The sequence below is a fragment of the Sturnus vulgaris genome, chromosome 6 (assembly GCF_052056855.1).
Source record: "Sturnus vulgaris isolate bStuVul1 chromosome 6, bStuVul1.hap1, whole genome shotgun sequence".
Taxonomy (NCBI): Eukaryota; Metazoa; Chordata; class Aves; order Passeriformes; family Sturnidae; genus Sturnus; species Sturnus vulgaris.
Genome location: NC_142248.1, coordinates 12,488,865 through 13,065,580, shown reverse-complemented (window position 1 = coordinate 13,065,580; position 576,716 = coordinate 12,488,865). Strand labels below are relative to the sequence as shown.

The window sequence follows — 576,716 nt, the reverse complement described above, 5'->3', positions numbered from 1 at the left end:
AAGAACTCCCTTCACTACCAATAGTCCTGGAGTCATAGATAATAAAAGACCTGGCAGCTCATCTTGCACTGCTCCCTTTAATCAGCAGGATTTTCCCTACTGAATATTCACTGAGGTTGCTTTATCTAGCAAACCTCTGAAACCTCTGTGGATGGGACCTTAGCAGATGCCCTCAGGAACACATTTTTCCATACTTGAAACATTTACTGCAAGGAAAAAAAAGAAGTCTGATATACAACATAAAATGTCATCTCTGACTAAGTTTAAAAACAGGGAGAGCCATCTGTAGGCCACAAATAGCAAAGGTGTTTAGCACAATAGATTTTCTTTCCCTGAGTATTTCCCTTAATGTATTTTTTGCAAAGTCTTGAGTTTATTGCACTTTATATCAACATCCATTCCTCATCATGAAAAGTGTGGATATTTGTGGATTATCGTGTCTCTTTTCAGCCTTTTCCCCACCTCAGACTGTAATGGCTGAGGCTTTTCTCATATGCCAGTTTCTCAAAGACTGCTATCGATTTTGCTGCCTTTTCTTTCTTTAAAAGATCACTCAGGAAAAACACAGTAATGTGAAGACAGAAGGGCTGTGCTTGTCCATACGGCATGATTACCCAGTCGTTTGTATAAGTGGGGTATCATGCTGGCATTGTGCTCTTTGTGGAAAATTGCATGCATGTGTCACACATGTTGTGGTGTAACATATTTGTTAAATCTATTTATTGCACATCTTTGATCACTTTACCTACCTTCATCCCACACTGCCATCTGTTCTGTGGCTACCACCCCCCATCCACTCTCCTGAGTACCTGTGGAGGGCTGCCAGGAAAATGGTTCTTCCTTTTCTTGCCAAATTTGGAATTTCAGTTGCAAATTTACCCTAGCAAGAGTGCCAAGGGGAGACAGAGTCAATGCCAAACCCACTCTAGCTTTCCTGTTGGGCACATTTTCAATTCTGTCACAGTAGCTGAAAAGGGGAGCTGACTCCCATCAGAAAGGGGTCATGCCCAACACTGCAAGAGGAGTCAGCCGTTGTGCCAGTCCAGGATGAGCATATCATCAAAGGCTTTAAAAATGCAAAATCTGTAGTATCTGAAAAGAATTCTATTATTGACATACATGACATTCTGAAAACTCTGCACATTTGTCTTCACAGCAACTAGTGCACCTGGCTGAAGAGTGAAGGTCTTTTTGAAAACAGTTCCAATAAAACACGTTAAAGCCATCTACATCACTCCTGGAATCGTTTTTCCACAAAAAAGGTCTTCTGCAATATCCACAGAGATTTTTTGTTTGCATGTCATACAACCATCCTGCAGTCATGTTAAGAGAAGGCTTTATATAACACTGCTGTGTGAAGTATTCATATCATACTTGGTCAATACATATACATGCACACAAGCAGATATTTCCAAAATCAGCGGAAATATCTTCATGGACTTTCCATACACAAGTTCCTCATATAATAAGACAAATGTATTTTTTCCTATAGTGTGTCCTGCAGGAGCTCAGGCATGGAGATACCCTGTGTTCCCCTTGGTGCTGCACAAGCACTGCAGCCAGGCTGAGATTCCCAGCCTGCTCCTGGTGACTCATCCCAGCCCAGCAGTTGTGTGGGGGTGCATTTGAAATTATCCTATTTACTCATTCTCCTGGAAGACCACAGGAGCATCCACTGCACTCTGCTGGCAATAGATACAGCAGAGGGAGCAGAGTTTGACTTGGTACATCTCAGCAGGGCAGAAATAGGAGGTGCACTTCACCTGATGGAAGATCCCCATGGGAGAGGAGGTTGAGAAAGAGATCCCAGTGAGTCAGTCCCCTTCCCACTTTGTCCCCATCCTTGGAAGCAAGTACACAGCTGAAGAGCTGGTGGCTCAGAAAGCCCTTTGATCTTCCTAGCCTGCTGCCTTCTCACCATTTCAGCTCCCTTGAGGCTGCAGAGCTACTTCTTGTGTAAATCTTGGCCATCACCTCCTGCCTTTCCAGCATGCTTGGATAACAGCCTGGAATACAGGATCATTTCCTTAAGATACTGCTTCCATCAGGGATGCAATTCCTGATTGTCACAGAGGGGGATACCATTGACCATAGTAGGCTCATTACTGCTAATAACAGTGGTGATGGGAGACTTGAAATTGCAGTCAGAGCACAAGAGCACTAAGTGTTAACCTCAAACATGCTGGAGGCAACCTGTCCCTGCCTCAGTCACATCCTGAGAGTTCACACACCAGATGACCTCCCTGGTCAGGTGGGGGCCATGCACCAATTCCACAATTTTACAGGGAACTTCAAAGCACGGTGCAGTCTGTGTGGGCCCAGTGGAGGGGTGGATTTGCTCCCAACAGGAAGCATTTTTCTATCCCCTCGGCTAAACCGTAAATTTAAAAGCAAACACAAATTGCAACTGGCTGTTTTCAACATCACATGCCAAAGAACTGTCAGGGTCTGTGATACCACACAGAATCAGTGCCCAATATTAGAGATGGAAAATTAATTTCTATTAGCCTATGAGCCTGTCATTCCTGGGCAAAGATGTTTTTGACGAACTTTATTTCTTCTGGTGTTAACAAATTACCCACAAGTAGATTGCAGTATCTCCAAGATTTATTCACTATTTGAATATAATTGCCAAATATTTACTTGCCAGAGAGTTATTCCTAGGGAAATTGTTAATCTGTAGCTCATTCACAGAGTTTGCTAACAACATTGGATAGTTGAAGTGCAAAGAACTATGTTTAGTTTTTCTTGCACATTCAGGTCACCCGGTATTGTCTCAGCCACCCAAGAATATGGATGCAACTGCTATAGTGGGGTTTGTTCAGTCTTTCTCTGATATTTGTTTTAATTCTACCTTCCAGAAACATTCTTCTAAGTCAAGTTCTAATTCAAAATATTTCTAGAAAGAAAAGGAGTGTGAACACAGTCCGACCTAAGTCATTGTTTATGCATTTGCTGAAAAACTGTGGTTAGTGTCAGTCTTTGTGCTCCAGATGTAGGTGATATATGGGCCTGTATCCAGCTGCAGGGTAGGTGCCTACAGTATTTATGCAGCTAAAACTTCTGTGAAAGTTGTTGAGTCTCCTTGTTTGGGCAAAATCAGTAAGCCTGTATTTCAGCATTGCCACCCAGCTATTTTTTCATTTGGACAGATGATTGTATCTTAAGGCTATTAGAAATAGCCAATCCATAATTAAAAGGCTGCTGGGTTTAATGTACAGGCCTACCAGTCACTTTAAAGGTTTAGAATAAATCAAACTGCATTTTCTTGCCACTGGCTAGCACTTCATTTCTTTGAGAGTTGGCACCACTCCAACACTCAATTTTTAGGTGGAAAAGAGCAATTGCTGGCCCCCTGGACTTTGTGGAAGAGGTGGTTCATTATAAAAAGAAACCCAAAAACCAAACCAAAAACAGAAAAAAACCCAGTCTGTTAAAAATAAGTAAAATATCAGAGATTTCAATAATTTCTCTTGTCTTATTCCATCTATCCATCCATCCTCTACTCAAACTTAGGATAGGCACTTAAGTAGGAAAAGGACCTCTTCTCTCAGCATCTTGAGTAAAAGCATGTTTTCCTTAAGTTTCTTTGGAGTTAATTCCACATGTGTGCTAATCTGTTTGTGTGTCTGACTAAGAGCATTACTATTTCATAGCAATGTGCACGTACTGCTCCTGTTTTACCGGAACAGCCAAAACTAACAGACTTTGGGTATCTGATCAATTCCTGCTCTCATTTGTTAGATCAGTCATTAAAGGGATGTGAGATAGAGTTTTAATTAGTGTTGTGCTGAACCAGCAGCTGAGCTCTTGACATTGCAATCAAGTTAAGTTTCAAATAAAAGGCTGAGACCTATGGCCCTTCTCTGGCAGTGCTTCTTTTGGCTGACCTAGACCTGCTTGGTTCCCAAAAGGACATGGCAAATCCTTTTGTTAGTACAGTCCTACAGCTCTACCCTGCTTACCTGTGGTGTACCTGTGAACCTAAGCTCCTTCTGCAGAAAAGCATATGCCTTTCTCCTCCCTGTAGTTAGGAATAGATATATTTTTGTCTTGATCTCTAAAACATATATGCTTGTTGTAAATTAGGAGAGCTTTTACGGAGACTCCACCAGAAGGCCACCAGAAAGACTACCTGGCTGTTGGATGGTGGAGCTAACTTACTTTTAAATATGGAGGATGCAAATGAAGGAGCTGATGGCACAGCCTCCCTGACTAGAAAAATGAGAGGAGCAGTATACCCAGAGTGATCAGTTACCCAAAACTGAAAGTATATAAGCAGACTGCTGTGAGTTAATGGTAAGCAAAGAATGGTGTATAATTTCCTTAGCAGTGGAGGCAACATTTCTTCTGGAAGCTTCCCTTACCCTGGGTATATGGAAAGACTTGCTGCAATTACATGTTGCAGTGCAAATATGAATGGAAGTGTTTCTACAGAGTGTGCACATAGCCTCTATAGGCTCTTTCATGAGCCCTCCCCAGCAAGGCACCTGCTTTCTTCTTCCTAGAAGGGGAGCCAACCCTGGCCTCTCCTGTTTTTTAATGTATTGACTGTTAGGCAGAGCTAAAATGTCAAATTCTCCTCTCCATACTAGTGAAGGTGACACCCAGTTTTCACATGACTAGTCCCCACCTGAAGGCAGTGCCACTCTCCATGGCTCTTGGTTTTCCTTGAGCTTCATTGGTGAGGCAATATCTAGGCCTCCTTGTCCTTGAGGATCAATACTCACAGGTATCTAGAAAACATCTGTGCATTTGCAGGGCTTCCACAGTGATGCATCAGCTGCACAGACTTCAATGCCAGAAAGCAGAGGGTGTGACTCTCAGGTTAGCTCACTAGTGGTGGCACATGTAGTGACAAGGACTGTGTGTCTGCATATGCTAAAACATGGAAAACCCTTATTTGGTTAATGCACTCTGTCAGGCACCATGATTTCAAAGAGGTTTTAACTAAAAGTTTGTGATTTATTGGTTGCAGTGCAACCAGCTCGTTTCCTCATGGCCTCTGTGAAGGCAGCTGGCACTGAACTTTCCTTTCCAAATTTCCCTATAAGAAGTAATATGTAATATTATTAAAACATCAGTATTTTAAAAATTTCATTGTTAATTTTTTTACTGGTGTATGCAAATAATTTCATACCCTGTGAACCAAGGTACTTGTTATTATTCACCCCAAAAAGAGGTCATGATTGGGTGCTGTACAGCTGGACAGTGTGTTTAGGTACCACCTGAGTACAGCCTCTATGAACAGTGGCCTTCTTTCCCATGCATACAGCAACTGGCTGGTGGCAGAGGCAGCATTGGTACAAGAATGTACTCTGCAGCAACGGGGGCCAACAGCCTGGATTAGTCAGATTTATGAAATCATAATTTGATTTAGGAGTCTGTGTCTTGGAATACAGCAAACTCCTAAAATTAAGATTGTCATTGTGGACACTTCTACATAATCAGGGCTTCAGCTGTGCTGTAGGTGATGGAGCCCTACTTGTTTCACCTGTGAGAGCTAATCTGTAGATGCTGTTTGGGTATCTATGCTACCTGAACCACCCAACAGAGATTGGCCTCTCCAAGTCCTGTCCTGGTATGGTCTCTCCTCTGTGGAAACATTTCAAACAAGAAGCTGCTTATTGTTTCTGAGGTTATCCTTAGGATGATTAATGTGTTTATTCTTTTAGAGGAATAAACTTAGCCCTGCTGGAGGTTGACACAGATTTAGGGAGTTCCTCTGAATAAGTGGCACAGGTTTCCAAGGAGGTGCAGAAATCAATTAAATCCTAAATAAAAGTTCTGTCAGTGGCACTGCTTATGCAAAAAGCTGTGCTAGATCTCACCACCTTTCACACATATCCCCCCCTCCAAATCACAAAAACAAGCTGGCAAATCATGTGAGAAGCTGTGCAGGAAAAAAAATGACATTCAGGTGGTGGTCCAGATGGTGCCAATTTTGAGGAAGACGTATAAGTGCATAATTGAGCCCTGCACACTCCGAGGCATGAAGGGCAGCCCAGTGGCAGCACAGGAGACCAGCAGAGCAGCAGCCATGCATGAGGCATCGTGGGGAGGCCCAGACAAGACATTCAGCAGCAAACTTCACTGCAGAAACATCTGATTTATATTTCCTTATCCCTCTAGTTTTTCACTGGCTTCCTCTTGCCTGAGGAGGCACTTTTACTTGTTCACATCTTTGTCCAGCTCCAGCTGTACTACAGCCCATAGCTGGGGGTCAGCATTAATGTTCCTGCTGCCTCACAGCAGCCTGGCAGGGCATCAGCTTGAATCTGCATGCAGCCTAAATGCTTCATCCTTTCTTTCCCTCCTCTCCCTCAAACATACTGCATCCACAGTCCTGCCCAAAATGGAGCATGGGACTTCTGAGTAGGTCAGTGAGAAGCAAAAAAAATCCTTGGAGTTTCACATCCAAGCAGAAAGCCAGCTAAATGAGGAGCTGACATGGTACCAAACAGAAGCCACCATTGCTGCAAAATCCCTGTACACTATGTAGGAATGAAGTTCCAGGAAGAAATTCAAAAAGCACCCAGGGAGACCAGAGGATTCAGTGTCAGTGCCCACTTCACTGGGCTTTTTCTCATCGAGCTGCTCTTGCAAATAGCCAACACACATGTCTGAGTGAGAAAATAACAATGCTTACATTTTTGTAAGAGAAAAGGTGGGAATTTGCTCATTGATATTTTCTTCTAGATGTATCTATTTTAATCCTTTATGAATAGCTTTTTTGGATAAAATTATAGTAAAAATAGGAAAATCTCAGCAAATGCAGTGGCAGAAGCCAGTGCTCCAGGACTCAGCCTCCTGCAGCTCTCGTCATAACTTAATAATTTTTCTCCACAGACAGAAGTTCATTTCTGGTCTGAAGCTTCGTTGTGCCTCCTTACATGTCCTGTCATGTCTGAGTGGCTAACAGCAAGGTCTAGGAATAAAAGGCATTCAAGAACAATTTTGATTTTTTAAGTGCAGCCACTCTTTCACCCATCTGTCTCTGTTGGAACAAGAGACATCATCCAGTAGGATGGACAAAGCACTTCCCTCCTAAGTAGGAGAAGGAAGTTCAGTCAAGGTAGAGATGGTTCATCATCTCTAGGAAATAGTGAAATTTTGAAATTCCACTTCTCAGACTACTTGAAAAGCATACTTAAAAAAAAAAAAAAAGGAGATTATCACTTAACTAAGGTGTTGATTATTGTGAGCAAGTTCCTGACAAGAAAAATCAGTTGCTCCTCTTCTGATTGCCACCCTGGTTCACTCAATCCATCATCTTTGCTGAGTTTGGTTAACTCATTTCATAGTCACTCAGGAATGAGCAGTGATATGGAAAAATGCAGCATGTAATGGAAACTGTGACCTGTCACCTCATGTGGGCTGGTGCCAAGGAGGCTGCTAATTATAGCCTGACATGTAAATACTCCTGGAAGATGATTGTACTTATTTGGACTAGTGCAATATTAATTAAATACTTTGATTATTTCTGAGATAGACTTTGGGAAAGGGAGGGAGGTGTTGTCAAGGGAATTAACCTTTTAATTGCTGGGAATGAAGCTGTCTTCCTCAGAAACTGCAGCAGAAGACTATGTCTGGATTTTGCTCCCTCTTTTCTCTGTCCTCCTGTCTTTGACCTACTCTTTTGAGAACTCCCATCATTTGTCTGCTTGCTCTTGGTCTCCCCTGGCTCTGTGCCTATGCCAGTTCCTCAAGACCATAATTCACTTGCCTCCTCAAACAGGGAGAAGCCTAAATGGCAGGGATAAGGAAGAGCTTCTGGCAGGGAACCAGAGTGACTCTTGTCTGAGCCAGAGCCCTGGCTTTCCAGCCTTCTATACTCACAAAATTTCCAACCCAGAAATGGTCAGCTTCCAGCTCTTATATTGGGCTCCCCATGCAAGCACCAACGGAAAATCATGGCTCGAGCTGCCCTGAAATGGGAGAGGGAAGCTGGTGCCCTCAGAGGAGTTGGGACCACCTCATCAAAAAACTACTGAAAACTTCGGTGGGTCCAGGAACATCAGGACAAGATGCCACTGCCTTTCTGACTCATCATTGCCTATGCTGTGCACTGCCACTGCTGTTTGCTCCTAGGGATAAGACCAGGAGGTACAGTGGAGCCAAGGAAAATACTCTTGGTTTTTTACTTCGTGCAAGACACAAAGCTAAGCTGTAGCTCAGCTGCAAGCTGTCCAGGACTGAGAATGTTTCTCAGGGGGCCTGGGTTTGCAGGGAGCCCAGGGCTGCCTTACAGGCAAGTCCACTTAGGTAGAGGCAGGCTGCAGTCAGCACTGGCCCAGGGTGTTGGGCAGAGCAGACTGCTCAGCCCAGAGCTTGGCTTCCCAGCGAGCCTCAGGCCCCATTTCAAATGAGTTTGTTGTTACCTTCTGAACAGCTCAATGGGAGGTGTTGAGCTGTTGAGTCCAGCAATATCTTTCTGTGACCTTGGGGACAGTGTTTTCCTGCATTTCAAGTGAGCCAAAGCCTTGTGTTGAATGACTCCTCTGTTACACTGTGTGGCCTTGGGACAGTCACATGTTTGTGCATTCAGCACAAACTGAACCTGCTGTTCCTGTGCCACTCTTGAGGCATACCACATTATCCCTCAGTCTCTTTCTCCCCTGAGTGCCCAGGCAGTGTTCCCTGCTTTGCACATGGGCAGCACCAGAAAAGCTGGCAGCACGGAGGAGCCAAAGTCTTGCACTTCCCAGGGATTTTGTGCCTGGAGGAGGTCCTGCTCATTTACACATGGCTGAACGGGCAACTGGAACTGTTCTGACAGTACCAAAACCAGCTCTTCTGGTTGTCATCAGCATACTTGAGTGGGAGTACTGAGGGGGAGCTGAACCTGTGCCTCTGCAGAAAGCATCACAGCTCTGCTATAACCCAGGAAAGAAGCCTGGACTCCCGTTCATCTTTTTATTACAGTCTGTAGGATTGGGGAATTCAATCTCTTGTCTGGAGCAGACAAGAAAGAGATGGTTGTGGGTCAGAGCTGCCAGTAATGCCACTAATGCACTCTCAAGGATTCTCCACAGCTGCACAGCATCATCTTCAAAATGAGGGGAAAGGACAAGTGTTATTTCTGCCCCGGGAAAGCAGAAGACATTAAATCAACGTACTGAGAGCTGATGAGAAACAATAGAGGCATCAGGAGAGCACAGAGAAAGGGAGAGTTATGAGACCTGGACTCTGTGGGCCCAAGAGGCACAGGGACATGCATGCTAATTTCTCCTTTCTCCTGCAGTCCTAAGGCTCACCATGTGCTGCTGGGACACTGACTCTGTAAAAGCAGTGCTGCTGGGAATGGATGGTGCTGTGCCACTGCCAGCTGTACCCCTGCGGGAGGTGGGGTGCCAAGTTCCCGTGCTGTGGCAGGATTTCCAGCTAGGGGCCATGCTAGGGGACACCCTGGCTGAGGGATGGCTGCAGACTTCTCTCCCCTCACCCCCACGGGAAGCACAAGCCCTGGAGGCTGTTGCCGAGGAAGGAGACACACGTTTCCATGCAGGCAACAGAAGCTCTCCCTCTAGATTGCAGCTTTGCCAATACCCAAGGCAAAGGGCACAGAACTGCTCCCTCTGCTTGTGTTGAAGAGCTCAGATCTTGCTCTAGACAGTTTCCTTGGGGTGTATTCCCTGGACAACAGTGCCTTCATCAACACCCCCTTAAAAACACTGAAGATGTGCAGGTTCTTCATGATCTGTATGTGAGTGAGAGCAGGACAAAGCACGGGAAAGCAGCTACAGACCAAGGACAAAAGCCCAGCTCCTCACAGAAGGAGGTGAAGAAGCACCAGGGATAAGCTTGGAGATGCCGTGCTAATCCTAAATGCCTCAAATGGGGAGGTGAAGGGGAAGAAAGGCTTTTTCCACATAGTCCTTTTCAGAGAAGAGCAGACTGAGTTTGATGGCTGGACTTGAAGTTAAAGGGTTACAGCTTCTCATGCAGGCAAGTGAAAACACAAATTGATCAAAGCTGCCATTTTTACTGATAACTTCTTTGTTCAGAGGCAGTAGCCACTTCATGCTGATTGTCTCACTGCATAATCACCATTGGCAGCTTCCCTAGGCCTCTCCTAAAGATCCTCTGCATGGATTTTTTTTCTTTGCAAATGCATTTCCGGGGACAATAAGAATGTTGCAGTATAAATTAAACAAGATGCCTGGAGACTCTGAATCAAAAATAATGTAGAGGAATCTCTGAGTGAGAGGGGAAGAGAGAAGCTAAATGCAGTGCCTGCCTGCTGGCTTCTCCCTTGCCACGCTCACACCAATTAAGTGTAGCAGCACAGACAGGGTGGCCAGGGGAGCACCTTTGTGCACAGATGCTAATTTGTTCGCAGGCTTCAGCACATAATTAATGAAAGTGCTGCTCCACACATTCCCAAAACCGAAGAAGGAACATTTTGAGGCACAGAGAGTGGAAAGGGTACACGCATGTCTGGATCAAAGGCAAGCTGGATTTAGGGAAGAGTTGTACTGCTCACCTGGCACTTGCCATAAGGATCACGAGTCACTATAAATTTAAGTCCTCTTTCGTCATTCAACACTTTATGCTGCCATTACAAAATAAGCAGAGGGAAGAAGAAACTTTTAAAGGCAGGTAAAAGAAGTACAGGGGCATTAAACTCAAATCCAGGAGAAGGGGGCCTCGTGAGTATTACACAGAGTCATAATGTCAATATGGTAGAGAGAGGACAAGGAGATAACTTTTTTCATAGTAAAATATTGGGTTTAGCTGTGACAGGCGAATGGATGGTCAGATTGCTGTTTCTCTACTCCCCCCCCTTCCCCTTTATTAGCTTAAATGTTAGGTTTTTCTAAAGGATAGGAGCATAGAGAAATTAAATGCTCACTCTCAAAATGAAGCTGACATGAGCCTCTGGCTTTGAGGACGGATTAGTTTTGAAGGCATAGTAGGCACAAAATGAGGCCGGTGAGGGCTGGCAGTGGAATTCCCAGTAGGGACAGGTTCCTTTAAAACACAGATTAAACAGGGAGGAAATGCACAGAGTATGAATATGAATTGATGCTGGGCCTTGCCTGGTCTCGCTTCATTTGATAAAGCGCATTTCCTTATTGCATGTCAATTATTTACATTACTTAAATATGTATCATCAGATGAACACGCCAGCCCTGAAACAGATACACAGATACACATGGAAACACACACGTGCATCAGGGCAGGAGGAAAGGAGTCACACACCAGTCCATCAGGCAGATAATGAGTGGACAGCCCTATGCTCAGTGAGTTGTGAGGCACAGCACCCCTTTGCCCAGTCCTTGATGCATTCCTTGTGCTGCCCCTGCAGAAGAGTCAGCTCTCCTCAGAATAATTTGAATGCAGGCTCTGCTCAGCGCTGTGGGAATGTCAGCACCCGGCAGGAGCCCCGCTCCTCACTGGTGCCTCTGCTAATCTCCAGTACGTGGAACTGCTTGTCTGCAAGATAGTTATTCCTCTTTCATCTGCACAAGTTCACAGCAAAGGAAGCACAGGAGAGCCACATTTAAATTAGATAAAATCCCTGTGCCCAGTGATTCTCCAAAGTTAGTGTTATTAGTAAAGATGTTAGTAGTCGATATCACACTGTTCTGGCTTCTACTAATGTATAAAATCCTGCTCTGAATTCTCCTGAGACAAAACTGTTTTTCTTACGTGTTTCCCATTCTTACAAGGGATTTCTGTCCATGGCTTCTGCTCCAGGTGTATGAAGGTATGGCACAGGCTTTGCAGCAAGCACTGCCACCTCTCAGTTCTATTAGAGGCTATTTGCCTCTAACTCATGAGGCAAAGTTAAGCTCTACTCTGAATACCCTGACCAGGCAAAATGTGGACCCAAATTTTGTAGTTGGCTGCATGGCCTGGCTACAGAAGAAGTAAAATTTTTCCAAAAGCCATTTGTGCTCTCTGCACAAAGGCAGAGAGTGCTGTGCACAATTCTTGCACACTAAAGGTTAGGACAAGGTTGGACTATGGATATATGGACAGGCGCAAGACAAAAAGAGGAACATCCTGAGCTTTACACTGTGTGATTCCTCTACCCCAGGCTCCTCCCAGCTCTGAGAAAGTTCAGAACAACAGGGATGTTGACTGGATTTAGCTAGTTCTAGTGAAATGCTCCTAAAACAGCAAGTAAGTTATGGTATAACTGGTAATTTTGCTGATAACTTTACTAGTGAAAGAACAACTAAACACCTCCCTCAGCACAAAATTTGATGGGTCAGATTTTTGGCAGGTGTGAAGCAGCATAGTAGACTGCAGTATGAATCAGCTGAGGTGTTTCCCAAGAAAGCTGACCAAGGCAATTCCATTTACCCTCCTGTGCTCTTGGCCTGGTGTTGCCCACCATGGCAGGGGCTGCAGCAGCAGCCTGGGGAGCAGCCAGCCATCCTCTACCCAAACAGCAAACCTAAGGGAGCATAAGTGATTTGCATAATCGACACAAAGCAGCATCCTGCTGTATAAATCCTCTCCCTGCAGTCAGGTAATCTTCCATTTCCACCTTCATCCTGCAGTCTCTTCGTTCCTACTTTCTATCCTGTGAGGCTTCCTCCTACTCACCCATTGCCATCCTTCATTCCCACCCAGGCCCTCAGTTCCCTTCACACCAGGAACCCGATACCTCCATTGCATCTCTCCACCTCTCTGCTCTTCCAGCCACCCACCTACCACTCCCACAGGCAGAAAGATACGTGAGAAATGAGGACATTTAAGTAACTGAAATGGAAAGGGAGACTCAAATGGTCATTACCCATCTGAGCAGCCTGCCAAACCCCCAAGGGAAATCACAAAATCTGTTCCTGGAGAAACATACCTCCAGGAAAGCCATGTGACTAGAGACTGCCACCATTGGTTTCAGATGGCAGCCAGGAGACAGTCCTGTGTGACGTCTCAAAACACAAGGCTTTGCCTGGGACTGAGCACTCAGCCTAGCCACTAGTGGTGGCTATTCTCCCCAGGCACAAGAAAAACTCTCTGTACTCCGAGGTCAACCCAGTAAGTGATACTAGAGGCATACTGGGTGAAGCATTAAAAATAAAACAAACTAAAACAAAAGAAACCCCAAAATAACAATAACACCACAATTTATGCTTTACATTCTGTACAGCTAGAGCAGGCCAGGTCTAGAGCCAGCATGCAGCTCTCTACATCTCTGTCTCTGTCAGTGGGCATCTCTGCCTGCTGCTGCCAGTGCCTGCAAACAGCTGGTATGTGCCCATTTGTTGCACTGACATCTGTCCACAGCCACCTCCTTCAGCTGGAGAAGCTCAACTCCTGTTCATAAATAATTGCCCAAGCAGCTGCTGGCAGGCCTGGGGAAAAGAACTCAGGAAGGTCACAGAGCAAATGCAGAGCCTCCTGCAGAGCACAGATGTGTTGTGCCCCATGTCTGAGCTGTATGGATTCCTCCAGGCCCTTACTGGGGCATAAGTCCCTCACTGCTGGGGGTGGCAACATGCTCAAGTCTCCCACTCCTTGTACAAAATATAGAGACAAGATGGGATGACCATCACTGTGCCTGGTAGTGCCATGGGAAAATGGCCCTGGGCCATGCTATCCTCTGGCTGAGGAGCAGAGGCTGTTTCTTTGTTTCCCTTCTTATCACCTGAACTGCCATTAGTTCAGATCAGTTTGAGCTCCTCTATGGCCTTTTGTCACTGTCCTTTCTTTTAAAAGCACTCCTCAGGCTCCTGCTGCTCAGGGCTGGGGCTGGCCAGGCAGTGGGCAGGATCTGACAGAGCCTTATGGTGGCATGGGGCAGTCGGCACTGGGGAGACCAACCTGCAAACTCCTGCCTGCTGCTGTATCCTGGGCAGGAGCCCAAAGCCTGAGCCTTTCCTTAGCAGAAGGAATGGAGATCCTTGCTGCTGGGTTCCAAACCAGTGCTGCTCAGAAGCTCAGCCCAGCTCTCCAGCTGTCAGAAGCACTGGGGATTAAATACACCATCATGTGTAAATCCAGTGTTTAAACAAATAATTCTCTCAAAATAACAGGCAGGCTTTCCCACATGAAGCAAAGCTGACACCTGACTCTTCACCTGACTTCTCCCAGGAGAATATTTTAATGAGGCCCACAGCTGTAATATCACACAGAGAACATTAACAATGCTAATTACCTAAAGTTTAGCCCATGAATACTCAAACAACTATACCTTAGAGACAATTGTTGTTTTGGCCCAAACGAGGCAGTGATGGCTTGCACCGATGACTTGCAGAGTGAATCGAGGCTTGTGAAAGCAGCAGAGACAGCATTAGGCAGAGAGAGACCTGGCAAAGCAGGCTCCACAGCAGGGCTGGTAAATAAAACAGGTGCCTGGACAGAAGGCAATCTGAGAGAAATTGCCTTCAGGTGGCCAAATCCCTCCCGAGAAAGCACAAAAGGTGTTGATGGGTCTCAGCATCATCCCATACAGGATCTGCACAGAGCAGAGAAATGGGGGAGAATATTGAAGGAATTCTTTGCCAGGCAGCTGTGGCTGGCACCAACTAAGCCTTGCACTGTGCTAGGAGAAGCCAGAACTCCACACAGATAAGCAATGTGTGAGCAAGGCCTTTCCTGGAAGAGATCCAGGCCTTTACTTTGTGCCATATGTGCTGTCATCCTGCAGCTCCGGGTCACCGCAGAGGTGCCCGGGTGTGTGAGGATGATGAGGATGAGGATGAGTGCTCTGAACCCACCGGCTCTGTGTGCTCTGCCCCAGTGCCAGAGCTGTGTCTGCAGCACCATCAGTACAGTGCTGTGTGCTCTGCTGTGCCCAGCTCAGCTGCCATCCCAGCCTTCAGCTCCTCATCACAAACGCTGCAGGGCAGTGCACAACAAGGGCCATCGTGCAGCAGAAAAGGAGGCTTGGTCCACCCAGGGGTCTCTCAGAGAGAGATGGGAATTTTGAGCAGTCTGTGTTGCTCAGCTCTAATTGAGCACAAAAACATCACATGGCAGGCAATAGCCCATTAGCAACACTGCATGCTGAGGGGCCTTTTAATTATTTTTGTGTTCCCAGAGGACTACAGAATGCTCTTCGTAAGCATGGCGTGGGAATGCCAATTAGGTGGCCTCCAGCCCTGCTAGACAAGGTCTGGTCACATCACCTTGCGTCACAGGCTGAACCCTGCCCTCCATTTTCTCCCCAAGTCTGCCGTTCTCTGCCATGAAATATTTATTAAGGGGAACTGCTGCCTGTCGCAAATGGTGAGTCTCCTGTCTCCTTGCCAAGGTCAGGCTGCTGGGGAGGTACCTTTGCTCTCCATAGCATCTCTTTTAGACTGATGGGTCTTTCTTCCATTCAGCACAGCCAGCCAGCCTTGGGAAGGAGGTGCTTTCAGTTCTTGTGGATTCTTATATCCCAAGAAGAAGATGGCCATGTAAACAAATCACTAAAGCAGAGACTGTGCCAACAATGAGCTATTATGGTATCAGAACAGATAGGTGCACTAGGGCATTGCAGGGGCATGTAATAAAAAGCCACTAAATCAATTTCTGCTGTGATGAAGAGCCACCTTCAGTCTTTGCAATCACTGTTGTATCATCTTAGGAAGCTTCTACACTTAGAGATGAAATCCTGGTCCTGCAGAAGTGGATGGGGGTTCACCCTCTTCTGATGTGGTGATAGGTTTGCACCCACCTGGAGTTTAGCTGTGGTTTGCTGAATTTGGATTTACTGTTTCATATGACTTCTCTCCAGAAAAATGGAGAAGACTTCAATCACAAGCTGTTTGATTACCTTTTATCAACTGTAGTGAATGAAGCAAGCAGGCACAGCTTAACTTGCTCAAGGAACTATGGTTGAAGTGTCAAATAGATTTTCCCCCCCTATGGACAGATACTAAAGTGGTAGGAAAAGAAATCCAAGATCAGAGATAAACTCTGTTAAAATAAGGTGTCAGAACCAAAGTATGGGATTGGACGTGGCGATAACCTTCCTGAATGATGACCTCTAAAGGAAGTGTAGGGGCCAAAAATATGAGGACCAAAGTGCATCTAGAGCATGTACCCCACAGCTGGGCTCTGCCTACTCAGCTGCAGAGAGCCAGAAGCTTCAGTGTGGCTGGGGCTGGAAGTGCAGCTTGTTCTCTGCAGTGGCTGGTTCCTGGCAAACCTGCAAATCTGTCTCTCCTTTGCTCTCTTGACAGCCAGTGAGTCCCAGCACACTTGTTCTCTCCTTGCATGGGAGCTGTCCCATAGTGCCAATGCTTTCTGACTGTCCCCTGCGCCTCTTCTTGCTCTTTGGATGTGTTGTGGGCTGTGGGGATGGGAGGGTGGGAGCATGGAGAAGCTGCAAACACAACCCAGCACAGGACCACACCACAGATTTATGCAGAGACTTAATGATGTTTTCTGTTTTGTCTTTTTTTTTTCCCCTTCCTAGTTATTCCTAACATTTTACTTGCTTTTCTGACACCTGCTCAGGCTTGACCTGTCATTTTCTCAAAATTAGCGACGATGCTGAGATCATTTTCTCGTGCAGTGATGGCTGATTTAGAGCCCCTCATTATGCATGTATAATTAGGGTGGTTTTTTTCCCCCAGAAACATTACTGTGCATTTATCGACAGTAGATTTCATCTGTCATTTTACAACCCAGTTCCTCATTATCATGAAAAACTTCTCCAGCTCTTCACAGTCGACTCTTGTTTTGACTGCCCAGAACAGTTTTTCATTCTCAGTAAACTTCTCACCTCACTTTTCCTCTTCTTTTCCAAATCACTTTTTAGAGGATTTAAAAACACATGTCCATCTTAGATCTTTCAGTCATTTTCCTCCTGCATGAAAACATATTGTTTATTTACACCTTTTGCTCTACTATTACAAATACTTTGTGTCTTTCATTGCAATTACTCCACTGGCAACTATACTGTTATTCAATAGCATTGCACTGGAAAAATGGGGACAGACATTACAGAAATAAAGCAAGCAGTAGTCCCATTTTTAGGACTTAGCAGACAAGGTATACTTGTTTTGATCTGTGATTTTAATTATCTTGTAAATTCCCATCAGTAAATTTCATCTCTCAGTGTATGTTGTGTAATATAGCTTTCTTTTTTTCTTTTTTTAAAAATCCATTTCAAAGTTCATTATGCCATTCCAGAGACTAGTGCTGATAAAATCCTCATCTGGATTCAAGATATTGGCAGAAAGACTAATTCCTCAAGTCTCTGGCACCAAGGTAACGTCTTGTCATAAATCCATAGGAAACCAGATTTCATTAGTTCCCTTGGTCATGCAATTAATTGTTTGCTCTGGCGTTGAGCACCTGAACATGGCTTTGGGCAGCAGGAAAACCAGAGGCATTTTAATGCTGTTCCTCTGCTGTGTTTTCCTTGATTTTTGTCTCAGGATTATGAGATGCCAGGGATGTAAAACAGCTACCAGGAAGATAACAGCTGCCAGAAACAGAGCCTTCTGGTTTGTACTTCGAGCTGTGCATACTGTGTAGAGTTAAAAAAAAAAATAGTGCTTAGAATAATTTAAAGCAGAAATCTGTTACGTTCCTTCAAAATTACCCGTGCCTGGTTTAATAGATGCTGGATTAATTGCGTGCTGTCTGAGAGCTTTTGTTCCCCTCTGGAGTGGCTGTGGTCTGTGCCACAGAGGTGAATGCTACTCTACTGTATGGCAAATTTGACATTGAAGGGCTCTTTGTAGAAATAAGACTGCCATTCTCTCCTATTGTCCCTTTGATTAAACAGTGCCAGCATAAGAGACAGTTTTGATGGTTGTTTTCATATTATGGGCATCTGGCTACTAAGAGCTGGGCTGAGATCACCAAATCACAAGCTGCTTTAGAGATGTCTGTTTATGCACGCCGATCCCACAGTGATGTGATCCAGGAAAGTATTTGGATATGCACATTGAGGGGGGCCAGGGGGCAGGGAGGAGAGAGAAACAATTTCTGGGATGTGTGGTGAGGACCATTTGTTGCCTGTGTGTGCTGCTGTTCTCCAACACAACTCCTCTGGTACACAAACCCACCACTTTCTAGTACCCCTGAAATAACTCTGGGCTGGGGATTTCATTCACTTTCACATGAACTGGCTTTCAGTGACCTCTGAGGGATTTTATCACAAAAATAAAGGAAATATAATATACTACGCGTGGACTCATTCATTAGCTGCTCCCCATTTAAAACCTCTTTTGCAGATACTCACGTCTGTGTGAATCAGCATTCGGTGATGGCTCGGCCGTCCCTCAGACACTTCAGCGTTGGTCACAGAGGCTCTGTAAGATTATAATGTCTTCTGGACGAGGTTGCCGGCACCTTCTCTTTCCTGAATAAACTTTAACACACAAAGTTATTCCCAAAATTTTGACCATCTCATTTGGTTAGTACCAAAGCAAACAGGGAAGGTCTTGGGAAGAGGGCACTCCCATCTCTTTCCACACATCTGTTATCCAAACAGATACAAAGGCTACAGAAGCATTTTTCCTTGAACTTTTAATTGAAGTGCTTTAATATAAAAAAAACAGTACATACAAGTTCTAAACTCCTGTTTTCTGCAGTTGTTTACACATTTTCTAAGTTGCAACAGAATATTAGCTATGTAGGTAGTCAACACTGCTAACAAACTACAGTACAAGTTACTAATAACAGTACAAGATGCTTGTAATACATTCTTGCAAATGTGTATGAATACCAAAGAAATCCTGCAAAGCTGAGAGGCTTCCAACACCCATTTTCCTCTCCTCTCCAATCTCAGTAGGATTTCACTCACAGGTTTCCTAACCACCAAAACACGGAAGGGCCGATCCTTGGCTGGTGCAAGCGGCGGTGGCTCCGTGGCATCCGCAGAGCAGTGTGAGTTGCCGTGATTCACTCTGTGCTCAACACACACCATGCAGTCTCCATGCATGACAAACTGATGGGCCTTCTTGGTCAGTGCTGGCTTAGCGCATTAAAAAGTGTATTTTTTTTTTTCTGAGGGTTTCAAGGCTGATCTCTTTCTCCAAGAAGCAATCAGATCAGGATGACTGAAGAACAGTCAGGAGCACCCCAGATTCTCATACTGCTCTAGGTAAAGCTGGGCAAATTTCCCTTAAAAAAAGCCAAGTTTTGAAGCCACCCCGTCACCTCTCCTCCCCCACAGAAGGCTGGCAAAGCTATCAAGCACTTAATAAAACTGAATGTGAGATAAGAAGAGCAAAGGTCCTCCACACAAGCCATGTTAAAACAAATCTCTACATACAAACATTGTAACGATACAGTCACTTCAGAGTTCCAAAGAAAGGTTCACACTTTACAAAAGAGGAAGAGGGGGAAAAAAGTAACACAGGAAGCTGTCCTTACAATTATGTACCGGTTCCCAAACCTGTAACCTTAGTCTGTGGCTGCCAAAAGTAAACAAATACCAAGCAAGATAGTGTAAACTCCAATGAGGCCTCACGGGGTGTAGCAACAGGCAACCTGGAGGCAGTGTACACAGCTGAAAAGGAATTTGAAAGAAAGACAGGCATTTTCTCCTATTCTGGTGTACATAACCAAAGACACAGTGACAAACACACTACAGAGATGGGTCTTTCCAGCCTTTGATCCCACCTACTTGTCACCCAGGAATGGTCACAGAAGGATTTTTCCTCTGAAATGAGATAGTATGTGGGGTTTTCTACAGGCAGGAGACCTTATTTTTTTCCTCTCCGTTGTTTTGACTTGTCTCTGTACCTGCCATGTGACTAACAGGACATTTGGGTTCATCTGCGACTGCTGGGTTTTTTCTTACAAGCATCAATACAAGACCTTGTGGCCCTGAAGACCAACATTTCAATGGCATGCTTCAGTCAGCAGCACCCAAAACTCCTCCACGCTATTCACTAACTGGCATTGGATTATTTTGGTGGGAAGTTACAGAAGCTGGTGAACCCATGACAAGGTTAGCGTTTCAATTCATCAGCACATTATGAAAAGACTGAGCACCAATGTCTCCAGTTCAGAGTACAGACACAAAATTAAAGTTCACTTCTGCTGCAAAGAGGATAAAAGCCTATTTAGAGGATACAGAATTTGGCATATTGTGAAAAACATGGTGGTGGCTCACAGTAAGAATTCTTCAGCTGTATTGCCTTTTCAGTGACTTTGATTTTCTATTCATGTAAATTTGTAAGCATAGTTTTCTCCAACCACATTTTCTTGACACCACAGTTATTGCATTACAAAAGCCACTACAATGCAATCACTCAACATACACATACAGGTTGTATAGATAGGGGTATGTACAGCCAGGAAGTGGGGCAGCTTCCAATCCACAATTTGTTGTTTCCACAAGGGCAGGCAGATCCCAGTTAGGTGAGACAGAAGTAATCTAGAGCATCCTCAAATGCTGAAAAGAGGGCTGAGTATATGAGCAGATAGAAACCCCAAAAGCTAAACAAGAATTAACACCTAGTGGAACATCACCTGCTTTGTAGCTAACTCAGTTGCTCTAAAATGATTCTCACCTCAAATAACTTCAAGATGCAGAATTTCCAGTAAGTGCAAAGAAAGAGGTGTCCTCCCCTGTGAATGCAGGGAGTGGATGTGCTTTCTCAGTATTGCCTAGAGGTTACCCAGTACACCTGCTCTTCCCTCACCACTGTCTTTGTAACAATAAGTCTTTTGCTTCGATGCCTAACTGGTAAGGCTAGATGATTTCATTATGAACAAACTTCAAGGTTAAAGTACTAGAACACTGGAAACAGATACCCTGATTCTTTCAAAACAATAATACATTGTACCACTTAGTGCTTCTCTGAACCCTTTTTCCACAGAGCACCTTTTTTCCACAATGGCAAACTTTCCCTCAGTTCTGAGCTAGCACAGCCAGTTCTAAGAGTTAAAATGTAGACCAGGCCTTCACAGTCTTTGCTTCCCTGCCAAGAATGTTTCCTGCCCCCTGGAGAAACCAGCTCATTCTGAGTATTTCTGTGATGTAGACACTTCTGCTCTAGGATCAACAGCAAGGCATCAAATGCTTTATGCTGACCAGTCATCAGGAGTATTTTTTGATCATTTTCTGTATTTCTTAAACTATGTGCAATAAAAATACAACTACATACAATAAATTTGAAGACCTCTATCCCATAGCCAAATTTATTTATTAGAGTGGGAAAGAGCACAGGAAGGTACTCAGCTTCTCAAAAAGTTCTCAGAAATCAAGTCGGGAGTTTCTGATATTGTGGGATGTTTTTTCATCTTTATGCTGAGCCAAACTTTAGCACACAACTATTGTGCAGGTCACTGCTCTTGCACTGACAAGGCTTTACACAAAAAATGTGATGAAACTTGCTGATTTCAACACTGCAACATTGAGCATCATCCCAGGTAAATGACACTCCAAAGAATAAAAGAGCACATTTGGGTACATTTTGGGTCTAACAACTTCATCTTCAGACCATCCTGGACCTTCCACAACCCATCTAAAAGCCCTTGAATTTCTTGCAGAGGGCTTCCAGTACACAGTCTGTCAACAGGAGGCAAGCCACAGAAATGGGTGATGCCATGGCTGGACACACTCTATGGTTCTACTGTCTTTGATAACAAGAAGCAGGATGGGAAGATTCCAGCTGGCCCCCAGAGCTCAAAGCTAGACATTGTTTAAAATACCTTTTCATTTCCAAAATGAGGAAATATGATAGCAAAATCAATAAGGTACCTCAAATAAAAACCCTCATTACTTTTGAAGCCATTTTTAATGATAAACCACTTCCAGACAAAGGAGTAAGCCTCTGAATGCAGAACCCAGTTCTTGGATGTTTTGCTCTCAGACTGAATTACTCTTAAAAGGAGGAGTAACCTAAGAGCCTTTACGGTCTATTTTTAAATGAGAGGATATTTTTCATTGAAGACTCTGTAACAGAATAATTTGAAAATAACTGAGGAAACCATGCAATCACAGATGATCTGTGTTCAGTGCTCTGCTGAAGCTGCTGTGACTCCACTGCATTAAGAAAAGACATACATTATTCTGTAGCAATTGTCCATGACACTGAGGCTTACAGCATAAATATTGCAATACCTCATCCAGTTTCTGTATGACACATCAAGTTTTATTGCAGTAATGTCTCATAATAGATGAAGGTGCTGCAGGGTCCTGTTTGGCCAATTGCTATAGGACCCTGGAGTGCATTTCATAAGCAAGGAATATCTCCCATGGGAAAGGAGTTAAGATGAGGACTAGGAGAACCATCTAAAAGATTCACATACAATCCTAGAAAAATATTTTCTGTGCCTCACACCCCCACCTTCTCCCAGCCCCTCCCTTAAATGGGAGGTTTGTTTCCTTGCTTGCAGATAGTGCTGGATGCAAGATAATGGAGCATGGCCCTGCCACACACAGCAGAATGACTCTAAATCAAGAAGCCAGTGTTCTTTGCCAATGTGACAGATTGAAAAATGCTTCTGGTACTTCCATGAGTGGGTTACTAAGCAACACTTTGGCTTCCAGGGAGTAGCCCTGCTGGATGTGATCTCATGCACCGGCAGCCTGACCACATCCCCAGCTGGAGCACTGGGGAAAGGAGGGGGTGTGTGCCAGCAGCAAGGCTGCATGGCTTCACTTGGCTGTAGCACAGGTTCCTTTGGGATGAGCTGTAATCACAAAGGAAAAACATCCCAGAGGTCACTATGGGCCTACTCACAGAATGGCTAAAAAGCAAAGACATACTGTCAGGACATACCATTGGGAGAGAAATAAAGCTTGGAAGTAAAGCTTTAAATACCTGTGGTGTATCCTGGGTGGCTGTCTCAGAGCAAATGATGCTGAAGAGGACTGACTCCAGGGAGAGATGCTAAAAATGAGAGGGGCTGGAAAAGATTTTCACATGAAGAGACAGAGAGATCAAAAATACTAGAACAGATTAGAAATGAGTAAGAGAGGGAGAATGGAGCTGACTGAAGAGAGGTCTCATACAGGTGAGGAAAATAATGTGCTGCTGTCCACTGTTTCCTGACACAGCAGTGAAGAGTTGTTTACAGAAAATCAGAAGGCAATATACTGAAAACTGATGAAACAAGCTCAAACTCCATGAAGTCAGAGAGACATTTGCCCTGGTTGCTGACTGTTCCATCATTATCTTTTGCTGAGATTTCTCACTTTCCCTTGGAGCTTGTGACATGGCATCACCAGAGCCAGGCTGAGTCAGAACAGAGCATAAACAAACCAGACTTATAGACAGAGATAGAAATAACTGTTTTCTTGCATGTGTTGGGTATGCTCAACCATTAAGCAGCCACACACCTTTTCATAAAGACTAAAGTCCAAGACTTAGACTTGGCATCTTTAAGGATACCAGGCCAACCACAAAGTCACTGGATTAATGTTGACTAAGAGCAGCTGAGAATCAGTCCCACTTTTTAGAGCATTGGTTCTCTTTCATGTGCTGATAAATCATGCTCCAAATATAATTCTGATTAGGTTGTAGGGGATAATGTTTTGCTCTATTTTGTTAGAATGCTGACACACCTTTCCAAAACAAGTAGAATTTTCTCTTCTCTCCTTCTTCAGAAATACTTACTATAGGACTCTAGATCTATTCCTGGTCAGTGAGCAATGTTTACTGTAAATAACATTAGGATGATGTACAAATATATATGCAAAAAAAATATATATATACAATTTAAAGTCTCCTAATTAAAAATCAATACCATAGCATCACACAGTAAGGCTGTGCCAGTGCCACTATTCAGAGATAATTACTTCAGCATTTTAAAAGTGAACCTACAAGATGGTGACAAAACAGCTTTTATCTGGGAGAAGTGCTATGATGTCACAGATTTAGCCTCCTTCTATTTTCCTTTAGAATAATGGGGACAATGTTGTCCCAAATTAAATAAAGGATCAACAGCAGACTGTAACTCAGTCTTCCTCACTCCCTATTTTAATTGTTGATGTTTTTGTTTTCAGCCACTTCTAGTGGAAAAAAACTTGTGTATACCAATGGCACATTCAACCTGAAATGGCAGATGAAGAAAAGGTGAACCAGTAAATTAGCATGTACACAAGCTTCTGGTTCTTAGAAGATCTGACTGAGCCACACAGATGACAATTTACTTAAATACTCTTGAGTGTCTCTGTACATCTTCAATTCAATGAAATAAATTATTTCCAGGCCTATACCCATCACTTCTAACCCAGACTGCAGTCTAAGAAAGTCTAAGGAAGTCTAAGGAAGTCTAAGGAAGTCTAAGTAAACAGGAAGACTGTTGATCTCTTCTGCAGCAGAAGAAATGGAAAGCCATCAAGGTAAAGAGGAAATATCTCTCACTTTTTTAAAGAACTACTATATGGCCTTGATTGAGTTGACCTTAAATAAGCACACAAGCTTGATTCTCTGCAATGATCAAAGGTTTGTTGAACACTTCTAAGAGAGATAAAAGGTGATGGTTTGATTTGGACTTGTCTATTTCTGAGTTGTTCTAAACCTTTCAAATCAGTTTTAGTATACACTGTCTCTGAAATTCTGTAAGAAAAGAAAAAAATGAGAATGAACAAGGAAAGATATTCTGTAATGAAGCGCAAAGGAGATGACACTTGGATATTCCTCATGCACAGCCTTCCCAAAATGATGCAGGGACACATCTCTAGTGAGTACTCCAGGACAGCTATAAAGGAAGAGTAGGTTAGGTGTAACATTCATCTCTTGTCCTTTGGTTTTCAGCAGATACTTCCTTTTTCACTGCTGCTCACAAACTGTGCAGTGGGAGCACATTGTGAACATCTAAATGAGGTCCTGTGTCCCATAGAAGAACATGCTGAGGCTGGAAACAGATCTATGCTCCATCCAAGTTCATGGGCAGCAGGGGCTTTGGCCTTCCAGGCAGAAGATCTTGAGAAATGGAAGGGAAGTCCTTTTCTTGTAGGCACTAGGGTCCCTAATGAGAATTCACAGTTTCAAAGTCTTATATGGCAATAGCAAGAGGAGTTCTATCTAAGTGGATAAAATGCTGGACTGTGCTTTCTCAGAGATGAGCCATGGCAGCAAAGACCCTTCAGACCACTACAGAAAGGAATGCTCTCCCAGCCAACCAATTCAATCATTCAAGACAAGGAAAGGAGATGAACATGAAATGAATGTGTCATCCTTTATCAGTGTGTCCAAATACGAAGAATAAAACCTGCCCTTCTTTCTCCCTAGCTTCTGAGAGTGGGAGGAGATGAAATATTTCCTGAGTCACCATGGAGGTGAAACCTATAGTTTGTTACTGAACAGAATCAGATGGATGACTAGACTGACAGGAGTCTGAAAGAAAATATCAATATCTGAAAAATCAGCAATTTTCAGGTATGAAGTGTTTTATTTTTAACCTCATGAGCACAAAGGGCAGTAAGCTGATCTGAAAGTAGTAGTTTTCTCATTTCAAAACAGCAGTCACAAGATATATTCTAAATGCACTAATGCAATAACACTTTACATTTTCAGCCAACATGGCAGAAATACACGACAAATATTAATAAACTGTTGGCCCAATTCCCCGGCTGCTAAATGCCTGGCATTCTCAGTGGCACACAATAAAAGGGTAAAGCCTAAAACCCCTTCTGTCCCCTAGAGATACTTGCTGTTCTTTACCTTCTCTTTTCCCCTCAGTTAAGTGTCTCAATGCACAGTGGTGGGGGGACCATCCAAACACCCCAGCAGTGCAGCTGGAGAAACAGGAGAGTGATGTAGCTCCCCTCTGTCCTGTGCTAAGGCCATCAGGACAGCAAAACTGTGCTTGCACAACCTGCAGCCTGCCTCCTTCAAGACAGCCACTGACCCAAGGGCCGAGGACACTGTCTGGGAGTGTCCCTTGTCTGCAGTGCAGTGAGACCTTGTGCCCCAGCCAGCACCACCAGAGACAGAGCTGGGACAGTGCCAGCGCTCTCTGCAGAACTGCTCCCCAGGAGTGGGGACAGGATGCTTTGGCCCTGGATGATGGCACTGGTAGAAAGGGGACATTGTCTGAGCCTGCACATCCAGAGGAACATGATGAGGAGCAGGCTGGGGTTGTAAATCAGTCGCCTTCAAACCACAGACACCCCTCTCCTCTCCCTGCCCCTCCAGCAAACCTGAGTTTATCGTATGTAAACCAGACCAGGTTTGGTGCCTGCCCTGAAAAACCATTTAACTACTTCTGGGGCTGGAGGTCATTGTTAGTAATTATATCATCACTGAAGATAGATTTGGCTGCCTGCCAGTCACAGCTCCTGCTCTCTTTTACCAGAGGAGAAGCACATCCACAGCAACTAAACTTTTTTGTTCCTTCTGCAGGATCTTGGATTTTTCCTGCCTTGTCACCTGTTCCTATCTCCCAGGCAGCATCATGGGCCTGTGGCTGGCAGAAATAAATGGTGTAAGGAACTGCCCAGAAGAGCTGGCTCTTCTTGCTCTGCCTCAGCCTGGGTCTGCAGCACTGTGGTAAATAGCAGCACTTAGGGCTTGCACACTGTTTGTAGGCTCCAAGTGCTTTGCAAAAGTAGCTAAGAATTGCCATCCTGCCTTTACTCCAGAAGTGAGGCACAGATTTGAATGCCTGCTCACAGCAGTGCAATCCTTGTAAGTGGAAATAAGCCCCGTGCTTTATAACTCCACCTAGGTGGGGTGTGGGGAATGCCCCACTCCCAGACAGGCTCGGAGCAGCTCTGAGTGCCCCTGAACTGGGCAGCCGGGCACACCCCAGGGCACTGCGGGACGGGATGTCCCCTACCCGGGGCAGTGGCTGGGACAGAGCTCTGGCATCCCTGCCCGTTTGGCTGGGGGTTCCTTCTGCAGACACCCCTTACTTGGGGGCTGGGGAAGCATCCCCCTGCTCCTGCCTGGCAGCCGTGGTCACCCTGCTCAGCTGCACACTCCCCTCCTCCTGTCGTGCAAAAGTGGGAGATGCTAAGATCATAATGAACCCAGAACTGGTTAGAGAAGAGGGCTTCCCTGACCTTTCTGCCTGATCCTCTTCACAGAACTTATTTTCCCAAAATTATAGAACTGACCAACTGTTAAAATGTCAGGTGACCTCCTCGTGATCATCCCCCAGCCTCCCATAACAACACTGAAATGATAATCTATCTTTTAATCATGTCCTCCAAAAGATTTACATTTTCTTCCCTCACAGACTGGTGCTAGATTTTTTCCAATATAAATTACATTAACTCTAAAATTTAAATATTGAAGTGGTTCTTTCTAAATAGATTGTAACAATAATTTTCAACTCTTTTGATTGTTCCCTCTTAGTTTTTGTACGAAATAATTTGCCAGATTGGACTTCGATATATGAATAATTATGGTTCTCTCAAAAGCACATTTTTTAAAAATAAATTCATTCTACACAGAAGAGTCATGCCCAGCTCTACCTGGATTTTTCTTGCCCACAATGCACATTATCCCTCTAGCAGTGACAAGCTTAATTAATATTCATTTCTACCCCCATCCACTCCTCACCTCCCAGATGACCCCTGTCAAAACAAGTTGCTGTAGTTGTAAAGAAAATGCTACAGCCCCATAACACTGCATGGTGCAGGAGAATCTTCCTTTGGGGCAGAACTGACTAAGCTCCTTTTAAAAAGAGATGAAAAATCATGATTTCAAAGTTATTTAAAGTAACATTTGCTTCAAAAGAACACACTTAATAGTGGCTTTCCTAGCTCAAGAGCTGGTCTGAGGCACATTTGCAGAATGCAAACTCTGTGCACTGTAAACTTGATGCAGCAACACAGCTATGGAAGCACAGTTTGGGGGCAGATTAGGACCTGTCTCACGTTTCTTGAAGGTATTGCCTTTTCCGAGCTCTGGGGGAGGCTCTGTGATGGCAACACGAGTTCACGTCCTCAGTGGTGCCGCTTGGATGCCCCTGTTCAGAGTGGTCATTTCTCCACCCCTCTGGTTTCTGAGTCTGTCCCCGCAGGTGCTGCCCTCCCCAGCCAGCCTTCCCACCATGGGCAGAAAACTGGGCAGCACAGCACACAAATGTGATGGGGAGCCAGAGGCAAGCCATGGTTTCACACAATACAGTCTGAATTGTTCAATCTCTGCAACAGCCTGAGGTAGCCAACACCAAAGTAGATGCCATTGTGGGCATGAAGGAGGTAATGTGCAATTTACTGCATCAGTAAAGACAATTTTCTCTAGCTGACATTTTTTAGGTTACCCAAAAGGAGTTAAAAGTAGAATGATCACGTGCATATGTTTAACTAACATACTTTAAGGCCATTATGCAGACACGCTTATATTTAAATACATCCTCTCCCACAGTAAACATCTGTTTTCATAATAAGGCCAGGAAGAACAATTACATCATCCAGCCTGACTTCCTTTATAACACAAGCCATTTTCAGTCAGACATTCCTGTGATTAAATAAGATTGTATTTAATTAAAATACATCTAGGAATCTGTCTGTTCTTGATTTGAAGTCTTCAAGGCATGCAGGATCTACCATATCCTGGTAGCTTGCCCTGATTTGTGCTAAAATATTAATTGCCTTGCCTACACAGAAGAGTTTTGAAAAACACCAGAGTTTGTTCACCTCAGGGACTGCCAACAAAGTTGCACGTCCTGCCATAGCAAGAGGGAGAGCAGCACACTGAGCTGGAGCCTTCACACTGTTTCATGCCCAGGCCAGATCACTGGCAAGATTTACCTGACAGTGAGTAATGTTGCCCAAGCAGCCATGCAGGAGGACTATCCCCAGTGGGGCAGCAGGTGACAGGGAATCAGTTGTCAAAGTTTTTAAATTCCTCTTCCTCACCCCCATGGTAGTGCCACAGCCTCTCCTCATCTCAACAAAGCTGGTGCATTTCTCACCTGGAGATCAGTCAGAATTCCTAAAGTGCACCAACACACATGGCTCTAAATGCATGCTGAAAATGTCACTGAGAGGTCAGTTCCAGCCTTTATCTTGGACTCAGCTAGTGAAGAAGGGAGGCTGCACCTAGAGGAAGTTCTCTGCACGGGAGAGCTTGTGTCTAATCTGCTGCCAAAGTCACCTGGAGCTTCCTGGCTGCACAGCACACAGCTGGAGAGATGAGACACAGCTGGTCCACTGTGGGTAAGCACCCTGTCACACTGATCTCAGATGGCAAACAATGCTTTGGCATTGAAGATCTAGCAATCTGTCCTTCTGTCACGCCTCATTAGTGATGAAACTTCAGCAAGGCCACAGAGGAGTATTTCTGAACATGAAAGATATTGCTGGCTGCAGAACGGTTGTGGGAGGAAAAAACAGCTCTGGATCAAAACCACGAAATAGGAAAGCAGGTGTGCACAGAGAGCACAGCTCCTTTAGCAATGTCTCTGTCATAGGGATGGACACCAGTGAAATTCTGCACCAGCTGGTTCCACCAACCAGGCTACCTGAGAGCTACATGATGAGCCACCAGCGTCTGCTTCACACACGGGCCAAACCAACATGCGTGTCCTCTCTGTTTAGGAATGCAGACGTTGTCCTCCTCCTCCAAGGTCAGTGTAAATATCAGGACACTGGAAGGTGATGGTCATTTTTATGATGGAAGTCTCTAGTCCAGCAGGACTGGTAGCTGAGGACCAGCCCAAACACTAACCCACATCTGCTGAGCCCACCACCAGCACCACCATAAAAATTTCCTCCAGCACACACACTTCTCATTTCCAATCACTCTTCCCAAAACATCCATTTTCTGTGAGAGAACCCAGTAGTGTCTCTGGTGAATACACACTTTCACTCCTGCTCACAACAGCAAAAGGATTTTGTATCAGACACTGAACCATGTGCTGGTCCCAAAATGCCAGATCAGCAGGGTTTAACTAGACCAATAGATGGGTGTAAATGCTCATGCAGATCAGCTGTGTCCTCCAAGTGCTCCCCAGGGCCAGGGCAGTTCCAGACTGGGAAGAAGGTGCTTTAGTTTATATTTGCTCAAGGGCCTTGTCCCAACAGGTATCAGACACCTGATGCAAGTGCACAGGCTTCCACTTCGCTCTCTCCAGACCTGATGCTCAAATTTCTTTGTGCTCTGAGCTCATTGAAGAACTGTCACATGGAAAACGCAAGATATTGAATGAATTTTACAGGTAGCCAGTGCAGCTGCTCCAGGAGAGATTTGGTCCAATACAATTAGGATAAATACTTTCTACTTTTTTTTTTCTAACAAGTTAAAATACTCCTGCTGCAGCCTGAGAAGAAGCTGCAGCAGTAGGTGGGAGAATCCAGTAGCTGACACAGCTACTTTTGGTGCGTAAGCTGAACAAAAGGGGAAAAAAACATCTAAATAATGAGAAAAAGTGCACTAGGTCAGTATAGCTCATCCTAACTAAGTGTAATTAGCGGGAGAAGGAAGAAAAAATAGCTCACCAATATTGTTCCACAATATCTTTCAGGTGTTTGGGGACATTTAATTTTGCAGAAGAGTTTCAACCAATATAAACATGCCAAATATAACTTTCAGTATCCTTACCTACTTGTACCAACAACATGAGTCACAGGCTGCTTGGGACTCTCATAAATTTATATTATAAACCCACTTAAATCTATGCATAGAAAGTGATATACATCATACCCCAAAAAATGTTTTTTCTGGGCTGTTTGGCAGTTCAGGGAGTGGTAGGTTTTTAACCTTAAAGATGTAATTTGTAGAAAATATTTGATGTACTTATTCTCCTAGTAATGTCTTAAATTGTTCAAAGAGATTCAACTGCAATAATTTTTTTCCAATGGATGTTCTCACTTAATATTTCTTCATTTCACATGTAAAGCTTTGTTTAAATAAAGTAGAACTATTCCTATTTAAATTTTTTTCGTGTTAGGTTCAGCAAATTATTCTTTTCTTTAGAGTTGGGGAAGGTTTCTAGACAAATTTTGTTATTGGCCAAAAATGCAGTTGTAGGGAATTTGGGGGAGAATTATTTGGAAATTCAGTTAGATCTTGGGAATTACTTTGACAAAAACCAGTAACACTTTGGAAATGCTGAAAGCTCAGATTAGGCAACGCCCAGAAATTGCAGTTTTCAGTTGCAGAGCATTTTAGTTTAGAAATTTTAAAAAATTAATCAAAGTGCTTCATTTGACCTTAAGCCAAAATTGTTCCTTTCTGCAACTTACGTTAGATTGCTCAGAAGACTGTCAATTTTTACTTCCTATGACCAACTTAAGATGACAATTTTTCTTTTGTTCAATATTCTGACCTAAACAGAAAGTCAGTTGCATACATAAGATTTTTCACTCAGAATTTTCTGAATGAAAAGAAATTATGTGTCCAGAAGGTATTGCTGGAATTGCAGTGGGACAGTATGCCTGAATATCCTGAATACCAAAGGCATTTCTAAGCATCTGAGTGTGTACATACCAGTACTGCTCTTCCTTACACTTCAAACATTCCTAATGGTCTGCCAAATCAGGGCATTTGATTCAGTGGAGGAAGTGTCACCCCAAAAAGTTTTGATCAGTGCTTCTCTTAGTGACAATGTGCTGTTCATGAACTGGGAAGTACTGAACTAAATGCAACTCTCAGAGCACCCCTCTTAAGCACCCATGCATCTAGAGTGGTTGCAGTAAAGAGATTTCCAGTCAAGCCTGTGAAAAGAAACACCTGGTGCTGCTCCCAGCTGAAGTACTCGCCAATAATTCCTTGGGAAATATCTTACTACTTTTTCATTTTTAAAAAGAGTAAACAGAAAGCACAAGGCCACACAAAATTGACTTCTCCATGTCAGTATAACAACCCTCCCCCTTCCATAATGCATGTGAGCCTGTTAATGGCAAGCAGCAACCATGCATAGCAGTGAAGAGATTTCATCTGGATCATTGGGAAAGTACACAGTCCTAGCAGAGCCCAGGAGGTCTGGCATTGTGACAGTGAATACCACAGATACCTCTTCCTGTACTTGAGTGTCCATTCGTTTGGATGTGGGTTGTGTCTTTGTGTTCTGGAAGGGAATTGTGTGCTGGTATGGCAACACCAGAGCAAGGTGTTTCTTGACTGCTGGAGCTCCTCAGGCCTGGTAGCCAAAAGCTGATGCTCTCTCTCTGAGCAGCTCCTGGCACAAATGACAACTCCAGCTCCCTGCAAATGAAGAAATCCTTCTTATAGGAATGACATAAAATCTAGGCACTCAGAGTTTATGTCAAGATTGGCTTGAATAGTATATCAGATACTCCTAATAATGAAATTGCCTGTACTTTTGTGAAGCAGCCTCTGCTGCCCTTGCATTTGTGTCCATAGGCTTTCTACATGAGCTACAATGCTGCTGGGGTGTGCATTGCAATGAGGTGTTTTATATTTTCACACTTTCAATAAACCACTTCCCAGTGGAACAGAAACCTTTAGCTAATTATTAGCTGCATTTCAAAATTTTCCCCTCCTGATTTAGCTTCCTTTTTACCAAAGTTACAAACATTAGCTCCTGAATGCATGATTGATTTGTAAGTATTCTTGTCCTGCCCCTCATGTAAACCACAGTCATTCACACTTACAAGTCTCCTCCAATTCTACTGCTCTCTGAGGATTTTAGTCAGAGAGCCTCTAATGGTAAGAGGCTGGTTGCTCTGCTCCACAGCCAAGTGACAAACTCCAACCAGTCCTAGCATAGTCAGATTGAACCCCCTGCAGAGGTCATAACTACATACCAAATTTAATAGAGACCACAAAACCCTCACGCTGCCAAGACAGAAACGTATCATAGAACAAGGAAGGTAATTCCATTTAATCCAGTTCAGGCTCTCAGATGTTCCAGAGAGGACCTTCCTGTCTCAGGCTTTCTCTCCAGGACTTTGACTTCTTAAGAAGTCCAAAGTCACATTTCACAGGCTCTCAATTCAGTTGACTTAATTAAGGTGACCAATAACACCTGGGACATCCAAAGGCAGCCATGACCCACGAAAGAGCCATGTTTTGGAAGAGGAGGAGACCAGGCAAGACTGAATAGGATACCAGGGATCACACTAGTGCATCACATCTATTAATTTTGTTTCTTTCCAGTGCTACCTCCCTTTGCTTTGCTATTGTTTCCTGTATGGTTCAAAACCTGTCTAAAATTTTTCCCTTCTCCACAAAGACTTTATTGTGATTTTCAAAGCAGACTTCAGTCGTATGTTACCTTCTGGGGGCTCAAAGACTGGTGGATTCAAGCAATACATGTGATAGCCACGGTCACAGTCATCACAGAAGAGCAGCTGGTCCTGAGGCAGGTTTGTTGGAGAGGCAGTAGGCAAACAGGGAGAGAAGGAGAGGAGAAGAGAGAAAATGATGTAAATTAGTCTCTTGCCAAGATGAAAACATAAGTAGGGTAACCAGCAATGCTCAGCTGGGAATGCAGAGCTGCAACAACAGAGACTGAGAGACTACTGGGAACGTAAAGGCTACAAGCATCACATTTGTTCATCCATGATTAGCCACCATATTCCTGAGAGGCTGCAGAAAGCCTCTCTTAGCACAAAGACAGTTCAGCTTCTAACTAGAAAATCACTCTGAGAAGTCGAGGAGTTCCTGTCCAAGATGGGCTCATGATGTAGGAGTGAAAGCTGTTATGCTGGGGATATGCTGTACTGAGAGAAGAGGACAGGCTTTGCTGGGCTCCCGTGTCACCATGTGCTGATCTCATTCTTTCAGAGGAAACCTTTGACTTAGACAGTTTTCCAAAACTCAGCTGAGTAAATTTTTTGTGAAACAGATGGAAATTACATGACCCCACCATGTGGTCTGTAGCTCTTTCATATATTTGGGGTGAAAAAAGCTGCTCTGAAGTATCCTATGATTCCTAAGGCAGAACAGCTCCCCGGGTTCAGATTTTTTTATGCTAAAGCAAAAACAAAATCTCAGGCTTCGTATTTATTCTACTGTAGGAATATAGTGTTAGCTAATCACCTCCAAAGTTCTTCATCCACTGTCAATTTTCCAAGGTTCTCACAGGCCACCAAGGACCCTCAGGATCAGTTTTTAACTGCAAACCCCACAGGGAGGACATTGCTCAGCAGCAGGCTCTGGAAATCACTGGAGTTGGTGATTAGGTGAGGCTTAGCCATCCCACTTCAAATGGTTTCATGTTTCCCAAGTCTTGTAATTAAGTTTAAAAAATCATACCAAGAAAGTAAAGAAAATCAGGGACAGAAGGAGCATACTTGCCTCTCTTGGGTTATCATGTATTCACATCTACTTCTGACTATCATACTGAAAGCTCCCTGCAACAGGAATTCGTGGCCCCTCGTTAATTTCTATTGAATAAGTACACAAAGTATCAGCATCTTAAGTGGCCCTATATGATACCCGTGGTAATTTCAGCAGAGCCCAGTGGCTGAATGGGGACACTGGGGAGAAGCCCATCTCTGCTCTCAGGGATTGCTCTTCCTCGGAGATGCATGGAAGCAGCACTAAAACAACGACCCACACCAGTGCCACATGCTTCTCCAGGGTGGGCAGGGCAGCAGCTTGCAGTGATGCTTATTTGCACGAAAAAGTAAATGGACTCACATCGTTCTCTGAGGTCCCACAAAGGCTGCAGGATTTGCACTCAATGCATTGCCACTGATAGGTTTTAACAGCCTCAGTCATGTTTGTGGTGAACTGCAGGCAGGTCGGGTGTCCTGAGGAAGATCGGAAACAACGGTCATTGTTAAGGTTCACTTATTGCTTGTTAATTAACCGGTATTAAATTTGGGAACAAAACACACATGGACATGGACTGATCACAACATGGGCTGCAACTAACAGATACCAAAGAGGAAAGCAGGCATTAACCCTTTCGCTGCCGGGCACAAGAGAAAATCAGAGTCATCGCCACCCATTCCCCATTGGCAAAGCAGTTTTATTCAGAGCTCTTAAAAATGGTTTGGCTTTGAGTTGGTTTTTGTGGAGATTTAGGTTTTTTTTAAAAAGAAAACAAGAAAAAGGATGAAATCAGAAACAAACCCAATTTCAGAGAGAGACCATCCGTCTTAATAGAAATTGGACTACAGTTTCAATTAGCGTTGTTTCAACCGGAACGAAGGACCTGGTGGAAATGAGGTTATTCTCCATTTCACAGCTTCCCTTCCTGGTGTCCAAATGGGTGGAACAATTCTGTAAACTTTTCTTAAATGGAAGCAGTAGTGTACAGAGAAGATGCAAGACGGGATGGAAGGATATAGCTTTTAATTTTTTTAAGAGCTCTGCCACTAAAGTTGGTTGGCACAGAAGAAACCAAATTGCACAGCTAACCTTCCAGGATCAAAACAGGAAACCGAAAGGAAAAAAAAACCCAAGCCAACTCCCACAATGAACTAAATGAAAGGAATAAAGGAGGGAAAGCTAGCAGAACAGTCACATCTAATCAGGAAGGACAAATTGCCAGAGTTACAACCCCCGCCCCTACATGCGTGTCGACTTCAGCTTTGCAAAACAGCGGTATCACAGTAGCAGGGTCAGCAATGGGCTTTCTGGAGGGGAAAATACAAACAAACAAACAAACCAAAGGTAGGATCAGTGTTCCTTCTGCAAAACAAAACAAGACAAATACACCGCTGAAATAAAGTACTGTACTCCCAAACCACCCTTACCTGGCTGAGACACAGCCTAAGTCACCTGCAATAAGCTCCTGCCTGCCTTCTTGGAAAGCTCCATATTTAGAATCCTTCTCTGACACACTTAAACATTAACACTGTGCATAGTCAGGGCAGGGAGAGTCAACTGCTCATATGTAGAAAGACTGGGAACAGAGGTATGCACATTCAGCACTGCTTCTTCTAGAAACTGGCACCATAAATTGCATGGCACCAATCTGCTGTTCTTAGACTACAACCAATGGATTGGAAAAAATCTTTTCCACTTCCACCAGCCCAAGTGCCTTTTTAAGAGTGGAGAAAGAAAGGCTGTTTCTCCAATAAGAAAAAAAAGGCATGTCTATGGTAGATGTGGGCACAGATGTGTCATCTTCATTACCAGACCTGTCACTAATATTTTGCTGTGCCATCACAGCAGCCATCACCACCCTACAAAAAGTTTCTGTATTTTCCAGCTAGTGAAGCAAAGAGTTGCTGAGAATTGCTGGATAAGGAAGTAATGCTGTAGGGAATCTATTTCTTTTGTGTGTCCATGATACCACCAAATGCTGTAATAAGAATTTTTGTTCTCCAGTTATATTAGCATGGTTGTGATGCAACAACTAAGCCTGTCCAGTAAAGAAATGTGTATGCATAATTATTAAAGAAACTGAATAGAAAATGAAGGAGCTATTTAGAGAAGGAAGGATCAATGAAATTGCTTGTATCACTCTTAAGCCTTTGAATAAAGAAACATCTTGACAATACTGATGAGCTCAGATGGGCTAAGAAGATGACAGGGTTTTGGAACACTTGAAATGTCAGCACAAAAAACTGACAGCTTTTACTGAGATTTACAGTGGACCAACTAAAATTCTGGGGACCTTGAAACTGCAACTAAGCAAAAGGAGATGTGGCAAGGTACCTTTTCTTGCTGAGAGGACCACATATACTTTCTGATACTACCAAACTAGCAGAACCTGACATGACACTGAAGTGTTCCTCTAGATCTGATTTACATGGAATGCAAACCTTATTCCAACACCAGTTAAAAGAACAAATGTGCCATGCTACACATCAGGGAGGAATTCATCCCAACAGCAGAGAGTTGCTTCCAGAAATGTTGCACTGGAATATATCACAGAAAACAACTCATATAGGGAGGTGGATTAATCAGAGAGTTAAATAGCTTCAGTCACATTTGAAAAGAAACAGAAAGAATGGAATCAAACATACAGAAATAAATCCCAGCTAAATGCATGCACATCTTCACGTGCTCCCTTGCCTGTGTGCACACACTGCTCATTGCAGAGACTCCAGAGACTCCATCTGAAGATCCTCCCTTTCTAACACAACGTGAGGGTCAGCTCCTGCTCACGACTTTATCTCTGTCCCTTCATAACCATTCCTGTTCTATTCCATTTATCACTCTTGACTGGTTTGTTCCTCACTTGCCCCAAAACCACCTCTGCAGGTGTCCCGTGTGGCATCTCACATGAGTAGTGCCTCATCCTCGAAGTGATACATCCTATCTATATTGCTGAGCATTTCTTAGGAACCATACCTACCACAAGCCTAAAAGAAATGGTTTCCTGTGGGCTAAAGATTCCTTAGAAAACTAGGAATAGAGTGAGGGCCACAGTGGTTTCTTTTTAGTAGCAATGCAGAAATATTTTGCAAAAACATACCATTCACTCGATTAGGCTCTCTCTCTGAGTACTGTGACTACAAGAGCCAAGTCTGCATAGCTGCAGGTTGCTCTCTGTTAGCCCAGGGCTTACAACATGTGAAAGGCAAAAAGAATATCTTTCTTCAGCCTCTAAGTCGGAAGCTTTTTCACATTAAGCAACATTCCTTGTGGTACCGTGACCTCAACTTTATGTGTTGGAAAGACTATTTTTACGTATTCTATCAGCATGGTGAGGCACTGTAGTATATGGCAAGCATGCCACTAGAGACTCAAAATATTAAAATTCTTTTTCCTTTCCTCCCTGGTTTCTCCTTCTTCACAATCTCTTTCTCTTTCTTTTCCTGCTACTTTTCTTCAAAACCTAGTGTTTTACATGCTATGAGAAAGTTCACACATCCAAGGCTTCCTGAGGCAGTGTTAGTGAACACCATCCCTGCTCCATATAACAGAACTTCTTAGCATTCCTTCTGCGTCAGAATACCTGAACACAAAGTCCTGTAGCTGCTTGTGGCAAGCTACTACAGGTAGATTCAAATTCCCCTTTTTATTCCTAAAAATAAGTCTAGTTCAGGACACAATTTTCCTTTGCACACAGAGCAGTCCAAAATGTGATTCAAGTTAAGGGCACTGCGGTAGCACAAAAGCCAGAGAGCTGCAAGTCTTCTTGCTATGTGTTTAAGATGGAGAAACAGTCTTAATTCACCTCATTGTGTCATGAACAGCGTTTGCTGTAGCTAAGGTGTGTAGCAGAGTCTGCAGCTGAAACTCAGTTAATAATTCAGGTGGTGGCTCCACCCTGGGAAACCCTGGATCAGTCTCACAAGTCTGTATCAGCTCTGCAGATCTAATAGGGGGAGGAAGTAACACATATTTATGGTGTCACCGAAGTCAATAGACAGACCTCTAAAATACACTCTGGGAGCAGTTCTGTTGAAGGAGAAGACAATATGTTAACACAGACAGTTTCTAACCTACCACAACTATTCTCTACCTAAACTTTTGCTATGCTGCAATAGCTATAAACAACAGAAAGAAGCAATAAATCTTGAGTGAGGTTTTCAACAGCTCATCCCTTTGTCTTAAAACAAGATTTTAAAGTGTAGATCAGGTTTGAAAGCTCCCTCATCTTTTTCAAAACTCACCTCTGGATCTGAAGTTTGAAACTGAAACTACATTTTATAGTGACATCAGTGTTTCACATGCCAGTGGCTTTAATTGTACATTATGTCCACCAGACATCTGGTCAGAGGAGTGGGGAGGTGAGCACATTCAGAGACCATCTCTTATATCCTGCACCTGGTACAATTGCAGGCTGATGGGAACGATAATTTCACCGTAAATACCCTAAAAATATCTAAAAATCTCTTCTGCTTACACTGGCTGTATAACACTAAAGACCAAAACTGACATTAAAGGGCAGGAGCAATCTGCTGCTTCCAGGCGCTCTGTGACCAGTGAAGGCCTTAGAACGGCTCATTAGTGCTTTTTCAATAATGGATTCTGCATTGTAAGATTAATTGCAGCCATGTGCTCTGTCACACCCGCCACAGACTATTTAAGTTAACAATCCAATCAATAACCTTTTTCAAACAAAGGCAGAGATTATCTTGAGGGAAAAAAATAAGCAAATATTCTTTTTTAAAACAAATGTGAAATTATTTATACAGAATAAAAGGAATTTTTACTCAGTTTCCAATTCTTTCCATTATGTTCACAGTGTAGTGGTGGGCTTTTTAATCAATAGCATGATGAAAACTCACAGGCCTCCTGGCTATATTGCATCAGATTTATTCCATAAACTTTCAGGTCTTTAAACAACTATAAATACATATTACAGATATAATAGCCTATGTCACAGGAGCCTCATCCAAATAATGGAAGTTTACATGCAAAGAAAATGCATAATTTCCTCCTGCTAAGACTGAATAAGGTTTGTTGTGGCCACTGCCATCATTAGACAGAATTATTAGCATTACCTGTACAAAAGAAGGGAAACCTGTAATTCTAATAAGTGATAAGATTTTATGGTTATGATTTTAAAAGGTACCCCTCATTAGTCTGTCTAAGAAGGCACACTTACAGATATGCAGTGTCCACAACAGTCGGATTAGAAAAGGCCCTTAAAAACTCAGACTATCCAGGCACACTGAAGGGCTTGGCTCTGCCAGAATCTCAGGGCTCAAGAAGTTGCAACTCTCAGAAAAAAACCAAACATTCCTAAGGGATGAGGCTGGGGAGCTCTCTGCATTTTCCTGGCCTCTCCCATCCTGCAAAGTGAAGGTGTTACAGTGTAGAGAGACATATGCCTGCCTGCTCAAATGGAGGTACTCATGAACAGAAGTCTTCAGAAGGGTTCATGGGGTGAGGATCCAAGGCACCACCTGCCACACTATCTCTGTGATATGGAGAAGCAGGAGTATTTCATTACAGAAAAATAGAACAGCTTTCCTGGCAGCCAGGACAGGGGTAGATGTTGGAGGCTGCAGGTGAAGAGCTCTTGTCTCACCCCCTTCACTACAGGGCCCTGATGAATCCAGCTTCTTAAAAAAAACCATACAAACAAACAAAATAAAGTCTCACAGGCACCACAGTGGGGTTTATTATTATCAGACAGGAGAGGAAATATCACCACTGTGAATTTCTGTGTCCTGATGAAGTGAGAAAACCTAGCTGTTTCTCCTAGTGTGCTCCAGCACTGCCAGCTCTGCTAAAGAAGTGAGTCCAAAAGGACTCCGTGGTTTCACTGAATAGTCTGGTTGGTCTGATTTGGTCAGAGGCCAACTCTCCTCTATTCTAATATGTCACAACATGCCAGTAATTGTGGAAGAATTAATGCCTTTAATAATTGATGGATCTCTGAAATCTCTCAGCTGTAGAAGAGCTTATAGTTCCTATTATTTCATTTTCTGGCCCTACAGTTGTTCTGGCCAGCATGGACAGAGCTAAAACTGAGCCCATAAAAAGAGAAGGAGCACTCTGCTGCATTAGCACCAGGACTGGTGGCCAGCTGCACTCTGGAGGTGGTGGTCTGCTTCTCGGTACTGCCAGTTCCAGTGGAAGAACTTATATAAATTACAAGCAATTGCTCAAATATTTGGCACTGATACAAGAGAGCCCACTTTAATTGTTCACCCAAGGGACAGATAAAACCCCTGTACAAACGGCAGTGGTTCAGCCCCAGTTGCAGTTTGGAGGTGTAAATGGAGAAAGCAGGGCAGACCTGTGTTTGAAAGCAAGGCCAGGGGTCTTGGGGAAGGTATAAAATGGTGATGGGTGGCAGGTGGCACTTGCAGCTCACTCTCCTGCACTGCCCTGCTGTTCCTTTAGCCATGCAAACACCTAAGGGCATGGGGAGCAAAGGAGTAAGCTCTTGCCAAAAGAGCCCTTATCTCCAGGCACTCTTCAGAAAATTTCATTGCCTGAGGAAAGTCCACCCACCAGCTCTACTTATGCACAGCTTTGACTCTACAATGCTTCATCATTTCCTCTAAAACCATTTTAAGCATCAAGAGCATCAGCTAGTATAAGGAGCCTGGGATACAGAGGGTAAATAAGAGCAAAGCTTGGCTCAGACCACTCATGTGCACAAACAAAATGAAGTATGCAGAAATGTGTATGCACAGACCCACATGCACCCAGGGAGATGAGCTGTGGACAAGGCAGTGTGACTGTCTGCCACAGGGTGCCAGGAGGAGCTGGGTGGGATTCAGGGGTGACCTCTGGAGTATGCAAGGGGACAAGCCAGGAGTGAGTTATTCTGGGCTTCCTAATGGTTTGTCAGTCAAATCACTCCCCACACACCATCCCCGTGGTAGCAGATGCCCCATATCTTACAGGAAAACTGCTTGAGAAATGTTTTAAAACAGTTTTACTGCAATAGGTTTGCGTGTGCCTCTCCCTGAGTACACCCTTTCCTCAGCATGCACAATCCAGCCATACGTATTTTAGCAGGGAGAAATTAAAATAAATAAATAAAACAGAGGTTTTTACAGTCTCTAAAAACTGCCAACAATTAACTTTAGTGCACACAAATCACTGCCCTGGAAGAACACTCTGGTTTGGGCTGGTGATGCTGCAGCTAGGCCCTCTGCCCTGTCTTCAGGTTTGCCAGAGGGAGGATGAGCCCTGCCAGGGCTCCTGCTGCTATGTGAGTGTCCCCCTCTGGCCAGGCACACCTGCCCTTCCAAAACTGCCTGGGACAGGCTGAAATCAACACCTCCATTTCATATCTGCCAGGGGTTTGGACTCCAGGGGCAGATCTGGGGCACAGGCCAGCCCCTCTGTCTTCCCCTCGGAAGCCGAGCCGTGGGGACTCGGGCACACCTGACACACGCTGCCCTTGGCATTGCAAACCAGCCGTGGTGGCACAGAACAGAGGTGGCAAACTGAGCCCTGTGCATTTGCAACCTGGGGGATCAGAGGCAGTGCCCAGCCTTAAAGCCAAAGGAGATGGCACATGCCCCAATGTCTCATCTCAAAACCAGACAGCCCTCGGCTCCCTCTCCTTCCAGACTAGCCCCTATTAACCACAGTTGGCCGCGAGACAAAATGGCTATTTCTTGCCTAAGAAAATAATGTGGAAGCACTCAAATAACCTTGTACTGAAGCATCAGCTTGTTAATGCACTGGTAAGCCATGCCAGCGCTGTACAATTCCTGGGGGTGAATTAGGTCAGAGTGACCTCCAGAAAAACCACCAGGCTGCATCGCTGCGTGCTGCATTATGGGTAACGATCTGCTAATTGCCAGGAGGCGCTTGGGCCGCTTACCAACACCAACAGGAAGGAAACCTGCCTGCAGGCACCGCACGGACTCCATATGCCGGGGACATCGCTCCTAATGACGAGAATAAACCCATTTATAGAACATGAACCGGGCAGCAGGACAGGCGCTGAATGCTAATGCTGCTGCAGCTCACCGGGGCTGCTGCCGGGGACCCCCAGCAAAACCCCTGCGTGGAGAGGGGCTGGCTTCGCATTTGGGTGCACAGTGAAGTGGGGGTGAGGTAGATGGAGATGAAAATGCAGGACTGTGAGGAAGACTGCTTATCCAGGCAAGATGAATCACCACAACCTGGAAAGCCAACATCCCCTTTGCCCCGGGGACATTTTCGTTACCCTTCAACAAACTGCAGTGGAAAAAAACCTCCGGCACAGCTCCGACCTCGTCGCTATGCACTGCAGGCTCCCCAGCCAGGCCAGCTCACACACCACAGAGCTTTCAATCAACTGGCAGGCTCACTAAACCCTTTCAAAATGAGCAACCAAGCAAAAATACTTGGTCATAAACACTAAAAATAGGAATGGAGGATTGGGTTTTGTTTTGCTTTTTAACTTGGTGAAGCCAGCTCTTCCTAGTGCATTAAATCCACCTCCCTGGCAGCCCATTTAGAACATCTCCTCCCCCCTGGGAGAGCCAAAATCCCCAGCTGTAATGAGAGGAGTGGGGTGGTATTTAAAATGCTAGGGAAATGGCAGCCTGAATAGCCTTCCACGAGCACAGTGCCTTTGTTAAATCCCCACATAAAACAAGATATCAGCACTGCCCCTCCTCCCCTCTCTTTAACATGAAGAAGGGCTCTGCTACCTGCTGGAACCCACATTTGCTGTCCAAATACCTGGTCCTTCCCCAGTACCTCTGGTGTTAAACTGCCCTGCTAACACAGTCACAGATGGCAGCACACCTGCAGGGATGCTCAGCACTGCCCATGGTGTCAAGGCAGCATTTGAAAAGATTCCAGAGTTTTCATGCTGACCCAACAAAGGATGAATAACCTGAGCCAGTGGCAGCGGTGGATGGGACACATCATTTCCCCAGAGCACTCCAACAAGGGCTTCTCCACCGGGATTATGCAGGAGAGCACAAGGAAGGTGATGTGTCATGACATGGACACCTCTTCACTAAAAACAGGCCATGCTCACCCAGTCAGGTCAGAGAGCATCAAGGCAACCCCACTGCACCACTGTGATCCTCCTCAAGCATCAAGGACTGTAGGGAGAACTTCAGAGGTGATTTCACCCATGAGTCATGGAACAGACATCCCATAAACACAACTGTCACTTGGAAAACAGGGTAAGCTGGTTAATTTGGGGAAAGGGAAAAGGAGAGAGTGTTACTAATCTCTGGACTAACTTTCTAGAAATATTAAGGAATGACTCTAGAGCAATTCTCTGCCAGCACAGTTCCAGAAATTTCAACTCAAATGGCAAACTGCAGAGAAATTATTTAAATGTCATCATTTTAATATTAAAGAAACTTAACTATGCAGAAGGCACCATGCCATTACATAGACAGTGACCTCATTGCTCTTACATGAGGTAACCACATCTAGGTAAAGATATTCAGCACATGATGGGTAAATGACTGATAATTGATGTGAACATGCTGAAAATGCAAGAGGTCTGTCTTTCTCACAGAAGCATAATTTACACTGCTGTTAATGTGACTGTATATTCAGACATAAGTAGAACTGCCTCACTCAACACAAACAAGACCAATTTGGACCAAGTTACTTCAGTCTCTTGTTGAGTTAAAAAATTCCTTTCAGCTGCCAAACAGGCAATGATCTTCATGCACACTCTCCATTGTTTGTAATGCAGTGCCAGAAGCTGGAAAACACTGATTTTTTTTTTCCCTTCTCTGTCAGTTAAAACCCCTGCTTGGTTGGGAACTTTTAAGTGTCAATAGAGATTTCATCAAGAAGACAGCCAGTTCTTCCTTCCCCACCAAACTCCCAGCAACATCAATATCTAGAGGGAAGTAAGTGCTATAACCACATGCTGAAGAGCATCAGTATGAGCGTGGTAGGAGGGAGTGAAATGTCTTTGTTTACTCTCCAAAAAATGCAGTTTCAAGGTGATCTAAACATCTGAGTGAAGGAGTGAATTTGAACAAAGTCGTTTCAGTCAAAAGTAAGTGGGAGGGAAGAAAGGATGAAGAGGTGGAAGGGCGAAAAACTGATTTTCAGAAAGGTTGAGACATTTTGTACCAATATCTCACAAATAAGAAGCTGGACTCTCATTTTGGAGTAGTACCTTGCTTCAAAAGTGAACCCAAGGGAATTGTTTTTAAGAAAGAGAAAAAATAGTCACAAATGAAATGTTTCATTCAAGCCTGTGCACAGTTGGCAGTGGGAAAGGGTCATTTCATTGAGAAGGATTGTGTTTCATTTTGAATCAAACCAAAATCTTTTATCCTCACCATGGTATTTTTCAGTTCAGTTGTTTCAATGGCCTTTTTGAGTAAATGTCCAACAAAAGACTGCCAGAGATTAAAACAGTAGGATATTTTTTTCCATTGGAAGACCACCTGATTAAAAGCCATGATCTCTTATTCTTAGAGCTCACCAGACCTTCCATCCCAGATTCATGAAGTCAAAGTCCTGGCCATTCCTTAACCTGTAACAAGTGAGTAGTGCTGCTTTAACCTACACAACCAGTAACTCATAGCAGCTAAATACCTCATCAGACTAAACAAGAAATCAGCTAGTTCCATGGCAAGGGACACTAATGTCCCTCATTAAACAGTTCACTAGTCTTGCTATTTTTCAGCACCGAAAGAATCATTTAGCAAAGCCCATAAAAAGGTAGAATATTAATGTATTTAATTAAATAAAATTATGTTCCACGATACTACAACAATCTGTGATTCCTCTGACTCTGCTTTTAACTGGCTGCTCCATTGGCTAGCAGGACTGTTCCCTGTGGTTCTGTTAATGGCCAGGAAGTTGGGAAGTATTCTCCTATAGGCTGGTCTGACCAGGCTCTGGGTACCCCAAATCCTTTCACTTTTAACAGCTGTTGAGAGTGTTCATCACATGCAATGTTCACTTGTTAGGTGGGATCCTACCACCCACAAGATATCTGGCAATTCTCAGTGATAGCTGCACTGAGCCTAATGGGGACAACTTCTTCTTGACATATTTCTATACCTTTAAATATGTAAACAGTCATAGAGGAATATAATGGCTGTGGATGTCCTTAGGAAATTCATCTCCATTCTTTCAGCTCACTGAGTATTTGTAAAACCTCACCCTTAATGAAAGCCAGGAAAGGGTCCTGGAGAGCCAGTTAATGAAGGGGCTGCAAGGGAAATGAAGTCCCCTAAGCTGGGGAAGGTCCTTTTCTCCAGATGAAGGAACACACAAATCTGCATACTTGAACAGTACAATACCAAATTCAACCTAGAGAGAGTTTGTGGACAGTTAAAAACTATCCTAACCCCCAGGCTGATGGATGCAGAGACATAATCAATATAGAAAGATCTGAGAAGTTCTGGAACCTTCTCTTTAAGAATCCAAAGTCCAGATATTCCAGCAATGGATGAGACTTCTGACCCAGAATTCACTGTACTATAAAATAAGTTGCTGAGCTTGGGTAAAGGGCTGGAAAGACTTTAGTGTTGTTCAACGTATTTAAGCCACTCCCAGCAGAGCACTGATGTGAAGCAACTATGATTTGTACCAACAGGGGAAAATTAATTTCACAAACAGACTTAAAGCCATTCCATGCAAACTCTACTGCATAAAGTGCTACATGAATTTGAAAGCTATGTCACACTGGTTAACACAAAAATAAAAAATACTCCTTTAATGGCAGGAGGGCTTTCCACTATTTCCCATCCAATGACTTCCTCTCACCTTGGGGAGTTGGCCTCAATACTGATTCCTGAAATCATCATATGAAGAATTTAATGGCTGTTGGCTACAGAAGGAAATACAAAATAGCAAGCTAAGTCTGCAGCAGTGCTTGACAAAACTATCTCCAGCATTACATAAAATCTCTATTCCGTTTCAAAAAGGAGGCTGTATTGAAAAATTTGGTCATCTTCATTCACTTCCTGCAGTCCACAATGAAGTCGCTGACATGAGAACACAACAGCAAAGACTGAAGAAATCTTAAGGGAAGAGGCTTCAGTCCAAGTAAAAAATTACTCTTAACACCTATGCAAACCTAGATATAAACTAGGTTTTACTGAGAAATTGGTTATGGAAGATGAGCAGCACTGAGAAATTAAATTCCACTCCAAAACAACCCAAACCACTTAGTTTTAAGTCATTGAAGGAAGGCTGTGTCTGTTTCTACTCAAGAGGTACCATCCATCAGTTGAGTTGCCAAAAAATAAGTACCCTCTGCAAACTCTCTCAGGCAGGCAGCAAAAGTTCCAAGAGCTTCAGCCCACTGCCCAGCTTCAGTGTTCGAGTTGCCTTTTCCTTAGCAGTGCCATGGTTGGCTTTGATCATTCAAAGTTACCACAGCTGCCTTAGGCAACATTAAGCAAACCTGTTTCTAATTATGGATGATAATATTAGCCACAACATTGTGCTCCAGAAATCTGTGCTTTCATGAAGGTAAATGCCATCCTTCTCCCACCATGGTTCACACCCCATGGAATCATGAAGAATTACAAGCTGCAAAGACAAAACATCATGAAATAACAATGTGATAGTAGAAGTTTCTAGCACACACTGCAAGAGTATTTGTTGAAACAGCAGAAAATGTAGTTGGGTCTTATAAAATACACTGGTGAGATGCCACAGATAGATGGCTTTCATATAATGTCATTAAAATCAAAGTTAGGGCTTAACTGTGGCAAATATCCAGCTTTAGTGTAGCAAACAAAATACAACCTTTATACAATAATTTCCAAGGGATAACAGAGGTCTTAAAAACATTAAACCACGATTTGGACACACCCAGCCAAAGCTAAGGGCAGTAGTCATGGCCTACGTGCTCTGCTATGCATGCCTTATGTAGCTGAGGTCTTACTCATCCATCTTCAACACCAGAGATGGAATGGGGTACAGAGAAGTCTTTGTCATTGCTAATGAGAATTAAAAGCTTGGATTTAGAGAGAAAGCATTATGGGTTTTCTTTATCATCTATAGGCTGATGGATTTAAATACAAGTAGGGTCCACAAATCCAAGATGCAAATTTAATCAGATTTTTTTTCTGATTGCAGGCAAAAATTTGGAATAAATCTCAAACCAGTACAATATTCTAGTTCAGGCCAAAGCAAATTAGCTGATGCTGTTTTCACTCCACCCAGGGAAAACAGGATTCCAGCCCTAAGCCTTGCCAGCCTTCCCTCCCCTTGTCAGTATTCAGCTTTGCCCTCAGTCCAACCTCTCTCTAGGTCTCTCTGTCCTCTCCAGCACAGCAGAAAGTTCAAGAGGAGCTTAGAAAACAGAAACAGCAGCACTGACCAGGAGCCATCACAAACTTTCCCCTTCTTTCCCTGCTTTCAGGTAAGAAAAGATTACCTGCCCCTATGAAATCTGATGAAAAAGAAGTTTTCTAAGCCTGCAACTCAGATAGTTGTAGAAACATCTGAGATCAAATCACCAAGGGAAAATGGAAGAATCTAGGAGGGGCTGTAAAAGCAGCAATCCAATCCCTCTGTGTGCACTCTGAGGAGACCATCACAGCTGCTTTCTCAGCACTGCTCAGAGGCAGTTGGCACCTGCCCCACCTTTTCAGCTGCCTCTGGTGCCCAGTGCACAACAGGTGAATAGGAAGAAAAGACACAAAAGAGCTGAGGACAATCCACTAAGGAATCCATGAGCTGCTCTATTACATCCCAAACAGGTTGCAAAGAGCCACAGTGACAGCAAAGGTAGCTGAAACTGCCTTTTTATTTCCTTCTTCCTCCAGTGAATTGGCCAAAGGTGTTGCACAGGTAAAGATAAGGTCTGAAGGCAAGCAGTGAAGTTTTCAAGTTGTATGGGGCCAAAGAAAGAGTGGAAAACCAAAACACTAATGGAAATTGAAATTACACCTGTGAAAAATAAAAATTTATGGGGAAAGGCTATAAAAGAAGACCAAGAATAGTTAATGGCCTGCCACAAAAACATGCAGTCTGTCACACAGATGTTAAGAATCGGGCATGTAGGAGCCCATCTGTATAACAGAGCTTTATAAAAAATAACACATTAGGGAAGAGGTCACACACAGAATTTCCTAAAAAGTAAGCATCTAATCTGAAAGAGTATTTCCTCTTTCTCTTTTCATTCTATACAGCCATATTGTTAATCTAACACACATAAGGGGAAAGGGAAGGTTCATACCAGCAGTGTGAAATGCAAAGGGAACCACAGCTCCCAGTTACTCCAGTGACTGGTCTGGAAACAGCATAGGTAGGGGCAGGACTCCTTAAGGCCATGGCACTGAAATAGCAAACAGCTATCATACAGCTTAGATTCCACCTTTGACTCCAAACTACCTTAATGCAACTCTACTAATCTCATGAAGAAGGCTATTAAAATACAAACACATTTAGGAAGATCCTCTATTATCACCAAATGATAGAAAACACTCTTACAATGAGTCCTATATAGAAGCACTTTTTCATTTCCTGCCTACCTGCACTATAGCAAACAACAGGACCATTTTCTGCAGTCGAATGAATGGAGAAGAGAAAGTAAAAGAGAAAAATTAAGATAATTCTTGGTTAATGTCTTAATGTCATGGTTCATTAGGAAATACAAAAAAAAATCCAGGGACCAAAGTCATAATTTACAAAATGGAAAAGGGAAACAAAATCAATAGAGGAGGAAGTTTTATTTTAAGCTTCAAAGAGAGTATTATAAACAATGGAGAGCTTAGAAAAGTAAATGTACATATATGTTACTCAACAATGTCTTTTTAAAAGAAGATTATTTGCACTAAAAAAGACTTTTTGGAATTGCTTTGGGAAAGTAATATTTACAGAGGAATATACAGTAGGGACGCTGGAAGCAGAACTTTTATTTGGAAGGAATATTACACAAACTGAACACAGACCCTACAGTTTTCAAATCTTCATTACAGTTGTGCGTCTCATATTTTGATGAAATGAAAATTTATTTCTTTTTTTTTCCTCTAGAGGCAGTTCCCCACTGCAAGTTTAGAAACCAACAACATGAACAAAGCAAACCCATCCTGCTAAAGAGCCCAATTAAGACACAAATTATCATTTAATTTAGTTGGAGCAGGACTACCTTACATGGTTATTTTTGACTTTATGTTTTAATCTGGGAAGAAGTGGGAGAAGAGAAAGGGAGAAGAGTAAAAATCTTCTGTTCCTGACACATGGAAACCTCTCAATGAGGTGAGTTTGTGTTCTAGGTGTGCAAGAAACACAGCACAGTAACAGGTTTTCTGTCAGCTTCACCTAGTCAGCATGCTTATTTGTAGACACAGCTTTTTCATTCTGAAAGCCAACGTAAGCCACATTAACAAAACTACTTTATTTCTGCCTGTACCCTGAGGGTCAATCCCAATAATTGTTGGTGTGGTTTGCCCTCGATTTGCTTCTCCTCTGTAACAGGGGTGCTAGACAGAGTAAAGTCCAATACTCTTCTCCTAGGACACAAGGAATCCTGCATCCCTGCTAGACTGCATCACCCATGACACTGAGCACACCTGTGCTATGCACTGCCAGCAGATCTGGCGGCCAACAAAACCCTCCAGTGCTTGTACAAGGAAGAGCACCTTTTTCACTGGGAAAATGCCTAACAACTCAGAATTTGGGATGTGACCATCCCTCCCCACTGCCTCACTGGACAACTTAGGATTGCAGCTGTGGGAACTCATATTTTTCTCCTGCATAGTAACCCCTGTTGCTTATTGCAGATGTGTGGTTGCACCTCTGTGCTTTTCAAAGTCCACTACCACTTCAGAAAGGGCTGAAGTACACAAGTTTTCTACACATGACATCATCCTTGACAGCAAGATCCATGCCAAGAGCATCTAACATTTAGATACTTCCCTTACAACCAACTCACAATCAGCTGTGGAATTACCAAGGAAAAAAATAATACAAAAATGAACAGAGTTGTTTTCAATTCTTAAACCCCTCTTTCAGCAGAAGTATTTCACAGAGTTGCTCAAGAGCAAACTTCTTTTACCATGCAGAAGAGACACATCAATCCTACTGGGAGAAGACAGTCCTTTGAAATGGACACAAAATCTGGTAACAAAAAAATTCAACTGAGCCTGGTCTTTGCTACTCCAACAATTTTTGTTCAGATTTGTGCCTAACACAGTACAGCAAAGTAAGTTTTAAGCATCTAACAGGATAATATTATTAAGGAGAAAATAAATCAGAACAATCTTCACTTACCACATCCAATTTTCAAAAAACAAAGATACCCAGCACATGTATGAATGGCTTCTTTAAAGTAAGAGAGAGAGCAGAGTTGACCTTTATTTTCATTATTTAAAAAAAGGTTTTTCTTAAAGTAAATATTCAGTCTTTATTTTACAGTAAGTGCTTTTTAAAATTTCATGTCTTCACAAAATTGCATTTAAAATTTGAAGTAAAATGTATTTCAAACAAAAATACTGTGCAACTTCAGTACTTCTTTCTTAAATATCGAAATAAATAAAATAGTTGTCTTTTTCAGTTTGTTTGTTTTTCAGTCAGTTCTACTGTAGATCAATTCCAGTCTGACCTGGGTTTATACACACACTTAAAAGAAAGTGAAATCAAGACTTCAAAAAACTTCTTTGTATTGCACCAGCTTAGGGCATCCCCAGAACTTCTCTCAACAGTTGGCAGCCAACTTCCCACAGTCCAGGCTCCTGTGCCAGATGGAACTCGGGTATGGAAGACTCAGGGCAAGGAAAGAAGTATCAAAGCATCCTGGCTTCTCTCAGTCTTCTTCTGAAATGTCTTGCTTGAAGGCTGCTGGAATCCACGAGGGCAGGGCTGACTGCAGAGGGAAAAGTACAATACAAAGTAAAACTAAACAAACTCAAGCAGACAAAAAAAAGCATGTGTTCAAAAAAAAAAAAAAAAAAAGCAACAGCACAAACCAAACTTCCATCACTGCTTGCATTCTATTCCTTGAAAATATAGCTCAAAAGACTCGGTTTCAACTGACTGTGGAAGCCATAAATGAACACAAAGCAAACAAATAGGATAAGAAAAAGCATATCCAAAAGGAAGGCACTGAACACTGTCAATCTTTATTATTGGGAACATTATTAAATAACCATCATTCAGCTTAGATAGTTGTCTCTTCAGTAGAGGTTAAGACCTTTGCTTATGAAATTCTGCTCTAATTACCTTGCTCTACTACTAATTATTTGCAGGGAGCCACAAGCATATACATCATGGCACAAAAGATTTTCATAAGTCTAAATGATACACGTGGAGTGGCAGCAATGCAATAACTTCTGGAAAGAATAAAAAAATTTCATTTTTCATTGCATTTATTCTATTAATTGACTAAATTACATACTGCTAAGTTCCTGAACATGATTAGGTACCAAAAAAAAAAATCTCTTTATTTCCACAAACTGCAAGTGCCTCTTCTCATATCTTCCCACATCTCTCATATCAGTTCTAGACTACATGAAGGTCCAAAATCTTAAGAGCTGCCAGAGACCAAAAGAATAAGTCAAAGATATGAACTGGCAGCATCCACTTAACAGAGCTATCAGGCCTGGAAATCCTGCGAGCTGCGTTTTTTCCTCAATGTTATTACAACTTGTCTTCTCTGAAACTGGCAGCTTAGCATTCATGGAAATACAGACAGGGACATCAAAATAGTTCTGACTCAATTTCAGTATTCTATGGTATTTATACAGGTTGGGTTTTTTTTCAACATTGGTAGATATCTGGCAACGAGAACAAAGATTGATAGAGTTTATTGTAATGGCTTAGTCAGCAAAAACTCACCCCAGCTGAATTCCTGCACTGTGAGGTTTGTCAAAACAACCCCATGCAAGCATGAACTCATGCATGTGCCTCATACTTTACTTATAGCTACAAATTTCATATAAATAAGAAAAAAAAAGGAGAATATGAAATGGGTGTTTATTGGAAACATCTACATATGTTGCAGCACAAAACACACTGGCCAGATTTTACAGCTTTTATAACAAGATGACTCCCAACGGGGTCAATACAATGTTTGCTTGAGGATTTGATCCAGTAAAACTACTTGCCATGGGGAAGAGGCAAATTGCCTGAAGAGCCAGCCTTTGAAAACTCCATAGTTTTATGGTATTTGAAATATTATTTTAGGGCCCATCTCAAAATATCATAGCAAGAATTAACCAAAGAAAGGCAAAGCTGCAAGCAGAGAACACAGTGGTGGCCCAGCACTGTCTGGACTCTGAGTGCAGTTCTGGTTTGCTCCATGCATCAGCAGGCAGCAAACTGAGTCTCTGTCTTCAATCAAGAGCCTAAGCTGAGGTCTGTAAAATGGCAAACTGGAACTTAAAATGAATAACTAATGTAAAAGCTCAAAGGCAAAACAATGCGGGGAGGGGACTCTAATCATTCTGCTGAAACAAATGGCCATCTCAGAGCTTGTCTGCACCATACCAGCAAGTGTATTAACAGGGACGTTTCATTCCAAAAAAGCAATAGCTAAGAAAGTCCAGTGGTAACTTCTGAAGTCAGTGGTAAAGTTCTACCTGGCCCTTGTTTCTGCAGCCTAGGCTCATCATTTATGACCTTACCACATACACACAATGTTATTCCAAGCACCATTACATGCTCAAGAAATAAATATCCAGCCCACAAAACTGGGGGTGTCTGGGTGAAGGGAAGAGATGCAAAGTGAAACAAGTCTGATTTCAGTTCCTCTTCTACCACGTGCCTGGTTCTCCTTTTACTTTTTAACTTCTATGCCAGAATCCTGTATTTGCTTAAAATTTTCTCAAGGTATATTATCATGCTTGTAATTTTATACTGTTTTCGTGAAAGAGCTGAAGTCTGCCCCTGCTAAAATTTCAACTACTTAAATGCCTCAAAAGGGAATAGGCTAAGGATCAGTGCCCATTCCATGCAGCCTTTCTTCTCCCTTATCAGCTTAAGCAGCATGCCACTTTCTTTATTCTGCTCCCACGTATGGATCAGAGTTAGCAGAGGACAACTCTGGAAAATAAGTGTGTTTCTTAAGATGCCTTAGGATGGAGCAGTGGAAAGGTGCCTGAGGAGACAGCTTGTATGAATAAACAGAGAAAAATCTGCATTAAGGGCCTGAAATGAAACACCCCTTTATTCACGTTTCACATTGGGACTGTCTTGTTTTGGTACATGGTTTGTTGGGAGCATGTGTTTCAGAAGAATCTTTGGACAGCCTTGTGCCAACCTTCCTGTAGTAAAAAGGACATATTTAGAGGAGAACTGGAATAGCCAGAGGTTGTGATTAGTTGAAGGGCTACTACACCTTTGAAGAATTTATGAAGAACAGAAAGTTTCATTGAACTGCTGAAATCACTGGGGAGTAAAGAGCATCACATTTCTTTCTGATTTCAAAGATAAACTTTAAGTTACAATACAGAATTCACATTGCAAACTTTTTTTATGCCTCCCAAGTTTGGTTTGGGACCTACATGCCCTTTAAGATACAATTGATACTGTGCAGTTCTCTCATTTCTGAACTGGTTATGCTACTGTCAGAGTACTTTTTTTTTTTTTTATTGCACTTATGAAACCTTCTCCTATATATTTCTGCCTCATTAACATTGTCATCTTCCCCTCATGAGAGGGTCTTGTGTTTTGATTCCTTCAACTTTGAAGCTACCAACCTCCTTTCCCTGTTCCCATCCTTCACTCCAGCACTACGTATCCTGAGAATATTTCATTTCCATATCATCATTCCATGTAATGTTCACCACCAACACTACTTTACAATCCAGATTAAACAAGTACTCTTTTAGCTTTCAACTCTACATCCTCATTTCCTCTCTATGATCAATGCCTTCCTATGGTCAGTACCACACTGCTTAGCCTGCTGGACTAAACTCATGTTGGTTAACTCAATCTCATAAGGCATCTTGAGGAATCCAGAACTACTCTCACTCCAAAAAAGTGAGTTGATTTTACCTTACTTGGTCTGTCAGGACTATATTGAAAGAGTGAGAATCCAGATACACATTAATGACATGACTGTGAGAATATTTTCTATGCTATCTGTAATAAATGTCAGCTGGCAATTTTTATGCACTTCATGAGCTGTTGTGACTTCTTTCTGAGGATACTGTGTTTCCCAGTTGTCACAAAGATGGGTGGTTTGGTTGCGAAAGGATTAAGACTGTATGCATTGTTATAGTAACTGCATTTGTGAAACTTAAGACTTAATGAATTATGGGCATCTGATTATTGTTTGTATTCCAAAAGAGCCCAGAATGCGTTGGGCATATTTCACAAAAGACAATGTTAAGGACTCCACTTGGAAAAACTCTATTTAGAATATGCCTATTCTGCAGTTTAAACAGTGATGGCAGTTCTTCAGAAAGATGTACTTGGGTAGGTTTCAGCTACCTACTTCAGGTGCTGCAAGGACGGAGCTTTAGTAAATACAGAAGAGTAGCAAAACATTATTTATCTTGCCCTATTTCAGAGGAAAATGAAGGAATGGTTGTGGAAGAAATTAATGTTTTTATCAGTTAAAGTACACTTCTCAATGACAGCATTATGTCAAAATATAATTGCTCTGACACTTGATTGATTATAATAAATCAGGAGAACCACAATAGCAACAGAAAAGAATTATCAAAATGGGGAAAGCTTAAACAAGGCTCTCTCCTGGCAAGCGTTCATGGCTCTGGCATGCACTGTCCTTTGGTATACACATACAGAGGTATTTGTAATGTTTTCTAACAACATCCTGAAGGCAGATTGTTAATGTAATCTAGACATCAATTATCTTATACTCTGGACGTATGCCTGTATACCTAAAAGCAGAATTTGGCTACTGCTCATTCCATGTCTAAAGAGAACAATAAAAAAATCAAGAGACTGAATTTTTTCTCTTTTTTCTACAAAGTTGAAAGGTGGGGGAGGGAGTTGAAATTACTTTCACAGACAGACTACCCTAACAAAGAAGTAGAAAAATTTGAGTCCGTTTGGTCTGGCTTCTTTCATTGTACATATCCAAATTTTTTATTGCATGGCTAAGACTTTTACTCTGGTATCAATAACACACACCTACAGTTTGAGGATTAGGCACTGTCCAGAGAAATGTCTCTTGCCTTTGCTCTAAATCAAGTCATGATTTCACCCTGTTTCCATTATGTACATCAGTAAAATAGATCTTTAGAACTTAACCTTGCCCCTGTTCCAGGGAGACTTTTGCCTGCACTAGGACAGCAAAACATAACTACACACATAACTACACTATCACTTCTGACTGTACACAAGTCTGGATCTTGCTCTCACAAAACTTTCATTAGCTTCACCACGGGTATGAATGTGGCACATACTTATAATACAATTTAATCCATGGGACTTGCTCCTACAACAAAGCTCAGTCAGGGGTCTGCTGAAAAGCCAGGGCAAGAAATTTCACAATTGAGTGAAAGACATTTCAGCTCAGACATACCTTTCAAATCCTGCTGCATGTTTCCTCCTTTCTGGGAAAGTTGCTGGGAAGGGAGTCACTCTCTTCTCCATTGCCCTTGGAACTTTAATTAGTATTGCTTTGGTTTATTTCAAAAGAAGCTATTAAAAAGCAAATAAAGTGTCTCATGAGACACTACAGAGAGAAAAAACAGGGCAACACAAGAAAAAATGCTGTGAATTGAAATTTAAAAATGGAAAGAAAAGTACAGATGAGGTATTTTTCCATGTCATTTCTTCCAGGATTCTGCTCCTCCTTTTGTTTTGTCTGTGATGTCTACGACTTGCCATTCATATTCCATCCCTGTGCTTGGAAATTGCTGTCCATCAAGTGAAAGGTGAAAGAAAAGGAAAAAAAAAGTAGAACGATGTGGGGAAGACATGAAGGGGTGCAGGAAGGAGGACATCTATTGAGTGTAAAGGTATCCAAAGGAGATGGAAATGTGTTCCCCAAGGCCATGGTCTTCGATGGTGCTGCTTGTATTTTCAGGCTGTAGCATAGCAGATGTATGAGAAGAGCCAGACTTCACATGCTACAGTAAGTGCAAAATCTCAAAATGTAGAAGCCATCACATCAAGGGTTTCCTTGTCCCCTGATAGAGTCCGCCCACAGTGGTTCTCTAGAAACAGTTCTATTATCAAGTAGACATCCATTGCTTTTTTGTTGGTTTTTTTCTATTTTTTTATTTAAAAAGTAGCTTTTCTAATAATACATAGAATATATAAATAATAATAATAATTAAAAAAAACTATTTGGGTTTGCTTTCTGTTCTCTAACCCATCTGTATTTTTTGTGGTTTGCTGATATATATATTAAAAGACAAGAAAATCAACTCTGCTCACTATTAAAAAAAATATTAAATCCATTTTTTATGTTTCCAAAGAGAAAGAGAAGGAGGGGAGGTGGGATAAAACCAAATTAAAATGAAAAAAAAAAATTAAAAAAAAACAAAACAGGAAAATCAGAAACCTTCTGTCTCTTCAAAGTAGTTGTCAAGAGCTTTAAATGCTTGTGCTTTCAGTGTACACCCCACTGGGAAAACATAACAAAAATAACAAAAAAAAAAGGGGAGAGAGGAGAAAAAAAACCAACCAATCAAAAACCCAAGAGGACCTAAAATTAAAAATTAAAAAAAAAAAAAAAAAGAAAAAAAAGAAAAAGAAAAAGGTAATAATAATCTTAGTAGTGAAAAGGACAGCTCAGAGTTCCTGTGTCTTTTTAGTTATTTTAGCAGCCGCCCTTTTTGTCTGCAGAGGGAGACCTGCCACCACAGCCACCTCCTCGGCTCGAGAGAGGCTCTTCTGCATCGTCCTCGTCAAAGCCATGAAAGGTCGAGGTGTCGCTTTCTGATGTGGAACCGAACAAGTCCTCCGTAGTGCGTGCTGGCGCTGCTTCGTCCCTCCTGCCTTCTCTTCCCAAATGAGCTGACATGTATGATGAATATATCAGCACATGGGTTAAGCAACAGGCATCATCATCATCATTTTTTTTCATCATTTTCATTAGCATTAAACAAGTCAGACTATCAAGCTCATAGGTGTGTGCTTGTATGTGCCCGCGCACCCCAACAACAGAGCATAGGTAGAACTGCAGCAAGAAAAATAACAAAGGATCAGTTTCTCTTTCCAAGAAAAAATCTACAAACACCACAGGTGCCCACAGCTACAGCAGCGAAAGGGTTAATCATGTTTTCCTCTCTTCAAAGGACAGTAAAATGTTTCTTCATGATTATTTAGATAATTTTTAAAATATTTTTAGACCACATAAGTAATGAGACACTGTTAGCTCTAAGAACAATGGCATCAACAGTCACAAATTTTCTGCTATAGAAATGTAAGCCACTAGATACCTCATCAACCTCAGGACTACTTTTTATCCTTGTTCTTCACCTGATCCTAAAGAACCTCCTCTGTAGACAAAATTAAATACATTTTGAAGACTCAGTGAAAATAACCTAAACCAATACTTTAATACAAATTTCATGGAATGTCCTTCAAAAATAAAAAAAACCCCAAAAGTAATATATACAGCTCAACAACTAAAACAACTGAGATGAGGAGTAACCCATCTTGGGAAACACTGAAAAGTTCAGAATTTTGTGAGTCAATCCAACTTTCAAGATGGAACAGGAAATTCTCCACACCGAATACCAATAATGGCAACAACAACCATAAGAAGACTCCTAAAAAGAGAAGTCAAATACTGAAATCTGTGAAATTGAGATTTGTTTTCTCTCTCAGTCAAACTTTTTATGTGATTAATAGTACAACCTTCAAATTCCCCTTTTAGGGAAGGTAGAGAAAAAGATATCTCTTGTGCCCCAGCAAGTGTGAGATTTTAGGGAACAGCTATTTTGTTATTCATAAACAGTAGCATGTTATTAAGCAACCAACTGTTGGGTCCCTGCTCCAGCTACAAGAATCAGCCATGTAAGTACACTGCACTGCTTGAGACAGAAAGAAGTAAATCCTGTTCACAAGAAAGAAAATTGATATGACAAAATAATTGGCAGATAAACCATATTGTAGAAATGTGATTTTACTGACTTTGTGAACAGAAAAAGCAATATAATTTCCATGACCTCTCTTTCATTGTAATGAAAATGTTCTCCATTATTATAAAAGAGAAAGATGGCAGACACCAAAGAGGTTTCATTGTTTTAGTTTAGAGATTAGTGTGTGGTTATACCTTAATCACTTTCATCACACATCAGTCACAGCATTGCAGACCCTATGAATGACCCAAGCGGGTCAGAATTTGTACAAGCATAGCATTTAATGGAACTGGTTTTGCATAGTTTAGGCTACAGGCTGATCTACTTGTTTTATCACACTAAGGAATCAAGGGAATTAATGTATTTGTGTTGCATTCTGATATAATCACCATAGCAATGTTTAAGTAGCAATAAAATATGGATCCATCTCACTGTGCCATATCAGGACAATGCTGAAACTAGTTTATATTGAAATATAGCAATCAAGGCGAAGGGCAATGATCTTCCAAGATGGCACCACAGACCCCATGGACTTTCCCCTTCAGTTATTAGAAGCAATCACGTGTACACTACAAGGTCCATGTCTTTGACTGCACAGCATTCATAAGGATGCCCCTGGAGAAAACCAAAGGATTTGCCATTGATCCTCTGGTGATCAGTATCATTTCAGAATATCTTCAGAGGTCACAACAACTGCAGAAGGCAATTTCAGCGAGAGTCTAATTGTTCTCCCATTGAATGAGATAATAGGCTTACTATGAATTTCAGCAGGAGCATAAAAAGGCCATTTCCTTGGCATGAGAACATTCCACATCACATTTCAGCCATGAAGCAACAGACATCTTTCAGTAACTTCAGTACAGAAGGAGCAGCATTCATACTGAATTTCAAGGCCTCTTTGGTTTTCAGATTTCTATATGACCATCTTATTACCACTAGTATCACCACTATACAAAAATCTCAAGTTTCTCAAGTGGAAACTTGGACCAATGCTGGAATATGCAGTTGTTAAAGGCCTCCCAATTCCCTCTACCACCACTACCTCTTACATGAGCTATAAATAACTGTTCAGCTGGTACAAATTTTTTCAAAAAAAAAAAGAAAAGAAAAAAAAATAAAAAAAGGAAGAAAACAACAGCCCAGAAATAAAGACAGCTTAGAATGGGAAAGACACAATTGCCTACATTTAAAAAGATAGAAGGGAAGAAAAGGGAGAAATAAAAACCTCTTTAAACAAAACTAATGATAGTCATCTTGTAAGAGGATAATTCTTGACAGCTAGCCCCATACCTACCCTGTAATTTTCTCCCTCTTTCTTTTTTGGATGAAGAAATGCATGAAATGTGTAATCAATGGGAATGCTTGTCATGCAACTTTCATAAATCTTGTAAGTAAATTATAGTTGTAATTACAGCATTTAAGACAGAGACCATTCTGTGAAATTGTCATAGGATTTTCTCCTTCCATGTGAAGAACAACTAGTTCATGTACCAATGTTCTCAAAAGCTAAGAAATAAATTAAAACTACATTATTTCATAAGACCCCATTAGCTTAAATATGTGAATCCAACAATGGGGTTTATAATATAAAATTTTTCAGTCATCCTTTCCCACAAACACAGAGAAGAGGTAAGATTCCACCTTTTATCCCTTCCCAGATATGCTGCCTTTCTTCAAAATTTTCAGGAAGTGCAAAAACCAAATCTCACAAATGCCTTTGTGCAAGAAAGAAGCAAGAAGGAGTCACCTACCAGAGCGCCCACAGTCTGAGCACGATACAAGTTCCTCAGGCCGGCCACTTTTTTTGTTCATATTGGAGCCTCCGAGGCAGAAGTCACAGTAGTTATTGGGAATGATGACCCCGTCTGGTCCTTTCTGGGCTGCAGTTGGGTTAGAAATCAGATTTACTAAAAGAGCATTCACTTGGACATTTGCCCCTTATCCTTGATATGGTGTTAGCTCAGTGAGTTTGCAGGCCACAGTCTTCCTGAAACATTATCAATCACAACAAAATGTGAACTGCATAAACCATCTCCATTTTAAGTACACCCTGGGGTGTATCTATTTTGCCTGAAATGCCCTTCACTATTTCCTTTATAATCCCAGCCAGGCTGCTCCCTTTCAAGGACATGCTTCCAGATATGCCTTTTACAGTTCAGGGACTTGTAACACATACAGGTATAGAGGCAATCCCTAATGCAGGATAAGATCTATGTTGTCAGTAAGCCAAACCTGGTTTTTCAGGCAGCAGTCATCATCATAATTCCACAAAATACAAATTCATAAAGGAAAAATACAGTCTCCAAAACTCAAAAATCAATAGTGGGAAGATGGGGAGGGGATAGGTACTGTCACTGGTTTTATTTCAAGTAGCTTTTTAGGGGATTACATCTCTAAGTAGCAGGGTGTCCTTAGTCAGAAGGTTGGTTCAAAAGCTCCTGAATATTCATAGGCAAAGCAATTTGGGGATGTTTCACCCAAGACTTAAGCCCCCTGCAGCAGTCATGTTCCCTGGGATGAGCAGGAAGGGTCCAACACTACCCCAGCATGCAGCACAGGTGCAGGGTGAGCCTGGGGCAGACAACCCAATCAGCAGAGTTAAAAACATTTTCAGCCAAGAAAAAATGAGTGAGATTATAGTATTATTTTACAGCTAGGAATACTGGGAAAGGAGCAGACACATACTGATCTTAAGTAGAGGAGGAAGCAGATCCCTTAGGAAGGAGAGAAGGGCAGAGGTCTTCTGCATTCCTCTTAGTTGAGCAGAACAGCAATGTCCTTTTTTACTTGCTCACAACTGCCATTTCCCTCCTCTGCTCTCCAGAGAGGGAAAACATCTTCCTGTACACTCTAACTATGAACTGGGAAAGGAGTGAAGGTAATGGCTGGTGTTTGTTTCTTCTCTTTGAACATAAAAAGTCCAGTTATATACCAGTAGGTATACCTGGCCTAAGCCTTCTGCATGAAGAATTTTACAAATGAGAAAATGAAGAACTTTAAACTGCACCATCTCTATTTAATTAAGTTTTTAATGCATATTTTGAAACTTGCAGATTTTTAACAGATGTTTCTGCAGCCTTTATTAATGGTCTTTTTTGTCCACATTCAAATTTCCCCCAAAGAACAATGACATTCTAAAGGGCTTCTGGTAGCAGTCCAAGACATACACTTAAAATTTCCTCTGAGTTCAATCTGCTTTTCTGGTTTGGGTGCATCTAGTTATTCATTTATTTCCAGATGTTGATCAGCTGAACTTTTGGAGATACTGAAAGATTCCAGGTAAGGTGAAATGAAGAAGAAAGTTAAAACCCATAAGGCTGCAAATACATCACTGTCTTCCTCTGTGGTCATGGAGATCCTGACAGTATTTACTAAACAATGGACTTTGCTCTGAAATTATCCTGGTTGACAGATCCCCAACTCTCTCAAAAAAAGACAGAGGTTCCCAGTGTTAGATTAGCATTTTGTCTGTTCCAGGAAGGCATTTAATACATGCATGCAAGATAAGCAAAAGAAGAACAGAAACCAGGTGGAAGTCTAGCACACCGGCTCATTTTAAGAGCTGTAACAAAATGATCATAAAGTTGCTGCTGGTACATATTTTGTATATAAAAAACAGACCTCCCTAACATTTCTATTTCCCACTACAGCCCCATTTTGAAAAAGTTGAGTAATTACCTCTTTATAGTATTCTGCATCTACAGACAGGCCATGTGCAATGCAAACTCAGCAAGCTCAGAATTCAGTGACGTTTTTTGTTGCTGTTCCTTATTACATTATTTCACCTTTCCTCCAAGTGTCTTAAAGTGCCTTACAGATATCATTAACCTTCAGTAAGGTCAAGAGCCTCTTTTTGCCATTTATTCTAACCAAAGTGTTCTGGACCCTAATTAAGTCTCATGCTGAGGTTGCATTGCATTTTAAAGCTGAAAGACTTGGAGGTAGAGTAGTAAACTGGCTTATTCTCAAACACACAAATATTCTGCGGTGAGGCCACAAACAAAAACAAGCAGTCAGGGTGCCAGCCAGCAAACTTAGGAAAGAGCTCCACTTCTACCACTGCTCATCATGGTGTAATTAACACTCTGCATATACTGACTTAAATTTTTTCAACATGGATTATGACCATAAGATCCACTAATTGTCAAACTGGAAATGGGACAGGGGAACTCAAAAGTACGTACACGGATCAATTCATCTGCAGTGTGTGGGAGAGGTGGAGGGAATTTGCTGAGTGTGATAAAGCTGAAGGGATTCTCCCAGATCACTGGCAGGGGAATAAACATCGGGTTTGATTGCTCTTCTCTTCATCTTTCTTCTCTTTCCTTTCTTTTCCGTTTTCCCCCCTTTCTTTTCTTCCTTGATTTCTTCCAATTTATTTAATTTTTAATAGGAGTGTCTGTGTGCTCACTTATTAACCTGGCTCAGTAGAGTGTGATAGAAATGTCAGGCCTGAAAAGTCATAGACAGATGTGAAGTTCCAGAAGTTACATCAATGATATTTTAAACGATGTATCTCTAGAGCCAAACAAGCCAGGCAATATTATTCCATTCAATGGGGATTTTTATTCTAACAGGTGCAAAGACTAGAACCAAACCTGACTTAAACTTATTTTCTTGATAAGTACCATATAGTGAATTAAGTTACAGGCTACATCACAGAAGGTTTGATAAAGAGATTTTCAGATGACAGTAAGCAGAATTCTTACTTTCAAAGGAACTTTTTTTTGCATATATCCTTGGAGTTTCTAGTTCTATTTTACTGCCATTAACAAATGATGAAGGAATTAAGAAACAAAGGAAAAATGGCAAGATTTAATGTGCAATCTTCATGAATAGGGTATCGTGCAGGAAAAGCCCGACCCTAATCTCACCCCGAAATCAATAAAACTACTTACAAAAGTAACTATGGGAATGGATTCACAAGAAAAAACAATTAACTTCCTAGGGAGTAATGGTGCTGCTTTACATCTGAGACATAGTAATTAACTAGGTATTCACTTTTTGCATAAAGTAGTCAACAAGTAGAAGGTGCAAGTTTAAGCCAAACAGCTCAGCTAGCAAGAAGTAGCTCCCTAGCAGAGAGTTGACTCATTTAGATCAGGTGACTGTCTCCAAGCATTTGGTAAAAAAAAAAGCTCACCCATAATGAGAAACTGTTTTAAAACAAAGACTTGAAAACCAGCCATGGCCTTGTTCTATCTTACTCAAAACTCTACTGATTTTCTTTTACATTGCAAACTGCAACAACAGATCAAAAGCTCTAAGGAGCTTTGAGTATCCCCTGAGCTAAAGTTTGCTCATAGGAGGTGTACTTAAATCAGTGCCTCTTGCCATTTCAACTTAGGTTTGTTTTCAGGTTTCATCAAAGGCCCTGTCTTCATCTACATGTCCCTCAAAACTGAGATACAATTATTTAAAAATACTTAAAAAATGGATTAAGGAGAAACACAGAAAGATCTGCACAGTTCAAATAATAGCTTCCCTGAACCTGAAAGGTGATTCACAGATAAATCTAGATGCAGAGTGAAAATAAAGTCAATATTTCCTAAGAAATTTGGTATGCACTTATTCTGAAACATTTTTTTCCTTCTTAGCCTAATCAAGTTAATTCCAAGCTATAACAAGCTGAGCAGAATAAAGAACTACTTAAAATATGGTATCATCATTCACAGTAGTCTTTTTGCAAAGCAAGTTTGGTAAATTACATAAATTATGTAGTATATCACACAGCAACTTTGTTCTGTAGACAAAACCTAAAAATGAAACAAGTTGACTGAGTTTAAACATATAAAATAACTTCTGTGAATTCTTGATTTGGAAGGCAGAGGCTCTAAACAGAATTCTAGCTTCCCTTCATCCCTCCCAAGAAACAAATATACCCTGTAAGTTATCTCCCACATAGTTTCAGTTTCATAATAAAAGCAAGCTGCTTATAATGAAATAATATCAAGAAATAAGAAATTTCCCATCTCCTAGAGCCACATGACTCAATAAAAATCTCTTTTTAGAGATTAGAAGTTTTCTGCTTCTTAGGGCAACAGAAAATATCTTGGATGGAAAGCAAGTTCAGAAGAAGGAATTCTTGTCTCTGTTTTTTTAAAAAAACTCAGAATACAGATATTTTAAAAAGTCTTTCTTCAAAATGTGACCCTTAAATACATATAGACAAACCCCCAAACAAATGAAACCTTGTATCTATCAATTTTTCTGATTTCTAAGTGAAATTATTTTGATGATTTGGATCACAATCTTCAAAAACTTGGTAGGTGGAAGGAGTGCTTAAAAGAATAATTGGTTTTCTGTTCCTGGGTAACAAATCACTGTCACATATATTTCTCCAGCCTGTAGGTAATACAGCACAATACTGAACCATAATTTCAGATATGCAGCTAGGTTTGGCAGCATTTTATCCCTGTTTTGTGTCATATCCACGTCACTGGGAAGGTGATGGAGAATGCATGGAGTGCATGCCTTGCTGCTGGGGTGTGGAGCTGTGCATCATTTATTTCAATGATTACAGTGGATTGGTACAGAGATACACACATTCACAAAGGGATTTTCCCAGCACATTTTGTCCAGCTCTTACCTGTTTCTTCTGGGTTTGATCCAAAACCAATAAAGCCCACTGGATGTTTTCAATTCAATTCAAAAGGCTTTGAATCAGGCCATGTACTCTGTTTGCAACAAGGATCTTCAGAGCACAATAGAGTCAGCAGGAGCCTGCACATAGGCCTGAGTCAAGCCAGTGCACTTCATGATGGAGAAAAAGGGGTGGATTTACTTTTTTTGTTAGGTTTTTTTGTTAATTTACAAGACTCTTTGTCTGAGATGGGGCCAGTTTTCCTTTCCAGGTCCTCCCTTTTTCTCCCTTGCAAAGGGCAAGTGCAATGTCTGGCCGCCTGAGCAGGAGAACGCCAGCAAAGCGCCTGCGGTCATCAAGCCCCTTGGAGGCCTCGGTGCCAGATAATCCCAAACTGTGTCCCTTGGAGGCCTCGGTGCCAGATAATCCCAAACTGTGTCCCTTGGAGGCCTCGGTGCCAGATAATCCCAAACTGTGTCCCTTGGAAGCCTCGGTGCCAGATAATCCCGAGCTGTGTCCCATGTGCCTGCCCTTGCCCAGCCCGGCTGCCAGCGCTCCTGCAGTCTCCATGGTGACCGCGGCCTGCCCGGCCGCTCTGGCCTCGCCACCTGCCTGCCTTGGCTCTCCAGGGTGAGGAATGGCAGCGCGGCCCCTCCGCTTGCTGCTCAGAATGGCTCCGGGCAGGGCAGGCAGGCTCACGAGAGAAATTACACTGTGGTGATTACATGAAAACATGGCTTTAAGGAGAAGGCAAAAGAAAAGAAAAGCAGTGCCTGGATTGTGGCTTTCTTTGATGGAAGAGGAGGGAGATGGTTGGCTGGGCATGCACCCCCTTCTGTTCCCGTCATTGCTGGGTGCAGCGAGCAATGGTGGGGCAGAGATGGGGTCTGCAGAGCTGCTGCTGTGCTCAAGGCAAGACCCTGCCCTGGGAAGGAACAAGGAAAGAACACAACTGCTGGTGTGGTGAGAAGCAGGCCACGCACAGCCAAAGTGCGCTCAAGGCTCTTGCTCGCTCACACATATGCTGCCAGGCAGGGATGTGCACAGCCATTTCTGGGGACTCCTCACCGTGAATTAAGTGCATGGGTTTTTCATTGCAGTTTTTCAGGAAGAAGTGTAAATCAAACTGAATGAGAGGAAATGGCCAGTCACTCACTCTGTTGTTGGCACCAGAGATAAGCATGTGTGCTGGCCCAAAACCAGGAAGTGTTGGGGCACTTGATACAAGGACCTGTGGCAGGCCCCTGCAAGCTCAGCTCAGGCTGGAGGCAGCACATCTGTGGCAGTGTGGTGCTATTTTCTACCAAACACACTTGGAACTTGGGTGTAACGCTGGGAAATGGCTGCTGTTCTGTTCCCAGAGCCCTGCTAATCAGCCTGCACAGCCCCATGATCTCCCCCGGCTCCGGCTCCCCACGCTGCACTCCCCCACACGGGATGGGCACGTCCTTTGCTGGCAGCCAGGGAAGCAGGATATGCTGCTGAGAGGTGCTGCAAACCACCCACTCAAAGTATTGCCAGGTCTCTCTAGCAACTGGATTTTAACTCCTTTTTTGAGTTAGTTGGTATTTGGTTAGTTGGTGTGGGGATAGAAGAAGCTGTTGCTTTTGCACAGCTTTTAGCAACTCTGAAAGGTTTGCCTTTCCTACAGCCCCTGTTCACAGAGAAGCACAGCCAAGGAGCACTACAAGAAGTGCTAGGAGAAGGAGGTACATCTGTAAGAGTCAGAGGAAGCCTCTAAATGTGGGGAAAGGAAGATCATTTGATCATCTCTTTTACAGGAATCAGTGCCCCTTAAGTTGAACAGCTAATGAAAGAGCTGGGAGGTGAACTAGATACCTGGGAGATACAGCTAGGAAAATACAGCATCAACTGATTGGATTCAGTAGATTCAGGGAATCAGTGTTCCTCCACCTTAAGGCAGAATTTCATAGAATTTCTGTGCACTGACCTTACAGAGTCTTCTTCAGGAGCACCTAAAGCATCAGCCAAAAGCCCACTGCTGGGAGTAAAGCACTGTAACTGTCTAGTGCCTCATGATGATAAATAGTAGGAGATACAGAGTAGGAAGAACAGACAAAAGAATCTGACATCTTAACAGATTTCCTGACTTTAAGGGGTACCTCTCTAGAGACTTGGCACCTGGCCACTGAAACACATCATTCCCATCAGCTAAGAGAATATATCCCACCTCAAGAAGGGATTGTAATGCCCAATATACAGCCCCATCTGGCAGCATTCCTCAATATTCCAGTGAGAATGGCCAGTGCCATAAATTGGGTCCCTGCAACATCTTGAAGGCTTTTATCTGGAAATTACTCACTGGAGGGGTGTGAGAAGGCAGAAAGCACCTACTCAGTTCAAACTCAGTCAAAGCTTTTGGATTTTACTTGGTTCAAACTCTACATGGAGGAGGGAAAAAAAGGCAGAAAAAACAGGGAGATAGCAGAAAAAGAAAAAAATAAATACATAAATTATATCATCCTAAATCAAGAGCTGATGTTGAAGCAACACAGGATTTTCATAAACCAATTAGATTGGAAATATTTTGCCATAAACTACTGAGAAGCACTCAGTACTTCTCTTCAATGACAGTTGCACATCAACAGCAACATTTTAGTCCCTGTCCAGGCAGTATAGAAAAGAAACACCAAGCTAACAAAACAACCACCCCATGATTCCAATCAAAACAAACCAAAAAAAGGTGGGCTGATTATTAGCTCTCCTTCTACATAGGAGATGAGTTTGGGACTTTCCACTATGCCATAACTCTAAACAACTGATCAATTTTTTAACTCAGCATTGCAAAATATATGCACAGAAGTCTCAGTAATTTACAGCTGCAAACAGGATTTTGAGGGAAATCTTTACACAGTTCAAACAATCCAATCACTACTGTTTCTTTTAGCATTTTGAGTGTTTTTCCTTATGAAAACAAACTCTGAAAAGAGAAAAAACCCAAACAGATTAAATGACTAAGAAGCCAACACAAGGTAATGTACATATTTTCACTGAAAAGCACCTGCTGCAGGGTATCTTGCTGCAAGGCGGGCATTGATGCATCCTTGCATTCGGAAGTAGCTCCCACCATGGCCTCAGCAAGGATCAGCACTGAGGCAGGGAAAAGTAGACCTGATGTAGCTTTTCAAATTGATGCTGCTTGTGGAGAGGAACAAACAGCTCGTCTCCAACTGAGGGGCTGACTCTCCTCATTTATTCATGGCCAGCCCCCTGCCTGGATTGAAATAAAATGTTTCAAAGATGACTGTGTAGGGGAGCTGGAGGACAGCTTGGAGGCACACTGAGGTTAGCACATTAATTTTTTATCTCTGGAGACCGGGTATCCAATTATGCTTAGAGTACACAAACAACTTTGGCTGGTCCCTCCAGTAGAGATTTATCCACATAATAAAATCTGTGATGGAACTGGGCACAACAGGCTGATGCCATGAAATAGTGTACACAGCGGTTTTGTAGGGCAGATGTTTAACCTAGCAGAGGGGCAGGAGGGCACAGGAAAGCATCTTCCTTAACTACATGTATTGCACAATGGATCAACCTGCACTCAGCACATGTACTTCATTTGGGATTGTCATTGGCCAAAGTGCTTGTGGGCATGAGATCCTGTTCAGTTGCTGTTTCTGCACAGCCACCTGCAATCAACATTTCACACAGCCAAATGCCACTGAAAACTCTTCTCCTTTAAAGGAGAGGAAGTTTTTCTCCATGTAGACACACTATCCTATTCTCCCAGGAATTAAGAAAGAGCATTTATACTAGTACACTCATTCACAGAGACATTTCAATAGATAGAAGTCTAATGTAATCCCTATATCAGAAGTGTCTCAAAATTTGTGAGCACCAGCTGCCCCCAGAGCTGGCCTGTACCCATGGAGAGAGATGGAATAAAACAGCAGGTGTTTTGTGGCAGGCTTGGATGCACCCTGGGCTCACAAATCTCACGGTCTCGGTGCCAAGATGTAGAGGAAAAGCCAGCAGAGAAAAAGTCTGAAAATTGTGTGGGATCATTTATTTTTTCAGTGGAGTTGAGGAAAGGGGAAGTTGACTTTTTAAAGGGTTTTCTATAATTTCCTTTCCACAGTTCAATACTCAGGCAAAAAAATCAGGGAGCAGGTCAGAAATAAATGTTTGTATAGGCAGAGGCAAAACTAGACACTGAGGAAGGGCTATTTATTTGTGTCAAAGGGCTAGATAAAGCATACAAAGCAAGCCACTAAAGCTCAAACAGAACACAGGCTAGGGTGTTGATTGTTGAACTATCTTTCATGTTGCAACAGGTAATCTATATGTGAGAAACGAGGACAGAGGGAGAGAGAGATGTAAAGAGATGAAAACAGACAAACCTTCTACATAGTCAAGGACAGTGAGATGTGCCAAGGAGGTGACACATGGGACTTGGTCCAGTCCCAGTTCTTTGATGCTCACCTATTCAATGGTTCTCAGTTTTAGGTAGGTTCCTCCTATCTACATCTCTTTCCCAATCTCTGGATAGTTCTCTGACCTACTCAAATTGGTCTGTGCATGAAATAGAGGGGACTGAACATGCAGAAAGACAAGAGGTTTTCAGGTCTTGATCTGGCACCAGTTAGGGCATCAAGTTGAATCCCACAGAAGCCCTGCTCCCTCCTGCATCACCAGGGCTGCTCTTACTGCAGGTTCTGCAAGGACTGGAAGCTGTAGAGGAGACAGAGGGTACAAAGGAAGGAAGTTCATGCTGCAGCTGCCTGCCTGAACTTTACTGACCTGGTGCTCACCTCCCAGGGCACAACAAATTCCAAATGGCTGGTTTGATTTGCCTTGCCTTTTCTAAATCAGGCTGCTTGTATCTCTGACATACTGCTCAGCAAATAACCAGATCCCCCTCTGCACCATATCTCTGGTCCTCCTGCTCAGTGGGTTGCAGATTATCTGTTTGGATTAACATCCCTCTGCCTGCCTTCCCTCCCTCCCACCTACCCCACCCCCCAAGCCCATGCAGAGAGGACTGTTGAAGCTCAAGACCTATGATGCTGCAGACCTGTCAAATCTAATTCATAGCACATGCCTAGCAGTTCTTAGGGGAGAGGAAGGATCTGATGCTCTGGCTCCCCACCATCCCCCTGTACAAAGGGACCGTTTAATGACTGCACATTAGCAATGTGGACAATTAGCATTCACATGGAAGATAAATGGCAGCATAAATTAAATATCGCCAAGTGGAAGAGCAAAGATGCAAGTTCTGAGCTCAAGGCTGTAAGCAAGCAAACAAACAGGCAAAAAAGGAACAAACAGCCACTGTGACAGCTCACCATTTGGGACAGTTACCTTCCAGCATCTGGGACTTTCCCCAAGGCTGATCTGCATATTTGCATGGTTGTTGCTGTTGCCCATACCTCACTGGCTCCTGGCTGGTTATTCTTTCCACTCAGGAATCTGGGCATCAGAGAGGTTTACCCCAGTGGTTCTAAATTTCTGCCTGCTTGTGGATCTGTGCATCAGCAGCTTTCCTTTGCCACATGCTCTGGGGGAACACAAGCCCAAGCAGCTCTCATGCTACTCTTTTCCACAGTATAGAATGCACCTCTTTTATCATAGGCCAAAGTCAGCTGTTCCTTACCATAGCTTTTCTAGCTCTTCTTGCTGGTTTCTATCATTTCCTAAGCGCCAAGACACAAAGACTGAGAACCCCTTGGCACCTGTGTCAAGCTGAAATCAGGGCATGGGACACTACCCTTCTTTTTTAGGTCATCTATTGCACCACCATTATCAAGATTAATTCAATACAGATTTGCAATATTCCTCTCAGGTATGCAACTCTTACTGACTACTGCAGGCACAGAAAAAAACCAACCAACCAACCAACCAACCAACCAACCAACCAACCAACCAACCAAACCCCAAAACTGATGTAAATGGTAAGTAAACAGAAGCTACTGGCTGAACACTGACATTCCCCTGCCTGCCCAAGCAGTCACTCTTAGTGCATTGACAGCTCAAGTTTATCAACAGCTGGAGGAGTCAAAATTACTTTTGCTGCAAATCTACAAAGCATGTGAATAACTAAAAGGTAGAGCATAAAAGTGACAGAAACATAGAGCTTGCCAAATGGGATCACACTAAACAGTCATTCAAGCTCAGACAGTGGCTAGTAGCAGATGCTTTGGAGGAAGGAAACCCCCTCCCACACCTCCCTAGGGACAATTATCAATTATACTGCTTAGAAAGAAAATGTTTTCCTAGTTCCATATTTCTTGCAATCCTTAAGGTATTAGAAAGTATTTTCCTGCATATTTTTCCCTATAAGCATTTTATTGCTTTATTACTTTGAACTAAAATAACACAGATCACATGCTGATCGAAAAGAACTTTTTGAAAGCGAGCAAACTATCTACACAAATCCCAAGGTCACTGCAAACATCACATAGTATTGCACTCTGGAAAACTGAGAAACAGGGGATTAGAGATTTGCAAAAATCAGTAATAGAACAGTCTTCTTGGCTTCCTGGTCTGTGCCTAAGGAGCACAGAATGGACAGTCAAATAGGGTGATGGACCTTATGGTCACAGTGAGCATATGTGATTAATCACATAAAAATTACTTAGATCTTTCTTTCAGTGCTGTACCAGTGTGAGGAATTGAAGGGCATTCTCCCTTCATGTCCAGCTCTCCTCCTTGCAGATCAGTACTGATGTGTTTTCATAGCTTTTGTCAAACTGTAACTAAGAAGCAGCTTTTGGCAAAGTTGAGGGTAAGTTGTTTGTGCAGCAGGTGAAGGTATAAGGGAGAAAGGTGCTGTTATTTTCATACTGAAAAACTGAGACATTGACAAATTTCTCTTATTTAAGGGGGGAAAAAAAGGCAGCCCCCTGAAACTACTGGATGTGTATTTCTTTGACATCCTTACTGAGAGCCGCTGGGAGGCTGCTTGATGATGGGCTGGTTGGGCATCTCTTCTTTTCCCCCCTCTCCTTGCCACCTCTTCCCCACAGGAGCAGTAATGGAAAAGTGACTTGCTGCAGAGATAATGCTGGGTTTGAAATGAATTTCTGACTAGCTGAGCCAGCACCCGTGTGAGCTGTGGCTGATTAGCTCCAAGCATCCAGGTCCCAATCACTCACAACCGAGCCAGGCAATAACAACAGCCTCCCCAAGGCAAAGACAGGGTGGAGGCAACACCCCTGAAAGGGATCTCAAAGGCAAAGGGAAAATCCTACTCACGTTTGTGGTTTTCATTTCGGTGGACAGGGGAAGAGCGGGTCTCCTGCTCGCGGGCTTCATCACCCTCTTCACTGGCCAGGTGAGTGTGAGCATAGTGGTAGCTCAGCCCAGGCCTGTTCTTGTAACGCTTGCCACAGACTGGATGGAAAGGAGATATGAGGGAGGGGAAGAGAGAACGGAAACATCAGTGTGATCTACAACCACAGCAGCATCCTCTCAAATAATGCTCCCTTTTCCCCTGAGAACAGCACCACGCTCTCCATGCGCCTGCCCCAAACCCTTGCAGCCGGCACTGGTGAGAGGTGACAGAGGGCAGCCCGGCAGCTGCAGGTCCCCAGACAAGCTTTCTTCCCATCATGCTGCCAGCAGTCCTTCCCACAGGCCTAGGCAAATGCACATTCAGCCTCTGCAGATCACAGAGCCCTAATCCTCTCTGCTAAGATTACTAACAAGACCGCACATAAAATTAAATGAAATGCCAGTTCTGTGCAGCGGTGGTGCTGCACAGTGCACAGCAATGGGAACAAGACTGAAAAGAAAGGGCATTATTTTCTTCATTACTGATCTCTGAAAAAAGAAAACAGCTGGGATTTTAAGAAATACTTTCTCTAAAAGGTTAATAAATAGCTTTATTCACATATTCCCATATAAGACAAGGAGACGGAAATCATCCACAGTTTCTTGCTAAAAAACCATGTGGTAGTGATACTTATTTGCCCAGGTAAACTTCATATTCAGCATCCCAATAAACAATACAATGTGTGACAGAGAATCCTGTTCTGAACTTTCATTTATTTTAGGATTAAGTTAACAGATATTAAGGACAGAATGAAACAACTCAGGGGGATTAAAGGTCTACACTGTCACAGAGAGCTTACAGCAAGGGCAGGCAACATCATAAGATTCATTACATAAGAATTGATTTTCTATAAAGTTTTTAATTCATGTTATTGTCTCAAAAATTTATCACTTTTCATCTTCAAAGCATTCTCTGAATGTTCATTTTCTTTTATACAGCTATTTAATCTACCAAATACAAATATTGCCATTTTAAAATATTAGAAAACAAAGATAAAATGCTTAGTGCCATTCTTGCAAGTTTTTACTCCCGGAGACATTTCCAGTCACTTTATTACCTTAATTAACCTCAAGGATTTCACACAGGAATAAATGTCATGTCCAGCAGTCTGTCCTGCATAGCTTGCTTAGAAGGCCAAAGGAAATGGTGCCAGAAAAGAAAACAGAATCCCGTTTTCAGAACCCTCTGAAAAGGATCTCCAAGGGGTAAGTGACCATCCACTCTAAAAAGTTAAGTTGGCCTCAATGTATATCCTGCAACATATACAGATGCTTACTTCCCATTCTCCAGACACCTGAGTCTGGGAATGTCAAAGACTCCACAAATAAATTTTTTAAAAATTAAAACAAACAAACAAAAAAACCCTCATCCCATTTATTCATTTACATATAAATAAAACTTAAAATTTTATTCCTTTCTGCTACTACTCAGAAAACACCAATTGATGTTCCGCCTTTTGGAACAGATTATAAAAAATTGTAAATACAAGCCTATTACAACAATATATTTCATTCTTAATCTCTTCTAACTGATTTACAAACTCCCTCAAGGAAAATGCTTCTATTAGAAACATGTAAATCAAGCTCATGATACGTATGAGTGATCTGGAATATTAGATACTTTTGTCCCAGTTTTCTTCATTGTGCAAGGTGATGATCAGAGTCATCATAACATGACAGAAGTTTCTTTGAAGTGCAATATGTCCTGTCCTCAGTCACAAATTTTTGAAGGCTTTGCATGGCCTTGATTTAGAAATGAGACCTCCTGCAGGAGGGAAGAGGGAATACTGAGAGAAATAAAATACTCATATAGATATGCACATGCACTCCTTGAAGCATCTGCCTTCATTTTTCCTATGGAAACCTAACTCCTTTGCCAGACATTTTGAAGAACTAGACTGTTGTTAGATGCATGCTCTCCACAAAACATCAGTTCAGTCTCCCTTCTTCTAGTACCATCCTTGTTTTCTTCCAGTGCATTCTGGAGAGGGAAAATACTTCTCCTTCTCTGTGGTCCTGCAGGGCAAAGGACAAGCAGTGGAACAGATGCTGAACAAGAGTCAAAACAGCAAGATATTGGCAGTTCTGTATGACTTTCCCCATGTTTTGAATAGTGGAAAAGCATAACACTTAAGTAATCATCAACACAGAGTGAGCTCATTGCTAAAATTCTTTCAGAATGGTAACCTCCTCTAATTACATAAATGTTGCAGCATTTCTTAGAATGGAGAAAGAGATTTACATTTCTAGCAGATTGACCATCTGCTAGATGGGCTGGATCAGCACATCAAGTATCCTACTCTATCCCACTTACTTTTATGTGTCTGAAGAAGAATGTTAAAAAAATAATTCTATTGCTATGAATTACAAATACTGCTCAAAGACTTTTCTCAAGTTATTTCCAGAACACTATCAAGTGATCAGTGCACAAAAGGAAACTTGCATTCCCAGCAGCAAGTCCTAAAACTGTGGTTTTACTCCATTCCTTACAGGATCCTGCAGGGATTTTAGTTATGGAGTTAAGGATATCATAGGACATCAGATGGGTCTGCAGACTCATCCTTCATCAGCAAAAAAGTATCAGCTCACCAGGAAAAAGCAAGTATCTATATGAGCTGAGGCAGTACTATTTCTGCAGCTGAGTTCTTTCCATTGTGAGGACTTCCAGGTGGCCTTCAAGGGTGACAGCAGCCTCAGATATGCCTTGTGAGAAACTGATTTGGGGGACTTTATAACCAAAACGGAGGGAAATTGGTTTACATTGTCCTAGCGAATCCTTTGTAGGACCAAAGATTTGCAGTTCCAGCAGCCTTTGTTCTCGGTGTCTAGATTTTTCCATTTTTCAAATTCACTTTGTGTCATGAAAAGAGTCCAAAGCAATGCTATGAACTGAAACTGTAGAGATTGCATGTTCCTCAAATTAGACTTTTGCAGGGGGATAAGGGTCATGATATTAGTCAGGCAAAAGAACCATTGGCTTCAGTGAGACTGCTAGAATGAAAGCTAAGTCAGAACTTCATGGTTTCTTCAACAGATTGACTCTTCCTGAATTCACTCTAATCTCTTATTTTCCAGGCAAGAGCACATTTTATTAATCTACCATATCACTTTGCTAAGAAGTAGTTTCTCCAAAAGGGTGATCATTAATAAACACTTAGCTCTTATATAACTCTTCCCACTGCAGACTGGCTTTTCAAACATTAATTAATCTTCCTCCACATTCCTGACTGGGAAATACTATTCTCATTTTGGCTCTGAAAAAAGAGAACCACAGAGGGGCTGAGTTGCCCACACAATGATCTTTTTTCACTACCAGGACTGGAATCCATGAGTTCTAACATCCACACCAGTGCCTACACCACATCTTTCTCATTCTTAGAACTGACAAAAGCATAATGAGAACTGGTTGTCCCAGTCTGAAATGCATGCTGTTGATTATTTTTTAACACTATGCAGCTCACACATAGCAAGTGAGAGTGTGCCTTTCATAAACTTTGTCCAGTGGCCTTCCTTTCAGAGGCTTTGACTTTTTTATCTTCAATTTTCCTTGCTGGATAGGCTCATCATCCTTGCATGTGGTAGATTTCATCCTGAATCTCAACACTGGGAAGCTGACTTGATCTTTAATTAGGTAGCCAAACTCAATAAAAACAGTGGGAGTTTGTAGAATGTAACCCACTCCAATTCCTCCTGCATTCAAAGGATATATTTTTGCTATGATCTGATGTGAATGCTGCCTTAGGAACAAGCTGGGTAAGTAAGCAGTAATACATCAGTGCAGACCAAATGTCACAAATGGAGAAGAGGGATAGATTTTTTTATGAAGCCATCAGTATCCTTTCCTTCAAATTTGAAGACTGATATGAAGATGTATGAAAACAGTATAATTGCAATCATGGAGTGTTTCATAAATGAGAGCTCTCTTCTAAGTTCTGGGCTGTAGCACCCTGCAATTCTTTGGATAAGCAAATTCCCACTCTGTTTATATTTCTCAATGAGTAAATGAATATAAAATACTTCCCCTGTTAAAAAGGGGATTTGAAACCTATGACTTAAAAGACTTCCTCATCAAATATCTAATGGCTGTGTTGCTGTCATTTTGGAACAGTTACACATTTGGTCCCTGGCAGCCTGTGAGCTGTGTTCCAGCCAGCTCTCCACATACATTTTGCACAATCTGTCACCAGTATGAGACAGAAGGAAACAATCCATGTTTTTAGTGGAAACAGGAAACTGGAGGAGTACATGCTGGTTTTTTGTTTTTTGGTCACTGAATTTTGTCCCCCTCATTGTCTTTCTTTGCTTTTCTCTGTTGCCTCCTGTTCTTTCTTCTCAGCTGTTCTGTGTCAAATAAATCTTGACTTAACTTCTGGCAGGTAGTCATTCCTCAAAGTTATCTTCCTGTCCTACCATTCACTCCACCCAAAAAAAAAAGCAAACAAAAAACCTGTCCTTGTTTTGCAGTGGTTTGGTAGTATATTCTCCCCTGTTACAGTTGTATACAGACTCTGGCACATCTAGAGATCTCAGACATTAACAGTGCATTTTGACCTCCACTGATAGAAAGACTTCACATTCATCCCTCTTTGAGCAGTACTGTCACACTATACACATACAGTATGACAGCAGCTATTTAGCAACCCATTCCATAGGGAATTTTCTGCAGGTCGAATAGGGAGGTAAATAGTCTTTGTTTCAGTGCCCCCAGAGGACAAGTCCCAGAATCTACCTGCTCTATTAAGATCACAATAACTTTGAACCCCAGTGCAAAATATGCACCACTCAACAAAACAGCTGTGCACATTTCAATAAATGGGTTTCTAGCCAGAGCAAAGAATAAAACTATCCTACATGAGTAGAAAATGTTCAACTGCCAGAGTCAACTCTGTTCCCCTCTTACCACGTGCTCTATTCCACATCTGTTATTCAGTATTAAAAAAAAAATTAAATGTCCTTACCTATCTAATCTTGTCTTTTCTACCAATAATGTAGTCAATGGATTCCAAGAATAGCAGCTATGATGGGAGAGTTGTTTGTTGAGTTCATCTGAACAAGCATCTTATTCTAGATCTTACTGCTTATCTACTTAGGGATTCACTAGAAAGGATAATACCAGGAGATGATTACTAAATAACCTGTTAGGTCAGCCATCCCTCTGCCTCTTATTGATACATAACAGAGCAACTTGCATGAATCCAGTTTCTGAAAGTAATTGTAAGTACATGTAAATCTATCAACCACTCATCTTCAGAAATGTTTCTATCCTCAGAACAGCACATTTAACTTTGTTCTGGCCAGTACTACTTTTAAAACACCCTTTGGAGTTTTTTCCAAATGAAAGAAACAAGCTTAGTAAAAGAGCTGAAGAAAACACAGATGAAAGAAGTCCCCGTAGCTGTTTACAGACAAGAAGACATTGTTATTCCTTGAGAACAGTGCAAGGACTGCTAGTCTTGGACTTCAGCAGAGAAAATGCAGGTTAAATAACTAGAGAAACTTTAAAATTAAGTTCTTGACAAAAGAATCAGCTTCTACAAAATACTGCAAGATCAGTGTCTCTGGGTACATACAATGTTGCATTGGTCACTGATCCAGCAAAGATCCTAGGAAGGTTTCAGTCAATGCTCATTTTGCACAAGGAATGGATCTGAATGTACAGCTCAGTCTATAGAGGGACTACAAAAAAAGGATATGATAGAAATATAAGTTACTATGCTAAAGTAGGAGTTTATATGGAAATAAAATCAAAAGGAGATGAGGACATATTGGTAAAAGGAAAATAAATAAAGAATTTCTTTTAGAGGTGAGCAAGGGAAATCTTCCACAGATAGAGGAACAGAAAACAAAGATGGAAGCATGTACATAGTCCCATGTCTCCATGGGAACTTGAGAAGAATGAAAGCATAAAAGTGAAGAGGGACAGCAGAAAAGTTAATAACTTGCAGTGATTCAGCACAGACTAACTTCTCTGGCTAAAGAAAGCAGACATTTGGAGTCATGGAACTCAAGTGCTACAACTGATTGTAAATCAGTTTAATCAAATTTTAAACCAGAATACGAATTTCTAGATAAAATTTCAGAGACGGTTGTTCTTTTTAAAAAGTAGTAAGTAATATATAATAAATAATATTAAAGTAGTAGATGGATTTTCAAGAAGACTGCTTGGTGGAAATAATGGTTCCCCAGCTGAATATTTGACAGTGACAGAACATCAATTCTTATTAAACATAAGTATTCATTCATTCCTTCACTCTGTCCCTCCTTTAAAAATCGCATGCCCTGTTTATCAGGAACAGTGTGGAGGTTTACCTTCCACTTGTTTGACATCAGAGGCTTTGCTTTGCTTTTCAAGCCCTACTTTCCACTCTTTGAAGCACCTGCTGCCTCTCTTAGCCAGGTGTTCAAGCTACATTTGTGACTGCTCTCATACAGCTGCTGAACCATTTGGCTATTGTTACCATTTGCAGTTTATCCCCATCTCCCACCAGGCGTCCCTGCCACTGCTGCTATCGAAGCTATCCCAAGGGAACTCAAGGCACAACAGTATCCAGTGCAACTGGTTGAAAATCTGACCACCAAGTTTTCTATCACTAGGTGATATGATGAAACAATGCATTTCATGATTCTCCAAGCAATTTTATTGATGCTTTGGTCAAACATTTTATTCTGAACTTCTACTACAGTATATGCTCAATAAAACCAGCTGAAGTATTTCAGAGTATTTCATTCCACAAAACAGGCATCCAACCATCTCTTCTTAAAAACACAGGAGGTCAAAATGTTTTGAGCTTTGAAAACCTTTACCACATAAATTGGATGCTTCCAGTCAGTTTTAATATTGGGACAAAGTTTAATAGTGGTATACATCTGAATGCCTCTTACAGAAAAAGGCAGGTATTTTCAGAGGTAACATTGCTATTTTCCAACACAAGGGGCAGTGCCAGCTGGGCATCACTCTTGCATCATCTTACTGACAAACAGCCTAGTTTTTTTCCTAAAATCTTTGTATAACTGATGAAATCTGTTGATATATCCTTGTTTCCCATAAATATGAATGTGTAAATATGATAAAAGAGCAACGTAGTTTTTGACCACAAATCATTTTTGTGCCCATGCAGTTTTTATAAGAAAATTCATTTGGTTTAACTGTGTTTTAGCTTTCTTCTCTGTAATAATTTTCAAAACTCAAATATCAGAATACTTGCAGAAAAAGCAACCTGGAGGCAAATTAAATAAACTACAGAAAAAGCAAACTGTTGGCCCATTAAGCTGGGTATCTGTACCAATAATGTGATGGAGGGAATAATGCTTTCCCAAACAGGAAATACATACAATGTGTTTCACCTGCATGTTTCCATGTAAAACAAACTTATCTGCCCAAAACATCTGCACAAGGAGTACTGCGAACCAATTTCTAACCTACCACAATTAGATTGAGTTTTAGCTATAAAAATATTCATCAAGTAATTTCAAAGAAAAAGATTAATCTGAGAAATCCACCCAAGCAGGATAATAGGCCAATTACTCATAATTAATTGTATGTCATGTTTGTATAGAAATTTAACAAGGGCAGGATATACTTTAGGATGATGACAGTACAACTGGGACAGTTCTTCCTTTCTGCTCTAAACTCAGGTAAAAGAGTTCTGCATATAACCCCTTTGTCAGCTATCTACAATGGAAAAGGAGAAGTCACTGTGCAAAGTCTGGAGTCCAAAACTCCTTATGACTCACCTGTAAATGGAAGTTCCTTAAAAGTGAAAGGTGTCAGCCAAATGAAATAGGAAAGTTTGTATTTCCAACAACAAAGACGAAAATTATGCTCCAAAATGTAAGCCAAGGTAAAATTCTATCAATGCAACAATGTATGAGGGTCTTGACTTCAGGCCAGATATTTGCTGCCTGCTTTGATATCTTCAATGTTTAATCTACTCTGTGCAAATCATTACTATGCATGTTGTGAGTTCTCGGTAAAATCCAAAAGCAATCTAAGATCAGACAATAAAGAGTCATTATGTTCAAAATTACTACCACTGACAAGTGTCCTTGGATTTAGAAGGATGTTCCAGAAAAGAGGTAAAGAAAGATATGCATATACCAGCAAAGGAAACCTGTAGATTCCAGCAAGATATATCTTGGGCTCTGATAGAAGTTTTAGAAGACACATTTTAATTCTTCCAGTGCACTAGGACTGCTCTTTAACCACAGCATAAGTCTTCTGACTCTTCATAACAGAAAGGGCTTTTCCTCCTTGACCATGTTTTTGTCACGTGTCATGTCCCATTCATTGCAAGTCTTCCATTTCTGGGCACATACAGTCACCTGGTCTCACCATACAAGAATATGTGGAATATAGTTCTTATTCACCATGCATGCTCCTTATTTCCTCAGGTTTTTAAAAATCAGCAGAAAATAGCCCCATAGACTGACATAGCAAGGGTTATTCTTTTAAGGTCGGTAACATTGCAAGATAGGCCAATAATAGAAAAGGGAGTTCTAGTTGTCTTGAAAACCACCTGCTTTGGTCCACAAAAGTGAAGATCTGCTGTTCTCCTACTTCTGTTAACTTTTTTTAGGTTATTGTCTTACAGTCTACAAGGCACCTGGTAGCACAAATTGGATGTACACTCTAGAGTAAGCCTTAAGATGGGATGTCTCAAAAATATGTGGGTAAGATAAGTGCCCTTTACGGAAATGACACAGTGAATCAAAAAAGAATATCTAAAGAAGAAGGAAGGCATCAAGGACTAGGCTCTAAAAAACCCCCAAACCACTGTGTAACAAATATTGGACTCCTCACTCATACTAGGACGCTGGTACCCTCCATCAGTTTTGATGCTGGGCTCTGGTATAATTTTTCTGTTCAGACAATGCCTTGCTCCACCTGCAGCCCAACTGCAAGATGCCAAACAATAGGGCTGCATTCAAAGGGAATATGTATCAAAATAAAGCATTTGAGATGTTATTTGTTTCTTAGAAGGGCTCAGCTTTTGATGATGCCACAAGACTACTTTCTGGTGAGGGATAAGACCTTCAGAATTTATCCCAGTGAGATTTTAAAAGGACTGAAGGGAAGAGAATCACCAAATATATCAAGAGACACAACAAGGGTGAAGTACCTTTGTCGGAGATTTTTGAGTTATGCTTTTGTTTGTAACTATCTGAAACAGAGAAAGAAATAGAGGGTGAAACTTACATGGGGAAAAGAAGACAAAAGGCAGAGAAGCCAGAAAAAGAGAAAGAAAAGAGATGATTTATTAAAGGGCAAAGGAAAGTGGAGTCTTGCCGAGAACTTAATTTTATTTCCTTCATGCAAAAACACCAAGAGCATCAGCAGCAGGTGGCAAACATGCAAGTCAGAGAGCAGCAGAATATTTTGCTGTAATATACGAAGCCCTGAGTGCACTGAGCTGGTAGGACCAGGCTGGAAGCAGAATAAGCTGTCTGGTTGCTACTTACTGTCACAAACATAGGGTTTGTCATGATCATCCTGGGAGGCAGCATCATTCCGTCTCCTGCCACCTCCAGATCCCCGAGCCTGCAAGGACAAGAGGAATGTTAGCATCATTCCATCCCCCCTCAGGTCTCCTTATGCCCCACACCCTCCTATGAAAGATGTGCAGTATAAACTAAACAAATCCTCAACTTCCATCCAGGTTTCTCAAAGTGGTCTTGACCCTTCATCTCCTAAGATGTGCACTATGTTAATGGACCTTGTAATGCAGTGGAGAGCCTCTCCACAGATAGCTCAAACTGTTCATCCATAGCAGTAGGTCACTGCCAGCACATATTCAGTCAAGTATCGTCACACATTCATTTCTGAAGATGTTCAAATACCTTGCTGAACTGAATATGAATGAATGAATAGATGAACAGGTGTTGAAGGACATACAAACATTAAGGCAGCCAGAAAACAGGCCCCAAATAAAAGAGAGTTCAAATTATTTCCTTCAGTATTTTCAAAGGGGCATTGTTTGTGTTGTTATGTTTTTGTTTCCTAGCTGAAAAGCTGTGTTTTGAAATTGCCTTCTGGGACAAAGGTACCATGGCTAATTATAAAATGGAGCTTTGGTCAGTTAGTGGAAAAGATTAGATAATGTGGCTACCTACAGTAACAGAAATTACCCAGAAAGGTCTCTCTGCAGTTCTGTGTTCCTAAAATGGACCGAACTGGCAGCTATAGAAACTGAAAAATTTTGTTTCTCCAGCACAGACTGCTCTGCCTTGAGCTCCAGGGTGAAAGTGGAATTCAGCATCAAAACTACTTGATCCTAAACCTTCCCAGCTGAGATGCCAACAAGGGAATAGCTCATATCTGTCCGATGCTGGAGTTATGATGTGAAACTGGGAACTGAGCCAAGGCCTTCAATTCTTTCATGTTCACTAATGTACAGTTGGTAATGTACAGTCTGTAAATGACAATAATTTTAGACTTGATCTTTGTCTGAGGAAGTGATCACAGGTGGATGGCTAAACAGTCCTTTATTAATTCTGCTAGCTACTCTATTCCTGGAAAAAAATGACAGAATTGCTTCTGCTGCTCCTCTTATTAAACTGTTCAAATTTCTCACGCTAGACAAGGCCACCTGACTCAAATCCTGCAAGCCTTTGCATGTGAAAATAAGAAAGGGACAGAGCTCTGTTAGGTAAAGCTGAAGAAGGTGTAGAAATTCTGAGAATACTTGCACCCAGACATAAAGGGGCCATAGAAACTCCATCCCTCTTCTGTGATCTTGGAACAGAACTAGCACTATTAGAATTGTGTTCCATTGGATATCTAAAAAGAAGTAATAAGGAACAGTTTCACACTGGCCTGACAAAGTCTGTCAAAACAGGGATTTATAAAAACTTCACATGTTATTTCCCTGGGATTGCTCAGGCCTAAAAACAGTCCCAAAGGAAAGACATGGATTTGCAGCTATCTGGATGGGGTAAATACTATTATGTATGACAAGGATAATTCTGCCTTCTGCAAAGACCTCTGTGCAGTTCAGCACACATGTGCAGAGTAAGATTTGTAAGGGTGAACTGAAAATCAGTTTCACCCTAGAAATGGCCTCAGCAACAATTGTTTGGTGGAAGCTTCTTTACTGACCATATCACATAAAATCATCTTACTAGTCTGCACTATTTTCTCTCTGAATGCCAGCTCTTTAAACCCCCTCTAGGCAATGAAATCAATCCCAGGCAAGTTCTTTTCTTCCCTCACTGCTAAATGTGCTGCAAGCTGAATTTCAGTCCATGGCAGCTCCTCCACAACCCTCAACTCATCAGGGAGTCTTCACATAGACAAGTGATTGGCCCTTATAAATATTTCTGCTGGTACCTGGATTAGGACCTAATTTCCCTATTTTATCAGTTGCATTGGCTTTTCATGGCTATGAAAAAGATGTAAAGTCTTATATTTGTCACTAGTCAGTAGTTCTGACTCTATTCACACACTGGGAACATACCTGTTGAATAAGAAGGTACTATTTTTACATAGGTATGTTTCAGAACATGATGCTAATTTAATGTTTATTGCTCAGAATTTTGCTAGTCTTATGGCCAGCTGTTTCCTTTCAAACTGTTCTCTACAGAAATGCAGGGGCACAGCATTCATGGCCTCACCACATATCAGATACACTTTTTCATGCAATGAACACATTGTGTTCACAGGGGGAGATTTTTCAAGTCAATGACTTTCAATGGGACTTGGGTTCCTAAATGTGCTTGGTGCCTTTGAAATTGTCCCATGGGATATCCAGCTGAGGAGCAGACAATCTCATCAGCTGTACAGGTGCAGCTGCATACATCTCCTATCTCCTAGCAAACTACCCTGCCCAGCTCCTACCACATTGCCCCTGTCCAGCAAAGACACTAAAAAATCTCCTTTTGTAGATCTACCTCTTCAGCCTTCAGTGCCCTTCCTATGTCCCTGTGATTTCAGGGCTAGCCTTGAGGAGAAAGGAAACCAAGCAGCTGCCCCAGAGGCACTAAACTGAATGCCCCACGCTTGCTGTCTGTGCTCCAGGCTGTTGAATTCAGTCATCCACGGCTGCCTTTCTTCTCCTGACAGGATGCAGCAAAGACTACAAGACTTGACATGTGAGGCCTGGAGCCATGGCCCAGCAGCCTTGAAGCAGCCAGAGAGAGAAGCCAAAAAGACAGATGGAGAGTCCAGGATTAAAAATAAAATCATGCTGCAGGGAAAGGAAGGGGCATGTGCAATTTGGAAAGTCCAGAGCAGTAATTCCTTTGCATTAATCCTTCATTTATGCTGTTAGTCCTTCTCACTCCTCTGAAACCCCAAAGGTCATGCTCCACAGGATCTTGTTTCCTATGCATGTTCTTCCCCTCTTCTGCCCTCTAAAAATACCCTAACCAAGTCCTTCCCAGAAACAAAAAGCTGCCCCAGTTTCAGGTCCCCTAATTTGAAATCCTTAGCCTCAATTCCCTATACTGGGTCATGCTAGAAAAGGGCTGCCTTTGGAAAACTGGCAAAGCACTTGTGACCAGATGCAATTCAGGCTTACCAGTTTTCAACAGCTAGATAACCTGGCCCTAATTTTGAAACCTAATTTCTACCAATTTTTGCTTTGGTTACTGATGCCATCAAATAAAACTAAAAATTGCTTGAAGTATTTGGTATTATTCAGACCTCTTTTTTTGCACTGAAAGAAGTCAGGGCACTAGCAGAGCAGGAGTTAGTTGCAAGAAAAAAGCAAGCAATCCTGCTGCTCCTGTACTCAACAGGGGCAAGTTCTACGGCAGTAAATAAAACATAAATGTATGCTTCAAAATGAATGGGACATTTAATACCCTCCCAACTCCTTTCCTTACAGTAACAGAGAAAAAAAATCTCTAACATTTTCCTGAAAAGGGAAGCAAAATCTTGCATGTAACTAACTTCAGGACTTTTTTTTGTATAGGTCTGGGACATATGAATACACCAAATCCCCTTTTCCTGAGCAGTGTATCTCTTCTAGCTATTCACTCCCTTTCACTCACCCTAACCAGCATGTGCAATTTACGTGAGAGCAACTTATTAGGAAAGAGTTGTTAGCCTGGAATATTAGTTGATTGCTACAGTCAAGCTTATGTGCATGTACTGATTCTATCTCCTGGTTTTGGTTACTGGTTCATACAAATTTTCTGAAACTTACATTTTTCTGGAAAATTTTTTTCCAGGTGGGTGTCTTTGGCTAAGAAAGAAAGAAAGAAAGAAACTGGTTCAGGTGATTTTGAGAATAAGGAAGGTGAAATATATACTTATCCAATTATTAAAGTGCTTTGATCTTATATTAAAAGACTTAAGCTCCAAAATAAAGGGGAGCAGAAAACTGAAACAACACAACAACCAAAGAAGAAACCAAAAGAGAGGGTCTGATGCATAAGTACATTGTAAGTATTCAATGTGGTTTCATGTCTCTTATTCAAAACTATTATATTCTGCTCATTTGGCCTAAAATGTGGCCCTTCTTGCTTGACTTCTATAAACACATCAAAAGGTACTTCTAGAGCTCCTGTGCCCCTGCAGCATCCACTGGAGCCAAAGAGAGATGAAAATGCTCAAAACTTCTGAGACTTGTGTTCAGGTTTATTTAGATGCCTAGCTTACGGGCCCACAATTAAAAATGTTGATTCCAAGTTTAAAATCTTGGCCTCGTTACTTAACTGGTACCCTGATGAATTGTGAAGACATAAGGGTAAGAGAAGGGACACAGAGTCCCCTAAGGATAAAATATTGCCCTTTTCAAGCAAATGGAAGATTTGCCATGGGCTCAAGAGAGCCAGCGTCAGCCACAAAATGCTACCCTGGAGAAAGCTGCAAAACTTATTAACACAGTTCAAGTTACTTTCATTAATACTTTTTTGGCTGTCATGACTGAATTTGCTGCTTTTCTGTAATAAGTAATTTTTTTTAAGGAGCATTGTAATAGCAGGATGTCATCATAGTTATTACAATTTACATTACAATTACAAATACAATACTAAAATAAATTTCCCCAGAATTTTTACTCTCAAAATAGTTATTTTGTTTCACAGAAATTCACAAAAATAAACTAAAAAAATACTAAAAATCTATTACATATGACTGAAAATTACCTATAGTATTATCACTATCATATATTCATGGATAAATACTTTGTATACATAATACACAAAAGAAATGTACACTAGAAAGGAGAGGTTTGCTTCCTTCCTTTCCAATAAACTTTCCACTTACCCGTCCTCTAGGCCTGTTCTTTCGTTTTGGAATATCTTCTTCCAAGTCTTCTTCCTCGTTCACTTCATCTGCATTTTCATCATTTTCTAAAACCCTCTGTGGTTGAACAATAAACAGGAATGGTTAGAAGGAAAAAGGAGGACACATACAACCAACTACTGCTCTTTACCTTAGTGACTGTGGGTTATTACAGTTGATAGAAACCCAAATCAGATCCCAATACCCCCTGCTTCTCTCTACCAAAGCAAAACTTGCTCTCTTTTCCACCTTAAGATCTCCAGGGAATTCCTACTAAAAAAATACTACTGATATCAGTCAACTATGATAAAAAGGTTCCTAAGAAGAATACTGGCATCACTGAGCACCAATATTCCAAGACAGCACAAATATTGGTATGCATAACTGCAGGCCCTGTCTGGGAATTTGTTTGCCTGGGTTTTTGATTTTCATTTGTTGCAATTTAAATTGTTTTGTTTTCTTCTAATGTTGAGAGTGTACTTTAGGAATACAAAAACAGTGGTTTTCTCCTTGGTAGCTCACAATCTTCTTTCCTTAGTAAAAATAGAGAAAATTCCTCTATATATTACAGAATGGATCTAGAAAGCCATGTTTTTCAGGGCTTGCATTACAGGTACATCTCCAATCTGGAAGCAGGAAGTTTGTTGCATGAGAATGCTGAGGAATTCCAGGTCTTGTTGAAGTTAACAGCACCAACAGCAATAATGCATTCAACTATTTATTAGGAACAATATTTCATCAGCTCACATAACTGTGAGATGCCTGGGCCAGGCAATTTCAATCTTTTCACTTGATCTTTTGAAATGTAACCTCTACACAACCAAACACAGGCTGGCTGTCCTGCATAAAAACATGCACAAGTCAGACATTATGGAAAAAGGCCAAACAATCACAGTACTAATATGGGAAGAAGTGCCATTGAAATTCCCTCAATCCTTGCCATGTCTGCTAGTAATGGAGAAATTGGCCCCAGCCACTCCTGGCATTTATAGTGCTGTGTGATTTTGCAAGGAATCACTAACTAACCTTAATCTGGAATCACTAACTTACCTTTGCCATGCCAACATTCATTTAAATTGCAGCCATGATGTAGAATCAAATAATGACATTAAACTGATAGGAATGTTCTTCAGTCTTACTGTATTTGTCCCTTTTCTCTAATTTCTACTTAAATGCTATTTGAGAGACAGCAGAGGGGGAACAGAAGCAAATCAGTTTCTTTCTCTCCTTTCCACATACCTCAAGCACCAAATTCTGAACTTGTGGGAAAGAATACAACAGAAATTTCACGTATCAAAAACACTGTATTTAGAAGACTAGTTCCAAAAGTTTATTCCTATTTTATCAGCCAAATTTCTAAGACTAATACTGGTCAGTGCACTACAAACAAGTTGTAGCACATGACAAAGATCAAGTATTAATTTAATTTTTGCTTCTTCTATTTTTGAATATCAGGAGGCTGTTAATGAGCTCCAACCATCATGAAATACAATTTCACATAATACTGGATGTACTAAATACTAGAGGGTGTAAAAGGTTAAACAAGTTTCTGCATACATAAAATGTTTCTTCAAAACTCATACAACTGCGTACATTAATTGACTTTATCTTGGGACTCAAGTGCTTGAAAAATGCTGTACATGAGAAGACTGTAAGAAATGTAAGAATGTATGTAAGAAAATAAGCAAACTTACTGATATGAGTTTGTATTTTCATATTGCTTTATATCTTAAAGTATCCCAAAAAAAACCCAAGAAAACAGGGGCAACTACATCGTATGTGAGAGGGAAAGAAGCTAATTTACAACAAAACTACACAAGAGTTAGTAAAAATATTACAAACTACTTTCTCCCTTTAAAATTGAAGTATCAATTTAGGAAAGAGATAATATGTAACCAAGTATGAATTTGGTGACACTGCCAGAGTAATTACTTTAATCCTTGATAGAAGGGGCATAGCCTTGCTGCTGCATGGTCAGAAGGCTACTCTTAACTCTTTTCCATCAAACAATGGAGAGACACATTCAATACCAATTGACTGTAGGGCAAAATCGTCAATCCTGTTACATACCAACTGTACAGCAGGTCCCAATGCCTGCATCAATTTAGCAGGGGGAACCCTTACATGTTTTAGCAGAGTAACTTTTCCTATTATGTCTTTCTAAAACAGTTTCCTAGCCCGATGTACATTGGTGAAGCCAAGCACCTAGTTGTCTTCTCCTGACAGATACTGTGAATTTGGGAGGGTGGCAAGTGGCTGGGACCGAGGTGGGAATTACAATTATGTCAATCCCACCTGCTCACTCTCACCACCATTGAGGCTGGGCCCTTTAGAGTTACAGCACAGACAAGTATGCAAAGGAACAAGAGAGAGATTTGGATTCTCTTATTTATCATACTGATAAAGGTGCTGATTGTGATTTTTATCTGGTACAGTCAAGCTGCCAGGTGACAAAATACACACTGAAAGCTGCCCACTAGTGCAGGCTTTGGCAATCATTGTTTTACAGACTGAATCCAGATAAGATGTGCTTGCATAAAATAAAGCAGCAAGACATGCCTTTTGCATCTGTTCTGATGGAACTAGCATCCAGGTGAGAGGTTACAGCCACAGCAGTTTAGCTGAAAATCTGTTCTATTTTTTTGCACCCCCTCCCTGCTCTGCAATGCCTGGATTTATGTCAGTTCCACCTTCTCTGAAGTCTCTTTCCTCAGACTGCTGCTGGGGATAATTTGGGAGCTCAGATCACACAGCAACATTCAAAAGGCACTTGCCAATTTCATAAGGATGCTGCACCGTGACTCCTTGTGACCTTGGGAGCAGGTAAAAACAGACCTTTAGTAAGAGTTTTCGGCTTAGCAGACCCAGATACACTACTGAAGGAGCAAACACAGAGCAGGGCTCATGCCAAGCTTTTCCCCAGTCCATGATCATGGCATGCTTCCTCTTTGATAGGACTCTTTTACCTGTGCAGCTGGGAATGGGACACCCAGTTGTGCCACCCTTACCTGTGTGCAATTTCTAACAAATAGAGCAGTTGGACTGAACTCCAGGTAATACAGATATGATGCCCATGTTTTTCTGTTTCATTTGGCATGGCACTGACCCCTCAAATTTTTACTACATTTAGGTATAGATGCAACATTTTGTATCTCACCTAAAATGACCAAGTTTGACACATTGCTAATAACTCTCACTAAAAATCCCTAAAAATACTCATGGCATAATGGTGTTTTAGCATCACAAAAGATGGGCTGCTGTGGGAGAGGTCCCCTTTCCTAGTGATTTAAGATGTTTTAAAAGTGACATGGACTTATACAAGAACGCTTTACATTAGCTGAATTCTTTCTATAACAGACCTAGAATTGTGTTTTGGCTTTTAATTGTTGAAGGATGAAATGGAATCTCGACAATTTTCAAATCAAAATGCATGTGAAGAGACAATATTCCTCACTGCATCACTAATAATAGTTGAGATATTTAAGATTACAATTTTTAAGTTGTTTTTCTTGTATATTTTGTATATACAAAATATATTCTTGTATATTTTTGTATATATTTCCTTTTCTTTCTTCCAGAAGGCTACCTACTATTAAAAACATACAAATAAAAAAACCAAAACAGGCAAGGCAATGACATGTTTTAGTCTACAGCAGCTGTGAATCCAAATTGAAATCTGTGAAACTCACTTCAAATGTGAACCATTAAAATTCAGTTTATTGTTGGGATCCACCTCAGCTTCTCAGTTTTTTAATGTAATTATCTCATAGTGCTGCAAAAAAAATTCCAACACAGGACCTGTGCAGAACACAGTCAAACAACAAAGATCTTGTGACAAGAGAAGCGTGTGAGATACTGACATCATTTTGAGCATCACAGTGTAGCACAAAGGTTTGATAACATTTTGGCAGCAGAATGACACAACTATCAACAGATACACTGTTCTGCCACAGGACAAAAGACTGCTAGACTTAGAGACAAATGGTAAAATCCAGCCCTGATGTCAGGGCATGGGGCTCTCCTTTACCTGGATTTCTTGTATAGTGTCTTCCTCTTTAGTGTCTGTTTTTTTCTCTATTCCCTCTCCACGCAGCAAGGCTTCCAGAGTTGTACTTTCTGAGGTGAACCCATCTTTTTTCAGAGGCAGATCAACTTCTGAAAAACAAAACACACTCACTGTGTGTCTCCCCCAAAGGGCTAACAATAAGGACAGAGATGTCAAGCAGAAGATGAACAGACTTTCAAACTTGTTTCTATCTTGAAAGGGAACTCTTCAAGTTCATTTAACCACTAAGAAACTCCATATATGATTAAATTCTATCCTACTGAAAACCTGGTATCTTTTCATTTACTGTCTTGTTTACAGGAAAAAAAGGCTGGATATATTTTATCAGGAGGAAATAAATGGGGGAAAATCCTTCTCCTTTGTGTAAACTCCCTATGCTTCAAATAAAGAACAAAACCAGGACTTTTTAAGATACTGAAATAACAAATATGAAGAATCTGATCTCCTGAAGAAGAAAAGTAGCTTAATGCAATTTAGCATCTGGCACAGTTTATATAGTATAGCTTCAATCCTCATTCTCCTACACCAGGGCATATTCTACATGTGGGAAAACAGAAAGCTTGTGTGGGGGCCCAATGCTGAGACCTTACATTGAAAAACAAAGAGACCTGTCTTGAATTTTCCTTTAATACTGACTAGATAAAACCTCTGATTGGCTCCAGCTGGTGATACCAGCAAAGAAACACAGTTGTGAGTGCAGAATCTTGCCCATAAAATGGGACAACACCCAGTCACTGCAGGAAGAGCCACAGGCTGGCTCAGGAAGCTCCAAAGACAAGAGCTCCAAAGACTGTGGATTTATGAGGAAGTTTGATGCAACTTGCTGGAGAAGTGAAGGAACAGAGCTTCATTCCCCTTTCAAATGCTGCCACTAGATTATGATAGCATGTTAACTTTAGCAAGATGTAAAAATATGCCTGGGCAATAATCCAGTTTTCCTTGTAGACCCTACCCTCTACCCCACTCATAGAGGAGCATATTTAGAGCAATCCTCTGGCAGGGAAACATCCTGCACGTCTTTACCTGACACTGCCAGGTATGGATTTCTCAAGTACTCCTTCCCTTCTAAAATGAATTCCTTTCTCTAGACCAGTACATTTACAAATAATAATGTACAAGAATGATGCCTACAAATCAGCATCTGGTGTCCTTAATTCACAGCTCTGCCTACTTATGCTTTAGAACAATGTTTTGTTCCCCAGTCTGTCTGAAGCTCCCTGCCTTTCTATCACCATGAGCTGTAAATACTGCAGGGCAGAAATTAATGTGTTTTTTAAATCCCAAACCACTCTTGCAAACCAAATAATGAATGAGCACTTCCACCTGGGACAGTAAAGTATAATCTGCTTCTTGGGGGCAGTTGTGTCCCAGGAATATGTTTGTTCTGTATACAAAAAACTTTAAGTTAGCAAATGATTCAGCATCCCTGATCAGTACTTCCACAATGTACTTGCTCCAATCTTCTGAAGTGAGAGAGCGTTGCTCAGCCAATAACCACAGAAAATCCAGCAAAAATTCCAGGAAAAGCTATTCTATTCATGGAGGGAAAGGCTGGGTACAAACCATGCAGAAAAACCAAACCACTGGGATTTTAAAGGAAACTCCCAGGACAACCCACACAATGGGATGGGGTCAACTGTGAATTGATCCCCCTTCTCATCACAAGGAGCTCTATTCAATCAGGCCTCTGTTTTCAGCATTAAGCTCTGCATACCCACCCCATCATGGTCCCTTCCCCAACTTCTCCCTTGCTTGAGCTATAAAAAAGAAAAGTCAAAAGAGAATCATACAGATTGAATTTCCCTGTATGAACTCCTAGTACCTCCCTCTGGATCCAGACATTTCAATAGAAAGAAGGGATTTTTGACTTGATTTATGTGCAAATCCCAAAGCTTGAATCTGAAGTCACTGAGGAACCTCCATAATCATCTCTGGATGTGGGCTTGGCTTGGGTTCAAAGTCCTGTGCTTGGGTGCAAAAGGCCATTTGCTCTGTATTTAGAACCTTGAGGGACTGCAAACCCCAAGGGGTCATCACAAATTCAGCAAGCAAAGAAGCTTCAAGCAAGCTCAAGGGCATTGGAAACAAACATGTCTTCACTGTGACAAGCTATGCCTGTCTCTGGATACCAATACATTCAGCAAATGAATGCATTAGAAAAGGGAATGAGCAAGGAAAGGCTGAGGGATAAGTAGAACATATATGAAGGTGGAACTACTCCCCATTTGTTCCAGAGATATCAAAAACTAAGTTTGAAAAGAGGGAAAAAGGTAGGCTTTCAGGTCAAAACAGGCAGCTGTCTTTAATAGGCATGGCTGTTCTGTGTGGCACTGCTACTTCCCAACAACAACACTCCAGGAGGAATTTTCATCCAAAACTCTCAGAGCATTTTCTAATTACTAAATTTAACATCTTACTGACAAGGCGTTGTAAGGTAATATTTTTATTCACAGTTGATGGGGAAACTGAATCACCAAGAAGTTAAGCTAGTGAGCTGGGCATCCAGTGAAAATAAACTCAGTGTCTGCCTCCCATTTTCCCACTAAACTGACTGCCATTAAACTCCTTCATTTTCCTCTCCACTGGTAGCTTCTATGAACACATTTTAATTCCTAAATATCTCTAGAAAGTGGGAAAAAGCAGACACTGTCTTATCTGGAATGTAGAGTTTATAGCATAAAAACCTTCAGAGATCCAAAGACAACCCCTTGTAATGGGTTCAGTCTTTGTAATTAATTCAATTCTTCCTGGAAGATGGCTAGTCTGTAAAGGGTACAATAATGAAGACAGGAAATTATGGTTCCAAACCAGTTTTTGAACCCCAGAGATGAAAGTCTTCTAAAAATCTAAAAGATAGTTCAGTTAACTTACAGAAATAGTTAAACACTACCAGGGATCATTAAATTCATTTCACTAAATCCCTTATTTTCTCTTTCCTATTTAACTATGCATGATTTTCCCATAAAAGCAATAAAAGTATCTTTTACTCTTATGCCAGTACCCTAAAGAAAACTGAGGATCCAACTCAAAAACCAAAAGGTAGTTTTCATGTGAAAGATCAAGGCTTTCCCCAGACCATGGGAACTGCTATTTGGAAGTAAGGTGGGGTCTGTTCCACTCACTGTCCTGCTTATGAAGGTACCAACCACTACCTGAAGCATCAAACAAGGCCAGAGGAAGACCCTTCTGGGCTTAAGAAATTAAGCTGTGAGCCCATGCTTGCCTCTGCTTTGATTTTGCTCATTCCACACTATGCAGTCACCTCACACACTGCAGAAGAAGCTATGAATGTCTGTCATGAGAGAAATGCAAAAGAACTCACCTACCCTAATACTGTGTTTCATCCTGAGACATAAATGCAGTATCCCTTCCAGTTATCCTAAATCTGGCTCTTCTGAAAATACACAGAATAGCCCAGCCCTTGCTGAATTTTGATACACTTTTACCTCTATGTTTTCCCACCTGATAGAGTTCAACAGTTAAACTACGATTTGAAAGAACGAGTGTTTCACTTCATCTATTGCCGGCCCCCTTGTTCTTGCTGGGGAAAATAGAAGTTCTTGACCAAAATTTTTGAAATTTCTTTTAACTCCTCTCCTTTCAAGGATAAACAGTCACAATCTTTCCTATTACTCTGCTGTGGGAAGTTTTCCATATGGTCCTGACAAACCTCTCTGAACTTTCTCTTATTATACACCAGTCTTCCCAAGATGGACCAGTACTGCATCTGGCATTTTCAGATGCAACCACATCCCCCATTTAAACAAATTAATTACAATTTCTTTTGATTATTCCTCAGGCTGTGTCTTTCAATGCTCAAGTTATTTACTAAGCAGAAGAATTAGGAATCTTGTAATGGGGACAAGAACTTTCCATAAGGAACACATTCAAACACACAGGTAACATTAAAATGTCCATCCCTCTGCCCACTCCCCAGGCACATTCACATCTCCCCAGAGTGCTCTGAACAGACCTTCCTGGCCATGATTGCTCTCAATAACTTCATAAGATGTGCAAATCTTTGTAGTTGACAAGGTATTCCCACTCTGCAGCTTGTTCATTACTGTATTGTACAAATCTGGACCAAACACTAAATCTTGATGCACCAGCAGTAAGCCTTTAACTACAATGAAAGTTCTTTCTTCCATTATCTCTTATTCCAAAAGTTTTGATCCAAGACAATTCTTAGTTTGTCTTTGAAGACATACCAAAGGTCTTTAGAAAGCTTAAGAAAATTGTCAACCCCACTACCTATTAGTTCTTTACATATCATGTAAAGAATTTTAAGAAAGTAGTGAGGCATGCTTTTCCTTGGTAGGAAAAAACATAGTTGGTTAGAACTTCTTATATCATCATGTACCAGGTGCTTTACTGCTTATATGTAATTACTGTTTCAATCAATTTCTCAGATGTTCATGTAGAATTTAAGTGCCTTTAAATCTTTGAATCACATCCAAATTCTTTTTAAATGTAGGTAATAGCATTTACTACCCACTAATTGTTCTAAATTCTTTGTAACTTCTGGTTTCTATCACAAGCTCTTCTTCAAACATTACAATTTCAGAGAACATAATCTTTGTTACAAGTAATAACTACCAGTAAAGTCACTATAAGTAAAAGCTTACTCTTTTACATGAAAATTTAAAGAAGGTTTGTAGATAAATTTCCTTTTGATTAGTACCACAAATACAATGATTAATGTGGCAGATATAAGACCTAGTTAGAACTATACAAAATGGAAATGCCAAATCAATAAAAATCATCAATGAAAAATAAAATGTTATTTAAGAATTCTTCCTGTTTTAGTAAACCATTGTATTCTTGGTGTCACAGCTAAATATTGTGCATATATTACAATTCAAATATGTGTGTGTGCATATAATTAAAATTTATGTTTCTTAACTTGGCAGAATCCCTTTCATAGTGATTAAATTAACATGGTTATTTCTGCTTGTTATTTCAGCTCAGTGCAGCAACCTCTCTATTTATTAAGGTCCTGAGATTGCAGTGGTAGAATCTGAACAAGCACCCATGCCAGTGTCATTCCTGTATCTGTTTTCTATTGAACTGCTGCCTCCAAAAGAAGCACATTTTCACAAATCCCACAAAATGGTGGGCTTTTGCAAGTTTTGATATGCCAAAATAGCTGCAAATTCCTGTCCTTAAATAAGCTATATTTGGTTTACAACGCATTGAGAGCTAAGCAACTTTTCAGTGTCTCTTTGAAACATAAATTAAAAACAATCATCCCTTTTTCTATACAGTGCAATGTATTTGTTTTACAATGGATCATTTCCATCTCCACAGTAGCAGCTGCCACCCAAACCATCATCTCTGTGCACTCGTAAGCAGCTCCATTTCCAGTTCTAATTGGGAACAGAGATACTTATTGGGTGAGTTCCAGCATGATCTATCACGCCAGAGACAGCTACTATGCAAACCAAAGCAATCCGGCTTCCAAAAACCCTCTTAGACAAACACTGACTTTGCACATAGATTCTTGCATTTTTGTTTCTTGGTGCCGTTTTTTTGGAACATAAAAAGTGCCAGGGGAAACTATATGTTACGAGTCCATGAAGGGGTGTTTAGGATGGATAAATCCAAGGATATTACCTCAATAACCACTACCTCTTTAAAATCATATAGGTGGTCTAAAAAAGCCACCTAATTCACAGCAACAGAACTACTGCTGAGTGAATGCAGCCACTAAGCTCATTAAGAGGATGTGGCAGGATGTGTCTGAAAGTGCAGTGCAGTGGCTCAGCAAGCAATTAAATCCCATGACAGTTTAAAATGAGAATCTATCAGTGTCACAAGAGTGTGAAGCCTCAGCATCTCTGCTGTTCCCACCCCCAGCGTTTTATTTATTATGGCGTATTGGGAACATGGGAAGTCAAAAAGATTATAATGAAATATGCCATATAAAAACCAGATTAAGCCTGCTCTTCTTTGGGGAAATATGCAGAGAGAGAAGCTGTCTGTTAGCTGTCGAGTTTGCAAAAGATACCATCTTTTGGGATGGTGCTCTCTGCCAGCAGACAGAGTGCCCCAGGGGAAATGGTGGTGAAAAATCCAGACAAGCAGCATCCATCCATCCATCATACGCTCATCTCCACATCTCCAAGGCACAAATATAGCGTTAGAGTGCAAAGGGTGGGGGCAGGGGGATGGAATCCCTTAAGAAAGAACGGGGAGACAATGCCTTTCGTGAATAGCTGCATTTTGTAGCTTTTCTGTGTGTGAGCACAATCAGACTCTCCTTAGCTTGTTTGCTTGCTTGCTTGTTGTGTTCATGGCCAGTACAGTGACTTGTTAGCATCCTTGGAACTGATACATTCACAGCAGCAACCAGAACCAGGCATACTAAAGGCAGGGCTCTGCCCCTGCCAGCACAGCACAGCATGGACCTTCACTCCTTCTGCAGATCCAGATCTCCAAAACCATCTTTCACTACACCACATCCTGCTATCCCAGGGACAGATGCTCATGTTATTGCTACTATGATTTAATGCTGATCTGCCATGGCCCCTGATATCCCACACTTTTCTCCCAACACTCCTCCAGTTCAGCACCCATCTGCACCAAACTTGTTGCTGACAATTCTACACACACATGGTCCACAGAACCTCCCATCAGCCAGCCCTGGGCCTCCCCTGGGACAGATTACTGATAACACAGACTCACAATGAGCCCATAAAGCCAAACAAACGTCCCTAGAGAGCAGTAAACATTACGTTCACTTTATTTTTCATCCAAGCTGCAATATAGCCATGCTGTAAGGCTACTCCAGTAATTCTTTGTCTCTCCCACCAATCCCACTCTAAACCTCAAGTATATTATTGCACTCTCAAGGTAAACTGGGCTGTGCTGAAAACAAGAATCCAACCAAAGACAATGATAAACCACTTCTAGAAGCAAGACCACTTGAAAACATAAAAGTATTTATTTCCACAGAAACAAACCATTTTGAATGGAAAAAAATAGTTTGGAGGACTCTCTATCCTATAAAGCTCTGAAATTAATCTTAGCAAATGTTTGAAATTTTAGGCACTAGTGAGGTTTGCTCTAGGGAGCACGGGAATACTGGAAAATCCCAATGTCTCTCTAGCACCTCCTCATGGGAAGCTGCTAGTCTCATGATGAGGCTGGGGGAGGGCACAGAGCAGTGGAGACAGAGGAAGATCTGATATGGGTGGCACTGTACATTGTCAGTCTTTAGCCTGGGCATAACTGCAGAAATATCAGAGAACAACTTTGAGTTTTAAGACTGGGATTCAATGGAAAGCTTCTATCAACGCCTAGTGAAAATACATCCCAGGAGGCTACAGGATAGCAGGAGGGAGAAACAGAGGTGCAGAAAATTGCAGAGGCCCTTAAACATAAGGTTAAGCATTGTTTAGTTTAACCCACTATCAAAATGTGGTCTTTACAAGCAGCTGTACTTCTCTGGCAGACTAGAACGCCTCTATAAAATCTCTCTCAAAAATACTCCAAAACAAAACAGCCCTCTTGTCAGTTGTCTCTTGGAAGTTTTCTACAGATTTATTTCTCAGCACAGATATAAATCATTGTCACATATAATAAGCTGTACCTGCTTCTCAAAAACTGCCAAATTACGGTATCAGACTAAATGCTGGATCAAGTAACTACCCTCAGGGTGAAATCATCTCCATTCAGAAATATCTCCATTCAATAGCATTTTTCTAGCACTCATTTGTGTTCTGGTCACTCTTGTGTTTGTGTTCTTGTTGGGCTCACACTGCACCACAACTTCTGCAGCAACACTGTAGGCACTATCAAGGGACAGAGGCAAGATAACTGCTACAATTTAGAGAAAAATATTGAGTAAAAAAAACCCTATTCCTTTGGGCTTTGTGTCACCCTAACAGGGCTTCTGGTCTGTTGGGAGTAAAAGAATAACTTTTGTTATTTACAGGGCTATCTGTAAACCGTCATATGGAATCACTCACACAGATAGATGATGGGCATTTTGACCCCTCCAAAGCACCAGAATTAAATAATTAACCAGTTATCAGCAAACACCAGTCCCCCCCTCCTGACATGTGGGATAGTCATGCCCACATTGCACACTCCACAAAGGGTAGCAGGGAATGGACCTCCACCACAAGCAACTGCCACTGGATGTGACAGAACTGAATAAAAACACTTGTACTGCACACAAACTCATACATAAACCATGTGTAGAGCCAGCCATGCCAACCTTCCTGCAAATTCTGTGAGATTCTGCATAGCTTCTCGTCCTTATCGAGGACGGTGGAGGGGATACCTTTAGTAACAGATAAATCTCTGTAATGCAGTTATCTCTCAGCTGCAGTGCACAAGCATCCCAATTAATTCAGTCCAGGCCTAGCAGAGCCGGCACTAAGCCAGAGCTGATAAACCTGCCAAAGCCAATCTGAGTCCTGCAGAGATTCTAAGGAACCTGCTCTGTGCGTTCTGGTGCTCTGTACTGAGGGGGTTTTGTGCTCAGCTCTGCCTGGCTCTGCATGGAGTGGTAGCTCTGCTAAGGAGGCCTTTCCAACACCCAGAGCACTGGGGAGCAGGCAGAGACACCCACTCGCCCCGAGGGCATCAGCAGGGGTGTGGCAGGGCTTGCCAGCTGTCCCAGGCCTGATCCTGGGTAGCCACATGCAAAGATCCTGAATGCGGGAAGGCAGCGCTCTGCACTACCTGGGGAGCAGCACAGACACACTTCCAGCACAGCCACATGTCCAGCACAGCCATCCCTCCAGCACAGCCATCCCTCCAGCACAGACACACTTCCAGCACAGCCACATGTCCAGCACAGCCATCCCTCCAGCACAGCCACACTTCCAGCACAGCCATGCCTGAGGCTCAGCCACACCCGGCACACCTGGCTCAGCACCCCTGGCTCAGTGAGTACTGAACTGCATAAACCAATGCAGAGCAGAAAGGCCACTGCAAAGTGATGATTTTAGGATACAATAGGGAGCAACCACCCCAGATGCTGCCTTTGGCAGCTCTGCTGTCCCACCAAGTGATGCTGAGCCAAATTCTAACAGAGGCGCTCTCTGCTTTTCCATCATCTGTCAAATGGAGATAGTCTTCACCTATCCTCTGGGGTTTGGTAAGCCTTGTTTAATATTCATAGGCATTCAGGCATTCAAACAAAATGCACCAAAAATGCAAGGTGGTCTTACAGGCTCTCACAAAGACAGATTTGAACATATTTTCTTTCCAGCCAAGAAGAACACTGAAAAAGTAGGACTATTTCCACAGATATCAGATTTCAGTGGCCAATTCACAAATTCCAACGGACAAAGATATTTACTCCTATGTTAAGATACATTTGACAGATGAAGCTATATAAGTGAAAAATGTTATTATAAGAAGGAAGGCTTGTAATAGAAAAATGGCATGAGATGCTAGTAGGTATCCTTTCAAAAATGGGAAAGAACAAAGCAAATTATCTCTGAGATGCTCAGATCTCTTGCCACAAAAAAGGCAAGCAATTTCAAGAGGCCTATAAAGGGTTTAGACAAAAAGGTGAACTCTAGAATTAATAACAGAATGGTAAACAGGAAGATTAATGGCACCAGAGAAAATGCAGATGGTGAAGCCCAGCCTGCAGGCTCAGCAAGCCTCTGAATAGGGAGGGGGAAAAAGGCAAGGTGTAAACAAGGTGACCTTCAAAGCCACGGGAATGCCTGCCAACAGGCCAGCCAGAGGGCATCCCGAGACACAGATGTGCCATCTGGGGTAGGCTGTCTCATGACAACGTGAACAAGATTTGTCTTTTTCAGAATCTGCAGGGAGGCAAAATGGGTAGTGGCAGAAAATATGACCATTCATTCAAAAGTGGAACAATTAAATGCACAGGTTGGAAAAGGACGCCATCCATTTTGTAAAGAAAATAACAAAAGAATTCCCTGAATATCCCCACTCAAAAAGGTCTTGTGCCCACTTGTAAAGCCTGCTCATGCAAGGTGTGGGGGAGGAGAAACTGGTTTTCACCAAACAAATGTTTTCCTTGAGGGTTTATGCTTTAAGTTTATGGTAAGAAGGAAAAAAAACACTTCAGCACATACTGCAAAGCAGCTCTTTAAGCCCATGATGGTATAAATTTTCCCCATCTTGGCATAAGTCTGTTCACTCCAGATGGCACATTTGGGTTGAAAGCAGGTAAAGATTTCTCAGAGATCTCTATGTCCAGTATTTACAGAGTTCCCCTTGCTCTGCCTCAGTGCTTAGTTGGTCCCTCTGTATTCCTGAGAGATCTCAGTTCTTCGCCTACAGTAAAAACTGGGAGAGAGAAATCTCCTACCACGGTTCTGCAGGGAAGCCTGGCTCTGTCAGGCCTGGTGTTTAGATCATTGTCATCAACCAGGAAAATTAAAAGGTAAATGTAATCACACATTTTTTAAAATGCATCAATCAAACACCACAGTGGGGCAGTGCTAAGGGGAACAATGCTCTCTACATAAGCCTTCCACAGAATAAGCCAAACCTGAACTGTTATGATATCCAGAGGCAAGAATATTAGGGGAAAACAGAATAAGCAACATTTCAGCTCACTGTGGAATAAAAAGCAGACCCTAGCTATGGGGGTCCAGCAGGCAGTGTATTCACACACCTTTTTTTCCTTTCAGCCTGGTTCAAAATACATCAAATCTGAATATTTCAGGCAAAAACTGGCCCATCTGAGTTCAGTGCTGAAACCAGCTAATTCAGTGCTAGGTGTGCAAACAGACATGTCTGAATGTGATTTCTTCTGATGGGCTGCATACCAGTGAAGATATTGCCATGACCTCTGGTTTCACAGTAGGAACCACGGGTGCTGGCTGAGGTCAGGCAGCTCATGCAAAGCCTGCACAGCCCAGTGCTGTTACATCAAGAAGGTTTGACCCAAGCGAGCTTGGTTGCCAGCAGGAGCTGCCATCGTGGCTCTGGGCATCAGTACACACCTGTATCCAGAAAGTCCCATCATGTGGCTCTGTGGATTGCTTTTTTAATAAAATGTGAATGGAGAGATGAAGTACACACTTGAAAACAATAATGTGGCAACGAGGAAGGAATCAGGAAAACAAGGGAGAAAAGCAGCAAGATGGAGGAAAGGTATTATATTCCTTCTCCCTGTTTGCTGCAGCTAACTAGGGCGTGCTTGTTCCAAAAACTGCCACAGAAAAGTCTGAAAAATGGAATCTCTGGGCCTTGAATTACGTCTTTTCAATATCTCTCTCCTTTCTCCTCTCTGCTAACAGAGAAATACTGTAAACTCCCAGACCCTGAAAACATACATTTCCACACCTTACAAAATACAGTGAAAATAGATGATAATGGGGAAGAGAGAGAGAGAGAGCCATGCAAGGGGAAAACAACGTGAAATAGAGAATAGTTGCTCTTCTCTCCTTTCCTTCTGCTCAGCTTTCATTTCCCTTTGTTCATCTAACACTGAGCCAAACTAAGCCAAAAGGAGCTGCCATGCTGGGCTACAAGATTGATGGCTGCAGGCAGACTCCACAGTGAAGAGACGGATGATTGGTCATTTCCCGCGATGCACTGAAAAACATCCATCCTTGCAGCCATGCTGAGTCCATTTGTGCTCCTTTTGAAATGAGAGATAAACACCGGCAGCCAGAGGCACCTGACTGTCCTTCTCCCTCAGAAGGACACAGCTATAGTCCTCTGGGTTCCTTGAGAAGGTCGCTCTGTCCATCCCTGAACATCTGGCTGTGGGATTTGCTAAGTCTCTCTCTCCCCCGGCAATCATCCATCTATTAGAGCACAGTGCAGGTTGGAAGAAAACGGTGAAGAGAATGGTGTGACAACCTCATCAATCTACAGCTACACGCTTGGCTATTTAGTTTTCTTTACACTATTCCTAAACATGGGGGGGAGGTGGGGGGAGAGATTTGCTACTAGTATGAAGGAGGGAATTGTGGAAATGCAGTGTGGATTGGAGTGAGTCCTTATGACTATTAAAATGTTGTGCATGTACTAAAGCAGTAGGGAACTAATTAAGATTCAGGATTGAAAGGCAAAACAAAAAAGTTGGATGCACTCTTGTTCCATCTGTAGCACTTGCTGAGAGTTCAGATGTACTTGGGGCATCATCTTTAGCAGAAAGAGGTTAATTTTTTTTATTTTGGCCCTTCAGATATTAACAGAAATCTCCCTGGAAGAATATACTGTAAGTATATTTATAGTGTCAGCCCTGGTATAGCAGCTTCAGAGGCACAAAGCACTTAATCCTGAGTCCTTTCTATTTAGTTAATAGTGTCTTTGTTGCTGACACTGTCCTAGTCTATAGCACTGCTCACAGATACAGCCTCTGTTTCCAGTTCTCCTGCCGTGCTGCTACCTCACTTAGGCAATGAGCATTGCATGGCAGATGTATCCAAAGCATCACTTACAAATTAGCATCACTGCAGAAATTCCTGTAACCACGAACCTCACTTTGTCAGAGTAGCACATATCTGTAACTGTGTCATTTACAGACATTGCACCAAGGAAATCATGAGAAGATAAAAGCATTCACCATCCCTCAAAAACACAAAGAAATGAGTCGCTTGCTTCAAGTGTTTATATGTACTTTTAGCACTCTGTCTGAGCCAGCTTTGAAAATTTGTCTTTTATTCCCATCATGCAATGCTGTTTAGTTTAGGCCAACAACAAAAGGATTTTCACTACATCTCTTTAGGACATGCATTGGATATTAATCATGGCCATATGTTTCCTAAGGCATAAACCCCTACTTGCCAAGGGCAATCACAGGCATTCAGAAGGACATGATTTCCATCAAGAGGGGTAAAGTTTTCATCCTTTCTCCTACATCAAGAACCATAGCTTTAGCTGATGGAAATCACTGCTCGCTGTTGTCTTTATCAGAACTACCTACCTACAATAGCTAAGGTCTCAGCCCTAAATTACCTGGTTTGTTTAAGGGGAACCACGCTCCAAGTGCATCCTAAGTGAAATCTCTGGTCTAGAAGACATTGCACATAAAAGCCATATCCACCTATTCCAATGCATTGCATCAAACCTCCTTCCCCAGTGGAATTCATCACTGGGAAGGGACGCTACGGCAAACACCAATGGTGTCAGAATCCTGAAGAATAAAACACCTGTAATAAACTATTAGTCAATCACATACAAAATGCAGGGAATATTGAAATTAATCATAATCTAGTAAAAATATACTTAATACCACTCATGTATGAGATGATTATGAGGCTGTAAAATGTTTACTACAGAGAATGGGAATGAAGAATGGAAACTTCCACCAGGGAAGGTTGGTAGGAGGTACAGGGATGTGGGAGGGGAAGTGATCATACTCTCTCCATTCTATTCTCAGCAATTCTATAAAGCTTGGCTTGTGAGAGTTGAAACCGAACATCATATTAACATTTATTGCTCATTCCATTATATTATGCACCAGGAAAATAACAACAGCTATAAATATTAAAGTATTTCATGCTACAAATCAATTTCATTTGCTATGTGTCAGGAGAACAATAAAGTTTAATAAATATGGGTTTTAAAACCATATTTTATGTAATTATATTCCATAATATCTTTGCTGGTTTTTGTTAACATTTTCTTTTATAAAGCAGCACATGGGTTCTACCACACCGTTGACCTAGCAGGCCAGTGACTTCACTGGGCTCTGTGCAGGATGCTGAGCACCAAACCTGCAAGTCTGGTCCAACCCAGTAACTTACATGTAGATTTAACTTTAAGCATGTGACAAGTCCTATTAATTACTAAAAGATCATTCATGTTCTTAAAGCCCAAGCTCAGGTGCTTTCCTTTGCTGGAGTAAGACAGCTTGGCATCTTATGAGACTAAGCCCTGGGGACTTGATCCTATAAACCCTTTTCCATGTGATTACCAGAGAATTTCCAGAATTACGCATATGAACACACAAAATAGATGCAATGAATTAGATTAAAAATACCCATTTCCTAGGATCGTGTGTCCAATACTTGCATCTGAACAGTATCTGTGCACCACAAAAACCCTTTTTGACGATGTGGCTTATCCTTTTTCAGGCATTTTTTACTGGCTATACTTAGAAAAGGGGCAGTAGGTTTGCCAGGAAAACTGTTAAGGTTCAGCTCTAGCTCTAAGACTCCCACAGGGCATACAGCTTCCTGTCTGCTCCTCCCCATGCTGGAGAGCCTGTGATTTGTGCCTTGAGGGAACTGGATCTTACAGGTTCCAGCATTTCCCCAGGCACCATCCCCTGGTGCTTCCCCAGTGGCTCCCATAGCCCTTTCTTCTGGTAAGCTTTGAGCTTACCTTCACTCCATTTTAAGGTTAAATCTGTTTATTTCACATATAAATAATCCTGATGGTTACTTACACACATCAATGTTAACTTCATAGCAAGGGGATGAATCCCAGAGCGTTCTGCCTCTCCAGGAGGAATAATGTGTCTCCTAGAGACACAGCATTCTCGCTCAGGCCTTGGCAGCTTGAGAGGCACACGCTGAATAACCTCTTCCCAAAGACGTGTCCTAGCAGCCAGATGTAGGTCAAACACAGAAGCCAAGAACAAGGAAAGAGCAAAACAACAGGCTGGATAGCTCAGAGAGGGTGGCAGCACCACAAGTAAGCTCTCTCTCAAGCAGCCCAGGTATTTCAAGCCAACACCATCTCAGCTGCCTGAGCCCTCCCTCATGTCTTGCAGATCAAGCCTCGAGAGAAGACCTGCAGGCACACTGTAGAGGCTCCAAGGAGATCAACACCACAATTCATTCCTTCAATTTAATGGCTGACTGTAGCGACCAAAATACTTTTCAGAACAGTCTGCCTCCAAAGTCATCTCCATTTTCAAACTCCATTTTCACAAATATACTAAATACAGCTAAGATGACACACCAGTGGAAAAAAAAATACCTTTAAGTGGCTGCACTGCTTCTGAAATTACAGCAGCCTTGTGTCTATGGGACGCTGAACATGCAGCCTCTGTTCCCATTTGCAGTGATAAGATCCAGAGAACTCAGAAAACTAGATTTAACAGCTTCCAAAATTGCCTTATCTTGTTCAGTTGCTACTGCTGCCTTAGCCTGATGACTAAAGCCAGAGGGGTTTGGCTTCAGTGGGCTTTTGATCAAAACCCAGAGGGGTTCCAAAGCCCAGTAGCTTTTTCATGCATCTCTCTCCTAATTATGCAAACTGGCTCAGCCACACAAGAACCAGGAGTAATCCTGGGTGATTCATACAAGCCATCTCAGCTAAACAAAAAAGTTCTCCTGGTAAAACTTTGAAAATAAAATACATGTAGTAACCTGTTCCAGATCTTACAAATGAAAGAGAAACTATTTACACAAAGTTAATCCTGTAAATTCTACCAGCATGACTGTCGAGTTAAGCAGCAGAAATAATGTTTTTGTTTTCTTGACTGGACTATTTATAGAATATTATTTGCTTTTCTAGAAACGAGTGTTTTACTTCCATAACTGCAAAATCATGAAATTCCATTTGGGGGAAAATACACATTTACTTACAGTCACTGAGCTGAATTAGTCTAAGAATTTGCAGCTTATCACACGTAACAACAGCCAGCAAGAGCAGTGCATGATTTGAAGGAGATGTTACCACAGCCCTGGCAGCCATGACGTACAGAATGCCAGCTCCCCAGTGGCCAGAAAAACAAAGCAAGAAGACTTACACTGTGCAAAACTTGAAATATCTTTCCAGCAATTACACTGCACAGCCAGCCTTGCAAAAACTGGCTCAACAATTCACCTGTGGTGAGTCTCTTTATTTGTATATATGGCTGTGTAACAAATTATTTACCTTTTCATCATCATCCTGGTACACATAAGCCCAAGCTGTGCACCAGAGCTGATACACTTCCATACCAGTTTTGCAAGGCTTTCTGCTGATGGCCAAAATATTTAATGCTCGCACTTTGAGGGCCTGGAAAATGGCATAATTTATTCATTCATTTATTTTTAGAGGCCTCCCATACCCCTCCCAATCTCTCTAAAAGTATTTATTAGATATCTGTTAGATACTCCTCTGAGTCAGACAAATGAGACTGATATTTTAGCACCTCTATTTCACATACTGAGAAGCTGAGGGAAAAAGACATTCCATTGGCCCTGGTCCTGTGTGGGACACAGGAAATGCAAGGATGTGATGGTGTGGTACAACTTGAAGTGCAGAGATGGGCACCTCTGCTGCAGATTGGCAACAGGACAAATGCATATTTCACTGCAGGATTGCTATGTGGTGATTCTGTGTCAGTGAATACATGCAAAAAGAGACAAGTTCTCTGGTATTCTTAGTGCCATGTAAGAAAAGAAAAGCAAACTTTATCTGGCCAGAGATCTGGACCAGCAAAGATCCCTGTTGTAGGTAGAATTTAAAGGTGGTGGATAAAATGGAATAAACTGGTTAAATGTGTGTATAATAGAAAGAAGCTGATTCACAAGGAGGTCCCACACTGAGGAGTTTTCCCTTGGTGACAGAAAGTCACTTTTTCCAACACAAGTCATAGCTGCATGTGTAAGTGCCTTAAAGCAGCAGCTCTTGCCTGTAGTGCCATGTCCTGCTGTGAAGACAAGATTAGTGGAGAATTGGAGCCTAGTGTTTCGATTCAGGAGCACTGATGGACCCATCTGTAAGCTGCAGCCTTAGCTGATGAATAAACACATCTAAAATTTAGGCCAGAAACCCAAAAGAAAAGGCCCAGCAGAATTCAATATTTATAACAGTATAAAAAAAATAATAAACCAGCAAAGACAACACCAGAACACCTCCTGGCATCCCTGCTCCCACATTTGGTTCACAATGTAGAGGTTCATTTTGTTCCAAAGCGCTCTGGAAATGTGACACACACGATAGACCAAGCTCAGGACTCAGCATGATGTGCAGATGCGCCTTCTCAACCAATCAAACGGGAACTGAAAACCATCCGCCCTGCCTGTCCCGAAAAGTTAAGGAGTGGGGGTTTTCTGTTGGTTTTGTCCCGCATGAGGTGACAGACACAAGGATGGGTGAGTAGGGCGAGAATGCGCTCGGCGCTTCCCAAGGAGCGCGGCTCCGAGCGCGCGGGCCCCGCCGCGGGCAATCCCGCCGGGAGCTGCCGCTGCCCGCCGCGCCCTCTGCCGGCCCCGCTGCGCCACTGCAGCCGCGCCGCCCGAAATCAGCGGGATCCCCCAGAGCGCGGAACGGGGGGCGAGGAGAGTCGGCTCTGTCTGCTTTTAACACAAAGTGCTCCAGAGTGCAGAAGGACGTGAACTAAAAGCAGATTTTAAATGACATTTTAATTTCAGAATTTTGGAGAGCCCAGGAGCAAAACTCACAGAAGTTTGCTGACAGGCTATTTTTTAAAATCCATCCTACATGACAAATCCAGGCCAAATCATCAGATGGACAAACCTGCTCCTGTCAAGTCAGCTCCACCCCAAATGCAGGGTTCATCATGGCAATGTTGATAAAAGCCATGAACAAAAAACCTAAAACAAGGTCTACACAGAAAGTATCTTTGGTAAGCTCACATCTGCAGGAATCTGTCAGAAGTCTGAACAGCTGATAAGTTTCTATTATAGCCTCCTTCAGGAATATTTTATCCAATTTATCTACATATTACGGACATACTATTATTTGGCACCAGAATTATTCTTCCAGTTATGATCCTAAGGTGGTCTTAATGCACCTTCAAAAGGAGCCACAGGCAAGTTCTACAACATAATATGACCTTTAATTACAGAGGTAATAGTAGGAAAACTGTCAAATAGTAGTAAAAGTTTTTGTTTAAAAGAGATGTGCCTCTCTTTACAGTGTTCATAGCAAAACAACACTGTCGTCTTGTAGTACAGAACAGGAACTAACATGTGACTGTGTAGAAATAGCTGAAATCAAAAGTGAAACTAGTCAATATTAATTGGCCTATGGGAGAAAAAAATGTAAAAGGAAATTCCAATGAAATTAAGTGTTTTGAATTCTTTTTTAGGCTCTAACATCTTTGAGTGAAACTGGGCGTAGCAACCAGGAGCAGAAGAAATTATGTGAAACCCAGCAGCACTGTGCTCTTTCTGTGTTCTTGGGGTTTATTTCCAGCAGCACCACAAACCTCTGGTTAAAATGTCATAGAAGTAGTTTATTACCTTTGTCGCTCATTTCTCCATTTTGGAATCAAAGTATTTCCTTCACTATATTTTGTATATCTGGAGACTGTAAACATATGGCCAAGATGTCTTCACAACAATCCCTGGGATGATGATCTAACATGCTGCTTGAGTCTCTAGATGCTATCATACAAGTGATACCACTGCAAATTCTGTTCTTTGCTTTTTAATGTCATCTTAATTTTATCTTGGTGAAGTGCCCCATCTTAAAGACCACAGACCCCCATAGACATGCTGAGCATCTCCCCCAAGAGCTGGGAGCACTCTTCACTTCCCAGGAAACACACAGTACCTTGTACAATCAGTCACAGTCTCCACAAGATAAACAGAAATGTTTTGAAGAGATAATAGCTTATCTGCAAGGATTTAGTTCATTCATCCACAAGCATACTCACCTAGGTATACCCCATATGCCAGACTAAAAACAGATCAGGCATTGCTCAACTGGAATTAAAAATCTGTTTTCAATACTTGCTTCAAAAAACTACCATGGTTCATAACAGTGAACGAAAAATACTTTTGTTTGTTTTACTATCCAACAACTGGTAAAAACCCTATTTCTGTAGCTCAGCTGAATGCTGGACTGCCCAGATAGAAGTAAGAGGACAGACACTAGCACAGGACCCCAGCTCACTCTCAGTACAGCAGTAGCATAAACAAACTCTATTCCATACCCTCCAAGTGGGTGGGAAGGCTGCCCACTCTGAAACCTCACTGTGGGCTTTCAGTCCAAAACCAAAGGATATCAGTAAATCGACACAAAAGCATTACAGCCATGTTCTTTAGACTTACACACCACATGAAATAAAAGCTCTGTAGGTATGTATGTGTGTACCTATATTTAGCCATCTTGTAAGACTGAAGTAGGACATTACCAATTTAAACTCCACCAGAGTTTTTGGCCACACTCACCGTATCTGTTCTCATCTGCATAAGTGCAAAGCTCGTGTAATACCTGCCTGTCAGCAGGGTTTACTATAGGCAATAGCACTTCCACAATTCTGATAGCTGACCCAGCACAGAATCATGATACTACCCAGCACCACGAAACCACTAGGTATATAGGACAAGAATCAATTATTATTTCAAGGGGCCTTAGGTATAATCCAGGATCTCCTGCTCATTTCTAACTCTCCTCTTTTCAACTGCTCTGATTTTGACAAGGGCCAGAACCCTACTGCTCTCCTTCATAGCACCTGCAGTTCACAGTGGTGGTAGAGTTAAAAATTCTCCTTTTTCTTCCACTACACTGCAAGTCAGACTAGCTAGCTCAACCCTATCCCTCACCTATTCCCAGACTTCTCATGCACAGGAGCTCAGCTCTGTTCTTTTACTGGGCAAGAGAACAGGCAGCTGAGTGAGTATGGCAGCATGAGCTGCTTAGAGCCCTCCCACTGCTCTGTGCTGAAGTGCCATGCAAATACCACTGCTCCATTCTGCAGAGAACCAGGTTTCCCATACCTGGTTGAACAGAAGTCTAGTTTCACAAATATTAGATGTGTATCAACATCTAGTAAGTTTAAAACTCTGCACTAGGAAATGTATCTGGGAAAACATAATCCAGGAGTGCAGGGCAGGCTGTGATCTGCCTGGCTGGGAAGCAGCTCTGTGAAAAGGGACCTCAGGGTCCTGGTGCACCATGAGCTCAATATGAATGAACAGTGTGCTGCTGTGACAAAAAAAAATAAAGTCAACAGAATTCTAGGTTGCATCACCAAGGGCATCACCAGCAGAGATAAGTAATTATCATATTCAGAGCTTGTCAGGCTACACCTGAAATACTCTGCTCATTTTTGGTCCATGCTATACAAAAGAGATGTGGACAGTCTGGAGGGGGTCACGGGAAGGGCTACAAAGATGATCCAAGGCCTGGGAAACCTGTCATATGGCTGGCTGAGAGAACTGGGTTTGCTCAGACTTGAGAAGAGGAGGCTTAGGGGAGACTTTATCACTCTGTTCCAGTATTTCAAGAGTGGTTACAAAGATGGAGACACCCTTTTTACAGAGTATCATGAATAATATGAGGGCTAATGGGTACAGGTTACTCCTGGGGAAATTCCAGTTGGACACAAGAGGAAAATTCTTCACATTGAGAACAATCAGCCATTGGAATAATCTGCCCAGGGAAGTGGTAGATTCCCCAACACTGAACAGTTTTAAGATTGGGTTGGACTGGGTGCTGAGATATCTTATCTAGACCGTGCTCTTGCCAAAAAGGTTGGACCAGATGATCCTTGAGCTCCCTTTCAGTCTCGTATTTTATGAATCTATGAAATCACAGTATTGGCAATGTGCCAATATAGTGCCAATGGCCCAGGATTTGTTTCAAATCTGTACCAGTGTTCATAAAGTCTTGACTGCTACACTATAATGACTCAAGTAACAGCTCATACCCATTGCAACAATTAACTCTAGACTACACTTGAGCTATAATGCTTGGTTTTGATGATAAGAATATAATTTAGAGATGAAAGATGAAGACCATCTTCTTGAAGATCTGGTCATAATACTGACTATTTTGTCAGTAAAGGCACTATCATAACTAAGTATGGCAGTACTTTATTTCTCCTGCATTTCTACTGGATAGGCTACTGCATGGGATAGAGGATGCTTAGAAATAGCACAAACATGATCACTGCTAGACCCTTGAACAAACCACTTTACTGGGGCAATGCATGCATGTAATTCTGAATATAGTGGCAGAGGAAAACAGACATTTAAAGGCTGCATCAGCAATTCCTATTCCAGTGTTCACACCTTTACAACTTTGCCTGTAACTATACTTTAAACCAAAAACCTTCACTTTAAACTAAATAAAAACAACAGATCAGGACAACAAAAGTACCATCTTCTATTAAGAAGCAGACATCAACTCACTCCAGGAAAAACATTATAGTGCACCTTGCATTTTACAAAAAAACAGCAGACTGTTGGAGCATGATTATTTTCTTCATTAGATTTTGGTATTACCAAATGTGAAACTCTCACTCACTGAGTTGTGTCATGCACTACATAAACCTGCAAAAGTAGGTTATACTATAAACCTAAAACTATAAAACTACTTTGGTTTATGAAACTAAAATAGTATACTGTACTATTACTAAATCATTTATTGTACTCTTGAAGTGTTGGCACACAATAGTTTGATTCTACTTAATGATCAGCTGATGACTAGCTGTGACTTAGTAAAACAAAAATCCTAGGTCTGTATATCTCCTGAATTATGTGTCTCCTGAATACAGGAATTTCTGAATACAACTTATTGGTATAATAAGCCACTCTGAAATCCCAGGTGAAGTCCAAGCAAGTATTGACACCCCTGGTGCCAATCCCATTGACTGCTGGAACGGAAACTTTTGGAGCAAAGATCCTTTTCTGTGTTTGTTACAGTGGTTGTCTTACAAGAAGTACTTCTATGCAGTGAACATAATACAACTAAGGTTTAGCCCTAATTTGATGTTGTAAAAGTGCATTGCTTGCACATGCCATATAACAATTATAAACATCTATAAAAATATATCAACAATTCCACAGCCTCTCTATAAAAATCAGCTATTTGCATATTAACCAAGCATTAGCACTCTCTAGCTGCTGAGAACAGCTCTAAGGAATGAACAGAATGCCCAAGCCCTAGGTGAACTGAAACTATGGAACACATAGATTAGATTTCTTTCAAATTTATTTTATATGTCCAACAGCTGTCATCTCTGTGCTTTTTAATAGATCTTCAATTTCCACGTCTTTGCCCCACACAGGCATTTGATGTTTAACTGAGGACTAAAGAAGTCAGTGTTAGGTAGCTTCCTAGGCTCAGCATTAGGGTTTACAACAGTATTCCCCTCCAAAACCTACAGTATTTCTGTTGTCCATGTTGAAAATAAATTATACTCTCTTTTCCCCAAATTCCAAAAGCTACCTTTAAATGCTTTAAATGGAGGTCCAATGTTTTCCATAGGTTTTATATCTTCAGATCAGAAAAGGGGAAAAATCCCACTTTTGGCTAGTGAGTCTATTCTGGATATGCACAGATGGAGTGAAATTGTTTTGTGGTATAACTGATAAGGAAAGTTAATCACTAGATAGAAATTGGTTGGAAAATAGATTTAAATGGCAGAGTGATATAACTCGCCTTATTTGGTTGCCACCGGCAATGCAACAAAAGTAGCACTCCTGAGATGCAGAGGAGATGTTTATAGCAGGGAAAACAACACAGAGACAGACATGCTGAGGTCTCTTTATCTGATAACTTTGTGGTAATTGCCTTTCATACCCTGTGGCATGTAGGATGCACTAATTTGGCATTCAGTGAGTACAGCAAAGAAGAGTAATGCAAACAAAAAAGAGTCAGACTCTACCCTACTGCTTTACCTTACAAAATTACCAAGGCACAGCAGTACTGGCATCATCACAAAGTCTAAGGTAGGCATTTCTGTGAGCCAACATCATCCTCTTCCTAGAGTCTAATCTCATTTTCATCAATGTATATGACTGATTTCATCAGCTCTTTCCAAGCAGCTCTGCTGTGAGATCTAGTTCTATTTTCTGGCTGAGATTTTGCCCTTGCTTTAAGCCCCAAATAAGTGGTTATAGGCATTTCTTCCTCTTTTCCAACTGTCCATTGATGTCTCCTATACTGAAGGTAGGAAGTTTTCAAAAACTGTTTCTACCAGAAATAACAGGAATTTTGCCTCTGATTTTAATGGGTTTAGAACTTGTCTCTGTTGCTCTTTCCTCTCTCTCTCCACCAACTACTCCATAGAAGCAAAGTCATCAGTATTGCTGAGCACAGCTCAGTTCCCAGGCACCTTCTTCTGTCAAACAGGTTTTTTTAATATTCTTAATTTACATTTGGGGGTTTTCTCCTGTACTTTTTATACTGACAGTGTCTCACCTCTTAAAAACCACATACAGCTGTGAGTATATGTGTTCCCTCTTTCTCATAATAACTGACCCCAGAGACAGCAAGCCTTTATTACTAACTGCAGGGAAGAAAGAAGAACACTAAGCTCTACCTGACACAGCTGCAGCTCCTCCACATCTGCTTTACAGTCACTTATTCAGCATCCAGACTCATCACTTCACATAGTTTAATTGTGGAAGAGTAGCAAGGACAAGAAGAATGAAAGAATAATGGACAAAGGTACTCATGCAGTCAGACAGAAATACACAAACGTGGCATATGATCACTACTTTTATTATTTTTTGCTTATAATCTGGTCATACCCCTTGTTAGCAGCCCCACCAAGAAAAATCTCATCTTATACTTACTGTTTCACAAAGACAGTGGTCTTTTTCACAAAGATTAGACAGCAGATGCCAGTGAGACTTTGTGTTAGTAATGCACTGAGGAAAAGGTTATTAATACATTGATTCTTTACATCCTTGTGAATTTGCTAATAGAAGCCAGGATTCAACACTACAGAAGGTAAATTCAGCTCCCCTTGCATTCAATACAAGTTGTACACATTTTTGTAAGGGATGAATTGTATGCAGAGGGTTTGGTGGTTATGGTTACAGCAAATCGCATAAGATGCAACAGATGCAATGAGAAATGGTTGGAAAGCAGCAAAGATAAAGTCCAAGGTCTAAATGCCAGGTTTGCATGTATGCCAGCTGCTCTGCAGCTCGGGAGAGGCAGGCAAACAAATACTTACCAGGTTTAATTTCCAGCAGCTTCAGCCTGGAATCCTCAGGGGGATGCAAACGCCTTTTTTTGCGCCAGCAACGTGCTGGGTATGTGTAGAGCTGACCTGGGGCCAGGCCTGAAGATTAAAGACAAAAAATTAATCACATTTCAGTTTGCTAACCACAAGAACTCTCTCTAGCATCTTTGTTCTTGCCCTTCCAGCATCTCCTTGTTGGAGCATTCAATCCTGCAAATCATGAGGCAGAGCTACACACTCAAGGCATCCAGTGCTCCTGAGGCTCTTCAGCACCTCTTGGGATCAGGCCTACAGAGAATCTAGGTCTCACTTAGACACTTCACTCAGCTCACTGAAACCAGAGCTGCACATAAATAATTTGTGATTTCTTCAGGGTAAATAGAATTTCAGAGTCTCCTGGGTCACAAGGGTGATGCCTCCTCCACGGGCAGAGAAAGCCCCTTGAGAGAGAAGAGATGAAGTTCTGACATGCGAATCTTGAGGCCCTGATGCACAGAGCAGCTCATGCACAGAGCAGCTCAGGAAATTTGTGTCTTCCAAACAGGAACAAACCAAGATCCAATAGGTCTGACTCTGTATTTTTGCTTACATTCTGAACTTTTGTTTGAAACTAATTCTTCATTTTGACTCTTACCTCCTCATACCAATATTCTGAATGAGGGATAATGTTTATATCATTGCATGTTCCCTTAAATCACATTTGGCATCACTGGTTTTTGAGCTGCCCTGGCTCTCCTGACAGACACCCTTCAGCCAATGTTCGAGCTAGACTTTGCTCTCTTGCGTCTCTCTGCAGGACACAGCAGGGCTTTGTGAATGCATCACTTCTAGGGGCACAGAAGCACACTGACAAGTGCTTCAAAGTATCCTCAACTGCCCCAGGCAGTCATGACACACAGAAATACTCTGCAAGAAAAGTTGGAGGAATTTAATTCTCTCCTCTGCTTTTCCTGCTCTCTCTGTCCACCAGTTCTGGTTTGGCTCCTCTGCCCTTCAGCTGTTGCTGTTGTCTTGAAGGGGCTACAAAGCATGACTTCAATTCCAGACTCATTGTCCTTTAAAAACCAGGTAAGACTACATAAAAGAGAGAGAATGGGAGTGGTGTTGCTATATCTGAAGCTGTACTGACAGTGAACAGCTGGACAGCATCAAGGGGGTGCCAGTAAAGCAGAACAGTTCAAGGGCAGGAGGATGGCCCAAGAGTCCTCTCCTCTCTTCTGAAGCAGCCAGGAGAGAATATCAGCTGGGGAACAAAAGCAACTCACCAGACCAAATGAGGATAATGAAAAAACTAATATCCTCTTACTTGGGGGTGGGGAGGAAGACACAATAACATAATTCACCTTGAGGGGAATGTGCAAATCAAATTCTGCAGGTGAGATCTAAGTTCCTGGTTTTAAATATTTCAGCTGTTAGGAACGCCAATTCAGACCCCAGCCCCTTCCACCTACTTCCAAGGCCTTGGTGCATCTATGGCATACTGCCTGAGTATGGCCAAGTGTTGGAGTATCTGCAGAGATTCTGGCTGTGTCAGGGCACAGAATGCTATTGGGCTTGGAGTTTTCATGCCCTTCTTTCACTGATACCCAGAAAGCTGGGCATTGTGCACATCCCAAGAAGAACACATTTTAGAACAGGTTGCCTAAGACCAGTTTGGAAATAAAAATGTGAATAACTAGCACTTATACAACGTTTGGACACCCTTCCTCATGCCACTTTGCAAACATTAACCACTGTAAGCAATTGCTATAATGATGAGGTGGATTGTGCCTGGCTCTGATGTGAGTAATTAAAGAGGTGGAGGCAAGAAGCCCCACCCTTTCTCACCAGGTCCTGTGCAAGGACTTGAAGACAACACTGGAATGGCAATTGCCAGATCAAAGCAATAGGACAGCCCTCCATTGCACATCTCCACAGAGGAGCCCTTTGAAGGAATAAGTACCAGACAGAGAGGAGCTTTTGTTCCAGACCTCCAGAGAGGAGCAAAGATGATCTAGTTTGGGGGGAATATGAAAGAGCATGAAAGAGCAGTTCTGGATTCAGTCAGGACAGCAAAAGCCAACTACACATGCTGAAAGCCCAACTAGAAACTTGAAACGAGAGAGTTGGGAAAGGTTCTTCCTTAGAGGGTGGTACACAGATCAATAAGAAATGGATGATCCATCATCCACCCCTGCAACACTTCAGGTAAGCTCTCTGTTCCTACTCACAATACACCTGTTCATTAATATACTGCCATCCAATGAACTTAAAACACACACCAGATTTGCACTTCATTCAACCCACCAATGCTACCTTCATTTCTCTACCCTGTACTCATCTGTCTCTGTGCTGGCTCACATGAAGCATAGATCTTTTACAAAGGAGAGGCAACAAGGGAAGGGTCAGTTCTGAGTGCTCTGAATGTAGCTCCTTCACAGGCAGCCTTGCAGTGAATATGGAAATAATGCATATTATTGTCTTCAGCCCTCCATGGGTTGTCTCTCTCTCTGGTACCTTATAGGGCAACCAGAGAAGGTTCCAACCATTTGCTTACAGAGGAAATAGCAGAACCTGCAGTGAGTTATGTTGTTTATCTCATTAGTGTAGGAGAGTAATAACTCAAAGCTCGTGTGAAAGGCCAGGGGAGGAGGGGAAAAGGAGGGAGTTATGTGCAGTATTGTGTGAAATTAACCCTGAACTGTTTATCATGAGATGCAGATTTCTGACTCCTTTAACAAAGAGGACAGCAAGAACTCAGGTTAATATGCTGAGCTCCTGACTCTTCTCTGTTTTTCAAGTCTATGTAAGTGAAAAGAGGTCCTGGAGCTTTGCCATTTGTCTTTATCTAGTTTTTCAGGTTAGGGATAGTAAATGGTAGTGAGCACAGCACACAAGACAGATACCAGAATGGCTGGCAGAGAATTTTCAGAGCCTTTTAGCATGGGCACTAGCACAGTGTGTACAGACCAAAACCAAGCATGCTAAAACTGTAGAGGAATGCCTTGACTCACCAGAATACTACAAGAAATAGATTATGCAAAGATACTCAGGGAAGCACTACATGGGCTAATAAAAATCAAGGAAAGGAAAACAAATATGGAGGAGGAGGGCTGGTTCATTTCACACTGATTATTCTAATTCAAAATAACAAAGTCATCATATTTGGTGGCCAATGCAGATGTAGGAGGCTTCTTTCACTTGATACTCTCTGTGAAGAATGTTCTACCATTAGCCTCCAGTGCAGACCTGCAGGAGAAATGTCACCTATCCCCTTCTGCAGGGCAAGCTGCCAAACTATCAGAAGTTCCCTGTTGGAAGTGAGGAAGAGAAGATTTGCAGAACGAATTTGCTCAAGGTAGTCCACAAAGGTTGTGGCTGAGAAAGACAGCTTGGTTCCTGATGTGATGCTGTAACACATTTATGATGATTCCTTCTGCACCTGTACAGATGCCAATGAGACTCAGACAAGACTATCTATGTCTGTCTTTGCAGAAGATGCTGTTGACAAAACCTTACTTGTGAATACAGTGGATGTACATCTGTGTACATATATATGTCTTCTGACTGTGTTCAGAAGGATAAAAATAGCAGCACCTTACTCATAACAAGAGGAGAAGGAGGAGAAAGAGAGAAAGAGAGAGAGAGAAAGAAAGAGAGAGCGAGAGAGAGAGAGAGAGAGAGAGAGAGAGAGAGAAAGCTAGTTTATCCAAAGCATAATCTCTTATGATTAGAGAATTTTCAGCTGAAACAAAAAACTCGACTGTGGTTATGAAGCAACCCTACAAAAGAAGGGTTAGTCCAGAAGTTTAGAAAACTCCCATCTTGTGAACCACATGTAGTGGTAGTCCTGAATTACTCCAGCAGTTTTGGTAGCTGAAATATTCTTTGAGTATTTTAACACTGTAAAAACAACTGTTGTCTCCTGAACCAGAAATGGTTGCATTTTATTGTATAAACAGTTTTCTGACAGTATTGCAAGACAACACGAAATCTACTTTTGATATTTTAGTAATAGGTGGAGCACAAGAATCTTTCCTATAGTATAGCCTAGAAAAGAGAGAAAGAAAGTTTCACTTAAGACTTATCTAAGCACTTTTCAGAAGCAGCAATTGTTTTCTCAGCTCAGGAGGTTAAAGGAATATCCTATGTGTTCCTCCCACTTCATCTCCTGTAAACCAGACAGTGGACAAGATTAGAGCAGGCTTCACTTTCTCATAATTTCAGATCTAGAATCTGAGGGGCTGGAGAGTGAAGGTGGGAGGGTGTCAGTATTGTTTAGAGAACTGGCACATATTTATGCACATGTGTGCATGTCATACTTCCAGTGCCCATGTACCCCATATCCCTTCCTGCCTGGATTCTCTAGGCTGCACTAAAGGGGAAAAAAAAAGGTAGAAATTCATTTTGGTGCTGTCAAAAATCTGTTCCCTAAGCTAATTATTGGTCAGGTACTGAGCTACAACCTAGCCAAACTCCCCTTGGGGTTCAGAAGGACTTCTGTCTGAGCAACATCTCCAGTCTTTGAACTGGTGACTGTCCTTCGCCTTTCAATAAAGGATTTCAGATGGATTTAGTCTAACAAAGGAACAACTGACCAAAGTCTACAAAAATAACAGTGCTCTTTTCCCTTGAGCTTCAGTGAGCTGTGGAAAAGGCATTAGCCAAAGCTCCTTAAGGAAATACACCAACTTCTTTCTGTACCCAAGGGAACTGCAGCTCCAGAACTGATATCCAAGTTAGCCTAGCCAAAACAGAACCAGGATTTATAGGTATATTTCTAACCATTAGAACAACATTCATTCCATTAACTGGACTCTTATATTTTACTTCAGTTTTATATCCTTCCTAATATAGTTGCTTATTTCCATCACTCATATGTGACACTCCCACCTCCCCCTTGGAGTTAACTCCAGTCCTGCTAAGAGCAGAGCATTGAGTCTTCTGCTACAGACTGGGAATGGTAGCATGAAAAGAGCTACAACGATGCAGCCGTAGAAATTACAATGTCAGGCACTTCTTTGCTTAGCGAGAGAGTAATTAGCATGAGCTCTCTGCAGTTACCAAAGGAAATCCCCTGCAGGCACAGAGGTTTAGGCAGTTTCTCTTCTGTGTGGCCTGTAGCAGGTTTGAGCTCCTATTAATTAAACCCCACGAGGGCTCAGTGGCCAGCCCTCCGTACATGCACACGCATACACAGACACGGCACTACCAACCTGGTCCCCTGTGCCTCTTCTCCATCCAGATGTAGCAGTTGTTCTGGGCTACCCCAGTCTGCGAATCCAGGAAGGGAAGGCGGACGCTTCGCTCGGCACAGAGCCGGGAGTTGTAGCTGCGACAGTGCTCAATCGCTTCTTTGTAGAACTGGTCCCCGAGTCTGCCGAAAGACACAGGGCAGACAGTGAGAATGACTGCGCTGTCCCCTCCAACAAGAGTAGGAAAAGGGGACGTGAGGTTGGTTTGAAAATGGACAAACAGCAAACTTTGCGTCGACAGATGCAAATGTTGGTGACACGAGGCACTGATGAAGCAAATCATGCAGAAAGTGATGTCAAATTCATCAAAAGACCAGGCTGTCAGGAACCGGACACAGATCTTTTCAGTAGCAGCGTGGCTACTGAATGAGCAAATGATGCAATCACACTGGCCCATGACCCGGGGTCAGGCCCATGTACACCATGGTGAACTCATTTGATTGTTTCTCTTCCCTTGTAGTTTGTCCAGCCAATTCAGCAAACCAGTCATTTCAATCCCATGTTACAGCCACTACTGCAGTATGTTTTAGGCAACCAGAAAGGCAGCCAAGTTTAGAAGAACTTCACTCCAGCATTTTTGGTGTCAAAGAGCCCATAAAAGCAAAGACCATAGTTCTCTTATTGTGTGCTTCTGAGGCATGAAAACACACCCCTTAATAACTAGAGCCATATCTGCAATGGTCAGACTAGAGGTTTTGTCACAAGCCTTCCAGAGTTTTCCACAGTGAAGCCTGAGGTGCCAGGAGCAGCAGGCTACAGCAGCAACCAGTCAGATCCAGCATGGCAAATGCTGCTTTTCTCTGGAGCTCAGTGGGAATTACAGTTCTAAAGACAATGTCACTTACTTCATAAATAACTGTTTGTTCAAAAATTCTGTAGAATCTTCATCTTCCCTTGAGATAGGTTTAAAAATTCTGCCTGCTGGAGATTACCAAAATCCTCCCTCCAAATTTTTCTAAACAGGGAAAAGCATCAAAGTAAAGCTACCCTGAGGACACAAAGCAGCTGTCATGCTGGAGCATTGCAAAGTAGGTGGGCCACTCTGCTGAACCTCATTCTTGATCTATTGTCAAGGTGAAATTCACTCATGACACACATAGCTAGGAAAGCTACCTGTTAGGGGTAAGTTCATTAGAAAACAGGAGCAGAGTGATAGATGGCATAACTTGCTCTGACTCTGATATTCATTAGTGTGCAAAAAGAGTATAGCACATACAGCAAGTGAGCCAAAGGGATGCATGTACAGAGATAAAAGGAGCTCCCTTTGCTGTCCTATGAATTGTTTTCCCCACCATCCTCTTCCGTAGGCACAACTGGCATGTTAAAATTTTGCACATCTATGAATGTCAAATCGGTGCAAATTGCTCTGTTTTACCAACTGCATATTTTTTGTGACTCACACCTTTTAAGTGACTCTTCAGTTTTATCTCGTGCTTCACATGGGAGTCAAACTCTTTTTGTCTTGGCTACACTGGACCAATATCCTATCACTGACAGGGGCCAAAAGCAGAGGCTTAGGGAAAAGCACAAATACAGCAAATACCAAGGGAGGCGCCTCCAGTTGCCCCTTCTCAATTCTGATGATCACAACTTAATTTACCCAAGTCTCAGCTTATCCATGATGGAGAGATCAGAACATCCTTTGGCTACAGAGACTTCCTAAGGGTTTTTCAGAGGTTTTGTGCAGCAGTGAATGTCTGTGTGAACATGGTGCCTCTCAGACCTGTCCTCCCCTGCTGACCACCAGCTCCTGGGCAGCTGCAAGTGCAGGGATATTTGGAGGGCAGCTGAAGGAGAGAGTTCTCTGGACTGTGAGAGTGGAGGGCAAAGTCATGGGCAGAGTGTGTACAGCAGGATCCCTCTGGACACTGAATCCCCTGTAATGACCTCAAACGCCCTTTTCCATAAAAAGGCAAGGGGGAAGGGAAGGGGAACAGGGGAGAAAGGAAAAGATAAGCTGCTCTACTATACAAAGAATGTGACTAGGAAGAAATGAAATCTTATTAAAAGCTGTAATTAAAGTTGTACACTTGTGTAATCAAAGTCAGTAACAAGGAGACCCCAGTTGATCAAAGATTAACAGCTCTTTCCACAAACACTTTAGCTTCCTCAGAGCTATGTCAGATTCCTTCTATATTAAACCAGGGATGCTCTCTAACTCTAAGGAGTTTACTGGAAAGAAAAGCATAGCTGTGTGACAAAAAACTGCCATGACTGCATAAGTCTTCCATATGCCAAAAATCACTTCAGTCATTAGAATATGCACACCACAAAGCATCCATATTAACAAAATACATCTCAGCAACCCAGATATAGGATCTTACTGGAGATTGCTTCAGTTTCCACCTTGCTCTAAGACTGAAAAGAACTATAAGTCTTCAAATGCAAAATATTTGGCTTTGAATCACACTATCAAGTAGAGTAAATTTCAGATTTTTCTAAGAGGGAGAAAAGGGAGGTTGAGATTCTAATGGCAGAGAAGCAACCAAGCTAATGGGTCAAATTCACTCTTGACAAAATCTAGCAGTGTAGCTGTTTCATTACATTTATTTTAAAGATTTTAAATATGCAATTTTTGCCTTAAAGAAAAATAACGATTTAGAAGTATTCAGTCATCTCCATATTTTAAGAACGCTTGTCCTGGCTCCACTACAGCAAGCACAATCAAAAAAATGCAGTTCTCTAAGTATTCATTGGAAAGATATTCCGATACTGAGACCTTGAGGAATTGCCTTGGCCTTAATTATAAATGGAATTTTTTGTTTTAAGTGACAAATAATCAAATATAGGAAAGTAAAGAAATGGTATTTTCTTATGACACTCATATGTCAGTGCTAAACAGCTTCTCTGAAATTACTTTTGGATGCCTAGTCGTTTTGTTTTACTATTAGTCTTTATTGGACAGATTCTGATTCATTCCAAACTTCAGTTAATTTTTTTTATAGAGAACTTCAAAATTAGAGATTTTTTTTTTTTTGTGCTACATATCTAAACACAGCATGTTTTATCTTAGCAGGAAAAAGCAGAAAATACCTTAAAATCAAGGCAAAAAAGGGAAAGCACGGTCCTATTGTGTTCATCATTGGGCAGTCAGGGAGGTGGGACAAATCCCAGCCTCCCCCAGGAAAGTTCACAATGGAGCTGGAGAACACACAAGGGTGGGAATAAGACTGGAAAGCACATGAGCTCAAATGAAACTCAAACAGATCCATTGAGTTTGAGCAAGTGAGATACAAGAAGAGAAAAAATATGACTATTATAAAGTGTATCATATGTCAGAAAAAAGATTAATTATCTGTTACATGCTTCATAGTTTTCCCAAACTGTGTTGTTATGGAAGACTTCCACTTCAACTCCTGAAAAAGTATCTGTAAAAACTATGGGGAATTTCCTCATTATTTTTATGAAAAGTATGTATGAGTCAGTGCTGTGCTGTGACTGACTGCAAGGGTCAATTCTTCCCTTTGGACAGGGGAGTTAAAGGTCACACAGACTTGTCTAGATTGATATTAATGACACAAAATCATCAGCATATGTGCAGATTTTAAAGATGCTGGGAAAAAGAAAGCAAGGAGCAGACATGAACAACTGCTGGACAAGGAAGGCAAATCATAGTGAAGGCAGCACAACTGGAAATACAGAATACAGTTGTCAGCACACTGTGGAAAACACACAGCCCTTCAGTCCAGAGCCCAGGTGAAAGCCCAGATGTTTGGGACAGGCGTGCCCATGACACTGCTGGCATACACACAGGCTTTGCACTTACATACCAACCCATGCACACTAAAATAGCCCTGTTCTGGCTGGTTGATAAAAGCTCCCAGACTTGGAAAAGAGCAACCTATGCTATTGCATACTCCTGCAAAGCTGCATAGGAGGGGTAAACGTTTAATAGAGGTTAGGGGCTCTTCACTGGTGAAAAAAAGTGAGACTGAAACTAAACAGCAGGCTGAGAGCAGTGGAAGCTTGGTGAGCACTCTGAAAGCACCAGCAGCCTGTGGGTGCTGGGACAGCAGTGTGAGCCTGGTGCAATTCTGTGCAGCCTTGCAGGTAGTCACTGCCATGACAGCAAGCATCAGCATGGAAGATCAGACTCTGTGACTTCCCTGAGGTCACTGTTCTTTTAAGTGTGAAGAAACTGAGGTTTTCTATCATGGAATCAGGTCAGCTAATAACAAAGTCAGGGAAGAACAATTCTTCCTTTCCCTCAATCATTGTTTGTTAGCTCTAACTAGACCATAAGGTTTCCAAGCAGACTCCAACTTACTACTTCTCTATATAGTACCTAGCCATGTACATAGCCAGGACTGTGCTGTCTCAGCATGCCTTCAATGAGAAAAAAAAAAAAGAAAAAAGAAAAAAAAAAAAAAAAGAAACCCAAGAACTTGCCTGTCTTATAAGCCCATAAATTAGCAACAAGGACCAAGAGCCTGACTTCACTCCAGATGTTCAAGATGTTTCTGTGCTGACAAGGGATCCTGATGGGCTCTGAAAGCAGCAAAGCAGCTCTCCACCTCTATTTTGCAGTCCATCCTGCAAAGTCACACATTTTTGAGTGCACTTACACCTTTTATAACAGCTACAAAATAGGCAGAATCCAGTACACCCCTCCTGCAGTGCCTAACACCATTCAGGTTGGTACCCAGAGAAGGTGAGCACTCGCTGAAGGCACATAACCAGCCTTGCTCAGCAATGATTACAGGTCCACATCACCCTGAGAAAACTTGTATGACAAAGAACAAGTCCTCCTTAAGTGCAGTTCTTAAATTCCCACCAGATACCTCTGAGTATGAATCCAGATTGTCTCCAGTTCTTGAGGCCAGTCCTCTTTCTAGTCATTTCCCTCTAAATTCAAGCTCACTACATGACTAGGCAAGTAAAAACCTGATAGGACAGGAAGAAATGACTAGTCATGTAACAGAAAGCACCAGACTTTTCCTTCTACAGTTTGCAGTAGTCCTCAGCCACGATCAAAAACACGGACCTTGCTTTCCTTAAGACCATGGAGTTTTCTTTTACTATACATTTAGCCTCTAGTCTTACATTTTAGATCATTTGACACTGTGAGGAATAGCGAGGACAACCAAAAAAAAAACCTTTTAAATCAGAACTTGTTTTTCAGCAGCACTGCCATGCAGTTTCAAACTGGGTCAGATCTGAGAACTGGTATGAGAAGAGCGAGCAGCTTTGGGAGATACTTTTTACACTCCTTTTGGAAACACTCATGAGTGAGTCTGGAAATGAAGCACCAGTGAGGTCTTAGGCCTTCTCGCAAAGTTGAACAGAGGCTAAGAAATCATGCAGGCACTACCTGAGTTATCAGTTGCCTGTGACACTGGAGACCACCTTGGACAATTTGGCAAGTGTTGAGAGAACTGCATGGTGCTGGCTATACTATTCCTTCCCAGCAGGTGCCACAGGGCCCCTGACAGGCGGCTGCTCCTCCTCTCTATGACCTGTGACATGAAGAATGCCTCAGGGCTCACTTCTTCAGCCACTTCTGTTTAATATCTATGCAAAACCTTCAGGGAATATGATGAAGTATGTGGGCAGCAATGCCAGCCATTACGCTGATGACATGCAGCTTTATGTATCTTTTCCCCCTCCATGCTGACAGCACTCTCCCAAACCCTGCAGTGTTGAAAGCCAGGGTAGCATAGCTGGCAGAGGCTGAAGTCAGAAGAGATTGGAATGAGGCTGACTGAAAGAGGGAAGCATTACAAACTATGCACTAACACTATTAATGTGGACATTCTTACAGACACAATTACCAAAAGGGCCTTCCTCTCCCTTTCAGCATAACTCTCTTCTCAAGCTGTGGCCTGGCCATGCTCATGTGTGTTTCTCCCATCTGGACTGGCCTGCTCTGACTCTCTACCTCAGGCTAGATAAGTAACAAAGACAGAGCTAGTTGCAAAACTGTGGTACTTACCCTATCACAAAGCAAGCCAAAGAACTCTGTAGTCCCCTACCTGTCCTCATGCCTTTTCCTCACAGACTCTGAAACACCACTGATTGTCATGAAGGGCACAGTGGACTAAGTTCAAGCTGCTTGAATGTCTGCTTCCCTTTTTTATACCCAGATGCAACTGGAAACCTGTGCTTAACAGAGTCCAGTATCACCACGCTCCTGTAACATCTTCAGACAGCAGACCCTCAGCTCCAGAGCATCTTCCCAGAAGAGATAAACATTCTGCTTTGCTCATCCTCACGTTACGTTGCAAGATGCTAACATAACATTCATCAAAAGATCCAAGCAGAAGAAAATATGACATATTCAAGACAACTATTGAGCATTGAACAACAAAGGGTTGGCTAGGCACCTCCTTTGGCCGCACTCTCTGGAATTTCTAGTTTATAGGCAGTGCCTAATTGCTACAAGCATGCACCCTTTGCAATTGCATAAAGGTAGGACATGGAGATTCAGGAGGAATAGAGAACAGCTTTCCTGGCATTAGGTGAAGCATAACAGACTGCTCAAAATCCTACCACAAACTCTAATGGCAAGCCAGAAAGTGCAGGAATGTGCAGATTCAGTTTTCTCATAGTGGTCCATTGCATCTGTCCCTGCACAACATTTTCTAATGATGTAAGGGGTGTGAATGTGAGCAAAGGCAAAACAGGATTTCCAGATGTGCTACAGAATGACTCAAACTTTCTGGGCTCTCGGTTTTTTAACATAAACTTGGCAGCTTTCTAAACACATATCTACACTCTCCAAGAGCCAGAGTCATTGAGACAGCTATTTCATTTCTATACATACTGAGTAATTTCACCTGATGGACAACAGGAAAACTGTGTAACTTTTCCCAGCATGGGAAACAATGGCTAGCAGGACTCTCTTGGTAGTAGGTAGACTGCACAAATCAGACCACAAAACAGTACACAAAGCAGACAGTGTTGCTGGAGCACCAATGATTCAAGGATAAACAAAAGACTTTCCAGGAGAGTTAACGCCTTTCATTGGAAGAACTCATGCAGACAGGTCAAAATAGACAAGCTTCTAGCACTTGCTCACTGCTCTGTGGCAGGTGCACAGACTGTATGTGGTTCAAGAGATTAGGAGCCATCAGAGAGCTGATGACAAGCTCCTGAGTCAGCACTGGCACAGCCCAGACATTACAGCAGTCAAGAAGATGCCCTCAGCTACAAGTCTAGGTTGAATCTCGAATCAGTGTAAAAGCAATGTGAGGTTTTTTAGCACCCTCCTCCAAGCATTCAACATTAGCATTCTATGTAGAAGGGCAAAGAAATCCCCTTTTGCAGGTATTTACCAGAAGACTTCCCCTGATGGGTTGGAAATCCCTGCTGGCTACTTGTGGTCAGAATCAACAGGGTATTCACTGCTTGAATCATGGTGTGATGCTGATTCGTAACAGAGAGCACAGCCTCGTAGAGTGAGCTACATTCACTGCTCTGGAAACAGGCTTAGGCTGTAATTTAATCCACTGTGAAACTACAGGTATCATCTCATGCAAAAAGTCTGTCTTTGAAGAAAAATGACAAAAGGTAGGCTTAACTTACAATTTGAGGAAAATTGATCTGATTAGCCCCATACTCACAGGTATTGTAGAAGTATGAGAGCTCTGCTGGCATTTCCATTTAAAGGAAAGAAACAGCAGCACAAGTTAATACTGCCAAGAAGAGTGTGGTACATGATGGTATCTTGCTGACAAAAATCTGGCTTTCAGGGTAAAGAGCTGCAGCCATCTTTGTGCAGGAATAAGGATTAGAACTAGAGGTGCTCCTCTTCCTGCAGCTGTGTATGACCCTGCTCAGGGCCTGCAGCCACATTCCCAGTTCTCAAAGCTAAAGAAGTGGGATCATTCTGCCCATTTCACTCAGCTATTGACATGCAGAGTTGTTGGCTAGATGCAAGAGGTATCTTTGTATGGTACAAGCTGATGTGTACTTATGAAATTAGGTATTTCAGAAGATTAAGTTATCAGCCTCATTCAAATACACTGGACTGTGAACAATTATACTAGAGTGCATGTGGTAATTTGTCCACATCTTCTCTTACTTTACTTTCATTTCCATGAAGAGGCATCAGCAGTAGTTTCCATGTCATACATCAGGCTACCTAAGTTGTTTCCAGCGACAGACATTGCATACAATCTCTATTAGACTCAGCACAGTGACCAATTAGGTTAATCTCAGAGGCAGACTCCTTGGGGATATCTCAGAGCATCTATTCTTTCTCAGGCCAGAGTTTCTGTTTTAAAGAGATGCAGCATCATCCAATTAAATGAACAACAGGTGTGAAAGGTAATAACCTAGACCTCTTTTGTGTCTGAAGACAGCACTCAGAATTCAGCTTGGTCCTAACCTCCCCTAAAAGGTCAAAAATTCTCTCCAATTACTAAAGGAATGAACTAATGAAAACTTCAGCAACAGTATTAGATTGTACATGACAGCATCTAAGGGATTTCTTCATATATATTTTTAGAAAAGCAACTCAAGCTGCTGGGGCCTGGGGTCACCAGAATTCTGTTTGGCTTAGTGCAACAGTAGTCTTACAGGTCAGATGTAGTCAAAGACAAAGTCTATCCACTCAGCTCCCATGGTTCTGATTTCCCACAGCGATCCTATCTTTTGCATTCCTGGTAAAAACCATAATCTATCACCCAAGCTGGCACCAGGAAGACAGCAAACCAGACTTCTACAAATTACTCTGCCGTGACTTCCTTTGTAGCTTTAATAGTTCCCCTGCAGAACACGGGTAACACCCTACACTTACCTCAATAATAAATCGTGTGCATTACTTCAGGCACTGTCTGTACTAAAAAGATGCACAGATCATGAACAGAAATCCTCTCCTAGCTCTAGCTGTGCCAGCTAAAAATATCACCCATTCCCTCCTACCCTGCTGCTTTTCACTGCTTGTCTCCCAGAGCTTACTGCTCCCACACCTCCTGCCAGTGGCAATATTTGTGTGAGCACTCCCTGACTCAGTTTGAGCAAGGCCACTCGATCTGTTCGAGCAAACCCAGCTGACATTGCCCAGAAGAGCTGAGGCCAAGCTCACAAAACCCCTTCTGCCACCAGAGCTATCTCCAGCAGTACAGCCAGCCTGGGTTAGTCTTCAAGTGGCACACTTGTTTGTTTGCAATGGGAAAAAATCTGTCCACACCATCAGTGGTGACAGCTAGGTCACTCAGCCACCACAGCCCTCTTGGGAGACACAGCAAATGCAAATGAAAGTTGTCCCCTACCACTCCAGCTACATCATTGGCCCAAATGACATCAGCTAAGCTGACAAGAGCATTCCTTTTCATGTGTCTCTAAGTATCACATCTTTCATGAATCTCCAGCAGAGCTCAACAGCCAGTGAGATGCCAGGAAAGACCATGGGGGTTTTGCCCCATGCTTTAAGCCATGTCAGAGTCCCAGCTGTCCAAGCTCTTCAGCATGGTCCTGGTCTGAATGACCTCTGTTAGTTCTCTTGGAAGTTCTTAGGCTGGGACTTTCCCTGCACCTTGTGCAGTATTTAGTAGACAAATATACAATGTTATTCAATCCAGGTGGCAGAATTTAAGAGAGATTAAAATAAACATGCAAGTAGAAGAGTAGTACAAATGTTCCTAAATGGCATGCAAGCTTCTCCACTACACTGAACAGTTATTACATTAATATTTTAGGTACTTCCTGTTCTTTGACTAGAAAGAGCTAGTAAGCTCCCATTTTTCTGCTGACTTGTCTCTTTTGTAGCAACCTTGTATCTCCTGCTGCAAAGGAAATGCCACTCCGGGAAACAATCCTCTTTGCACAGGTAAAAATGACCACACAAGTAGCAAAGCAGAGATCTATAGAGATCTAACATAAAACCACATAATTATTAGAGTTTACTTTGCCTCTGAGGTCAGTCTTGGGAAGAAAAATCAGCTAGAGTCAATACTTTGAAGTTACTAATCTTGAATGTGTACCACTTTCAGATCCTTGGTCACGATCTATGTGTGACAAACTGAATAAACATGTAAGAAAACGCTAAAATCTACTGTACCCAGTCAATAATTATCAAAACAGGAAATCATATATTCTGTTCTCTAAAAAGTCATCTCATGTCTAGATAACTAATATTGTGTTTCTTTGAGTTATTATTTCTCTTAAATACACAGGAGCAATCATTCTGTTACTTGTATAAATCTACTGGCCTTGGCAGACGTACAGCAGGGATATACTTGACTCATGCTACATAGGGGAATTCCCAAGATAACTGTGAATTAGATTTCCTTTTCTCACCTCCTTCCCCCAGCTCTACCCACAAATGGAAGTAGGGCAGATTACGGTCATTCCTCTGCTGAAGTATCATTATTACTCCTCGAAAAGTAACAATAAAAATTGTAAGAGGTGAAACAGATGCCTCCAACACATCATCTCTCAGCTCCCCCAGCATAAAGAATGTCCTGTATTGAGAACACACTGGAACCAACTCAAAGGTCTAGGCACAGGATCTTCTGCACCTGGAACACATCCCACGGGAGCACAGCAAACCATCATTGCAAATACTAACATATAACTCTGAGGAGAGATGTTTCAAACACCTCTGTTCTGTAGACACCTAGGCAGCACCCAAGAGGAACTCTTTAATAAAGTCAAGAAAAAGTTCTTGTCACAACCGGCTTTCAGAAACTCAAATATCTGATGGTTGTTCCCATACAAATGGACTTTCCTTGCACCTTCTTGCTTCCTGTTTAAAACGCCACTTTAATTCAAGTATCAGATTGGGGTGGTTATTACTGTAGAACAGTTAAATTAAATAGAAAATCTTTATAATTTGCTTAACAATTAGCAAAGCCTGCAATACTGCTTTGCTGCAATTATCACTGCAAAATAACAATCCTTTCTTCTGCTCATATAACTAACTCTTTTGGCAAGTCTGAAAGACTCCAGTTGTCTAATGCATATCCCCATTATCCTAGGGCAGACCTTAGGTTCACTTTTGGCCCCATGTGCTGACTGAGGTCTTCAAACTCTTGTGATGAAACCCTGCCTGTGACCAAGCATCAGGTCCCAGTTCAGCACAGCACGTTATTGAGTGTGCAAGCTCCCTTCAATTCAAAGTTAGGCAGATACTTGAACGTCTTGCTGAACAGAGATGGCAGTGAACAGAGAGCACATGCTTCAGTGCACTTTTAGAATGAGGTCTTAGAAGCAGATACACGTGGCCAAGGCTGTTCAGGTCAGTTTATCATGTTTTCCCAGCTGGAACTAGCCAGGGCTAACACATTGGTTGCATTTTCTTTCTGTATGTGATACACTGCAGTAGTTAAAGCTACAGGTCACAAAAGTGTAATCTAGGGATCATGAGAAAGTCATTAATCAATCAACCACTGGAAATAGGACCTGGGTGGATATCATTATCTCTACATTACAGATGAGACACAGGGAGTTTGCATAACAAAGCCATAGAGAAAGAGAAGTCACTTTTCTTATTTCCCAGTTTTGCTCCATCCTTTCCTCTGATTTTTTTTTCTCACTCTGCAAGACTTCCTTCCCCAACTGCCATCCAGCAATTTTCTTGGTTCCGAGACAAAGCTGACACCATGTCATGCTGAAAGCTAGTTGAAGCTCTTCTATACAAAAATCTGTTAAAGAAATACAAAAGTAACCTTTCTTTTTTTTCAGATATCCTGTAAAAGCTACCTGAACATTGCAGTGACAATAATAATGACAAGCAAAGACAATGACTAAACAAAAGTTTGGACATGGAACTAAACTGCGTAGAGTCTCCACTTGTCTGCACCCCAATTAATACAGAATGGAGACAAGCATCTCAGTGGTCTATAAACAGGGCAAGAAAAAGATTGACAAGTAACTGAAGGAAAAGAACTGCAGGAGTCAACTGTCAGAGCAAGGAGAGGTTACAGAAAAAGAGAGAGAGAGAGGTTAGCCCATTGCCCTGGAGTAATGGCTAGCCTTTAACACATGGCCTCTGTTCCTGTCAGTATTTCTTCTTGGACAGGTTATCTCAGGAATTTATGCTTTCCAATAATTACCTTTCAGAGGGCTCTCACTTATCTTGCAAGAGGAATCCAACAGTAACCTGACCTGTATTGCTCATGCAATCACCATCCACCCCCTCTAACCTTACATCCCATCTCTCAAAGCAAAAACAAGCAGCTCTTCCCAGACTCCCAGTGCTGCATCAGCAGCAGTTGATACAATTGCTTGGCAAAGTTGATAAAAGTAAGAGTTTTAATGCTTAATGTTACATAAACATAGACGAGCTAGCAGGCAAAAGGAGTAAAATATTATCAGCAGGTTAAAACACCTTGTGTGGTAACATTATATTATCCAGACCTCAAGATGAACAGTTGTCTTGCACCACCGTAAGAAGCATTTTTACCTGAGATAAGTTTTATTATTTAACTGCAGCTGATCTCAGAGCCAGTCAACATTGGCTTTAATAAATTTTGGGACTCACAGGGCCCTCTAATTAAGCTCTCTTCCTGTTACCCTTCCAATCTACTTTTCTGCCACTGTGTGAATTGCTTTTCTTCTTGAAACATCAATGCCAAAGGGAAGCTTTTGCTTTTGGCATTCACTCCAGAGCCATTTCAGATGAACTTGTCTATCTTTGCTAAAGTATATGTTATTACACTCAATTTAATTATATTCCCATTCATGCTCTGATCAAGGCCCACTTAGGTTGGCTTTTTGTGTAAAGGACTCTATTACATCCAGTACAAGCTGATGGGAACCTATTTATTCCCATTACCACAGCTAGAACAAGGACAAAGATTCTTATTTTCTATCTTGGATTTAATGAGATATCTCTTCAGCCAGTCAGTAGTGATAAGGAAACACTTCATTATCAAGTTCTGACAAAATATCAGGCCTGATACAAAAGTAAAAAGTCATATAACATTCATCATGGAACCCTGACATCAGTCCAAAACATATGGTCAGGGCACATAAACCATTAAATCTCTGTTGCAGAGTGGATTTCCCTCAATGGGCTTACAGCCACTTAGGGCAGGAACCCAGAGGAATCTCTCTTTCTTCTTTCTACACTGGCTACCCAGCTAACATCAGCCTGGGATAATGTCCATGCCTCACTCTGGCTGCATTATTTTAAAGGAGTCACATATTGCATTCAGACCCATGAGAACTTTGGACAAATGCACACACTCTCCCAGACACTCCCATACTCCCATAGGAACAGGATGGCACCACAAGAAAGAGTTTCATGTACAGAGAGCATAAGAGAGGAGGGCAAGAGAAAGCTGCTGTTCCCTCATTTAACTTCAATAGGTGCCTAAGCCCAGCAATGCTGCACTACAGTTTGGATTTATGTCTCCCAATTAACAGAATTCACAGCATAAAGTTTTCTCTTTTTGTTTTAAAGGGGGAGGAAGAGGAGAAAAAACACATTCCAACCATTTGGCACAGCAAACTTCCCCAGCTATCCTCTGGGAACAAAAAGGGAGGGGAAAAAAAAGGCTTGTCACCACACAATTTAAAATAACCCATCTTTGCTGGCTCCACTGTGTCTCAGGGGTAGATCCAAGTCTTGGCCCCCACCCCTTAGGGCTGCAGGCCCAAAACACTTGACATTCATCATTAGAAACAAAACAGCTCCAAGGCGATGGGAGGGGGAAGGGAAGAGCTTCTCCATGGGCAGAAATTGAGAAGGGAATGAAAATAATGGATCTGCAAAAATGTCACATGTAAGGAGGGTATGGAAGTCTTCTTCCAAAGACTATTACACATAGACGAATCCTCTTGGTGTTGCTACTGAGCACAAAGCAGGCAGGTAAACGCCCTCTGCGGGGTGATCTCCCTTGAGGTTAGCTTGAGAACTGTGATTATTTGGTAGCAGCACTGTTGGCTGTATCACTTGAACAACAGAATGATGATCTCCTTTCTCTCCAAAGTGTCCCCTCTTCTCCCCAAAGAGAACTACAAGTCACATGCATGGAGCCCTAAAAAAATCTAATCATCTTTAGTAAGGGTTACGAAAGAAAAGCCCTTGAGATCTTTGGAGTTTTTGTGAAACATACATTCATCAGTTACACACTAAATTTTTCTCAGCATAAACATTAGGATACAGCACCGTGTGACTCAATGAAACACAGGACACTTCTTGCAGAAAACCGAAAACAATCTAATGTATTACATAGCTCAGCTTGAGCTCCTTAAAATACCACATCTGAGTTCTGAAGGAATCAGTAGCTTAATCAGATCCTCCCTGCTCTACAAATAAGCAGGCTTAGCCAATATTTCAAAGAACTGGCAATTTTTCTTCACTCTGATGTAGTCAAAGAGAGAAGCACAAAGATGGAGAGATGGAAAGCAACTCTTCAGGAGTCAGGAAGAAAACACAACTGCAGAGCTGTACAAGCAAATCACGGTGTGATGACCTGACAGTGCACCAAAGCACCTGCTCACAGCTCACCATCAACATGAAACAATGACAGCAAAGCATCAGCCACAGCACAGCATCGGGTACCACACCCCGCTGATCATGTTGCTCTCTCTCAGCCCATTCAAGAAACAAACTTTTCAGGTTTGCCTATCACTCATCTACAGCATTGCCTATACACAGACTGCATATATTTATAAATTAATCACTGCCACATGGATTCTTGGGAATAAGTCTGCCATGAATGACTTAGAATACTTTACTTAAGAGGAGCTATAGAGCACACATATGGCTTTTGAATCCAAAGAATGCCAGGTGTTCATTTGACATTTTATGTATTGAGATACAACTCTTCCAGGTCGTTCTTGTTGTGGGGGTAATGCAGAGCTGGGGGAATCTCATAACGTGATTTTCACGTGACTTCTTGCCAGCGAGAAGTTCAATTATAAGAAAACAATACACTTATGTGAGTGATAAGCTCATGGCTCTCTTTTTTCTCTCCTCCTTTTGGTCTAGCAAGCCAGAAGACTGAAGGAAAGAGGGTGGGTCCAAGTGCAGAGCACACTAAACTAAAATGAACCTTCAGTATGAAGCCAGCTGATAAACATATGGCATCTGCATCTTCAGCCAGTGGCATCTTAGCTGAAGTTATGTCTGTTCCTATGAAGTATCTCCTATTCTATTTAACCCTTCTTAAGTTTGCCCATCAGCTGATGAGGTTCTTCAGTTTTGTCTGGGGCATCCAAAAGTGGAGAAACAGCTGGAAACTGCTGCAGCATCTGGAAAGCAGCTGTGGCAAAAATTCCTAGAGGATTTTGAGGTGATAACCAGTATGGCTATAAATTACTATAGGATGACATGGTTTTGAGATTGTTTTTAATATCCCAAATCTGACACTTTACAGAATCTTTATGCTGCATGCTTGTGCTTAGGTTTGTTTGATCTCTGTTTTCTGTTAATTCTGCCTACTTAAAGGAGAAAATCTTGATAAAATATTTGAGAAGGTTCCAGAACACGTGGATCTACAAAAAAAAAAAAAGAGGACTAAGTTCCAGCAATGTCCTCTTTTTAGAGAGTTGTTAGTGCCCCAAAAATGGCAGCAAAAATATAGCTTGTCTCTGCAATTATCTGCTTCCTTGAGGGTTGCATGCTCTATAGTCACTTGAAGAACATGTTTATATAATGTCCTGAAGGACCAAATGGCTACTGCAGTAATATTGTTCCATGTGATTGCAACTGTCAGTACATTTGAATAGAGGAACATTACAAAAATTTTTAAAAGGGTGGAAGCAGAAACAAATACTACTTGCTTTTGTAAAGCATTTAATATTGTAACAACAGGTAACTTATGACAAATTACAATTCACCTTCAATCTGGGTTTAAGGCCTGAATCTGAACTTCAGAAACATAATTTCCCCATGCCATTGTACATTTGGTTGCCATTAAAGCTTGCATAGACTGAGAGCTCAATTTCAATTTCTCCTAGATTTACACTCACTTCACTAAGGTAAAAAGCTGCACAAGATGGAAGAAGAATGAGGCCACAGCATTGGTATTGGTATTTGCCTACGTACTGAGGGATTTGTTCAAAGACTCTGAGGTTGAAAAGACAGGTATCAAATCAAATCAGTCCAGTGGGGAAACTTTTAATCATGGCTCCCACTGAACAAAACAGCAATACCATTGGGAGTGACACATTTGAATAAGTAAGGAAAGATGGCAAGAAAAGATTGAAAAGGGAGCAGTAAATGGAACAGCACACAGCAGGGACTGTGTGTCTTTGAACAACAAAGGACTGGAAATTACAAACTGAAAAATGGAGCCCAGTCTCTACCAACCCCACAAAATAATGTACAAGGCATTTAGCACACAAAGGTCCATAAAAACAGGGTACAAATTCCCAGTATCCTAAAAACAGTTAAGATCTATTAAAAAAAATAAAATAAAAAAAACCCCACAAAATGACCAGGACCCTCAAGTCCTATTACCTGCACAAGAAAGACAAAACTGGCATCACTGGTGTTCTAGGGCATGCAAAATTCCAAGGGATTTGTGAGGCAAATGTGCTTAGGTCATGTCAGGAGGTGATCCACATCCCATGCTACAGAGAAAAGCAAAGAAGGAGACCAAGAAGACAGCAGAAAACAAAGTATCTCTAGGACTGTGGACTCCTCCTATCCATCCTTCTTTTCAAATCACAGTGCATACAAGAGATAATCAGACTTCAAAAAAAATATATAAAGGCCCATTCCAAATGATAAAGCTGAACCATCTTGGTAGAGGGAAGTAGGAAAAGTCAGGTCAGATACTACTCTGTATCTGCCCAGATTTGGAAGCTTTACAATGCAGTATTTGATTGGATCTTTACCAATACGTTCCATTCTAAACTTGAGATTCAGGCACATCCGTTTTAACTGGAAAAGTAGGCAGGAAATGGACTAAGTCAAATTTCAAGAAGCTTAGGCCCTGACCCATGGGAAATAATCCTTCTTTATCCTGATACTCCCACCTTTCTTCTTGTATTCCAGCTACAACCCACACCTGGTGCTTAAGAGAATCACAGAATGATTTCTGTTGGAAGGGACCTTAAAGATAATCTAGTTCCAATGCCTTGCCATGGGCAAGGACACTTTCCACTAAAACAGGTTATTTTCGTATTTTCATCTTTCAAAGCAGTGAAGTATTCAAAATATTTCCAAATCAAACCACTCAAAAATCATGAGTTGGGTCCTGTTTCTCAACTGGTAGATTATTTTAGTTGTAAATATTTCTACAGTCGGCAGAGACAGAAATTTTAGCAATAAAACTGGAAATTTCATGTAGTCCCCAGTTTCTAGGAGCTTGAGTTGCTAAGAAAGCAACATATTTTGAAAGCATGAACAAAATCACTGTCAAATGCCTAGATAACAAAACCAGAATAATACTAGTATGTTAGACACTAGCATACATCTTAGCAAAAACTGGCAATCTGAGTTGAGGGAAGCCTCTTTCTCCACCAGGAAGGCCTCCCTCAAATAAACCAACTCTAACTACAGTCTGTTTTTCTCTTATGAAGGAAATTCTCTTCTAGAAGAGGAGTGAACCAGTTTCTGTGCACTTCAGAGTACTCTTGACTTACATCAGTGCAAAAGGAGAATCAGGACACTTTGTACTATTCTTCCTATGGCTCTGTAACAACAGAGGACATTTTAGAGGGACTGACAAGACTTTTAAAAGGGTGTATTGAGGGAGACAGCTTAGGCTACTAAAATTAAAGTAATTAATCAATCCAAAGGTAACTTATCATGCAACTTATGCCTTCGCAGACTGTGAAACTTAAAGTTTGCAATCTATTGTGATTCCTGGAGCTTGATTCTGTGTTGAACAAACCAGAAAAAAACCCCATGGGCAGAGCGTGAAGCAGCATCAGGAACTCTTCCTGTATTTTATTCTCCCCACTTTTATTCATGCCCCAAAACTTGCTGACAAAGTTGAAGTGTCAGGACACAGCAGAAGTCCCACCCCATGACATCTCCCAGTGACCTCCCCACAGCCACAGAGTCAAGACTGGATATAAAAATGGCTGCTCTTTTCTGAACAAAAATGGCCTCTCAACTTAGATCACACACATACCTTTGATTTCCCTTCTCCCTTTGAAATCTCACAGGTAGAGGGTCCTGAAAACATGAGTCACTCCAAAGAGTAAATCTAATTGTTCCCAATTCTAACCCACAGAAAATCCATTAAATATCACAGGACTAAACAAGGGTGGACTTTGTCCTACCTTTCTGCTACAGATAGCATTTTACTGTCACTGAGGAAATAAAATAATCAGAAGAGAGTAATGATAGCATGTGTTGTGCTAGCTGCTTGCTGTTCTTCACGTGGGGCAATCACTGGCAATTCTCAGATTTAATCTCTCCCCTTCCCCAACCATGCAGTTGATTACAGCTCTCATTCCCAGTTAAAAATCCTTGATCAGCGTAATGCACATAAAGGAGTCTCTGACCCCAGCTAAGGGAACCACAAGAGATGACATTTGGTTCTTTGAGAGAGGAATAGATAAAAAGGAAAAATGACAGCTGGAGTCAGGAGGAGCTAGTTAGTGGATTGCAGGCCCAGGAGGGTGCAGGGTGGGGGCCTCGAAAGAGAAACAATAAGAGACTGCAGCCAGACTGTTTCCTCTCCTTCCCTAAATCTCCTTTGAGTCTGTAAGAATGACTGCAGCAGATGTCAGGACCCATGGGGATCACTCCTTTCGCTTTCTTATCTCTTAAAAAAAAAAGTAACCTAGAAAATAGAAGAAATATAGGAGAAAAAAGAAAAATTAACTAATATCTCTACTTTGTCATGTGGGAATGAATACAAAGGTGAGCACCACCTTGTAATGACCTGTGGTATGTAAATACACTGAAGCCAGCGGGAGGAATTTTTCTGGCTCTGGTCCAACAGGGGCAAACATTTACAGGATCTGACTGGGATTAACCTGTGGTTCCCACTTCAGGATACAAAGGGGAAATACAATAAGCAAGCACAAGGCAAACAGCAGTTGTGAGGAACATCCCTGTTCTTCTCCAAAGCACACAACACAGCCAGAGCTGGCTTGCAATCACACCTGGCAGGCACCTTGGTTCTGGGAGCATCCCCAGAAAGCACTCAATATGTGTGTGTGGATGCATGTGTGCTCATACCAGGGGGTGTTTCTCACCATGCAGCACTGAACACACAAGAGTTCAGCCATTTCTGAAGCATCAAATCTGATTTGGCATTACTCAGGACACCAGACAGAAACCAACAAATATTAGTCAAAGGCACTCTAGGCCAGATTCGCTGCCACTGGTGTAATTCTCTTAAAGTCCATGGAATTAGACCAGAGAGAAAGGAGTTGGCTGCTTAACATTTGTGGCTTGCCAAATTGTACATCTGTGTTGGTTCTTTTGTTTTGGAGACAAAATTCTACAAATTATCATTATGAAAAAGGTTAATTTTTCTTGCAGAAAGATCACATTCTCAAGAAGTCCACTTCCATCCACTAAATCTGTTTTAATCCATTCCACACACCCCCAGAGGGATACCATGCTTTCTCAGACTTGCAAATATGTGAAGGTGTACAGACACTGATGATTTTAAACATTTCACAGTAGAAGTCACTCCCTGTCACAGAAGAACTTAGCAATGACAAAGTTGGATGAGCCTTCAGATCTTTCCAAGATTCGTGTAAGGCATTTTAAAAGAAACATTCGAGATGAAACCAAGTGTTTTGGCTTTGTGCATCGGGAGCAAGAGGAAGCCCAGGAACTGCAGAAGACGACACCAAGTTCTGACCACAGAACACACTTGTGTCCATTTACAGAAGGGAGGCTGCATGTACTCAAGGCACACTCATTGCTGGCAGAGAGGTTTTAATCCAGATTTTTCCAAAATCTGTAATCCCCTCCTTTATAACAATAGGTTTCAAAAACACAGTCATTTGGAGGTTTCCCATTTCATCATTCTGGTAAACCTACTCAAAGAGAAGGAAGTTGTGTGAAGTCCTGAAAAATAAAAAACCAACCCACTACAGTTATAGTTTGATGGGCTAGTCAAGAAGCCTCCATCCAGACCATTTAGTTGGCTCAAAGGTAAAAAGTAGTTTACAGCAAAATACACAGCATCTAATCAAGATGAACCTATGGGTTAAAATACATCACCAGCTCTGAATATTATTTATCTTGGAGGTGGCAACAATGGAAAGCAAGCGATTGATGACACAGCTTCTCCAATTAGGAACCAGTGTTCATCTCCTGGGTACAACCACCAAGATGAACTGGGCTCTTCAGCCCCTCCTCATTTCTCAAGCACCCAATAACATCTTTGGCACCTTGTCTACCAAACACAAAGGAAAACCCAGCACCAAAACCACTGTACAACACTCAGCAGCAGTCTCCCACACCTGCACCTGGAGGGCAAAGACGAATCCTGTTAAGAGAAAGAGTGCTCCAGTCGGGGACCATGTCAGTACATGTTTATGCAGTGCCTTGTGCAGCAGGACCCAAATGCAGAGTGGAGCCCTTGGGCACAGGGTAGGTTTCTTCTTCTCTCTGTATTTAGGAAAAATCATCCAAGATCACAAAAGAGACACAACAAATATGGTTTAAGAAAGAATAATTTATCTGCTTTCTCTGTAAACACCAGTAACTCATTACTTGGTTTTCATGTTATTTTCATCTGAAAGGCAAACCTGCTATGATGGGAATGAACTCAGCCAAAACCAAAAAAACAGGGCACCAGTGTAACTGGGAAAACAGACCAACAGTCTGAGGAGGGGAAGTACTCAGCCTGTACCATGGGAAGGAAAAAAAATTAAAATAAAAAAGAAAAGGCAAGGAAGAATACTAATTAAAGACACAATGTGGACGCAGGAGAACACACAAAGATCCCCCCCACCTCACCCCTGCCGTCCGTGTGACAGTGCTGCTTTGTGGAACAGAACAATAGGTACATTATACTAACCTATAATTATCCCAAGAAGAATGATAGCAAAGTCAAGGCATTACATGAACATTGGAATATTGGATACAATCCCATAAGAAGCAAGAGGGTGGAGGAGGAGCTTTAAAAAGAGATTGAAACCTTCCCAGCACAGAACATCAAAGACAAAATTTCATGTTCTCTTCACATTTATTTGGGTTTTTCTTTTATTTGATGTGATGATTTAAACACAGTTCCCTTTTTCATGTATTTCTTGGCTTCTTTATGCTGAAATTGGTTCCAGCACTGTAACATCCTCCTTCAGCAGCATGGTGGATTTGGCATGAGCAGGAGCTCAGCCCAGTGCATGACTGCACCATGTGTATGAGCAGCAGGAGGCGAGGACGGTGGATGGAGATGAGCGCCAGCTCAGGACAAAGAAAAGCCAAGGGGCTGGCGAGTCACTGAATGCATAATCCAGCGTTACCGAGGCACAGGGCACACAGGCATGCAGTACCTGTGCTCCCATTCCAATCAGATAGCACGGTTTGAAATACAGGAAGCAGTGAGGCACAGCTCTACACCTGTTTAAAACATGCCACTTGCATTCATAGAGTTACATAATATCGGGGAAATACTGAAATAAAGACTTGGAGTTATGTGGGGTTTTTTGCTTCTTCTGTTTGTTTTTGAGAGATAGTATGTTGCACTAGACACATCCTTGACCCAAAAGGAGTGGAATAACCTATCAATTCTGCAAAATCTGAATCTCCCTTCTTGATTTTTCTTTTAATACAATAGTAACTATGACAACCTGGTGTAAACAACTGTATCACTTGGTCCATGGACAATGAAGGGGTATGCAAAAAAAGCAGACAAATATAAACACTTTTTCCTTTGGTCATTCCAGGTGAGCCCTGCTCCTCACTGTAGATACTACTGATTGAGCCCTTGCTTCCACCAGAGAGAATGTCCAATCACTCCAGCACACTATGTCTCCAAATAACGAGCAAAGTTGTTTTTTTTTTTTAAATCATGAAAACCCTAAAGATCAGCCCTTGTAGGATGTTGCCACAAGACTTGTACTCAGCTGCACTGAAGCCTGTGTGCTGCTGGTGAAGGCCTCCTGACTGCAGCATGGTCAGACAATTCCCATGAGCTACAGGGTGGTTCTGCACTGCAGCAAGGAAATACCAATGCAAACAGTTATTAAAGGTATTTACAGCCCTGTAGTCACAGGCTACGTTGCAGGGCAGCACTCAAGCACTCAGGCACTGTTCCCTAATGGATTCAGACCTCATTATTGTGCAATGTTGGAAAGGGAATACAGTAGCACCTTCTTGACACAAAGCAGGACACCTCTGACCAGCCAGCTGATAGTGTTTAACCTCTGTGGGAAAAGCTTGGAGCTGTTCCTGAGTCCACCTAGGCCCAGAATGGGGCAAGGACCAAACTTAGCAGAAACCCTATGGGCCTGCAGCAGTGCAGGAAACAATCAACAATATCTCACCTTTGTGAAAGAAGCTCCTGTGGAGCTAAAAAGGTAAAAGGAACAGGAAGGGACTGTTTTGCATTGAAGTAAAAGCTCAATTTGCCCTGCTCAAGGAAGGAATTCCCAGGCTGGAAGTGACTTGGAACTGGGTTACTGGCTCTAAAGAAGTGAGGTCCTGTCCTTCAGCTGTGTGACCATCAGCCCTCTGTCTCTGTAGTTGGGGGCCAGCTCCTGAGCCAGCCTACTGCAAGGGGACGTGAGAGTGGGGCTGAGCCTGAACTTGGCAGGCACTCAGCAGAACCTGAAAGCAGCTTTTGCACACCAAAAGCCTCCAGCATTGTAATTTTGGGAAAAGAAAGTAGGTACATGCATTCTCTCTCCATATATCCCACTTGCAGTCCTGCCTGCAGCCATCACCTAAAAGTCAGATCCCATGCTCAAAAAAATAGGACCTTATTAAGCATTCTCCCACTCACTTTGCTAATGGGTCCCTAATCCCCTCTCATTTTTTGCTGCCCCAAACCAGCAGGGAGAGGAACAGAAAAGATATGATACATTCCTGTGCTCCATCATGCCTCCTCACACCAAGCAGACAAAAAGACAGTAACATCTGCAAGAAAGATAAGCCACTCTCTGTCTCCATTCAGCAGTGAGGGCCTCTCTGTTCTTGCTAACAGGTGTTAATACAGAAGGGGCCAAGAAGTGCTCTCAGTTACATCACATTAAGAAGAAAAAAGTTGGCATCACTCCATTAACATGGGAAGAATAGTTCCTGATGTCATGCTCCTGAAGCTGTGAGCAGAATCTGGCATACAAGCAATTACAGAAGTAATTTAGAGAATTACAGGAATCATTCAAGACAGCAAAAACAACAGGGCAAAAACACAGGTTATTTAAAGAAAATGCTGGATAAGGCAATACTGACCCTTTTTTTCACTCTAGAACAGATAACCTCAATAAATACAATAATTTTTATTTGGATGCTATGTAATGGAAAACTTACCCTTGCCATTCACACTTCCCTCACTACAGACACCCAGCTGATCTCATAGCCCTCCTCCCTCTGCCACATCCACACATACACAACTCGCTTCCCTGGGCAGAGCAGCAACTCGTATTTCATCTGTACCACGGGCTTCATTTGTAACTCTGCCCACCGAATGTTGTCAAAAAGTTGGAAAGGATACTGGAATGAAATCTATGCAGCTCTTTGGCCTTCTGAATGATTACAACTATGAAACTTAAACCTGCTAATGTGCTAAGCATTTTCTGGCAAAGCCGGTGGGTTACTACAGTATTTTGGGAGGGGGCAGGTGCTTGAAAAGATGTCTTCCCTGGGGATGAGAAGAGGGAAGGAGACCAAAATGTAGCAAAGTGAATTGCTCAGTAGTCTGATACTCAGCAAACTCCTCAAACTTGCAGTATCAAGGGTTACGTTTCAAAGATCCAGAAACAGCTTCCCAGGACAAAAATAAACTTGTGTGCTCCTGCCAGGTGGATACACAGCACTGCCTTTTGAAGAATGTCTTTTGATTTTCTAGGAGTAGTAATTCCCTTCCTCTTGCCTGTTCTGACTTTAGCCAAAGCAATGTCTTGTAAGTTTACTCCCACGCTTTCCATTTTTTCAGCAGAAATCACTATCTTTACACCCTCTTTTGACTTAAATCAGATGAGAGCCCAAGAGGAAGCCAACCCAGAAGCACCACAGGCTTTGTTACATGCAAAACCTCCTGGTCTGAAAGTGCTGACCAGCTGCTTGACATTCCTACTAAAGCAGGGAGCCAGGCAGGCATTGCTGAGAAGCCTGGCAAGGCATGGGGAGCCTGTGAAAGCCCCAGGGAGGCACCTCATGCAGGATGCCCCCACAACCCATCACACTGCCTCTTGTAAGAACTTTCCTATGTTTCCTTCTTACCCACTGTTTCCATGTGTTCTTATAAGAACCAGAATATTAAAGAAAAAGTCCTAAACTGTAGCGATAAGGAACAGCCAGAAACAAAATTCACCAAATACTACAGTATTTGACATCCACTCCACTCACACCTGTGTAATGCTGAAAGAAGGGAACGTCTCTGGAACAAAAGAGTTGCAGCCAAAAAGCCAGGGCTCACTCAAATTACACTACTGTGCAGGACATTTTTGCAAAGTAACATAATTTCATGCTTAAAATTTTCTAATGGCCAGTCTATTTGACCAAGGGAGAAGGTAAAAGCACATTTGTTATATGTCTGGTAGATAAAAAGAGAAAAAATGTGTCTTCCTTTAGGAAGCTAGCTTATGGTGTGGATTTCTTTACCCAATTAACAAGGGACAGGAAGAGAGCAATGGCTTCAAGTTTGACTGGGACAGGTCTAGGTTGGATATTTGGAAAAATTTTTCACTAAAAGGGTTATCAAGCACTGGAATAGATTGCCCGGAAAAGTGGTTGAGTCATCATCCTTGGAGGTATTTAAAAGACATTTAAATGTGGAACTCAGGTGCTGGGTTAATAGTTGGATTCAATGGCTTTTTCCAACCTATATGATTGTATGACAGTCAACATTATGTGCAAGAGTAGTTTTTGACCTGAGAATATGCTAAAATAGTAAAACAGCACATAACTGATTAGTAGCACTGGAAATACACAGAAACAAACTGAAGAGTCAGTCTTATTGTAAAACCAAGACCTCAGCTTCTTCTTTAAACCTAGCACATTCTGGAGGATATAATGGTCTCTCTTTGCCCTCTTTAACAGAAGCAGATCTAAATAAAATCATTTCACATGGGAAATTTTAGTGGGGAAAACCAGGAGTAAGCAGAGATGTCTGCTTAGCAGAGCTACAAGGAAGCAAGAGAGGAGCAAGCAGGTCCCTTCTCCAGATCCCTGTGCACTTGCATTAATGTTACAATTGAAATAAAATTAAACACCACCTCTTCATGCCCCTCGACATCACCAATAAATTTTTCCTGCTGTCACTGTGGTTTGCTCTTCCCCTTCTGGAGGATCTGGAGACTGCACAGGCTCTAAGGGTGTATACCAAAAACCAGCAAACAGTAATCAGTTTCACTACTGAGGCATTTCAGACAACATCCTGCCCTTGTTCTCCCAGCCCAGGGCTGCTGGATCAATTGCCTTGTGCCATCTCCCTATCCTGCAGGTGCTACCTGATATAAGCCACTTAAGGGTTGAGTCTCAGTGAAAGTCAACACTCCACCACACACATAAGGACAAATATGCAACACTGAAGGCTGCTGAGCCCTATTTTTCATCACTGAAGGCTGCAGACCAAAATGTGCAGCACAAACTCAGCGTTACAAAGTGGCAGTCCCAATTCCTGAAGAAAGATCTGCACCAGGCCAGAGAAACTTGCTGACTTCCAGCCAAGTGTAAATGCTGCAAACTTTCTTGGTCAACACAGGCACCTGGTTTCAATCTACAAACACTGCCTGTCTCTATAAACCTCTCCTCCTGAGGGCTTTACTGAATTATACTGCACAGGAGCCCCTTGAGAGATTTATCTGCTCTTCTGCTGATAGAGGAGCTAAAGGCATGGGGACAACATGAACCGTCTCCAAGCACAGGACCTGCTACATTACCTTCAACACCTGCACTATTTTAATCAACCAGACATGCTTTATCTTCTTCCTTGCCTACTACATGGCCCTTCTGTGCCACAGCCCCACAATCAGTTAAAGACAGCACTAGCTTGCACTGACCTTAAAATAGATGTCCTCTACCCTTCTCCTCCTGCTGTCCCATCACATGTCTGTCTTACCCCCTATGCCACATAAGCTCTCATACAATCACTAACTGTAAAAGAATGACATAAAAACAAAGCAAAATGTTTTAAGCACAATGGATTCTCTTGCCTTGACCACTTCATATCTGGTAGAAGGAAAGGCAGGGTCAGGGTGGGCCATATAGTCAGGAACTGCTGGCAGACAAGACTGCAGCACTGGCTAAAACCAATTACAGACCTACACCATCAGTCAGCAAGTCCTACACATCCTGCACTGATCCAGAATTTTTTTTTCATATTTTGAAAGAGACAGCAAGGAGGTTTTAAGAGTTGTCTCTGTTGTTACAATGTATCTCAAGGATCCTCACCCTCACATGTCATTCTCTTGTTAACTCAGCCTCATTTTACTCTGCTAGCTCCTTCAAAGTTTCTGCCATCCATGCTGCAAACCAAGTGGGATCTTAGAGACACTCTGAAGAGGACAAGACAGTTTTCCCAGGAACATTAGTCAATGTTACTGTGCCTTCGAAGAGGCCACAAAGTTCAACTTTCCTATTTTTTCTTGCTGTTCCTCTACCCCCTCTTCTCTCATCCTGCACTGCCAACCATACATCCTTCTATCTATCCACTCTGTCCAGTGTGTCTCTGCATGCAAGCAAGGCATTAACATACTTCCAAGGGCAAATATAACAAAAACATGGCTGTATCTCTCATTAAGAGACTACCCCCTGCAGAAGCCCAGATGTGGTTCCCTATTCACCTAGATGATATTGTGCAGGTGCACCAATAGAGCCTCCAAAGAAGAAGGAGGCAGTGTTTAGTGGGAGCATCACCTGAGAGACAGAACAGAAATTCCTTCAAACCGGATAGTCTGCACAACTCTGTCAACAGGAAGAGCAATAACTCTTGTGGATTTGTCAACCTATCAGCAAAAAAAGTTTTTTCTTTCAAAAAGAACCATTCATAAGAAACAGGAATAACCCTTGTGATATTGCTCACGCTGGATGCATCATAGCAGAATATGATGGAGTTCGTCACTGCATGTGCTGTGACTTTTTACACCCTCTCTCCACCTTTGCACACTACAGAATCCCATTATACTAAATCCCAGTGGTGACTCAGAAAGAAAAACAATTATGAACATTGTATTCCACTTAAATTAATGTTTCTGCCAGTAGAAGCTACGTAAGCAAAACAAGGCTTGTATTAAAAACTATGAACAGAAATGACTTTGTCACATGTCCCCTAAGTGCCACCATGTTACATGGAGACTCTGCCACTTCCCACTTCATCCCCAAGGCCTTCTCCACTAGTTACCACCCTTGCCACTAGCCAAGGGGCTTGTGCAAGCACTCCCTAAACATCAGTTGAGACAAACTCAAGTAAAGAGACCTACTGCTTAAATTATTTGTTTATGCTAATCTGAATTACTTTAAAAAGAGATATCTAAGAGGAGCTTAGGTGGCATACCAAGGGGATATTAACTTTCAGCAGAGAAGCAAAGGCAAGCTGAAGCAACAACTGCTTCAACTGCACAACTGCAGCTCAGACTACATACATATATTGCCTTGGCCTACAGCCATGCAGCGTGATGCAGATAACTACAGAGTCACATGTTCAGTTCAAGTGTAATGACTTCAGCTTTTCATCAAGCTATGATATGTAAACAGCGTGTCTATAAATAAATAAATATGCCTCTCCAATGCTCTCGGTAGCCTCAACAATCTTCTGTTATGTGTTAAAACAAACAGACAGAAACTTTGCTGCTTCTGGATCAGATCACACTGCATCCAGTACAACCACCAAGTACTCGTACATCAAGTACTTGGTGATGTCTCAACTGCATCACCAGCAGAAGGATTTCAGAACAACCCCTAACTACTAAAACCCCATTGACTCAAGAAATAAATCAGAATCTCTTGGGATGCTCTGCAATTTATAAAAAATCCCAGGCAGTACAGAGTGCACAGCTGGTATTCCATGAAGCAACATTCTGCCCTCAGTTCTGAGTCACTGTTGAATCAAAGCCCACATTTGATGTTAATGGAACACTGTGCACATGCCCAAATCGCCTCTGAGGTGGAGGTCCTGACAGACCATGATTGCTTGAGATGCTGTAGAAATTATCATATGAGTAAAATGGACAGCAGGAACAGACCACACTTCACTAAAACTCATCAGTGAATTTGACCTCATGAAAAAAAAAAGACAAACTCATTTCTATAGGAAGAAGGGAGAGGAGCTGCATGGTGATTTTGTAATACTCATGCTAGGCTGTGAGGTTTCCTGGAAAAAGCACTCACCTTCTGTTCCATCCACAAGAAAAACTTCTCTACAGTGGGGTGGGAAGGGTAGAAATCTCTTGTAACAAAGCTTCCAGTAATAGGAATACAACCAACTTCAAAGTTCACATTCCTATCAAAATGCTTTTAACCTTCTGTTAACAGAAGTCATACTGAAGGTCACTGTACAGAGGACACTAAAAAAAGAAAAGCTAATGCACCTCTGTTTGCTTACACTGCAGTTTTGACAATTGTTTGCTTAAATCTGGATATTGCCATTTTTCGCAACTTTCATACAAAGAGATGAGGAAAAAGAAAATTAAAACTACTAGAAGACAAATCTAATGCCTGAGTCTTCTGACTTTAAATTTCATGCTAGCAGTCCCTTTTAATGCCTCCAATTCAGAGTATTTTTCCATCTTCTTCCTCCAAAACTTGTACAGCCAGAAACAGACAACATATTTCCATGTTGTAACTACTCTTATAAATATTTTATAATGTACCTACACTTGTACTTGAATGAACCCTATATAGGAAATTCACAACTAAATTTTTAGCCTATAGATAACTCTGTGAACTAAAATAAACCACCTCCTCTCAAACACCAGCAGTTTGGGGCAGGCACACAAAGCTGGCTAATTTTTTCAGGTCTAACTTACTGCTTTGGGAGGTTTTATTACAGCTTTCTAGCCAGCCACCTTGGAATCTCACTAGCAAATCGTTTTAGTTGTGATTTGGACAGAAACTGCCTGGTCTGGCACTGCCTAGTTTGAGCTAAGATTCCACTTGAGCACAGCCCTGCTCTGGGAGAGCAGAAATGTCTGCCTTTCCTGCAGGCTCGCTATCCCACAAGAGCACTTTCACTCTATTTTGGCTATTCTACTCCTTTTTGCAAGCAGGATTGTAAAAGTGATAGAGGAAGCAGTTTTTACTTTTCACAAATTTTTTATCCAGGATAGTTCAATTCTAGTAAAGATTCAATTTTCTTCTTCATTAAGTCTGAACTTCTTTTGCTATTCCTATTGTTGCTCAGGCTCCCTGATGTACAGTACAAAAATGAGAATTTGCACAACTGCCTCTGCCTAGTATACCTAACTTTTGCTCTTTATACTGATGGGACAAGTGAGAAGTGAACCCAGAGCTGTACATTATCTGTTAGATGCCAGAGTACCATCAACTGGTACAGGTCAACAGACACCTTGACCATATTTTTCTCTAGGTGGTTCATAGTTAACTGTAAAGATCCATTAACAAAAAGGTTACTGGCAAGTAATAGCATCCTTGTGAAGCATGAAAAGCCCCAATTCTGAGTCATTTAAACCTGTAATGAAGACTACAAAAACTCAAGTTTTTCAGCCATATTTTTAAACAAAGAGGAGAATGGAAAACCACAAAGAAACACGTTGAGAGAATTTAATGAATCTTGCATCCTCACACAGTGTCTTGGGAATCAAAATCCCATCAATAGCAGTCAGATTAGAATACCATCAGCACCCATACTACAGTAAGTCTATTTCTTCAGGACCACACATGCCAAAAACTGTTCTGAAGAGTAAGTTACCTAAAGAGATTGTACCATTTTCTGCTGGGCATAAAAGTCCTTATCTAGCATCAGCTGCAATGGTGATGGTACCACCAGAGGTTACTGACCCAGTTTTGTTGAAGCAGGTTTCCAATTTTCATCAAGCAAAAGAAACTGAGGTAGGTTGAATAGTTTAAACTGGTGGCCAGAGCTAAACTGATTGATGTCACCTGGAATGAAAGCACACAAACTGCTCTGCTAGGAGGCTGTGGCAGCAGTAATTTCTGGAAGCAAGGAAGTTACAAGTCGCTTATAATTGCAACATCACTCATCAAAAAGTGTCTATTTCTGGATTAACTGCATTGGTTAAAACACGTACATGTTTAACTCATTGCCTTTCACTATGACTTTATTTTGCATTCTATAAGTAATATATTGATTTACCTTAAATCAACTACTTACAATTTACTTTCTAGCTGAAATAATAAGAACCAAGTTATCTCACATATTCAAGGCCTAGTAATGGTACAGATTAGCAGGGTAGCCTGTGGGAAAGCTTCCATTCCTGATGACAATATTAGACAAGCTCATCAGGAAGAAGATTTAACTCACACATCTGTAAATCCAGCAACAAGAATTAACTTCAGTCAAATCTATTTAAATGTGGAAAGAAACAAGCCTACATGGCTAAAACAAGCCTGTAGTAAAGTGTGTTATCTCATTTGTCCTAAAGAAAGCCTTGCTCTAATGTAGAAAGCATTTATAGGGTCACAGAGTACAAGATATTCTAATGATAAATCTTTGATCCGTTACCTGGTTTCTAGAGACAAAATTTGTTTCTGATGTAGTTCTACTGAAGTAAGAGGTATGCCAAAGATGAATTCCCTGGTTAAATATTGTTTGGAGAAAATACCGTGTTACAGGAACAAAACAAAAAGAGATTTCACACCATGTAACTGTTAAGTATCTTTTCTAGCAGGAAAAAGAGGATTGTGGAGAAATTAAAGTGGCAGCTGACCTTCGGAAGAAAATCAAAGTACGTGTTAAGACTTCAGCACTTGCTTTGCAGAATATCAGAGTTACACTTGTATTAGCTAAAAATATTAGGTGAGAGCACTCTAATTGAGCTATATACTTGAGAACTTGAACTCTTGCCTTCTGCAAAAAAAGCAACACCTGTTCATAAGAATTAAACGGATGGACCACTCACTGTTCAGAAGTGACTGAAACAATAACCAAGCCTGTGTTTTGTGCTCGCTTTAATTCCCTCAATGGCCATTCTTATCCTTGGCTCAAATATGCTCTGGAGCTTGTGACTGGCTCTCGCTAAACTCTGGTCTCTCACACAGCAGGAATTCCAGCCTGGTTGAAAATTTTTACTTACTCCCGTGATACATTTTGTTCCAGTGTAAATCCTAGGGACAGTGAGTGAAGCTGTTTCTCAGATGACCGTGAGCCCATCACATGGAGCCAGAAATTCCCAATCGGTCGTCAAGAGCTTTCACCAGTATCCTTTAGGACAGCCTATGAAACAGGGTCTTCCAGCTGCAGATCCCTGACTTCCCCACTATTCTCAGGAGTACCTTTGTGCTTACAAGAGAGGCACTGAGATTCCTGCTGGAAACTGCTTCCCAACATTCCATCTTAGATTACGCAAGATGCTCACTCAAGGGCTGATGTGTAAATGTGAAGTAATTTGTTTAAATACATATTTCTTTGGCCAGCCTTGTGCTGTGCCCTGTCATTCAGTAAAGCCACATTAGATTCCTGTCTCAAGCTTTTGTTGAGCTTTTTCTTTCCTCCCTGGAGTGACAGGCTAATTAAGGAGTGACAGAGACTGTCTCAGAAGAGTCCTGTTCAAATATCAAAGCAACAGATGCAGCAAGACAGACAGACCTTCACTACTAGCTGAAGCAGCTCTATCCCAGTGCACCATGCCACCACTGGCTTGTCACATAACATGAAAGAGACTCTGGTTTTCTTTTATCACCTCTCTAAACCAAGAGAACTGTGTGAGTTGTAGGAATTAAACCACTGAAATCCAGGAACAACAGGAGAATCAGGTCTTTGGTGTTTTAAAATCAACCTTAAGCAGACAAAGAAAAAGAAGGGGGGGAAAAGTAATCTCACTTGTATCAGAGAGGAATGTTGGCTTTGTTTAGCCAGTGATTTCAGCAAGAAAGAAATTAGCTTGTGATAGCTGCAAAATAAAGTTGAATCCATTGTGCCATTGCTATCAGGCAGTATCAGAGTTTGATGTAACTGGAATACATTGCTCTGTAACCCACACAGGGCATAGGCCACTTACTAATGAACAAGGGAGTGAACAGCAAAGTCATGCAGCTCCCCAGAAACATCCTGCTCTGCTTCCCCACCTCCACTCTGAGCTCTGGCTGTACAGAGCAATTCTTGCCTTTTTCATTTCAGCCATAACCACCACTCAGTACATCATTAGGACTGCCTGAGCCAAACCCACTGCTCTCCACAAAACCACAGCTACTCCAAAGCATTATGTCACTGGAATGGCTCAGGTCTTTGAGGATTCACCTGACACAGGATATAGGAAACTGCATAGTACTGTAGAAAAAGCTCACTGTTTGTCCTCTCAAATGACACAGAACCACAGTGAACACTTACTAAAGGCCACATTGAGGTTAGTCCTGTGTGCATATTTTCAAAGGAAAACTATATCTGCCCATACAAAGAATTTCAAGGATTTGTATCCCTCAGCCTGGCACGGATACAAAGGTGATGAACAAAATGTTCCTTCACAGGCTTCTGTTCTGTACCTTACTGTGGTCATTACACCGTCACATAGTGAAGCTAGAATTTCCACTGAGATCCTGACCACTGCCCAGAGATTTCCTGTTTGGTACTATGAAAAGGTGATTTATTTATGATTATTTTTTAAAAATTGTTTAAACTGGGTAAAATTTTCAGAAGACTACATCCTCTCCTTGAGTTACTACACTTGCACAATTCCATAGGTGGGCATGCCACATTAAGGACAAATGAAACAGAAAGAGTCTAATGTGAGGAATTTAAAATCTAAATTAAGCATAGCACAGCAAAGGTGACAAAACCCAGCAGCATGGGAGGACACATGCCTCAACAGCGAGAGCTTACAGGATCTGTTCAGCAGGCGTAATGAACTTAATGATTCTTTTTCTCCTGTCATTTCACTCCCCACTTCCCCCCATTCATAATATTTAAATCTGCAGACAGTGAACTCAGTCTTCATCTCAGTGGAGAAAATGGCAACATTTCAAATTACTTCAGTAGCATCAGGATTTGGCTTCACATGTGGCATAAAAGCCTGGGGTGCAGAACAGCAAAGGAAGGCTAGCCTAAAAGGAGTGGATTTTGTGAATGGTTTGGAAGAAAGTTGAGCAGCACAATGCACAGGGTCGAAGAGGCATTGTTATATGATACACGAAAATGCATAGAGACATTTATGGCAGGAGAATGCTGGAGCAATTCAGCAAGCTGAATTAGGAGAAAAGCTGGCACAATAAATAAAGCATCCAGATACAGGAGGTGAAATTCTATTCCTGATTTCACCTATATAAAGCCACTGACTGTCACTGCAAAGACAAAAATATATAGTTGAAAAGAATCAGAAAGGTCAGGAGAGAGCAATGCAGTGTATTGAAGACAGGGATGTTGTACTAGAGTTGGAGGAGTCCAAAAAACATCACAGGGGGTATGTCAGGTGTGGGCAGGAGACACTGGTGGCCCAGGGGAAAGGAAGATGTGTTTTAACAATCATCCTGTTATTCTTGTATAATACAAGAGAGGGAGAGGCCCAAAGGATGAGAAAAGGGGCACAAAAGAATGGGGTAATTAAAAATGGCAATTAGTGGCCCTTCAGCCTCTTAATTGAAACAGAAGGCAATAAATAGAATAACCTTTGTTATATGTAAAGAGTCAGCACTTCTGCTTGAAAAAAATAGAAGTACAATCAACATGAAAGGATATTTACAAAGGTAAATATGCAGTGGGTGGATGGGTGGGTAGATGCCCATAGGAATGTAAAATAATGCAATTTACAACAGTATTGAAAAGCAATATTCCCCAGGTTGCAGGGAATTTCAGACCACAGATCTTTGGGACTGGTTGGAAGGGGAATTGAAAGAGCATAGCAAAATGAAATATAATCCTAATAGGATCTTAAAAATCATAAACAAAAAATAATAATCAACTGTGTGTTCTCTTCTCCAAAAATACCACAAGGAGTTTCCATGTTACAGTAGAGGCATCAGGGAAGAGACTTCAGCTGTATCAGGAGCCACCATGGGAATTAGCACCATCTGCTCCACAAAGCACAGAAGCAGGAGAAAGGGGAAGAGATGGGCAACACAAGCTGAAACTTGGTAACAAACCACATCTCTACCCTGCAGAACTGCTTACAGAACATCAGCAGCACCACTGAGGAAAAAATAGACAATCAAATATGTTGTAGAAACAGAGAATGGGTCGGGTTGGAAGGCACCTAAAGGATCACTTAGCTCCAACTTCCCTGCCATGGACAGGAAGCATCAGCCACATACAAATACTAAAAGCACAATAAAATATACATGGTGGTGGTCTTGATAGGGAATAAAGTAGGAGAATGATCCCATTCATTTCCTTGTGTACCCTGGAACACTTCCAGCAAAGTCCATAAGGTAAGCAAGATTTACAACACTTGTAAAGATCTGGTCCAATGAGTTCATTTTCTCGCACTGTTGCATTATGAATTTAACAGAGTAAGTTCCAGGGAAGGGTCCTGTCACTATTACTTTATTTGGAATCAGCAGCATTAGTACAGAGGTTCTCCAGTTGGTGTAGACATTGTGTTTACACCAGAAAAGGAGAAGCTGTAGAGGTCACTTTTTTTCATGGAAAGAACACAACTCTCCATACACACAGCCAAATGTTATTAGTCTCACTTAGCTGAGTAGTTCCAGGATTGCCAATGAGAGCAAGGCACCCCAAAATACTGGACTTGCTTACCTGAACAGTCTCACTGACCTCAGCCTCACTCCAGATCATCTACAGAGAGTAAATGACTGGTGGTAAAGGTAAATGTGCCCAGCTGCCACATGGGAGCTGCAGCATTCTGTGCTTTTGGTCACTGCACTACCAAGGATTTGTGTGTGCTACTTAAATGGCTGTAGTGTATTAGGATGGCTAGCATCTCCTGATACACCAAGGAAAAGAAGCATGAAGAAATTTTAAGCCTGTAGCAGGAGCTGCTTATCATTTTTGTCCTGTGAAAATCTCCTGTAAGTATCTAGTTAAAACAGACGTCTTCTCCATTTCCCTTGGGAAGAACAAAAGCCTGCATAGACCAAAGTCTGAGTCATCTTAACATAGATTATGTAAAAGGCCTAGAAAGCATCAAATGTCAGGAAGAACTTTGTTTTCAATATGTGATGGACCAGCATAAAACCCCATCTTAGTGGTTCTTCAAACTTGAGAGTAACAAAATATTAATTGTAGCTCGATCTCAGCTTAGATCTCTAGAGAAGGCCTATATTCACTAAGGTTGAATGCAACACCACAGGTAAGCATCTGAGTGTGCACACAAACTGCTCTGGATCCCAGACTGGGATTTTTCCAGCAGTGGAGCACTACTAAGCCAATTTTTCATTTTAATCCCTGACAATTATTAACTGGAGTTGCAGTCTTCCTCCTCATTTCATAGAATCAAAGAACGGTTTGGATTGGAAAGACCATTTCCCTACAGCCCCCTGCATGAGCAGACACACATTCCACTAGACCAAGTTGCTCAGAGTTCCATCTGGCTTGGCCTCAAACTCTTCCAGGAATTGGACATCCACAACTCCTCTGAGTAACCTGTTCCAGTGCCTTACCACCCACACAGTAAAGATTTTTTTTCCTAATTTATCCAATCTAATTCTCTTCTCTTTCAGTTTATAGCCATTCCGTCTTGACATATCACTATATGCCCGTGTAAAAAGTCCCTCTTCTCTCTCTCTTCTTGTAAGTCCTCTTTAGGCACTGGAAGGTGCTGTAAGGTCTCCTTGGAGCCTTCTCAATAGTGAAGAAGTCCTACTCTCTTAGTCTGTCTTCACAGGAGAGATGCTATGTTTTCTTCATTAGGAAAACACTAGCCCAAGTCAAAGCTCTATACAAAGCATTTACACTAACACATGTTATCAGATAACATGGTTATCTGGTTATTAATAAGGTAAACTCTAAGTTTCAGCCAAAGATATCGGTTCACATGCCAAAAAAGCCCTAATCCTAGAAACAGAGTTAATACGGGAAGGCCCCCAGGCAGAGTCAGGAAATTGAAGAATACCAACTGCTTTTCTTCATCTACTTCATATCTCACACAAAACAAAGGATCACAAGAAATAAAGAGAGAGATGACACTGGTCATTTGAGCAACTTGAGAAATTGAAATTCTGCACCTCCTCCTGTTTGGGTTACTCTGAAACACTTCAAAAGCAGTTATGAAATTATGCTGAACCTAAAGAAATGCCAGAAAGGAAACTTAGTCTCAACCCAGTTTTTGAGGCTGGCCCCAAGGGGACAGAGCCTGAGCACTTCTAAAGGAGCAGGGTACTAGTGCTACAATTCAAGGCTATCTTTAGCTCCAGCAAACTGAGAACTATTTGCTGGTTATCAAAATAGTGCATGCATAAATGAGAGAAACAGGATGTGGCAAAACGACCAGAATCATTTAAATTTTATTCCGAATCAAGTCTGTGCCAGCCTCGATGCCATATATGGAACATTTCCCCTGCAGGTGCAAGAGGTTTCTGTAGGATTTGCTCTTGCATGTAGTATCCCACAGACTAATATTTTAATAGATACAACCGTTGATTAGTTGAATATTTCTTTTCCGGTGTGGGGGGCAGGGAGGAGAGAAGGAAGAGGAGGTGGAGAAAGAAGAATATAAGCTGCAAGTTTGGGAGGGTTCTTTCCCTCTCAGAGGCCCAGCTGTATAAACCACATGTAGCAATATAACAAACTACCTGGCCAAACCATAAACAAGTTAAATAAGAGTTTGAGGGAGGAAGACACGAGGCATTTCACAAGGGAATAGTCTATCTCACACGGGGATGGGAGAATTGATTTTCATGACAGGAGATAAAGCATGGCAGATAAAACTGGATACCTTCTGATCTGCCCAACAGAAAACAGTGGCTGAAATGGTGACCTACCTGAAGGAGCAGGGATCAGGCTGGGAGAGCAGCAGCCAGGCAAGTACCATGCCAACAGCATGCTGCAAAAGCACCAAGGCAGGAGATCCAAATTGCCCTTCCAAAAGGCACAGGAGTATTATTCACTCTAAATCAATAGCAGCTCCCTATCCCAGCCTCCACAGTGAGCCTGATCTTCAACAGCCACTCTGAAAACTAAGTTGCACACAAGGAAGAATATGTTTTTAAGAGAACCTTGTCAGCAGGAATAGTACATTAATCATTTGCCTTTAGATACAACTGTAAAAGAGGGGAAAGACTGTCTTTGGAGTGTCTCCAGGGCCCCCCTCTGTCCTGCCAAGCATATCTAAAGGCTTTACTTCCCTGACTGGGAAGCTTCAGTGAGCCCAGAGCCTGTGATAGAGATGTAGCATCATTTGTTGATTCATGAAAGATTTAGCAGAAGACACTTGCTCTCTGCCCAGTTGTAGTCTCCCTATGACCCACTCTGTCCCTCATACAGTCTCCAATCCAGTTTTACCTCATTTGCTCGTTTGGGTTTGGAATTCAGCCCAGCACAATGTCAGGAAATGTCCCATGAATTGACGTGGCCATTCTGGTGCCTTTTGTACAAAATATTGAATCTGAGCAAGAAATCCCTGTTTGTGAGGGGGACTGATTTGCATGTGAGAAACGAGGAAAGAAAGGAAAAAGAAGAGAAGTACTGCTCATCCTCGTTTGCCTGGCCATGAGTCAGACTGGTCTACAGAGCAAAAGGCAACTGAGAAGATAATTCAGTGTGTGACCTTGTATCAGCTACTCATCTTCCTTGCATTTTTGTTTGTTGATCATGAAGTGGGGCAAAAGCAGGCACCTTTCCTGAAAAAAAAACAAACAAGCTAGCTTCCAAACCAGGTGAATAAGTTATAGAAGGCTAAATATATCCTGGCAAGCATCAAAGAGCCTCAGTTTGTTTCAGTTTGAGATAGGTTGTCATCATACACAAAAAAGGGCCAGTCAATAAAATCTGCATGAATCATGTTCTAACTCCAGGCAACTTCATTAGGAAGAATTCATTTTCACATGCCTTCTGTGTAGTCAGTCAGTCAATAAACAGGAATGGTCAAGTGTCTACCTTGATTCTCAGAAGCTATCAACAGTTCTCAACTCACTTTCAGTATCAAAAAGGCATAAAGCAAGTCTTACCAGTTCCCATGGATTGATTTCATGTTTTGTGCAATGTGGTGTTCTTCCTCTTCTACTCCAGAGTCTTATGATTAACACAGCTGTAGCCTTCATAGCTATAAAAGTGTTTCTCACTCTTGGGTTTGCAGGGAATACCTTGGACTTGTAACCTAAAGGCTCAAAATCCAATATGCAGAGATAAGCATTCAAAAAGGCATCATTTTTTAAAAATGTTTTTTCAAACTTCCTGAAGAGAAGAATCAGCCTGTGTCTCAATTTTCAGACGAGCAGTACTTCAACCCTACGCAATGGATCTGAACATGACCTAGTGTTGTGCCCAGGTGGCCACCAAGGCCAGCAGCATTCTGGCTTAGATCAGCAATAGTGTGGCCAGCAGGACCAGGGCAGTGACCGCCCCCCTGTGCTCAGCACTGCTGCGGCTGCACCTTGAATCCTGTGTTCAGTTTTGAGCCCCTCACTGCAAGAAAGAAACTGGAGTGCTGGAGCATGTCCAGAGGAGCTGGTAAAGGGTCGGGAACATAAGTGCCATGAGGAGCAGCTGAGAGAGCTGAGGTTGTTCAGCCTGGAGAAAAGGAATGCCAGGTGTAGCCTTATCACTCTCTACAAGTTCCTGCAAGGAGATGGTAGCCAGGTGGGGATCAGCCTCTTCTCTCAGCCAGTGACAGGATGAGAGGAAATGGCCTCAAGCTGCACCACAGGAGGTTCAGGTTGGACATCAGGAAGAATTTCTTCATAGAAGGGGTTAGAACAGACTTACCAGGGTAGTGGTGAAGTCACCCTCCCTAGAGGTGATCAAGAAATTACTGGATATGGCCCTTAGTGCTATGGTCTAGTTAGACAAGGTGGTGATTGGTGGGATTGGTCAAAGGTTGAACTTGGTCATCTTAGAGGTCTTTTCCAACCTAAGTGGTTCTGTAATCAGCAGTAGTCCTGGTTATAATACAAACTTCTGCTTTATTCAACATGGCACAGACAGTCAGAGAACTACGATTAGAACTTCTTGGCTTCACATCTTTCATTTACTAAATCTATTTGCAAAATTATTTTCTCACCTCTGGAGATTTGTTGCCCTCTCCCACAACAGTACAAGAATCTGTAAGTTTTAGAAAAGGGCATAAACTGACAATACATTTTTAAAATGTCTTTAAGTCAATTACAGTGCTTTGCTTTGATTTTAACCTCTGGAGCCTTGTGAATTATTAAGTAATTTCCACTTAAAAAGAAGTAAATCAGAAAATATCAAAATGAAATATTCTTACATGTTCTAAAACTTTTCTGAAAAAGAACTTCAACCATCTGAATTAAGAAATTCATTCAAAAATCAACTATGTTCCTCAAACTGGATTGGTTTTGATGAATTGGCATAGTTTACTCCAAAACACTCAGTGAAAACAGCCCCCAGTCTTCTCTAGTTTCCAAACAATTACCCCAGAAACTCCCTGCTCCCTCTATCTACCTCACAAGTTGAACACATGGCATTCTGTTCTTGATCAAATCCTAAAGAGGGTGCAAGTAACTCTTCAATAAGAAGGTGCAGTCCTGCATTATGTGTCTTAGATATTGTCTGATTATAGACATGTGAAGACTAAAGTTTTCAGTTATAGAATAAAACAGTGTTTCTTTGAGGCCTTCCATTTCTTTTCAAGGTATTAGAAGCAAGGAAGTTAAAAATACATATGAAATCCAGAGAGGAGGAAAGCTGCCCTACCAAAAGACTCCACCTTCAACCACACCTTTCATTTCTTTATACTACTTCTCCAAGATCAGTAATACCACTGAACTGAAACAAAGTCCACACCTTTCTATTAAACATCTGTTGTAGAACTTGACTTACCAAAATTCACCTTTGCTTTTCCCACACAGCTTCTCATGACAGTGACCTACCCTTGCATGTATGGTATGCATAGCATGGAATTTGTCAACTGGAAGGGGGAGGTGCTTCAGTTTAGTTTCCTGTGGACAAACAGGCACATCACTAGAAACACCATTAGAGCTACCTCCCTTGGAGAGAAGCCATAGGCTTAAAAGGGTTGTGGAGAATAAAATATCTTCTCATTCCTTTGAATGAAGGAACCTTTGATCTTTTAAGGTAAGTGAGGGAGTCTAGTAAGATCTTGCCTGTAAATATGCTGTAGATAAAGGAAAGAACCTGCAACCACCAAAATACAAGGAGGAGTTTTCCTCCTTCATCACCCCCTCCTTTTCCTAAAGTTAATACCTCAGTAAATGTCAACTCCCACTGAAGCAAGTAATTTAACATTAGCAGAAGGCTGCACCTTCAGATCTCAGAATTCCTTTCTGAATCTGCTTCTGGGCAGGTGCCCTCAGCAGACTGTGTACCCGAACCAGCTGGATGCACACATGTACACATACACATGTAGAAGCAATCTCAGCCAACCATGAGGAGCAATCTCAGGTAATCACGATGCACAAAATAATTACAGGTTGCCTCTCAATAGGCCCTTTTAAGGCTTTTTACAAGTATGCATCAACTAACCCTTAAACACTCCTTTAGTGCATATGAGTTTATTGTTTTCCTTATATAGGAAATGAAACTGAATCCCTGAGCAGTTAAATAACTTGTCCAAGGACACTAAGGATGCAAGAACCACAACTTGGTTGTTCTGACTCATGATGCCTGAAATCCAACTGCTGGCATGCTTCTCATTCTAGTTTCTCCAGGTAGTTTGCAGAGTTCATTCACATTTTCAGGAAACACAGAATGTGAATTGTCCAACCTGACCAGATAGAGAAGATGAAGGAGGCTCATCTTTTATATACTTATATCTCAGCCTCAATTTTCCTGTCAAAGAGTATTATCTGAGCTCAAGGGAAAAGAGAGGCAGGTTTCTAAGCTTTTTGGAACCTCAACCTAGCGAAGGAAAGGTGTCCTCTTAGAGCTTCAGGTGTTCAGTAGTAAGTGGAGAGTCCCATGCTATATAACTTTAGCAGGTGTCACGTAAGAGGGTCAGAGGTTCTGTTTCTGTTTAAAAATCTTGCTTTCACTGAAAAATGGGAACAGCTAAGCAACATGTTCAAAAGGTAACACCAGCTGGGGCAGAGTAGGGTAAAGGGAAGAATGGTAAGGATTTCATAAAGTTCTTTTCAAATTAGGAGCTGCAGGCAGAAACCATTATCATTGCATTGCTACCTCCAGTGTATCCAACTCAACTGTTATTACTCTGTAGCTGTACCCTTTATTTATTTTTTAGTCATACTAGATTACGACTTTTTCTCTGTACAGTGCAGTTTTTCCAAGAATAACTGTTTCAAATTCATCTTGCCACTTCAGAATACACGATCAAAAATGACAAATACAACATCCTATCCCACGCAAAACCTACTGATTCCAGCACTCACTTAAAGTATCTCTATTGACACCTGTGACAAGGGTTTCAGAGAGGGTCTGATGAAATGATGTGAACCTCTATCAGGAACACCTCAGTGTGGTTCTTAACAAGCTGTCTCCAAGATGACTGATGGTCATGAGAAACTGTAATATACATATGCATATAAGGTTACATAAATAATATCCAGTGAGAGGCATGTTTTGTCATGCTTAACAAAAGTATAGGGACCAGCAGCTCCTAAATGCTTGTAAATCTTTCTCAAGTCCCAGGCCTCTGAATTCAGTTCACCCTTTCCTCTCTCTCTCTTTCAATGCCCCAGTTTTAAAAATGGGAATACCATTACATGGCTCCTTCAGGAATTTTCATATTATAACTCGTGTTGTGCTTTGAAGATGTGAACTGCTACTCTGAGCACTTTAATTCAAGGCATGAAGAGTAGGCAATGAGAGGCATCATGATAACACACTTTTTGGACTATTTCTGCACTACACACAGAGTCACACAGTAATGATTAAATATGCAAAATCCTGTACAGCATGGACTGGATTCAGCATAAAGCCTGGTAAGTCTGTTCACTGGCTGCATAAAATTCATCAGCACAGTTCTTGAAAATAGAGTTGCTTTCTTGAAGCTACTCTCCCACCCACAGTTCCAGTGGATGTAGTGAAAGGCATGGTAGTATTTAAGCAGTGACTGTAAGAAGGTGTGGTTCCTTACCACCAAGTCTGTAATGAAGAGAAGCAAATTGTCCTGGGGTACAATGCAAAAATGTGTATTCTATCACCATCTGTTAAAATGTGGGAGGGGTGGTGATCCTTATCTCTGTGGGAGATATCCTCTGCTGATGTGCCATCTGATAAGATGGGGGGATGATCATCGTTATCTTTTCACAACCCATCCTTCCTCCAGAAGATATATTCCGTTAATGGGCCATTGAGTCCTATTGTGTGACTGATAAAATTACATCACCCCATTGGGAGATGCCCCAGCCAGGGACAGGAGCCAAGCCTTTCCTACCTAGATAAAAAACTGGGGTTTGGGACCCGAGGGCAGCCCTTTCCACTGGATCCCAGAGGGAAGTCGGAACTTTTCCACATCATCGCTGGATCTTTGGAGGAAAACTGCACCTTCTACAGGAGCACTGCTTCAACAGAACCACATCTGTCATCCAGGAGGACTGCAGCCACCATTTAATGGGACTGCTACCAACACCCTGACTGACAGGGTGTCAGGTTGTATTTCTGACTGTGTTGGTGGTTGTTTCTTTTATATTATTGCATGTATTTTATTTTTTCCTCTTTTCTCCTATTAAATTGTATTACTGACTTGGAGTCTCGCACTGGTTTTACTTTCAAACCAACACACAAATATAAGGCAGATTGTGGCTCCTTTCTTAAGAAGGTGTGTTAGGATAGTGGCAGCAGAGGGAGGAGTCTCTGAAGCACATTGCACAGGATATAGGGGTTTCCTGCCCTGTCACCAGCACAATATTCATTGTCAGTTTTGAAGTCCTGTCTGGGACAAGGGACAGAAGCAGGGAAGTAAAGTCATCCACCAAATTTCTATAAGAAACTTATGTGGCAAACTGGAACATTGTACAGCAACTTAATTTTTTTTTCACATAATAGATGAACCTCACTCCAAACCATAGCTGGAAGACGATGTCCTTGGGACCACTTTTCCTGACACAAAACAGCTTTATTCTTCCCCATTAGAGATGAACAGCACAATGCCTACATTCCAGTTTTATGCACCTGTGACTCATGGGCTGGGCTTTTCCATCCCTTTGTCTTACATGTATGATGTGAAAGACAAGAATATGTTTTCCTTGTGTGTGTGCTAATCGTTACTGCAAAAATGAGAGTCCAAGGGTGAAACAGACATTTAGGGCAACATGAAAGTTGATTCTAAAGCAAATATTTTATATACCAACAGAGCCTGAGTCCCATCTAACCCTCCTTGTGCTGTAGTTAACACCTGGTCAGAATGTGACACGTTTCAAAATGAAGTATCTTACATGCTGTGTTGGTGAGAGAACCACCATGTCAGAAAAGTGAATGAACCACCATATCAGGAAAACAATGGAGACTGAAGCTCATTTACCAGATTCTAATTTATACTGATCAGTTTGGAATACAAAAAGCACAAAATTGGGAACAAGTCAAATTACTCTAGCAGAAACAGATGGATGGTAAGGGTGGGAGACTGCCTTTGTTGTATTTGATGATGGAGTATATTGAGAGCTGTGGGGCATTTAGGACTAAATGCATCCAGGTGACACAAAGCCTGCAGGATCTTTATGAGAAAGTCTGTCTGAGAGAAGTGGGGAGGGAGAAGAGCTGGTCAGGTCAGTTTAGCTGCTCACAGGCAGGCAGACCCTGAAGGAATTACTCTCAGGCTTCCCCTCGAGATTTGCTTGCCAAACTCAGTGGGCACAGAACCTGTGAGCCAATGAGCAAAATAAATGGGATTACATTTCTCAGTCCCTACCAGTTCCTGAGAAAAGGAAGTGGGAATGGGAATCCACCGGAGAGGGAATCTGTTGGAGCAAGCACCTGTGAAGAAGCATTCACTGTCTGTTTAGCCTAAATACTTGGGCTCTCATGATAAAGCTTTGGCTTAAGACCCCCTAGCAAACATTTCAAATCCAGCTTCAAAAAATGTTGCCAGAGTAAGACTCTAGATGAAGCAGACAACAGGTCTGACTTGGCATGGCAAATCCCGCTTAGCAAGCCAAGGGTTAAATCCATGAGCCAGAGCAGCAGGCTCTTTGCTTCTGCTTCCTTCCAAAGCAGTAATCCACAAAGCTTCAATGGGACAGTAGTGCAGTTCATGTCCAAGCTGCAATACCCTGGTGCAGAGGTATCCCTAACACTGTCTTGCCCTTTCCTGCCTCCACTCTTCATTGAAAGGAGGAAAAGGGATTTCCTTCCATTACCTGCAGGTGGAAAAGCAATCAGAGTCCCCGAGCTGTGGTGCCCATTGAGTCTGTAAGAGACTGAATCCAGAGAAAGCTTCTGCCTCACACCTCCCCTCAGGAGCAAGAATACAATTATCACCAGCTTTGGCACCTGCTGCTGAAGATGTGTTTTACTCTTTTGTCATGAGAGTCCTCCCACTGTTCCCACTGCACCCCTTCCCAAACTCTCTCTTTCCACTTTGTCACACTGGGTCTGGAAAAGAAGTCTTGTTGTTTTTCCAGATATGAGCCTTCTCATCCAAAATCCCAACCTTATGCCCAAGGGTATCACACCAGACCCCACAAGCCATCCTCTCCAGGGAACACTGTGGATAGTTAACTGCTCTCATGTTCTTCATTTGCTAAGGTATGCCCATCCCAGCAGTTCTCAGGGACCAGGACCAGTGGTAGCTGTCAGCTGGAAGTTCTTTGGGTCAGAAACTGCTCAATTAGTACAAAGAAATCACAGCCTAGTGGGAACTACTAACAATAATAATTTCTAGTTAATAGTAATTTTTAAAGATATTAATTAAAGGAAATGTCTTTAATTTGTATTACAATCTGTCTTTCTGTGTGTTCGTTCCCTTCTGGCTTACAAAACCTCTTTTCATACCTTACCACGTCTCTACCATGCTTCCTATCCATTCCCCAATGCCCTTTTGCCAGTCACTTCCCCAAGCAGTGCCTTGCCTAATCAGCCCTTCTTCAATAAAGCACTTCTGCCTTAGAATCCAGGCAATCATCTTCCCCAAGTTTTCCTGTGTCACCATTTCTTGTAGCCAGCCCTTAGACTTGTTTTCACACCCTCCAAAGGACTTGAGAGTTTGCCCCCACCACCACTATCTTATTCTTCATTAGCATATGAGGAGAGCACTGCCACGTGAACTTACACTTTAGGAGAGCCCCTATTGCAATTACAGGGAAACCAAGAGAACAGTGAGGAAAAAAACCTGCATACATGCCCCTATCCCATGAGAATATCAGTTTCTTCGAATCAAAAGGCTGCAAACCCTTTAAAGAATTGGATGCCTTCTTATCTGCACTCCTTTTCTTTGACTTATTCTCAAAGCTATGTAGCACACACATGTGTGCACACACATTTTCTTTCCAATCCTTCCCTCAGTCCTGACTTCTTGGCCTGCTTCAACAGTGGTAACTCATCACTTCACTTTGTCAAGGGTTTGCTTATCTTTCTCCATTTCATTTTGGTCTTTCCAGGGATTAAAGAAATGGAATATTCTAGTACCTAGAAATATTTCTATTTTCTTCCACTAAAAATAACATCAGGTGAGGAAAAACTGGGATTGAGCTTGGAAGACTGGCAAGGAGACTGTTCCTAGGCCTGTTAAAAAGAAGGGTTAAACTGCAGGAGGGGACTCAAAATTAACCCTTTCACAGTGTCATCAACTGCTTAAAACTTCTAAATGCTGTTTTTCAGAGAACCAAAAGATAGAAAAAAATCTTTAAGTAGAACTGGGATTGCACACGGATAAAGGAAAGTGAAACTAAGGCACAATACTCACATAAACTGAAATATTAACACCAAATTAGTGTTTGGGTTTCTGTTTCAGTTTAACATATTTTGCTTCATTTTCATGGGCGCTTCAGATGTTCCATACATCTTACAGCACTTCACTCAAAAAGTGGCATACCTTCAATTAGAATGGTTTTTTTTCTTGGGGGGCTGGGTGTGGTATGTGCTGGGTTTTGGTTGCGGTTGTTTTGGGTTTTTTTTAAGCTGTGCTTCTGCTTCATAACTGGATGCCTTTGGTCAGCGGGCAGAGAGTGAAGCACTGCAACATCCACAGACAATCAGGAGCCACATGAACAAGGGAAGCCCGAGACAAGACCACCCTCTGAGCACACTCCCTGGCAGCATAGGCGAGGTGGATGCCCTTTGCACAGAGCTACTGTTTGCACAGCATAGAATATCTGTTTGCTAGGCCATGGGTAGGTGCCTCTCTACACTTATGCAAAGAGCAAGAGGGCATGGTGGCCTTCATGCAGCATTTACACGTGGGCAAGAGGAAACTACATAAAATAGAGAGCAAGGCCATTCAAATAACCTTTTTTTTTTCACAAGTCAAAAAGTAGCTGTAACTGGCACACAGGCAGCTTAGAGTGTAAGTGGAAACAAATTCCAGGGTGTCATGGTTCCATCCCAGCTGGCAACTAAGTACCACACAGCCACTCACTCCACACACACTCTGCAGTGGAGAATAGAATCAGAAAAAGAAATAGTAGGTTCAGATTTTTAATAAATCATGGGTTCAAATAAGAACCGTTAAATAATTGGCACAAAATAAGATGTATTAATACCAATACTAATTATTTTACTGCCAGCCTTTCCTCACAATCTACAAGTCTTCCTAGTAGCCAGCTGCAGTAGCAATGTGAAGCCATCAGCAAGCACTGGAAACATGCAATAATATCAAGAAGTAATTTCATGTCTTTTGCCTTACATTTGTAATGCAGACTTGCATTCACATTGTGACTGCTCCCATATCCAGTAGGAGTATTTCACGCGGAAGCATGAAGCAGATGCATTAATAGGAGCTGCTGATTTCTTCTGCTGTGCTAAGGTTCTCCAAGGAACCTCACAGTCCCAGCTATTTTGTTTGAAAAGTGTTTAGAAGTTTATTATTCAGACTTAGAGGAGGTTTGCACAAGCACCTGGGTCCTCTCCCACACTTCCTGACCTGTAGCAGCTTTGAGGCAGAGCACTGATGCCATCCCAGCACTTCAATCCCAGTAGCAAAGGCGATCAGGTAGGTCTTCTTGGTCGTGCTGCCAAAGTTTGTGTTTCATCTCTAAAGATTTCTCAAAAATGTGATATCTAAGAGCTCAAATACTGATACATAAAAGGAGCACATCAGAGCTTCCTCCCGACTGCAGAAAGCTGTATGGATACCTAGCTAGCACACTGAGAAAGATGGATTTTGTCATGGTATTTACCCAATGTGTGTCCTGGAACAAACAGTATCCTGGAATCATCTACAGATATCTGATCAAGAGCCTAATATGCAATTATTAATCATTCCACTGAATACCTTTAACTTTGAACAAGGGAATCTCTGTCTTCTCATCAGAATTCAGGCATGCTACTGCACAGCATGAAGAGAGGACAATCAACTTATGTGCAAGTGCCATCAGTTGCCTTTCATTATAAATATTAACTTATAAGACATGTCTGCAAATGGCCACAGGAGCAGAAAGAGGGCCACATGGAAGAGCAAAGGTCACCTATGATTGTGAATCTGAGACATGACTGGAAAATTCATTCCACAAACAGTGACCTAGTGAGAGCAGGAAAAAAAAGCAAAATAAAACTGCAACAGGACAGAAAAAACAATAAAAATAATGCTTCCTCTAGTCAGATCAGACCATTGCAGATTTCCCAGGGGTTGACCCTGACAGCTTTGACACACACACCAAACAAATGAGTGACTAATAAGTATAGAAACAACTAATTAAGATTTTTTCCTCTAGAATGAATCTGAATGTAATTTTTACTTCATACTCAGTCTGAATGAGAGGCCTTTGAACAGACATTTGAGACATTAAATTTCTAAAATGTAATGCCCATTAAAAAAATCAGCATCTAACACTTTGCATTCACTCACAAGTTTTAGCACTTATTTAGCACTTTACAACCACATACCTCAAACTTCTCTTTAGGAAGAGGCATAAAGGATTTTATGTATTCTTTCCATAGGGAAACACTACAGCACAGGACTTGTCTGAAAATATACAGAAAGTCAGTGGTGTAGGCAGAAACTAAATGCAAGTTTCTGCATTACCAGTCTGGATCATGCCATTTCCTCTGTACAGAAGCCAAAGTGTATGTTTAATAAACAGGTTGTCTCAGGTTGTTGCAAGACCTGGGTGAACTGGCACACTGACTTCCCCCTAGGGTTGACATGCAGAAGCAAACATTGCAAAGAACAAAATAAAGCTCTGGTTATTCAGCCAGTAATCATAATTCCATCTTGCATTTCTCAGTCTCTTATTTTGAAACTTCTCAAGGTCTTTCTTGCAACACTGCTAAGTACTATGTGACTGCCAGAGACCTTGAAACAAAAATGGCCACATCAGGTCAGACCAAAGGTCCATCTAATGTGGTCTTAAACTTAGGCCAGTACAGAATCCCAAAGAAGGCACACAAAACATGGATATAGTGATATTCTGCAAGAAATATACTTGTATCTCATCTCAGCCTCTGGCAAATTCAGATAACAAGGAATTCAATAGCCACTGAAGGATCTACCTTCTGTAAAGGTGATGTTTTTTGAGCCCAGGTAAACTTCAATATCCCATACATCCCATTGTAAAGAGTTTCACAGGTTTATTTAACATTTAGCAAAAATGTATCTCCTTTGTTCCTTTCGAACCAGCCTCTTGATAATCTCGTTTGATGTCCTAACTTTTGACTTCAAGAGGGAGAATGAACATCCATCCTTCCCCTATTTGCCCCTTCCACGATGCTCCTGATCTCAGGAGCCTCTCTCATAGAGAGAGACTCGGAAATCTTTTTACAGACTGGAAAACCCAAACCAATTTAGTAATTCTTCATAAAGAAATCATTCCTTTTGATCCTCCTTGTTTCTTTCTCAGTACATCTTTCAGCTTATTGTATCCTTTTCAGCACTGGGAGACCAAACTGCTCACAGTATTCAAGCACTCTTCAAACCTTGAACTTATATAGAATTACAGAAACATAGAATCATTTAGGTTGGAAAAGTTCAGTCATGTGTCAAATATATTCTCATAGTAATAATGTTTGTTTCCTTTCCTTTGATACTAGCTCCTAACATTCAGCCTGAATCCTTTCCTCTCTCCCTTTCTTTTAATTATTACCTTATTATCTTTACCTATTACTGAGCACAAATACCATATTTGGTAGATCTATTATAACTCCAAAACTTTTCTCCTCAGTGTCAGTAACCAATTCCGTCCCCATTCCTGTATACATTAATTTGGGATATTTTTCCCCATGTGTCTTAATTTACATTTATCTAAACTGAACATTATCAGTCATTTTAATGACCCAAATAATTCAGTTTCATGGGGTTCTTCTTCAACACTTTGCAGCATCCTTGTGTTCTTCCCACATGGAACATCCTTAGTATTATCAGCTTAGTTTGCCACCTCCTTTTCACATTCTTTCCCAGATCATTTGCAAATATCAGGCAGCACAGGCCCAATTACTGATCCCACAGAGGTGACCTAACCAGTTGCTCCTAGCCCATATTTTGAAGGTTTTAACCAAGTGTGCCTGGGGAGGACTTCTCAGGACAGCTGAGGTTCTTTAAAAGCATCGAGAGAAGAACTTTATCAAAGCCATTTGCAAACCAGGCTGAGGGTGTTGGTGGCTGCCAAGTGGGAGTGGCTGCCACTGGAGGAAAGCACCCAGCCACATGGACCATTCCCATTATCCCTACCCTCCTGGCTGAAAAAAGAGAAGCAGGAATCATCCTCCCCTGTTCTCCATTTCTGCTCTTCCTACTTCTTTCTTCTCCATTACCAGACTAGCACTGGCCTTGATCCCTTATCCTTGGAGAGACAAAAGGGAGCTTTGCCTGCACTGCCAGGAAGCCCCAGATTCCCTCAGAGCACAGGCACCTGCAGTCCCAGGGAGCACCAGTGCCACTGGAGTAGGTGATGCCCTATGTAAGCATGCTGATGAGTGATTTTGTAAGAGTCATTGCTATAGAGGTGTGTGACCAATTTAAAGCAGAACAAAAAGCTTCACACAAGCCTTGTCCCCTACTGTGTAGACACATGACTTTGATCACCATTCAAACAATCTCCAACTAAGCAAAGGTTTACCAATTCCAGGACTCCTTAGTGACATCTTGGAACAAATAAGAATTGGGTCCAATATCAGTCAGTACACTTAAGTTCACCATCACATTTTATGTTTTTACATATGTAAAAGGAAACACTGAGTGAAACTGAGCAGGCCTGTCAGGAAACAAAACCACTCCATTTCTTAAGTAAGAGATATTTCCTAGAGACCAACAGCAGTTTTAGCTCCTCTCTAATCTAAGTGTATCCCCCTCTGATGCCCTTCCTAGTGTGAAACCCCATTGATTCTCCTCTCTGGGATCAGGTTCTAGTCTGCACACAAACTCTTGCATAATGATTCTTTCCCATTTTAAGTCTCACATACGAGAAACTGTTAAGAAGTAACCAAAGAAAACAAAAAAAAAACCTTCCTAAAATAAAGTGCAGTTTAAATGTAACAGTAGAAACAAGGAAGAATTCAAAGGATTTTAAATTAAAATTTATTTGTGCCTTCTCTGTCTGAATTCTAACCTCCCATGAAGATGCAGCAGCAGGTTTAGCTGCATGTTAACCTCTTCCCAGCTAGAAACTACCCAAAGAAGCACCATTTCACCTGGGGAGGATTCTTCCCCTTCCCTATTTACTGGGTTCATTTTTTTTACTCCCTTAATCCAAAACTAGTTTAAGTGTGATCCAGTGGAGACTTCCAGTGGCAGCTGTCCCCTGGTACTGGGTACTATTACTTGTAGTGTTCATTTAATGATGCTCTTGGTCTTGTTTTTGTCTTCTTGGGGTTTTTTTTGGTTTTTTTAATCCTTTACAGACAGAAAATAATCTGAGGATATATGGCATCCAAAATATCACAGAGTAGGTCCAAATCTCACACTAGAAAGATGAAAATTTCTGAATAGTCCCATCCTGAAATGGCTTGGTGAAGCAAAGTGCCTGCAACAACTTCTGTGCAGGAACATACTGGGAAATTTAAAGGCAGTGGCTGCTCTTTATCATCTCAATGTAGGGAAGCACTCAGGATGAGCACAGCTCATCTGACAGAAGCGGTTTTGCAGGTAGCTCAAACTGGAAAGTAACTACTAAGGCACAAGAGAATCATTTGAAAGCAGAGAGAATTAATTGTGCAGTTGGTATTAACATATGGATGAAACATTGCTTTAAAAGTTCAAACAGCAACAGTCAGCTGAACAAAGTTGGCAGAAGAGTAACAAATGAGTTTTGCAATTGTGCTATTTTTACTATGTAATACCAATACTGGATAAAAGAACAAATGTTGTGTATAAGTTCAATGCCAAACCTAAACCATTGCTATCAGTGTTGTTATGATGCAATTAAAATGTCACCATCATTATTTGCTGAAAAGGATTTTATCCCCCTCCCCAAGCAAGTGTTTTCATTACTGGAGTTTTACTAGGCATGTTTGTGAGAAAGAAAGGTGAAGGAATAACCCAACTCAAATATTTAAAAACATTTAACCGTTCTGGCTCATTGACAACTGTATGCTCTCCCTGTGATTTTTTAAGAGCTGCTGACGCCTCATGGAAAAAACTTTGAAAAACATATTATTGAAAAACAATTTTGCCAATGTGTCATATTTTCTGTCTTATCCCTTCTCTTACTTTTCACTGGTAGAAGGATCCACATGAAAACAGAACCTTGATTCTTTAGGTAGACAGAATTTGGATCTGAGCTCTGCCAAAGCATGTGGGTGTTTGGATCCTGTCCATTACAGACATTTAACTTCAGATTCAGGTTCAGTCTTCAAAGCTCACAAGAAGTGCTGAGATCCAAGATTTTGTTGTGACCCACCCCTGTTACTAAGAAGCTATCTGCTGTCTGTCCTGTCTGTTATGCTATAGGCTTCTGCTAAGGATCTCATAGGTGGCTACTGCTGTCAACTTTTGCTGCCAAATTATAAGCATCAGGCACTACTGAATATCTGAGAAGGACAGAGAGTCTGAAAAATTAAGGGGGGGAGGAGGGTGGGTGGAATAAAAGGAATTTTCTCTGGTGGTACCGTTGTCTTGAAATAACATAGACTTGGTTTGTGTCCCACACTGGCATAACTTTTGGACTTCAGTGAAATCACACTGACTGAGTACAAACAAAAACCACAGACTGCATGAAGCTGAAGGGTTTTTTTTTCACATTCAGTGTGTTGAAACAACACATTCCAGCCCAGCCATAGAAGCTCCTGCTGCCTTGTAAGCACAGAAAACAGAGATTTGCCCCAAATCTCCCACTCTGCAAATTACTGTGAGTGGAAAAGAAGAGCAAGCCAAACTTTCTTAGCTCAAAAAGATGCCAAACTGGACATAATTTCAAAATAGAATCAAATTTCAGTATGGTCTTGGTTCTTTTCCTAATTTAGCTAGGCAGGGCAGAACAATGGAAATGCTGGGTAGATACCTTCCTTGGGCATGTGGAAGAAGGCATGCTTTTCATGTGACCTTGCTCCTCTTTTTATCAAAACACTTCTTACTTTTAATGGTATTTACCCCAAGGACACTGAAGCAAAGCAAGAGAGGAAAACTAGCATGCACACTACCTGCCTGCCCCAAGAAAAGCTTTTCATCAGTGAATTTACCAACAACCGGGGTATCCAAGGATGACTGACTGAACTGTAAGTGCCCAAGGTTTTTGTTTTATTATTGCCAAGTCATGAGACAAAACCCACAAATCTAGGAGAGGACTGCAAAACTAGAATTTTGTGAGGGGCAAGCTGACACCTACCATATGCACTGGGAGAAAGAAAACAGCAATAGTACGTAAAGCAGCCTCCAGATTCCACAAGTGCCATCCATCTGCTGTCCTCTTATATTGTGTAGTATCACAGTATTAAGACAACTTGTCACACAGGCTTTAAAGGGCTACTTGATTTATCTAGAAAGAGATGGATTTGTTCACAGAACTCCACTCTGAAGAACCAGTGACTAGCAGCGAATTGATAGATGAAATAGAAAAGTATTACCAACTCTACTTTTAGTTCTCCACTATCTTCCACTTCATGTGGTCATTTACATCTGGGCAAAGTGAATGTGTAACACTTCCAAACCACAGAAGAAGTAATTTAAACTCACTTCCACTGCATTAGGCAAAAGACTGAAGAATCAGGTCCTCCCTTACAAGCAAAATGTCCCTGACAATGAATGACGAGTAAAATACAGGCTGTGTAATTCCACTTGTTTTGGAAAGCAGTCCATTTAGAAAGGTTACCATAAGACATCAGCAAAAATCTGCCCCTGAACTCCCCACATCTCAAGCCATAGCCTTGTCAATAGTACACAGGGTGCAAATGATTATGGCCAGCTTAGGCCATTAGTTTCCTTTCTGGGCAGAAATCCCAGCATAACAGATACTTATGCATATTCTGTCCTCATTTTATCTAATTACAAATATCTCTCTAGGGATGGGGAGGGGAGAAGAGGTTTGATCACACGATTTTAGGTCACTTATGCAAGGTCTTGCTGGGATATGCATTGATCCAAAGACTGTTATATTTTAAAAGTTCCCAGAGTCCTACAGTAAGGAAAAAAAAAAAAAAAAAAAAGAATATATGTATCCTTTTTTCCCATTTCTATGAGTTTGTGAAACTGACCAGTAGAAAAGACTTGAATCATGTACTGCTATGAATCAGTAAGGAGCATATGGAAATGTTTAAAACGTAGACATTGATTAACAAACAATACCATATTTTCCTAAATACCATGGGTAAATACATTCTTTCTTTCCTATATTATATTTAATATATGTATATTTGTGTGCATGTGTACTACACACAGTTTTCTCTGAACAACCAGCAAATTTTCTCAGAAGACCAACAACACTGGAGAAAAATGGAATAAAGTAATTTTTAAAAATCAACTTCACGTTGCTCATTTGGATTTCTACTTAATGGTTGCAACTCTAGTCAAAGATGCAACATTGTTTCACACTGGTGAAATCTTAAAAGCCACATTTAGGCATCATCTAATTAAGTTAAACAACTTAATATTAAACGAAATCACCTCTGCTTTCCCTATATCAACACAGCCTAAGTCTTCTGCAGTCCAAGAACAGGTACAAAATTGTACAGTACTCATCACCATCGTAAAGTACCTCAAACCTGTTAAGCATGGCAGGAACGGAATACAGCAGAACTTTGGGAATTTCTTTTAGAGAAAAATGCAAGGATTGTTTGAAACTCATATGGAAAGACTGGAGAAGTTATTGACTGAATAATTGCCTCACAAAAGGACATCAGAATTAAACAGACACCCTTCAGGAGCAGAAAACAGTAGTAACAGAATTTTAAAAATGGATCTTGAAGGTCAGGAAGTATAGGGAGAATTGCCAAAGTCAAGAGTTACAACTTGCAAAAGCTTTTCCAAAACAGCAATATTCTTCAGGCACCAAAATAAAAGCAATCAAAGAAAGTTCAGCTGGTTTGCAGTTAGAATGGCACATGGATTAAACACCATATAGGTACAAGCATAGAACTAAAGGAATGCTGTGCTTTACTGGAATGACTGAGGTGGAAGCCACAATGCCATTTGTGCAGTCATGGCATAAATTCTGAAACATCTTTGCCCAAGAACTGCTCCAAGATACCGTACATCTACTAGCAATTCTTCAAACAGATACTGCAAATCATGGTTGCTACTTTATCACCAGAGTATAACAAGCAAAATAAGATCCTCATTGTTAACTGTTACAGAACACAAGCTTGGGAATTATTTCAGTAAGGCTAACTGAGCTGGAGTTCACTAACACACAGTTCTTTAAGTGCAAAACAAGAACAGTCTTAAACAAGGAAAGGACAAAGACGCAAGATTGATACCTTGTGACACAATAACTTGACATCTTGCTTCCATAAGATACTTCTTAGCTATTTGGACTTCTAGAAAATGTTTCATGCAGTAGTATGTGAGAAATTACTGAAAATGAAGATCAGGATTATTAAAAGAATGGTGAGAAGACTGAAAAGCTGCTGAAAGAGGGTTGAATACAGAGACAGTAATTGGCTGATGGGAAGTTACTTCTGGAGTTCTGGAAAGGATTGGTCTGGGAGCTGAAATCAGTATTTCCATTAATGACCTTGGCACAAAAAGTGTGTGTGTTGAGAAAAGCTAGCCACTTACATAAGCTGAAGGGACACCAAGGAAATTAAAAGCATCAGAGAAGAAGAATTAGATGGACTGAATTCAGTATAAATTTCACTTAATAACTTGCAGATCATAATCTCAACAACATCTGAAAGGACAGAAGAAGAAACATAGCAGTATTAGTCTACCACAGGATAACTATGAACCAGCAGCACTGCAAGCACAAACAAATGCAAAAGCAAGGTTTTCCCAGAAGAGGTAAGAAACAAAGTTATTGTAGAGGGCAAAACATCACCTGAACAAAGTACAGCTCTGTCTACTCACACTCAAGAAAGCTGATTGTGAGTAATCCAAGCTGGAGTAGAGATGACAAAGACAATAAATACTTCAGTGACCAAAGGAAAGGAAAAGATAGCACAGACAGTTGAGTATATCAAAACAAAGACTGGCAGGGCTTATTATAGAGTTGCACAAATGTACAAGTCACAGTGGAGAGGAAGACATGGAGGGAGCAATAGTATTTAAACTAACAGTTCCATGCTGGCACCAGAACAAATGGGAATAAACTGGTCACAAGCAGGTCTAGGCTAGGGATTAAAATGCTATTTCCAGCCACCAGAGCAGTGGGTTCTGGAACTCTCCCAAGAGGAGTAATGGGAACAAACAGTCCAAGTGGGGATTTAAGACAAGGACTTTTCAGTTTATGAAAGAGATTATCTGACATGGTACCAGAGGACTGGACATAAGACCCGGGAACCCTCTTTTATACCTACATTTCCATTAATTGAGCCACTGTGGCCAATATGGTCTTTGTCTTCTTGTCTGGAAGTGCCAGACAAGGATGGCAGCCTTTATGATATAGGTACCTACAGAAACAGAACCCATATGCTCAAGGCAAAAAGCACAGACTCTTGCTTTAATAGGCACTCTAGCCCAACCTGACCTTTGATCACAGCACAACATGCAAGGAAATCATGTTCAAGCCACTCATGGCCCCTTAGGTGCTTTGCCAAGGGACCACTAGTGCCAGCATCCACACTGTTCTTCCAGAGGTGTGGAACTCCCTTCAAAGGTAGCCTACATCAAACCCCAGGGCTGAGCATCTCCCAGACACTCCAGCCTCTAAGAACTCACTACTCTTTCATGAAATCCTGTTAGCCAAGCACTCAGAGAAGAACTCTGCACTGCAGGTGCTGCCTGGAACAACCACACAAGAACTACTGGCCAGCTTAACGAGGCCTTTTGGACAAGCAAAATTAAACCCAAGGGAGGCAAATGACAGAAAGCAAAAGAAATATCCAGGTTTAGCAGAATCTCCTCACACTAAGACTGAAATTTTCATGCAGCTTTGGGCTCTATTGTAAAAAGTAATACTTATAAAGACAAAAGCAATAGGTCAAACTCCTACAGCTCTGAAAATAGATGCATTGGAGGGAAAAAAACCTGACAGGTCCTGATTGATAACCATGCTTGAGGGAAGCTGCTAGAGGAAAACTGCTGCAGCAAAGGCTGCAGGGAGTTACTGCTTCAAAACCCTGCTGCGGCAGACAAGGCACATGTGGCTGCTAGAGCAGGAGATGGACATGGTTAATTGACTGGGAAAGTTTAGCAGAGATGAAATTAATGCAAAGAGCTCAGAGCCCAGGCGTGCAATTCTGTTACCAAGGGAAGGAACCATTCGGCTGGAATTGCAATCCATTTTCAGGTCAGAGCCTTTCCCAAAGGCAGAGTGCTTACCCCTCATCCATTCCTCTTCTTCTGTTCTGAGGGGTGCATGGAGGAGAAGGTAGCTGGAAGCAGCAGCCTGGGAAATACATTGTCCTTTGAGGGCCAGTCAGGTTTCAACTTTGCATGGTTGAGTGTGTTTTGCAGTGAGGAATTCAGAAGATGTGTCAGGAGACAGCCCCTTCTAACCCTAGAACTTTGTGGATAAGTTAGTTGTGGAAACAAAAACTAGAAAGTTAATAACAGGGGAGAAGGGAATTTACGTTCAGATCTACTTAGCAGAATGAGTACCTGAACCAGATAAGTTTGCAATCTGGTCAGATGAGAATCCCAGGAGTAGTTACTGTGGAATTGCAGCAACAAAATATGAAAATATAAATTCAATTACTTTTTTTTAAAGTAAAACTGACTGCAGGAGAAGATAGGAAAGATACAAACACAATCACAGACCAGATGACACAGATGATCTTACGCAGTGATGTGCCGCCAACATTTTGATAAGCAGCGCCCACGACTGTATTCCTTTCAGCTGGTGTCTCTTTTTCCTCAGTAAGGGAGAACTAGATCTGGGGACTTCTTCATTTCCTCTGCCATTTTAACGAAGGGGCTTCAAATACACTTTAAATACACATATTTACAAGCAGCCATGTAAAACTGTTCTCACACTGATGACCTTGAAGTTGTACTGAACAGACTGGTGCACAACATTTATGTTTTGAAATACAAAAGTAGTTGCCACTTGGTTCATTTCCATGGTAGTCTTTGCATCTCAAAAGCTCCTTTATCAGCTCTGGGCATAAATCACTGCCATTAAGGACGGTATAACAATAACTTTTGGCGAACTTCTTCCATCAGAAGCACTCAGTCTTAACTCTTCCACTCCTCAGTTTGGTCACGAAAGTGCTAACAAGGAAGGATTCCCACTCATCTTCAACACATCACTCTTATACTCAACACCAAAAGCAAAGCAGTGTTGAGTCAATGTGTTGATGGTGTGACTAGTGTGACCATCACCAAGTCAGACAGTGCATTCTTCCCATAGAAGAATGGAGGAGATTACACCACAAAAGGGACTATGATGCTTAATTAAAGCAGGATTATAAAGCATTTTTCTGACACAAAGGTGACACATACTTTACATTACAAATAACATACTTTTTCTAATTCTTTCATGCTGGGATCTCCTGAAATCCTCATTGAAGGATATTTAAAGAAGAAATTCCAGATGGGAGAAATTTTATATAGCTGCTTTCTGCTCAGTTTGAAGAAATTTCACTTGGTAGAGCTACTCAGAAGGCCAAACTAGACTTTTGCAGGTAAATAAAGACTCTCCTTTAGACCTGTATTTATACATAAGAAGTTAACTACATTTTAGCAACATTCAGGCTAGTCAGGCTGAGAAGAGAAGTCACTAGAGTTTAACCTGACAATGAGTTCATGACTTATCTATGTCATACAACAAGTCAGGGGGAGGATTTAATTTAGTAGGCACTCATCTGCCATTCTGCAACCACAAAACAAAGCTGCCTCTCCCTGTGCATAGAGGCAAGTCACTGAAATGAGTCTTGCTCCAAAACAGCCCCAAAATGCATCACCTCATAATCCCCATCCACCTCCAAAACACTCAGGTAGATCATAGAGAGTCCATCCTTCCAGTCCAGAAGCCATTAAAGCCTCTCTTCCTCATCCTGTATGAGGGACGTGAAACAAACCTTTCATTTTGGGAAATGACTCAGGAAGAGCATGTGAGGAAGCAGAGCAACAAACAACACATAAGGTGGATATAAATCCAGATAAAGTATTATAATCATTAAAGGGTTGCTGCTCCCTGAAGGTTGGCAAAACGAAGAGAGTTAATTAAAAGCAATCTCCACACAGTGCTGAGCCAGCCTGCCCTGATAAATCAGCAGCCAGGACTGCACTCATAGAGGTCAATGGGGGAAAGAGGTTGGGAGGCAGGGGAAAGCAAGGAGAAGATAAAACATTTCGCTGATACTACTGACGAAAACAAATCAGGTCTGGTGACAGAAAATGGAGAAGAGTTTTCAATGTATTTCCCCCTCCAACACTAATTTGTTAGATTTTGACCTCAGAACAACATAACACCAGTAACCTGACTGAGCTCCCATTCATTTGTATCAGCACATGAGGAGAGAGAAGCAAGAAGCCTTTGGGGCCCCATCCTGCCTGTGCAGGTATTAACATCGCTTTCATCCACATGCCATTAGATCACTGAAGGGTAACATCACCAGCATTAACAGAAACATAAGTTTTGGAGAAGCACATCCTAAAAATTAAAGAATCAGTCGGATATAACAAAGCAGTAGAAATTCCCATCACCAACCCTCAACCATCACATCTCACATGCCTCTTAATTCATACTACCCCAGCTATAAAACGTACTAATCTCTGAACTAAAACTGTGATCCTGATTTAATCTACATTTCACAACAATAGGTATATGTTAATGGACTAAAAACTTTGAGGATAAACAATCCATGGAAAACACAAAAACCTACAGTCTTCAAAGCAGCTTTTAGAAGTTCAGAAATAAAAAGCAAAATCAATCAGGGTAAGCTTGTAGACACAAGTGGATAGTGATTTTTCTGAACACTCAGGAGAGCAGCCTTGCACATGATGCCCACCAAAGGAGTTTAGCAGCAAAATAGTTTTATGAACCACTGTTTCCATTATTCCTTATTCAAACTGCACAGGTTTTAAAGTAATCATAAACATAAAATTTATTTATCCCCATCATTGACTAAACACAGTCCTTCAGGAAACAATATTGAGACCAAAATACTTGAACAGTCACAAATCCATGGATCACTTTCTTCAAAACTGTTCTTGAAATGGAAGTGGAATGAAAATATAGACACAAATTTTCCCTCGAAGAAATAATACTAACTTTGTGTCTCCACAGTAAGTTTCTTTTTCACAGTATTCAGTAGATAGTAAATTATCTGGACTATAACTCCAGCCATTTTAATTTTTCTCCCAACTCCTTGACTAGTCACATTAGGTTGTAGATCCAAAGGAATACTAGAAACTCTAAAGTTCCTAGAAGCAGACCAAAAACTTCACACAGCCCTGTGACACAAAGCACTGAACTGGTGTTCACTTACTCTTCCAAAACGTGAAAAGCACCCAAAACATTTTCAGGAGGGAATTTTGTTCCAACAGCCATAATCTATCTTCCTGTGGCTCTCATGAAGCCAACTCAAAGCATAAAAGCAGCATAAGCACTGTACTTTGCATTTTGGCAGAAGTAGCATGCCGGCATCTGATCAGATCAAATCATCCCTGCCAGATGATGCAGTAGGGCAGGCTGGAATTAACCAACTCAGGGCATGGCCTTATTTCACTGCTCTGCACCTGATTTTCCTTGCACTATCCAACCTATCCAGATTTTTGAGAGCTAAGAGGCAGGAAGCATTAAACCATGTGTTGGTAGAAAATTTAGCACAATGTCTTAACAATGGCTTTGTATCTAGTACCACAAGCAGGAATCTGAGCAAAAACAAGGGGGAGAAACTATAAGTTACGTAGAGTTCTTTTTTTTGCATACTAAAATTTCACATATGTTACAGTTGGAATTTTATATTAATTTATGAAAATTATCAGAAAGCAAATAGAAAGTTATCAGACTAATAGAACTCACAGTTTTGTATGAGTGGAGAGATGATCCTCAGGTTGGATCAGTTCAGTCACAACAGACCGTGACATTAAATATCACTTTCAGCCTTTCTCACCACAAGAACACTGATGCAGTCAGTGTCCCCATCAACACCTGAGCAGGAGACTCTCTCCCAGCTACAGCTCAGCAGAACATGAAATTAATGCATCAGGATTTGGCAAGCACACGCTGCTGATCACAGCCACCTAGTGCACACTCATCAGTACCCGTCCCTCCCCTGCTCCTGCTGCTCCACTGGCTCCCTGTGAAGCCTCCCCTCAGACAAGGCTGGGGTGCCAGTGAAACCTTCCATGCTGCTGGAATCGTAACTCCCTGACCGCACCCGGCTCAGGCAGGTAACCTGAAAACTGAGACACGTGCTGACATACTGCTGCTATTCCCATCCTGCAGAGGATGGTGGTGTGAGAAGGGTATTTGCCAGCAGCCACTGAGACACTGCATTATTCTTTTCTGAGACATCTGTTAGGAATCTGTGGTTAAAACATGGTCTGCTGGGAAATAAACCATATATAACAATTTTTTAAAAGCATCATGCTTTGAATAATTTAGGCTATTAAAGATAAATAAGGACTTTTAAAATTTTGGTATTCAAGTATTCACTTGAGATATTTGTGTTACATGTCACTCAGTTTGGACAGTAAAAACTGTGCAGCTCTCTTCTTTCTTTTGAAATAAGAAAGAAGAAAACCACTTTCTGCTTTTCCAGCATACATGGTTTTGTTCCACAAACTGTAGAGAAATTTTTTTAAAAAGAACTTCCACCTAAAAATTTTTGCTTTTAAAAAAGAAAAGTATTCTTAAAGTATGATTCCTTTTAGATTGTGTTGATGAGATAACTATCTTTTTAAGAAACAAATCAGTACAAAAACTGAGACCTGCACTAAGGAAGTGATTAACACTCCTCAGTCTCTGCATCCTGGGCAAAATTGCCAGGCAAAGCCAGAAGAGCAGCACAGTCCTAATGAAGCCCTCAGAACAGGCCTCAAGCAACATTGCCTTGGTGCTGCTTGTCTGCACATGGAAGTATGTCACCCCAGACAGGGAAACCTCAGATCAGAGGTTGGTCTCTCCAAGGGAAAAAAACATCAACTCCCGGAACAGATTCATTCCACTCCTACAAGTCCTCGGGGATAAACAATACAGGAATGGTTCTTGCTCAAGGCAACATCACATACAGACAACACAGTGATGAGCCCAGAATAAATACCAAGATTGTAAAATTGATCTACTGAGCAAAGAAATTCAGCTCTGACATGAAAGACAAAGAAAAGTGAGAAAATTACAGATTCGGCAAATTACAATGCTAAAAGAAGGTTTATTCACAGCCAGTGGGGGCTTTGGAATGCCTCATTTCAGGACAGAAGAGGTACAGCCAACTGTCACAAGATGCAGAAGACAGACATACAAGATGGACAAAGTCTGCTCTTGAGAGCAACCTTCAAATACCAGGCTTCCAGTTTTAGGAAAGCAGAGGAGGAAATCAATTTTCATTAGGCTCCACAAAGGATGAGCCACACGACCTTCCCATGACTCAGGCTGACACAGATCCCCACTTTGTTTCGTGTACCTGACTTCTGTGTAAAGCATTCCCTCTAGGACACCGTGAATCCTATCTAATGGGTATCGTGCATCCAGTCCATTGGACATATGCTTACCTTGAAGTTATAGCACCCTCCAAAAAATCATACCTTTGGGCCTCTGTAGCACAACCCAGATAGCTCAACATTATTTTCACACACCAGAAATATGTTTTTAAAACTTTTTCTTCAGTGGCAATTTTGAGATACAACTTCCACCCGTCCACACAAATAGACTGTGAAAGACTGAAAGACCAACAAAACAAAATTACAAAAGCACTGCAACAACTAATCATGCATAAGTGACTGGTGGAATCAGACATAACACTGTAACAAGCAACATGCCATTTATCAGAGCCTCTCCTATTCAAAGCCAGTGTATCCTCAGGTCTCCTTAACTTGCCTTTTCTGCTTTCCAATGACTTTGGTTTTATGCTTATATTTCCCTGTGTAAACACAGTAACATACAACCTGCTTTCTCTGAAAGCTGCTACTGAGATATTAGAAAATATGGTTTTCATGTGGACAACAGTTTTGATTTGAAGTGTATCACATTAGGGCTCATTTATGTTTTTAAGTAACATCAGAGCCACATTGGAATTGCTGTAGAGATTTTGGTACATGGTTTAATGTGCCCAACAAACTCTGTTCTGTCAAGCAGAAGAAAATTCCCTTTTGCAAGGGCACATTAAAATCACCTCCACATCACTTGTAAACACTGAACTGGCAACCTAACTGTCTGTCTATTTTATTGCTTCCACCTGCTGAAAGCAGCACTGCACATTATACTTTCACTTTAATATTAAATATCAGCAACCAGATGCTTATGCAACAACATCCAAAAAAAAAAAAAAAATCAGTCTTCATCAGCACTTAATCAAGACATAGGGCTGCTTCAGGGATGTGTAATGGGATACAGGACCTTCCAGTTAAGAGTCCTCAGTCTGAGTTCAAGCCAGAGTAATCACTAATGAAATAGTCTTGCCATACAAGACCCCAAGACCCACACTGGTGTCTTGCCAATGTGAAACAGGGATGAGAACACAGACCACTTCTTCACAGGTGTCTCATGACACAGAATTCATAATTACAAGGAAGGTCATTTGGCAGCCCAAAGGTCGGAGTTGGCTGTCAAGGCAATTTTATCTGAGAAGGTACAGCAATTGAAAACCCAACTGCTGCTGTGTGTTTGCAGTGGCAATGCAGAGACAGAACAGGCCTGGTACATCAGCTCTAGCACTGTGCACACAAATCTGTGATGATCTGCTCCCCAAACACCTGGCAGAGAATAAGTGTCCCCAAGCACGTCAAAGTTATCCAACAATGAATGCAGTCAGCATGGAAGTGAGCTAGCCTAGCAGTTGAGCCTGAGTTAGCTTCTTTTGTCCCAGAGGCTGAGAGTCCTGAGCAAAAAGGAGAGCACTGGCACTGCTAAACTACTGGGAGGTAGCAGCCCTCTGGTGAGTGTCCAGGCAGAGCGCTATAGGGCACCGGGATCTCACATGCTGAAATGGCAACAACCTAACCTATGTTCCGCTTAGTGCGTTTAATTGACAGCCTGAAATAAAAGTCATTCGTGGGAGTAAAGACAGAGAAAGGGTGGGAGGAAACCAGCTCTACTTCTAGACAAGACTGTGTAAATTACAAGGTCTTAATTACATTAAGTGCATTATGGTACCATATGCATATCACTAATAAGGCAGCAATGGAGGAAATGGGACTAAATGCTAAAACTGGAAGTTGAATGCCTGCATTCTAGACTTCATCTTTTAGAGAGATTCTGAACCACTTTGTCCTAGTTTAGCCATCCATAAAACAAAGGCAATAATCCTTTCTTCACACGGGCGTTGAGAGGTTTAATTAATTAATGTTTACAAAGTCCATTGAGATTTCTGACTGACATTTGAAGTAATTCAGAATACTTTTAAAATGCATTTGTTTCTTCTACTGCACCACTCAAATGTCTTCATATTAAAATATCCAAAGGAGAAGAAGACGGAAACAAAAAATATGGAGATACATACATAAACTAGTGGGGGAAAAAAAACCAACAACAAATTCAGCACTTAGAATCCACTTCTGTCCCATCAAAACTGTCAGAATACTGCCATTTCCACAGATGAAGAAGCATGTGCTTGTCCAAACATCTGCCACCTTTACCTTGCAGATCTGTTAAACTTAGATCTCAGATATTTTTGTCTGTAGCACCATGTTGGTAAACAACAAGCTAAAAAACGGCAGAAATAACAGGCAGTCGTGTCAGGTTGACTGGTTCACCAGAGGAAGTGAAGGGAAGAAGAGCAAAGGGATGAAAGCACCAAAAGAGAACCAGAAAGTGATAAGAGAGTGCTGGACAGAGAAAGAGGCAAGTTGAGTAGGGAGAAACCAATCATTAGTGAGGAACTCCACACACTGAGCTATTCTATGAAATACATTCCCACAGATGCTCAGGTACTGGAATACATTATTCAGAGGGACCAGTCTGGCATGAACAAGGCCACATGTGTGTCCAAGTGCCAGAGACAAACTGAATATTGGACGCTCTTAAACGCAAAAACACACACAAGGGGCTGCTTGATACCTGAGTCCGGATTTCTCAGTCCCTACATTGTCCCCCATTTCGGAGCAAAACCTTTGTGTGGCCGGTTTCTGTAGGGGGCGTTTGTGGGTTCTGAGATACAATCAAAACGCAGACAGAGGAAATGCAAATGCCATTCAGCTCCCGTTCATTGTCAGGAAGGACACATGAGGATAAAACACTGTGCACTGCATCCCTCCCCTATTATGTGTCCTACTGCTTTTGTCCTAATTTATCCTATGCATAATTTATTTACATGTGTATCGTTTCCCGATCAGCAACTTTAAAGAATAAGTGAAAATTATAAAATGTTTTATTAAACAAGTTGTCAACAAAATTACAGATGGTGTCAGACAGCCAGTACCAATTCTGCTTCCTCCACATAGCCTCAGTACTTTAAAAGGCACATAGAGAAAAGCGAACCCGGCACTTGATGTCTATTGTTTCCTCCTCTCACACCCCCCAGGGGCGAGGGGAGGAGAAGGGAGCTAATTATAAATGGCCTCATCCTGTCCTCCCCGACTTTAGCAGCAGCGGGATCGGGCCCCGATTCATTTCGGCACGAGCAGCCCTTCGGCAGGATCCGTCCGCCGCGACCGCCAGGAGCCCCACGGTGCCACGAAGTGCGAGGCGAGGCGACAAGGTCCCGTCCGCCGGCGGGGCGGGGGCCGGGGCCGCCAGCCGTGCTCCCGTGGCCGCTCCCGGGAGCTCCCCGCCTCCCGCCCGCCGTCCCCAGGGGCCACCGAGCCCGGGCTTCCCCGCTACCGGCAGCAGCCGCCAGCGGCGCACACAGCCGCGGTGCTCCGTGCCCAGGTGCGGAGCGGCCCCGGGGTGCGCCCGGCGGCCGGGAGGGGCACGGGAGAAATCGCTGTCGCCTGCACGAGTGTCAGACCCGCCGTCGAACGGGGAGGGGGGGGCACGCCGCCTCTGCCGCGCGGTTTTCATTTTCAGAGCGCGTTCAGTCCCTCGCCACCCACCCATGAGGACACTCAGACTTCTTTGATTTAACCCCCTGCAACTGCGCTCCCCCCTCCCCGCGGATTTTTATATCCGAGAGGGCGAGTAAATGAAAGCAAAAGCTTTTCTGCCAGGACGGAGCAGGAGAGCTGATAAACATGTCAGCACCCCTTCCCAGCTCGAGGCTTTCCTTTCCCTTCAGATCGCAGAAAGACAGCGGCAGAAATCCCTGGAAAAACCTTCAAGTGTTTTTCCAACTCCAGCCGGAGAGACACGAGTCGGAGAAAAAAAAAAATAGAAAAAGCAAAAACCTCGCAGCCTTAATTTCATCTCACAAAACTCAAAGGTATAAAAACACCCACTCAGCGCAGCCAGAAAGTGCAAGCGAAGCGTCACCGCCAGGTACTCTGCTTCCCTGCTTTACTAGCAAGAGCGCTGCCCCCGTTAGCAGGGAAGTCGTTTGAAAAAGGTTAAGACAGCTCCGCTCCCCACATACGGTGCCAAATCCCACTCTCCCTAATGCCTTCGGGGATTAGCGGCGTGCGCTGCAGACCACAAGGAAAATAAAGGACGCGATCCAGAAGACGACAACCGGCTCCCGCGGTGCCCCTCAGAAATCAGCCTTATTTCCGGACCGGGAACCCTGGAATACCTCCACAGCAGAAGTACCTGCCCCCTCCCTCTCTCAAGCTCGGGTCAGACCCCGTCTGTGCAGCCCTCGGTGGCTTGTGCCCGCTCTCAAGATGGAAACACAATCAACTCTCTTTGCCACTTTGAAAAGCGAAAGCCTGTCATATGCAAAACAGATCTCCGGACTTCCTGCCCAAAATCAGCGACCGGCAGTCCCGAGTCATTCATTTCACTCAAGTCTGCTTTCCTGCCTCTCCTCTCCTCTCCGCTCCCTCTCCTGCACGAGCGCCGAGGCGCACCGGCAGATCCCCCGCTGCCCCGCTTTCCGACCGCCCAGCCGAGAAGCGAGGGAGGTTGCTTCGTCAAGACATCGCAACTCCCCAAAGACCTGCGGAGGCAACTCCGAGCCGCGGTGGGAGCGCGGAGGCACCGCGCCCCGAGCGCCCCCGCGGGCCGGTCCGTGCCCCGCCGGGCGCGGTGGCGGGGCCAGCCCGCCGGGGCAGCGGGGACAGGACGCTGACAAGTGCGCGCACCCCCGCGGGACGCGGCCGCCGCCGACCCCGCGCTGAGCCCCGGGAGCGCCGGGCGGGCTCCCCGCCGCCGCCCCCTGCCCGCCGCCCCCCGCCCCGCGCCCGGGCGCCAATTAACCCAACAATTTTTTCCTCGTTAATTTCGGCGCGAGCCGTGGGGATGTGTTGCACAAAAAACGAGCGAGTCGTTGGGGCAGAAAGGAGGGCGGGAGGAGGGACCCGCCGGGAGGCTGCCGGCACCCGGCTCCGGCTGGCAGCCGGCGCCGGAAAGGCGCCTTTTTTCATATTTAAACCACGCGGAATATGTACATTTTTGATTCCTACTTACGCTTTCAGGGGGTTGTGAATGACAGTCGCCATTTTGCTACAATGTAACAGAATATTGTGTCTCGGAGTTCTAAAGGTTCGCTCAGGGGAAGCGGCCAGCCAATGGCAGCGCGGCATACCGGCCCGCCGGCCAATGGCGCGGCGGGGGCGGGGCCGGGGCGCTGCTAGTTATTAGGGGAGCTGTCAAAGCCCAGAGGTCACTCCCTCTCCCTGGAACTGCCGGCGAGCAGGTCTTAAAGGGGCAGCGCCGCCGCCGGGGCCGCGCCGCGCCGGGGGACACCCCGGGCTCCGGTGTGCCACTTCCCCGCCGCGCTCCGGCCCCAGCTCGAACGCGCCGAGCCGGGAGAGGGGAATCCGGGCTCGCTCCTCGTACCCTCGCACCGCCGCCGCTGCTCCCCTGTTTCCCAGGCGGCGTGCCCCGCCGGGGGAACGAGCCCGCGCCGCCCGCTCGCTCCGCACTCTGCCCGGCAGCGTTCCTCCCGCGCTGCTTCCCCTCCGGCATAGCCGCGCTCCCCGCCAGGTCTCCGTGAGCCGCCGGTTCTGGCAGCGGCTTCAGGGCAGTGTCGCTCCCCCTCCCCCAGGAATTTCCCTCTCCCTGTCAGTCATCCCGGCCCGCAGCCCCTGCTCCCTTACATAACGCGCGGCGGCCGGAGCGCCCGCCCGGCCCTGCACTGCCCCGCTCCTCTCTCCCACAGAACAACTTCTGGCGCGCCGGGAGCCGGGCCCCCGTCTCCGTCCGGCTCAGGGAGCCGCGGGGGGGAAGAGCCCTGACCCGCGCTTCACCGGACATGCAGCCCTGCGATAAGACAGGAGCCGGAGGCTGGACCCCGGAGCGCGGCAGGGAGCAAGCAGAGCCCATTCCTGGGGAGGCACCGAACTCCAGGAAGCCTGGGTTTACCTACAACTAATTAAAGGAGCTTGCGAATGAATTATGGAGCATGACCCAAGTGATTTAAGAGGTGTCAGTCCTGATCTCACTCTCAGATCCTGATCTCACTCTCAGAAGTAAACTCAGTGAAGTTCACGAAATTGCTCCAGTGTAAATTAAGTGCCAACAGGAACAGAATCAAACAAAGAAGTTTTCTGCTTGTCTGATAGTAATGTCAGCTTTGTCATCTCATACTTTTTCTCCCACTCTCAAAGGTCTCGTCTGTCCCTCTGAAAAACACAAACAAGCACCACCAAAATCGTGCATCCCCCTTCTTTGCATCTACACATTCAGAAGAAATTCAACAAAATAATTAAAACATGCTAGTGTCAAAGCAGTAAAAGTAGGGAAACTAGAAAAAAAATTTCATTCACAACTTAATGAATAAAAGAATAGAAGTAGTGATGTTTGTGAGATATTAACAGAAGTAGAAATAGCCATCTTCCTGGGCTGAACTTGAAAAAGTAAAGACAACCATAATCTCTCTTGCTCAATTATTTTACAAAATAAAACTTTGCAATACGGGGGCAAATGAGAAAAGGAAGAGAAATGGAGAATAGGAAGAGTATCATTGTCACTCACAGTGAGGACAGGTACACAAGTGTAATCCAGTGGTTTCCCGTTCGTTAAGTATTCATCAGAAGTTTGCAAAAAGTTAAAGATCCGTCTAAGGTCTCTCTTTCTGAAATATTGCCTATTCCAGCTACTAGGTCAACTTAGGTACTGTGCCAGGCATAATATCCCTGGAGGGAAGCATCTCTTCCATCAAAGCAATCTAAGCCATTTGGTTACAGGCACTGCTTAGGAGAAATAAGCTTTCTGTCAGCTGGAGAGTTGCCAAGCTGCTGAGATCTATCCCAAAACAGTTCTGGGAAGTAATCTTTAAGAATGTTTCCATTATCATATTACACTATATTATTTAATATCGTAGTAGTCCAGGTGACATTGAATGCGACTTCAGACCCTCCTGCTCAGTACTCTCACTGCTCACAGGAAAAGCTAACCACAAACTGCCGACTTGTCACAAGCAAACAGTTGTGTGTGCTGCAGAGAAACAAACGGCACAGCGTGCACCTGAACTGGCAGCCACAGACGAGCAACCTACATCTCATCCCGCTTCTATGAGGATTTCTGGTTCGACTTTTCTTGTTGCCGTGATATTCACTTAATGGCAAACACTCGAGTACTTACTGTAGGATGGGCAATATTTGCTTGTGGGATAATAATGATTTTGCTTCACATGTAAGAAAAAAATAGCCTAGGACTGTATCACTCTGCAGAACAGGAGAGAGATTTGTGTTAATGAGAGAAGGTACCAAAATCCAGCCAAGCTCTAGAAAGCCCTGAGATTTCCTAATGCAAACTGGTGACATTTTCAGATAATTAAGAAACCCTGCTTGAGGTCATTTTTAGGAGTTTAATGAGTCCCTCTGGTCCTGTTTTGTTGGATATATAGGCCCATTCTTGCTCTGCAGGCAAGAAGCTCTTGGTGCAGCTTGGCAGGGAACGTATTGCAAAAATGGGATGAAGCCACACGTTTCCCTGGCTGCTCCTGTTATTCATACTGTTGGGCCTTTATCAGCTACCAGCAAAAGCAACAAACAGTGAGAACAGGCACAGATGACCTTGGATTGTTGATAGGCCTTTTCCCAGGCAGACCCCACGTTCCTGGCTAGGAGAACCAGTCAACAGCACTGCCTTGCTCAGAGGAATCTCCAGGACGCCCAAGGACAGAGCAGCCATATCAGAGCAGTGGGAAGTCTCACCCGCGGTAACAAAGACATCAGGCTTTGCTCACATGTCCGTATAATTTTCCCACTGTGTTTTTCATGTAGAATCCCACAACAGTTAGATTATTATTTTGGCAGAAAGAAAAGACACACAGCATTGACTGGCATTTTGCTTGTAATGAACTACACAACTTGTTTACATGTTCACTATTTGCAAGCAGGGGGAACATCACAAACCTATATTAATAAAAATTTCATGACACACCATAATTACCTCCATTTTCACATATGCACCAGTCCATCATTGGTAGACCATTTATGACCTAAATTTTAGCTCAATTTTTCTTCTGATTTTAGTGTACTATAAGTCACTAATCAGTAACGTCACTATTGTTTTGTATCCTGAAGAACCAACAAAGCTGAAACACACTCAGTTACACATACACTAAATCACAACTTCAGGATTTTAACATTTGTACTTAGTTACTGTTAGTTTTATTCACACTCACCTGAAACATACCAAGGAAGCTGCAAGAAAATAGAAATCATTTAAAATATATGGCCATTAAAAAAACCCTAGGTGGACATATTCTTAACAAGAGCTTGTCATATGTTTGGACAACCAACACAAAATTTTGAAAAAGGAAGGTAAGTTTTGACATAAATCTATTAGAGTAATACCTATAGCATTAACACAAGGCCTAAGCATGTTCCATCTGCAGGGCCAGAGTGAGCAGGGCTTTAGAGGAGAGTCCACACCTCACCTGCAGCCCCTCATACACAACTGCAGCTTGTCTCTACCCAAGTAGAAGAAACACAGTGTCATATCTTCTCAGTGTATTGGGAAGTGTCATGTCTCATGGATCATAATGCTGCTCTCCTGACCCACCTGTTCAAACATTTTTACTACTTAGATAACACAAGCACATCGATGCTTTTTGTGAGGTCTCAGCAATATTCCTATATACCCTGAAAAGCCTTATTTTAACTGACAATATTTCAAACCGTGAAATAATTTTTACCTTGTATTTATTATCTTTTACTTTCCATTTTATCTTGTTAAGTTTCAATGTAGAGTTGCTGGTTTCTGAAGGGAGGGAAAGTTATTATACATTCCTCAACTCTTGTGTATTGGAAAGTGAAACAAACTAGACATTGACATTAAAAGCCACACATCTAGTTTTGCTGTGGAGGGAAACATAAAAAATAGCTGAAAAAGAAGTGGCTTCTGGTAGATTAACAACTGTTTAATATTGTCAGATATTTCTAGTGAATTAAAATTTTCTTTTATTCATATATATTAATATTCAAAGTATGAGATTCATATAGGTCTAAATAAGACAGTATGCTGTAATGTAGCTTGTTACAGCAAAACAGGGCCCCACATGCACAGATATCCTGCAAGAGATTTGAAGCCTTAACCCCTTTTTATTTATTAAAGCTGTGCAGGCATCTCTCATACACTGTTTCTTGTCAGCCCTCCTCCTCCTTTTCTTTGATCTTTACCAATAGTTGCTTAGCTGAAAGAGAAGGAAAAGATATCAGAGTGTCAGTGTTACAGACTCAACACCAGCCTTCTACAGACACATCACCAAAAAAATTTATGCAGTCAGCATAACAAAGATAACTATGGAGCTACACAGTGTAAAAATTGGCACCAACAATTCATTCTTCACAAATTTGGGAATTATATCCATGAAAGGGACCTCAAATTTTTAGCACTTTTTTTTAAAGTAAAATTTCCCCTCTCTAACTATAGAATAAAGACATCCAGGAATTGTTGCTATCTTGATTTCAGGCCTGATTCCTTTATCCAATTTTCTTTACTGTATGCACTATTCCATTTCCTATCAAGTACACCTGAATTACTTGTATGCTGTCTGGACTCAAGCCCTTTACTTTCTAATGGGATGTTCCAATAAAATAAATACATTTTAACATTAAAGAGGAGTCTCTATTAGTAAGGAGTACATGGAGGCCTCAATCTGAAGCTTTCAAAAACTTGGGGAGACAGAAGTTGTTTAAAGTTCCCAGAATCTGGCTCAAGTCTCTCCCCAGTCTAACAAACTGCTGAAAATATATTTAGTGTGGCTGCCAGAAGATTCTTTGTCATGCATTGTTTTTACATTTCCCCAACAATAGAAAATAATGTTACAAACAAGCTGCTTCAAAAGGAGAGTACAAGTCTTTCTGGTAGCCACTGCAAAACCACAGTAATAGTAGAAAAGGAAGTTAATAAAACAGAAGACACATACTCTGAAGAACACACATTCAGTAACCATGGTTGTCCTCTCCTTGAGGGGAGTCATTGGTAAAATTTAGGTGGGAAAAAACTGAGTTCCCATCAAGAAGCATGACAGAAAGCACCTAAGAACAACTTGTTAAAGTTTATTATGAAATTCCAACAGAGACAGGTCTGTCTGCCTTTTTTCTTGAGTAACTAGCTGGGAAAAAAAGAAAAAAGGGGGAAAAAAAGGGAAAAAATAATAAAGGAAAATAAAAGAATACAGAAAAAAGAATAAATTAAAAATTAAAGAATAAAGAAAAGGCCAACCCTTTGGGAGTCCTTTTCACACTTTGTGCATTAAAAGTAGGAAAACATGTTTTTACATTACATCCATCAATGAGATACAGAGGTGGTATCTTGATTAATCTGAAATAATGCTGTCTCCATCCTCTTATTTCTAGTGCAAGGATCAAAGTGAGTTTTGAAGGTGATTTAAACCTTGGAGAGAACAGATGGTATAGTTTAGGAAACAATCAAGTAGATTATCTGATCCTCCCAGAAAAGTTCCTCATTGCTACTCTGAATGGAGTAGTGATACTGTCCTACCTATAGTTACCACCACCTTTAGACAAAAACTTCAAATGTGGTCCTAAAGGTGGTACAATGACTTCCTCTTGCCCACGATGAGAAAACAGAATGTTCTACCTTGCTAATCAGTCTTAGCTCTTATATGCCCAGAGCACATCACGTAATTATGATTCTAAGACAGGTTTAACATTTGTATTGAGCATAATGAATAGCAGCCTACCTGAGAAAATTAACAGCTGAGAAAAACAAACTGCCACACTGATCCAAAGAAAGTGCTAACTTTGAATCTGCTGTTAATTTGAACTGCTCCACCTTTCCTTTCTTACTGATGACACCACCTCAAATGGAATGAGTATTTTGCTGTGCCTGCCTGCTTACTCCACTATGGCAATTTTTTAATAGAGTAGGCAGAAGTGAGCTGTCCAGACACAGCTTAAATGTAATGACTGCAATTGCTTTCTTTCAGTATGCAAGCTTTCTTGTTTACGAACTGAATTTTGGTCTTTGGAATAAACATGATCATAAGTAGGCTGCTTTTGCAGCACATGCAGGAGTTACACAGCTAACAACAAAACCAGTCTTTTTAACTACACGGAAGATTAGATTTCAGCATGAAAATATCTCACCTGCTAATTTTTTTTTTGGTTCAATATTATTTGTGAAATGCTTTTAATTTCAAGGGGTTTAAAAATAATTTTAATAACACCTTCAATGGCTTCACTCCCTCTTTCATATAAATACAAAAGAATTATAGTATGGCATTCTTTTTTTTTTTCTTTTTGTTGTGCTTTGTTCCATTATTTTCAAAACAATCTGTAACTTAAAATATTTTTCCACTTTGTAAAAATTTAAAGTAAGAAAAATAAAATCTGATGGGGTAGTTGCACTGGAAAGAAAAACATCCACATAAACATCAGTTTACAATTGGTAAAGCACTACCTCATTTTATTGCATTGATTGGCTAAAAATAGAGGAAAATGGTAGTAAGGGAGAAATAAGACTATTTTATCTGTCTTAAATCCTGCTAAACAGAAACAGCTTCAAAAGTGTCACAAAATTGTTCTTCCATTTCCCATCCAACTTCATCTTGGTAGAGGGGAGAAACAACAAAGTTGTGGATTGACCTGCCCAAAATACCAGTTTAGGTCAACTTTAAAAGTAGATGATTGCAAATTTCACTGAACAAATGCAGTACTGGTATAACACAAAATGATCCTGGGAACCCATCAGAGCAAATTATTGCAGTCAATGTCACAATGAAGCCAGTCCTGACTTATTTGGTCCCATCTCCCCAACTGAACCCTGCAGAAATAATCTGATATAAACTTCCCTAAACCAAACAGGATCTCAGGTCAGAATTCAGAATAATTTTGCTGATACCTTTTAACAGAGATAACCATATTGGTAACATCCTTTACAAAAAAGCAGCATTGCCACAGGGCAGCGTGTTATTTGCTGGGCTTTTTTGTTTGCCTCTTGTGTTTTAAGCAAAGTTGGATCAGGGCAGTCAGGGCACCTCCTTCAAATGCAGCACCCACATCTCCAACAGGAAGCTCTGCCACACAACTCTTGCTCCAGCCACTCACCTCACACATCTAAGCCCTTGTGTCAAATCTTCTACTTGCTCAGGCTTTTGCTAGAGTTGACAGGCCTTTGCTGACACTGGGACTCTGTGCTGCCTCAGCAGAAAGAACCTAAGAACTTGTCAAAGTTTATTATGAAATCCCAGGCGACATATAAGGCTGATGGGATACTGCTTCATGCAAGGCCCAGACTTTTGCTCCCACTGATGATGCTTATTAGGCTATTTCTAAGACTGTCCTGTGGAATCCTTGTGTCATTCCAAGAAAGACTCAGTGCAGGATTTACCAGGCATATATATAGACATAGGGGCAGATTCTCATCTTTCACATGTGTTACTGATATAGGCCAGTTTCCAGTGAGCCTAAATAGGCTATAAAGGCTCCAACTTCCTAAGCAGTATGCCCACCAACCACACACTCCCTCAGAGTGCTAGAAGTACATACACAGCTACATATTTAACCCATCTTCAGATCCCAGGCTGACAGGACAAAAAGGATTCCTACCCAAGAGCTGAGAGTGGAATAAAAGTCTAAACACAATATCATCACGTAAAACTCCATCAGGCAAGCTGTGCCACTTGCATAAAATCCAAGTTCCCTGCTTCGTTATTCCTTCCAGTGCCTGTTTCTGATGGGGCTTTCCTTGTTGGTTTTAAAGGTCAAAAGCCAGCTAGGAGCATGCCAGCCTAAACATTTGAGAAAAGAAGGCACAAGCACCTTCAGCACCAGAAAAAAACCCAAAGAAACCTGCAAAAGGAAACCTTACAGCACTTAGAATATTTTGGCACCTGTCATGCCCAGAGACGACCAAGTACTACAGTTTTTAAACTGGGCAAAACTTTGTAAAGCTGCATGTAAGATCAGTCACCTACTAAGAACGGTGTCTTATATATGTTGAATTCTGCACTCACTTGCAAAACCCAGTTTGCTGATCTCACACATAGAATGTTTTCTCTCATCTGGTGTCTATGGCTAAAGTTCTTATGAAATACTATTTAAAAGAACTGGAATAAATCTGATAGAATAAAAACATCTACAAAGAATACTGCAGTTTCTGCTATAACACTCCAGCTTGCAGGAAGTAGAATAGCTTACCAAATTATTATCTTAGGGAGGATTCTCCCTGCTTGGCTCCTGCAAGCATCAGCGTTTCACTACAAAATGCAAGCAGTAGGAATCCAGCCTTCAGGAACCCTGTGCAACCAATGGCCACAAAATAAAGCCTTATGATTGATTACCCAGGTTATGACACTTTAGAAATGGTATAGCAAGCATAACTGACCTGCAATCTTTTCCACTCCCGTTTGGAGCTGCAACAGCTTCTTATTCTTTCCAAGCCATTGGCTAGTTCTTCTCCAAGTTCTTTTTATTAAAACCTTTTATCTCTCTACACAGTAACAATTTCTCCTAGCAATCATAACCATCCACTCTCATCATTCTTCTAGACAGAGGCATTGGCCAAATCCACTTTGGGAGAAGGAGAAGGATACCACAAACGGTTGTACTTGCATTTGTTATGGGAGAGAGGTGCTTATTGATTAAGATCACTCTCAAAAAATCAGACAAGCAATGGTTTCCCTGACTCTATTTATATAATTGGAATAATTCACTAGCTAACACTTTTCCCAGTTAAATGCATGCCAACCTCCTGAAAAGAATTCAAACTTCTGGAGCATAGAGATCACACAAGGGTCAGTACACAAAGCCTAGTGCCAGAGATATGCAGCTGTTTCCCTCACTCACACTCCATCCTTCTGATTATTGAACAGGAGAATCCCAGTTGTATTCTAGATACAAATGCAAGCACATTATATTCCAAAGCTGGGAGCTATTCCAAACCAGAGTGCTGGGGACATCCAAGTTTAGCCTGCTTGTTAGCATAGCACCCAGAATTCTAGAACTATAGGCATTCATTTAGAAGTTGCTGTATATTTAATTTTCTCACCCCCAGCCCAATATATACTCTAACCCACCAGCAAAGCTCTGTTTCCAGTCAAATTCTTACTAAAGTATCCTAAAACATCTGCTCAAAGGCTTGTGGAAGCCCTATACCATTTTCAAAAATCATATCAAGAAAAGTAGACCCTAGTTCAGAAAAACACCAAGACATTTGTGTACACATAATCATTGATACCATTCATTTGCTAGAGGTGAGCAATACTATCTAATACCTTGTGGAAACAAGCCAGGGAAGAGAAGTCACACAGGTATCAGACAGGACTGGAAAATAATTTAGGAAGCAATGGCTGCTGAGACTTGGATATTACAAAGAAATGATCTAGACTCAGAGGACTGTATGACTAATACCAAGTCACTAAGTCTTAGAGTCCATAACAATAGGACACCTTGGAAAAGCAGACTAAAGTATTTTAGAGTGCTGCAATATGGCTGTGTAAGCCTCAACTCACATAGCCTAAATTCCATGAGTCCCTGTGTCTACTGCTTCCTATTAGGTAACTCTGGGAGTTATTGGATTCAGGGGCCTAGCCTTAGTCTCCTTAAGGCTGAATGCTTGGGCTACAGATGTTAAAAACAAACAGAAAAATAGCTGCAAGTCAGGTTCTGTTCCCATTTTTAATATGCAATTCTAACCTCAAGGCTTGGTTCTGCCAAAGTTGCCTTCAACAGGAAGAAGGGTTGTCCAACATTGTCACAATCAAATCCAGCTTATTCTGCCAGTAAGATTTATTCTGCATTTATAGTGGTGTAAACTAAAGCAGAACATCACCTATGCTTATATAGAGTATTTAAAACACGTATGTTGCTGTTCAGATTTTCTGTGCAAATTTTCATATGCTGTTCTCAAAGTCAACCCAGAGGAGAAAGTGGTACTATCTAACATCAGCATCAAGAGTCGTGACCTGAAAAGAATCAGCATTTCTTTAAACCCAAAAGTGCAGAATTTGTCCTAGATACAGTATTTCGTTATGAAAGAAGGGGCTTAATAAAAACAAAAAGATAGTTTAAAGGAAACCTGCTAAGAGCAATGTGCATGCAATTCTGTCCTGCTACACAGCCATTGCTTGATTTATCTGTTAATTCCCCAAACACACAATGAGATACTGCGGGTGTGTCTGAATTAAGACTCGATGTATATTACGCACGGTGAGTACCTCTGGGCGGGAGGCGTTTGAGGTTACGGAAAATCCTGCACGGCATATTTCTGCCTCTTTGACCTTCCTCCTCCTCCTCCTCCTCCTCCCCGCACACCTGGGCCCGGCGGGCTCGGCCCCGGGGCGCCCCCGCGTGGCACTGCCCGGGGGCGCGTTCAGAGAAGTTTCAGCATTCGAACAATTCCAGCGCTTCCAGCAGGGAGAGGGAAAGGGAACGAGGTGCCTTAAATTTAGCACTCATAAGGTCGAGTGACTCTATGCCTCCATGGACTCGAAGTTCTGACGTCTCGGTGAATTTGGTGAGAGGTATTTGGCTTTATAAGTTTTCTGTAGAAAACACCCGCAAACTGCCTGAGTCATGAAAACCTAGCATCAGAAAGCTGCTGGCATGCAGCAACCAAACACTGCTACAGATTGCACCTGGATTTCTGCAGTATTTGTTCTTCATCCAGAAGTCACACTTGCAACAGGTAGCGGAGGGGAAGACCAGCACACTTCTGCTCTCTGTATTTTCTCTGCTAAAGTACAAGGGCAGCAGGGCAGTGGGAGAAAGGATACAATTTCCAGTTGCCAGGATGAATTATAATGTAATCCAGACAAAGGAGAGGAATTAAGGCTGTTAAGAAAACCTTTGTCCCGGCATCTTCAATTTTTTTTTTTTTTCTGGGGGGGGAAAGAAGGCCTAGACTTTGACACCATAATATTACTTCTATTTTTTAATATGTTGTATATACAGTATCATATCGACACATAGCTGTGATGGAGTATTGTGTACCATTCTGCTTTTCCCAGAACCCTAAACACACGTCCTAGCACTACGACAAAGAGGTTACACCTCAAGACTTAGATTTGGACCATTCTTTTTACATCCACAATCCCTCTCCAGTATTTGGGCATGCACATACAAGCATAGACTATCATTTAACCTTCGAAATCATGCTGGAAGCCTTGGGACAATTTCAAAACTACATCTGAGAACAACTTCTCTTAAAAATCAGTGCTATATACACAGCATTATTAGATATTTTCACTTTGCTTTACTGGTACAGAGATGCTTCTTGAAAGCAAGTTTTTGAAGTGTTTTATCTGCTTTTTCTCTGTTCACTTGAAATCATAGTTCTGTTTGTAACACTTAAATTATTCATACAGCAGCCAACTCTGATTTTATAGAGATGATGATGCTGCTTCAGGTGAAAAACAAAACAAAAGGATCAGAGGAACACCTACACATAAGGTAGCATTCTCATGCCAGTATTTTAGTCAGGAACAATCAGGTAAGAGAAGGATGAAAAACATACAAGACATCCCTATAAAGTTGAGTATTTTTTCACCATACAGTGATCTTTAAAGAAAGATTAACAACCTGTATTTAGGGTCACCCAGAATTTATAGTGCATGTCCCAAATAACACATCACCTTAGTTAGAGCTTATAGAGCCAAAGAAGCCTACAAGACATCTATTTAAGTCTTAAATCACAAGGAAGCCAGTTACAGTATTGAAACATTCTTTACACAAATGTGAGTGTGTACTTCAGTTTATAATACGCTAAAAAAGCCAAGACAAAATATTATCTAGTGGAAACCCTTTACAAAACCAAACTTATGATTTCAAGATCAGAGATTTCTTACTTAAACATATTTTAAGTTCATATATTTTAGCACTGTTTCCAGTCATCAAAGTAGTTTCAAGCTTATTATGGAAAGATTATTTCCTTAAATCAGAAAAAAACCCCCCACATCAACAGTTAATGCTTTTTTTCTTTTTTCCACCAGACTACAAAATACCCACCCAAACTTTCTCCAAGAATAAAGATAAATAAAACATTTACCCCACCCAATTGTCTGCAGGGGAAAAAAAACTTCAGCCACCTGTCTCAAGCCCTCCCACTTAGCCCAACTTCAGCTGAAGTGGACACAGCTTGAATGACAGCCCTATGGAAAGGATATTGTGGTGAAACAATTTGTCACCGGCCTTGGCACCAACTCACCTGCTTCTGGTGAGTTAAATAAATATTCTCTAGCATTTGGGAAGCTGGGCAGGATACTTCTGCTGTCACACTAATACAGAACAAATCATTCTTTTCCACTCAACCCTCCCACCCTCCCCATCTCAGGCAGCCAGTGGTTGGTGACAGGGTAGGACCACATCTGTCATCCAGCCTGACAAGAACCCAGTGACAGTAACTAAGCTAGGCCACTTTTCCACTGTGTCCAGGAAAAGGGATGTGCATGCAAAAAGTCTCCAACAGGAAAGCAGGTAGTATAACAGGTTGAAATAAAATGCAGTAAAAAAAGTCAAATAAATGAAGACTTGTAATTTGCCCATTAACATCAGTAGTATTAAAGGACATTGTCAAGTTACTACACCCAAAAATAAGAGAGTGCCTGATTCACCCCTCAGATAAGTTGAGGTAGTCACATCACAAGTCCGACTCAGAATACTTATAAATTACCAAAAATTCTAACATGCATATTATTTTGATACTTTAAGTCAGTAGGTTTGCTTTCGCTCAGCAAAATTAACTGAAGTGGTGTGTTTTGTGCCTCTCACGAGATTTGGTGTTCTTAGATAAGAAATCTTTAAATGCTATTCCAGGATTTAGCACCTAATCCACATTCCACAAAAATAATTCTAGAGAATTAAATAGGCTTTGCATCAGATCTATCAGGGTGTGTCTTCCTCCTCCATGGCCAGTCTTGCCTACTTGCCACCTACACCATGACGCACAGCAAAAATGGGGCTGTCTGCAGCTTGTCTGGCTGGCCAGAGCAGTGAGCTGGGCCAAGTTTCCCCAAGGGACTCCATGAGCCAAGTGTCCCATTTCCTGGAACATTCAGAGATGGACAAAGCTGCACAAAATTTGGCACAAGAGAGGAGCAGCTGGGCATCAAACAGGATTTACTGCCTCAGACACTATTCCATGCAGGTGTAAAAGTGCCACTTATACAGCAAGAGGTTTATGCTGAGATACTCTCCCACTGGTGCTGTCATCCTAAAGTTGTCATGCAAACACAACATAAATACCAGGCACATCTCTGAACTCAGACAATAGAAGTAAAACCAGCTGGTTTCGGAAGCCAGCAGAGCTTGCTAATAATGTTTTAAGAAATACTTCAGAGGCGACTTTAAACTGGAACATTTATGAGTTCATTCTTCCTAATGGGTAGGATAAATCTAGCATGTTAAGACTAGTATGCCTTAGATAAGAGTACCTGTATCCAATTGCTTATATCCTTAGATTGTATCTACTGTAGCACCATTAATACAATGTATTCATTCAGGAAGCAATCAGAAAGCTGTGCATTTCTTCTACACTATACCTTGCATACTGCAGCTTACTACAGGCCAACAGCACAGGAGACCACCAGATTCTGCAGCATTAGCTAAGCCTGAATAAATTATTTTTAACTGCAACTACTAAGCTCTTATCCTCTTTAGGGACAGCCTCATTCTTTGTGTATTTGGTACATACAAAAATTCAAATAACATATTTTCCTATCCCTGCAGTACTGCTTGCCAGTACCAGAAACAGGCAGAATGAAATCAGGGCCACTTAGTAACCCCTTTCCAGTGAGATTATTCTTTCCTTCAAACTACTTTGTAATAATTCAGAAGGCCTGTAACCATTTCCTTTCAGTCACATTACATTTCTAGCATATTCCAAGTTTTTCATCAGCACTAGAATTAGGAACCTGGAAGTAATGGATTTTTCTCTAAGCTCCCCCCTAAAGCAAGCTCCCCTCAGTCTACCTACTGAAAGGGCATTGTAAGGTGGCAGAGGGTTTCAGTGACTACTTCCAATTAACCTGTAGAGAAGCTTTGGAACAGAACTTTACTCTTCCCACATAACTGAACTCAGAGTAATCTTTCCCTTTTTTTTTTTTTGCTTTGGAGATTTTCAGAAGATGAGGAGAAGAGGCAGAGGGAAATGAAAAACTGACTCATAAGACATTAAATGGCAGATAAAATGGTGACAAATTGACATACTTTAAAAAGTCCTAACACTGCATGTACACCTTCAGCCTCTGAATTACTTATTGCCAGTCAAGAACAAGATCTTAGGATATAACCAGGAATTATTTGAGAGCAGCTCACTATTGAACTACAAGTCAAAGACAACACACTCTGGGCATTGTGCCACAACACAAGAAACTATAATGTGCTTAATTTCTCAATACTTTGTACAGCTTGTTAGAGCTAGAAAAGGCACAAAGAAGGATAACCAGAATGCTCAAAAGACATAGAATAATTTCTGTACAGTCAGTTTGTACAACCAAAAGTAAGAACAACTACCCAGCTGTTTGCCCAATATAAGCTTTTTTTATCCTCCTGTTATGGTCTAATCCCATATCAAGTATATCCAACCATAACTACAAGAATCATTGCTTTAGTGAGTCTACCCCATAGAATTCAATACAACTAAATTATGCTATGTAGGTCAAAATGAATTCAAAAATAAAATACAGGTGATCATCCAACTATTTTCACTTCTTTCATCTCCATTTAATTTTTTTTTTTGAGAGAGAGAGAGAGAGAGAGAAACACATCAAAACAGCCCTTAAAATTTCTTCTGAAATGATCCTCATTTCACAGGACCGATGACTGCATGAATGTATGCAACTGTCTGTAAGAAAGGTTACTAAATACCTGCATTACTTCCAAAAGAAATTTTTAGTAGATACTCTCCTCAAGATAGAAGTACTTCTCTATTGGAAACAGTATAGCAATACTGTATAAAGCATTAATCTGCTCTTCTAATTTTTTCCAGAACACATGGGAGCAATTTTATTTCACTGATTCATCACTGTACAAAGTCCACCCTTTATGTTACTTCTTAGAAGTTCTAAGACTTTGAGTTTACACACAACTCAACAGTGATTTTCTGCATTTTCCTTTTCTTCCACACTTCTGACACAATTTGTTTCAGAAGTGCTGTTTTCAGCTGTTCAGAAACATCATTCTGAAAAAAGATAAAATATGTTTGAGTGCTCCAAGTGAGAATGCTCTACCAGGTGATGTAATCACACTTAGCCTTAGGAAAGCAGTCATTTTCTATGAAGAAAATAAGTAAACACCATTAGTCAACTTACACTGAGTTTTTACCCAGGTAGAGGAAAACAAACAAACCAAAATCTACACACCACACACAAATCTTGTTGGGTAATTAATACTGATCAAACCCTGTGGCCTGGTAGTCTCTTAAAGGCCCTGGAAGCTCTTAACCATTTCATATAGAGTTCTGTCATCCTTTCTGATTGCCCACAAGGTTATAGTACAGAATTTATATGATCCTACAACCAGTTATTTACCTATTCTTTTTTCTTGGGACCTTCAGAGCTTTCCTGCTCCCTGTTAGAAAGTGCTTTGCTCAGGGAAACAATAGCTCAAACAAGCCCATAAACTATCTTCTATATTCTACTTCCTCTTTCAATTTCCATCCAATTAAGCTGAAAGCTAAAGTTTTGTTAGTTGGTCTTGGTTTTGTTTTGGAACTGCAAACTGATATATTACATCTTGTACGTGAAACAATTATTGCTTCGGTTCCACAAAGCACATAAGCAGTTTCAGTTGTCTTCAGACTTTTGAAGATCATCTTATAAAACAATGCTAAGATTACCCTATCTGCAGTGTTGCTTTAATTTAGTCATTTATCTAATATTTCTTCCTAGAAATAGTCTATTGTTTTCATTCAAGTGCTGTGTCTTGTCTAAAATGTTTTTATTTCATTATTTTCCACAGGTACACGGAAATGACAGATCATAAACTGTGCAGAAAGTTAATTTTATTAGTTTGTACTAATAGGAGTTCCTGCAGTACTACTCCCATGGGCAGACTTCTGCACTAGGCACATGCTTTGAAATGTACAGGCTGGTATTTATACTGGTAATCACATGCAGCCACAGCTCACTATTCCTGCCTTCTATTCAGTGTCCAGAGGAGCAGCAATTTGAAAAGCAGGTTCTAGAAGGGCTCTATGAAGCAGAGCATCTATGGAGTCAACAATGAAACAGGCATTCCAGTGCACTGGATGGCAATGTCATCGTCCATCATAAATATCAGGGTACACATGCAATTAGAATGACCAAAGGCACAGCAAGTCTAAGAATATAATTTAAGACTAAGCCACAATGATGCATCCAGAACATATAAATAGTAATATAAGTTACTGTATTGTAGTACATCATATATTACCATATAATATATATTACTGTATGTTGTTATAGTAATAAAGACATATAAATAGTAACCAGTAACATATAAATAGTAAGTGGACAATCTGCATTATTATTATGAGACCAGGTATCTGCAGATTAATCTTGAACTTGCCTTCAAACCCTTCCCCTGCCAAAAAAAAAAACCAAAAAAAAAAAAACCAAGAACTCACACACACCCTCTACAGAACACACAGATATGTGGACACTACCTTCCCATGGTAACCTTCCCTCCTTCCACCCTTCTACCTTCAGGATATACTCCTGAAAGTCCTCAAAAGAAACTTGCTCACCCCACTTTACACATCAGTGACCAGTCTGCATACATTGAGCTGAGCTTCCTCCTCCTCCTGCCATGTTCTCCCTGAGAGAGGATTCAGAAGAGAATGAGAGATGAATTCTTACCTCATAAAACTTTCATTCCCTTCCCTTAAAAAAAAATAAATAAAACCAAAAATAAACAAAAACCAAACAAAACCACCACTTGAAACAAGAAATTCCAACACACATCTTCAAAGATGAGGTGGAGGGAGGAAGACTAAGCAAGTCACTCCTGCATCACTCAAACATAAAATACTTTTACAAAGGGAATACCTATAGTACAATGCATACAAGACAGTTCAGGAAGCTCACGATCTAAAACCATGTTCATTTACTGTCCATTTCTGAGAACCACTCTCATATGATTATAATACCTCCTTGCACACAAGCAAAATTAGTTGCTTTCCTTTGGATATGAGCAAAACATAGACTTTGAGAAATAAGGAGTTAGCAGCCCTGTAACACTGTGTCTTTAGTTGCTAGGAGCTTCAAAGATAAAGTTGTTTTCTGAAAGAAAAACACTGACTTCCAGATTGAAATTTCTGGAGAAGGGTTTTTTTCCTGCAATATCATTGGTCTGTACATCTGTTCAAAGCCTCATGTATTTAATATAGAAGCCTGCTAAGAAAGATGGTTCCTATGGTCTGTGTCACAAATTTTTCTTCCAGTGGGAAATCATCTGTCAGAGCCCTGACATCTGCTATTGATGTGTAAAAGCAAAGCAGTTCACCTCTCTCTGTATAAAAGTACAAACTTAATATCCAAAGCAGGCAAGGGAGACTATGAAGCAGCACACAAGATTTTGGCCCCAAAAGAGAATACTTCCTTGGAGATGCCGACTAGTTCTTCCCCTGGCAAGTTTTAAATACAAGACTAGAAATCAATCTTGTAACTGTAAGCACTTTGTGTATTAAAGGCCCATAAGCTGAACAAATTAGTTCGGACAAAGAATGAAAAAGCTGGCAGCTGCCACTATTCTTAACACAGAATTATTTACACCAGGAACTTAACCTTCCAATGCAGATCTTGAGTTTTCCCCCTAAAAAGGGGCAGGACAGCATTATTCAACACAGGTTTCCTCACCATCAGGATATTCTTCTCTACACTGGCTCTGCAAGGAATATAAGTTGCAGTTCAGTATTCTGGCAGTGTAAGCCTTGTTAGCATTCCTACCTGCTTGACGGATCACTTCACCACCTGCAGACAGGACTTAAAAAAACAAACCAAACCAAACAACAACAACAAACCCCAATAAAATTAACCAAGGAGACAGTTTTTGTTTTGAACTGACACGTCCGACCTACAGCATCACAGGAAACATGGCAGAGCACAGAAATCTCTGTGGTCACTATCACTTTCAAATCTCATGCCTTCAAATTAGCATTCTCCCCACCCACGGACTGAAATATGTGGTAATGAAGTTCTGGTTTTGTAGATAGAGATAGGTTCATCTATGTCTATATACACACAACTTGCATAAGCCTACACCACCATCAGGACAGGTGAATATCATTACACATTTAATAGTGCTTAGATTGGGCCCACATGTAATAATGACAAGTCAAAAACCCACAAAAGACATTTCAGAGTGTTAAGTAATGGCTCATGCTGCACATAAATAACATTTAAGATATTTAGCTAAAACATCAAAAATATTCAAAAGGACTACCCATGTATCCAGCACTTTCCCATTCAAAAGACAGCATGCTACTTTGAAAGAAAAGTGTAGTACAAAAACAAAGCCATTTCTGGAACAGACTAACAAAACCTAACTGGTGCACAGAAGCCTGTACTACATCACAGGAGCAACAAGTCTGAAACAAAATGGCAAAGTAAATAATTCTTCCTACAACAAAAATTAAAGTATCTTTAACATCTCTCTCAAGTCAGGGTCAAGAAGAACACATTTAAGACATACACAGTTATCTGAATAAAATTTAGCACCAGATTCTGGATTTCAGTTAGTCTTTCTAGGGAGAGAAATTTAATAGAATATCCTGTGTTGGAATGGAGCCACAAGGATCATCAAAGTCCAACTTCTCGTGCTGCACAGGACCACCCCAAGACTCAACACCATGTGCTTGCAGTCTGAGCATTTCCCAAGATCATCCAAAAAATCACCGTGACAGGCTTTGCAATGGCATTAGCTAGCTCTTCAGAGTATTCTCAGGCCCCATGGAACTACAGGGATCCAGCTGGTGCAGCAGATCCCATAGAAGTTCAGGGTCAGCTGGGAGTCACAGCCATGGTCTTCCAGCTCAGCGCACTGGGACCTTCTGATTTGAAATGTGATTTCAGATTGAACCCAGATATGTACAATGGAGGTGAGTTTTGTCACAAAGAACTTTATCTTCTGAATTCCTAATCTTGTGTTGCTTTCTTGCTCTAGAAAGACCTATCACTTCAGTCATTTGGCTTTGACCAAGCCGATTAGAGCCACCCTGTTGATATCAGCAAGTATGGGTACATCTTCTCTGTATATCCAAGATCATGCCTGTAACTGCAATTACTCACTTTATACACAAGCACGGCAGCCTAGTAATGATACACCTTGAATTTCTTGGCTCTAATACTCATAGAAGCTACACCAGGAAACACTCATGTACAATAAACACTTGTATTTCTCTTCCAAACTGGCAACAGCAGCCAGCAGACTTGTCATTCTGCACTCACTAAGTTGCTGCTACATGGATCAGGACTCTCTCTTCAACTGTTCCCTTGAGGTCTAATAAGATTCAGGTTTGGATTTTTTGTTTTGATGTTGCTGTGTTTTGGGGATTTTAGTTGTTTTGTTTATTTTGAGTCAGCTCCAAGTGGCTGCAGCAGCAAGACTGTTCTGCACAGGGCTGCTGCAGTCACAGGAAGCAACGTGCAGTCACTGAGGTGGCAAACACAGCCCAGGCATCTGTGCCTCCCATGGGAGAGGGCAGACCATGGCAAACACAAGGCCTCAGACAGGCTTTTACCAGAGACCATCTCTTGGAATATGCCAGCCTATCTGAAGAGACCCATAGCATCACAGCCCTGTTTCTACCAATCCACAGAACCATGTACATTGTTGGCACCCACTCATGCCTGCATGTTCTGCAGTCCATCTTCGGATTATAATCAGAAGTCATAAAGCTCCTCCACCAGTGCCAGCAAAAGTATAACCTAAATATTTTTATTACTGTTTTTTAGTGACACTTTCCTAAGCATCTAAATAACTTTTAAATGCAACTCACTTCTGTTAAGTTTTACATACAAATTATTATTTTGGTTCCACAGGAAAAAGACTAATTCATTACTTACCAGACTATCCAGTAAATTATGGCTAAGCATGTCTATTAAGAAAAGCATTTCAAAGAAGGCAAGGCTTGACCAGCATATGTCTCACTCCCAAAGATACTTGACTGAAAGACTTCAGATATAGTATCAGAGCAAAATTTGAATGTATATCACTTTTATATTTTATATTAAAAAGACATGCATATATATAAATGCTAAGAGCTGATACATATATCACAGGTGTGGTTTTTATGACTTCTGACCTGCAGGGTAGACAAAGAAACTTCACCTTCTTACTTGGAGGAAAAGTCCAGCTAAAATATGCAACATCAGTGTCCTTGGACTTTAGGGCTATAAATAAAAAGAAACACATTTTTACAAAGGGATTCATTGGTGCATTTCTGCTTTTAAAATCGATTTTTATAGGAATTCAATACTTGGTACAGAAGACCCTACAAAGCCAAGACTTAGTGGTTTTGTGCAAGAGCACTGCTGCCCTCTCCTGGGTCAGCTCCGATTCGCTCCTGTCCTTAAAACACCCAGCAGACCCTCAAAGGGAGCTGCACCTCCAAGACCATCAGGACGGCTTTGGGAGCTCGAGATTTAAACTAGACAGAGTAAGAGAGTGAAACACACACATACAGAATAAACGCAGGAAGTCACTGATCTTTATACAAACTGAATTGCAACATTTCATCACTTTAATTCCTTAAATTCTAGAGCAGTTTGTTCCTTTATTTAGATTGAAGAAATTTTTCCTAATATCCACCAAAAAGGTTGTCAAGCATTGGGACAAGCTGCCCAGAAAAGCAGTGGAGTCATCATTCCTGGAGATATTTAAAGTATGTGTAGATATGGCACTCAGGAACATGGTTTAGTGGTAGACTTGGCAGTGTTTGGTTAATGGTTGGACTCGACCATCTTAAAGGCTTTTTCCAATCTAATCAATTTTATGACCCGATGTAAGAGAATCTAAAAGTTATTTTCTGCATTAACAGCAGAGCATGTGGGACAGCAGGGAATTCTGAAAACTAAGATAAAACAGCAACTTTCACAAGAGCCTTGACACGACTACTGCAGGACTGCTGCAGTTCATAATGCAGACTAAGCACAAAGTTACACAGACTCTTAAATTGCTTTGATTTCAGCAGTATTAAACACAAATTTTACTATTAGACAGAATCCTACAATTGATTACCCTGCATAAACCCTAGATAATCCATAGGCCCAGGTACCTTTCCCACTTAGCAAAGCTTAACGAGTTGTCTTACATAAGCTGAGCTTTAACAGGCAGAACACAGGTGTAGCCCCCAGAAAGCATGAGACAAAATACACAGCTTAAGCCTCAGAAAAATGAGATCTTAGACAAACTAATTTTAATTTTGAGATTTAACTGCTAAGAATGAACACAGGCTCAGACCCTGCAGTTCATCTGAAAGGCACCTCATTAAACTGTAGTAATCCCAAGCCTACATTCAAACCTTAAAGTCTAATGTTATTGATAAAATTTGGTCTTTACAGAATGTTTTAACGGAATTTACAAATACATTTCAATCAACTAAATAAGCATAATCTGAACGTATGTATTTAATCAACTACAGGGGTATAAACCCAGTCCCTCAGGTCAAGGAAGCAGAGAAGCAGCCAAGGTGGATGCAGTGGCAGAGTGAATTCTGAGGGCAGGACGGCCCGGGCCGGTTCATGAACCAGCCCAAGATGAGCAGCATTCAATTGTGATGAGCACAAGCACAGCCAATTCCACAAACCCGGAGTGGAAACAACTGGGCACAAAGAGCTCTCAAACTGCTCCCACTTCTGGCCACAAGCTGCATGGAAGCTGGCACTGCTGCACAGCTGTAGGACATCCTACAGCTCCAACCTGAGTATAGCCTGGAAAACAAACTCTGCACTAGGAAGGCCTCATCTGAGTATTGGGATAGCCAGTTTTTAGGAACACACTTCAAGGAAAGATCTGTTCTCCACGAAAGGGGTCCAAAAAAGGAAGCAAGAATCAAAGCTAAAAATTGCCATCTATAATATCCTAGTAGAATGGTATTCTTGAGGCAGTCTTAGATCTACAGACAATTATTCAAAAGGGACAACTTTTTCATATTTCAGATATGGAATATAGCTGCAGAGAGCAAGATAAAAAATTGTTTTCTATATCCAAAGAAGAAAGAAGGGATAGCAGTAATGTTTTTAAACTGCAGCAATAAGGTAACACATCAGGAAACCTTTCATTGATATAATAATAAACAAATATAATAATACATATATAAGATATAATAATAAAAACGAAAATAAAGTATTTAGAATAAACCAAACTAAAAGGCTTTAAGAAGAGGTTAGACAAACTATTGCTAAGGAACAATGTATAGGTGAATGTGCATATTTTATTTATATATTTGTATATTTTATTTCAAGGCATATATGGAAAACCAGTGATCTCTGAAATATCTTCCAGTCTATTAACTTTCATAGTTAAGTACCTGCAATACAAATGAGAAAACAAATCATTTAATACACATCTTCCCATGGTAACTATTTCAGTGACAGGAATCCCTCAGTTCATAAGTAACATATATTGGTCACAGAACCTTGAATATTGCTCACTAGGCACCAGAGATTAAACAGATGAAATAAAGGCAATGAACAAAGAGTATAATAGTACTTGCAAAACATTAGACGTTCTGGACTATTGTCCACAAGACAGGAAAGACCATTAAAAAATCACTCCCTAGAAGCCTGTGATAGGTCTATCAGCATCAAATGTACATGCAGATCAAATACCAACATCCTATAAACCATTCACTTTGCATGTAGTCAACACAGGGGCAGTTTTAGCAGCAGTTCACTTTCTGTAGGCAATTTTCTCCTGTTACTGTATTCCAATTCAAAACTATTTTGTGAAAGATAAAGATCGCTGTCACTAAATCCCTACGAGAAACAGGCATAAGCAACAAAACTTGTCTTAGAACTAATTCTAAGAGCACCGTGCTGGTGCTCTGCCTTGTAAAGACAAAGAAACAAAGCTCACAAACCGTATATGCAAGCTACAGGTAATTTCACCAGTTGTTTGTACCCTTAAATGAATACTTTCCAAGGCTATTTTAACTTTGTGAATTTTGAACTTAAAACAGATCACGTGAGTGTGAAGCAAAAAATACTGTCTCCCAAAAATTGCTCTCCTGCCTAGTAAGACAACAAACTTGTGTAAAGTCTAAATATCCAAAGTAGCAAAACCCCATTGCCAGTTTCCCCAGTACTGGGGAAATTTCTTATTTAAGTTGCTAAAGTAATCAAAAAATTCTCATCTTTTTAAAAACAAAAAGGCTAAACCCCTATTTTTCCACAATTATTTTAAGTATAGCTTTTGTTTGTTTGTTTTAACCTTAATCATTCATTAAATGAACAAACTTTTTTTCCAATTCTGGTTATAACTTTTTTTAAAGTCCTAGATGCTAAACAAGCAGGAAGGGGAATGCTATTGCACAAAAACTGCTTGAGATCACCTTTAATAAACGATAGAGAAGGGGTTTATTACTCTGACTGCAAGGAGGCACTAGCTACCCCCACACCTTTCAGGCGCTGCGAGCAACCGAGCAGCTGTCACTGATCGCTGCAGCCCGAGCTTTTCCGCCCACCTGTAGAACGCTCAAAATAAGAAAAAATTGAGCACCAAGGGGCCTCAGCCGGGAGAGTCACTTTCAAGACATTATCTTTTCTGAATTCTTGATAAGTTCAGGGCGGTTTTAACAGCTTGTACCTGCCCACAGCCAAAGGATGGCTATGAGGGAGCCAGCGAGGTAGGAGAAGGAAGCGGAGATATCCTTTCGGTATCCCCTCAGTGCACATCACCTCCCAGCAAACCCCGAGCTGCCTCTGCCCTGCATAGCTTCCCTACCGTGCTAAGAGACCCCTTCCGCCCCGCGTGGCTCCGCTGCCATGCAAGGAGCCCCCTTTCAACCCACACCCTCCATGCCCTCAGCGCCGCACCAGCGCCATCCGCCCGCCCTCAGTCCGGCCCCGGCCCCGCCGCCTGCGGTTGGTCGAGCGAGCTGTCCGTCAAGCGGCGGCCGCGGCTGAGAGCCAGTGAGGGGCGCCCCTGGCGGCGTGGGCGGGGCTCTGGCGGCAGCGCGGCCGCGGTGAGGGCCCGGCGCGGTGAGGGCACGGGCGGGCCTTGGGACGCGGTGGAGGACGCGCGGTCATCGCTGCCCTTCTGCCTCCGGGGTTCTGGCTTCAGCGCTGCGGGGTGAGCCGCGGAGCTGCTCCGGGGCTAGCGGGGAAGTCCACAGGCGTAGGCGAGCGGCTGTGCTGCGGGCGGTCGGCGGGCCTGGTCGTTAGAGGTTGAAACTGTTTGAAAAGAGGCCGCATTAAGAGATTTGTCTTGTGTGCTGAGCCGTTCCAGGCAAGTAGGGATGAGATATGTGTATGTTTGCTTTAAGAATAGAAATGCGGAGAAACTACCGTCGAGGCAAGGAGAGGCGTGGATGGAGCAGTCACAAGCGCGGCCACCACCCGCAGCGGCACAGAAGACCCAGTCACAACAACCGCACCCAAAGGCAAGTACGGGCAGCTTGTGCTTGGCGTGGGCTGAGCCGCTGGGTCTTACGCCTAATTAAATATACGGAACGGTGACTCTCTACAACTGAGAGGGGTGCCATCTGAAGGTGTAGTAGGCGCTACTTCTGGTATATCTGTCATCTCTACTGGGAGTGGAATTGCACTGATTTCTGGAAGTTTATTGTGTGTTCTCAGCTGTACACTGATTTTAAACTGAGGGGCGGTTCCATGAGCCAATCCTTTAAAGCTGTGCATTATGCATAAACCCTTCATCAACATGCAAAAACAGTTCAGGGAAGAAAAATAAAATTACTTCATTCTACCTGCCTGTTTATTTTTTAAGCTTCTGAGTCTATTGGTGTAAAATCTGTCGTTAAAGGATCTTCCTGAATGCTTTTGAAAGCATGGCAAGTAATATGGTAATAATACCATATCTAACAGATGAAGAAAATGAAGCAGGGTCTCAGGAATAATCCCCTGTCTTGAAAACTGATCCTTTCAGAAAATAAGTTTTATATTTTAGAACTTACACTTGTCTTCGTTTGAGCTGTTTTTATGGTTGCTTTTTCATTCCACTGTTCTTTTCATAGTGCCTATTGCAGGACTAAAAGAGGCTAATGCTTTGCTTTAATATGGTGAGCTTTTTTCTTTTTTTTTTTTTTTAAACCTGTTTTTAGGAAAAGAGACACACATATTAGTTGCCACACTAGTTGTACTTGTGTAAGAAAATTTAGAACTGCAAGTGGGCACTACTTCAGTGAGTAGAATCAACAGGATTCTCTTACAGAGCTTTGAAGTGCTTGGGTTGGATCTGGTGTTTTTCCTGTTATATACCTGTTACATCATTTAACTATTTTCAAAGTTGTATAATCAAACCACAGTAGAGCTGGTATTAGAGTTTCTTTGTCATTTTCTTTCCAATAAATTATGACTCTTGGAAAACATCTTCACCTACTGCTTTTAAGATAACATATAAGACCAGTCTTAAAAAGTGAGACTTGTACAGGTGATTCAGAAAACATCCTCAGTGGAATTTTGCTCATCAGTTCTGAATATGCTCATGTATATTAGTTCTAAAAGAAGAAAGCTGCAGTTATCCCTTGTAATGTTTATTAGAAAAGCAGAGGCTTTTCTTGGAATTTTCATTAAGCTTTTGTTTCTTCTGCATGTTTCTAACCTCATCAGTGGAATTCTTGTTATGGAGAGAATGGCAAAATATTTTTGACCTGACTTCAGTGTTTTACCCACAGCTTTGTGCTGTGAAGACTTGTGTGCTTTCAGGAGTGAGCTGTTTGTTTAATGTACGATTGCCCAGTTAATCTTTTGCTAAAAAAAGTTAGAGGCACTTGCAGAATCAACAGCTACCTCTAATGTATTAGCAAGTCATTTAAGGCTTTTAGGATGCTGGTATGTTCTTGAGAAATGTTTAAGCCGAATATTTTATACTGTTTGATTTTCATAGTGTAATTTATGGTGATCTGCAGAGTGTGCTATCAGAGCACTGCAGAATGTTACTTCATTTATGTCAGTGACAATCTGCTTTCTAGATTCTTTGTGGGAAAGATACGTGGGGCAACTGTGAGCCTGTCTTGAAGGTAATGTTATTTTTTTAGCCTGGAACAGGAAGAACCACAGACCTCAGTGAATGCAGGTCCCAGCACCAATGAAGATCCTTCTTCATCCAGTTCAACACAGAACTCTGTAGCACCAGGTAAGAGATGGTGTTTATAAATGAGAAGTCGGTTCCTATATGCTGATTGTGTGAAAAAAGTAGTAGTAAGCTGCATTAATAATCTGATGTGACAGGAACAATACAAACTGCAAAGTTTGTGGTGAAAAGTAATGTCAAGTGATACAAAAAGAAGTAGTAAGTAAGGATCTAGAGAACAGAGCCAAATCACTTTCAGGCCTGCAAATGCTTCTCATGTTTGAAAACTTGTGTGCTTAGCCAAGCTGATATAAATTGGAAAAAATGCAATTCTCTTTCTCCCTCCAGAAATGCTGCTTTAGGAAGAAAATTAAGTACTAAGGAAGCAAATAAAATAAGAGCATATAAAAAAAATACAGCTTGTGTTCAGTTACTCAGCCTTTTGAAAGGCACAACAGTCCACCACTGTGGTGTGTCTCTTGTGCGATGTGTCTCTCTTTATGCCTTCAGTGTACTTTGTAGTCTGTAATAAATACACTCTGCCCAAATACTTGTTCATTTACAACAAACAATGAAGTAGTAGTGCTGGTGAGAAGGATGTCCTGTTTACCTTCTGGTTTCCTGATTCATTGAACAGTGCTAGTCCTGAAACAACACTGAGTTTAAAGAGATGGTGTTTGTATATCACTGTTTTGTGTTGTGAGTATGTTAGGAGATGTATCTAGCAAGACATTTATTCCTATGTAATTAGATACTGTATACTAAATGTAGTGTGCTTTTATAAACTTTACTGATTCATTGACTAACTTTTTATTTTCACTGATCTCAATAAGTCTTGCTCACTTGTGGCTAATCTGAAACCTAAAAGATGCAGACAGGGAGTTGAATGGTAAGCAGCTGCATAAAGAGGATACGTAAAATTAAATTTCTGGTGTAAATAAAGTTTCAAATAAAAACTCTTGAAATTAAATGTTAACAATTGCTTCTGAAGAAATTTCTTTGTCTCGAGACAATCTGTCAAAGTATTTTAAATCTATCAAAGTATTTTACTTATCTCCCTTTGCATTCACACAGACAGTGAAGCACTAAAATTGAGTGTTTCTCATCTCAATTTATCACTGGAAGGAGCCAAATGTATTCTTGATTTTATCTAAATCTCTCCTATGTGCTGAAGAAAAAGTGTCTTGTTCTGGGAAGTGAATCACTTTATTTGGGTTTATTTGATACCTCATTATCATATTTTTTGCTGTCTGACCAAGTCTTTTAACTAAGAATGTCTCCTCGTGATTTATTTATGAGAAAACACCATTTTTGTTCTGAAACAAAACCTTTCTTTTGTGCTTTTCTGATTGGTCTGAATTTCCTCTTGGTCAGTGGTGACATCCCTTCTGTACCTGTGAAAGAGCAGTACATTTGAACACTATAAATAATCTGTCTTTTTCTCCTGTAAGTGGCTCATCTGTTACGTGTGTGTGTGTGTGTGTGTGTTAACACTTGGGACCTGTTGGGAGCTAGAGCTTTGGGTCTTGCAACTCTGACATTCACATGAAGACACGGAATATCAAAGAACAATAAACAAACTTAGTTATCCATCTGATTTTGCCACTTTTTCTACCCCATGTCTCCCCACCCTGAAGAACTGCCAGGATTTTATTATGACCCAGAAAAGAACCGCTATTTTCGCCTACTGCCTGGACATAATAACCACAACCCACTCACGAAGGACAGCATTCAGCACAAGGCAATGGAGTGCAAAAGACTGAGGCTCTTGGAAGAGGAAGAAAAACAGATTCAGGTATGTTTTGAAAAAGATTGCAATTAGGCTTTATTGTGCTCTGGCCCAGGAGAGATTTTTAAACTAAAGTCTTGAAGTTCTGACTGTTAGGTTTCTTGTTCTGCAAGAATAAAGTCCTTGAAGCCTTTTGTTTGGCTGTTCCACACAGGAATGAAGTGAAGTCATTACAAACAAAAATTCTATAAAGACACAGGAACTGTGCTCATAATTGCAGTTGTCAAGCAGTTAACACTTGAGTTAGGACATTGGATGCCAGGCTTCAAATTCCTGCCTTGAATTGGCAAAATGGGGTCTTGATTTAAAGTTTTTCACATTCTTAATAATTTTATTTATCATATTCCTGGACCTTGAAGAAACAATCTAATCATAGTTGGTGTAAACAGCTTTTTCTTGAATAACTTTTTTGGACAGCTGAAATCAAGGCAGGTTTTATGTTTATGTCTGGAAAGCCTGTGTGCTTTCCTTCATAAAGTGTTACAGTGAAATTAATGCTGATGCTGCGTATTTGTAATGTGTGTAAAATATCTAACAAGGATGCTTTTTCATTTTCTGAAAAACGTGTCTTATAACTTTACAAATAACAGCTCAGCTTATATGCTGTCATTTGGAAGAAGTGAACAGTGTTCTTTTTCTTACTCAATGAAGTTCTCCAAACAGCTCTTGAGTGTAAAGAACGTTTGGACTTTGAAGCACTTGCATTGTCTGAGCATTATCAAAAAGATTTCTTGCTCCATAGTTCTGCTAAAAATCTATCCCTTGGTCTCCTCAGAAGGTGTTTGCATTAAATTATAAAAAGTTCGTGAATCAAGGAATGGAATCATAGAATGACTTGGTTTGGAAAGGACCTTAAAGATCATCTAGTTCCAACCCCAGGGCTGTGGGGGGAATGGAAAAGCAGTTTAGTACAGCAGTAAGACTGCACGTTTAATATCAGTCTCGTTGTGATAGAAGATTTTGTTGTAGAAGAAGAATTTGAGGTGTTGTAATGAAACCACAAGGTGACTTTACACCTCCAGGGTGGTAATGGTGATTATATAGAGTGAAAACAATGGCTGTTGGGATTTCATATTTTTACTCCAGCTTCTGTATTTACAGAAGGCACTCCACATCTCACCAGGAGTATATTCTTGTCTACTTACTGTAGTAGGTCAGGGAGATGGTGCTGGAATGTGTTTTATACATTCTGAAAATTTTTGTGTGTGTAGGCTTGAGGAAGAAGTTACCTAAACATCCCAAACATCAAAGACACACAGCTATGTTTGAATCTTAAACAATAACTTAGTACAGTTCCATGTTACTCTCTTCTAGAAAACAACTAGGGCTGGACTGAACTCCTCTGTGCTGTTACAGAAAAGGCAGCTGGGTTTGCTCAGCTCTACAAGTTATTGCAGGTACAGTGATTTGATTTGTCTTCTGTTTGCAGTGCCAAATTCTGCTGTTAGTGCAACTCTTTCTTTCAGGTTTTCTTGCATTTCTTACTGTTCCATTGGGATGAGAAGGAACATATTACTTACAGTCAGATAAAAGGTTATATTCTGTAATAATCAGATTACTAAAATGATGATAATTCAAATGAGGAAGTTGTTTCCCAACTTTTCTTTAAAGAAAGTTCACTTTATGTATGTATATGGATATGCTGTTTTGCCACTTCGTACTTTATGAGTATAGCACGGCATTTTTAGGATAAGTGCCTTTCAATGGACATGACCATTCCCTTGCCACCCATTAGAACAGCAGAAGGCAAGTTAAGTTAGTGACTTGCTGTGTTGCTGTTCTGGCTGCTAAAGATGTTCTGGGGTTCAAAATAGTGGGAGGAAATTCCATGAATGTGGAAGATACACATGTTCATGGGTTATGCAAGGTAAATTTCAGCATGCTAGTTATTCAGGAATTTTGGGTGATTGAGAAGCAGTTCTATATGGCCAGAATTCTTTTTATATGCATTAAATTTAGGCTTACCTGAATTCTCCTCTCTTCAACCCCCTCACCCTCCTACCTGCTTTCACAGGCTAGTCCATGAACTAAAAGTGAACTGCATGCAGAGGAGGAAGATAGAAATTCACAGTCCAGATTCCTCAGTTGCTGGAACCAACAATTTTAAAATCATTGTGGTATGTTATGAGAAATGATAAGTCTTTAAGATAAAGGGAACCTGTCTTCAGTGAAAATTCAGGTTCTTGTAATCAAATCACACAGGTCAAATGTAGCTTTTAAAGATGTGCTATTCCTGCTCTGTCAGTTCTTAAAATCTGTGCTCAGTAACTTTAAACAGGTAGGGAGAGGCTGTTCCTTTCCTACAGAGGAAAATTATAAAAAAGGTTGATTATGAAAGCATTTTTTTCTTAGGTTATGTTTTGGGGTTTTTTTATTTGATTTTTTTAAAAATCTGATCAACATGTTATTTTGGAAGTAAATAGGAGTTGAGTGGATCATTATTGTGGGGCTGGGAGGAGGAGTGGAGAGGATCAAGAGAAAGAAGAAAAAAAATGAAAGAGAAGAATTTTGGGAGTGGCAAAGCCTGTGGTTCAGAGACTCTAAGTAAACATCAGTAATCACATTACATTTCATGATCTTTCATAGACTATATAGGAAGCTCTCCAGGACCAGCTCCTGGCCTTGTAAACAGAGCACTGCATAGGTAGTTGAAGCCAGAAGGGACTCAGAAACAGTGTAAGTGTATAGAAGTGTTAACATTGGAAAGGTCATTTATTGTTAGCCAAGGACTGAATCCTTTTCTTATCCCTGTTTTTTCTGTGCATGCATTTAAAAGGAGTTGGCCACTGATTTTAGAGGTAAATGGAAAATAGGTGTTGTTAAAAGGATCAGAATTAATGTGTTGTTTCATTTTAGACCTAATGCAACTCCCTCAAGCTGTTTTTCCTGTAAGTTTCCAGTGTGACCGGTAAGCTTTTATTTTACAGGCAGATGTTGCTTGTGAACGAATATTCACTGTGAACGATGTAGAGCATGGAGGATGTAAATATGGTATCATCAATCTCAGCGGTTTGGGGAAGGAGTCTCTCACTGTGGAGATGTATGACAACCTCTACTTCACAAACCGCAAAGTACTATTTTCTGTTCCTCCTTCCTTTGGTGGTTGCATTGGGAGGCTCAGGTAGAAGTGCCATGAGGGTTGGGGATGTGCCTAGGAGAAGAGAGTGGAAGAATCTAGAAATGTGAACCTTGGGTAAACACAGAACCACAATAAACCTGTCCTGAAAGTGCTTAATACCAGTGATAGTTGTCAGGAGTGTTATACTACAATTGGAATGGAAGACTATGTAGAAATACCAGCTTCCAAGGATAATGATTACTTTAGACTTCAGCTGTGGCTGGCAAAACTGAAATTTGGCTACCAAAAGTACCAAGATTTGCGTGCTTCTTTCTTAAAAATAATTTTGGGAAACTGTGTTTATCCTTAAAAGTTTACCCTTAAACTGTGTTTATCCTCCTTTAAATATGAGACATATTTAGAACAGGTTTTCATGATCTCTTCATGCTCAGGTTCTTTCAGGGATGGTCTCTTGAGCAATAGGATATGCTTGGTGCCTTAGTCTTTGTTTGGTCAGACTTCTTAATGCTGTTCTGTTACGAGTGTGAAGCTGAAATGCTTGTGCCCCATTACTGAGTTATTTAGTGGGCTGAGGAGTTGTGCCCAGTGCCTAATTTTTGCATGGAAGTAATCTTTCCTTAACTGAATAACAGATCACAAAAATAGTATGTCTTCTTCTCTCTGAAGGTGAACTCTGTATGCTGGGCATCACTGACCCATCCAGATTCTCATGTTTTATATCCTTTAAAAAAAATAAAATTGTCATTCAGGTTTCACAAGTCTTCATCATGCTTCACAGAAAAACTAACTTCAAGGAATACCTCTCCTGTAGTTCCCCCAGAAGATAAGTTTTCTGGAAAACAGTGGAAGGAATGAAAATTGCAATATGTTGGAATTACTGAGGCAGATGTATGGTTCTGTTACAGATATATGTAGAATTGTTCCCATGTTAATGGTAAATGAAAGACCACGTTTTCTGCTGTGGAGAATTCCCACTCCATTAATTGTGTATGTAAATGCCATATCCAAAATGATCTGATGTTTGGAAATTGGCTGGGGCAAAACAACAGGAGCAGAGGGTTAAGGCAGTAACCTTTTTCTGAAGTGGGATGGTTCATTTGTGTTTAAAACCATCCCCATATTGGTTGAGGTGAGAAGAGAATGGGAGCAATTCAGTAGCATCACCTGCAAATTTCAGAGCATGCTCTGCAGGTCTGACTCAAAGAAGAGGAAAGTTGATGATATAGTAGAGGAAGCAGTAATGAACAGTGCAGAGCCCAGAAGAGTGGGGGAAAAATAATTGCATTTTGACATAGGAGATAGCAGACAACAGGTGTGCTATTAAAGTGCCAAAAGAAATTACATAGAAAAGTATGGAATGGCTTGTGTGAAAAGCCAGGCAATTCCAGACAGACCCATCAAGGGCAGGAGCTCACCAGGCATGTGCACAGCTGGGGATGGGTTTGGGATCACTTGGTTGTTGGATTCCTGCTTTCCCCTAGTTGAGTTACAGATTTACCCCACTGAACTTGAAATACAGCTTTCAAATTCTATTTGTACCTGGTATAGTCTTCATAAAATATTTAAATGTAATCTAAAGTGAGTTTTCCTTGCCTCCTATTTTTGCAGTTTATCTCCATGAAAAACAGATCTATATTAATGCAGTGTCATCAGCATGAAAAAGTGAGAAGAATGATCTATGTAGGCCATGGTTATTTTTTTTCTTTTTCCTATCACTAGTAAGATACAATAGTATTCTCTTATGTTTCTGGTAGTGAAAATACACAAGCAAGAGTTTGAGTTCTTTCTAGCTCATTCCTATAAAAGAAATGAAGTGTCACAGCTTTGTTGTAAACTGTAAAGCATATTAAAGGTCTCAAGGAAAAGTGTTGTAAGCTGTAGCTGTGTCAGGGCATTTTGCTTTTCCCATTTATAAATATTAGGCAGCCTTTTCCAGTCTAGGGAGAAATCAGTTTTCCTTAACTCAGTTCAGCAAGCTGTGTCTCATGGGAATTGCAGAAACACCAGGCTGTGCCAGTCTGCTTCCAGCATCATTGTTCAGCAGCACTAACCCAGGTAGGGTGTTTCTGTTGTTTTTTTGTCTCCAAGTGTTGGTAGCATTTATGGTATGAAAAGAGCACAAATGAAAGTTCATTTTAGCATTCTTTTTCAGTAGTTGGTGAGACTGTTGTATTCCTGTAAGACTAAAACAGCTTAAGAAGTGAAATGACGATGAAAGAACTTGAGACTTAATTAACAAGCAGTATTCAAAGCCCTAGTTTATTTTCAGCTGCTGCAGTACTTGACTTTGGCAGGGGAACACCTCACTTGTAAAGTAAACACTTGAGATTTTTCATGAGTAACTTGGCCTGTAATTAATACTCGGAAGCTGCACACAGCAAGTACTCACATTTCCTTATAGACTGTCCAGAGTCACTGCAGAATCCCTTCTCATAGCAGCTGCTCAGGTATGCTCAGTGCATAAATCAGAGTTGGAAAGCTGGTAAATATCTCAGCCTATAGCTCCTTGTACAAGCTCCAGCTCCAGTTGTATGGAAGCCTGACTGACTGGGAGAGTACTGTGTCTTGTCTGGCTATAGCTGATTTTTTTCTGTTGAATGTTGTTGGGGGGCAAGACTTAATTAATTGGACTTTCTTGATAGATGTTAGAACCATGCTTCCTCAAGTCACAGAGTGCAGTGCTCTAATATGCCTTCTATTCAGATATGATCAGTTAAATTTTTACAGAGGAAATCTGTGATAAATAAGAGTAATGAACTAATTTTAAATTTTTCATGTCTTACTATATATGCAGCCATTAAAAAAATTTGCGTAGAGTCAGCATGAACTTGAATGAAGAGTCATTGAGGGTGGGTGGCTACTAGGCCAGCATACCCAGTTGCTCTGTAAAAGATTTTAAGCCCTTCACCATAATTAGCTGCTCTGAGTTCCACCAAAGTCCACTTGTCTAGTATGTCCTACTGACTGTTTAGATATTTCCTAAACTTCCTTCAGTCTCCTAAATAGGTGATTTGTGGGAGCCTTGCTGAGTAGATGCTGGAAGAAAAGTAGAAGTTAATCTGTCTAAAACTTATGTTATCCATCCATTCTTGTCCATGTCACCTCTGCTACCTTACAGATGTATGATGTGCAATGAAGGAAGGGAAAACTGAGGATGTAGTCTCCTAATTGGCATAAATTCTGTGCAGGGACTACATGAGTAAGGGTCAAATCTAGGGTTTTATTACTTTTTTTTTTTTTTAAATAAGCAGGCATAGGACTTACAGGTTAGGCTTTGGCTAATCTGTATTTTAAAAAGTAAATGTTTCTTATTTCTAGCCCACTCACCTTTAAAAAATGGCTCACATAGTGCTATAAGTCAGTACTTTTTTCTGCCATGGTCAGCCCTCTGACTACTGAATAAATTTCAGAGTTGCCCAATATCATCTATTTACATAGACTGTAGGTGTCTCACTTACAGTCATGAACTTCCATTTCTGTTTCCTGTCTCTTCAGTAGCAAAAGGACACTAATTGGGTAAAACTTTCTCTGCTTCAGATTGAAATGCTAAAAGAAATGTGGCAATCTAAGAACTTTTCTGAGTTATCATCCTGTCCTAATATTTTATGAATACTTCATGTGTTTCTTCTGTCTTCTAGGAGATCGACCTGGAATGCTGTGCAGTTTCAAGATATCCACTGCCTGGTCCTGCGCTTGGTGCCTGAATCCCCAAGCAGACAACTGCTTTAGCACAGGTGATCTGTCTGCAAGGCTAGCAACCCCCTAGGTCTCAGTGGGAAAGACTTCTTCCATTCATCTCCCAGCTGCTATGCAAATTACAGCTAAACCAACATCATCTGTCTTCCTTAGGCCTGACACGACGAGTTCTTGTGACCAATGTAGTGACAGGGCATCGTCAGACATTTGGAACCAGTAGTGATGTGCTGGCACAGCAGTTTGCCACGCAGGTAGGGAGAACCAGGCACCATTTTTTCAGAGCACTGCCTCATTGGTGGGCTTTTTGTTCTCTTTGGGGCAGGACTCCTTATGCTGTACATAAGGTTGTGATGATAGCTGCTGTTGGATGGCTGTTCCACAGCAGAGCTGATGTGGTCTGATGTTTGTACACAATTGAATAGTAACAAAAAGATTATCTGATTTCAAACTGTGGCAACAGAGGCAATTTTTGTTAAGATTACAAAGGTTAAAAGACAAGGAAGTACACAGAGCACAGTAATAACATGTAAAGTTGTTTTGCTTTTGGCAAATAACCTCATTCTAATAACACTCAGTGTATTGCCTCCACCAAGAAGGAGAAAGTCCCTATAAAATACTAATGGACTTGTTCACAAAGAATTAGGATGGTGGAATAGGAATACGAGAATTCTAGTTTCAGTTTTGCTGTTATGTTAGACGGAGTTCCTCCTTACCTAAGCAAACTTTCACAGCTAAAGTAAATAGCTGAGGTTTGAACAGAACTAATGAATTGGCTGAAAAACACTGCTGTGTGTAATCAAAGTTCTGCTTCTTAATGCATCTGTTAAAAAAATTTGACAGCTACACTGTGGAGCTCAAAAGCATGACACAAGACTGTCTGTGTAACTTGTAAGATCCTTGCAGATGTTACACAGTACACTTCTTTCTCTGGGATTCTCCCAGACCCCAGTGCTGTACAATGGCTGCCGCTCGGGTGAGATTTTCAGCATCGACGTGCGCCAGCGTAACCGCAAGGGGCAGAGCTGGAAAGCAATTCGTCTCTTCCATGGCTCAGCAGTTACATCTCTTCACCTTATGGAGGCTGAACATTATCTGATGGCAGCAGATATGGCTGGAAAGGTATGGTTTTGTTATGGTTCCTTTTAGTATCTGGGCATTTACAGCTACTTATCCCACTCCCAAGGGCAGATGTCTCCTCTTGGTACATAGTATGGAACTGGGTGGTAGTTCCATTTATGGGTCTTCTTCCAGAGCCCGTTATTTATCACAGAATGGTTTGGGTTGGATGGAAACTTAAAGATATCTGGTTCCAGCCCCCTGTCATAGGCAGGGTCACCTTCCACTAGAGCGTCATCCAGCCTGGCCTTGAAAACTTCCCGGGATGGGGCATCCACAGCTTCTCTAGGCAACCTGTTCTAGTCACTCAACACCTTCACATTAAAGAGTTTCCTAATATTTAATGTGAACCCACTCTTCTCAGTTTAAATCCATTCCCCCTTGTCCTATCACTACATACCCTTCTAAACTGACCCTCTCCAGCTCTCTTGTAGCCTCCTTTAGGAGGAGGCTGCTTTTGCAGGCTGAATTCTCTCAGCCTGTCTCCATAGGGAGAGGTCCTCTAGCCCTCTGATCATCTTCATGGCCGTCCTCTAGACATGCTCCAATACATCCAACCTTCAGGTGCTCTCTGCTTTAATATATCCTCTCTCAAATAATTCCTTCAACTTGCAGATAAAACTGTGGGACCTGAGAACAACAAAATGTGTGAAACAGTACACAGGTCACCACAATGAATATGCTCTTCTCCCTTTGCATGTAAATGAGGAGGAAGGACTTCTTATAGCAGGTGGGTTGACTTTTTCCCCCTTCTATTTGTATAGTGTAAGGTAGTGATTTTCTTATGCCTGAGGGGTGTTTCTTAGGTACAGCTGTTAGAAGATGTAAAGCTGTTAATTCTTTAAAATTCAGAAAAAAATTAGCCTTAAACATACCGTAATATACGATGAAAAAAAGATTATGTTATGGATGCACTGTAATTACCTACTGTAATCAATCCTTTGAAGTGCTCAACAGCTTTATCTGCTGTGTCCTGCAAAAGTCACATTATCCTTTCCACAATATGTGTCAGGAGTAGCACAGAAAACACTTGATTTTAAAATTCAGGGAAACAACATGTAAACAGGAGACTTGGTGATAACTTTATATACAGACTATGTATATCTTTAGTTCGTGCTTAAGTGGAAAATGTAATGGACTGAAGTGAACCATTGGCATGTGGGCCTGACTCCCTGTAAACTGTCTGTATTCCTCAGATGCAAAAACAAAACCTTTATAGTGTAGCCAAGTTTCATAAAGTCACTGTAAAGACAATGACCTCCTTTCCTTGGATTTGTCAGTAGGTGGTGGAATAATAAGAATTTTTTATTTGACTGAAATTTTTCTCCCCTTTTTTTTTTTTTTTTTGCTTAGGAGATTGATAAAGAGAAAAGCACTCTAAATACTGATTTATTGTACCTTTAATTACCTAATAGGAAATGCACGTATTTCCCACTCTTGTAGTATTCAGTGTAAAATTTTTGTTTTGAAAGTATGGATAAGCACTTTGCCTCTTGTGGGTGTAAAAATATTGATTACCCATAGACCTTCTGTTTCTGTGGTGATAATCTTGCAGAACCATGTAAAGTCCTTTTTGTGTAATGTTGCATTTTGCTTTCCTCCCAGTTGGTCAGGATTGCTACACTAGAATTTGGAGTCTCCAAGATGCTCATCTGCTTAGAACCATCCCTTCTCCCCACCCATCATCCAAAGATGCCATTCCTAGCGTGGTGTTTTCTTCAAGACTTGGGGGTAGCCGAGGAGTTCCTGGTTTACTCATGGCTGTCAAACAGGATCTCTACCACTTCTCCTATAACTGACATACTCTCCTCAGACCTGGTCTACAAAACTGCTAATCTGTGTGTGACTTCAGAATCTTTACACCAGTCACCAAGCTCTTGAGTCATTATGTGCTGCTGTTGCATCTGCATTGCTCATCTAATTGTGAACCTCCTTCAGCAGTTCAGCAAATCTTGCTGTATACATACATCTCAGACCTCTTGTAAATAAAAGCTGAACACGGATTAACTGTAGGCAAGATTCAGCCTCTGAAATCTAGCTGTAAGCCTGCCAAGCAGGTAACTTAAAGAGCCTTTGTTGTGCTAGCTGAATTTGCTATCAAAAGGCTGCACTAACTTGATCCTAGTATGGTCACCTGACCTTTAGCTGTGGTCACATCTGCCTCAAGAAGTAGGCTGGCACAGCAGAGTGAAGCAGCTGATGCTGAGAAGCTGAACACTGTAAGTGTTCTGGGGCTTTGTGTTTCCTGCAACTACCACTGCTCCACCTTGGAAGCAGTTGGTTGGAAGCAACCATGCTCCATGGTTGGAAACAGTTCAAGGAACAGCTGTTTTCCTCATCCCCGCTGTCAGTCCTTTTTGCTGTGTCATGCTAAACCTTGTCCCCTTCAGATGATGGTAGCGTGTGACTGCCCTGCCACCTTCCCCTGTAAAAAGCTGCAGGCATGGAGCAAAGCCCCTTTTTTGGTCCAGTAGCAGAGCTGAATGCCCTGTTAATTTATCAATAGTGTTTCCTAACCAAGTGCACACCCCTAACATGCAGTTTGGTCAGCAGTCTGGAAGGGTGGGCTTGCTCATGCACCTGTAGCAGGGCACAAGCCTAGCTGTAGACCACATCTTTGGGATTTGGAAACACATGTGCAAAGTCACTATACAGAGGTACAGCTGGGTGCCCTCAGCTGCAAAGTTGTAGTCTAGCTCACAGTAACTGGATGATAGCATATCTGTATTTGAGAACAATTACTATCCGATGGAGCCTCTTCACTTCCTAACTGGTAACCAGTCTGGGTTGGGCAAGACCTTCCTGCTCTCAGCATCTGTAGGAAGCACTGAGCAGATCAGAAGCCTATGAGAGGGTAAAGGCCCGTGAACTAGGTTGGGTTTTCCAGGAAAGACACACTGCACTCAAGTTTTACAGACTTCTTACTAAAAGAGTGCCAGAACCATCTTTTCATCCTGGGATCTGCTTAGAGCATTCAGGTGTACAATGGTGTCATCAGAGATGCTACTTCCCCTCGAGTCCCGCCAGCTCAGCAGGTGAGTGTACAAATGGGTTCTAATGACAGCCATGCTGCACAGCATGTTAAGAGGGCTCAGTGAGATGGCCCTGGCAGAGAGCAAGGCTGGGATTCTGCATTCCAAGTGCCTTCTGCCAGCAGGCATGGGCTGCACAAGCACACAGAGATGACTGCTGCTGCTCTCTACAGGTGTGGCCTCTCGCAGCAGTTCCCAGTGCAGCACTCTCACCTGGGTCTGTGTCTTCACTGGAAAGGGCTGCAGCAGTGCTGAGCATCCTAGGAAGGAAGGGGCTTTCAAGTCCCGCACTAAGCAATCTTCTTTCTGCCTTCAAAGTAACCTCTCGCCAGCACCCTCTTAGGCAAGTTACAAAGTTTTCCAGCTATCATTTCTTAATAGATATTGCTCTTTTGCACCTAAACTTTTGGCCATTTATGGAGGGATTGTACCCTGCCACCTTCATCCTGATGGGCCATCAGCTTTGTCTGACCTCATACTGGTACGTGTGCAAGAAAGCTCACTCTTTTTACTCCTCTTGAACAGGAGTGTATGTAGTTTAAAAAGTGGGTTAGTAAAACTGTTCAACCAGTCACAAAATGCTTTTCCCAGAGGAAAGAGTGAGCTGCAGCATGAGCACAGTGCTGTTAACAGGACTAAGGCACCCAGGGTTATGGCGTGAACTCCACAAGAGTTCATTGAAGACTTGGTGATGCAGCCAGTTCATCCCTTTGCATCCCTGCTAATGGCCTGAGCTCACTAAACACGCTTCGTGAGGGTGTGTGTGGCTTCTGAAAGGAAGCCTCAGAAGTGCCATGCAAGACACTGTGCAGGGAGATTCCCTCCACAAGCCTCACGAAAACCTGAGCAGAGCCTGTAAGCTGTTGTTTCTTTCCAATGTATTCCTCCTTCATTCCATTTTTCAAATAACTTTGGATAAGAGGGAATTACTCAAATACAGATACCAGAAAGAGCAGGTCCTAGTAAAAACCCTCTCTGACCTGCAGGGCTCCACACTCATTTCTCCTGTTCTCTCAAAACCTTCAGGCCTAAGCAATGTCCTTGCTGTTCCAAGAGATCATGTTCTCAGGAGCTCTTCTTGCTCACCATCACTCCAGTGTTATGTGTGGTGACCTCCTAACCTTTCTTTGTATTTCATTTACCCATTAATATGTACAGAAGACAACAGAGCAGGAAAGCTCTCCTCTTGCGAGCAGTGTCAGAACTTTAGTGTGAATATAATTCTGTCAGAAATAGCTGCTGCAAGGGTAATCAAGATGAATCCCAGCAAATACTCAAAAGTTTCTTCCCTCCCTGAGTATACATTCAAGACCCTCAAATCTTTCTTCTATCCCATTACCAACTTCTGTTTCCCCATGGGCAGACCGTTAATTCCGTAATTACAACCGTGGTTCCCCTCATACCTCTGGCTTTAGTGTTCCTCTGCAGAGGCTTCTTTCTCACACAAAATAGAGTGGGTGCTGCTCATAGCATATTCTGTACTGCCCCTGCTTTCCACAGACAGTCTTTATGAGACCAGGTGGGTCTCCTGCTCTCCTAAATGGTAAGCCTTGCAGGCTGTTCCCATTCCCTCTACTACCGTTTGAAAACCAAGGGACCTAATTCCCAATTGCTTTGCTTTTCAATTTGAGAAAATACTCCACAATTTATCTTGATTGGTTATGTTAATTTTTGACATTTTCCGTTGCATACACACACAGCACAACTTTGGAAAGCATTTGCATTGCCTTAGTTAATAATGCATACTGCAACTAAGCATCTGTTCAGAAAACAGAAATGTAGTTAATCCTATCCCACTGAAAAGTCCTAATATTGCATCTGGTAATCAACTCGGTCGCAACATGCTTTATATTGATGTTCTTGCTAGTAAATGTGTGTGGATCAAACATTTTCAGGTAGTAACCTACTAAGACAATGAAATCCCTTAAAGCAGAATTAATTCCAAAATTTAAATCAGAATTTAGACTCTTTCAGTGCTCTTAACTGCAGTAATTCCTGTTCTGCAAGAATAAGACCACACAACAATTATGTCCAGTTACCGTGGGAAACACAAACTCAGAATTGTGGTTGAAAGGCATCTTACATAACTGAAGATAGTTTCATCTCTATGTTCCTTTTAGGGAAAATTCATAAAACAAAAGAAAATTATTTTCTTTCTGTTGTTTCCAGGAACCAAGTACACACACATGTCCCTGCAAACCCATTCACCCAATTAGTGCTTTTGCAGCCAACACTTCTAATTAAGCCTGCAGAAGCACTAAAAAAGGAGAGGGCAAGCAGGGCAAGAAGAGAGGCAATTTGGCTTCAGTGACAAACAGCAAGCAGTTTACAGGCAGCAGCTAAAGTATATTAAATCATCTTATTACACAGCAACAACGGGACCCTAAGGCAGTTAAAAAGGAACTGCAACACTCTTCCCATCTGCTACAGTATCAAAACACAGTATTTCTTTGCCTCAGCTTCCCAGCAAGGACTGAACTAGTGGGAAACTTCAGAAAGGCCAGCCCAAACCAGGTTGCAGCATCCCTCGTCCTGCAGACACCATTTCCTTGGTCCATTTGTTTCCCTGAAGCATGGCACAGCACAGCCCAGCCGGCTCTCCTCACTGGCCAAACCGCCAGTGCCTCCTATCAACACCACTCTCTCAGAAGCTACAGTCTCACCCTTGCTCTGTTCCATGTCCCCTGCTGCTATCAATCATCTCTCAAGCCTGATTAATAAAGCTCATTACATATAAACCTCTTTAGGTCACATAAGGTTAGACATAACAGGTAGGAAAACTCCAGTTTTAACTTGAAATTGCTAATGCAGAGAGATTTACTTCTGGGTCTTGGATAGTGGTGTTGGTCACATCTTTCTGTTGGTCCCAGTTTACTGCAGTACATGCATACATGGTCATTTCTCCTCTATTACCCTGATGAATATGAAACTAAGGTTAAAAACGTCGATCTACTAGTCACAAATTCTCATTGGCATTTTTGCATTTTTAAGTTTAAGAGGGACCTATTCTAACAGGAAATATATTTGTTATGAGAAAGGGAAAATTCAAGCCCAAATATGTGCATAGTCTCAAGGTATCCCCCTTACAGAAGCTGCTTTCAGAAAAGTTACAATCTAGCAGTGGAGAATTCAGCTGTGGTCTGCAGCCTTCAGTCACTAGTGGCTGCTTGCACACACTGTATGTACTATATATACTGTGAGCTGAATCCAGCAGTCAACACCAATCCAAAGTACTTTCTACACAAGGATTTTGGGGTGAGGGCCTGGGGGCTGAGAGATGCTTGCCCCAACTGTTTAAAGCACTTCAAAATCAGTGTAATACTTTAAATATGGAAGCCAAGGCACAAAACTGATAAACCTTTTCAGGTAATGTCTGAAAATATAATCAAGATCACCTGCCTTTTCGTGTTGAAACAACTTCTTTGGTATCTGTTGGTATCATGGTAGCTGTGAAACACTCTGATGCCTTCCTGACAAGTCATCATCTGCACATCACCATTATATATATGCACCTGTTTCTCTCCAGTGCTGCTGAAAAATTGCCTTTTAAGCAGAAACATAAAGATTTAACCATCTTTTCAAAATGTTAGAAATCAGTATGTTTCAGAATCTCTGCATTCTTGAAATTAGAATTTCTGTAATGCCCCAATTAAAATATCTCCTACATAAGGACTTTCACACACACATCTATATCTGTCTATCTATCTATAATCATCGGTATAATTTTTTTGCTTGAGTTATATCCAACAAAAAGAAAGTTTAAAAGCTGGATGCATTTTCATTTTGGCTTGAGATAACTAACTAGCTGCCATTCTACTTTTGCTTTGTCTTTGTGACATTATACTGTTGATTTTGAAAGCCCCCATAGCATATTTTTATTTATTTTGGCATTGACATGATTTCATTGTTGATGTACTTGCACTACAAACAAATACATTTTATGACATAATATATTTACTGTGACTGACGTAATATATATGTCAACATTGCTTTGCCATGAAAGAGTGCCCAGCTAAAGTAGGGGATGGGGATGAAACCTGGATGACAAAAAGCAGACAGTTCTATTACTTGTCCAGATCATTCTCTGCTCTCAAATTACTGGCAGGCAAAGACATATTTGTTATTGCCAAATTATGTTACAGCCATCAGTGATAATTAAATGCAAGGACAATGCCACAATACATGACTGACAATGTCAGCTGACAAATGAAACACGAAAATGATGAGAGGCTGCCAAAATTGAATTATATTAGTATTTAAACCTAATTGGGCTGGTTATGCTGAAAGCAAAAACATGGACAACAAAGTCTGTAGAACCAGGTGGGGAAGCCAGAGTCCTGCAATGTTAAAGCCTGTGCTCCCAAAGCAACAGGGGCATTTATGAATGTCTTAGCACAGTCACAGCAGACACCTGGCATAAATGCAAGGCAGATCTAACTTAAGTGATTTTTTCCACAACTGAAGTCTTGATGACATCAAAAGCTAGCAAGGGTTGTCTTGTCTTCCAGAACACAACCAAAAGTCCAATTCCCAAGGGACAGATAGGAACATACAGGATACCATGGCCAACTTGAGCCTGTGCAACTTCACCTGCAAGGCACTGGGCAGGAGAACAAATGAACAGGAAAACCAGTGCAGAGAGTGGAAGTGGGGGAAGGCAGGGAATGAAGGACAAAGCAGTTTTTCTTGTGCAAATAACTCCACCTTAGAGCCTGTTCCTGCCCTGATGACAGCTACAGGTTGCAGCTATGCTATTCCACCATCTGTCCCCTGGCTGCAAGTCTCAGGTATGTGCATCTGGTACACGTTTAAGCCAAGAATGGCCTACAGGCTTTGGATAGGGAGTCTAAGTGAAAGTGTCCACATCTGTATGAAGCTTACATATATCTGCTTCACAGCATGACAGGGAAACCCACCTCAGCTATTTGAAGATGAATCCTCATGCTGAATTGGCAGATGTACCCATAATGGAAATCAATCCATTAGAATAGAGCAATCAACAAGTCTAGGCTTGTTTTGTGGTGCTTTGGGTAAGGAATTCAGTTTTTCACTGAGGCACACATCTTTGCACATTGGCCAGTTCATATGATTGTTATTTTACTCGATGTTTTCCATAGCATTTCCTAATTGGAAGAGGTGCGGATGCTGCTTCATCTGCCAATAACCAATCTTACATAATTTTTCTGGCAAGAGATTTACATCAGTCAACTTCAATCTAACTCAGAACATACTTTTATCATGTCACATCTCAGACCAGTTGAATTCATTATCCTACCAAGTAAGTGTGGCAATTTTAACTGCTAAAATATTAACATTACAGTGAACTTCAGCTGACCCGAGGGACACGTTATCATCTAGACCAACTGCAACTTCATGGTAATTTCTCTTCAGTGTAACATAAATAGTGATGATCTTCTAGAAACTTCCTGAAAGACAGTCTCCTTCTATCTTTGTCCTTGTCACAGTACAGGAGATTTTTTCACACAAGAGTTGCATTACTGTCAGACCTGTCTCATGGTGCCCTTATGAAACACACAGTTTATGCATTTGTGCTTTCGCATAGCTCCAGCAATGTTGCTGTGAACTTTCGACAGGTTTTCCAAAAACTCACCATGGGTGCTACCCATAACACAAAGCATGTCTCCTAATAGTTCAGGAATAGAACTCCTACAGGTTTCTCTTGACAGTCCCATCCCAAATAAAACATGCTCCCTTGTTGCTTTAGGGATTTTTTCCCCCAGGATTTCCATTTCTTTCATGTAAGTTTTCTGTAAAGCTTTCTGTCCATAGACATCTCTTAGGGCTCTTTTGTTGATTAAATCCTAATGTGTTAACACTGAATAGCACTGGGCTCTGCTAACATCTATCCCCTTTAAATAGCTAAGCCATTTAATAATCATATTCTATACTGGTACCATATTCTATATTTGGTACTCACAGCACCAAAGAGTACCAGAAAAAATAAGCACTATTCTGTACATGAAACAGCAGAGAACTTAAACCTTAGATCTTTTTTTTTTTCATTTTGGAAAATGAAGATCTCAAATACACCTCTCAGCATTCTCCAGAAAGAGTAATGCCAAGCCTGCTGCAGTTCAAGCGCCATGTAAGACTTTGCTTTGTACAGAAACATCATAGGAGATTCAGGTCCAAGATAATTTATGAAGAAGGCACTCTGATACTGACAGGTTGCTAAGTTACTAAGACCACACATATATTAAAAATGTTTAGACAACATTTTCCTTTTGATTGAGTAGAAGTTCTTGCTCTGACAAGGAGAAAAAATCAGACAAGTTATTGAAACAGATGCCAAAGATTTTATACGAGGAATGTCATGGCTGCTTTCTCTTTGTGCATTAACATGGTAGTAAAGCTACATGCATAAACAGCACACAGGGCACAGCCTAAAAACCAAGAACACATTGCTCACCCATTAAAAAAATAAAGAATACTTTGAAGCACAGAATTATGCTAGATGTACAGAATGTCTTTTAAGAGAGGATTTCTACCTACTCATGCCCTTACTTGGACAACTGTCAGTTTATGGCAGACTTTTGCTTACAAAAACATAAGACAGTCCGCAGTAAACTTGGCCAGTACTGAAGGTGTCCGGGAACATCTTCTAAGTCTACTTCCTTGTGTAGGCGGGATGTAGTTGTGAAGGGACAAACACTTTGTGAGCATGTTCTTTCAGAGACAAAGTGAGAACCGCTTGTTACAAGGAAAGTCAGTACTCTTGTTCAGAAGATAAAAGTTCTTTATAGCAGTTAATTTAATAATACAGTCTTAAAACAGGATGTTGGGCACTCATCTACACAAGAGCACATTTAATAAGCTGGGGAAAAAAATACCACAGTTCCAGGACACTGCATTAAACTCCAGCCACTCCAAGAGGAGGCAACTCTCACGTGGTGAAATAATTCTTGTCTGTGTAAGCCAAGAAGGGAGAATTTTAGGCAGTTTAATCCACAATGGTCTCTTCTTGTTAGTGGAACCACAAATCCACAGTACATGACAGTGTAAGTTAGGTTAAGTGGTGCTTTTCATAATAAAATCAGTGAATTCATTGCAGTCCTTTCATAAAAGGATGAAGTCCAATGAGTGCCAGTTGCAAGGAGCAAAGAAGAAAGGTTCCCATTTTCCAGGTTGATTTTTAAGTTCGTATTATTAGAAGAAAGTAATTCAAATCTGTGCAGTTTCTATGCAACCATATCTGAGAACACAGAGGTTTCAGAAACTACAGGATCACTTAAAAAGTGGGGTAAAAGGAAAGTCATCACAACCCCAACAACTCAAACTTCGTATCTCAGAATTGCCTACAAAACTTGTTCTCTTCTGCTCTGGACAAAACTTTGAACTGCAATGATCTTGCAGAGAAACTTGAAGAAAACCTGAGTACATGAAAACATTATCAGGGAGAGAAAAACCCTGCTACCTTTTGATCTGGTATTGAAGTTGAAATGGCAAAATCAGAATTCTTTGCCTCGTGCCATAGGATTTGCTTTACCTTTCAGAGCTCTACTGGTCTCTTCCAGGGAGTCTGTGTTAACTTGATACCTCTTGCGCTGCAAGACCATTGCTCATATCACAGTTCAAACAAACTTGCTAATAAATCTGGGTTTAATCTTCCATGGCCAGAAGGGCAGCACCTCCAGATGCAGAGCTGGTTGAACTACCAACTTACCAGGTGTAATTCATATATCAACACTGGAGATTCCTGGCAGCACAGAGTCCAAACCTTCCTCACAGGACATCACGATCAGCAAGACATTCCAAAAGAAGAATTAGAAGGCCATAATTCTGATCCAATACAGTAAGGAACACCACCATCCATCACTTCAACTAGGAATACTCAAAGCTTCATTATTCAACCATATTCTTAATATACTAAATTATACATAGTTGATATATATATTTTTTTTTTTAATTGGAATAAAATACACTAGATTTTGGTTTGCTCATTTACAAGGGAGCTCCCTCCCTTTCCCAGTTAATTTGAACTTAAAACCTAGAGGCTGAATGTAAGCTCATTCCCAGTGTTCCAAGATGGATATAACACAAGAGGAGGCCAGAAACTGGAAACATGCACTCTGGCTGCAACAGGTTAGAAGGTGAAAGGGAGACCATATATTTTCATTTTAACCCTGAGAACATAAGGAATTGCAAAGATCTGGTGAGCAGCCTGGGGTTAAAGGTCACCAGGCTTTTTATTGCAGTTAAAGCAAACTCGGACTGGGTGATCCCATCCGCGAGAGGGAACCGCTCTGCGGTCGTGCGAGCACTCGTCACAGAATCCCTGGCCACAGGCCCGACAGTGGTGTTTGGAGAGCTTGATACTGAACTCCTTCCGGCAATTGTGGCAGTGCAGGATTTCATGATCTGGTACCCAGTATGCAGGTCGGGCAGCGTCTTTTACCAGACCTAAGGAGGAAGTGAGGTGGGGGGATGAGAAAGAGGGAGAACAAAATAATCCATGAACGTGAGCATGTCGAGAATGTACTCCAGTGGAGGCACACTGCAAGTCACACCGCTGCCATTAAGGGGGAGGTGACCTACTGACAGAATCCTTCAGTGCAATGGGTAGCCATTTAGGGCATTCTACAGTTCTCCCACATTCTGCTTCTCTTCAAGGAGGAATCTGTGTCTCTTGTAATAGTGGCATCTTGCCTTACTCAGACTCTGCCAGAGGTTAAGACACTTGCTTTTCCCTACCTTCAGTTTCAACTGTGGCCAAAACCACCAAGTCACCAAACCAAATATTCAGAAATGCATGTACTGTCTGAACTGAGAAAGGGGTTTATTCTGCCTTTCATTGAGTCAGAAAGCAAACACCCACAAAGGTGAAGGCCGGACATGCTGCAGACAAAGCAGCTGCACAATGATGTGCACAATGAGTAGGAAGTTAGGTCCAGCAAGGGAAGATTCAAATGTGAAATGTTTGCTGACATACCTAACTGCCACCCAGCACACAAAAGAGCAGCAGAGGTTCCCTGCACTAAGCTCACCATTAAAGATCAGACTGCTAATTATTTCCTCATCATTACTAACCTGGACAGCTTCAAATTCTCAGCCCTCACCTCAGAAGTACCAGCAATATCCATGAATACACTTAAAAGGCACTCGGCCTCTCTGAAAGAAAACCAAACCTGAAAAAATGCTTCCTAATTGGCCAGTCTTTAGGGAATTCTAAATGGCAGGTCACTGCAGTGAATCCATCAGGGGAACATTAATTACTCACAGCTTGGTGCACAGGTTTGAATAATAGGGTAAAAAGAGAAAGAGTCATCTGCAGAAACAACATGCTGAAAACCAAGAGGAAACATCAAGCAGAAGAGATCCAGAGGGCTGTAGAACTCTCAGCCAGCAGCGGTGTCATAGCAGAGGTGCCAGCCTGTCACATAAACTCTTGAAATTTAGTAAAAAGTTTTGCTCTTTGAAAACAAAAATGCCTTTAGACCAAAAAACCCCCATTAGAACAGAACAGAACTCACCTAAGGGAATGTCCATGGCTGTCACCACTGCTCCAAGCGTGTTTTGCACAGCTTCCCCCACCTTCCTGGCAATAAGTGTCCCCCCTTCCTCATCTGAAGGCAGTTCAGCCACATCTGCATGACACAAGAATGAAGGTGAATGATACCTAAGTCCACCACCCTTTCTGCCAAGTTTCAGTTAGTTTACATTAGCAAAACCAGCAGCAAACCCAAAAGGCAGACTGGAATCTCTCCTTAGCCTTTATGTTCCCCATCCACAGTCTTGGATTGCAAGAGTGTTCATTTTAGCAATAATGGACAAAATATATATTCTGCAGTTATATGAGCACACCTACTCTGATGTTAGCACCTGACATCAGAAGTTCCTAGGAAAACCAAGTAAAGGTACAATTAGAAAATAATTTTGTCAGCAGTTCAGGTATCTGGTAGGATCATCTTTCTTCCAAAGGGCATTGAGCTCTTCAGCTTCCTTACCAAAAATTGTTTGGAAAACCAGTGTGAGCACTGTTTACACCCACTGGGAATGGTTGTGATCCAGAAATCAGGGACAAAGGCTTCAGGCTAGTACCCAGGGATAGTTCTGTCACAATCAACTCAAGATTACCTAACTGGATGCCCCTGTTGTCATAGCAGTTGTCACACACGCGCACCGGTGCTGGTCCCCAGCCTCGCTCAGGCACTGGACGGGTCTTGGAAGAACAGCCATCACAGAAGCCCTCCCCACAGGCCCGGCAGTGATGCTTTGTGTCATTATCTTTGAAAGGCGTGTTGCACTTCTTACAACTCTAATCAGAACAACACAGAAGGAAGAACTGTTAGTTTGATCTTCCTAAAGTGAAAAATAGAGAGCAGAAGCCCAGGATGGCAAGTTTCAGACTGAAATAGTGAAAAATACAGTTACACACAAGACTCGGGTGCTATCAGCCCCATTACTTTACCCCAGAGAAGTGATTTAGAACATTAGGTGTACAGTAGTTAAGCCAATATACTGCTATGATCCCTTCATTCGCAATCACAAATAAACAGAGCCACGTCATGCAGGGCTGAATGACGGACATTTAACCTTTGTGTGGAGTAAGAATTCAGAAGGCAATTTTCATTGAAGAAAAATCTGTTTCCAGCAAGACACAGGGAATCCTTCCCTAGCTGAACTGTTTGGACCATCTTTTTGCATACGGTATGAAACCAGAGTTGAATCTCTGCACCTATAAAAATAGTACTATCAACTGCAGTGGCCAGATTTAAGATGTTGATTCTTTGCTTTGAAAAACAAGTTCATGCAAGCCAGGATTTTCTGTGATATTGGTGGGAGAGTAGCTCAAAAAGAGCAGGGAGAAACCATCTCTTTATCAGGGCTGGGCCAAATCTCAGTTCATAATTTCTCTGGCTAAGTCAAGAATGGGAAGAGGAGAGAGCATTTCAGTTTTGTCAAAGTTGTAGGAGTAGGGATTGCTGCAGTAAAACAGAAAGCATTTAGAATCTGCAAAGTACTTTTATTGCTTAAAGAGTAAGAAAAGGGGGTTTTAGCTAGGCAAAGCCTTTCTCTCCAGCAGCTGCTATTTACCAGAATCTGAGAGTTAGGTCTCCAGTAAGCTGGGGCAATCTGGTCTGTCAACCAGGAGGTCACAGCTTTTGTGGGTCCCAGGCTAAGTTCAGATACCGACTGAGCCATGAAATTCATGCCATCCAACAAACGCTGGGCTGCATTGTTGTTGTCTTTCAGAAATCCATCAGTCTGGAATGAAACAGATATTCGTTTGAGAATAAAAACAAGGAAACCTTTTTTTTAGATGCAGATGGCCTTGCAACCCATTACTACTGTTAAACTGGAGGGCAAGCAGGAGAAAAAGATTCACCAGCCCTGCTTTAAAAGACAGGAGTAGGTAAGCAACTTAGCCATTTCAAGACAGCTAAGAGATATCTGAAAGCCCTTGCAAAGGCTCTTTCAAACAGCAGGGACCAGCTTAATGAAAGGCAATCTATTTTCTCTATCAACATCCAGAAGAACCAAATTAGTGTGTGCATGGCTGCACACACACACACACACAAAGACTATCCAGCAACCAGACTTACCCCTGGCCAGACATGCTCAATTTCTGTCCTCACTACAGTGTTCACAGGGTCTTGGTTGCCAAACCAGTACTGCCGGCTGCGATACACCACCCCGCAGTTGGGGCACTCGATCACGTACCTGCACAAGAGGACGACAGGTCACCTCTGGCAAGCCCCGTGCACCAGGCAGCACAGAGAGCACAGAGAGCACAGAGATCTCAGCTGCAGTACTCACCCTGACCAGGCATACTTGGCAAGGCCCAGCCAAGGGGAATCCGTGGAAGCAGAGGTTTTTGGCACCACGCTGACCTCCATTCCTCGTTCATAACAGGCCTACAACACAAAGGCTCAATTAAAACTACATTATTGGGAATCCAAATCTACATCTGGCTGCTGTTTGGCCATGTAAAGCAAATAATTAGCATACAGAGGTCCACAGCAAAGGAGCACTCATCAAAACTCATTTTAAAAAAAGCAAAACCAAACCTACTATCAATAATAACATCAGGGAAGTATTTCTACATCAATAAAGCCAAAAATCTTCCTGTTTCCTGCATAGACCCTTCAGAAAAATTGGCTAGAACCAAGCACTGGGCATAAGCAAATACGAGTAACCATATCAAATATATAAAAGGTCAACATCACCCAGGTTAAGAGCAGCCAGCTTCAAAATTTAGCTAGAAAATGACACAAAGCACACAGAAGTGATGAACTCTCCAAGCAAACATACAAGTCAAATAAGGATCAATTTTTCTGGTCAAGGCTATGAGCACCTCTGACATTAAAAATAAAAAAAGGAATAAAACAGGCACATGCCTGTGATATTCCTCATTTACTTAGTCATCTTTTCTTTTTTCATTCTTCGGACCTTGTCCTTGTAGCTCACCTTGCAAGTGTAGACCCTGTTATCATACTGGTGAGAATATCTGCATCGACTTTTGGATTCATGAGGGACTCCTTCCTTTGCATGGTTCATGCTCTTCTTACAGCCACACCTGAGTATGCAAGAGCAACCCATGAGTTGTTGCTCTCAGACACAGGATAGAGGTCAACAAGATTTCCTTATTACTGCTGTATTGCATTTTTATGGATGTTGTTCCCTCAAACCATCTTCACAACGTACTTACAGCAATGACATAGTTTATTACTGAAAGGCAGGCTCTTCAGAAGGAAGTGTAGCAACTGTTTCACATACAAAGCAGCACCTCAGAACAATTCACTGCAGAAAATGCTAGGCATCAGAAAAGAGGCTTAACAAGCCACAACATCGTGTTGCTATGCAGCTCCCAGACTCAGAGCATTGACTGCCATCTACTGCCCTTCCAGGCTCAATCCTGGGGCTCTTTCCAGAGAGCTACATGCCAAGATCTAACCAAATATGGAGCTAGTTACTGAATACAGCCCCACTCCATGATGTATTCTTTAGGATTGTTTATACTGTTTAGACAATAAAAATGTCATGAAAAAAACATCATAAGAAATTTCAGAGGGTTTATTTAGACACTCCTTTCTTCCTGCCCTGCTTGCACTTGGGAAGAGATATGGGCAGCACAGGTTTGTAGTCATGCACAAAAGTAGCGGGCAAAAACCGTGCATCCAGCTGGGATGTAGCAACAGTGGTTGCCCAGTCCACACAAGAGTTGAATTTCAAGCTAATTCTGCCTGAAAGTACTAGCTAAGGATAGATGATGTCAGGTGTCAAGATGTCACAGAAACTTTACATTCTGTGGCTGCAGGTGGGGGCAGCACTATCTTCTAAGAGGATGGAGAAGCATTTCTCATCTACTTACCCACAGCTGAGGCACACAGAGGAGCATGTGAAATATTCATCTGGAAAGAAAGAGCTGTGAGCCATCTGGTCATCGGGGATCTCCCCACTGAACCGGTCACTTAGAGCCTGTCAAACAAAAAGGAATGAACTGGAAAGGCATTAAGGGCAATGAAGACATTTTGCAAGAAAAGGCATGGATTCCTCTACTGGAAGGGGAGGCAGAGAGAGTACATAGCTAACAAATGTGTCTTTCTAGCCTGGAAAACAAAACAAGGATTTTTGGATCAAGGAAACCAATCAAGAAGACAATCTCGCATTTGTATGGAAGTTACTTGAATACTTGTAAGATACTCTTTTCCTCTACTCTCCTCTCCTCCTGTCCCTAGTTTGAATGTAGAACTTGTCCCTAGTTTGAAGTAGTAGAAATGGGTGGTAGAAAATTGCATCCACCTCTGTGCATCCAATCCATGCTCAAAATAGCAGAGTTCTTGCTAAAAGGGCTTTGCGTTCTAGAGACCTCTGAAAAGAAACTCATAGGATCATTTCTCAGAGTTCATGAGAACACATTTTTTGTCTCTTGGCTCAGAAGGTGCTGCCCTGAGCTTTCCTCCAACCACTAGAACAACTGCTCTTCTCTGGTGAAATGGCAAAACTGAGACAAAGGGATTTGTACCCTTTCCTAGGAACATCCATTCTCAAATTAAATCAGTCCTTAGCCTTGGCACACTTTTTCAGTTCTTTCAGGCGCTATGTTAAGGAAAAAAAAAAAAAGCAGTGGAACAAAGCAAATGGTTACAGTTTTTCTTGATGAAAATCTCTGAAGGCATCAGATCTAGCTGAAACTCTTCCTACAGCTGAGGTTAATACAGTGGCTGCCTGCCTTTCTCTTCGTCCCCCTCCCCTCACAGGGCTGGGGTAGGTGGAGTGGGTGCATCTTTGCTGTCTAACAAGGGTTGACTGCACTTACACACAGACTTGTGTCTACCTCTCATCAAGCTTCCCTAGGTAAGTTCTCTATTTAAACATTTTATTTCACATAATTTCAAGGAAATTTGTTTTACACTCTCTTTTAAGTTTGACTGACACTGATACTTTTGAATTAACTCAAAAGTTAGAGGAAGTGGACAGAAACCTCTAGTAAGTCGTGTCCTCAGCATGTGAAGCAAAAAAAGTTAATTTGTAGTCAGTAGTGATTTGAACACAGCAAATACTCTACTGGTCATGAATCTAAGTATACCAGCAGCTATATCTGAAACCAGGCTACTTGATTATTGCAATAAAGTCCTAGAAATTAAACTAAAATTAATTATTCCAACTGTTTTTCCCCTTGTTGCCTGTCTGCTCCCTAATGCAAAGAACTGAGTACATGCCACCCTGGCACTTCCCTTTGTGCTTCAGCTACCACTAATGCAGAGCAGCCAGAATTATCTGTTCCAACAGCTGTGACTAACACCAGAAAATACTGCTAACACTACCTCCTTCTGCAGATATGCCCCAGCTCTGCCTGCCCCTCCCCAGTGACAGCTGTGCTCTTCAGGCCAAAGAAAATATGATGTTAATCAGGCAGTGGTACAGGGAAACTTGTAGGAATGACTGCAAATTTAAAGACCAAAAATCCCTCTGACATCCTAGCAAAGTGAACTATCGAAGAAAATCACTTGCTCTGAAGTAATACATCATTTGGCTTGATCCCATCCTGTTCCCTAGCTACCAGCACAACTCCCTCCTCCTTTTTGCCTCCTAGCCCTTGGGTTATACTAAGTGCTAGGTTTTGCCAACTATTAACTCCCTCCAAGTCTCTTGCATTTCCTCCTCTTGTGCTGAGGCCAACTTTAGGAATTTTATTAAAAAAAGCCTTCTAAGGTCTCTCTTTGTAAATCGCTGTCATTTAGTGCTTGTCATTCACAGCATCAGTTACTTTTTACTTCCCAGCTCAGCTTTATGATCTTGCTCAGTTTGGCTCTAACTTTTCTTGACCTTCCATGGTCTTTACTACAGTGTTTGTTTTGAGGTTAAAAAAAACTACTCAGCCTCCCTTGCTGTTGGACAGAATTATCATTGTCATGGAAGACTTGCATGCAAGTCTGCATCACCGGCTCAGGTGCTCTGCCTTTAAGAGCTGCAGCTGAGTTAATGGCAACAGTGATACAAATAAACACTGTGACAAACTCTTCTTCACTTACTTTTAGTGCTTTGTAGATAACCCCGGGCTGTCTAGGTGACCGAGTAGTATTGTTCTCCAGCTGCTGCTCCACAGCTCGCCTAAGCCCAGAGAAATCTGTTGGAGGATTGTATGTCCTTGTTCCCTTATAGTGAATTGAGCTGAAAGCCTCAGGAAAACAGCTTAGCTTCCGAAACCGATCCTGAATGAGCTTCTCAGGAACCTCAGAAGGATGATCTATATGTAAGAGTATCAGCAAGTTCATAAACAACTGATTATTTAAAACAATACATTAATGGCATAGTATTTTCATATGCAATATAGACATAGTTTTTTTAATTAAGATTTTTGATACATCTGGGATGCAGTTGTCATTATATTTTAAAACAAGGAAAAGAAACAAACTTTCCAAAAGCAGTCTCTGTTTTGTGATACACAGCTTTAAATTCTAAGACCAAGTTTCTCAGGTAAAACCAGACACATCTAGATTTTGAAACACAGATATCCAGATTAAGGAGAAGTTAGGACATAGTACAAGGAAATACAATGTCAGCACATTTGTTAGTTCTTCTCACCAGACCATAACTTGGTATAGCTATTCCTAGCACCTGATAAGTGAAGGACGTGTGAACCTTACATGAGCTGCCTGTTCTCCATGCTAACCTTGTAGCAAGGAAGACCAAGCCTTTATCAACAATTTGTACATGGCAAAGCACTTCAGAACTGGCCACATCAGATCAGACTCCATAGAGCCAACCACATTCTCCTGCCTGCTTCCAAGTACCTGCTATACATTTCAGAATAAGGCAGGGCCTATCTTCCCTGTCCTAAAACTACATAAACACACTTATCTCAATTATCCATTGAGACAGATGGTTACAGCTTCCTGCATATCCATATGCTTAGAAGTTTGTTTCCTATTCCTACTGTGATCAGAAGTGACCTCAAAAATATATATTTTTTAATGACCCTGACTTTGCACACATGTGCAAAGTGTCCTCATGGGTCACTAAAGACTGAACTGATGAAACAGCAAATGTCAACAACCTCATGAAAGGCTGAATTGCTAATCAGCAAATTGGTATATAAGGAAAGGATCTGCCTTATAGATAAGGCAAAAGCTATTAAGAAGTTACTCCAATAATAACCAAAAAGAACGTCAAGTTCTTCTACTAGTTAAAAACCTCACAGTTTAGAAAAGCCAATATGAGAATGTGGGCCAGCCAAGGCTGCTGAGGTACTTATTAGACAAGCACCTAGATGTTCACAAACAGCAGGATTGAGCCTCAGCCACTGTTGACCGTGGGATAGACTCATGTCAGAGAAGTTTATGGAGAACTGTCTCCATGGGAGGGATCCTACACTGGAGCAGAGGAAGGACTCCTCTCCCTGAGCAGCAGCAGGAACAATGTGGAATGAACTGACCATAACCCTCATCCCCTGTCTCCCTGCATGGCTGGCAGAGGAACAGGTAGAGCTGGAAAGGAAGATGAGGGAAAGCTGGTTTTAAGATTTATTTTACTTATCATTACCCTGCTCTGATTTTGTCAGTAATAAATTCAATTAATATCCCCAAGTCAAGTCAGTTTTGCCCATGATGATATTTGATAAGTGATCTCTTCCAGACCTTATCTCACTTTCTAACTGATAAACTTTTCATTATATTTTCTCTCTCCTGGCCACTTGTGGAGGGGAGTCATAGAGTGGCTTTGATGGGTGCTTGGCATCCATCAGTTTTCACCTTCATCTGCTGTATCACCCAAAATCATGATGACCTCTCCTATGGCTGGCAGAATTCATGACTGTTCACTACTGATGTTCAGCTGGCTAAGAGGATTATTCTAGCTGATTTGGAATAGTCAGAGCACCATGAGGGAATGCTCTTCTAGTTCCACAGCCTGGTTCCCAGACTGAAAGCAGTGAGAGCAAAACCCAAATCACATTTTTACGTGGTAGTAAAGAATGCTGAATATTCAATGCAACCTGATATTTTACAGACAGTGTTTAGCACGTTGTAACTGAAATTGCCTACTCACCAGAGCCCAGTAGCTTGGTGTACACAGTCTCGTGAAAGATGATGACACCTGGACCCAAAGTTGACAGAGGAACATCTAGGCCACAGCGGGCTGTGGTAGCTTTTAGCTCCTTGGTGAAGTGTTTTAAATAAGCCTCCGAGGCATCACCAAGGAATTTGAAGAGGTCATTGTGGAGCCTGTCAGCACGAGTACGGTAGATGACCAGGTCAGAGATGGCCAGGACCTTCAGCAGCAGCCGTGTTCTCTGGCTCAGGTTCACAGTGGCCCCCAGGAGGCCCTCTGTATCAATGACCACCACTTTCCGGACAGGGTCATAGGCTGCCCAAACTCCAACTGTGCAAGACTCCTGGGCAGGAGACGTCTTGAAGACTTCCCGGCCATAGAAGAAAGTGTGGTTAAGGGTGTGAGACTTGCCATCCCCTGTGTTCCCAAAGATGGATACTACCTTTAGGTGCTGGTCAGGACTGCAGTCCAGTTTCTTAATAAAGTCTTCTTCATTCCTTACCTTCCAAAACAAAAAGAGAAAATTATTCTAACTATGTAATTGGAGTACACAACACTGAAAACACAGCTGGTTTCAGGATTCATAAGATTAAAAAGAGTGATTACCTCCTCTTCAGATTTCATCATAAGTTTCTGAAGCACCATGAAGTACAAAGCAAAATACTAGAATGCAGTTTTGTAAAATGTACATATTGATGCTGTTCCATCATGTAGCTGTTTTGGAAGTGATGCCTCACTGTGATTATGTATCTAGTCAACTCCGTGCTACCTCAACCCATTCCCTGAGACAGCCCTTTCAGAGAAGGGAGCACAGCACTACTTCCAAACCTGTCAGAACCACTACCTGGAGCATGGCAGACTTTCTCAGTAGCACTGGTCTCCTGGCAAGCATGCAAATTCAGGTGAAAGAGGGGACTGCTTTTACCACTTTAACTTGCCTCATCCACAGAGGTTGAGCACTTGTTTAGGTAGAAGAATCCATGCCATGCACTTGTGCTGCATTTATTCACAGCCAGGGGCTCTCAAAGACTGTCCTGTTCCCATTTCTCTCCAGCTAATTAATCCTTCAGCTGGAAAGTGGGAGCAGAGAAGAAGCAACAAAGCTGTGCACTGGAGTCAGATGCTCGAAGCAAGTCAAACTGGCTCTCAGAGAAGTGCCACAACTATCTCAATGATTCATAATTTACTGTATTGTACTTTCATGTAAAAAATAAAACATACAAAACCAAAAAGAAATACAGATAACTTCTCTTTGGCTTTACGCAGTTTAAATGGCATCATGCTGTCTAGGCTAAAGAACGGGGCATTTCCTGTTCAGATACTGGAACAACAGGAGCAGATAAACAAGCAGTGAAATGGGTTGGGGCTCTGTACAAGAGCCTGCTCTGATCTTGTTGCAGAATAGATCTTTGACTTTCACAGGTTTCATGCTTCATTCGTTTAGCCCTTACTTTTTTGTCTTCCAACAGGTTTTATCCATATATTATACGAGAGAAGAATATGACTGAAGCACTTTTTGAGAAAGATTAAGTTCACTTTCCTCATCCCAATTCCCTCTTCAAGGAATCCCCATCAACTGAAAAGAGCAGGGTTTCCATCCTCTCTCACCTGCCTCTTAAGTTCTGGAAGCACTTAGCTATTTTCATCCTGTGAGTACAGTACTTGGAAGATCTCACAATCTATGAACCAGAGAGGCAATGAAGTAATAAATGGTTTCTTTGAACAAGTTTATTCTTAGATCAGCAAATTAGTTTAAGCCAGCCCCATTTGCTTTGGTCAAATCTATCAGCATCACCTAGACTCTGAAGGAAAATAAAAATCAGCCAGTGTGCCAAAAACTTTAAAAATAGCCAGTGTGCCAGATTGTGGTTGGGAACAGTGTTCACAAAGAAAATCTGTGGGCTGTGGGCTTGCAGTAGCGTCTCACAGACTCAAACTGTTCAAGGCAGCCTCAAAGTGTAGAAGAAAACAGGAAACAAGAGACATCAAAATACTCTCCACAGAATCTTTCCTGGGAGAACATCAAGATACTCTGAAATTACAGGTGCACAAGAAAGGGTCTACTTTCTTAGTAGCTGTGATTATTAATTTATCATCAGGAACATAGCTTAGATGACAGATGCAGTTTTGCTTAGTGTTTCTTAAGATGTCTCTATGGATGAAAGGAAGTTCTTGGTTCATGGAATAGCTCCTAAAAACATTCACACATCTGACAATATGAAAATGTTATGTGTATGTAAGCAAAAGGGAATATGCTAATGTCTTCTTCTAAATGTCTTGTTTTTAACTTTTACCTCCCAAACTTCTCACAAAAAAGGACATAGGTCCTTTTGCCAGAGTCAATAGTTATGTATTCCCTGGACAACACAAAAAAAAACAGTTTCCAAACAGCTGCTTAAGTATTGGCAGGACAGCTAGTGACTAAGATCTTTTAGCTAACACTAGTTATTACTTTGGTAGTAGTTTAGGAGAGTTTGTGGAACGGGCTGAGTCAGAAGACATGCCAGAAGACACAAAGGACAGAAGGGACCATAGGAATAAGGGTAACTCTAAGATATATTCCCACCATTAAGAGACAGGAGTCAATTCAAAGTTACACTGAATATCAAATCACATATCCAAAGTTATTCCTTTCTAAGTTATCCCCTTCTATGCTCTTGCAGATCTCCTTTCAGGACAGAACTCAGGAGTGATTTGAACAAGTTACCCGGGAGCACAAGAATGCACCAAAGTCTAGCTAGTCCAATGTTTATGTCTCACAGGACTTGGGAATAAATGAGGAAGAACTTAAGACATTAAATGAGTCAATGTTTCCTAGCACACTTTACCAGAGCTCTGAAGTCAGATGACCAAGAACTTCTTGAGCAGTGGTTGCACTTAGATGCTCACGGTTGGTAGAGAACCAGTAGACCTATCCTCCCTTTTGGAACCTAGTCACAATTTTGGATCCTGCAACATCCTTACAATAAATTCCATGTGGGGGGAGAAGCAAGAAAACCAAAAACAAGCCAAAATGACCTAAAGAAGCCCTCCCTTTTGAAGGTGAATATGCTCATATGTCACTGGGTGCTCTTGTGCACTTTGACCAACGCTGAGTACAGGAATGATACTCTCAAAGAACCATCACAACAATCCCCATATCAGTAGTCAAATTTACTTCCCTTGAGCAAGTTCCCTTAAGACATTTAAAGTCAGAGGTGGTGTAGTAAGTACCAAAGTACTAATCCTCACTTCTTCGTTTTGCTTCTCATCTCTAAAACAAATTGGTTTGGTCTGTTGCACGTGCAAATGGCTCACGTTTCTATAACTGTGTCCACTTCCACACTGCCCAAGAGCTCCAGATCTCTGATGTTCACAGCAGAGGGTAAATACAAAACCTTCCTTATGTTGCACAAGAATGTAAATTAAGGATGAAAACTGTATGTCTAAACCAAGACAAGAGTCATGTCTCTTCAGCCCCTTCTTGATTTTGCCATTTCTAGTATCAGAAATTAATTCACACTTTTGTTATAGCTCTTAAGAAACTCTCTTCTAAAAAGAACCAATTTTACTGCATCATATGTTAGAATCCTGGTTAGCTTGCTCTCATAGTTTTAACTACATTGCTTTTAGCAGCTGTCATCCAGCTTCTCAGGCAGTCCCTTCACCAAAGTTCAGCTGAACTGGAGGTGAAGGTCTTCAATGGGAAAAACCAGAGAACTTGACAGCTAAAGTCCTCTGTAAGAAGGGCAGAAAAACTCATAGCATGCTGTGGTAGGGCACATTTAGAACTGAAGTCTTTTATCACCTAGACTTGGAAACCTATTGTACCTAACATAAGTTTACTAAATCTGAGCTGTAAGAAAAGTAGAATTGTCTAGAAACAGAACTGTTAAAATGAAACGAGAACTGCTAAACAAGAGAACTCTTTTTAAGAAACAAAAACTGCTAAAATTACATTCCTGCCTATTAATTTCTTGGTAACAATGTTATTAAAACAAAAAAGGGTTTAAAAGCCTAGGAATAAAAATCTATAAAATAGAACAGAGTTTCCAATGACCTGTACTCTTATAACTTTAAATCTGCCTCCAGCAAAACATACACATTAAGAGAATCAGACATTTTCACCACAGTTTTCCCCTTTTACGACTCTTTATGAACCCTTTAAGGCTTGCTAATATTCATGGAAATGATGCACAAAGCCAGAGCTGTGCCACAACACACAATAGCTCAAAACAAAAATCAAGAATGCTTGGCAGAGTATTCACAGAGTGCCTTCATTTGCTAGTCTTACACTGTCATTTTGTCTTATGTTGGTACTTTTGTTGTTGTGTTTTGAAGTCTTACATGTTGCTTGACCTGGTTTTAAAAGAATATTTTTAATAACAAAAATTTATTTTCTGTAATCAAGAAGAAATCATATATATAACTAAATTTTTGAATGAAGGGTTATGAGGCATGGGAACAGGCAGCCCACGGAAGTGGTGGAGTTACCATCCTGACGTGTAGATTACCATTTACATCTTTCCCATTAAAAGAAAGATGTGTAGATGTGGTGCTGAGGGACAGTTTAGTGGTTGACTTGGCAGTGCTGAGTAAATGGTTGGACTTGATGATCTCAAAGTTATTTTCTAACTTAAGTGAGTGTATGACTAGACAACCAGCACATAACAGTATCTTCTGACACATAACCACTAAGTCAATAAGAATTATATAAATTTAACACCTTTCTCAATGAATGGAAATGTAAGCTACAAGATTTGTAACAGCCCATCCAAATGTATACCAGCATAAAATTACAAACATCTGAGACAAATCAGGACAAGCAATCAAAACAATCAAGTGGGGAAAAAAGTATTTACCTTAAAGCATTACTTAACACTGGCAATACAAGTAATGTTGCTCAGAGTTCAGAAAATATTTTTAAAATATAATGCTTACAAGAACTCAAACACCTTAAATCAGAAGGAGAAATGGCAAAGCAAGCTAAAAGATCTGCAGACCTTTAGAGCAGTCCTGAACTTCTAAAATAAAATTGAGACAGAATTAGGTAATTGATCTTAAGGACAGAGTATCATATCAATTACTAAACCTGGAAACAGAACAGACTTGTCAGGTCTGACCAGCTCAATGCAGACCAGTTCTTAAAAACACTGCTTCTAAATCTGTGTTTTAACTCTAAAAAACTGAGCTCCTATTCAGGAGTAGATTCACAAGAAAGTATTTCAGTGCATATCTAAAGCCCCAGGTCCTACCTTTAGGTCATTAAATCACAATTTCAGTGTCCATTGAAAATAAGAGAGAAATCTATAAAGCTAATTTCTTCCTTTAACTACAGCCAGTAAGACCAACCTGAGAAGAATAAGCTCCACCACAGTAAAGTGCCACCACCAAAATCCACATCTCTGCAGGACTCCTCACAATCACTTCTGAAAGGCAGTGCATGAATGCAAATCAGTGTAACTGGCTTAACCCAGCAACTCAAGTGCAGTAGGCTATTAAAAATGCAACTGGAAATTCTCTACTTTTGCCCCAGAATAAATTTTCGCTGAAATCCACAAGTGTCTCTTCCTTCCACACCAGCACTCATGTCAGTAGATGGACAAAAGAAACATGAAAGAAGCAAAGTATTTGACTTTAATTAATGCCCAAGTACTGCATCATGAAGAATGTGCAAGACTGGTTCCAGGGAAAAGCATTATTTGTAAGTGGCTATGTTAAAAATTTTCTAAGAGTCAGCCTGAGACTGTCAAAGGAGCTGTGTGTTTGCTAAATGGATGGTTCTCTCTCCTACCTTCTAAAAATACTCTTTAAAATACTGGTATATGTCCAGTGGAAGAAGGAACACTCCTAACCAGCAATTGCTGAGTAGTTTACTACTTTATTCCAAGGACAGAAAAACAGCACGCTTAAATTTAGGTGAACTGATAACAGACTGAAATGGGAGGAATACTGAAAAATAACAAAGTAGTAAGAGAAAAATTCCTAGAGTGTAGAACAGTAAACTCCCAAAAATACTTTGGCAAGAAAACTTCTCTAAAGCACAAAGAGGAAGAAAAATCCTCTATAGCACATCAACAGTATCAAGGGACAGGAATTACATATCCTGATCCAACAGATCACACCGGCCTAGAAATTCAGATCCTTCAACATTTTAAATTCCTTCTTTATATCCATGACAAATATACTAGCTGTGACTCCTTACTTTACAGGATATGGACCAAATTTCCCAGAAATTTACAGTATTTAATGCTACCCTAAAGCCACAATCCCCTAGCAGCAAATGAAACAAGAGTCTCACAGGAACTAGCACTATTTGCTAGACAAATGCAAGTCAGACCTAAGAGATCATGACCTTCTTTCATAAAAAAACACATACATTAGCTCCCATTAAATGACAAAGAATACTTGACAAGAAAAAGCATTCCTAGAGACTCTATTTTCTCATCCCTAGACTTTATCCAGGCTCAAATCAGTAGATAATAAGGAAAAATCACAGTACTTCCATCAGGTTTACAGCAGAAGTGAGAAAAGCAAAGCAGCTAGCAACCCTGCAGAGTCATCCCTATGTGTGTGTAACTTTTTAACAGGAGGGGACAGAGGAGGACACATGCACTATTAATGCTGTTAGTGACAGGTTATTTAATAATTTTACGAAATGGTCTGCATTTAAATAAGGGCTATGGGTCCTTTTGCATTATCTTAACTGACTGCAAAGCATTACATAGATGCTGCTCATATTTGCTAAGGGAAGACCTTACTCCTGTAGGTGTCTAGATCTGCTAGAAGGAATAGAAAAAGCCTCAAGCAATGGGGCTAAGTGAAGATATCTATTGGCACCAAAAAAAAAATCCTGCAAACTGAAGAAAGGGAGCTCATATGGGTATCTCAGGGGAGACTTAGCAGTAATTGTATGCTCCTTTTCCCTCATAAAATTACACAGCTGAGGAATTATTTTGTTTTGTGAGTAGCTAGAGGAAAATTCTTCTTTTCTTCTAGTCTCCTTAGTAAGTCAGACTACAAAGTCAGTGCCTTTTCTTTGCAACCCACAGATTGGGTAATTTCTTGTGACAGAGCTAGTTTCTGGTCAAAGATGAGCAAACTCTAAGGTAGATTATGAATAACCAAGCATGTCCTCTATCTTCTGGGGTCAATGAAAGACTTTTTCTATTCTATTAAGCATATGTGCCAAGTCCTTAATTAGGGCTTTGGACAAAGTGTTATCATAGAAGCCATTAGTGCCACTACAACCAAGTTCTGATCTTGTGGCAAGAACTCCCAACATCTGTTCCCCAAGATAAAAATACCAAGCTGTTGTTATGCATTGTTCAGCATTCAGCCCTGCCTCAAAAGCAGTAGTAAATAAAGTTCATTGAACAACGGATGCATAACTCTGCTTTATGCTAAAGAGCTCTTCTGCAAGCGTGTAGCATAAAGACAAAGGAAAAATGGAAACTGTTCCAGAAACTTCATAAATATAAGAGACAAAGACAGATCCAGGTGAATGGAAAAGTTCATGGGACAGTAAGACAGCCTCAAGATTTGAACCTGAGTAATGTTTTTATTGTTGTATTTTACTGTGTTTTTCTTAATAGATACACAAATACCAATTAAAAAAACCCAATTAATTAATTATGTGACGTCTCACGGGAAGTGCCTCCTGTGCACAAGGGGCAGCACTTGATGCTTGTTTGAGAATTCAGGAAGTTAGAGATAAGAAAGGAAAGCTTTCTTGTCAGAGCAGACCAGGAGATTCAGATGAGGGACTTAACACATATTAAAAAAGAAGGCACACAGTTTGAGTCTAACAAGGCAAGGAGGACATGTGGAAGATATTAAGAGAGCAGTGTGAGTAGAAGATGTAAAGAGTGACAAGACTAAAGAAGTTATCCCCACAATATCATTCTCAGATGACCAAGGAAGATATACTGTGTCAGAGCCAATTAACAAATAGATGCTGCAGTTATCAAGAACAATTTGATTAAAGCCTCAGCTTTAGATATGTAATAGATAAGACCAAAAGTTTAATACTGTGTAAACAGAAATTGTATAACAGAGCTTGAGAAAGAGAGATTAGAATGGGGTCCAAACTACAGGTGATGCCAGCTTATGAAACAGTCAAGGTTTGTTTTCTGATAGAAGTCAGTAAGGTCTTATGAGGGACAACAAGTCCGGAAGAAGGAAGAAAAAATTCATCATGTAGGTCAGGATGCCTGAGGACTAACTCACAAGAGCTGCAAAACATTGGACTGTGTGTTGTGAGACAGCTGGGGCTGGACTCCATGAGGAACAACCTTCCTCTCTGTTCTTCCACAGACTTGCAGTGCGAACTTGGATTTAACCTTTAACAACATTTTTTTTAACATGAGATAGCCAACCTCTTTTTGAGGTGCTCAGATATAGTGCTGCTATGATGAACATCACAGAGAAGCTTGTATGTCACAAATACAAACTTCAGCTGCCATTGGTTTTCTACAAACAAGCAGTGGTTTAAAATGGGACCTTTTCTGTCTACGTGGATTTGAACAAGCACAAGAAGTCCTCAGCTTTCTGAGCTTATGCTATGCCTGCAAAGCACAAGAAGCTTTGAGCAGGCCAGCACATCTGTGCAACATGGCACAAAGACAATTATGCAGATCTCAGAATTATCCTAGTTCTATCTCTGTAGTGCTGAGCCCAAACTGAGAATTTCCACCTCTCCCCTGAACCAATTTGCTCAGGCACAGCTTCTTATGGATTAATCCACATTGCTTCTGGATCTAGAACTAGATCAGTCATTTGCTTACACACTATAAATATTCTTCAGTTTCAGAGCTACCACCTCCAAGAAGCCAACAGGAACAGTGAGATGAAGCATAACCACTTGAGCTTAACAACTCCAGGTTCCAAAGGAAACTAAAAAATAAATCTTTTGGCCCTATGTCCCCATCTCATTGATCCACTTGCAAGTTAGATCTTTGTAAACAAATATACATCAGTGATTATGTCGATCCATCACCTGCTGCTTTAGCAGTAACTAGTTCCATCTAATTTTTTTTGGGGGGGTTGGTGGTGGGGTGGTGTAACTTTTACTATTTGCAATTTTGTAGCTTTTAACATTGCTATGGCAGAATCTAGCACTAATAGCAAATCAGCAGTTTCCTCTCTTATTTCCCAACTAATGCAACAATTTTCAAGTTCCAAAGGTCACTAAACACTTAAAAATAGCTGAACTCCATAATTCTGCTAAATTCTTATCCTGTCTGCTCAAGCTTAAAAAGTTACACACTCTCGAACTCTGAACCTCCATATTTCAAGTTACTAATATTTTGGCATTTTTGGACAAAAAGTTGGTTCAAATAAAGAACATTCTAATGATTTCTCCCCAAGTAATGACAAGCACAAAATAAAAGACTGATGATCACTTTCCTATAGCTAAAGTGGCTCCTCAGTATTACCAAGTGCAAAAGATGACTACTTAGCTCTGAAGACTTCTGTGGCATCTGACAAGCCTTTTTAAATAAAGGTCCTCATGCTCACTATAATAGCAAGAACTCTTTAAATTCCAGCTGTCAGAAAATAATTTAATTGAAATCTCTCAAACTGCTTTGATACTGTCTGTGAGATGTCACATATGTATTCAGCTGTGAGGAACAGAAGATCACTCCAGATAGAAGAGCTCTTATTCAACATCTTGATAGTGAAATAAGATCATTTTTGGAGACCTTTTTCAACCCAACCCTGCTCTGACCAAATTGCTATGATTTGATAAAGGACCACTGCTGTCCCAGTAAGGAAGTTGGCCTTATTGCCCATGACATTTAAATAGCAAATGCACTTGCTTGCAGGCGGCAGCCAAAGGTCTACCTCAATAAGGCTTACAGATTCATGAGTATAAATATAACTTAAACCAGCACAACCACACACAGACACAGTTTATGAGCAGCTTTGCAGGACACCCTGTTCCAAGGCATTTCAGAGCTTGCTCTAGTGGCCAGAAGAGAATTATTGAAAAGTCGGTATCTCTAAGTAAGAGTTGCATGTGTCACACATTACAAGGAAGTAAGTGTGTCTTTAGGGCTTGGAGGCATACAAACTTAAGACTGCTACAAACCTGGAACTCAAGCAGTGTCCCACATAGTGTGTGTTCTATGTCAGTGCACCATAAGGACTGTCATCCTTTCCTCCCTTTCCCCTTCAAAAGCCATAACAGTTTAGCAATCAGTACACCTGAATTGACGAAAATATGACCCAAATATCTTGAAACTATTCTATATTATTATATAATTACTGTGTACATACATATAGATGTATGTACACCCACTTTTATAGTGTAGAATAGATATGAGATATTTAAGTCACATTTCCTTGCGATGCATGACAGGCACATCAACTGTTACTATGATGGATACAAAGAACGATCAAAAATAAGAATATAATCACAATTATTTTCAATGATGGTAGCATGAGTATGTTAAATTAGTGCAACATGATACTGAGACTCCAGGTGACTACACATTTTCTTTCAGTGCCTCCTGAATGAGGTTTAATATAAGGAATACAAACTGAAAGTAAGAAAACAAACTTCAATTTTTAGTTGTGTAATTAATATGCTCTGTGGCTTTTACATTTTGCCTTCTAAAATTCTTACCAAATGTAAGGTCAACAGGAGAGTTCTAAAACTGCATATATTGAATGCTAGACTTTCTAAAGTAGTGCCTCCTGGGAGGCTGTTCCTAGTGAACTAGTTCCTATCATTTTTATCAGCAGACCTACCCCAATGGCAATTTCCCCTTCTTTCAACAAAAGGCTAACGGAATAATATTTGTGACAAGCAATACAGCTTAACTGTGGTGTCTGTACGACTTGGATAGAACACTTTGGACATTTAGTTCTATTTTGTTCTACTCCTAAAAATCAGATGGATTTACTGGTGCTAAATGGTAGCAATGGGCTGTAGTCTTGCATTAGCACTACTTGGTACAGTGCCCTCTCCTTGTCATACAGCAGGAAATTGTCTGCCAGCAGTTCCATTTGCAGGACACCTACTGCAATACAATGTATTCAATTTTGTTCAGGAATGACCACCTATCCTCCAGATAGCTCTTACCCTAGCTGCATGTCTCAGTAGAGTCAATTCTTTCACCAGCTTTGCTTACCAAGCCTCTTAGAGGAGGCTCTTGCCACACATAAGGTTTTAATGAATTTGACCTTTTGAGGTACTTGTGAGCAAGGCCACTCAAAGGCACTGTGTCTTTTTAGCCCAAGATGCACAGTGGCACTCGTACTTTACAGGCCAATATTTTGTTATCATTACTGCCAATTATGCTTCAAGTATTACCCATGCATCACAGCAGCCTGTTAGATTAAGAAAGAAAATAAAGGATCTTGCCTGTTCACAACAAACCACAACAGTTCATACCTGAATCTCCTCAGTTTCATCCACCAAGAGGAAACTCACAACTTTTTCTGTCATCTTCCTTCTCTTGGTCTCCTCATCCATCCCCTCCTCTTCTTCCTGTTCTTGGGCTTTGCCAGCATGGTACACGGTGACAGGGTGCTTTCTTCTGTTGCCCCCAGCATGTGTTCTCTTCTGACACTCCACACAGAGGTTGATTTTGCACACCTGGCACCTCACTGCTGCTATCTGCCTTGATCCCGTCATACTGGCATGCATTATGTTCCCATTGGCACCTTTGCAGGAGTCACAGTACGGGACATGGCCGGGTCTTATACGGGTCCGTTCATGGTTCCGCAACCTTTCTGGCTGATGCAGCTCTTCTTCACAACGCTGGCACTGCAGGCTCCTGCACTCATCACACTCAAAGATTGCTTCATCTGTCCCACTGCAAACATAGCTTTCCTGGCACAGGAGTGTCGTGTTCTGTCCTTTCTCTGCAGTTTGTGTGTGGGCACTCATCTTCAGATTTCTTTAAAGCAATGTTTTTCCCTCCTGTTTCTGTTTCAAACAATGATATGTGTAAAAGTCAGTTCCAAATTTAGTATTTTCACAAAAAAAAGAAACACAAGAGGAATGTTGTCTGTACTTAATTTTAAATAATTAACGTATGTTGCTATAAAATTAATATACTGACCTGCCTCACAGGAGGTGTTGTTAAGTGCTAATGAGGTTTTCTTTCTCCAAAATAAACTTAGACAACGTGGCTAGTTTCATGTATTATTGTACCCAAATGCTGGTATACATTCTTTCTCTGCTTAGCTGTTTAACGTACTTTCAGTGATGAGGAAAAAAAAAAACCCAGCCTGGTGTACTTCAGCAGATACAGCAAGTATTTCCCTGAAGCTGAGAACGGAGACAGCTGGTGACACAGAGACAAAAAAGGCATCAGAAACGCACAAGTGCATATACATGTACGCACACACACACAAAAGGACCGTGTCAAGACTAGAAAATTCTCTGCTTTCACTCCACCGCTAAGCTCCTCCTTCAAAGAGTTCACAGTATTTATTTGCTGGGAATTTCCTGATGTGCTTCGCCAGATAAACAAAAATCCGCTCTCTTTGTGCACTCCTTCTAGTAACACTGGAAGACGATCGCTACCGCGGTCAGGCTGACAGACGACGGATTTTTTTCCCTCTCCCTCTACGCCCCAAGTTGCCAGAGCAGAGCCCTGAAGACAAGCGCCCGCCGAGGGCAGCCTGCGCACCCCGTCGCCGCCTTTGTCTCGACCGCTGCCTCGGGGCCGCCTCCCCTGCTCCCAGCCAGCGCAGAGCCCCTCTCGCTCCGGGATGACCCTCGGCGCCCCCTGTCCCCGCCAGTCCCGCGGCCCCGGGCAAGCGCTGCCCCGCGAGCGGCCGCACTTGTGGCTCGTCCGCCCGCAGGGGCTACAGGCGGACCCCGCGACCCGCCCGCGGTTACGTAACGGCGGTGCCGGCCGGCGCCTCCCCCCGCGCCCGCACCTACCTGGGGCTGCGCCCGGCACCGCGCCGGCCGGCCGGGAAGGGGAAAGCCCCCGGGTTCCTCTCGCCAAGCGGCGGCAGCGGGCGGGCGCCGCGGTGGGACCGGGAACAAAGGCGGCGAGGCACGGAGGGCCGGGAGCTGGGCTATTGTTTACAAGCCGGCGGCCACCTTTCTTCCCCTTCCTCCCGCCGGCACCCGGTGACTAAGGACTCGGGTCCCGGCCGCGGCTTCCTCCTCCCCCCCCCCCGTCCCTTTGGCGCCCGGGGGGGACCTCCCGGTTCTCCTCCCCCAGGGGCCGACCATACAGTCGGGGCGCCCGGGGGAACTGAGCAGGGCAGGGCCGGCCAGGACCCGCGCCTCCTCCGCCCGCTCCCCTCGTTGTCAGCCGGGATCAGCTGATCGCGGGGAACTTCGGGGTTATTTTCTCACCGCGGAGACGGGAAGGCGGCGGGCTGAAGGCGGGGCGGCGCTGGAACGCCGGGAGCTGTAGTCCGGGGGCTGCACCGCCCCCAGCTCGCCGCGCCGGCCGGGACGTACGGTGCCCGGGGCGGGCAGGCACCGTGCCGCGGCCCTTGCGGTGACGCCGAGGTTTTCTGCTACCCTCGTTTTGTTTTCGGCCCCACTGTCCCACACCTGCCTGGGTTCCCCGAGGAGCTGCACCGGACGAGTGTAAACAGCCCCAGCAGGGTTTAAAGGGGGGAAATTGGTAGTGAACCACTTTCCTCCTGCCGCCCGGAGAATGACCAAGCGGCTGCTCCCAGGCCGCCAGGTCTGGCAAATGAATGGATCATGGAGTCCATCTGAGGAGACAGAGCACTTGGCATCCAAATCTCATCTGCCATTCGTGGATTTAAGCGAAGGGGTTTGTCTCCTCCGACAAGGAAAGCCACTGGCACTGGTCACTGTCACTGCAGCCTTTGGGGTTTTTTTGGTGACTGAAGCTTCAACCTATGGGTGAACAGCTATCCTTTATATAGCTGAAAGAGACTGCAGGTCCAAAACAGAGGACACACCTGCCCAAAAAATGGCAGATTCATTGTCACAAATTGGAGCTGTAGGAACGGGAGGTGAATGCCAGCCAGAGATGGTCAAAGAAACCGCAAGGTGAGGAAGTAACTTTGGCCAGTAGTGGCTCCAATGAGCTGTTGGCTCATGGGGTGCTAGAAGAAAATAGTGAGTTATATGCAAAAATATTTTTGTTGTAGCATAGCCAGTGCACAGGCAATTTCTCTTCTAAAGTAACAAAGAGTTTTCAGCTGGGTGTTTGGATCAAATGATAGCAGTTATTTCACCAGAGGAAGGACATGCACTATTTTCTTTCAGTGGACATTCCACGTTGATAACTAACAGACAGGTATAAGGTGCCCCATCCTTTGGTCCCCTGCTTCAGTTTCAGACAAATAATTTCAAGAGAGATCTAATTACACAATTGGATATCCATGTAGAAAGCACTGATTGTGAGATCACCTTTGAAGTATCATCATTTCACAAAACTGAGTCAGCAGGTCCAATTACTGTGAAAATGAGGCATCAGTGAATTTTCTAACACAAAGAGTGACCCAGGCCCTGTTAGAATTCAAGTGTATTGCTGAAGTACTTTTGTTACACTAGATTTTACTATATATATTTGTGTAGCCATATATATGATTTAATTATTTTTCTTTCATGCAGTTTAGTGATGACGAATGAAGACTGGCACAGTAACTCTCTTCCCTGTTCTCTTTCATGGTGTTAAAATACTGTATTTTTTCACTCAGTATTTTGCATAAAAGATAATTTAAGAGATTGACAAAATAGACTGACATCTGTAACAATAAATTTTGGTGAACCAAATGTCTTCAGACTGAAAAAATCCTGAATGATGAATATAACTAAAACATAAGAGGTAAAAACTTTTAAATCTCCCTATTCAGAGGAGCCAAGGAACAAGATCAGTAAGTCTGGAATCTATGGGATCTTCCTCTAAGTGACTCTATTTAGACTGGTAATGTGATAGAGGGAGCAATTAAAGAATATGAGGAAGGGAAGAAAAAATGTGTATCAACTGTTTAAAATGCAGAGTCTATGCACCCTGTACTCTGAGGTGCTGCCTAACATTTTTGGGATGATTTCTCATGCTTGAAATACAAGACAATTGGCAGACAAAAAAAGCACCTCTTTTAATTTTAACCTTAATATTAAAGCCATGTACTGCAATCTTCATGATTGGCTTGAGCATGAAACTCTGGAGTTTACAGTGAGAACTGAAGAAAGTGAACTGTGATCAGTATCTGGAAAAGGCATCTCAGTTGCATAACTGAAAGGAAGGAGTATAGGCACTAGGGGTGGGTAATTCTAAAATCCCATAGCAGAAAGAGTAAAGACAGGAAAGTAGCTACATTTACTGGACGCTTCTGCTGCTATTCTTCCTTGAAGGATACAGAAGGCTACAATTGATTTGTGTAAGAAGAATAAATGCAAAATAGCCTATTTCTTTGGCTAAAAAATAGATGAACATGTATGTACATGAGCAAAGCCTTTGCAATATATCCTGTAAATAAAAACTTATTACAGCAGTACAAGTCAGTTTGGGACACACATTTCTTTTTTGTGCTGAGCTGTTGTTGTGAGACAACAACACAGAAGATTCTGAAAATTTTTATGCCCTTTCTCTTTTCCTTGGTTTTCCTACTTATGCTTATAAATTATTTTAAGTATTAACAGTAGTCAGTATTGTAGTTACTAGATTTGTATTACTTAGAGATACACCAGCTGCTGGGAATAAGCTGTAATTAATAGAAAGTAAAAATGCTATTTCTGTTGGGGGAAGGAATTGCATTCAAACTTGAAGTATTTCTTAAATCTGCTACTGCTAAAATATTTACCCTTACACATAATCTTGTAAAGCAAGGTGATGAACAGGACCTTACTTCCAACGCAGTTGTTGGCTGTTCAGCAGCATGTATGACATCAGCCAGATAGTTTTCATCTGCTTTGTACTGAAGAAGTCGTCTGCAGGTGGAGATGTTGTCATTTGCCTGGTTTTTTGAGCACTTTTCTTTAAACAACGGAGAATACAATTTTTTTCCCTTAGCTAATCCAATATATTTTAGACAGCTTTATGCACATATTTTCATTTTACGGTTTACCTCATTATAATCTGTAAGATCAAGTTCTTTTCATTCATAGACACTTCCTCTCTCCACTTGAAACTCCTTGCCACCAGTGGTGTAACTAGAGCAATTACTGTCTTGCATGTCATTTTGAAAATAGTCTCTTAATGTCTCTAAATGCTGGAAGTAGGTCAGAGAGACTACCAGTTATAGACCATGGCTAGGCCCAACAGCACAGCGACATCTTTCTGATGAGTGTAGGGCTGCCTAAGACACTAGTGTTCGCTCTTTTTGCTGTGTAAATCCTTAGGTCTTCTACAGCAGACAGAACCTTCCGTGAAAGCCACTTCTATCCTGGGTTGCATGCCAAACAATGCGGGCAGCAGGTCGGGTGACCGGATTCTCTGCCTGCGGTACAGCCGGTCCCGACCACCGTCATGGGCGGGTCGCAGTTCAGCCTGGCATGAGTATCTTGCTGAGGGGGCCATGACGGCTGACAGACGGGCAAGGCTCCGTGCCACCCATAGTCAGGGGCTCTCCCGAGCGGCACCGCTTGACCTCGACATGGCGGAGCTCCGGGCCGGGTCACAGCGCCGCGCCGCCCGCCGGCACTAAAGATGGCGGCAGCGCGCATGCGCTTTGCTCCCCGTGCCCTTCTGCCCGCCGCCGCTCTATGGTCGGCCGCGCTACTGCCTGGGTGCGAGCGGGGGCGCTCTGGGGCGGCCGCCTCTGTGGTGGCGCGGCGCGGTGCATGCCGGGCCGCTGGCGGAAGAGGCGGGTCACATGACCCCGCGCGGCGCGGCGGCAGCGGCTCGGCGCGGTGTGTTCGCGGCCTAGCGGGGCCTCAGCCGGCCCAGCGCCTCCTCCGCGCCATCCCCGTCCCGCTCCGCAGCCGAGGGGTGAGAAACGAGGGGCTGCGGGAGAAGAGGGAGGTAGCGGGGGAGGGCACGCGGCGGTGGCGCCTCGGCCGCCCGCTGGGCGGAGGCACGGCCGGGGCCGGGCCGAGGCCACTGGGCCGCGGCGGGCGCTCGCTGGGGAGGCGGCTCGGGCCTGGACGGGGCGTGGAACGGGCGAGCGGCCTCGGGGCGGTGCTCGCGAGGCCCGTTCGCTTCCTCCTGCTAGGACGCGTGGGAGTCCATTCCGCCGACCCCGGCGGGAGGGACGGGAGCGGCCCCGCGGGAGACGAGGGGAGCCCATCGCACGCCCGGGACGAGGAACTGCGCGGAGCTTTGCTGGCGCCCGGCGCTGCTCCCCGGGCCCGGCTACCGCGGACTGTGGGTGGGATTTTTAGTTTTGCACGTCGAGGAAACCGATCACGCTAGGAAACGCGATGGATTGCGACAGGGAAGTTATTGTCTTTAGTGTGGATTGGAGTGATCATCTTAAAACACGTGTTAGCAGGTCTTGCGTAGAATAACCAAGAGTGATTCATCCGTGTCAGTAGCCGTTGTGATGTGCACACGGCATGCTTTTCTTATGATGTCTTTTTCCGTTGAAGAAAAAGACCTTTGTCTGCCTGAAGGAGAGTTTTTGTTTAAACACGGAATATCCTGAACACAATTAACGATTTTGTTGGGTTGTTGGGGTGTTTTTTAAATCTTAAACGGCATTAGAGAAAGTGGGCTCTCAAAAGTTTTATATTTCTTAGTCCATTCAGACTAAAAAACACACATACTGAATTTTAGTCCTTTTCTTGTGTGTGGCAGGAAAGCATTATTTCAGGTATTGCATCAGCATTTATGGGGGGAGTCCAGAGCAAATTAGAAGGAAGAATAGGAGAGTTTCTTATTTTCCCTGTAAAGGAGGGACATTGAGCAAAGTGCTTTGTGTTTTCCTTCTTCTCTGCCTCTGAGTGCCCATTCACCTAAGTGTTGTAATGCCACAGCCATCTATCTGTTTTGGGAAGAGTCAATAGCCAAGTTAGAATGGAAAGTCATTTATTTATATAACCAGGGCTTTATATGGGTACAGAGGCATAGAATTAGTAATTAAATCAAATATCTTAAAGTTCTGATGACATACTTAATGGGCCCCTACTTAAAAGGCTTTTGGATTGAGGCTTTGGTTTGGGTAAGCACATTGCTTTTTGTGTTGCTTCATAGTAACAGTGCGGGGTGCAACTATTTCACAGCAGTTACTAAACTCTTCCTAGATCACCTCTGAAAAATAAGCTAGAGTAAATACTAGTATTTTTGTTCTTAGCTTAGGAAATCTATGATTTATTTTATCTCTCCCCATGTCTGTTGTGTTTAACGTTTAAATCTTGTGTAGCTTGCAGACCATTTTGGAGAAAACTAGAGGTTTGAGAAAGTGGTCATTTTCACCAAGGAAACCAGTTGGCTTGGAGTAGAAGATTTTTCTTTTAGGGAGATTTTTTTTTTTATGATAAGCAATAATATAAACCACCTTTCTTGGGTGACAAGCTAGGAGATTGGTTTTATCAAGGAATTGCTTAAATATCCACCATCGTGTAGAGACCAACTCACAAGCCTGTGTGATAGTACTGACTTAAACAGACGAATTTGTTACGTATGTTTTCTTCAGCCTGCCCAGCTGTTTTGTGCAACTTGTTCTAGACTAAGGGTACAGACTTTTTGTGGTGCAGAAGAAGTGGTTTGGGAAAATATTGAAAGGAAGTTAAAATCAGATAAAATTAAATCGAACTAGATCAGTCATACTGTCACTGTTGCTATGATGCCTCATGTATGTATTCTTAAAACACATGAAGTTTTTGCATTAGGACTTGAGGAGTTTTGCAGTCAGTTTTGTTTGCTGTAACAGTAGTAAGTATTGTAACTGTTTGCTTCGTGGGGAGCTTCACTGCTTTGAAATTGATGTTTTGCAAATTCTAAATACAGTTCCTGATGTGCAAATAGAGGATATTAATCCTGTGACACTGATAGAATTATGACGCTGCCCTGAGTAGATGATGGAATTGTCAATTTAAAATATGTTCGTTGCTAGCAATATTTATTGAATTTATGTTCTGCTTATGACATATCCCTTCAGCCCTGTATTTAAAATAATTGAGTCAGTAAAACAGAAAGTTGAAAGAATACTATGATTTAAAAGAAATTACTGCATTAACAGTGCAGCCAGACCAGTACAATTTCAGTCCCCTCTTACTGGTACTTCTAGGAAACAGAGATGGTAAAGAAGAGCAGGGCAGCAGTGTCTGGGTGATGGTGCCCCTTGTTTCATAGTAGTTGTGAGTTCTCTGTGGACTCAGACACTTGATTCCAGCTGTAAGGTCGGCTCTCTGCGTTTGCTTGGTTGTAAATCAGAGCCAGCATGCTCCTAGTGGACAAAGCTCCATCACAGCAGGGATCTCTCCATGACAGGATTAACCAGTCTCAATGGAATTTACCAAACCGTAGAATCTTATGGATATCCCTGTACTCCAAGTTTCAGGAGATTGGTGCAGATGGCTCTGCATGTTGCTTGGTTCCACCAGAACTTAAGTTAGAAGTGCACTGTAAAAAGCAACTGAGTTCCTTCTGGGCCAAAGTTGAACCTGGAATATTATAGCTGTGTTTATGTAGCACTTGCCTTGGTTAGTGGCTCAGGTTGTTTTTGAGCTGGGTCTGAGGAGAGTAAGCTTAGTTTTGCTATCCATGATATAATTAATCTGCAGTTTAGAGAAATGGCCCAAGGCTAATAAAGTGTGCACCTGTGTTACTGTGTTCACTTGGATCAAGGGTGTGTTCTTGAAGGACGGCTCACACATCATCACTTAGGAAGTTTATTTCATAATGGTTTGTGCTATTCAGGTGGATAAACTGGATTCCTTTGGAATGAAAATATATTCAAAAATGCACTCGTACCTACAAACTGGCATTTGTTTTAGTGGGTTAGGCCTCCCTAAAACATGTAGTGTGGACACTAAGGTCTCAACTCCCATTAGTTTTGTTTAACAGACTTGTTCCTATTGTATTGCTTGCTGGCACAGACAGCCTAAACTGACTGCACTTTGAGTCTGAGACCTGACCTAAATCCATCATTTTGAGAGGTAAAGATGTCATTATTTCAGTATTTTGAGTGGTATCAGGCCAGTTAATCACTGCTTTTCTTTCTCCTGTATTTTTGTGACCACTGTAACATTCACACAAGTTAAACTCTTGCGTAGAGAGCTTCTAGTTAAACCGCAGCTGTCAAGAATGCTGCATACGTTCAGTTTCCCTGGAGGTAATACTTCTGTAAGTCAGCTGAGGTTTTAAAAATATGCCAGGACTGTTCAGTTTCTTACTTAGACATTTGGTTAAATTGGGGAAGTTGGAAAACCACCATATACATTCCTGAGACCACAGTAAATGTATCAGAAATTGATCATTGAATTGTACTGACAGGGTAGGAGGGCAGTCTGCAAAGAAGTTCAAGATACTGTTCCTGAGATGGCTGCAAGTGTATTCGACATAGATCCAGCTTAGCATCTCCTAACTTTTCATACCTAACCTTTAATTTGTAGTTGCTTAGGAATTTGATGCAGAGCCCCTCTGACTCTTGGAAGAGTATCTACGTTTGTGGTGTGTTCTCTAGGTCCTGACAGAAGAGAATGTGTTATGCAGTTCCCTTCATTGTAGCATCTTGGATGCATCTTCCTCTCTCATCCAGATCTCTCACTTCTCCAGTGAGTGGTTTCACTCCTGGTATCTTGATCCTCACAGGTTTCATAACGGAAACAGAATTAAACTACTCTCTGCTGCTTTCACATTCGTAGTTAGGCAGAGTAGTGAGAAAGAGACCAAGGCATTCCTTAGTTCTAGTTTTGATCATTATTGCCACAGGCAGCAGAGTAGCTAGGATTGGTCCATGTAAGACATAGTCGGTAACAGGGCAGCTTTCTAGCAACTGTGAAAGTAATTGTACAAATATGGGGGGTGATGGGAGAGAGAACAGAGTGCTTTGAAATGGACTGTTGAAGCCCTGTGTATAACAGTGTGTTCTGCATCATCTGCCTGAAAGATTGAAAGACAAAGTGTGTTCTCACTGCCTTTTTCCTTTTATGCAGCAACAGTAACTTTGTTGACTGCTAGATCTTTGCTTTTTTAATTTAAATTATTAGAAAACCCCAACCAAACAGTTCCTTCTCTGTGCATATGTAACATCTACTGGGTATGGTATGTTTCATCATCTCTTAATTCAAAGAACTGATTCACCTCTTAGTCCCCAGGCTTTTTTTTGTTGGCATCTGCAAAATGATGGCTTAGATAAAGTGCTTATCAGAGCGAGAGAAGGGATTGCACCTACAGGCAGCCTGGAAAATTACTTCCCCGATTGTTCTTGTGTGTTTTACAGACCATGTCTTAACATCTTGTGGACCTCTGATGCTGCAGCTCTGTTGTAGCCTGTTTAGAACCATTTCATTTTTTAGAACCAGTAGCTTAGTAGCTTACTGTTTGTACCATCTGCCCCAAAACAGCTTTGAATTTTATCCAATTGTTTATCAGCTTGAAATGTAGGTAAGAACTGAGAGCCTGAAAGATCTTAATTTTGTGGCTTGCCTTTTTTTTTTTTTTTTTTTTTTTTTTTTTTTTTAATTTGGATGTGAAAGTTTCAAGTAGTGACACCAAGACAGTTCTGTTCCCTTCCATACAATACAAGTTCCAGATTCTAGGTGGATGTGAGCTGATATACACATAGTCTGAAGAGATGATAAGCAACTTTTTAAAAAATAAAATGGCAGGAATTGTAGAAAGGTAATGTGTTCTTAGGCATATGGATTCTAAAAGGCAGGGGAGGTTTTATGTTTATTAGATTGCATAAAAGCTTTATTGAACTGTAGGAGAATGTTTGCATTTACTCTTATTTCTTCTGCCACCTTATGTCACAGGGGTGTTCATTGTTTTGGCTGATGAGATATTGATAAAAGCCCTTAGGGGTCAATTAATGAATGCTCTCATCACATACCACATGTAATTGAGTATTCTAAATGTTTCCTTGGATGAATCATGTGATAGGGTTATATATGTGTTCTTAGACCAGAGTAAGTAAGTTCTGATGTTAGAAGGTATTACCAAATACATTTGGGTTTCTCTTTCATCCTTTCCAGTCTCTGCTATATACATTTATCTCTCACAGTTGTTTCCAGAATCCGAGGGAATAAAGTTTTTCTATGAGATTCTGTTGTTTGAGTTTTTTAAATCTTTCACATGTACCTGCTATTACGGTAGAGTACTAATACTATCTATTACTTCTAGTATTTATGCCTAATGGCTTGCTCTTGAACAAGTCTGGAAGGTACATCTGTATCCAGCAAAAACTCTCTTCTGTTCCTTGTGTGTTCAGTGCCATTGTGTTCCTGCCTTGAAGAAAGCATGTTACAATCTACAGTTCTGTTGTAGGTATCAGAATTTTGCTTACTGTAACTCCCGTTTCTCCAGACAGCCTTGCTTCAGTTTTGACTCATAGTTGCCTGTTTGGAAAGCAGTTGCAGTGCAGATCTGACACTGTAGGTTTTAAGGCAGTCTTTAGAGTCCAATGAGAAACGCAAACGTTTCTGCAGACAGCTCCCTGGGTTCTTGTCACTTGTGATACTGTGTCTGCGTGATTCATATCCACATGATCCACTGTGTGTGAACTTCTCCAATGCTTCCTCACTGCAGTATGAATGTAGGTATATGCTCAGCAGTAATATTGTGACCAGTTTTGGTTTTTTTAGAACTGAGGGCAAACCTTCCCTGAAGAGTTGAATGTGTAAGGTAACTGAAACAATACTGGAAGCAAGAATGCATGCCTTAGTTGTATTAAGAGTGATCTTAATTATTTTATGACTGGGTCGTGTCTGTTTCAGGGTCAGTAATATGCATGTGAAATAATAATCTAAATAGAAAATGGTGTTTGAAATGGTCTTTACTCTCTATGGTAGCATGTTGACACTCAGCTTATGGGCTAATGTCCAAGTTGTACTGTAGGAGATTTGTGGACTGGGAAGTTAAAAATAGATCACAGAACCCTCTTTCAGGCTTTTAACTCTCTCTCTGCTGGAATTTGAGAATCTCCCCAATGTCATCTTAAATACAACTCCCATTAATGATGAGCATTGCGATGTCCCAGTTCTTTCTGGTGTCTTGTTCTACATTTGTATTGTGTGTGATCATTTCTTGTACAACAGAACTACTTGCTTTATTGAAAATGTGTTACAAGATCAGTTTTGCTTTCAAACACTGCAAAGAAAGCTTTATTTTAAAGAAACCGTACAAAGTGTGAAATGCTCTTTATTGATACGAGGAATCAGATATAGCTTTGTTTTTCACTTCATGCTGAAACACTTCCTTAGAAGTGCTGTTTTTATTTGAGAAAGAAGACTTCTGCTACATCTATAATGTAATGTCCATATTAAAATTTAAAATCATTACGGACACTTACCAGTTCACTGTTTTTCCAATTCACATTTGGGCACTGACTAGTACAAGTTTTCTTTTCTGTCTTTTTTGACAGATTGTGACTGCAAGAATGTCTTTTCCACCTCATTTGAATCGCCCTCCTATGGGAATCCCAACGCTTCCCCCTGGGATCCCACCTCCACAGTTCCCTGGTTTTCCTCCACCTGTACCTCCTGGTAAGTTATATTAATATATGTAAGTATTTTAGAAATTAATTTCTATATATTATTCTGAATTCCTTTAAAAGCCAATAACTTTTGTAAATGATCTATCTTGGTAACTCTGATTTGTATACATTGCAGTTGAGTTTCTAGTTTTCCCACTGATCATGTCATATGAGCAAGCTCCTTTTGGTCTACCAAAAACTGTTTACTTTTGACCAGAAATCAAATACTGGACTTTTCTTGAGCCTTTATTCAAGACCAAAGTGGAGTGGTTATTTCTGTTAATATTAGATGTTCCAAAGCCACTGTTTTGACAGTAATCCATTGTAATAGCCTTTGAAAACTCTTGGGTACACCGAGTACATGTAATGTGAAAATGGAGTAACTCTTAGAGAAGGTCCAACTTGTGTTGTTTTTCTCCTCTTTGATGTCCTGCTTTCTTTTATTTTGCTTCTTAGATTCTTTCCTCCACACGTCTTGCAAATTTACAGCTTTCCATATCATTACTTCTAATCTTCCCAAAATTATTCCTACCTTTTTTCTTTGTTCATCTCTAAGATCAGCCTCTGGTTTTTTGGGTTGAGACAACTTGCTTTCTCTGCATTGTGGGTATGCATAATGATGGCTGGAGGCAGGAAGCAATAGAGCAAGTGGGAGAGGGGAATACATCAGAGAATTACCTCTTCACAATTCTTCAGCATTCATCACAAGGGCGGCAGAAAATAATTCCTGTCTTGTCTGTATTGTCTTAAACTGTGTTGTGCAGGAGTGTTTTGTAAGCAATAGAAGCATTCAAAAAACAGATGGTTGAACTACAAAAAGATTTCTGCACATCGTTTATCAGGCTAATCTTTACTTGCATTAATTTTTCTAAACCTTTTTATTGAGAAACATCATTATTTTCTGATAAAGGCAGAATTCTTGCTTAGGTAGCATCCTGACATCAAAAAATTCAGGTTGAATTTTAAAATAATACCTTTTTTTTTTTTTGCTCCAGTTTATGTATACTAGCGTAAAAAACACCAGATACTTAAAAAAATTATTTTCTGAAATATGTTTTAAAACGCCTGGTACAATTTTCTGCTCTGAACGTTTTGCTTCTTAGCATGTGTGACAAAGATCTTTTTGTTCTCTTGTTGTGTTTAAATAGTCTCGTTTTACTATTAGGAATCTGAATAGTATGTAGAGTGGAGAGGCCTGGTGAGAATTATATTAGGTGAGAATAAAATTTTTCTCTGCGCAAGAGAAACATAATTTGCTTACCTATGCAGACAACATATTTTGACTTGTAGAGGATATGGATCTCAGTTCTTAGTATAAGCACATCAGTAGGGCTGAAAATGCCATGGAGATTTTATAAAGGTCTGTTCTGAATTAAGTCCATATGTAAGATCACAGTTTTAGTGGCTTATGATATTATCTTTAGCTGTTTGGTCAAAAATTCATGTCTTAGTTACCTCAACCTGTAATTTTGTGAAAAGTTTCAGCTGGAGTAGTTTGCTTGCATAATAATGAAGTTAGGAAAGGTGGTTTGCTTTGCTTAAAAATACAGTTGCTAAAACCAGGAAGTTCTAATATTAGTGTGGAAGATTTGATCAGGAGATGGTTCTGATAAATCTGAAGATTGTTGAGTGTAAAAAGCCCCATTTTTCATGCCAGAAATGCTGTAGTAGGTCAGACCTGCAGTCCATATAGGCGGTAGCATTGTGTGGGCAGTGGGACTAGAAGGCAGTATTTAGGGTGGGCATGTGTCTGTGTCTGCTTGCTGAGTCTGTTGCTTCATACACCTGTAGTGTTAGGGATATTAGAGTATGATCTTTTGGTTGTTCTTTGTCTTTTTCTGGACCCGTCATTTATTAACATTTTGGAATTTATCTACTCTGTTCATCTCTGTTACCTCTTAAGCCAAATTTAAGAAGTCAATTAATTGTTGTAAAAAGTGCTACTCTCTTACTCTTAAATCTGTCTTTAAACTCTCTGCCTACTCAGTGTCTCCCTCCTGCCCCAGTTCTGATGTGGTAGTCGGGCAAGTCGAGTTTAGTGGTTTTGTACACCTCAGCCACATTCTATGCCTTGCAAAGCTCCACACTTGAAGAGTCTCAGAGTGAGCAGCCTTTCCTACAAAAGCAGCTGCTTCACCAGTGAATTCATGTAGTTGCTGTTCTCTGAGGCTGGGCAGCCTTGGCTGTATAGGTTGTAGTCAAAGCTGTAGGTGCACCAAGCTTTTGTGTAGCAGCTAAATGATGCCTGTGGTTGTTGTAGTTCCTGATGATCCCCAATATTTCAGTGGATTTTGTGGCTTCTACTGAACATTGGGCAGATAGTTTCGTAGAGTTAGCAGTGATAACGTAAGTGTGTTTACTGAGTTGTAACTTTAAAAGCCATTGTGATAATTATAATAATTATAGGGCTGCACAGCCACTCTTGTTGGGGAGTAGTTGCTACAGTCTGAGATGCCATGGTGTATTAAAACTGAGAACATGGGAGAGCAATACAGTTTTGATTGTCTGAATGGTTTGGAGGAATAAGACATAGTCTGACCTTAATATAAATGGACCGAGGAAGAGGATTGAGAGCTGGAGAAAATAGAAAATAAAATAAATAAAGCAAAAAACAGAGTGGATGAGGAAAAAACTGGAAAGGATGTCTGAGGAGAAGTGTTTTAAGACTAAACACTAGAAGAAGTTGGGGAACAAATCCAGGAGCAGTAGGTTGCAGAAGTTTGATTAGGATTTTCTGAATACAGCTGTAAGAGAAGGATTCAAAGGGAAGAACAATGGAAATTTTTTGTAGAATAAAATAAAAACAGAGGATGTAGGATCCATGTGAAGAGCATGAGATTGACTTTACTGTTTTCAAGTCTCAGTGTGTCTGCCGATTAACAAGTAGTTTTGATGAAATCCATTCACTTATTATATTTAACCTCTAGCAGCTGGCATGGGAAGATAAAGAGCCTTTCTTATGGTCAAATACTGGCTCATGAAAGTACTTAAAGCTGCCAGTGAATTTGGTAGGGTAAAAGAGGTATTGCATGATTTCATCTGATGAAATATTAATTTAAAATAGTATTTCTTATTAATTAATAAGTATTATTTAAATTCAGTATTGTTCTAAATTAAGTGTTGGAGACTGCCAAGTGAAGTATTCAGCAGCTCCTCAATAGAGGTTTTTATCTGTCTTTATTAAGCTATTCCATAAATAGTGGCATGAAGCCTGGTGCCATTCTCTACAGGATCTTATCCCTAAAGCCATATGCAGAAACAATTGTGCTGTTGGAATTGTGTAAGCTGGGAACAAGATCATCCATAGGGCATCAGCTGCCTTTGCTCTCAGGAATTCCCTGGCTCATTCTAGAACCCACTGTCTTCTAGAATAACATTGTGGCTTGAATATGCTCTGAAAATAGATTTGTTTGTGACAAAGTTGAATGGTAATACTAGAAAGTGACCAGGATGCCTATGGTATGTTAGTGTACTTTGTTGGAATGCTTAAGGAATTACTGGTAATCAGTACTGTGAAATTCTTATTTCACCAAAACTGCTGTCTGAAAATCATCTCTGCAGTAACTTCATTTGTATTCATCAGTTCTCAACAGTCAGGCTAATATTAATGTATTGTCTTTCTCAGGAACCCCTATGATTCCTGTACCAATGGGCATTATGGCTCCTGCTCCAACTGTAAGTATTACAATAGGGATGAGATTATAGGGAAATAAAATGGAGAGTAAAACTTAATAGATGTCAAGTGTTTTTGTTTTGCTCTATTCTGTCAGAATTCTATGAAAGAAAAAGCTTAATTTTAAATGCGACTATAATGCGAATGTCTGACCTAGGCAAAGTTTGAAGTAATGTCTGGAGCTACCAGCTGCAGAGGTGAAGCAATTATTGTTCTTACCAGAAGACATACTTCTCTCAAATACAGTGGTTTAGGCTTTGCCTTTGGATCATGTGTGTTCTCTCTCCTGTGCAGGAGAGTTAGATCAGGGAGATTCCAGGTCTCTTGCTCTGGAGTTTGTAGCTCTGACATAGTACCCTGGAGGCATTACCTCATCCAGGTTTATAAGGCTACCACGCAGCACTGCTGGGTTGACCAAAAACATATGATTTGACAAGCTTACGGATAAGCTTGCTGTCTCCATGTTGTAGGAAAAGGAATAGTTACATGAAATACCCATCTGTGGAAAAGCAAATGAAAGGTCTCTTTGTCTGTCTTACTGATTTCAAGTTGGAAGGGAGGTTTATGATTTTTGGGTGGAAAAAAGTATGCTTTAAAATATAAACGTTACTTATTGACTTCAAGGTGAATTACCATTTGTGCAATTTTGCAGAAGTGAAATCTCCCCAAAATACAGAATTTTTTGGTAGCTTGTATTATCTCCTACAGGAGGATATGTTCATGGTAAACTGTGTTTCAGACAGAGATACTGAAACAAACTTATTATTCAGTTTTGTGATTAAAATTACTTTTAGTAAATGACCCTTCTAGAAAGGTGTTCTGAGAAGAGAGAATGTGCATAAGGACTGTTAAATCTTAGGTGAAAGATGTGTAGCAAAATGGAGCAGATGATCATGCCCATCTTCATGCAGTTAATTTACAGATGTTTGCTCCTTAACCTAAAGAGACTTTGAGTTGTGTGTTCATTAAATAAAGCAGTAGTGTTTATTCACTGTGTGGAAGCTTTAAGATCATGTGTCATGTCCGTTGAAGCCTTTGAGCCAGAGTTACTTTTCTGTTCACAGCTTGGTTTTTACACTATTAGATAAGGTAATTCAACTTCCGGTGACTCAAAGGTTGCAACAAATGTTGCAAACTTGTTATTTGTAGGAGCAATAATACCTAGTGTTACTGTATGCTCACATTGAGACCTCCAGTGGCTGTGTTCAGTTACACCTTTTGTTACCTTCCTTTGCCAGAAAGTGGCCATTTTTTTTGTGTTGTAGAAAGTATTAAAGCCTGAACTGTTTATTGGCGTCTTACTCCATAAGCCTAACTAAGGTTCGTATGAAAATTCAGATTTGAAATAAATGTGCATCCCTAAGCCTAATGTCATACTGATTTAAATAAAAAACCAAACCAATCCAATGCTTCATTTTACAACTTCTCCTCCTCTTTCTAGGTGTTAGTTCCCACCACAGTGTCTATGGTTGGAAAACATTTGGGAGTCAGAAAAGACCATCCCGGCTTAAAGAACAAAGAAAATGACGAAAACTGCGGTCCCACTACGACTGTTTTTGTAGGCAACATTTCGGAAAAGGCCTCAGACATGCTTATACGGCAGCTTCTAGCAGTAAGTGCAGTGGACTGCTTGTTAAATTTTATCCCTGGCTGATGAATGAAGTAATGACCCACAAGCAGTGTATTGAAACTAAAAGCAGAGCTGTTCCCACTCACTGGAATACCAGCCCACTGTGCCTGAATTTAATAAATGAAGACTATAGCTTTTTACACTATAGATACCTGGGGATAAAGACATATTTTATTTTTAGTAGAGTTTACCCTTTTTTAATTTTATAATCTTTTGGAAAAAGTGGTTACGTTTCTGTAATGTTTTGAATATAAAGTAATTATACTTCTCTTAATTGCAGAAATGTGGTTTGGTTTTGAGTTGGAAGAGAGTACAAGGGGCATCTGGAAAACTTCAAGGTAACTGTTCATGCTTTTCAAAATCTCTAGATATACTCTTGTTTTTATTAGCTGGCAGCTTTTTAATATCGTGATATATTGCTGTTCTTAATCATTTTACATTTTAAGATGCTGTAATATGATGTCATGAAATACCTTCTAGTTAAGGGCTAGTATTTTCTGGAATTGAAAATAATATAGTTGAGAAAGGTTAAATGGAAAAATGTCTTGGGAGCCTGGTTTTGCTTACCTTTCTTTTCTGAAACGGAATAATTTTATAGAGTATTCCTGAGAAAGTTTTGCCAATTTGGACTTAGCTCCCAAAGGAAGATACTATTCTCATACTTTTACAAGTTACTTCCAATAATATGTATTGTCCTTCTCAATGAAGATTTTCCTGATGTAAAATTTACCTTTCTTATTTTCAAGTTGAACTGATGTAATTTTTGTGACCTTTCCCCAGTGATTGCAGGAGACAGTTTTGCTTACTATTTTTTTGCTATGTTTTTGTATCTTGCTAGGTTTGTGTGGTTTTTTTCTTTCTAAGGATGTAGTTCATAGTTCAGTTCCTTCAGCTTTTATCTATCTCACACTTTTTTATTTTGCTGTCATTAAATGTTTTTCTCATTTAAAACTTTGTGTAACTGTTGCAAAGAACCTAGTTTGAAATACCTTTCCCTCTAGGTTAACAGTTGATTGATGCCCTTGGTCATCAGACAATTGCAAATCCACCTGAGATGTCATATGCTGCATTTCTTAATTTAGACAGTTATGTCAAAAGCTTTACAAACACAATCATAGGATAGTTTGAGTTTAAAGTTCATCTAGTCCAACCCCCTTTGAAAAGCAGGAACATCTTCAACTAGATCAGGTTGCTCAGAGCCCCATCCAACCTGACCATGAAAGTTTCCAGGGATGTGTTCTACGTGTGTACTGGTTCCATCTTATTTATTGGACTGGTAATTATATCAAAGATGAGTTCAGTGAGTGAACTTTTAAGTTTTTATGATGCGTACTCCTGGCTTTTAAAAAACAAGTGCCTGCGTTCCAAGTTTATTGATTTAAAACACATTTTTAAACGAAGTAAATTACCTGAAAAGCTTTAATGCATTTACTTCTCATATAATCATCCATTTCAGCCTTTGGATTTTGTGAGTACAAAGAGCCAGATTCTACCCTACGAGCACTGAGACTACTCCATGACCTCCAGATTGGAGAGAAGAAGCTGCTGGTCAAAGTTGATGCAAAGACAAAGGCTCAGCTAGATGAATGGAAAGCAAAGAAAAAGGCATCTAATGGGGTATGTATATAATATGTGATATGCATTCTTCTAATAGAATGTCAGTGTAATGTTACTTGCTACATCAGATTGTGAGCATGTCTCAGTTTCTACTCCTTTCTGTGTCTTTAATTCCTTTTAGGTTTTTGCCAGAATCACATTAGTGAATCTGAAGATATGTTGAAAGGCAGAGAAGTGTAAGCTCTTAATTCCATAGTGTTTGAATTTATCTGCAAACTACAACTACATTTCTAGAATCAATTGTATAATTCATTATAAAGTATAGTAATAGATGATATGTTTTGATTCTGTTGCTTCATTTTTGTTTAAAACCTCTCCGAAGTGCTTAAACCCTAGAAGAAGTTACTCTGTCAATCTGTAAATTGGCTTTCTGAGAGGAATTGAGGTGTCTTTCCCCTCAACTGATGATCTTTTGGAACAAATCAGTGAAAAGAAAAGAAGTAGATCATTCAATAGAAAAGACAAATATCAGGCAGTGGGCCACTTTCAGACATTTAGTAGATGGGAATATTTTGTACTATCCCTTTCTAAAGCTGAGGATCTGTTCTGGAATAATTGCAGATATTTGGTATGTTGAATTCTTATTGAGATGCAAAGATACTTAATTGCCAACTTTGCATTGAAGTTAATTGTGTCTGTTTCTTTGCTGAAATAGTGTATATCAACCCAAACCAACTTGGGCTTTGTCTGTAACTCCTGAAGTTTTGCATGTGCCTTAAGATATCACTTAAAACATTTGTTCTGTAAAATCAAAGTGAGAAGAGGCTCTTGTTCAGAAAACTAAAAATGCCAATCACGCTGTAGCAAGTAAATTTTAAAAATTCCAGTTCGGAATTTTTCTTAAGCGTATGTAGACAATAGTGGAAACACAGATACTTTTTCATTTTACCTAACCAGAAGTAGAGGCATAATGATGACTTAAAGTACTTGACATGTTTTTGACTGGACACCCTGTGCTTGGGATGAAATATAATGGCTTAGTAAAGCAGAGTGCTGGCTTTGTGAGGTTTGAGTGGAGTACTGTACTAGCTCTTAGCCTAGGTAAGGGCTTGATTGGACTGCCCTTTCATTCTGTACTTCCTTGTTTCATGTTAGCATCACCTGTGATACTGTGCTTCACAGCTGATGTTGCAAACAAGCTTGAAGTATTTCTGGAGTTCTTGTGCATCTCATTAATTTTGTTTTCTGTGGGTTACAGTCAGTCTAGGGGGATTGATTGTAATATAGCAGAGGGTACTGTTTGTGGCTTTGGTGAAGGCAACTGTATGAGTCCATCTCTTGAACTGTAGAATGAGATCAACTCCATGTTTTTTGTTGGGTTTTAGTGGATTTGGTTGGTTTTTTGCTCTTTTTTGTGGTGGTGCACAGAAAGGCTGTGAATTGCTGAGGAGTATTGATGAAGTGAATTGTAATCAAACTGCTAGCAATTCCTTGCATACCATCATTGGTGTGCTGGTGCCACTTGGTTCCAAAAGTTACAAATTTCCTTGAATATTTTGAAGAAAGAAATCAAACATGTAAACTACAACATGATTTCATATAGAGACACACCAAACAAACCTTTATCTGATTAGCTCCTCTCCCTGATCACTTCTCCCTGGATCTCTTCAATTCCACCCCCTGTCACTACCTTCTAGCTCTTTTCAGCCTGCTCCTCCTTGGCCTGGCAGCTTCTTCAGCTCCAACTGATTCCTCCCTTCCCCCTCATTCTTAGCTGCTGCTCCATCAGACCCTTCCCTCCCCCTCACTCCACCCACCACCTATCGTTTGACGAGATACCCAGCTGGATTCTCAGGTGAGATTCCATTTTTCTAAAAGATTCAGGGGATCAAGAGGTGGGCTGCCTTGCTCAGTGTGCAAGATCATCATTCTACCCTTTCATGTAATGTTTGGTGAAAGGCACTTCTTTGTGTTCCTTTTCCTCCCTACAAAGTTGAAAGGGGCAAAAAGATGAGGAACTGCAAAGTATTTAATCAACAATAATTTTAAAAAATAGTTTGTTGTGCAAGGAATGTTTTCCCTAATGATGTTTTTTTAATATAGTTCTCCCATTTGAAGTTGCAGCTTGGAAGTTTTAGGTAGGCATTCGTATTGCATGGCACTTAAGTAGAAGGCTTGGAGGAACTGCTGTTGAAGTGACTTGAAGTTCTGGAACATAAAAGGCAAAACTTTTGACCAAGAGCTGCACTACAGTGATTGCCTTTCTGGGAGTGTGTGGGTGCTCTCTCTTTTCCTGTCTACTGCCTTAATCACCATTTTTCTGTTCTGTTTTATTATGTTACTTTATTATGCAATCCTACACTTGCTCTCTGCAGCCATTCCATAAAACTGTGCAAAACTGGCAACTGGGGTATTGCCAGTGTGAAAAGATCTGACTAATATAAAGCAATTGATAATTACTTGTATTTTTAGGTGGTTTGGTTTTCATGTGATGAGTTGTGTTGTTGGTTTTTTTTGTATGGGTTTGTTAATTTTTTTTGGTTTGGGGTTTTGCTTTTTTATAGTAAATACTGTAGGGGCATGAATGTGATGATGAAAGGTGAACTTCTGATAAAATCACTATTGCACTCAATAACAAGTTCTGTTACTTTGCCATTTTTCCTTAGAACTCCAGACCGGAGACAACAAATGATGATGATGAAGCACTGGATGAGGAAACGAAGAGAAGAGATCAGATAATTAAAGGGGCCATTGAAGTCTTAATACGAGAATATTCCAGCGAGCTCAATGCCCCCTCCCAGGAATCTGACTCTCACCCCAGGAAGAAGAAAAAGGAAAAGAAGGAGGACGTATGTGTTTTGATTTTGGACAAAACAGATTTTTTTTTTTCTTCAACTCACCTTTATATAATGGCCAAACCTTGCAAATACTTTAAACCTAAACTTCTGATGAGAAAACAAATCAACAAGCATTGATGTCAGCAGCAGTTTCTTTTTTTTTTTTTTTTTTAACTTTTTTTGAGCTGAAAGCTAGTCAGTTAGAAACACCTTCCCTTCAGGATGGTTTAGGCACTTAAGCATGTAAACTTCTTGGAACATCAGGTTTGAATCTGGGCAGGACTGAACCAACCTTTCATCCCTCTGAAGGTGGAAATAGTGAATTTAATGCAGTTTAATCTGTATGTGCACGTAGGGTTTTTGAGATAACTTAAAAAACAACTGTAAAGAGTTCCTGCATACCATCCACTTCCAGTGAAGGATGCCAGGGTGTTATTGTAATGCCACGAATTTGGTAGTTTTTAACAAAATTCTTCTCTCTACGTATGGTGTGCATTCTTGTAGTGTGCTTTGATCCAACTGGTTGCAGCTGTTTACCCATATGTGGAAGCACTTTGTTAGTTGGGTATGTCCTTGGACGTATCCTTCAGGGATGAAAGGCATATTGTAATCTTCCTGCCTTACAAAATCACTTTTAAATATGTCAATTTGGCTGGATTTGGTCAGCTGGCTTTCCTATCTTGTGCAATGCAAAAAAAAACATGTTAAGCAGGAATGAAATGTTCTGGTTTAGACCTGCTTCTGTGAATGACCTTATTATGGATTAAAACAAAATGGAGAAGGGGGAACAAGGATAAGCAAACTCAGACTTAGCTTTTCCAGCAAAGTTTCTACCATGGGAAAATGGGCTTTCCTGCCTACCATTCTGCACCTTATATGAAAGAGATTGGAAAATTGTTTGACTGAGATTTTTACCCACATATGTCCTCTGCAAAGTACCTATTTCACGGAAATGATGCAGTTTCAAAAGCTTATGGAGTTTAAATGTGGTGCAAGAAATATCTCCCTCAGGGAGCAAGTCTATCTTCCCACAACATTGTTAGTCATGGCCAACCTGAGGTATAAAAGTGCTGAGCTGAGAATTTGTTTTTCTTTCCTCTCCCTCTCTTTGGGAGAAGATGTTTTCTTTGATGACAATTTGCAAATGAGTCACTGTCTAATGCTATCAGCTGTATTTTTTTTGTTACAAACACTGTTACAATGTGTATTGTCCTGCGGGTAAATATACATATATATGGCCATGAATAATGCCAGGTAGTTAAACATTGTAAGAGACCTTTGCAGACATGAAGAGCTGTTTGCTGAGTATGTCCCTGTGACAGAGTGATGTTCTCTTAGCTCTGTGTTGTGTAGAACTTTATTAATCTGAGCTAGTCAAGTAGCCAAATCAGCTCTTTTAAAATATGCAGCACTTGTGGGTTGAAATTGCTCCCCATCATCCTTCCCATACTGGGAAGGAAGACAAGAAACTTGGAAGTTGTCAACTTTGGGCTGTGTGGATAGAAGTGGGAGTGAAGAGATGGTTACTAGCTTGTTGTTCTCTTGTCTATAAAGGAGAAAGGAAAGAGACTGTTGAGGGTGGGGCGGGAAAGGGAAGGTGGATGCAGATATGTTGTGGGGGCGGTGAGGGGGGTGTGGAAATTCACCAGCTTTGGGGCTGCTGTCCCCCAAAGAGCTTGGTGTGGAGGTGACTTTCGCTGGTGTTAGCAGCAGAGGCTGTTAGTTCTTCTGGATGAAGGCATGACTGCTGTGGGGGAGTTGAAAATGTGTGCGGGGAGCTGAGAGTGAGTGGAATCTGGTTTTCAATTTCACGCACGGGGGAACCTCGCTAATTCGCACTAACTATAGGAGCAGGTGCAATCTACCAAATTCTGCGAATTAGCGAGTAAATAAAATCAAGACATACCCACTTCAAATATACTTATTTATTTTGGCAAGTGTAGCTTAGCCTTGTTTCTGATGCTACCATAGCGTACTAATATCCTGTAGTACACTTGTAATTCAGTGAAGTCTTACTAACATGAGACGTCACTATGTATTTTTAAGTAGTTCAGCAAAGGGAGAATTAGCGAGGTTCTTCTGTAACTTTGTTGAATCAAAGAAATGAGATCACAGCAATACAATATTGCTTTGTAGTACAAACATACAAAACATTGTTTTCCAGAGTAGTGTGCAATCTATTTTTAAAAAAAAAAATCTCCGTGGATTTTTCCGCAGATTTTCCGCAGATTTCCAGTGGCCCCACTGATACCTTATCCACTCATCACCAAGGTTCGTTTACATTGTAGGCTTTGACAATGACTATGTTTACTGCTAGTTGCCAGATTTGTGACTCTTGTCCATCTGATTTTTTTTTTTTCCACTCATTAACATCAGACTGTCAGGTTTGGTATTGCAGAAGGACTTTATTTATCTCTTGCAAGACTGGTTGAAAACTTCTAACCTTCAGCTTTTCTCTTGTTCTCCTGTGTTGTACAGATGGCTGTTAATGCTTTTACTCCTGTCCCCCTTGTTTTTTAGGAGGATATAAATGCTATAGAAATGGAGGAAGACAAAAGAGACCTGATATCAAGAGAGATCAGTAAATTCAGAGACACACACAAGGTAGTATTCTTGTTTTTGCGCTTGATACAAATTAGGCTTTTTCAAAATCCAAAAAAACACTATTATAAAATTTAGCAGTACATTGCAATATCACTTAAAATTATGTTTATATTAGGTTTAATATACATGTAGTTCTTTACAAGTCAGAAAAAGACAGTTGCCACGTTAAAGTGGCCCGTGACATCTTTATGCTAAGACTTTGATTGCTGCTGAGTATTTTTCAGTCTTCTCACTTCAGCATGAATAAAGGCAGTTTAAGTTGCTACACATACATTAAGTCAAGATATTTATAAGTGAAGGCTAAACGGGGCTGCAGTATAAGACATACACTTGAGTGTGTTTCTCTAGGTAGATTTGTAACATTATCCGAGATTTTTGAAGAGATAAAACGTGAATTAAATTAAAGTCTTTTATTTTAGTAGTTCTAAGTTAAGAGTGGGGGAAGATTAAAACTAGGTCAGTGGTTACCAGACTTACCAAACTTTAGATGCATGGAAGAACTGTAAATTCCCATAAAGCTAATCTATTCATTGACCCCCACCATTATGATAGAGATCATATGGTGACTAATGCAAGATGAAACTCACAGCTTGGAAAGTAACATGGAATAGGATGTAAGTATGAGTTTCTGTTTTTTATTATACTTATGGATGCCCCCTCAGAAAAATATGCAAAGGGGTAACTGGCTTGGAAATGTTTGTGCACATCAAGTCCCACCCCAGGGTCCCCACTTACAGAAGTTTCCACTAATGCTAGTGCATACGTGAATGTTTCTGCTTTGGAAAGGGATACTTGCGGATCGGAGAGCACAGCTATGCATGTGATGTTCTTATTTTAATGTTTAGATTAAAGTTGGTGTTAATTTTTCCCCAACGAGATTGGAGTGGTCCTTGGCCTAGGGAAGTATCAATAAGCTGCTCTTTTGAGCACACACTTTTCTTTCAAAATACCCCCAAATCAACATTAAAGAAAATGTTGAAGATACAGCAAGGTGAATGTGCCCGTGTTGTTCAGCTTTACCACATGCAGTCACTGGGGATGGTACCAGATTTTCATGCAACCGTATCAGTATGAACACAGGTGACTACATGTTATTGTATGTACATGTTTTCAGTTTTTCTCTTGACTAAAGTTGTTCAAGATAGAAACCTGGGGGAAAAAATCTAGAAAAAGTCATCTGGAGAAGCTCAGCAATTGAGTGTGAAACTGGTTAGTGGTGAAACTTCAATAGAATTACGTTCAATTCCAAGCCCCGAGTCGTCACTGATACTAAAATCCAAACTAGTATTATTTTTTTTAAATTGTAAACAAAAGAAACAAAAAACAAGCTTCAGTGTTTCAGAAGCTGTTGGGCATTTCACTGCCCTTGATTTGTATTTTGGGGGGGCTGCTTTGGGTTTATTAACATTAAAAATCAACTGGAAGTAGTCATTGTATATATTGGATATGTTTAAAAGGGGCTGTTGAATCCTTAACAGCGGGCTAGTGAGCACAGTGAACCTTTGCATGTTTTTGGTATGAGTTTATAAACAATAACGACAGACTGTCAGGGTGTCAGCATTGCAGGGGGCGTCCATTTACAGCACGGACGAGTCTGAAGAGAGCTTAAGGTAAGATTTATAATTCTTCTACCTGTTCATTTCTGTTCATTACTTCAGTTTATCTGATACTGTTCCCATCCCATTACCCTGTCAGATCCTTTTATTTAGGTTTTCAGAAGTTGACTGAGGCAGATTTTGATTACAAAATACACCAGTTTATTTTTTCAATTGGATTTTGAGAAAGTGAACTTAGGAAAAGGATTTTAATATACCAAAACTTGTGTGTATTTGCACTTCTGTGAATATATTTTTAATAAAAGAAAGAAACCCACTCTCTTGAGAAATCTCACCATAAACAAAGTTTTTGAGAGTGGTGAAAAAGTAGGAGTTCAGCTACTAATCAATTTCTATTGGAACATCTAAGATAACCTGTAAGTATCAACCACTTCAGTATGTAAACTTTCTTTAAAAGTATATGAAATTTGAGGTAAGTTGTTTTTAAAAGTTGACAAACTAGTTTACCATTTGACCGTACTGAGGTTTAATGCTGTAAAGCTTCTGGATAATACAGTCCTTAAAAATTAGGTTTTTAGCCCAGTGTATATTATAGGATCTAAGTTTTATTTTTTTCACATCAATTTTCTACCAATTCCTACCATTTTTAGTCCCTTTTTCCTTTTGTGATTTCAATGTATCCAACATGGGTTTGCCTGTATTGTGTTATCAATGCAGCATAGTTTCACTGGATACATTAATCACTAGTGAATTAGCTTTATTTCTGTAATCCTTTGTCGGTTCTCTGGTCCCTGTGCCTATGGCAGAAGAACACTAATCAGGTAAGATTGCTTTTTAAAGTTGTCTTAAATGCTTTGTTTAAAAGAAAAGAACAAAAAAAAAAACACAAACCAGAGAAAATGCTGTTTCATTGTTCCAGTTTTTAATTTCATTTCAGTGATGGTAAACGTGGAGCCAAAGGGGATAACCTGTTTATTCTGCTCAATATTTGTTCAAAAAGTGGTATTATTGCATCCGTCAGGTTGAAATTTGGTATATTTGGTTGTTATTTGGTATATTTGTGAACCGTGTACTTGCTCTTCCTCCCAGAAGCATAGCTAATAGGCAAGGTTAATCCAGTGTTGGCGGTCCATGTCCTAGCACAGCATCTGTAAGTTAACACAACAATTGCTTCCAAGGATGGATTTATCTATCATTCTGTTGATGTATTTTCTATTGTCTTATAGGAATTCTGGTCATAAGAACTGTTTCTATATGAAAAAAGTGGCAATTTTGTACAATTTTTAGTAAAACTGTAGCAGGTAACCTTTAGTTTCTGTGTTTCAAAAGAGCTATTTCCAACCTTTTTTTAACTGTCTCCATCTTGCAGTGGTGGAAGTTAAGATTCCATTCTGCAGAGTCCACTTCTTACCAATGAACACTTAGAACTTTTTTAGGGAGGGAAAAGGGGAAAAGTGACAGTTCTCTTCACTGTTTAACCACATGCACCATGTGTAAGTGGATATATTTCTTCACCCAAGTTTTCATCTAGGATGATTTTGGTGTGCCAAGACTTTTTGGGAAACAACTCACTGTCCCAGTAAGCATTCCACTGAAATATATTTTACTAATTGAACAGAGTTAATTTTATCAGCTGGAAGTTCACTTTACTTGTACCCAACTGGCTTATAGGGCCAGTGGAATTTGAGACCCACCTGAGTAATGACTGGTAGTGCACTCTGAATGTGCAGTTTAGTCAGCTCATAATACCAGGCCAGCCCTGCTCTGCTAAGGTTGGAGATTGCTGGTCTGTGTAGATCTGTGCTTTTGCACTTGGTCTTGTGATTGCTGCATTTTGATTCCATACTTACGAGTTCCAAAAAAATACCCATCAAACCCTATTTAATATTTTAAAATTAGTGGCGGTTTTGGTATTTCCATTACCAGCCTTGTGTGTTGCGTCGGGAATATCCAGTTTGTGTAAATACAGAATTAACTATGAAAGTTCTCTTGTTGGTTTTTAGAAACTGGAGGAGGAAAAAGGCAAAAAGGAGAAGGAAAGACAGGAAATTGAAAAAGAACGCAGAGAAAGAGAAAGGGAACGGGAGCGTGAACGAGAAAGGAGGGAGCGTGAAAGAGAGAGGGAACGTGAACGAGAGAAGGAGAAGGAACGGGAGCGTGAACGGGAGCGAGATAGGGATCGTGACCGGACTAAGGACCGAGACAGAGACCGCGAACGAGACCGAGACCGTGACAGAGATCGTGAAAGGAGTTCAGATCGCAACAAGGATCGGAGCAGATCAAGGTGAATGTACTTCAGTTGCTATTCATTTCACTTTTTCTTAGTGCTGTTTACTAAATGCATATAGTTCAGTAGGTCAGCTGCCATTCAAAATAGAATGATCCTTGTGGAAGATCAGAGAAACAGCAGGAAATCCAAATTGGGAGAATACTTGATTTCCCCCACAGCACAAGAGTATAAAAACTGCAATATGCAGTAAGCAGCTCTCCAATCATCATTTAAGCATACTCTTTTTATCTCAGACGTCTCCTACTTTTCACTATTAGCTTTATTCCTGCTTAAGATTATCTTATGTTTGTGGTATTTTTTAGCTTAAGCAGATTTTATCATTTCCTTTGTTACGTGGTGGGCTTCTTGTTTGGCTTGTGAGGTTTTTTTAGTAAAACCAAGATTACTCCTTCAAGCTGTAATTAATCATATCATATTTCAAGTGCTGCTTTCACATGAGCTCATCCGGTGAGAAGTGTTGGAATTGTCTATAAGTCACATAAACGAAAGATTTGTTAAGGATACCCATTATTTCTGGTGGTTTTGGCTGTGGAGAACTGCTGACACAGTCTGATAAGAAATTGCCATATGCTCATGCTTAGTTTCTGTAGGTATTGCTATTTCATGGTTAGTGTTCAAACAACTACTTTTAGTGGGTTTTTGAATACTCATCAGTAAGTATTGATTTTACGCCCATTTCTATACCAGCTAATCATCTTGTACAACTGCAGAAGAAAAATAACCTTTAAGATACTATTAATCATTTGATTGAATGGAGAGGAAAGCTCTATACTGAAAATTGGAGTTTTTTCTTCCTTCAGAGAAAAAAGCAGAGACAGGGAAAGAGAACGAGAACGCGAGAGGGAGCGAGAACGAGAACGCGAGAGGGAACGGGAAAGAGAGCGGGAACGGGAGAGAGAACGGGAGAGAGAGAGGGAAAAGGATAAGAAGAGAGACCGAGAAGAAGATGAAGAAGACGCCTATGAACGACGAAAACTGGAGAGGAAACTGCGTGAAAAGGAAGCTGCATATCAAGAGGTAGGTTGGAATTTTTAAGGTTCTTTAAGTAAGAAAGTATTTCTGAGAGTTGATAACAAGTCCTCTAGTATAAAATACATCATTCTCCTTTGCCTAAATACATTTTTAATCCTTTGAGTGTATCAGTATATGAGCTGGGGAAGAATATGTAAGTCACTGTCAAAAAAGACTTTATTCTGATGTTTTAAATTAAAGTTATGCAAGTTATTTTAAATAACTGTATTATCTCAAACTAACTTTGAGTTGTACTGCTGTTTGTAATGCTTTTGAGGATTAAAGTGTATTTTCTTCCGTTGCAGCGTCTTAAAAACTGGGAAATCAGAGAACGAAAAAAAAGTCGAGAATATGAAAAAGAGGCTGAGAGGGAAGAAGAAAGAAGACGAGAAATGGTAAGGCTTATAGTTTGACAAGTAATTTTCCCTGCCTTGTTCTCTTGGTCCCATTGAGAATGGAATATTCTAACTGTTATGTTTATGGATAGTAATGAAGCTCTCATTTTGTATAAAGGCCATGTGTGTTTTTATATCAAAAAAATCCCTAGTTAATAGACTTGAAACAGATTGCTAGTAAGTGGGAGTACTGTTTAGTTTTGAAAAACAAAGCCTAGTGGTTTTGTCTTGTGAAGGCAGAAGAGTGAGAAGTAGGCAGCTGCAAAATAGTGTGGTCTGATCATCTCACACTATTACATTTGTGACAAAACCTACTGTGTGTTTTGTGTCATGCAGGTGGAACTAGATCTGTTTTTTTAACTTCCAGCCTGTTCATGTGCCCAAACCTTCTATGAGATATGATACAATATTCTTTAATATATCTAAGCACTTTATAAATATCTGTCCTTAGTTCATTAGTTGTGAAATTATCAGTTACTAATGTAACACTTGGAAGTTTTGTTGGAAAAGACACCTTTGGAAGATAATTCTATAATCTCATAGTTTTGTGTTAAAGCATAAAGAAGTTTTAGGGGTGTTATTTCACTTCATAGTTTCCCAGAGGAGAGAAGATGTTGAGAGAGTAGTCTATGGGTTAGGAATTGCTTCAAAGCTGTATATGCAAAGAGGGAGCAAGAGGATTATAAAATATATACTTTCATGGGGAATCCAGGTTTTCCTTCTAAATGCATGAAGGGGAAAAAATGTTTGAAATTGACTCAATAGTATTTCCATTCCAAATTGTCCTGCATGCTGACTATGGATGGCAGTTGTAGAAAGCTGTGTTTCATTTTGTGCTGAAATTACAACCATAATCATAATTTATTTCTCAAAGTAATTTGCACAGAAATACATTACTGTTGATTTAAGGATATTGCTTAAATACAGGTTAGAAGGTCCTAATTTTCCTTAAATAACTGGGGATTTTGCCTCTTCATTTTATCAGATGGGGAGAAAATGTCTCCCTTCTTTCTCCCTCGCCCCCTACAGTGTTAGGCCTGCACATTAATACCACATAGGCCTGTACATTAGTGCCACATGGTTTGTATCACTACCACAACAGGAGAGTGCTTATCCTAGCAGTAGCCATCAGATTTGTTTCCATGCATGACTGTCTTAAAGAAGCTCTTGAAACAAAGCAGTACTGATAAAATACACTTAGGCTACCATGTTAAAATACTCAATAGCAGATTTAAAGGCTTCAGAGAAAAAGAACTTATGATCCTCATCATCTGTCATGTAAAACGAAAAACCTCAAATGAATATATATATATGTGGGTGGGGGTGTATGTGTATATATATGCAAATCAGTGACAGAATACCAGTGGACCCTCTGGATGCAATACCAAAACTTTTCCATTTTCTGTTTGAAAACTGTATTTTTAGTTTAAAGCAGAGTAGATCTACAATTAATTTGCTATTAACATCAATAAATTTTAAGACTCTTGGAAAGGAAACCAGAAATCATTATCTAAGTTTCAATTCCTTTCAGGCAAAAGAAGCCAAACGGTTGAAAGAATTCTTAGAAGATTATGATGATGACAGAGATGATCCAAAATACTACAGGTATGTCTTTGTATTCCTAACAAAAAAAAAAGTCCATTGTTTATTTTAACACAATTGTGTGATTTTTTTTTTTGGCAGAGGCTTTTGGAGTTTATGTTTGATTGGTAATGTGACAATATAAGGGTTATAATTACCTAATTTCTTTTAGTGTCACTTAATAAGTGACAGCGGGAAAAGGGAAGCTCCTTACTTCTACTGGTTAATGCTTGGGAGTAGCTGCTCATTCCTATCACTTTACTTTTGTGAGGAAGAGCAGAGGTCAGTGTATTGTCAAAATAAGGTGCTGGGAGAAGGGAACAAGCATGCCTCTAAATAATTCACTGTAAAGAAGCTGTAAATAACAAGCTTGTTCTTCATATTAATGTAAACGACTGGAACATCCTTCAGCATGGCACTAACTAACATTTGCATAAAATTAATTTAGCAGAAATGGTTCTTGCCAAAAGCCTATAAAACTTGATTCTTTCTCTAAAGAGATCAGCAACCACATATTCTACTTCTGTTTAATGTGGTGGGGTAGATTCTGGACAGTAAGGTTGAGAACTGGTATCTTAAGATTCTTCTGTTACAAAAACAGTTTGCCAAATGCTCTTATGAATCTTATTTTCATTTAGTGGGAGATAGATCTGTATTAAGTTTTTCTTGTATTGTGGTACAAGCCCCTCATTGAAATGTTCTCTCAATGAAAAATATGTATCTTTTGTAGGGGTAGTGCTCTTCAGAAGAGGCTACGAGACAGGGAGAAAGAGATGGAAGCAGATGAACGAGACAGGAAAAGGGAAAAGGAAGAATTAGAAGAAATTAGACAGCGTCTTCTGGCTGAAGGACATCCAGATCCAGATGCAGAACTCCAGAGGGTGAGTTGCTGTTGGTCTGACAGGAAAACAAGTCCTTTCTATTCTGGTTGTAATGAGCAAAATTGTGTAAGAGGTCTGATATTTACTATTTTCTCTATTAACTTTTTCTTAAAAAGAAGTCCAGACAGGCAGTAAGAAAAATGGAAGCAAAAGAAACTTTCCAGATTAACATCCAGATTTGATCCAGTTTGAAAACAAATTTGAATTAATCAGTATTCCTTACAAGAATGCCAGTAGTTACACGTTATTTTTCTTGACTAACAGTCATCTATACAGGAAGATCTTTAGATTTTTTTCAAACAGTACTGCTTTTGAGAGAGCTTCTGTTTTTGCTTATTGTCTGTCTCATTGTAGATGGAGCAAGAGGCTGAGCGGCGTAGGCAGCCACAAATAAAACAAGAGCCAGAATCTGAGGAGGAAGAGGAAGACAAGGCAGAAAAAGAAGAAAAAAGAGAAGAGCCAGAGGAAGAAGAGGAGGAGCCTGAACAAAAGCCCTGCCTTAAACCAACTTTACGACCCATCAGTTCTGCTCCCTCCGTTTCTTCTGCTAGTGGAAATGCAACTCCTAACACACCTGGTGATGAATCTCCCTGTGGCATTATTATCCCTCATGAAAATTCACCTGAACAACAGCAACTGGAGGAGCATCGGCCCAAAATAGGACTCAGCCTCAAATTGGGCAAGTTTACGTTTTATTTCAGTCTTCCATATGGGATCAAAATAAAAATTGTCCATCTGAGTAGCCACATGGTTTTCCAAATGCGGTGTATGGTTTGATGTAATTTGATCAAGTAGTTGTTGTCCAGATGCTGTGCTTGAGCTGACCTATCCAGAAGATAGATTTTTATAGAGTTCTATTCATCCAAGATCTTGAGGGCAAAAAAGGAGGGAATTTTAGGCATGTTCAAGGGCTAATTTTTGTATTAATGTTCTGAGCTGGGATTGGTTATTTTCACCTTACTATATATGTAAATATCTCTTTCAAGACTCATTGCTACTTTTCATTGGTGTAAGTATACGTTAAATTTAAGACCTAGGCAGTTCTTATGTTCACTTAAGACCCTTTTAAAGAAAAAAAGAAAATTAGATTTTTTTTTTCCTTTTAGAATATCACAATGAACTGATGACAGTTGTGAGTGAAATTTGAGCCTAGAGTTCTTTAGTATTTTAGCAATTTCCTGCCGTTTTAAAAAAATTAGTTCTGAGCAGCAGAACTAAGAACATTTGTATTCCAGAAGGTTTGTGTATTTATTATTTACTATTTTGGTTAAGTTATATCAGGCTGCACTTTGAGCTCACACTGTCTTATATCTTAAAAAATGAGAGACTGTATGGTATTAGGCTGATGAATGCTTTTCTTATGAGTTGCACCCTTTCACTTCTGTGCTCTGCCTTTGCTAAGGTTAGGGCTCAGCTATAGTCTTGCCTCAGAGTGCTAATTGGTTTCATGGCAGAGAAGAAGACCCTATTTTTCAAAAGGATCAGAGTCTTGAACAAACTCTATTAAAGATCTTTACCTCATTTGCCACTTTTGTAACAGAGTTGGAGAGATTAAAAAGCCAATGCCAGGCATTCAGAGATGTTTCTGTAGCATACAAACCAATATTCCTCAAGTAATGGGGGAAGAGCAGACTAGTTTCACGTGCAGTTGATGAATGTTACTCTGCCTTTTGGGTTGTAGGTGCCTGCAACAGTCCTAATCAGCCCAATGCTGTAAAAAGGAAGAAACTTGCTGTGGATAGTGTTTTCAATAAATTTGATGATGAAGACAGCGACGATGTGCCCCGGAAAAGGAAACTCGTTCCCCTGGATTATGGAGAAGAAGATAAAAGCAATATCAAGGGCAGCGTCAATACAGAAGAAAAGCGCAAACACATTAAGAGTCTCATTGAGAAGATTCCCACAGCAAAACCAGAGCTCTTTGCTTATCCTCTCGACTGGTCAATTGTGGATTCAGTAAGTTGATTCATTTAACCATTTTTAAAAAGGCTGGATTTTTCCAAGTAAACATTATAATTGAATAGAAAAACAAGGTTACTGGGACCCCCAGTGGGTTGGAGCATCTTCATCAAGTGGAGTCAAACTTGAGTCCTCTATTTATTGTTCAGACATAATCCTTCTTCTGAAGTATGCTTGCTTGGTTTTCTTTTTTTGTCTGTCTCAAATTGCCACTACAAATTATCAAACAATTTTATGGAAGGAGGGAAAAAGACTGAGTGGCTCTCAGAAATATTTGCAGATGCCAAATCTTTATGGGTAATATCATTGATAGCAAAATGGATGCTCTGCTAAATAGCTGTTTGAGTCTTCTAGATACCTATTGGGCAATTGTTGCAACAGAGCAACAATTACTCATTTTGGTTTTGTGGTTTTTTTCCAGACACTAATGGAACGTCGAATTAGACCATGGATCAACAAGAAAATAATAGAATATATTGGTGAAGAAGAAGCCACACTAGTTGACTTTGTTTGCTCTAAGGTTCGTATCTTCTGCATTCTCTGTGAAGTTGGGCGTTTGCTCCCTGTTTAAACTGTACCAATGACTCCTCTACTCATGTTCATAGTGGCTTGTCTTGTTTTATCTTGGGGCTACCATATGAGAGGCAAAGCAAGTCTTGAAAGTTTTGTGACACAGTTGATTAGCAGAAAGTCAAAAGCAGAAGTTGAATATTTGCTATGCTTACTTTATATATGGGTGTGTGTGTATATATATATATAAACAAATGGAACTCTATGGTATTGAAAGACAACGTACTTGGTTCTGGAAAGAAAAATTAAATACTTAGCAGGTAGATGAGAAATCCAGTTATGAGGAGTGACACAGGGAGAATTTTGCCTTTGTCTTTCCATTAGCAGCTTATTGTTGAAGGAGGGGAAGCTTTTTCCTTAAATTAAGAAAACATAATTGAGATGTAAGAATAACCATCAAATACAGGACCTGTGAATCTCTGGAGCTTCCTGGAAGTTGTTCCTCCGTAATTGGCCATGAACTAATACTCACTATGATCGATTCTGATGCAGTCTAATACTAATTTTTGCCACAGCTATTACTGGAACCTGATAAACTGCAAATACTTCTTGCACGTGCAAAGCTTTCAGAGTTCCTTGGATATAGCTGGATTTTGTTAAAAAAAACGTGTATAGGGTTTATTCTAAGTTTTCAGTCTAAAAACATTTGTTTCTTTCAGGTTATGGCTCACAGCTCACCTCAGAGCATACTGGATGATGTTGCCATGGTAAGCAGATATTCTGTAACTGATACACATTCTACATTTTACTGAAGCTAAAAGTCAATTATGCAAAATAGCAAGAGTCCATAACAGAAAACATGCGTTAGATAAGATTAGGCACATCATGCTAGCACAGGCATTATTTTGCAGTTACAGCACCTAGGTAAAAATTACTGACCTTTCTTCAGAATTTCTCAATATTCAGAAACGTGGAACAAAAACTTTTGTCCCTAAGAGTAAATGTCAAAATCAACAATAACAGAACTGTATCAGAAATAAAAACTTTTATTCCTTCTCTTCTTTATGAATATATTTTTATTAGTGGTTGAGTGGGTCTTTTACTAATGAATGAGCAAAAGATGATTTTCTGTAGAAGAGAAAAAGCCCTTTATTGCCTGGTGTTTATGAAATAATGCTACTGTTCCACCGTGTTTTCATACACTGAAAGGTGAATAAAAACTAATTGTCCACTCTCTTCCTGTAAGGAAACTTGGATGCAAAGTTGGTAGGAGCCACATGCATAGTGCAAGATAATAGATTATTTTTGGTGTGACTAGTAGGTGACTTGGGGAACTTTGGAGAGACACTGTGGTCGCTGAAAGTCTGTACAGATTTAAGAAAAGCCTAGATAATAAGTTCAGGGAAGAGAAATCTGTTGAGGGTTTATTTGACAAATATCCAATGAAGTTCCAAATGAAAATGAGCAGAGATTAGGAGTTCATTTAAGGGAAAATACCACATGTGAATGTCCTGTTCATACATTGTTTCCAAGCTTGCCATTCCTCTGCCTCTTCCCAAATCACTTTTGGATTACTGATGCTTCTACCTCTTAAGTGCTCAACAGCTGCACTACACAAGCGTGTAGTTAATGCCTGGTCAGGTCACTGATGCTGGACAGACAAACTCACCAGGGTTTGATTCAGTCCCTCTCTCAAAGACTCAAAGGCTATGTCTGTTTTGTAGTTCTGATATAGCTACAATTTGTCTTTATAACTGGAATGTAAAATAATCTATAAAATGTTTATTTCCTACAGGTACTAGATGAAGAAGCTGAAGTTTTCATAGTCAAAATGTGGAGGTTGTTGATATACGAGACAGAAGCAAAGAAGATTGGCCTGGTGAAATAAAGCGCTCTCCTTGCTTCTAGGGTTCCATTTCAATTTTGGGCTTTTTTTTCCCCCATTGTTCAGAGACTTTGAATTCTCTCTGTTCTCAGAGACTTGAGACCTGTATTTTTTTATGTAGAAAATGTGAATTTTTTTGTCCTCTGCTCTGAGGCCCCTTTTACCCTTCTCAATTAGTTATTGAATCCTGCATTGGTTCTCTTTATAATACACGAGGTACAATTACCGGTATGTTTTATAAGCTGCAGCTACTGTACATGCTCTTTGGTAATTTTGTTATGTTACTCTGATTCTTGTAAATATTAAGAAAAAAAATCCCCTGTTTTGCAAAACATTTGCACTTAATGTGGAACTATATCAGTTACAGATGAAGACAAAGGATTTTACTGCAAGTTTATCAGTGTTTTTTTGGGAGCATACTTCCCCTTTTTTATTTAAAGAATGATCAAAATACAATTTAAAAATAAGTGTCTTGAGCTGTTTTCACTGAACAGCTTTGTGTGTTCATTTGATCTCTTCATCTGACTGGAAAAGGAGTTCCTTCAGACTTCTCTTTCTAACCTGAACCAGTAGTGATCTTGGTACTTTGTTGCCCAGTAAGAATTACTAATGAAGCTGGGAAGCTAATCTCTTGTAGATGCTCTGCTTCTTTCCCAGAAAGTGCAAATCACAGGAAGTTTTTTATTTGCTCAATTAAAACAAGAGCAGGACCTAAATTCAGTAAGTGCTATCTAATGGTTTTTGTTTTTTTCTTCTGCTCAATTTCATTCTAGCCCTTACCTATTTATCCTTCTGTCTCCAAAATAATCAGATGGCTTTTTTAAAAAGAAATTATTTTTTTATTTTTTTAAGTATTTAGAAACAAAACGAAAAGCCCTGTTTGGATGTAACTGTCTCTTTAAAAAAACCAAACAAAAATGAAAACTAAACCATAAATTTTCAATCAAAGCTGAAATCTTGTTTTTATCCATACTGTTAAACTAGCCCTGACTTTTGTTTTCTACTGTACACAGTCGGTTGTCCACAAAAAGAGGGTAATATTTTCCTGCCTTGTTTGTATGTTTTTTTTATAAATAGACTGATATGGTATAAATAATGACATGTACTGTAAACTGCATTTTTTTTATCTCATACCTGGGTAAGAAGTCAAATCTATAATGTGCTGTGAGCTGTTTTGATTGCAGGAGGACTGTGTTCCAGGGAGCAAACGGTCTCAAAATTATTTTTAATTTTTGAAACACAATTCTTAATAGCAAACAAATTAAGTAAAAGTGTTCCAGTATCTCTATATTGTATTTAACTGAAGGATACAGGTTGACCTGTTCAGAAAACATAACTGTGACCTTGAGTTACTAGTTCTTTGTATCTGGAGAGGACACTTGAAAACACTGTTCTTAACAAATGGGATCGTGTAAAGGTTCCACCATGTAAATATTTCAGATATTAAAAATGTATATATTTGATTTAAGGGTTGATATTCTTTTGGAGTCTTATGCAGCATGCAATTGTATTTAACACTGCTTACTGAATCAAGTGTTCCCAAATTAGGGGTGGGGTTTTTTATAAGACTACTTCCTGCTTATATTGGGTGACTAGAAGCCTGCAAATTTAGATGTGATCCCAGTATGTTTTCTCATCCCTGTGATACTACACTACACACCACCAAATGTTCTTTTTTTAACTTGAAGTGTAATGCTCAGATGTTACTTTCATGTTGTGCTTGATTTTTGCCTCATTTGAGAATGTTTTGGTTTGCATGCTTACATGTTGCAGTCTTCCTGTTTCTTCTGCAACTTGATGGTTGCAACCCTAAGAAATTACTTCCCTATACAGTTCTCCCTATACAGTTCTGCATCACCATTTACCAAAAAGTTTTCAAATTGTAAATAAATTCAAAGCTTGCTCTGTTTGTAGCAAATTCAGAGAAGAGGGAGAGTGAACTTGACGAGTGCCTTTTGACCTGGTAAATGGCATTTTCTCTCATTAGTAGTAGTTAAACAAGACAAATGTGACAAACGCATTGTAATACCACTGTGTAACAGATTGCCCAACATCCTCATACAGATTCTTCAGAGGAAGCTCAAGTAGTGAGACTTCAGTTTATTTCTGCCCTAAACTAAAGCTGTGTGTGCAATGGACATAAGCTTGTACTCTTCCTAAGGAGACTGAAGGTGCCTGGATGAGAAAGAAGTGTAAACTTTAAGCTGGAGTGTTAAATATTTAGGTAAATAAGTATACAGAATCATTGTGATATCATAAAAAAAATCAGTTTTGTGGAACTTCAGGTTTTTTTAGTAGTGGAAGAAGAGAGGCATGTTCACTAGATGAACTCTGGTTTGGCTATCAGCTTTTCCTCTTTCGGAATGCAAATATAAATTCACTTCTACTTTTGCCTCTTACTCAAAGTTTTGTTATGTCTCAGTGATACTGTGTTTTGCATCAGTGCTACTTGGGAGTAGAACATAAGTTATATACTGGTGAGGTTCTTAGTATAGAAATTAACTTCTGTTTGGTAACTTCCAACATGCTCTAACAGAATTATTTCAAAATTGGAAAATCTAGGGTAGAAAAGGCCTTATTTGCAAATATTACAACACTTCACTGTCTGGATATATGATTTAATACACACTGTATGTTATGTTTTTGAATGCACAGATCAAGAGTATGCTCAGAATCAGATCACAAGTGAAGTATAGGTGTTGCCACCAGGTACTGAGTGCATCCTGCCATAGTACAACCCATACTCTAAGGGAAAGTTACTCCAGAAGTTCCACTGTAATGAAAAAAATACCAGTATTTACACAACAGAACTGGATGTACTTGTTTATCTGGACTTAACTGTGGAATAAGGCTTTATTTTGTGTGACTGCCATTCAGTGTTTGGAATATGTGAGTATAAAATCTGAACTATCATTTTTCTTTATTAGTATGCACTATAAGGAAATGGGAAATGAGGAGCAAGTAAGATCTATTACCAAGAATTATCTATTTTTTATTATTTTTAACTTGGTGAGGTTTTTTTTTTTTTTGTCCTTAGAGGATTTAAGCTGCTCACCTGGTGATTTGGTCTTTCTGATCTTGGCTGTTACCTTCGTTCTCTTTAAGCAGGAACATGTACTTAAAACAATGATTTAGCTAGATGGTCATGGCTCTAAATGTGGGCAGGGGAAAGGCCCTAAACAGTGAGTTTAGCTTTTACTGAATTACAGTGTCTTGCTACTAATGCTTTCCTATTACTGAGAGGGAATTAGACCTTGCATGTTCTTATTAAGCAGGGTTGCTAGATAGCTGCTTGGAGGAGTAGTATTTTGGAAAGTGGATACACTGAAAACTGCAAGCTGTTGAATTTTATATTACAATTGAGTCACACCTTTTCATATTCTATACATAATCCAGTGTAGGAACATTGAGTACAGAATTAAAAATTAGTACACAGTCATGCAGTGTGAGCAGCGTAAGGTATCGTTTAATAGATATTTCATCATGGATCAAACTGATCCTAGTAATAGAAAATTGCTTGGTACAGCTGTATGCCTATGTTTGGTTGGTTGAGTTTTTTGTTTGGTTTGAATTTTAAATTACAAGTAGTTTTATTTGATTAATGGTTAGACATAATTTTCAGTCTAAAAATGGCTTCTTTTAAATGCATTTCATATGCCTATGAGCTACTGAAATTCAGTATTTGTGTTGCAATGCTTACATCAAACCTTTTGGGTGCAATAGGTTCTGTCCCACTTAATTTTGCCATAGATTTTCCTGTAGTGTAGTCAAATACTGAAATACAACAGTGTTTTAGACATGCAGAATTGCATGCTCCCTCATATTTTACATTTTTTACATTGAGTGGTTATATATCCTAGCATTTGCTGTATGTTACTAACCCAATTGATTATGCACTTGAAAAGGAATTGTGGATGACACTTCAAATATGGATAACAAGGTAAGTTTCACATTTGGAGTTTACTTTTTTATTTTGTTTTCTCCACTAACCAATCACAGCTCTACTTAGAGGCTTCTTGAAAAGTTATCATGTTGACTTTTAATACTGCTTTTTATTTTGAAATATAAATATCCCTTTAAGTTACTTACCTAATGCCTTTTTTGTGGGACCATTGTAAAACAGGGTTGCTGGCATATATATGACTTATATTCAAAAGAGCCGAGAAGTGTATTTCCTCATAAAACCTCTATCTGGTACTAGGTTAAGAAGGTCAAGGTAGATTTCCTTTGCGCTATTCCTCGCGGCTGGAGTTTCAGCGAGTGCTCATTCTCTGCTATCCAGCCCCCCTCTCCCAGCCAGTGCCTTTCCTCAGTTCCCACCCGCGTGTCCTGCTCCCGGCGCCTGCTGACGGCAAAGCTCTCGGCGCGTTCTTTCCGAGGCGCTTCCCCGTGCGCCGGGCGCGCCGGGCCGGCCGCAGGTCCCGCCCGGGCCGGTGCTGCGGGGTGCGGTGCGGCGGCTGCCCCGGGCCGGGACACTCCTCACGGCCCTCGGAAGTGAGGTGGCGGCGGAGGGCGGGGCGCGGGCCGGAAGCGAGCGGGGCCGGGCTGCGGGCGGCGAGGAGCCGGTGGCGGAGCGCGGGGAAGGGGTGCCGTGCAGGTCCGTCTGTCGGCGGGGGGCCGGCGCGGTCCCGGCAGGGCGGGCCGGGGGGCGCGGTACCCGGCGGGCCGGGCGGCGCTGAGGGCCCGGGGGCGCTGCGCCAACGGGGGCGGGCCGGGCCCGGTGTTTGGGCGAGCCCTGCGGCACACGCCCACGGGCCGGGGAGGGTCCCTGCCGTTCCCCTGCTGCCCGCCGCGGGGCTGGGGTCGGTGCCACCGAGAGGGGTCGGGCCGGGGTCTGACCCCCACCCTCAGCGCCGCGGAGGCCTCGCAGGGGCTGGGACCGCCGTGCCTCGGCTGCGGCGAGGCTGCTCCGGCCCGAGGCAGCGCTGAGGGCGGGGGTGACCCCAAGGCGGTGGCAGCTGCTTCTTGCTGCTCAGTTGAGGGAGAAAGCACGGGTTAACCGCGCCGTGCTTGTCTGATCGATACTTGCTTTGCTTTCTCTTCTGCGAGGAGCTTACTTGCGTGTCTCCTCTGTTTATTAGGCGAAAGCTAAGCGCATGACAGCGACAGTTGTAAATTCTGTTGTTCTGACCTAGGAAAGCCAAAGGAAACAAGGAAGAACTCTTTTAGACAGGCTATTTTAACATTAACAGCTTCATTAGAAAAAAGATGTCTTGGTGAGTCCCTTTTCAGGTAAAACAAGCAAAGTTTTAGTTTGTGTCTGTTTATGCACAATTCATGTATAGATTTCATTCATTCATAGTTACGTTGCAAATACAAATTTAATTAATTTAGAAATATAGAATAAAGTTGTTTGGGAATATGTCCTCAAACCGTTTTCTGAGCTCTTGAGTTTCCAAAAAAAACGTTTCAACAAACCGTAAATTTTGAGGTCTGTCATTCAAACTTTGGTACAACTCTTCCATCGGTTACTCCTCCCTGTCTTCTAATTCTCTTTGCTCATCAGTAGCAGAGGTTTTTTTGTTTGGTGGATTTGTGGTGACTTTCTTCATCAGTCTATAAGTAGGACTCTGTGGTTGGTGTTTTCTTGTTCTCTCCAGTAATTTAATTAGAATTTTAACATGCTAATATGTGAAAAATCTCACTCTGATAGTCCACATCTGGATGAAAATTTTCAACTCTTTCCATTGCAGTTTCCCTGTCACTGAGAATTACTACCAATAGTAGCTTTGAAACATTTTTTTTATTTAGTAGCCCAAGCAAAGAACTAGAGTAAAATTGTAAAAGTAAGAGCAATGTAATATTCATTTTCATTTAATCTTACATTTAAATTATATTTTATATTAGATGTGCCTTTTTTTTAATGGCAAATGTGGAAGGGAGCTGTTCTAGTGAATACTACATCCACTTTCTTTTTCCAAACAGTTTGCATTCTTTTATTTCTTGCATTTGTTAAATTGATATTGGTTCCATTTGGCTCTTCACTAAACTAGCTGCTGAAGTTAGTAAGCGCTGTGCCCTGGTCTTGTTAGATAGATATTTATTTGTAAATAGAGAAACTGCTTCTATTCTGTTTATGAAAATAGGCTTAGCTCTCTTTTTAAGTAAGGTGCTGTCTTGCAGCACTTGTGTCTTGCTGCTGCCACAAGTGAGAAGTTTAGCTTTGTGATGTACTCTGTTGTAAAAACTTTCTCAAGATCTCTCAATACATAAGCTGAGTATACTAAAGCAGCAGAAGAATATTCTTGTTTTCTTTTCCTGGATTTGTTTTATTCCATTTTAGTGAATATAATTACTATAAAGGGTAAGAAGTAGTGTAGAGAGTATTGATGAGTGCTGGAATTCACACAAGCAAGAGTCAGTTGAGATAAACTGGCACTCCACCCTTGAGGTGTATTCATTATTTATTTTTAGTGTGACCAAGCCTGTGATTTATCTAGGCCTGCTCATTGGCTCTTAAAATTACAGGGTTCTTTCCTGAAATTTAGTTAGGTCAGTCAAACTTCCTCTTTCGCTTGTATTGCTTTTGTTATCGAGCATGTAGTTCACATAGGACAACTTTATCATCTGACTTGCTTTATGGAAGAACATATAAAGCTGTTACATACGTGGGGCTTGTTTATGTAGATGTAGCTGGTACATATAGGGAACCGATTGCATGTTCGTTCTTGAGGCTCAGCTGAAATACTGTCTTGTGTAGCACTTGGTCATCACAGTGTTAAGGATTGTCTAGATTTTAAATAATCAAGTGTGACTCAGTCATCCTTGAAAATACTGTTAAATTTATCAGCAATCCAAAACAGAGCAACTTGGAGCAGTTGTGCTTTGCTGAGATAAAACGTGGAAGTTGTGCTCTGAGCAAGTGTGCAATGGTTCTCATTTATTGCACAAGAAGGAATGGAGAACTGTTTAAATTACTAGTTTGGTGCTGACTGATTTCTGTTGCTGATGAACCAATTTGATAGCACTTAGAGGCTCTTATTTTTGTGCTGGAAAATCCCTGTTATGACCTCTTAGTAGATGTGATGCAGTTCGGTATCATGGTAAGATAGAGAGTGGTTGTCTTTTGTGAACTGCAGAAATCTGAGTAGAGAGGGGAGGGAAAACCTGGTCATGTTAAGAACAAAGGGTTTTTACACATCTCTTTCCTTTCAGCATCCCAAGAAGAAAGGTCCATTTTGTGTGGAAATAAGTGATTCCCAGAGGACTGTCCCAATGACAGAGCTGTCTGCACATTTACCCCAGTTTCAGCATGGGCAGATGACAGAAAACTTCCCTGATACCCACCTCAGCAACACCGTATGTAACAAACAATTTTAGTACCTGGTAGTAGTTAAATGGGGATGAATAGTTCGTTGGGATTCATTTTATCTTTCTGAACTGTTGTGGTGATAAGCAGTGCCATAAGTAATATGCTGCAAAATATCTGATGTTCTAAACTCATTTTTGTGTATAGATAAGACCTCCCCCAGTTTAAAGTGATGTTGGAGTGATTAAACCATCAAGGGGAAAAAAAAAGGGTCAAACACTGTGGTATCAAACATTTACAGGATTTAGTGAGCTCTCTTGATCTGTGTGGCTGTGGTCTGCTTGGTTCACAGGTTTCTCAGTCACAGAGTTAATTTTAGTCTAGGTAGAGCTTGAAGCCTGGGTTTTAGCCTTGCTATTGCTGGAGAGCTGTTCCTGTGCAGGAAGAACAGCTCTGTCTTGTCTTAACCTGTGAACAATTCTCAAGGTGCTCTCGTGGTTCTTGAGGTTTTGGGGGAGGAGGAACTCAAAACCTGAAGTTTTATATGATTGCTTTGAAAGACTTAAGCACATACTTGTTGCTAAAACCAAACCCTTGTACCGTATGTATTTTGGAAAAATCAGATTCAGATGATCTATTTGGGTGTGGTGCTCAGGCTCTTAGGCTTGTCACACCATTCTTTGTTCCTGCTATAGCTCTTGAATGTCAGGTTTCCTTGTGGCACGGAAATGCCCTTGTGAGGCTGGGCCACTTGTAGACGTGTCTATAGCAGTAATTCAAAAGAATGTTCTGATTCCTGTTTCAACTCTTCTATACAATCAGCAGTTTAAATAGAATTTTGAAAAATTCTCAGATAAGCATCATGCTATATCAATAAAAATAGAAAACATTTGAAAAATTAAAACAGAAAAGTGGGAACTTTCCTACTGCATCCTTTCTCCTTCAGAGGGAATGAAAAAGATTTCTTTCCCTCTTGGGCAGGTGAGAGATTAATTTTTATTAAACACTTCTGCCAGATTAAAAAGGCAGAGCTCAGTGGTAAGCTGTGGGCTCACTGTCCTTACAGATAACTTGGTGATGCTCCCTACCAGCAAAGGGTTCTGTGTTCTTCTCACTAACAGGCTGTACTGATTAATAACTGCTACTTGTGCTTTTCCTTTCCATATTTAAGTAAATGTAGTTTGGATACTAAGTTATAATGATGTTTCTTTCCATTACACATCTACTTTATTTTTGTACACACCTACAAAAGTTCTTTCCTGTTTAAACATACTATCTTCTGTGGCTAACAGGTCAGCATGTGAAGTCACTAAGTGCTATAATTTGCCATTTCTTCTTCTAGTCACACACAGAGTTCAACCCAGTCTTCAATATGTGCCACCACTTAACAGCATTTTAACAGCAGTGGTGTATGTGAGAACTGATGAAGTCCATGCCCACTGTCAGACATGGTGGTCTGCTCCTGATGGATAAATCTGGATTTAATAGCCAAAAACTTTTTATCAAATGTGCTATATTTTTATCTCTTGGTTCAGGGGCATTGGTCTGGGTTTACTATTAACTATTTTCCTGATAGGGAAAGAAACCACTATCATTTGCTTTTGATATTGTTTATTCGCCTGAAAGCGCGTAGTTCGTAACTTACATTTGCTTACGGTGTTACAACAGGTGTTACTGACTTTTTAGCTTCAGAGTTTTCACTTTTAACTATGTCTGAGGAAAGTGAAGAGTCTGTTCCTTTGCTTCCACTTCAGCAAGAGTCCATGGCCTCTGCTCTGTTTAATACTGATCAGGTAGGATATAAGTGCACTTTGTTCTTTTAAGCAGTGGGGCACACGCATGTCACGTTTAGCTACGCTTGAGTAGCCTAAAAGGACAACTTATTTTGTAGCTTTAAGTGCAGATGAGAGAATAACTTGTGTAACTCTCGATGCTGATCTAGTTTTCATGCACTGTGTTTTAGTATGTAAAGGCCTTTTTTGATTACACCTTTGTTCTTAACTAGTGAAGGGAATAAAATGACACATATTTGTCTAATGTCTTCAGTTTTTATGTTTGATATAACAGGTTTTTGTAGTGGTGTGCTAGTTGATCAGGCTTTTCCTTTGGATGTTTTTGTGTTTGCTCTGTGAAGCTGTAGATTTTTAATTTATTTTGATATATTTCTGTTCCAGAGATGGGGTAAGTGCTCCGTCATGCAAGACTGTTTATTACTGCAGAGAAAAAGCGGCAAGTGTGCAGAAACCCAAGTACTCGGTCTGCTTTGCTTGTGCAGAGTTCCAAGGCTCTCTCCAGTGTATTGTTACTTAGGATAATCTTAGGCAGTTTATTTAGATGGTTAAGTTTATTCTTGTCTTGTTGTAAACTGAGAGAAATTGAGTATTTTACTATCCAAGTGAAAAATGTTATGTTTCTGCTATAATCAGTACAGAAATAGGTTTAGTTGTAGCCAGCATTTCAGATTAATTTAACGTGAACTCTTTATTTGCATTCTCCCATATTCCCATTTCTACCTGACTTCCAGTAATTGTGAGGACTTTATGCAAAATGCCAAGTGATTTATAACAAATTTTTCATTTTGTAAGAAATAATTTTGAACCTAGCATCTTTTTCAGGGTATATTTCAAGTTAATAATAGTAAATTCAAACTAAGGTTAAAACCATGACTCTAAAAATCTGGTTGTGTCCTAAATTTAATTGTTTAATTTAAACAATTTTAATTTGGGGGATTTTCTCCTCTTATATTCCATTTCCTTATTGAAAAATGAAACCGATTTTATTAGAGGGCAGATTCTGAAACCCTGCTGAGCTTGATCATGAAGATACCACAAAAAAAAGGAAGGAATAGGCAGAGCATTTAGTGCATATTGTTACTTTGCAATGCATTGTAAAAGCAAGTTTTGCATGAGTTGGAGAAGTTGTAAAGCTTCAACCAGGGCTTTAGCAGTGTCAGTGTTTACAGTTCAAAGTCCAGGGACTTGTGCGCCTTAATCGCTTAAGTGCTTTTAAAAACCACGCTGTGAGTTTCTGAGTGTGTACTTACCATCTTCCCTTTTCTGAGGGTGGGGCTGGGAAAATGCTGTAGAGAGAATCTCTGAAATTATTATTGATTTACTGAAAAACTGCAGTGAATTAATGAGTTACAAGTCAGCAGGTATGTTTGGAAATGCCACTGAGATCAAGTAATTATACTTCAATATTGCATATTTAAGGAAAAAACTACCTGAGTACGAATACTTAAGTAAAAAATCATTAGGTTGTTTTCAGTGTCCTGTCTTATGTCCAGATCAATTTTATGAAAACTGAGTGGTATTTTAAAGGTATTGCAAAAGGTATCATCCTTCAGTTTATTGTACATTTTAATCTAATGCTGTTTTAGTGCATTTAGTCAAACAGAACTGTTCTGCAGGAAGTAATTCAGAAGAAATGAGATTAATTTTGTAAGGAGCCAAAAATACTTCTGCTTTATCTCCTGTATTAAACCTCTTGAACTTGACCAGTACAGCGCTGATTTTGGACAAGGCAATACACTAAAAAAACGAGTGGTGTGTATCAGCTGTCACATTTTAATGCTTGTTTAGAGTGTCTGGTAATGGTTTTATTTCTTTGTAGTCCGGAAAGGTAAAGCATAGATCACTCTCTTGTTGTGTTCTCTGTTTGTGCACACAATGCATAAAAAGTTAATGTCCCCTGCTCATGGTGCTTCTTGAAGAGGGCACAAAAGATTTGTGACACCAGGAGCCTGGAGTGCAGGCCTGATCATTTACTGATAGGTGATGTTCCCAGTCTGCACTTTCGCTTCCACTGGAAGTTTACCACTGTCTTGGTGTTTGAATTATACGCTTGCTGTTTCATGTATTATACCCTTGGTGTTTCAGTATTAGGAAGCACAGAAAGTTCTTTCATATTTGTGATAAGAGTGGTGGAATTTCTTCAATATCAGTGAAAGGATGTGGCAATAGTTTCCTTGGGAAAGAAGAAAATCTGCATGTTTAACTTGCTGAAACTTTGGGATCAAACAGCAGTCTAAAGACTGAGAATTACCTGAGTTTGATCACCATTTCTATGTCATTCTTACTAAAACTTGTGAGAACACCATACCTCATGAAAATCCATGTTAATGTATATCCTATTTAGTATGCTCTCATGGCAGTAATGCAGTAAAGGAAGTAAACATTTTCTTATGATTTTCAAGGAGAGGTGATCAATAATGTTTGGCATTATTCTTAAAGGTCAATACAGTTCATTCTTGTCAAGTTGTCAGGCATTCTACTGTCATGCATCCTTTTACCAACTGTAGTTTGAACCAAGGGAAAAAGATACCTGTATTCATCTTTTGAAATTCTGTTTAAAGGAGAGGCTCTTAGATGCAACCAGCCTACTTTTGACTGTTGGTGTTTTTAATGTAAGTGTTTCTAACATGACCCTGTGCTCCCATTCTTTTAGTAACTGTGGTGCAGTTAATTACTACTGTTTAAATCCCGCTGTAGCAAGTGTTCTTGGCAGTAAATATTATCTTACATGTTCCCTCCTCAGGGTCATCTTTAGCTTAGTGTACAAGCACATGTTTGTGGAGAGTTGCTGAGGAAACTGGTTTTTATGTATTGCAGAATGACAACAGTGAAAGACGTCGCCATGATAATAGTGAGCGCAGAAGAAATGACCATGCCGAGTCTGAGACTAATGGGCAGCCACAAAACAACATTCAGCAGGTGGTGGAGCAAGATGAAGAAGACGATGAAGAGCTAACACTGAAATATGGGGCAAAACATGTGATTATGCTGTTTGTGCCTGTCACGCTTTGCATGGTCGTTGTTGTTGCAACTATCAAGTCTGTCAGCTTTTATACGCGCAAGGATGGACAGCTGTATGTATCAGTATTTTCCCGTCTTTTTAGTGGACTTAGATAATTTTCTTTAAATTTCCAATTCTTTTGGAGTCTGATTCAAGCAGTGAACTTCCTCTGGCTTCCATTTTCCCCTTCTCCAGTTCAAAGATAGTTTGTTTTATTCCTTCCAGGAACCAGACTCTTCTCTTTGTGGTACTGCTGACATTTGTTGTTTGTCTCCTGACCAGTGGGGATAATATCTTGATTGTTACTGTTTGATTCAAATCCTAGTCCTCATTTTAATACTTTATCATGCTCTTTGGTATTTATAAAATAAACTCCATCCTGAGCCAAAGCTTGTACTTTGCTAGAATACAAGAGTTTTGGAAAAGGAACAAAACTACTAGTGTAAATGAAATAACATATATGCCACGTTCTGGTTTGCCCATGCTGTTTTGATAAAGAAATTCAAATGCAAGGGGAATATGACTTCAAGAGGTTCACTTCTGGTGAAGTTACAGAAACTTTCCTGGCAGATGTTTCTGTAGAAGTTTTTGGGATTTTGGTAAAATATTATTGTTGCCAAAAAAAACCCCAATTCCAGTGAAAGCTGATTTGAGAGAAAGGGGGACTACTGAGCCTGTCAGAGACTGCAGCAAGTCATAGAATCACAGAATGTTAAGGAGTTGTAATACACCTTAAAGATCAGTCTGAATGTTCCACTGTGAAAACATTTAGACAATATGATTCAAAGTGTGTTTGGCTTTGAAATGTTTGTATAATATAAGCATGTCATAAAATGTTTCAGTGAAACACAGAGTTCTTCACTTTAGAAGTTGTTGATCAAAGAATTTTTTTTGAGATTTTATTTGTGGTGTTTTCTCTCTGTCTCGTCTTCCCACCCCAGAATGAACTAGTTGCCCCAGGAGATTTCTTTAGGAAAGAGTGAGTTGAGCCCATACATTTTTTGTTGAAATCACAGGGGAGTCTTTCATGGCGAATCTGTAGGTGAAATTCCAACTGCACTGGCCAGCACATGAGTGGTAGCACGGGAGAGAGGCAGTGACACAGTGTGGGAGTAGCTGTATCAATCTGTGGGCAACTGTGAGCTTTATCTGCTTTACAAAACAGGGAACTGTAGTAGTCTAAGAATGTAGGAAAGGCAAGTCTTCTAAGGAATTCAAGTTTGCATAACAGAATACTGTGCCACCTTTCAAGTTTTGCCTTAGTAGAAAACAGATGTGCTTTTACAGCTCTGAATTGAAAGATTACTGCAATTTTGTTTGATGTTGGCCTTACATACCAGAAACGTCTGTGCATTCAGTGTCATTTCAGTTGACTTTTTGTTTTTCTAGCATCTACACTCCTTTCACAGAAGAGACAGAGACAGTAGGACAGAGAGCCCTGAATTCTATTCTTAATGCAGCCATCATGATCAGCGTTATCATTGTCATGACCATCCTCCTGGTTGTGCTTTACAAATACAGGTGCTACAAGGTGAGTAGTTGTGCTAGTTTTATTTATTAGTACAGATTATTTAGAGAATGGAACATAATTAAGGTTTATCAAAGATGAGTGAGTGAAAGCAGCAGAATTGGTGATTTAATTCACTGTTTCAATTTTGTGGCTTCTGTTCATTTGGCACAAAGCAGGCCAAAGGCCCAGTGCTATCACTGCCATCTGTTCTGTCAGTTAGAAATACGGTGACATTGTTTTCTATTCTTTTGAAATGTTCATGCACTAAAGTCTTTCTGTGGTCAAGAAATACAAAGGACAGACTGAGTCCTATTTTGAGGGCTCCCCTCTCCCACCCTGTCCCCTGTACAAATGTCTCCTGTCAGTGTGTGTGTGGCTGTACACACCAGGCAGTATTCGTACAGCCAGCACAGAGACTCTAAGGCTCTTTGTGGAAGGCTTCAATCATGTAATGATGTCATCTAGGCAAGCCCAGGCTTAGCATAATTAATTGCAGTGCCACCTGCATGGGAGGAGTTGTCCATGGTTTGTTTTGGTCTTAATAATCCATTTGATAAAGCTTAGCCTAATAAAACTTCTCAGTATGCAGCCAGTACCTTGAATCTGTTTCATAGCTGTAAAACACATAGTGGGATTCAAAGGTTTGCTTCATTTCATTTTGTTTACAAGAGGGAACAGTAGTTTTGGTCTTCATGTCTGTGGGTGAAACTCCTTTACAAATTATCTGTGGAGTGACAGGGGAAATTATTTTTGCCTGAATCTGCATACATCATGGAATACTGATTTTTAACGTGTGGACCTTCACTTTTATCATAGTGTGGTGTTACATCTGAACTGACAAAGTGTTCTTGTTAAACTGGCAACTCTCTTCATTCTAATAAAGTCAAATAATGACTGTGCTTTAACTAGGTTCCTTAGTAGCCACTTGGTTCTCCTCAGGTGCTAAAGACAACAACGAGTTTTTACTAAGCTGTTCACACTTCTGGTTTCCTTCTTAATCTTTTAAAGCACAGCACACTTTCCTTACAAAAATAATTGTTCTACTAAAAACTGGAATTATTCAATACCAAAAATTTCCTGTGGTTATATTTTATGCTAATTATACTAAATAATTAACTTATTTTTAAATTTCCTATCAGAATGCTGTGAAATGTACTTACCTGTCAACTGAGTTCTTTTACATGTTACATGCAATTCTATATGTAGATTGTAGTCCAGATTATGGGGAATGGAATTTATAAAGGAAGGACATTAGGCCTTTATCTGGTAGTGATAATTTACTTATCCCTACAAAATTTTTACCTGAAAACTCTTTTGAAGAAAGGAAATACTACTTCAGCTTCACTGTTGTTAGTTTCCTGTGGTTGTCTTGTACATGATATGTTAAGCATGATCCTGATTCTAGCTCCTCAGTCTAACTAGGAACAGCATCTTTGAAGGGGATTGTATTTTATTAGCTTTTTCTTTTTAATTTATTATTCTCTGCATTCTTCGTTGTTTCAGTCTGCCTAACCAAAGTCTGACTGCTGTAGCTCATTTTAATTCTCTGCATCTTGCAGCCCATCCTTAATTTTTATTCAAATTGTAGCAGGTAAAGCCAAATTTGTACTAGCAATCAATTAGCATCAAAGTTGTTGTTAAATGAAGAACGAAAATTCTTTAATGAGAAGGCTAAAAACCTGTTGCGGTACCCTGCTAGGAAAAACACGAGCAAAATTTACAAGAAGTACTTTGGTAAAGTCACATGTGAGAAAAGAGACCTCTGGAAACATCTAGATAATGCTATAGTAAATGAGATACATACTGAGAATAAAGCAAGCATCTCTGTGTAAAATGCCAACTTAGATCAACTCTTGAAATGACCTCCTCTAGTTCTGTTGACAGTAGTTATCAAAGTGTGTGTAGAAGTTTGCTGGACTATGGCCTTAGTGTTTCACGTTGTCAGCATTCACTATTTTTTTTTAGGATGAAACATTGCTATTCACTTTATTTTCTTAAGTGAAAGGAGTTTAAAAGTTTCTATTACAGATACAAGAACTACAGGTAGAAGTCATGAGACAGCTTTCTTTGCTGTTTTCTTCAAGTAGTTTCAACTAATTTTACAGAGGAATAAAGGTACTCCTGTGAGGTCCCAACTTAGCAGCTTTACAAGTTGTTGGAAAACTTGGTTGTTTCAATCAATACATACCAATATTCACCTTTGGAAAGGTTCTTTCTCCCACTTGCTGTGAGTGGTGACAGTTTGAAATACTGAGAACAGGTACTTTGGCAGTTTTCCTGCAGCATCTTTACAGGCACCACCAATGTTTATTGCATGTGGGAATTTCTTAAGTCTTTTTCAGAACATACTAGCAAAAGCCAGTCTGGGAGATTAGGAAGTTAAATGACAGGTTTTATTAGGTTAAGGTTAAGTTTATTAGGAAAGTTAAATTTTAACCTCTTTTGAAAAGCAGTGTGAAGGAGGAGAATAAATGTTTCAAAAATGACTGAAAATTTTAAAAATGCATATGAAAAATTTAGCATTAGACTCAGTGTACTAAATTACTAACAGTAATGACTGGATTCTTAATTTATCAGAAAGTGCTGGTTGCATCATGTAAGTGTGATTCCTTTAGTGTTTGTGCATATGCACTTTAGTTTTAAATTAACTTTTGCTAAATATTTTAAGAACTTAAGATGCATTCTACTGCATATCTTTAAGAAGAGGACAAAGAGATAAAAGTTTTTTAACAGCTTCTGAATACTTGAATCTGGTGTACATATATAGCAAATTTAGCCAGTTAATTTTCCACTGATTGTGTCTGTTCAAAGCAGGATTCCATATGTAGCCTTGATTTATAGATTATTGATTCTGATAGGTTGTCTGCTTGTAATACTAGGTTAGGTTTTATAAAAGAGATTCTGTGCTGGGACTTTGACAAATATAGGCTCATTGTCAGTTAAGGGATGTTAAGAGATTACTGGAGTTAAAGGGGTCTTCAATCGTGTTTTTTTCGCTTTGCACAGTAAGTACCAGAAGAGTGCACTTCTGTCAGTGCAAAGTCTAAGTGCCTGTCATTTCCAGGTTTAAATCTTTGAGTGTCCCTGCTGAGTACAGCACTGAACTGTTCTTTATTGAATTGTTGGGCATGTAATCTGCTCTCTTATCAAAATTAGGGATTATGCCTATAGATGACTGATAGAGAATATAGAAAGCTTTATATAGTTATTCATCGATGGCATTTCAACAGATAAGCACTGAAAGTTTTCTGGGTTCCAGCATTTAATTCTATAACTGCATTCTGAAAGTGATTTGAAATCAGAGCAGCGAATCATGTTTTCCATCTGTGTTCATGCTGGATGATTCTGCTACGTTATAATGCCATTGGTATCAAAATGGTTTAAAAATGTGCAAACAGTAGTTCTCAATAGAGCTAAAGAACATCTCCTGAAAGTTCACAAAGCACTTCAAATTTGTGAGTGTAAAGGAAATACACCAATGTGCATAGACTAAATATGAATGTAGCACCAACCAAAGAGAGATCTCTTAAATAATTTTCTTGCTTTAAAGAAAAGGAAAAATAACCTTTAAAGTATTATAATAGGTGCTAAACTTAAAATAACAAGTCTAAAAACATCTGCATTGGTATCTTCTCCAGGTGATCCATGGTTGGCTTATCATTTCTTCTCTTCTACTGCTTTTCTTTTTCTCATTCATCTACCTGGGGTAAGTGAAACTAAACCATTAATATGCTCTTTTTCATGTATCACTTTATGTATGTATTTATTTTAGAACTAGGCCTTGAATCATAAGAAAAATGATAGTGAGTAAGCTTTTGCAATAAAATTCTGAATTTTATATAGTTTAATAGAGTACACATAAAATAGAGAGTGATTTATGGGTTTATGGTGCATCTGATTAGGTACAGAAGCTGTCCATCACACACATCACCAGAATAAGCACATCTTGCTTATCAGAATAAGCATATCTTGGGAGGAGCTTGTTCTGCTGACATGCCTTCTGATAACTTAATTTTTCATTGACATGACTCAAGGGCAGTTGTTTACATCCTGGCTTTGATTGTTAGCTGTATATGCAAAGGCTGTTTGCATGGGAGTGGTGGAAAAGAGTCAGCTGGAAAGAATCTACTATCTCACCAAAAATATTCAGCACTTTTCTTCTCAAATTTGGAAGCATGCTCTTGTCCAGACATCAAAAAAATTTGGCCAAAATACTCAGTATTGTCTAAAATGAGCAGCCTCCTCAGGGTTTGTAACTAGAGTTATGTCATGAAATTATACACTATGTGATATTTTTGTCACTTAATGACAAACACTTCTCTTTGAAGAAGCTTATGTAATTTGGTCTCTGGAAGGAGAATGTGATCTTCCCTTCAGTCAGTGACTTTTGCTAAAAGGGATCTGTGATGCCTTTTGTGGTCAGTAGTTTTTCTAACCCTAACAAATGGCTTTTGAAATACAAGGCAATTCCTTCATCTGCCCCTCCTTCCTTGCAGCGGTGCTGGCTTCCTTTTGCCAGAGATTCAAGAGAGTTGAGGGAGTTTGTAGACCAATTATACATTATGATAGTAGGGGACATCCTGTTAACACTGAACATCTCAAAGGTCAACTGTGACTGCTGCAGAAGAAAAGTTTCCTGGAGGAAAGTATTATGCAAATTACAGGGCTCTTAGTGGCTTGATGAGTTGATAGCAGCAGATTTTGCTAAAAGACATCGCAACCATTTCTTCCATGAGTCAGCGGAAATCACCTGTGACTTGGTGATGACATTTGTCTATTTTGGTTTCACTTATTGAGGTTCTTAATTAGTTTATTGTATTTGGTGTGACAGGGATATGGTTCATCCAAAAATAAAGCTTTTTACTTTAGTGTTTATGGGGAATAATAGAATAAACATGTATCTTTGAAGTTTTCAAAGCATTCTGCAGGCAGCATGTAAGTAGAGAGAGATCTTTGCATGCCTTTAAGATCCATTATAACCTCACAAATTCTGATTTTTAAAAGTTATGAGCATAATCAAAATGACTGATTTTGTAGTAATGTCCTTTCCTATCAGTTTCTGCCTTGATCAAGAAAGATATAGAACATTAAGGAAAATCTGTAAAAAAGCAAAAGAGTTGGTATGAAGCAAACACTGGCAAAATTAATCCTGTTGTGAAGAATAGTGAAGTACTAACTAGAGAAAGAATTTTACATTTATGCCACTACATTGAATATGAAAATTTTTAAAAAGATACTCTGAAGTTTTAAGTTCTTAATTTGTTTCCATTGTTTCAAGCAAATGCAGTCTATATTATTTTCCTTTTTTTTAGCGAGGTTTTTAAGACATATAACGTTGCCATGGACTACATTACGGTGGCACTCATGATCTGGAACTTTGGTGTTGTGGGAATGATTTGTATCCATTGGAAGGGTCCTCTTCGGCTCCAGCAGGCATATCTCATTATGATAAGTGCTCTCATGGCCTTGGTGTTCATTAAGTACCTTCCTGAATGGACTGCGTGGCTTATCCTGGCTGTCATTTCAGTGTATGGTAAGTCTGGGAGCAAGGCACAGCAACAGGTCTTGTGGTGGGAATTTCTTTTATTCCCTGACTTTTCCACTTGTCTGACTAGACCTTAAAAAAAAAGGAGGGGGCATGTGTGTGTGTATCATCCAAAGCAGCAGATAAGGTGATTACAGGTGTCATAAATAAGATCATGATCCTAAACTGAGATCAGTTCCCTGCCACTGAGGACTATGTATTACTGTATGATCCCCTCTTCCTTCGTGTTTCCTGGACTCTCTAGTTTCTTGGGGGAGGAGAACTGAAGTAATTCAAGAGAGGAGGAGATGAGAGAGACCCATTTTGATATTTTTTATGAAGGTGGAGAACTTTCAGCTTCTCATTTTCCCCAAGAATCTTTGGAAACCCTTGTACATTCAGAATTTAGGAACTTGTTGTTTCCGTACAGTCCCATACAAATATAGATCTGCCCAACTTATGAATTGCTTAAATTGTGGACACAGAAACAACAACCTGATCCATACCTGATAATATAGTGAGAAAGAAGGAAGGAAGGATTAAGAGCAGTTTGCATTGTTAAAAGTGATTTTATATTTAGAAGGATATGGTTGTGAGATCTCTTTCATTGGCTTTTTTTTTTTTTTATTCATTGTAGTTGTCGCATACTACTCATTTTCAGAATGATGGCTGAGGGAAATTTAGATGTAGTTTTTCCATAAAGCTTTAGGGGGCACTGAGTGCTTGGCAAGAAGATCACTGTATCCTAAATACTGATTTAATTTCCAGGCAAGACTAAAATTCAGTTACTTAGACATAATTAAAACACTACAGCTAAGTGAAGATGTGCTCTTAATTTGAATTTTTTGAAAGCGTGTAAGTGTGCTGAATGTATGCACTCAAAGTCATTGATCGTGATAGACTGAGAATCTGTCCAGATATAAGTGCAAGGGTTGATAAGATTTGGTTAGCTCTGATACAGCAGTGTACTCTAAGTGTCCTCTTTCTACAGGGAGAAGAAAATTGTCCCTCATGTGTATCCTCATGGATAGCAAAGCACACGAGGAAAAACTTCCCATTCCCTAGCCCCATTTCCACCTTTTATGCAACTGGAACAAATCTGAGTGCTCCAAGCATTCAGCCTTTATTCAGTGATAGCAAAACGAAATTACTTGAGATCAAGTTCCAAAACCATGATGTAGTTGTTTTGAGTAAAGGGGATGTAAGTTTTCAAAGCCTGTGACCCCACTCCAAGAACTTTTTACTTGAGTGGGACCAGCAGTGATGCCAGGGCAGTTGGCGTGGGTGCAGAAAGCCTGCTCTGAGCAGCACACAGCTCCTGACAAGTCAGCTGTTCCTTTCAGTGTCAGATTTAGTTTCAAATTAATTTAAATACACATGGTGAGTGGACAACTGCAAAAGGCAGTAGCAGTGTTAGAGCTCTCTATCCCAATATGCTTGCTTCACAGGAATTAAGTAAGCCTCACCTGTTGCCTTAAAATTTCTTTTAGCATTAAACTTAGGTTACAAAAAGCTTTCCTAATAGAAGGCAAGCTTGGGTATTTCCAGGATGGTAGTTGAAGAGTAGCTTTCTTGAATTATTCACAGGTCGACATATAGGCACAGGTACATTTGCAGTTGCATAATATCTCCAGTGAGGAATATGTTTTAAAATTTGTATGCATATTACAGTAATGTGTAAAATAGGTTGCATAACTGAGAATATGGAAAAGCATTGCTGTAGGATACTGAATTGTGGCCAATAGTTGTCTTCAAAATCTGTATTCAGGGTGCATTTTCTTACTTCAAGTCTCTCCAAGTGTTCTAGAAAAAAGGTTAACTATGTCTGCAGCAATGTAAGATCTGTTTGCTCTTCCTTTCAGATTTGGTTGCTGTCCTGTGTCCTAAAGGTCCTCTTCGTATGTTAGTTGAAACAGCTCAAGAGAGAAATGAGACTCTCTTTCCAGCACTTATTTACTCCTGTAAGTACATTTTGTTAAATTCTTTAGGCTTGCAATCACCCGCTCATCTGAAGCAATCTTCTCATTTTTTCTGGGTTTTAATAAGATACTTTTCAACTGAATTCTTGATCTGTTCACTTGGGCCTCAGTTTTCTCGTTTCACTGTTGATTAAAAAATGTGGAACATCATCTGACTGAGACATTTCAAGTTTAAAAATAGCCAATGTTTTGTTCCAAAATACAAACAGGACGAATGGTAACAGACCTTGTTTTGGATAAAGCACTATGTCCTTAGGCTGTGAATTAAGCCTGTTCAAAGGAAGCAATTGTTTCCAGAAAATATTTACCAGCTTTCAGTCCTTAAATAACCTGTGTCTTAGTGTAAGAAATGTGAGAAATTACTAGAAAGAGATTTGTTTGTGTGGCTGTTTTCTCAATGGCTTGGAATAGTCCTTTTTTGGTAAATTGTTTCTCCCTGCAGTTGTGAAAAATAACCTATTGAATTAAACTTGCTGTTGTGACCTGTGTATCAATTAGTACATAATTCCACTGTTTCTGAAGTTCCATGTTGCTAGCCGTAGTCACATGGATAACAGTGAAAGAGGCTAATCATAAATCATTATGCTGCTGGTGCTTCTGACAGGCCTATATTTGGAAGCAGGAAGTGTGCTACAGACTGGCTACCTCAGGGACAAGTTTAGAGTGGAGAAAGGGGAGGACTTTCTTTATCTTTGTCACACTTGCACAGCGTCAGTAAAATGTGGTATAGCTGCCCTGTTATTCTGGTTTGTGACACGAGAGATTTGACACTGAGAACTTGAATTAAAATACACTTTTTATATGTAACAACATTTGGTTACCTCCAGATTGGGGAATGTTTTGTGATGGTGAAGGCAGGGAACAATTAACTTTGATGCAGATACTGCCTCTGAACTGACTTAACTCTGTAACAGTGTTTAGAGACCTTTTTACTTGCAGATAAAAGAACTCATTAATGAAAAAAGAAGTAAAGAAATTGTTGATTTTTGGACTGAGCCTCCTATGTCGAAGTAATTTGTCTGGCAACAGCTGTTGCCAGTTTTTTTCAAAATCTAGTAGAAATAAAGTTTTATTCACCAGTTTCTTTAAATGTGTTGTTGCTGGTACTGGCTGTATTCCAGATATTGTGCTTTAATGAGAGTAAAATTGCCTGTTGGAAAAGATAGTTGTATCAAAAAAACCCATGAAAAATGAGAAATGATAGATTGATGCTAACACTATCTCAGAATTTCATGCATTTGAAGATACAATTAGCTATGCTGTTGTGGTTTGGATTTTTTTGATAGCAACAATGATATGGCTTGTGAACATGGCTGAGGAAGATCCAGAAGCACAGCGGAAATCCAAAAACTCCACTTATGATAAACAAGGTGAGTTTTGCTTTGACAAACCTTTGTCACTTTATTGGAATACATGTTTATGGATAGTTGTCTTTTAGTTTTTTAAGAATCCTGGGTGCTGTAGGAGAGTAAAAGCATGGAGGCCTAACTAAGAATGATGAATCTGTCAAGACTTGAAAAATTGTTTACTTACCATGCAGTTAATGTTCTTGCATTCATTTTTCTGGGATCTGGGGTGATGGTGTTGAAATGACTCAATATAAAACTATGACCTGAGCTCAACTGCTTGTCAAATTGGGATGATATAGTATAATACCAACTTATTTATATTTGTATTAGATAGAAACATGCCTAGTCCTTTTGACTATGCAGATAGTGTTTAAAACATGGAGTTTGTTTATTTATATGTATTACTAAAGCAGAATGCAGTTTCTGAATTTAGCATGCTTGAAAGCGTCCATGTAAGTGTAACTTTCAGTAGTTTTCTATTTTGCTGGAAAATTAAGTTGTCAAAGTCAGCTAAAGCAGCTAATTAAATATTAGATGAGAGTTTATTCCTTAAATTGTGATCTTTGTTAGGTCACCATAGAACTTCCACTTTCATATGTGTACTCCTGATACTGGAACTGGTAGCAACATGTAGGTGCTGTGACTGCAGAGTGTACATTGACTGCTGATAGTTTAAGTAAACATTAAAATCCTAAGTGAGGATGTCTTGTGATTGTGTGTGCCAGTGTTAGATGTTTCTAAGTATTATGGAATACCTCTTTCTATCATGTTCTTCTATGATCTTACATGTGGAGAGACTTTCATATTTTAGAAGGCACATTTTTGGAGGAGTCTTAAATGCCTTTCTTTCTCTGAGCTCCAGCAAGGCGGACCCAGAATGAAGATGCTGAAGCAGATGATGGTGGCTTTAGTCAGGAATGGCAGCAACAAAGGGACAACAGAATAGGACCTATTGAATCAACACCTGAATCACGTGCTGCTGTTCAGGCTCTACCCAGTAACTCTCAAACAAGTGAAGACCCTGAAGAACGTGAGTATGGACTACTGTGTCTGAAAAGCTTACTAAATCTGAAGTTAGTCAGTCAGGCATCCTGAGTGCACAGATGCAGGATTCTGTGAGCTACTAGCAAGCTGAATACTGATATGTCTCATAGGAATAATGGTGTTGCTTTTCGGTAGCATTTCATTTTGTTGCAGGAGTGAGTAATATTGGCCAAATTGCTCTTTAGCTTGATACACAGATTCAAAACTTGTGTTGCACAAGCTGTTCTTAGACCATTACATGGTCAGTTGCATTAACCTTTGTCTTTTTCATGTAGTGTTCTGCTGTGTATCACCTCTTTTGCACTTTAGGCCCTGTAAATGAGTAATTACCATTTTTTTAAAGCCTCAAGATTAAACTGCTATAATCCACTTGGTAGGAAGCAATGTTTAAAACCTAATTGGAGACTGAAATGAATGCAGGATGCAAGGGCTTGCTTAGTTTTCTCCAGCATCTTTCTAAGGTGAAATATCTTTGGAGAGTGTATAATATCAGTACTCAGATACCTGTTTTAACAGACTCATGATTTCCAGTTGGAGTTCAAGCTGCTATTAGATTTGCAAAGCTCTAAATAGATTAGGGTGTGCCTGTCTAATAAACTGCTCTCCCCGTGTGATGCTGTCATAATTTAGCAGATGCATCTGCTTCCTCTCATTATCAGGTGCTCCTCTGTTTAAAAATGTAGAGACTTCTAGTTTAAGAACAGTTTTAAAATTTACTTTGTCTCAAAAAGTCCAAATTCAGCATTCTGCAAATCCTTTTTAATTTCCAGAGCTTAAAAACAACATTAAGATGCAAAACTTTCAGCAAAGCAGCTATTTCAGTTTTTTTAACTAAAACTCTTATCTAGCCAGGCTAATAATTTTCTCCTTCCTGTATTCCTGCAGTGAGTAGTAATGACTTGTCAGCCAGTTTGCTACAAGTCTGGAGCATCCAAGGTCTGTTTTAGCAGTTAAAGGATGTTTTAGTGCTTAAGAGCTTTTCATGAATGCACTGTTCTAGGCATTTTATTGGAGGCCTGTTGAAAGATAGTAGGGTTGCCTTTTTCCTTTTATGCCTCTTCTCCCTTTTTTTCTTTTTCCTTTCCCCTCTCCCCCCACCTTCATAATTAATCAGATATCCACCTATGTTTTGATGTTTTTAGTTCCTCTTGGAACTCCAGAGCAAGCATTGGGCTGGACTGTAGTGAGGTGGGAAAGTAATCAATAGGCCAAATTAAAACAGCTGGTCACCTGATGCTGGCCTTTCTTAATTAACATTTTAGACTAAAAGCTCAGAAAGTGAACTGGCATTCAGGAAATCTTATAGTGCTTGCAGAAATAATTGAGTATTGTGCTTCTAGAGTTGTTGTTAAGGTGGCAATTACTATATAAAAGAATAAGAGAGAATGGATATTCCTAAATCTCACTTCTTGGACTAAGTATGTTAAGTCTTTGCCTCTGTGATGTGCTCTGTACTTACAAAAGTGCTTTTAACAGCTACCTGCATAAGAATTCAGTAGGAAAACTGGGACAACAGTAGAATATTTTGCAGTGTATAGGTTTCTAACTGACACATTATATATAATCAGCAAGGGATTTATTTTTTCCCTTCCCTCAGCCAGTTTAAAGGAATTGCTTTACAGTATTCTGTTAAATATGACAAGACAAACAAAAGTAGACACCCCTCCAAAAAGAAAATTACAGATTCCTGAGTTTGTATGTGCTGCATTTATATATCCAGGAAAATAGGAGTATAGGCAAATTCTAATTAAATGGTGAACTAATTGAGTAGTGTAGTGTTTCTAAGCCATCTTGTTTCACAGAAATTAATCACTTGACTCAGGAGTGGTACTAATTTTGAAAATAAAATGTTATTATCAGCTAGGCATGGTAATAGTTAATGTAAATATGTGTTACTCCTTGATAATTGACGTGTCATGGTGGTAGACTGATAATTAATGCTGCAATATGTTTACTTTGCAGGAGGAGTAAAGCTTGGTTTAGGAGACTTCATTTTCTACAGTGTCCTTGTTGGTAAAGCCTCTGCAACAGCAAGTGGGGACTGGAATACGACTTTAGCATGTTTTGTAGCCATATTAATTGTGAGTATTATGTAAAATTATAATAGGGATAGTTTCTAATGTTTATCAAGGACAAAGTTGTAGCTGCTGCATTTTGTCTTTGATCTTGTTTATTGGGTGGCCAGACCGAAAACTGGTGAGGACTGTGATTTTCATTGGCTGTACATCTGTCACTAAAGCCTTTAGTTTAGGAAGACATAAAACATAACCTGTAGAATTAGTATTTATAAATATATATATTTTATATAATCTTTTGCTTGTCAAGAGTTCCCTAATTTCTCCCTATGTTTTTTGTGTTTTGTTTTCTTTTTTTCCCCTCAGGGTCTGTGCCTTACACTTCTGCTTCTTGCCATCTTTAAGAAGGCCTTACCAGCTCTTCCAATCTCCATAACCTTTGGGCTAGTTTTTTACTTTGCTACAGATAACTTGGTGCAGCCCTTTATGGACCAGCTAGCATTCCATCAATTTTATATCTAGCAGACATGATGCTGAAATGGATATTTGTAGCAAATCTGGGAGGAGGAAAAATGGTTTTCCCTCAGTTCTCAAGCGAGACTGAAGTCAAATACTCAAGATTCCAAGGCAGAATCATTACAACTTCCTCCAATGGTGGTTTTTGGTTTGCTTTTTTTCCTGAGACAACTGCTGCACTGGGCACCATATGAGTTTTCCTGTGTGAAAGTGGCTTCTTCCTGATGGCCAGTCTAAGCCAGGTGCTGTTATATCAGAGGTCATCTGATATACATATCTCTGGTAAGGACCACCTGTGTGAAATTTGCTAATGCTTCCACCAGCAACGTGATGTCTTACCACAGGCTGATTGTTTTCACAGCGCTGAGGGTGCTCAGGACTTCCTTGATGTTAACAGAGGAAGCTGACAAATCACATGGAACTTGTCCCTGTAACCACTCGAAGAGAGAGAGCCCAATCTGGACTTCTTGAGCAGTGATATTTTGACAGTGGAGTCCCGACTGTGTAACAGGAAAGGACTTCATAGCAATTCAACAAAGGGAGAAAATACTGTCACTCTAAGAGTGCTCCATGACTTCATAGCCTCTGTGCCTGAATGTGTTTGGTTTAGTAAATTTAAAAGCTTTTTTTTTCCCACACTGCAACTAGAGCCTCTTCTCAGTTTTAATACTTTCTGTTCTTAAGCATGGAGTGCACCTTCTGTACACCTGCTCCAGTTATGTAGCTGCTTAAACTTGGACTTAATTATTTGGCAGTAGAGGGTCATAAGGTCCTAATTTGGATCTTACATTCTGAAAGGTTAATAAACTACATTAAAAAACAGTTTTGGGACTTACTCTTTGTGCTCTTGCAAATCATTTTGCTAGAATACCATTTCAAACCCTGCGTTTGAAAATAGTCCCTAACAGCATGGACTGCATCACTGGTGGATGTTCCTTCTGTTGGCATTCTTATGAAATAAGTAGGTGTTTGCAGCAATCCCAGATGGTGTTTAGCTTGCCAGTTCTAGAGATCAAAGTGCTATTAGGAGCTCTTCTATTGCATCACTGAAATCCTTGGTCATCAAAAACATGGTTAAGAGTTCTGTTGACCTGAGTATTGGTCACTCAGCTGTCTTAACACCTCAGGCTGGCAAGGATTTTTTTTTTTTTTTTGAGCAGTATCTTTATTGGTGAGGATACTTAAGTTAGATGAGAGATTGCTTACTGTCACTAAGGAGCAAAATTTGTGACCCTCTTCACTTTAATTACTTCTCTCGTGAGGAACTGGTGATTGGCAAAATAAAGGACAGTTCAGTATCACTGAGAAGAAGATAGGAGATTTTGAACTTCTTATAAGAAGAGTCTGTTCAAACCTTAAAACTGCTAAACTCTGATTTCTTCATTTGAAAGAACTCGATTATGAATGATTTCTTGGAAATGAGACGAGTGAGATGAAGTTGGTTTTGCCATAAATTCTTACTGTGTACAAGTAATGGGGTTTTTTTTGGGAACCATAGGGAGTGGATGGGCATTCTGTTTTACTTGCATCTTGGTACTGCAGTCCTTGCCAAGTAGAGCAACTGTCAAAATCCTGATGCTAGCTACCTTTTTCCCCTGGGGTTTTGTTTCAGTGCCTGGGGATTCACAGGACTGAAACATCAGAAATGCTTACCAACCATTGCCCAAGTAAAGAAAGAAAGGCTGTGATGTATAAATCTGCTTTAAAACCAAGAAAGGCTTCCTTTGATTATCCTTGGTAATGTATGTGTTTTCCAGTATGACTTGTTAACTGTAATGTTAGCATTTATATTTTCATAAAATACATTGTCTTGTCTCATCTAAAGTACTTTTATTCATCTCATTTGTGTGCTGATTCATTGTGGATAGCATTAATAAACCAACTATATCAAAATTGCTTACAGTGACTTTTCAAGTCAAACTTGTTTGTGTTTTCTAGCTTAAATTACTGTTTGATATTTTGTTGCAATGAAGTCTGACTTAAAACAGGTTGGTTGGTGAGGGTTTTAGGGATTTCTGTTGTCATTTTTTGGTTGGTTTTTGTATTTGGGTTTTTTTTAACAACACTTTGAGTTGTTTTTATACCATTGTAACATGTCCCTTTCCTGAGCATTTTATCTAAGAAAATTCCTTCGTGTATTTTATTGGGCATCCCAGCAATAGTTCCATTGTCTAGAACAGATTTGCTAAGAGTTGGCATTGCTGGCGTTTGTGTATCTGAGCTGGCTCTCAGTTAAGGGTTGTAACTTAAATGCAGAAGTCCTCTCTTTTATTTCTTTTTTTGGCTTCAGTGTGCAGCAGAGGAGCATTAGCACCATTAAGAGTCGCTTTAAAACATGTAGAAATGTACAAAAGCCTTTTCACATGCTTGAATGAATGTTAGATGTGCAACCTAAGGAAGAGCTCAGAACCTTCCAACACTAAATTGCCAGTCTTCCACTTCCCAGAGCTGCTTCCGTTATTCTGAAGTGTTCATTTCTGAGCTAGTGTAGAGTTACAGTGGTGGAGACTGTAACATTTGTATTCACAGAAACTGTTCCAGTTTGTGTTTGAATCTCAAAATAAATTTAGAAGGGAACTTGCTTTTGTAGGCAGCTATATATTAAAGTACACTGCTTATTACCAGGTCTTAGGTACACCTTCACAAACCAGATTAAATTTTCTAGATTTCATGGTAGCTTATGTTTCAGATGAGATCTTGCAGCTAAGGATTATCTCAGAACATAGGTCCAAATAAGGTTCAGTTGCCAATAGGTTTTGTTTGCATTTGGGTTGTTACTACACAAGTGTGAAGGTTGTGTCACTTTTACCTCCTTTGTCTTGAAACACCAATCTAATTTGAGGTCGTGATTCACCTTGGTTAGATTGTTGTAACTGAAAGATTTCTCATAAGTAGTCTGCATTTTTGAGAGAGTTTCCATTATTATTAAATTGGTATGTTAATGACAGCACATTAGACTTTATCTCTGAAAGAACTATGCTGTAACCTGAGTAGATTTATCCTTTCTGTGCTCAGGCAGATTGACTGGTAACTGTTGTGTGGCTGTTCCAGTGTTCATACTTTGAAACTGGCTATCACAGTAGCTTTCTCTCCCCATTCAACTTACATCAATAGGTCTCCTTCTTTGGCTAAGATTCAATTCAATATATAAATGAGAAGACATAATAGTTTTCCTAAAATCCAGGCACTTCCATTTGTCTCTTTTTGTTTTTCTTTTTGTTTTTCACCTTCTGTTGCAGGATTTCATCCAGGGCAAAGAAAGAGACCCCTGGAAGTTGGTTTTACAGCAAAGGCTTAGGATGCTGTTGTACCTGTGTATGGCTATTACGGTCACACTCAAATTCAAATGTCACCTGTGTGAGGTGCATCCTGAAGGTGTAAGAATGTGACTCTGCAACACATTCAGGATTGTTCTGGATGGGTAGGTGATGACTTCTTTGAGCCAAAAAAGTCAAGGGCTGTGCTCCACTAAAAATGGCTGATCTCAATGTACAAAGCATGCACAGGCTGTTTCAGGCATGAGAGGCAGGTGCTTCTCGGATATATAGATCTATATCTGTACCTATAGAGATACAGATTCATCTACTCTGGACCTGTTGATGACAACTCTTCTGCCATTTGTGCAGTCAAGGATTAAATATGCAGAAGTAAATTTTGGGTGGATGGTACTGTTCAACAAAACTTATCAAAATGCTTTCTTTAAAAAATTACTTCTGACGATGTTGAAACAAGTTTAATAGACTATGGAACATGTCTGCACTGTGATTGCATCTCAGTGGTAACTTGGTCATTGGAAATGCTGAAACATGAACTAGAATGGAATTCTTTTACACTCAAAGCATTTGCTGTTTTCTTTTTTACAGACACTGGTTTGTACATAACCTGAATTGAATGTGAATGTTTTTTAAACACCCTTCCGGTTCTTGATAAGATACGGTTTTGATAGATTATTGCAAATTTTCCTGTATTTGTCTAATTATTAAAATAAAAGTTGCATGGATCCTGATTCATCTTGCCTTTACTGCATTATTTTAAAGCCATCACTTAAAGCTCTTGGAGGCACAAGCAGTATTTGTGCCTACATTTGCAATGTAGTTATTTTTATTCAACATTAATGAGTAAGATTCCTTTCTTAAGGCATTTAAGTAGCTGCTGTATTTCCTAGCAATAGAGCCTCAACTGGTTTTTATAGAATTACTTTCTTCTAAAAGCTACTTTTTGTGTTCCTTTAAAGAGTCAGTCAAAGCCTATTGCAAAAGCACCCATAAGGTATAATTAAGGCACGAAAAATGAGATTATGCTGAAACACCAGCTGGCACAATGAAGATTACCAGGAAAAATATATAGGATGTTCAGAAAGAAAACATTTCATGAACAGTGTTGTATATTGTTATTTTGGAATTGATTTCTTATCAATATGATTGAAACAGAGCTTTGGGGTTTTTCTTTGTTTTGGAAAAGTATTCATTGCAAAGTTCAAATTTGTTTGAGTTGACTAACTTCTATTGAAGAGATTTTTTTGGGCGGGGTGGGTTAACTTTTGTCTCTGCATGAAAGATGTAAAGAGAGGTCCATCCTGACAAGCAGAAAGTGAAGTACAGGTGGAAGGTGGAAGGTGGAAGCAGGGGCAGATGACTCAAATGGAGCACAGAGTTGTTTTCTGATCTTGCAGGGATAGCGTTAGGAAAGCAAAGGCCCCTCTAGAATTGCATCTGGCTAGAGATGTAAAGGGCCAGAAGAAGGGAGGCAGTCTGCAATTATGGGAAGGCATTTTACAGTTATGTAATGGCAAAAGGAAGACTTGGGAAATAAAGGTGTCCCTCTCCCCCACCCTTCTTTGCCTCAGTGTTTAATAGGTGGAACTGGCTTTTAGGAATCCTGTATCAGTAAGACCAGAGGGAAAGATGGAACAAGGTAGATGATCTTGGTGGAAGAGCTCAGCTTAGGGAGCTTGCAGACAAACTGGATATACTGAAGTGTGTGAAGCCTGACAGGTTACATCCATAAGTGCTAAGGGAGATGGCTGATGTCATTGCCAGGCCACTCTCAATTGTCTTTAAATGGTCATGACAGCTGAGAGAGCCTCCTGGAAACTGGTAGAGAGCAAATTTAAGTCCTATCCTCAAGAGGAGACATAAAGAAGAATGGGAGAACTACATTCAGCTACTGAACTATTATTCAGCTTTTCCCCAGTCCCTGAGAAGCTGACGTGGAAAATCATGCTGGAAAGTACTTCCAAGTACATGAAGGACAAGAGGATGACTGGGAGTAATTAGCAGGAATTTATAAAATGAAAATCATGCTTGACCAACCTCTGCCTTCCACAATGAGCTGGATGTCTTGCTCAATGAGGGGAGAGCAGTTGATGTTGTTTACTTGGACTTTTGTAAAGCTTTACACGCCATTTCCCATAACTTCAAGCAGATGAAGGATAGGTTAGATAAGGGGATAGTGAGATGGACTGAAAACTGCCCCTGTTCCCAGGCCCAGAGGGTTGTGATCAGCAGCACAGAGTCCAGTTGGAGGCAAATCATTAGTGGTATATCGCTGTATATGGCGAAATACTCAACTTGAAACTATAATCTAATATGCTAATTTAATTACCTCTGTGTTTTCTTACTTCCATTTTTTAATGTAGTCTTTTGGGGATAGGTAAATAAGATTCCTTTATTGACACAGCATCAGCTCTCATGGACAGCTCAGCTTGGTCCATAGCAGTCACTGGTAGGTATTTTATAATTATCAAGAAATCTCAATTAAAATTATGTTTAAGGTCACATTCTGCCCTGAAATGTCAGGAGTTTGTGGACTCTATATAGAAAAGCATCTGCCTTCATTGGCAGCAACTAACAGAACTGGGAGAATTGGGTAAGGAAACAATCAATTACTTCCTGAGGTTTACAACCTATATTTGTTTCTCTTTAAATTGTGATATGCAGCAGGAAAGATGATTTCAGCTTGGCATCAAGCGACATTAGTGGATAGTACCAATGTAATTGGATTCAATTTGATTTTTCTTTGAAATATTCTTTTAATCTAAACTGACTGGAATAATGAATAGACTTCTGTGTTCATATTAATTTTCTGATCTCAATAGTGTTAGATAAGGGTTACCCACTTTGATCTGAGGTAATGCTGCTGTCAGAATTAAACATTGTACTTCTTGCTGGCTTTGTTGTACAAGTCAGCATGAATGTACTTGGAGAATGCCTCAGAGCACAGCTGGATGTTCATCGAGTGTAGCAGCTGCATATTTGATTGAATCAATGGTTTATTTAACCATCCTCGGTAACAAAATGCTAATCACTGATACAATAGCATACTCAAATGAAGAGGGTGCTGCTACTATGTGGTTATTGGCACACATACACCCCGGCCCGGGCCTCCTGATACAGTTTGGTAATGAACTGTGTGACAAATTCTACTTGCAGTTGTTCCTATGAGGGAGGAATTAATTCAGACTTAGACATAACAGCATACCTGTGGGCATCAAGGGGAACATTTGTAAGGACAAAAATGGCAGCATGGAGCAGATAGAGACCCCACGGTGCAGAGGTGCTGCAAGGGGGTGATTATTGTTTGGGGGCAGTGCCTGTCCTGGTGCCTGCAGCCAGCACCCAGCAATAATCACTTCTAAAGCTGTAATCACAGCCACATGGCAGCCCTGTGCCTTTTTTACTGCTTTCTATTCATAGTGCTCGTAACAAGGGCTTAAAGAGCACGATAAAAATATATACTTGAAAAAAACAGACTGTTATAAAATGATTTCTTTTTGGAGGACTGTATTTAGTACATGATGAATCCTGTAGGGGAGGCATGTATGCATTTCCAGTCACTGCTAAGGTTTCAAAACTATTTTAAGAACAGCAGAACCTGGCTGTTGTCATAGTAGCAATAAACCTTTTAATCCCACTTCCTCTGGAGATGAAGCTGTTGTGCACATAATCTGCTTAAAGATTGTCAAGGCTGTTTATGTGACAGGGAGCTAGGGATACAGTATTGAGAAGATGCTACTTGTTGCCCCCGGAAAATTTAGTACTTTTTGTCTACTTTAATAGTGTTTGAGATTTGCTGAGAGACTGATCTTATGACAAACTGGAGAGAGCAGTCATCTGGGAAGCCAGCCTTCATTTATACCAGTGTTTTGGCATTGACAACTTGCCATGGTTAAGTGAAACTGTTCTTAGGTAGTTCCTCAGCAGGGGCTTGCTGATATCATTCTTCTTCCATTCCTTACAGTCTTTGAGGTTCTGAATCAACACTGAGTAGTATTTTTATACTGCTGAATAGTGAACACAACTAAAACTTCCTTGATATATCTGAATAATGCAGATTGACTTATTCTTAAATGTACAACAGGTAGTCGAGGGAAATCCACAGACAACTGAGAAGTTCTTCAGCTGTGTTTTGGAGATTGGTTTAGCTGGGTAAGGAGAGTTTTAAATGTCATGTCAAAACAATCATTATAATAGAATTTGGCATCCTGAACCAAAAATGACGTGAGTGTTTGTTCACATGTATCTAGAACTAAAAGAGGCCTTTCTTCTCACCAGATCAAATTTCTCAGTAATTACTGACATCTGTGCCACTGCCAGTTTATTTGGTGTAGTCTGGTTACAGGACCAGATTGCATAACCCCATGTCCTGCATATAATCAGTGGGCATCTTTTCTTTTCTTTGAGCCAGTATTTCAGTACATATGTACTGAATAATAGCTACAGTTTGGGAATTTTTACTTGTTTGTTTTCCTGTTTGGGTATTTTTACATTGTTTGTTTTCCTGAAGCCTGCATGTTCTATCAGGATGGACACTCAATCTTTAGGAAAAAATCACACTGTAGAATAAATGAAAGAATGTTTCTAAGCTTATTTATTTGCAAATTAAATTTATAGAGGGGCAAATATATATTTTTTGATTATGGATAATTGTTTTCTGCTCATTCCCCTCCTTTCCAGCAGCCCTTAATTCAACATGACATGGAAAGATGTATTAGGCAAACCATTGACTGTTGTGTTGTCATCAGATCTAATTATTCCGCGGGGTGCATTGCTCACTGACTTACTGAGACCAGCATTTGAATCCTGTGCATCTGATCTGCCCTTGCAGGCTGTGGAGATGCTGGCAAGCCCCAGTGTGCTCTAAGGGACAGAGGAGATGTTTCCTTCTTTTCTCTTCCTTCTCACAGCATTGACTTCAGGCTCTATGGAGAGGGAGCACCCCCTCCGGCCCAGGAGGCTGCTGTGGGGGTGAAAGCCCCTTGGACAATCCCCTGTGGTCCCCAGGAGATGTCCTGTGTAGTTTCCTCACCAGAAATGTGATTAGGTGCTGTGGAGGATTGTCTTCCCCACAGAACTCCTTGTGTTACTTTTTAGAGGGGCTTTGCAAATTTTACAGTTTGACACTCTGAGCAAAACCATTTCTTATTTTAGGAAGAGCTTTTGTTTTGAAACATTATTAACATTTAAAAATAGTCATTAATATTTTTTGCTCTTTGCTTTAATCTGAAAGATTCATCACTGTCCTGCTTTGATAGCTTTTTCACCTCAAATATTAAATAGTTTTATAACATGTGTAAGCAGTTTCTTCCTCTTCTTAGGTGGTAAAAAACCCAGTAAAGGGTTGGAGGGGTTTTATAAGTTCATATAAGTCACCTGTCACTACTTGGTATTTATGTTACCCAGTTGATTTCTTAAGGAGTAATCAATCCAGTTTGGGAATAACTCTGTTAAAGGTATCAATTTTTATTTTATTCAGCTGTATTATGCTGAATTAATTGTTTTATTTTGGCTGATGAGTAGATAGAGGCAGAATGGAAAAAGGTACCTCTGTATTCATTAATACCTCTCTCAACGCCTACAGTACTGAGACGTATTATTCTCATTCGTGTCAACAATTTTGGTCACAATTTTGGTAGATATCCTTTTCATGAAGTATTTTAGATCAAAATCTGTAAATCATGTCGTTTTATGTGCAGCTAAACTGAATTCTGCCAAATTGCATGAGATATGGTTAATGCTTACAAAAGTGGGAAAAATTAAATCTTGTGTTTTAATAGGAGAGCAGATTTTATCAATAGTCTCTAAACTCTGCAGGATGAGATCATCATTACGTCAATGTCTTACACAGTGCTGAGTATTTTGACACATGGAACAATGGTGTTTGTCTTTTATTAGAAACAAATTGAATAGCTGGGGACAAATGTTTCCCACCCTGGTGTGGGAATGGTCAGTGCCTCCAGGTGCTGCTTGGTCTTTAGTGGGTTTTTATTTTGTTTTGAGAGAGATGAGACCTCTTTATACTTCATCTTGTAATGATTTTGTATAAAATGTATTTACCCAAGTAGACTTCCTAGATGGTGAAGCACAGAGCTTGCAATGCTACACTGGCTGCTAGACATACCATTGGGCATAAATCAGGGATAAGTGAAAAGGCTGCAAGAAAAAACAGATTGGAGGGTTCTAACACTTTCACAACAGTTAGTGGCATACTGTATGTCTTTTTTAAAAGTCAATTGTTAAAATAATGACCGTTGTTAGCTGGGGATAATAACCTTAAGCTATCTACTAAGAGTCTACAGTGCTGTCTCCCACAACTGATGTGTGAACATTGCATTGTACTTTTGTATCTGTGACTGGAAAAACTAGAAGTAGATACAGCAATCTAAGTATGTGCCTGAGAAGATAAAGTATGTGAAGCTTTATTTTGCAGGGTTTGTACCAAGTAGCAATCTTTTTTAGCCTGAGCAGTTATTTAAAAGCCGTTCTTCCCATTTTAAATTCTAGGATAATGAATTGTCCCTCTTGTGATGCTGAGACAACTTCAAAGAGAGAGTGAAGTAGCTTAATGATTTTTTTTCCTCAAATATTCCCAGGGCTCCTGTTAAATACACTAGAAACTGGAACACCAGTGCTCTGCTTTTAGACAGATACTGAAAGAGTATGATTTTTGTGTCTCCTTTTCAGACTCTCAAAGCTATGAACGTGATGGGAAAACTGCATTTCTGGCTTCTGTGTGCCTCTGAGTGAGAGGAGTAGTTGATTCTCTTTGGCTCAGAGACCTGTGAAGAAGCACAAATATGTCTCACATGAACCATCCTGAGCTTGGCAGCCTCATACTGCCATTTTCCTCTAGTGCTAAAACCAGCAGAGTTGAGTGTGGTGTTGTAGTCAGATGTTGTAGCTCCCACCCATTATGGAAAAGCACAAGAAGTTTCACTTCTACCAGTGCCACTTTCTACGATTTTCCTGCCATCCACAAGAGCAGGAGTGGGTGTTCCCAGTGGTGGCTCCCCTGTTTTGTTCTTAACTAGCCCTATGTTTCCCTCTTTCATGTATCTCACACCCGTATGCAGACTGAAAGGTGGAATAGGGAAAGAACATGCACAAAAGAGCTGGTAGACTTGTCAATTGTGTCTGTCAGTGTAGCATGTACTGCAGTGAGAAGTTTAACACTAATTTTTCCCGATTTAATATGGCTATGAAATAACAAGAGCAACACCATTTGACTGAGACCACAGAAATCACTGGTGTTTTCAAAATTACAATTGCACAGCCAGGCCTTTAGTAATTACAGAAATATTCTTCCAGCTGAGCTGTCTTTCCTAAAACATGCAGAGGACCTGGACATGATTGCAAAACAGTCCTAGAAATACCTTGCCATGTAGTTTTCATCCTTCTTCTTAAACTTAGTTCATAGAATTCACTTTTTTTTATATCAGCATCTTCTCTGAACACTTGTCTAAGTTTCAAACTCTTTCGTAGTCCCTTTATGACAAATGTCCACAACAAAACATTACATTTTCTGTCCAGCAGGGTGGAGGGAGAAGCTGGAGCTACCTTATTCCCTTACTGCTTTTGTGTGATACAGTCTAGCCATGCTTTATTATTTTCCCCTGCTATGTTGTCACTAATTTCTGTCTTAACATGCTATTTCCCCAACACTCCTAAGACTGCTGTTTGCTCTGTGTCCATGTGGACTGAATTCTTGTGGTTTTAATTGTTTTTCTCAGGTATGCTGTTCTGCATTTTTCCCCAGCTGAATTCACTATTGGTGTTTGCCTCTTCCTCCAGTTTGTCTGCAACAGTGGAGTCCAGCAGTGACTAAAGGTAAGAAACTATAGTTCAAGTTAGTCTTGTTGCAGTAGGTCTAGTGATTTTTGCATCATTTTCCCACTGGAATTTTTGTGAGCACACTTTTAATTCCTACTTCTTACTTAATCAAATAATATTTTAAATCAAACCAAGAATAGCAGCAATTCTCATCTATTTGTAGAAACTCCTCTCATGCTACTCCTTATTTTCATTTTACATTGTTATTTCAGTAGTGTCTCCTACCCCCTTTCTGTTGCCAAGATTCTGTCTGTATCCAAGGCAACTTAAATAATTTTGAGAGTAAGACAGTGAGAGGTGATGTATCAATTACTAATATCCAAGTAGATGGCCTCTGTGGCACTCCCTCTGTGCATCATTGTAATTCTGCTTGATTTAAAGTGTTTGGGTGCAGCGTGTACAGTTGTGGAGACAGGGAAGATTCCTCACTAATGAAGACCTGCTGTTTTGTAATGCTGCAGCATGTTCCAGCCTATTCCAGTGCCATGTGCATCACGTGGGATCTGGGCTGACAGCCAGTGCAAATGTTTCTTCAAGGACTTTAGGACATATTCTAATTATGTTTAGATTCTCCCACTCTCTTTTCATCTGAAGGATGTCACTCTGCTCATTTCAAAGTGTGGTGCAAAGTGCTCCATCTGCCAGGCTGAGAGGGGTCTGCTGGTGCACTTGTGTGAGAGGCAGTAGGATGGCTGGCTTTGTGAGCAGCTCTTTAACCTCCAGCTGTGAGAAGTCCCAGGCCTTTGAACACTGTCAGGGCTTGGCCAGCATCCAGCAGTGTTTTCATCCACTGCTGGAGGAGATGTAAAATTTCCTGGAAGAAAGAGCTTTATATTTCTGAGCCTAGCAGGGAAGAAGGAGCAATGGAGTTGTGAGATGAAGCATCTGAAGTTCTTCATAGCTGAAAAAAGCAACATTTTGTAGAGAAAAGTGAAGGAAAAATATATTTTGGAGAGCTCTGCACATGAACACATGTATTCTCCCTCAGTGTGGTATTGAATGTATGTGATGGCATTACAGGATCCTTTTAAGGGGAACTGGAATTGCAAAACAGCGTGCCAGAGTAAAGGCCATTATGCAATACCGTGCACTGGAATGTAATTCTGTGAGGTGAATACAGTGAGCACAGATCCATGTCTGTGTGCTGTGTGGCAAACGAGACTCTGCCTTTCTGTGAGTGTGTAGAACAATTTGAAAGCTTTTGGAAAGATGCAGACTCAGCCTTAAGGACATGTTCCTGTGTAGGGAGGAAGGAGAGAGACATACTTTACTGTCCTTAATTTGCAAGTTCCCCAAAAGCAAACCTGCATTCTTGTCTCTGCCATAGTCTCTGGCCAGACAATCAATGCTAAGTAGCATGGGTTCTTTCCTGGGGAGCCACACGTGATATCACCTCAGACAAAGTAATATCTCAAGGGTGATATTGTTACATCAGATACTTGGCTAATTAATGATTCTTATTGTCTAGGCAAGTGCATTAATTAACTGGATACATAAGAAAGTCTGGGTCAAACATCAGAAAGTCGGCCAGACTCACTTAATCCCTTGTGGCTGCTGGGATCACCCTGCTGTGTGATGTGACCTGAGTAATCGGGGTGTTGAGACTGGCATGTCTCAGTCCTGATTCTGAGTTCAGTAGTGCTCAGCAGCCATTTGCCATCCTGGTGTGGGTGGCAAGTGTGTACAGGAGTAAGTTTTTGTGTGACTTCTGGGGCCAGTGTTACTGATGGAATTGAAGGGAGGGAAGGGGTACCAGGGTTTAAAATTTCTAGCCTGCATGTCCCTAACAGAACACGAGCCACCTTCAAGTGGTGGTACATGGCCCAGTAACTGGTTGCCACTGATTGAGATAACCATTGTGACTGCTTTCAATGGGAGATGAGGTTGTTGCAGCATTTGTTGTTGGATGGATTTTTCTCCTGAGAAAAAAACCAGGAATTTTATATTTTGTTCCTTCTGTCTTGCCCAAACATAAGATTAGGAGAGAGGAAGAGAAACTGAGGTTAGTTCTCTTTGCCTATACATGATTTGTATTGCTGTAAGCTTGCTTACCTCAATTTATATAAGATGAAAGTCAGGCTGTGCTCTTGGGACTGGGTGCACAGGACTGCAGTAGGCGTCTGGCTTGAAGAGGTTTCTTTGTACTTTAATGGGTACTGCAAGGGGTTCCCAAGAGAATTCTTTAGATGAAAGCTGTTTTTTGTGGACAGGCTGCACAGAGTCTCATTATTGCTCTGGCTTTTGCTGCACAGCACATATGTTACTGCAGGGCTGTCAGCCCTTCAGTCGATTTCTACAACGCAATAAAAATAAGTAGATTAACCAAGCAAAGAAGATTAGAGACACTTTGGGGAAGGAAAGGGAAGGGAGGAGGATGAGCAGCAGGGAGTATAAAAAGAGACCACAAGACTGTGATTGTCAGACGTCCTGGTGCATGTTGCAAAGGGTGGCTTTCTTTGTCCCTTTTGGGTTTGGGTTGGGCAGACTGAATAGAACTGATCCTGACACCATGTCCAAAGAGAAACTGGAGTCACTGGTCAAGAACATGGAGATCATGCTCTCCGAGGTAGAGCAGCTGAAGATCCACTGCACCAAGCAGACGGAGGAGGTGAACCAGGTGGTACAGGAGCTGCGCCGAGAGAACAGGGAGCTGATAGAGAAGTACGAGCTCATCTGTCAGGACCTGAAGGAGGCCAAGGAGGCCATTGCCCAGCTGCAGGACACCAAGTTTGCCTTTGAGGCAAAGGAGCGGCAAGCACAGAAGCTCAACCGGCAGCTGTGAAGTGGCAGGAAGGAGAAGCAAGAGATTTCTTACCCTGATCTAAGAGAAAACAGAAACCTTCAACTGCTGCAACTGAAAATCCCTGGATGGTAAAAGCAACCCTTTTCCTTTCTCCTCAGACTAAACCTGTGTGCTGGAAAAAATCAGCTCTGTGGAGGCAAGATCTCAGGCGCAGCTGGAATTCTACCCCAGAAGGCTCCTTTGTTAGTGACTAAAGACCTCATCATGCTGGGAGAGAAATCTCATTCCAGAATCCCTTGTCAGAGATCTGAGGCATATGGAAACAGCTGCCAGGATCTGGGCACCTTCTCATGCCCTATAGGGGTTGCACAAGGACAGAGCCTGGGAAAAGAACTGTCACTGCCTTGAGCCACAGGAGAGAGCTGTGCCGCGAGAGTCTGCTGAGATGGAGAGAAGGATCATCGTCTTGACAGCCCCTGTTGCTCTGTTTTGTTGCTGACTTTTCTCTGCTGGGCAGCGAGGCTGTAATGCTGTCCCTAGTAGGGTGTCAGCTTCCTTGCTGCCTGATGCTGGAAGACATCAGCAAGAGCTTATGTCGTGCCTCATGCTTCCAAGTACTTTCTATCAAGGGCAGGTTGTTCCAAAGGATCTTTTAATGCAATTACAGTCAGTGTTGTCCTCTTCCAATTCCAAAGTGAAGTATAAGAACTGGAAAGGTTTCTGTCTCGATTTCCATTTCAATAGCGTTAAATCCTAATGACTCTGTGTTTAGTATGCTAGAGTTAAAACCTCTGCTGAATATAACACTTTTTTAACCAAAGAGCTATGTTTTGGCACTGGATTTACTTTTTTTTAGCGGAAGTAATGTGTATAAATGGACCAGGAATTACGAGGGATAAATGTATGTGGGCGTGGGGGTGAGAATTGCTTGTCAGAGGTTTTGCTTTCAACTTTTCTCTCTGCTTCTGCATCTCTGAAGCAGCATTTGTGGTAGTCAGTGCCAAGCCCAGCTAAGAGCAGGTGACTTTAGACTCCACAGTGAATAGCATGAGATCTCTGGGGGGGAGTGTGGAAAGAGTGCTGAGAGAAAAAGCCTGAATGTTTAAATGGAGAATAGTTGGAATAGTTCCAGGAGGATCTTTCTTCATGTTGGCTGTGATGTAGCCAACTTCTTTCTTCCGTCCAAAGCTTTGCTGTATTGTTATCTCTGCCTGGCAAGCTCCCTATTCCCAGCAAGGGCTGCTGCTTGTGAGAAGCAGAGAAGCTGTTTCCATTGCTGGCAGCCTCAGGGTGTGTGTGGCACCAGGAGCCCAGGTACACTCTGTGGGGGGACAGGGAGTCAGCTCGGTGGGAAGGGAAACCTGGCTGCTTTGGTTTCCCTAAAGGTTTGGGCAGAATAGTTCAGCAAGACTTTATCTTAGGACTTGGTCCAGCCATGGTGAAAATAACCATGTCAATCACTACAAAATACTGAGATCAGGCCTAGAATTAGCTGGTTCCTTCTCTGCCCTCTTCTCTGCCCTATCAGTCTATGCCTAGTCCAAAGCCTTTGGAAATGCAGATCTTGACTGAGCTCTGGGCAAGACCTTCTGAGCAAAGGGCTGATGTTTTGAGTGGCATCCATGGGGAACACATTTTTTGGTTTTGTTTCATGTGATAACATGTTCTGTTAAATATGTGTGATTTAGACTTTCATTTTTTTGCTATTTTGGTTAGAGCAGATTTGATTATCCAGAAAACATTTGGGAGTTTAGAGACTGTCCTTTATGTTTTCAAATGTTATTGAATACAAATGGCCAGCCTTGACCCTTTGCTCCTTGCTCACCAGTGACAGCTTGGGGAGCACAAGAAATCAACATTAATCATTGTATTTGTTTGTATAAGAACTAAAAATGTTTTCCCTTGGAATAAGTTCTTTAGCTCAAATCTGCTTACCACTTGTGATTTCTTTTAATTTTTATAATCATTAAAATGTATAACCAAAATAAAAGGAAAACAAACAGCTGAGGGAGTCTGTTCTAAATAAGATAAGGTATTGCCTCATTTAATGCATGTATATGTTACTTTTTGAGTGTATGTGTTTATGTTTGCTGAATATAATTACCCTGTTTAAATCCTGTGCATCAAGGAGTGGACAAACAGAGACCCTCCAGATCCCTCTGTGTTCACAGGTTAATCTTTCTAAATGAGATTCTCTGTGTGGCTGCCAAGTTTGCCCTACGCAATATTTAAATCCATGATACAGGAAAAGAAAATGGGATTGCAGTGTCCTTATGATCAGTTTCTTAATTAGTATGACTCAAAGTGTCTATTTTTAAGGAAAGCTGTTAGAATGATTTCCTGTAAATAACCTAAGATTTGGGGTGAGAGATCAGAAAAACTAGAGGTGCTATCCAATACTAGAAAAAATTAACACCACTTCCCTTCCAATAGACTCAGTTGTGCCCTGGTTTTACATGACTTGTACTCAGGAGTAGTTGGGCTGGTGTACAAACAACGTTCATTCCATTACACATAGTTCCTCTGGGTTTTTTTTGCAGGCAAATCTTTGTGTATCCAAGAATAGTTTTAGCAATGGAATAGTGCCTTCACTTGTATCCTGAGGTGCAGTGTACTGGAGTGCCTTTCACAACACAGTTTGCACAGAATTAGTCACAGCACTTTGAAGTTGTTTTTTTGCATTTTGAATACCGACATTATCATTACATGCTGCTTTTCTTCTTTAAACGGCCTAAGGATGAAGAGCTGAAACTTGGTGTAGCACTATCAGCTTGTTTAGAAAGCTGGCCTGAATAAAAGTCTCGCCTGATTTGGGTGAGAATCAAAATAAATATGAAGTGACAGGCTTGCCATTTCACTCATCTTGGAAATGGATGAAGAGAGGTATCCAATTATTTGAATACAAAGAGTAAATTTATTTGAAGGCTCTCTTGGAGAGCACAGCACAGGAATTGGCTCAGTTGTCAAGAAGGGACTAAGAGAGAGAATCCTGCCAGACCAAGTGCCTGTGAGTTGCTCTGTTCCTGGAGCAGATTATACTGAAATACTGATGACTGCACTGGTTTCCATGGTTCTGAGCTGCATTATGTGAAAGTGTCCAAGAAGGGAGACAAGGTAGTAATGAAGTTGATACCTCCTTGTTCTCTTGCATTGCTGACTCCAGTGGCTGCGTGCTGGCAAACCGCAATAAAATCAGCTCTGCTTGTAGCTGTATCTATACAAAAGTTGTACAGTTCCTCTGCAACATCCTCAGCACCTGAAAGAGTTCATGTGTGGCCAGTGCAGCAGAGATAAACCAATGCAGATACACTGCAAAAGGATAACGGTCTGTGATGCAGTTAACTTGTACAGTAGAGCCCATCGGTGTGTAACACACTTTCCACCCTTCCTCTAAGGACTTTGTAATGTCTCCTGAACATGAAATTGAGCTGCTTTTCCTGAAGAGTTGACAGGATTCGTTCTGTACACTGAGCAGCTGTCATTCAGAGGACTAAATGACACACCTATCCTGCAATAGTGAGTGGGAGTCTGAGAAGAATGGAGTTATTGGTGCACTATTCAAAAGAGTTCAGTTGAAAAAAAGTTTGAAAAAAGCTCAGTTCAGGTTGAATCAAAACTTATTGTACTGTAAATTCTTTAAAATAAGTTAAAAAATCAATATGTCAAAAGATTTATTTTTTTTCAGAGTAAGCTGAAGCCTCCAATTTTCAAACCCTTGTGCAGCTGATGGAGAGAGATGCCATAATGTCCCCAGTAGCAGTGGACTTGATTTGACATCCCAGAGACCCTTATTTCTTTTCCTTCTTATTCAGCCATCAACACACTTTCTAGGATGTAAGATTACTGTTCAGTATTATCCTGTGCTCCGAGATATTTGAGCATATCCCCTGGGAAAAATGCAAGTAGTAATGGCTGTTCATTTCCCTTGATTAGGCCACTGCTCTTATCTAAGAAACTGGACATTATTCTGAAAGCAAAGCAAGGTACATGTCCTATTTTTAAGCAGGTGACCCAGACATAATCACAGCACCCCAGATCCCCGCTCTTTGGCTAAATGGTAAAGTGAGCAATCAAGAACACCAGTTTGTAATATGACTATGCCACGGTTTCCTGATCACAGTAGTGTCTTGAGAGGTTCAGATTATGAAACCAAACTGAACACAGATTCTTCTCTTCCTTGCATGAATGCCCAAGCTTCTCTTCTGGAAGCTTTGTGAGTCCTGCATGAATTTTTTGGTTGCTGCTCTGGGGGAGAAGACAGGAGGTAGAAAAGTTAGGTGTTAAGTTCCCCCTGAGGAAGCAGCAAGGTGTTTAGGTTTTATTTCTCAGTAATTAATTTCTCTGAAGTCAAGTCTGTTTTGCCCATGACAGTAACCAGTGAGTAGTAATCTTCCTGTATTTATGATGTTTGACAAGTTTTTCCATCAGTTTTTCTGTTGTGTTGAGGATGAGGAGTGATAGAGCATCTTGGTGAGCATCTGCTGACCAGCTAAGTGCTGCAGTGCTGTGTTAACCAGCCATAACTAGCTAGACTGGAGCCCTGTCCAGTAAAGCTTGCAGATCTTTAGATAGCCTTTGGAAATAGCCTCTGGCAGTAAGGAATCCTGGTAGTTTATTCCCATGAAAGGTATAACAAAAGAGAAAGCAGAAGTTTTACTGCTGGCCTCTGGCCATGTAACTGTTGAAATCCCAATGTTGCAGCTCCTGTAGAGGTCGATCCTTGCCAGAAGCACTTCAGTGATCAGGCTAGAAGGGATATCATCTTCAGCAGCACCCATTCACTATGCACTCATCTCAACTGTTTCTTCTTGACCTCATCTGGGACACCCAGATGCCAGGCCAGCCACTGGACACACCTAGTGGCAAGAGGTCCTGCTGTGTTTATTCTATAGTCAGTGTCTTACCAAGAGATGAGAATGGTCTTGAATCAGTGGATTATCTTGTTTTCACTAAAAGGTAAGTGATGAAAACAATTTCAACACAAGGATCATGTCCTTTCTCTCAGAGGAAAGGTACATATGCAAAACTTTCTGTGAAACCACAGGGCAAAGGTTTATTTGCATTGCCTTTTTTTGAGTAAGAACTAGCCTCAAGCTCAAATCCTACACTAACAGCTTCTGATTTTGTCACATCTCTGCTGGAACCAGGAAATATGAGCAGATTATTCTTTCCTTTCTTTTTCATAAAAGAAATTTAATTGATGTTTTATGTTGCTTAGTTGTGGTAAAAGTCTGGTCACTTCTTTTTTTTATTTCAGCATATGAGGAGCTCATCTATTAAGTCTGTATGGGGTTAAAATTAATCCAGATGTGTTTACACAATATCTGCTTTAATGCAGTAGGCACAGCTGTTTTTTGGATGTATCCTGGCTAGATTCCAATGTGAGCAGTCATATTTTCCCTGTCTCTGTACTCCCTCGCAGTTTATCAACAGGAACACAAGAACTACAAGAACATTATTAAGCTTGGTATTTAAAAAAAACATTAATTGAGGATCCCACTGCCATGAGAGGCATTTAATGATTGGGTATTTATAAATTGATTTGAAGTTGTGGGGAGTTTTGCCTTCTAGTTTTTGAATCTCTGGGATTGGATTTCAAGCTTTTTCTTGCCAATGGGCTAAAAGCTTTGAACTGATCTGAGAGTTTGGTTTATTCATAGAAGGCCACGGGTTCAGGTGTTGGTTTGACCAAATAACATGAAGCTTAGGATAAAAGGTGACACCTAGCAGGATGGCATTAGCCAGTGACTAAGTACAGGTGGAAAAAAAAATCATGTGCTCATGTAACCACTTTCTGATGCAAAAAGAGGGACCACAGATTGGCCCAAAGCCCAGATTTATTTTTCTTAAAAGAAAATTTGAGTCTAAAGAGGCAGGACAATAATTTCTATATTAACAATGTCCAATTTTTGTTTCTCCTGACATAGGTAGTCATGCAACTGCACCACCATTAGATGTTCTTCTGGGGTGTATTGTGTCTTTCAGTATCTTGTGGTTCCCCCCTGCTTTGTGGAGGTGTTGTCATTTTGTACTGGGTTTCCTGTTAGGGCTTATCCTTGTTTATTGTGGCAGAGTTAGCTTTGACAGGAAAGTACAGGATTGCTTTTGCTTGTGGAAAAGATGTGACTTTTATTTGAACTCTGTCCCCTGTGAGATGAGTAATGGTAGGATTTGAGAACTGTGTACCTTTCATGGCTAGCTGCTGGACAGGGATTGAACAGCAGGGATGAAGAGAGCCATATCCCTGGAATAAAATAGCTTCTGTGTCTGATGCATGTACAAGTCTGCTAGAAACTTCCATCTGGAGCTGTGCACATCTAGGCTTGTCACAGTTGGCAAGGATATTGTCCCTTTTGATTATCCAAAGCAGCAGCATGGCCAAGAAGACAGTAGTGATACCAGTTGTGGAGATTTCATTGCACATCTTGATATCTTCCATGGAAGATCCAACGTGTGGAGTTACCTGAAGGTAGAAGCTTCATCTTGCCTTTGACAAACAGAGTTGTCTCTCTTATGGTTACAAATGAACTCAAAAATGATTAAAAAGGACTCTAAAACTGAAAGGCAAAACATAAAAGACCAACGCAAACTTAAAACTTTAAAGCTGTTCTTATAATCTAGGAAATCTTGCTCATAATATTAAATAGGGTTTGAAATGCTGGTAGCTATTATAATTGCTGGACCAGAATCTATTTTTTTAGATTTGCGGTCTCTGTATTTCAGTATTTATTTGTTTTATACTAAGCAGAGGACAAAATCAATGGGGGGCAGATTTATCTGTTTGCAAAATAAAACAACAGCAACACATAAGTTGTTATGCAATGTTTTCTCTAGTATCCACATGATTAAAAACACAAGTTTTTCCTTGTAATGCATCCAACTAGATTCCTTTTCCTTTAACAGTTTTTATGTTGTTAAATTGTTCCTTCACAGGAATTTTCAGGGGGTTTCTGAATTGCATGGCATTTGTTAGAGGAAAAAAACAGAGAAACTTGTACTGCCATTGTCTTTGGTTAAATTCAGGTCTGTATCCAAATTGCTGCTATTTTCAGATTTTAAGGGTCTGCTTAACTTTGCCTAGACCCAAATCTAGCTATGAATTTTATTTAAGTTCAAAGTTTATTTTGTCAGAAGCTTATTTGTGAACTGTGATTCAGTCTGTAGTTTTAAAGTAAATGTAAAGTTAAATCTTTTTTTTTTTTTTTCAGAGTTAAGAACTTAGTGAAAATGAATACTGAAGGGATCTGTGGATAGCTGTCTCTCTTTTGATATGATGCCTACAGCTAAAATAAAACTAATTACAAAGGGCTCCACCCCTGCAAAAACTTTAGGCACAGTTTAGGGCTCATGTGTGTGCTCACACACAGAGTACAGAAGCTAGAAACAATTCCAAGGCAGGCGTGCCTCTGTGCGTGCTTACGACGCTGGCTTTCCAAAGCAAAAGTGAAAACTCCTGTGAAGAAACTGAGAAGCTGAAGGGGTTAAATGAAATACAACTCTGCTTTTCCTGTGCAGTAAGGATTAGTAACCAAACAGAAGCGGGAGAGAAGAGCCCTGAAGTGCCACTGTTTCAACAAGAACGATTGGAAAGTGGCTTCTGGAGCTTGACTACAGAGCGTCTCCAACTTTTGTGCTCACCTGTCACAGGCACATGCAGAAGGTAGGGCTTGACTTCGTGTTCGGGGCTGTCTCCCGATCCCCCTACCTGCATATCTATTCTCTATTATCTTTTCAGTGCTGTTAAACTCTTTTTCATTTCCCACCCTTTTTTATTCCTTTCAATTAAAAGAGTACAGAGGGGGAGAGGAGAGACCAGAGTCCTTATGACTACAAAATTTCATTTCTCAGCAGGGAGGGGAGAAGATGCTCCGTGAGTTTGGCGAACACGCGTCCCTTTGACGCGCAGCGAATCCCAGCGGGGCTCCATGTGCCCGCAGTGCTGTTCCCGCTCTCGGTGCTGCTCCTGCTCGGCGGCGGGGGGAGCAGGGAGGGAGGTGTCCGGGAAGGTGTCCGGGAAGGTGTCCGGGAAGGTGTGAGGGGATAAGGGGAGAGCCCGCCGGGATCACACACGCTCTGTCAGCGCACGGGGTGCCAGGCAGAGACAGCGGGACTGCACGAACGGAGTTCTGACACACGGGAATAAAAGCCTGGCTGGGTGCTACGGCTCTTGTAGCCCCTGAGCGCCATCCCTGGAGAGCTCCGCTGTGCCAGCAGGTGCTGAGGGCAGGGTGTGGCCGTGCATCACCCCGGTGCTGCTGTGTGAGGGAGCTGGAGGCAGGCCCGGCCAAACCACGCCGTCAGAGCCACCAAAGCTGTCTGTGAAGGAACGGGAGCTTTTGGGACCCCACACCTGAGGGAGGATAAGGTGCGAGGCAGGCCTGGCCAAACCACGCCGTCAGAGCCAGCAGAGCTGTGAAGGAATGGGAGTTTTTGGGACCCCACAGCCGAGGGAGGATGAGGTGTGAGGCAGGCCAAGGCGGTGGCTGCAGGGATCTGGGGAGCTGTCCTGGCACGGAGCAGGTAATGGTCTGGAAGCAATGTGGAGGGCAGCAGATTTGCCTGGAGCACCGGGTGCTCCCTGTGGGTGGGGGATCAGGTGGGAGTAGGGGAGCAGTGATTTGAAACTGAATTTCAAAGCTTTGATGAAGGTTTTGTTAGCTTTGAATGGAGTCCCTAGGACTAGGAATAGCTAGTATTAGTACAGGAGTTTAGTGAGGTGATGTTCGGATCTGTCTGCAGGGACCTTAAAGTGAGTTTGTAAACACCCTTGTTTGTTACTTTGGAAAGTGACTACACAAACACATTTACCCTTTCTACATTGTACTTATGAGGTCCTTTAATAGCTCCTTTGTAAACTGGCTTGCAGCTTATATATTTTTATCCTGGCTTCTCAGAGATGTGCCACACGCTTTAATGTCAGAGCATTCTCAGTCTCTGCAGACAGAGCAGCCAGCAAAGCCATTCTTTCCAAGGTGCAGTGTGAGGATGAGCCAATGTGCTACACAGCCTCCCTCTGGCCTTCCAGGATGAATGTTCTGCTCTTACAGGGAGCAAAGGGAGGTGTTTGTGATGGGGAACACGGGTGGATAAAGTCACCGAGTGTCTTTGGTATGGCACTAACTTAAACTAATATTTGTTCATGTCAATGAATTAATTGGCTGATAAAAGGAAAAAAATTAAAGAAGAGCAAATTTGCTATCTCTGGAAGTTTTGTGCTCTTTTGTCTGTCCAGTGTGAGATAATTAAGACTTCTATTTTGGGCCTGTTTTCAGGTTCTTATAGACTGTGAAGTGTCCTGACACCTTAAAGTTGTTCGGTTTTGAAATATCTTTTTCCATGTGTTTAAGCGCTTGATAGCATCACAGAAATGCTGGGGTTGGGATAGTTTCTTTTAGCATTTGCTTATTCCGAATCTGTTTGTTAGTCAACAATCCACTCTGAATGTAGCCTTTGATAGAAGGTGTGTGATGAGGGATTTGAGGTGATTTTCAAGCAAGGATGTAGAGCTTTGTTTGCTGGTCTCTATACGTATTTATGTTAAAAAGAATATTAGGCAAAAAACCAAAATTGTCTCAATTTTAAGGGAAAGTAGCCAGCACTGTGTAAAGAACTTAGGGAATGGATGATCTCAAATGTTGCTGTTCAGTATATGCAGTAACTTCCAATGCAGATCACTTCCCTTTGGCTTTGGGATGGGCTCTCTCAGATCCAGCTGCTTACCAGCTTGGTAAAGGAGAATGCAGGTAGATCTCACCTGATCTAGCTGCTTCAGGGATTAATTGCCTCTCAAATTAGGCACCAAGATTCTTTTGGAGTCTAGGTGAATGGCCATGTCCAGACTTGCTAAAAGGATTGAGGAAACAGGAAAGCAGCTAGGCTGTTGCAACTGGTTTTCTTGGTAGCATTTTTTGAGTCAAAGGTGCAAAGTTTATTATTTTTGTTCTGTTGAAATAGGAAACCTGAGAGAAAAAAACCCCAAACCCTCTGATCTTGATTGTGGACCCCTTTTTCTGAATATAATGTAAATAAGGCAAAATACTGTTCTGTGCCTCATGACATATAGAGCTTAGGCTATTAGAAGGCTTTCTCTTTGTTCAGTGGGGACCTTAAATGTTAATAAAATGTTAACCATTTCATTCATTCATCTATGTACCTAGTGACTTAGAATACACAGCAAACAAATAGCTTTTTTTGTAAGAAAATAGGAGCTCTGTTTTGTATGAGAACAGTACCTAGAATACACAGGAGGAAATTACAGTAGTCCTCACAATTAGCATTACAGGCTCATATCAGCTGGATGAGGGGGGAAATGTTTCCCTGGTGGCATTTTGATGCTCAGTGAACGCCAGAAGAAATAGGTTGCTTTGCTTTAGATCTGTGGGAAGGCTGATACAGAAGTGCTGTATGCCCTGCAGTGTACCTGGCACAGCTACTGAGCCCAGGCAGTGATGGATGATTGCTTGGATTCAGGACAGTCAGTTGCAGTTATGCCCACTGTATGATGGACTTGTCAAAAGGACTTATTTCTCTCAAAATGATGCTCTGCTGGATACAGCTCCACAGGCTCATTTTTTAGCACTCCTGGACCTGAACTGTGATTTGTTGTGGTCCAGTCTTGTCTTGGATAATGAATAATAAGGGTTGCTAGATGTTGGGGAAGGGACTTTAATATAAAAGTACTTGAGTGGGTGTCTACTCATATGCATAGCCTATGATCAAATAATTTGTTTACACTTTCTCACACAGTAATAAGCTCACCTTCCTGACATGCAGACGTGATGTATAGGAAACAAGTGCCATCCACGGATTGTTTATTTCTCTGCCTAGCCCTTAAAGGAATAATTGGAGGCTCTGGTTTGGGCATCTGTGGGAGAAACCAGTTTCAGAGCAAAGAACAAAATTATTTTTAGATCATATCACACCGTTGTCATTTTGCTGTGATCACACCGTCGAGCATGTGCTTCCTTTGAGAGCTCTCCAGGCACTGCAGTGTGATCACACCCTCCTAAGATCATTTTTTATGAAGTTAATTTTTAGTGACAGATGAAAGATGCTATGGCCAGTATTCTCAGAGACAGCAGCCTCAATTCCACTAGCACATATTCTCCCTCCTAAATTTGTTAATCTGAAGTTCTGGTTTGTGATTTTGTTCCATTTTTGTTTCTTTTAGTTCACCTCATGTTACTCATCTTTCTCTTGCACAGTAATGTAAGCAAGCCCACAGATTTCTCTGCAGGAATTTCTGCCTTATACCACTGAAGGTGTGTCTGCATCACAATCTGTAGGAGCTATTCCTTAGGGAAGAGATGTACCTGTACAAGTGTGGTGTGTTTGACATGTTTATATATATATAAAACTGAGTTAACTTTAAATGAAAAAAACGATCTTTGCTTCCAGAAACAATGTAGAGACAGCAGCAATCAAAACCCATATGAGGTTTAGGATAAAATGTCTCGTGTTTTCCTGGCTATTATTAGTCCCCAAGCAAATTTATTTAAAAGTTTTACAGGTGTTCCCTGTGCATATATACTGCAAGTATACTATTGAATGTAGTGCTAACATCCTCTCAGTGAACAGTGATGTGAATCTTGCAGAGAGGAAGAGAAAAATTTATATAGTTTTAAAATATCCTCTTGAAATAACCCTCATTTTTTATTTTTATTTTTTAACCCATTGCACAGCAGAGAAATTGCTGTGTTTATATTTAGAATGGAATAAAGTTAAATAAATTTTGAAGCAATCTTCCAGCATGAAAATCCTTTATTTTTCCTAAAGAATTCTCAAAAATTTGAATTGTAAGAGATTAGTTTTAGCTGGGTAACATGCTTAGGTGGGGGTTGGGGAGTGAAGTCCCTCCCAATGTAAGTGAAGAGAAGGTTTGAGACCACCTGTGGAAACTGAATAGGCACAAGTCTGTGGGGCTTGATGAGATGCTTCCTAGGGTCCTGAGAGAACTGACTGATGTGGTTGTCAAGTCACCCTCCATGATATTTGCAAAGTGATAGCAGTCAGGCAAACTCCTCAGTGACTGGAAAAAGGTGAACATTTTTCCTATTTTTAAAAGGAGGATAAAGGAAGGCCCAGGGAAATAACACTTAAGGGGTTAACAACCTCAACAACACTTAACAGGCTGCCCAGAAAAACTGGGGATGCCCCATCATCAGTGTGTTCAACACCAGGTCAGATGTGGCTTTGAATAACCTGATCTAGTGGAGGTGTCCCTACCCATGGCAGGGAGGTTGAACTAAATGATCTTTAAGATCCCTTCCAACCCAATCCATTCTATTATTTATAAACAGCAGCAGTGTTCAGTGTCAGGTCATACTTCAGGCCAGGCTAAATAACTCATAGAAATTAAGCTTAAGCTATGACAGGACAGTAGTAAATGTAAAAGACTGTTAGCCATTCCTCTTCAATTATGCTAGTGTTTGGGGCATTATATCCTTGTCATGTATTTTCCATAGGCAGTGTGTGGCTTCTTTTAGCAGTGTCTAAATCAGTCTGTGTGCTTGTCGTTATCCCTACATGCTCCCAGATTTAATTAACAGCTAAGCACAGGGAGACTACCAAAATAGAAAGCAGAATCCTATCTTTACTCCTTATAATAAATCTCTTGCTGCAAACCTAATAGTGGGAGGCTAGTTGCATAAAATTGAATCTGAGCTGATATTAATAGGTAGGCAGAAAATTGCCCTCACGAAATACTGTATTAGCTCCTGCAAAGGGTTGGCATAGAGATTGCATTTGCTTAGAAGATGCTGCTTCACTGACCTAAGCCTGAGATACATCATTGTGGATTTTGGAGAGGAGAATGAGGCAAGTCTGCATCTTCCCACTCACTGATAGGGAATGGTGTGAGGCCTTACTAGCATCTCTGTGTGTTGATCTTGCTCTTGAGCCTGATGATTTTTCTGCTACTGTTTTGTGTGATTTCAGTATTCAGAGGCTGCTTTGGCTTCCCCAGGTGTTGCTGAACTTTCCTTTACTGCAGAAGTCCTCTGTAAAAAATATTATGAGTCTGTGTTAGCCACATGAAGCAATGGCCTGGTGCAGATTCATGTTAGGAATCAGCCTGAAGGCTGAGTTGAAAGCCATGGATAGAGCAGGCTCGAAGGTGCTTCTGTGTTACCACTACTCAGTTCTCCAGCCAGCTGGTGCTCTGCTGCTGCGCTTGTTAGTAAGTTTTTCTAACTCTAACTTTTTTTTTTTCATTTAACAAGGTGAATCTTAAAGGTATTCTAGCTGAAAGTTTGTCTTTCATAATATGCATAACATGGCAGAAAATATACCTCAGTGGGGTTACTTCCTTGATGAGGATTCTTCAACTTCTAACTTGTATTTAGAATGAATTATTAAATCTGGATACCAATGGTAAAGACACTGCCTTAAAACTGCTTAGACAACTTGTGTTTTCTTTGTTTTCTCTCCTTTCCCATTAAGCCCTTTCAGCCAGTCCTGTGTTTGAACTCATTTATAAACATTAACCCCTGGCTTTGTATACAAACAGCTCTTCATGAATGTAGTTCATTGCATGGTCAAGACAAAGCAAATTCATCATCCTGCTGTTTTAATGGGCACATAGATATTATTTGGCTTATCTGTCCCAACCCAAAGGAAGTAAGACCCATGATTTTCTTTGAAAAATTGTCCAAAAAAGGATTATTTCCTGTGGTTGGGGCAGAAAATAGGCATATAAAGAAGTATCTTGAATGTGATATCACCTGCCTAAAGCAGTCATTTGTTCCCTGGTTCCTCCAGGCTGTGTGATGTGGTGCTCATGCTCTCCTCACTCAGCTCACATCCTAAGCAAAGGGAAGTTTTTCCTTATCCTTGATCTCTGTTCCATGGAGCCCCTTTGTCTCTCCACCTTCATCTTAGCTTCTTTCCCTGTGCGTATGTTTTTCCTCTTTAATTCTTCCGGCAAAAACTTAAAAGGTGCTTCTCAGTTGTCAAGGCAAACAAAAGCAAGCTGGAACAAAGATATGCTGAATGGTTTTTGGAGCAAAGCAAAAATTATAATGTCTTTAGAAAATGTAGTGAGTCTAAAAGCTCAAAGACTTTGCTCTCAGTCAATGACTCAATAAATTCATGTCACTGAATAACAGGATGATGATATGTTGCCCATTCTGGCTTCCCACCTCCTTCAACCAAACTTCTAAAAATATAACATCAAAGTGAGATCTGATGTGTTAAAGGAGAATGAGTGGAGGAAAGGGAAGGAATTTCTGAAAAGGTGCAAGTAGTGGAATCCCTGTGGCAACGTCTGCATTAGTGCTGGATGTGCTAAACTTTACAATAAGCCATTTTTGTTGATATTGCAGCAGGTAAATATTTATTGCCGGGGTGGCCGACCTGTATCTCAGAAGCTGTGCATGCAAAGGCAGCTTCTGTAACAGGGTAACTTCAAAGGGAATGATAGATCCGTACTGGGTAATTCAAATTCCCAAAAGGGAGATGAAATTACTTGTAAGGACCTGCCAAAATCAGTAATATTGGGTGGCTTTGCCACCTACCTGCATGTCTAGCTAAATCTCATCTAGATTACACAAGTGGGAACCCTGAAGGGGTCTTTTTGTCTTCTGCCTATGAACCACTCTAGAACTATCCCTGACCCACATATGTGATATGTCTGGCCAAAGATGATCTAGAAATGTGGTTCACAGGCCACAGAAGGCTGGTCTGTCTCATGTGCTAAACAGAGAATAACACTGGCTGTCCAATTATTTTCAAAAAGAACAGAGAAAACCTGATAAGCGTGTGAGCAATGGAACTCATGAAACTTGTTTTATTCTGACTTTGTGATCTGATTCTGTAGTGCCTAAACAGCTTGCTTACAAAGGGCTAAGTTATTCATAACATTACTTTCAAGTTTGGATTTCCTTCCTGTTGAAAAGAAAAAGTAATCATCTAAACAGATTTTAAAAGTTCAACACATCTCTTCATTCTCGTCCAGTATCTTTTCCCTCAAAATGTAACTTTATTGCTTTTGAGACCCTGAAATTAGACAACTGATTCAAAGTTATTTTTTGATATATATACAGGCAATGTAGGTCTTGTTTCCCCAAGAACATGGATGCTAAGAGGTTGTTTGAAAAAGTGGCCAAGTTTAAGTAAGCAATTTTATTTATGCATTGAAATGCAGGATTTACACACATAAAGTAAATATAGGAGTCATTGAAACTCTCCTTGAATCCAAAATATACTCCTGGTCTTCATGAAGATTTGACTGATCTTGCTAAGCCTGCTTGGCCCAGGATAAGAGTTTCTAACTAAATAAAATATTTTTACAGCAGCTCACCGCTGGCTCTGGTGTAGAGAAGGCTCCAAGTCTGTCCATCTGTCTTTTCTAGAACTTCTGTTTGTAAAGGCAAAAGCTTCTTTCCTTGTGTTCAGTGTTAAGCCCTGAAATAAGGGTGCTTATCCCTTCCAGTGGTAATGGAGTTCTCCTGTTCTGTTCAGTTAGGAAATTCCAGCTATCTCCTCTGTGGTCCTCTCACCCTCCTGTTTTGGAATAGAAGGCTCCTGAGCTGCTAAAGTTAGAGCCCAGTTTGAATTTCTCCTGTGTTTGGAGAAGCTTGAGTCAGCATCTCCTATAGAAAACAGTCCAGAGCTGAACTCTGAAGCTAATTCTTTTTGACCAAGCTCACAGATGGCTGGAACCACTCCCCACTTCAAGTCTTTTATTCATCTCACCCAAGCAGTTAATGCCAGATGTGACAATTGCCTAGACAATTTGAATCTCTTCTGGTGTATGGGCAGAGGTTTCAGGTGGGCATACCTCTATTTCTGGTCAAAGATTCTGCTTGTTCCTTTCTTCTCGTGAACTCATAAACCCTGTCGCTGAGATAACTTCATATTTTAGCACTATGGCAGGAATTCCTCCCTGTGAGCTTTCCAGCAGCTGTTCCATAGCTTGAGCATAAAGTCACCATTTCCCCTCAGGCTCTGCTGCTGCTTCTGGGTGGAGGAGGGGTGGAGATGCTGTTCTAGCACACGGTGGGAAAAGGGAGCTGGGGAGGGCTCAGGAGGCTCAGGAAGCAGCAGCTGCTGTTGCTACAAGTGAAAGAACTGCAAAACACTGTCCTTTTCATTCCTTCCCCCACATACCCAGCCTGTGGTGAGAAGAATGGCAAACAAGCAGAATAAACATGTGCTGCTGTACCCCCGGTCCTGCAAGGAGTTAAAGGGCCATTAAATCTAGAAACAGAACTTGACCCTTTTATTAAGGTTTCAGACAGATTCTTCAATCCCATCTGTTGTGGTTGAAACTAAGGTGAAAGGAATCAATGCTGAATTCTACATCTGAGGAAGCTTCTAAAATAAAAATTTTGTTGATGCTCAGTAATCGAATACAAGACTTGTTTTCCAGTGGGGAATTTCATAGGATACAGACAGTCCTGTTCTTCCTTCTGCCGATCCTTCCTGGAATCTCTTGACTAGTTTAATAGAGCTGGATGGTCTAAACATTTTAATGCTACATTTGGGACATATGATAGCAATTTCCCTGCAAGTGCAATGGCGCAAAAGTACAAGCAAGCACCAGAGCTGTAACCTCTTGCTGGTTTGGTGCCCAGGGTTGCCCCCTACATTGGGTTCTGACTCTAGTTGTCTCCTCAGAGAATCTTTTTCTCCTGTCTGGCTAAAAACATCCAAGACACTAACTACCTGAGGAATGGGAAAAGTGCTAGCCCTGTTCCTCTAGCCTCTTCTCCAGGAGCCTCGTGTAGTTTGGACCCAGCTCCCTGTCTGTCTCTTGGCTCAGACGGTAGAAAGAGCTGAGCAGACAGTTCATTAGCAGCAGAAGAAGGATTTGATTTTTAAGGCCATATCTGTGGACCTGAGAGGTGGCTGGAAATGCAATATGTGAGAGAGGAGTTCAGGGGAAGAGATGATTTTTTTTTTCCCCCTCTTGGTAGTAAGAATAGGAGCTAATCTCAAATACTTACCTCTGATACCAGTACCATTCAAGGAAGATGCTGCTTTCACGGTGCCTTTTCCTAGTGCTGTGGGCACATTATAAAGTCATTCAGGAGAACTTTGCTGTTTGTGTACACGGATCTTGTAGCAAAAGGGTCTCTTCTTGCCTGTGCTTCCCCTGAGAAAGGATAGGACGCTTGGTAGGGCTGTGACACAGGTCCAGCCCAATCTGGTCATTGGCCTCTACAGCACATAGAGCAATCTTTACCTCTTCTGGAGGATATCCCCAGGTTGTTTCTTCCTTGATTTGAATAGGAACAGTAGTAATAGCACCTGTGGGTGATGGAGGATACACAGTCTTCCCTCAGTTTCCTAAGAATGACTAAACCAATATATAAAATATTTTTCATATAAAAAGCTCCTATATCTTAATTTTCTTATGAATCTTATGATTCGCACTCAGTATTTAGGGAGAGAAGTGTATCAGTGTTTATTTTCCCAATTCCATTTTCCCTGCTCATTACCACTTTGCACACAGACTTTGGTGCAACTAATTTTTTTAGTAGCTTTTACATCTAAAAGTGCAAGTATTTAGAAACAAGCTTTTTATTCTCAGTGCAGTGAATGCTGAGAGTATTAAAATCCATGGTATATATGGACTTGGAGAGTTGTAATAATATCTGTTAATTGAGGCCCAGGACTATAAGAAAAATGGCTGCCCATCATATAGTAACCTGAAATTCTCAAATACCAGATCAAGTAAGTTTCATTTTGGGCATTTCTTGCTTCTAATGTCATATCCTCATGCAACAATGATTTTATATTTATGTTATCATTGTCAATAGTGATAGACATTCTGTATTTTATCCAGATTTAATAGGCCAGACTAAAGGGGCTATATATGAAGTTTTAATATTAAAATAGGTATTGTTACAATGACTGATGAAATAAACATTTCTTCCTTGATAGTTTTGTATACTGTGAAAGGAAAATGTCTCCTTTTACCTTTCCTTTTCCAAGTTAGAAAGAAGCTCAAACTAGATAAAAATCTGCTAGGAATATCTAGTCTGTCACTTTTTTTTTCCTGAGCTGAACTGGTCATGAGGTCATGAGAAAATGGTGATGAGAAAGAGTCAGTCTGTAGTGGCTGAGGTGTCCCTGTCACAGCTGTGAGCTCTGGTGAGTGGTGGTTGGTATAGGCTGCTACTCAAAAGAGGAAAGATTAGGTAGCAACAGGGAACCAACAAAGTATTGTGGTCCCAAATGTGGATAACACCCCAAATTTAGGAACTGTTGTGTGCTGCCATACCAGCCTACATGACCTGATCTCCTTTCCAGCTCTGCAGAGGGCATATAACTCCTCACGGTGGAATCTAGCTACAGCTGTCCATGATGAATTGTTGGATTTGAAACAAGGACAACCACACAAGATGAATGTAGGGTACAAAAATGTTAACTGTGGAATTTTTTACCTTGGGTTGATTGAAGTCATTGCAATCTTCAAGTATTTTATCAGGTGTATACGTAAAGAGGTGGGAGGGCAGACATGCAACAGCATGCACCCTCCACTGTGCCTGAGGATGGTGTTCTCATAAAACCAGAGGAAAGTTCAGGGAAATATTCACTCTCAGTAATTATATCCTGGCTTTCTGTGCAGGGTAATTTCAATCTTTGCAGATGCCTTCATCTATCCAGGGAGTTTAGTGGTAAAACTGCTTTTCTTCTCTCCCCTTGATTTTACATCCACCTCCATTTTTACTTCATGGCATTGTAGCTTTTCCACCAAAAACACAGCAAAGAAGCAAGCAACCCTGATGAGTAATTTTTCTGTTCCCACAGGCAGAGATGAAGAACTTGTTCCTTCTGCTTATTCTAACAACGATGTCACCTTCTGCATTTTCAGTAAGTAAATGCTCTTCTGAGCACTGTTACAAGAAATGAAAGATACTTCTGTTAAGAGCTGTCAACATCTGTAACTCAAGTGCTTTACAAAAAATATTTCTGAATGAGCTAATAGGTTCAAGTCATCAGGCCTATTGTGGCACATCTTATGAAAAGTCTAACATGGCAATTAAATAATAGAATTCTGGTAATGCCTCTGGTTCTAGGGATTTTATCTGCGAAGGAGTAATTGCTGTCTCCTGCTTCAAAGCTAGAGAGAGTTATCACTTGAAATAAAGAGAAGGGATTTTTGGTTAGTTCATTTTTCTCTTTTCTTTGGTCTTATAAGTATTAGCCATGTGGTTTAGCTTTGCTGGGAGAGATTACTTTATGTTAAGGCAATGTGATATTATCAGAAAAAGAATGCAGCAATTAAGAACAGGGATTCCTGTTCCTTTCTGAGTGAGAAGCGGGATCTTTCTGAAGTAAATGCAGCTTGAGATCAGTTTCCCTGACTTGAAGTTAAACTTTATTAGTGAGTTGGACATCTAAGGTAAGAGAGTGGAAGTGTTAGCAAAGGAAGATATTGCATGTTTGTTAGGTGTAAAGGAACAGAGAATGGGGGAAAAAAGAGGCAATTATCACTTGGAGTAAGTGTTTTGCTTTCTAGGCCACTTTTGAAGATCAGAGATGAGAGACCAGAAATCAAGCAGAGTTTGTTAGTTGCCATATTTTCTCTTACAGATGGAAATATGCTTAAATGAGTGCTTGCTGTCTCACATCTAATAAAAAATAATACTGTATGTTAAAAGAATCAGAAAAGGAATATATTCAGTTCATCTGTTCACCTGCCTATCTCAAATTTGGAGATTTTGGTGATTTTTTTTTAAGGGATATGACTAAAATACCCTGAGACTGTGAAGGCTGACACTTCTCTGTAGCTTTAGACTCTACCCCCTGCATGCAATCAATAGTTCCTCTTGAAGCCATGCTGAATGAAAGAAGTTTTGCTTGGCCACCACTTAAGCACAGTTTCCCTGACGTACTGGATCTGTCCAAGTCATACATTTCCTCTGAACACGGTTTCTTTATATGGATCTACATTTCTAGGTCGAAATTCTGTTTTTTAATTTATTCTGAATAACTCAACATTGTTATTGGTTAAAGTGCTAATCTATTGAATACATTTTTAGATGCCTTAGCCAGGTTTAACAAAGGGCAGGAGGTGCACAAGGACATCAAAGTTAAGCTCACACAGAAACAGTAAAAATTACTGTGAGGACAGAGAAAGAGGAGACCTTACTATTCTTCCTGTGGAGGGAAAGGTAGAAAATATGCATAAGAATAATTTTACCAGTAGGACCAGTTTGTTTTGCCTTATAACCTGTTTCCAGCTATGTCACAAACGTGTCTAGAAAAAAACATTAAAGGATAGGCAAGTACAATTTCCTCCAATACACTTTGAGTTTGTGAACTCTTTGAGCTTGAAATGTTTCTGTTTCTCTTCTCTGAATTTAGTCAATGCCTCCTTGAAGCCATAATATCAAGATCCTGCTCTTGAGAGCTAAATATCAACTATCATGCAATGATTTATTTATATTAATTAATAATTAATAAATAATAGCAATTTGGGATAGGATTTGTGTTTCCCCTGTGTGTCACTTAAGTTGCCTACATTAAATCTCCACTGTCATTTTAGTGATAAATCGCTTTTACTATAATGTTTTCCCATCGTTCTTTGCAGTATGTCTCTGGTTTTCTGTTGTCCTTTATTACCCTATATTACCCTTATCATCTGCTTCCATTACTTCTGTGGTTTTGGCATAACTGATAAATGTGTTGAGGCATTCTGGTTCCTTATTGAATTCTGCTGCTAATGTCAGTTCTTGCAGTGGCTGGAGATTTTACTTCTGCTTTTGTCTTTGGGCCACCTGCTCATCATGCATTGAAGAGCTGTCCTTCTGACTGCTTAACTTCCCTTGAAGCTTTAGGTGAAGGATTTTTTTGGAAGTTTTTTGCAAATCTGAGTGTATCTGGCAGGTTACCTTTGTTGATGTGTTTGTGAATTGAAGAACTTCAATATTCATAGAAGGATTTGCCTTTAAAAGTCTTATTGACTTTTTCCCAAACATCCTGTATTTATGCAGGTGCCTGCTAGCTCTGTTCTTTGTTATAAGTTCTATTAATTTATCAGTTGATGTCAGTTTTATACTCTGAATATACAGTTCCGTGGGTTCCCCTGGGATCATTTTGTAAACTGGTGTCAGATTTTCCACTTTCCAATGATCACATGTTGAAGTGGATATAGCTGAGAGGGTTGTCTGCTAGTATGTAACAGTTTATCCATTTCAACCTTGAGTTCCTGTTAGGCCCCTTGGATAAACAACTTCTGGTGACTTCATACTGTGTGTTTTGTCCACTTTTCCAAATAAGTTTGGGGTCATAAAGTTTACTCACAATCATCCTCTTTGTAGAGTTTTCTGAATGTGCTCCATTTCCTCCACAAGGATTCCAAGAATTAATTTGACTTCTCTGCAATGGCTGTATCTTTTTAGAGTTCTTTAATTCCCCTCCACATCTCCAGGCCACCCAGAGTTTCTGGAAGCCTTTCCATTTCTGAAAAGTAACTGGTACGTGCTCTGCCCACTGTCCAGCAACAGGGCACAGTCCCGTGGAGCAGCACATCCCTGGCTGTGCATGCACCATCTCCTCCCCAGCAGACAGATAATCCGTGGGTGTGGAAGGAGCCAGCTGTAGGATGGGACAGCCCAGAGACAGGTAGCACAGTGGGGAGTGTTGAAGAGTTGAACAGGGAATGTGGGAAAGAGCTAGGAACCATGAGGGAGTGGGGTCAGTGATGTAGGGAGAATCTGAAGTGTTTTGGGAAAATGAAGGTGTTGGGGTACTGCTGGATTTTACTGGATTTGTTAGAGAGTATATGCCAATGAGCTATGGCTAGGGTGAGAGTGGGATGAAAGGAGATGTACACAGTGAGTGTAAACCACAAGCCATTAAAGCTAACAAAGCCTGGGTTTTCTTCCTCATCTTTGTAAAGCAGCTTGTCTTAATAAGATACTTCTTCTGCACCACTTTGTATTTTGCTTCCTGCTGTCACCATCTTGTTCACTCTCATTCTTGTTTTTCTAGTTTTACTCAAATACAATTCTTTGATTGCTTATTCATTATTCATAGAAATGGTACTTGGCATTATTCAGCTTCAAAGCTCTTTGCAAGCCTGCTGTGTCTGAGCCGAGATCGGTGGTTAAGACAGAATTATTAAAAAATGCTTTGCTAATGTGGTTTGGATTCATTAGATCATTTTTGGTAGCATTTTTGGCTAATACCCTAGCTGGTTGCCAATGGAGCCATCTTGAAAATGCGTATTGGCATAGCAGCAGATATCTAAATTATAAACATGTAAGATATACTGAATGTTTGCAGCTTCCTTTCAATTAAGCTTGAGGGTTGGATACCACACGTCATGCAGAGTTTAGCTATGTGGAAATACATTATTGGTGATCATCATTGTAGTGCTGGGTAATTCTTCTGGATATAGAAAGGAGAAGGAAATGGTTCATATCCCAAAGAGCACATGGTCTAAGGACACACTCCACGTGGGTTGTTTCTGGTAGGGCACTGAGGGCACTACTAACACCCAGCCCACTGCCCTCCTTGTAGCCTCCTGGGACTGCTGGCTCCTGCCCCAGAACAACTCTGCCTGGCCAGCCCTGGACCCTGATGAGCCAGGCCCACCTGCAGTCCCAACTCCCAGCCTGGTTTCAGGTGGAGGTGCACAATTCCCAGGGCTGGGGGCTGCTCCCTGGCTGGCTGTGCTGTCCTGGGAGAGCCTCCCACTACTGCCTCCCAGCCCACAGGGATCAGCCGACCTTTGGGGGCACCTTGACACTTTTCTTTCTTTTTCCCTTTCTGTTATTAACTTTTCTCCCAGCAATTAACTTCTCCCTAAGCACTTACTATTCAATGTTAACAAAGTTGCACGATTTCATTAGACACTTCTTGCTTGCCAAGACTTTGGCAATGAAACCCTTACAGTAGTGGTGATAGTTTTCATTTGTAAAATATTTGGCTTTCACCCTTCTCTTCTACATGTTTCCTAAATGACACTACAGCTCAGGGTGTGTCAAAATAAACATTAACCATATTTCAGAAACTATAAACACCAGAAAGTAGATATTTATCAAATAAAATGATGCAGTGTTTTTTAAAAAATACTAAGGTTAAAGAGAGAGACTCTGATTTTGACTGTAGTTTTAAGCCATGGAAACTATATAACTGTAGCACCACATTACTCATTTTATCATTGTGAGCAATATCTGTTTTCAGTGGGTAACAGCTGGACAGGGCATTGTCATCAGCCCCAGTCTTCTGCCATATTCTCCTTGTTGGCACTGAGATTTGTATCTGATCCCAATGGAGCCTAGTAAGCATGTGAAACAGCCCCAGAGGTCACAGTAACAACATTTCAGTGTCCAAAATGATGCTTCAGTTGCATCTCAATAGGCCAAAGCTGTGCAACCTTCTGGGCTAAAAGTGAGCAGTTTTGGCCTTGTCCAAAGGCTCTCGGGCATAGCGTGGTTATCAGTAACCAAGAGCTTTGAGCAGCCACTGCTGGAGTGGTGCAACAGGATGTTTTGTTGCTGCTCATCGGTCTGGAAAAGCATCACCAAAAAAAAATCACCAAATAATTCAATGTGACTGAGTTCTGAAAGGTTCCCAAGGAGCAAGGGGTAAGAACTTACCTGGGATGTAGGTTGTTTGGATCTGTGGCTGCAGAACTTCACTGCTCACTTGGGACTGTACAGTAAATTGATGTTTGCTTTGATAGCTTGATAGTATTTGAGTTGCAACAAGGCATTAGGAAATTATTCCCACTGAATCACTTGTCAACAGTTGGTGATATGAACTTTGTGGATCGCTGCATGCCTGCAATGCCTTTGTCTGGGAAGCACAGTCCTCTTCCCATGCATAGTTTCCTATCCATCTCATCAAACTGACTGGAAAGTCTTTCAAGAACCCCTTTTAAAGTGTTCCTATATAGTGGCAGCATTTTCTGTCTTTCTGAGTCAAGTCCCATTCATAGCTTCTCTTCCAGTGCATGTTTCCTACACAAAAATAAACATTACATTGTACATAATAAGCTATCGAGAACACTTTTCCAGAATTCTTTTGTTTGCATGTGATGCATAGTGGAATTGTCTTTGCAGATGAGGTCTGGAGGTCTCATGACTCAGAGGCATAGCTTTTTACTTGCTGATGATATCAGATACAGTTGGCCTGGTAACAGCAGATGCTGCAACTATGTCAGCAATTCTTCTGTCTAAGAAATGAAGAAAGCAATGCAGTGTTCATAAAAATTAAATTCCTGCCCTTCTAAATATCTATACCACAGCAGCCTGTATGCAAATGAGCCCTGAAAACCCACACTCCCAGGGTCATGGACAATATCAATATTCCCAGAAAGGATGCCTTGCTGGTGTCTCAACTGGTGATAAAACTTGGGCATTAGCTGACTGCTTTTGGGGGAGTTTTTAGAAATCAGGAAGACAGTTGTATGCATTTTCTCACTTCTCTTGAAACATTAAAATATATACTTTATACAGATAAAGAAACTACATTCTTGTATCCATGTAAGGCTGAAGCAAGGGAAGAATGGAACCAAATGAATTTGTAACAGTGATGAAGATTGTGGATTTTTCATTCTGAAATCCATGAGAGAATGGAATCTAGTTGTCCTGGCTGACATGAGATAAAAGCATTCCAGAGTCTGGAGAGAGCAGAAAGAGGCTTTTGGAACAGAAACTGTCTGACAGCATCTAAAAATGTCCTGTTATCAGGTTATGTAATAATATATTTATTATTTATTATAAACATACAGCTTTATCTTTGCCTGTATACACGTGTGCAGTTACTGAAGTAATGAGGACTGTACACAGATTTCCAAATATGGGAGTTGGGCCCCTATTAAAATGTTTCTCTGACACTGTACAGCTTTGGGAGGATTCTTTTGTCTGATGCTCCTTTTGGGGTATACATAAATGGAGTGATACTGAAGAAAATGATTGTTCCTGCACTCTGTGGGTGCATAAGCCTAACAACAAAGAGTCCCTGCAGATTTTACTCTCCATAGAAGGAGTAAATAATTCTAGTTCTGTAGGAGGGATATTGGAATATTTATCAGGGTGGTGTGTGTGTGTCAAGGAAGGGCTTTCTATCCTAATTGCCTTCCAGTAATCTGACTTTCAAATGCTCTTCCTTTGGATTTTTATCTACATGTTTCCTTCTCCCTTATGCTGACTGAAAGGTCCCTTGTTTCCAGGGTGAGCTAATACTGCACCTAAATCAGTCAGTTGATACAGAGGAATAAGACTGCCGAGAAACAGAGTGGTAGCATATTTTATTCTTTTGAGAGTAAGGGAGGAGGGATTATAGGGAGAGGAATTAAGTGTCTGAAAGAAAAACTTGGGAAAATAAGATTGCTGAAAAAAACCTTGCAGAAAGCTAAAACTCTATTGTTGGGATTATGCCCAGAAAGGCAAATGAGAATGCAGAAGACAAACAGATCTGAATATGTGGAGTGAAAGAGTGGGAGAAGGGTTTGGCACAGGGTCAGGGAGATGTTGACTTGGCCAACAGGAGTCATGTAGAAGAGGCTGTAACCTGGGCAGTGCCACTGAGCGAAAAGGGCAGAGGCAAACAGAGTTAGTCTGAACCAGAGGTATTAGAAAAATTGCACAGGATTTGTGTGAAGAAAAGTAAGTAGCTGGGCTAGGAAGAAAGTATTTCACATTAGAGAAGAATAGGTAATAATTTGGGGTGACTCTGCAGCTAGATAGTTATGGATAATTTGGATATATATGATTGGCTAATATTTCTGACTGTTGCTCTTCCAGCAGCAGGGAATTATTCCTTAAAAGAGGGTTAAGTAAAGAAACAAGACTGTAACTTGGACATACAGTAAGGCAGAGAGTGTGTGTGGAAAACCATAAAACCTGTCTAAATTACAAGAGAGGATTAACCCATGCATCTTGCCTGAGTTAGACTCACTGGATGATTTATTAGACTAGCTCCTATTTCTAGCAGAGGCTTGGATGTTTGTATATGGAGGCAAGTTAGATTACATCACATTAATTTTTTTACCTTTTTTTTTCTCGGCCTGCCCACTCTTCACTACAGTAAATGTCTCAGTGCCCAAACGGCCTGCACTGCCTTCTCAGTGTTACAACTGTGTACATAAACTGCCCTACAGGTGCAGCTGCACAACTAACCCTGTTTTTACAGTGTCACTCACCACGTAACCCTGCACTTACCTTCTCTTTTCAAGCAGCATTAATCCTATTGCATCTTGCAAATATTAATTTTTTTTCCTTAAGATATTGTCATTCTTCTCACTGTCCTGCTGTATGTGGATCCCATCAGCAGCAGAAGGCCTCTTTTTCTGAAAATATGATATTTCATATATTTCCAAGACAATGTATTTTGGTCGGTTCCATCACACTTGTAAATTTTTGTCTATATTATAATGGTTATTTCTCAAAATGTCCGTATCTGACTTTCTAAATACAAAATTAATAAAGGTTTTGCTAATGATGGCACAGACCTGCCATTATCGTTGGAGACAGTTGGGTAAGGGGAAGAAAGGTCCATATAGGGAATTCTGTTGCAGTAAAAAGTATGTTCTGGGGATATTTTTTTTCTGCTTCCTTTACTTCTCTTAAGTATTGGACTTAGAGCCAAGGATTTGGGTTTAAGTGGCTCTATTGATCTGATGTGGAGTGACAGTGCTCAAAGTCCCTGAAGTAATGATTTGCCTTTGCTGTCTTGCTGAGATGAAGATGTTATCCTCTTTTAGATCGTTATTCAAAAGTGCTGAAATTCTGTGAATAGACAAACAGTAGCAGTTAAGAGAGATCATGACGCTGGATGTGCTGTATGGCTTCGGCAAGCTAATACTCCTAGATACCAGAGACCTGATCCTTCTGATGTATTACTGTGTGCCACTTTTCACGTTAGAAATACAGCACAGCAAGACAGCCTTTTTTTGTAAGAGAGCACATAGGACCTCTGCTTCTTTTTATTTTTTTTCCCTGTGTTGCCATGTCTTTTTGCTATGTCTGTGGGGTTTTTCATTGCCAGGGCCTCAGGATGAAACGGCAGGTTGGTGTCTGGGGGAGCTGGAGTGAATGGAGCAAGTGCAGTCGCAGCTGTGGCGGTGGAGTCAGCTTTCAGCAACGGCGCTGCTATTCCCAAAGGTGAGGCCTAACCTCTTTTTTTTTCCCCTTTTCTTTTCTTTAAATGTGTTGTACTGTTACTGAGCTCCTGCAATTATGTTCCAACATACATCCAGAAAAAAAATGTCTTTGTGTTTGATCCCAGGGGACTGAGCCCACTTTGAGATGAACCTCAGTTTCAGTCTTGTCACTGCTGTTTTTGAGTAGTGCCCTCTTCAACACGTGCCTGCTTTGGCTCCTGTGATAGAGCACAGCAATTTCTCTGTGAGATTTGAGGCTGTGCAATCAGGGGATTGGCACGGTAGCAGCTGCTCAATCAGGTCTAGTGTGGCAAGCCCTGAGGGAGATGGAAAACAGGCCAGAGCAGTTGGTTTCTCTCCTGAGAGCTGGTGGCAGTGCTGAGGTTTCCTGGGGTTTATGATTCCCAGGATGGTAAATTGCCCCAGAAGAAATGAAAGAGTGAATTTGGCTCAAGCAGTGTTAGTGCTGTGCCACCTCATTTGCAGCTGGGTTAGCTGCATCCTAATGAGGATGATGATTTGTTCTGTACCTGTTGGGAATGGTGGACCTTAGAGATCCTGTTGTGAATGAAAATAAAGCAAAGGAGGAAAAAAAGAGCCAGACTATCAATAATATCCTGAAATAAACAGCCTTTCTCTGTTTAGAGGAATGAGAGGAGGTTTTGTAATAGAAGAAGCCAGAGTTATGAAGCTGCTGCTTCCCACACAGAATAAAGAAAGGTCTCTTTTGAAGACTGTCCATTATGGTTTATACCTGCCAGAATCTCTGGAGGCCTGTCTCTCCATTTTAGGAACACTGAGATATTAGACACTGATTGCCTTTTTAGATCAATTTCCTCCATAATTGTTTCTCTCCATAATTCTCAGCTGGGGTCATTTGACTGGACTAAGGATGTTGCACACTTTCCATAGGCTTGTTTAGCTCTTCCTAATAAGGGATCTATTGTGCACAAAAAAATCAAGATAAATTATGGACAAAGATATTCTGAATTGGCCACTATTCTCGTGCTGCTCATAGCATGTCTCTCTCTCTTGTATGGACATCTCAACCCTTTGCTGGTGGATGATGGACTGAAATCTCAGCTTCCATTATTTAGTTGAAACATGACCCTGAAGAGCTGTGCTACAGTTGTTCATGGTGTGTGTCTCATTCATGCCAGAACACAAACTACAGCATAAAATACCACTAGAAAATGCCAGCTTGCTTTTGTTGTGAAGAAGTGCATTTTAGTTATTGTGGGAACTCTGTGAGGATGATATGCTTGCTGTGAAGGTGATTTGTAACGTCTGCCATGAGATTACTTTTTGCACGTGTATTCTTCAGAGAGCTCCATGTATTTTTTCTGTCTTCCAGGACAGAAGGTCCTTCCAGTTGTGTTGGACCAACACGAAGCTATAGATCATGTAATGTCCAGGTATAGTGCTCTGGTTTTAGTTTTTCTTGCTTGTTGCTCCCTTTCCCCAGACAAACATCATTCTTGTTCAGAAATAAGACGTGATTGTTAGTTCCTGTTTCTCTGATGTCACTGGTCGATGCAGTTCATTAACAGTATCTGTTCAAAAGTATATTGAAATTATGCTCCAATTTAAAGAGGAGGAATAAGAATAAATCCCAATTTTTTATTGTATACTTTATTTTCCTCCTTTTTTCTAATACTCCGATACAAACCTTTTCTTTTCCAAACAGAACTGCCCGGAAGGCTCCCGGGATTTCCGGGCAGAGCAGTGTGCAGAGTTTGATGGGACAGAATTCCAAGGCAAGAAATATAAGTGGCTTCCATATTATGGAGGTAATGATAAACATGTGGTGTTGTGCTTCATTGCTACCTATCAACAATATGTTTTGAAGTGACTGCAATGTTTTTTACTGTAGTATCCTTGTAGAGTACTTCCTTAGTTGGAGTGGGGGGCATGGAAAAAAATCCTTTTGCCAGCAGCAAAGCATTGCTGTCCTGAAGACACTGGATGCATTGGGCCAAGAGACAGCATTGCAGCAATACCTACTTGTCTCCTATAACAGCCATTCCTTCAGAAACATTGCTCAAGGAAATCCGGAACTGGTTGCAGCTGGGTTCCGAGTATTAGAGGAGCAGAAGTTCTGCTGTATTTTCCAATGCTGTCAGAAGAATATTAGCAGGGCACAAGAGAAGCAAATATATGTAATTAATGACTGCTTCAGAAAATATGACATCTATTTAATCTGCCCATGCTTTCTTGGGCAATCAGCTCAGAAGGCAGGTGTGGGAACCAGGGGTCCATGCTCTGAGCTTTCATATGGTATCATTCACAGTTGGTTAACAAATTATGAGGGATTTTAAGATGGATTTGAAGGGTTTTTTGGTTTTTAAAATAGCAGTTCTGTATCAGCTCTTGTTCTCATTCTAGAAAGCCCTATACTCCAAAGGAGTATAAGAGCAATCCTACTAAGGAATAATCAAATATCCACTTAGACCAATGTCCCCTGAGGAAATATTTGCATACAGTGAGATTTTACTAGGGTATTTTTCCAGCCTCCAGCACTTTGTGACCCAGAAATTCATTCAATATCTGCCACTTAATATCAGTAGACCCCTCTGTTTCTGTTCCTGTGATCTAGAACTAGGCTCCTGATGCAGTATCAAGCTATTATACAATGGTTTTTTTTTTCTCTCCTGCCAGCACCTAATAAATGTGAGTTAAACTGTATTCCCAAGGGAGAAAACTTCTACTACAGGCACAAGGAAGCAGTGGTAGATGGGACTAACTGTGAACCTGGCAAGCGAGATATTTGTGTAGAGGGAGTCTGTCAGGTTAGTCATCTTGGTGCTTCCTTCATTCGTCATTGGCTCTGTAAATCTTTTTGTTGTCTCTCTTTGTTCTACTTGACCTTTCATAATAGCATCAGAAAAGGTGAATCACTCAGTTTCGAGGTGCTGAGGAGCATGTGGACAGCATTTATCTGTCTCTTGATGTGAAATAGTAGATAACAGCTTTGTTGTTTTCTCTGCCCTACCCTGACTTTCCAGACTCCCTAGATTCAGGCTTTCTCAATAGATCTGTCCAGCATTTGGCTTTTTTTTACCCCCTCTGTCATCACAGCTTATTCCTATTAATGTTCCCGTGCTCTGACAGGCTGTTGGCTGTGATAATATGCTGGAATCTGCCAAGAAGGAGGACAAGTGTCTGCAGTGTGGAGGAGATGGCAGCACCTGCTATGGTGTGAAGGGAACTTTTGATGTGGCCAGCCTCCCTAAAGGTACAAATGATCTTAGGTAGTTTGGGCAGGTGAGAAGGAGAGAGTTAAACCAAAATTCAACTGCTACAAGGGCTGGTGGGGACACCTGCACACATGATTGTTATAGACATGCTTTGATGTTCACTTGAAATATCTGTGCAGTGTGTGGCCTTAGCATCAGAAAAGGTACTCTTGGCCTTATCCTGGGAATCACTTCCTTAATCTGTGTCCATGCTGGAGTACTTGCCATGATGCCAATGTTTTTCCCCACTCCCTCTCCAGCAGGTGCTACAAATGCACAATAAACACATCACCATACACTGCCTTTGTGAGGCTGTCCAGTGTCTTCATAGCTCCACCAGGATATGTGCAGGGAATGCTAGAAATGGGACTGCATCTTCTGCATTTGGCCAATTTTGAAAAATTTCAAGACGTCAACCACACTTGTGGTCACATCTCTTCATGTTGAGCTCCAATATGATTCTTGCTGAAATTCCACAGATTTCAAAATTAGAAAATTGACTTTTCTGAGGTGTCATTGGAATTTTTTGCATGTGGATTGATCTGTGAATAATGTAGGGAGAGGTTATTCAGCATGCAGTTAAAGCGATGATGGAAATGCTTCATGTCACCATCTAAAAGCTCATCTAGTTATTCAGGCACAAATGAAACCACGAGGCACAGAAGAGTGGCTGTATGGCACCCACAGTCAGATATTGAATAATCCTTTTTTTTTCAGGTTACAATCAAATCTTTATTATCCCTATGGGAGCCACAAGCATCCAAATTAAGGAGGTTAAGCCCAGCAGGAACTTTCTAGGTATGATTGATGTCAGAATCTGTGTATCAGTCCATATGGATTCCAGCCATTATGCTAAAATCTGGTTTTAAGGTATGGATTTACTTTGATATGGCAGAGTGAAAAACTGAATATCAGGATCTGAATATTGAGTATCCTTGAAATGTGAGTGATGCACAGCTCTGGGCTTCACATTTACTTCATTTTGTGTCCTGTGGAGATCTTGCTGTTGGGTGGGGAATAAAAATAGCCAAACCACATTGAGACTTCCTGCCTGTAACTTACAAGGAATCTAGCTGATCTAGCCAAATTTGGCTATGAGTTCTGTTTGGTGAATGCAAACCCTACCTATTCCTGCCATCTAGAAGTTTGCTGTGAACTTCTTTTGTCCATAGATTTTTTTGGGGCATTTGTACAGCCTAAAACTCTAGTCATTCTGCAGAGAGGGAAAAACGAAGGAAAAAAGGCCTTGCCTAGTTTTCTGGGCAGGACTGAGGAAATTCCAGTGGAGAAAGCAAACCCTCTTCTGCTTTCTGAGTGTTCCATCACTCAATGCTTAGGACAAATCAGTCTCGTGATGTTCTCCTTCGTAGAAAACTGGATTCAGCACACATCTTGCTTTCTGAATAGAGTATCTGATGAACCAGATAGTGGTATAAAGGCAGTGGAGTGTGAATCCCACATCTTAATGGCAAGCAGGACAGAGGCTGACATTGGCTGTGCTTCAGCTACTAACAGTGGGGAATGCAGAGGCAGGGCAGGAGTATGCTGGAGGCTGTGGCTGTGCAGCAAAAAAGTGCTTGATCTGCAGCAAAGCTGGCAAGAACCATTGTTTGAATGTGGAGCAGCTTCTGCTAAAAAAGCCATATGGCAAGGACAGCATTGATGGAGGATGATGGTCACCCTCATTTGCTTGTGACATAGCACTGAGTGGAAGCAGGAGCAACCTTGCGGAGTTCTTATGATCCTTTCTCTGGCATGTGTGTTTGTCCAGCTGTCAAGAACGTGCGAGGGGAGTATTACCTGAACGGGCACTGGACAATTGACTTCAGCCGGGCGCTGCAGGTGGCCAGCACGGTGCTGCACTATGACCGTGGCTCCGAGGGGGATGTGGCCCCAGAGCTCCTCCATGCCCGGGGTCCTACCACAGAACCCCTCGTCATTGAGGTGAGAGGCTGTGCCTTCCCCTGACACTCTGATCTCATGGTGGGAGTACGCTGGGAAAAACTGGAGATGTGATGGAGCCCCCAGGAATCTTACAAGGCTGTGGGCCTTCAAGGTAGACTGCAGAAATAGCACTTATTGCTGCTCTGGTTCTATTGCCCAGAAATGAGCAGTGCAAGGCTCGATGTTGGTTTTCTGCCTATTCCTTTGGGCACTGACTTTAAGGGAGGCAAGAGTCAGCACCAAATGGTGCTGGGGCAGGGACAGGCTCCAGGGCACTGCTTGTTACACTGTGCTGTAGAGCAGGAAATGTACTTGCTGTGATAGGAGCAGCTGGATCTTTTAAAGCCAAGAGGGATGAATGTACCCTTCTCTGAAAAATAATGCTCTCCAGAATGTGATGGAAGGCAAGGAGAAAATCCAGTGCAGAGAATTGGTGCTTCTTGAATGGGAGGGGTGCAAGTCAGCTTGAACCCTCAGACATGGTGGGGAAATTCTGTGAAGAGGAAAAGTGTAATTTCCCTGATTTCCTCCCATGCTTTTGCAGCTCATCAGCCAGGAGCCAAACACGGGGGTTCAATATGAATATTACCTGCCCGTGCAAGGACAGGCCTCGGGTTACAGCTGGAGCTACAGTTCCTGGAGCGAGTGCAGCTCCGAATGTGGAGGAGGTAAGGGGAGAAGACCTGAACCGTGGTGGCTAGTGTGGGGCTTGTATCCACACCCTGCAGGCAGTGTGACAGTGTGCTGCCCTCTGCAGCAGCTTCCCAGCAGTCTCCTGCTGAAGGCAGCACTGGGATCTGCAGGGTGTTGCTAAGGTTTTGTCAAGGGAGGGTTATGCATGGAGTCACAACAGAACTGTGCCCCATGCCTTGTTCTTATTTTCCATTCCCTAGTGCTCAGATTATTACTAGGACCTGTTAAGAATCTTCATAGATAGCGTTTGTTTTGACTCGCTTTGGGTCTTCATAGTATTTTCAACCACTTGAGAGGTCCTCTCCAGAGAGACCTGGCCTATATCAGTGAATCACATCATTCTTCCCTGCCACAGCCTGGAAAATTCCCTCTAGCCAAGAGGACTGTCAGATCTCCTGGGGTGTCCTATTAATGCCTTAAGTTTTAGCTTTCATATTTTTCAGATTCTGTAGTGCATTGGTGTGTGACTCTGAACTTCATATAGAGTGTTAGCAAGTTCTCTTCACAGTTTAGATAGACAAAACAATCCTTTTCCAGCCTGAGAACCAAGCACACCATTGCAGCTTCAGGCCCAAAAAGTATAAACAACAGCCAATTTGAGGAGAGAAATCTGAGAGGATGGGACTTCATAACCTGGAGCTGTAATTGGACAATTAACCCCAATATGTAAATGGACCAAAACTTATAAAGGTGTGAAAACTCGTGACTAGTCATCCATCTTGGGTAGAGCCACAGCTGAGCTCAGGTACTGCCCAAGGTGTACCCTTTGAAATCCTTTTAATAAATACCTACTTTATTTGTTTAACTCTGTCTAGCCTCTGTTACAGGTCAGGCTCTTTAGGCATCACCAGCATATTCAGTTTACAGATTCCTCCATGAGCAACATTATGGATTTTAAGCTTAAAAGAAAAACAAATCCAAAAACTTAATTCAAAGAAACAAAAAAGCCTTCTCCAGCTGAATAGTATAGTATAGTATAGTATAGTATAGTATAGTATAGTATAGTATAGTATATAGAGTTCTTCTCAGCCTCTTCTGGGCTTCTGTGTTAATGGCCATTTTGGCAGCTTTAGCCATGTTATGACTGTAGGTGCTAAAATTGTTTTTGCATGGGCACTCATACCCTTTAGGAAACATGAAGAGTTGCAAGTTTTACTCCCCATATCCAGTCCTCATGAGACTGGCCTTTTGAGTCTAACAGGGGATCCCCAGTTCTGCTGTACACTGCACACAACTTGCAGGGCTCCTTCATGAGCAGCTTACAGGTCAGGTAGAGCACTCCCCTTGTGAGTCTCGATTCATATTATAACAGTAAAATTCCCCTCAGCTACACAGAACTACTGTCTCCCTTGCTCTTCCAGTAGACTCCTATAGTGTGGGAAGGCATCGTTTGTCCATATAATGAGAGACAGAGACCTGCATCTGTCTCTTCTCCAGAATGGCAGGGGCAGGTCTGGATTCCACACAACTTTAGAAACTTGTCTAGCCAACCCCAGTGCATTGCTAACCTGGCCCTGGCTAGCTTGTGTTGATTAGATACTCTCCTGCTTGTCCCCTAGGTTTCCAATCCCGCTTGGTGTTTTGCACTATAGACAATGAAATTTATCCAGACTATATGTGCAGGAACAAACCACAACCAGACAACAACCGGACGTGTGGCCATCAGCCTTGTCCCCAGACAAAACGGTACCATTTCCTTCCTTCTTCTGGGGTCTGACTTCTTCCTGGGGTGCTTTTGGAACCAAGAAAAAAGTGACCCTCCCACTTCTGCCCTCCAGCATGGCTCTCTCCAAGGAGGTGCTTCACTTCTAAGAGAAAGCCAAAGACAAAAGATTGGGATGATAACACAGGGATGAGTCATGAACATTTCTGTTTGTACAAGGAAAGGGCTTAATACATCCTGTATTCATTTTATAGACAATTGAATTTGCCTTCCAAAATAGGGTTGTGGAAGACAGTTGTCTAGACCATGTAGGAGATATGAAACAGATTCTCTGGTTTTTCTTCTCTTGAGCTGGAGCCTACAAAGACAGAATAGAAGGTCTGTGCTGGTGTCATTTTATGTCATTTCTGTATTCCCAGTGTCTGTTATCTTAGACAGGGATGAATCCTGGAGTTTTTTCATTCTCCAGCATTTTCAAACCTCTTTACCCAGCCATTTCCACCTTGCCCCATACAGCTGGTTTCACTTGGCTCTTACTGGGCATCCAGAGCTGTAACATGAGCATTAGCTGTGTATCTGTGTACCAGTAGAGGCCTCTGAGAGTACCAGTGTGCATGAGAGGGCACCTGGGAGCATTTCTGAATACAAGTTAGCCTGTAGCTACTTGTTTTAAGTTCTTTAAAACCTTTGTTCTGTATATAAAGGACTTCTTACATCTACCTGCCGCACGCCTGGAGTTACAGCGGCGCATGGAGCTCTCAGAGGAAGAGGTAACAAGGAGAAGGAAGTTACAGAAAGCACAGGAAAGCAGCTTGCTGTCTTCTGCTCTCCACCTAGTTGTCCACTGAAGTCCATGGGGGCTTTCCTCTTTGGCACTGGTGATAGAAGTGGTGTGCTTTGCTTTTGATGCTTGCCAGTGAAAATGATGGTGGAGGGTGCTGGCTGGCAGCTTTGCTTAGGTAGCTGCACGTGCCTCTGGTAACTTGATTCTTAGGGGGCTGAAAGGGGATGATTTCTTCAAGGCTTCTGGCTGCTTGTTCTCACGTTTTCTCTGGAAACAGGGTAAAGAAGTCCTGGAAGATTTTTTTTTATTATTTACTTATCAAGATTAATAAAAGAGCGTAAATGAAAAGAGAGCATGATCATTTGGGCAATTGTAACATTGGCCAATGTGGCATAGAAAAAGTTTCTTAAAAGCTCTTATTTTTAGGTATGGGCCCTAGCAGGCAGAAAAGAGCCTGTAAGGTGTGAAGAGTACAAGGATGTGACAGATACAATAATGTACACTGAGATATTAGAAGTTAAAAGTATCAAAAGCAAAACCGTTGTCCCACAGCAAGCTCCTAATAGCTTAGGACTGGCAATTTTTGCCCTCTGATGAAGGTCCCAGCCTTATGGTTGACCTTGTCTTAAAAAGGAAATTAAACAGTGTCAGAGAAGTCTTGACTCGCAATTGAAGGAAGCTGTAGATGATCCCATCTGGTTGATACAGCCTTTCCAAAGCTGTACATTTGCTTTACAGCAGGTAGAATACAGTAGTTAGGGGGGCGTTATTCCCATTGGAGCTTTTGAGAAAAATTGATGAATAATTTATTATAAGCCCTGCAGCCACACCATTGTAAATGGCTTCTACTGAATGTATTTGTTCCTTTTCCAAAGGAAACATTTTATAGTGAAGGCCATTCAGTTTTGGGCTGACATGTGCATCTTTAGCAACAAAGAAGGGTGTGTTTAGGAGCTGACCCTGGCAGAGTCTACTATGGAATCCTGTTAGGATGTGAATGTGAATTGGCTGGCTGAAATTCTGTTAAGGGGTGGAAAGGGCCAGGTTAGGGATGTAGCTGGAATGCTGGGTGAGAAAAACATGAACTGCTTTCACTCCCTGGCTGGGCCTTACCTGGCTGCAAGGGGACATAGCAGCTGGCAAGCAGATCACCATGATGTTCCCCCTCTACAATCACTGCCTTTGGACTGCACTGCATGCTGGATTTGGAGATGAAACTTGACATTGTCCCTGAAGCCAGGCTATGCAAGGTGTGCTTCCAACTACCCAGCTATCTCTGAGAAGCTGGACTAGGCATGGGCAGAGATTTTAGTATCTAGACAGATTGTTTTGTGGACATTCCCCTTGTTAGCAAGGGTGTATAATTTCTGCAGCAGCTTCAACAACCAAAGACAAGAAAAAATCTATTTACATTTTTGTGGGCTTTTTGTATGTGTTCTGCAGTTAGAGTATTTGACTGATGGGAGGAATAAACCAGCTTTCTACTGGCTGTCAGTGAAAAGTTAAGCACTTCTGAGAGTGTCTGGTATGGTTTGTGGGCAAAGTAAGGACTTGGCTTGGTTTTACTGTTTCTGATAATGTCTGGAGTGTAATGTGTGGATTAGGCTGTTGTGGTAGCTTTTCTTTTAGCTGATCTGAATTGTTTCCTTTGAGCTTTTTCTTTCCTTTTTTTGATGTTGTATTCTAGGCATGACATTTTTGCAGACATCAGGAAACCAAAAGCCACGGAGAGAGATCTTCCTGTTCTGGGAGAGCTCTACATTTCCAGAGAAACAAGTGTTTTGTAGCTGGGGATATGTCTCTGGAGTAGGACTAATGCTCTGCATTGCCAATTAAGCTGGGCACGCTTGGTCAAATGGGAACTTGCCTCTGATTCTATTCTGCAAAGGGACGTCATCCCTCTGATTTCTACAGGATGTGGCACTGACTGTTCTGTGCCTCCGGGCAGGTTGGCTGGGCTTATTTTTTTTTTTTTTTTTTGTGCTTGATTCTGTGACCTGCAGGTGGAAAACGGGAGAGTGGGGACCCTGCTCAGCCACCTGTGGCGGGGGCACCCAGTCTCGCTCCGTGTACTGCGTGGTGTTTGACGGGCAGAGCTGGCAGGGGGTGGTGGATGACGCCGAGTGCATGGCCTTCGCCCAGCAGCCGCGCCGCAGCCAGCCCTGCAACGTCCGGCAGTGTGCCACCTGGAGCACGGGGCCATGGTCCCAGGTCAGTGCCCTGGGCAGGTAACACCCTCCTGGCACCTATGGAGGAGGATCTGCCAACGCTTAGGGAGAAAGAGCCAGGCTACAAAAAGCGTGTGTCCCTGGACAGGTGGTGTGCAGAGGTGTAGAATTTGTCTGTGCAGCCCTCCTATGAACACATCCCTGTTCCTCAAACCTGTGCATGCCTCTGCACCTCTGCTCTTCTAATTGCATGTTCTCTCTTCTCTGGTCTGCCAATCCTTTCTCCACTGCTGTGTTTTTATCAGACCCCCCCCCACACCTGGCACTGGCTTGGTTTCTGAGCAAGGCCTGGTGAAGGCAGAGCGTCAGCTGGGGATGTGCAGTAGCACACCCTCCTCTGTGAAACAGGAGCTCATGGCTTCTGCCTCTGCTGCTTATTTCCATGTATTTTGCTGCCTTGCATCACCACCCCAGGACAGCAGTACTCTGGAAACACTGGTGACCTGCTGTTTGCTGTGTGTCTGCACAGAGCTTCTCCAAACACAGCCATGTGGTGCATTTTTGATGGTTGTGTGCATTTATATCTGCAGGAGTGGAACAGCTTAAACTGTGTGTGCTCAGTGCAGCCAGACAGGCTTTTAGAAAGCATCTTACATTCCAAGGGCTTAGAAAGTAAAGGGAATGTCTACTCAGTCCTAAAGTACAAATGAATTTTCCTCTATTAGAAGTACATGCACGCTTACAACATTTGATTTGCAATTCTGTGGTTGTACTTAGCCTGTCTGAGTTTCACAACAGCACAAAATGCAATTTTGAGGCATGATGACCTCAACTGGAAAGCCCTTCCACCCCCTCTTTCCTCCCACCTTGTGAGATGTGACTTTGAGGTTGTGGAATAAGAGCACTATTTGGGGAAGGCACCAAGGGTCGTGTTCTTATAAACTGATGCCTGAGTGATTCATTCCGGGGTTCTCAGAAGCAACTGTGTTTTGTGTACTCTCAGAGTTGAAAGGTTACTCTGCTAAATTAATGGCTGAAACTCAGCTGGGAAGCTCATCTGAAATGACTCAGACTGTCCCCAAGTTAATGCTCTCTGTAAGACACCTTGGTAATTCATATAGAAGTATGTTGGATTCCAGGAAACACCACTGTGAATTTAAGAGGGCATTGAAAATGTCACAAACTAGTTACTAGTATAGAAGTTGTCACAGCTCCATGCTGTAAAAATAGAGCACAAAGTCTTCAAGCAAAAGACATGAGCAGTTTAAGAACCTAACCTTTTACCTTCCCTAAAATTCTTTACCTTGCATTGGTTTTAATCAGATGTAAATAACATGACTTTCCAGATATTTTCTACCATGTTTTGTTCTCAATGTATTCTGCAGTGTTTATAGTTTTCTGAATTCATCCTCCACATCTCCTCTGGGGAGAGATCAAGAGTAATTATATGAATAGGCTAAAATCATACAGTAAGCTTCAGATCTCCCAGACCTTATCCTATGTTCTGATGCCTTTTTCTCTCCTCTACATCATAAACAGCTACTCTGCTAACTCCCACCCCAGAAAATTATTTCAATGATAGCTGGTTGTTTCAGGCAGTCTCAAAATGGAGCTCTGCTCTAATGATAGGGAGCCCAGCCTGGAACTGGGTGGGCTTCTTTGTAATTGTTGGGCCCCTTTCTGCAGTGCTCAGCCAGCTGTGGGGAAGGAGTGCAGACCCGGACTGTCACCTGCAGGACGCAGCAGGGCTCCCAGGCTCAGGACTTCGCTTGTCTAATGGAGCCAAAGCCATCAGCCACCCAGCCCTGCCTTAAGGAGAACTGCATCCAGGAAATTGGCTGGCACGTTGGAGACTGGGGTCTGGTGAGCACCTCACTGTCATGGCTCGGAAATTACTGATTGTACTGCTTTGCTCCTCACAAACAAGTTTTCATCTGTGCAGTCTGCAGGTTGGCTGAGGCTGGGAGCAAGGACTCCTTCATTACCAGCCCCTTGGCTCACAGTTGGGTTGTAACTGGCACTAGTAATGCTCCAGTTAATCTGATGCCTGCCTTGTGTGCAGCTGCTACAAAAACAAATCCTTCTGAGGAGAGATTATCGTTTCAGTGACAGTGGCAAAATGCAGCCAATAAGCTGAAACAATCCACTCTTAATGCTTATTCCCAATTCTTTGCTCCACTGCTACAATCAGCAGAACAGCTCTCTGGCCAAGTGTGGCTTAGAGCTCTAGGCTTCAGGACTGGTCATTGCACTTGGTGATATGCTTTGAAGTACATTTTTGTGATTATTCAGATAAACTGATCTTCAGATGGATTAATCTTGTCTTTGTGGTGGAAGCCAGACTGTCTTCAACCTGGGAAAAGTGTCAGGGAGTAGAGATACAGGTAGATCCAATCCATCAGGTGACTTCCAAACACCCTTTTTCACTTCTGTGCTAGCCAGACCAGCTTGTTCTGAGCTTACATCTTCTTCATGAGATGTGGGCTAAGTTTTAGTTACAGCTAAAGAAGTTTCATATCTTAATCTGATTTTTCTCCTAACTTTGTGATGTCAGAAGGTCTCCCATCTGCCTCTCTGAATTAGAGAGAAATACTCTCCTAATGTTTATAGAGGTTGCCATGAGCTGTGTGGGTTGCACAGACACCTCATGCTATTCCCTCCTCTGAGATACTGCTCCCTCTCATGCACAGCTTCCAGTGAGGGAAACTCCAGTTAGCTGCTTACAAGAAAGCCACTTGTTTGCTTTCCAGTTGTAATTTGTTGTTCTTGAATGCAAACTGACCCACTCACAGCTGGTGGATCCCCAGAGAACTGAAGTGCCTTTATTCCTTCAGGCTGAAATGGTTCTCTCCAGCTCCCTGACACACCACTGTAGGTAACAGCAGCTCATCTGGATGTTACAGGCTGAGTGTGGCACAGAGCCTAATGCTTCAGGGCTGGGTGGAACATCTAGTAAAATAGTTTAAAGTATGGTTTTCTAATTGTTCAGATGATTCCAGCTGAAATATTGTTTGCTTTGTCTTGGTGGAAGAAGCTGTGCTCAGCCTGCAGTTAATCATGCAGCTGTTCCCTACTTCTGATCTGTGGGGTTTCTGCATTCAGCCTTTGCTGCCTGCTCACTGCCTTGTCTCTGTGCCCAAGTGTTCCAAGAGCTGCGATTCAGGCATCCGGACACGCCAGGTCATCTGCGCTGATGGCGACTCCAAATTCTACAGTCCTGAGACATGCAAAGCCATCCAGCCACAGAAACCAGCCACCCTGGGTAGCTGCAACACACAGCCCTGCTACCTGCCACAGCGTGAGTGCTATTGCTGCACACCCAGCTTTTCCCAACATGCTTTTGCTTAGGAGTAGAAATTCGCAGCTCTGCATCAGCTTATGTTCTCAGCTTTTTACCTGCCTGTCTCCATCCTGTGAGTTTGCCAAGGCTATGTGCATAAAGCATCTTCAGAGTCCCAGTACCTGTGCTGTTTGAAATGTATGCAACAGGCTTGGGAACAGCACTGGTGTGTGTCCATTTTGAATCCAGTATGCTATGATGGCTCATCCAGTGTGTGTTGCAGACTGATCCCAGGACTCCCAGTCCAGAAGGATGGTAATTTGGGCAGTCTCAGTAGCTAAAAACTATAGCCAGCTCTCATCCCTCTGTGGGCTGGCTCTAAAGGAGTCACAGCTCTTCAGAACATTTTGCTTCTTGTCTGTGTCTATTCTCCGTGTCAGAGCTGCAATGCTGACTTTTGTCTGCCTGCCTGTTGTAGGTCGCTTGTCCTGACAATCCAATCAAATCCAATTGCTGCTCAGCAGCTATTCCACAAGAGGAACGGGAACATTTTCATCAGCTTTTGTCTCCTGCTGACTGCTGGATGTATTTGCAATTTGTATTTTATTCCAGCACAGGGCTGGAGTAACTGCACCCATTTTGTACATGTGTCTCTTTGCAGAGGTCCCCAGCATGCAGGACACTATGGGATATGATGTCACTCGCCAGTCCTTGCTGACACGTTACAACCCAAACAGCCCTGCCCCAGGTTTGGAAGAATTTTTTAAATCTGGGGTTTGATGATGGGGTACTTGGAATAGGGTGTGGTAGGGAGAGGGATCATTCTTTTCTTCGTTTCTCTCATTTTTTTCATGGGCTCCTAGAAACTCCAGAAGCCAGGGACAAAATGTAGATTCTTTTACACTAGCAGTGAGCAGTATTTTACTCTATCCATGCAGAAGACTCTGTACAGCATATGGATCTCAGGTTCTGTCAGCATGACTTAAGTGCTGGCTGGAAGAAATTATGCCCAAAGCAGATCATAGGAACAAGAAAGGATAATGTGAAGGGATCACAGCAATGTGACAGGTGGTTTCTCATGGGATAGTGGGAAGAATGGTCAAGGCAATGAGCAAAGTATCTCAGCCAGATCAGGAAGGGTGGGCCACAAGATGTGATGCAAAAAATCCTGCTGGTAGCCTTGGGCAGGCGAAAGAGAGCAGAGAGGAGGAAAGCTGACCAGATTTTCATGTTCACCTGCATACTTTGAGTTCTCTCCCTAGATTCTGATGATGGAAGCATGCTCCTTGGGAACACCATGATCCATAGTACCTCAGGTAATCAGCACATTTCATCCACCGAAGACCACAGCATCAGTTTGTTTCCTGTTCGCTGGGAGCCCCAGTCCCGCTCGCCAGGTTCCCATCGGCTCAGCTTCTCTCAGGACCCCCCTGCAGGGGCTGGCTCCCAGGACTGCCACCAGAGCCCACATGGCTGCTGTCCAGATGGGCACACTCCGGCGTCAGGCCCTCTGGGGAGAGGTTGCCCTTTCAGCACCTGCCACCAAAACAGGTAGCTGGAAGTAGATAGGCCTGAGCAGGGAGGCATTGCCCTTCTTGGGGGCTTCCTAAATCCTGTAGCCCGTGCCTGTTGACTGGACAGGTCAGGTGTTACTGCAGCTCTTCTGCCTGTAGGTATGGCTGCTGCCCTGATGGAGTATCAGCTGCCCAGGGTCCAAACAACATTGGATGCCCACAGTATTACCGTGACATTCAAACAAGACAAAATCGTCCCACTGCAACCACTCCAGCAGTAAGTACAAGAGCTCTTTACATTTCAGGAGTTGATCAGATATGAAGACTCAGATTTGACCCTGCTGACTCACATTGTGGATTCTGTTGGGCTTCATCTCTGCCAGTACTGCTGAGGAACTAATACTCCAGGCATGGCATCAAGCCCTTTGGCCCACCTTGCTCCTGTTCAGTCTGGAGCATCCACCTGTAATCCTCTACAAGCAGGGTACAGAGCAGGTAGTGGGGAAGTGTCTGAGAAGTAGAAGGCCATCCTATGTAGAGCTGATTGAATAATCCAAATTTCTGTTGGTCAGAAAATTGCTACCCAGTTTCTAGGACAAAAAAATGGGAAAAACATGGCTTCTATGAATTGCTTTTGTTTGTCCGCTCTGCAGACTAATTCAAGGTGGGGAGGTGATCCCTCCTGTAGGTTGGGATGCTTGTTGGTGGCAGCAAAAGAACTGGCCTGCTGCTGGGCTGCTCACGTGTGCCTTGCAGAGAAGTGCAGCCCTGGCTGCATGGCTGACAGCCAAGTTTCCCACCCCTTCCCAGGACAAAAGCCTCTAGGAGGCAAACCAGCAAACAGTGGTGCCTCTAACAGCTGACAGCTTGCACACAACCCTTGCATGTGCTGCTGTCCTCATGTGTGAGGATAACTCTTGGCTTTCCATTCCTGTCTCCAAGGCAAGCCAAGCCTTGTCCCAGCAGCAGCCCTCGGGCGAGTGCCGCGGCTCCGTGTACGGCTGCTGCTTTGACAACGTCGCCGCGGCCGCAGGTCCTCGAGGGGAAGGATGTCTCAATAGGCCCAACTACCGTAAGTGATGCTTCGGCTTATTGGTTTAGAAACACAAAAAGAGTCCAGTAGCATATAGAAGTTTCCAGTGCAGAGGCCCTGCTCTCTGTAAAATGTAGTAAATAATCTCTGAAGAGAACTTCTACCTGGTGGTTAAGGCAGCAGAAACTTGGAGGGGGTGTAGAAAAGCAGCCTGAGGATTCTGCTCTGCTAGCTGCTGCAGAACTTCCTGTTGTCCTCTGCTGACAGTTGGACAGAAGTGTGTTTGTGTGATCTGTGTCAGCCTGTAGGACTACTCAGGAATTGTTTGTCCCTGAGAAGACACTGTGATGCAACCTGGAGTGCTCCGAATGAGTCACCCAGGTTTAGGAGTAGAGATCTCCTGAGGAATCAGGACAGTGCTCGGCCTTCAGACAGCCTGTGGACAGGAGAGGAATGAGAACTACATGGGGAAGGAGGGGTTGCCCAGGGCCTCATGGATGCCCCCTGCCAGCAAAGTTCAATCCAGTGCCTGCTGTGCTATGAGGACACAAGGGCTGCTGGGCAAAAGCATCTCTGCTCCTTTAGTGCCCAGCTGTACCCTCTGTACCGTCTCCTTGCTGCTGCAAGGCACCTTGCCCTCCTGCTGCAGCACAGAGATTGCTTGGTGGCCATCCCTGTGGTGCAGCCTTGGGGAAGGGGAAAGCTCTCTGGATCCTCTCAGCTGAGCCACAGCTTGGCAAAGCACCTTGCAGCCAGAGCCCTGCATCCAGTGTTTGTCAGCATGCAGCTGTGATACCCATGGCTCTGGGTTTGTAGACACCTTGGGCCATGCTCCTCTTTATATCAGTGTGCAGGGGTATTCCGTAATGCACAAATCTTCTTCACAGCTGAGTCGAAGCCACTTGCTTTGTGGGCTGAAAATGTGCAAATAGCAGCCATGTGTCCCTGCAAGAGAGGAAGCCCCAGAGCCTGCTTTGCAGTTGCATAATTCTCCAAGCAAGGCTATAAAGCATCCGTCTAGTATCTAGATTCAGAAATGGCTTTGAGGATGGTTCTTCCATCAGAGGCAAAACTGAGACAAAAAGAAACGTGTGAGCAGTTTCTCAGTTTCAAAGCACAGCTGGGTAGGACACCCAGGTGTCCTACTTTCCTACCTGCCCTCTGCCCACAGGGCCATCAGATAAATCATCTAGGTAGGTGGCTTGAAGCCCCTGGACCGTTGTGCTTTGTGACTCTCACCTCTCCCTCTGTTCCACTCTTTTTGGTAGCATACCCTGTCATGTGCCTGCTGCCCAGTGCCCACGGCCCCTGCACCAACTGGACCACTCGCTGGTACTTCGTGGGAGTTGTTGGCAAGTGCAACCGGTTTTGGTATGGCGGCTGTCATGGCAATAAAAACAGCTTTGCCTCGGAGGAGGAGTGCATGAGAGTGTGCCACAGCTCTGTGGGAGTCGGTCATCTGCAGCTCCAACCCTCTCCTGGCACAGGAGCCCTGCAACACCAGCAGACTAGCTCCAATTCTCATACAGGACGTGCCCAGGGTCAGCAGCAATCACCCACAAGAGAGGCTGCAAGTCACAGCCAAGAAGGAAGAACCTTTGGGGCTTCACTCCCCACGCAGGACAGCCGCAGGCAGGACAGCTGGAGGAGAGACGTGCTGCCAGAGGCATTGCCAAGGACTGGTGTGCTGGAGAGCCAGCACTGGGACACCCAGCGAAGCAGTCTGGACAGCCTGGGCCAGCTGCACTCTTGGGAAGCAGCCGTGCCTGGGCCCTCGGACAGGCAGAGCAGCAGTGGCCAGCAGGCGCTGCCCCGGGAAGGCAAGCAGTGGCGTGAAGCTTTAGGAGCAGATGCCTCCGTGACAGAGGGATTTAGGCACCAGGAGTCTGCAGACTTGTTCCCAGCACAGGCTCTGCACAGGTGATGATTTCCACCCACCCCTCCCCCCTGTTCTGCCAGCTCATTGTGAAGCATCAGTGCAGATTTCTCTGGAGTGAAAATGTTGCCCGAGCTGGGACCAGCTAACTGGGAATACCATGTGGTGGATTAGCTACACATGTGGCCCCTTGGTAAATCAAGTCACTGTTATTCAGGCCCTGGCATTACCTGCTGTCTCTTTCCTCACACACTCCCTGGTCTCTGACAGCACTGAATTATGATGTGTGAAAAGACTGCAGAATCCTGGGGTCTCTGTCTGGGAGGCCTTCTTACACTGTAAATGAGAATCCATAGATAGTTTTCTTGTTCTGACCAAAAAATTGAGCTAACTCTCTGACTTCAGAGCCTTTATCTAGCACTGCATGGAACAGCAGTGGGTTGTTTTAGGGAAGACTTTCAAGATGCAGACTTTGGGTGAAGATCCAGTGTTATCTTGAAAATCAGGTGTGTGTAGAGCTAGATCTAAACATGTCTGCACTGGATCTGTGTCTGCCTGCTGAGCTGAACTTTACTCCTTCAGAAGAGAGGGGTTAGAGGGCTTTCTTCCAGGACACATTGTAGCATTCAGTCTGTCCAAAGCATTCTTTGCTATATAGGAGAGGGCTCCCCATGTTGCCCAGTGCATCTGCTCAAAGCTGAGTGGGCAGCTGGTCCTGCTTTGCCTTGTGGTTGTAACTCATCCAGAGTCAGATGAGAGAACACAGAGGTGAGGAGGGCAGCAGAAGTGCCAATGGAATCACTTTCTCTTTCAGAACAACCCTGGAGGAAGCCAAGCCCTCTCTAGTGACAGCAGTTGTGGGACAAAACATCCAGCTGGTCTGCAAGACAGGCGTGTCCTCGCTCTCCAGAGTGGAGTGGATGAAGAACAGCCGACCCGTCTCCTCTGACAGGTGAGCTCAGCTCCCTTCATTGTAGAGCAGATGGGCTCCTTGCTGGGCAGAGTGCCAAATATGCAGTCCAAAAAGAACTGTCATGGTTTCACCCCAGCTGTCAACTCAGCCCCACTCACTGCTGCTCACTCAGAGCTGCTTACTCACCCCTGGTGTGATGGGAGAGAGAATCAGAAGGGCAAAACTGAAAAAATCCATGGAATGAGATAAAGACAGTTTAAAAGATAAAACAAAAGCCGTTGGTACAAGCAAAGCAAAACAAGGAATTCATTCATCACTTCCCACAGGCAGGCAGGTGTTCAGCTGTCTCCAGAAGAGCAGGGCCCCGTCCCACATAACAGTGACTTGGGAAGACAAACGCCATCACTCCCCCCCGCTCCTCCTCCTTTCCCCAGCTTTACATGCTGAGCATGATGCCATATGGTATGGAATATCCCTGTGGTCTGTCAGGGTCAGCTGTCCCAGCTGTGTCCCCTCCCAGTTTCTTCTGCACCCGCAGCCCACTGGTGGGTGGGGCAAGAAGCAGAAAAGGCCTTGACTTGGTGTAAACACTTCTCAGCAGTAGTGAAAACATCAACACTGTTTTCAGCACAAATCCAAAACACAGCCACATACCAGCTACTGTGAAGAAAATTAACACTATACCAGCCACAACCAGCACACTTTTTTAAGAAATAAAGAACCCCCCTCATATTCATCTAAGAGCATGAACTGTCCACCTGCTCTGTGCACAGCAGAAACAGGTACACTCCGCACCAGTAATGAGGTGTTGGCTAAAGTTACGGGGCAGAGTAAGTGCTGTCCCATAACAGTGATAGAAGGCATTGGTGGAAGCTGACATGGGTAATGATGCAGAAATATATTGCTTCTCTTTGGTTCATCTTGGGGCAGCACTTAGCTAGTAGCTGAGGGTGAAACTTGCAGCCTAATAACCCAGAGCTCCTCTGGCTGGAAATCTCTGGCACAACTTTTTTTCAAACTACTTTTAAACCTGTTTTTCCTAGGAAGTGTTTCCAGCAAGAGCCTGGAGCCAGGCAGTCCCTTTGTGCTATGAAAATCACAGTAAAGAATAGCCCAGTTATGCTTTTCTGTTTGCAGCTGACTGCTGGGATTCAAGCTCCCCCCCTGGAAGGGCAGTTTGCCTCCGCATGGGAGAGGGTTACTGAAAGCAGTTCCCTGTTTTCCATCTCAGTTTTTCCTCTCTGTTCCTGACCTCCTTTCTGCTGCAGTTATTCCCCCTGCCTGCGACCCGCTGGGTCAGCAGGGTTTTGTTTATCCCTGAGCCGGGGAGGGCACTCCCTGGGGATGGTTTGGGAGGCATCGGCCGCTGTGCCCGGCGGGTTGCCGTGGGCGGGCCGGCAGAGCAGCGCTCCCCGCACGTGTTGCAGGCACACCTACCAGTCCGACAGCTCCCTGGTCATCAGCCACGTCCAGCCCCAGGACGCCGGCACCTACACCTGCCGCACCTCCGACGGCAGGACGGAGAGCCGACAGATCCAGCTGCAGGTCACAGGTGAATTGTCACCGGAGAGGTAACTCAGGGTTCCTCGTTAATGGTACTGACCAGGCTCAATATAGCCAGCTGCAGGAGCAAACTTCCTCTGCGGCCAAGAGGGATATAGAGGCAGCAGGGCCTTTTTTAGTGTTGCCTCATGATAAAGCCTTAGCCCTAAAATACTTCCTCCCCTGCAGTGCCACCCCATAAGTGGAGCTGTGTTTTGCCTGTAACCCACCCCGTTTCTAGCACAGCAAGCATGTCTTCTTCCCTGAGAGCCATCAGCTGCCTCCTGATCCAAAACATAACTGCTGGTGCAATTATGTTTTGTGTTTTAGCCAAACGGGTCCTGCTGGGTAACAAATAATTCCCAGTTCTGAAAAATGTGCCTTATTTCAGAAACAAAACCAAAAAAAAAAAAAAAAAACAAAACCAAAAAAAAAAACTAGTCTCAAAAGATGGGCCAGAAAGGCACCCTGTAGCCTTCAATCTCTGAAGTGTGCTTTGTCACAGCAATGGCAATGGGGCAGAAGGCACTGTGGCCTAAGGGATGTTGCAACGTGTTCACTGACAGAGGAGAAGGAGTCTAAAATTGCTTGCCTGCAGGTCTGTGACTCTCATTAGTAGACAGTGCAGGTTTGCTGCACTAGTCAGCCAAAAAGCAGATGGCTGAAGGGCTCTTTGGCTCCAGTTCAGCAATCTCTCCCAAGCTCACAGAAACCCTACGCAAGAGGTCACAGTAAGAAGTGTCCTTTTATTCACACATGGCATTTTGTTTTGAATAGAGTACCCGAGCACTGTTCTGGCAGAGGGTGAGAGAGGTCGGGTCCTTCACCAGGCGAATCCACAGCACCGAGGGTTATCCAGAGGCAGGCAGCTCGTGCCGGCAGCCGGCTCCTCTGTGCGGCAGCAGCTCGCATACAGGTAGGTTCACCTGCAGCAACAGTTTGTCCACCGTGCCCAGCTGATGAACCATATGGCATCCCTTCATGTAGAAAAGGCAAAGATTGGAGAGGTCCTGGGTCAGCTGTTCCAGGGCACAGTTGGGAAGCAAGCAGTACTGAACTGCTGACAAGGGGAATGGGAGAAGATCCCAGTTGCAAGCTGTCTTCTGTCCTCCCTGAGGGTCTCTTGAAAGAAGCGTACTCTGAGCAAAGATGCACGGGGAAGCTGGCAGCAAAGGAGCTGCGTTCAAACAAAAGAAGTCTCGAGGCAGCATCCTTAGCTGTTCATGTTACTGCAGGCAGAAAGAGAAACCTGTTCTGAAAAAAAGCAAAGCAAGTAGGAGCTGCTTAACTAGCACAAAATAGACATATGTATATTGAAAAAAAAACTTCAGTTCCTTCAGCCTCTACTAATTAATTTTAAATATTTTGTGAACAAACCAGTTTGACCCAAAACTGTCTCCTCATGTACTGGCATGTTTTGTAGTTTCTTGTGTGTTTTTTTTATTGCTCCTAGGCCCCACAGAAATAAAGGGGGACAAATTATTTTTGCCTTAAATGCAGCATGTTGGGATTCCAGATTAAATAGGGCCATGGTATGATCTCTCTCTTTTTTTTTGAGTTTACAATCTAAAACCCAGCCAATTTGCTGAATTCTGCAGCAATCTCCTTAGCTGCTTCTGCCCTAAAACAGTAATAAGTGATTCATTGAATTAAAGCTCTTTGGTTTTATTTTTTGAGATCAAGAATTCAGGTCATAGAATGGGGGTAGGGTAGATGACGTTTTATTTAACTGTGGGAACATCATGGCTTAGCTCCCTTCTATGACAGTGTTTAGCTGTAGTTATAAGAGCAAAGAGCATGAGGAGATGAGTGTTGTGAGGACATGACCTCAGCCTTTCTGCTGCATGAAGTGGACAACCAGCTCCTGGACCTCGTGTGCAGTCAGGTGATTGCAAAAGGCTCTTCACACCCTAAAAAGGCTCATTTTTGTGTGCCAGATAAGCACCTAAGGGGAAGCTTGCTCAGTGCCCTGGTTAGGACTTTTACTGTTTGCCATGTGTTCACATTGTTAATGCTTCCTCAGCTGTTATCCAGAGGGTTGCTGTAAGAACCAGGATTGCTGTCTGTAAGTTAAGCTGGCTGACAGGAGTGCAGCACCAAGCTGTGCTGAACTGGAGCAGGATTTTATAGAGGCTGCTCTTTTCTGAATGTTGGGCATGAATGTTGTTGATGGCAAGCATCAGAGCTCTCATGGGAGTACAGAGACCTCCCTTTGCCATTGGAGGCAAAAAACAAGGCCTGTGATTGATAAAGCCTCGTGCTGAAGGTCAAATGCTGAGCAAGGAAGTTTTACATCTTTTGCTGTGCTTGTGGACTTTGCAGGTTGAAAATGGATAAGAGTGAGCCCACAGTAGTGGAGGCCAACGTTGGGGAGAGAGTCAGACTGCCCTGCACAGTGGAAGCATCACCAGCTCTCACCATTGAGTGGCAGAAAGATGGGCAGCCCCTCTCCTCTCCCAGGTGAGCTCCCAGGCAGTTCCAGCCATTCATGAGAAGAGCCTTTTCCTTCCCTGTCTCCTCTCTGAGAGAACAGAGCTGTTGGCCATGTGGTGAGGGCCTGTCTGGCTCTGTGCTGTCCAGCTTCCTCCATCAGGGCCATGCTGTACTGCTGGCCTGCCCTGTCCTCCCTCCCTCACAGATGGAAGTTTGAATGTTGAACCCTTGAGGGAACAGCTGTGACACAGGGGCTACAAGTGAGCCAGGGCTCAAATTTATTCAGCTACAAGGTTAGCAGAAAAAAACCACATGGCTAGCAAATTTGCCAAAATCCAGCCTGGTCAGTGAGCAAGGGCAGAGGTTCACAGCAGAGAGAGATCAGGCCATCTGCAGTGAACTTCCACAGCTACTGGTGCTGCTATCTCCTCTCTCTGCTCCCAGAAATTTGCTCTAGCAGCAAGTTTTTCCAGAGTCTTACAGCATCAGTGCTGGGATTTGAGGACTAAGGGCTGCATTACAAGCCCTGCAGCATTTGAGCTGCTAAACATTCACTCAGTGGTACAGAACTGTGCACGAGGCTTAGCTTCCTCTCTGCTGGCTGGAGTCCCGTGCTGACCAGGCTGAGGGGCATTGTGGCTCTGTTCCCCAGGCACAGGCAGCAGTCGGACGGGGCCCTGGTGATCAGCAGGGTGAGCTCTGAAGACATTGGCTTCTTCACCTGCATTGCCTCCAACGGGCGTGACCGCGACCAGCGCCACGTGCTGCTCCGACCGCAAGGTACGGGGTGGCTGGAAGCACAAACGGCTCGGGTGCACAGCAGTGGGAAGCAGGGAAGGCTGGGCAGGGCCTGTGGGGGCTCCTGTGCTGGCCGTGCCTCTTTGCTTCACATCTAGAGTTTAACAGGCACCTCGAGGGCAAGGGGAGAATGAGTTGTTTTACCCAGTGGTCATCTGAATGTGTCCAGTATGTCATAGTGCTCCAGGCAGCTGGGAAAAGGGGTTGATAGCACAGTAGGAGTGACTCTCAGGGGCTTGTTTCTGGGACTCTGGTGTGGAATGAGAATAAGAGCAAGACAGCCTAAGGAGATGGTTCTTCTGTGCATGTGACATACATGTGTCCATCTGGAAGTAAAAGCTCTTTGAGACCTCTGTTACTTGTCATTTCTTGGGCCAAAGTTCTAGGAAATCCACATTCCCCATAGCAGCAATGGCACAGCCTCAAACATGCTGTTTCAAGGCTCGGGGGCTTGTAGCTCATCATGGGATGTGCTGGACTTTTCCCATGAGGGAATGCTCCTACTCCCAGTGGGAGATGGCATTGTCTCCCTGCTAGTGATGATTTTCCTTCTGGTCTAGGAGAGCTGAGGATCACTGGTCTTCTGCCAAGCATCACAGTACCCGAGGGAGGGACTGCTCAGCTTCATTGTACAGTGACTGGCAACAATGTGAATATAAGGTGGTCAAGGTGAGCAAAAATGAGATGGAACTTCCCTTCTCTTCTCAAACCTCATCATTTACCTTCCAAATGCTAATGCAGGGTGCCTGCCAGGTATGGCAGAGACCACAGTTATCAGCCCCACCTAATATCACCTACCCTTTCTTAAAACAACTTGGATGTTACCAAAAAATCCTGGTCAAGATCCCTGTGGGGTGTGGAGGTCATCAAGTTCATGTTCCAGCCAAATAAGGAGGAAATCAGACATTAAACTAAGATTTCATTGAGTTTAGAAGGGCTCTGTGTTAGAAAAATAGTGACATGAAAATAACAAGAAGTAAAATGAGTAATCAGAGGAAAATCTTTGGTTGCTTTTTAAAAAAAACCTTCTCTGCCTAATCATGACAGACATTTTAGGCCCTCTTCTCCCAGCTTCCTGTTGCAACAGTTGTCTCCATTTGCTGTAAAGTGGGAGCAAAGGAGATTTAGAACCATTCTAAAGTGAAAAACTGTGTCCTCTTATCTTGATAGTTTACCAGGAAACTCTGAATTTGTGCAAGTGTTTAGTGTAGGTTGTTTTTCCTGTTTGAAAATAATCAGTTCTGTTTTGGAGCCTTCTTACAAACTATCCAGAGTGATGACTAGTAAGTGTTGAAATACCAAAGGTGAGGACTGACGTGGGCCATCTCACACACAGAGCTTTTCTTCCATACATAAGTTTGGTATTTGAGTTAACAAAATGATGCATGTTTCAGAGTTGGAATGAAACCCTTTTCAGTGAAACGAATTTCATTTTGTTGGTAACTAGGAGTTCATAATTCAGGCAGTTTTCCTGCTGGGCACGGATTATTCCAGGAGGAACAGAACAGACACAATCTTGCTGTTTTTTTTAAACAAACTTTTAAAGGGAGAGGAAAGAGGGCTCATTGTTCACTACCCCATATGCTCATCAAGCAATATGTGCTGCTATCAATGCCAGCCAAACGAGTACTGCCAGACCACAACCTGGAGAGAGGGAAAGGCACATTGGGTTTTCTCTAAGCTCCTCAAACCTCAAGAATGTGTGCTAGCAGGAAGGGCAATGTCTTTGCACAGAGCACAGACACAGCTACCTCCCACGCAGGCACTGGGCAACGGATGCAGGCTCAGGCTCATGTTACCACCCAACTGTAGGGCCAGGTTGTGCAAAAGATTTCTTCCTTCCTGCTGAACTTGTGAAAATTCCTTCCGTTCACAGAACATCATTTTCCAAAGAACACGGGGAGCTCCTGTAGCACCCATGGACGGCAATAGTGAAATATTTTGTTTTTCACCACAGGAACGGAGTTCCCATGCGGGGGGATGGCCACCACATCCACCTGTCCCACGATGGAAGCCTGACTATAAGCAACGTGCAAGAGGCTGACGAGGGATCCTACACGTGCAGTGCCTACAGCAGCAGCAGCTCTGTCAGTGCCAGCTCAGAGGTGAAGGTGCTGAGGAGCCAGCCTAGCAGTGAGTACAGCCCAGCCTTCCTGCTTCTCCCAGCACAGTGCCTGGCCCCTGGCCGCAATCACACCCATTGTGTGCCCAGTCCAGCACCAGCCTCGGGCTCTGGGGAGCAGCAGAAGCCTCTGGGTCATGCTGCCTCAGGAGCCCAGCTTTCCATGGACAGAAAAGCAAGACGCAGGAAACGCCCCCAATTAGGGCACTGGCAGCCTAATTAACTTCTTGAGGCCAAAAAGCCACAGTTAGTTGGTTGCATGATTTGTAGTTGGACTTCGGACACCATCCAGCTATCTTTACATAGAGAGTAGGTAGAGTAGTCTCTCCTCTCCCTGCAAACTGCATTTCCATCTTCCTGTATCTCACCAGAGGTGTCTGTTTCATCTTGAAATTCATAATCTCCTTGATGTTGGACTAAATTTAGAAGTGGTGGGGTGGAGGAAGCAGGAAGGTGCTGTGTCTTTTGTGAAGGAATAGCAATCAGAGGATAAATTTACAGCTGGTTCACCCTTTGCTTGGCTGCAGCTACTGTGAGTCACGTTGTGGACCTGAGCAGAGACTGCGTGGACCAGCCCCACCTTGCCAACTGTGACCTGATCCTGCAGGCCCAGCTGTGTGGTAACGAGTACTATTCCAGCTTCTGCTGTGCCAGCTGCGCTCGCCACCGCCCCCAGGGCAGCCCCGCGCACCCCCGCGGGTGACAGCCACCGCCACCGTGACCGATGACAAGACTGGAGGTCTCCACTCTGCTCTTTCACTGCATGGCACAGTTCTAGGAAGTCTGCCCTGCTGGAAAGCTCAAGAGGGTGAATTGAACAGCGTGTAGTGGGTGTAAATGCTCAAAGGTGGGAGACCCACCACCCTCAGGTTTATTGTAAACTCCTTTCCCCTGCATGCCTTGCTGTACCTAATCCATCTCTTAAGGGTAGTTGCTGTCATTCACAGAAAACAGATGGATTGTAGGGATGTAAGGATGATGTGACTAGAGAAGACAGGTGACCAGCATCAAAGAGAGAGAGACTAATTCTTCATACAAGCAAGAGAAGTGCTCTTAAACACATATCTCTGAAGTGTTTGAAGATGGGCCTGAACCATTCCAACCGAAGCACTAATGAGCCATGAACATTTGTTCCTCCAATGAGCATTGCTGAACAAGTGCTCCTGGGGAGCACTTTCCATCTAAATGCAAAGGACTCTGGCCATGAGAAACAGCTTGATGCATATAAAATTAGTGTTCAGGTCCAAGGAGATTACTGGCTCTTTGGATGAAGCTGTAATGTCATGTTACTGTAGCTGTTTTATTCCAGCAGACCTTAAGACAAATTTCTAGTAGGGTCAGTTTCGTCTCTACTTGGCTGCAATCAGCTTTGGAGTGAAGTGCTGTAGAAACAATGCTTCACAGAAAGCTTAAGACAAAATAGAAAGCTACTTTTAGCCCTTCCTGAAAGCTAGAGGTAGTTCAGATGAACATACCAACACTGTTACCTGTTCTGAGATGCTGCAGTTTAAATAGCACTCATTCTAGGAAGGCTCAGCAAGTAATCTTTTTCCCCGGAGCTGGAACTGTGCTGTTCTGACGTTGTGCTGCGTTTGGGCAGGGGCTAATAATAAACAAGTAGAAATACAAGTGTGGGGCATTTCAGTTGCCAGAATAAACCTCCCGAGAATCTGCTCTAGTCTCAGTTGAATCCAGGAAAGCCTAGCTCTGCATCTCAGGGCTGATGCCTGCTGCTACGGACTAACAAGTTAGGACTTCCAGATGCAGAGCAGCTGTAGCCGAACAGCATCCTTCATTTCAAGACCAACACGGAGTGGGACAGCAAGAGTGCATCTGGGGCTCTGAAAATCTCACACATTAGGGGTGGGGAGGTGAGATTGTATTATGATTGTATCGTGTTAAACCAGGAAAGGCCCTTGGGTATCTTCAGTATCTCAAAATGGAATTATTTTTGAGCAAAAGGATTCTTTTACAGCCTCCACACTACTGTTCTACCCTAGCATCAGCCCTGACTGTCCCCTTCTTCCTTATTCTAGACTTGGATGGGTTGATCACAATTATTAGCAACATTAACCATGTATTATTTGCATAGATGTAGCTATAAACTGGTGTGTAGATGATGTTATTTTGTTGGGGGGATGGAGGATTGGCTTATTTTACTTTTGTCTTCTACTTGTGTTACTTTAAGGCTTTTAAGAAATGCAGCTAATTTAGGACTGTGCTCACACCACTCACCTTTCCTTCAGTCCTGCAGCAGCAAAACATAGGAGTAAATTGCCAGGGTTGACAGCCTAGAGCTGGTTTGTACTCTACACCCAGTAAATCAGTTCACATGGACCTAAAAATAAGAATCACTGACCTTATGACTGCACTCTCATCAGCACAGGTATGGTTCAGGACTGGAGACACTGCTCTAGGATGTGAACAAATGGTGAAGTCTACAAGCAATCCAGTACAGGAGAGACAGGTGACAGTCACAGCTATTTGGGGCTGGGTCCTTCTGATATATTATGTTTGCTATGAAAGACAAAAATTCTTACTTTGCATTTAACACCCTTTAATTTAATTAGGGAAAATTTCCTCTGCTGGAATGCAGGGCAGGCATTACAGTATAAGGTTTGAAGTGGAAATCACTGGATATTTAAGAACAATTAGATGGTCCTGAAAACATCCACTTGTGTTTGTATATATTTTTCCATTTAACATCTCAGACCAGCACCTTTTTCTCTCTGCGTGTGTGTGTGTGTATAGAAAATTTTACTATTTTAATATACGATACGATTTTTGCCTTTTGAGACCACGGACTAATCAGAGACTCTGTAAATTTCAGTCATTTTGAAGCCCTCTCCATTCAAAGTGTTGAGTCAGGGTCTGCTCAGGAGCATGGTTAGAAGTGGATTGTGGAAGCATTAGACCCTTTTGTCCCAGAGTAAGTAGCCAGTTCTATAAAATCCCTTTCTAAGATGTCAGAGGTTCGGTTTTTGGAATATTTAAATATTCTGTGTAGTCAGCTGTCATTTAAACTAAATATATTTATAGTATATATAAATATAAGATGGGGCCAGGAAGTGTTTTCTCCAGACTCCTGAGGGCTGTAACAGCCCCCTGCCGGCTGATGGACAGGACTGGAAGTGCTTTGGCTAGTGGAGAGTTTATGCTGACCTCTTTTCAGCTGCACAACCAAGGCAGTAAGGGTGGGACTGACAGGCATGCCATCAAGTTAACGAAAGGATCTTTGCATTTCTTCTGACAAGATCAGCTTCTCCCTCTCTGTGGTACCACTTAATCACCTACTCATGGTTTACTTCTTAATTTGGGAATCAAAATGTTCGTTTTCTTCCCTAAACAATGGGTTGTAGGAAGTGCTTATCTCCAGGGCAGGAGAAGGGTGTAGCTGGGCTATTTTTGGCTTCATCTTGGGGCCCTTACTGTGAAAGATACATAACTGCTCTGTTTCCTACTATAAATATCTATAAATACTTGTTAGCTTTTTGAGAACTGAAAAAAGCATTGACACCAACTGGAATCCCACTTTTCATACTATTCATCCCGTACTGAACACAGGTAAGAATCTATAACATCAGAAGTTGTAGTTTTCTAGACTGTCACTGTAAGACTCACTGTACTTGCCTGGAAATGGAAACTGCTGGCAAGCTCAAATCTAGGGCCAACAAAGGGAGCATTTCCTCCCTTCAGGTTATGGAGACTGACTTCTTTCCTTGTGTCTAAACTGACGTGGTGCCCTAAGAATGCAGTAAGAACCAGTCACACTAACAGGGTAAATATTAGCTCACTGGAAGAACAGAAGAGAGGTAAAAATACATCATCATCTCATCATATGGCTCTTTTTTTATTAGTAGGGGAAAGAAAGAGTTTTCCTATTTGCCATTACTGAATGTTACTGTCCTCATCTTTGTCTCTTTGTAAATATTCAGTGATAGAAAATCCAGCCCTGAAAACCCAGAATCTGATGTTTTCAGTAAAGGCCTCTATTTTAGAGCTTTAAGTGTTTATGTGTCACAAGGATATTTTGAAATTCAGTTTTAAAGTTCTATGCACGCTAACAGGTTGTAGAAAATGAGAGGTATTAAGATATTATTCTTAAGCTGCTAGGTTGGCAAGCAGTGCTCATCCACATTCATCTTACAAGACAGAAGATACCCAGAAGGGCAAATGCTGAAAACTGAAGTAGGGTGGAAATAAATCTCTTACAGACAGTGCTTCTACCACCAACATTTATTTCTGTTAAAGCAGATTATAAATCATCAGTACAAATATATATAACTTACATTTGCTTGTAAGGCCAAAGTTTAAAAGTAAAGTTAAAATGAGATGGTTTTCACAAGTCACCAGAGGCAGAACCTGGACCAGCTGCAGCCTTAACCACAAGGTTTCACAAATCAGTGGGAAAAAATAAAACCAAAGTTAAGAATCTCTAAGAACTATTGACAGACAAACATAAAATGGTTTCCCAGGCAGCCCCAGGATGTAGATATGATGACAGTAAATTGTCACAGTAGTGTTAGAACCAATAGATTAAGACAAAGAAACTGCAGCAATATATGAAAGGAAAAAAATCCATACTATATAGAATATGTAGACTGATTCCAATAAAAAACAGTAAATGCTCCCCATGGTTTTCAAACCATGACAATACTGTTCTTTAATTTTCTTTATTTAAAACTACGATATAATGACTTATTGGTTGTGATTGTTGTTGCAATATGCTACTTACAATGAACAGATACAAGAACAAGCTAGAGCCCCTTTTTCCACCCCCCCAATATTACTTACTATAAGAATCAGCGATAAATCAATCTTATGTACAATTTCTTACATCCAACCCCCTTGTTTTTTAACCTTTGGCAAGATTACTTACAACTCATACAGCTTTTAATATCCAACTATTTAAAATATTCTAAATGCATAAAAATAAAGATTTTGGCTTTACTTTATTCTTTACATATAATATTCACTTTGTTACTCAAAATGGAAGCTCAACTTTTTCCACAAACCTAGCTTTTGGCTAAGGTGACAACATCCCACCCATATCCACCCCCCACCCTACCCAATTTTTCCCTGAGGGGGAACATCCAGGGCTTGCAGGGCATCAGGAGGACACAGGTACAAACATCTGCCTTCCTTTCTGTGAGATGATCGATGTTTCTGCAGAACAGGCTTTGGGACTGAGTGCTGTTCTTTGCTCCATTTGACTTCCAGCTTTCCAAGAGAAGAGGGAATGCAGACTGGGGTGGCTCCAGGATTCCTTTTAAGAACTGCACATTAAATTCTCTGTGTGTTTCCATCCTTCCCACAACTGCTCCCTCTTTCTAACCCATTTTCGTTTGAAGGGACCTTTGGGATTATCAAAGCAAACTGATCAGAAACAGTCCCTCTGCTCCCTTTATCCCTCGATCCTAATGTACAATTACCCGCCCCCCACAGGACCGCTTAAAGTTCGATCTCGAATGTCTTCTGTAGGTCGCTGGAGAAGGGGTTGGTGGGGGAGGGGTTGGTGCGCTGCTTTGCCTTGCCCTCCAGAGCTGCCCACTGCGCCTCGAAGGGGTCGACCTGCGGGGCGGGCGGCTGCGAATGCTTGTCCTCGGCAGCCCATTTGCCCCCCTCCACGCCGTTGAAGGCGGCGGAGCCGTTGTGCTGCGCGGGCGGGTGGAAGAAGGGGCTGGCAGTGGCGCTGCTGCTGCTGCCGTCGTACTGAGGGACCGACTGCTGCTTCACCAGGCTGGGGGACTGATGCGGGTGGGCCGCTGGAGTGTGGCTGGCAGTACCAAAGACGTTGGCCACCATCTGGGAAGGTGTGATCCCAACCACAGGGACGCTTGGGGCTGCATAGGTCATCCCATTTGCTACAGCATAGGGCTGAGCTGGAATAAACGCTGGCTGCATGGGCGGTACCACGCCCACCGGCACAGGCTGAGGCGCAATGAAGGTGCTGACTGGGAAGGCTGGTGCTGACTGGGGGGCTGGAGCTGCTGGAGGAGGCTGGAGCAGTGGCTGTGGGGCTGGGGCTGAGCTTGGCTGCTGTTGGGCTCTGACAGTCTTTGAGACCTCTTCCAACCAGCGGTCTGCCTCTGAGGGAGTACGTCTGTGATTTCCTTGGAAGAGACTTGGTGAGGCTGCACCTGAGGAGGTGCTGCTCCATTCAGTGCCTGGGAAGGAAAGCATGGGCAAGTCACTAACATGTCCACTCCTCATCCTTTTATTGGTTAGAAAGACTGGAGGGTATATAGAGAAACACACAGGCCTCCTCCTGCCGTGACTGAAAGATGCTCCCACCATTGGAAGTATCTTTATGCATCCACTGTTCTGTTCTAGGAAGACATTCGTCAATATGAGGTAGGTAAGAGCTCCTTCACTAAAGTCCAAATTTATGGTTTTTTTTCTTCATAGCAGACATCTAAGACTTTAGGGTACGCAGGAAAGCTGCTGCCTGCACTCAAAACTTGGTGGCAATGATCTAGTCCATAATCATCAATCCCCCTAACTGTGGAGTATCAGTTTCTGAACAGCACAGCTCAGGACTGGTGGACTTGGAACACAAAGGTTTTTAAAGACAAAGTCTGGTACTCTTACAAGGCCAAGCAGAACCTACTATTTCACTAGCACAGCTTCTCTCATGGAGTGGCACTTACACCATGAAATGAAGTAACTGAGATTGCAGCCTTCTAGCACATGTGCCCGTGCAGACAAGGCCTGGAGGGACAGATTAAACTTACTGAACAGAAGAAATGAACCTCTAAAGCCTTTAAGCAACCAACTTAATCCCTCCTTATGTACATTAGGGAAAAGAACACACAAAAAATTATTTTGGGTAGACACAGATTCTTTTCCTTTGATGCACACAAACTCACATACAACTTCATTACTTCCTTTTTAAGCACTGATTTTATAAAATGCTGCCAAAATAAGAATCAGTCCAGGTTACAGACCTAGAACCAGCAAGTTCATCGCTTCCCTCCATCCACTCGAGCAGAACACTACTACTTCCGGCTTTTGTTCCTGTTCCTTCCACTTGCCATTAAGTGGCACTGACAATTGTCTCAGGGGCTCAATTATGCTTTTGATCCAAGTTCTTATAGCAATGCACCGGATCTACTTCCAGTCTTACCAGCGACCACGGCTGCAGCTCCAGTATTAGCAGCAGGAGCATGAGCCCAAGGATTGGTTTCACGAACTGGCATAGCTGTGGACACTACAGCAGCTTGGGATGGTTTAGCAGCAAGCACACAGAAGGCAGAGGCAGTGCCATTAACTAAAATGGGAGCAGACAACATCAGTGCAATTAATTCATGCAAGGCATGCACGTGACTGGAGTATTAGTGGGCCAGGTCACACCTATCAACATACAACACTTTTAGACACTTCCACATGACAGGAGTTTGTGTAATTAGCCAAACTGAACTGACAGTCAATAAAGGTAGTAAATTTCATTTCACCAAGCCAACGCTTGTTAAGAGAATCATGGGATGGTGGATTTTGATGTCCTTTAGGAGGCCTTGAGTTCTGATGACTGACTGAAGTTAAATTTTTTGTTTCTATAAGGAAGAGATATGGCTCACCAGTAGTTATTGTACAGTTAATTTTAGATTCAAAAGAAGAACACTCTGCAGATACACAGTAACAATAACTACATTTAACACGGAGAGGTTCTTTTTTCACACAACTTCTATAAAAGCACAGCAGTGAAATGAATACTAATGGCTGCTATGAGTTCTCTAGCTGTCATTTTTCCACACCTTGTCTAAGAATTTGTGTAAAAAACAGTAATCATGGTGGCACAAAATCCCTTCCCTTATGAGATTTGGTTCCTATGACACACTCCTAAGCAGTTCAGGAGGCAGAATGATAAAATAGCCATTACCTCAAAGCCCGTCCCTTTTACGGGTAACTATCGTGTGGTAGGTGTACGAACTTATTGTTAAAAACAAAACCACAGAAAAATTAAACAGACAAGATGAATAAAGCAGGATGCATTCACCCAAAATACTGGTAACAGGACTTGCACAAGAAATTAAGACCATGTGTTACTGGAAAGCAACATTATGTGCATTCAAGCCTCATCCAGCACCCAAAGAAATCAACAAACCTTGAAAGGCAGGAGACTGTGGTGCAACTACTGTCACTGGTTTTGTCATGGGGGCCGAAGAGAAAGGATCTTCTGATGGTGTGCTGAAAGCACTGGTGATCTGAGAGCACAGGGCACTAATGCTGTCTGTTTCCCCTTCTACCTCTGGGACTAAAATGTAAACAGAATTCATTAAATTGAAAGTTTAAAGGATACAGAAACAATTTACAACTACCAATGTGAAATTGAAATATAATTAGTTCCCTTATGTCCTACATGTTCTTGCTACTGATTTGCATGACAGCTTTTTTTTTTTTACATTAGTGTTGAAGATCTGGCCTGAAATAGAACACCACATTAATGTATTTTGTGATTAAGTCAAGAGGGCAAGGAGATCGCTGTTCCAGATTTAAAGAATGCTCGTATCAGAAAATAAAAACGGTTTTCTACAGTTTAAGAAGAGATCCAAATCTTTCAGTATTGAAGTGCTAAACTTCTCAAGGGTTTGGCTCTAAGATTTGGCATTCTGTGAAATGAAAATACTTATGATAGATTTAAGTGTTCCAACAACATACTCGAACAGTAACCAGATGAACTTTAAATGTATTGACAGCAATGCACAGCGGCAAGTTCAGTCTAGAGTTAGTGTTGATTGCTCCAGTTCAGTGGTAGCTGAAATCCCCAGTTCCTGTGCTAGAATCATAAAAGCAAAAGCTGAATGCTCAGATAAAATGGATGCTCAGTTTTAAACGAAGCATCAGTATCATATGGATAATGTAACATCTGGAGTAAAGCTGCCAGCTTACTGGATGTTCTCATTATTACTAATGGCAGTGTTTTCCAAAAGTACCGATCATCAGTCCGTCATTGCACAGAACTGACATGAACAGGCATAATCAAGCACAAAATCGTGTAAGAAACATAAAATGTCTGCACACAACATGCACCAGATCTAAAATTCAGGGGAAAGCATGCCCAAAAATTGACTCTTTGAGGGATATTCCAATGCAGTGCATGCAGTGGGACGGTAAGCAGCACTGGCAGTGGCATATATGGGAACATGCATCAGAAATGTTCTGAACCATGAAAAATTGAGATTGTGGTGTGCTCAGTGACTATCACTACTGAGCAGTGCACTGTTACTGCAAAACTGCTGGTCGTAAAGCACAGGTCACTAAACAAGGATTATGAAAGAAGTCAGACTAAGTATTTTTGTTGGGTTTGCCTTTGCCACAGTAATTTTTACTTCAAAGCTTAAAACCATAAAACCAGCACTGTTGCTTGCACAACAGTGAGAGTACAGCTGGCCTGAAGGATTACACCTAGCTAAAGGAACTCAAGGACATTATGCAAGGTAATGAGCACCCCAGGAGTTTATGTTGGGATGGCTCTTAGAAAACCCCACTAGCATCATGTGAAAACTGTACTACATAATACTGATACAGCCAGCTGTACCACCTAAACAGGAAGGTTCTCTTAATGCAACATGAAAAGCAATTTCATTGCTCCCAAAAAGAATTCAGACAGGCAGAAGGACAGACTGCAGAAGAGCATCACATGATCCTAAGACAAGTGGTTAAGGCCTTGAAGGGATTTGTGTCTCAGGATGCCCTGACATTAAGTGGAAGAACTGGTTCAGTGACTCAGAGGGAAGAGCCAAAACCTACTAATTCACCAACACCCATTCCTGGAACACTTCAAGCTGTGCTCCAGTACTTCAGACAGCAATTAGAACTGTCTTCGGCATGAGAACCCCACATTTGAAATTCTTGCCTATTCCCAAAGCAGAAATTTTCTGACATGGTGATGTTTGTTCATGATAAATGATCAAACATGAGGCAGGAAGGAGGATTTACTAGAAAGTAAGGAGTTACTTGAAGCCACAGAGAAAGAAAGGAGGAAGAGACAATTTAAGGCAATGTTTCACTGGAACCATTTGGTTTTACCTGAGTTTTTCATGGGGAAATCAGTCTTCCTTTGCACTGTTGAAGGCAGCTCATTTATTCGCAAAGACAACTGGCGTTTAAAAGGAGACATCTTTTGGCTGAGGGCGGGGAAGCCCCTGAAAGACCCTTGCCTGGCAAGCTGCTCTATAGGGGCGTGCCGCCGGGGGATAGCGTGGGGGTTGCTCATTTCTTTATCCAGAGAGGCAGCAACTTCAGCAGTAGGAGAGGTTGGTGAGCCAGAAGAGGGGGCAGTATTGTTTGGTGCAGCACCTGGTGCTACTGTTTTCACTTCTGTTTCAACTGCTGGAGGAAACAGGGTGAGGTTAGAGAGTAAAGCAAAGTACCATTCAGCCTACCTGTACTCCCATTTGTTTTGAAAAGAGAAATTGCAGGAATTTGCAAACTATTATTCTTGCAAATGAGTTCTAATAGCACAGCAGAAACACAATTTCTGTATACCTTCATTGTCTTCACCAAGTCACCTGACATACCCAAGCCCCACAGCTTTCTAAGGCAAGCCACTTCCTTAAGAGGATGGCCTTACATATGTATTCTTTCAATCCATTCCTGAGATCACAGCTCTAGAAATACTTGAAATTCATTTATGGTTAAGACTGAAAAATGTATTGTGTATTTGAGATCTTTACTTTGCCTCACACAGAACCAAAGACAAAATATTACTACCAACTGTATTAAGTGACTTAGGGCAGCACACTTAGCAGCAGCAGGGAACAAATTGCAGCTCCAGGACCCTCTTTTAAAAGCCAGCCCTGCAGAATCAGCAGCTGCAGCCAAACACACTGCACAAGCTTTAGCAGGCCAAAGGTAGCAGCACTTAACAGGTTGGGCTGCAGCTCCCAGCTCCTCCAGGAAATATATTACAGGTAGAGGGAAATGTGCTGCAAGGCAGATCCAGCCTCTGAGCTGACAGGCCTTGCTAACACCAGATATATCTGCAAGGAGTTCCTGTGTCACTTCTGTACTGAATTTAGCTGCAGTGCTACTACCCAATCATGAGTTAGTTGCAGTGGAAACTCCTCCAACTCAAAGTCGGCTGCTTCATTTTGCAGGGCTTTGCATAGCACCACAATGGCCCTGTTAGACAGGCCTAATGGAAGAAATGTAGGATTAAGATTTGTTTAAATCCTGACACTTATGATTAGAATTGCAATGGGGAGATTTTTCTACCTTTAGGAAAATTCTTGCTCGCTCATAAATGAATTGCCTTTGGGGGTAACAAACACAGCTCATCAACACAGAAGGACAAAAGTGAATCTCACTATCCTGGCAAAACTCTCATTTTACCTATACTGTTTTCCAAGTATTTTAGAAAAAGCAATGAGTTTGGTTTTTTTGGACACATCAGCAGAATAACTAAAAGTCTGGTAAAGAGAGGAGTCAGACTAGAGTTCTGAGACGCTGGAATGGTAGGAGGAACTAATTACGTTGTCTTGCAAGCTTCAGTACCCATGAGTTGCAGCTGCTCATTCAAGTGAAACTTTTCTAATCAGTCTTTCTTGGAAAGGATTTCACACACCTTCATTGAGTCAAGACTTTGACTCATGCCCTCAAGTAACAAAGGCCTTGTGTTTAAGCTTCATTTAGCACACTCTAAAACTAACGTATGGAAACAAGCAGATGGATGATGAAAACGAAGATTAAAGTTTTGCAATCAAGGGGCAGCATAAAACTTGCTGTGGAATCCTCTGAAACAAAAATCTGACTTCACTATGAAGCAAGTTATAAACAGTATATACAATAATTTTTTTGTTAGCTGTAGAACTCCAGGCTTTGTAATAAAACTCGAGTAAGAAGTTCTGCTTTCACTTAATTTCAGAACATGTTATCTCCTCTCAAATCAGTTAGTCACTAATTTTGAATGTAATTAATATTCAGTCAAGCACCTGTGTGCTTTATGGGGAAGGAGTGGTTATTCTGGATATTTTTTTGGAAAGCACTCTGTGATTGATCTGTTCTTCTCTCATGGAGTATAGCTCTATATATAAAGTCTGTAGCCTGCCTTAAAAATCAAAATAAAAAGACATTATTTTCTAAGAAAATCGCATATAATTTTCAGTTCACTTACCACAAGCATTAGACTACATAAATCATTATTTTGTGTCTGGCAAGCTTGTTGTATTTTTTAAACAAATTTCTAATAAGGCCTTTTATTATGGTACCTACGGTGTTCTCTGTCATAAAGCAGCCTGACAAAACAAAGCAGAAGCAGATTTCACATATGAAGCCACCTGCACCTTTCTAGAAGACGTGGGAAAATGCTGAGTGAATTTGGCAGCATTTTTCATCCTGTGAACTGACAAGGGTCTGGGAATATGATTTGAACATAGTAAGGTGCAAGAGAGGGAATGCCTGTAAGGACATGAGGCTTCAATCCTCACAGAGGCCTCAGTGCTGGTTCTGCTCGCTGCAGATGATTGTTTAAATTGCATCCCATACCTTTAGCATCCGGCATCTGTCTCATAATTTCCTCTCTCTCTGCTTGTTCAGTAGCTGTAGTGACCCTGAATGACCCCTCTCTAGTGAATGTGGTTCTGCTGGCATCAAAGGTGGCAGTCACTCCACACTCCTTCTCTCGCTTCTGCTTTCGCTCCAGGCATGCTGCAAATGCACAGCCCACGGCGTGACTCAACCTTTCCCCCTGCACAAGACAACATTGCATCACAGTGACTGAACAGAAACATACATGAGCTTCAAGCATCACAAACTGATAACCTGCCTTTACAAGACAAATCTAATTAAAGCGTTAAAGAAAACGATTTTAATTGTATTTCAACCTTAAACCTGGTACATAAAGACGCCCAGCTACTAATACACAAGCCATGCTCAAGAAGGCCACCCAGGAACGAATGAGATTGTTGGATGATGTGTTTAGTTCAACTGCTGCTAAGATGCCAGTGCGATAACGTGCCTGCACCGATCCCTTGCCTCCAGATACATCTGTGCACAAAGAAACGCTCATGAAGCCATCTTAAGGTGTAAGTCCTAAAGCACAGGTAAGTGCTGTTCTTGGAGAAAGCTTACAGAGGGCTCAGGGAGACACTGCCCTTGTGTGCACCTATGAAAGTTAAAAGTACGGTGGTGACTACTCGCGCCTCTTAATGGTTCTGACCAAATGCACACGGTAGATTTAGGAGTGCCTAATGAAAAGCACTTCCATTATTCACCAGTGCAAAAGAATCCACTATCCAATAACTGTAAAAAGCAAATTCAAGTCGGAGGAAGTCCAGCAACCCAGCTGATACAGCTGCCACAGTTGAATAAGAGGCTCTATTGCTACCAGTAGCTCAACTAATCTATCATAATCAGTAAGTGAATTGACCTTTTATTCACAGATGAAAACAGAAATGTTCCAGCTCTAATGTAAGTTTTACTGGGAATTTCTAACTTCATTGTTTAAAGAAAAATGATAAATTATCAAGCATCATTGCTCTGAACTTGCATCTCTGGGGAGTTCACACAGTGAATTTGCATGAGGTTTCAAGCACTTTGTATAATATAGGCAGGAGTCAATGAATAGCAGAGAGAAGAAAAGGTCAGATCCGGGAGTTAAATAACTTACCTAAGTCTACACAGCAAGAAACTGATTTTTAAACCTACTGAAAACATTTTTGTCACCCAGAAGCAAATAGAATGCTAATTTAATTCAGTTTAGCTCCATCTCTTAACATTCAGATGAATTTTCATTCAAGATAACACTCACATACAAGACACTGCATTCATAACCAGTCTGTATTTACTCACTATGGTTTTATCCTGGAAAAACTGTCATTGCTGTTTCAGTTTTTGACTGTAAACATTTTCAGATGAGAAATTTTTCTGTCTATTCTTAGAAGAGTAGTTCCCTTCTGCTGGGAGATTATCTGAGGCTGACTGCACTCCTTTTACACACAGGCTGAGCAGCATTTCTCTCCATAATACGGCACCACAGAGGGATGGCAAATATTTCAAGATACAGGGAATTAGAATTAAAACAATTTACAAGGACTAAGTACTGTCTCAGCTGGAGTCAAAACATATTTCACTATTCCAGGTACTCACATTTTCTGCCCTTTACTTCTAGCTAAGAGCTGGGAGAGCTGGCCACACAGCACGTTCAACTTACCGTGTCCTTGACAGCCATAAAGCAGTGGCAGATCCAGCGTCTCGTTGTGCCATCCCGGCAGATGTACGAGAACGCCCGGTCAAAGTTCCTGTCTGGTGCGCAGAAAGAAACCTTCTCTATTGTCTGATCAACTATAAGATCCTAGAGGGAAAAAAATCCCCCCCACAATAAAAGAAATGTGAGGAAATACAGTCAAACATTTGAACAAGTCATTGTCAGGAGTAACTGCACAAAAATGAATTGTACTAAAAAGGGGATAACCTGATGTGGCTGTAATTATCTGTCATCAGTTATCATTCAGAATCTGTTTCCAGTATGAAACAAAAAGAAGAGATGACATTCTGCACCACCCAGCTTTGGGAGAGGTGTGCCAAGGCACCACTTAAGAATTTAGGGACCCAGTGAATTCCTATGACCTCTCCTCTATAGACTATGGAGGCACACGTTATTTTTTATTTTTACAGCAGCTCCATAGTTTTGAAACCAGAAAGTTTTCACTGTGGTTAAAACACAATACTGAAACTCAGGGGAGAGGTCTGTAAGTGTGACAAGGTCTTGCAGCTGCTACACAAAGAGCAAAACTCATCTTCCAGTCAGCTAAGCAGGGATGCAAGAGAAAAGCACCAACAGCACTGGTAGCACCAAACGCTCCCTATTTAATCCCACAGATGGGAGAAGTGTTTCTAAAAAGGAGACAGTGCACTTTAAGATTATGCCACCCTCATTAAAAATTAGTTTCTTAATATTTTTTTCCAAATTATTTCATTTGGTTGGTGGCTAGTACTTGGCACCTCTGCTGACGTATTCAACCACCAGGAGGCAATAGTTTATTTTCTTTTTAAATCCTATACTTTTAATTACCTCAAGAGTCTGCACACCTTATTAAAATTCAATTTGAAAATATTACATATATGCAGCCATATTTCTAAAAATAATACAGGTATTATTACTTTTACATGAGGCAATCAGTAGACTGAATTCATTCACATCAGTATGTTTGTACTAGAAAGTGAATTATTGAGAGATAGCAACTTTAGCTCTGATGAGCCATAGCACCATAGCAGCCCTGGAGGCAGTTGCACTCCAGAGGGATATGAATTAGCTTTGCCTGTCAGTGTTGACTTGGAGAAATCATCTTTTAGGCAGACAAAAGTAAGTGTCAGTTGATATGAACATAAAACTATTTCAGACTGACAAGAGTTAAAACTATTCTCATAGCCATGCCATCGTCTAAAATTCTAGAGCACTTGTGGCAGAAAGCCTAAAGCTCTTATTTCTTATTGCCTACATCTACATAAAGCCAAGAATCATTTGCTCTTACTTGGACACATGTGCCTTGGTAGTATACCATGTGCTAATTCATAATAAAAAATGGTAATTTCACAATAAAAAACTCGAAAACAATCTAGAATTATGCCACAAATATATTAGTTTTCCACTTCAGACCAACATCTTTGATATTAAAGACTATCAAATTTGATATATGCAGTTACTATTTAGTTTGAGTCTGAAGCTACACTCTCCCTATTTATTTTACTCTCTTCATTGCATTTTTGGAAGCTCTTGTACATTCAAGATCCATTCTAGGATTTGGATGCACTGAAAATGATATTGATTAATATATATATGTGAGTTGCATTACTATTGCAACCTTTTGCAGTGGTGCAGAACAAAGACTCTTCAAGTTCCCTGCCAACAGAACTTTTCAGGAAAACAAATGCTTGTTGCAGTAAACGCAACAAAAAATATTCCAAGCTTGTGCTACACCTGACATATTTTACAAAATGTGTCTTGAGAGTAGTATGGAATTAACTTGGAAAAAAATTAGCAGGTGTACATATGTTTACAAAACAGTACATTATTAAACTAAACTACACACTTCAGTCTTCCTTTCAAATATCAAGATTTGCAGTAACAGAAAGATTGGTGTTCATTTAAAGATACAGCACATACATTATTATAGAGAGATTTAAAACTTTTGCCCAGGGAAATCTAACCTTTGTTTTCTCATCTACAACTCTGAGTCCATCCGCCGAAACCCACAGGACTGCTTTGACGGCTTTCTTCCCAGACTTTCAAGAAAAGAAAAAAAAAAAAAAAAAGAAAGAAAAAAAAAAAGAAAACAGTTTTATGCCAACAGCCAATTACCTCCCGCTCCCCCTCTCCAAGAACTATAACATTAAGTGTAGATGAAGTCCATGGTCAGTAGGGTGCCCAAAGCTCAATCCAAGTTGCAAAACATTAAGAGAACCAAGCCAAAGCCAGTATTTCAGAAATAGCACGTCGTGGGGATGGGGAGAGGGCACAGGACAGGTGAGGCAGAAATAAGGTGTACATCCACTGACAGTAAAGAATTCAAGACTGACCAAGTGGGTGAAGAATTCCACTGGAGTCAGAAGACACTCATTCATAAGGAGTTACACCACAGGTAGCTTCTTCAGCACAAGTTTAAATATAGGAAAATTCTTACCTGATATTTCCACCAGCCCTACCCTCTGCCCCAAAAGTCCTATGGCAGAATCATGGCATCACCTTGAACCAGTGTTAAAAGCACCCCAAAATCATCAGTTACTGTGTAGCTTATTAAGCTCATAAGCTTAATGCTAAGATGAATCACCCAATACATTTCACCAATTTATTAAGACCTAAATGTCTTATCTTGGGGGAGAGGTATAAAAATAGGATTTCTTAACCCTTTGGTGTATATCTGGAAAAAGCAGTGGTGTGTGGCAGGCAGATGCAGCGGAGAGCGGTCTGGCTTTTATCCAAAACCTGACTGTGGGAACTTTCAGCTGCCACAAGCTGAGGCTAAGTAAAAGTGGGGAACACAGGAAGGCCTCAGGAGCCATTTAAACTACAGATTTTTTCCAGGCTGTTTACTTTTCAAGGGAAAGTTACAGAAAACAGTATAAACACCATATTCTTCTGAAGCTAATTCACTGAAAAGAAAATAGGTCAACGTAATTTTACTGGTTGTTACAGAGAACTAATACTAGAAAACTAGTATCTTTTTTTCAGCATGTCACTTTAATTCACAATCTCCCTACTTCAGTCAGTTATTAAAATACTCTCTTCATGTGTTTTGAAGCACTGGGTTTACACAGTTTGTGGCTGCTAATGGCACCCACCAGAAACCACTGCAGGGAGTGAAGAAAGCAAGAACAGGGAGGGGAAAATAGATGAAGGGGTTTCAGCTAGTGGCTTCAAACAAGAATTGCAACTATTTTATAATTTTTTAATAGTTTATTGCATATGTATATACTTTATATTCTTACAGCAAGTAACGGAACAGGAACACATTCTAGCATAAACTACTGCATGTTCCAAGTCTGCAATACCAATTTTAACACTGTAAGAATGAAATATCTTGGAGTGAAAAGTCTCCAATTACATCACATTGGTTTCATTGTCAGAGAAAGCAGCAAGTGTGAAGAAAAAGGTGCTGGCAGAACTTCTGTTTGTTTTTTGGGGAGGAACTATCTGTCCTGATTTCGGAAGCAGCAATGACATCCTGAGCATTTTCAAAAAGCTTGGTGAGAACAGAGAATGGCACTGACTTGCACAGAAGAGCATTTAAAGAAAAAAAAAGAGAGAAAATAAGCACAGCATGAAAGCAAGCTACAGAGAAGTGCTTGCAGAAGCAAGTTTCTAAATGACCATCCAGCCTGTTGGATACCCCAGAGAATGTTTAATTTAGATTCTGGAATGCCTAATGGAAAGAGTACAATTCACAACAGAAGATACACTATAATTTACCATCATATGTGTTAGAAAATATTGCAGCATATAAAAGTCACTCCTAATATTTTGCTTTAAAAGGCAGTATCAATATCCACAAAATTTAGTCTGTATTTTCAATGCTTAGCTAGCTTCCACAGCCTGAAAGTCTCTATTAATTCCAAAACAAATGGTCTGTCTCCTTGAACTGTTTTAAAAAGAGTATTGATTGTTTGTAAGCCATAACTCTTAAAAATCTTTATTTCAAGCAAATACAAACAATGAAGAGAAGATAATGCCTGCAGGTAACTGTTTGGTTTAGACTGCCATCATTAGATTAACAGATACACATCTTTCCCCAGCAAACAATAAAAACCTTGTCCCTACAGAAACTGTGAATAATTCCTGACGTTTGTATTAAAGCCAAGTTTAACTGAGCTGGGTACTTTAATAAGCAATGTTGATCTTCAGCAGAGCTACTCCTCACTCGCTATTTCACCAAATGAGGATTTACAAATAGCTAACATATGAACTTCATGTTTCTCAGAATAAAACAAAAAGGCTGAAGAGCTTCCTTAAGCCTTCTTTTCCCACTGAAACATTAGGTTCCACATGCAAGATAACCAAAGATGGGTTTGCTATGCTAAGAGAAAAAGAAAACTCATTTAAATTGCTCAATTCCTTCTATATTTATGGTGGATGCAGTGTTATGAAAGAGCTTATCCCTACAGTCTATACCCCAAACCCACTGCTACTACTGCTGGACAACAAATGATTTTTACATTTACTGAATTCTCAGCTTATCTGTGCCCAGCAGTGATGTATAAAGGAGCATACTCCTCCAATTCAGTTTCTATTGGATATACAAATCAAAGTACTACTCCATTATGGGCAGGATAGTGCCAAGTAAACTGCGATTACAGAGTAGACAGGAGCATTTACACTATTGGCACATACTGGGCAAAGATCAGACCAGCTGCAAGATACTGCATGGGAAGTGAACTCCAAAGCAGCATTGCAGCTCGTGTAACAAATGCTAGGAGGCACAGCCAACTCCACACAGAAATATTTAAAGCAAGTGGCCAATATCCACTGGAACAGGATGCTCTGAAATGTTGCTACCAAGGGACTCATCCAGACATCCAGATCAGTAGCTTGTCTTCCTATTCTAGAGCTTTTAGATGACAGCACTGCCTGAGGAGAGCCACATGTGGCACTGACTCCCGGGAGCCTGATTTGTCAGGGCTGAGTCAGCACGATAGAAACCTCACTGCTCAGTACTTCTGGGGAGGTCAGCTATCTGCTCCAGCACGAGATTCATTATCTGGACTCATTTCAGAGTCCTCAGATGCCTCCAGGAGGGCAGGTGGGCACTAATACAACACATGAGGCCAGAGGACAGAGCAGGTCCATGGCAGGTCAGGCACGACAGAAACCTCAGTGACAAACTGGCAGTGCCAGAGATGGGCATCCACCAAACAAAAAGGAGCTGCTTTGATACCTTGCCATATTGTAAGGTGGAAAACAAAGTATTAAGGATGCCAGAACAGAAGTTGCCCAGGAATGCATTTTTAAAATACTTTTACTTTGTTTCATGTTTTTCTGCCTATTATATTTTATTCTATCCTAGGACTTTGACACAGCTCTAAGTCTACCTGGAGCCTGAGGTATATATAAAGAAAATTTTTCATTTCAGACTCTGAATAAAACATTGTATGATGAGAAATACACATACTCTGTGGAGGCAAAACATGACAAAGATCAGCAAATCTGTAATACTACTCACTGCAACAGAAAAACTTTAGTTTTAAAAGGAGCTGCCTAAAAAGGCAGCTTATTTGATAACCACAAAAGCCTAACCTGGAGCTATCAACAGACATCTCATTTTTATTGAAAATTGGAAAAAAGTATTTTCAATATTAACCACTTGAACATTTCCAGACACAAATCCATCATATTTACCTTTTACAAGGAGAAAAATAAGGACAGCAAACACGTCTAGACTGACTTTCTGAAAGCTGCTGATGTGTTTTAAATAGCTCTGCAGTTTGGAATATTATATTAATCCCAACACAAGGCATCTGGGGAGAAATTATAGATGAGACAGCCAAAAGATATTAGAGTTATTAGTATTTCTCAATTATTAATAAGAGAACAGCTGTCCCTCTTTCCACAGATTTCCCTAGATGTGGGCTCCTGTTGTAGGCCAAAGCTGTAATAAAGGTACTGCCACATTGGTACTGTGGGGATATCTAAACACCATGGATTTAAGTGGCTTCAGTGCTAATTAATGAAATTAACAGGCTGAAGTAGAAGTAGGTCCTTCTTTGTCAAAATATTACAATACAAGAGAAAGGAAATATAAAATGCTGTGGTGAAGTACCAGGACTTCATTAAATATCAACCAAGGTGTAATAGGGAAAATGGCATATTTAATAATTTTAAAAGTCAAAGAAAGATTTTAACCTAAGTAATGCCTTTCCTTTTACATCTTTGCTTTCTTAAGTACCCTAATGTAAGTTAGAAACGACAAGTAAAGAGAAAACTAACATATCTAATCAGGTTGGGTCCTGTTTGATTTTCAATTTAGTACTTTGGGTCTGGTCTTTCTAGATTCCAACTCCAAGATTTGATTTTTACACAGAACTCTTCTCATTAATCTGACAGATCTGCCATCTTCTGCACTTTAGCCCCTCACCATCACTACACTTTGGATGTGTGCTTTCCCAGATCACAGGAAGAAACTAGAATTGGGTAAACAGTGACATGCATCACTAACTGAGTGAATGGTGAAAAAGGATCAGCTGCAAAAACCTTACTCCCCAAGTAAAGCCAAAACCAATCCATGACCAGAGAATAATCTGCTTCAAAAGACTTCAGCATGTATGAACGTTACAAACCTGTTAGTTTCTATTTAAGCAAGTTTTAATTTTGTAACAAGACACTTCAGAAACCATTACTTTATAATGCCATATGAAAGCTGGATTAAAATGTTTTACAGGAATTTTAAACAGAGAGGCAGGAAACAGATGAGAGGTAAAAGAGAGTGGTCTTTCTGCCTTGCAGAAATGTAGGCAGCAAGAATAAAACCACCCAGCCACCAGTGCAGCACATTCTTAATAAGGACAAAGAGTTGCTTCCCTTCTTATCTAAGATATTGTCCTTGAGAAAACAGGAGCAACAATAAAAACTGGAGATTGAGCTGAAATTAGGAAAACGTAATAGGTAAATGCCTGATCTCATCTTCATATATCTTTGAATGGGACTGTGCTCAAAAAAGGAAGGTTTAAGAGATGGCACACTGCTTTCTCCCAGTGCTAACATTTGGGGATCAGCTCATGCTGCCAGACAGCTGAGCATGAAGCACTTACACAGCACAGACCTCAACTGTTCTGTAGGTATTTGCCCAGGTGATGTAGGTTGGCAAAAGTTTAAGGGTTAAAAAAGAATTTTTTTTTTTTCCAGGAACACCAAATCACTTCAGAACACTGCATTTCCGATACAGTCCACAAGTTTCTGTTTCAGGTTACTTTTGAAACCACATTATTTGATCAAAATATTTCCAAGTCTGTTTTAGAAGCAAATATTCTGAAACGGATTAAGGAACTTTCAACATCCTGATTTTATGGCAGTGCTATACCAGGGATGTAACTCCTTATAGTGCAAGCACAAACAAGGCATTAAACTTACTTTTCCAAAGAAGCCTTTGAAGAACTTCCTTTCCTGGAGGAACAGGGGGGACAAGTCGAGCGCTATTACTGTAGGTAGCTAAAATGTCCCAGGGTTTTCAAACCAACAAGCACACACAAGAATAGGGTTTGGAGGGAAAGGAAGGGGTTTTTAGAGTTATCCATGAGAAGGTGCGACAGGCAAATGTGAAAATAATCCTATGAAAATGCAGATCAAAGGGCACACACACAATTCTAATAAGCTACTGCCCTGAAATTGGTGGAAAGAAGAAAACCTCAGCCCCAATTTCATGCAAAGTGGTTACTTTATTTTCACTCTCCCTTGTTTAGTCCCTTTTGGTTAGGTTATAAACCAAACTTGGCAGCAGACATGGTGGTTAAACAAGTAAAATACCGTACAGGCTCTTGTGAAATGCAAAGTTCTAACTCCAGAACTGCAGTCTAGTTTGCTCTGTATTGATCACTCTTCCCCAAAGCTCATGTTCTGTATGTTGGAGAAACATGTATGGCTGACATAAAGCAGGGGTAAGTATGGCTGCATTTTATTCCATCTGTTTGTTGCTCTGGCTTATGTGCTACTCTTCTGCTTCACACCTTATGTAGTCTTCTCTGAAGAGCAAGGAATTTCATGGTAACCTTGTGGTAAAACTCAAATACAAATGAGACCCCTTTCACTTTCTCTAAAGCCTTCCAAGGCTTTATGCAATATTTATACACATACTAGTTATTCATTCTACAACTCTGAATTGATAGCTTGAACAGCCTTTAAAATCAGCTCAGGCAGGCAGAGACAGTTAGGCAAGTGCAAAGATACCAAAGGCTGAACTACAATTTCCTAAATTTCTTCAGGAAAGCAATTATACACGATTGCCCAATCCACATTAAGAAAAAGCCAGCACACGATTTTAAGCATATTTGCATGCAGTTTAGTTTACTAGCTTTATTTTGTTACCAGACTGTGGAAAATAAACTACATGAGAGAAGACTTCACGAGGCCTGCTGCTCTGCAAGCACAGCCACACGCTGTGTGAGGGAAGCCAAGGTGAAGCATGGAGCTGTTCCTGCCATCTTCCCAAATTACTCCACTTGTAAGAAAGCTCTGGCAGAGCAGTAATGAGGAGCAGAATTGCAGGAGAGATAGGGAGTGTCTCTGTGACAGCCCCTGACCCCACATTTACACTGTGCAATTCCAACCTGTTCCTCACTGATACTAGTATATTAAAAGTATTGCCACAAACATCCTGAGGCAGTGTCTGAAGAAGTGATTGATAAACAAGGTTATATTTAAATCAAAGCTATGGTTCTGATGCAAGGCAACAAAAGCCAGGAAACACCAAGTTAAGGAGGGAGTGTCCATCTCAACTTTGCATTTCCTGGCCCTGCTGGTGTGTCCCTCTCTGCCTAATGTCCTTCCACAGAATGTTTTGCCAGGTACCTGTAACATATTTACATCAACTCAGACACTGTACAAAGAACCTCTCCAAGCTCAGTCAGCTGAAAAGCTTAAGCACTTTTGGAGGCAGGAACAGTTATGTATTTGGACAGGATATGCTGAACACTAGGAGGGGAACTAATGGATTAATCACAATGTAGTGTACATAATGAGAAGGGGTTGGATGCTGCTGCCAAGTTGAGCAATGACTATTGCATTACACTAAATAATAGCTTTTTAAAGACAGCAAAAGCTGAAGAGATTCACCAGAAGCTACCTCATTTTTAGGTGATGGTTAATTTTAGTCTCAGAAAAATGCTTGTTAAACAAGATTATTTTTTTAAAATAAACTAGACAAGGTTAATGGAAAAGGCATCATGCAAAATGGGTTTTAAACAACACTATGTTAATGTAGTTTAGAGATAACTAATGCATTTTAAAAAAATATTAAATTATGTCTCTTTACCTGCTAAAACAAGAACATATATTAAAACAAATGCATAATTTAAAACAAAAAGTGGCAAGTTAGAAACCAATACTACAAGCTAAAGCTGATTTAAAATCAAAATATGACATGAGAGAGTACACTTTTGTCTTTACATGATGTTCCCACACCTGAGTCAAATACACTTAACAAGGCCCTTAAAGTTACTTTCCAGTTGGCACTAAATATTTTAAATTCAGTGAAAGGGTCCTGAAGAAATCATTTAGAGCTTCATGTCCATCTACAAGAATCTTATCAGATATTAAATGTATACAAAGCTAGCAATATACTTCCACTAAGGGAATCATGTAAGCTACATTGGTAATATTCCATTAAGGAAAAATGTAAGTTCTGTTGATAATATAAGCCCACATTAATAGCAGACTAATAGCTGAATATGAAGGGTTTTGATCTGTTAATGAGACTGTGATGCCATTTCATCAGACAGAAGATTACAGTATTGTTGGTGTGCAGTTTCAGAGCTATAAAACTGTAACAACAGAGTACAGTGTGGATGAGGGATTCTTGAGCTAAAAGTGGCTTCTTGTACTCGGTTGTCAATTAAGCAATGTCTGAATAAAATGCTCAGCATCACTTGTTCACAAGTTCTGCAAGATGCAACACTCAAAAACAATTACACCCATGAAAGGAGCAGGTAATAAAAAATCCAAATCCCTGAAAGGTTATTTCCCACAATAAAGATACAGGTATTTGTTTACATCTTTTCTTTCAAAAAGCAAAGCAGTAATTAAACTATTCCTAGAGTCAAGATTAACACTGTTCTATATTCTTCTTAGCAAATCCCACAAAATCTTTTAAAACCCAGCAGTCAGTCCTATAAAAGAACACTCTTCAGTTCCCCAAATGAATTGCCAACTGTTGTACAGTAAGAATTAAGAGGCAAAAATATGTCTATTAGAATAAGAAAAGACAGACAGAACTTAATTTTTGGAAGCTACAGGATACAAATATTTCAACAATTCTAATTTTTAGTGACTGGATTTATAAAACCTACAGAGATTTATAAAACCTTACCTGCAGAGAATAAAGTTTAAAATAGCCCATATACAATTCAATGTCATTTAACCACATTAAAAGTGAAGTCCAATTTCCCTTAAACTGGTGTTTCAGTTTGAGCACTGCAAATCAAACTTGCAATTCTTTCAAAACCAAGAGAAAGCCCATCAAAATAACTAGGTAATGTGAAAGCAAGGGACTACCAGAGAATGAACTGTTTCCTTATCACATTCCTCACAGGCTGAAATATCATCCAGTGTTTGGCTTCTGCTAAATTAAGAGTGTCTTGTACAGAACAGAGCTTTTGGTAATGGTGATGTCCTAAAGAAATGCCCCTGGTTTAAAATCCACATTCTGGGGGTGAGGGGCAGGGCTTGAATTGCAGGGAGCAGCTCCAAACGGACCTTGGATCTGATAGAGTCCAGCAACTAAAGCACACAAAGTAATTTCAGTAATCTGAATCTTCCTCTTGGGGCACAAAGAGAATTTCACCTCTCCTTCTCGACTTCCAACATTGACAAAGGAGACAAACAGCAATTGTAAGAGATGCACACTTGTATCTGGTGTACACATAGACACCAAACAGCAGAAAAAAATCAAAATTATCTGAAGGAAAATGTTAATTTAAGAGAATAGGCAAATTCATGCCATCCACTATTTGGAATAATGACATAACGTGGATTAGGGAAATTTAACTATTTACTTTCAGAAAATGCTGACTAACTGCAAAAGTCAGATATCCAAGTCTGACATTTGAATCAATAATTCATGTGATCAAGAATCACAATCCTAGAAATCCAGACTCCAGAAGAAACTGGGTGCTAGGCTTTTACTATGTCTCATTAATTATAAGCTTAGCTACATTTAGTTGGCTCATGAACTTGTAAGATTTTTATAAACTAGAGAACAGCTACTTCACAGCATAACTCCCCAGGGAAGATAATGAAAGAAGTTGCACAAAGTAGATACTGCAGTGCTATCTGGTGTGCTAACAGAAAGTATTCTGGGAGAATAAAAATCAGAAAGAGACAAAAACGGATGCAATTGATTATGCGGTCAGTACTTGCACTTTCAGGTACATAAACTAAATCCACAGAACAAAGAAACTCATTTATATTTTGTGTGGCCCTTTTTAATAAAAATCAATGACTAATCACTGTGGACTGAATGGGAACAGATGGGATGCGGCTTTAACAGGTTACTATACATTAGCTGAGAAAGAAAAGAATGAAAAGACTTGATTTTAATCAGAGCACTAAACCAATTCACAAACTTTACAGCACAACAGAAGGCAGAAAAGATAACCTATAATTATCTGCTGTGTGCTAGGAAGAAGGGAAAACCAGGTTTAGATGGAAACCATTTGAGCTCTCAGACTTGGTGAGGAAAGAAAAGGGATGTCCAGTGGCACACATTTTAAATCAGTGAAAGTGCAGCAGAAGGGTTTGATGGATTTGATGGATTTTATTGAGCTGCAAGGATACAAGGGTTTCTTCCACTGAATGCATACTGAAGAATATAGATAAAACATGAAAGAAAAGTGATGACAAGGAATGCAGTTCTCTACCTCTATCAAAAATTCAAGTTTTTCATGTCCTTTCTCCTGTTCTTTTTTATGATGTTAAAGCCTCAGTTCCTTGACAGACTGATCACTGCCTTTCTGGAGTTTGCTATTTCCGCAGGATTTTGTGGTATTATTACTGCAGGAAAGAGATGACAAGACCTCTTCAAATGAGCCACAGAAATACAAAGAGCTTTGAACGAGTGCCATTTACAGGAGCAAACGTTCACAGAAGCCAAACTAAGAGCAGCCCACTTCATGACATATCAGAATTAGGCAGCCTTCAGGCCACTTTGAGCAGATGCAAGCCAGATTATTTCATGCATGACTACAATGCTGCAGTGCATTAGAAAAAAAAGCATCCTAAAACAAGTAATATTTTGTATAATAATGGTGAATTAAGTCACTATTAAAGTGGCAGGCAACAGAGGGAAAGAGAGAGAGGGGGAGAAGAAAAGAGAGAGAGGGAGAAGCTGTTAAAAAACAATGGTTGAAGTCCCATGTGGGTACCAACTTAGCCTGAAAGGTCACAGAGAATTTTTACACATTTGTTTTGCAAATAGTTTCTGCAAGTAGAAAGAACAGTTGTAACTCTCCCTCTCATCATCAGATTAGCACGTCCCCCCAAGAGCAGCAGTGCTCTCCAACTGGCCAACTGTTCTCCTACCATGGGTCAAAAGTTCAGTCTTTAGCTGGAGCACTGCTCCAAACAGACCTTTCCCAGTAATGCTCACAGCCCCAGTGCCAACGTTTTCATTCAATAAATATACATACAGATTTCAGCCTCTTCACAGCATCTTCACAGATATGCATTCCTCTGGACTCGTCCACTTCAACATGTCCCAAGTACTGCAGGAAAGAGTGTGGGGAGAAAGGTTAACAGGAGCTCCTTAATGTCCCAGGGTTTTGATGAATCCAATCTCTGAACTCATCTCAGTGCAGCTGATGTGACAGACATTACCAGCACTCTGCCAGCCTTCTTGTAAACCTGCATTTGGAGGTTTGACTGTGTGTATCTATGGGGGCATCAGCATCAGCAGAAAAGTGTAATACAAGTAGAAATTTGGAGGGAAAGACAGACTTTCCTTACTCAGGGAACAATATGTAATTGAAAAGTACTGAAAACTCTGCTTTCCTGCTTATTCATCATAAGCTTTAGTAATTTTTTTTTTACTAGCATAGCATGAAAATCTTACATCAATATAGAGATGATGGTGAATAAATTATTTTTGAATAATTATAAATATATTTAGTATTGAAAACCAAATTACACTACACAGAAAGATGATCACATATTTTTCAATAGTAATGTCCAAATATGAGAAATTTGCCCACCCCCTTTTTTAAAATTGTAAACCAAAATTGTTTATCCTCACTACAACAACAGACTATTATGTGGACACTGAGACATTCATCATTCTTACAAAGAGAGGTTTAAAAAAGAAAACAAAACAAAACCCACCTGTTTTCCACATATTCATCTTACCAAGCACTACTTTAAAAACCCCCTAGTAACACAACAGTGAATAGAAACATCAACCTTCAAAGCTTTTAAATTTACAACCCAGAATAATATTAGCCTATAGAGAAACCAGTTGCAAGAAATACATCAAGAGTGTAGTGTTCAGGTTACCATGGATAGCTTTACACTCAAACTTTTAGCTTTAATTTCTCCAGTTTCCCTGCCTTTTCCAATGATAGGGGGTTTTTTTGATAGTGAAAGGAAGTGTTCTCTCAGAAAAATTCATATCGTTATTCAAAGTACTTAACTCTTGAAGAAAATCAGAGAAATCCTCAAAACCTTTCTGAAGTTTTGCAATAAGAGCTATAAGTGAAATAAACTTTTCCTTATTTACTTGCCATTGTAAGAGTTGCATGCAATTCACCATCTAGATTCTAAGCTAGCTAGAGAGTGAATAAGTGGTTTTAAAATATGAGAAATATTCAGAATCAATGCTTGTGTCACTTAATGTAGTTTATTAACCTATTAAGAAGTTGCACTCTATAATAGACTATTCTGTTGTGAGTTATTTGAAATCTCCTAGATTTTCTTTTATTAATTAAGATACTAGCCTTGGACAAAAAACCATTTCACTCACAGCACCATACTGAAGCATCCTCAGATGTAGAGATGCAACTATATGGAGAAAATCAATATTGTTTCAAAGATTTAACAGAAATTGGGACGTTGAGTTTTTTTCATGCAAGGCAAGATGCTCCAGAAGGGGAGGCTCTATATATAATTGAGCTGCTGAAAGATTTACAATATCTTAAGTGACAGAGAGCTTTAGCACTAAATCTCACTATGTGGCATTTTTTTAAACTGAGTTAAATGTGGATGGAACAATTCTGGAAGAATTTCATTTAAATTAGCCCTCACAGCTGGAGAACAGCTTGAAAAATAAACTGCACTGAAATTAGAAGGTAAATAAAAGAGATCTGACTCTTTAGAGCTTTTTCAAAATGAGCTCTGTGAGGCTGAAGCCTTATAATTGAATGCTGGAGCTGCCAAAACAGCAACTGTACTCCCCCAGTTGAGCCTGCTGAACACTTGCGCAAGATCTTGTTCATTTCTCCAGAACACAAAGTAGAACATTTTAATCCTAAAAATACACAAACAGTAACAACTAAAGATGCAATTACTATGTGTCTGGAAGTACATATGTACATCATCAACTACTCAGCTGTGCCATGACTTCTCTGGGAGAAGTTCCAGACATGCAGAAATTCTGTTGTACATTTGTCCTGAGAAAGTTTTGGGTCTAGTAACTTCTCTTTAAGAAGTGACTGACATAGACAGGAACAAGCCTGCAGTTTACACTGGACATAAAAAAATAAGTGTAAGGAATGAACCATCTAGTCTGCATGACCAGTTGTATCATCCATATAGAAGGCAACTTTCAGATTTCCTGACCTATCTGCACATCTCATTTACTTCAGTGTAGCCAGAATGTTTCCAACTGAAGATTCAAACCATTCAGCCCCTGTACTTGGCAACCTGCCTTTTGCTTGGAAAAGAGAGAAACAGAGCAGGGTAAATATTGCCTCATGTCACACTGCAAAACAGACAACCATTCTCTCCTGGGCTGCCAAACCTCCATTCAAGTCCCATGTTCCAACTTCCAGCAATCAGTCATGCCACTGCTGCTGGAGACAGCAAGGTTAGCTGCAGTTTTCAATACTGCTTCCACTGCTGTGAATGGAGACATTATTACACATATCAAGTGCATCTATCCACACCAAAGGGGTACAACCCACAGACCTCATTGAGCATCAATCAATTCTGAATTATAAAATAAATTACACTGTCATACAATACTTCTTTATGATATAGAGGACAAAAGGTACTTTGTTTGCATTTACATCTTACACTTCTAGCCCTTCATAAAAAAGAAAAAAAAACGTGTTCTTGCCATTGCAGAGGCCAGTTTTGCAGAAGCCAAAAGCTCATCATTAGTGCTGGCGTTGAACATTTTACAGCCAATTTCAAAATTCTTCTTGCTTTGGTTTTTAATTTTTCTGGGATGGAGAGGTGGTGTGTTAATTGCTTATACGTGCCAATATACTTTTCTTTCCTGTAAAAATAAATTTTAGTTCTATAACCAGAACACTGTGGTCCTTTTCATAGCCAAATGCCCCTTAAGCAGCAGGTCGCCTTCCAAGTCTTCAAGCTTCCTTCATCAGTCTGAGAGCAGATATACACCTATTTAACCAGTGCTACAATATTTATCTGGCTTTTAATGGATAGTAATCAAAGACAAAAATATTTCCTCAAGGAGACTGGCAAAAAACTCTGTCAAAATTGAAACCTCTTCTTTATATTTCAGACCTAAGTGCTAAATTGCAAATCTATCTCAACTTAGCCTTAAATTCGAAATATTGGCTCAACTTACCAGTGCAGCAGCATTTTATGAGCGACATTTCAAAATTTAATAAAAGAAATGCAGCTACTAGTTAGAGTCTGAAATGAAAGTTAAACACCAGAACTCAGGACTTCAGAAAAATAAATTATTGTTAAATTCTGTTGCTACATCGCCAGAAAGAGATTATATGGAAACCACTTTAAAGCAGATACACAAATCCCACGCTTTTATACACAACCTTTCAGGATCTTTGGAAGGAACTTCCCTTTCAGACTAAAGGAGAAGAAACAAACGGCTGAAGTGCCTAGGCAGCCACTGTCCCATGTAAGTAATGTCTCATGCAAATCCATGGAGCACATTATCACAAACACGCCCGAGGCCCGGGACACGTAAGCACTGGGTACACAGAACCCAGCACGACCTGCCTAAGCCACACTGTGGTGGATGGTGACTTGGAGAGAGGTAAGGAAAGGAGCACCCCTGACATATCTGCAAAGAGCATTTCTTGGCACAGGGATTGTTGCAGCTAGCATCCCTGGAGAAAGTGAGTACTTTTCCATCAGGAAAATGCACATAGCAGGAATGCAGTATTAATATTGAATGCACTCCTACTTAATTTCCATAGCAACCAGTGAATGATAGTCATGACATCAGCAATTCTCGGACATAAGTTGTTCTGTAAGAGATTTAATCGTTATACCAGAAATTAACCACCAGTGCTTTTACAGAAAGCTAAAATCCATGTGGGCAGAGTCTACATACAGAGTAACATAACATAAAAGCTCTAATCTAAATAAAACACTTTCAGAGGCTGTTGGAGAAAAGTCCTTAATGCAAACATTATTAAATAGAAGCACTGCTTATATTGACATTTTTAGCAAAAAGAAGATGAGATTGTGGTACAGCAAATTAAACAGAAACCAAAAAACCTTCCCTCTTCATCACTGATTTTTATGTTCTCTTCCACTGAAGGGGATGTTTGATACCAATCTCAAACCAAACCTAAAGCAATCGACACAGGAACAAGTTAAACTGCCACACAGCAAAGCATCCTTAGAATTTTAAAAATGCTTGAGAAACTTTATACTTTTTCAAGATTTTAAACTTTTTCTAACTTCATCTAAAAAACAAGCACTCAAGTTACCATAGCAAGTGTTTCTGGTGAACGTTTCCTACTGTCTTCTCCCAAAAACATGCTATTGAAATTTCTCCTACTAAAACATTAAGGGCTGATATATCAGGTCAGAAATAAAATACCATCTGTGTCCTAGTACAAGCAATACTGCCTCGATCTTCTTTGTTTTCATTTCTCTCACAAATACTTGGTTGACTCAGTTTTCAAGATTTCAAAGTTCAACAACAACAGCTGGCAAAAAGAAGATCCTTCACCAGAGCTCCTTCAACCTGGACAATTCACTCAAGCCAGTTCTGTTTGTTCAAGTCTGATAATATGCTTTTACAGTCCCCCATTGAAACAGACTCAGCTACACAAATAATTGAAGTTCCCTCTGTATCAGCAGATGTTCAGCACTGCTTTATTTGCAGTAACAGACTAGGTTCTTTGGATTACATTTGAAACTAGATGGACACAGGAAATGAGCTTACTTGAAGTCTTGGCCAAGGTATCCCATGCTGGGAAACGAGCTGCCATAAAGAGAAGCACACCAGCATTTCTTGGTATTTTTCCTGGAGGCAACAACATTCCTCCCTCTACCTCTCTGTAAGTTCTGGGGTATTATTTGCAACAGTAACACTGACTACTTGACATCTGCATGTGCAGATACACTTCTAGAATTGTCATTGCTCAAGAATTAAAGTCTGAGCACCAGAGTTACAGAGTGAAATGCTGTCTTGCAAGCAGACATAAGCTTAAATCCAGAAATCCTGGATATGTCTTAAAGCTGAGCTGCTTTTCCGCTGACTTCTAAGATTTACATTCCAATGTTCAATATTTTATTTCTCTCCTCTTACACTCATGCTCCTGCTTTCTAAATTTATTAGTTTGAAACAGATGTTTGCTCAGACAAAGCTGTAGAAGCACAGATAACAGAAACTCTTTGATTTAGCATCAATAAAATTTAATTTTGCTTAGTCAAAGCTATAGGTTAGTTAGATGCTACACATGTCACCAAAAATCAAAATGTCTCACCAATTTGTTGAATTCCCCAAAACAGGAACTATAGCAGTGTATGACTGCTAAATGTCTCTGAATAATAAGGATCAAAAGAATCTAAAGTAGTATCTATATTAGTACTTCTCCCTATTTTTCACATCACACCCACCTAAGAGCCACACTGTGCATCTCACGTATTGATTCTCACACGAACTTTATCACTGTCAACAGAAACAGCACTGTGAGTCAGGAATATCAAAGATGCAATAAAGAAACTGAATACGGGATACACAAAGGCTATATTCTTCATTTTCTTACAAATCCTTAAAATGAGGCAGAAAGGGAACTCAGAAGGTTATGTAGGACAGGACTTGCTTTAGGGCAGGATCTACTTCCACATCTACATCAGAGAAGGCAGCCTTGAAGTATTATGACATTTCTGTAACTGGAGATCAATATGCTAGACCTTCTACCCTGTAGTTCACACGTCTCACTGTAGAAAAGGATGTTATTTTGCTGAGTTGTTACTGCTAATGCATATCCTAAATTTCCCTTGATGTAGCTAAATACACTATTCCTCCTAGTCCCTTCACAGCTTCCTGTACGTACTGTCAGACATTGGTTTTCAACTGTGTGCTCTGATGTGCAATTCCTATTTTTCCAGGAATTCAGCACTATTTAATAAATGTAATACTTTCTTTTTTAAAAAGAAAATAATATATAAAAGAAAATCAAGTGTTGATAGCACAAAGTTTTATACACACTGAACTGCACAGGTGCACACTGTACTTTTTCTTCAACTCCTGGAAAAAGTTCAGTTTCCATGTACAACACTGGGGATCTCCTAATTTTAAAAAACATAATTAAAAAGTATAACCCAATGAGAACTTTTTGACTTCCAACAGCTAAATTACATTTGAAATAAATATCTCTGCAAGGCAATCCAAACTATTTTAATTGTCATATCTTTAAAACAACCTGAAGTTTATAAAACTATTTAGGAATTTCACCTTTGCCAAAGGCAGAAAGTTTTTTAAAACTCAGCAAGAAGCTTCATTTAAAACTTCCTGTTTGTAAGGCTATTCAAACAAAACTAGGGATTGAACACTAGGGTGAAAAGTTTAAAGATTAGGGATTGCCTTACATTCCTTTTAGCCATGACAAAAATGCATAGGAATATATTGGAGGTAAGCTTCACACCTTCCATTATAATCATCTCTTTTATAATTAGCAGACTTCCAGCCTCTTTCCTGTGATGTTAAATGCTGCAGGATTTTTAAAATGTGCCATTGCTTGCTGAGGGTTAGCATTCAACAGGAATGATTACTGTTCATTGCTAACATCAGTTCATGCCTTCAGAGGTAGAGATCCTAGTGTTTAACGTGTAAGGCTGTACAACATTTCAGAAATCAGCAGATTTGTCACATTAACTTCTTAAAAATACTTAACATAGTTTCCAAAGATATTCAAGTACCTCAGGCTTTCACAGTGAAAAATATCACATGCTTAACTTAAAGGCACTTCAGCATCACGCTGGTAAATTCTTTCACAGCTATTATTTCAAACTAGAAGTGCATTTAAGACATAAAATAAAAGCCACAGTCACCTGTGCTGCTCCCAGTGTTTCTGACCTGGAGAAACAGAATGCAAGCTGTATTTATAGACTTATTCATTATAAGAAGTTCTTTTTTAAATGAGATTCATAAATTTGATATTAAGTAATGAAGTCCAATGTGCAAATTCCAAAACTAAACAGGAACCTGGATAACCATGAGTGGTGTGAGAGCACAAAGCAAAGTGACTGAAACGGCCTAGCTCCTACTGATGGTGGTTTCAGCTGTGCCATGAACAGCTCAAAGGCCTAAACAAGGAGCCCAGGGATGAGAACTGACATTCACAGGTGCCACTGAGGATACTCTACAGGGCTTGTGCTAGTTGTTCCCTTTCCTTCTGTCTCTTCTTGATCATAAAGCAATACTTCCAAACATCTCCCATCAAAGCAAGGGTTAGATAGGAAACAGTGCAAGAGTACTTGTTCTGAAAAGCCAGGTCTTTTATATACAAAAGTACAACTGTATCCATACAATTGTTATTTGTCTACACTAACACAGAAAAAATTCAGTGGGAAGGCTAACTCCAATGATAGCAGGTACTCAGCAGCAAACCCTGGATACCAGAGATAGAAATGTGGTTTGTTACTCCTCCACACCAGTGTTTTCACCAACATCTTCGGTCTTTCAGGTCGAATAAAAAATGCAAATCAACTTGCAGGTGATATACAACAGTAGCCTTAAATGCCTTAAGGTCAGAAGACCCTGACCACCAAGAACATGGAGTACAAAACTGATTAAATTATCCAAGATACACACAACTGCTGCATCTTCCAGAACACCACGTAGTAACCAGGTGTTCATATTCTGTTTAACACATCCTTTTGGTCAGAACCACCAAGAATTTGCAAATCTCTTGTTTGCTTAGTTCTCTTAGGTAGAAGGAAATGACCTAATTTTTCTGATATAAATTTCACAGGCCAGTTACTCCAAAGAGCATTTGTATGAATGAAAACCACTTACCCAGAGGGACACTCGAAAAGGCTTTTCACACAAAAGAAGCCCTAATGTCAAATATTTTAGTCATTATACCACAGAACAGCTGCATATTTTCAGTGAGGTAGTGTCTGGAGCAGGAAAGCAAGTTTGAAAATGTGGATGTCAATGAACTTCATTTGTTGCAATTCTAATGTATAAAATTGTATAAATAAATTATAGCACTGACAAGCACAGCTGTAATGTCTGTTAGAATATTCAAATTCTAAATAGTTTTAAATACAATCCCTTCATCTAGCACCCTATATACTGCCTGTATCTATCTTTTTCTCTCAGAGGATTCACTACTGAAACAGAGTATTTATCTTTCACTTTGTTAGGACAGTGGAAAAGATTTCTGCACAGACTGCAACAGATGTACCAGTGCTATATTAAACAATGGGGCAACTCTTGTTGAACACCTATAAAAGCTGCAATGTATTATGCCTCCATACCACCAAAGTTAGGAGAGCAACATCATTTAAGTTCCCAATGGAATAGGAAAAGCCTACAAGTCACTTTTCTAAACACAAGTTTAACAACATTTTCGTACCTTTGCTGACAGACAAGACCTGTCTCTCCTTGGCTCTTCTTTCAATTTAACTTTAACAGATTCAAAGCAGTTTACACAGAAGAGCACTACAGCAAAGTCAGTAGCCATGGCACAGCCCTATCTTTTGAGTGTCAGGTTACCACCTCAGCTGTGGTTAGATTTCCAACACAGAGAACTATCTGTAAATACATGTACAAACACTCAGATGATTGAGAAAATATGATCAATAACTGGCTACATGCAACACAGCCTCACCAACTAGCAGAAAAACACGGGCTGTTAACAAAAAGGAGTGCTATTGACTAAAAGGAACAGTATTCATTCATGATTGTCACCACCTCCAAATTTAGGAGCACAGCACTGGAGAGAACCAACTATAGGTCGAATCTACTTCCCTGAATTTTAAAGCAACATAAAGGAACATAACAGGAATTTTGGCTGTACTTTCCACAGAGCATCTTCTCTCTCAAAGGGAAGACGATCCATAGATGTATCAGATTTGCTCAAAATCCAACAGAACACTTAAGGGCTTTAACAATAAGGATCAGCTGTGGACATAGCACAGGAAGACCTTCAAGAAACATGCCAAGATAGAAAACCTTTCAATAACATTAAATCTGTTTGCAGTACAGCATCCTCCAAGCACAACGAATGAGCAGCTACTGGAGTCCCTGTCCAACACTAACAGAGTGAAGCCTGAAGGCAAGATGAAATCCTATTTGCAACATGACTTTCAAAGTGCTTCCATCTGCTCTGTAAAGTCTAAAAAAAGGATAAATCTGTGGTAGCTCCCTACAAACACCCAAGCTCTGGGCAAAATATAAATGCCCAAAGGCAAGAAGTTAAAAACCAAACCAATTTAAGAGATCTTTTTTCACAAGAGAAACCAAGAACAAATGTTCCCCTACGTGTTTGCACTAGTCTTCTCTATCTCAAAAAAAAAAAAAAAAAAAAAAAAAATTTAGAATCTTACCCATATAAAATAGCAAGCATTAGAAGAAACAAAGCCCACAGCTTGGGTGCCACCACACTAGTCTCATGTATTTCACTTTCAAACAGAAAATACTACAGACAGCTGCAGCAACACTTACTAAGAATTGTCAGGTCTTCTCTGAGCACAGCTGAAGTCTGCACCACCCCTGCACAAGCCAGATTCTGGTCTCGCTACTCAGTTACGCTTTGAGCTCCAAAGAATTACAGATGATGATTTTTAGGGAGCAGGCAAGGCAGATGATAATGAATAAGAACAGGCTAATCCTGTGCCCCTCCCCAGCTCCCCCAACATATTCAAGTGTGGTTGAGCAGCTACACTACAGACAGTGCACCACTTTAGAATACCCAATGCAAAACTTAAGGAAAATTCAGGTATATTCACAGTCTTTCAGATTTGAATGCATTCCTATTTATTAACCATTCTTCCCAAAATATCTCCCTTTGTCCTTCTCCACTGAGGAGCATCAGGAAGAAAAGTCACCTCATTAGATATTTAAGGACATAGGAGACTGTATACTTTTCCTGGAATGTATGAATTCCCAAAAAATACCCAAGACAGGCGTAACAGGATACTCTCCTTCAATAGCACAAACTTCTATTCTTTCTGTGAGCAAAATACAGTACCACCCACTAAAGTGATGACTCTACATCTGGTTTATCTTGTTCCCTCACAATGGCAGACTTCCTGTCTCTATCTATTAAATACCAGTTAACACCCACTCTGCATCTCAAGCCTTATAAAAATTTCCACTTTGTCCATATCAATGCACACTATTTCAGACAATAAATTCTAGTCAAGTAAGATAAAATGCCTCAATATCAAACTCTTCTGAATTTAAGTTTTCACCTAATTGCAAGTTCTTCAGACATTAATAGTCTACCATTCTGACCGAATCAAGAAATGCCCCTTACATTTACCTTAAAAGCGGTTTTTTTCCAAAGAACAAATTAAATTAATTCAGTGAATCTCAATTAAAAGTAGACTAATGAGTGCACATAAGTCCCATTATGATGACAAGATGCAAAGATTCATCCATTTCTATGCCTTTTCAGCACAGAATAGGCCAAAACCTTTTTTGACTTTGGGTACATGTGCCCGGAATAGATGAATGCTTCATTTAAATACAGGAAGCACTTGTCATTAGAAGTACAAGTCCTGACTGAGAGTTTAAAAAAAGTCAGTCTTTTAACAGTGTGAAGTGGTTCACATCCTTTGTGTTCAGTAAAGGATTGAAAAAGTTTGAATAAAACTAAATTCCTAGAAACTGAGCACTCGGTTTTTCAACCCGTGTAATGCCTAAATTATGAAAAAGTCACTATCCTCAAACTGACAACTCTGTTCTCTCCTAGACAGTGTTAAATCTTAATCTAAGTTCGAGCTTTCACAGAGCAATTACTTTCAAAGCTTTGGCAAAACACCATCTCTGTTTAGTACTGAATTACAGTTCCTTCCTCTTAGCAGAAAAATAACTCAAGACAAAAATAAGCAAGCAGCCATGAACTAGAAATGTTGTACACACTTGAGTATATGTAAAAGCACACAAACAACTCTAATAGGGTAAAGCAGGGCATTAACCTTGTGTGAAAGTTATCACATACCTACACCAATCCACAACTCCACAAAAATATGCAAGTCAGTTTAAAGAATTCCAGCTAGCAACATCACATGTTTAACTATCAGACAGAATTAGCTTAAGCATAATACAGTGAAAAACTAATGAAAGGTCCTTAGGTGTCAGAACCATAGACTGTGTTCCTTGAACACACATATTTAACCCATTAGCTTTCCTCAAGCATCATCTGCTTCCAACCTATTGTAGATCTACTGTTAGTGTACCTTGAGGAAGAAAGGGGAGCATATGCAACAAGGCACCCTATATTTATTTTTACTTTGGTATTTGTTAACTGTTAATATTAAATACTATTCTAAAGTATTAAATTATTGTTTCTTAAATGAAGAGGAAAGAGAATTGGACACAAAATATCTATTTATAATACTCTAATAATCTGGAATGAGTTCCCAGAATTTTAGAAGGTAATTTCAGTTTCATATGTGTTAATAGTCTGTGATATATACACACAAAATTGTAGCACAGAGACATTCTCAGAAGTTAGCAAGTGCTTCTAATCTCATGCATTGGTTGAAATCCCAGGTGTTACTTGAAAATATTTTCAATTATTGAGAGGGAGGAAGGATTGCTTCCCAAGCACAGCCCAGTGCCTACCCTACAAGTCAAACTGTAACCAGAACTACACTTTTAACAAAGAGAAGTGAGTACCTTTCCATGCAATCCACAAAGTCTATCTATTTCTGACCTTCCAGAAAAATTAAGACAAATATTGTATTACTCCTCTAGCTAGCTATATGATTTATTCCAGGTAGATACTAATGTAGGATATCTCAGACTGATTTTCCAAGGCATTTTGTTACGTGAGCCATCTGGTTTTAAGAAAAAAGCCACATCTTCTGCAATGAGAGCTGTCTGTAAAATAGGTCAGTGTGTAATGAAGCATGTCTCTCTGGCTTATGCTTGCCAAAAAAAACCCCCAAATAATAATTCATGGCAAGAGTACCTGCTGGATATCCCGAAGAAAGGCAGAAATCTTACCTTAACAGGAAAGCTACACTTGCCAGTACGAACTCCTTCTTCATCCGTCTGCCACTGATGAGGCCTGCTGGCCTCTGGGACATAGACATCTTTCTTTCTCCTAAAGCTTTGCCGTAATTTGTTCATTTCTCAGATTTTCACGTCCTAGAAGAAGAAGAAAAGAATACTGCCAATAGGCACCAAACACATTTAGCCTCTTTGGGTCAACCACTGTCACGACAAACGACGCTGTGGAAAACCTGAGCTTTTGCAAAGATGAATGGAAGGGCCTGTGACAGGAAAATATTTTGGATACAAATTCAGAGAAAGATGGATATTCATTTCAAAACAGAAAATATAAATCCACATTACTTGTTTAACATCTTTCTACAGCAACTGAAGCATTGGACCCAGAAATAACTATTACTGGGAGCATATGGTTACCTAAAATAGCTGACAGAGAAGCTCTGAAGAGTGATGCACATGAAATCCTGCCTCCCCAAATTTAAACATCGACCTAAAGCAACCAAGCAGGACACCGACAGCAAAAGCTTCCAAGGCACTCATGCAAGGCAAGGATTCATAGCTCTAAAACTGCCCCTAAAATCAGGTGCTTGTGCTGTTCATTCAGTACAAGAGACAGGTTCACGCTTTTACTGAGGGGAACAGTCCAGCCCTTGCTTACTCTGCTGGTAGAATTCTTACAGCTAAATGAGAAATACACTTCAAAAGGGGAAGATAGTGCTGGAAATACACTTCTGAAGTCCAGAATTCAAAATACTATATATACTATACATATATGTATACACTATGCCTTTATGTATCAATTCTACATACAATCCAATCTGCACTTCAGACTTGCTCACCTTCACTAGATTCAAACTACAATTAGCCAAGAAGCTATCAGAGAAATTATTACTAATAAAAAGACTCGATATTCACCTAAAGAAATAAAATCATATGGGATACAAAGTGGGGAATATTGAAGACCTACTGAAAGGCTTCTTGAGATTTGGTCATCTTTCCTGAAAAACAAGCTTTCTCACAATCATGATATCTCATTTTGATTGAAAAAAAAAATGCTATAGAATGCAAGGCAACAAAATCTAACTTGTTTACATATGCTTATTTCCCATTAGACTGAATAAACTACAGAATATAGATATTTACAGGTGTCAATAGCTGGCCTTTGAATGAAAGCTGCTTTAAAATACCATTTTAAGCCTTGAAAAGAACTAGTATCTTCTAGTCAAAACTTTATGACATAGGCGAGAAAAATCAACACATTCCTGTTTGTAGTATCTGACAATTAAGAAGTTTAAAGCCAAAATGCAACTATTTCAAAGCTGAACAATAGTCAGAAATTTAAGAATTATAGAAAATCACTGCCCACCACTAATTACAAATACTACATTGTTTTGTAGCTCATGGTGCACTTTAGCCATTCCCAATAACAAAAAGGTGAGTGTTTTGTTTCTGACTCCCTAAAACTTCCTTCAGCAACTGTTACTTTCTCCCTCAAGCAGCAGATAATTAAACAAGTCGGTTCCCACTGTATCTTAGTGGCATGATACTGGCTAATTTCTCTAGAATCTTGCATTTTTTCCATCATCTATTAAAAGAAATATTGTAAGATAAATAATAATTCAAAGATGTACCCGTGGATAAAGAAAACACCACTATATCACTAGGACAATTTAAGTGTGGTAATGTTAATTGTTTAAGTGTAAATAAACACGATAGTCACACACACAAGTTCATTGGCATTTGAATTCCATTGTCCCTGGGTCTTGCAGCATTCTGGAGCATTCTTTCAGCATATGGGAAAATTCCTGAAGTATTTCTACATCAGAAAACAGCCACTAAACACCACTTTTACAGAAAACAATATGCTCGAAGTTGCTTGATGAGCATTTGAAAGCAACAAGGTGAGACACTCCAATCAAAATCCAAATGCAAATTCAGTGAAGGGTTGGGATGTACGCCAAAGGCTATGGGCAACTGTTCCTAGCAGGGCCCTACAACAGTCAGGAGGTCTAACAAGCAGTGTAAGTGCAGGCATGGGAACTTGCTGAAGGATTCTCAATCACAATTATCTAGCTATAAAGAAGTGGTAACTTCATTCCTTCATAGCTACAAAGTGCTTGTCATAACTAGGAACATAAAATATTTTCTTGAATTTACTTGAGTGGATTTAGAGATTAAAACGTGCAAAATAAAAAACGTGCATTTCTTACCACTCAATAAGCTGAAGCAGACCTGCTCTGCTTTCAGCTGGGACAGTTAATTTTCTTCCCAGTAACTGGTACAGCGCAGTGTTTTGGATTTAGGATGAGAAAAATGTTGATAACACATGGGTTCAGTTATTGCTAAGGAGTGTTTACACTAACTCAAGGTCTTTGCTGCTTCTCACCCCACCCTACCATTGAGTTGGCTGCAGGGCACAGAAAATTGTGAGGGTACACAACTGGGAGAGCTGAGCCCAAGTGAGCACAGGCATATCCCACAGCATATGCACCATGCTCAGCATGTAAAACTGGGGAGAGAGGGGGAGGACATTCAGAGTGACAGTGTTTGTCCCCCCAAGTAATCACTGTGTGTGACAGAGCCCTGCTCTCCTGGGGATGCCCAACCACCTGCCTGCCCATGGGAAACATTGCATTAATTTCTTGCTTTGCTTGCCTGTGTGGCTTTTGTTTTACCTATCTTTATCTCAACCCATGAAGTTTTCACTTTTGCTTTTCTAATTCTCTTGCCCATCCCACTGGGAAGAGTGAGCAAGTGCCTTGATGGGATTTAGTTGCCATCTGGGGTTAAATCATAACACTCTTCTATAAACTTTGTTTATTTTACAAGCTATAAGCCATTTAAAAATCTCTGAATGTGCGAAGGCAATTCTCGAAGTTTTAAGAGGAGCTGCAAAGCTTCTATTCTCCATCAAGGCTTAGAGAGGCATTACAGCAGTATTAGTTATGTATTTTGTTTCACAAACTGCAGACAGAGGACTCTGTGCACCCGTCTGAAGGAATCAGAATTCCAAGGGAGGCCATTCAATCACCTTGGGCAGGTGAAACATACTGCAGCAAATCTCTACATGACACCTCAGCTCATAAGGACAGACATCCACTCTTGTCCCTGCTGCAGACTGGCAGTGGCACAGCACGATGAGCAAAACCACTGCTCCAGCTGCTTCAGTGAAAAGTGCAGAAATCTGGTCAGCACATGGCTTACAGCCCAGCTGCCTGACCTTGCACTCCAGTGAGGGACAAATGGACACAGATACTCCACTCTGCCAAAAGAGGCAACAGACTCTTCAGCAGATACAATTAGATGCAGTAATGCTCACGTGTCAGTTTTGAAGAGCTCAAGGTAACTCTGAATCTCAAAAACTTCAGTGAATAGCAAAGCAAGGACTGAGGAGAGCACAAACCACTGTACCACTTGTGAAAAACCGCAGTCTAATTGCCTTATCATAATATTTGTTTATGTGAGCATTCTGTTGGACTTCTCATTACTGGTGCCCATGAGACTGACGCCTTATCAGACATTTATTCTGACCAGGAATCTCAATCCCCAGGGGAGGATAAGAATAAGAGTTCCTCAACTACATTTTGTATGAGAAACTGAAGTGGCATTTTGCCCAAAGTATTTCCTTTTCACCAAAAACCAAACCCATTTTCCTACATGTTCTAATTTTGAGGTCATGTTGGCAACAAACAGTTTAAAAATAGCTTATTATATCTGATAGAAATGCTGAAAAGCAGCAAAATTATTTTCTTGTCAGGAAACCAGCAAGCTCTCTCCAATGGCCACACTTGGGTTTTCTGAAATATCAGACTTATGAGTAGGTTGCAAAACAGCACGTCCTATAAATACCAAATTTTCTGGTAACATGCATGTCAGGACAACCTAACTAGAGCTGTCAGCTGATGGCAAAGTGTTAAATAGAACAAATTCACACAAGCTGCATATTTGAGGATTCGGCAGAGAAGCATGCGAATTGCTCCAATTAAGTGCTGAATTTTTTAATAATTTTGTCTGGAACTCAACCTCTAAAGAGAGATGAATGAGCATTTTCTACTTGAATTCTTTGTAATTTCCATGCAAGCCCTGTGTGCTTGCCAACACAACAGACAGCAGCCTAGGCTGCAATAAGCTATCAGGGTATTTTCTACTGAACTGACAGCATCACTGTTACCATAAAAAGTTTGATACTATGTTTTGAGATTATGTAAGGTGAAAGTTACTGAAATCTGATTTTTTTTTCCCCCGTTTAGCAGCTTATTTTTGTCATGTAATTAGAAGTACTTTAAAATCACCCAAGAGACAAACCAAAACACCAAAACCTCTATTTCCTTTTCACTTTTACAAATCCAGCTTGGACCCAGAGAAAGAGGACTTTGAAGATAAACCTAGTGAAAAGTCAAGCTAGGGAACTCAAAATCTAATTAAAATCACGAAACACAACATTACATCAGAGACAAACTGCCAACAAAAGCTGAAAGCCCTGAGCCTTCTGGAGAAATAAGGAAACAGAGCCACATTGGGTCCCAGTACATTTCAAGGTTATCTTACTGCAGACAGCTAAGTATCGAATGGGCATTCCCACTGGAGAAAAAAACAAATAAGCAAAACAAACCTCAACAAAACAAAACCACCCACACAACACGAAATTCTCCACCACTTTTGTAATTCAAGAGATTACAACATGAGACTAGACATTAGACCATTTCCCACAGCACCTACGTACAAAAGGTATCAAAAAGACAAATGAGTTTTTGAATTTATGTCACCATTTATTTTTATGCAAATGCATGTATTTTGGAAACAGAGCTCCAAAGGCAATTTAAGGAGAGCTGGAGCATCATTATTCTTCTGACCAACAGAAAAACTACCATTTACACCTCTATCAGTCCACTGATGGCTCAGGGGCAGAGTTGTCAGAAACAACAGAGACAGAAACAACACCGTCATGGATAAAAGTGCATGTTGAAGCACTCTTGGCTTCACTGCCTTGTGCATCATCAGGTTATGGCTGCAGAACAAATTACTGCAAGATAAACCAGCATGTTAATTCATGTCTTGTTAGCTGCTCTGCTGTACAACTGTTCACTTTTACCCTTCAGTGAGCACAAGCCAGTAATTTACCCTTCAGTGAGAGATGGGTAAGCTTTCATATTAACTGAAGTTAGGTCAGGAGGAAGATGCTGATGATGCAAATTTGGAGCTTAGCTTTGCAGGAGTTTACCCATGTAACCATATCTTCAGATAAGCAATTCAGTTACACTGTGGATAGCTGCTTCTTGCAGAGCAGTTGCTGCTACTGGGCAATCCAATCCAATCCAATCCAATCCAAACTAGAGAATCTGCAGGGCAGAAGGACAATTTGGGTACCTGGGTACCTGAACTGCATGTACAAATTCAACTGGTTAGATTTTTATTTCACACTAAGCAACCACTTACAGTTCCAACACTCTGAACAAAGAAACAGCACAAACATTTTTTATCTTTCTTATGAACTCTAGCCTTCACAAAGGTTATTTAATCTGCATTCAATTATCTGTTATCTTTCCTGTTCACAATGAAAAATGATAAAAAAGGGTATTAGGTCTTCAGCCTGTTTTTAAAAACCATTCGGCAGGTTTGGGATTACTATCCATTTTCTTTCAGAATTTAATAGTGTTTCCTATTTATCAATTTAGAAAAAAGGAAGTCATGGGTCAAACAAGGTCAAAGTACTCTCTGCAGCCTGCAAGAAATGCAGAGTATCTGGGGCCAGGAGGGAACACACCCCCACCCCACACACAGCCACCCACTCCGGGTGCCATCCTCCTGACCTGTCGGACAAAGTCCTCCTACAAGCATGAACCACCAGTAGTACTGACACGTGAACAAAATTCCTAGAAGTATGCACTTCAAACAGCAGGGAAATACAATTTTAAGAACAATGTATTATAGGGATCATTCTACAGTTTACAAGCCTCCATATCAAACAAACTAAATTAACTTAATATTATCAGGTTAAGTAATTAAAAAAAAAAAAAAAAGGTCTCACTCATACCTGTATTGCCTGCTGGCCACAAACAGGTGAGGGCTAAACAGCTGCACAACCATCTGCTCCCTTATGTGCTCTTCCCCAGTGAAACACACCTAATACTGCTGAAAGGCCAAACCAAAAAGAGCCTGAAACCCAGAGCAAAAACCTCATCCATCTCTAATATGTTTTTCTCACATTTCTTGACATCAAAGCTTTCTGAATCAGGATGCATTCTTCCTCCCAAAGCCACCTGACCTTTCAGACCTAAGAGGAAATGCAAATAATCTTAATCTCGTTAAAAAAATGTGTTTACCTAACCTACTTACTAAGAAAACACTCCAGAGACATTCCTCTGCATGGTGTGAAGATCTGTATCCTTAGAAAGCTCAGTGGCTCTGAGCTCTTGTGAAGTACAACCTGGTCACACCTGTCCACAAAGTAATGTTTAACAGCTGTCTTTTGAGCATTATGAAAACCTGAATCATACTATGAAATCCACAATGGTCTGCACAAGGAAATGTGAACAGCCCACACTTCCATGTTCCAGAAGTGTATTTCACATTGCTTTTTCCAACAAAATACAGTTCAATGCTGCCACCCCAACACCACTGTAAATCTTGGCTATAACCAGGACACAAGGACATCAGTGAGGAAATATGCTTGTTCCAAGTCATTCTCTTGGGATGAAGTTTGGGTTTGGCAGGTTTACCTGCAGTACAAACACAAATAGAAGTGGTTCAAAACATTTCGATCTCTTTTGCTCTCTAATGTACAATTTGAGCCCCTAAATTTAAGATGACAGTGCGAGAACATTTCATTTATAAAAGAAGAGGCAAGCTAGGAAAGCGAGTTGATTGCTGCCAAGGTAAATAGTCTGTCCCTGTCTATTATGAAGCTGCCAGGATGGAGTTTTACTTCTCTAAAAAATCCTTATTAAGCATTGCTGCTAAGCAAACGCTCTCCCCTCCTCTCCCACTTACACAGTACAAAAACATGTAATGTCCTATCTCTCCAAGCCTACTGTAAAGGTTAGCCAAAACTTGCTGCAATTGCCCTGCAACAGCTTCTCTGCAATTATTCACCAGCACAAGCACACAGAGTACCCTTATCTTCTAAGGAAGAAAAGGTCACCCCATGTGTCAGATTCTGAATGCAGAACTTTGAGCCTTTTTGTAAGTTTAGATCCCATAAAATCTAATTAAATCCAGCACTGTCACACTGAAGCAAATGAAGGCATGTAACCGCATGAGCATGCTCACTAAAACGTTAACAGCCCTGTTTCGCAATACAGGCTGACTAACCACATTATTCACCACATGGCTTTCCAACTCATTCACCCTTTCATTACCCAATTAACATCTAATAATACAATACTACAAGTAAGCATTTTATCAAAATATGCATAAAGGTGAAGCATTTCTTCATTTGTTCAGCCAGCACATATATTTTGTTATGTCATTACTATTATTTAGAACATCCTTGTTGAAGATAAATTATTGGATACATAACTAAAAGTCAACTGAAGCAAGCATACCAACTGCAGAAAACTCACCTTTCAGCAGTGAAAGTAATATTTAGATCATACTTCGAAAATACAGCAGAAATGGCAACCTTAAACTCTTTATGTAAGACCAAAGAGATCAGAGCTGTGACAATAATGTCTCTGACAGCATTCTTTGAAATCGTGATGCACTGTTATCATGTGATGTGAAGTACAAGACATCCTCAAATCCATCAGATTTCTGGCTGTCTTATACCTGAACTAAGGTTTCATGTGAGCACTCCACAACTCTTTCCAGAGCACTTGACAATTCTATCTGCACCACAGATGAGGTTGGAAGAAGGGGAAAAAACAATGTTACGACAGCAACATTTTACTGGCAAAAGCCAGACTTAAACAAAAATTGCAAGCAGCTTATGAAATACAAGGAAATGAAATAATGAACTGTACTCCAACACGCTGTTAACAATTATATGGCTAAAATATTTAACTACCAGAGGCCCTGTCCTAAAGCATAGGATTTTGTAAAATACGCTTTTCAACCATAAATACCCCTAGACTGCAGCAATTAAACACAGGAGTCAGTATTCCACAATGTTATATAACAGAAGTATCGCCAAAGTAAACATTCAGACTCTTAAACTGTCACAAAAATACAAGTTTGATCATTGCAAGGCAGAAGTTATTCCTAAAGATATCCAATGCCCCTTCTAGCAGATGTAAAATAAATCATTTGCCTCTCACAAACCGGTGAAATTCAACAAATAAAAGAAAGCAAGCCTCATTTTCTCCATCAATAACTATTCTAAAGCAAATGTCCCAATTCATCAGATACCACAGCAACTGCAAACTCTATGGTCCTAAACAATATGCTAAGAGGTTTAAGAGCAGAGATATAAGGCAGTAATCCCCTTGTTTTGTAGGCTCACTCTAAAAATACCCTGCAGACTGTCAGTCACTGGTGGAAAGCAGGTCTCCTAAACACTTGATGTGATATAAAGTGAGTTGAATTATATTATCTGTAATAACTGAAAATAAGCAGAAGTTTAGTAAAGAAACACTAGCTATGTCTTGTGGAAAGCAGTTCAAGTAATTCTGCCTTGCAGCTCATCTGCACACATGTGAATAACTTTAACTTACCAAGTCATGTCATTTCCAAGTGAATAATTTACATTTAGGGCAGCTAAATATCAGACAACTCAATAGTTTTCAAACATGAACATCTTGGTTTAAAAGGTATCTTTACAAATACATGCTGAATTTCAAAACAAAATTAGATATAAAAGAAAGTACAAAAAGGGCTGAAACAGCCAAAAAGTATGTCTTTTAATCATCCAGTTCCACGAACTGCAGCCCGAAGTTATGTATGTCAAATCCCATGAAAATAAATGCATCTCCAAAATAAAAAAAAATATTTTACTAGTAAAATAAGTGTTTTTACTGGTAGATCAGTCACAAATCTTAGATTTTCACACTGGACTTACTTCTGTAGGACCTATGAGTATTTTATATGCAAATAATCAGTGTAGACTAAAGGCCAAATATCTGCTGCTAAGTATCACACAGGCTCGAATATAAATCAGTCAATCACACCTTTGTGCTGTTGACATGATCACTCCCTACTTACTGGGAGTCCAGCAGCCTATGAGCACTGTATTTTAGGTGAGAGCAGATAAAACAAGCTACGGATCCAGAGCACTGTTTCAGGAACCGACTGCCCTCTAAACCAGATCATTAGGAGGATATTTTTATATATATTTTTTAAAATATACTTGTATTCACAGTGAAGCTTTACCCTCGGTTCATATACAGTGTTTCACAAAAGACAAAGCCACCGCATTTTGGCAATTGATCTTGCAACACAACTTTACACCAGCCCACAGCACGGTCCAGCCCAACAGCCCACGTGGCCCACATTCTGGGAACACTGGGAACAACAAACCATAAATTTGTATCAGCTTTATGAGAAGCTTTCAGTGGGAAGGAATAGCACTGCTCAGTCTGTCAGCAAGTAGAATTCAGGTACAGAGAAACTATGTAAATCCACATGAGTAGTAGCATGCTCAGACACAAAACAGGGAGGTAAAGAGGGCTCTCCACCACAACCAGAAATGTTTCATTCATTCATGTAGGCTCTCAAAAGAAAATTGCTCAGCAACTGTTTATAGGTGATGCAAAATGTTCCAGAGTAGATTAAACTGATTTTAGAAATACAAAATCATTTCACAAGAAGAAATTATTCTGTAGTTACAGCAGAGAAAAGCACATGGAAGAATGGTAAAAAAGCCACCGTAATTATAAATAGCAATGAATATTGATTTAATTACTATTACAGTCTAGGAAAGGTCATAATTCATGTTTACTCCTCTAAAAATTGAATTGTCAAACAAGCAAACAGTAGTAAGAATTATTATGAAAGGAGCAGAGCAAAGCCAGCAAGATGGGGCAGCGTAAGACCAAACTGCACTCAGTTTCAATACCATATAGTTCTTGTAGTTAATATACCTTCCCTGAAAAGAAACTGGAAGGTGCAGGAAAGAAGCAAGGATAAGGAGGATAGCAAGGACTACTTAACACCTTCAGCCCCAGGGCAGATTAGATACATCAAAGGTCTTCACCTCAGAAAACCAATTTTCTAGTGGGGAAAGCTACAAAAGTTACAGTATCATAATGTTAGAAATAAAAAGGGAATGATGATTTTGCCAATTCTTATGTTGCAGGAACTGCAATAGAGTTCCCCAGCAGTCCAGGCTTCAATGAAAAGAGCATTTCTCTTCATGATACAAAATCAAGCAGGACAATTCATATCTCTGGTAAAGTTTAAAAATTAAAAATAGAAAGGAATTAAAAAAAAATAAATCCCCAAACCAACCAGATAAACTATTTGATCCAAACTTCCTAAAGTTGCTGTAACCTATAGCAGAGGCAGTGCAGCCATCCATTTAGGGAATCACCCAGTCCACTCCGACCAGCTGGGAACTCTTTACTTCATGTCTTAATCTTCTTTTCTTCCCAGGACTCAACACTGACTGTATGGGAGAGCATTACTGTGCTATGGAGCCTTTGTTGTGAAGCAGCACAGCTCCTAAGCGGGTGTCCCTTCAGGGCCACTCCAGCTGGCCACACCTCCGTGCTGCAGCTGTCACAGCAGCACAGCAGAATTGTTCACACCCAAGTGCCGCAGCAGCACCAAGGGCTGGCTCACTACAGTGTACGGATCTCTTTCCCAGACACACAGAAGCAGAAGTTTCCACAGCTCGAGACATTTAAATTAAATTAATCTGTACATTCCAGATAGCTCACAAAATTTGAATTATTGTGGCAACAAGCCATGGGTGGACCAGTCAATCTCAATTACGAAATGAAAATTGGCTTCAAGTGCCACGAAGTGTGTCACTCACAGGATGACAGATGACTCCTTGTTACCCCATTATTGCGCCGGGCCCAAGCACTGCACTCACTCTCTGCCTGGCAGCTGTTACACGGCAGCTCAAGACACTTCCATCGCTCCCATCCTCCACAGCTAAATATAATTAAGGCCCCTTATCTGGGGGTTTTCTTCAGCTTGTTCACGCTAAATCAACCACACTTTTGACTGCAGCCAATGCAAAGGAGGAGGGCGAGTGACACAAAAGGCATCTTTAATATTTATTTGGAACTCAAAGTGAAATTGTGAAGCTTTGTAGCAAGCTTTTGTGGAAGAAGTGGCAGGTTTTAATAATAAAAATGAGCCCAGAGAAAGATCCAGTAATGTTTTCTGGCTGTCAGAATATCAGAAAATCGTTTGATCATCCCTCATCAAGCCTAACAGAAGAAGTTCACTTTCACGTAAAAGATAGGCAGAATGTTTTTAGGAGCCCACTCTTGTGTCCATCCAGCATTGCAACTGTGGTTGACTTCTAAGAACATTATTTTTTTTTACACAAATCTTATTTATTATAGTAGGAATTAATGTATACGTTTGTACACCTGTCCAGTGCAAGTTTTGAGTTGTTTGCAACATTTTTCTCATAATAACTCTTCACAAAGCACTACAAGGAACTAACAGAATTATTTCCCAAATCCATTTGCTTTACACAAATGTAATCAAATCAGAAGCTAGCTTAACAAAGTCAGATACAAGCTATAAATTTCTTTTAAGCACACAGAATACAATGCTTTCTGAACTCCCTCGCCAGTAAAACACCTTTAAAATATTTTGCATCCTCTCCAGAGTCTAATATGAGCCACATGTTTCATCACCCACAGAACTCACAAAACATTTAAGGAATCTGTCACCACGCTCCCAGTGAGAGGTGTCTAAACAGAGAATTCCAACACAATTCCATCTTTCCTGTACCATTCTGTATATAGACAACTAGCATTCCTTATGATGGCACAGCACATAAAACCTCACTTCATGCCTAGTGCTTCCCATGTCTGCTTACTGCAAAGCCTTACGATCTAAGCATCACTTCAGTGATTTTGAAAATTATATATAGCAACATAACTGAAGAATGATCTTTTATAAGCATTTACCTTCATAAAATCCTGATGTAGTTATTTTGGAAAAAAAAAAACAAACATACCCCAAGCCCAAGTATAGCAAAATAAGCTACCAGAACAATGTTCACATGACAGCAGCAAGAATACATTCACTTGGTAGCTTACTTTTTTCCCCCCCTCAGATTCTGCTACAGTACTTTTCTTAAAAAACTCTCTCTTGAACCTATAACCATGACTCCATGGATATTCCAAAAAATAAAAACAAACTCAACCAAACAAAAACCACAACCACAAACAAACAAACAAAAAATCTATGAGGGTGAAATAAAGGAGAGACAATAAAGTGATAAAGTCAAGTCCAATATGGGCTACAAAGGGTTTCATCTGGGAACTTACATCGTTTTCTCCCTGTACCTCACAAAACAATATTTTTTAGACAATTTCAAGTGCTTCTTTTAAAGAACAATCCCACAATCTGGAATTATTACGCCATTATACCAATTTGCCACAACTCCAGTCAAGGCTGGATTTTTTTTTTATTCATGGCAACAGACCTGAGGCTTCTCAGACCTACACGAAATCTTACTGATTTCAATGTTTGCATATTTTCATTGGGGTAAGAGGGGAGAGGAGGGAAGGGCTGATCTCTATGGAATTAAGTGATAAAAGGATACATTGATCAGTCTGCATTTAAGGTTTGAGGTTTTTTGGAAGAACTGTAAGTAAAGCTTTTCATATCTGCTCTTACAAACAGATGCATACTTCCCTCCCCACTCCTTCCTATCACTTGGCATTTAAAGCCTTTTGCTCGTAAGGATAGTAATGTTGGTTTTTAGGGAGGCTGGAGATAGGAATTCAACTGCTATTGCTACAAAATCTCACAGACAGTGCTTTTTTAAAAAGTGATAATCATCTCTCAGACATTTCTTTCCATAGAAGTTACCAGATTTCATGATGGTTATTAAAATTAGTAACACATTAGTTTTGACCAGCAATAATATATTATGAATCTACAACTACATGCTCAGTGAGGATTATCACATAAAGCTTCAGACATCAATAAATCCCGGGGTTCCTCTCCAGATTGTTTTTTGGTTTTCTTTTCTCCCCTTAAACTCAGTGAAGAGAAAAGAACGTTCAGTTATACAAATTCACTTTAAGTATACCTAACAATGAAAATTTATTTCTCTAAATAAAAACTCTGTATGCATCCAAAGAGATGGTTTCTACCCTTTTCACCTAAAATCAATTTAATAAATACAAAATTCCTTCATGATAATGAAGATTTTTTTTAATGAAAGCTTTAATTAAGAAATGGAAGCAGTATGTTCATTTCTCTAACAATCTAGTCAAAATATTTGGTCTTAGTTCTAAGACCACAACAGGATTTTAATTCCAGCGTGTAAACAATATTTAAACCAGCTCATCTAATATAACACTGGGGGAGGGGGGGGAAGGTATATATGTGAATTTCATGTCACTACCTGAGACAGACTGCTCCAAACTTGTAAAACTGCTTTACCTACTAAATAAACTGCAAGAACTCACATCAGCATTTTACCTTCTAGTCCAAATTTAGACTATGGTAATTCAGAAGGTCAAGTCTTAGAATATAATGGACTAGAATATAATGGATTCAGACTTACTGTACCACCTTCCTGCTGATAAAATATTGGGGTCTTAATTCAACTTTTTTCTGTCAGCTTTCTCTTCCCTGTATTCATTCTGTTAGCATACAGATTTTATCTCTTTCAAGATCAGCACAGAATTTCTGCTACAAAAAACAAACATGCATTAAAAGCCAGGAACAAGCTTTTTCATGTGTGCTTTCTTCACAAGCTATACTCAGATCTCAAAATGATTATTAAGAAAAGGCCAAAACATACATTCTAACGCAAACAGTTTAAAATCAATTTCAAATAATACAAAATAACATAAAAATTAAAAACCTCCAGGAAAATTGTCTGTAGAATCTGGAAATTAAGATCAAAATTGTTCCCATACTCTCAGTGTAGGTAAGACACATAACACTTAGTGAGAGGAAGTTAAACCAATCACTTTAAAAGTTAACCAATCATACATTAAAAGACAAAGTTAAGATGTGCATTTCAAAATGCCAGTGCTGTCTTTCAGGGTCCCAGTTTATTTATACAAGGAGATAAGACTATTACTCTCTTCCATGAATACCAAAATCCCATAAATATTCATAAAACCGTCTCACCATTCCTCATTACAGTTCTCCCACCTGATTCTGAACTATTGTGTTTATTTTAACCCCAATCTGTAAATAAATGGTCACTTTAAGATTATGAGCATGAAAAGATCATGAAAAGGTGTTTCTATTTCAAAAGCTTCAAATAAAGATATAATTACAAGCAATATATGCTGAATCAAGTCAGAAACATCTCAAGCCATCAGTAAAACATTTTGTCAGCTAGGGCTGATAAGAACTACAGAAATATTGCATATTGTACTGCAACTGAGCACCCATTAACTCTCTTTAAAATAAGCTGAGACATGGACAAAAAGACAAAGATGTTCATTATTCAAACAAACTGTGCTTTTGACCATCTTGTTACACTGTTCAAAGCCAGGAAAGAAGTTCAATATTAATGTCACCCTCAACTAGAGAGGCATGTAGTTTTGCTACTGGTATAGAAATTACCTCCCTCACCCCCATCATGATTTTAAGCAAAGTAGGATGCTGTCAATCACATGTGGGATCACACTTCTGTCTCGTTCAGAAGGTGAAATGAATTCCACAGCTGCAAGGCAGGTCGTGTCCCCCCAGAGGGAGATGAGGCTGCCCACAGCTCAGCCCAGGACTACAGGCAGGGCTGCCGGCAACACCGGCACTTCAGCAGCTCCCGTGGTGCCAAACAGTCCTCACAAACACACCAGCCTGACTGAATGACCTCAGAACTGTGAAACCCACACCTCTCTCACCTTTCTAAATCAAGGGTTGCTCACCACAGTAAAACAGCTACAATGATCTGCTGCAACACACAGAGTTGGGTGGCAGAAAGAGTCCCAGAAAGTGCACTGCCCATAAGTAATACATGCTGGAAAACCACAGGGCTGCAATAGCCTCTTGAATCATCCACTACCTGTCATCTTCCCAACTTTAAACTGCTTGGCAAAAGAACAAGAAAAGTCAAACAGGAAATAATGAGGAAAATTTGTCTTCATTCTCAAATCCATCAGAGCAATCAATGAAGCTTCAAGCTCAGCAAAGACAGAAATATCACCTGACGACCCTGAAATCCTGCACCCAAAGGCAGCCTTTCCACATCTGCAGCACAGTGCACTTCTACACATCACTCCTCAAAAACCAGACACAGTACAGAGAATGAGTGGCAGAAGGTAACCAAGGCATCACTCACACAAATTTCCCCTGAATAATTCAGATTCTACCATTGCCATATTCTGCACTGCCTGCTGATGGATGCCCACAGTGGCAAGCAACAAATTTCACTCCTGGTATGAGGGAGTTTGACATAGAAGCAGTATGAGCTCTACAGTTGGGGCAAGTAGAAAATGATGCTGCTGCTGCTGCCCAGGCTGACAGATGAAATCGTGTGCCTTGTGTTGCCATCTTGGTATGGAGAACATCACCCCACTTCCACAAAAGACAGCTGCTTCCTGGGGTGGCAACTGAGCTGGGCAACAGAAGACAGGATGAAGAGGAAGGCAGTCTAAAAATGCCTGCAATGGAACAGCTGGCACGTGGCAGCAAGGCAGGCATGACAGGGACTCAGGGACACCAGATATTGTGCTGCCAGATTCAAGCAACCATAAAAGTCACAACCGTGTTATCTTCACCAGTAAGTAGTCACAGAGTCCACTGATTGGAATAGCACTTCCATTATTCTGGCAGGTGACTGAAGCACAACTACTCCATCCATAAATCACCATTCTTAACAGTATGCCCTGCCCTCCCTTTCTAAGTCCAGAAAATTTTAAGGAAGTAAATCTTACAGAATGTGCAGTTTTCTTTTCTACAACAGGCAGCATACAGGACATTGACAATATAGATAACACCATTTAGTGTGACTAAATAGTGACTTCATAACACAGCTACTGAACTGAGGTAGAAAGTGAGCTTATTCTACTCTAGGAAAATCAGATCTCCTAATAAGCTGGCATAATGTGCCACTGAGATGAGATTGTTTGGTTGGAGCATGGTACTAATAATGCCAAGGCTGTGGGTTCACTTCCCATATAGGCCATTCACTTAACAGCTGGTCTTGATGGATCCTTGTGAGTCCCTTTCAACTCAGAATATCTTGTGATAATCCCTTCTTGCTGGCAAGTTCTGGAAAAGTCGATGCTGACCACAATCCCTGGAGGACCAAGCATCACCACATGTCCCTTTGAGATTACCAAAGGCACACATTTCACTTGGCCAGAAAACGTGAGTGCACATGGCAGAACTTAGAAAGTTCACTCAAACTACACCATTCTTCCAGCAGCTTTAGCAGTCTTCACCCCTGGTTAACTGATGACAGTTGGTGTCTTGCAAAAATACATCAACAAAACCCTAGCAAACCAAAGGTTGTCTGCAGCAGAATGGCTAAGGTCTGCCCACTCACATTATCGAGCATTTGCTCGTACCTCACACTACTTCTCAAAGGTCAGATTTCATTCCAAAGGCTCACTGTCCATCAGGTGCACTGCAATTAACTCCATTACAGAGCCACCTTTCTACTCTGCTTATGGTTTGCACAGCATCTTCCCAGCTCAAACTCCACCTCCTAAGATCATCTACACAACAGCATCTTACCTGCAGCTCTCTGAAGCTGCACACCAAGCCAACAGCACATCAAGGCAGTGACCTCCTCCAGTGGTGTTACTTTCTGGAAAAGGAAAGAGTTCTTGGACAAGAACTATAAAATTCATCTCTCCATAAGAGATTTTTTTCAACATCATAGAAGTTCAACCACTGTAGGTAAGAGACGCTGAAAGCTTTTATATAAAGCCTTCCTACAACCATAAATACACAGCTTTGCCAGCACTGAGACTTGAGAAGTTGGATTCCTACATCACAGAACTTCTATAACATAGGAGCAGAAAAAGCCAAGCAGCTATTACGTATGTTTCTCTGACCAATTTAGTCTCATGACAGTAAAATTATGCAAGTGTCTGCAGGCATTTGAATCACACGCCTCAAAAAGTGCAGTTGCAAGCCACAAACCACTTATTCTCAAATTTCACGCTAACTAGATTTAAGAGTAACACCAGAGTGATATTTTGCAGTGGTCAGGCAAAGTTTATGAACTCACAAGTATCACCCAAGAAGATAATCATCAATGCAATAACATGTTCTTCAGTTATTTACACTCAGTATTTTACATATTCTTCAATGAAATTTATAAATTTGCAACTGTAATAACTATTTTCAAGGACAGCCTAATTAAGTCACTCCTTTTTAATTACGGATAAATTAAGTATTCAATGAGTTCAGAGTTCTTACATTTTTCCCTCGCTGTCTGTAAGAAAATACTCTACAGAGGAAGGGACAAAAATTATGTTCTCCTTTTGCACTTCTCTCTATTGTGAAATACACTCTCTGAAGTTGACCACTAGCACCGTTTACAAAGAGATTATATAGAAACATATTTATGAAGTACACAGTGTCTGACAACACAGACCAACAGAACTTCCTCAGTCCTTCCAAATCTTGAGTCTGAGCGATGACAACACCATTAAGTGACAACAGTTTCCAGGACACTCATATTCACATTGCCTGATAGAAGTTCCTTATCACCAGAAAGGGTCGCAGTCCATGCATCATTGTCTGACAGCTACAGTGGATTTTTCCATGTTCAGTTTCTTTCCTGTACTTGGTCCTTCTGTTTTCAAGTTTAACTCAAGGCTGAGTCCTTTCTTGGTCCATCAACTTGAATTTTAGAAGTTTCTTAAGATTAAACATTACAGTCTTTCTGACTGGAAGTAGACTTACTGGTGGTACAAGATGAAACCTCCTGAACCCTGAAACTACAGCAGAAAGAACAGGATAAAATCCAGTGTGCCCTGGATTCTACACCCCAAAGCTGACAAGCAACCACAACTACATAAATTTTTATTTCCAGTATTTTGAAATATCAAGTTAGCAATCTACACAGGTCTTTTTTATTCCTCATATAACTTCTCTCTCCCTGAATTCTTACAAAAAAGAAGAACTAAAGATGAAGGTGACAAAATAACTTCAGAGTCTGGAATTAAATGCTTTTCATGGCCTCTAACATGAACTCCTGAAATGCAACAGGCTGTTGTAAGAAAGCCAAGATAACTGAGGTTATCTTGGATTGTCCTACAGCCACACCCAGGAATGCAATGCATGCCAAAACTCCAGAGCTGGTCACAGACAGGGGCGCAGGAGGAATGGCAATGTGCACCGAGTCTGTTTCTCACCGCTGGAATAATGCATTTGGACGGGCTTGCTATAAATATCCAGTGCTGGAGATACAGGAGGAGATTGGAGCCATATGTGGGAGACACAAATACTAATTACACACTGAGCAAAGTTCCAGCAACACAAAATTAAGCAATAAGAGGAAATTCAGGAAATGGCCTACTTTAAGGCATACAGCCTGCAAGTTCTGCTCACAGAAACAGAGCAACCAAGAAATAACGCTGGGAAAGAAATTGGAAGTTTGGGCTACAGAAAAAATCCCCTGGTATATTATACACCAATGCATGCAATCCTGTTAGTGAATTTATATTTTCTACATAAAACAAGTAAAATTTGTGGAAAAAACCAGATTAACTAGTAAGGCAAAAATCCCAAAAGATGTGATTGACCACATAAACTAACTCCACAGAACATACCTAAAGTTCGGCCAAGCTTAAGATCATATTCACAGCTGAACATACATGTGATCTGCTCCAGTTTTTGCAGCTAGTCTTATTCCCTTTTTTTGTTGTTTGTCTGACGGGGAGGAGAGGGTGTATTCTCTATGCTAAGTGTCTTTTCTACTAAAAAGGATTTTTAAAATTTTGTTACTGCTACATTCCTCTTCTAGAAGCCACCCCGGACCTACAAAACAACGAATATATAAATAGAATTTTTTAAATTGTCTTACATTTCTCAAGAGTGAAGACATCTATAGCAAGCTTGTAAATTTTTTTCCTAAAGGGGTAGAAGAGTGTGGGTGGTGCAGAATAGGACTACTCGACATACTTATCTCCCTGATACTTGAAAGAAGGTTAGAAAGCATTCCTAAAATATTTGATAGTCTTGAGATTCGCAGTAGGAGACTGTATTTCCTGCTGGATAATAGTATTATGTTACACATAAAAAGGACTATGTCAGTAAAATTAAAACAGCTACATGTGCAGCTCTCATCAGAGTCTCCGTTGTATTTGAAGGGAGACTCCAGAAGAGACCAAGGGAATTTGCAACACACCAGCAAGAGGGATGACTGAACAACTCTGTAAAACCAACCTATCCCAGGCTGATGACCATCATGTGAAGTAAATCTATCCTCACACTGGTACAAAATCAGACCCTAGACCTCTGACTCTGATTCTCCTTTATATAATTATTTTGGGAATGGGAAAGAAAAGAAACAATGTGCCTTTTGTAGATATAGTTACCCAGAGATTATGGGAGCAGGTTGTGTGTGTCAGTATTACTGACTAAGCATTATGTCCCAGGTCCGAGAAGAAAAAAATTAAGGAAATAACAACTAAAACATGAATAAAAAGAACTTACCTCATCACTGGCACAGCTTTTGCTGAATGACATCTTATCTAGCTTTTATAGTGACTAATTATTGACTAGCATCACAGAAGAAATAGATTTTGAGTAAAAGTATGACTATTAATAGCATCAGCTTATTGAGTATGTTTAAAACCAAATCAAAGGCAAGACTCAAGTCTTCAAACTAGAGAAACATTTAAATGTATCTTCTAAATACACTGTAAGAACACAGACTGTTTATTTACATTTACATTATATTGCATTTCAAAGGTTCAAACTTTCAACATATCAGTAACTAGTAACCTTTTCTGACTCTGTTAAAAAGTCTCTCTAATTGTTTGCATAGGGAGAATCTTTAACCACTTAAAATAATCTCGCTGAAGTCAAAGGTTTAGGTTGAGTTCCAAGAACATGAAAAGCACTTCTACACGATGCTCTCAGTTATATTAGGTTACACATTTTAAAAGGGAATAAACTTCCTGAGGATGCCCCACAGTTTATTTATAATCTTTCATAGAACCTCTCAAATTCTAAAGCTCACAAAATCTATAGACAAAAAGATGGGGTACTGAGTTTTTAAGAAATGATGGGGAAATTCACAAGCTTAGTTCAGGGAATAAATACATTACACAACCAGTCAAAGAAAAGAGAACTGACAGAGTACATTGTTGTACCTAATTCAAACAAGCGTTAACAAATTCCTTCAATAATTTGAATCCAGTCCACCCAGGATTTGAAAACTACAAAACAGTCACTTTTACCTACAGAATTAAGTTGTTGGTTTCCATAGCACTTTACTTACCATTTGAAAAAAAAAAAAAAAGGTCTGTTGTTTTTAGGACTCCACAGATTACTACCCATACAGACTTGTTCAGTTACACTACAGACAAATCCAGATGATACAGTTCCCCGAAATTCAGAACATGAAAAGGTAAAGTTCTGCAAGAGAGAGAAGGTAAAGCAAGAATGTAGCTGTGACACAGGCTTCGCTGGACAGGCTGCCCTGAGACACTCCCTGCAAATTCTCTTCACCACCCACGCCCCCACACAACAGGCATCCAGATATGACATGCAACAGGAAGGGCCTGGACAGCCTTCATCGTGGGTCAGCCACACTGAAACACTTTGGGAAACCTAAACCCTCTGCACATGGCCTCAAAGGCTACAGCTGGGGTACCCCACTGGGCTCTGCAAACACAGCAGCGTACACGAATCAAAGGCACCTTCAGCTGCTTTGTTTTGCACATGTTCTGGTAGGGCCTGCATCAGTTCTGAGACTCCAAAGCAAACATTTTAACAAACTACTACAGTCCTAATACCTTAGGACAGCTCAATCAGAAGCAATAGCTATATCCTGCTAGAGAAGCTAGCACAGCTTACTGTGACTGTCACTTACTACAATCCACCAGAGCAGCAACTGACACATCCACGTAAAAGTAAAAATATAATCTACTGAACCCCTTTTTTTATCCCTGCAGTTTATCCCATGAAGTCCATCCCTCTGTGACAGAGAACGAAAACCAGTGAGTTTTAGGAGGTAACAACAGTCCTCCACTTGTGTACCACAACTTCAGTGAAACCTTCAGCAACACCCTGCCTTTTCTGCGAAGCCTGAGCAATTGCATCAGTGGGACAGGCCACTGGAGATGCCTCATTTCCTCCCCATCTTCAAGGTTACGCAAGATTTTGCCAGCTCCAGCTGTGCTCACCAGTAACATATGAAAGCTTGTAAAAAACAACTGAGAAGGAGCAGGGTAAGGTCCAGAGTGAAACATTTGGGTATGTACAGCTTGTAGTGTGTTTAGTTCTATAAACCCAATTTAGTGTTATTCGTGAATCCTGCTTTCACTCATTCAAGTCTTTCTTTATGACTGACAAACTACTTTATTCTTCAGCACACATCTATAAAAATAACTGTGCAGACAAGATCCCAAGGTGTGCTAATAAGACAGTTACAAGCCTAGACAGCAGGAAGGTTCAGCCTATTCCAAAGAAGCTTAATACTTAATGGAAGCATAGAGGCCTACAATTACACAGCTAAGTCCCAATATATGTTTTTTATAAGATTAGAGCTGGAAAAGTTCACCTGTCCTGAGAAGGAAAGAAGTCAAAAGGCAGAAGAGAGATAGAGGCAGCCACGAACACATTCCCTTCAGTTTTCTCCCTTCAGTCGTGAATTACAGAAGTCACTGGTGGCTTTTACCCCTCTTGAACTCCTACAATATATTCAGTCAACATAGTTTACCTCGTTAGTAAAGGCTAGAGCAAATTTCCAGGATAAGTTTCTCTGGAAAGGGGGTCTACAAATACTTAGAAATACTTTTCTTTTTTTTTTTTTTAATGTCAGAAAATATACACACACACCCCCTCCCCCCGCCCCCATTAGGTTATACATACCACGGTTGTTTGGTAGTGGTATATGTTAGCTTCTGCTAACATTTTTGTCGATTTTTCTTAAGCAAACTTACTTACTTCTATCATGCCAAGTACAAAGTAATGCATGTACACTGAACTAAAAGTAAAGCATCACTCTTATTTAGAAAGTAGAAGGGAACTTGATTAACCTGAAAAGATGCCGTTTTAATGTCAATCTGAAAACTGGGAAAATTTACTGCAAAATTTACATAGATGGCAATTGGGGTGGCCAAGGGCAGGGAGGGAGAGAATTCTTTTATTTAAGAATCCGAAATTCTTGCAGTTATAGAATTTTAGTTGACTTTTAGGCAACACTGCCTGACCACTTCCCAAAACTTGCGGCAGCAGAGATGGCAACTTCAAGATGACATATTTATAGCACACAGAACCCACATACAGCCACTAATTCTATAATTAAACACAAAAACAAGATGCTACTATGAACATAATGTCTCTGGCGATGTACCACATTCAGATGGACACTGAAATATCTTTTAGATAATTGAACTCGATATAATCTGGAGTTGGTATTTCCTGGCCAATGATGACTAACTCTCGTGGACCATCATTAAGTATCAGGAAATACCCACCCCCGACATCAATCACTATCTAAACATACACCAAAGTATTATGTTTTGAACATCTTCACTCAGATAAATATCCTATAGGCAAAAGTGAGGGAAAGAAAAATCCTTTCCATCAGTCTTCAAGTAACCAAAATACAAAAATCAAGTCTTAACATTAATAACAAAATGTGAGCTAGGGCCAGACTTCCAGCTCACTTGCACAGTTTCACAAGGTAACACTGGGCTCTTCCACAGTTACCTCCTTCCCTTCATTCATGTATGAAAATGCTACCAGCATTAAACTGGTGCAAACCACTGCTGTGGGATGGTGGGTTAGAGAAGAGCTTGGGCTAGTACTGTGTGTACTTTGTACAGTGAGCACGCTGGTCTTGCACAGCTCTGCTGTGCCCTTCCCTCTCAGCTTCCCAGGTGCACTGTCCTGCTACCCTGACCAATTCCAGTCCTCAACAACCCACACACAGAAAAGAACCAGAGCAAGGAGCCTCTGTGCAAACTCCAGCCTAAAGGAGAAGCCATGCCTTTTCATCTCCATTTTCTGTTCCATTAAAAACAGCAGAGGAAAGAAAGCACTTCTTAGCTAAAAACAAACAAAGAAAAAGAACCCATGGTAAATGAAAAGACAACATCACATTTATATTCAGGAAGGCTCAGGAGTGGACAATTGTCCTCTTCATTTCTGTAGAAACCAAAATTAAAGGCTCTCAGTAGGAAAGTCACAGCTCTAATCCCCTCTTCCCCATCTCCCTGAAGGTACTAATAGAAAGTTTTCATCACAGCAGTCAACACATCACTATGCTGTGAATATTAAATCTAACCCAAAGAGACTGCCATGATTTCCTCTCCTATCCTTTTTCCATCTTTTTTTCCATTTAAAGGCAAAAGATTTGCTTTACAACTGCCATGAGTGCAGCAAAACTATTTCTAATTTACTTAGAATTATAAAATAATCCTTGATGAAATCGCTAGTTCATATTAATTATGCTACTATTCTTCTATTAGAATTCTACATACTTAGCTTAAGTTGGCATTTGGTTCTCTGCAAGTCAAACACTTCCTAATCAAATCCTAAAATCCTATCAAATATCAATACTTAAAATTTCTACCTTGAAGCAAATCTACAGCTTGTGTATCAAGAATGATTTTGTTTCAACAGTCATTCTGGTGAGTAGAGTCTACTGCCTGAATAAAGCAGCTTTCTTTTTTATTATTTGAACATGAAAAATCAAACCTCTTATGAAAATTGATATTCATTCCTAACCCTCCTCCCAGAAGAGCTAACCACTTATCAAACCACTACAGTAGATCTTCTGGCAGCTCTTTGAGCTGTAATCAGAGATCAGACTTACATTCAGATCTTTGGGGGAAAAAAACCACCACCACCACAACACAGAGCACACACACACAGAGTCCCCTTCATAATTTAATTTTAGTTTACAAAGTGGGCTCCTTTGCAGTCATCTGAAAACACATTATGTGTCAGCAGTAAAATGGAATTCAGCTTTTTTGAGAACACTTTAAGGGTAGATGTTTTGGACCAATATCCCCATAAGCAGAGTGCTACACCTAGGAAAACACATTAAACTGCTGCTTCAGAATTCAGTTTGCAGGCCAGTGAACAAGTAAGCCCCATCGGCGTCAGCTGGCACCATACCTCTGGCACTCCTTGTGTCAAGTAGTTCTTGAGATGTTACATCCATGCCACTGAAATTAAACAAGTGACATTTTTTTCAAACTGAGAAGTTTACATAATGAGAAGCAATAGCACAAGTAACCCAGAAGCAGCACTCACTTAACACCAACTCACTGCACTGTTAAGGACAGAAATTAGCTCCTACACAGAAAATAGTTCACAAGAAAACTGGTTTAAAAATAATAACAATAATTTAAAAATCCCTATCAACCCAGTCCTCTAATTCTACTATATAAAGGTGTCTAAAGTCAGTCTATATAGATGCGAAGGATGTAAATTAAGAGTCATGATTTGGGGAAAAAATAAACAGAAAAACAAACCCAAACACTACCAAAAAACTCCCTCAGCATTTATCTTGCTATTTAAAACAGCTGTGTCACATGGAGTAAAACTGTATCTACAAAGCAAGGGCAGAGTCTTAAACTAATCAGTACAAAGGTCTTCAAGAAATTAAGTTTTCATAAATTATAGCTTTGCACACAGTTCAGTTTACAATGTGGACTTTGTAAAGATTTGAGGCTTTCCTAGTGACGTGCTTCTGAGTACACAACAATATGAGGAAGTGCTGTAGTTAATACCCCTCTTCTCTGCAGACAGTCACATATCAAAGGTGCATCATTGTTTAAAATGGCTCCAGTTCCAAAGGGTGAAGATCTACTCCCTGTCCTGTCTTGACCTTAAGGGAGGGACACACTGTCCACCAAAACATCCTGTCAGGAAAGCAGTAAGAAGCGTGCAAATTTGGAGATTAGGACAATAAATACATTTCTGCTGGTTACTTATTTTGGCTTTCAAAATAATTGTTGTTGAAGAACACAGAGGCTTTTCTAACCAAGCCTTGACAACGCCAGAAATCCTGGTGAACATGTTCACTTGGCAGCTGCAGGGAACCAGGAACAATGTATTTGTAAAGCTCTCCATGTGGTGGTCTTGTGTGAAGGTTTTCCTTGTTACATCCATTCTCTTTTGAAGTTATGTGTTTCCTGAAACTGGTTCAGCAGAACAAAACTGCTAATAATTATTTGCTATTTCTTCCAATATAGATATTTGGAATTTATGTGAACATAATTCAAGTCTGTTCACTAAGTAAAGTATATGCACCTATTTAAGGAAAAAAATGGGATATTTACTGCTTTGGGGTTTTTTACTGTGTTTCTTTTTTAAGACTGCACTCCTAAACTTCTGAGGAGATGCCCATGACATAAGGAACAAGGTCAACAAGTTATTTTTATCAGGTTCATTTTCAATATTTCTTAAGACTGGCACCAAGTCTTTACAGAACAAACTGTTTAGGTCAATAATAAACTGCAGGGCTCCTAAATAAACTGGTAATATTGCACCTATTTCTTCCATAAGTAAAATTACTGGTTTTTACTGGTCAACAGGTCTTATTTTCTCAAGCACAAAATTAACAGAAAGACTGGCCCAAATTACTCAAATGACTACTTTAAATGTGGTATTACTGCGTTTTTATTATCAGGCCTTTATATTTAGCTACCATTCCTCCCAAGATGAACAGTGATCTCCGCATTTTTCTTGAAGTTTATGCAAGCGGAAATCATTGAACAAATAAGCAACATTATTTTGACGTTTTTATAGTAAAATGTCTACTGAAAACTACACAAAAGCTTAATTCAGGTTAGTGTTACAAACCCAAACAATGTTTACTGGAGTGAAAGAGTTGGACAAGGCTGCTCTCATATTTAGTTCAATCACTAAGTGTCAGGAATTAGTTTGTATCTCTAGATACTTGCACTTGAAACTGAGATATGGAGGAAAATAAGCCTGGAGGATGAGATCTCAAACACTTAGTATTTTTTCCAGCTCAAGCTTTTCATACCTTAGATAAAAAGCATCACCTCATTTATTAACATCAGGTTAAGGTTAACAGCTAAGAATTTTTGAGAGAGAGAATGTAATTTTATCAAATAGCAAAGAGAATTGTGCAAGCAACACAGCAAAACAGAAAGCCAAGTCAAAGAATCAAATCTGAGCTTTCATCCATTCAAACCTAATTCAAACAGTGAAGCTCACTTTCACACTGTACTTTTTAACACAATGACAAAGCAAATCATACAATCCAGACTGAATAAACCAGATGTTACCATTTACAGGCTCTAGACTCATTCCTTCCAATTTATAAACACCATTTTCTACAAAATAAAGTAAGATTGAGATCTCAATTTTTCAGAAACTAGAAGTATTGCTAAATCACAGATTCCATTTTAGATAATAAAGAGATATATTAGTACATAGAAAAGATCCATAAACGTATTTTTTTAGAAAGCATCACTACATTATGAGCTGCTACTCGGGCTTTGTACAAACTTACATGAAAAAATATCCCTCCTTCAAAGAGTTGTTACAGATTTGTTTGGTTTTTCAGTCTTTTTCCTATTCAGCTTCAATTGCACTGAGCAACCCTTAGGTGAAAAGTTAGTTTGTGAGGTCAGACTGAGCAAAGTCTATCCAAAGATTTTCATTAAGTCCTGGATTGCTTACCTGCCTGTAATGCTGTGGTTCTCATATTACATTGTGTCATAATTACCTCTATTTAAAATGAGAAAACAACTCTGTTTAAACACCTACTGTCACTTCAAGATCTTCAACAAACTACACTGCAGTCATGCTACTGTACACATCAGGGACATGACTACCATCTCTTTAAAAAAGCAAATCAACTCCATTTAATTCCGGCTTGGATCTAGACATCTGGAATCAAGTATATACATGAGGAAGAACCACACAGCTGCAACTGTATAAATATTTTTCTTACCAATTCCCTGCCAAGAGTATCTCAAAATTATAAGATCAATTTCACAGACAAGAAACAAAACTAAGGTCACACAGGCAGAAAGGCTTTTAGAATTTGGGTAATCATATTTGGCATGAGAGGTAATCCAGGGCCAACACACAGTCTCATCTTGGATCACATTTTCCAGATTTTGTTTCCTGTGAACTTCTGGGGCGGAGCTGGTGTCTCCTTAAACTGGCATAATGATTATCACTGATTTTATCATAAGAATTTCTGGCATCCACTTCAAATAACAATCCAGCAGACAACACACATTCCAGCTTGCGTTATTAGGATTAAAACAGGAACCCCTTTCTACTAACATATTCCTTACAAGGGTTATCTAAGCAATTGCCAAACTGATTGCAGCTGATTACAGTATGATGATGCATAGACACTTAGGTATATTTGTTAGCTGAAAATACTGCAGCAAATATAAGTCTTCAGAGGTTTGATTTATAAAAAAGATTGAGAATGCCATTTTGATATAACACAGTACCTTGGAACCCATAAAGCATCTGGGACAGTATTTCTAGATTCAGAACACTAGGAGAGATTGAGATTTTTTGCTCACCTCCAGCCAAACAGACTGCATTCTCATAAAAACTGGTAATACCTGTGCAACTTCATTATTGAAATTAATATATATGGTCATCTATCACTGATGGACTAAAAATCCATTCTTTCCTCTGACACATCTGCTAAGCCAACAGAAGTAAAGAGTTAACCACAGAAGCCTGCAAAAGTGTTGTGTCTATAGATGAACATCTACATCAAGTATCAGTGGCACCAATTCTTTGGCACTTATATTTTGCATAATCACATTAATCAAAGTTTGGGGCTTGGTTTGGTTTTGTACTGTGGCTAAACAACATTCACAAGTATCACCATTCCAGAGACTGGCCATATTTTAGGAACTTTTGATGGCTTTTCAACTCATACACAACCATTCATAAAGGAACAAAGCTATGGAAGGATGCCACAGTATCAGACCACAATAAAGACACACTGCAGCAGACCAGCTCAAACCTTAGATAACTGTAGTCATATTAGACTTTCCCTTTATTAGGTTCATGAAAACCTTTCAGAATTCACACACTCCTACTTATTGTGCAAGTTTGGCCATGACAACCACCTTCATCAAGTCCTTCTCGTGGATTCCAATTTCTTGTACGAAATGCTTTATGAGGCATGACACAAGATGCTTAACATACACACCAACACTTCTATTAAAGCTATTCTGGTGACCTGTTAACACAGACAACTCAAGAGTCTGCTCCAAATCTTCATCCTCAAAGGTTTTATCTCTTCACAACCAATTTCTTTGCAACTGTTAACTACAGCTAATGGATTTCAAAAGATGAGAACTGGGAACACAATCTTGAAAGAGAGGTGCTTCAGCAAACAGTAATGTAAGTGACAATATGAATTTTGAATACTTAAGGACAGCTGGACAAGATGTTGCGCTTTCACGAAGAAATATCTTACAAATCACATGCAACTTTTGGCAGCAGGGATGACTGTACAGACTGTGGGTTCAGCAACACAGGGCTAGACAGCAGGAATCCTGCAAATTTTCAAGGGTCAAACCATTAAATAAGCTGTGATCAAAACCACTTTCACATTCCTTGCCTCACAGAACTCTGATACCAAGTAACATTTAAATAATTGTCCAGAGCTGTGAAAATCACCTCGTCAACACTTCAACTATCCTTAAAAATAAAACTTTTGGTTTTGTTATCACAGTCTTCTCCAGGACTTTGACAGTTCTCTCCAAACTGTTTTTGCATATTTTGGTCTAATCACCACACATAAATGGCAGTATGCTACTCAAGGCAGGGTACCAGCAATCTGCTGGCAACGGGTGAGCAGTGAAGTACAGGGATGATGATGCTGGAATGCAGACACCCTTCCAGCAGATTTGCTGAACCTTTTTAAACCTAAGATTCCTGTCAGCCCATGTCTTTAGCTTGTCAAGGTCCCTCTGAACGGCAGCATAGGCATCTGTTGTGTCATCCACTCCTTCCAGCTTTGCATCATCTGTGAACTTGCTGAGGGTTCATAGCATCCCGTCTCTCAGGTATTAAAGAAAATAAACAGCCCAGGCACTACTAGCAACCCCTAGGGCACACCACTAATTGGCCTAAAGCTGGCCTTTGTGTCACCACTCACACCCCTTGGAGCCCAGCATTTCAGCCAATTTGCAATCCCTTTCCCTCTCTACTTAGCTAGACCACATGGCGAGGGTGTTAAGGGAGACAATGACAAAAGCACTGTTAAAGTCAAACAGTACAAACTTCTCTTTTCTCCTCCATCAACCCAGCCATTTTGTCACAGAAGGCTGCCACTTGGTCAAACATGATTTCCTCTTCCTAAAGCTACAATGACTATTGCTAATCATCTTTGTGTCTTTCTTATGTTTGGAAATGGCTTCATAGGAGAATTTGTTCTAACATCTTCCCAGAGGTCTAGGTGTGCCTGAGCAGTCTGCAAATACCCAGATCCTCCTGCCCTTCTCGGAGGCAAAAGCAACACTTGTGTTCTTCCAGCCCTCCAGAAGAGTATTCTATTATCTCAATCTTTCACAAACAATTCAGAGTGGTTTTGCTACGATATCAGCTCTGACCACTCGTAGGTGCAGTCTATCAGTTCCCATGGACTTTCTTACAGCGAACTTTTAAAAAAAGTTACCTTACCTTGTCCTTCTCTACTGAGGCTAAATCTTCATTGCTCCAGGCTTTCCCACTAGTCTCTAAGGTCTGGAACTCCAGACAACAAATCCTACCAAAAAAGACCAAGGTAAAAAAGACATCTAATATCTCAGCTTTTCCCATGTTTTCCTTCATCTCCCTCTGGCAGGTGACGTACTTGCAGAAGTCTTTCCTGCTGCCCTTCATGTCCCTAAACCTACCTGAAAACTGAGGTCCAAAGCCAATGCCAGTCACACCTCTTCTACATTCCATTCCTCATGCACAAACAAGGAGGTGCAGTGAAGTTCAGATTCAACAAACAGTAAAGTAAGGCAGAAGGCACTTCTTGAAAAACTTCATACCGGGCCTCTTGTAACTTAACCATTGTAACACAGTACACACAAAACAAGGCAACCATAACCAACTCCAAATTGCCTCTCTACTCTGTTTAACCTTACGGCACAAGTATCATGCTAATGATGGCTAAGCTTGCTCCTGCAGTCAAAAATAGAGCCTGGCTGACAGAACTGATATGCACTGGAATGAGCATGATTAAGCAGCAACACAGCTGTCTTCCCACCAGTAGCACAACCTCTGTGTTTATAACTGTGATGAAAGTGAATTGTTACTGTCAGGAAATCTAAATGATGCATCCCGGTGGTTATGTATTCTGTGTTTTACATTTACAGCTCTTTCATCTTATGTATTAACTCATACCTTACGGCCTGCCCTGCATTTCTAGGGCAAGACAACGTCACACACATGTCAAGAGGTGAAATGTTATAACCAACAATTTAAACAACTCACTACTTCTGGATAGTATACATTGAAGAGCTCTGACTGTATATGGTAAATGACTGAGCTACCAACAAGCACATACCAAAGGCAGCTTTATACCACAGGATAGTGGATGCTGCACTCACATGCAAAATAAAAGCAGTTCTGAGAATTGGAACCGTACTTTAGGGCAATCAGCTGGTTTAAACAGAGTGTCCAAAACAAACAGCAGCAATAAAAGTTGTAGAGAAGCTGACTAGCTGATATTAACAGCCTGTCAAGACAAAAATGATATCTTTGCACTTACAAAAAGCAATGTATTCCAAACTTCAGTGTGTATTAAAATAATACCAAACCTAACTAAGGCTAGGTTAGCAACTAAGAGGGATAAACACAATCCAATTTTGTAGAAGTCCAGATATGCTTCAGAATATCCAGCTACAGACATTCCAGCCACTCTATCAGTGTGTGATGAGGCAACTCTTAAAAGTACAAGGAGTCTGAACATTTGTAGAAACATCAACAAAGAAAAGCTGAGGAAACCAACAGTATGTCCTTAATCAGTTCCCTCTAAATCAGTGGCTCCCTAACTGATTTAACAGGTTTTTTAAAAAGCCTTTGAACAAAACTTTAATTAAATCTATTCCAAAACAAGCACCCATTTTGTTTCAGTGCTCTAGGTAAAACTCCAGTGCATTTACAAGTATAATCAGTTCAGTGCAGCTCTCCCTCTTTCCTCTATAAATACAGCTATTTATGTTTGACCCCAACCCACACTAAAACTCAAACACCCAGCATGCAGCTCTTTCATCTACTTCTTTCTCACAGCCTGATCAACAGTAGAATGGCAGCTGAAGAAAGGTTGGGTGTGATACCTTCAGAAAACAGTCAGAAAGGGTTTTTTTGTCTGTGAGACTGAATACAAAGACCTGCCTGAGCAAGTGCTTCTGCTACTGGAAATGCATCATACCTGCACAAAAAAATACCATTTTCATAGAATCATAGAATAGCTTGGGTTGGAAGAGAGCTTTTAAAGTTCATTTAGTCCAACGACCCCCTGCAATGAGCAGGGATATCTTCAACTAGACCACGTTGTTCGATGCCCCACTCAACCTGACCTTGAACACTTCCAGGGATGGGGCATTTACCACCTCTCCGGGCAACCTGTTACAGTGTTTCACCCCCTCACTGTAAAACATTTCTTCCATATGTCTAATCTAAATAGAATCCTTCAGCTTAAGTCATTACCCCTTGTACTGTCCCTGTGAGTAGTGAAGCCTGCAGTAAGGTCTACCCGGAGGTTTCTCCTGGCTGAACGATCCCAATTCTTTCAGCCTTTCCTTACAGGAGGGGTGCTCCAGCCCCTAATCATCTTCACGGCCCTCCTCTGGATAAGAAGAGCAGGATAAGAAGTCTGTGTCCTTCCTGTGCTGGGGACCCCAGAGCTGGATGCAGCACTGTGGGTGGGGTCTCTGCAGAGCAGAGGGTGTCACCAGCAAATTAGCTGAGGGTGCACCTGATCCCATTAACTGTGTCATTAATGAAGACATTCAATAGCACAGACACCTGAGGGGACCATTTGTCACCAACGTCCTTTGGGACACTGAGCTGTTGGTTGCTTCCAGAGAGTAGTGGCCAATGGCTCAGTGTCCCCGTGGACATCAGTGAGAGTTGGTTTAACCCATCAGATTTAAAGCTCAATGGAACAGGTACCAAAACAAATGAAAACAAAAGAAGAAAACCAAGATACTATGAAAATTAGTGCTATTCATTTAAATTTTACTCATTTTCCAGTTACTACATCCATTCAAAAAGCAAAATTCTATCTCTTCTCAACACATTAATTGAAAATACAGGCATTACATGAGACTTATAACATCTCAAGCATCCCTAAAGGCCAGGACACTCAAAGCCATGTCTGTATCACACAATTCTGACCAAGCATTTGAAAGCCTATCTTGAAACAGTACAATGGGTCACACTACTTAGCATTTGACACATCTAAAGGGCATCTGAGCATGGAAAGCAGAGACTGCTTGCATCTCTACAACTTATTTCTGCACACACCAAGGAAAAACTGTGATCAACTGACAAGCAGCAATTTTATTAAAAGACTTTAATTATTTTTGTCCAGATACTGATGGCACTCACTAATTAGCAGATACATAGGTCTGTTAGAGTCACAGTATTTAGGCTTTTAGCAAAACATGCAGAAAAAAGCAGAAAAAAGCTTCAGCAAGCAAAAATTTCTCAAGGAATGTGCTTATGGACATTCAGTTTTCAGAAATACTGATATAACTAGGACTATGCTACTAAATAGTACAATTAAAGTCCCCACCAGGTCACCTGTCTGCACTAAACTGCACTTAAGCATACTGTGACATCTGCACATATCTGCTGAGAAAACAACCAGCACTTAACTTTCATAAAGGAAAAACCAAAATAAAAGGCCTTCAGATGCTGAATAATGGAATTTTCTGCTAGCTTTCCCGAAGTTGGTTTCATAAAGGTTTCAGAATTTGAAATTTCAAGATCATTATAAGCAGCACAGGAAAACTTAAAACAATCCTCCCAAAATACTAGCTTAGAAATGAACCAAAGAAACTGTGACCCAAATACACATATTTTACATTATGCTGGTTACCACTGAACGAGAAAAACTGGTTTGCCCACATGGACAAAAGTACAGTATTACTCACCCAACTAATGTTTCCCTCATTCAACTTTAGTAAAATGAACATGCTCTTCAGTTATTCTTGAGGAAAACTCTGTGATTGCACAAAGTGATCCTACAGTTTCATTATGAATATGCAAAGGGCAGAAAATGGCAACAGTGGTCAGGCAGCATATACTGAGACAATGTAGGAGCTAAAAAAGCCATAATGCCAGCATATCATTAAGGATTAGTACTTAATACAGATGAAAAGTTTGTGGGATAGCTGAATATTTGAAAACTTTTGGCCCCACCAAAACTTTTGGGAACAAGAGCTGTCAAGATGCAACACTGCACCCCAGTTAAACAGAACCCCACCTTCTTAAGCATCTCTGAACTTCCATGACAATATCCAAGACAAGATATTTATTTAGATTCTTCCCTGTCAATTTTTAAAGTATTTGCTATCACTTGAAAAGCTTTGGCTGGAAACAACCAGATGTCTTCTACTATCAAATTGCTAGCTGTTCTGTTTTTTCCAGAAATTTCATGTAATAGTTATAATTTTGTGGTGGGTTGACCTTGGCTCAACACCATGTGTCCACTAAAGACATTCCCATCACTTCCACTCCTCAACTGGACAGGGCAAAGAAAATACAATGAAAGGCTCTTGGGTCAAGCTAAGGACAGGGTCATCAGTCACCAACTACTGTCACAGAAAAAACAATCTTGACCCGCAAGTTGAATTTGTTTATAATTTAATTTATAACCAATCAAATCAGAGTAGGACAGTGAGAAACAACTTTCTCCCTTCTTCAGCACGGGGAATCTCCCATGGGAGATTATCCTCCATTAACTTCTCCAACATGAGTCCTTCCCATGGGCTCAATTCATGAAGCCACTGCTCCAGCATGGGTCTCATCCACAGGGTACAGTCCTTTAGGAACACACTGCTCCAGCAGGGGTCCCCTGTGGGGTCACATGTCCTGGCAGAAGACATGCTTCAGCCCGGGCTTCTCTCCATGCTCCACAGGTCCTGCCAGGAGCATCCTCCAGCACAGGCTTCCCATAGGGTCCCAGACTCCTTTGGACACCCACTTTTGGCTTGGGGGTCTCCAAGTGTTCCAAGTGGGTGTCTGCGTCACCTTGGACCTCCACAGACCACAGGGGCACAGCCTGGCTCAGCACAGTCTTCACCCACGGGCTGCCAGGGAATCTCTGCTCCAGCACCTGGGGCCTCTCCTGCCCCTCCTGCACTGACCCCGGTGACTGCAGAGCTGCTTTTCTCCCATGCTCACTCCTGTCTATCTGCAATTGTTCCCACACTAACACACTTTCCCCTTCTTAAATCTGTTATCCCACCACTGCACGGGCTCAGCCTTGGCCAGCAGCACCTCCACCCCGGAGCCATCTGGCACCAGCTATGCCAGACATGAGGGGAGATTCTCACAAGCCACACCTGAGTCCTTCCTGCTACCAAAACCTTTCCATGCAAGCCTAATGTATTATCGCATAAAACTTGAAGAAGACTTAAAAAGGAAAATTAATATTAGTATTTATGCTTCATTTTTAGATATCCTTGGCTATGAAGAGTCAGCTTCAGCCTCCTCTCTTCTCATCTCAGTAACATAATTCTTCAACCTTAAATTTCAACAGTGAAATGTTTTTAGAGTTAAGTATTACTAGTTTTATAAAAAATACTATAAAAATATTAGTCCTAAACTACTTCATTATCCACTTAAAGACGAGTGCTACTTTTTATAGACTTTTTATTTCGATAAATTAAATAAATAAAAAGCCGCCTGCAGATGAATCAAGCTTTTTAATTCATCTATGTCTATAAATAAACAGAGGCAGAGGGGAAGAGTTACTATCTGTTTTAGAAACAACCACACATGTAGCATTCCAAGGCTGCTCATAAAAGATCTTGTGTGTGTGCAGTGTATGGAGGCACCTTGGAACATTGCTAATGGGATTTTGCATACAACAGGCTTAAAAGAATCCTCCAAGGTATCATCTCATGGCAAGTAGTTATTTTCATGTACAGTTCATGGGACATTCAATAGGTTTGATGATGAAAAGTTCTCCCCACTCTAACAAAAAAATTGCACTGCTCTTCCCCAAATTCATTCAGTAGAGACCAGGATTCCTCAGTAAAACCACAGATCAAGTTCATACTTGCTAAAAATAGAACATGACAGTAGTTGGCATCATACTATCGTACACTTCTTGTGACAAGTGTTGGGTTTTTCTTATATTTAACTCTGTCATCTTTCATAATAGCCTCCTCCTAAAAGAGAAAAGATGATACACAAACACACACGGAGAAGGCATGACTACCTTACACAATAGTCATTGCTCAGCTCTCTGTTAATTTCCTACTGCCTGATACTACAGTTTAAATGTATTTGGCTTTATTTAAATAAGAAAACAAAGGTTTTTAGCTTTGTGCATCTCTGCAACCTGAACTTATGGTAACAGTTTAGCTTTATATCAAATCCAAACTTGAGTTAACAGTTTCAGAGGTCTTTATACACACCACATTTCTCTCTTCAAAAAGCAGAGAGAAAAGACAAAAGCTCTTGAGTGGGAGGAAGCAACAGAGAAAGGGAGGAATGTATCAGCTTGCCAAAAATGTGCCACAGCCTCTACAATATAATGTTAATAATTCTGCCTAATGCAAATGCAATAAAGCTCAGCATTTCATATCCAGAGTCAATCCTTTTCCTATTACTGGACAAAAATACTTTACAGACTTTTTTTTTTATGTTTTAAGAATGACTCATTTTGCTACTCCTTTAAATTGAAGGCTGCCATCTGAGGTTTCCAACGACATTTTTTCAGAAACTGCTTTCACATGTATGGAACAGAATACTATTTTAAAGACTCTGGATTGCTTTTTCTGGCTTTATTTCCGAAAATTTTAACATAGTTTTGCACCAAAAAAAGCAGTGAAGTACAGTAGCTTTTTCAAATTCTTCAGAAAAATGAGCATAATACAATACTAAACTCCATCTTCCTGAGAGCTACTTTGAAAGAAGTTCATCTAAACAACTTAGTGCACAGAATATGCTTCAAATCAGTCTATTCTATTTGGAGTACATATAAACTAGTTCTTACCTCATAAAGAGGAAAGGACAAGTTTTGACTTGTGTAACTCAGCCATAACCACACTGCAGAAATACTTGATTTCATATCCTGCTTTTTACACTGTAAGAATTTTTACGTTCAGAAACCAGAATACTTTTAGAAGGAACACTCCACACATTCTAAGGTTTGTTTCACATCTTGGAAGCTCTTGCAATGTCCATACTAGCTGTTCAGCAAATAATGGAAGGGCTGCTAAACTCATTTGTAACCTATGGTTTCTTACATTATTAATTTAAGAATTAATCAGATCATAGAATAATAAAGTAATGAAATCTTTCTTTTCTCTCTACTAAGATGTCTCCAGATCTCCATAATACAATTATTTGACAAATTAAGAATGAAGTGCAATCTCACTACTTCTGTCATAATTTCTGAGCTTTGGTCTCATAATCATAAACTAACCTCTAGTATCACGGTTTCAAGGGAGTTAAATAAAGGTATATAAACCCCATCAAAATTAGCTGCATAACCTTAATTTCAATTGGGTTAAATGTTGACCTACCTATGTGATCAATTAATTGGATTAACAGGTAAATAGAAGTAAAGGTACCTTTACCACAAGGTAAAGAAGGTGCTTCTCTTTTCTATTTGTGTCCAGCAGAGATTACTGTTACACTTAATATTTCTTGTATTGTACTTATGTCTGCAAAGAAGAATATTCAACAGCATCATCTGCCAGTATGAGAAACTGACAAATTCAGAGCTAGCAAAAAAGGACTAGTTATGGTGAGAAATTCCTTTCAACCGTAAATTCCTTTCAATATGGATTATGACAAGTCAGACATAAGATCATGTCTACACAAAAAGAATATAGGCTAAACTAGAGACTACCATGGATTCTAGTTATGCCAGAAAGAAAGTGAGGATGAGGTGAGTATTTGATGCTGTAAGAGACAGAATAAATGAGCTCGGAACACAGGCAGGGAAAGCCCATTGCCAGACCTTCATCTTTGTCCCCAACTGGTACCTGCAGTTCAGGTGCCCACATTTTAAGAGAAGCTCATCCCATTCCCACACGTACGTGAAAACTGAGTTCTTATATTTTGCTTAACAGATTTGTGAAATAGAAAATAAAGCAACAACTAGGTCATAATCTAAATGACAAAGACTTCAAACTTCTTTTCATCTTTTGGTTTTTTCCTGCTAGATCAAGTACCTGGCATTTGATATTAGATGAACATTTGTAGCTTATTCTTAGACACTGGAATAATTTGCCAAGGTATATTAGAAGAATCCAACATTTGAAGTTTAAAAAAAATGTAAAGTGTGATTTACAGCATAAGCTATAGTTCAAATAAAACATGGACTTTCTACTTTAGGTGAAATTGTATTACATCTAATTTCTAACTATAAAATAATCTGACCTAGTAGAAGATTTACCATTAGCCTACACTGTAGTTCAAAATGGTGCACCAAAGGAAAAAAAGCAAGCAAAATAAGAAAAGGGAGACTCAATGTAAGTCTTACCTAAACACCAGGAAGTTAAAGATGGAGAGAGTGGATATGTATGTGCATGCCACAGACAAGACTGGCTGCATTTTACAGCTGACACCTTTCTCTGTCGTGAAAAAAAGGAGCTGCTGGGGTGGTGAGCACATGGGGAGACTCAGGCCCAGAGAAAGAGACCAGTCCCTAATGTCTCTAAACTCCATGAGCTCACCATAGCATGCTTTTATATAAGCTAACACACACCATCTAAAGAGAAGAATACTTTTAAACAAGTGCTTAGAGAAAATAAAAGAGATAAAAATTTCAGGACTACTATGGGCCAAGTTCATTAATGACATCTACCCAAACATACTTGGACTGCCTGTGTACTTAGTAAGGTATCAGAATCCTTACATCACACAAAGAGGGAACTCTGTACTTTACTATCTGGACAAGGAATTTCATAAAGGCCAACACTTGGGGTGTGCTTGGGACAAGCAAAGGCCAAACACATAGCTAGCTTAATAACTGTACTTTAAGCTGAATAACTAACTACAAAGAGGTTCAGTTACACAGTATTTTAACAGACTAATATTCCAGATCCTACACTAATTTAAACAGAACTCTGCCTGTGACTCAAACCCTAGGCTAAGACACTCTTCACTGAAAGTCTAAGCATTTATCTTTGCTGATGTTTTGGATTTTTGTCCTTTTTTTTTAAGTTACTCAGAGTATACTTGGAACAGATCAATTTAGAGATGTGCTAAAACATATTCCACACCACTGAGCTTTACAGAGCTATGGGAACGAAAATTGTGTCCTGCTGATAAAGAAATGTTACTCTTTTAACTCTATTAGGATGAAGAAGAGAAGGTGAAGTCTGAGTTGGTTTTCTTTTCCACCAGAGACAGCAAAAAAGTTACAGCAGCTACACTATCTAAAAGTGGACAAGTCTAAACTTGGGACCCAATTTTGTACAGCCTCACTGTTTGCAGACTGAATCAATACACAGAGACAAACTCTCATTACCCAAGATAAAGGCAAGCTGAGCTAGAGTGTACATACTGTCCCCTGCAACAAAGCCTGGGACCCACCCAAGCAGAGTCATCCCAAGTCCACAGCTCAAAGCCAAGGATCGACAGAGCTGCCTCACACCCTGCCTGTTCCTCCTAGCCAGCCCAGGTGCAGCACCAGCCCCACACCAACTCCCCAGCACTGGAACCACTTTGGGAAGTGCTTCGAAGTGTGCCAGCCACTAATGGCTCAGCCTAGCAGGACCGAGCTAACAGTAACCTGTAGCTGATCTTTTCAGAAAGTACAACCTGCAAGTTCATCCTTTAACTCCATCTGCACCAACAACATCCTTGATAAGGCATAAACTTGGAAAAAAAAAAAAAAAAGGTTTTTTACAATTTTTCAGTGTTGATGAAACCTCTTCCACTTGGAATTTCAGTCAAGTATAATCAAGGTACTGTAACACAACCCATTGAGAGAAGGTAAACTGCAATCTTGCCAATGGAATAATTGTTTCAGTACAGCTACATAAACTTTTGGGAGTCAAATGGTAAATGCTAAATAAAGTCTGTCTTTGCTTTCCTAGTTTGTGACTTTATTAACACCAACAGCTTTCCCTAATACCATTATTTTTCTTCTAGGGAGACTTCAGGGACTAAATTTAAAACACATTGTACTGATTACTAAACTGCATTTCACAATTTCCTTTGGATTTTGGCAACATTTTTCCCCCGTTATTAAAGCAAATCTTTCAAACACTCGATCTATTACACTGAAAGTTTCAAAGAAATTGATGTCTGTCTTCAAACAACTAAAGAAGAAAGCCGACAAGATTGCTCTAATGCAGATGTAAGAGAACACTTGTATGTAACTGGAACTTGGCACTTTTAATTGTTAACAATTACTAGACTTTATCTTAGTCCTACTTCATTTGAATATTTATTTTTAACAAAGTGAAGGAAACGTGAGAAATTCAGCCTTTTCTGCCCTCAACACCTAAACTGCCTTCGAGAGCACAGCAGAAGTGATCATGAATAAATACAACCAGTTTCCCACCTTTCTTGTCCAGTATGTCTTGGCTACCTGCACAGATTACCTTTCTGTGAAGGACAAACTGCCTTCACAACCAGTTACTCCAAAAGGAAAATACTTTCCAAGTCTGCATGCTTTAGACTCAAATTCTACTGATAAATTTACTGGCTGCAGAATTTCTATTTCCAAGAATGCCAGCTCTAAGGATACCAAATACCAAACTGCTTCAGTATCAGCACATTACACAGTCTCCAGACATGTATTTTCTTTTCACTCTAGAGGTATTATTTTTAAGGTCTATTTTGTGACTGAAAGCTGTACTAAGAATAATACAGAAGACTAATATGAAGGTTATCTAAAGATGAAGACTTCATGTTTGTTTGGTAGCAGTTCTAAGACAATGACCTCTAAAATCATCTTACCCAAAAAGCAAGCCCTTTTCTTAAAAGTTGATGTTACCAATTGTTAAAAGGCTAATTCTTTCCTAGTGCTTCTAATACTCTTTTTGGGTAGCATCAGCTTGCTTTCAGCCTCCTATAGTCAGATTTTTTTTAAAAATCACCAAATACCCTCTAGGAATTGTCAACAGGCACTTGTGGTTCACATTGCCATCATCCCAGGAGAGTTGAGGCTCAGGTGACAAACTGGAAATGCCGATTTTTCCATCTCCACTGCTACCAACTGACCCAAGATTCTCTCTTAGCAACCAGGAAGAAACTGCCTTTAGAGGAAAGATTCCTACAGACAAGTCTTCCTATTTTAAGTCCTGTTAGTTGAAGAACATTACTCATTTTCAGTCACAGTTACTTTCCATCTGAGCCAGCATTTAAGAATTATGTTGTCTGCTTCAGCAGATGTATCACTGCTCTCAGTAAAGCCAATGTGAGAGGATTTCTGTGTGTTTACTTATTTTAATACAAATTCTAATTGTTCCATTAATCATGAACAGTACTGAATTTGTAAGCAGGAAAAGCTTCAGTTGGCATGACTGAACTAACTGCAAAATGAAATTACAGACTTGTGACTTGTCATAACTGTGAGATACTTCTCTCACTTTTGTATCCAGAACTGATTTCAAAAGAATCATAGTAGATGTTGTGGCTCCAGCATTCATAAGAAAAAAAACAAATAAACCAACATAAAACACAGAAGCTTTGCAAGTCACCTTTATTTAAATAGATAGTCCTCACCATGTAGTAAAACCTTCAATTACTTAATTTATTATATTTCTTTTCTCTCCTTGAAGTATTTTTTGAACACACCCTTTTTGTCTTCAGGAAGCACTATATTTTTTAACTCCTGAAAAAAAAAAAAAAAATCAAGCTTAAATTAAGACTGTGGGAGGAAGAAAAGACTTGTTCTACACCTGCCTCACCCAGGATCACTGCTTTCATTAGTAGCGTGGGACCCGAGAGCCACGAGGCAGAACCTACCTTGAACAGCAGGAATTTTAAAGCAACCCACAGCTTTGCTCATGCTCTGAGTAATTCTTTGGTGCAGACACCATTATCTCTGTGCTAATAAATCAAGTCACCTCAATGGAAAATAACTGTGCACTGACTTCTCCAGTACTTCTGAAGGAAGATCTTCACTTGCACAGTTTAGACAGCCTGTAGGTTAGCAATCACTCTGAAACCAGAACCTGATCTTTGACCTACAGCAGCAACAGGCAGCAAAGCCCTCCTGAAAACACTCCTGGGATTGAGAAGAATGGTGCTGATCTAAAGGCACAAGAACTGGAAACCATACCCAGGTAAAAATCTTCCTCTTAAGCTCTGCCTTCTTTGAGCAAGCATGCCACATGCAGAAAGAAGCAGGAAATGTTGTTTCATCTTCTCAGTATGAAAATGTGCCTTTCCAGGCTAAGATCTGCCCTTTCAAGTTTTCTACAAGTCTTAAGTTTTCCCATTTGAAGAATAATGGAAAACCAGGTTTGACAAGAAGAAAATTAACTTTATTCATGATCAAGTTTTATGAAACAAGAAGAAAAAAATAAACCTTTAAATATCAATTATAAAAAGGTGAACTTCATCCAGATTAGTTCAGAATCAAACAAAAGCTGCTCTCCAAAAGCCTCACACAGTGTTTTCACTAATATGCCTTCTCACTTTGAACTGTGAGCCTTTTTCCCTCTTGTATTTCTGTTCAACTCTTCACTTTGAAGCAAACCTGTTCATATTTATAGTGAAGAGCTTCTTCTTAGGCAAGCTGCATCGGAGCAGTTGCAAAGTCAGAACCTGAAATAACAGCTAGTCAGAATTAAACCACAAAACTAGCTAGACAGAAGGCAACTCACAAAGACAATTCATTGTCACTATATAATTTAAGGAAATCAAATGAATTACATAAGTAATCACTTCAGGAGGGAAGATGTCAGCTAATAACTTGGATTATCAATCACCTTCATTACCCTAACATCTCCTTAGTATTAAATAGTGCTCAAAGGCATCCATTATTTATAGGTTTCCTCAGGCTCCGACTTCTCTGCAGCTCTCTTCTTAAGCTGTATCTGCAGGACGATCTCCACACCTAACCACAGGTCTCACACTGCATTTCACCCAGGCCACTCTGACACCTGTCAGCAGCACACCAGTGCCCATGTACAAACTATTTCACAGAGATGAAGGCATCAGGGAAGTAAAAAAAATTACAAAAAGGAATTTTGATCTTAGGCCCCAGCAGAACAAGGACAAAATATCTGATTCTGCTTTGCTTAACAAAGATAAGCCTCTGATTTTAAAAACTGAATGCCTGTCCATACATAGAGATTTATTAATTACTAGAATAACTGGTAAAGGTTCTCTCTAAGTACAGAACACCCACTTTTGAAGATATTGTAATGAAAATAACTCTTCATTTCTTTAGGCATAAAAATAAGAGTTGTCCAACACACACACAGAGCTTATTGGATCAGCTTTAGAACATTAACACGCAGGAGACCTGACGACTCCATTTGGCAAAAAGAGTCAAATCACAGCTGTGCCCCAGCAAGTAAGCTGACAATTCAGTGACACACACCAGAAGGAAGGGGGCAGCGAGAAAAATACACACTCATTTCTCACAATTGACCATTCCTACTACAATTTATGCACAACTAACATCCCATCAGTGAATTACAAATACTATCAAATTTAGAGGCTTTTAAAACAAAGAGCAGGAATAGATTACAGAGTCTAAATGGCAAAAGCACTCAGCTTTAGAATAGCACACACAGTTCTGCATCCACAATAAAACAGAACTGACAACAGTTGTGTTGGGAAGTTTGGGACAAAATTAATTTTAATAAAATTAAACCATACACAATCCCATTAAGATTTTTTTAGGTCAGACATCCACATTAGAACTAAAAGTGGGAAGCAACGTGTTTCAAACCCTGCTATTTCACTGCCTTTTTAAAGTCAGACCTGAACACAGAAAAGTTCAATCATCATACTTTAAGAGAAACATGAGAATGTAGACTAACAGAGTCAGAAAATTCCATAGAAATGGTAAGGATAAAGTACTAAAGTACAGCTTTCCAGCAGGCATCTTTACCACAAAAGCAGATCAAAGTGTACTTAATATTCAGTATCTTCTCCCAGCTTATATGGAACATGCAAGTTTACTTCAAAATAACTTTTAAAAACAGTGATTACTTGGCATTTTAACATCATGGTGTATTACAGAAAGGCTGGCTGGAGCAGACTGAAATTAAACACTTCCTCCTACCCAAATAAAGTTTCCTAAGTCTATCATCACGCAGCATTTTGTTCATGGCTAAAATTCTTTAGCTCTTCCATAAATACAAGGTGTTTACCTCCCTAATAACTGGTCGACGTCGGTGAATTTTCCAACTTAATTAAACTCACACTTCAGGTTTCCTTTAGGAAGGCTACTTAGCCTACTTTAACTTTTTTTTTTCCTGAAAACTCTATTCTTGGGGACTAGAACTCTAAACTTTGGGGACTAACAGCCTGATAATCAGCTACAATGTTCCCAGTCCAGATGTGGGTACGTGGTACTGCTACAGTCTTTTGCTAAGAAAGGAAGTTAATGTTAAAGGTACTGACTTGATGCTTCACTTACACAGACCACAGTAACAGTGACCATGCCACAGCTATCACCTGTAACGTGTCAGATACCGTAAAATGATGGTTCTACATCTCTAACAAGTGAAAGATGGAGTTCCACAGATTGTACTGAACAGTTGAGGCAAGTGGCTGCACCTGCACTCCCTGGTGCCTCAGGGTTTCAAGGGAAGAAACACAAGGCAGCCTTTCTGAAAGCCAGAGCTGATTAAATGAAGACATTTTGGAAACTAACATATAAATGCTTATTTCCATTAGAGTATAAGTCTCAAAAAAATCAATGCTCAGAGCTCTCTATAAGATGTGGCTCCTGAAATAAAACAAGGTTTTGCAGGTAGGCTACACAGACAAAAGCTGCTTCTTCCTTCCCCTGAGAGGCAGAGAGAGCAGTCAGCAAGGGGGTGAGATAAAAACACACATTAAGGGACCACATGTAATAACCTTTTTCCTCTCACAACCTAAACTTTGTCATTGCTCAAGGTTCTGTGTAAGTGAAATCCTCTAATGGACCTGTTCTCATGCAAGCCCAGCACTTGTTCCCTCTAATCATGGCTGTGCAGTTCACCCCTACCCACACAACACCAACCTACTGCCATTTGACTGAGCAGCCCTCATTTAAAGCAAGAACACATACACCAAGAGTGTTATATCCACACTCTAAAAAGGAGAGAAAAAAGTCCCCAACTCAGACACCACTACTTCCACCATTCTCACTTGCTTGAGAAGGGGCCCTCACAACTGGGCTAGAAAGCTATGCTTGCCTTTGGCCCAACTCTCTAGTCCAGTGCATTCTTTATTTCTTTTTTTTGGAATGAGAAACACCCTCAAAGTGATACCATGAAACACTTTTCCCTCAAAAAAAGTTGAAACACTGTACTTTTTCAAGGGTAGCTCCTTTTTTGTTTACTACTTGGTGCAACCTGCCCTCTCAAAACACAAACTACTTCCTTTGCTCAAAAATTATCAGCATGCTACTTGCAGATGGAGACTGAACTAGGTTAAACTACGTATAAATTATTTTCTCTATTCCCTGCACTGGAGAAGTTAAATTATGACTCATTCACATTTAAAAGCAGTTTGCAGGAGGTGGCTATACCAACCCAACCACCCAGTGCTCCCAATAATTCCCACTCTTCCTTAGACAGCATCTGCCAGACCACTTGGAGACAATCCAGCTCACCACAGCAGCAGAAAATACCTTGTGCTGGTTTCACTGAATTATTATAGTTTATGAGAAAGTCAAATACAAAAGGCACAGCAGAAGCACAAATGAACAGTAAGCACAGTTCTTCCCAGTGGCAGCAGTCAGGTTAAGAATTCATGAGATACCCTGGACCATCCTTAGAATCCTCACTAGAGTCATTGCCAGAATCAAAACCACTTGTTAGTGAACAGGACTTGCTCGGGTAATCCATTTTTGAGCCAACAGCTCATACCCTTGTCTGCTTCTCTGAATGTCATAACCCTGTGTAGAGGCACATCTATCAGACCTATGTTAGGAGGAATAACCCATTAACCACAGAAATGTTTTAAACTTCCAAAGAGGCATACAACTATAAATCCCAAGGGTTATAAGCTAGAAAGTAAGAGGACTTGGGTCTAGACTCTGTGTCTTATTTTCTACACTGAGCAGTAAATATCCTTTCACTTCAATGAGATTCTTCCATTTCTCACTTTCCACCATGCACTAAAGAGAACTAAAACATGATTCACTTGTTTGAGTTTGGCATGGCAAGAACCTAAACATTAATACTGAAAAATTTAAGTCTGGATTTAACCACAAGTAACCCATCACTGAATACATCTGTAGAATAAAAAAATTAAGCCACATCTCACAAGTCTGCCTTCCCTTACTAGAACTTGCATCATTTGCCTTGAAGTTTCTATGGAAAGAGATTCAGGAGAATTTAAAAATAAATTAAAAAAAAAAAAAGGAAAAATGAAAAGAAAACAGCAGAGGATCCATGAACCATCTTCCTTCTCAACAAACCTGTGCTGCACCATGAACCATTTTAGTTTGCAAAATTAGCAATGCATTTGCAATTTTCTTCAACATCCTTTATTTCCTGTGTACCACAAGAATTCTATTTTGATCAAGTCCTTCACACCGGATTTACTTCACTGATTTCACAGGATCACACAATCTGTTACTGCCCTGCCTCTTCCAGTTTCTGATAATCCAAATTTCTGATATTCAGATGTTCCATTACTCTCAGTTCTGCTCCTTCCTTTAAGGCCACTACACAGTGATCTAGACTTACTACAGAATAAAGGTCAATTTTGAGCATGTTAAACTACTCTGATGAGCCTTCAGATGAACTCCAAGTGATATTTCTCCACCCAAACAGACGAGTCATAAAAACCTTAAATGGATATGAAGAACCTCCCCTAATTTTGCTCTGGACAAGACTGAGAGTAATGAAATATGTTACAATCTAAACTATCACCAAATACATTTTCCATGCACGTGAACTTAAATGATCTCAACTCCTATAGGAAACTATAACATATATAATGTCAGAAATAATATGTATTAATGACAGTTCTCTTGGTAAGTTCTTTGCAAACATTATCAGGTCTGAGATGAGAACATGAGGACACAATTTCCTATCTTCAGAAAAATAAAAGCGATTTCTAAATTGCATGAAAGAAATAGGATTAAAACCCAGGAACTTCTGTAACCCAGTTCCGAATTTAAAACAGCAGATAATGAAGTCCCCAAAGTAAACACAGAATTATGCCATACCTAATTTAATACAGTAATACAGCTTGCTTTGACACATACACATAAATAAGTCTCCATACACTCATACTAGGATTACTAGGGGAACATTACCTGTTAAACAGAATACTGAAGCTAAATACGTACTTGTTACTGACACCTGACACACCAAACAAACTATGTGTTTGTTTTTAAAAGATGAAAACACCAAATGTGGTGCTTCTGGGACAAAAAAAACGAAAAAAATCCCCAAGACTATCCTTGCTACATCCCTAAACTAATCGCTCTCTTCAATAACAATGAGGTGCCTAAAAGAAGCAAGAGCTAAGAATTACACAGAATTCATTGCTTAGATCTCAAGGGCTGTTAAGTCCTGAGTAGGAAGGCTGTTCAGTTCCATGTAAACAGCTGTGGAGAGAAGCAATTCCCAATGTATTTCACACTGGTACCATCCCAAACTTTATGAAATGAGATTATCCCAAAAATTAGGTCTACAGCTTTAAGCCAGTATCTTTTAGATTCCTGACAGCCATACATGCTTTATAAATACTGCACTACATGGAAAACCAAGGAAAGTGCAGTGTAAAACCACAATTTTTGGTCACGAAGTGCAGGCATTATCTATGCCCTAAAGTGTATCTAAAATCACATCCTGGAAGATGGAATTAAGTCTAACATAAATTTCAAAATATGACAGCTATAGGCATTTTGGACCTACTAAAGAACAGCAGTCCTCATGCTTTGAGGGTGATAAAATGCAAGACTGGCAGACGCCAGTCCCTTTCCACTGAAGAAACTGGGCCAACTCACAGCAGATTGATCTGGTATCTCTGTACAGAACTAGACCGGATGCAGTGTCATCTCTCACAGATGAGTCAACACAACATTAGCTGTTTCATGACAGCAGCTATTTCAGCTGCAACTGATCAGTTTTTATACATGTGATGTGTGTCACAGCAAAAGATGCATATTAGAAAGCTGAAAGACTGTCTCTGAAAGAGGAAAAGAAGCTCTTGCAGCATTTACCTAGACTAAACACTGAAACAGTGAGCTGTACAATAAGCCATCATTTACAGTGTAAAAGCCACATAAGACTGAAGTAAGCATGTTTGTATATTTCTAAATGTAACTGGAGCCAGAAACGATGTGTGAAGAGGAACAAAAAAAAAAACCAGTTCTCTGTAAAACAAGTATTTCCCATTCTTTGTAGAAAATCTGAAGGAAGGAAGATTTTGGGACTACTCTTTTTTTCCCTAAGGTAACATTAACATTAGCAAGATAAACTGTCTTCTGGACCACCACATTAATCATTTTAACATTTGTCTACACCAGTCGGTTCCATTTCTCACTTGATGTAATGCCATGAAAAAGACATTCATTTAGTTACTCCTCTTTACTTGGGCTCAGATGGCTGCACAGCCTTTGCAAGCAGAAACCCCAACTTCACTGGTGGATCTGAGATGTGCTCGAATCTCTGAAACCTGGCTCCTGTAACAAGATAATCAGCAGTTTGCTGCTCATATAATCAGACCTACAGATGCTTCTCTACTGCAGAAGTACAGAGTCATCACTACTTGTGCCACAGAAATCACTTATGCATCTAGAGGAAACTCCAGGGAAGAGCTCCTGAATGCATCATCTTCATGTTGAGTGGGATCTTTGGAGGGTTAGGGAGGCGGGCGGGCAGGACCAATTCCAAAATGTACTACATCATAGTTACATTAGCTGTATGCACCGGATCCATGTCACTTCCTTTTAGCAACAGCACAGCCCCTCTGTTTGTCCTCCCCCACCCAAAGCTCCAGGGCTAGTGCTTGCAGAAGTGAAAACAGGGAATGATCCTGCTGAAAACAAACCTAGAAAAAGGAAATCATTTATTCAATCTGAGAAAGGAATATACTGGGATGCTGAACTGCAATTCAGAAGTGCAAGAAGTTTAGCTCTCATCAGGCATGACTGGAGATAAGTCATGATGCAGTATCTCAGAAAATTCCAGGACATGTCACATTCCAAAAAAGTTTCTTTCCTCTGAGTACATAATTCATTTTTAAATTTTTTTTTGCCTGAAATGCAGGAGATGAAAAAGAGTAATACACTATCAAATCAATCAAATTCCTGCAAGTGCAAGAAAATATCCAATAGGAGAAGGTAAGTCATTTTTTGGAAAACTTTTTTTCGTCAACCAAGTTATGATACTCACCCAAAACTCATAGCAAAACACTGCAATACATTATTAAGAAATTAAAGTAGAAAACTGAGCAATAAAGAAATTAAGACCGAATCAAAAACATTTTCATCCTGGATTTCCTCAAAAATTATTATTATAATAATCTCCTTCTTTATCTTCCCTAGGACTTCCAAAACAAGAATAAAATTTCCACAGTTCACACGACCTCACTGGTTTTGGTGTATCTGTATTCCTACCTCAGCACTGCCTGCTCCAGAAAAAAGGAAGAATAATGTCGACAGTATAAGAATAACAATTTTGCAGTAATTAAATTAGTATATGGTAGAGCTGATTTTATTTTCTCTGCTTGAATGATAAATATTCTTTACATTGTATCATTTTCAGAATTGGGTCCTCACCTTTAATAAGGTTTTACTTTTACTTTTAACTCAATAAATACTGCAGGAAGACAAATCACACTGCCTTTTCTAGTTCTATTTAAATTCTTGGTCTGTGCACGGACAAGATGCTGAACACTGTGGATGACTGACTGCTTTGAGAACAAACTCTAACAGACAAAATAAATTATGCTCAAAGCAAGAGTTAACTGTGCAGAGAATAACTTATTACAAGTGAAAATAAATTTAAGTATGGGACCATATCTGAAATGTGAGATAATGAACATGAATCTATATTATGTCATAGAGGTCAATAAAGATCACGTCTGAGAAACAAATTCTGAACTTCTAAGAACAAGGAAAACTTTCAGGCAGTACTAAGCATAAAGCTCTTTAAAGGAGTGTACTCTACCCCACCTGACAGCAAAGAAATATTCATGTCTTTTGGCTGTTAGCGTTTGGGCCAAGCAAATCTTACAGTGATAAACAATCCACACTGAATATTAGCATGATGCACCTATCCATAACACATGCAGAGAGCCTGACAAAGCACTCAGTGACTTCAGCAAATCCAAGCCACAGCTTAGATTTTACACATAAAGTCAGCTACACAAAGGTTGTTAAAAACACAACTATTTTACAGACACTTTCAGAAAATATCCTAGCAAGAAGATACAGGCCAACTGAATTGCAGCCCTTCATTCCCTTGCAGGAGGCTGGCTTTGTGCTACCAAGCTCAGAGAACACACAGGAGTGCCCAGTTGCTCAAAGACTGAGTGGCTTTTTACTGGCTGCTTACTCAACATAGGAAAATCCATGCACAGCACAGTTGAGAGGCACTTAAAAGTAGCAAATGGCCTCTGACAAATTCATGTCATTTTTAAAAAAGAGGGAGCAATCCTCATTGCTCCCAATAAATCAATAAATATACATACAAATGTCATGACACCTTTTCAAAGCTACCCTATCCAGTTAAAAAAAGAACACATTACATAAAAGATGCTTCTCACATAGACACTGAAACATATACAGAAATATCAAACTTCATAGACACCGGGAAAACTGGACATCAATATTAAACTTTGATAATGTTAAAGGTCTGTTAATATGAGAGTATACAAATAATCCCAATTATCAACTAATTTACTGATAGTTCAACTGGGGGTGGAGGAAAGAAATCCCCAAAAGCCACTCTATCAGTAGGTATGTGCTAAAATACAAAAAGCAAAACCAACACCACAGCTACTGAATCCTGTAAAGTTTTGTTTATGTAAGACCTTAAACCAGACAATCTAATTCTCATACTCAGATTTGCAGACTGGGTTAGGGAATTTGATGCACAGGTGATGTGCATTTCAACTTGAAATGCGATGACTCAACATAAATGCAGACTCTGCACTGATCACAACTACAAGGAAGAACTTGCACAGGAACCCCAGCCCAGCCCAAAGCACTTAACCTTGACTAGTACCACACTAATGATGGGTAAATTCTTGCTCTGACTTTTTAGACCAGACTAAGCCTCATAGGCTTTTTGGAAACAGTGTCATATCTCATTCTTTTAAATCAAAAACAGCAGAAATACCATGTTAAGCAGACTCTGACAATAAAATAGTCAGCCTTAAAAAAAAAAAAGTATATGCTAAAGGCATAGTAGTAAAAAAGCACAGGAAAATGTTGGAAAATTCATCTGACTCACTGCTGAGACATGAGGCAGCCACAGCCCTCAAAGCACAATCTATATAGCTCTATAGTCCTGCAGTTACAGACACCTGTACAAATCAAATTAATAACAACTGTCTTTTTGTAACAAAGAGTAACCACTGCTTTTAACCACTGCTTTTCTTTTCCCCACAGAATTTAGATTATTAATTTCAGTGAGAAACAAGTCTTAGAGAAAAAAAAAAAAACAACAGCAATTAAGTTTCATGGGACTACGGTATTCAGCACCCTGCTTCATGTAAACTGGTCTAGAGCTACTGAGTTCCAGAAAAAAGCCACTCAAGAACAAAATTAGAAGTTTTCTGCTGAACACATTTGGAAGGCAGGAACACGCTTTTCCCTTATACTGTGGGAAAATATAAATCCAACACTTTTATCATTAGTTACTAAACAAAAGCTAGACCCAGCCTATATTAATTATTGAACCAAGTTTCTATTTGTGTCATTCCTCCATATGGGGAACAAATTCCCTCACATGTCTCCACAGATTTTTACTACAGCAGTTGAATTCATGCCTTTGAAAGAATATTATCTTCACTCAAAATCTTAAGGCAACACACAAAGATATCAGCTAACTAAAGATCCAAGCATTTACAGGCCACTCAGCACTAAAAGGCACACTGAATAAGAAGAGTTTGGCACTCATATGCTCAGTGGTGCCCATCAGCAAACTGCACAGCCTTGGAAAATGCCAAGGTATGTCTAGTCCTGGTGGATTACAGAAATAAGCTTCTTTAACAGTCTAAAATCTGTCCGCCACTGAGAGTGGAGGCTCAACAGAGGCTTGAATTGCATTAATGAAGTTTAAACAACTTAAAAGTAGAAGGAAAGAGAGATCATTGACGTTTGAAGTTTCTGCCCCAGAAAAATAAACTGATTAAGAGTGGTCACATCCAAATTTAGAACAGCTAGCACGCAGTAAGAGTGGCTCTGGCCAAGTACATGTTTCTTCTTAGTCTCAGTAACACTTGTAGCTCTTAGATCAGTGAAGAAGCCCAGGCCAAGGACCAAGTACACACCTACAGAAAGCAGTTCTGAACAGAAAACTCTCTAGGTATACCTACAGTACTGCTTGTAATCCAGTTCACCAGGAAGTTTCAGTTTGTTGTTTCCCAGAAAACGAAAGGTAATCAGGAAAATATTCCAAACAGTTTGGTCCAAGTCTTAATATGCTGTACTTGAAATCATGGTTTCACGTTAAAGGGTAACAACTTTGGTTCTGGCTTCAGTATCAAAACCCACCAGCAAAATCTCAAAAATCCTACAAATTCAGCACTCAAAGAAGCCAAGAGCTTGTTTCAGATCCCCAGACTCTGAAATTAATGGCTTCACATTTTCCTCGAGAGCACCTTTACATTTTGGCATACATATTCCTTTCAAGCAATTTCTCACACACAAATGAATTTGTCCTGAGACACTTTCAGTCACAACTCTGCAGAAACAGAAATTACCATAGAGAAACATCTTTAAGCCATCACATCTGGTAATTGCTACTACAGAACACCAGGACTCCACAAAGAATTACTATGTAAGACAAATGCCAAACAAAGCAATTCACATTTTCAGAGCTATCTCCTAATCACACACTTCAAAGGAGTCTGGATGAATGTCTAACTGCAGCTTCGTATGACATGATGCCATTTATACATCCAAAATCTTGTGTCCACCAGTTGTGAGTCTTGGTAAATAAAAATGAAAGAAAATAAACAAATAAAGAAAAAAACACCCCGAAACAACAACAAAAAATACATCCTGCCCAGCGGAACAGAAGAGTCACCCTGATCTTGCTTATTAAAACTTTGTTCTTTCTGATTCAACATCTGTTTTAACTATACACCATAAAGAACATGAATTCAAAATGAGCAGTTGATGGATCCCATCCTTAGGATGGGAACAAATCCTCTTCCAGACACAGCTGTGTCAGACTGAGGTTACTGCACGGAGCACATCCCTAGCTACACATTCTCTGTTCATTACAGTTACCACCCACATCAACATGCCAGCCAAGAGAAATGAAAGAACACTCTCCAATTTATTGTGATTTTTACCTGCCAAGCCAGCTTGAAACAGTTTGCTATAGGTCCTTGTTAACCCAGGCCATGCTGATGGAAATGTACGTTCCAGAAAAGCTCAAAGAAATTTCAATAAGAGCTACAATGGCCCCATCTCTAACCCCACTTCAACGTGAATCCCATTTCCACTCCCCAATCTGGATGATCAGCCAGTTCAGATACATGATCCAGCCAAAATTCAACAAAACAGAAAAAAGTAATTAACTACTAGCCTTATTAACTCCCTGACTATACTCACAGCCACAAAGGCTTCTTTGCCAGCAGCTGAACATGCACAGTCAAGAAGGAAACACGACCACCAGAGCTTCAGTTTAAGCTGCCAAGTCTATTGACAAGCTTAGGCAAAACTAAAATTGAGCTGCTTCAGCAAAGAGTGGTCACAGCCTCCTCCTCCTATGCAAGCAATAACATTTGTATAGCCATGAAGGCAGTTCAGGCAGTTGATCCAACAGAAGCTTAACATTTTTCTGTATGACCATTTTGAGCTGGATCAGCAAAGAAAGAATAACAGGGGAAAACAGATCCTTTTGGTGAAAGCATCGGCAGAAAAATTAAAGCTGCTCTGGTGGTAATGAAATGACATGACTGTAGAGGACACGTTAAGTCTTAGCTTGATTGAATTTATCCTTGGTATTCTGCAGAAAAAGAAAACCAATATGCTCCAATCCCACTTATTAATATTGTGAGATCAATTGAGACCAAACAAGAAATCTGTAATTTTAATATATGTTCACTGATCAAAGCAAACTTCAAAAACAAGACTAGGGACAAGATTTCACATTAGTTTAAACCAAGTTTGCTTGATAAGCTGGCAAAACAAATAAAAATTTAAGTAAACTTTGACCCCTCCCCTAAAGGAAAAAACAAAGTCAGCAGAGTGTCAGACGAGTAGATGAGTGCAATAAGTAGGATACAACTCCAAAGTCATCAATTACACCAGCTTAGGCTGCCAATATCTTACCTGATAGATTCTGTAAAACATATTTTCTAGAGAAAAAGAGATTCAATTTCTATATCATTAGAGCAATTAATTTTTTTCCAATGTTATACAGCTCCATCAATACTAGTAGGGGAATAAAACCAGCTATAGGCAAAATTCAAGAATCCTGCAGAGTGCTGTAATAGGCTCTCACAAACACACAATAAAAAAATCTACTACAATATGTTTTTCCCAATAGCTTCTATCCCTGGGGAGGGAAGCACTTTTGCAAAGACTTTCACTACCATTTAGAAAGTTTTTATCCCATCACATCCATTATGGTAGGAAAGAAAATTACTTACAGATCATTCTGACACCAAGCATCTCTATCAAACTACAAGATGTAAGACTTAGAAGTCTGGAAAGTTTTAAGAGCCCAAAGTGGCTTGTTGGTTTGGGTTGTTTTTTCTTCTCAAATGCATAATGCTGTCAAGCTACTAACACAAAATCAGAAGGTTTCATAACACTAGGTTGAGAAGATAAACAAACTTGTCTACTCTGTCTAGTTTACATGCGCCTTCAGTTTCCACACATTTAAGCTAAATAATAAAAGCAGAAAAGTAATTCCCAGGATGAAAAATAAATTTTCTGCTAGTAAGGATTTAAATGGCTGTTTTGAATTGCATTTTACATGTATACTTTAGGAAAAAAAAAATCTTTGATGTGTTATGTTTAGAGTTCTGTAAATCTGAATTTTCACTGAGGCTTAAAACCAACACTATATGCAATTACAGATTAAAAAGCTTTACTATAGGATAACTCAGGGTACCAAGACTCTTAGAATCACAGGCAAGGATGAACACATCTGAAATTTCATTGTTTTGGACTTGGTTCACATTCTTATTCCTTCTGTAAGACTTTTGCTAAGGGAAAAAAACAGCACTACCACAGACAATTGCCAAGAGATGAAGAAATGGAAAACACTCACTGATGAACATAAAAACAATCTCTTTCTCTATGGTAACTATTAACTTCTGCAAAATCATAAAGACCATTTTAGCAGTAACCATAGATCAATAAGTCAAATAGAACTGAGTCAGAAATCCATTTAAATATTTACATTTTTTGTTACAAGTCATACCTAGAGTATTACTGTAGCCAAAGAGAATGACTGTGCCTTCCATTTTACTCACTCTCCTCATTCAGGAGCCTATCTTGAGATGCATAATGATCAGAAATACAAAACAAGAGAGCAAAACAAAACCCCTTAAATGGTACAAATATACATTGTTGACAGCTATAAGCTTCTCCTGCTCCGGACAGCTGAATTAGGAAATATTGACAACAACACAGAAAACAGAGCAGCACACAGAAAAGCTCCCTCATCATTTCATAAACCATTAATGAGCAGGTTATATAAATCTACTGGACAGGACGAGTTGTAGATCAGAGCTGCTGCAAGACATTAACGCTACTGTAAGGGATACATCATTTCATTCTTGAAGAGTGTTCATCTCCATGAGCGCAATAAAAGGAGTTGTGGGCATTCCGAACGGGAGCTGCATTTTAACCCTTCGTGACCGACCGAGCACGGAGCGGGGCGATGCTCCCCGGGCCCGCCGCAGCCCCCGCCCCGCACGCTGTTGCTCATCCATCCCTCTTGCGCCCGCAGGACGGGCCGAACCCGGCCGGCTGTTCCTTTGTGCAGCCTGGCGAGCTGCCGCACACGCACTGAGGCACCGGCCAAGCCACGAACCGGGTGAAAAGAGACGAGCCCCGCTGCTTACGGGGGCCCTTTCCCCTACAACTCCCGCTGCCAGGCTGGGTCGTCAGCACCATCGCCCAAAAGCCTCGTCCCGACGCCTCCCGAACTTCACAGCGCCCCAGCTGAGACGGGGCAGCGGCTTTCGGGAAAGCCCCCGATTGCAGGAGCTCCCACTCGCTCCCACGGCCACGCAGGGGCGGCAAGCGATACAAAGCGCTCGGGAGCGGCCGCGCCGGAGGGACCCTCTGACGGAAACCTGGCCGGGATTCAAGGCCTAGGAGAGACCGCAGGCACAGGAGACAGCCCCGGGAGAACCCCACGTAGCGGCGCCGCCCCGGGGTTGCTCCCTCGGGCCAGCGGCTCGGTGCTCCCGGCAGGGCCCTTCGGTGCCGCGGCCGCCCCCCGCAGGCTCCACCTGCGCCGGGCCCCCGCTCCACCGCACCCCGGGGATCGCGCCCCACCCCACCGACCCCCGCCGGGGCGGGACCGGAGGACGCCCCCACATCACCCCCGGCCTTCGCACGCACTTTCCCGGGGTACCCCTGGCCTCCCCTCATCCCCTCCGGCCCCTCGGGCTTCCCCCGCCTCAGGCGCCCCCCCACCCCCCGCCGACGGACCCACCCGCGCCCCGCGGGGTTTGGCACGGCCCCGTCGCGCCCGCCGGCGGCTCCGGCCCCGGCCACCGGCCGCCGCTGCGAAGGCCCTTCCCCGCATCGCGGCCCGGCCGTGCTCACCTGCTGCCCGCAGCCGCCTCCCTCCGGCGCCTCCTCCGCCGCCCGTCGCCACCGAGCAGCGCCGCCGCCGCCGCCGCTCCGCCCCCGCCCCCCGGCCGCCCTCCCACCCCCACCACCAGCCACGCCTACCCCGGCGGCCCATTGGCCACGCGCCCCGAAGCCCAGCCTTCTGATTGGTGTAAGGAACTGCCCGTCAAAGCCTCGGCTCCGCCCATCCCTCACCACAGGTCCCGGGTGTTTTATTCACGCCGGGGCTTTGGCGCCCCCAATCTCTCGCTGTCGGTTCTGATTGGCTGACGCGGCGGGAACAGCGTGCCAGGATTGGCTGCCCGGGGTGCCACTGCGGCGCTGCGCCCGCCCTCCCCCGGGGCTCGGCTGCGCGGCGCGGCGGGAAGGCGGCGGCCGCTACCGGGCTGGGGCCCGCCCGGTTCGCGGGGATCCCCCGGCTCCCGGGGATCCCTTCGCCGGCGTCCTGCTACGCGCCAAGGGGGGATGCGCCTTCCACCGCCCGTTTCCGGTTCGGCTCAGCCGTGGTTCTTGTCTCCTCACGGCTGCGGCGGTGCTGGCACCAGGAGGAGGGTTCCCGCAGCCCCAGTGCCACCTCGGTTTCCCCCCCGATAAACCACATGTGGTGACTGACACCTTCCCTGGGGGCTGCAGTGAGACGTGCTGCTAATGCCAGCTCTCCAGAAACCTTGATGTCCTGCATCAGCCAGAGGCCAGGCTTGCGGGAAAAACGCAAGCAGGCTGCTTTAACCTCCGCGACTCTGACTTTCGGAGAACCACATTATTCTCGGGATATCCTTCCTTCGGCCCAAGAAACACTAGCATGCCTCCATTTTCGAAGTGGAGACAGTACCAGGTGCTGAATTCAGCAGGGAGGCTGCGCTTCAAAGGGAAGTTACCCAGGGGAATCCTGTGGGAGCAGCATCCTTGTGACTGCACATACGGGGCTTGGCCTGAACGCGTTAACTGGAATGCATATTTCCAACAGCTGCCTCCTCTCACCAGACTTAGGAGCAGCTACTTCAAAATGCAAGCCAGAGCAGTTCCCGGTGCATTCAGCTGAAAAAAAAAAAAAAAGAAAAAAAAATGGGGGGGGTAATTGAAATGCAAAGATTACATTATGTTACACTATGTTTCTCTGCATTATTATATTCTCCCTGCATACACCATCCCCCTTATTCCTCTTTGTTTCTGAATCAAGCAAAGAAACAGAGCAGCAAAGAAACAGAGCAACAAAGAACACGGGCCATAATGCTGGCTGGCAAACATCCAGAAAACAAAGCAACTGAAATCACTGGGAATTTCAGAGCATCATGTGCAAAATTCATTTACCAAGTTTACATTAAAAGTGCACAGAAGTATGAGTATGACACTGACTCTGAGTTTCAGACTGATGCTCTGACTCCCAAGTCACCCCTTGTTCATAAATTAAACTGAGAAGATGCAGGGTTCTCCTTACATCTTTTTGCATATCCCTTTGCTTTCCAAGGAAAGCAAAATCAAGGCAGAGCTGCCTTCCCTTTCAAATATTCAAAAATTACTAGAGAATAAGACATTTCTACCAGTCCTAAGTTTTCTTCTGATTTTATGAAAACATTTCCGACATAAGATAGCTCTTAAAACATTCTCAGTACCTTCAGTGTAACACTTCATCTTATTCACAATTTCTGGATTTCTGACAAATTTTTGTAAAGCATGGTGCGGTTAATTTCTTATGAAAACTTAACTCCAAATGAAAATTTCCCATATTATCAAGAAGCTCTACTTCCAAAAGAAAAGTACAAAGGCAAAGGCCAGGACATGCTATTGTAAATAGAATCTAATGTATGCTTCAGCTATTTATAACTTTTACAAATATTTATTCGATAGCTAAATTCATTTGTTGCCATTACTGCTTCTCTGCTCAGCTGATAACTTGACCTCCTCATGTGGTTGTTGGTGACTGAAGGGAAAGGGGGCTGTGGTGGGAAAGGAAAGGAGGATGACCCTAGAGGTCACTTAGCTGGACAAGCTGAGCATCCAGCATAGCAAGCTGCACATCCACAGTGCTGCGCTGCAGGTCCAAGGCACGTCCTGTGTACTCAGTCTTCCCACAGCATTTCCATGGGAAGGGGGGAAATTACTTCTCCAAGGTCTGATACTGGAAGCAATGCTTCAAATGCTTTGATCCTCATGGATAACAAAGAATTGGAAGACACTTCATAGCATTCACAAGAAACCAAACAAAATTTGCCCCTTATCACCTTTTCTTTAAGACTGGGAACAGGGTTCCCTGTGTAATACACAGGATTAATGGACTTGACTGCTCCTGTCATGCCCACTGACTCCTGTCAGCTGTGCCTTTCTAGCCAAGATCCTTCTTGGACTCAGTGGGACAGCAGGAGAGTACGCTATTCCCTCTATTCCCTATGGACCTGAGAATATATTACATGCACATTCATGACAATGCAGACTCCTTTATCCCCACTGCAGATACCCGGAGGCTTAACATCGTTGTTCCCTATTGGTTATCTAAAATAATGTCAGTGATTAAATCTCCCTTCTCTAATCACACCATAATATTATCCCTTCGAGGAACAAGCCATACCAGAATAAATACTACCGACCACATACACATTTTTGTGCTCACCAAGAGGAACTCCATCTTTTTGGAAATATATATAAAACAATAGGAGATTGTGTGAGTGGATGAGCACTGGAAATGTTCAAAAATACTTCTATAAGGTGCCATATTGGCTAGTAGCTACACATATCTACTATGGAAAGCAAATAAGCAAGTATTACAGGGGCCTTCTCCTGTCATGCTCTGAGCAGATCTGAACCAAACAGTTGCTAAACCAAGGCATTCTGTTTGCATAGCATTTTCATCCTGGTAGTGCTACATCTGAGGTGAGCAAGCAATTTCAGAGTACTTCCGAAAAACTTCAGTATAGGAAACAAAAGGTAAAGTCTTTTTGCAAGGCTTCTGACTCAGAGAAGCTTACAGGAGAAGCAAATGTTGGATAGTGCCACCCTATGTTAGTACAGCTCTGTGTTAATCTTGGAACAGTGGGCATAAATGTATTTAATGAGCAAAGATATGCAGTTGCCATCATTAGTACAGAAAGGATATGAAGAGCAAGAATCCTTTAAAACCTGACTTCCACGGAAAAGCATCAGCCAAACAGCTCACCAAGAGCCATGGTCTGTGCACATCAAAAGGATATTCTCTAGGACAAGATGTGTGATTTATGCAGGAAGAGTTTGACTGTACTTTCTACCTTGGTTCTTTAGATGTGATTAATCACACAAGACAAATATTTAATTCAAGTTCTCTTTGCCTTAATTTTAGGATGGGGATTTTCTCCTCATGGCCATTTATTTCTCTCCTTCTGCTAGAGCCTTGAAATCTGGAGCGTTGTATTTGATCACTGCCTATGGAGTCACTGCAGATGGTATCTGCTTAATGCTACCAAATGCTAGATGGCATCTAATAAAAGAACAAAAGCCTCCATAAAATTATTTCAAAATTTAAAAGTACACATGTCCAGTCAAGGTGGTGAATAAACTCAGTCAAGGGTTCTACTTAAATACATTATTTTAATTCAGCTTTAATCCAATGTATCTGCTTTAGTGTCACATGGTACAAAAGAAAGCGTCTGTGCTTCCAAATCCCTCCAAAAATATAATTTCATAGGAAGGACAGGACCTTCTAATTATGATTTTTACAAATGCACTTTAATTTGGCTGTTCTGTGGCAGGGAAGGCTTCTTTTCTCAGTGGGGCTCCCTGTACAAGATAACCAGGATTAAAGACCACAACCAGTCACTGAATAAGAAAATCGCTGAGAAGAGAGAAACAGCTGGAGGGAGGCCAAAGCTGCTGCCAAAAGATGCTTCAGTGAGTGAATGCATTCACTCTGATGAGGGAGGCCAGAGGATAGCTCTTGAGAAACAGTTCCTGAATTAGCTTTCAGTCTTGTTGTCTGGCAGTGAACTTTACAGCTTTCACAAGGAGGAGCAGGCTTCACAATCTAGCCCAGTGTCCTTGCAGTGATGACACGGTGGATGTAGCTAGGCTGTATGAGAAAGATTGTCAGCTAAGCAAACCTGTTAGTGAAGGCTTGAAATGCTCTTTAGCCTTACTAGGTATTAGTTTTGGCATGAGAACAAAACTGATGGTACAAAAGGAACGTTGCCAGCAAAGTAATAATGAGAAAAAGGATTAAGCTGGGTTTAACTTTCTAGAAGTGACTGGTTTACATTTAATGGTTTGCCAGGAACACAGAGAAAGTTTGCACAGTGGTGAACAACTGAGTATCCAATACGTAGGAAACTGCAAAGAATTTTACCCTTTCCACTCATTAGTGAAGATTACTCATAGCTTTGCAGGATCAGGCCTTACCCAAACTGCTCTTTAAGTCTGAGATTTCCATTATTGAATAGCATAAGGTTAAAATATCAAATGAACCTTACATCTCTTTAAGGTGTCATTTACTTACTTTTTTTGAAGTCACCTGTGACTCTCTAATAGGTTGTACTCACCACATTTATATGTCCTCTTAAATAAAACACATGTGGCTCTTGGCAATGCAGCTTATATGTTCATAGAAGCCAAGTAACTCTGTGCTAAATTCTAATTAAGAAATTTAATTAAGCCTCCCGTTGCTTCTCTGTCTGTGTGAGCAGCAACTAGGGATCACCTAATCATTCAGAGATCTGTATTACTTTCCTTTTGTTTATTTAAAGAGCTGTATATGACACTTATTTCTTTAGACAAATTCCCTTGAAATACTGGACAATTAATGCAAACAGCACGTAAACCTTGTGGCTGCTCCTGAACAACCATCTGAGTACTCTCTAAGTGATACTGAAGTTCTCTCTTTTTGTCCTAGGTCAAAACCCTTTCTTGTGTCACACAGAAAAATAGCAACATTCTTTATTCTTGAAATAATTTATTATTAGAAAGACTAAATTGTCGAAAGAAATGTTTTCTTGTTATAGACATTTAACCACTATTATTTTCCATTGTGTCCTTCGCTCAGAGACTTTGTTATGCATCAAAAAAAAAAAAAAAATCCAATGCCAACCAGCTGTCTCTCAGCAGGAGAAAGTGACATCCCTATGAAGATCAGGGCCCTCAAAAGAGACTTGGAACCCCCTGTACTGGTAAACATCCAGAACAGCTTTGCTGCTGTCATGACAGATATCCTGGTGTAACTCAGGTCAGGCTCTGTGCACAGCATACGGCTGCTTCTCAGAAGGATCAGTTGCACTCCAGTAAATTAAGCAGTAACACAAATAACAATCCAGATACCCAGGTTTTTCAAGTCTTCGTCCTCCCAAGCATGCTTAGCCATGCTTATGTATAATTAAAGCCTACAATGGCCGAACTTTTACCATATTTCAAACTCTTGCATCTCGATTTTGTAAAGGGTCCAGTTCTGTTGAAATGGTTTCAGCTGATAAGATTATTCTGGTAAGCAGGGCTTAACCTTGGGGAAACAAAGAGTGGATTGAAATAGAGTTCGCCCTTCCCTTCTCTTCCAGTGTACACATGCACGCACAGGCTGCTGGCGCCCCCCTCTCGAGGGTCACCTCCCCAGGCAGATGCGCTGTCCCCGGGGCGCGTTTCCCGGAGCAGGGCTGCAGAGCGCTGCTCGGCCTCTGCCACCTGCCGGCAGAGCCGGAAACCAGACAGCTCTGAATTCGGAGCCTGGGCAGCTTGGGCTGCCAAGGCTGTGCCCAAAGAACTCCGTCAAAAAAATACCTCCAAAATTAAAATAGTTGTTCTTGCACATTTACAGAAAGGGCCTCCATTGCTTAGACTACATTGGTGTTCTCTGAGACTGATTTGTGCTGTTTTTAAGGCAATTCAAACAACTTTAAACCTTTGATATCTGTGTCTATTCTAGAATTGAGACTTAACAGCTGAACTTATCCTCATTAGGCCTAACTGATTTCTGCTCCTGAACTGTGATAAAATTGAAGTGTAGGTCTGGTTTGAAACCTGGCAAAAGGTGAAAATTCTCTTTCCAGCTTTATATCCTATGCCTGATACACTAAGTAGCCCACACAGTAAATCTGCACATGCCTTGTGAATGTTAGCCGTTTAGCATATTGTGTGCAGCTGATATTCATATCTGTGAGAGGTTAATAACACCCTGTGAACCAGAGGTTTCCTGGGCACACTTGGGTAATTGCTGCAGTTAAATGCTTTAGACTCACAGCAGCCTCTGGAGATGAAATTCTCATGCAAAATTCATTCCCGTGAATTACTGCAGTTCATCACAGATTCTTCTCACAAAAGTACTGCATAGTGAATTTCTTCAACTGAAGCTTGTTCTTGATCAGAAACATCTTCTGGCAATACAGTTTTTCACCTTCGCTTCAAGCAGTCTTGTTCCACCCCTCCAGCAAAGCTTCCTATGCTGAAGCTGCAGCCTCTGGAAGCACAGAGCAGCCCTCAGGCTGCTGAGCACCACTAACGCTGGCTTTCTGGGAAGCCTCGGGCCTTGGAGAGAAATGGAAAAGAAACAAAGGTCTGCCCAGGTTATTAGACAGTGAGTGGATTTGGAAAAAAAAAAGTAAAACCAAAAAACAACAACAAAAATACCCACTATGTGACTTGACAGTTTTTTGGGTTTTGGGGATCCTTTTGAGATGACATAGCCTTTCAGCTGCCATCACCATCAGAAGCACAAGAAAAGGGGAGGGAGGATGGCATACAAGAACTGGCTCCATTCAATTTGGGTTTCTACTGCTTTTGCAACACGACCTTATGAAATAAGTGTTACCTCGCCTCATTAGGTTGCAAATTCCAGGTTGTCTAAAAGCATATCCTTACGGTACGCCTTCAGAAAAAAAAAGAAACCAAAAAACTTTCTGAACATGCTTAGAGCGTACTTCCAGAACGAAGCTTCCCAGCCAAGGAACAGACCAAGGGGAATCGCCTCTCTTTTTCTTCTGCGGGGCGGGGGAGTCAAATACATTTTAAGCGGCGGTGATGACAAAAGACAAGCCATTCTGTCCCCCACTGCCCCCGAGGCAGCCACGGACCGTGTCCTTCCGGGGGCAGGCGCCGGGCTCCATCCCGTGCGCGGGGCGCTGCCGGCGGAAGCGGCGGCGCGGGGCGGAGCGTAGCGGCCATGGCGGCGGAGCAGCGGCGGGAGGTGGGGCGGCTCTCGGCACTCGCCGTGTACCGCCGGGTGGCGGGGGCCGGGCGGATGGAGAGGCGCCGCCGCGGGGCCCCGCTGCCCGCGGGTCGCAAGCGGGCCAAGGCCCGCCTGAGGCGCGGCCGGGCGGGAGGCGGAGGCTCGGAGCCGGAGGCGCCGCCGCCCGCCGCGCCCCCGAGCCGCGTGGAGCTCCCCGTGGAGGCCCCGCTGGAGGCCCCCCTGGAGGCCCCCCTGGATCCTCGGCCCGAGGCGGCGGCCGCCGGGCCTGCCGCGAAACCGCGGGGCGGCCCCAAGGCGATGCCGGGCGGCCCGCGGCCGGCGGGGGAGGAGGGCGGCGGTGTGACGGAGCTGCTGCGGCGGCTGGCGCGCCTGGAGGACAGCCGGCAGCGGGCGGCCGAGCTCTTCCGCTGGCTGCTGGCCCCGGTGGCGCCGGCGGAGTTCCTGGGACGGCACTGGGAGCGGGCGCCGCTGCTGGTGCGGAGGGGCGACCCCGGCTACTACGCGGGGCTCTTCTCCACGGCCGACTTCGACGCCGCCCTGCGAGGAGGAGAGGTTCACTTCGGCACGCACCTGGATGTGACCAGCTACGCCGAGGGAGTGCGGGAGACGCACAACCCCTCCGGCAGAGCCCTGCCCGCTGTCGTGTGGGACTTCTACCAGAACGGCTGCTCCCTGCGCCTCCTCTGCCCGCAGGCCTTCTCCCCCACCGTCTGGCATTTCCTCTCCATCCTGCAGGAGCAGTTTGGCAGCATGGCAGGGGCGAACACCTACCTCACGCCCCCGGGTACGCAGGGCTTTGCCCCCCACTATGATGACATCGAGGCTTTCGTACTGCAGCTGGAGGGGAAGAAGCACTGGCGTGTCTACAGGCCCCGAACAGATGCTGAGGAGCTGCCCCAGTTCTCCAGCGCAAACCTCACACAGGCTGAACTCGGCGAGCCTATGCTGGAGACAGTGCTGGAGCCCGGGGATCTGCTGTACTTCCCCCGTGGCTTTATCCACCAGGGTGATTGTCTCCCTGATGCGCATTCGCTCCATATCACTGTGTCTTCCTACCAGAGGAATTCCTGGGGCGACTTTCTGGAGAAGCTTCTCCCAGCTGCCCTGCAGATGGCCCTGGAGGAAGACCTGGAGTACCGACGAGGGCTTCCCATGGACTACCTGCAGTATATGGGAGTAGCTAACTCAGATACAGTCGATGCTCGGCGAGCGGCCTTTGTGGAGAAGGTGCAGAGCCTGATAAAGAAACTCGTTGACTATGCGCCCATCGATGCTGCTGTGGATCAGAGAGCCAAGTCGTTTCTTCATGACTGTCTCCCTCCAGTGCTCACGCAAAATGAAAAGGCGCAGAGTGTCTATGGCTTCCCGGCCCGGTGGCAAGATGGAGGGCCCTGCAATGTTGATATCCTGATAACAAAAGACACTGAAGTACGCCTGCTCCGTCATGGCGTCGTTAGACTGTGTAATGAAGAAGCAGGTGTGATGCTGTACTACACTACAGAAAACTCAAGAGTTTATCATAAGGAAGAACCCAAGTTCCTTGAGCTAGATCCCGAGTATACAGACAGTATTGAATTTCTCCTGTCTTCTTATCCAAATTACATCAGTGTAGATAGCCTTCCATGTGAAACCTTGGAGGAAAAGGTTTCTCTAGCTACACTTCTGTTTGAGAAGGGTATTCTGATTACAAAGAAGCCTCTGGCACAAGTCTAACTCTTATTTTTTCACAAAATAAACGTACACTTGTTTAGAAAATGTTCTGTTTTGGTCTTGCCTTCCGCCTGGTAGATATGAATCAGGTCTCTGTATCTCATCTGGGAGTAGAAGGTCTGTGTCAGGGGTAGAGAAGTCAAAGGTTCTGATTAAAATAAGTATTTGCTCTAGGAGCGATTCTGCATGGCTGAGTGCCTAGAGAAGAGAATTGGTTATCTTCTTTTTACTAGCCGTGTTACTACACCCTAGGTAACTTCAGGAAGGTTGTGAACTTTTGTGAACTTTTCTTGCAGTCTTGTAAATCATCATCATGTTTTCACAGTATTTTAAAGCAGCCTGCTGAGCTGCAGGAAATACAGTTCCTACGCATATTTGGTGATGGTCACCATTCTTTGTGCCTTTGCTGTGCTACGCTGCATATATGGTGTGGCTTCAGGCCCACGTTGTGTTGTAAAGATCCCTTGGTCACACTTATACTCTGCCTAAAAGTGGGGCCTGCAAGCAGCTTCCACTCATTTTGAGCAATTACACCTCCCTATGTGGCCCTGCCCTTACTGAATGATGCAGTAAGATTTTCTCAGGCAAACGTGATCTGCTGCATTTTAAATTCTTGAGGCTCACATGCTTCCTTTTCAGTCCAATAATAGAGATAAAATATCCTCCCCCACTGGTTTTCCCACAGAAGCCCCTAGCAATGAAATTATTCATCCTTTCAAGGCAAGTGGGGCACCCTCCAATATGTTTGGGGCTTTTTTGTGCTGGGTGAAAAAAGTTTCATTTTAGGACCTATCAAGTTACATGAATACATGCCTGGCTATGTGGTCAGTTCCCATAAATACTGGTAAACACTTTTCCACAATGCTATTTTATCATAGCAGTCGGCAGGTGAGGGATGTTCTGTCTTTAAAGCCTCCTGAAGCTATACTCACAGTGAGCAGGGTGCATTACCCTGTGCTCCTCTGAGCTGTTGGGTTATCTGGGTTTTGCAAGATGGCACCCATGTACTCCTGTTTGGGATTTAAGTGTAAACTATGTCCTCCAAGATCCCAAACTTGCAGCAGTGCCAGCCTTTCCTCCCTCTTTTGCCTGTATGCTTTTGCTAAATCTTGAAAGTTGGGCTGTGTAAAATTGCACTGCACGAGAACATGCTGAGGTGCCTTTGGGGCCTCTTGGCCCTGTGAAGCACTAGTGGCTGGACAGAAATGCTGTTGCCACACTCATCCTCTGACCCCTCTGTCTATTCATCCTCACCAGAGGGTCAGCCATCCTTGTCCCACCATTTATGTCCCTGGCAAATACCTCGTGTCTCAGTGGTGCCCTTATTGGGCTGCTCTGTGTGCTCTGTATGCAACCCCAGGCACCAGCACCGCAGCTTTGCTGTGGTGCAGAGCTGCACCAGGAGCTCATGCAGCCCTTTCTGTGATGGCTGCAAGCACCTCCATGTCTGTTTCGAGCACTTTAATGCCAACCAAGGACAGCATAAAATCTTTAGCTTTTCCTTTCCCTGGACTCTGCTCTGCTGGGGTGGGGCATTTGGGTAATTCTTCCTCAGCTTTTGATTCTGAGGAAACTGTCTGGGCGAGACACCTTACACAGACTCCTCACTGATTTACACAGGGCCAGCCAGGCAAAAGAGTTTATCTTTTCTTTGTTTTTCTTTCTGCAGAAAGGTGTTTCTTGCTGAGACCTGCAGAGCATACCAACTTTTTTGAACTAGGAGGTGGTGGTCCATTATGATCCCAGTAAGAAAAGCACCCATATTTTGTAAGATATCTAAAAATGTGATTTATTAGAGCTAACACTAATCTTACATCCCTTTAGATGCTGAGAACCCCAAGCAAAGAAGCATTTCGCCATGTCACGCAGACGTGGTTCATAGCAGAGATTGTCTCCTTTGAGTTCTTTAAGGTATTTTAAGATTCTTGTATAAGGAAAAAGCTCTATTTAACATATCTACCGTCAAACAGAAACAGTGTTTGCAAGGGACTGTCTTTCTGCACTGTTCAATAAGAGCAGGGTCACATAAGTTGTGTTACCTCAGGTCTTGGGTGGGAGCTGCTCCTCTGTAAGGAAGAGCTGGCTGAGTGTCCTGTAGGGCTTGGGATCTGTGCAGGACAGCACAGGCATGAAGGCCAGATTGTACAGGCAGCACAGCACAGCACAGGCACCAAAGGCATGGGGCAGTGTCGTGTCCTCCAAAGGCCACACCATGGCTACTGGAGGGGAATGTTCTGCATGCTGTAAGACAAGGACCATGCTGAGGGTTCCTTCATGGGCTTCCAAGCAGTGCAGAAACACAAATGAAGGTACAGGGAACACATCACCAATTTTTCCAAGCAGAGCTGAGCAGGACAGGAGAGTTTTGAGAGAGTAAGCCTTTATTTGATCTCATAATCAGACCTTTGAGGCATAGGAACAGCATCTTTCTGAAGGACACAAGGATCATTGAGTTTCACAACAACTACATGGGGCAGAAAAAGTGGGGAGGGCAGTCAGCAGTCCCACACGTGGCTGTCACATTGCCACTTTCAAGAAAGCTGCAGAAATACTCATCTGGTTTAGCTAGCACCTGCCAGAATGCTCACCTAGAAAAGGGAAGGATCAAGCAGATATGCACTGGAAGGCCAGAGCATGGGTACTATTGAGATACACCATCTCAGAGTGACTGAGACATAACAACATGGGGAGGTTGTGGAGAGGAAAGCTGCATTTTTTGAAGCAGCTTTCATGAATTGTTACCACATGCCCCCATGTGAACCCTTAGTCTAGAAAATATAAAGCAAAAAACCCTTACTGGTAGCCAACTGTGGAGATTGACCTTGGCTGGTTGTTGGAAATCTGCCAAGCCACTCTTTCAATCCTCTTTAGCAACAGGAGAGGTGGAGAAACTAAGAAGAGAAACCTTACAGGCCAAGATAAGGACAAGGAGTAATTCATCAGTATTTTGCCCAACATCATGGGCAAAACGGATTTGACTTAAAGAAGATTAATTTAATTTATTGCCAGTAAATAACAGAGTAGACAGTGAGATATAAAAACAACATTAAAAATGCCTCCCCCTCATGTTTGGACAGCTGGCTGAAACTGTCTCTGTCCAATATGGGGGAACCCCGATCTCTCCTCACAGCTACCCACTACCAAAACTTTTCCACACTAACTCTAAATAATCTTAATTTTCTCTTGCAACCAGAGCTCAAATGGCGTAATTGTGCTTGTTCTCTCTTGGCTATCATAAGGGAACATTTTGCATGGGAATAGAAAAAATTTTTGTGTAGGAGATCCCTGTCATCCAGGCAGAAGAAAAAGTAAATCTTGCTGTCACTTTCTTCACGTGGTTTTGCAAACTCTCAGCATGAGACAATCTTCCACTCCATGAATCTTTTCAGCTCAGTACTGATGAGCATTTTCTCCTCTCTCCCAGGTGAAAGGTCCAGGGCTTGGCCTGCTCGGTTTCTCCAAAGGCGGTGAAGTGTCCCTTGCCATGGCTGCCTTCCTGAAGAACATCGTGGCTGTTGCTTCCCTCAATGCCCCCGTTGTTGCTACATGCATTCCTTTCTCTTACAAGGACAAAATCATCCCCACTTTGACCTTATATGAGCACAAAGCCAAGGTCACCAATTCCAAATTTCTTGATTATTCTGATGTCCCTGATGATCCCTTTCAAGCCCCTGGCAACCAAAGCCTGATCCCACTAGAGAAAGCTGAGGCACAGTTCCTATTCGTTGTGGGACAAGATGACCGTGTTGTCAAAAGCGAGTATTGTGCTACTGAAGTCTGCAAGCTTCTGCAGGCTCAAGGGAAGGGAAATTTTCAGATTCTCTCCTGCCCTGGAACAGGGCACTGCCTAGACCCTCCCTTTTTCCCTTTGTACCACATAGGAAGCCGCCCCGTTTTTCACAAGCGGGCAGTCCTGGGTGGGGAGCTCAGGGCTTATTCTAAAGCTCAGGTTCACGCTTGGTCACAGATCCAGGCTTTTTTCAGAAAGAATTTAATTGTTAACTAACGTGCAACAAATAATGTGCGGGTAACACACAACTTTGAACAACCAGATCTGATAAATTCTGTTACATTTATCAGGTCAAACCTTGTCACAGCTGTACCAGTACAACTACAGTGTCTTCCATGACATTACACATCCATAACACAGAAAATAAATGGGCTTGCCTTTTCTGTTCCCACCTCAACCTTTTGCTCAAGTGTCAAGAAAAGGAATGGTGATTTTTTGCATCAGTGTTTGACAAAACAGGTAATGTGCAAAATGCACAATTTTATTTCTTGATTGGTTTCTATTCCTCTAATGCTTGACAGCACTTTCCATGTCACTGTGGTCTCTACATGCATCCTCAGGTCATACTAATTATCTTTAATGACAATTGTCTCTAATGACAATTTTGGAGCAGGGATTTCACTGCTCCTATGGCAAATGTGTTATTGCAAATGGAAACTTCTCTGACCTCTGTGCTACTGGAAGTTTGTAAGAATGGCTGCTATAGCCAGGATGCTGGGCTGTCTCTGGTTAAACCTTGGGAGAGCTAATTTGCCTTTTGTGCCTTCTTTCCATCTTCCCTTCAGAAGCAAGTGCTTTGGGTCGTGGATACTTCTGGTTCCAAGATATCACGCAAAAAACTTTCTGTTGAATTTACTGCCATTTTGATCTTCTCCTACATGATGTGGAACATTTTGATCTTTGTTACTCGGATGCAAATTGTAATAAAGAGACTGAAATTTGAAAGCCATGGAGTCTTTTGCTGTGCTTTGGTTAGAAGTCGGATTTGCAGCTTGACTACTTCCCCACCCCAGGGTGAAAGCTTAAGAAAGCTTGCAGCAACTTGGGATCACAGGCTGCCCGGGTGGGAAGAGGAGACCATAGAAGACGGACACATATCCCCTTTACCTTCACTCTGTTCCACAGCTCTTGTGTCACCAAGCACGGAGGAGAAGGAATATTGCTGAAGCGTCCAGGACCCTTTCCCTTAGCATCTGCTCCCACATATGGTCAAACCCATGATCATATATAGTAGTGTACGCCATGGAGTGTTGTTCTCAGCAATAGGAGTAGTTGCCATTCAGGGCTGGACACCAGACAACATACCCAAATGCTAGATGACAGAACACCTCACTTGTTTGGAGAGAAAGGGTAATATCCATGGTGAATGAAAGACTGCTGAGACTGCCTGATATCTCTGACCACTTAATATTTCCAATTAGGACAACACTTGGGATTCCCTTAGACGCTTCCACCTCTTTCACATGTCTAAGACAGACACAAGGAGCTTAGAGCGCAAGGCATCCCTACCTGCATCTTCCAGGAAGTCTGGGATCTTCAGGAAACAGTTCTCCCTCTGCAGTTCCTTTTGGGTCAGAAGATCCATCTCCGCATAAGATGGACTGAATTACCTTCTGTTTTAAATCTTTGCACAATCCATTACTAGAAGAGCCGGATGTTTCCTGACCTAAACAGTGTGCGAAAGTGCTCCTCCCTTACTGCTCCTGCATCCCTGACCACCCTGACCATCCTTCCTAATTACACCTGGCTGTGAAGCTGCCTAGGCCGGGCAGAGCCTGGTCAGACATAACTCACCTTGTCCATGCCTTGGGGTAATGAACAGAGAAGCAGAGCCGGCAAGGAGACAAGAAGCCATGGCGAGCTAGTGCTGGTGTGGCTTCTGCCCGCCTCGGCTGGGACTGACCCTCGCTGCGGTCCCTTGCCTGAGCGGCACAGCACAGCTCAGCCGTGCCGTGCAGAGCTGTCCCATCTCTGTGCGGTCTGTCTCACACCAGCCCTTCCCTGTCCAGTGAATTCCGACTGCGATTCTGCTCGGCGGCTCGTCAACCTATCTGCTCGTCCTCTCCCCACGTCTCCTGGCCGCAGCCACCGCCCGGCCGGGAGAGCTCGGGGGAACACCGAGGAGCTCGTCGAGGCCCAGACGGGTTTCAGGGACTAGGCAGCCTTTGGATGAACCCTCCCACAGCCGGTGAGGGCAGCGGGGCAAAGACAGAAGAGGAAGCGAGGAGACAGACAAGCAGAGAAGTAGGGAGGCACGGAAATTGTCTGCCAGACTGTCAGGCAGGCAGGCTGGAGGGAAGCAGGAGGGCGGGGCAAGGGCGCTGCCGCCCCGCTCCTCCCCACCGGGGCGTGCCAGCGTCCTCCGGACCCGAGCCCGGTCCTGGTTCCGCGAGGATCTGCCCCAGAATCCGCCCCCAGAGGCGGGACCGACAACTCCAGAGCCATGTGGCAGGTCAGTGCCCGCTCCCTGTGCCGGGCCAGCTTCCGCACCTGGCAGAGCCGGCTCTCCTGGCCTGACCCCGCGCCCGCAGCCTCACGGAGTCCCGGGACAGCCCCCGCCCAGGGACTCTCCTCCATGGCCCCCTCCATCCGCCTGTCGCCCGCCGCCCGCAGCCTCTTCGATGAGCCGCTGGCCATCGCCGTGCAGGGCCTCGGCCCGCGGCAGCAGGTCACGCTGCGAACGTCCTTGCGGGACGAGACCGGAGAGCTCTTCCAGGCCAGCGCCCGCTACCAGGCGGGCGACGACGGGGAGCTGGACCTCGCCCGCTGTCCTGCGCTGCCGGGAGGCAGCTTCTCCGGCCTGGAGCCCATGGGGCTGCTCTGGGCTTTGCAGCCCCAGAAGCCTTTCTGGCGGCTGGTAAAGCGGGACGTGCAGAGCCCCTTCCTCCTGCAGCTGGAGGTGTTCGAGGGCCACGGAGAACGTCCCGGGCAGCTCCTGGCCCAGGCGCAGCACGAGCGGGCGTTCCTGCGGGACGGGGTGCGGAGAGTCCCGGTGCGAGAAGGGAGGATCCGGGCGACGCTTTTCCTGCCCCCCGGTGAGTACCGGCCGTGCCGGGCTCCTGCCCCCACTGTGCTGCCTCTACTTTCGGCCCTGCATTCCCAGCTCCGCAGGCAGGCCTCCTTCAGGCTCCCCTGGAGCCCCGTAGCAGGCAGAGGACAGAGAGGAGCTGCGTCTCGCCAGTGGGCACTGGTCACTCCTCAAGAAGTGGCTTGATCGGCCCAGCCAGCTTTGATCTGCTGACCAAACTCCTCACACAGTAATTACATGTGGTGAAGCACGTGTGTTTGTTTAACTGACTTCTATTGGACATGAAGGCATCGATCACAGTACACCTTTTCTTCCCAAATGCCATAGAAGGTGGAGTCAGCCAGTTTTCAATGTACCTTTCCTCTACCTGGCTGTTTTCCAGGAAATTCAGGTGGTAATGCTTTTGAGTAAGTGGAACACTGCTCTCCTAAACTGTAGAGGCTTCCCTTTTCAGCCTCTCCACACATCCTTAACTTAGTAATGTCCTAATTGCTGTAGCCCAGGTTGCCTTTTGCTGCCACATTTGCCCAAGTTCTTCCCTGTTTATGAGTAGAAGGTCAAGGAAAACGTTGGACTTGCCCTGGCAGTATTTTTGTCAGAAAATAATGAAAAGGGCCTGTGAGGTTTTCAGATTGCCTGACAAATGCTGTGTTGTCCTTCCATCAGCTGTCCAGATTTCTGCTAGTTTTCTGTAGGAAACCTCATCTCTTGCTTTCCCTCGGTTCTATAGTAGCCACACCTCCACCACATCCCACCTTCCCTTTCCCCTGTGATATAGAGGTTTTCACCAAGGGTGTCTCTGGCAAGGAGCTCTTCTACATATCACGTGCCTTCCCCTCTCCCCTTTCTTTCCTGTCTGTCCCAGATAACTCTTTCATGACAGTGCTAAAATCACGCGTGCTATGCCAGCTAGTGCCCTGGGCTCTAACTGCGTGGCTTTATCTGTCTTCTTGAGGCTGGAGGTGAATTTCTAGTCCTTGCTTGTTACCCACCTTTGATGTTAGTCTGCAGACACCTAACGGAAGCTTCACCCTCCCTCCTGAGCAGGAATGGAAGTCTCCCTCTTGGCCTGCTCCTTTTCATACTTGGTTAATACTTGGCAGCAGTCCCTCTCAGTCCCTCTGGACTTCAGTCCCTGTCCCATGATGAACCTAATATAATGCTTCCCTTACCAGGTAAGCAAGGCTGGTTTAAAATATTTTCTTCTCTTAATCCCAGAATAAATGACTGAGGTGCATTTACACTAAAATTGAGAGGCTAGACCCATCAGAAGATGAGATTTTTTTGGATCAGCCTTCAGGGAAATGCACTAAGGAGAAGCCTTCTGGATATTTTTGAAGCGGAGCTTAATACATTTGCAGTGAATTTACATGATACAGAGAACTAGTTGTGCCTGTCAAAAGATCACTTCTCTTCCAGATGTCTGTTTCCTGATGTTATCTAAAACATTAGCAGGCCTGCTAATTTGTGCTAGTTTGTTTAATCTTGAAGCAATGTAGCCATTTCATTAAAACTGTCACAATAATTTAGGATCCTCAATACCATTCTGCTGCTGTAATTTTAATTTTTTTTAAAGATACAGTCCCAGGCCTATAAATATATTATATTGGAATATAATATATTTATATTGGAATATAAATAAAAGATTGAGGACTAATGTGTCCTGTTATGTGGTCTCTCTCAGGAAGTGGCCCCTTTCCAGGAATTCTTGACTTGTATGGAACTGGAGGAGGACTCCCTGAATACAGGGCATGCCTGCTGGCCAACCATGGCTTTGCTGTGCTGGCTCTGGCTTTCTACAGCTATGAAGATCTCCCCAAAGGGATGAAGGAAATCCACCTGGAATATTTTGAAGAAGCTGTAAACTATATGTTACAACACACCCAGGTTGGTTTGTTCATTGACTGTCACTACAGTGACTCCCATTAGTTAGGTCCTGTTGGACTGCAGATGGGGTAGAGCTGCTGTACTTAAAATAACATCGCTGTTGAGTTGGCTGATATTAATTTGTTTTATATCTTTAACTCCTATTACAATGCCTCTCTGGCAGATTATTCCAACTCTTCCTTTTGAACCAGCCAGGTGAAACAGTGATACATTGGCCACATACTGGTAATTTCTACTCCTTTCAACCCAGTGTCATAGCTAGGGTGCTAGTTTCCTGGAGGCTTACTGGACTTGTAGTGGGGATTTTAGATTTATGCTCTGTAGAATGTCCTTCAGAACTAAATGTCATTTTTAGCTGTGGAGCACATAATAACCTTCTGTGATCCAGGTCTCAGGGAAACCAAGGAAACTCAAGGAAGTCCACCAATACACATTTGATGTCGTGTGTTTTATAAGCTGTTAAAATCGCTCCAAATGTTGGTATTTGCAAAGTGTGGGATTTAGTAGCTAGTTGTGCACTTAGGGACCCTTCTAATTCAGCATCTCTTGGAAGAGAACCCTACTCAATTCTGCATCTCCTCATAAGTAGCTGTGAGTGACAGTAGCTAGAATTGCACAAACCAACACTTGGCTTCTCTGGAGAATGAAAATAAATACCTTCATCAACCTCAGAAAGATGAGTAGTTGTTAAAGGTCTTGACTGCTTTTTAGTCACCTTAACCTTAACTGCTCATGCCACCTCTCTGCCTAAAAAAGTCTGAAAATTGCTTCCCCCTGCATTTTTTTCCCTTGAGAGCAGTACAGTACCATTGCCTCCCCTTAATACCTCCACTGCTATTCTCACCGTGGTTTTAATGTGTTGCAAAGTTTTAGCCATATTTTCCAATTTTCCCCTTCTCACATTTCAAAGTCAGTGGGTTTGAAGCCTATTACACTGGTGGTAAGATACAGAAGGTATTAAATTTTGATGCTGTCTCAGAGCCTATTTGCCCCGAGAGTCTTTGGATATTGAAGAGGTGTGGTATTAGCTAACCTTCTTCCAGTATCCTTACAGGATTTCAGCATCCAGTAAGCTCATTTAACTTTCCTATTCTAGTTAATTTGCCTTGTGTGACAGAAAATGAAGGTAACCTAGTCTAGACTGACTACTGTACAATTCTCTTAGAAAAATGGTTTTAATAGGTTATATTTTTAAGATAAATTTTAATGAGTAAGCTACCTCAAACTACTTCCTGTGAGTTAGATACCAAGCATTCTAGTGAAGTGGGAGAGCAGCTCATGTGGAACCTGCTACCCCACGTCAGCTTATAGGGGAACCTTGAATGTAAGAAATACATTAACGTAAGTGATGACAAAATCGTAGTCATTGCTGACTTTGAGCATTTTGCACTGAAAAAAACCAATTGCAGAGGAGGCCTCCCCTGCTCTTTCCCTCTTCATCTCTCAACTGCATTATAAATAAAGTGAATCTGGGACTGCACATTTACAAGCACAGCTGTACCCTCTGCTTCAGCACTGAACCTTGTAGCTTTGTTAGGATGATGCCACAGTCTCAGCAGGGCTTAGGATCATAAACAAGATCTTAGGGTCTGTGCTTAGGATCAAGCACAGAACAGTGCCCAGGATCCCTAAGACATGGGCCTTCCACACGGGACTTCAGATGCCTGTAGGTGGGCTCCAAATCTGGGACAAACACAGCTGCAAACATGGCAACATATTCAAGTAGCGGCATGCTATGGTTCATTGTTTGTGGTTTCTCTTCTCTCACCTCCAGGTTAAAGGCCCAGGAATTGGTTTGCTTGGACACTCGAAGGGGGGTGACCTGTGCATCTCCATGGCCTCCTTCCTGAAGGGCATCACAGCCACTGCCCTCATCAATGGCTCGGTGGCAAATGTGGGTGCAGTGCTCCACTACAAGGACATCACCATTCCACCCCTTGGTAGCAATCTAAAACGCGCCAAGATCAACAAATCCGGGATTGCTGATATTATTGATGTACTCAACAACCCACTAGAAGGGCCTGACCAGCAAAGCTTTATCCCTTTGGAGAAGGCTGAGTGTTGCTTCTTGTTCATTGTTGGCCAGGATGATCACAACTGGAAAAGTGAATTCTTTGCAGTTGAGGGGAGCAAACGTTTGCAGGCTCATGGGAAAGAAAAGCCTGAGATAGTCTGTTATCCTGGAGCAGGGCACTACATTGAACCTCCCTTTTTCCCAATGTGTGCAGCCTCAATGCACCTGCTATTTGGCAAGCCTGTGATGTGGGGAGGGGAGCCCAAGGCACACTGTGAGGCACAGATAGATGCCTGGCAGCAGATCCAAGCTTTCTTTCGTAAACACCTCACAGGCAAGCCATCTGAAACACCCAGTAAGCTCTGATAGGAATTAGGTTACTATACAGATGAAGATGCTGGTTTTGTTAAATTGTTTTGTTAAATGGTTCAGAATGAGAACAAGGAACATCAGAGAATAAGCTATTATTTCTTGGAGGATGATGGTGGGCGAAAGCAAGAAAGCAGCTTCCTTTTCACACCTTCCTCTAATCTTGGTTAGAGGTCTTGGCCTCCTGTTTAATGTCGTACAGGGTTATAAGCTGTGGAAAACAAATGGTGGTAAGGTTGTGTGTGCTTTGAGTGTGAATTGAAGTGGTAAGTAACTCATCCAAGCTGAGAACTGGGATGAAAATGTGCCTTGGCCTTCTCAGAGGAAATGTATGCCATTTCCCAAATTCGTGTTCTAGTTCCAGTATTCTAGTTTTTCTGGAAGCAGTAATCTGCCTCCAGTAATCTTTCTGTTCTCCCTATGCAGTTCTCCCTCCTTTGTTGCTCCTTCCCCTTCTCTCAAACCACTAAAATGCATCTGCCTTAAAAATATCTAATATTTCACTTACCAAAAGCAGCAGTATTGTGCCAGCACTCTCAGGTAACACTTCACACTTGTAGGCAACAAATGGCCCGTAGCTTGATGTGATGTTCTGGTGGCATACAGTAGAAATGAGACATTTAAACAGTCTGTGGAAGTTCGTAAGCGTGAAGAAACAACAGAACAGGTCATGTTAGTTGCCATCCTGGAGCCGCACACGGGTGTCTCCTCAGCATCTCTGGGTATAGCTGTGGAGATCCGCAGCACTGCCGGAGCTCCCTGCCTGTACATTCCCCAAACGCCTTTTCAGCAGCCTGCTCCTAAGGGCTGCTGAGAACAGCCCGGCTCCGTGAGGCCGTGCAGGCCGTGAGGCGGCCTGGAAGGGGAAGGGGCCGTGAGGCGGCCGGCCTGCTGTGGCGGAGCGGGGCTCCGGCTGCACGGCCCTGCTCTCCGCGCCACGGGGTGAGCGCTCAGACCCGCGGGGCATCGTCAGTAACTTTTGGCACCCAAAGCGTGCGGTTGAAGAAGGCGCGGGGTGTTGCCGGCGCACTCGCACACGTTGTACCCGCCGGTGCCTGCAGCCCGTACCCGGCCTATGCTGTTGCCCGTTTGTACGTTTTGCATCCACCCTAATGTAATGGATTAAAGTGAAACTTTAACCGCTGCCCACGGCTCGCTGCTTCAGTCGGTTGGATGGTTTGGGGAGGCGGGAGCGGCCCGGCGCTGGCGGCCTTCCGGGGCTGGGGGGCGGGGAGGGGCTCTGCTCTCTATTGGGGCCGCCTGGAGGGGGCGGCGGCCGCGGTACCGATATTGCGGGCGGCGCGGCCACACCGCGCACCCGCCACTACTGCCGCCGCCATGTGGAGAGCGCTGGCCGCCGCCCCGGCCCGGGCCCTGCTGCGCACGCCGCCGGCCCGGCGGGCTGCCAGCCTGGCCGTGTCCCCCGCCGTGGGCCCGGCGGACGAGCGGGTAGAGACGCGGGTAGCGGGGCTGAGCCCGGGGCAGCCGGTGACCCTGCGGGCGGTGGCGGCCGATGACCGCGGCTGCCTCTTCCAGTCGTGCGCGCACTATCGGGCGGACAGCCGCGGGGAGCTGCACCTGGGCACGGACGCCTCCCACGGCGGGGACTACACCGGCGTGGAGCCCATGGGGCTCTTTTGGAGCCTCGCCCCCGCCGGCATGGAGAAGCCGTACCAGCGGCTCGTTCCCCGCAGCACCGGCGCCCCGATGAAGGTGGAGGTGTTGGTCCACCAAGGCCACAGCCCGCCCGGCTCCATGCCCGGGCCCGTGGTGGCCAAGGCCGAGGTGCAGAGATTATTCACGGCCCCCGGCGTGCGGAGGATCCGGCTGAAGGAAGGAGTCGTAAGGGGCTCCCTTTTCCTGCCGCCGGGTGAGTGCCCCGGCCCGAGACCTTCTCCCCGAGGCCGGCGGGACGCCCCGCCGTCTCTGACCACAGCAAGGAAAGTCTTGTAAAACAAACCCCTGCAGAGGCTATCACCCGGGGAATCCGCGTTCCCTGGAGCCGAACGCCGCCCTGCAGACAGGTGGCTCTGAGCTGTGAAGGAGATCCCCCAGGTGCTTGTCGCGACAGCGCCCGGCTTGTGCGCGGCCAGCCCGCCTGGTCCTCGGCGGCACCGAGCAGGGCGGGCACGGAGGCGGCTCTTGCGGGACGGGCCGCAGCTAAAGCAGAACAGGGCTTGTAGAGTTTCCTTCATTGCTGTGCTTGGCCTGTGGTTTTTGAGTAGGTTTGACGTTTGCTCTGGAGTACCAGAATCTAGCATCCAGAAAAGCTGATGTGCTTCATTATTTGAGCCTGCACTGAATGTACGAAGGATTTTACCTTAAGTAGGACTGAATTAAAAAGGTATTTTTCTTCCCTGTGAAACACAAGCCAGGAAGCAGAGCAGCAGATGAGATTCTAGAAAGTACATGTATGTCACCTCTGTTACTACAGTTAGTAGTTGGGTTACTTTTGTGGTATATGGATTTATGAGCAAGTTCTTTGCTTGTCAGATGGTTGTGCTTTAAGAGGTGGGATATTCTGATGGTCTGTGAGTGGTGTTAGAAAACGAAACCTTACACCAGTGATTGTGTTTGTACACTTGAGCTAGGAGTTAAACTTCTTGTAGTTCCCTGAGTGTTGTGGGTACTGGAACTGCCCTCCTCATTACCTCTAATTTAAAACAACTTGGTTCAGCAACTCTTGTAAGTATCACTACACTTATAAGTATTTAAGTATTTTCATTCCAAACCAAAGATTTTTTTATCCATTTAGATACGGATCCAAAGTCCACTGAGGAAAAAAACAACAGAGATTGAACTTTGAATTTCAGATGTTTAGTCAGCATGCTGGATTTTCCATCTCTGAGACATTGTTTTTGATCTGTCTTGCCTCAGAGGATGAGTTTGATTTCTGCTGAGCTCAGTGGGAATCCAGAGATCTGCAAGATGAAACTGCAGTTTCCCCTTTAGAAAGTCTGGCATTGCAATAGTGTGGAAAAGTTTGGAATAATTGCTTAAATGATACTACCATCCATCATGATGGAGGATCCAGTTACAACATTACAACCATACCCTTCTTTGCTCCAGGGACAAAAAAAATGTTAATATTTGTAAGATAGGAATCTTAAATGTGAACCATTCTTAGTAAAAGTGAGAGGACATGAATGGACTTACAATGTAATTTTAATGTGAAAGTGATTTCTCAATTCAGGCATAAGAGTTACAGATGTGGAGGTTTGTTTGTTTTTAAATGTTGGTAAAATTCTCTAGCTGATTTTATCCTGCTTTTTAGTGAGCTCTGCATGTGTACTACTTGGGCATGTGTAGGCACTCGGGCAGTCCAGGATCCTTGTGCAAGTTTAAGGGTGTCTTCATGAGAGAGAAACACATTCATCTCTGACTATGTTTTGATTACATGCTCCTGCTAGAAAGCTTTCCAGGTAGGAGTGATGATTGAATACATATTGTCATCTAGGCTGGCTGCTGCTAACTAAAGGTTACTGCTGATCATAGCATTATAATAAATTTATCCCAACATATTTTCTCTCAATAGAATATTGAACTTCAATGAAAAAAAGATCAGAACTGAACTAGTAAGAACCCAAAAGCATGTTTCAGTCCCTTTCTGACTTCTTAATGCTTTAATTTAGGAGGTTTCCACTATTCAGTATGTCATACAAAAGTTCCTTTTCTCAAGTGTGTTGGAATGCCAGAGACTTTTTCTTTAGCATGTACAGGTAGTGTCAGAGAGTTCACACACTCTTGCAACAAGCATGTCCTCTTTGTGCTGAGATGATTGTAGAGAGCTGGGTTGGGGCACATCGGATGTGACATCTGGTGGCCAGGGGAAAATAAAAAAGAGAAAAAGAATTGCTTGCTTGAGTTCTTTAAAGCTCTACTAAGTAGCATCTTTAGCCTTTTAATCTAAGATTTCCTGGCTTGGCATACAAACATGTTACAACATGACCTTGGCTGCAAAAGCATGGCTGTTTAAAATTGTGTTCTGATTATTTCTGTAGTTTGGTGGGACATGTTGTACACGTGTGTGCATATTTATCTGTATGTCAGTCATGTACACACAGCTGCACCCATACAGCTCTCAGTTCTGCCTCTGTCTTGTCACTTCTGCAGGAGCAGTTCTCCTGCCAAGTCTTACACTGCTGATGTTGTGATAGAGATAGTAAGTCCAGTTGATTTTAACAATGGGTTATCTTTATTGGGCTTTGCTCAACGCAGTTTATTCCAGAATTTACATAAGTTTTGTAGAATTTACTTCAAGGGCTCAGTGTTCTTGCCTCATTACTCATGAGCTTGCACTTTGCTAATTAAGATGTGACTCTGTAGGAAAATAGCAGACTTGATGTATGATTGCTCTGAGGGCAGGAGGTTAAGACCATGGAAAAATACATTTAGAACAGTTGTTGAGTCTTTTTTTGGTCATTGTGTTGTTTTGTTTTGTTTTGTTTTTAAAAAGCAAAACCTGTAACTTCACATATTTTTACAGGATTGTAAGGACCTGGACCTCTTCTTTTTTGAAATAGCTGAAGTGGGATACAGCACTAATTTTCTTAAATATCTGCTCTGCAAATGGAAAAATAAGGACTATTAATAGCAAATGTCTTAAGCATTCTGTATTTTGTTGTTCACTCTTCACCAGATAGTTTTTTGTGTCCTATTTGATAACTTTTTTTCTGTATCTCCTCTCTTTAATATAGGGGATGGTCCCTTTCCAGGAGTGATCGATATGTATGGTGACGAAGGAGGCTTGATTGAATTTAGATCCAGTCTCCTGGCTACCCGTGGTTTTGCTGCTCTTTCTTTGCCATATTTTGACTTTGAAGATCTTCCTAGGGTCATGAAAGAATTAAAACTTGAGTACTTTGAGGAGGCAGCAAGGTTCCTACAGCGTCATCCAAAGGTGAGTGCAATGAGAGGTCTCTTGGGACTAGGTAGGATTTAGTAGTTATGCCTAAGTGGTTGTGGTGGTGATTTATTTTTTTATATTTGAGTATCAGTTTCTGCTGGGCAAGCTCAGGCCCAAAAGTGGCTGACACATATGACTGGGGAGTGAATTTCTTCCAGTACAAAGTGTCTGTTAAATTCTTGCTGGAGCTAGAATGTTGCTGATCAGTCGGAGAGTGAATGCTGAAGTACCCTCCAAACAGGACCAGTGGTGATAAAAATGTTTGGTTTGTTTGGGGCTTTTTCTTACATGAAAGCAATTAGTTTTAAGAGAAGATAATATGACATTGCTCAATAGTAGTTGATTTGATGATGTGGGATGCTGCTTTCAGTTTTACTTTCCAGGCTAGAAAAAGACAAGACAAATACTACTTATCTAATCCTTCAGGCGTAATTTGTGAGGTTACTTTATTTTCCTGAGACATATGAAAGAGTAGGCTGCTTGAATTTCCTGTTACCTATTTCAGGAAAATGAGAAAAAATTTGCATTAACATATGCAGTAGGGACCAGGTAAGGGTCGAGTGATGGTATATCTTGTGTCTGTCTGCATTTTTTGTGGGGTTTGGTTATCTCTTGGTGTCTCTGAAAAATATGACTGTAGACAGAAGGAGGAGCCTGGGTCCAGACTGTCACTTCCAACAGGTTACATCAATAATTAACCTAACTTTTTTTAAATAAAGCAACTCCAAAGTCAATTAATGGCTAATCCCATTATAATGTATGCTTCCTTTATTCCTTTCTTCCTCTCTTCTCCACCTCCTATCTTATCTGAAGGTGAAAGGACCAGGAGTTGGAGTGATTGGGACTGGGAAAGGGGCAGAATTGGCACTCTCCATGATCACCTTCCTGCCAGAAGTAGTGGCTGCTGTCTCAATCTCTGGCTGTAGTTCAAACACAGTTGCAGACCTCCATTATGGTGAGATGACTCTGCCCGGGCTGCGTTTTGATATGAAGAAAGTCAGTGTCTCTGAGTCTGGTGTATTTGACATTTTTGAAGCTCTGGATGACCCAACAAATCCTGCTAATTCTCCTAGCGTGATCCCCATTGAAAAAGCAGAAGGCCACTTTCTCTTAGTGGTAGGGGAAGATGATCGGATGTGGAAGAGCTCCTTATATGCTGAGCTGGCAATCAAGCGTCTACGCCAGCACGGGAAAGAGAACTTTGAACTCCTGAGTTATCCAGGAGCAGGTCACCGAATTGATCCTCCTTCTACTCCCTTTTGTCAGGTAGCTATGGATCGTGTTTTGGGGGTGCCTGTTCTGGGGGGTGGAGAGAGCAAAGCACATGCCCACGCACAGGAACACTCCTGGGGAAAGATTCAGGAGTTTCTGCACTTGCATTTGGGATGAACACTTAAGCACATGCAAGCTGTTGCAGATCTGCAAGGACTGAACTTGAGCCACCAAAACGACTGGTGATGACCAGTGAATTGAAGGGATTGACTGAGAGAAGCCTTGAAATATGAAAATAAACAAATTACTACTTTTTTACAAGTATAAATCTAAAAAGAAAGGGATTTATTTGGAGCAGCCTAAGTTAATTTAACTAGACAAATAAGAGATGTGAAACAACAAGCAGGCTGCACTGTGGTACAAATTTGACAGCTCAAAGTGGTCATGATGCGAAGAAACAAGTACCCGAAGAGAGTAGTAGGTACTTCCTTGCTTGCAGTATTTACACCTCAGAATGTTAACAGGCAGCCTGCACCCTCAGCAGTGACAGACAGCATCACACCTTGGCAATGACGGATGATAAACATAGAAATCCAAATCATGAGTGACTCTGGCTTTGAGTCCTAATCTACCTTACCCCAGAATTCTCATATTTACAGCCATATACACTTCGGAAATGTTTTCTATTTACACGAAGCTGGAGATACCTACTTGAAATGAGGCTCCTATACTTAGCATTGTGGTCTTCTGGTGACACGGTCTGTTTCTTTCCAAAAAGAACTATGTGCTGAATGGGGAAATGAAGAGTACTTTTCCTTGTCATCCAAGGAGAATGGCAGTACTTGCACTGTCTTGTGTTGGGAATGTACCTGTCTGTTCCTGAAACGTCTTGGTTTGGCATTTGACACTCAGGATATTAAGATTCTGTTGGATAGGTTAGAGCGTGTCTAAATACAGCCATTAAATCAGGGATTAATTACTTGTGGAACTCTTTAGTAATGATGTCAACAGATGTTGACAGCTGTTCTTAGAGAGGAAGCAGAGTTGGAAGACAGAAAACCTAGCCTATAGATATAAACTGACTGTAAAAAGCTGTCACCTTATGGTGGTGATTAACTCAGAATCATACTAAACTAACAATGCCCTCCAAAGCCAAATCTAGGATAGCTTTTCCATGGCTGCCTGAGATTTTTTATTTTTTTTTTTCCAAGTTCATTTTTGGCTAGTGCCTTTTTCCCCCCATCATTCAGGTAGAAAGAAGTTGTTTTTTTCCTAAATGAATTGATCTCTCAAGAGGGTCTTGCTGAAATGGTGCTGAAGGCCTGTTTAAAGAGGGCCTATATATCAACAAAATTTCTCTTTCCAAAGTCATTTTGTCTGACCGGTTTGAGAGCTGCCCAGGAAGATACAAAACTTTCATTAGTGGTACTCGGTTCTGCTTTGCTCTCAGGGATCTCTCTCCAGTTAACTGTCATTATGCTGCTGCTCAGTCTCAATAGCTTTCTGCAACTCGTATTATTCCTTATCATTTGATTAAAGTCACATGTTTTTCACACACAATCAATGCCAACTGAACAATTTATCCATCCATTCTTTATAACAGAAGCTCCATCCTGCTAACTCCACACAAGATTTCTTTATGCCTTGTCTCTAAACTCCCTCACCAGCTGAATAGGCTTTTGCCAAGTTGTACCTGGTGCCTGAACCTCTGCTAACATGAGCAGCCCCAGAAGTCCAGGACCAGAGCCTGCTGTGATGTGCTCCCTGCTGTCACCCATACCTATCACCTGCCTTTTTTTTCCAAACTCATTTCAAGTGGCAACTGTAGGAGAAAGGGTGGTCTGTCGTGTGAAGGTTCCTGCCTCATCCTGTGTCTCTTGAGTAGCTGGAGCTGTTATTAATTGTGCAAGAGCAGCACCTCCCCTCTCCCTGTTCTGTCACTCTCCCAGTGCCAATACCTGTGTCTCCACACTGTAGTCCTCCCTCAGCATATGCATTGCTATGCAAGATTGCAATCTGGAGGCTCAGTAAATGTTAAGTTGCAAATAAAAAAAAAAAAACAACAAACAGGTAGACTAAGAGTTCTCAGACTTAATTTCTAAAGCACAAGCTTTTAAAATAATTCATTATTAGATTTTGTGATATATGCAATTGAAAGAGAAGTAAAACACTTCCTTTGTTAAAAAGCAACCATGTGTTAGAATTTGATGTTAGGTATTTGTTTGGAAAAGTGAATGATACTTTGTTTTAAAGGGAGAAAAAATAAAAACAATGTAATTTAACTGTGAAGAGCCGTTTCGTGAATGAGTCAGGGTTTCCTGTACAAAATAATGAATAGAAGGACCTGTTGAAAACCAGGTAACTTTTGCATTAGCATTTTGTATATTTCTAATGCTACCTGGGGACACAAGATGCATTGCGGGCACTCTGCAGAATGTGTAGCTATTTCATTAAGTGTAATTAAGCTGAGTGCCTGATCACGGCCTTAGTTACAACCACTTTATTTATATTGGTTTACATTCACAGAGTTAATAGGGTTGGAAGAGACCTCTGGAGATCACCTAGTCCAATTCTCCTGCTAAGGCAGGGTCACCTAGAGCAAGTTACACAGGAATATGTCCAGGTGGATTTGGACTGTCTCCAGAGGGAGACTCCACAGCCTCCCTGGACAGCCTATTCCAGTGCTCTGCCACCCTCAGTGCAGAGAGGTTCTTCACGTTGAGGTGGAACTTCTGTTTCAGCTTAAGGCCGTTTCTCCGTGTCCCGTCACTGGGCACCCCTGAAAAGAGTCTGGCACCATTGTCTTGGCACCCACCTTTGAGATATTTGTACCTATTGGTGAGCTCTCCTCTTCTGTAGACGGAACAGGCCAAGGTCCCGCAGTCTCTCCTCACAAGGGAGAGGCTCCAGACCCCTCATCATCTTCGTGGCTCTCCACCGCCCCTCTCCAGTAGCTCCTCTTGCACTGAGGAGCCCGGAACCCGCCGCAATAATTCCGTGCCAGACGCCCATCACATTGCACGAAGACGAGCGCTGGGGTGCTGGGTGAGCTGCACGGGCCGCAGCCGGGGGCCCTGGGGCCGCGCCGTGCCGGGCTGGGCCGTGAGCGCCGTGCCGGGCCGTGAGCGCCGTGCCGGGCTCGGACAAGGCCCCGCCGGTCCCACAAGGCGCCGCGGGCCGCTCGCGACGCGAGTTCCGGGCGGGGCGTTCCCCGCGCCCGTAGCAACCGGAGCGTTCGCGGTATCCACGGCACCATGGTGAGTCCTGCGGCCGGGGCCGGCGGCGGTGAGGGCGGCGCGGAGCCCCCGCGGGCCGGGCCCCGCCGAGCAGCCCGGGCTCGGCCAGAGCCGTCCGGGAGGCAGCGCGGGGCTCGGGGCGGCGGCTGAGGCGGGCACGGTGGCCTGCTGCCGTGCCTTGGGAAGGGGGGATTTCGGGCATAAGCGAGGAGAGAGGGCCCCGAGTCGCAAACTCACAAACCTCGCTTAGTACGTGGTTTTAAGGAGGCAGTATCGGCGATCGACGATACTAGGGCCATTAGCTTGGTATCTGTTGCTATGCAATTCCGACTTCATCCATTTAAAATAGAAATAAATGTCTGCAAATAAATGCGAAGTGTTGCTGTTTTGCTTTTTCCTAGGGGTCTAAATTTTTGTAAATACTGTGTGTCCAACTGCCATATTTTGGGGGGGAAATCTGTCTTCTGTTACAACCATTATTAGTACAGGTGTGGCTAATTTTCCCCTTCAGAGATTCTGTTTCTTGTTCCTGCCATGTTGATGGTGACTCTTCAGGGCCACTTCTGGTCATTTGGCATTTTGAACATTTTTAAGTATTATGACATTCTTTAGTCTAAATACCTGTAGAAAATCGTTCAATAAGCAGGCAGAAGAGTCCTGCAGATAAACTTCTTGGAGGAAGTTTCCCTTAAGCAACCTCCCGTGGCAGAAGATACTATGACTTACCTACAGAAATTTCAAGTGCACCTCAAAGAAAACGAAATCCCTGATATGTGCTCTCCAGATAACCTGCTGTGCTAATGTCCATGTTTTCGTCAAATCGGCAGAGATAAGTCAGCAGATGGCAAGGAAGAAGTTGCTCCTTGTATGCAGCTTGGATCAGTAGCTTTAAAGTCCAAACTGTTTTAAGGCGTGACTTGGAAACAGCAGCAGCCACTGGTCTTACAAGTGCATTTCTGCCTTCAACATGAGTGACCGAGATCATGTACCCAAGTGCTGTGGTGATGATTAGCTGCTGTAATTATGAAAAAGGCAATGAAGTTTCTGCCCCAAACCCCCCAATTAACTGGAAGCCAGCTGTTTTTGCCTGCACACTGGTAGCTGTTAATTGGCATGAATTGGCTGTTGTAGTGGGAATTTAGGAATGTGATCTTCTGAACCAGAGGAGGTCATGCAGACGTTCATCTCTGGCAGACACTGGGAAGCTACTGCTGTGGCTCAGATTTGCAGGTCATCTGCAATAGGACTTTGGGCTTGCTGTCACTTGGTATAGACCAGATTGAAAAATGAATGCCTGTTAGTGGGCAGAAACAGCTGGAACATCTGAGGATGTCTAAATGGAGGTGTATGTTGATATTTGAGATGCATGCTCAGGCTCCCTGGGGTTGCTGGCTCTTAGGCTGTTGCTGGGTATTTGGTGGCTGTGGCCTTTTCTTATATACAGCTGCCTCAGCTGTTGCCTTTTACTGCTGGGACCAGAGTTTCCTGTGGTCCAGAGTAAAGTACCCAACACTAAAGCTCTTTGACTGAGGTGGTTGCCTGTAAGATATTTGGAGGAAGTTAGTTTGTTGTTTTTAACTTTTACAGTGAGGGAGGATTATATATCTGATTATCTGAAAGGATGCTTTTATACATGTCCTGCTACACTTCAGAGCAACAGAGATGCCAAAACTAGAGTCCTCCCTTATTGGTAGAAAGAAGGCTGTTGATCATTGTTTGTAAAAGGTTGATCTCTGAAACCTCTTTAATCCAAAAGATATCTTGGAGTATGTTTAATGTTTAGAGAAGCATTAAGCATGTTGTTTATATACTACTGTTTTGGATATCTTTATGTGGTTTCACTAAGACTCTGATGTCAGGTGGACAAGTAAGAGTTAGTGACAACAGAAAGTTGGTCAGTGGGTCAGTCCTTAAAAAGCCTTTAAAAACAGCTTTCAGTTTTTTCCAAATGGAATAATGCATGTTTTCACTTCACATTCAATGCAAAACAATTGGAAAGAAATCCCAAATATATATAATCCAGATTGCTCTTGAGTTTTGGCAAGATGTAGCTCATTTTCTTCAGTGAATTTTAGGAGGCTATATCATTTTCTGGTCACAGACTTGCTTTCAGACAGGAAGTTGCTAATGCACAATAGAAAGTGTAAGGGTTTAAGAGAATTAGACCACAATTTTCAATGCAGTAACTTCTTATGCCTTTGAATTGAATTTCACCATAAAAGCTAATAAGCAGTGTGCTTTGTGGAAGAGAGTAAGATCAGAAAGATAATGCTCTGAAATTAAGCCCATTGTTTGCTTCTGAAAATGAAGCAAAGTACCCTAGAAAACAAAATTACAGGACACTGGGGGGTTCCAACTTCTTTGACTTGGCTGACCCAACATAATACAGGAAAGTGGGGGAAGGGGGACAGAAAAGCAGGATAGGAAGAGGGAGGGGAGAAGAAATAGATTTGCAGTGAACAATCCACTTAACAAATTCAATGAATATTCACTTAAGTTTGTTTCATTTTTAGGCAAAAGCAACGACCATCAAAGAAGCTCTAGCCAGATGGGTAAGTACTAGAACAGTGCCTAGCAGCATGGGGTTTGACTACATTCAGCTAATTTTGTGTTTCAAACATTGTAAGAAATATGTTTGCTTGAAACATCTGCTTTAAGAAGTTTCACGAAGTAAAATGATTACTGCTGTTGTATTGTATATTCTGTTGGACTTTTTGTATGTTGCTGTTAAATTGATACAATTGGTAAAGATTAGTCTGTTTTGCCCACCTGCGTTGTTCTGCTGAATATGCATTGGCCTGAAGGCACAAAGAGATTCAGAGTTGGGGATGTATTATGTTTTAATTATGCTCTCTTCACTTTACCCAAGTGCAGTCCTTACCACAGAATAAACAAGTATGAAATTCTCACCTTACTGAAATCAGTGAAACTTCTACAAGTCTTTTGACATAAGGTCCCTCATATTGTGCAAAGCTTAACTCAGAATGAGTTTCTTGGGTTTTTTCCTTCTTAAAGTACTCTGTCAATACAGAAGCTCATTTGTCTGGTGGTGGCTGACCTGGTCTTCCAGAAAGCTGTGTGTTGGCAAGGATGCAGATGTAATTTCAAATGATTATGTAGGATGCTCTAGGGTCAGGTTCACTGTCCAGTAAAACCAGTGAGAATCTTTCCCCAGTTTCTGATTTTTAGGGAAGGCATAGATGTGCTGTTGGGTGTACATATGCTCCCTGCTAATTTTGGCCAGCTGCTAGAGCAAGGATTTATAAATGTTTTGGTCTCTAGAAGATCTGGATGTGATAGCCTGGGCAGATAAACTTGAAAGCCAGAAGCTCAAAGTACTAGCCTGTAACTGAAGGATTACTTCCATTTTGAGTTTTATCACTGTTTAGTACCTTCAGTATTTCAGGGGTTTTCCAGTTCTGTTGGTATATCCCACAAACTTCACTCTTGCTCTCCCAGTAAGAACTAGAACGCAACAACTTATGGGACATGATTAATTTAATTACAAAGGAGCCATGTAAACTGGGCACACTCAGCTCCCTCTCTTTTCAGTAGATGCATGAAATGGAGGAGAAAACAAGAGTCCTTGTTTTGAAAGTGCCAAGATTTCTCCTTTGTTAATGGACCTCCAGTCCTTGCACTGAACACTGAGTGAACTGACAAAATGCTCCCTTTGTGCTGTCAGGGAGGCAGCTGTCAAAACTGCTGCTACTTTCTAAATAGATACTTGTTCCAAGTGTTTAGTCAATAATTGCCATCACTTCAGAATTTTAAAAGCTTTAATAGACCATATTTTTTAATAAACCTAAATGCCAAAGTTACGCCCATTTTTCCAAGGCTCTGAATTATCAGCCTAGTTTGTAAATAGAAAATCTGTCTTTTGCTGTATTCTCCAAAGTGTGACATCTTCCCCTACTCTTTCTTAATGGCTAATTAGAATTATTATTTTTTTTTTTAGATTCTTAATGCTATGGATCTGTTGAGGTTCTCCCCCAAAACACACTCCCTTGTGTTCACTTTGTGTTGTGAGCCAGGCATAAGCTCTGAGATTTCTGGGTGAAGTGGGAAGGAGACTTTTCTGTCAGAACTTTTAAATCTGCTTCTGCTAGAGATTGGCCCTAGCTGAGATTTCTGTATCTCAGTCTCCATGGAAATACCTTAATTAAGAATTTTAGCCTTCCATCTATTCTCCATTCTTTATGGCAGATGACTCCTTTATTAAATTGCTCAAGTGTTACATAACTTGTAAAAACCAGCATATGTAATGTATAAGTTACTTTGATATCTTGAAAATAAGCTAGTCTTACCCTTTTTGTGCTACAGCAGCAGGAATCTTGATAACAGCACTCAAAATGCTTTCTCTTTCCAGTAGTATATTGGAATTACTTCTATAGTAATCACTTTTACAGTAATTCTTTTAGTATAGTAGTTTTTGGTAATTTGCATGAGTCTCTTCCTCACCTTCTCTTTTCCTTAGGAAGAGAAAAGTGGCCAGAAGGCTTCAGAGGCAAAGGAAGTGAAACTGTACGGGCAGGTTCCTCCTGTGGAAAAGATGGATGGCGCTCTCTCCACTCTTGTTAACTGCGAGTAAGTTCAGTTAAACACGGAAACAAAATGTTCTCTCTTTGTTTCAGTTTTTCTGCAAATAGGTATTTACTGTGTTTAAGTGTGGCCTTCAAAGCAGCAGCTTTCTCTTCCTTTTTTCTTACACTGGGCTTCTCTTTCTGCATACAGTTGCCCTTTTTAATTCAGAGACCTGTAACTTAACTCAGAAGGTGTTAGGATCGATTTTGTATTAATATTTGTCCCCAGAAAAATTATATACTGTTTGTCAGTATATAATTACAGATCTGTGTTTGGAGTCTATCACCTAAATGGCACATTTATGATCTCCTCCAAAATTCATGAAAAAAAGAGGTGATTTGAGCAGGACTTTCAGAAAGAGATTAGAGTAACTTCCGAAATAAACATCCATGCATTTGACAGGGCTAGGCATCAAAAGATAATCCAGTATGTCATGTAAATCCCAGAACCTAAATAAAATAGAAGAAATCTTAATGCTTTGAGGATATTTTGAGTCTGTTTACACATTCAATTAGTTTACCATCTAATGAGATAAGAACATATAATTATTTCTAATGCAGTGCTGCTGGGCCATGGAACTCTTCCAATGTAGTGATCCCTTATATACTGTGAATTGATTATTCTTGCTTTTAAAGGAAGCTATCGCTGTCTACAAACTGCATTGATAGAATCGCCAACTTGAACAACCTAAGTAAGTGACAAGCCAGCTGTCCATTGTGTTTGTTTTCTAGTTGCCTGGTTAGGATATATGCCATCATTTGTTACATGTGTCTAGCTTTATTTATACCTGTTACTACCCTTTTTGCAGTCCCTCCTCGTAGAACATTACAAGTGACCTTTAAAATGACCAGTCTTACTGGAGAATGCATGCTGAGCAGCAGTGGTGTATTGCAGCAGGTATCCCTGCACTAGCCTTGACAGTTGTCAAGTCACAGTGCAGCAATCAAAAAATTCCATTCAGTAGGCTCTTCAGTACCCTCCCGTGGGCCTTGCTGTGCTATTCAACACCTAATCAGTTCTAAAGTGATGTCATGACCATTTTCCACACTCCTGATGGAGACAGTCTGCAGTTCAACAACTCTCCAAATGCATTGTTGGTTGCAGGAAGGTTGGAGTGTTGTAGACGTGAGATGGAAAAATGTCATTGCACTTTGCAGAGGATTGGACATACTTGGTTTCATTTTATTCATACTTTATAAGTGGATGTGCCACCTGTCTAGAAGTAGAGCTTCTCTTTCTTGGACAGCTGTCTTTGAAACTCTTGGGTTACTGATTTTGGAACAGAAGTTTTAATGGTCTGTCCATGAGGCTAGCAAAGAGCTTCAGGTTTTGGATAGAGCTTCCAGACTTTTCTGTTCCTATTAAAATGCCAGCTGGATAGATAAGGAATCTGGAATCTCATCCTTTCCAACTGCACACCAAGAGATCTGTCAAAGAGCTTGATGAATTTATTTCTTTTTGTAATAAACTCAGACTTCAAAAGATTTGGAAATACTAGCCAGGGAAAATTATCCCAGCAGTCTTTCCAAATAACTGTTCTGTAATACTTCAATTGAGTAACTATTATGAGAAAAAATAATTCGGCATTTATACATAGAAGTGAAACCAATGACATTTTTTAGTGGAATAAAACATTAAAAGCCTTTAAAGTATCTTAAATATTTATAATAATGTAGATTCAAAATATCCAGTCTATACCAAGTACTTGATGCTAAAGCCAGACAAACTAGAACTAAGTTGAATGTCTCTCATCAGGCATCTGTAAGGCAGCTTTATATGCTGCCACTATATAGAAACCAAATCTGCTGCCTTAAAATAAGATCAGAAACACTTTTGCCTGGAGAAGAAGGGATATGAATTATGTAAGATCAAAAGAAGCAAGTCAGCAGTTAGAGTTCAGGTGCAAGGTGAAATAATCATTTTTGTTCAGTATTTATCCAAACTGAATTTCAACTAGGTAACCTACACATGAGCAGCTTTGTATTCATGGGTGTATTTCTGAGCTTTCCCCTGCATCAATTCCTGCAGATCTGTTTAGGTCACGAGGTTTTGTTTCTGTTAGGTCTTTCTTTCTTAAGGCAGCCTGTTCAGAGTGCAATTTGTAAGCAGAATATGGCACTTTACCTGACTTATAGCATCTTCTTTTTTTTAAAAAAAACCCTGTTTATTAACAAGATTTTTTAAAAACAATTTTTACAGAAAATTTGAGGATTCTGTCTTTGGGAAGAAATAACATAAAGAACTTGAATGGACTGGTATGTGCTTTTTAGTATCATTTCTTCACTAATAAAATAGAATATGAGGTAATTAGCCTGTGTTCTTGCAAGTCTTTGCTGAATTCAATACAATTAATTGAATAAAAGGTTAGGCACTAACCTTTTACATTCTCCTTTTGTTATCATCTGTTCCCCCTCTTTTATGTTAACTGGCACCTGGAGCAGTATGGCTTTAGAGTGGATGGTGGCAGGACTGAGTCTACCTAGTAGGGGAAAATTAGTTGAGAAAGAATTAGATCAATTTTGTTGCATTTGGCCAGAAGAATACTTTTTTTCAATCAGTATTTTTTACATGAATATATAAATTATTTTCTTTCTCAAGAGATAGTTTCTCCTCAAAGCTGTTCTCACCGTCAGAGATGCCATATCTCTTAAATGTAAAATGCAGAGTTAGTGGGTAATGACTGGTTTAAAAAAAACCTCTCTTTTGAGAGAATTATGAATGTGAATTCTGGCCAGCAAACACAAACGCACCAGAATATACCAGAATAAATAATGCTCTCACTCTGTGTAACATCCTGTCCAAAGCAGTTGTTGAATTGCATTCTCTTCACATATGCTTGCAGTGCACAAGTAGGCAGATTTTTCTCCTCTGCCCCTATGCCTTAAGAACTACTCCAGCCAGTTACATCTTGTTTTATTCTAATATAGCAATTTCTGTCCTCCTTACATATATTTGCATATATAACTTTGCCTTTTAATTCCCATGAGCATTTGCCATGCCTAAGAACTAGGCACTTGCTTAAAAGGAAATGAGTACCAATATACCTTAGTATTTTCTCACCTGTAGAAGGTGAAGAAAGAGTATGAATAATAAGGAAGATGTACTTCTGCTTATCTGAGTAGTCCTGTCATTTTCCAGGAGGCAGTTGCTGAAACTCTAGAGGAGCTGTGGATCTCATACAACTTAATTGAGAAACTGAGGGGTATCCGTGTAATGAAGAAACTGAAGGTTCTTTATATGTCAAATAATTTGGTGAAAGACTGGGGTAAGCCATGCATCTCTACTCTATAGAGACTTCTGTAGTATGGTGAATGCATGAGTTAAGTCACTAAGTGAAAAATAGTGCTGTATCTCATGGAGCTTTGATTCTAACTGACAAGCCTGCAGACATGTGCAAGATCTCCCAATATCCACTCATACAAGAGAGTAAAAATAGTTACAATATTGAATTTAACTTCTAAGTCCAATTAAGTTCATGCTTTGAATCATGTTTCTTCAACCTCTTTTAAAACACATCCCTATTCTTTAACCAGACACCAGTTAGAGCCCAAGCAATTCCTCTCCTGTTGTATCCCATGCTCTTCATGTTTGCACTGAGTGTGAAAGGAATGTGTGGGGCAGATGTACTTCCCATGTTCCACAGTCTGGTTGTGTTTTCACCTTTGTGGTTGCAGCAGAGTTTGTGAGACTGGCAGAGCTGCCAGTACTAGAGGAGCTGGTGTTTGTAGGCAATCCACTACAAGAGAAATTTGCCGCTGATCAGAACAGTTGGATTGAAGAAGCAACCAAACGGGTACCCAAGCTGAAAAAGCTGGATGGTGAGTTTGGGGCATGAGGCAATTGGGGTGAGTTAAAAGCTTAATATAGAGACAACCACAGGGAAATTAAACACAACCTCAGAGATTCATCTGTGTGCCCAGGAAATTAATATTCCTCCCTCCTCTTCAGAATTATTCAGAAGTAGTTATTGAGATCCTGGCCACAGTGTTTGATGGATTTTGGAGTGTTAAATCCAAGTGGTCTTGCAACCAACAGTTGGGCATTATTCTGTAGTTACCCAAGTACTTTTATCAAATACCTAATAGGGAGTGGAAAGATTTAGCATTAAATAAATTAACAAGGCTTTCATCTGCCAAGCTGAATTACTGTTTTCCCAACAAAAGAGGTGAAATGAGAAAATGAAGGTAGGCAGGGATATGCTCTGATTTGCTTGTGATGCAAGGGCAAATTTTCAAGACTGCATGCAAATTTCCTAAATGCATGAATATCCCCCTCCATTACTGCAGTAAGCCTCAATTTGTGAGCTGTCCTCTCCTATTTAAGACATTAGTATGAAAAGATATTCAACTATTCAGTGACTAAAAATTAGATAATTTTGAAATCTACTTTTAAGTATGTTAATTCCTGTCAATGGAGATATTAGCTGTTCACTATTATCCTCTGCTTACTAAAGCAATGAAGGGGAGAGGAGTGGTAAAACTAATACAGATTCAGGATAACAGCAGGGAAGGGAAGAGTGCAGGCATGTCAACAAGAGGAGACAGCTTCACTACAGGGAGCAGTGGATGGGAAATCTGTTACCAGATTCTATCTAAAACCAGCTCAACTGCAGTAAAAAACATTATTAGAAAGTGGAAGCCTGATGAGAGAATTGCACTACTAGGAAGGATGGCCTGGAGTGGTCCATTTGCTGTTGTAGTAGGAGCAGTTTTGAATTTAAAACAAAAAACGGAATAGGGCACATATCTGTGGGCAAAAAGTGCCCTTGGTAGTATAAGGTTATAAGTTATAAAGTAGTATAAGTTTACTAACCACACTAAACCTTGGGCATATATGTCCTGGAAAAGGCAGCACAAAGTAGGGGCCCCACAAGAGAAGGCTGATATGCTGATTGGTTGTTAGCAGTTAAGCTGACTTGGTGCATCTCCCAAAGACTAAGTGAGGCTGATCTTTGCAGACCCTGCTTTAGTAGCTTCTTACTCCCTGTTACCCAAGACATTGGAAAAACATCCAGCAGAGGAGCTCATCAGTAGAAGGCTTTTCTATTTAAAACCTGTTGAGGTATGAAGAAGTTCATGTTGGTTAGAAACAGGCAGGAAATACAACTCTAGACTCTTTCCAACAGGACAGATAAGCTTTCAGGCAGATCATAATTAATTATGTCTTCCTCTTCTTCTTTTCCTCTTTTTTTCCCTCCTAGGTACCTTAGTTGTTAAAGAAGAAGAGGAAGAAGGAGCAGAAGGAGTGGAAGGAGCAGAAGGAGGAATCTGATGACACTTTCTTATTGTGTCTTAAATTATTAAAGTAACTCCAGATAGCTTGGCATATAAACTTTTATAAAAGTATCTGTTTTAAAGAAAATCTTTGGGCAGTTTTTAAAAGACCAGCTTATCTCCACAGTCTCTCACCCAAAGAGTTAGTTACCAAAAATTGCTCACACTGGTTTGTCAAGCTTATGACACCTTCTGTAGAGACTAGTGGAGCTGAGTTTACTTGCTGTTTGGCTAGCAAGGGATCTTTATTTAAATTAATACATAGCTATTTTTTAATGCCTGATTAGTGGTGCTTGTTGTTTATTCTTGGGTTATAAAAGAACTGTTTTAGCTTATTTGGTGCTGCTGGCCAACATTGAATTGGAAACTCTGAGGCCAGAAGAATAATGTTGTGGTACCTGACAAGCTTTTTTGTATTTAATTTTGTCATGGGACTTTCCCAATATTTTTAATATGTGAGTTTGCCTTTTCATTCCTTGAAGTGTTATGCCAAACAGGCCCAGAGGTTGCAGACATACACACAAGAAGGTATTGGTCTGACGAGCGCTTGTTCCTGGCCTTAAGTTTTGAAATGGGCTTCTCACATTGGAACTCAACTGCATTGCTTAGAGCCATGTATAACTTATAAATTTATTTATTTTTTAAGAGGCAGTGGGAATTCTTTGCATGGTTTCAGTAAGACTAAAATATCTGCTAACTTTGTCTCTTAGTAAGAAATTACTTTAGATTGGAATATGTGGCCTATTAGCCTACAGCTGGTTTCTGGCTTTGGATTGGGTCACTGGTGGACATAATCCTCCTCAGCTCTGGAATCTTCCTATAATTAAGTAGGCTGATAGTAACAGAGAAACTAACAGCAAACAGAACTCCTGGGCTCAAGGAGAGAAAAATTTGATTTTGGGGATAAAATATCATTCCTTGTGAAAGCACAGGTGAGAGAAAGTATACATAGTTAGTGGGAACGGTGAGATGAGATGAGATTGAGATGAGATGAGATGAGATTGAGATGAGATGAGATGAGATGAGATGAGATGAGATGAGATGAGATGAGATGATGAGAAGTGGGCATTGGTAAAAAAAGTATTGAAGAGGTACCGAATGTGCTATATTGCAGGGTAACCAGTTTTAGTAAAGCCCCCTTATGTGGCTACTTCTAAAAAGCATTCAACAACGATGAAGACATACCTGATTGCACTCTGGGATGCCAATAGTGTGTTTTTTCTTCTCTTTGGGAGGCATCTGAATAGATTTTTCTGCAGTTCCTTTTTGGTTTATTAACAAGCTTTTCTTCTGATTTGTGGTACCATCTTTTTTTAAATTGAAGTGGCAATAAGTGTATCTGCTGGTTCCAGCCCAGGCACAGAAGGCATGGGGGTAGAATGCCACTCTTTAAGTTATTTTGTTTGTGAATGTGTGGCAGGAGTCAAAGTCTTGGAAGTCAAGTTCAGAGATGAAATGGTAGAATTGGCACAGGCCACAGTGGTACTGATCTCAAGCTCCAGGTATAATTGTAGTAGGTGATTCTCTCTAATGAGTTTCTAAGTGTACACTGTGAAGTAGATGATTACAAGACAATCACAGTTTAGTTTCAATATATTGCTACTTCATCGGTGATTATTAGGGGAATTCTAAAGCATTCTGATTTAAGTTGGCATTTGCTGAAGAGGTTTGAGTTTGATTTGGATCTGTTACTAAAAGTAAGGTCAAGAGTACTATGGCAAAAACTCTGGACATTCTTCACCCAGCACAAACTATTTCCAGGCAGCTTTACCAGAAACTGCTTTCCTAGTTAGCTAGTTCACTGGATTTAGACAACTTCATTTTCATTTGTTATTTCTTTAGAGGTATTCTCCTAGCTTTATCATGAGTTAAAGGCAGCATTGACCAAGCAGCACTATGGAGGAGTGTCTACAGTCAGCAGCCATTTCACAGGTCTTTTGGAGCCAAGCCACTCTGTTCCCTTGCAGCCAACCACTCTTGGCAAGGTGGGTGAGCTTGGGCAGTACAGAGCCCGTGGCACACTCAGGCCCTGCTGGCCCCATCTGCTGGGGAGGCCCACAGGGGATTGGCTGTGCCCTTGATGACTGCAGTTAAAGTGTGGCTCATGTGAGCCAGGGATTGACTGATTCAAAATTTGCCTTCTGAATGCTCCCAACAAGCAGAAATTCCAAATTTGTCTCTGTGTTTGGAGATATTTTCAGACTAGACCACATGGTGCTCTTCTGGTGCTGGCCACAAAGTGGTTGAAGCTGTGGAGCTGCTCTCTCCCAGCACAGCTGCAAGAGGTGTTTATGGCTGGGTTAGCTCCACAGGACTGTGACAGGACAGAAAGGGAGTGACGAGCACAATCCAATGCCAAGTAATCCTGCTGGCTGATTCTTTAAATATGGCCTCAGTCTGTACATTTCTGAGGATTTTGTTATATACAGCAAATACTCTACACTTTGGCTGTATTGGGGCATTCTGAGAGAGGAACAGAAACTTAAGTGTTCTGACTATGTTGTAATGATTGGAGTGAAATACAGATCCGTTGACAAGTTATGAGGGTTAAGAGCAGTTCCTGGCTCTTGTAAGTCATCAGCAGAGCTGCAGCTATGGGAATCAGCCCAAAACTATTGTAGGTGGTGGTAGAGCTGGGTGCATTGTGTGGCCCACTGGCATTGGTGCTTTCCATGGATGAAATGGCACAAATTCTCTAGCTCTTTTCTTTGGGGGCTGCATTGTAAATACCAACAAAAAAGGAAAAAAAAATCATTATTGAAGGAAGGGAGCATCCAGTCTTAACCTATAATTTAAAACCCTTCTGATAAAAACTATGTGTCAGTCTCATTGAAACAATACAGTAAGGAAAGAATCTACTCTGGTTTTTGTTTGCCAGGAGATGCTTCATCTCAAAAGCTGGTAGCTTCACTTTACCTTGCTTTGCTTAATGAGTCATGATTACTGTGAAGAACAAAACAATCCCCCTCAAACTTTTTCTCCCCCAAAGTAAAGTTTCCCTAAACTTTTAAATTTGCACTTTAAAATTAGGCAGTGGATGTGGTGGAAGACATGGAGAGGTGGTAGAATTAAAGCAGCTGGTGCATAACACATCACATCCACTGAAATAGTTATCACACTATTCATGGATGAAAAGAGCACCCAAGTAAAATGTGCAAGCCGTGTGGAATTCTGCTTTTCCCAGTGAAGTTACAGAGGATTAGCATCCACTTTATTCCTTACAGAAATATCCTAAAATTAAATTAGTGGTAGCAACTAGCTAGGTTTTTTGCTTGCTTGTTAGCACACTCATCTGTCTTCAAAGAGCTGATTGATATATGCAATGATTATTGAGAACTGATGGAAAAATGACAGAAGAGACCTGAGAACCAGCAGGTGACTCAGGTTACACTACACGTAGGCTCATCTAGAAAAACTCCAAGCAAGAGTGCACTTTTAACATCCCCTTTGGCAATCTTTTGTATACAGTAATTTTGTAGCATGAAAAACTGTTAAATTTGCTGTGTTTAAATTATTTAGGCCTATGTTTATAAATGTTATTCTGTGAAACTTGTTCAAAAATAATATAAGCTTATTTTCTACAGATGTCTTTGGCTGATGTGTAATGAAATAGTTCAGCTTGTGAAGAGTATTTGGAAACTAAATTTTGTTCTCATTAAACTTTCCTAGCTGCTCAGGAAGCAATGCATTTATAATATGATAGCATGTAAATGCTGTTCCTTATTGCCTCTATATTTTAGAATAGAAAATAACTTAAGGCTTTAAAAATGCTGATATATTGTGATTGTTGTCATCTGATACATAAATATTTTTCAATCTTTTCAGACGTTGGTTGTCAGAATTTGTTCTTAGGTCCTAAAAGAAAAATCTACTACTTCTATATGTGGAAAAAAATCCATATAAGTTAGAGAAATGGCTGGTCTTACTTCAGTAGAAAACTGCTAATTCACTTCAAATTTAATTTCTGTTAACAGTAATATACAATCAGTTTCATTAAACCCAAACAGGGGACGGCTAACTGATTTATAAGCTTCTCTAATAGAAACTTCAGCCTTCAGTAGACCATATCACTGAAATGTAATTTCAAAACTCTGATATAAAGAAAACTCTTCCTAGCCCACAGCAGCTGGTCTCAGTAATGACAAGAGCAGCATCCTACAGTGATGGTTGTAATGCTATTTAGAAAACATGTAGGGAGTTACTGCAGAACAACTCCTCACAGTACCACTAACTCAAAGCTTACTAATTACTAAAATGCCTTATAAGGTTTCTTTCAGTAGCTGAAATAACTTTTAGAACCTTGGGCTTAGATCCAGCAGTTAAAAAAAAAATAGAACACAAATTGCCCGAAATATGTGGGTTTTTTGATTGTCCAAGGTTTGTTTGCACAGCCTTAGATTTGGTGTAAAATGCTACACTTGAGCCAGCTGGTTTTGACAGGGAGGCAAATGCACGACTTGAAGTGCTGGCCTGCTATCTCAAGTGAAGGCTTCGGTGTTCCCTGTCTCTTCATGCACTAAGCAAAATACTTTTTTCTCCAAATGCTATTGCTGATCAATTGCTACAGGCACAGGACTAAACTAAAGCAAGGACTTCTACACTGAGCTGAAAAAATTAGTGTTTTCATGTCTTAGGCTGAGTCTTTCTCCTGCCACCTTTGCCAAAAATATTGAAATGAAAAGGTCTGCATAAATTAACAGGTGTGCTGCCTTAGATCCTAAGTGCAATCTCACAGGAGACCAGTCAGGCACTAATACACATTTCTGCCTCTGCTTTATGTAGCATTTACAGCTTTTAAAGACATCATGCCCATAGCTTTGAGAACACCTGTGCAGCCTAGTTAACAAAAAAGTAAAGGGGAAGATGTTTTGAGGACAGACAGAAGCTTATTTAAAATCCACACCAAGAGATCCAACTCCTGCCAGAAGAAACAAAATAATGCACTCTGTAACAAAACCCCCCTTTAGATTCAGGTAACAGATAAGTACCTCTAAGACAGTATTTACTCAAAGTTTTTTCAAACTTTGTCACTGAAAAGTGAGACACAGTATGATCAACAACTGAAGCCATCCCAGAATCCACATCTGATGCAGGTACTGAGTTACTTTGCCTTGCCCATGGTCTTTGTAGTTGTTTCAGGTAGTGTCAGAATCCCACCAGCCTTATTTTCAGCACAGCAGACTCAGAACTATTCCCCAGGAACTCCTAGCACACTGTCAAGGTTGTTTCTGTCTTTCTGGGAGGGTGCTCGGCTTGGAGTGGGGCACACATCCCATCAACACTTCTGTGAAGCAGTGGAGCTGCAGATTTCCCTGCTCTCCTGCAGCCACATGTGCTGGTTACTTTCTTGGATGTAAGACATAAAACACACTGCGGGCTTGTGATCCAGGAACAGCCTCGAGGGCTGCTGTGGGAAACACAGGCAGGCAGGAAGAGAGATCAGACCAGCCAGAAGGACTCAGGACAGCCTCCTGTGCATCACAGCCTGCACAAGCTACCAGCCACTCCTCATACCACCAAAAAACTCAGCTAAGAAACTATTTTTTAAACCTCATTTAATAAAAGGTTTTTTAGATATATAGAGGATATTAAGTAAATAAGTTACATAGTACATTACAATCACATCTGCAAGATTTCCTTTAGTGTATTAATATTTTATAAAAAAGCACACAAAAAATAAATTCAGTCCAGTCTATCACAACTGTACAGCAACAGGTAAATATATTTATATATGTACATTTTAAACATGTAACAGTCTTTTAAAAGGTGCCCTAGGCAGCAGACACACAAAAGGAAGTGTCTGCTCACTTGTTAAAATAAAAGTAATATACTTTATTATAAAGCATTTATACAGTAATTACAAAGGCTGACTGCTCCTGCACAGTACACCAAAGCTTTGACTACAAATTTAAAAATAGAACATAAAAAGAATGAACACAAAAAAGTTTATATCAAATCTGAACTACAAGGGGAAAAATACATGTGGAGAAGCTGCAGGAAACTTTTTTAAAATACACAATTACATTTCTATAAAAATATATGTTGTCTTGTAATCTGGAGAAGTTAAGGGTTTTTTCAGGCTCAGCTGTCAGTGGAATCTTAGTCATGGAAAGAAAGATCCTTAGACAGCTTGGGATTCAAAGTTTGTGTCTTCCTAACATATGACACAGGAGAAAAGGAGGGAAAGTAAAGCAGCTGAACCCAAGTGACGAATTTACATAGAAACTCACCCCCTCAGAAATCAAACATGATTTGTAGACTTGCTTCTCTGTCTTTTTAAAGCTTTATAAACTCCCAGACGTACATCAGAAGATAAAGCAGGGAGAAAGTTTGTGTGGGAAAATGTATATTAGAATAAGGTTTGGTTTCTGGTAAGCGCTGGACTAAACGTGGCATTGTATGAAAGCAGACAAGACTCCTATGGATGTAGTCCTTCCTACTCCCATTTCTTTAAAATACAGCATGTATCTGTAGGAACCTTCTAGTCTGCTGCCTGAAAGAGAATTAAGAAGTGTGTAACTGCTGAGAGTGAGAAAGCTCACATTTGTGATTGAAGAAACACTTTTTTGAAAAGAGTTGATTTTAATCTAAGCTTGTTGTGATGATAAAAATGACCAAAAGCCTCAGTTTGATAAATCAGAGAGTATTTTTAGTTAATTTGGACTTTGTCTACAATGGGTTTAACAGAGGAGTTACCTTTAAGCTTTTGAATTTCTATCTTTGCCCTGCCTTTAAGCAGCTACATCCCTGTTTCTAGCCAGCAAAATGCCATGGTCCAGCACAGCTGAGTGAAATTCTGTAGACCTTCAACTTACAGAACCAAGTTCTCTCTGATACTATCACCTGTATCAGTAAAAGAACAAACATCAAATAAATTAAAATGCAGAGTGGTTCTTGCAGCTAGACTGCAAAACACCTGCAGCTATATCAGATATGCATCACAAGTGCATGCATCTATCTAGTAATGACATACACACACAGTCTTAGAAAACTCAGATGCTATCCCATGCAGATCACAAACCTGAAAGACTGAATCTATCTGTAAAGGGCAGGCAGAAGCACAGGCAGAAGTACATGATCAGGGCAAATGTGACCTGTCACTGCATCTCTGTGATGCCCAGGGTTGGCATCAAGACTCAAGCAGGTAATGATTTGAAATACAGCAATCTGACTGTGGGGTGTATGACCACCTGAAGCCTGATCTTGCACTGTAAAAGGCAAATCTACTAGTACACATTCACAGAATTGCATTCTATAAATATTATATTTGTTCCCATATAAAAGACCTAAAGCAAAGAGACACTTTGTTCAAATTAATGACTTTCTACTATCTTCTTTCTAAATTAGCAGCAAACCCTTACATTAAATGGGGATCAATCAACAGGCCTTTAAACGATGGAAAATAATAAGAATGGAGTTTTAAAACAGACTTATCAACATAACATTGATAATAATTTTGTTTTGGGTGGGATTTTTTAACTCTTACTGGGATAACACAAACTTAAATTAACACTGTGCTATGTTGCAGTAAAGAGCCACTCAAATTATTTTCTCCCCACAAAGAGTAGGAACATAACTCATTCCAGATTAGACAATTTCCACTTAAATGCTTTGCCCACAGATACTGGGGGTTGGTTGTTTAGGTTTTGGTTTTCTTATTTTTTTAAAAAACAATTCTCTGCCAACTTTTAACAGCAGGCAAGTTCTAATTCAAATGCAGGATCAATTCCAAACTCCTACTGTAAGCCAGTGGGTAGAAGGCTTGGTTTGCTTGTTTGTCTTTTTAAGATGACACTTGGAGGAGCTGTTTTCCTTACTACCATGCCAGAAAAGAAGTCTTCTGGTGGCTGCTAGCAATTTGGAAGTATGCTCAGAAACATTCCAACTTGATGCCACTTACTTGGCACATTTACCTGATCGTGGTCAGTGCTGCTAACCCACAGCTGTTATAGAGGTTATCCTCAGAAAAGCCCTCTTCTGATTTTCTTGCAGCGACAGACTGTGTCCAGTTTTCCTGTTCTGTTCTACTTATACTGCAGCAGGGTGGGAGAGAAACAACCAGTACTGGAATCAGCACAAAATACACACAATATTTTTATGCAAGTGTAGAAAATCTCTGATTTGTTCTAATCAGCACCCCAATGCTGATTTTGTTCTTGACAAGAAGGAAAATTGTATCAGTTTCCTAAGATAGGGAGAAACAGTGAAAGATCTGGCCTTTGGAAGACTGTAATAATGCTTGCAGTTGCTTCACCTACTGTTCCTCCTGACATAGTGTGCTAAAGCTTCTGTTCTCTCCAAGGGCCCTAAGATAACGGCAGACATGCATTTCCTCCAATTCATAAATAAAAAAGACAAAAATCAACACTGAAATCCTTAAGAGGAAGACTGATTTGCTTAAGCTCCTTTTTAAAGGAGCAGCTTTTAGTTTTTTGCAGTTTTTGAATGATTTTAACAGTTCATTGCTTCTTGGTTAGTAAACAAGATCCATTCAATGTAGGAACATGGAACAATCATCCAAATGCTGAAGGGAACCCCAATTTTGACAGGAATGAAAAATATAATCTTGACAGAAAATTGAACACTTACAGGTCAAAGTGTCAACTTTGCAAAGAGTGCAATCTTTAATGATGTTCCTACTGATTTTGTTGGGAGTAGTAACTGTTTCTGCTATTCAGAAAAACAATTCTATGCAAAAGCATAGATACATCAAAGCAAACATCATACAGTACACAGCCTCCCAAACAAAAGAGTGAAGCCATCATGGTTGCATAAAACTACAGGGCAAAAAGACTGACAAATGACATGCTGGAGTTATAGCCTCTTTCTATAGTTAACCAGGAATTTATCTAGCAGCTGGAAGGGTCAAGATTTAAAAAAAAAATTGCCAGTCAGGCACACTCTGTAGCTCACATGCAACAACATCTCTTGGATCCCTGCTGGGGAAGGCAGGAGCAATCAGCTCCCTCAGTACAGTCTGGTCTGACACATTGCCAGCATTTGAGAAGCTGGGGATGGGATCACTGCTGCTCCTAAGGACTGGATGGAGGAGGGAGCTGGGCAGCCAGGCTACAGGATGGCACCAGCTGGCCATGAAGCACAAGTGAATCTCTGCATCCTCACAAAGTAATGATCGACGTGGGCTATAAAGATGTACAGAACAATCCTGTGCGAATCTAACATCTGCCACCTGGGCCACTTCTTCTTAACTCTCTCTTACCAGCAGCTTTTGGTGGCTAGACTTTCTGGGCTACTAGCTTGTGTCAGTTCTGAAGGAAGAGTCAGCCTTTCAGCAAAGAGCACAGCTCACAGCAGGACAACCCAGCAGGCAGCACTGCCCAGCCACTGGTGTGCAGACAGGTGACAAGCTTCTCCTGTACATGCTGCCTGACAGCAACTGTCAGGGAAACCAGGGCCTTGCCATAAAAACTTGATGATGGCCATTTCAAGGAGGAAATGAGGGCTGCTACAAGACAAGAGGATACTGAGAGGTAAAAACATTCGCAGAGGGATCACTGCTGGAGATGAGAGTCCATTCCTCTCATTTCTGAGGTGCACACAATCCAGCACACAAGAAGATCTGGGTTCATTTTCACTAAACAAACTTGCTCCCATTTATGTAAATTCAAACCCACCAGTTTTCATTTCAAATTGCACTTGTGAAGCCCAGACTCCTTTAAGTTAGTCAAAGGCTGACTATTCTGTTTACAAGATGAGACAACCTGCAAGGCCTGTGGCTACACTTAATCCCACAGAATACTTTTATATCCATTGCTACATTCTTAATGCCATAAGATAACTGACTTCAGGCTTCTGTTTGAAAACTAACACTTCCTCTCAAAAGGAAGAAAAGTGTCTTGCTCATCCCACTTTTCATTTTTGTGAAACAGGTCAAAAGTGCACACCATCTTTCCACAAAACTTGTTGGCTGCCTGAATAACTGCTCAGAAAGAAAGGCAGGAAAGCATAAAAGGAAGAAGAACTTGCTGAGAAAGGAAACAACTAGAAATCACCAGTGTCACAGTAACTGGATACGCTTAGCTCAGAGTAGAGCTTCATTCTCTTGCTCCAGTCTGGAAACTTTTATATCCAAGCATCCCACTACCACGATTCCTGACAAGAACAAAAAGAAAGGTCTGACTGACCTGAGAGAACTTACTTCCACTGCAGGTGACATTGTTCTATTATGTACCTCAGATATAATTATAAATAGAATAGAAATCTTATTAGTCTTAAAAAAAAAAAAATCCAAGTTGAAACAAATCTTGTTATCCACCATTCTGGCTTGGTCAGTACTGGCAAGATGAAGTGGAACATGTGGCATGAGGAAATGGCAGCACTGAAACCAAAACCTGATGGTTCAGGTAAGAAAAGTGCAAGCAAAAAATAGTGAGACCACCAAGAGGGAGGTTGGGTCCAGCCTTGCTACTCCCTCCACGTCTGGTCTGCTGCTATATTTCTCCATCTTCATCCGAGCTGGCGCTGCTGCTCCCGCTGCTGCTGCTGCTCCCAGTGTCAGTGCTCTCTTCCCGCTGGGCCTGGCTGCGGGCAGCCGCCGCCGCCGCCTCCTTCTCCTGCTGCCTCAGCGCCGCCGCCTTCTTCTCCTGCTCCGCATGGCTCTTCATGTGAGCGCTGCGGCTCTTCACCTTGTAGAACACCCTGAGGAAGGCACACATGCACATTAGCAATGGCCTCTCCTATGGCCTCCTTCAACACTTCTCCACAAGGGCTTCTGCTTCTCCAGCCTCAAGTTCGTGAGCTCGGGAACTCCCTCTGGCACGGCGACAGAGCACCGAGAGCAAACGCCCCTGGGCATGTGGCAGCCTGCAGGGGCCAGCGGGGGATCCTGAGCACCCTCAAAGCACTCATTCATTGCATTTCTTACTGCGGCCTCTTCTCAGCCAGCTCTGAACTCAGAGGGGCACTGCTGGTATCCGAATTATGCACGTGCTGCTTAACAAAACAGGGCCCTGCTTTTCAGGCCTATCCCTGTGCTGCAACAATACAATAAGCGTGGAAGCAAATGGTGGCCCAATGCCACTCCTGAGCCTTGTCCACAGAGCTCGAAATACTTGAGCTTTTTGCTTCTGACTCTACATTTCTGTGATCTGTTCCTCCACCCTCCACCATTAACTATTTGGATTTTGCATCAAGTGCCACAAGTGAAGTTCAGACACCATTAAGAATCCTTGTCTGCTTGTCCTGTTGTTTTAAGAATAAGCAACTTACATAGGGAATTGAATTTTCCTGACAGTTACGATCCTGTTGGCAACAAACCTACAAAAACTACTAAAACTGTGCGAGGAAATACAAATATATTTGACATCCACCAAAGACAGCTGCAAATTTAACCAGATGAACTATGTACCTACTGGCCTGATAGCTAGTGTCTCGTGTTTCTACAACACTGTTTTTAAGTCTATACCATGTTCTTTATATGTGATCTAGCAAATACATAGAAACCTCTTGTTACAAAGATGTAAGCATTACAGAGGGCCAATACAGCAGCTGCTTGAAAGTGCAGCTTAACACGAAATACTGTATACAGTTGAAATGCAGGTTGTATCTCATGCCATCTGAGGAAAAACAAGCCTTAGTTTTGGTATTAGTGAGGCCGTAGTTGATTAAAATTATTGCAAATGTCTATGGCTTACATAGAAAGACAGAAGGCTCCATCAACAGGAGATGCCTTACTGTGATTCTCTGACTACTGCTGGAAGCAGAGTTGGTCTTACCTGCCACATTTTTTACATGGAAATGTGTTTTCTGTATTTTGTGTTTTACTGGTAGCATCTGATTTTATCTTCTGTTTCCTCTTCTTCCTCTGCACTGGAGCAGTAATGGGCTTTCGAGGCTTCACTGTTGTCTCCCTTGGCTTCCTCCCAATTCTGCCCATGACAGTTGCCTCGTGATTCCTCATATTGGTGTTGCTGGCCTTTGCAAAGAGGAGAAGAGTTAAGGCAAAGTGACACTTAAACCCACCAGCAGAAGGAAGACAGTGGCTGAGCTCCTGTGCTTCACTCATTCCAAAGATTTTAATGACAAAATCTTCAGGCTATTTTAAGGAAATTTCTCAACATGGCTCTCTGTGTCCACCAGACACAAAGAATACATTGCATTTTTCCACCTTACACATCCCAGTTCTCCCATCACAGCACACAGTCTGACTGATAGTAACACTCTGAGTTACCTCAGCCCAACCTCTTGCTCCAGAAAAAGTTAGACATGGAAGCTTTCTGCACCTGGAACTGCCTGCCTGTTTTCTAAACTATTTGCAGAGTGAAGGTGGCATAGAAAGCACAACATGCACAATGCAGCACTTACTATTACACCATCCTGTAGTGTCTGTTCATCTTTCAGAGCATCAGCACTCCTCTTTCTGTTATCCAACCCTTCCTCTGCCTCCTCTTCTTCCTCCTCTTCCTCCTCCTCCTCCACATGCCCCTGTTCCTCACTGAAGATGTCCCTTCTGAGAGGAAGAACACGTGCAAACCTATGGGAACTCTTCACCAGAAGATAAAGGAACTGTTAATTTTGATGTCTGTAAGTAAATGACATATGTGACACAGGACACAAATTTGTGAGTCTGGACCCCTGTAGAGAAGCCAGATTGTTTGTGCCTTTGATTTGACCCATAAAAGAGACAACACACAAGACTTCAAACCACAGACCAAAGGAGGTGAGAGAAATTTAGGAAATTACTTACCTTGATGTCAACTTCAGCTTCATCTTTCATAGATCTCTCATTAGCACCATCAATGTCCCCAAAGATTAAGGTCCCATTCCGACCAATTTTCACCTGTTTCTTGTATGTGTAGTAGAATTCCACACACTGAGCAACTGTTTTGGTTTTTATCTGTTGTTAAAAAACATGAAAATCCAATGGATTACGTGATATTTAAAAGACTTATAAATAATTACTAGGAGTGCAATAAATACATTTTGTATTTTCTTTCCTGAGTAGTCTCCATTCCAGCACAGCTCCTGTTCTAGCCTTCCTTTTCTGTGTCATATTCACCTGTCTGCCCCACCCCACAACCTATCCCCTACTGCCACTGTTATTCACTGAGAACTAGAGGACAAACTGTCCAAAGAAAAGCTGGTTAATGTAAAGGTGACAGAACCTGGAACTTTGTAAGCTTAATGCACCTCTTAGCATCTGAAATGTTCCAGTTAAGCTATCAGGCTTGACAGCAGCCTCTCAGTTTTATGGGGGAGCTTTATTTTGCAGCAGCACTTCAGAGAAGACCAGACCAGAATACCAATCCAAAAATGGAAGTGGAAGGTTTGCAGCCCTTTCCTGTTTTGGCCACGTGCATTTTGTAGGCATATAGTGGTAGAAAATTATCAGCACAGACTTGTGCCCATCTATGTATTCTACATCAGTGATTTTTCTGAAATGTTTGGAATATATTCTTAGCTTCTGAGCTTTTGCAGTTTAAATGCCTTTGGGGTATTTATTCAGTAAGCTCCTGTTTTTGCACTCTCCTTCAGTGATTTCCCCCTCGTTGACATCATACCTCATCAAAATATGGGAGTGACCATTTTTACTATCATTGTCATAACACTGGAGATCTAAAGGATGCATCATTCTCATATCCTTCTTTGTCCTCTCCATCACTGGCAAAAATGTGTTTCTTTTTAGTTTTATCATAATTTAAGCTAAACATTGACAGTGCTCTATAAATGTATTCTGCAGAGGAGATATCTGCAGCATGGACTAATGGAAGTAATGCAGTTTAAGTACCAGGGTTAAGTAAACAACAACAGAAAAACAAATAGTATTGCTCTAGCTTTTTGGTGAGATTTTATGCTGTGCTGGATGCTGAAATTTCTCTGAAATCTTTTGAGTGCAGACCTAATGCTTAAAACCGAGGTTTCAGAAAAATCAAGATTGAGCTTCCTGTATTAAATGTTCAACAAACATGTAAAAATGTATCAAGGAAACAAAAACAACCAAACCAAAGTAACTTACAAGCTTTTGGACCAAGAAAAAGTCTTTCTTGTAGATTGCAATGCCTTTGTTGAATAGCTTTTTTTCGGCAACCTTCCACTTGTCTGATCCTGTAGATAAAAGTAAGTTACCATGGAAGCCAACAAAATTTCAAATGTTTACTCTTCTATGTACCTTTTCTTCACGTTTGCCTTAAATAAGACCAATACACACATGTGCAGGTGCAGTGTGTCTCATCTAACCTACTAGAGCAGAACTGCAGACTGCTGTTAACTCCTCCCTTACTGCTCCACCTCAGCTCAACTCTCAGCACTTCCTTTGTGTTAAGATCTAGTGCTCTCACCACGGGTTAACTCAGCTCAGCTTGCAAAAACCACTCAGTTAGATGAACTAAGATGTTGCCCAAGCAAGGTGACATGACACACTTTGTGGTGGCCCAGTCATAACATTTTATAGCAGGGAAATGGTGGGGCAGGAGAACTGGATCTTCTCTTTTAGCAGCAATGTGTACTTGAAGATTTACTACATCTCTAGTATTCCTCAAATATTCCTTGCCTCTAATAATAAACACATTTTTGAATCCCCTCCTTCCTTATAGATATTATTCAAATATATATTCAAATATAGATAATATTTGCCAACAACTACAGTAGGAATGCATGACAATGAAGAAATGTAATTTCTATGCTTTGTGGCACCAGCTCTTAGATGTCTCTCTACCACTTTGTATCAGGTCTTTCAGGTGACTTAGGTCACTCCAGTCTACTGAAGTCAGTGTCACACAGCTGACTATTTTCTAATTAAGTGCAAGACTACAAAGGCAGTTTATGGCATTTAAATTTTGCAGAAATACTCACAGGTATCCACAGTTTGCTGAGGCTTCTTCAGCAAGCTTGAAAACTATTCCCCATAAAATCCCTGCTTAACTCCACCCTGGAAACTCATGTTAGAGAGGCTATGATGCTAAGGTTACCACAACCTTTCTTGTACATACTGGCTACCTTTCTACATTCTCTGTGGCTTAGTGCAAGGGATTACCTACCCTTTTCCCCATAAAGAAAATCAGAACTCGTACCTATCCCAATACACATGCACATGTTCAGAAGGATGCAGTGTTTCCTACATTTTAAGTGCCATAATTTGTACAAGCAAAATTTCTGGCAAGCCATCATTTGAATTACAAGAGAGGACTACTCTTTTAATCTCGTGTAATACAATAGAGTACTCCAAAAAAATCAGTAAAGGATAGAAAAATTCCTGTATGATAAGCAGGCAGCACAGAGTTGTTCTGGTTAACAAACCTGTGTAGTGGTAATCTGCCAAAGGGTGGGTAGGTGGTCGCACTGGCTTCTTCAACAGCAGTTTGGTCAGAGCTCCCTTGGATAAACACAAGTAAAATAATTAATTTAATGTTTGGAGTATTAAAAACAAAGATCAATCAGACAATAGTTAATCCCCTCTTTTCTGTGGCAAGCTAACAGAAAAGAACCTGAGCACAGTTAACTGCCTGGGACAACTTTAAAAATCACATTCTCGACTACCTACCTAATCTTGGGTACCACAGGCAAGTGGCACATTCTTGGCACCTCTTCACATCTGTGAATTGACCAGGGTACTGGGAGAGAGCTAATTCCATAGATAGAGACCTTGCAAAAACTTCCTCTAATTAACCAAAGGCCTATTACACACACATCCAAAAATTCTGCCCTAAATGATACCTGTCTTACACATCCAAGTAATTGTAATCTGATCTCACTTGACTAAGCAATATTTCAAAATAAAACAGCAGTCATGTGACTGAAAGATTACACACACAAAAACCCCACCTCTCAAGATGCTTTTCAGTTTTCATTTAAACCAGAAAAGCTTTCAAATTTTGTAGGAAGGAGACAACGGAATCGTGCTTCCACTGGCAGTTTAAACCACCTGAACAATGAGCTCCTGCTGCCAGAGGCAGTCCTGCTCCTCCCTAATGCCAACAACAGCATTCACAATGATGAGCTGGCAGAAACCTAACACATACACACAAAAACTACTTTCTGTTTGATCTCTTCTCCGATGCAAGTCCATGCAGTCTCACAAGTGTCAATGCCAGGGGATGGGAAACAAGCAGAGAGGCAAAAGTGTGGGATACTCCTGACCACAGCCCTGATTTATGCCAGGTTAAATCAGTCATAGAATATAAAAGCTTTGCTGTTTGCTCTGCTTTGCTTTTTGATATTACCTCCCAGGGGTGTCAAAGGGAAATAATGAAAGTGTATCATGTCTTACAATACTGATATAAAATTAACACAGCTGCTCTACAGACACAGATAGAGAAGTCAAATGGATCTACCAAAACAAAGAGGTGCAAGACACTGCCCTCTGACTCAGCTTTCAGATCCAGACTCTTCTTTTTCCTTTCTACATAGTAAACTTTCCAGAAGACAACATCTAAGATTCATTTAGCAGTCTCGGCTCACTTGCCCTGATAGATTGTCAGTGTGTTTGTTAAAAAACCAAACATGTCTAAGTTGGAAATATAAAAGATAGAAAGTGCACATGGCACTGTACATTGGTCAGAACCCGCTTTAGGGACATCCAAGGGACACCAAACAGTGGGAACCAGATGCATTGAAAGGAATTTGCAAGGCTCTCCTCTCAGGAATCTTTGACCACATTGAGGTGAACAGCTGGGCAGACTCACCAGAATGCTTCCTTTTTCTTCATGTAAGAAATGCAACGCCAGCTCCTGGTTGGTTCCAGCCCCAGGAAAAATGCTTGAACAGGCAGCAGCTAGCAAGTTTTCCACTATTTCCACAGGAGTACCAAAACAATTCAGAAAAGAAGATTAAAATGAAGTTTCCTACAGGGTTTGCATGATTAATTACCTCTTTTGAAGGAGGAACAGACTTAACAGAAAGTAAAACTCAGAGAAGCTCAATGTCATTGCAAATTTATCTGGGTCAAATTTGGACCCCAGAACTCATTAGACCACTAGGTCATGCAGCACTATTTACACATGGAGTTTCTTGCAAATCTCCTCCCTCCTCCAATGTCTTCCCACCTCCCTTTGCCTCTGACATAACTTGAATCCACCTTTATATCGTGAATTTCCATTTCACAAAACCCTTTTTAATCTCTCATTCAAAATATTTCTTTCAAGCTTGCCCACTTCCTCTTCCCTTCAGGATTTACACAGGCCACAATCCACATGCAACAAAAGCAGACAGTTCCCCAAGTCTGCTACTAGCTACCACAACTCCTGCTTCCTCATCCTGACTTGGTCTACAGCTTGATTTTTTCAAAATCCTACTACGTCTAGAACATCCCTCAAAAATACAGGAGTTGAGTGTGTGTGGTTTTCAAATGTTAACAAAACCAAGGAAGCTTCGCCGAGTAAAAGGCTGTTCTTGGCCTGACAGAAGCAATGGTCCCTTTTTTTTATGATTAAAAGAACCAATCCTACCAACCTCCCCTTGCCCCACACATGCAATCTGATAAACAAGTTTTGCTCCTAAAACTGTTTTCAAGACCCTCAAACATGTCACTTGAATGGCAGCTCTAAAAGATTTTTAATTATGCCTACAGTAGGTATGTGGTTATCCCTACAACCACTGTGACAACTCTGCTCTCTTTAACAGCCTGCCATCTTCTTACCATTCTCTTGGGTGACTCTGTTGGTTTCCAAATCACCCCACGGTTGCCACACCAGCTCTGCTTTATGTTCATCAGCTTCTGCCAGAGATCTGTCTTGGAGTGATGGGATTTCTGCTTGAAAGCGAGTTCCTACATTTATTCGCCTGCAGAGAAGGGAAAACGTCACAGTCAGGCCATCTTTACAATATCCAGGAAATCTCTGTCTCTGCTAGAAACACTAATGTAGCAGCAATCTCATACTTTTACATATGAATTAGCAGACAGATCTAGAAAATCGCTTTTCATTTTGAAACTGAATTTGGAATATTACATGTCTGTGCTAGAAAAAGCTGAATTACACCTCGTGCCTGCAATGCCCAAATAAAACTGGAATTCTACCACATGAGTTGACCTGGGTAGAGTTTGGCCTGCTCTGAGCAGGGGCTTGGACCAGATGATCTCCAGAGATCCATTCAAGAAATATTATTCTTCTGTTCCTTTGCTGATGAAGTCTAGATTTGAATACATCAAGAGCTCTTGCCTGTAAGCACCAACAGTGCTTCTGGGATACCATGGGAGCTGAGTTTGACAACACCCAGAACTGAGGCTGTGAATTGGGAAGGCAGTTCAAAGCCAATGCACTACAGGTATATTTAAGGCTGCCTGCTTCTGCAGTGACCCCAAAACGTGGATGCAACTGAACTACAAAACCAGTAGGACACAAGGATCTGTGACAACAGCTGTCTATTGTATCATTTCACAAAGAATTAAGCTTCATTATCACATTTCCTATTTCAAATCACTGCAATTAAATAATCTTTTGAGAAGCATTAACAGAAGGTTTGGCAAAGCACAAGCAATTAAGAACACTATATTGGGAAATCACAAGTTAGAGTCAACTTCTGACAAGACTACAAAGCCAACTAAACATTTTTTCTTCTAGAAAAAAGTGCTTCCTGCTATATTTTCTTCAAGGAAGATATGTCTACATAACTGACCACAACAGTGCTGCCAAACAGAATGACACTAGGTTATTAATTTATTGTCATTAGAAGTTAAAATCTATCTACCTGCATAAGCATCTGTTCAGTAAGACTTAAGATGCCAGGAAGACAACTCTGCACATAACTCCCTTTTGGCAAAAGGAAATGAACTTGCACTACTAAGTCACCATGGTTTGAAATTTCCAGCAATAAATTTGAAAATTTTCACACACAACTAAAATCACAACTAACTTTCTGTCATTAAATCCAGCAATTTAAGCAAACAGACACAAGGAAGACAATTGCACGATAGAGGTCAAAGATCAAGACCTGAGAGGGACACAAAAAATATCTGTTCAAGAAGTTCCCCTGGATTAATGTGAAATGAACCAAGAGGAAAAAGATGAATTAGGCAACTTCCAAAAGAAATTTATACAATAAAAAATGTGCTTATTTCAGTGAATGAGCTTGGTCTAGAGGAGGTTTGCAAAGGTAACAAGAAAAATCTACGTTAATTCACAATTGCAACATTTGCTTGGAACAGGCTGTTGCCACAAGTGCAGAAAACAGCTTCAAACAAAAAGGAAGAATGAAAAAAGGGCGAGAAAAAACAAAATTGTCAGCAAATGCTCCAGTCCATTTTTAAAATATAAACTGTTTTGGATAGAAGCAAAAGAAGCAGTGTATCTGGGGAAAGTTTGAGTTAAAATCTCCAATATCTCCTTAAATATCTCTTGTTACAGGATATGCTGCAGAGTTAGAGCAGAGATTCCTGACTGCACAGTCAGATGCAGAGCCATGTGGGTGTTTTTATGCCATATGGGTGCTTCCATGCCATGCACCTCCATGATTAGTTTTTGCAGGCAGTCATTAATTAGGTATAATAATGAACTGAAACCACCTTGCTGTAGTTCTGCAGTACTGAGGTTGAACTGATAACACTCCAGAGCATGGGCAAAGGCTGTGCAGAGACATTTGCAACTCCGCTCAGGTTTAGCAGGACTGGCACCAAGCCTAAACTCACAATTCCAGCTTCAGTATCTCCAGAGTGTGCTCCCTATGGCTGCTGTGTCCCCGTATGTCTGAGGTTTCCCAGCACATAGCCAGCTAAAGACTAACAAGGCTGAGTGGCTCAGGGCACACACCCCACATGCCTCTGGCTGGAGCATTTTCAGGCTGAGCTCACCCAGCGGGGAGCGAAGTGTTCACAGCTCTGCTGCAGCTACAACACACCCACAACTGGACCAGGCCATGTGAGAGCTAACTCCACTTTTCCATGCTACATTCTGTCCCTCCTCTGAAGGAGCATCACCTCCCCACCCTAAAACAAGCACACAGCATACAAAGAAGTGGTCGTATACAACAACACAGGACAGATTTACCTTTAGGTAACCAACAGTAATTCAGCCCAGAGAAAGATGAGCAGTGATAGAAAGCAGTAAGTGTCATCAGAATTACATTTGCTCAAACAAACACTCTTTATCATGTGGTGTAATTTTTAATCAAGACAACTTATATTTTGAACCATCAATAAGAAGGGTTTTAATGCTTCTAAGAAATACATTGGTCGCACAGGGAGCAGCTTGCAGGTTGAGGAGGAAGCAAGGAAACACTTTTACTGAATCTCGGCTACTTACGGTTCAATGCTGACCGGGGTGGCTTCCCCCACTACCGTAAGAATTGGAGGGGTAACTTCTGAACTATCTGCAACAAGAAGAAAGAACTGCTCAGCTTCACATCTGAGATTTACTTTTCACACAGCTTGTAAATATTATCAGAGCCGTCCATCTTCCTAAAAAGGTGCCCCCAGGCTAAATAAAGGAGTTTCATATGAGCAGGAACTTGCCTTCCTCCTGTCAGCTCAAGATACTGACAATCTGCGAGAGGAACTGACTTTTCATCCCCAAGAACGTCAGCAGGGGGTGTTGCAGGTTGCTCGTGAACACAACATCCATGCCCAGATGGAGCAACACTGCATTTCCTCTATTCCGGCTCCCCAAACAATGAGGAAGGAACTCCGGTTTCACACAATCACACCTCCTAAAGGCATGATGTTCCTCCTAATGCTCCACAGTTCCTAATCAGAAATTGGGCTAGAAAGGAAGGTTAAAATGAAACTTACTTGATCTAAGCAGAGTTCTGTGACCACTTTTGGGAGTCATTGGAGGTGGAACTGAATGACCAGTTGAAGAGAGGATAGCATTAAAATACAGCCCAGATCCTTCTCTCACTGGACTAAGGATGGGTGGAGGAGTGTAAGGAGGTAGCTCAAAGTTCCTATCTGAAGGGTGGTCTGCCAGACGGACGGGTGACCGTAAGTGGCTCTGATATGGAGTAATGTTGGAATAAACAGGTGGTGCAATGAAGGTGCCAGCTTTTGGTGGTATGAAGAGTGGCTCGGGTCTTGGCCGCTGCTTTGGTTTTCGGGCAAAGCCCTCAGCTTCATCCTTTGGAACAGCATCTTCATGCTATTAGAAAAAAAAATATATTGTTAATTCAATTTAAAACCTCAGGTTTGAAAAACCTCAGTGAGATCAACATTTTTTAATGGCAGCTCAAAATCTGAGTAGGACAGCTGGAGAATGTTTCAACAATTAGCAAAAGGGGAAAGTGACAGAACATGGAATGGAATGGACTGGACACAGCAAGTATTAGGTAGCAGCTCTAGCTCATGTGATTATGAAGTTATAATTTACAAGAACCACATGTACAACCTTCATGGCAGCTTTAAAACAGACAAAAAAGCACAGCAGAACCCTGGTACAGATACACAGTGAAACCAAACACTGGTAAGAGAAGAGAAGACTATATAGCAGTATTTTATTAGATGGTCATGCATTTAAATGCAGAAAAATCTCCCCAGATGCCTGCCCCTTCTCTGGTATCTCAGCATTCTGTTGTACTTCCGGATAGAAGAGAGGGAAAGTAAAAAAATGAATGCACCCACTCATCACTACCATGCTGCAGGGGAACAGTCAAGTACTGACCTTCAAAACTCAGTAAAAGGTTTCAATTGTATGAGAATAAATCTTCACTTTGGATTTTATTCACATTAAGAGCTATGTGCACTACTTAGAATTTATTGGTATTTATGTATTTATGAAGAAAGCACTCCTGACATGGACAGACTATTATTCTAGTCTTACTGCCCATCTGGCTTTATTCACTTTTTAGTGAATTTAGTGAGGCACTGCCTGGCTTTACTAGCATTAGCTGTAGATCATGAAAAGCCAGCAATGCCCAAATACATGGCAATACTATGATAAAAAAAATCCCCAGACTACATACATTCCAAGTACAAGCCTTGAGATCAAACTACATTAATAGAAAAGTTCATGGCTAAAAGCTGTGTGATTAAATCTAGGAGATGTGGCTCATCTTTGGTTTCTTAGTCCATCCATACCTGACTCGAGGTCTCCACGTTGGTACTACGATTGGATCGCCTGCGAGTGACTATCACAGAAGGCTTCCGTTCACAAGGAGCTCGATCGTTTGTTTGGCCTCTCTGGAGCTTTCCATCCTCAGACTTTTCTTTTTCAAGGCTCTGCAAGTCAATTTTTCTCACTGGCACGGACACAGGAATGATAAGAGGCACAAGGTTGTTATCCTCCCGGGCTTTTTTGGGAGCTGGGGAAGAACTGGCGAATTCCACAACACTTTTTGAAGCTGCAGTAGGTCCTGGAGCTGTTACCAGCACACTCTTCTTCTCCTCTGAATTATCCAGTTCCTGAGAAGAAAAATAGATTCCTAAAAAGTTCTGTATTGCTTACATAATAATTGAGATATCATCTCACTTTCAGTGTATATCAAGTTTCTTGATGCAATTTGCAAGCTGAAATGGATTTGGAAGTGTAACTGGAGGAAAAAGAATACTTCACAGCATTACTAAAATTCCATAGAATTACCTGAGGATTGCCTGTAGTCTTAACTGCTAGAACACTTACATAGATTATTCGTAAGAATTGTTTCACTACCTGTGTTTTAACATTTTATTTTCTATATAAATTTGTATCCTGCTTTATAACTTTCAACAAAAGCTCTTTAGTTTTAATAATGATCAAAAGCTGCAGGTTATTAATTTCAAATATTGGATTTCTGCTCCAGGGAAGACTGAACCATGATAATATCTTAATTAAATCTCTCACATACAAAAAACCAAACCCAGAGCTAGCTTTTTTTGCTTCATCTTTTTTTCTTTTTTTTTTTTCCCTGACTCTGGAAAACATTAAGCTTTCAAAATAAGCCAGGTAACAAGGCTGAGCACATAAAATCCACCATATCAAGGAGATCCAGGACTGGCTTCTTTCAAGACCTTTTATGAGAGTTGGGCTAAATATGTACAGAAAGGTTTATCCCATAACTGATCCTGAAGTTTACAAATCTGACTGCTTCTTCACAGAGACTGCAGCTGTACAGCCCTACCACACTTGTTGGGACACAATTGTAAAGTCACAAGTGGCATCCATTGTCCCAGAATAAGCCTCAGGAGAAATTAATAAGGTCTGAGGACCTGCCTTCACTTCAGGCTGGTAACAGGCTCCTGTACTTTCCCATGAAACCACCAATTTTGGGTTTGGAGGGCATTCATCATATTCATCATGCTAACAAACATCACTAGAGTCCAGTGACTCTAGATAGAAATGGGTGCTTGTAAATTTTTGTAGCCTCCCTCCACCACTTTCTGTGTACACCAACACATAATGACAACGTGAATATGTGAACAAGCACCAATTCTGATCCATCTAAAATCCTCAGCTACTTCCTGGGTGCTACACAGACCTCTGTAAGTCAGAAGACCTGAACTGATTCGCTGACTACAAGGAGGAAATTATGGCAGCTCAAAAGTGCCATAGTCACCCAAAAGTGTCACTTTCCTCTGGCTTTATGATCACTTAAGCAGAGCTTCGGCGGGAGGGCTGCCAGGTAACTTCAGCAAGTGCAACATGTGGCACTTCCATTTAGACTCTTGCATAAATACTGAGATAGGAACTAGTCACCTAGAGTCCTCCAGGAAATCCACAGAAACCCATCAGACGTTCTGGCATCAATCCTGTCTATTCCTCAATCTGTTTCTAAAAAACTTAGAATTCACAGAAAAACCCAACTGCAACAGCTGAAAGAACTGTTCCAAGGCCACATCTGTGATCTAATAAGAAACCACACCAGCCTTTTAAAAACACCTGCCCACAAAGTGCTTTCTGCCATCAGTCTGCATCATCTGCATCAAGGAGAGGCAGCTTCTGTCTGCAGTCAAACCAAAGCTTGTCCATGAAGAAGGTGAGTGCAGAACTATAGTTCTCCAAACAAAACTCTTTTTTTCCCTTTTATTTGTAGCAGCTGGTGCCCTGCCCTGTGTCAGGTGAAAGCAGCTATGTAACCAAAACCTGTCTTCCTTCCATAAAAGAATATTTAAATTCAGACACCCTTTAAGACAACCATGCAGATTTGAGAAAAGTTTTCTGTACTTTTAGAAGACAAGTCACACTGAAACCATTAAACTAAGAGTTGAGAATTTACTGCAACCTGTAGGCAGCAATAATCTTGCATCACCTGAAAAAAAGGCAGCCACAGGCAGCTCCAGTGCAAAGTGTCAGTCGAGACAATGCATGTAGACAGATATTGCTGTCCAGAATATTATTTTTGCATAAGGTACACATACCTAGACTGAGATGTTCAAACAACTGATTCAAATTTATGTTGTTTTCTTTAATCAATAATTTAACTCTATGGCCTTCTACACACTCTTCAGATAACCTATGCAGAGATGGCTTCTAGGTAATTTTTAACAGAAAGACACTCAAAAGAGAAGCAGACTACTCTCATTCAGCAAACATATTTTCTTTTTCTCCCTCACACAATATCCAACACCTTAAAGATGTAAAATCCATCAGACTTCTGGTAAGAATTTTATCATCTTTCAAAACGTCATCCTGAAAGCCTGAAGAGATCTAAACATAAAGAGTTCTTCTGCTAGTGCCATTATGCTTGCATAACTAAAAAGAACAAAAGAGCATCTGTCAAAACACTTCTCTGGTCTTTACATTATGAATCAGACTTCAAGCAGACGTGCCTTCAAACGGCCAATTTCTTGCTTCATCTCTCAGGGCCTTTTCCTAAATGCTCTATTTGCTTCTTCTTGACACTCTGTTAGTGATCCAAGAGCAATGTGAATTACAGGCTTTCTGCAATATGACTACACAGTGCCTGGCAAAGTAAGAGCAAATACACAACGCTACTATGTACTACCAGTTCTTTATCAAATCTGCTGCTTCAACTGGAGTTAGAACAAAAAAGATTGGAGAGAACATCAACAAAGTCACTGTTTGCTTTCTGCTGTCCAAGAGATGGAGTAGGCTATGGATATTCAGCTTATTGTTTATTAGTTTAGTTCTTTCACTCAAACAGCACATTCCTCTAAGGAAGAGATGGGGAAAAACAGTGACAGAAAGACTAGGATAAAAAGGATGATGAGAACAAGATTGGGAATATAATGCCCTCCCTTTGTTGTCTGACTGGATAGCAACTCAGGTGTCAAAACTGTAGGTAAAAGCAGCTCACGTAACACGTATTTCATCAGCCTTTGGCAACAAAACTTCCAAGGAGAAGTGTGCCTCCTAAGAAGCACTCAATAAAAGATTAGTCAAACCACAACTCTAAGAAAACGTTCAAAAACAAACCGTCCAAAAAACCCCACCCAACTCCAAAAATCCCATCATTGGTCTCCCAATAGGCTAGTTAATTTTGAATTCTGTCATATTGCCATATGGAATACATACTGTGCAGTTTAGACTGATGGGATATCAAAAAGTCAGAAGTAGTGAACTGCCAAATCAGTCAGCACTAAATTTCTTCCCCATTAAGTCCTACAGGAGGTCTACAGGCAGACAGGTCATTCTACAGCCCTCAGGTCATTCTTAGAAACAGGATGCTCCATGAGACAGGCCTTTGTCATGCCTGGTATAGGCTCATCATGTAGATGAAACTTTCTTAGACTTTAATATTTGTGAAATATTGAACATGTAAATTGTGTTATGTAATTTTTAGATAGCACATTTTAGAAACACTTCAACTGCTGAAACTGAAAAATTGGCAGGTAAGCCTAAGTCTTTTAACAGAAAAGAAAGGGAATGTTAAATTGGTAGAAACACAAGTAAATTGCTTATACTTACCTCTCAAAAATCCTGATCACCTTGAGACCTAAGCTGAAAACATCCATATTTTCATATCATGGGCTAAAATAACATTTGGTGTTAGTGAAATAAAACTGTCCCTTAGTGGTCTCACCACACTACATCTCCATTCTCCACATCTATGAATTACAGTAGCTGAACTTACGTGCCTCCACACCAGAGCTGCCCTTGTTGCATGCTTCAAGATAGCATCCTATCCTGTATATGTGCACAAATTCCTTTCCTTTCAGTCCTATTTTGTAGTCTAAAACATGCTATATTGGTTAGGGTCTATACCTTACCTTTACATTCTGAAGAGAAGCCAGCTCGACAGCTTTTTGGGCCAAAGTCAGCAAATTGGCTTCTTGAGAAACACGTCGCCTCCGCCGGGTACTCTGGATTACACCACCTCTGACACTCTGAAAATCATTAGTTCTCTGAGTGTTTTCTTCAGGTGCTGCTGCCTGTTTGTCCTCATCTCTACCATTCTGGGCTGCAGCTTGTCTGTCTGTTTCCATCTGGCACTGCTCACTATTGACCAGGACATCCTTCTGCCCCAGATCCAATCTTTTGGGATGCAAATAGCTACTTTTATTGTGGGCCAGTGACTCAGGTGCCTGCTGTAATGGGACTTCTTGCTGATGTGTTTGCCAGTGATGAAGAAATAAATTGCTAGGTTGTTCTTCTGCCTGCTTAGAAGTCAACACTTCTCCTGCAGATGTCAGCAGGCCACCTTCTTTGGAGAGTCTCCGTGATCTTCTTGGGAAGGGAATCTGGGTCTGAGGTAGCACAGTCTGTTGGTTCTGCTCCGTTAATGCCTTGAATAGCTCCTGGTTCCTCTCTGCTTGCTGAAACTGGTGTGGCATCATGTGATGCTGAGGTGCTGCAGCTGCCACATGAGGCTGTGCTATAGAAGTTGTTTGCTGCAGACCAAAGGCTTGTGTGGCAGCCTGTTGCTGCTGCTGCTGCTGAGGATAGAAATTTTCAAAGAGTTGTAGCTGGGGAAGAGCTTGCTGCTTTTGTTGTGCAGTAAATGCTGGAGTGGAAGAAGTTGGGGCTTCTTGAAAGACATGTAACAACTCAGGAAGACCTTGCTTTTGGCCTTGGTGACCAAATGCAAGTTGGAAAGGCTGCAATGGCAGAGTTTGATTCTGCTGCTGCTGTTTCTGCATTTGATGAAAAGAATTCATTTGAGCTTGTTGTCTAACCAGGGCTTGCTGTTCCAGCTGAGCCTTCTGGGACATCATCTGCTGGACAGCATCTCCATACAAATCTAGCTGTGACACAAACACTCCTTTCTCTTGATTTCTTTTAAGGGCTTCTGGGTGGCCATAGAAGCCTGGGGCACCAGCATTGGAGTGGGGTCCTTTTGGGTTGCCCCCAAAAACCATACCGTGGTTCCACATTGAAGTAGGAGACTGCCAGTGGCTGTCACCCCTCTCTGGCAACCGGTTTCCCATCAGTGAATTCTGCCATTTGACAGCTGTTACTGACTGGGGCATCATCACTGATTCTCCCCTATCTTGATTGTAAACAGAGTTCATCAGAGCAACGTTGTTGGGTGCACTTGTTAATCCTCCTGGATGAGAAATCTCCATAGTTTGGGAGACTGGTATATTCCCTCCATGGCCATAGTACTGTCCTTCCTTAAGCTGCTGCTGTGGTTCTTTTGATGGCACAGCTATGTCCTGCTCATTAAAATAGGCAACTCGTTTCCCAGTCCGTTTGCTTGAAGACTTTTGCTGAGCCTGAAGATTCATGGTTCAGTCTATTTGCCCAGCCACACACACAGTATTTATAATCCACCCATCCCTGAGGTTGGGGGAGGAAAGGCACAGCAGTCTTTCTTTTCCATCCAGCTTTAATAATAAAGGGCAGGAAAGAAGTCCAGATGAAAGTGCATTCACTTCCTTTTTCTTTGTGTGCTTCTCCCACTTCTTTTCACTCTTATACTTTGTGGTTCAGAGGTCAGTAGGGTCCACTCAGTTACAGGTTCTGAAACAGAGAAGCAATTGCAATGAATCATCAAGAGCCATAACTGGCCTATGAATGCTCATGTGATAGGCAACAATGTGTATGTCTGTCCCATTTCCCATGGAAATGAAGACCAGGATAACAGATGGAAGAAACAACAGATCTGATCTGCTAGAAGAATGCAAAACAAAACAACTTACTTTAAAAAAATAAATATAACACTGTACTTGCATGATGCAACTCCCTATTGCACACAGAATTCTGACTAATCACTTAAGTTCATCCTGAAAGTTTTACTCTTAAACTACCTCTGATCTGGCCAATTACTTCCACGTCTTCCTGTAGTCAGAATAATCTGTTTTTAATCTCAACTCAAAACCACAGAACAAAAAACCCTCATGGCTTGCCAAAAGGCCACATTTCCCAAAGACCTTTAAAAGCCACGTGTGTACATGAAGGCTGTAGTCAAACATGCAGCAAGATGCTCAATTCAGTATTCTGAAGGAAAAGGGTCAGGCAACAGCCCATCAGTCACACACACACCACCAATGATTACAGATGCTTTTCAGTCAAGAACTGCCCACCCAGCATCCAAGCCCTGGGACCAGGGCCTGCTCAACCTGTTGCTCTCTCAGATGTTTTCTTCAACAGCTGAAAGAAACTGCTCCTGCACAGGTCACACTCAATGAAAGGTAGTTCAAGCAGCTGCTGTTGTAACAGCTGCTCACAGACATCAGCAAGTGTCTGTTAGTGTAAAGCTACAAACGTAATAGGAGGAATCCTTTCCAGAACAGGCACTCTACGACAATTCTACCCTCCTACCTTCTTCTTCCATGAAGAAAAGCTATCCACAAACTCTAAGAGGCTAGCTTGCAGGATTAAGGTCTAATGTGTGAACACATACACTAGTGTTTCTATCTGGACACCTAAAACCTTTTTAGATGTTTAGTTTTAAATTCAATTATATTCTCAGATTACCACCACTGACATTCTAGTGTAAGTCTCTATTCCTATCCTTTTCAGTGTGCATTCTGTTCCACTTTAAATCCCACTGCCAACATATTCCAGGAAAATGACAACAAATTGTTAAAATCCTATACTTATTACATCCCTTCTGTTATATAATCAAATTTCTCTTGAGTGGAGCAGGTAAGACTAGCACACACATCCCCTTCAATGAAACCTGCCATCTATTTATCCCTCTTTCTAAAATGAAAAATAATAAACCAAAATTATATAGTACACTGAAGTCCTCAGACAGATATAGGGACAGTGCAGGTTTTAATAGTGAGGTGGGGTTGGGAACATGACGAGGAGGAAAGGACAAAGAGTTTTAATTAACTTACGCAACTTCCACCTCAGAGGCCAGGCTTGGCTTCAGTGCTCCTGGAGCCATGGGACTGTGTTTCAGAGTGAAGTGACTCACTTCCTCAGGCTGTTACATAGCTGTTCCCCCACACTGCCTCCCCTTCGCCTTGGCTACAAACCACGGACCTCTGCCACCCCTCAGCACGGAGCCAGGGCATTCCTCCCTCCTCTAAGCACAACGTCTCCGCTCATTTTCCAAGACTATCACAACAGGACAAAAATAACTCTAGGAGAAATTATGGACACGTGAGATGGAAAATTCTCTCTAAACTGCAACTAGTACACAAACGAAGATTTCATAAAGTAAGTTTTTCCTATTTCCAAACTTCACTAGGAGAGGAGAAAACACCTTAGAGCAGGAAACTGAGTCCCTGGTAGCAAAAATGTAGAGGTGGATAAGCTGCTATATGCCTCTCAGAAGCTTAAATGCTATCTATCCTCTCTCCTTGCTTTCTGCAGCACTGCACAAGTATCAGAAATAACAGCTAAACCTCAACACCTGAGGTAATACTATTAAGAGTAGTTTCTGACAGTCTTACTCTGTGAAATCATCACAAGCTATTTTTCTCTCCAAACTAGGCAACATTTTCCTTCTACTAATGCTTTTGTATTGATCAGTCACATTATTCTGATAAAAAGAATGCAAGGTTTTCTGTATATTAGAAGAGATTTCCACTAAATCAAGTTTTAACCTGCAAGCTTTCAGAAATTCTGCTGTAGACTTTTTACACTTTGAAGAAAAAGACAACAATAATTGTCAAAATATGGCATTCAACTTTCAACTTCGAGGGTCCTTGTTTTCAACCAAAAAAAGAAAGAAAGAAAGAGCCCAGTTGATGCTGTTCTTAATAGTTGTGGCTGGGATTTGCAGCTACCACACAGAAAAGTACCCAGAGGTACCCTTTAGCAAGAGGACTCTGACATTAGTAAGAAAGCATTGCATTAGCACAACTTTCCAAACCAGCGTCACAAGGTCTAACTCAGACTAGTTTAGAACTGCAGCAATCTGGGAAAGAGATCTAGTGAAACTATTAAGATGCAAAGTCATAACTGACTCCATAAAAAGGAGTCAGTTCAGAGATAACCTAAATGAGGAAAAGGAATATGTACAATTGAAGTTGTTATTCAGCACAAAACCCAGTGAAAAGGACATTGCCAGGGAGAGAAGAGATTTAAGGTACTTTGAACAAAACATGCTCACTGAACATCCCAGTTCTCCCAGTTGCATGCAAAATAACTACATCCTAAGAGATCACCAAGATAAAGGAGGATTTGGTGCATCCAGTATTTGATGGTAAAAGAAAATATCACAAAATTAGCTTTTTAGAAGTTCTTTCTGTATAGAAAAACTACAGAAAAGTATCTTCTATGCCATCCTAATAGTAACAGTTCATAGTTTAAGCTGCAGTGATAAATGTTCAAGTTGCAGCATGACTATGCTTCAGGAAAGCTCATACTTGGCAGCTTCACTGCATGAGCACTGCTGGCTCTGACTAAACAGGCTTCCCTCCCTGGGGTTGGGGAATGAGCTCACACAATCATCATCCTAGCCAATTACCAGCTTTGGGGTTTTTCTGTTTTGTTTTACTTGAATTTCAGCACAAGAGTCAGCCTGCAGTAGCACAGGAAAATGGCAACATGCTTCTAAGGCTTAAGTGCTTTGGAGTGGTACACCCTGGACCATTCCTTACCTTTGAATAAAGCACAGAGCCAGTTCCAATACTGTAATTCCCAGAAGATACTGTGTCTTGCCTCCAAATATACTGAAATGTTATGATACTTAGCACTGCTTTTACACTGCACAGAGAAAAAGCAGAACCTAGCATCAGTATATTTGTTTTAATAACTCTAAGATTTGGCATGCAACATAATCAGTTATTTTCACTTCCAGGAGCTTCTGATATTCAAGAACTTCTCCTGAACTTTGTCCAGATGGATACAAATTGTATATCATCTCCTTTAGTATTATAAATATTTTCAGATTTCTAAGGAATTTTTGATATTGCAAGGCTTTCTCTTCTACACCTAAAAAGAATGACAAATTAGATATACATGTACACAATGGGCGCATATGCAGCATTTTCCAGAATGAAAAATACATAAGGAAAGTAACTCATGGCACCTTAATGAGAAAAGTTAAGAGTTAGCATTTTTAGCTAAAAACTTCTCTAGAGTATCTGCACTAACGCATTAAAGAAAATCCCAAACACATCTAAACCACCATATGAGCTACATTTATGCAAAGGATGCTGAAGGACTTCCTGTAGTATACAACAGGACTGTGGAGGAGTCTCTCCCTGTATCCAGGATTCTGTTCTGAAATGATGAAGTCATTTCAAAGGAGGTATCAGAAGGGTGCAGGGCACAGACACTCAGAGCCACTTACAAGGCTGTTAGCAGCCCAGACCACCCATCAGCAGATTTTAACCCATCCAAAGCAGAATCACTCAGACATCCCTACCCAGTGCAACTGTCTTGTCACAGTTTATTATTAGCCTGGAGAGCCTGCTATAAAACCTTAAATAAAGTTAAAGATTATTTGATTTAGGGAACAAATTAAAAACATTTAATGGTAACCATTTAATGTAAAATATCTCTATCTCTCTTTAAAACTTGTTGCCTGTATAACTGGCAACTGTTGCCTGTGTAACTGGTAACTATCCACCATTATTCCATTTCTATAATTATTCTCTTAACTAAGCATATGTATATTTGTACTGTTTCAAATATCAAGTTCATGACCTCACACACTGTAGTAATCTTGAACTTTACTCTTTGGCTCACTTTTTGAGGGCTGTGCTGTCCTGCCCTTTGTCTAGCCCATTTGCTACATCAGCTATATCTGGCATGATAAGCAAGCGTAAATTGTGTACATTCCTCATTCTCCTTGGAGATCATTTGCAAACATCTCTCTCTGACAGAATGCTGCAGAAATGACTCAGGAAAGACTCTGATTTCTCCTCAGATTTCAGCAAAATTAAGGATGCTGAGAATAATAACAAGTTGTAGTTGCAGACCATCTTTTATTCCACCATGTTAGCTTTTAAATTCCTCTCCTTTAGGGTTTTATTCATGTAAAATAAAGTGTTCCTCTGTTCTAGCTAATGTACACTCTCAGCTTTAACTGCAACAATGCTGTCACTGTTCCTTACAGGAAATCTGTCAGATTAGGGTGATGACAATCATTTCTCAATAAGTCCTCCTGCTTCCAGCAACTGAAATTATGGCTCTCCCCTGTAAGCAGCTCAATCACTTTCAACCATGATGATGGACGAATTCCAAGAACAATCTTAAATGTAAGACAAATGCAGCAAGTTACCCTCTGTCCTTCTGAGACAGTGCAATCAAACCTTCCTTCTCCAATTTCCTCATTATTATGGTCAAATCTCACATTTATGAAACATGCATAGAATTATAATACATATTTTACTAATGAGGAAGAGAAACAGAGGAAATAACTCACTTCTAAGATCGCAAAACAAGCAAAGTAAAAAGCAATATATAATATGCTAGCTACCAGTTCCCCTTCAAACCTGAAAGAAAACGCAGTTAAATCTACCTGTGAAACATAGAAAGGGTGTGCTATTTACACGTGTGCAGAAAGGGCAAAAAAGTTTTAATTCCTTCAGTGCAATAGAAGTCAGAGGAGGCTCAATAAGGTAGGTTTTGGTTTTGGCTTTTGCGGTTTGCATTTTTGAAAATGACTGGAGACTTACAGAGCATCACGAACTTGCTCCAGCTAGCAGAAATCTGCCTCTGCAAAACCACCAGCACCATTTTTAAGAGTCTTGAGTAAGAACAGAGAAAAGGATGAAAATACGGGTCAGTTTTTGTGTTTGTAAAAGATTTGCAAAGCTTATTGCACATAGCCTATGCTTACCCTGCTGTGTCTGGAAACAGCTTCAATCCCTCCTTCCAAAGCCTCTCCCGCACACTCACTTTGTCACCTTTTCTTCCAGACAGTTAGCTGCATCAAAATTCCTGCAGATTGTTTGCAACCTCCCACTCACCACCTTCAGACACCTTGAACAGGAAGGATAACAGCACAGCACAGAAAATAAACCATATTTGTAAATTCTATACAGCAAAGCACAGCAATCTACATCCTGAATAAAGCAGTGAAAAATTCAAAGCAACTACAAAACACAATATTGTGCAAGAAAGTCAAAAACATAAAAACAAAGATGATGGTTTTATGTTCCTGTCACTTTATCACAAATGGTATGGCATTTTCTAGACATCCAGCATGTCTGTCTCTATAGCAGAAGGTGTATTTTCCAGGAGAGTGGCACTACAGAAGAGCAACAGCTGAAGCCCAAAGCGAACAAGCAAAACCAACCAACTGAGCAATCCGCAGTTTAAAAGAAGCCCACTACAAAAGAATGTAATTAGGTATCAATCATTTCCCCTAAAACCTCCAAGTATGAAACTAATCTAGGGAACTTATCAGATCAAAGTCCTAGAATCAATAAAGCCTATGAAATGGGGAAGGCTTACTTGTTGTGTAACACTGTATAGCAAAAAAAAAAGAATCCTACAGCAGCCTGTAATAAAGACAAAGACATGAAAGGAAAGCTGCTTCACAGACAGACAACAAAAGGGAAAACACAGCAACCAGGAAGTTTGGCAACTTCCACTGTTTCCTGAAGGTGCCTGCCTGGGGCTAGCAAACACATACCTAAATAAGTAACATGCATGGCAGACCGCTTATGACCTACCCAAATTTTCATGTGATTGGCCCATTTCTATTGCAGAGAAAGACTGAAGCTATGACTGACTACAGGGGCGCCTCTGCCCTGAGGACACTCATAAAATTACTATGCTGCCACTTTCACTTTCCCATTTTCGGAGGCTGGGAATTAATAAAGCTTTATTAAACCACTGTACTAACCAGAGACTCAAAAGTGAAACCCATCAGCCCTGTGAGGTTAAACATGTGTGAAAATGGCCATGCTGTGAAGGACTACGTGCCAGCAAAATCAGGTCGCTTGCATTGCTCCACCGGATACCACAAACTACTGCTCCAATCTAAACCATTCCTGACATTCAGCACCATCAGAGGTTAATTGCCCACAGCAAGCAAAATAACACGAAACGTAGAACTACCATATTGTCTGGGAAAATTATACATAGCCAGATGGAAATATACGAACTACAAATCCTACCTCAAGAAGATTTTGATTTACAGTAAAGGAGGTAATAAAGGTGAAACAGTGAAAATGCAACCCTTTAAGCATTATTTAATTAGGTACTTTTCTGTTCCAATGGTCTTCAAATTCACCAAAGCATGCATTTTTATTCTATTTGGACCTACTATTTATATCCATGGATGTGCTTTTATTTTTCCCCATCACCACAATTTTTTCACACTCAATCTGAACACACAGATCCATTCTAGTATGGAGAATGTTACAGAGAAGGATTTTGGTGTTTTGAATTACAGGGTCTGAAGCATCACAGATGCACCTCAAAGGGAAGTTTTCAGGTAACAGTTCTATGAGATGAAAGTCTTACACTATGGATGAACACTTTAAAAATAACCTGTTTTTTCGGGTTGTCTTCATCAATTCAAGCTGTAAACTTGGTTGCAAGTATTGGAGGCTTCCTTTTCAAAACACACCTAGGAATTTCTACACAATTGTGTTCTAATGGATGAGGAAGAGACAAAAAGTTGCTACAAAGAAAATGTCTATCAAGTGCTAATTAGTCTTATCCTTACAACAAGCCAGACAAAATGTGGCTAACACAAGCAGCTCCACCAGAAGAAAATCAACACTGACGAGGAAGAAAAACTACTAAAAAGAGAGACTAAAATTTTAAAACTTTTAAAACTGATTAAACAAACAACAAAAGAGAAGAAAAAAGCCACAACCTGATTTTTTAAAAGGAACTGGCAATATTGTTTCTACCAGCTATTGAAAGGATATGTAAGATCCTCACTTTTTTTCAAGCAAAACTTTGAGCGCTGTTTCCAAAATTATCGAAAACCTTTATGCAAACCTCATCACATGAAAACAAATTATTCATGACTTGCACCAGACTAATCTTTCGTCTTAAACTGCAAGAGAGGCAGCTCCACAATCTGGACTCTTATAAACACATACACAGGAAAGCCCATCTTTACAAATGGCTTTGCAACACAGACAAGGCTTATCCTTTAATAAAATATGTACATGGCACATTTCTTACATTGGTTAATGTTTATAAACTGAATTGAAATTAGGAATATGTGTTATTATAATCTGTCATCATGATATACACTGATCTGAAGAGGCTTGGGCAGTCTTAGAGAGCAGAATGAGCATAGTAATTATGGAGTACGAAATGTTGCTTTCAGGCTTTGTAAAGTTACATGAACATAATTCTTTCCCACTGGAGATCGGTTAACAGTTCTAATTGTAAGCCCTTAGACAGTTATTTTAAGCTTTTTTGTTTGGAGCTGTCTGGGAAGGCAGTTGCTAGCAACAGAGAGACCAACATGCAGGAATTACACCAGGCTCCAAAGTCAGAATGGCAAAGAGCAGGCCAAAAGCTTCTCCCTGCCCTCGCATTCACATACCTGACAGGACCACAACACATCTTTCACTCCAAATCCTCGCCTGCCACAAACACACCAGCTACAGAATTGCAGGGACACCCCAGAGACAGACCAAACCTTTCTGCACTTTGGCCCTGAGAAGAAAACACATCTGAATGCACTAAGCTGCAACAGGAAAGACTGCTAGGTTCAGTCGTTGCATCTCAACCTCTTCAGCACTCTAGCACAAAGCCAGGCTTGCGGAGAGGTCCAGTGCATAGAACAATAAAGTCTGAGTGTTTTACAGATTCCTTTGAGGTTTTGCAAGAGCTAATGGGCTACAAATAAGGGAAGAGAATGGTGAAAGTTCATAGAAACAGTCATACTTTACATTCCCGGAGGTTTCTTCATGAGAAATATAAATGTACTCAATACCTCAGCCTGAGCCCTTGGCAGAGATATTCTTAAGACTGTCAAGCAGGCATCATCATCACTCACCCAAGTCTGGCTGGACAATAGCTGAGACTATACGTACAGGCAGAACCCCCGGGATCAGCTTCCAGCTCTGCTGCAGACATGCATCTTAAGCAAGCCACTTCCAATTGTTTCAAAAAATGAGAATAATACTTGAAACCAAATACATTGATATTAATGGAGTATTTTGAGGTCATAAAAATTGTATTACCTTTAACAATAGCCACAAGTAGCCTAGATGGGGAGTCTTCCACAAAGAGCTTAGAAGTCTAATTTCAGACATGACGCAATCAGAGTAGTGATAACCGAAGAAAAGGGAGTAAGACAAAAAGTGAAGGAAAAAGGTCACACAATAACATAGTTGTTCTTTTGTCACATGCCTGCCTCTATCTCACTTGACCCAGAAATATCTTTGTTTATCAGCAGTTATCTAAGCTGAAGCAGCGCTGACCTTGGCTTGCCCATATCCACAGACTTGCAGCAAACATGACAGTATTGACTGAGCGCAGTCAGTCTTTAACAGCACTGACAGGGCTTTAGCTCAAATTTCTAAAATTATATCTTTTATTAATTCCTGCAATCACTGTTGACTATAAAAGGGTCTCTTTACTGTGCTGGTCTTTCACAAGGTACAGTAAGCTCTTGGCCATGACTGGGGCTGTCAGGCATTACAATAATGCAGCTAAGCAAATGCACACTAGTACCCGGAGCAGGAGCAGTGAAAGACATGGGCAAGCAGGATCACTACACGCTGGAAAACGGCAAGGTTTTAAGACTCCAGGGGCTAAAAGAGCACTCTGATTTCTTAACCTTTAATTAAAAAAATCAAAGCACTCTCCAGGTCTCCAGATTCAGAGCTCCCTGCCAGTTGACAGACACCTGCCCAGTCTCCGCCTTTTAGCCACAGGGATTTCAGTGGAGGAAGGAAAGAGCAGATGGCTGGCACCAATACTGGATCAAATACAAAGTGCTTCCATTTCTGTAGTGGCTTATTTGTATCTTTGCTAGCATTATAAAGCACTTCCACTATGGGGCGTAAGTGACATCAGCCTCATATGGACTCAGAGAAAAGTCAGAAATTTCCGAAAGATTCAGCTCAACAAGCCTACCTGAAACCAAACAAACCACTCATTCTGTACTTTGTAACTAGAATGAAAAGAAGCATTCAGTAACAGCATGAGGAAAAGTGATCTCTATTAAGAACCCTTACAAAGCTAAACTGAGCAAAAGACTCAGTTGTTAGTAAAACAAAGTTAAGATCACAATGATTAAGTTCAATACAAAGGGGAAAAAAAAGAAAGTTTATGTATTAATCTAGCTGTAGATGGAAGTCTATGAGTGTTAAACAGATCAGAAATATCCTGCACTTGCACAGTTTACTCTGCGAGTCCTGGAATATAAATACATTTTAACTGAAGTCATAACATTTTGGTTCAATAATCCCACATTATACTTTGAACAGCTGTATTTGCTAAAGATACAGACTATGTAATTGCTATTAACAGAAACAGTAAGTCCTTGCAAATTGTGAATAAACACCCAGGACATAAATAATTGGAAACTTATTAGAAAAGCTGGTAAGATAATCTGCACTAAATACTTTACCATCAAAACAAATAAACAAACAAACAAAAAACACACCAAAACAAACAAACAAAAAGCTAAGGATGAAGGAAGCAATAAATTCCCTTATCTTATATCGTTTTCACTTTAGAATGAAGGGCTAATGAACTAATCATGTCTTCAGGTATATGGGTTCCCTTAACTGGATTGTCTCACACTAAGGAAATTCTGAGACTGATGCTCCTTTACAATCCATAATGCACCTAGTCATCTAGTTCTAGGCCAGAACTCTGAGCAACCTGGTCTAGAGGAAGGTGTCCCAGCCCTTGCCAGGGTGGTGGAATAAGATGATCTTTAAGGCCCCTTCCAAAGCAAACCATTCTGATTTTGTGATAATGGATTCTAAAGGATCTTTTCACACCAGGTAGACAGCACTCTCTTATTTCAAGTAGGTTACTTCAAGTAGTCCAGCTTATGTCCCACAGCATCTGATGACACTACTATTTTCAACAAATCTCCAAACAACAAAAATGAACATCCAATCTCTCATCAGCAGGCTGACATTTGTCACACAGTTCTTTTCCATTTGGAAAAGATCTGTGAATCCACCAAGGCAGAAAAACATTCTACCAGTTATTATACCCCAGACAAACTTCTCCCGGGGAAAGTAGTTGAAGGAACTTGTCCACAAACAAACTTCATGTTATTGGAATACTCACCATTTATGTAATACTTGGCAACAGTTAAAGTAATAAATTAACACCAATTAATTCAACTTCACAACATGTGTTATGTGCAACATTCTGTATTTCCAAGAGGTACACGGAAAGAGACAAAGCAGCCTGTTTTGCACTAAAAAGCAAAAAAAGGTAGCCAAGATGAGATTATTCTTCTGTATTTCCTTTATCTCAGTTTCATCCACAAACTGCATTTAGAAGATGTCACGTAAAGCACCTTCATTTTGAACATATACCAAATTCAGAAACTACTACAGAGCACTACTCTCTAAGTATGCCATAGAACTCCCCCCACCCTGAGTTAATTTTAAGGCAATTTATATAAAAGTCACATAAATTTTAAGGTAATTTATGTAAAAGTCACAAAGTCTTCTAAAGCACATGAAATTTCACCTGTAGACATTAAAGGCTTTAACATTAAAATATACATGTCAGTGTTACAGCAGAGATCTCTGATGCTCCACAGATGCAGTGTTCCATAATGTCTTTGCACTCTCCACAAGCTCTGCCTGCAACTGCAGCCTAAGGGGAAGGGCTCTTACACTTGCATGATCTGTGCTGACTGGGGTTTTAGACTTCCTTTTTTTTTAAGAAAACGACAACACTAGCCAGGTGTACTGCTCTTACTGTCCATGGCTTCATTTCCTGCATTATAATACAGAAACTGAATTACAGCACTTTCTATTTTACATGGTTGCATGGCCTCTTAATCACAGCATAACAGTACTAAAGAATGCATAGAATATACTCTTTATGCACTTATTCTGGCAATGTCTCTTTAAGGGACTGAACTACTATTATTCCCTTTTTATTGAAGACAGCTAAGTATGCGAAAGAGAGATTTTAAAATTACTTGCCTGAAGAGGCCTATAACAGAGGAGATAAACTAACTCAGTCCCAGGTTAGTGCCTGTCCTTTCAATCATATTTAGTCTCTTACTCAGTTTGAAATCCCATCCTAAGGTTGGCTAAAGTGCACATGAAACCTCTCCAAACCATTTCTTCCTATTTCAGCCTGCCCACGAGACTGTATGCCATGCATAATAATAAACTCAAGATAAGCATACAGCAGTCAATGCATGTTTATTGTGGATCTAAAAATATCATGCCAGCTTTTACTAGAGTTGTCATCTGTAAGGCTTATGTGCACATATGCTAGCCTTGGCTGTGGTGGTGTCCAGGGGACACAGAGCAATTCAGGATACTAGGCAGACCTATTTAGGTGCAATCATGACATTGTCACCAATTTTGTGTAGGAATTACATAACAATGCTGAAGAATCTCACCCAACTCCTTCCCTGCATGCAATTATAAAATCATATGAAGAAAGAGGGAAGGGATTTATTTATACCTATTAGTCGATTAATGTCGATAGAAGCTTTCATCTGTTTACCTCACTTATGAGCACCATAAGCATAAAAGCACATTTTGTAACCAGAGAATTAAAAAGGGGGCTCTGAAATCCTGTAAGAGTGCTTTTAGCAACTACCATGACATGTATATTCCTCCCATCTTTGCAACCACCTTCTCAACCACCACTCCAAGGGAAAAGAATTTTTGTTCTCTTCCCACAACTGCAACATCTGAGATGCCACAAATAAGAAACAGCTTTCAGGCAGACAAGGAATGGATGCATTGGAACTGCATGTGATGCCTTGAGAGGGTACCCTAGAACAGAGGCTCGACAGAGTTAAATGAATAAAGTAGGTATTTATTTGAAAGGCATCATATGTGTTGAGAGCTCACTCGTGCAGGGACAAGCTTCCACATCTTCCACTCCTTGAACCCTCTGACTGAATGTTCTGTTCTACCTAGACAAGTTAAGAGCAACCTGTACTGATTTTAGCAGGAGGACAGCACACATCACAGCAGCTGGACTGCAGGAACAAGGGCTCTTTCAGCAGACTGTGGAAAGGGCTCTGCCACTGCTCCCACTGCCCCTTCTGAGGGCCCCAGAAATCAGGGAGCACCATGGTCCTTGGCTACTGTTTTGACCTGCAGCAGAAAATGTCAGATTTCTGTCATTGAAAGGGTGAGAGGGGGAAGGGAGGGTCAGAACCATCAACATTTGGTTGTGAAATATAGCCAGGTTTCACAGGAAAAAAATAAAATAAGGCCCAGAGCTTTTTAAATGCAAACAGTATGGATTAAATTGCCAGTGTCATTTTTCCCTTTACATAAAAATATATGTACTTATCATAGCTATTCACAGGGGAGAAAAACAAACAAAAAACAGGAACAGAACCAAGCCTTGAGAGCTATGCATGAGGAATGCTGTCATAACATTACTTAAAAAGAAAGGACAAGTACTAATTTGCACATAAATGATGACATTCACCTATTATAGCAGGTCAAACCGCTAAGTCAATGCTCTTCCTAGGTCTTGCACCACTTGTGGTTTTGTCATCTCTGTCTTACTGAAAATCTTGAACATTGCATAAAAGTTTCCCTTGCAGACAAAACCTGACAAATCAGAGTCACAAAGTACTGTCAGAGCCACAGAAATGAACGAAAAAGCAGAAGGAAATTCACACTCTTTGCTATCTGCACATCAGACTATCAGGAAAAAAGTTTAGATAGAAGAATGGCTTTTACACATATACAGCTCCTGCAGGTAGCAAGCTAAGTTTGTACTACTGCCGACATTCCTAAACTCAGTGGCTCTGCTCAAGCCAGGTTTCCACACTCTTCAGCTGTCTTCAGCCCACCTTCTGCAAGACTTGTGAGCCTGGTGTTGGCATAAAGCTTCACAGGAGCATCAGTGCAGAGACAGGGATTCCCCCGAGCAGCAACTTCAGAGGCCCAGGGCTGAAGAATTCATGCTTTCAATTTCAGACTGAGTTCAAGTACGATGGGTGGTTTCCCTTCATGTTGCAGCATGCAAGAAGCTAACAAGTGAGAAAAGGGTGAGATGACAAAAAACTAGCAGAAAGAAGAAAATCTCCTCAAACCACAAGTGTATCGGTCCCTCCAGATGCCATTCCGCTTGCTCCTACATTTCCAATAGCTTTTGTCCATTTCCTAGAATATAATGCCTTCCAGTTAAACACACTTAGTTCCACAAAGACATCATGGCAGTTCAGACTGTTCCAAAAGACATGAACCACCCACCCAATTAAGCCACAATAATAACTTCTTCGTGTGTCATCCCTTTTTTTTTTTTAAGGTAGCTTTTTATAACTGGAAGTTTCTTTAATGTAATTTTTTAACTTATACCTTACGTGGTAATAATAAGATAGATTTGGACATAGAAAAAGCTACATCCAATAAAAAGAAGTTATCATTTTTGTTACAGTTCTCAGCTCCCTTTCTTGAAGAAATAAAAGGTCTTCTAAAACATTTTGCTTATTTATATACATAAATACATATTTAATTTATATTCAGATATTTGCAGGGTAAAGAGGAATTAGCACTTTTTTCTTATATATGGAGAGAATGTTGTGTGCTAATTTTCCCAATATCATTGGGAAACCTGCTTATAGTTTCAAATATTGGAAATTGTTAAAAATAATTTGAAAAATTTCATACATGAAGCTCCCATTAGCATTCAGTAGACACTGGATTTAAAAGTTCAAGTTTTTAAAAACAGCAGCTGGAAAAACCCTACTTGTCAGTTCCTCAGCTCTCAGTACCATTTCACTAGCTCTCTAGTCAACTTCTAAAATAAGTATATCTACAGCTCCACTGTTAAAAAGGGAAACTGCCTTCCACATTCCGATTTTTTTAGCTTTTTATGCCTTAAGTAAACAACATAACACTTCTGGCGGTCTTTGAAAAAACGGTTTAAAATAAAGTCCATAGCAATAAATATACTTTGCTTGCCTAGCTGCATCAGTAAAAATTTCCTCAGCTGAACATGGACACATTTTTTTCCCTGTTCTTTGTGAAGAACTAATTCTTTGGTAACAAAATCCAAACCCCGTGTGTTTCTTGCTAATAATGTGTACTTAACAACAGCCTCTACTTCTGAGAGTAACTTAGCTGTTAAACTAAACTAGCCTAGGAATATTTTCCACATCATTCCGGGAAGGAATGAGGGGAGCTGTGTACTTCTAAATAGTTAACACTCTCTTCCCTCTCCCTCCAAGTAAATAGCATACACAGACACACAAAAGGCAAGGAAAACAATTAACCTTCCAACTCCTGAATTTTGGCTTTAATTCTCTAAAGTAGCTTCATGCACGAAATCGACATGTGGAAAGAATAATCCACGGTGACCAACTTTGCTGAGGCTTGTGGAAAACTGGCCTGTGCAGCACAGCAACTCTTGCCAGGGATCTGCTGCCGCACAGACCTCACGAACGTGCACCACAAAAGCAGCACCATGTCCTTCCCAGGCATTCTGGAAAACCTCAGTGCTTAAAAGCAATCACTGACCACCTCTTCCCTCCCACACTAAAGTTTAACAATCCTTTTTTTTTTCCCAACAAAAAATACAGACATACAGATGCATGCACGAACTTAAAGTCATAAGGCATGCAACTTCATCACATGGCCCCAAGGTCTCCTCTGCATTACTGGCACCATGTCTGTCAGGAGATGCCATCAATTTATTTTAAGACACACAGGTTGGTGTTTAAATCTACCAATTTGCTTTCAGTTTGAAGCTGCTGCTTTAAAGCAAAATCCCACCAGTAACAACTCCTTCTTCATTAAGTATCTCAAAATTTGAAAATCAAGTGATGGGACAGCACTGCATTGAAGTATTTATTAAAGAACTCCCTCATTCAGGAATAAAAAAAAATAAACCTGGGATGAACTTTTACAAGATCCACTATTTTACAGCTGTAATTCCTTCCTGAAGCAGCAACTCTCGCAAGAACTGTCTGCATATAATTTCAGCTCCATTATTATAAATATTTTAGGACATGCATCTGTAACTACTAAATATGTTCCAAATTTGAAATTTGTTTTAGTATCTTATTTTTCTGCATTTTGGAGATAGTAAAACACAGAGCTTCCCCGTGACAGGAGTGGTCTCTCCAAGCATACTGAGTACCTCTGGCACACAGACCTCTGTTACCCACTCACACTGCTGTAAAAGAACTGCTCCCAGACACTTCTGTAGGCATCTGGGCACCAATAAATTTTAATGTACATTGCTGTTTCAGCTCCTGCTGGTGTCTCCCTAGCTCATCTAGTTTTTCCAACTCTCTGAGATGCTTATCTCATTCCCACTGGGCAGGAGTAGCGTTCTCCAATCGCTGCTAGAAGAAGCTGGTATAAGCACAAATTTCCATTTATAGATCTCTATTAAAAGGTTTCCTCTCTTGCTCAGGCAAATACTGGGCTCAGTATGGTTACAATCCATCTGTGCATATATCTGTTAGAAAAGTTATTTCCTCTTAGAGAGGGTTATATTTATTTAGCTGCTCCACTACAGCTGTTCCAAAGCCACTTGGAGTCTAAAAGCATGCTTTTCTGATGTTGCATTTCCCAACGAAATGCCTCAGCTGCTGAGCAAGAGCCGGAGCGGTAGCCTGGAGAAACATTATCTCTCAAAGGGTTCGTGTCCCCCCGGCAGCTGAGCCTACGGTCCCTGCGGGTCCCGGCACGGCTCGACCTGCGGCTGCCGGGACAGCGTGCCACCTCCGCCAGGTGACAGCCAGGGCCCGGCAAAGGCAGGCCGGGCTCTCAGAGTCTGCAGCACAAGCACACTGCTGCACGGAAAGGCATTCTGCAACGCAGTCATTTCATTGACGTCTTGAATGAGGATTTTTCAAAAAAATTTTTTTAAATATACAGGCTCTTCTGTTGTTTGTACTACCTACTTGGCATTTCTACGAGCTATGAATATACACAGCTTCATTTTCAGCTTCTGCATTGGAAGGAAAGCTAAGTCCCAAAATGATTAGTTATATAACTTTATGATAAATTGAAAAGTAGCACTGATAGCACTGAGGGGGAAAAAAAAGTTTGAAACTAATGTCCAATACACACGTCAGACAAAAAACCCTCAAAAATAAATTAACATTCCTGCCTCAAGACAAATTTTTCCAGCAATTGTATTTAATAATAGTAAGGGACTGGGACTGTCGCTGAACAGATAAGCTGACATCATTCCAGACACATGAGTTTTCCAGATCTTCCTTTTCATATTAAAAACAAGCAAACAAAAAAAACCCCCACAAAAAACAAAAACAAAAGCAAACAAAAAAACCAACCAACCAACCAAAAAAAAAAAAACAAAAAAAAAACCCCAAAAAACACAAAAAAAAACCCAACAAAAAAAGAGAACAACAACCAAAACCCACAAAAAGCCCACCACCACTTCTACTTCCTTAAAAATAACAATGGTGAAGTGGACACCTTTCAAGCAAAACGGTCTCAATGAGTCCAATCAGCTTGCCAAGTGTTAACATATGCATTATTTTATTTCTTCATCTGTTGGGTTTCTTTTAAATTTTGCTTGTGTAACACACAAAAGTCAAATCAGTGGTTGTTTCCCTTTAAAGTGATTAGTAACTCATCTTTTTCACAATTCAGCATTTGGAAGAAATCTTGCAATGCTGGTGTGAGACTACAAGTTAATTGTGTGAATTAATAAAGGGATATGGAATAATTAAGTTACAAATACAACTTTAACTTTTCAGTAAGATGATGGCAAATATCATCAAGCAAAATGTTTTGAAGTTACTTATTCTCAGCAATTAAGTTTTTTTCAACTAAACTGACAATGCAGTTGAGAATTGCTGATGGTGTCAGAATACTGAATATTGAAAGCCAAAAGAAAACCAATCTTCACCCATGACAAACTCCCTATTTACTCCATCCAAACTCATACCAGCTTTCCAAATCAGGACCATAAGTAGTAGCTACAAGGAGAGCACTACAAGAAAGCCCTCCTGTTTTTACTTTCCTATGCACAGTGGGTAATAATTTTGTGTGAATCAGTCACAAGCAGAAACCCAATAATAGGAAGGGCAAAGTGTTCACTTTGCAGTTGTTACTGTCAGTTTTTGATTCTGTCTGCTGGGTCTCTCTAGCTCACACAGAGCAAAAGCAGTATCAGTTTCACAAAAAATACAGCTGTGTTTTTGAACATAAATACAACTGCTCTCAGCTCCTTACTTCCTTACAATCCAGAATTACTCATGTGCAAGACTGCCCTGCCTTTCCTACACCGTGTCCAGGACCAATTCTGAATCCAACCTAGCTGTTCCAAGTGAAGCTTTAATATTACAAAGTGTTACAAACAAGCAATCTATTACCAAATATTTCTCCCCCTTTTTCAAGCAAGAAAACCTTATACTCTTCAAATCTGTTGTAGGATGCATTAAGCCATTTTGTATTGACAGACTAGTATTAGATTTTCATTGAAATATATCAACAATATGCAAAAATGTTCTGGAGGGAAAGCAAAGGGTTAAAACCTCCATGATAGTTGCTGCAGTGAAATAGTAGCAAGTAACTTGACAAAAATTCATTAAGTCTCCTGCATTCAAAGTCATTATGCTTTTCCCCTCCAGACAGGGTCAGTATGTCCTGCCAATTCATGAGCTCCCAAAAATAAACCAGTTGAGTAACTGAAGATGTCAATAGATTTTCACATTGCCTCCACACATCCAAACTGTATGGCTTAGATGTTTACTTGTAAACAGCCAGGCATCCTACACTTAACCTAGAGCACTTTCCCAAGCAAATTCTGTCACTTAGAATTCCTCTGTTAGAGCTGTCATTGAACAGAGAATATTTTTCCACCTCCAAACTGTACTTCTCTCATAAATCAAGTTACTCAGAAAGAACTGTCTTTTTAAAATGCTTTATAGCAGATAGCACAATTGAGTAGTTCTATTCATCTTTACAATAAAAAAATCCACAACAGTGCAGCTGAGAGATGTAAAAAATTCCCGGAACCCATGCCACAAGGGAGAATGTTGATCCACCACTTTATTTTCTTCCATCTTTGACCTTTTCAGTGACACTACCAAAGTTACCCAACTGAGAAACAGAAAAGTATGACTTAACTCTGCATAAGAGGCAGACTGAAATCACCTAAGTGCATGGAACCGGGGAGATAATAATTTTGTTCACTGACATGACTGAAAGCCAAGTAAGTGATCTGGTTAGGGAAACTACTCAATCTGCTCCACACAGAAATTGAAGCACTCATTTCTATGCATGCATTTCTAAAGTGCAATCCAGAAGCTTCCATTCCACATCTTAAATTTCTAGAACAAACATGATAGGATTAAGCAGAAAACCAAAATTCAGCCTTTTAATCACAATGTCCAGGGAAAAGCCAGTCAAGAGGGCCCATAGCACATGCATATAGGCAAACACGTATCTGCAATTGAATGAAAAATTGCTGTTTCGCCCAAGGCTTAAGTGCCTCAATCTGCTGGAGGTGCACAGAGGGTGCCGAAAATCCATTTCTGAACAGCAATGTCAGCTCCTTTTAAGGAGGTGTGAGAGGGTCTGGGCTCCTCTACAAAACCCGCTGACAAAAGACTCACCCAGCCATAGAGATGCAAATTCAGACTCACATACCACACCTTCTCCTATCAAGAGTTCCCATCAATCAACTCCTCCGTGTGGGACAGAATCTCCATTTCTACTCACATTATGCCACTGTTAGGTTAGAGAATGGTTTTGTAGCCTCTTGGTCGAAGACTATTGTTTCACCTTTAAACGAGGATAACGAGACACAAACGACGAAAAGTACTTGTCACCAGTGAGCTTGCAAGAAAGGGAGAAGACTGGGAACGCTTTGTTGTATGTCCTATGGCACCAGAAAACAAATGCTTCCTGAATTGCATTTTGTTGTCTTCTCTTTCAGGTCTGCCTGCCTTTAGTCCTACTTATCCTGTAGCTGTCTAACAGCTTGTGGATGCAAGTGAAGACTCACGTATTAGATACAGGAAGTTCCATGACTGGAAGACCTAATGCTCTTCTGCATGAGGGCAAAGAGCATGACTTGTTCTAAGCTCAGGGTACATGTTCCTTATTGCTGCCTATTTTAGTTTCCATATAAGCAGCTTGTTGTGTCTAAGTATGAATAAAAGGCTCAATTAAATCTTAAATCATCACTTCCCTTTAAGGGTGGGACGCCACAGAAAGAACAATAAAAGCACTTCAGGCTACTAAAAGAGATTAAGAGCAAGATTTTATTTAAGATTTTAAAAGGCTACACAAAGCCATTGCCTTCTTGGGAAGAGTATGAATGTTACTTCTCAAATATTTTAACCCAATTAATATGTCAGAAAGCTCCCCTTAGCTTCAATTTCCAGACTATACTCCTGAAACAGATCTCCATAAGAACTGCTGGTACAGGCCCTATCACAGCATTGCAATCTCCACTAGCAAATGAGATCCTCAAACTTGCTTTTGACAAAAGGGACACCTATAGATCGCTTAGCTTTCCAAAGGTCTAAGTGTATCCTCCACCTTTGTAAAATATTATTCAAACTAAAATGGTAAAAGCCTGCAGTAAGACCATATTGCCTCAAAAAATGAAAGTAAAACTGCAGACTTATCTATGCAGCCTGAGACCAGGTGCACTCTTTTTTATTAATGCCCATAATGCGAAGATGTTCTGGCTCCACCCAGGACAGGGTTCTTTTTCGTAGTAGCCATGAGTGGCATAGCTGGGTCATGGAGGTTACTCTAGACCATCTCATGTGTAGGATGAAGGAAAGGCACTTCCTTCTAGAGAAAAGGGGCTCCTTCCAGTGCGAAATTGTGGCAGAGGGAGCCATCAGTTATTTTGTTGCTGTTACTGCTCCTTTTGTTATCTCATTGCTGTTTCCAGTAAATTGTTCTTAGCTCAACCCACGCGATCTTTGCCTTTTGTGCCTCCAATTCTCCTCTTCAGCCCATCAAAGTGGGAGAGGAGAGGAAAAAAGAGAGAACCCCTGTGTGGTTTGGAGACTAGGGGCACTGGACTGGGGAGTACCATTCCTAAACCTTGACAGAAGAGCAGAAGAAAAACATCTTATTCAGATTTGAATTATACTCAAAATCCCTCTTCAGCAGATCTCAAACTCAAGAGAATATAGAAAACTGGATTTTTTTTTTTTGTTTCATAAGAAATTATCTTTCTGTATTTCAAACCAAAGAGTTTCTGCAAACATTAGTGCCATCTCTGCTCTTCAGCTGAGTAACACGTGAACCAGTTCAAACACAGAGTTTTCTTGTTTGCTTTTTGTCACGTGGTCCTTGGAGTGTGCTATTATAGTAGTATACAGGCTGAAGAAAGCATTCACAATTTGAGATCAACATTCCAAAATTATTTTAAATACCAGTATCTCTCATGAAGGAAGCATTAAGAATTTCTAAATCTAAGTATCTTCCTATATTGGCACTTTCTTATTTTGTGTAAGCATGAGAATGCTGGCTTGTGGATTGTCTTTTAAAAACAAGAAGTTTACTCTTTCATCTAAATGTCACAAATATCAACAGTATCTTGATAGAACTATAACAACAGAATATTGCTAATCAGGATTGGAACAGACTATTGATTTATCACCACTGGGGAAAAAGAAACAATTCTGTTAAGAAAAAAGTAAGAAACCATTTCAACATCACTTTAGTCAGCACAGAAGCAGCAGCACCTTGCCAACATGGATGCATGTTTCAACATCACCTCCAAGTATCAAATACACTGTCTCTTTAACTAAATGTCCATGTGTATGTGGTCAAGCAATTGCTGGTGTTGACAAGTATTTGGGCCACTGCCCTTGGTCTCATACTTGCCTAATGATACCTCTGACAGAGGCGCCTAGCAGAGAAATCCATAAAGTCACTAAAAAGGAGCAGTGCAAGCCGGAGGCCAGTGAAGGGTCTCTAGGCTTGCTCTATCACCTCTGTGTTAGAAATGCATTTGCAGTCCCAGCTTCATCTGTCTCCTGTGCTTAAGAATTCAGCAAATATATGTTCATGCCACTCAGACAAACAAAGACCTGCATCATGGCATACATGCGTGCACAGGCAGGCTGGTTCATTTTAAAATACCAGGAGAGATTACCTGAATAAGGAAACTGAATTTTCCAGGATGCCATTTACATCAGTAGTTATTGTTGTTATTATCATTATTATTAGTATTAGTATTAAAGAGCTCTTCCAGTTGCAGCGAAAAACTTTACAAATCAAGGCTTCAAATCTGCATTTCTTCTGCTAACAAAGCTCTCTGTATTTTAATTTCCTCTCTAAAGGTAAGGTAACTAGCTTTACTTATATTGCAAATAAAAAAAGCTCAGGTAGCTTTGTTCATCTTTTAAATAGATAAATAACATCATTGATTTCAATAAAGCTTCTTGCAGGGCAGCCCATTATTCACTGTTAACAAGTGCAAACCCTGAGTATAGTATCAGCTATATCACACTTCTCAGGTTTTTAATTCCTCAATTCTTCAAATGTTTCTTCTTTACACCTCAAATTCAAAATTAACATAAATTGCTTATAAGGAGCCTCACATTCTTTTTGTATCTTCTTAGGCAATAAAAGATCTTTTTTTACAGATCAAATTTTTCTACAGAAACATTTACAGTATATTTTCTGTAGAAAGAAAGTTGCAATAACAAAATAAGTCAGCTAGAACCATACCTGAAATATTTCACTTTTGCCAAAGAAAAAGGATTAAAACAAGGAGGAGTCCCATACTTCAAAAGGAAAGCAGTTCCCATGCTTCAAAAGGAAAGAAATGTCTTAAATATCCTTTTGACTCTTAAATGTATTTAGAAAATCACAATAACAAAAGACCACTTCAATGCTGAAATTAAATCAGAAGAAAGTGAGGCTGATAATCAAATGCAACATTTTGCACAGTTCTTCACATACAATCACACCCTTTATGTGCAAAGGCTTTCTAGTTATTCACAGAGGACAGCTTAAGCCCCTAATAACCAGAATGCTTCACTAGTATGACAAAAGTCTAGGTTTTGTTTTTAATATATTCCTTTTCTTCTCCAGAGGCATCTCAACATCCCTTAAAACATGTTCATTTAAACAAATATTGTTTGGAAAGACTACATTATTTATTCATACATACTTATATTTTCTAAAAATTTGAAAACATAATAGCTTTCCAAGAAAACATCCAAATAAATTTGTATTATTAATTAAATATTACAGATACTGTAATTGTCCCCAGTATACAGATTGTCTCATGCAGGGTAACACCTAGAGTTTGTCACAAAAGACTCAAAGAGAATAATTCAACTCAGAATTTTTGAAGTCATGAAATCAAACTAAATCATAGGGCAGTCAGATTTCCCTTCGCCAGTGTCACATATGTGTGTATTTGGGATCCTAAATTGTCATCATTGGAATCTCCTAAAGCAGTCTTACAGCTGTGGCTCTCTCTCCTCTCACCAGGAATTTGGCAGTGCTGGGATTTTGTTCTCAAATAGTATAAAATCAAATTTAAATAGGAAAATACTTTGCTAAATTCTTCTCCACCCATGTGTAGTAATTTCCCACAAACACAGCAAACTCTCCTTTCAGGAAGTGCGTGAAAGAAAACATTATGTAGGGAGAAATAAAAGCCTGAAACTAAAACAGTTTACACTCCCAAGAGTTTTGTTAAGGATATTATAAAACTGTAAACAATAATGCAATTCGTGACAAATTACCAGGTGACATATGCAGGAGTTGAAAAGGAAATGCTCAAGGAATCCCAGGAGTACACAGGCATAGCAGATAAGGCCGCACCTAAGCATACGTGATTAAGTCAAGTTTGAAATCATGCAACATCCTCATCCTCATCCAAACAAAAATGCACTTTTACCTATGAACTACACCATAACAAGGCTACTTGGAGATTATTCAGACTTCTGGGACTACTTTCAACTTTGGACCTCATTACGATGCACAGCACAGACAAGGTAACAAGAGTTTCAGCAGGCTGACTGCCCCACAACATGCAGCTCCAGAGAACAACAGGTTCTGCTTTATCCATGCTGAAGGGAAGCAGCCCCTCTGATAGCTGGAAATCCACCATACAACTCTGTACTACAGGCAGGCTGCAAAACCAAAGCAATATTTCAAAATGTCCTATCAGTTACAAGCCCTTCAAAAGAGAAAAGGAAAAAAAGAGACAGGACAAGAACAAAACTTGCAGTTATAATTCATGCATGTTTTGGTCACCATTATTCTAGAAATAACAAAAGGAATATTATCAGAGACAACAAATTAAGATAAACCCCAAAATACAGCATTATATTCAAAGTTAAAATAATAGTACAAACAGCCAAACAAAAAACTTTAACATGGTTTAAAAAAAAAAAAAAAAGCCAAAACTTCCCAAACTACTCTAGCATAACAAGGAAAAGAAACATTTGTTCTCAGGGGAACTGAGTTATAAAACTGAGTATGTATGTGTGTACATACCCTTATAAGCATAAAGGTATATAACAAATAGTGTGTGTACATATAAACATACACAAACATTTAACATTGTGTTCCTAAAATAAACGACAAGAGCATATACCAATATATATCATTGTACTGTAATCTCTCCTATGATGGGGAAAGCCAAGTAACTGAGAACCAAGGTGAGAAGATAAAAGGCAGCAAAGAAAAAACAAAGCATGAACACTGACATGATTCCTCTTCCTGCCTCTTTACATCCCAACTCTGAACATGTAATGCATCAGTAATGTATTTAGTAAAGAAGATATCAGAACTGTTTCTCACTTCACTATTTCAGGTACTAATAGCACTTGTTTCAACCCTTACCAACACTGAAGTCAAACTATATAGAACCTAAACATTAATTTTCACTAATTAAGGGTAAAAAGGAAAGCATTATTCCATGTTTTGCTGCAAGCCTTTTAAAATCTTTGAGAACAGAAATAAAATTAACACACGCTGAACAGTTTGCCACCCCCTCCCAATATAGCTTTTTCCCAGTCTTCAACTTCTTGATTAACACCAGCTGTCAATTCAACAAGGGGCATTCATGTAATTTACTTGTACATAAAAAGAACAGTAATTTTGGGGTATGCACATTTCAAAGAATACCTGTACATCATATTATAGACAGATTAATGTATTATATTAATTTAAGCCTTGTTATCTGGTGGCCGTCAGTTGCACAAAATACAATAAAAAGCTTTAAGAGAGCCTGAAATGCAAAGAATTAATTACCAAGGTTATCTCTGCATCCACATTCAAATGGCTGCTCCCAAATACCTGGACACTGACTGCATTGAAAATGCATGTTATTCACCCTTTTTCCCGCTGTGCAGAGTAAAGCTTTCCCTCATAACTTTTTCAGTCACTGGAGTCGATCAGCAGAGCACTAAGGGCTACAGTTGGACATGGTTCAGGAACAGAAGTTGTGCAAAGCGTTGTGAAGTGCTCCTTGAGCAGCCTCCTGCTGCACACACATGCCATTTGTGCACTGCGAGCTGCTCCAGCTGCCAAGGAGCTTCCACACGCAATGCAAGTGGCTGCCATGCAGCTACAAAAGCTTAAATTATTACTTTACCAGCCACCTCTTTCAGGGACCTCTGTAATGCATAACGAGGATTTCTTAGTTTGGAGGCTCAGATCACACCAGGGGGAACGTGTGATTCAAAGTACAAGCAACTCCTGTCTGACATAAAGCTCTCTGCCACACTTACAATTATTAGGGAAGGTCCTCAGGATATTTCCATGAACTAGCAGTTCATCCCTCCTATTTACAAATTGCTCAGTGACAAGTCTTCCCTTTGGATGTGACTCACGAGCCTTGGTCTGCCCGTGCCAGAACCTGCAGCTTTTTGGGCATGTATTGCAAAACCTCACCACCACAGAGCTCCTGCCTCCCTCAACTCCCCATTTCACAGTATGAACACACAAAGAAAAGTAGTTTATTTCTCACTTCATGTCTCCTAGAATGTAACTAATTGCACTGGAGACAACCTTAATATTTACTACGTTTCATTTTAGCATAAACTGTAATTTACTGCAACCAGTATTAAGATTTTATGCAATGCTCCAGACAAAAAAAAAAAATTCAGGGTTTTGGTATTTGGGGTGTTTTATTTTTTATTATGGGGGGAGTGTTTAGAAAAAGTGAAAGAGCAAAAAAAACCAGCTCTTACCAACATTCTCATTCCACAATTTGATCAGTAGGTGAAAAAAAGTGTTTGCTAAAGGTTTACCTAAACTCAACAGAAAACTATGTATGTTTTTTGAGAAAACCTTCAAGAACTGCTAAGCATACAGAAAATGTATAACCTTGGCAAACAGTGCCACGGGCTAGATAGATTTCCACTCTGATTCATGGCAGTCCCTGTCTCCTTACATGCCTGGGCACACCTCCACACACACACCACCAAGGTGGCCATTTCCAAAGAAAGGTTGCATATCCTCAAGTCAGGGGCAACTTAAGAGCTTGATTAACAGCTTGACAGAAAAGTATCATGAAAGGGATGACAGGCTTGAAAACACCTCCTGTGGTTCTGCAGCCACCGCTGACAGGTGACCACAAGAGTCAAGACGCAAAAAATGTTAACTAACATTTGGAGCATTTATGCAGGCTTTTGAAAAGCTTGCATTGTGCTACAGTCCTCATCATTTTCTATCACCACTACTCCATGCACCTGGATGGGTTAAAGGCTAGCACAGCTACACCTTTGTTTTGCTAACATGCACACAAATGTATATATATCAATGACTAACTCCACTGAGAACCACATGACAACTCAAGGACATGCAAGTTACCTACTCCTTTGCATACAAGTCGAAATAATCCTGGCCAAAAACTCTCTCCTACCACATAGGTTGTGAAAACCAAAAGGCTTAGCATTAAGGAATAACTATATTGTATCACTACCACAAATGAGTCAAGAAATCTTTAAGAACTACTCCAGAGGTAATTTTGACATTAAAACATCCAGTATAACATAGATTGATGAGTCAGTCAAGACATTAAGTACAATTTCGAGAAAAATCTACAAGCAGAACATCACAGTAATGCACGGTTTAACGTATATTTGTTTCATGTTTTTTTAAAAAAGAATGGTCCAATAAAATGACAGAAGGATCACTCATCCTAAAGATAGTTTGTCAAATTACAAACAAACCCCAAAAAACCAACAAAACGCAAAAGCACTCTCAGCAAATCCCTTCATTCCTTGTTAACAAAGCCACATGCATTTTGCATGAAGCATTTTCTTGACAACCTGAGGAAACTACCAATAATAAGATTATCTGTATCTTCAGCTAAAATATGTGTTAGTTGAACACCAGGAAATTTTAAAGCAGATTTCCATTTTTATATTACTTTTCATTGCAGTGCTCAAAATACTTTACAAGCCATTGCGGCATTTGTTAAGACATCAGCTATAATAGCTGAAGGTAACACTTCTAGAAAACTGTCTCTAATGTTAGGCCAGTTTCTGAGTACCAGATCCGAAATCTTTCAGATCTGATATGTCATGAATTCCAAGTACTCTCAAAAGTAAGTTGACAAAAATAACAGGTGACCAGCATTTTTGAAAAACAAATCTTAGGGACCTTAAGTTATACTCACAAGAACTTTGGCATAATTATGATGTTATTTAAAGTCTTAGTTAAAAGTCTTGCTAATACAGTGTCAGTGGCACACTTCCTCAATGCCTCATACTATCTCTCAGCCAACACTGCCTGCAAGATCACTGAACCAGATGCAGCTTTTGAGTTAAAGTTGAAAAAGCATGCACTGAGCATACCGCTGGGCTGGTAGTTCTTTCAAGCTCTTTAAGTTTTTGTGGCCTGACACGAAGCTCTCCCCAACGCTCTTCTCTCCATTTCCAAGCAAGCCAGCTGAACTGCAGTTGCTTATTTTAACTTAGGTCTTTTTCCCCACACAAGCACATAAAAAATCAGACCAGAGCAACAACTATGCTAAATGTGCAGAACTGTACCCAACCTGCTTGGATTTCACCTGCTGTATAATCACTTGAGAAACATGAACCCACAGATTCAATGAGCTTTCAATTTCTGTCTGCTGTGATTTCAGAAACTACTAGTGGCGTTTCTGCTGAGTATTCCAGATCTGTGATTTCTACGATCAGCCTCACTCCACTTCTCCTACCTTTCTCTTCTAATTCTACGAAGAAGTCAAAGAGGAACGTGGCAGTTCAATGCAGAACACACTCTCTTTTTAGCATTTGCAATGCAAAACTAGGTTTTGTTCGGTACAGAAATCTTGCACAATAGCCTGCGTATACGTATTCGTTCCAACAATGCTGTCCTATGCAATCACTCTGTAATTACACACAGTCATAAAGCTGCTGCTGTTGCTGCTTGGAACTGCAGTCTCGCCCTCTAAACAACCTAATAGTCTCTGCATTAGGACATTTCTTTTTCTCTCTTCCCCTCCCTTAACTGCTTGCTCCAGTACAGATGGCCTTTACACTGAGCTCAAAACACGTAATCGGAATGAAATCAAGTTATTATTAAAAAAATAGATGTTTTTAAAATAATGTAAAGTAAATCTCTGTTAGCAAATAGAATATTTCGCTAATTCTGCAAGCTGCAACCACACAAGACTTTACAAACCAAAAATAAATCCTGCTTACGCCTGTTAAAAAAAACCCGTAAGTATTATATAAGACTCTCACATACGCGCGTAGGTGTATTGTCAGCTTTTACTGCTAAACTGCAACGAATCGGTCTTTTGCAGCTGCTGCCAGAAAAGAGCTGTACACTTGAGAGCACGGGATTTTTCAAAAATTATCTAACAAATTCCTCCCCACGCCCTTCCACTGCAAAAACGCCAGCAGGGCCATCCGACCCTGGCCACGATGCGCGCCCAGCGGCGGCCGGGACTCGGGGGCCCCCGCGCACGCCGGGCTGCCCCGGCTCCGCCAAGAGAACCTCCCTCCGCCCCAAAGCAGCCCCCCAAAATTCCATCCGCAGGCAGCTCACCCGGACACACACACATCCTGAAAGCGCTGCCGCAGCCAGGCAGCCGCGAAGAAACCCCTCCGGAGCGCTCGTACGAACTCAGGGTAGGGCAGGAGGCGATGGCTCAGCAGCCGAGCCTGGACCCCCGCAGCAGGCGGGCCGGGAGTGCCGCTGCCCCGGCCCCGTGGAGCTGCGCGGCCCGGGCGCGGAGCCAGCCGCCCCCGTCACCTCCACAGGTACTTCTGCTCCTCATCCTGCACCCAGCACCCACAAACAAAGCACGCACCACCACCACCCCCAAAAGAAAAGCTCCAGGAAAGACACCCCCTCTCCAAAATGGCAGGAAAACGGAAGCAAATCGTGCAAATTAAAAAAAAAAAATAATAAAAGCGCGGAAAGCAGGAGAGGGAAGAAAGAGAACGTGCTGGCTCACCTGCGCAGCCAGGCTCGGCGGGCGCCGCGGGGGAACGTGGAGCGGCTGTTTGCACAGGGGGGGCGGGAGGGGAGAAGGAGGTGGGGGGGGTGGAAACAAACTTTGTTTCTTTCTCTCCGGGACTCAGCGAAAGCGTCACTTCCTAGTGCGGTAAGCGGGGAGGCTCCCGGGCCCGGGCTCCTCAACTCCTCCTCCTCCCGCCTTCCTCCTCCTCCCTCCGCGGCGCAGCTCCCTGCCGGCCCTCAGCGCCTCATCCTGGCACGGGCCTGGGCCCCCTGCCCTTGTCCACAGATCTCGGCTTGACCTTCTGCGCTTGGCTGTCGCTGCTCTTGGCAACGAAGGAGAGGAAATCCCCAACTAGTGAGGGGCGGGCAGAGAGTTTGCAGCATTGATTTGAAAGCCAAGACCTGCAAAATACTGCCGTGTCCAATACCCAGCGGAAAGCGCCGCTTAGATGCCCCGAATTCAGTCAGCCTCTTCAGCGAGATCAGGCTTCCTGCCGTTTCTCTCTAAAGAAAAACAAAGAGCTTTTGATTTTTAAGGAAACCCTCGTACCAAAGGAAAACGGTTTCTTGTTTACCCTTTTCGGTCCCTTTCCTCACTTTTGCAGAAGAAAAAGTGAAAAAAAAGGGAAGGGAGAAAGGATTTTAGTCTAATGCAAAGCCTCAGGTCATGTCTATACTGTCGGCTGTTTTACCAACACCTGAAATTTACTTTCACAAGAACTCGTACTTCTGAGGTTTCCAGCCCCTCTTCTGGAATATGGCTTCCTCTGCTGCCTTGGTCCGAGAATAAAAAACACAGTGTGCTGACAAATGCAGGCATCCTACTCTACCCTACTAAGGCAGGAAATAAAGAAGCTGCTTTGTCATTGCTCCCTCTGTAGACTGCTCTGCTACTCGAGATTGTTAACATCCAATGAAACTTTTAGATTATAAAATAAACTTTAGACAGCATTCACAGATTAGACTCACATTCAGTGAAACGTGGAGCAACACAAAAATGCCAAACGTTTTTCTCCAGTGTGCACATTGCCACGTGTTTACCTTCATCCAGGCTCAGATCATTCAGTGCACACAGCAGCATTGCTAGGTTTTGGGGCTTTTTCCCAGGCCAGCAGGGCTGTTTCCCTTCCAGCATGTATTGCCTTATAGAGTGAAATATAGAAGTAATTTTTGCACTGCTCACTGTAGTTTGTTTCTTTCACAATAGCTCCTTGCAGAACTTTTTGCCAGGGAAGCTCAAGATGTGTAGAAACAGGAGCCCAGAGAAGTGACTTGCCCATGACTATAGATGTATAACCAGGTTACTCCGATGAGTCCCAGGTCAGCAGTCTAATTACCACACCCAATCTTTTCCTGTGGTGGTGCAGAGGGTAACATGAGACGGATGGTCACGAAGAGCAAAACAGTAGCCACAGGTACTACTGGTAAAGGTTTTTTTCTTTCACAACCAGAGGTATCATTTGATGCAACACTGTCTCAATAGGACCTTCAAGGAAAAGTCTGCTGTAGCACCATTAATACATTTGCTCTTCCAAACTCCCAATAACAATAGGTCAGTAACTATTTAAATCAATACAGAAAGAATATTCCCAGGTGTTCACAAATTACCTAGTATCTGGAGCAAACACAAATTATTGAACATATAATACTAGCTGTAGTCAAAGGCATATAGCTCATTAGTTTAATTTGCCCTAATAAAGATTGAAAAGAGAGATTCAATAAACTGGAGTTATTTCCTCTCTGTTATGTTAGGCAGTCGGCGCCTCCCGTGAAGCACATCAGATATTGATGAGATTGAAATTATTTATGTCAACTTTCATTGGGGGGAAAACAAACCCAACCAAAAATAAACCCAAACTCCACCAGTCTTCTATGATTTTAAATTATGTTCTAACAGCAAAGTGTATCTCTTTGTTCCAGACAGTACAAATGCATGTTGTACTT

General features: G+C 41.3%; 12 protein-coding genes and 3 long non-coding RNA genes across 51 annotated transcripts; 10 read left to right on the top strand and 5 right to left on the bottom strand.

Moving 5' to 3' along the window:
• Window positions 1-18,415: 18,415 nt before the first annotated feature.
• Window positions 18,416-186,578, bottom strand: DPF3 (double PHD fingers 3). 8 transcript variants are annotated; one of them, XM_014869353.2, is made up of 13 exons: window positions 186,528-186,578; window positions 119,099-119,259; window positions 113,895-114,002; window positions 90,077-90,204; window positions 86,032-86,127; window positions 84,968-85,006; window positions 81,282-81,360; window positions 80,942-80,983; window positions 71,745-71,882; window positions 59,695-59,823; window positions 34,374-34,486; window positions 33,004-33,085; window positions 18,416-31,970 (listed from the first exon to the last, which is right to left on the bottom strand). In XM_014869353.2, the coding sequence occupies exons 1-13, from the start codon at window positions 186,557-186,559 to the stop codon at window positions 31,900-31,902; spliced, it is 1,218 nt and encodes a 405-aa protein (XP_014724839.2). In that variant the 5' UTR covers window positions 186,560-186,578; the 3' UTR covers window positions 18,416-31,899. The 8 variants fall into 8 exon arrangements, 5 of the variants coding, with proteins under 5 accessions (XP_014724839.2, XP_014724841.1, XP_014724840.2 ...); XM_014869355.2 differs by lacking the exon at window positions 80,942-80,983; XM_014869354.2 differs by lacking the exon at window positions 84,968-85,006.
• Window positions 186,579-210,603: 24,025 nt separating this feature from the next.
• Window positions 210,604-224,399, top strand: DCAF4 (DDB1 and CUL4 associated factor 4). Of its 3 annotated transcripts, none has more exons than XM_088167046.1 (14): window positions 210,604-210,641; window positions 210,942-211,058; window positions 212,673-212,770; window positions 214,345-214,502; window positions 215,811-215,893; window positions 216,511-216,613; window positions 217,424-217,567; window positions 218,242-218,291; window positions 219,551-219,630; window positions 221,214-221,309; window positions 221,425-221,522; window positions 222,214-222,390; window positions 223,003-223,117; window positions 223,993-224,399. In XM_088167046.1, the coding sequence occupies exons 2-14, from the start codon at window positions 210,949-210,951 to the stop codon at window positions 224,184-224,186; spliced, it is 1,506 nt and encodes a 501-aa protein (XP_088023172.1). In that variant the 5' UTR covers window positions 210,604-210,641; window positions 210,942-210,948; the 3' UTR covers window positions 224,187-224,399. The 3 variants fall into 3 exon arrangements, with proteins under 3 accessions (XP_088023172.1, XP_014724838.2, XP_014724837.2); XM_014869352.2 differs by having other exon boundaries at window positions 210,616-210,748; window positions 210,947-211,058; XM_014869351.2 differs by having other exon boundaries at window positions 210,618-210,748.
• Window positions 224,400-231,713: 7,314 nt separating this feature from the next.
• On the bottom strand, window positions 231,714-256,214 carry ZFYVE1 (zinc finger FYVE-type containing 1). The gene is made up of 13 exons (XM_014869348.2): window positions 255,817-256,214; window positions 254,987-255,211; window positions 254,314-254,850; window positions 242,931-243,435; window positions 240,917-241,131; window positions 238,753-238,859; window positions 237,849-237,957; window positions 237,198-237,295; window positions 236,984-237,101; window positions 236,475-236,645; window positions 235,515-235,695; window positions 234,911-235,024; window positions 231,714-233,840 (listed from the first exon to the last, which is right to left on the bottom strand). Exons 3-13 carry the CDS (start codon window positions 254,809-254,811, stop codon window positions 233,608-233,610), a joined length of 2,349 nt encoding a protein of 782 aa, XP_014724834.1. The 5' UTR covers window positions 254,812-254,850; window positions 254,987-255,211; window positions 255,817-256,214; the 3' UTR covers window positions 231,714-233,607.
• On the top strand, window positions 239,518-246,799 carry LOC148223318 (uncharacterized). Its single transcript, XR_015804438.1, has 3 exons — window positions 239,518-239,738; window positions 244,403-244,582; window positions 245,597-246,799. It is a non-coding gene; the product is annotated as an uncharacterized LOC148223318 (long non-coding RNA).
• A 42-nt stretch (window positions 256,215-256,256) lies between the features above and the next one.
• LOC148223317 (uncharacterized) lies at window positions 256,257-259,518 on the top strand. Its single transcript, XR_015804439.1, has 2 exons — window positions 256,257-256,917; window positions 257,485-259,518. It is a non-coding gene; the product is annotated as an uncharacterized LOC148223317 (long non-coding RNA).
• Window positions 259,519-259,682: 164 nt separating this feature from the next.
• Window positions 259,683-292,285, top strand: RBM25 (RNA binding motif protein 25). Of its 4 annotated transcripts, none has more exons than XM_014869346.2 (19): window positions 259,683-259,804; window positions 266,343-266,463; window positions 270,079-270,128; window positions 271,568-271,738; window positions 272,037-272,094; window positions 273,213-273,373; window positions 275,980-276,162; window positions 278,368-278,421; window positions 278,671-278,754; window positions 282,314-282,594; window positions 283,401-283,617; window positions 283,917-284,006; window positions 285,538-285,611; window positions 286,318-286,468; window positions 286,823-287,147; window positions 288,150-288,424; window positions 288,849-288,947; window positions 289,657-289,704; window positions 290,733-292,285. In XM_014869346.2, exons 2-19 carry the CDS (start codon window positions 266,358-266,360, stop codon window positions 290,823-290,825), a joined length of 2,520 nt encoding a protein of 839 aa, XP_014724832.1. In that variant the 5' UTR covers window positions 259,683-259,804; window positions 266,343-266,357; the 3' UTR covers window positions 290,826-292,285. The 4 variants fall into 4 exon arrangements, with proteins under 4 accessions (XP_014724832.1, XP_014724833.1, XP_088023171.1 ...); XM_088167044.1 differs by lacking the exon at window positions 259,683-259,804 and adding an exon at window positions 265,477-265,603; XM_014869347.2 differs by lacking the exon at window positions 278,368-278,421.
• A 3,061-nt stretch (window positions 292,286-295,346) lies between these two features.
• Window positions 295,347-320,808, top strand: PSEN1 (presenilin 1). Of its 7 annotated transcripts, XM_088167043.1 has the most exons (12): window positions 295,347-295,419; window positions 297,978-298,121; window positions 299,826-299,864; window positions 302,682-302,938; window positions 304,255-304,396; window positions 308,014-308,081; window positions 309,688-309,908; window positions 311,762-311,860; window positions 313,165-313,248; window positions 314,084-314,257; window positions 316,234-316,352; window positions 316,653-317,624. In XM_088167043.1, the coding sequence occupies exons 2-12, from the start codon at window positions 298,038-298,040 to the stop codon at window positions 316,806-316,808; spliced, it is 1,443 nt and encodes a 480-aa protein (XP_088023169.1). In that variant the 5' UTR covers window positions 295,347-295,419; window positions 297,978-298,037; the 3' UTR covers window positions 316,809-317,624. The 7 variants fall into 7 exon arrangements, with proteins under 7 accessions (XP_088023169.1, XP_014724826.2, XP_014724829.1 ...); XM_014869340.2 differs by lacking the exon at window positions 299,826-299,864 and having other exon boundaries at window positions 314,090-314,257; window positions 316,653-320,808; XM_014869343.2 differs by lacking the exon at window positions 299,826-299,864.
• Window positions 320,809-327,674: 6,866 nt separating this feature from the next.
• PAPLN (papilin, proteoglycan like sulfated glycoprotein) lies at window positions 327,675-385,348 on the top strand. Of its 5 annotated transcripts, none has more exons than XM_088167024.1 (28): window positions 327,676-327,907; window positions 338,169-338,313; window positions 349,410-349,472; window positions 357,606-357,721; window positions 359,075-359,135; window positions 359,408-359,510; window positions 360,379-360,509; window positions 360,832-360,955; window positions 361,674-361,754; window positions 362,728-362,900; window positions 363,445-363,568; window positions 365,153-365,279; window positions 368,044-368,251; window positions 369,895-370,071; window positions 371,350-371,506; window positions 372,150-372,236; window positions 372,739-373,039; window positions 373,162-373,279; window positions 373,945-374,074; window positions 375,304-375,955; window positions 376,726-376,863; window positions 378,252-378,376; window positions 379,144-379,282; window positions 380,689-380,826; window positions 381,452-381,579; window positions 382,158-382,266; window positions 383,555-383,730; window positions 384,247-385,348. In XM_088167024.1, exons 2-28 carry the CDS (start codon window positions 338,305-338,307, stop codon window positions 384,420-384,422), a joined length of 4,071 nt encoding a protein of 1,356 aa, XP_088023150.1. In that variant the 5' UTR covers window positions 327,676-327,907; window positions 338,169-338,304; the 3' UTR covers window positions 384,423-385,348. The 5 variants fall into 5 exon arrangements, with proteins under 5 accessions (XP_088023152.1, XP_088023150.1, XP_088023151.1 ...); XM_088167023.1 differs by lacking the exon at window positions 327,676-327,907 and adding an exon at window positions 330,366-331,967; XM_088167026.1 differs by lacking the exon at window positions 338,169-338,313 and having other exon boundaries at window positions 327,675-327,907.
• A 2,592-nt stretch (window positions 385,349-387,940) lies between these two features.
• NUMB (NUMB endocytic adaptor protein) lies at window positions 387,941-479,078 on the bottom strand. Of its 11 annotated transcripts, XM_088167038.1 has the most exons (11): window positions 478,991-479,066; window positions 422,488-422,631; window positions 410,546-410,620; window positions 405,279-405,311; window positions 399,869-399,943; window positions 397,872-398,012; window positions 396,206-396,407; window positions 393,749-394,051; window positions 391,824-391,973; window positions 390,846-390,989; window positions 387,941-389,886 (listed from the first exon to the last, which is right to left on the bottom strand). In XM_088167038.1, exons 2-11 carry the CDS (start codon window positions 422,611-422,613, stop codon window positions 389,171-389,173), a joined length of 1,965 nt encoding a protein of 654 aa, XP_088023164.1. In that variant the 5' UTR covers window positions 422,614-422,631; window positions 478,991-479,066; the 3' UTR covers window positions 387,941-389,170. The 11 variants fall into 11 exon arrangements, with proteins under 11 accessions (XP_088023164.1, XP_088023153.1, XP_088023154.1 ...); XM_088167027.1 differs by lacking the exon at window positions 390,846-390,989 and having other exon boundaries at window positions 405,279-405,356; XM_088167028.1 differs by lacking the exon at window positions 390,846-390,989 and having other exon boundaries at window positions 393,749-394,048; window positions 405,279-405,356.
• A 7,041-nt stretch (window positions 479,079-486,119) lies between these two features.
• Window positions 486,120-487,904, top strand: RIOX1 (ribosomal oxygenase 1). The gene has a single exon (XM_014869205.2). The coding sequence runs from the start codon at window positions 486,123-486,125 to the stop codon at window positions 487,860-487,862; it is 1,740 nt and encodes a 579-aa protein (XP_014724691.2). The 5' UTR covers window positions 486,120-486,122; the 3' UTR covers window positions 487,863-487,904.
• A 6,114-nt stretch (window positions 487,905-494,018) lies between these two features.
• LOC106849008 (acyl-coenzyme A thioesterase 1-like) lies at window positions 494,019-500,091 on the top strand. The gene is made up of 3 exons (XM_014869311.2): window positions 494,019-494,684; window positions 496,362-496,564; window positions 498,339-500,091. The coding sequence occupies exons 1-3, from the start codon at window positions 494,093-494,095 to the stop codon at window positions 498,942-498,944; spliced, it is 1,401 nt and encodes a 466-aa protein (XP_014724797.2). The 5' UTR covers window positions 494,019-494,092; the 3' UTR covers window positions 498,945-500,091.
• A 194-nt stretch (window positions 500,092-500,285) lies between these two features.
• On the top strand, window positions 500,286-507,354 carry LOC106849009 (acyl-coenzyme A thioesterase 5-like). Its single transcript, XM_014869312.2, has 3 exons — window positions 500,286-500,817; window positions 503,645-503,847; window positions 504,667-507,354. The coding sequence occupies exons 1-3, from the start codon at window positions 500,286-500,288 to the stop codon at window positions 505,240-505,242; spliced, it is 1,311 nt and encodes a 436-aa protein (XP_014724798.2). The 3' UTR covers window positions 505,243-507,354.
• On the bottom strand, window positions 503,124-508,179 carry LOC148223316 (uncharacterized). Its single transcript, XR_015804436.1, has 2 exons — window positions 507,881-508,179; window positions 503,124-504,349 (listed from the first exon to the last, which is right to left on the bottom strand). It is a non-coding gene; the product is annotated as an uncharacterized LOC148223316 (long non-coding RNA).
• A 29-nt stretch (window positions 508,180-508,208) lies between these two features.
• On the top strand, window positions 508,209-521,984 carry DNAL1 (dynein axonemal light chain 1). 2 transcript variants are annotated; one of them, XM_088167020.1, is made up of 8 exons: window positions 508,209-508,322; window positions 510,815-510,853; window positions 512,779-512,888; window positions 513,521-513,576; window positions 515,085-515,140; window positions 516,024-516,150; window positions 516,614-516,703; window positions 518,086-521,984. In XM_088167020.1, the coding sequence occupies exons 1-8, from the start codon at window positions 508,320-508,322 to the stop codon at window positions 518,154-518,156; spliced, it is 552 nt and encodes a 183-aa protein (XP_088023146.1). In that variant the 5' UTR covers window positions 508,209-508,319; the 3' UTR covers window positions 518,157-521,984. The 2 variants fall into 2 exon arrangements, with proteins under 2 accessions (XP_088023146.1, XP_014724799.2); XM_014869313.2 differs by having other exon boundaries at window positions 516,560-516,703.
• Window positions 521,985-523,696: 1,712 nt separating this feature from the next.
• MIDEAS (mitotic deacetylase associated SANT domain protein) lies at window positions 523,697-574,845 on the bottom strand. Of its 4 annotated transcripts, XM_014869308.2 has the most exons (14): window positions 551,105-551,247; window positions 548,916-549,021; window positions 544,185-545,877; window positions 540,117-540,440; window positions 538,836-539,181; window positions 538,351-538,417; window positions 535,752-535,894; window positions 534,799-534,902; window positions 533,414-533,489; window positions 532,134-532,222; window positions 530,865-531,014; window positions 530,483-530,662; window positions 529,894-530,093; window positions 523,697-528,817 (listed from the first exon to the last, which is right to left on the bottom strand). In XM_014869308.2, the coding sequence occupies exons 3-14, from the start codon at window positions 545,640-545,642 to the stop codon at window positions 528,610-528,612; spliced, it is 3,345 nt and encodes a 1,114-aa protein (XP_014724794.1). In that variant the 5' UTR covers window positions 545,643-545,877; window positions 548,916-549,021; window positions 551,105-551,247; the 3' UTR covers window positions 523,697-528,609. The 4 variants fall into 4 exon arrangements, with proteins under 4 accessions (XP_014724794.1, XP_014724795.1, XP_014724796.1 ...); XM_014869309.2 differs by lacking the exons at window positions 548,916-549,021; window positions 551,105-551,247 and adding an exon at window positions 574,768-574,845; XM_014869310.2 differs by lacking the exons at window positions 548,916-549,021; window positions 551,105-551,247 and adding an exon at window positions 574,356-574,488.
• Window positions 574,846-576,716: the final 1,871 nt, after the last annotated feature.

What these genes read in the sequence shown, in the direction of transcription:
- DNAL1 (XM_014869313.2), top strand. An exon ending in CGCCAACTTGAACAACCTAA is followed by an intron (nt 513,577 to 515,084) that starts GTAAGTGACAAG and finishes CAATTTTTACAG; the next exon opens with AAAATTTGAGGATTCTGTCT. An exon ending in TAATTTGGTGAAAGACTGGG is followed by an intron (nt 516,151 to 516,559) that starts GTAAGCCATGCA and finishes TTGTGGTTGCAG; the next exon opens with CAGAGTTTGTGAGACTGGCA.
- LOC106849008 (XM_014869311.2), top strand. Translation starts at nt 494,093, where the DNA reads ATGTGGCAGGTCAGTGCCCGCTCCCTGTGCCGGGCCAGCTTCCGCACC. An exon ending in GACGCTTTTCCTGCCCCCCG is followed by an intron (nt 494,685 to 496,361) that starts GTGAGTACCGGC and finishes GGTCTCTCTCAG; the next exon opens with GAAGTGGCCCCTTTCCAGGA. An exon ending in ATATGTTACAACACACCCAG is followed by an intron (nt 496,565 to 498,338) that starts GTTGGTTTGTTC and finishes TCTCACCTCCAG; the next exon opens with GTTAAAGGCCCAGGAATTGG.
- RIOX1 (XM_014869205.2), top strand. Translation starts at nt 486,123, where the DNA reads ATGGCGGCGGAGCAGCGGCGGGAGGTGGGGCGGCTCTCGGCACTCGCC.
- LOC106849009 (XM_014869312.2), top strand. Translation starts at nt 500,286, where the DNA reads ATGTGGAGAGCGCTGGCCGCCGCCCCGGCCCGGGCCCTGCTGCGCACG. An exon ending in CTCCCTTTTCCTGCCGCCGG is followed by an intron (nt 500,818 to 503,644) that starts GTGAGTGCCCCG and finishes TCTTTAATATAG; the next exon opens with GGGATGGTCCCTTTCCAGGA. An exon ending in TCCTACAGCGTCATCCAAAG is followed by an intron (nt 503,848 to 504,666) that starts GTGAGTGCAATG and finishes TCTTATCTGAAG; the next exon opens with GTGAAAGGACCAGGAGTTGG.
- DPF3 (XM_014869353.2), bottom strand. Translation starts at nt 186,559, where the DNA reads ATGGCGACTGTCATTCACAACCCCCTGAAAGC. An exon ending in AAAAAATTTTCCAGAAAAAT is followed by an intron (nt 81,361 to 84,967) that starts GTAAGTTTCAGA and finishes TTGTCCTTGCAG; the next exon opens with GCTCGGGGATCTGGAGGTGG. An exon ending in CTCAAAAATCTCCGACAAAG is followed by an intron (nt 71,883 to 80,941) that starts GTACTTCACCCT and finishes CTTTCCATCCAG; the next exon opens with TCTGTGGCAAGCGTTACAAG.
- PSEN1 (XM_088167043.1), top strand. Translation starts at nt 298,038, where the DNA reads ATGACAGAGCTGTCTGCACATTTACCCCAGTTTCAGCATGGGCAGATG. An exon ending in ACAAATACAGGTGCTACAAG is followed by an intron (nt 304,397 to 308,013) that starts GTGAGTAGTTGT and finishes TATCTTCTCCAG; the next exon opens with GTGATCCATGGTTGGCTTAT. An exon ending in CTCCACTTATGATAAACAAG is followed by an intron (nt 313,249 to 314,083) that starts GTGAGTTTTGCT and finishes TCTTTCTCTGAG; the next exon opens with CTCCAGCAAGGCGGACCCAG.
- RBM25 (XM_088167044.1), top strand. An exon ending in TTATACGGCAGCTTCTAGCA is followed by an intron (nt 271,739 to 272,036) that starts GTAAGTGCAGTG and finishes TCTTAATTGCAG; the next exon opens with AAATGTGGTTTGGTTTTGAG. An exon ending in GATGATCCAAAATACTACAG is followed by an intron (nt 285,612 to 286,317) that starts GTATGTCTTTGT and finishes TATCTTTTGTAG; the next exon opens with GGGTAGTGCTCTTCAGAAGA.
- PAPLN (XM_088167022.1), top strand. Translation starts at nt 339,108, where the DNA reads ATGAGGTGTGAGGCAGGCCAAGGCGGTGGCTGCAGGGATCTGGGGAGC. An exon ending in GCCCAGCAGGAACTTTCTAG is followed by an intron (nt 361,755 to 362,727) that starts GTATGATTGATG and finishes GTGTTTGTCCAG; the next exon opens with CTGTCAAGAACGTGCGAGGG. An exon ending in CAGAACCCCTCGTCATTGAG is followed by an intron (nt 362,901 to 363,444) that starts GTGAGAGGCTGT and finishes ATGCTTTTGCAG; the next exon opens with CTCATCAGCCAGGAGCCAAA.
- DCAF4 (XM_088167046.1), top strand. Translation starts at nt 210,949, where the DNA reads ATGCGGAGAAACTACCGTCGAGGCAAGGAGAGGCGTGGATGGAGCAGT. An exon ending in AGCTCTACAAGTTATTGCAG is followed by an intron (nt 215,894 to 216,510) that starts GTACAGTGATTT and finishes CTGCTTTCACAG; the next exon opens with GCTAGTCCATGAACTAAAAG. An exon ending in CAGCAGATATGGCTGGAAAG is followed by an intron (nt 222,391 to 223,002) that starts GTATGGTTTTGT and finishes TTCAACTTGCAG; the next exon opens with ATAAAACTGTGGGACCTGAG.
- MIDEAS (XM_014869309.2), bottom strand. Translation starts at nt 545,642, where the DNA reads ATGAATCTTCAGGCTCAGCAAAAGTCTTCAAGCAAACGGACTGGGAAA. An exon ending in ACCCCGGTCAGCATTGAACC is followed by an intron (nt 535,895 to 538,350) that starts GTAAGTAGCCGA and finishes CCTTCTCTGCAG; the next exon opens with GCGAATAAATGTAGGAACTC. An exon ending in AAGAAAAAGGAAGCATTCTG is followed by an intron (nt 533,490 to 534,798) that starts GTGAGTCTGCCC and finishes TGTTTATCCAAG; the next exon opens with GGAGCTCTGACCAAACTGCT.
- ZFYVE1 (XM_014869348.2), bottom strand. Translation starts at nt 254,811, where the DNA reads ATGAGTGCCCACACACAAACTGCAGAGAAAGGACAGAACACGACACTC. An exon ending in ATGAAACTGAGGAGATTCAG is followed by an intron (nt 243,436 to 254,313) that starts GTATGAACTGTT and finishes TTGTTTTGGAAG; the next exon opens with GTAAGGAATGAAGAAGACTT. An exon ending in ACAGGGTCTACACTTGCAAG is followed by an intron (nt 237,296 to 237,848) that starts GTGAGCTACAAG and finishes TTTGTGTTGTAG; the next exon opens with GCCTGTTATGAACGAGGAAT.
- NUMB (XM_088167038.1), bottom strand. Translation starts at nt 422,613, where the DNA reads ATGAACAAATTACGGCAAAGCTTTAGGAGAAAGAAAGATGTCTATGTC. An exon ending in CTGTGAAGAGGCTGAAATCT is followed by an intron (nt 405,312 to 410,545) that starts GTATGTATATTT and finishes CTGTTCCTCCAG; the next exon opens with GAAAGGAAGTTCTTCAAAGG. An exon ending in TCAAAGGCTTCTTTGGAAAA is followed by an intron (nt 399,944 to 405,278) that starts GTAAGTTTAATG and finishes TTTTCTTGAAAG; the next exon opens with TCTGGGAAGAAAGCCGTCAA.